This window comes from Grampus griseus (genome assembly GCF_964374135.1).
Source record: "Grampus griseus genome assembly, chromosome: 9".
NCBI lineage: Eukaryota > Metazoa > Chordata > Mammalia > Artiodactyla > Delphinidae > Grampus > Grampus griseus.
The window spans coordinates 5,497,103-6,066,082 of NC_139003.1; the positions used below are offsets into that span (position 1 = coordinate 5,497,103).

Here is a 568,980-nt window from a genome sequence, read left to right on the forward strand (position 1 = left end):
AGGCTGTCCCCACGGAGTGACAGAACATGTGGGGTTCTAGAGCTGCCCGTCCCTGCTGGTCAGTTTTCCTCTGACTGCTGACTTTTGCTTGGAGACTCCCCAACTGGTCTGGTCAGACTTTCTTAGAACCGTGTGGCCTGAGGCTTTTCCCACCCAAACCTGCCTTCCCACCCTCCGTCCACAGGTGTCAGACCTACACCTGGTCTGAGGCTCTCCCCGCCCACCCCTGCTCGTTGCCTTGTATCCTTCGCAGGCATTTCCCCCCTTACACCTCTTGCGTGTCTAATCCCGTCTTGGCATCTACCTCCCCAAGGATTCCAACAGAAACAGGAGCCTCTGAAGTGGTCCGTTTCTTTGTACGAAAGGGAGAGAGAGAGACGAACTGAGTAATCCCTGGGATGCTAGTAATGCCGCCTGAGACAGATCCCGTTTTTCATTAATAAGGGTCAGGGAGAGCAAAATTCACAGGCTACTGAGATGTGGACAGAGACTGTGATAAAGGAATTTCACTTTGACCTGCAGCAGAAATTCCCACTGGATTCTTTGTGCCTCTTCTATATACTAAGGATTTTGCTTGGTACTTTCACAAATATGCCATCATGTTTACTCACATTGAGACTTTTTGCTCTTTGCACCTCACAAACTGGCCCTAAATTAATTTTAAAAATAGTTCCCAAATATTTGAGCCATGGGAAAATCATTAGACTAAATATAGAGCTTCCCAATGGACTATTATAATACCATTATTTGTGTCTGTTACCTCGCTCTCAAGGAGAGTGGAAGAGTGATGGAATACAAGGCAGGGTATTTTGTGATCTCATGTAGCCCTAGGACCAGCCATTTTGTGAATCTGAATTTACAAACAGAAAGAGATATTAGGATTAAAAAAAAAATGAGGATGTGAGTAAACCAGAGGAAAGTAGGTTCTTTTGCATCAGATCTTAGAAATTCTCTGAACTAGCAATCTGACCGTTTCTATCAGCTCAACAACCTTGTTTTCTTCTCATTACTCGGTCCATCCCCTAGCCTGGAGGTATCTGGTTACAGTACCACGGAAGTTTAACCAAAAATAAAGAGAACTGAATTATGCCTGTCAAAGCAAATGACCAGCATACACTTGATGGTGCTGGGTCTTAGCTTCTGTAATCACTACTTTTTTCTTGCTCAGGTAACTTGAAAAATTACTAAGGGACATCAATAATCCCAGTCATCAGTATACTTTAATCAGGCTTTCTCCAATTACAAAGGGAAAACTTCTCCTCCTATAGAAGATTTACGCACTCCAATTCCATAAACACCCATCATAGATCCTCATCTGAACCCCCATAGTAACAAGAATACCCAATGCCTCTGCTTGAGTTGAGCCTCTGAAAATGGCCCTGGCAACCCACAAGCACTGTTTGGAGTGTTACAACTGCCGAGACTTGCCTTCCTGCAGATACTCAGAATGGGCTTGGGGATATATACCCTGGGGCTGCAGGCCCTCTGAGAGATCCCAGGTCATGAGGGCCAGGGCTACCTGACCACAACGAGGAACGTGTCAGGGGTGGCCGAGGGGCAGAGAGGTTGTGCTGTGACAGCTAAGTAACAGGTACTGGTATTAGTTACAAACGCTGCTTACACAGCCTTCCTTTGCTCCCCTCCTCCCTTCCTGCCTCTCTTTTCCTCTCCTCACCTTGTTCTACAAAGAATAACCTACAGGGGGACCAAAACAATACAACAAGATTAAGTTAATTAAAAGTGAGAAGTCTGTCAGTGAAGACTCTTGCCTCGCATGAGACAGAAATCCAGCTCTATCTTAAGAAAAGACACAGGGAGAGGGAGGAGGAACTGGTCTTAGGGACAATGGGGACCAAGGCTTCCATGTTCTCCCCATCCTACTTCTCTCTCAGTGCTGTGTTCAATCTCTCAGGCTACTGTCCTTCAATCGGGGTCAGCTCCAGTTAGAATCCCAGGGAAGGGCTCTGATTGGCTGCCCAGGACCACTCCCCCAAGAGGGTGCTTATGATTGGCTGAGCAGGTGGGCAGGGACCAGAACACTGAGTCAGAGGGGCTGCCTCTACCCCCTCAGCTGCCCCTGGACCTATGGCAACTTTGGAACAGTGCTTCTGGGAAATGAGCTCTCCTCTGGGGTGGACGTCACCTCTGAGGGCAGGCCAGATGGACTTGAGAAGGTTACAGGGCGTGTGCCCAGGAAATTATGGACTTTTTGCAATTTTCCAGAGGAATTCAGGAAAGCAAACAGCACTGACCGTGCCACTGCCATGTGCCTGCTTTGGGGACTGACATGGAGAAAAGAATGGAACTTTTTTTTTTTTTGAGGCTTTAACGTTTTTATTTAGGAAAAGACTGAATCTGAAACTATAATGGTTCAATCTAAAGCATCTCTTTTTCAAGTGGAGTCAATTTGTGTAAAATATTTTTTCTTGTCTATAAAAAACAAACTGAACAGTATTTTGATTATGAGGAAATACAGACATGTACTTCATAAAAGAAATAGGATGCTCTTTCCCTTCCCCTCTTGCATCTCCCATGCATGGGGCTTACACTCTCCCAGGCATTCTAATGCCTGCATTTCGAGGTGGTTACAAAGTTGCCTGCAGATACTCCACCAGGGAGTGGCAGAGGCAGGTCTGACTCCAGAGGCTGTGCTCCTCCCACCCCTCTTCCCTAAATATGACCGAAAACCCTAGTAGCCATAAAAAAACAAATCGATAGAACAAACTATACAAAAAGGAGCCAATCTTGCATGAAAAAAGGGCAAGATAAATGAAGCCAAAAGGTCAATAAATAGACTGGGAAGAAATGTTTGCAACCCACAGTACTGACAAGGGGCAAATTTTTGCAATATATATGAAGGGTTCCTACAGAAAGACAAGGCAGGAGAAAGGACAAAGAGCACAGACAATCACAGAAAGGGAACCCTGAAGGAAATACCAATGTACAAAGCCATGTTCATCCTCATTCATAACATGAAAAAGGCACAGTAAAACTCCAATGAGACACTATTTTCACATAACAGGTTGGAAAGTATCACAGAGTTAGAAAATATACTGTATTGGAGAGGGCCTGGGCAGACAGGCGTGGGCATACACTGGTGGTGGGAGCGAAGACCACTCAACCTCTGAGAAGGACCAATTTCCGGCCTATGGAAATGAACCAGATACACACGCTCTGCCCCAGCAGCTCCCATCACGTGCCCTCAGACCCCTGCCAAATGTGTGAAATGACGTACGTGCGAGCCAGCCCTGGAAGCGGCCTAAATTTCCATCAGGAGGGGACAGCTCAAATACACCTAATGTAATAATAATAAATCATAATCACGACAAATCGTGTAACGTTTATACAACGGGATAGTATGCGGCCGTTCCCAAGGACGACGCAGCTCCCTGTCAGCAGATACACACAATCCTCCAGACGCGTCCCCGAATTAGAAGCCACACACGGTGCTCTCCCACTTGTGGGGGGAAACGTCTGCACGAGCCACCCTCCCACTCTCCTGCAGGAGGCTGCACCCCTTTCCCCTCTCCTCAAACCTCCCACACCTCTCCCTCCATCCGCTGGTGGCATCGTTTCCTATCCCTGAGGAAACCTGAAGTGGTCAGGAAGACCCCACTCCCTGCCCGCAGGCCCGCGTCCTCCCTCTGCCCCTCCTGTCCCACGATGGGCTGTCCTCTACTGGCACGCCTCACCCCTCCGGCCTGCCCCAGGATTTCGCTACTGAAGTTTCTCCTTCTCTCTTCTGCATCCTCGATTCCTTCCCCTGACGGTGACAGGGTCATGACACTGGCAGATGAACATGCTGTAACATCCCCCTCCTTAAAAATGAGACAGCCCTCTCCCGACCCACATTCCTCTCTTGCACTGCCCCGTTTCTCCGCTCCCCTGTAAGCGAAGCTCCCGGGAACAGCCGTCCGCTTTGTGCCACGTCCACTGCCCTGTCCCTTGTGAACCCGCTCCACAGGGCTGCTGCCCCGGCCACTCCTCGCCCATGTCAAGGCTGCCGGGGGCTCCATGTCACCAAACCCCACGGTCATCTTTTTTTTTTTTTTTTTTTTAACTTTTTTAAAAAATTGAAGCGTAGTTGATTTACAATGTCATGTTAGTTTCCGGTGTACAGCAAAGTGATTCAGCTATACATATACACGTATCTATTCTTTTTCAAATTCTTCTCCCATTTAGGTTATTACAGAATATTGGGCAGGGTCCCCGGCGCTAGACAGTAGGTCCTTGTTGGTTATCCACTTTAAATATAGCCGTGTGCACCGCGGTCATCCTGAATACTCTTGTCACTCACAGAGCACCTACTACTCCTTCCCTCCCCAGACACTCGTCTGGTGGTCTCTGGATCCACCTCTCCTGGCTGTCTTCCTAATTCACGGCTGCTCCTTCGTGGACCCTTTGCTCACTCCTCCTTACCTCCCCAACCTCTACCCGGGGTGGGGGCACTGGTGCAGCCCTGACACCTTCTCTTTGCTGTCTACACTCGTACCTGGCTCTCTTCGCGTTTCATGGCTTGAAATGCCAGCCTTTGGTTGATGACTTCCAAATGCATATCTCCAGCCAGATGTCTCCCCTGTCGTTCTGGGATTTTCCCTCAGGTGTCTGGCATCTCAGATTCACTACAGCCAAAAGCAGACTCTCTACCTCCCAGCCCCTCCCGGGAGACGGGATCGTTCCACTTGCTCAGGCCCAAAACTTCAGAGCCACACAGGGCACTCTTTTCTCTCAGATCCCACATCCAATCTATCCGCAATTCTGGGGATTCCGTCTTCAAAATATATTTGGAAGCAACTACTCACCACCCTGCCGCTCCCCCCGTGGTCGGAGCCACAGTCATCTCTGGCTTGAATGGCAGCGATAGCTCCGCACTATGCTGCCCGGCTCCCTATTTTCACTCTACAACCTGTACACATGACGGCCGGGCTGACCCTTAAAAACTCAAACTCAATCTTGTCCTTCTTCTAGTTGACATTATCCCATCTCACTCCGATAAAAGTCCCCAAACACTAGTCCACCTGTCCTCTTGCCACCTCTGGCCACACTGCCCTCCAGACCCTTCCTAGCAGCCTCCTCCCCAGCTCTGCACCTCGTTCAGCCCCTCAGAGCCGCCAGATTTCTGCTCAAATGTTCAGGGTCAGAGCCCTAGTAGGGGCGGCCTGGCAGAAGCTGGGCCCGCGGAGGGAGGGTCTGTCTGGTGGAGTGGGAGCCACAGGGGAAAGAAACACTGCAAGATGCTGCCCCAGGAGAAACAAGGGAAGACGAAATCCCTGGGGTCCTTCCTCTTCCACTCCTCCAGACCCCAGTCTCCCCGACTGTCTCCCACTGGCCAAACCTGGCCAGACACCAGTTGGCCAAAGATCCTGGGACTGCAGTTCCTGGCAACACAGAGCAGGCAGGACAACAAACATCTGAGAGCAGAGGCAATGACCCCCCAAAGAGCACCCCCACTAGAAAGAGCAAGTCTCCAGACAGGCTGAAAAATCAGTCCCTGGTGAAGGAGTGATTAAACAACACAATGCTCTAGCTGTATCCCATCTTAGACTTGCAACGATAAACAAAAGATTTGGAACCAGCCATCCTGTCCTATGGAGATGTAGGGTCTCCTTGAAGCTCGGCTACAAAGAGCTGCTCTCCTGGCCTTCTAACCACGAGAGTCACAGACAATGCGTCGGCCTCAGCGTGTGTGCCCTGGAGTCTTGGCTGTGAGCCCGCACTGCCCCAAGCCTGCACTGCATGCCAGGGCTTTGGGAGAAGCTGGTGCACCCACCTCCACCAGATGCTGGGAAGTCCTGGACCATGGGTGAATACGCTACAATGGCAGGAAAATGTTCTCTCAGGCTGGTCAAAGAACAATGAACACTGTAATTACACCTTATTTTTTGACCTAGAGGGTAAAGAGCCACAATGAGCGGGGAGAGGAAAAACAAGCCAGGCCTCCGGCACTGTGATGCTCTTGGGAGCGTGTGTTGCAATGAACTAAAATGAGCTGACGCACAGCATTTTAGTCAGAAAATCTCTCTCTCCCCATCCTCTCCCAAGAGCTCATGCAATTCTTAGGAGTTATATTTAGGAACATTTTACAAAGTGCTGTTCTGACCCACATGGCACAGGGAGGGTTGTCAAAAACCACTATGTCCTTGAGAGCCTACTGCCTGTCCGTCCAGAGCCCTTGAACGGAGCCTCTTGTGGGCTCTGTCTGTGCACCAAATGGGCACTTATCAATTACAGTATAAAGTGCTAAGGTACAAGGACGGGAATAGAGGCTAGCAAGGTCGAGCATGGGTTTAACTCTGGGTGTGGCTGGGCCCTCGTGGGAGGGACACTCTGAGAGCCGGGATGACAACTGTGCATGTTCAATGGGGCTCAGAGGTCAGCAGATCCAAGTCTGTACACACCTACAAATCCAGGACATGACCTGGTGCTCTGCTCCCCAAACGTGGCCAATCCCTAGGAACTGTAAATATATTTTTTCTGGAATCTTGTTGAAAAGCTGTAACTGGCATTCTTTTTTTTTTCTTCTTTTTTTTCTTTTTTTTTAAAGTATACCTTTCAGCACTTTTTTTTCCCTTTGGCCACACCACACAGCATGCGGGATCTTAGTTCCCTGACCAGGGATCGAACCCATGCCCCCTGCAGTGGAAGCGTGGAGTCTTAATCACTGGACCGTCAGGGAAGTCTCTGTAACTGGTATTCTCAAGGCCAGGTCTGGACATCACACAGAGGGATGGTAACGACGGTGCTGGTAAGCGCCCTCCTGTACAAGTTCACGTTCAGTTTGAACGGCAATATATGAACTTTGGGCCCAGTCTAACAACCAAAGTAATTTTATTCGTTGGGAAATTACTACAATTAATGTGCAATATTTAATCACGTCTGAAATAGACGGGTGAGAGGTCAGGAAGTCAGTCATGAGCCATCGTCAGATAACAGTGGTACGTGTTCCAAATTTCCCAGAGTTCCTCTGTCTGCTTCTGGCACGTTCAAAGCTCAGAACTAAGTTGAGAACCAACAGACACAGACCTCTAGTCAAATCCTGCAGCCCAGGGAGCCCAAACCCATTACCCGGATGGGAGGTTATATAGAGCAGCCATTGGTGGAACCAAGGACTTTCCTCCCAACTAATGCTGTTTCTGTGTTGATTACCCTCAGTCAAGGAAGGGAGCATAATGGCTGGGATTACCTATCCTTTTATTTAGCAAACCGACCCCTCCCCCTGCCCAGTGCTGGGTGGCCACACAGACCCTGCTTGCTGAACCTGTCATTCTTTAGAACTGCCGGGTGTGTGTGCAGACACAGAGCTGATCAAGACAGCAGGCTACTCTCCAGAGAAAAGATGGGAATGACAAGTCTGCCCTTGGGAGAGTATTGCCACAAGAGTTTACCTTTACCTTAATCCAAAGTACTTCTTAGATTCCATGATCGGGACTGCCTCGTGGTCAACTGGTGTTATGGGTGAAGAGCAATCTGGAACACAGATAGAGAAGTGGCTTGTGTGGGTCCCCCCCCCACCCAGAAAATCAAAAGGGACCCAGGAAAGGGCTGTCAGGAGAGGTGCTGGTCCGGAGCACCTGCCTCCACTTCCCCCCATGGATGGGTATTCATGGTTCCATTTGCACCAGGGAGCACGAGCTGTCACAAGGTTACACAATCAGTGGCCAAGTTTAAAGGGAGATAAAAACCGGAATGTGACCCTCAGTCTGGTTTTCATGATTAGATAACACCCTCTTCGCTTGATAGCCCACGAGCTATCAGAGCGTTTACAGAGTCGAGTCCAAGCCTCATGGTTTCCTTGTCCCAAGAGTTGCTTTCTTGCACAGAATTGAGTCGCTGGTGTCCTGACTACATAGACCACTGTTTTCCCCTCAACTCTATGTCACAGGCACAGAGACCAAGGCAGCTAAGATGTTCAATCATTTGTCCAAGGTCACCCTGACAGAGGTTCCTCAATAATGCTGTCAGCCTTGTGCAAAGCTTTTCAAAAGGAGGGGCCACATTTTTTAAATGTCATTCCAGAGGACACAACAAATTAAGATCAATGGACAGAAGTTAAATGGATTACAAAGCACTCTGACAGCTAGTCTCAGTTTCCCTCATCTGTAAAATGCCTAGGAGAGTTTTCTTAGGGGATTTTAATAGAAATTAGGTAAGATAATTAATATGAACTACCTAATATAACGTCTGGTATGTAATAGGTAATCAAAAAGTTAATTCCTTTCTTCTTCCTGACAGTGGAACATATCACCACTGAATACAGGAATTCACCAGACACAGATGTCTCTCTACAGACCCTTGTTCGCCAAGATTCCTTCTAACTGTAACATTCCAAGTTTACAGGGCAGACTTTAAATCTATGAGTGCAGCACAAATTCTAAGACTTTCTAAGTTGTCAATGCTCTACTAAGATGACTCATGGTTTCCAGAGTCATTTTCATTTATATGGGATATTAATAGACAAAATGGGGAAAAAAAGGGGGGTGGGTGGGTAGGGACTAGTTAATCTAGAAAACTAGGCTAAGTGAAATTCATCCTGTAAATTCTTAATCCAGGGTTTCATTTATGTTGACTGTTGTACTCTGTGTATTTCACTTCTCTACCAGATTGTAGGTCCTCAGTGCAGCATTTTAAATGGTCTTCTCTGAATGAAGTGCTGCCCTGGCTGGGAAAGAGCTGGCACCATCACAGTGCACCAGTGTGATGACCAGGAGCCCTGGCGGGTACATCCAATGTCCAGGGGATGTTAGTCTGGGGTGTTAGTGGTGGTATAGCAATTACACCAACACATGCGTGGTATAAAACAGGGTTAATAACATCCTCTCCCACAGATGTATTGAAACACCCCAGCAATGGCACCTAGTAGGTGCCCTATATCGGTAACTCTATGAGGAGCCTAGACAAATGATGCCCCAAATGGACACATCTTCAAAACACCCCTTTCCCCTGAGAACCTCTGTCTTAAACCATCTGTGGGGAAGGACCAGGGGTCTTTTGTTTGCTTGTTTGTTTTAAATGCTCAGTTCATCGCGAAATGATACTTTTGAAAGGTTCAATTAAAAAAGGGATTCCTAGAGCAGTAAAATTACACAAAGAGGCACAAGATACAATCGGGACAAAACACACGTCCCCATTAAAGAGGCCTTAGAAATCTTCTAAATGCCATCCCACTCCTCTTACAGATGGCAAAATTGCTCACAGCCACACCGCAGATCAGCGGCAGTGCTGGGAGAGGACTGAACTCATTCTCTTGGAACGTGGAAGCTGGTTCCCTGACAGCCCACGGTCCTGGCTAAACCCTACTTCTCATCCTTCCATCAATCAGAAGGACAGGGCCACACTAGGGTGAGCCAAAATGAGGCCCTTGCCCTGGGTGTGAAAGTTAAGGAGTTGCCCCCAAATCAGTCATGAAGATAAATAATATTTCAATGCAATATTTTGTATAGGCAAGGCTATGCTGTGATAACAAGTAAATATCAAAATCTCAGTGGCTTTAACCCAATTCAATCAAGTCCAATTCAAGTTGAGTTGCCCTCCTCCATCTTACTGGGTGCCACCTGAAACACGTGACCTCCAAGATCATGTGGTCTCCAAGATCATGGTGGGAAGGGAAAAGGGAAATGGGGCAGACATACTAACTCTTCACTGCTTGACCCAGAAATACTACTACTAATGCTACTCGCATTTCATTGGCCAGAATTAATTACACATTCCTATCCTAACTGCCAGGGCACTGGAAAATGTAAACAATCATATAGATATTTGGTGACCACTAAGAGCCTCTGCTTGATTTGGGGGGAAAAAATTATATCTATAAACTTCATTTTATACCCCCCCAAAAATCATAATTTTACATGAAGACGGGATTGGTAACAGTGCTAAGCTGAGCAATATTGGAGCCTGAGGAAAAAGGCAAATTCAGTAACGCTGTCTTTATTCAAAATTTTTCTATTTTGTTCAGCATATATTTGATTGCATTAGTTTTGCAAAGGGAGTCATAGGTCAGGGCATTCAGAAACAGTAGACCTCAGGGGTCATTACAGAGATGCTGTGGCTTGGGCATGCCACATTTAGCTACTCGCTAACTGTGCAGGGACTTCCCTGGTGGTCCAGCGGTTAAGACTCCACGCTTCCAATGCAGGGGGCCTGGGTTCGATCCCAGGTCAGGGAACAAGATCCTGCAGGCCGCAACTAAGAGCTTGCATGCTGCAACTAAAAGATCCCGCGTGCTGCAACTAAGATCCAGCGCAGCCAAATAAATAGATAAGTAAATATTAAAAAAAAAAAATAACTCTGCAGCCAGGTGAAGGAGAGAAGGGGTTTCGGAGGGCATCCCAACGCAATGTGCCCCCTCCATTCTAAGACTTCACTGCTTGGAAGATGTATGATCAATGTATTAATATTTTTTCAGAAGGAAAAAAAATGGCTGGTAAACTTCTTCTGACCCCATCTATAAGAAACACACAAATTAAAAAAAAAAAAATTAACATGTGGAACCCCCAAAAAGGAGAGGGTTCTTGAAATGCAGGCAATATGGTAAAATGTTTTGATTTAAGATTCCCAGGCAGTAAAGTCTGCACTCCAACAAAACAAACTCAGAAAACAAATGAATCTTATTAATGAATGATCAGGCATATTTACTCAAATCAACTGACAAAAGTACGTATTCTAACAATCGCTAGACGAGGCCCTTCAACCATGACAGGCCTCAGGCAAAGCGTTCAGTGTGCGAAACAACAGCGGCTTCCTCATTCTGAATCCGTCCCAGGAGGGGCCTCCCAGTGGCTCCCGGACTTGCCCTCCTGGTTCTCCATCTCTCCTTTTCAAACCCGTTCTCAGGAAATGGAGTGATTTGGATGCCTTGGCAAGTAATCATTGCGATAGGGATTAAAACATCAAACTGAAGAGATGAAATTTAAATGACGGTTGGGGAGTCATTTTGAATGAGTAAGAGTGGGCTTTATACCACGTCACATAGGCTGAAGGTCCACCCTTTTCTCCTTCTAACCAGTGTTTCTAGCATTTAGTGAAATAATGCAGTCAGTCTCCCTGAGTCTCCTGAAATCCTCCTGCAGGCAGCCAGTTAGAAAAAGGTCAAAGCAAGAAATGCCACACCTGTGGGGCAGGGATGGCCACTGGGTTTTTGAAGCCAGGTGCGGTCCCCTCCAGAGCACTGCGACCTTCTGTCCAGAAAGCACTACTCCGGGACCAGGAGGGTCTTCAGTCTGGCTCCATTCTGGACTGGAGAGCCGGGAGGAGGAGGAAGGCAAACCCACCAGAAACCCACCCCTCTAAACCGCGGCACCACCCAGACCGCAGGAACTCGGACGGGAGAGGGAAACAGGGAAGATGGCTGAACCAGGGTTCCTCCTGGCTGGGTGGGGGGCACCGCCTAAGGGGCGGCCCTGAAAGCGGGCTCACCCTTCTCCCCAGGAGAGAACTGTGCATATCTCCGCACCTGGACAGGAGTGAAGGCCACCTCCTCACAGACCCCAGGGCGTTCCCAAAGCGACCTGTGTCCCGTTCTTTCTCGGGTGGCCTCCCCGCCCCACCGATTCCGGGGAGCAGCAGCGCTGACGTCAGCATTCAGGTTGTTCGAGTGACTTTGGGGGCCACTCTATCCTCAGAACCTAGAGCAGGAGCGGAGACGACTCCCGACCGAGCACTCACCTTACTCCCAGCCAGGCATGCAGGGGGCTGGCGGGTGAGGGTCGCGCCATCCTGGGGCCCACCTCGGCGGGTGGGGGGGCGCACCGCCACCCGGGAGAACGCCCCACCGGCCCTTGGCTACGGGCGGTGCCAGACGGGCAACGCGGTGGCTGAGACCGTGGCAGCACGTGGGGGACTCGCGCGGGGTTTACCGCCCTCTCCTCCACCTTTTCTTCCGCAGTCTTAGGAACCCCGCGTTCACGGCGGCGCCGGGTTGCTGACTCCGCGCCCGACACTTACCGCCGATCCCCTGGTGAACCTAAGCAAAGCCGGGTGGGGTGGGGTACGGCGGGGTGGGGGTGAAAACCCGCACTCCGCCCGCTCTCATTGCGCATTCAGGTCCGCACGCCGCGGGGGAGGGACCCGCGCCGCGGTTTTCCGAGAAGCACGTGCGGGTCAGCGCGCATCCCACAGAAACCCGCGCTTCCGCCGCGGCCGGGTCTGCGGGGCACAGGGCGCGTGTGCGTGTTTCAGGGGGTGAGGCATAAACAGACACTGGGGGACGGCATGAGTCAGGAATCATCTCGGAGCGAGTCCCGCGCCGCCGCGGCCGCAGGGGGCGGCGGGGGTCGGCGGGCGGAGCGGGAGGGCGCGCCGCACGCCGCGCACTTCCTGTTCGAGGCACGCCGCCGTCCACCGCCCCGCGAGCCTGCGTCGGTGCCAGGCCCGGCCCTTCGTTGACCCCTCGGGCCCCCGGGCCGCGGCGAGGCGGCGGCACGGAACGGGCGGCTGCCCTCCGCTCCCCGCGGGGCTCCCGCACGCCCTCCGGCCGGCAGGGCGGCCGCCAGAACTCGTGCTCGCAGTCGAGCTTCAGCCCAGTTGCGAAGAGTGTTAGCGCTTGCACCTCCTCTTCCCCTCCTCCCTCCCTCCCTCTCGCCCAGAAAGGAGGACGGACCTAGTTCCAGGCTGCGGGCTGGTTTATTCTCCGGTGGAGGGTCATATAAACATACAAACTGTCTGGCTCTCGCCAGATTTTCCACTTAGGCATAGGCATAGGAGGGCTGCTTCCCAAATTGCCGTGTTTAATTGCACCTGCCTTTCTGATTACCTCTGGGAATCTGTGGGAGGAGCCGAGAGGGTGGAAAATGTTGCTTCGCTTTGCAAAAGGAAGAAAACTTTGTCACCCAGCGGGAGACCTCTGCCACGCGTAGCCCGGCGAGAGACCAGAACCAGGACAGCCTTTGGCTTTGATTTCGCATCCGAAGAGCCCGTAGGAGGAAGAGGACACGTGAACTCGGCGCTCCCGCCGACCGCCACCCCAGCTCCACCTTCCCTCCCCGCGGAAGTCCCCACGCGGTGTCTTCAGGGTGCAAGGACAGTAAACAGCGCGTGCGGCTCGCGGCCGACGGCTGGGGCCGGACTGGGAAGGAGAGGACCGAATTCCAGGAACGAGTCACCCGGAATTAACTTCTGGTTAAAGTTATGGGAAGCGCGGCCATGGACACCAAGAAGAAGAAGGATGTTTCCAGCCCCGGCGGGAGCAGCGGCAAGAAGAACAGCAGCCAGAAGCGGCGTTCGCTGCGAGTGCACATTCCGGTGAGTCCCACCCCGCCGTCCCCGGCCCCCCACCCTCGCGTCGCTCCGACCCGGCGCGGAAGCGGTTAACGCAGGACGCCCCGCGCGCGCCGTGCGTGCCCCTCCTGTCACTTCGGGCGGCTTGGGGAAGGGTGGAGGCGCAGGGCCGAGCTGGGCCGCTGTGCCCGGGCTCCATCTCTCTTCCCACCCGCGTGCGAACGGGGCGCGGCGACCGTCTGCGACGGGGGCGGGAGCTGCGGGGCGGGCTGTGCGCAGCACGGGATCCCGCCGGGTGCGGGCGCTGGGGCGGGGGCGGAGGGGCGGTGCATAGCGTTGTTTTGTTGAAAAAGGACAGTGTGGACTGCGCTCCGGAGAGGTGGAGCCGCGCGCCGCAGCCCGAGACTGAGGGGAGGGGCAGTGGGTGGGGACAGCGGGGGAGGGGGGCGTTGGCTGTGTAGCTGCGCCCTCAAATGGACACTCCCTGCTCCCCAGTTTCCCTCGGGTGACTCTGGGCCGGGGGCTGGAGACTCCTCTGCAGCCGGCCCCTTTGCCTGACCGTGGGAGCACCTTTCAGGTCCTTGGGGGCTCGGGACTGCCTAAGGCGTGCAGGGCCCTCGCGAACTTCAGCCCTGGCCACGCCGGCAGCCGGCCCGGACTTTGGCGACATCGATCGGTCTGCTGCTTGACTTTGTCCAGCTGGAGGGAGCGGCGGGCGGGGTCGTGCGCCCACCCTGCGCTTTGCCTGCCCAGGTAGCCCGTGGCCCCCAAAGCCTTCCCTAGCCTCCCCGTGGGGGGACGTGCGGCGCAGCCCTTACCTGCACCGGAAGGAAACCCCCAACTGGGTCACACCCCCCAACCTTCACCAACCAAGTAAATGTACACACACACACACACACACACACACACACACACGAGGGCTCCATGGAAAATGCAATTTTGATCACGGATGAGGCTCTTGGGCACAGGTTGGGGGTGCGCGGTGAGTCCCACCCTCCAGGGCTGTCTCCGATGACACTTGTTAAAGATACCTCCTTAAAGCTAATCCTTCCTGACAGCAGCATGGGGCCTGGGGGAGGGCAGCTGGTCACGCACTTTCTGCTGCGAACCTCCTTAGGCACTTCACTCCTGTGTTCGTTGACCGCAGTTCCTCCTTCCCAGGCCTGTGTGCACACATTGGCCAGGAAGGGTAGGGAGCCCCGGGAGCCCCAGACACCTGATGGGTACTTTAGGGAGCAGCCCCAAGTGGCGAAGGGTGGCCAGCCCTCCCTGGCAGGGGAAAGCTCAGGGAGCAGGTGACTGGACCCCTGCCTGCTGTGTGACCACCAGGGGGATGACCCAAATATGCAGGAATAAGCATTCCTTTGAGTAAACATTCTATATGAAAATGAGATATTCCTGTTTACATTGCTAATGTGAGACATTTTAAGCCATGTTTGTAAATGAAAAGTTAGACACGGGCTTCCCTGGTGGCGCAGTGGTTGAGAGTCCGCCTGCCGATGCAGGGGACGCGGGTTTGTGCCCCGGTCCGGGAAGATCCCACGTGCCGCGGAGCGGCTGGGCCCGTGAGCCATGGCCGCTGAGCCTGCGCGTCCGGAGCCTGTGCTCCGCAACGGGAGAGGCCACAACAGTGAGAGGCCCGCGTACCGCAAAAAAAAAAAAAAAAAAGTTAGACACAGGTACACCTGACCTCCCTCGGCAGTCGTCGCTTGGCTGAGCCATTTAACCCCTCAGCTTCTCCCATTTGTCAAACAGATAATAATTCTGCTTTGCGTACCTTTCAGGGATGTTGAAATAAAATAACCCCTGAGAAAGCTCTTACTAATACTAAGTGTTATATGAATGCATGGCTATTACATCTACATCGGAGCACCTAATTTAAAAGAGAGAGAAAAGAAAATGACATTGCCCAGTGCCCAGGCCATATCGTATTTACGTTTGGTGAGGGTCTCAAAGAGGAGTATGTGTGGGGTGCTCTCCAGAGGTGGTGTAGGACAGAATCCAGAACCCGGAAAGGGAGCGCGCGGCCAGGCTGTGAAAGCGGAAAAGCCACGGTATAGTGAGAATACTCCGACCCGCCTTCCTGCTGCTGGTGATGTCTTTGGCTGATTTAGACAACGTTCTTGGCGTGATGCAGCCCTTACAGAAGGTTCTGTTCACTCAATTATTCCACGACACGTGTGCTGTGCTGCTTGATGGGGAGATCCAGGGGGGAATGAGACGGGCTCTGTCTCCACTCTCACAGGGCTTGCGTTTGCTGGGGGGGGGTGGGGACCGAGGGGGTCTCCTCACTAACCAACTAGTAATTACCTGTTGATCCTTGTGCTGGGCTGGGTGAGAGTTACACTCTAGCTGGGAAAATACAGCATTCAGACAGATGTTAGCAGATGACCCAAGGGCACAAGGTGACCAGTGCAGGCAGTACCTGCTTTCAGAGGGGAGAGAAGGGAGAGGCGGCAGTACATAGACATGTTCAGAGAGGCATTAGACCCGGAGGTGGTAGGCAGGACAGAGACATGGCAGGGGTTACCCCTGCCAGGGAACCAGCTTGAGCACCCCCATGGAGTCGGGGAGTTGGAGGACTGCTTCCAACTCCAGGGAAGAGCCCCTTTTCATGGAAGAAAGCGTTCGAGAATCAGAGTAATCAGAAATACATCAAGGTCAGATCAAGGAGAGCCTTGAGGTTGGATCGCATGATTTAGCAAATAAAAATACTAAATGCGGGCTTCGCTGGTGGCGCAGTGGTTGAGAGTCCGCCTGCCGATGCAGGGGACACGGGTTCGTGCCCCGGTCCGGGAAGATCCCACGTGCCGTGGAGCGGCTGGGCCCGTGAGCCACGGCCGCTAAGCCTGCGCGTCCGGAGCCTGTGCTCCGCAGCGGGAGAGGCCACAACAGTGAGAGGCCCACGAACCGGAAACAAAACAAAACTAAACTAAATGAGCAGTTAAATTAGAATTTTAAACAATGAACAACTTCTTAGTATATGAATGTGCCAGGCACCATTTGGGATAAACTTATGCTAAAAAATACCCATCGTTATGTGAAATCCCAGTTTACCTGGCGTCCTGTATCTTCTCTGGCTGCCCTCCCTGGAAGGTAGGCCCGGGGATGAGGATGTCCCCTGAAGCCACTGAGAAGCTGCCGTAGACGCTGTTGGTGCCCTGCCCCGTGTGCCCGTAGCCCACCCAGCGTTCTCCACAGCCTTGCTGGACAGCTCCGCTCCACACCACAGTTCCTCACTGTGTCTTTCTTGCTCCTGAAGGAACCCTCCTGAATAGGGGCAGTTTGTTCAGCCTGAGTACGGGCTGGGATGGAAATGCTGGGATTGGGATGATGCCCTAAGGGGCAACCCTCAGGCAGGGAGGGGTGCAGGTGGGACTGTTCCCCAGCCTCCCTGTCCCTGGGGTTGATGGTTCTGACATGGGCTCTGTAGGATGTCTCAGAGGGTCGCAGCAGGGCCCAGCCCCCGTTGCCCACAGTGGTGGTCCGATCGTCAATAATGCACCCTTTCTGGTTGTTCTGACTTCCCTGCCTCACTTGCCCTGCTCCCTGGGATAAATGACTGAATCTAAGTTGTTGTCTCACTGTTTTGGGCCGGGGGGGGGGGGTGATTTAAACTAAAAAGCAATTAAAGGTGACGAAAACAATGCTTTGTGAGAACTCGCTAGCCTGGTGGCAGCATGCGCCAGGACATTCGGGATTCTAGAGAGTGACTCCTGGAGGACACTGGCCTGGCGGTCCCGTGGGTGGGCTCATTCGGTGGCGTCCAGTGCCACTCACAGTGGTGAGGCCTCCTGGGACCTCCAATGTCCAAGCAGCTTGTCTTTTTACTGAATTGGATTGTGTCCTTTTTGGACACGATTGGACTCTGTCTCCACCCCCATATCTGGTACATGAACAGAACCATGACCAAGGATGTTGGGGGAAGTCGTTGCAAACCTTCATCCTAGGCTCTGATTATCTTTAACCATCTTCACTCTGCCTTCCTACCAATAGCGCCTGCTGTGCCATGAGACACCAGAAAAGAGGAATCAATTTTAGGGGATACACTAGGGACTTGGGTGACAGCGGGTAGTGGAGACCCAGAGTTACTAACTAAGGTAACTTATTCGTTGAATTCTGTCGTAGGGAGAATGGCCCTTGGGCCTAATGGAGGGTGTAACCTTGCTTGATTTTAATCTCAGCTTGGATCACCTTTATGGGAAACCATCTCGGATCTTGTCAGGGGAAAGAGAAGGAGAGGAGGGGAGGGGAGGGGAGGGGAGAGGAGGGAGGGGAGGGGAGAGGAGGGAGGGGAGGGGAGGGGAGGAAAAGGAAGAGGAAAGGCTGAGTGCAGGTTCCTTTGGGGTTGCACTGGGCCTTTAAAAGTAGTGAGATGGGCGTAGTGTTCAGAGTCCTGGTGAGTTGGCACCTCGCCTGGGTTCTCTTTCCTCAGCCTTCATCTGTACGGTAAAGTGGGAATAATAATCAAGGTGGTGGGAATGCTTTTAGAAAACACCTCATTAGAAGTCTAGCTGTGTGTGGCGATCTGCTAGCACTTTGCCAGAGAAGCCATTGCTGGGAGTAAGCATGTTCTTTCCTCCTTTTTGTCCGAGAAAACTTATTTTCGCTATTAATGCTGAAATTCATGTATCTTAGACATATTTTAGTTGATGACTGTTGGCTGGGTCGTTGACTGTATTGTTGGTCTCTTCACAAGCCAGTGACAGAGCAGGAGACCAAGGGGGCAGGGAGGGCTTTGGAGAGAAGGACCCGCACAGGAGCCCGTGGGGACAGAGGCAGCTGGAGGGGGTCAGACTCGATCCGAGGTCGTGGCCCGATATTTACTGCTGGCAGAACGCACAAGTCCCCAGGCCTCTTGGGAGAGGTGCTCCAGAAATCCTTCACCGTCCCTGGAGACAACCTAAAAATAGAGCTAGGGGCAGCTGGCCGGTCCCAGAAGGTTGTGGAGACACAGCTTGGCTTGGGCCTGCCACTAGGGATGCCTTTGCTTGTGGTGTCTCCGGAGGGAGGCCTCACGCTGCTGGAGGCCCAGCGCCCTTCACCTTGGCGATGGGCCGGTGACCAGTAGCCTCCATCCAATCAGATCTGCTCTGCTAGGGCAGTGCATGGCGGGAGGGGCCATCGCCCGGATGTGGGTGGGGATGAGAGCTGCCTTTCTGCCCCCAGGGACTGGAGGACCCAGTGACAGCAGTGCTCACTGCCCAATACACCATCGAAACACCCTGGAGTGAAGCCTCGGTGAAGAGAAAGGGGATGCCGGGCGGCACAGTGGGGGTGTCAGTTTTGACCTTGGCCTTGACCTTGGTCAGTTTGTACCCCTTGAGCAAGATTTGTTGGGTTAGGGTAGTGTTTTTTTTTTTTTTTCCTTTTGTGTATGGCTTTTTTTTTTTTTTTTACATCTTTATTGGAGTATAATTGCTTTACAATGGTGTGTTAGTTTCTGATTTATAACAGTGAATCAGTTGTACATATACATATGTTCCCATATCTCTTCCCTCTCGCGTCTCCCTCCCTCCCACCCTCCCTATCCCACCCCTCCAGGCGGTCACAGTACGGTAGATAGCTAGTGGGAAGCAGCCGCATGGCACAGGGCAGTGTTTTTTAAAGTGCAGTTCGTGGACCAGCTTAAGCAGAACCACCCGGTGTTTGTTTAAAATGTAAAATCCTAGGTCTCGGCCCAGAGCTGCTGAATCAGAGTCTCTGGGGAGTGGGATCTGTGGTTCTTTGTTTCTGGTAAGTTCTCCAGGTGACTCCTGTGCCTACAGGGGTTTAAAAAACAATTGATTTCCAACTGCCTCAGCGTAACACTGATCCGTTCTTCTGCCCCGGTGAGTTACTCCATCAATCTGTCCATCCACCCATCTAAGTATCCGTGTGTCTGTCCATCTATCCATCTGTCTCTCATCTGCACTTTTTCAGCTGTCATTGAGAAGAGAGATCCTTGGCTGCTGTTAAACAAAGGTGGAATATTTCTGGCTCCCAAATAAAGGTGAATGTCCAGATAGGCCCCCAGCCTGAGTAACCCAGTATGAAGCAGCCTGTGAGGCCTCACTGCAGTGTTTCTGGACTTAGCCCTTCCGTGGTTTGGTGCATCTTGGGTGCCCTGAGCACAGGTTCTTAGTTGCTGCGCAGCATATAGCATCTTCCCAGACCAGGGCTCGAACCCATCTCCCCTGCACTGGCAGGCGGATTCCCAACCACTGCGCCACCAGGAAAGCCCTCTTGTGCTAAATTCTTAAAAGAAGTGATTGTGTGAATCCTTCTACGAAAAAACAAAGATTTTATATATGTACGTATCTTCAAGAGTTTTGCGAAGGTGCGGAAGTGTTTTTCCTATAGCTCTTTCTAATGATATTGACCCTCGATAAATGTTAACTCGAAAATAGGAAGCTATAACTTAGTAAAAGGTGTCTAAGTTGATGTGGCATTTGAATATCTACAGGAGAAATCTGCAAAAGGGCCCAGAGTATGATACTGGGACCTTCAGGAGTCAAGGTACTCAGTGATAGAGCCCCTGGAACTCTCCTGTGGCTCCGGGGTTCATAAATGAGGCCTGGATGCCTCTCTGCAGCTCGCAGAGCATGGCTGACAGTGCGTGGGCTTCCTGCAGCGTGGGCATTGCACACTGGCTGAATGCCAGTTAAACACAGTCCAGTGCTGGGCAGGCAGAGAACAGATTTAGGGGTCCCCTTCCTTGAAGACTCTACCTGCAGACCATGCACAGACCAACGTGGACCAGCTCACGTAGTGATCTAAGCAGAGCACATTCAAAACACGTGGATTTGCAGAATCACGTCCAGTGACTTTGGGCGTACATGCAGGCTGGATTCCGTCTCATCCTCTTGTCCCCACTTTACAGATGGCCCAGCTGAGAACAAGTACGTTCCCCGTTTCATGGTTGGGTGACACTTTATTCAAGTCTAGCCTCTGCTGCCCTGTGCCCACTCTCCCCCAGGACCTGTCTGTGGAGGGTCCAAGATCCTTGTGTAAACCAGGCTCTGAACACTGCATAGTGGCCTAATGATAAATGCGACCATTTACATTCGGGATCATTATTGCACCAAAAGGACGTCGCTAGCTGAGGTTCCGGAAGCAGAAGCAGCAGCCCAGTACAGTGTGTGTTCAATGTTATATCTTTCCACACATCATAAACTCTGGTTCTCAGTGCTTCACAAGTATCTTTCCCTGCCTGTTTTCTTTGAACTGCCCTTCCGAAATAAAACCCAGCAAAACTATTCTGTTGCTGATCTGCACTCAGGGGTTTCCCTTTAGACCAAAGTATGACTCAGGAAAGGACTTGGAAGCACTTCTTACTTGCCAAGGGCTTTTCACCTGCTCACACTTCCTTCACTTAACTTCGACATCAGTTGTGTCCTCTGAAACCATCCAGACAAATAAATGTGCTCTTACATGATGCTGTTTCTTGTCTAATTTCTTCTACTTTTCCTGTCTTGGTATATTCAGCTCACTGCCAGCGCTGTCTATTTCTGGGCACTATTTCACTTTTATGGGGCTGCTCAGGTCACCGAACAGGCCACAGACCCTTGGAAGAGCTGGGTTAGAATCCAGCCCTCTTCTCCCCCAGTCTCCTCCACCCACCCCGCTCTGGCCCAGAACAGTGATTATGAGTACATGTGAATGCCTGTGACTCCCAGTTCTTTCCAGACAGTAACCAGCCTGTCTTGATATCCCAGGACAGCGAACCGAATGTCAGAATGTGGTCAGTGTCTTTAAAATTTGGGACAAAGGCCGGTGAAGTGCTGCGCAGCCGAGTTGAAACAGTCCTTAATTTGCTTGGTCAATTGACCGTGACCTTGCTGTCAGATGGGCAGAGCCACATGGGAGTGAAGCTATACCCCCAAGGGTTAACCACAGGGAATTCTTAGAGAGACCCCACTGCAGGGTGTGTGCAGCTGAACCAGAGGAAATGGTTGAGGGTTAATCAGCCGGGCTTCCCCTCCAGCGGAGGAAGGTTTCTCACGTGTGACTGGTTTAGCCCTGCATCGGAATGGTTAACCCAAATCTCATCTCTTTGTTCTTCTGCCTACGTTGAAAATAATTTGATCCCCATCCTTTCCTTCCTGTTGACAGGAAGCCCTTCTCTGCCAACTCATGGCTTGTCACAGACCAATCAGATATCATCCAGGCTCTGGGGCTCATGCCAGGGCCTCTGTGTTTTGATATACTCTGACCTGGCAGCAAAGTTGCTGATGAATGTACAACAAAGACCAATTTGCTCTTGGTCACCCCAGGAGTCCAGCCTTTTTTCCATGCGGCTGAGGCCGGGTCCTAGCTGTGGGAGCCGTGCAGCCCTGCCAGCCTCCTGCGGGGGCCCGGCGGGGACTCGGTGCAGAGCCAGGCGCAGGTGGCACTGGGGTGACCTCCGCTGGTGCTGGGGTTGCAGGAGTAAGGACACGACAGGGCCGGAATTTTAGGAAGTGGGGCCCCAACTATTCAGTTTGTAAAGAAGTGGAGAGCTAGGTTGCTGGGACCGTGTTTACAGTTGGCCACCTTTAGAGCTGGGACTGGGAAACCTGTCAGCTCATTTATGTCTGTTTCCCAGGTCCTGTGCTAGGTGTTGAGGATACAAAGGTGAATAGGGTCATGGGCTGAACTGTGTCCCCCAAAGCTATGGTGAAGTCCTAACCTTTGGTACCTGTGAACGTGACCTTATTTGGAAACAGGGTCTTTGCAGATGTCATCAGGTTACCATGAGGTTAGGCTGGGTCCCTAAACCAGTATGACTGACGTCCTTATAAAAAGTGGGAAATTTGGATACAGAGACACAGAAGGAAGATCACGTGAAGACAGAGGAGAGACTGGAGTGATGTTGTCGTAAGCCAGGGAACCCTGGGGCTACTAGAGACTGGAAGAAGCAAGGGAGGACCCTCCCCTGGAGGTTTCCAAGGGAGTGTGGCCCTGCCAGCACCTTGATTTCAGGCTCTGGCCTCCAGAACTGTGAGAGAATTTCTGCAGTTTTAAGTACACATGGCTTGTTTGTGGTACTGTGTTACAGGGGCCCCAGGGACCTCATACGACAGGCTCCCTGCCTGCACAGCACAGCTGCGGACTGTGATTATTCCGATGCGGTTCCCCGGCCGCATTCTTGTCCACAGGATATTGTGTAATGAGCACCCTAGCAGTTCAGACGCTGCTCGACGGGTAGTTTTGTTCATGGTGGCTATGACCGATCCGTACTACTGATGATCAGATACTCTCTGGGACGCCATGTTGTCATCAGATTTAGCTAATACTGATGGAGCACTTGCTCCAGGTGCCAGGCGTGTGCTTAGGTAAGCTGTCTCCGTTTATCTCCAAAACGACCCTGTGAGATACTATTATTGTCACTATCGGTGTTATTATCCTTATCACAGAGAAAGAACTTCAGGCCGTCCACAGCTCACAACTATTCTATTCCAACGTGCAAAGAAAGTTCTGGTGTTTAGTTGGGTTTTCGATGTCCCTGCTCTGCCCTGCCCCAGCCCCAGGGTTTGGATGCCCATGAATGGTCCAGGCAGCCTGGGGTGGGAGGCAAGACTGCTGGGCAGGACAGACACCACCCCGGTGATGGGCACACAGGAGAACGAAATACCTGGGCTGGCAAGTTGCCTTCCAGGGGTTTGCCCTTGGGCTTAACCAGGTCTTTATTTGCTTCCTTTTGCATGAAGGACATTGCAGGCTGTTATTTGCCCTCATCTCAAAGACAAATAATCTGCCTTTTATACTCATAGGTCTTATTCTCTAGCTCTTTCTCAGTTTTTGTTTTTTAAATAACTGAGCATTAGAGTGAACACCAAACCAGGAATCAAGAAATCTTGCGCTGAGTCCTCTGTCCCACGACTGCGGGGCTTCTTCTTACTGAGTTACCAGACATTCGCCAAAAGCCCTTTCTTTGTGTGCCAAGTGCCAGGCAAGGCTGAGAGTAAAACTGCCACCGGGAGGGGCACGGCCCCCACCTTCACAAGGCTCAGAGTCTCCAGGGGAGCCGTGGCACAAGTCACCACATCGGTTCATTTTTGCTACCAAACACCCCCAAAACAGTGACTTAAAACAGCAAACATTTGGGACTTCCCTGGCGGTCCAGTGGTTAAGACTTCGCCTTCCAATGCAGGGGGTGCAGGTTCGATCCGTGGTCAGGGTGCTAAGATCTCACATGCCTCGCGGCCAAAAAACCAAAGCATGAAACAGAAGCAATATTGTAACAAATTCAACAAAGACTCTAAAAATGGTCCACATCAAAAAAAAAATCTTAAAAAAAACCCATTTATCTTTCTCAAATACATATACTGTATAATAATTAATAATATTAATATAATAATCAGTGTATTAATCTTGTTACTATATAATTATATTATAATTATGTGATATTGTTATATATAATTATATATAACATAATACACACAGATATATTATATATAATTATATGTAATATATTACATGTTATATATTACATTATGTATTACAATTATAACATTAATTATAATCGTTAAATATTACTTTCTAGTAGATACTATATTAAGACCTTAAACAGGTTGACGTATAATTAATATTATGTTTAATAACATATTATCATTAATCACGTAGTTGCTAGATAGTAATTTTCTATGTCATATCTGTAAGCGAGAGGATTGCAGTCTAAGGTCTCCACCGGCTCAGGCACCATGATTGTACGGACACTGCTTCGTCCCAAGGTCGGGTGGGCGTCGAGGGGCTGTGAGCGAGGGGGGGAGCCCAGGTCCTCCCGAGGCTGGCATGTGGTAGGCCCCCCACCCTTTCATCACTGAGGGTGGATGCGCATCAGGGGAGCCGCTGTGCCCTTGGGGAGAGGCCAGTGCCAGGGGAACGGAGAGGTAACTTTTCACCACTCTTCTTTGCTCGTTAAGTGTATTCTGAGATTTCTGAAATGACCTGAGGACACAGGTAATAGAATATTCTCGGCTCCAAGACACAGGGAAATGCTGGGCCACAGTACCAAACTGGGTTTAGGGAGTCTTCCCGCCAGGTGCAGAAGTGGCCTGGAGCCTGCGTGGTAGCCTCCGGGAGCAGAGATGAGGCCGCCTCCAGAGTCACGTGACTGGCCAGTGGCAAAGCAGGCAGGAAAACTCGGGTTTTCTCCTCGGGGGAATGTTGGGAAGACAGGAGACCCTTTCTGGTAGGCGGGCATTCGTGGCGCAGGTGAGGAGGGCTTCTGGGGAGCCCAGTCTGCCTGGCCCGCGTGGTGCTCTGCAGAGCTCTGCACCTCGGCTTAGATCAGAAAATGATTTCAAAGCAGCTCCGTTTTGCACTGGCTCAAAATCAAAGCTGTGGGCAGCGGTGAGCCATCGTGGAGTCCTTTCAGCGCGGACCCAGACTCCAGGCTTGCACTGGCTTCCGCACTCCATCCACACCCGCCTTCTCTAGACGTGGTGACGACAGTTTTCAGGGAAGGTTCAGAGCACAGCTCCATAGGCTTGGCGTGCGGGCACTGCGTTTATGACCATAATAAAATATGACTTAAAGTCGAATGGACATATTTGGTTATATTCCTCATTTAATGATGATCTGCCTCTGAAACGATCTTTGTTACCTTCACCTAAAAATTATTCTTAGCCAATGATTCTGTGCCTCTAGCTTTGGTCCTTCAGTGGTGGGGGAAGGAAAGAAAGCCAGCGGGGCAGAAGGAGAAGCTGGATGGTGGAGGGGTCACAACTGGCCTCAGCTGACCCCCTGGAACTGGGGTGGCCCTTCAGAGTTGTGCCAGATGGGGTGAGTGGGGGCCGGACCCTTGTCTCCTTAGTTAGAACATGTGCTCCTTTGAGGATGGTGTGCCTCTATATCTTCCTGTCCCAACCCCAGGGAAACCATCTCCCATGTGAGCAGCCCTCACGTTGATGCCAATAATGATGGAGAGAAAGTGCAGAAGACAAACAACACCGCGGGGAAGGAAAACAATCTTTGAGAATCCAGGTGCTTAGTTAACTCTACGAACTAATTCCAAAAAAGCTGGGTGAATCAGCTGTTTACAAATCTTACAGGAGTCAAAGACGGAAAGAGAAAAGTTTCAGATAAACCATGTTTTGTTGGTTCGATGAAAGGGTCATTTTCAGGAACGCTACTGTGTTAGTTGTTTTTTCCCCTCCATCTCCTACCTGGGAAAGTTATTTGGGCTTTTTGCTCAGGCTAACTGACTAGTTAGAACATCATAAATCTGGCAGGAGGTATTCTAGATGACACAGGAATCCTTTGACTAGAAACGGGACTAGCGCCTGGACTGAAAGATGCCAAGCAGGCAGGGAGGGAGCGGGTGGCGGGTGGGTCCAAGGCCAGGCACCAGCCCCTCGGCCTCACGACCTTCGAACCATAGGAGGTGGGAGCATCCACCCACTGCGGCGACAGTCTGGACCTAGCTGTCATTTGTGCTAGGTTCTGGAGAACAGAATCGTTTGTGGGAGCAGGGAGAACATGAGGGTTTTCACCTGCTCTGTAAAAGGGGGTGGTGGTGGAGGGCGGTGAGTTTGGGTGTCAGACTTCAAGTTTGCAATTCTCATGCCGTCATTGCTTCTGTGTCCACTTGGGCAGTTTACTGGTGCTTCCCGAGCCTCAGTTTCCTCACCTGTAAGATGTGGACCAGAGTCCCCACTTTGCCCACTGGGCTTGGGGGAGAATGAGATGAGATCCCTGGGTGAAAGCAAGAGGGTGGTACCCTAGGAGTGCTGGTTTCCTCTCCACTACAAAGGGGCCCGTGGGGAAGCCCGTCCTGAGAATATAGCTGTGGCTCCCATACCACTCCAGGGTTTCTGGGATGGTCCCACAGTAGCAGAATTTCATTCCTTTCAGTGCAAGTGATTCTTTAATTGTAAATTCAGTGTAAATTCCTCTTTATCCCTTGTGGCGCTTTGGCTGAATACGTTTAGAGATTTGTTCCTCAGGTGTCCTTACTCACAGTGAAACAGTCCAGAGGGCTAAAGCCTTGACCCCAGAGTGAAAGCCAGTGTGAGCCCCAGGGCTTGAGAGGTAGAGCCTTTAACCGACTGTGGTTGGAAGTGGCCTTTGCCAGGAACTTGAAGGCCAAGTCTTGGGAGGGGGCGCTGCTGAGAGTTGAGTGGTGGGTGTGCACATGGAAACCGGCAAGCTCCACCTGGGAGCGGAACACCCCTGGGGACTCCCGCAATCTCTCCCACCTCCCCCGCCATGTGCCTCGGGCCTGCAGGGCCCCAGGGAAGTCGCTGGCTCTGGGGGGGTCGTGTGCTCCCCTGCGTTGGAATGTGACAGCGCAGGAGATGGTGCTGAGCAGGTAGCCTTCTGGGGTTAATGCGTGTCTGTCCTCACCCCCTTGGGCAGCTGCCACTTAGGCTCTCCTGGGGACTTTGCACCTCAACTCCAGAGAGTGAGTGTTGGGGCTTTTGTGGGGCTGGGGTCTGGTCTGGGCTCCCTTTGTGCCTCTGTGTCCTCAGCTCGTTCCAGTATGAGGTGGGACCTACGCCACCTTCCACAGTCAAGGCCTTGGGCGCCGTGGGCCACTCTTGGGTAGAGTCTGTGCTTCTGTTTCTCACCCCCTACAGCGCAGGGATGGACTGGAACGCTGCAGCTAGGGCGGAAGGGGGGAGAGCCAGCGACAGAGCCAGGGAAGGGGGATGGGACGGAGGAGGGTGCGCAGGCAGGGAGTGGAAGTGGAGGAATAAAGTGCGTTTCTGCAAGGGCCAGTGATCTCTGTCCCAAAGAACGAAGGGGAAACACTTTCCGGCCTGTGTTTTTGCCCTCCCAGCTCCGCAGGCACCACCCCCCCACCCGCCCAAAGCTGCTGACAGTGCTGGCTTGTACCCCCTGCCTGCCTCTCTGGCCTGGGGGCGCCTCTCAGGCTGCTAATTAATAGTTCTTATTTAGGGAGGGATGAGAGCCTTTGATGGGGGAGATGGAGCCTCATTAGGGGTTGGAAGGGCCCTCCCGGGTCTAGCATCCCATGATTTTGTGATGCCTGCTGACACTGCAGGTGCCCACCCACTGCCTGCCCCTCCCAGCCATCGGTCCCGGCAGGCAGGGCTGGGGGCCACCATAGAAAGAGTCTTGGACTGCATGGCAGAGGGACGTAATCCCAGTCCCACGTGCCCCAGCTTCATTGACTCGGGCAAAGCTCAGAGCCCCGTCTGCTACCACGAGATGACTGCTGTCTAAGTGGGCGCGTCGTTCAACACGCTGCGCCCTGGACTGGTGAGGGAGGGGGCCGCACCCCCTGGTGCACTACGTTAGGCCACCGCCCTTACCTGGAACAGAAGAGGGTCAGATGGCGTTGGTTTGAAAGGCCTAGAGGATTTCATACAGACCCCAAGGAAACAGGAGGATTCCTTCCCCAGATGGCATCTTTCTCCCACGACCCGGAGAAGGAATCTGCCTTCTGCAGGAGGCTGGCAGGTCTCACAGGCCCACGCAGCCAGCCTGCCCAGCGTGGTCGCCGAACAAGTGGGGACACAGGTTAGGGGAGGTGAGTCCACTCCGCGGGTTAGCAGCTGAGCAGGCGCAGGAGAGACGCACAGAGTGTCACAAGCCCTCAGCTTCTGACGGAGCCAGGACAGCCCTGGGCCGGCGGCCCTTCTGGACACGAAGCTTGGGTGCCCGGGGCAACCTGCTCCCCCGTCCCGCAGACCTCGCCCTGCCAGTGCTGCCAGCAGCTTCCCTTGGTGCGTGGGTGAAAATCCTGGAGAAGGGCCTGGCTCCGCCTTCAAGGTCAAGATCAAGATTGACTACTGCTGCCTTGTTTTCTTTTGTTTAGAGAACTATAGGTTTCCAAGGGGAGCGAGCAGGCTCACACCTCCTCCGCACACAGCTCTTCCCGCTGAGAGGCTGGGAGCCCGGGATGGTGTCCGTCTTGGTCTCGCTGGGGGCAGCGTCTTGCGTCCTCCATCCCCCCACCAGTGCAGCTCAGGACCAGCTTTGTTGCTGGATCCCAAGTGAGTGTTCACTGGTACCAGTGGGATCAACCTCCCCGGTGGTGCAGCAACACTGCCCCTCACCCGGTGTCCTCGCCCTGCTGGAAGCCTCAGGGGCCTGCTTCTCCTGAATCCTGTCCTGTGACCGACGTGAGAGACACTGGCCGGCGTCCAGCCCCTCCTCAGAGGATGCTGGTTCTCCGAGCTTTCTGTGGTCTGAGAGCAGCTGAAAACTCCCCTGGGCTGGCGGGGGCCGGGACGGGCTGGACCTGTCGTTTGTGCCCTGGTCTTGCATTAAGTGGGGCTCCTCTTCTACTCCCTGGACTCCTCAGGTGGAATTTCTGTTCCGTTACCTTTCCTTAAAGCAGCCAGCGTGTCCCACTCAGCAGGCACTCCCTAAACACTACCGAGGTGGCTTCTACTGAGGTGACTTCGGTTTTGCAGGTCAGACCAAAGCTTCTCATCTTTAGAAAACTCTCGAGTCACAGGAATGGCCAAAGTGAGTTACGACATCACCTTGTCTCGCAGCAGCAATGGCGTCGGGCGTTGTCATGGTCCAGGACCACCGAGGAGGCAGGACTTCTGTGCCCCTAAATCTCCCCTCCATTCCACACTCCCAGGGAAGGAGAGGGGAGAAGGGGAGGGGAAGGGGTTCTTTAGAATCTCCAAGTTGGGAGGGACGTGGGTATTTAAATGTCCACCAAGGACCACCTAGTCCAATCCCGAGAAGGTATCGTTAAAATACTTGGACTCTGAAACGGCCGGAGGCTCCCAGACACACATACACGCAAATGTCAGATAATCTCCTTACTTCCTGAAGCTACAAGAGGTGTCACCTTCAGCCGCCTTCTCACCAGGTGTCCTGTGCTGGGCTGCTGGAAGAGCAGACTTGGGTGGGGATGGTGACGTGTACTGGAGGTGGTGGTCACACGCAAGGGAGCTTTGGGGTTGACTCCTGGGAGGAGGGGAGGAAGCGGGGGGTGGGGAGGGGCTGAGTGGCGGTGCCCTCCCAGCCAGGGCCCCGGTCCACACTCCCAGGTTGTGCTGGGTTGGTCAGTCACGCATCTCACGAGTGCGGCCCGGCCTTGGGCGGGGTGGCAGCCTTTGGCCGAGGCAAACCTTGAAAGGGGGGCAGCGGGCGCCGTCTTTCTGTAGCACCGCCGGCAGCCGGGAGCAAGCGCTCATCCCTGAAGAGGACCCTCCATGGAACGGGGCCACCTGCTACCCTTTGTCTCCTCCATCCCTTCCTGCCCAGCGATGAGAAACATAGGTCCGAGTTGTGCTGGAAGAGGTAGTCGTGTCCACCTCCACTGCTCCACCGAGGTGGCACCTGGTCTTTGCGATTCTCAAGGTCAGCCTTGAAGGGGAAGAAAGAGGAACGGTGACTAATAAAAAGAGCTGATATTCACCGAGCCGGCACGCCCAAGCACGTGTGTGCGGTGGCTTACCTGAGCCCCACCTGTGAGGTGATGCCCATTCTCCAGGTGGGAAAACCTTTGCAGCAGAGGCCAGGCTCCCAAGCCCGAGCCACCTGGCACCTGAGTGCCTGTGCAGAACCACCGTGCCCCGCAGCCAGATGGTGCGGGCAGGCAAAGTGGCCCCTGAGGACACGCACGGAAGGCGCGGGATATTTCCCTCCAGCTGTTGTTCCAGGCTGATCGCAGACCATAAGTCTGCGGTCTTGCATCTGCAGCTCCACCTTGGGCACAGCGGCCCCATGACGGACGGACCCGCAGCTCTGTGAACCTCGCTGGTCTGCAGGGAGCCAGCAGCAAGCAAAGACGGGTCCTGAACGTCACCAGCCAAAGGAAGTGGCTTCTCCCTCCTCTGAGTCCTCACGTTGATTTGCATGTGACACCGTGCTTCCCTGGTCCTCCTGGCTCTGGCCAGGCCCCCACTTAGCCACCTGCACAGCCTCTGCTTTCAACCACCCTTCATCTGCAGCAGACGTTCTTTCACAGCAATGATCAGACCTTGGCTAATGGAAACTTGGTGGGTCTTAGGGTTTTTTCCTCATGTTGCTTTCCAAAAATTCTGCTGGTTAGTGTCTTTGGATCCCTAAGAGACCACCTTTCATGGAAAACTGAAGGAAGTAGACTGATGCCCAAGACGCTTGGCTGCAAACAAACAGCTTCTCGTCGTCCGTTTTCCTTTTTTTTGGTCTCCTCCTTTGCATCTCTTTTTTTGCTTCTTGTTTCCTCCTGTTTCCCTGCCCTCTATTTCTTCTCATCCTTTGTTTTGTTTCTTCAGAACTAGATTTCACCAGGCTTGAAAAACCTGCTCTCTGACCCAGTTCCCTTGCCTGTGGTCACTGCCCCGGCCAAGAGGCACCAGCCGAGTCCCTGTGGGGACACTGCCCCTGGTGCTTCGAGGTTCGTCTGCTTCTTCTCAGACTGTGAGGTCACCTTTGAGTGGAATCGTGACATGTACGCTCACCAGACAGTACGTTAGGTATGCCCAGCACCACAGCAGCCTCTGTCACGTGTTCTATCATTTAACTCTTCATCATCTCCGCCTGGCTCATGTTATTGCCCCCATTTTTACAGTTGGGGAACCTGAGGCTCAGATACACTGAGCAATTTGCCCAAAGGATGCAGTTGGTGAGAGCAAGGCCAGCGTTTGAAGCAAGCGTGGTTGTCTCCCAAATTTATGCTCTTTCCCCTGCAAGATTTCTTCTCACTCCCCCTCCGAGTCCTAATGGGGTCGGGGTCTGGAAGGCAGAAATGCCTAGTAAGCAGCTGGCGGCTCTAGGAGGCCCGCCGCTCGCTGGCAGACGGACGTTCCTGTGCCCCGTGTGTGCTCCGAGGACCCGGCCTTGTAAAGATTGTTCCGACGAGCTGGGCTTTGGGACCTGGGTTTCCCACCGTGTCCTTGGCATCCCCGAACCTAAGTTGCTTCATTTGTAGAATAGCAATGAGAATATCCACCTGAGGCTGGTGAGAGAATTAACTGACATCAGAGCACCTGGCATGTAGCAAACCTGAATGAATTATAAAATGTCTCCTCTTTACTTGTTGGCTGTAATGTTGGAGAAGCCCTGAGAGAGCAAACCGTGTAGCGGGGCCTGCAGGGTGGGAGGGCTGAGCTTTGGGTAGAGCTCACGCCAGGCCCACCCTGCTTGGGTTTTCTGTAGCTACTGGTTTTCCTTCTCATAATAATATCTTTCATCTTACTGCATTGCAGCATCCTTTGGGTAATGAAGACAGGTGTAAATAAGTATCACTGGGACCCGATAAATTCTATTTACGCAAACAAGCAAATCTCCTTGGTCCATATTTGGGGGGGGGGGCGTGGGAGCTGGGCCCGTTCACAGTCCTTTTTATTTCTTCCGCTTCTTCTTCCCCCCTTCTGCTCCCACCCCTCTTCCCTGATGGCACGTCCCACACGCACCTGATCCTCCGGCTGTTTCCTTGGCGAGTACGTCCCACCGCCCAAAGTGGGGTTTGTGGACCGTGGGTATGTGTGCGGTAGGGTGCGGACGGTGGGGTGTAGACAGTGGCGCTGTGTGTGGTGGGGTGTGGACAGTGGGGTCTGGACAGTGTGCGTGTGGACCGTAGGATGTGGATTGTGAGCGTAGAGCGTAGGGTGTGTGAGCAGTAGCGTGTGGACGGGGGGTGTCTGGAACCCCAGTGCACAGCCTCAGTCTGGGAGGAGCAGAGTCCCACGGCCATCACGAGCCGGGCGGAGAGACCGTGTCCTGCTGGGACCCTGTCCTTTCTTGCAGTGTGCCCTGCACGTCCCCTGGCTCCGTGGGATTCTGTGCTCTTGGCTCTCCCTCGAGGCAGTGGTTTGGCAATCACAGGAGGTGGGACAGGAGGACAGACGGTCCTTGTGCACCGAGGGCAGGAGAATGTGCTCTGGGCCCTGGGAGCCAAGAGAGGTGAGTCTAGTCCCAGCTCGAAGCTGAGATGGGTTCACCTAACCGCCGTGGATCTCATTCTAGAAGGTCTCTAAGGCCCCATGAAGCCCTGGGGCTCAGGCATTGGGTGGTTGTCCTTCCTCCCCTGACAGAGGCCGGATTCCCCTGGCCTGACCCTTGCAGGGAGGGGGCTGCAGGGTTGTCACATGGTTCTGCCTCCATAAGTCCGTGACGTGAGGGGTGGGACGCACACAGGCACTCACAGGGGCCTGTGTTTTGAGCAGGGGCTCTCCAGGCGCTGATGGAGGTCGAGGACCGTGTCCCCCTCAGCCACCTGGAGGGGGCTCCAGCCACCCAGGCACACATGCTTCTTGAGCACAGGAGGGTGTGTGTGCGTGTGTGTGTGTGTGTGTGTGTGTGCGCGTGTGCGCGCGTGTGCGCATGTGGAGAGAGAGACACGTAGACACAGACATGCAGGTACAGACTAGGACATGGAGAATGAACCGAGTTTAATTTTCTGGAATCTGCACCTTGAATCAAGCTCCTTGTTGGTTCATTTGTAATAGGATCTTTAGAGGAATAAGTGACAGTGACCCTGGGGACAGGACCCTCCTTTATGATCCAAGGTGGGCGTGGCATCGTAGGATGATACGTGAACTGGGGTAAAAATAAGTGGATTCGCCTTTGGGTTTGCGGCTAATCACCCAGGTGTCCTCAGGCAGGTCGCAGGGCCTGGGCCCAGATTCTGCTGTGGTTTGGGGGCCGGAAGTGTCGTGGTTTAGCAGAAGAGCCTGGATTTGGAGTGGGACTATCTTGGTTTGAGTCACATTCATCCCTTCTCATTTTTGTGTCCTGTTTCCTCTGTGGTAAAAGCAGTTGATAATATTAGGTTAAACCATAGGAAATAGCCAGTATTTCACCATTGTTTTCGAGCCCTGGTCCAGGAGGATCCCACATGCCACGGAGCAACTAAGCCTGTGAGCCACAACTACTGAGCCCGTGAGCCCGCGAGCCACAACTACTGAGCCCACACGCCTAGAGCCTGTGCTCCGCAACAAGAGGAGCCACCGCGGTGAGAAGCCCGGGCACTGCAATGAAGAGTAGCCCCTGCTCGCCGCAACTAGAGAAAGCCCGTGCACGGCAACGAAGACCCAACGCAGCCAAAAATAAATTTTAAAAAAATGTATATAAGGGGCTTCCCTGGTGGCGCTGTGGTTGAGAGTCTGCCTGCCAATGCAGGGGACACGGGTTCGTGCCCCGGTCCGGGAAGATCCCACATGCCGCGGAGCGGCTGGGCCCGTGAGCCATGGCCGCTGAGCCTGCGCATCCCGAGCCTGTGCTCCACAATGGGAGAGGCCACAACAGTGAGAGGCCCACGTACCGCAAAAAAAAAAAAAAAAAAAATGTATATAAGAACCATTTTTAAACAGTTAAGTTTCCAACCGAGAATTATTTTATTGGCAACCCTGTCATTTTGATTTTTCCCCCGTTGCTGAAGCAGAGCATTTCTCTTCCTTTTTCTGGACTCTTTCTGGAACCCGGCTGCAGCCCTCTGCGTCCCCTTCATCCAGACGTGGGGCCCGGGGCACAGGGCACGGCAGGCCGGAGCCCTCGTCAGCCTCATTGCAGTCATCACCTATTTTTTAAAAGTTGAAGAGAAAAAGTAGTCATGTCATCACCCCCCCGGTGCGAGCTCTGCGATGGAGACACGAAGGAGTGACCGAGGGCGATTCTGGAGATGCTCCGAGCTCGGGAAGCCCTTTGAGGCAGCCGCCCACCCTCTGAGGGTGAAATTAAATGTACTTCAGAGCTGGCACAAATGGTTCAGAGCCCCTGCCTTCCCGGGGCACCCGCTGAGCCATGGCCAGGCCTCCCTTCTCACGTCACATCTCACCTCCTGGTGGCCACTGATGCTGAGTTGGGGCCCCCTGGGGCCCTGAGATGGGACCGAGGGAGAGCCCGGGGCCCTGGCTTCCTGGGAAGGGGGGGTTGAGAGCTGAGCAACGCCTACCCTCCTGGTCCCATACTCCTTTGGGGGGGGGCAGCACTTCTAAGGCGATGGCCTGACGGCAGGAGCCTCAGATCTCCAGGGTCAGCATCTCCACTCCTAGGACAGAGTCTTTATCCCATGAGCTGGCTTCTGGGGACGCCAAGCCTCAGCGACCCTAGTGCATCCCGTAACCCATGATGCAGTGCGTCTCAAGTACCCTGGGACTGGGCTGGGCCCCGGGAGCCGCAGTGGAGGAGGGGGGCTCCAGCCACTCCCACCCCTGGGGCTGGGGCTCCAGTTCAGGAGCCTCAGTTCAGTCCGATCCGGCCCCCTTGCAGTCTGCAGGCTTCGTGTGGGTGCTCGGGGTCTGGGCCATCCGTCCACTCCCAACTGTGGACAGCCGCTTTGAGGGAGGCGTTCTTCGAGACACAGGGGAGGAGAGGTGCAGGAGACTGGCGAGGCCCGGCCTCCCTTTTCGGTCTTGCCCCACGGAGGGCCCAGTGCAAGGCTCCTCTGAGCTGCCTTGCGGCTGTGCCTGCTGCCCCTCCTCCAGCTGAGGAGAGGGGAGGCCAGCCCCTGACCTGGGCGGATGCGGAGGCAGGCATGGCCCCAGCTCCCCTCATACCCACGGCCCTGGGGTCAGAGGGGTCTGAGGAAGGAGTGCGTTAGAGGTGACCAGACTGAAGATGCCCTCAGTTCACAAAAGAGAACCGTGCAGAGTAAGACCTGTGGGTGTGAGGTGTGGAGGAGGACCAGTGGATAGGAGGGCTTCCCATCCCTTTTTCCAGAAGCATCCACGCCAGCTCCTTCTGGCACAGGAGACCTCCCAGCGTCGGCAGCCCCAGGAACGTGCTCCAGGCCTGTCTCCTTTAGGGCTCCACGGGGTGCCAAGGGTTAATGGTTAATGGTTTGACAGTGATGATGAAACCAAAAGCCTGTAATTTTTGCTGAACAGGGGAATACGGAAATTTCCATTTGCAGCGGACTCTGGAGAGAAACATAACATCAACATCAGAAAAAAACAACTCGCCCACGACTGAGCTGTGGTGGTGCACATCTCAGGGCCGGCCGGGCCGAGACAGAGGCAGAGGAGCAGCTGCCGTTGCAAAGGCAAAGACTGCAAGGGGGACGAGTGTTTTCCAGAAAAGGGGAAGCTCCTTGGCAAAAGCAGAAGCAACTCGTTTGCCAGAGGCCCCAACTCATTGGCCTCAAACGGGGAGAACTTGTTCTTAGCAAAATGCCCAAGTGCGTTATGACAGCAGGAAAACTCACTCTGGCTCCGGAAAGCTGTGGGTTGGCCTTTCACAGGAAGAGGCACCATTTATTGTCATAAACAGGCTGAACTCTGGCATTTGCTAAGTTTCTTTTTCTTTGCTTTGTGTGTGTTTGTTTTTCGATATTTCCCTACGAGGCCGTTAGAAACCTGTCGGATGACGGTTGTCTTGGGGGAAGGGTCTCAAATACAGACGTGAAAGCTCAGAGAAGATAAAGTATTTAACAAAATTCCTGGCTATCGTTCCTGGAGGGACTTGGAGTCGATCTGATCCCCCCTCACTTCTCGGGGTGGAAGCAGGTGGAAGTCATGCCCTTGGGAGGCTGAGAACCTGGCCTGAGGTTGAATGGTGACAGCTCCCCGAGGATTCTGTAAGGTTGTCAGCAGCTGCGAGGCGAGGGGTCAGACCTCACGCATCTTCCCTGTTCTTGGCACCAAAGGAGACACTGACTCAAATTGATCATCCCTCTGGCAGATAACCAGGCGAGGTGGATAGATGGGGTGTGTGTGAAAGGGGCTTTTGGGGGTGCACAGGATGGTGGGGGGGTGAAGGAGTGCAGGACATCTTAACGGTCTTGGAATCCGACCACCCGAGTTCAAGTCCAGGCTTAGGATGCCTTTACTGAGCGCGCACTTGGGCTGGTGCACCCGACCAGGCCGATCGCTTCCAAGCCTCAGCTTCTTGCCTCCAGGTGGAGGGAAACCCCACTTTAGGTGACTCTGAGCACAGGACAAGTGACCTTTGGCCTACTGTCCATTCTTCCCTTTCCAAGATGAAGTAATGTGTTCACTGATCATTTCTTCGCAAGTTAAATAAACAGGCGAATTTGGTCCCTTCCTCCAGGACAGACCTTCCGGTGGTGATGTGGGTTCTCAGCCTCACGGGCACAGCCCACCCAGGACCTGCCCACCGCCCTGCAGCCCAGCGGTGCCCCTCTCTACAACAGCTACACTATCCTGTGGGAAGCGGCAGGGTGCTGGGGGATGGGCCTGGAGTGGGTTCCCCGGACCAGAACACACTCAGCAATAGTAGGTGGGAGGGGCTGAATCCTGCCCGCTCCCAAAATATGTCCCCGTCCTTGCCCCTGTGAATGTGGCCTCATTTGGAAAGAGGGTTGTTGCAGATGGAATTAGTTAAGGTGAGGGAGCCCCTGATCCAGGGTGACTGTTGTCCTTATGAGAAGAGGAGAGAGACCCACACGGAGGGGAAGCCACGTGAGGATGAGGCAGAGATTGGGGTGATGTGGCCAGAAGCCAAGGATGGCCAGCAGTACTGGAAGCTGGAAGAGGAGAGGGAGGATTCTACCCCCAGGTTTGCGGGGAGCCCTGCCGACACCTTGATCGTGGACTCGCAGCCTCCAGAGCTGGGAGAGAACACATTTCTGTTGCTCGAGGCCACCCTGTTTGTGGCTTTGTTAGGGCAGCCCCGGACCATGAATACAACAAGGTTTCACGTCCGTTTTCACCTCCGTCTTTTGCTCTCTGGTCGTCTAGACCGAGACAGAGACCTGGAGAAACTGAGGCTTGGAACGCCTGGACCATGAGCTCCCCCCACCAGGCTTCTCAAGTCTTGAGATCACTTGGATTCTCGCGGACGGGAGGGCCCGAGTTGAAGGAAAACGGTACCTTGCCAGTTGCCAACACGGCGCCCAGTGTGGGAGAGCAGTCTGCGCAGTCAGAAACTTTCCCCGAAGACGCCTCGTCAGGAAACCCTGTCCCTAAGCAGCTTGTCTCCAGGCCTGAGAGCCAGCAAGTGGGGAGTGTGCCTCGCCCCCACCCAGCGCAGTATCAACACCCGTCTCCATCGCAGATCACAAAGAGCTTCCTACACAGTTCTTAATTTTTGTTCAGAACTCCCCGAAGAAGCCCCTGGGAAGAGGGCCTGCGGGGAGCAGGAAACCTGGGCCCTGGGCCTGCCCGGACCAGCTCTGCACAGCCGTGGCCCCCTCCCTCCCTCACCTGTGACAGGATGTGAAGATCAAACGGGACGAGGGGTGCAGGCTGAATTCGAACTGACTCTTTAAAGTTATTTATTTTCCTCTGTTTTGTTTTCTCATTTCTAGATCAAAGCATGTAAGGTGTTTGTCCAGGCTTTCTTCTGGGCGGTCGGCGCACACAGCTGCGTCCCTGGGCCTGGGCTCTGACAGCTGGGGCCCCGCAGAGGGCCGCGAGACTGCAGGCTACTGGCTGCAGGAGAGCAGCCCTGACCTGGGCTGTAGGTGCTCCCCCTGCAACCCATCTTGATCTCACCGCGATGCTGATCTGCACCTGCTTTTCTCTTGACCTGGAATCCATTGGAGGGAAGCATTGCGTGGCAGGGCAGGGGGGTGGGGGTGGGGGGGGTAGGGTGAAGAGGCATTTAAACAGCCTCCTGGTGCTGCGGGCGGGAGAGCACTCGGCACTTTGCCCCTTATATTTACCAGATCAGCTTCTCCTCACCTTGGGAGAAAAAAAGCCATCTGAGTCTTCAGAGGATGAGCCAGGCCGGGGACAGGGGATGGAGATGGGAAGGGTCCAGCGGAGGCAGAGCCTGAGCACAGCCCTCCACGGACAGAGCTGATAACGGGAGGGAAAGTCACCAAGGATGGACTCGCCTAGCTCATGTGTTCACCGGCAGGCCTCCTCGCCCCAGCCAGTTAGCCCTACCTCACCTCGGCCAGAGGGGACCCACCGGCGGCTCCGGGGCTCCCAGGGGTGCTTTGCCAAGGAGGAACATCCCTGCCAGCCCCAGCTCTGCCGCCCAGTGCATCTGGCGCGTGGCCTATACGATGCTGCTGTGTGCCCCGCGTGACACTAGACATCCAGGGGTGCCAGCTTAGGGCCACGGTCTTCCTGCAAGGTCCCAGGTGTTTCATTTTCCATAACGATTTCAACCCGCTTTCTTCCTTGCAGGCATCCTTGCTCTGCACACAGCAATCCCCTCCCCAACCTCTTACCCCCATGCCCACTTTTATTATTAGGCGCCCTGGTGATTTTGCTGAGAACAGTTTTTTTTTTTTAATTTTTATTGGAGTAGAGTTGATTTACAACGTCGTGTTAGTTTCAGGTGTACAGCAAAGTGAATCAGTTATACATATACAGGTACCTACTCTTTTTTAGATTCTTTTCCCACATAGGTCATTACAGAGTATTCAGTAGAGTTCCCTGTGCTATGCAGGAGGTCCTTGTTAGTTATTGATTTTATATATAGTAGTGTGTATATGTCAATCCCAGTCTTCCAATTTATCCACCCCCCTGCTCCCTCCCTGGTTACCGTAAGTTTGTTTTCTATATCTGTGACTCTGTTTCTGCTTTGCAAATGTCTAGGTCCATCCACGTTGCCGCAAATGGCATTATTTTGTTCCTTTTTATGGATGAGTGATATTCCACTGTATACATGTACCACATCTTCTTTATCCATTCCTCTGTCAATGGACATTTTGGTTGTTTCCATGTCCTGGCTATTGTAAATAGTGCTGCAGTGAACATTGGGGTGCATGTATCATTTCGAATTAGAATTTTCTCCAGATATATGCCCAGGAGTGGGATTGTTGGGTCATACTGAGTGAAGTAAGTCAGACAGAGAAAGACAAATACCATATGAGATCGCTTATATGTGGAATCTAAAAAAAAAGGTACAAAAAACCTAATTTACAAAACAGAAATAGAGTCACGTGCTGAGAACAATTAAATAAGCAGGTGGGGACTCACATTTGTGTCATTAAAACACGAAGCCCCTTGCAAAACAACTGACTCCTGTTCCCAACTGTGGGCTCCAGTGGGCCCTCCTCCTTCTATGACCACGGCTCATGGATGAGTCGTGGAAACACCCTAGGGAAAAGTCTAAATATGTAAAATGTATCAGAACATGCTGTTTATTGACACCTGTGGTGATTATAAGGGTAGGATTTATTTTACAAAGATAACCGGAAGAATGCTCAGTTACGCATACACGCGTATACACATACGTACATACACACGTACACACACGTACATACACACGTACATACACGTACATACACACATACACACACGTACATATACACACACGCGTGCATCCATACACGGGCTGAAATGCCGTCTCCCTCTAGTGTGCTGAGTCACTTGCCCTTCAGGGAAAGAGAGGCAGCATTGCAGGTTAGGCTCGTCCAAAACTGCAGCCGTTCACGCCTGTGCAATTTTCATCCCATCTTAGTACTATTTTTAAACCTAAATCTATATTATTTTTTTAAAAAATTTATTTATTTATTTGGTTGCGCTGGGTCTTAGTTGCGGCAGGCAGGCTCCTTAGTTGTGGCACGCGAACTCTTAGTTGCGGCATGCACAGGGGATCTAGTGCCCTGACCAGGGATCGAAACTGGGCCCCCTGCTTTGGGAATTCGGAGTGTTCACCACTGTGCCACCAGGGAAGTCCCTAAACCTATTCTCAAAAGAAAGACCCTAAGACTAGCGGAAATGGAAAACCACCATGGTAAAAACAAATATGTAAGCGCTGGGTAACTGGTATCCATCAGGGTGTCACCTGAAACCATCTCATGGGCTTCACTATTTTGTGCCTGAGCTGGGGGCCTCTCTCCAGAGACCCTGGTGTCCTCCGGCCGGAGGACAGCTCTCTTCTTTGCTCTGATGGCCACACATGTGGCTCTCGGGAGAATCCGCCCCCAGAGTGAAGGGACGGGGCCCTGAGCAGAGACTCCAGGGTGCTTGTGGTTCCAAGGAGCAGATGAACTTGGGCATCCTGAGGGCAGGATCCCTTGGGGTTTTGGAAGGAGCCTGACCCCTTAGGTGAGTCCTTTTTCCCACCACAGTGTTTTGGCAAATGCCTCCCCACTGCCTCTGCCCCCCCCTGCCTTGGTGATTGGTCACGGGCCCCCTCCTCCATCTGTGAGGAAGGCCAGGGAAGCAGGCAGAAGTCTGAAATGTCCCTCACCATCTTTCCTTTTTTATTTCCTTCTCACCTCTGCTAAACCCCAGTAACTGAATATTCCAGAGTCTCCCAAGCGTGAGTTGTCCCTGACTCTCTCTTCCAAGGTGCAGGTTTCCAGGTGGGCCCGTCGCACCTTTGTCCTTCCTCGGCAGGTGAGGGCAGTGCTTCCCAAACAGGAGCATCACCTGGAGGCTGGGGCTCACCCCCAAGTGCTGGTCCAGTAGGTCTGAGTGGGTCCGAGCATTTGCTCTCCCGGCAGGCTCCCAGGCTGCTGCCGTTACTGCTGGTCCAGGGACCACAGTTTGAGAACCACTGGGTTGGGGGTTGAAGAGGCGCCGGAGTTCTTTTGCAGCTCTTGGTTCTGGTCGGCTTATTCGTCCAGAACACATTGTCTCCATTAACGATTTAGTCATCTGAGAAGGAAATGATTTGAGGCCTGGCCAAGGCAGGCACAGATGAAGAGCAGACGCTCACAGAGGAGGAGAGGTCCATTTTCATCCCAGCAGGTGAGGGGTTAGGAGCAGTGATGCTGCCAGGAAGGAGACTTGTGGGGCAAGGACACGGTTACAGCCAGGGGACAGGAGGGAGGGCGCAAACGCCTCTTGCAGCCCCGCACGGAGAGACGTCAGCTTGCTGTCACCACACAGCAATTCCTGTGCCAGCCGCTGTCCTTCACCGCACCCTGGGGGACTGTGCCTGTCCCCGTGTTATGGGGGAGCTCAGATGACGCTTCAGGGTTCACCTGCCAGACCGCCAACTTAGGCCATATAACCCAAGAGGGAAGTACATATATTTGAAACAAAAGTTTCATGAAGCGAGACCGGTTTGTTTGTCCCACAGATATATTTTTTAATTAATTTATTTTTTTAAATTAATTAATTAATTAATTTTTGGCCACATTGCGCGTCTTGCGGGAATCTTAGTTCCCTGACCAGGGGTTGAGCCCGAGCGCTCCGCAGTGAAAGCACCGTAGTCCTAACCGCTGGACCGCCAGGGAGTTCCACAACAGGTACTTATTGAGCGTTTAGCTGGAGCCAGGCACTGTTTTAGACGCTCCGATCGTCAGTGAACAAAACTGTCAGAAATCCCTAACTCAGGAGCTCACATTCTAGTGCAGAAAAACAGTCGATAGCAAAGGTAAATGTATTTCAGACTTTAGACTGTGACCTACAATAGCCGTAACAACAATAATAACTTACACGTGTTTAGTGCTTGCTTTGTGCCAGGTGCTGGGGCATTTTCTCTTTTGTCCTATTTCATTTTTAAAAAACTGCAGGGGTGGTGGTGGCCCACTTGAAATAACTTTATGATCCGCTGATGGAGAGGGCTGGCGTCAGAAAGCCGCTGAGCCGTCGGGTGGCTTCACCTAGGTGGGGGGCCTTCTTAGTCTCATTCTCCTTGCCCCTCTGTCTGGCCGCATCCTGTCCCTCCTTCAGGTCCCAGGTCCTCTCTGACTTCCAGCCCACTGACTTCACAGAATGACAGGCGCTGAGAGCTGGAGAGGTGTTGGGGGGGGGGGTGACCTTGTGCAATCTCACCATTTTACAGAAAAGTAAACTGAGGCCCAGAGGTCACCGGGAGGCAAAGTAGCTGGTCTCTGAGGTGCTGCCTTAACTCCCAGACCTGCCCTTTTAGCAGGGCCCCACTCCACCCCTGGGCTTGTCCATCCTCCAGAGCGTAAGACCAGCACCCCCCCACATTCTTAGGAAAGACCTGGGGAAGTGGAAGGGTTGATTTCTGGGCTCCGTCTTCCCTGACCTCCCTCTGCCCGCACCCCCCAGCAAGAGTCAGGAGGTCCAGGACCAGACCTTGCGGTCTGAGTTGTTGAGAAGTTTCCCAATGATTGTGTCCATGGTGCCGGACGTGCGGCCAAGGCTGCAGGTTGGAGTGCCCGTGTGGGTGACGGCCGCCCCTCCACTGCCTCTCCATGGCCGCTGTGAGCCTCCCTGGGGCCGAGTCTCCTGTCCCCTCCTCAGGCTCCCCAGCCCGGCTCTGAGAGCACCCTCGCCTTTGATCATGACTCAACAGCAACAACAACAGATGGAGGTGTGAAGGGGTGAATTTCCATCTGCTCTTAACCCCGCAGGCTGCAGTCCAGGTGTTTGAACTGGGTCCAGATCCTCCTGACCTTCAGCCTGCTGACTCCTAGTGAATTTACTTTTTTAGTTTGTTTTGTTATAAGTGGTTTCAAGTTCAGTGTCAGCTTTCTCGGGAGGCCCCACCCCACTGTGGCTAGAGACAGGCTCTGTGATCCCAGATCTGGAAGAAGGAAAAATCTGTTCACCCTCTTTGGAAGCGCACCAGCCAGATATCACTTCAGCGCTGCTCCAGAAATGATTTTTTTCTTTTGATGACATAGTTTATTGAACTCTGGGGAACATGACAACAGGGCAACACAGTTGAAAAACATAGCAACAGCTCAGCCTCAGGATCGCTCAGCCTGACTTTGACACCCCTTCCACGGCACGGTCCTTAGGGTCGGCAGCCCCCCGCCGACACCCCCTGGGTTCCTTTCAGGAACCCCAGAACTAGAGTGAGGTGTCTGGTGTGTCTAAGTGTCAGAACTGACCAAATGAAATACGGCCCTGCTGCTGGGTTCCATTGGCTCTTCTGTGCCAACCTGATGGTTTGTCTTAGGTTCTGGACAGGTGGCCCATCGTGCTGTCTGTGGACTGTGTGTGTGTGTGTGTGTGTGTGTGTGCGCACGCGTGCGTGTGCGCACGCGTGCGCGTGTGCACGGGCTCCCATCACAACTGGTAAGTACCCAGGGTGTTGCACACTTACGTTCATGCAGGTATAGACACCTGTGTGCGTGCACGAACGTGAAATCCTTTGCACCCGTGTATGTCTGGGTTTTAAACGCCGGTGTATTGGCTCGTGAGCCTGCACGTATGTGGCCAGACTTGAATGAGACGTGAGAAGGAACAGGTTTGTGGACAAGCGTCGTTTTCTAGGTGGGGAGACTGAGGCCCAAAGAGCTGGGGCACGAGTTGTGCCCAGGGCTGCAGACAGCGCCTCCTTGGCTGCAGACTGAGAAGTCCCCGCCCATGGCGCTGCCACGCCTCCTGCCTTTACGAATATCCTTTGATTTCTTCTTTATATTTTCTTTCTTTTCTCTGGTCAGTGTCTGTAATTGGTGCATGACTGAAAAAAGTCCTTACATGTTTGATTCTTTAAAAAAAGGGTTTTTTTGGTAGAGTTTTAAGGTAGATTTTGGTCCAGACAGCACTGGGTGGGAGCTTGAGCACAACGTGTTCCCCTCCTAGAAGATTAGGAAATGACATGATTAATGTGTCTGGCAGCTGCACGTCTACAGACTTGGCACTGGGAGAACCCACGCTTTCTCTTGGTGACCTTGCCTCCAATGAAGTCCAGTGGGACATGCCCAGGGACTGTGCTTGCCCGGGACCAGGGGGACGGCTAAGGCTGCTCAGACCCAGGGCACTGTGGGGACAGGTGAGAGCCCACGGGGCTGGGCCTGGCAGAGCCGCCGGGGCCAAGTCCAGGGGACACCAGGCCCTCTGTGGCCCAGGAAGCCGTGCCCATGCAGATGGGAGGTGCCTCGGCGCCGCTGACCCCAGCCCGGGACACCATGCAGGTGGAGTTGGCCTCCAGCCTTCTCCTCTGGGTCTGCGTTCAGTGTGTCATGCCTGTCGCTTCTGGAAGTAGGGGAGCCACCTGGAGGGAGAGAGAACCGGCAGGTGAGGTTCAGCCCAAGCCTTCACAGGGCCCCTCTGTACTTCCCGTTCTAGCCCTGCCCTCATGGACATCTCTTCTCTGGTCTCCCTCTTCCCAGGAGACGTACCATTAGCGCCCCTTAAGCGCCGTTGCAGGAGCTGGAGGGCGGGGTGGGGGGAACCAAGGGCTCTGGTCCTGGGAAAGTCTCATGCGGGTCAGCTTTGCAGCTTTAGAACCCCCACCCCCACCCCGCGCCCGCTCTCGGCTAGCCCAGAGAAAACCACAGAGAAAGAAAGATTCCTCTCTGCTCAGGCCCGCTCAGTGGGGGCCTTCTGAAGGCGGGAGGATAAAGAGAAGTTAGCTAGAAATAGCGCTTAATAGGTCAGCAGCATCTTCAAGGGAAATGATAAAGGTGTCAGTGCTTAAAAGCTCACGGCGGACAGAGTGGGAGAAAGAGCCGCGTTTACTCTCTTCTTCTCTCTTCCCTCCTCCCATCCTTACAGTTGCTCCCCTTCTCCAAATGGCTCTCATCGTTAAAAAAAAATTTAATGCTTTCTGCATATGTTAATTCTACTGTTGAGAAGTCCACAGAAGTGGACTACTTCTGTATGATTCTTAACCATCTCTCTGCTTCAGTTGTGAAGCACTGTGGATGCCCTGAGAAGCTGGGGTGCAGATGCCAGACGCAGTCAGGAGCCTCGTCTGGGTACCATCCCGGGGACCGTCGGCCACGCACTCCCTGGGAGCTGCCTTGTTTTCCTCGCCTTCTTCTTCCATAATTATATCTTCCTGCCCACTTTGTTCCTTTCCCTCGCATCACCCCTGAATTGGCTCCATCAGGGAGCTGAAGGCCCCTTGAAAACATGTGTGATAGTATTTGAAAAAATACAACTTTCTCCTTAATTCAAAGACAGTTGGTATCTCAGCCCCAGTTCTAAGGGGTGTACGCTCTCCTGTAACTCGGCAGGGGTGGCGGGGGCTGACATGAAGTCCTCCCACGCGGCCCTGGCTGGGAGCCGTGGATGTCACCCTTAGGTCACACCGTCTGTCTGTCTAACCTGTGCTCCTGCGGGGAGATGAGAGCTGGCCCTGGAGGGGTGCCCAGGGCAGGGCTGGGCTCAAAGGAGGGACGTTTGAGTCTAATTCAAACAAGTAGCCGCCTCACATCTAAGTGCTGGCTGCTGGGTGGAGTGGCCCTTATTTCAAGGTGACCTTGCCTGGGGGCCTCTTAGCTGACGGACTGAGCTGGGCCCTTTCATATCAAAGAACCTGCTCCTCTCACTTCCTGCGGGGTTTCCACTGAGGGACGATCCAGCTTCCAGCACCTGAACGCATGAGTCTCCCCATAGTCCCAAGGGAACTTGACCCAGGCCCTGACAGCTGAAACCAGCCCAGCTGCCCAGAGATGTGTCCACCGCCAGGGCACAGCGCCCTCCCAGCTCGGAGCCCAAGGGGCTGGGCAGGGGCCTGGGAGATTCACACTCCCGCTGGGCCCCCCGCCGGGGCTGCAGGGACAGGCAAGCCAGCCATCCCAAGTGACAGGCCCTCCTTTTATTTCCATCCCTGTGGACCCCGCAGGCTTCCCACACTCTGTTCCGGTGACCTCAGCCCCAGGGGGGGAGAAGCATCTGTCTTCTCTGCTGACTCATTCAAACGCACTGCCTTTCTCTTTGGGTGTCTGCATAGAAATGTCCCTTATCTAGTGGGCAGTCGCGAAGCAGAAATACGCGTGGCTGTGAGGTGGGGGGCATCCCCTCACCCACCCCTCAGATGTGGGGTCTGAGGACATTTCATATTTATTTTTAAAAGGGCTCCAGCTCCTGGGCCGAAAGTACTACCTAATCAATCATCAGGTTTTGTGGCTGCTGCCACTGCCGACGGAAGGATCTGGAATTAAATCTATTTTAGCTTCTGCTGCTGTGGTCAGGGCAGCTCGATCTCAGGACGTGCGCGAAATGCCGTTTCTAACATCTTACAGACAAGATTTGGCACTCTTACTGGGCTTGCAGACTTAGACCTGAGTGTTATACTATGAAGTGCCTCTGAAGGGGACAGAGAAGGCAAAGTAAACAAACTTTCTGAGGGCTTCCTGTTAGGGGTTGAACTGAACAATCAGATGTGTTGAAGTGCTGACCCCGGTACCTCAGAATTTGGTCTTATTTGGAAATAGGGTCTTTGCAGATGGAATTAGTCAAGATGAGGACACAGTGGAGCAGGGTAGGCCCCTAACCCCATATGACTGTGTCCTTATAAAAAGAGGAAATTTGGAGACAGGGGGACGCCGTGTGTAGATGGGAGCAGAGATGGGGGGCGATGCATCCACAGGCCAACACCAGAGGCTAGGAAGCGGCCTGGACGAGATTCTCCCTCGGAGCCCCAGAAGGAGGCAACCCTGCCGACACCTTGATCCTGGATTTCTGGCCTTTAGAGCTGTGACTCACTGCGTTTCTGTTGCTTGAAGCCACCGGGTGCCGTGCTTTGCCACGGCAGCCCCAGGAGGCTAACACGGGGCCGTGGGGAAGGGGCTGCACTGGAATCCCAGGACTGCTGCGTTTGGTGCTGACCCTCAGTCGCCCCCTCCGCCGCCTCTGGGCCTCAGGAGAGCTTTCCAGGGTCCCTGCCGACCCTCATGTCTGAGTTCCCAGAAGCAGAGGTGATGCTTGTTCCACTGCTACTCCCCATTCATGCTGCTTAGGAAGCCCTGGCCCTTCCAGGTGCAGAAGAGTCCAGAGGAGTGAGGTTTCGCTACCTTTTCAACTCATCAACTACTTCAGCCACAAAGGTCCCTGAAGTCCTCCTGTCTGTGGACACCGCACGACGCAGACAAGCTCTCCAGGCTTCGTTGCATCCACTCCTAGGAAAGGGAAGGCGGAAGTTCAATCTGCTCCAGGTCCCGGACCGGAAGGAACGTGTGGGAGGCCTGACTGACGGCAGCCTCGTGGGGCTCTGACAGTGACCTAGCTGGGGGTACTGGCTGGTGGGATGGGCGGGGCGCCCCAGAAACCTGCACTCGCCCCCTGGAAGTTGTCCACCTGCTCTGCAAAGTATCCATGATGTCGGGATTAGGTAGAATCATGCTGGTAAAAGAGAGAGGTTTTCAGCTCACCAGAGTCCTTCAGACAAGAGTCCCCAAGGACTGTCCCACCATCATCAAGGAAGGTCCCCAGAAGGTCATGGGGGATCAAAACTTGTGTAGGGAACAGAGGGGGCAACAGAAAACTCCTGAGTTCCACACACAGGGTTTTGTGGTCGTTGAACCGGGAGGGAGCTGAGAACTGAGGTGGGCGCTGATGACACCAGCTGCGCCGAGCAAGGTCCTCACCCTCTCGTCTTGGGCTCCTGTCCTGAGGGGAAGGTACTGGACTGGAGCGGTGCAGACATGTCTTACCAGCTCCACTGCCTCGACCTGGCCCCAGCCGCCACCGTCTCTTGCTTGGACTGTAGCAGTAGCCTCCTTGCTGGTCTCCCAGCTTCCACCCTTTCACCCCAACAGTCTGCTCTCAACAGGGTGGCCAGAGTGATCGTGTTAAGATATATAGGATCCTGTCATCCCCTGCTAGAACCTTCCGGTGGCTCCCCGTCATTTTCAGGGTTGAAGTCCCAGCCCTTCCAGGTCCAGAGGAGTGGGGTTTCACTACCTTTTCAACTCATCAACTACTTCAGCCACAAAGGCCACTGTGCTCTGCCACGGCTGCTGCCTCAGGGCCTTTGCACCTGCAGTTCTCCCTGCTGGAAAACTCATTCCTGCAAGAATCCACGTGATGAAGTAAGGAAGAGATCGGCTCGCTGACCATAAGGGAAGGCAAACCCTCTCAGTGCCTCTCCCACAGTCCCAGCCCATCTCCCAACCCAGCCCCTTCGTCCTTAAGCATGTTTTGGTCTCCTGTTTTTCGTTTGCCCTCTGCCTGATGAGGGCTGTGGTTGGTGTGTTCATTCAGTGCCTCCCTGATTGGTTCCAAGGTCCTCAGCTGAGTTGGTGATATGCGGGCCGCCCTTTTCTCGGGCTTCACTGAACCAGCCGCTGGGGGTGGTTATCGGCTAGCACGAGCAGACAGCACGGTTTCCAGGGTGAGGAGGGTGCCTGAGCACGTAACACAGGCCCCGATGCAGACACGTGCGCCGTCTGCAGTGGATCTAGCGTGCTCAGGTGCACACAAATGTGCTTTTGTTAGGTGTCACCAAGTTTCCCTCCAAGAGGGTGGTACCGACTTCCACGGCCCGCAGCAGTGGGCGGGAGCGCCTGCTGACAGAGGTGCGGGCGTGCCTCTTCATTTCTGCCTCTCTGGTAGGTGAGAGATGGTCTCAGCATTGTTGCTGGTGGTGTCGTTTGGTTGCCGTTAGTACACCTTCTCTCTCTCTTTTTATTTTTATTGGAGTATAGTTACTTTACAATGTTGTGTTAGTTTTACTGTACAGCAAAGTGAATCAGCTAGATGTATACATATATCCCCTCTTTTTTGGGTTTCCTTCTCATTTAGGTCACCGCGGAGCATCGCGTTCCCTGTGCTACACAGTAGGTTCTCATTGGTTAGCTGTGTTATACAGAGTATCCGTCGCATATATATGTTAATCCCAATCTCCCAGTTCATCCCACTGCCCCCTTTCCGCCTTGGTATCCATACGTTTGTTCTTTACATCTGTCTCTATATCTCTTTCTTTTTAAAAATCTTTATTGACACGTAATTCACGTAACAATTTACCCATTTAAAGTGTACAGTTCCGTGGTTTTTAGTGTATTCACAGACTTGCGCCACCACCATCACAGTCAGTTCTAGAATATTTTCATCTCCCCCGAGAGAAACTCTTTACCCTTTAACTGTCTCCTCTCTGTTCCCCCCGTCCCCCTATCCCAGCCCTAAGGCTGTTAAGGAACCACAAAACAACTCTGTCTCTATAGATTTTCCTCTTCTGAACTTTCACATAAATGGAATCACATAACAACACATGGTCCTTATGACTGGCTTCTTTCACTTGTGATAATGTTTTCAAGGTTCACCCATGTTCTAGTACAGTCGTCCCTCAGTTTCCACAGGGGGACTGGTTCCAGGACCCCCTTCGGATACCAAAATCTTTGGATGTTCAAGTCCCTCATATAGAATGGTGTAGTATTTGCGTGTAACGTATGCATGTCCTCCCATATACCAGAGATGATCCTTATAATACCTGATACGACGTAAATGCTATGTAAATGAATGCGCAAATTCAAGTTTTGCTTTCTGGAACTTGAATTTTTTTTCCCGAATACTTTTAATCCGCCGCTGGTTGAATTTGTGAATGTGCAGCTGGGGAGATCGAGGGCCAACTGTATGTATCTATATTTCTTTCCTTTTATGGCTAAACACTATTACAGTGTATGAATGAATACACATCATTTTGTTTATCCATTCATCAGTTAAAGGACATTTGAGGGCTTCCCTGGTGGCCCAGTGGTTGAGAGTCCGCCTGCCGATGCAGGGGACGCGGGTTCGTGCCCCAGTCCGGGAAGATCCCACATGCCGCAGAGCGGCTGGGCCCGTGAGCCATGGCCGCTGAGCCTGCGCGTCCAGAGCCTGTGCTCCGCAACGGGAGAGGCCACAACAGTGAGAGGCCTGCGTACCGCAAAAAAAAAAAAAAAAAAAAAAAAGGACATTTGAGTTGTTTCTGCCTTTTGGCTATTAGGAGTAATGCTGCTATAAACATTCATGTATGAGTTTCTGTGTGGACGTATGTTTTCATTTCTTGGGTTTATACCCAGGAATGGAATTGGTGCTCATGTAGTAACTCTGGGCTATAACCATCTTACGTTCCCACCGTCAGTGTAAGAGAGTTCCAGCTTCTCCACATCCTCACCAACACTTATTACTGTCTGTCTGTTCATTCTAACCATCCTAGTGGGTGAGACGTGGCATCTCATTGTGGGATTTTTTTTTTTTTTTTTTTGGCTGCGTTGGGTCTTAGTTGCCATGCACAGGCTTTCTCTAGTTGCGGCAAGCGGGGGCTTCTCTTCATTGAGGTGTGCAGGCTTCTCATTGCGGTGGCTTCTCTTGTTGCAGAGCACGGGCTCTAGGCGCACGGGCTTCAGTAGTTGTGGCACGCATGCTTCCGTAGTTGTGGCCCACGGGCGCTAGAGCACAGGCTCAGTAGTTGTGGCACATGAGCTTAGTTGCTCTGCGGCATGTGGGATCTTCCCGGACCAGGGCTCAAACCTGTGTCCCCTGCATTGGCAGGCGGATTCTTAACCACTGGACCACCAGGGAAGCCCTCACTGTGGTTTTGATTTGCACTTCCCTAATGACTAATGTTGTCAAGTATCTTTTCATGTGCTTTTTAGACATTTGTAAATCTTCCTTGGAGAAATACCTATTCGTATCTTTGCCTGTTTTTAAGTCGGGTTGTCTTTTTATTATTAAGAGTTCTTTATATATTCTGGATACTAGTCCCTTATTAGATATTATATGATTTGCAGATATTTTTTTTCCATTCTGTAGGTTGTCTGTTCACTTTTTTGGTGGTGTCTTTTGAAACAGGCAAGTTTTTAATTTTGATGAAGTCCAGTTCTGTTGTTTTCCCTTGTTGCCTGTGCTTTTGGTGTCATATCTAAGAATCCTCAGAACACCCCAAGTGGACTCATATGTTGGTAGTTTCTTATTAATATTTTAATGAAGCCAAGGCCCTTAAAGGGGGGTATTTGCTTTCCCAGATTTTCTAGCATTGTCGTCTCAGTGAGATGGGCTTTGGGGCCATTTTCTTTTTTCATGCATTAGACTAGTCGTTCTGTCTTTCAGCAGGTCTTTTCTGAGCATCTACTCAGGGTCTGTACTAGATCAGATGAATCCAACGTCAGCCCCGCTTTCAAGGAGAGCCCCACCCCATTTGTTGGCTGGGATGGATGTCCATCCCAGTACCCTCTCAAGACCCCTACACTGCCACTCGGACCCTCGGGACCATCTCACGGCTCCATGGGAAGGAGATGCAGGTCTTCCTGACAAAAGCATGGAGGCCCGTGGACAGGAGTCGCAGTCATTCCGGGGCCGGGGCTCCTCCTGGGTAGGAGGTGCTCATGGCTACTTGCTGAAGGAATTGGCGGTGCCCAGAGCCCCGGAAGTCACTTGGGATTCCTCCTTTGTTCCAGGGTGAGCTCAAATCCCAGGCTCATGTTGAACCGGATCGTTACTCTGGCATTTTCTGGGCAGGATGCAAAGAGAGGGAAGTAGGGTGAGGCAGGTCCATCACATCTGCTGCACACCTGGAACCCAGCACAGCCCGAGGTGCGTCTGAGGAAACGTAGCACCGGCCGGGCTGCCTTGGGGTCCCCTGGGGCTGCCCACAGGGACGAGCAGGGGCTGGCGTTTGCAGCTGTGCCAGAAGAGGCTACAGCTGCCCAGGTTCTGCCTAAGGCCCTCGCAAGATATTTCTGTTGAAATTTGTGTTCGGAAAAGCTGTGCTTCTACCCAGGAACTGGTTTATTTTCTCTTTCTGTAAAACGAGCAGTCTGTAACCCATTGTGGTTTATTTTTCTTGGTCTACAGCAGTGGTTCTCAACTGCACCTTAGACTCACCTGAGGGTCATTTAAGACTCCCAGGACCCAGCTTCACCCTAAATCAATTACATGAGAAACTCTGAGACCAGGCATTGGGGCTTTTTTTCTTTTTTTGCGGTACGCGGGCCTCTCACTGTTGGGGCCTCTCCTGTTGCGGAGCACAGGCTCCGGACGCGCAGGCTCAGTGGCCATGGCTCACAGGCCCAGCCACTCCGAGGCATGGGGGATCCTCCCGGACCGGGGCACGAACCCGCGTCCCCTGCACTGGCAGGCGAACTCTCAACCACTGCGCCACCAGGGAAGCCTCTGTTGTTTTTTAATTCCCCAGGTGATGTGCATTTGAGGTTGAGAGCCAGTGGGCTACAGTAAGTTTGGAACCAAATGCCCAACTTGACTGTAGTTTTCTCCAACACACCTGCTTTCTCTGGTTTCAGTTTTCCATCTTCAGTTGTTTCTGATCCTGATTTCTGTTGGCTGATGGGCAGTGAAGGTAGCCTTTGGCCTAACCATAGCCTTGCCTGGCTACAGGCTCTGCCATGATGCACATTTGTGATGTTAGGAAAACGTTCTGCTGAATGAATGGATGAGTGAATACAGTAATGAAAAAGCAGGAGGCTAACTGGCGTTGCAGTGGGGTTTTGTTTATCTCCAAAGTGGTGTTTTATGAAAAGCAGGTTCGATTAGAGGAAGAAGAAGAGATACGTGGAGAATGTTATAGAAATTCTAAAGGGGCCTTGTTGACCTCCTCAATATGTTTGGGAAAGTGGTGACTCTGGTATTTAGGTTTAATTTCACTTTAAAAGTTTTGTTTTCACTTACAGTAATTACTTTTTCGTGATAAACACAAATCGTTGGCTTTCTTTGATTAGGGTAAATTTTTACCTTAGAAATGAAACAAAGAGAGAGGAAGGGAAAGTGGGGAGGGGATTTCCTTAGCTACCCAAGAGCTGGAAAATGGAAAGAGGAAATGGGTGAAATTAACAGAGCTGGAAGGAGGGGAGAGACAGAGAAAGAGGGCGTGGGAGGCTAAGCCCGGGGTGGTGGAGGCCCAGATGTGCACACGATCTCCCGGGGCAGGGGCAGCAGGAGAGGTCACTGACCTTTTAGGGTGACCGGCTGTCCCGGATCGCCTGGGACTGAGGGGTTTCTAGAGACATGGTACTTTCTGTTTTAAAACCAGGACAGTTCTGGGCAAACCAAGACTAGTTGGTCACCCTAACTATTGGCTGAGGACCTCCTAGTTGCTTCGTTATTCATTTTTGTTTGGAGGCAATTGGAGGCAGGAAAGCGCAGGGCAGGAGTCCCAGGTGGGACAGGAAGTGTGGCCTGGCTACCGGTGACAAGGATTTGAAGCTCCAGTGTCTGTAGTTCTGAGTATACCTTTACTTAACCCATCTGTTCTAAGGAAGGGATACACCACACAAATCCCCAGTGGCGAGGGTGGAAAGTGAAAGCACTGAGGTCCCGAGGAGGCCCACAGAGAGGGCAGGGCAGGAACGTCCTTCTCCGAGGCAGCAGGCTTGGGCCTTTCGGGCAAAAATCCCGTCTCGAACTTGTTCTTCCCCCTAGACTAGGACTGGCTTGGAGGGCGGACTTTGCCCTCCCTCTTCGTGTCCTTATTGCCTGTGTGCCTGGTACGTAAGTGTCCAGTACGTCTTTGTTAAGTCCAGCCAAGTGGAGGCCCACGTTGGGGTGTCTGGCATAGACATGAAGGGTTATGGGTATTTACAGAAAGATCGACATAACCTTACTTAAAAAATCGTTGAGGATGCAACACATACAAAGTATTAACACTTAGAGAATAATGTGGAATGAATTTGTTGAAGAAAACCAAAGCACCATGTTATGTTTGGGTTCAGGGCTTACTCTCAGAGGACGGGTCAACCCAAATCGATTCAGATAGCAGAGCAGGGCGAGGAAGCCAAGTAAACAACTTTTTAAATCACAGTAAGTTGGGGGCTTCCCTGGTGGCGCAGTGGTTGAGAATCCGCCTGCTAATGCAGGGGACACGGGTTCGAGCCCTGGTCTGGGAGGATCCCACATGCCACGGAGCAACTAGACCCGTGAGCCACAACTACTGAGCCTGCGCATCTGGAGCCTGTGCTCCGCGACAAGAGAGGCCGTGACAGTGAGAGGCCCGTGCACCGCGATGAAGAGTGGCCCCCGCTCGCCACAACTAGAGAAAGCCCTCGCACAGAAACGAAGACCCAACACAGCCAAAAATAATAAATAAATAAATAAATCACAGTAAGTTGTACTGAGATTTTATAGAGACAGAGAGTAGACGCCGAAAAAGTTGTTTGTTGGCCAGGTTACCCTGGGGTAAGAGATGACCCCAATCCCAGCCATGAGTAGTGGCAGAAGTGTGTTTCTCTCTCATCTCCCCTATCCCAGCCATGAGTAGTGGCAGAAGTGTGTTTCTCTCTCCTCTGTGTGTCCATCACGGGCAGCTGTGACGCCCTGTTTGTTCTGGAAACCCAGGCTGAAGGAGCAGGTCCTATCTGAGTCCTTGTCCCAGGGATAAGAGAGGGAATCAGAACTCAGGAGAGCTCAGCAGTTTGGGGAATTCAGTGGAAGGGCCCCCCAGGACCTGCCTGCCCTGCCTCGACACCACCTTTGTATTAAATGACAGCTTTAGTAAGTGGCAGCTCGTCTTCCAGGCATGAGGACAGGACTAACAGTAAAGCCAGCCATGCCGGGCCTGCGCATGAGTGGTCACTGAGTCATCGCAGGGCCCTGAGGCTGCAGTAGTCCTTTTACAGAGGGCGGGGCTCTGGGCCAGGTTAAGTAACTCACTTTAGGTCACAGAACCAGAGAGTGAGGGACAGATTCAAACTCTGATCCTAAAGCCAGTGGGTTCCCAGCCCTCCCCTCCATCCCCCTTCCTCCCTCCCCCTCCCCTTCCTCCCTCCCCCCTCCCCCCTTCCCCTCCATCCCCCCACCCCTTGCAGCTGCCTGGTACAGTGCTGACTCATGTTTAAATAACTAGGTTATATTCTGGTTGAGAAGATAAGAAAGCCAGTCACAAAATACCACATGGTGAATGATTCCGTTTATAAGAAGTGTTCAGAAGGGGTAAATCCACAGATATAGAAAGTCGATCAGTGGTTGCCAGGGGCTGGGGGAAGAGAGAGGCGTGGGAAGTGACCACTAGTAGACATGGGGTTTCTTTTGGGAGTGATGAAAACGCTCTAAAATTGTGTTGATGCTTACACGGTAGGTCTGTGAATTACTAAAACAGTTCATTAATGCACTTGAAATGGGTTAATTGTATGGTATGTGAATTCTGTCTTGATAGAGCTGTTAAAAAAAGAAAGAAAAAGCAAGTGGGTGCGTTTCCTGGGGCTACCATAACAAAGCACCACAAACTGGGGGCCTTGGAACAGAAGACATTTACTGTCCCCTGGATCTGGGGTCAAAGGTCTAAAACCAAGGTGTGGGCGGGGCCGTGCTGGGGAGGGTCTGTTCAGGCCTCGCTCCTTGGTTCATGCCTGGTCATCTTCTCTCTCTCTACGTGTCTGCATCTGTGTTCAAATTCCCCCTTTTTATAAGGACACCATCATATTAAACTAGGGCTCAGCCTAATGCCCTCACCTTAACTTGATTACTTCTGTAAAGGCCCTATTTCCAAATAGGGTCATGTTCAGCGGTCCTGGGGGTTAGGGCTCCCACACATTTTTGGGGTGTGGGGACACAATTCAACCCATAACAGCAAGGAGGAGTACTTATATAATACATACCTATAGAGTACCTATATATTACATTCTTTTTTCATTTTTATTTATTTTTTTGTTGGTGCCAATGATAAGTTTAATCTTTCAAGTGAAAATTAGAATTTTGGTAAACACATATCCACCACTGTGAATTTGACATTTTCCCAATCGTTAAAGATATTTCTAGGGCTTCCCTGGTGGTGCAGTGGTTAAGAGTCTGCCTGCCAATGCAGGGGACACGGGTTTGAGCCCTGGTCTGGGAAGATCCCACATGCTGTGGAGCAACTAAGCCCCTGTGCCACAACTACTGAACCTGAGCTCTAGAGCCCGTGAGGCACAACTACTGAGCCCGCGTGCCACAACTACTGAAGCCCACATGCCTAGAGCCTGTGTTCCGCAACAAGAGAAGCCACCGCAATTAGAAGCCTAGGCACCACAACTAGAGAAAGCCCGTGTGCAGCAACAAAGACCCAATGCAACCAAAAAAAATAAATAAATAAATTTATCTTTAAAAAAGGATATTTCTATTCAGTGATTAGATCAGTGATATTAATGATTTGTTTTAATTATTGTATAATAAAATGTATCAACATTTGAAAATTCTGCATAGCTCAGTGAAACAGTATTTTCCAAACAACCCATGCACTGCATCACAGCATCATACATGGAAAAAAGATGAATTCAAAATGCAAAGTAGACCAATGCAGTTCAATGCAAAACAGTACAAAAGGGTCACTGACATATTTTCAGACTCCACGTTGCAACTAACCTTTAAGAAACTACTACTGGTCGGAGGGCTTCCCTTCCCTGGTGGTGCAGTGGTTAAGAATCCACCTGCCAATGCAGGGGACACGGGTTCAAGCCCTGGTCCGGGAAGATCCCACATGCCGCAGAGCAACGAAGTCCGTGTGCCACAACTACTGAGCCTGCGCTCTAGAGCCCGGGAGCCACAACTACTGAAGCCCGTGCGCCTAGAGCCCGTGATCTGCAACAAAGAGAAGCCACCGCAATGAGAAGCTCATGCACCGCAATGAAGAGTAGCCCCCACTCGCCACAACTAGAGAAAAACCCATGTGCAGCAATGAAGACCCAACGCAGCCAAAAAAAAATAAATAAATTAATTATTTAAAAATAAAACTACTACTTGTCGAATTTTGATGCACTAGCAAAGAAGAATATACACAATTATCTGAAAGACTTCTTTTAAAGTTGTTAAACATTTTATAGGTTTCAGCTTAAGTTTTAGTGTTGATTCAATTTTCAGTAAAAGATTGACTGATAGGGAATCTGTGTAGCCAACAAATCTGGATACACAACCTGCCTGTTCTTGCATCTTTCACAGAGACGTCTGCAGGCAGGGGCCCGGGCGAGGGCAGGGGGGCCTGTAGGAAAGCAGCATCCAGTTTAAAAGGACGAGGGAAGGCATCCTTCTTAGAAGGCACCAGAAGACGAGTCCAGCTTGTCTAAGAGAGGACATGCTTGGGGACCGCTGTTATAGAGGGCAGCCTGGAGAAAAAAATTGTTTTGTGCCCCAGTGTGATTTGTGTTGGTTTCAGTTAAATCAGGAAGACTAGGGCTTGTTAAGCACCATCCTGGCCTTCCATCCACCACCTGGGCAGCCCAGAGCCTTCTGTTCCACGGTGCCTTTGAGGTGATTTTAGGTCACAGGCTTTCAGAACCGGAGCACCTGCCTGAGTCTAGCCAAGCAGCTCAGCCCATCAGCACTCGGCTGTCGTTGAACCAAGCCTGGCTTCCAGCTTCAATGGAAGATCTGGTTGCCAGGAACCTTCCAGAGCCTTCCAGAGCCTTGGCAGCATGTCCAGGGACCAAGAGGGGAGCCTTACCAAATGCAAGGACCCTCCAGTGCCTCTTTATTCACTTGTTCCTTCTTCTGTCTCAAACTCTCAGTCTCAACCTTAATCCTTTCACGAAGCTCTTTTTTTTTTTTTTACAACTTTCTTCCAAAGCAGCCACGTCCTTCCGACAACCGCTATGGTGGCTGCCGTCTACACTGCATGAGGTACTGCACTGACCCTCCGCCTGCTTGTTCCTTGTCTCCACAACCTTCCTCCCAGCCAGGACTGAAGTCCACGAGGTTGGGGGTCTTGTCTTCTACATCTCTTGGGTCCCAGGAATGCAGCATGAGGCTGGTACATGTTTGCAGGACCCCTGGATATTTGTTGTTACGAGAGGGACCTCCAAGAGATAGAGCAGGATCTGTGGTGGATGGTGGAGACCCTGCACAGACCGAGGGGGCCTTGTGAAGGGGCAAGGCCATCCTGTGTGTTTAACTGCAAAGTCAAAGAGGAAAACGGAGGCTTCCCAAATTCCTCCCTGCTCCCGTGAAGATGAGCGCCCTGACCTCCCGGATGACGGGGCCCCCGCGTCCCAGGTCTGAGGACCCTGCTCCTTGGTCGGCATTGACCCTGGATGAGACATTCAGGTAGAGACTTGCAGTGTTCAGAATTGCGGGGGTCCCCGGAGCCTCGGGCTGGGGCCTAAAAGTTAACGGGATGGAAGCCAGAGGAACGCATGCCGGTGGGGGAGGGAGGCTTTGTTGGTTTTTTTTTTTCTTTTTCTTTGTTTTTATTGAAGTATAGTTGATATGCAATATTATATTAGTTTGATAATTGTACCGCAGGTACATGGTACATAAGAGGAGGGAGTCTTTGTGCCGGCTGAGGCTGGGGTGGGTTCAGAGAAGACCCTATGAGGAGGAGAGACCCGTGTCGGCTTTGAGAAGCAAATACCTGAGCATGTGTAGCTTACTTACCCCCAATCCATCTGTGCTCCTCTGTGTGCCTCATCTTTTCGGCTGCCGGCAGGAATGGCAAATCCTTCCCCTTCTACCCAGTTCTCTGCACCTTCCACAGCTGGGCTTGTTTGGACTGAAGTTGGGGAAAGGCCACTGCAGGCCATGTGAACAAACCCAGCTTTCCAGCAGGCAGGGCTAGGTTCCTCCTTGTCAGGTGCGGGGTGGGGGGGGGGGTGTCAAAATCAAGATCACCTGGGTCCTGGTCCTCTCGGCACCCGGCCGGGTGGCCTCGGGCAAGTCACTGCCCAGTTGGTCGCCTGTGATTTAGAGCTCATATATGTGTCAGTTATTTGGCAGTGGTAATTCCGTAACTGGGCAGGTGACGTGCTCCAAACGCAAACGCTCTAACGCATGTGTGTATGGTCAGCGCGCTTCCTTGGAGGAGCTCAAGGACCCTGCTCGACATTCACGGCTCGGGGGCGCTTGTGGCCTGGGAACAGTCTCCACACGTGGGGCCCCAGGGAGTAAGTCTCTTAAGACCTTTGAGGGTCCGGGACGTGGCTAGGAAAGATGGTGAGACTGTTACCCTTTGGGGTGGGAGGTGGTTTGTTTCTGATTCCTCTCCATTGAAATCAGGGCATGAGGTCCCACTGATTCCAAAAGTCTTTGCGGTCCAGGAGTTCTAGAACCGCTAGTTCTGCCTGGATGGAGGTATCCAGTGAGTGGCCGGGTGGCAAAGGAATCTAAGCCCATTGGGCACGTTAGCAAACACCTGGGTGCTTTGGTAAATATCGGAGGCCTCCGGTACTGGAGGTGGGTGAGGCCGTGTATCCCCTCACCTCCCCTACCCTGACAACCGCAGTACCAGGTGATACGTTACACTGAAAGGAAATCTCAGACCAGAGTCGGCTAAGCCCCTATGGATGATTTTAGGCGGCAGGTGCAACCTGCTGTAGCTCAGAGGAAGGCTTGCTGCCCTTTGGCAGGTTCTCTCTGAGCAGAAGCCAGAGGTATCCTTGGGGCGGGACGGGCCGACCTAACAGCAGAGTTCAGCATCAGGTCCCCTGAGGTGGGGGGTGCAGGACAGAAGGCATCCCGGCCTTGAGGGCCGCAGGGGGTGCTGCCAGGCTGGCTGGATTCTCTAACCGCTTCTTTCCAGGCTGCTGCAGCCTGTGCCGTCCTCCTGAGCCAGCCCTTCCTCGACACAACTCATTTTGCCAATGAAAAGCTTTAACGTTTCTTGAGCTGATCAAGATGTTCTCTGCCACAGATTTCAATAAGGATGTTCCACGTGCCAAGTCGTCCTCTTCCGCATGTTGATTCCCAACTGGGATATTTTATTTTATTTTATTTATTTATTTTTCTGAAGTATAGTTGATTTATAATGTTTCAGGTATACAATAAAGTGATTCATTTTATATACGTACATTCTTCTTCAGGTTCTTTCCATTATAGACTTTTACAAGACACTGAATATCGTTTCCCTGTGCTATACAGTAGGTTATTGTTGTTTATCTATTTTATATATGAGTGTGTATCTGTTAATCCCAAATTCTCAATTTATTCCCTCCTCCACTTTCCCCTTTGGTAACCATAAGTTTGTTTTCTATGTCTGTGAGTCTGTCTCTGTTTTGTAAAAAAGTTCATTTGTATCATTTTTTAGATTCCACATATAAGTGATATCATATGGTATTTGTCTTACTTACTCCACTTAGTATGATAATCTCTAGGTCCATCCATGTAGCTGCAAATGGCATTATTTCATTCTTTTTTATGGCTGAGTAATATTCCGTTGTATATCTGTACCACATCTTTATCCATTCATTGGTTGATGGACATTTTGGTTGCTTCCATGTCTTGGCTATTGTAAATAGTGCTGCTATGAACATAAGGGGTGCATGTATCTTTTCGAATTAGAGTTTTCTCCAGATATATGCCCAGGAGTGCGATTGCTGGATCCTATGGTAACTCTATTTTTAGTTTTTTAAGGAACCTCCATACTGTTCTCCATAGTGGCTGTACCAATTTACATTCCCACCAACAGTGTAGGAGGGTTCCCTTTTCTCCACACCTTCTCCAGAACTTATTATTTGTAGACTTTTTGATGATGGCCATTCTGACCAGTGTGAGGTGGTACCTCATTGTAGTGCTGATTTGCATTTCTCTAATGATTTGCAATGTTGAGCATCTTTTCATGTGCCTGTTGGCCATCTCTGTGTCTTCTTTGGAGAAATGTCTGTTTAGGTCTTCTGCCCATTTTTGATTGGCCAACTGGGATACCATAGAGGCCACCAAACTGCTGCTGCCCTAACATATTGTGTAGTGAGTGGATACAGGCGCGCTGGCCTCAAGCTGTTTGTAGAAACGGGATTCCAAAGTCAAGTGCCACAGCCACCCACATCCCTGCTTGACCTGGAACATCTTAGATGCTGTTGCCAGTGGATGGTCAAGCCAACGCCAGGCCACGCCCCCTCTCCCGGACTGCCCAGCTACCGAGTGAAATACAAGTGCAGCTAGTGCAGCCGGAGCCAGACCCTGGGCCCAGGGGGAGCCTCTTGTTTGGTTTTCCCATGCACAGAACCAGTGGCCCCAGGATTGCTGACTGAGTACGTGGACAGGATCGACCGCCTCCAAAAGGAAGGAGGACGAAGGCTTTCCTTAGCAGCTGCTGTCAGTCTGCACGTGCCTTGCGGGTGTGACACGCAGGCCCGGTGGACGCTCCGTGAGGGGTGTGGTTACCCTCCTGCAGTGGCGCCTTGTCACAGGAATGAGCTTGGCACGCAGCGTTTGAGTTTGGGGCTCGCGGCTGAAGGTGGTGCGGGACTTGGCGAAGGGCTTGTGCTAGATTCCTGGACCGCTGAGACTCTCACCCTGGTCTGTCGCACAGGGGCCGGGTGGGGGCACCCTTACTCACGTGTGACCTGTGTTTCTAGTCTTCTGTGTCACTTACAGAGCGAGGTGATACTGTGCATGGTTTGCGATTTTCCTGCCACACCTCCCACGTCACTGGAATTCTTTGACGTCGCCGCTGTGATTTCTTGGCAGCACAGCGTGTGGCTCTGTCCGAGCATCCTCGACAAGACCTCCCCCCTCCTTGCGCCCTCGGGTGGCATCTGGGCCTCCTCATTGCTGCAGACTCTCTGTGCAGAAAGCTTTGTTTGCAGTTCGGATCTTCTTCAGGGCCAAGCCCCTAAAAGGGGAATTGCCACCTTTGAGAGTGCGAGCACATTCCTCTTATTTTTAATTACACAAGTAATAAGCCTGTGCCACAGAAAACCCAGGAGATACAAATAAGCAAAAGTAAATAGATAAAACGGGGTGGGGTGTGACCCTGTCAGAACTGGAGGGAAATGCACCTGTGATTGAGTCCCCGCGTTGCAACTGGTTTGTCTGTAACCCTGGTGACTTAGCCTCTCTGAACTACAATTTCCTTATTCATACAATAGATAGTAGCTTACCCAGTTACCTACTGTGCAGGTTGAGATGGCGTATGTAAACGCCAGCACGAAAAATACACTCAAGAAACCAATTCCACGAGAAAGGCCGGGTCGTAACCTACAGATGCCTGCGAAGCCTGTTGAGGGGAGGGGGACCCACGAGAACCCTGGGTGACAGTTTAGCACAAGCCCACGAGGTGGGAAGGTTGGACGGCTGTGGGCCTGGCTCTTGTGGGCCTGGTACAGCACCCTGAAGAATTGGGGCTTGTTCTGTAGGTGATATGGAAGTAGTGTTTTCGTTTCTGGTTTAGTTTGGTTTTGCTTTGTCATTTTGGATCTGGTGAAGGTGCTGAGAGTCATGTTTGGAAAGCAGTGTTTAGGAGGATCCATTGGGGGCGGGCGAATCGGGGGGATGGGCCACAGGCAGGAATGTCCCCGAGACCAGTGGTAGGGCCACTGGTCCTACCTCCAAGAGTGCTGACCCTCCACCCTCTCAGGAGAGCAGGTGAAAAAGCTCCGAGCCTGAAGAGGAGCTGTGAGCCTTCAAGGGTCAGTGGAGACTTTGGAAGCGAGAACACGTATGCAGGAGAACACGTATGGCCGTGTTCGTGGTGGTAGCTTGGTGGCCGGAGCACAGTGGTTTGTGCTTCTCCGTCTCTAATGAATAGTACCAGGTACCTGAGACCGGGGCTTGCTGGCGGTCAGAACCGCAGAAAGTCACTCCCGCCCCGTAAGTCATTCGCAGGCGCTTGTCTCTAAGGGTAGCAGACCTTTGACCACTTTGGACGGGGCAGCCCGTTTCCCTGGCACTGCCAGCCATTCCAGGCAAAACTAATTAGGCTTTTTGCCTCAAGCGTGTTTGTATTGCTTTGGAATAAAGCACTCAGAAAATAAAACAAGCCCCGCTAACCCAGCAAGGCGAGTTCCAGAACCAGCTGGAGAAACTATTGTGATTGGCTGGGTCCCCGGTGGACCCCTCGTTCCTGCGCCCAGGGGGTAGCTGCAGGGCTGACTCCAGAGCGCCAGAAGTGACGCCAGCTTTTTGCCAAACCGTGAGTTTACGCTAGCACTGCCCTCTGGTTCCAGAATAATCCCTCACATCCCAAGCCGATGCTTATTTTTGTCCAAATGCTTTGCTCACACGTTTTCTCAACAGCAGCCCCGGGAGATGTGCAGAGCAAGTGTGTCTCATTCCGGCTATTTCTTCAGAGGAAGGACTGAGGTTCAGGGAAATGGACCTGGGCTGCTGTCACAGAATATTCGTGTTTAGGTCTGAGAGGACCCAGAGGTCTTTCAGGTGACACCAGGGTGACTGCCACCAGGAAGAAGTTGATTATGAGGCTCCCACGCCACGCAGGGGAAGCACAGGGTGGGTGAGGAGGCATGAAGAGCGGGGGAAGATGTGGTTTCTGTGGGAAGGAGCAGGCGAGGCAGCTGAGCAGGCATAGGACTGGCGAGTTTGAATAACTTCAGCTCTGGGGGCTGTGGGCGCAGGGGCCACCCCTGGTTGTCTGGTCCATGGAGGGGTGAGAGCCGGATGGAAGAGGTGAGGGGGTGTGGGCTCTGCATCTGCTGGTTTTCATGAGAAAGGTGTGCTCCCAGGGGAGCAGTTTACTCTCTCTAGGGATTGGCGAACCCTGGGAGGGCCATCCCTCCAGGGTCAGTGAGGCCTCAGACGTCAGAGCATCAGAATTACAGGAAATAGGACAGGGACGATGTTGCCTTCTAGATGTTTGTTTGCAGGTAGTCTGGTCAGCGTTGAGGGTCTGGGGTTTCAGATGGGAGTTTGATTAGCAGAGCATTTGGGAAGGGCCTCAGCCATCCTTCTTGCCAGAGAGAAAGCGGCATTCTCTGTATTCCAAGAGCGGGGAACCCCAGGGAGTCCAGGTCTCTGAAGCCATCGTGCTGCTTCCCTCTGAAGGGAGACGGGGACCGTGCAGGGGGCTGCGCTGGCAGAGGACTCGGAGCTCAGATGCCATCGACTGTGGCATCATCAGCCTCCCCCGCCTGCATTTGTCCTGCTGCCTTTTTAAAAGACCTTGCTGGGCCCTCCCTCCTGCCCCCTTGCCTGTGTAGTAAGGAGTTGCCTCCGCGGCAGCCCCCGACACGGTGGTAATGACAGTTTGCTGCAGTCCCGTCAATGAGGGGATCTGCCCGTGCACTGCCTGCATCGTGAGCTCCGGCCAGCAAGGCTGCCGCCTGCGCCGTCTCGGGCCAGCCCATGCTGCTGCCATCGCTTGTTGCACTGCTTTGGGGACTGGAACACACCCAGCCGGGTCCCCATCTGTTGCAGACGTGCGGCGGCGGCGGCTCGGAGAGCAGCTGAACCCTAGAAATCGCCTGTGCTGAGGGGGCTGGGAAACCCTCCCTCTCTTGGGGACCTTTGGAGCGAGCGAGGCAGCAGGATTTTTCAGAGCCAGGGGCGCTGTGTCTCCCCCATCACTTGTGAGCCAGCGTTTCCCAGCCCTGCACTTCTGATGAGCACCCGGGAAGAGGAGACCTCCAGGACCACCTGGGGCTGAGTAAGCAGACCTCCCGGAGCTGGATTTCCGCATGCATGGTGATTGTACGTTCGGGGTGGGGGGCGGGGGGTGGAGGGGGGAGCTCTGTTCTCTCATGACGCTTTGTCTCCGCCGTATGCAAGACGGATGCTGAATCCTCGCTTTGTTCCTCGGGAGCTTGTTAAATTAAACACCTCCAGGCCGAACCAAATGTTCCTTCCCTACCTAGGTGCTGTGTGTTCTCTCCTTACGTAACTTTTTCTTGGTGGTTCGGAGAATCACTCGTGAAGGTGGCATGTACGTGCGTGGGCGCATTCATCTGTGTTCCCCGTACGAGTTCGGTCCCCCCTCCCCCTCCCACCCACCTGAGTGCGAGGTCTCCCCACACAGTCCCCCCACCTGCCTGAAAGTTCCCTAGCTGAAATCTTCAAGTCTGACGGTCCCTGCTTTTCCTCTCCCTTCCCTGAGTCATCACTGATTGAATCTGTCCCAAACGGAAAGGATCGGGATGCTGCAGGGACCCCTGGGCATGGCCCCGTGGTCCCTGGGAAGGCCCTGGACCACATATTCGCGTTGGCTGGTCTCCTGCCCTTGGAGGGTGAGCTGTCGAAAGCGTACTTGTTGCTTTTAACTTCTGGGAAATACATTGAAGAAACAGAAAACAGGAGGAGGGTGGGGAAAGACAGGAAGGGGAGGAAGAGAGGATGGGAGATGTCCTGACCCACGACTGAGCTAAGGCTGGTCTGTTGTCTGCGGGAAGGAGGAGGGTGGAGGCTGAGAACCGGAAGCCTGAACTGGTGCACGGGTCTGCAGAGCCACAAGTGGAGCTGCGGGCTGGACGGGTTGGACCCGGAGACGCGGCCCAGGCTCGACCTCCACCGGCACCGGTGCACGCTGCTTTGAGCAAGCCACATCGGTTTTCCTCTGGGGGTTTCTTCCCCCTACAGTCCCCTCCCATACGCCAGGGGCTGCACTAGTTATGAGTGGCGAGAACTTGAGCTTAGAGTCCCCGATTGCTGGTATTTGAGTCCTGGTGATTGGGAGAGATGGGTGGGGATGGAGTGGGGTTATAGTAGAATGAAGCTTGAGCCTTTGCTTCTGAATTTACAGTCCAGTGGGGAGAAAAGAGACTATGAGACGATTCAAGACTCGCGGGCTGTGGGGAATCAAGCCCTGGATCGTGGCAGACTCTAGGTGATGAAAGACAGGTCCTTGGGGTTGGTCGGGGGCAGGTGGGAGAGGGCTGCACAGAGGAGCTGGGACTCGGCAGGCGCCCCCTGGGCCTGGGGCACAATGGGGTGCAGCAGAGGGTTCTGCCGGAGGCTTACGTGCGAGAGCAGGGGAGATCCCAAAGCATAAACGGTGGGTGGACTCTCAGGTGTGACGAGGTAAGAGGCCTGCTGGAGCCGAGGGCAGGGGGTGGAGAGTCCGCACATGAAGCTTCCTGGGAGTGGGAGAGACACAGGCAGTGAGCTTGAGCCAGCCTCCGTGGGCTCCGCTGACCTATCAGCCAGGTGACCCCTCGCCCTGAAAACAGCCCAGGGAGGCCTCGTCACCCGGCCTCTCAGGACCGGGCTCCTTACCTCTCTAGCTGCTTCCCCAGTTTGCATGGAAACTTCCAAGGGCTCAATCAGTCTAAGGTGGGGTGTTCTGTTTTTGCTTTTGTTTTTACCCACTATTAAGCCTATGAGACAGGTGTAAGCTCCTTTTTACAGAAGAGGAAACGGAAGGTTAAAAGGTTAAATTCATTCAGGGAAAATAACTGAAAATCTAGGATATTTAAGGTTCTTAATCTTCTTGCCTCACCTAAAGTCGCAAGCGTTGAATTGGGAAGAGAAGCCAGGTATCCTGAGGCCTGACTCCCTCTTTATTGAGGAGTTGAGTGGGGGAAGGGGGCTGGGAGACTGAGGATGGGTGGAGGGAACCTCATCCCAGGCCGTGGGCTCCTCTTCAGGGCTGGTCCCCAGGTTGGTATTGAAATCAGATCTTCAGTGAAACAATCTCTTGAGTCCTACGTGCCAGGCGCTGGCCATTCCAGGATGAGAAAGACACGTGGTCTTGACGTCATCAATTAATGGTGCTGAACGGCCAGGGATCCCAGAAGTGTGAATTTTGGGTTCTCATTTCGGCTCAGCTGTTTCTGATTTTTGGTTTTTGGGAGCAGACACAGTTTTTATTTTATTTATTTATTTTTGGCTGCATTGGGTCTCCGTTGCTGCGCGTGGGCTTCCTCTAGTTGCGGCAAGCAGGGGCTGCTCTTCGCTGCGGTGTGTGGGCTTCTCATTGCGGTGGCTTCTCTTGTTGCGGAGCACGGGCTCTAGGCGCGCAGGCTTCAGTAGTTGCGGCGCGCGGGCTCAGTAGTTGTGGCGCAACGGGCTTAGTTGCTCCGCGGCATGTGGGATCTTCCCGGACCAGGGCTCGAACCTGCGTCCCCTGCATTGGCAGGCGGATTAACCACTGTGCCACCAGGGAAGTCCCAAACACAGTTTTTTAAAATTGAGATATAATTGACATACATTTTATTAGTTTTAGGTGTACAGCATAATGATTCAATATTTGTATATAATGTGAAATGATCATCACAATAGTTAACATCCATCACCATCATAGTTACAAAAAGATTTTTTTCTTGTGATGAGAACTTTTAAGGTCTCCTCTCTTAGCAGCTTTCAAATGTGCAGTACTGTGTTATTAACTATATCAACCCAGCTGTTGACTAATGGAATCCTTCTTGGATTTTTCCAGCCCCTCACTGCTCTCCTTCAAATGACAGAAACCTTATTCTTCCTTTAAAAGTATTCCAGGAACTTCCCTGGCAGTCCAATAGGTCCCAATGCAGAGGGCACGTGTTCGATCCCTGGTTGGGGAACTAAGATCCCACATGCCACGTGGCGGGGAAAAAAAAAAAAAATGTATTCCAGTCTCTCCTATCCCAAGACGCTCATCCCCTCCTACCAAACCCCTTTAGCACTTCCTCATATGCTGCCCGTGGGCTAATATAATTTAATGCCTATTCTTTTTGGGTTTTGCATTATTTTGTATTAAGTTGTGTTCATTTAGTTCTTGTAGATTGATTCAATTGATAACTCCCTGTGGTCCGTTGTCCCCCACCCCTGGCACTGTATGGACCCTGTGGCCCATGTCTGGTCATGAAAGCACGCATCTCAGCTCTCATCATGGGTGGTGACTTTAGGAAAGCAGGGCAGGACCCACAGGCAGGTGGCTTGCTGGAGGCTCTAGCTTCCCCCCCTCCTGCAGCCCTTGTGTCTGCCTGGACCAGACTCCTTTCCCAGAGCATGACTTAAGGTCCTAGAGCCCTAAAGCGGTTTAACGAGAGACTGCAGAGCTCTCGCCTCGATGACTAAAATTTCAGTTGAGAGGGGTGTGATCAATTTCCTCTTTAACCCCAGAGCCCTTGGGCCCTGGGCTTGGGAGTTGGACTTGAGTCTGAATCCATGTCCTGCTCTTTACCAGCTGGGGACCCAGGCAAATTATTTCATCTTTCTGCACCCGATTTTTCTTCTAAAAATGGAGATAACAATAACTCAGTAACCACTGGGTTGGATGAAACCAGCTGACCAAGGGCCAGTTCCGGGCACGTAATAGAGGCTCAATGAACAGCAGGCCCTCCCTTTAGGTGGTGGTCAGTTGTGGGGTTCCCCCGCTGAGCCCAGCAGAACCTCTCCAACCAGGACCTTGAAGTGACCTGCTTTTCTGAGTTCCCTGGGTCTGTTCACTTGGGTTATTCATCAGGAAATCGAGGCTGGAGGGCTCTGGGTTCTGTTGGGTTCATGTAGTTCCCCTGCGGCTCCAATCTGGCCACTTCTCCATCTGTCCTTGGTGATGGACACATCCGGTCCCTCCCCCCGGCCTGCCTGTCCTGTGTGGACAGGTTGTGCCCTCGGGTGGGTCATCTGCGTCTCCTGTTCATCCTAAGATACAGCGTGGTGGGAGGTGGGGAGAGAGTAGGAGAAAAGCAAACCTAGACCTGGGTTTCGTTTTGACTTTACTCTGCGGGCAACGTACGTGCTGACATTTTACTGTCTCATGTCTGCTTTTAAGGGTGGCTTCCACATGCCTGTGATCCTGGCCCAGCTCCTCAGTTAGAGCCTTGCTGTGCAGGTCGCAGTAAAGAAGAGAACAGAAGCCGGCGAGGTGGCCGGGACACAGCAGGCCCGCCAGCTACAGGCAGCACCGCATCTACCCCTGGAGGGTTGGGGGGTCCAGGCCACCCAGGGCTTGCAAGTCAGTGTTCAGCGTTGTCTCCCAGCCCACTCCTACTTCTCTTCTGGGTCCAGGGCTTCCAGGATCGGGTCTCACGGCTTCTTGGATTGAGAATCAGACATGGAATCGAGGGCAGAGGAGAGACAAGAGGAGGCACCTCAGCAGACTCATAATAACCCAAACAACAGACATTCTCCTTGACGGGGAGCTGCACTGACTAAGTCACGTGCAGAGTTTTCACGGCTGCAAGTAAAATTGGGGCCGACACTTGTGGGCATTTGGGGTGGTCTGAGACGTCCGTGGTGGAAGGGGGAACCGGGATGGCCTGTGTTCAGGGGAGGGGTCATAAGGAAACAGACAGAATGTTCTCCTCACCTAGGGTAGGGATGGTGCACGACCCTCCAAATAACCAGGACCAACAAGCAGACTCTTCCATGAACCATAGCGGGTGTGGGACTGTCTCGGGAAGGAAAAAAGATGACAAAACGTGAGGTATGATGCATCAGGGCAAAGAGGCTCCTCCCGCACGGGAGTGAATCTGGCCCTAGGACCTGGCGCTACCGTTCTGGCGCGGGTTGAGGTGGACGCTCCTTTGCTTTATGCAAACCGTGGACACCCGATGGCTAAATCCTGCTCGCCCCGTTCTTCTTCTCAAAGCTGGGAGATGTGGGAAGACATTTCTAGAAGTATTTTCACCTGTAAGGATCAGAAGGGTGATTTCTACTTACCCAAAAATCAGCTATAATTTTTTTAACTGCCATTACCGTTAGCCCTTCCCTACCCAGCTTTGGCAGGAAACAGGCAGTTCTTAAAGGCGAGTCTCTGGATGATGGAAACTCCTCCCCAGATAGAGCACTTGACTGGCCAGGTGAGCCTTCCTGTCTCAGAGTCAAGACCGAGCTGGTGGGGCGTCTGGACGTGCTCTCGGGGGAGTGTCTGCATTTCATCAGAGAGCAGGACTGATACGCTTTTAAGGCCAGGAAGGCAGAGGTGGAAGGGAAACTTCCGGTACCCAGGTGCCGGGGAGAGACCTCCAACAGAGGGGCAGGGCAGCAGCCACTCCTTCTGAGCGAGGCCAGGCTGACTCTGGCCCGGCGTGCCGGGGGCTTCCTGATACTGCACGGATCTGGGGGTGGGTGCGGGTAGGGAGGGGCTGGACAGGGCTGAGGGTTCATCCGTTTTGAACCTATTTTCTGCTCAGATTCCCGGAGCCCCCGGCCCCTGGTGGGATTTGCCCTTCGCGCTAAGCCAAGTCCCATGCCAGGCGTTTACCCAGAAGGGCCAGGCCTGGCTCTGAGCTCTGCTACAGGCATCTGTCACCACCCATTCACTCTGAGTCATCCCACACTCAATCTGCTCAAATCACAGAGCCTTGAAATGCGCTTTCCAGTTGGCCTTCCACCACAGAGCGGGGGTGGGGGGGCACTCGGGAAGAAGGAGGGTCCCGGGCGGGGGTGGGACACGCCCAAGTCTGGCCTGGGGTAGAGTCGGGGGGCTCGGAGTGCCTTGCCTGGGGCCGAGAACCCCTTGCTTCCATCCCCTGGGGTAGGGTCAGGATGCCCCTCCCAGCCTCGCCGGCCCCTCGAGGTCTCACTAGCAGCCACCTGGCAGCTCTCCCCGGAGGACTCACTCCTATTCCAGGCTGGCTGCCTGCACAGGGGGCGCTGGGCCTGGCTTGGGGGCTGGCCAGCTCCGCCCCCGGGAGAGGCTCGGAGAGGGGGCCTGGGAGAGGAGGGGGCCCCAGCTGCTGCCTTGGTCTCTTTCTCCTCCTCATTTCAGCCCCTATTCCCTTCCAAACCCCTGCTGGCTAGATGGGAACCATTCCCCCACTGTCTCCTAAGGGAGGAGAAAAGACTTCAGCCAGAGTCGCAAGTGTTTCTCTAAGCCTGGCCCCCAACCTGCACCAGGGTCTCCTGGGGGCCGCGGTCCCACCCCACCCACTGAATGGAGGTTCCCGGCAGCATCTTCTGTGCCCTGAAGACCAGCTTTGCAGGAGAGGAATCTCTGTGCGTGAGTTGGAATCAGCCTTTTCCCCTCCTGCTCATTTATCTAAAAAGAAGATTCTAGACCTTGCCCAAGGTCCAACCTGGCACCGAGTCTAGCAGTTTCTCCCCCCAAATCAGTTTTTTCTAATTTCACTCATGGAGAAATATAAGGAACTCATTGTGCAATTGCCCCCCAAAAATCCAAAGAATATTTTCAATAATCTCAAATGCCTAGGGACTCTGGTTAATCCAGGGTCCTGACTGAGAGATGCCAGCCATGCCTCATCTGGAATCCTAACTGTCAGAAAACTGGAGCCCAGTAACATGCACTTAACAGTGAAGCCAACGTGACGTCACCCGGGCTCTGACACTGGAGGTACTTCAGGACCTCAGCAACCGCCACTCTGACAAAATCTGGAATCCAGTAACTAAAGATGTCCGGTTGAGATAAGCTGGCTGTGGCCACTGTTCCTCATCACATTTCAATATCCACATGTTCTTGGCGCTCGGTGATCCCTACACCTCCTACTTGGCAGGAGGGAAAAGTGTAGTTTATAGAGAGGGGATGGGGAATCATGGCCTCAGCCCCGGAGTGTCCTTGGGCATCCCCTTCTCCACTCCTAGGGACCCCTGCAGGGCTCCCCAAGCTGGCTTCACCCAAGCACTTTTTCTGTCTGTCGCCACACCATCCAGTTTTCTCTCTTCTCTCTCAGGCCTTCAGAGTCCTCTTCTGAGATGAGCTCATCCAATAACCTGCCAACTCAGAGAAAGGGTTAGTTTAAGGAGTTATCTCTCCTGGTTATTTAAATTCTGCCTTGATCCGAATAAGGGGTCTTTGGATAGGAAATGTGAGCACCTTTGTAGCTTTGGGACATCTCATATTTGGGGATTTACCTTTGGGAGAAATTGGGCTCTTCGTGTCCAGCAGATCTTTCCTCCTGGATCTGTAGCTACTGTGCGTCTAAACTGGGCTCTGGAAAGTGAAACACTGGCCTTTCATATCCCTGGTAAGGGAAGACGGGACAGCTGCGCCCTATCTGATGTGTGTAACAAGGTGCTTTGGCACCAGGAGGGCAATTGAAACTGGAGGATTTTAGCTAGAAAATAAAGTATGTAACTGGTCTGTAACACACAGCACAGCTGCTTCCTGGAAATTCTACTCCCACTGCTTGAAAAAGCATATTCAGTATTCCAGAATTAGTAACATGGACATCTTCCCTGGATTCTGTGGATTGCTTGTTTTGTTTTTTTCTCCCCTATGGTATAGGGATGGGTGGTGGCTGACCAGTCACTTTTGGGTCAGCTTTACTGACCCGTAGTCTACATACAATGAAATCCGCCAGTTTTAAGTATACAGTTAGACGGGTTGCGATCAGTTTGCAGTCACGTGACCCCTAGCCCAATGGTGATAACGGAACGTTTCCATCACCCACAAAAGGCCCTTCTGGTCCCTCTGCAGCCTGTCCCCTACCCATCCCCCTCTTGAGACTGAGGGTGGCTCTGTGTCTTCCCTATGAATGTCTTCCGGCACCACCCCAGACACACAGGGGCTACTTAACAGATGTTTAAAAGGATAAATACGTCAGTGGTTCTAACATATTTTTGAAATCCCCATGAGACGTCTTCTGGTTCCTCCCATTCACGCTCGGTTCTGAAAGATTGTCTAACACGCATGCGTTAATAAATAATTTGTGCATTCAGTCATTCCTGATCTCAGCCTTCTGATCAGCCTTAGATAATCAGTGTCACCAGAGTTGATGAAGAGCCAGCTAAAAGCAGAGACTCACTGTCTTTGTTGCATGTGCTGTCCCGGGCAAGTGTGCAGTTCCCTTTCCATTTTTCAAAAGACTAGAAACGCTGCAGGAGCATCCGTTGCCATTTTTTGTTGTCTCCCATCCTAGACCAGAAATCACTGACCTACGTCGCCCTCACCTTCTTTGGTTTTGGATTTTTTTTTTTTTGGCAGTAAATGAAGTCAGCACTTGAGCAATTTAGGGGCACACCTGGAGAACACCCCCAAAGGCTTTCTCAGTTTACAGGGACTTTCTGTGTCCCTAATTCATCACCAAGGGCTCAGAGTCCCTTCACCTTGCCTGGCTGAACTGCCCTTTCTCCTGTAAGTTTGGGACCCATCTTGCAGCGATCTGGGTGCCGTTGAATCTGGCTCTTTCCCCTAATCACAGCTCTGAGAGACAAGATGCTATGGTCTACTCACTGGGCTCAATAATAATATTTTGCCCCTAAATAATGGCACCTTACCCATAAAAATCAGTCATTTCTTTTAAAGTAATAGCTAACATTTTCCAAGTAATTGGAAATTACTCATGCGTTATCATAATCTCTTTATATGTTAGTTCAGATGTATTCTGTGTTTACATATTTATATGTTAACTCATAATTTCGCAGGAACTGCTGTGACTCCCATTTTGTAGATTAGGAAACTGAGGCACAGAGAAATTAAATTTCACAAGATTACCTAGTTTTCTGATCATCTGTTGCTATATCACAAACCACCCCAAAGCTTAAGGATATGGCCTGGGATCATCACTGGTCTAGGGGCTGCCTGGCTCAGTCCAGCAGTTCTCCTTTGGAGTTCCTCATACATTTTCAATCCAGTGGCCCCTGGGGCTGGAGTTCTGAAGGTTTCTTCACGCTCCTGTCTGGCTCCTGAGTTGGTTTCACATCCCTTTCTCCATGCTGCTTCACCACGTGGCTAGCTTGAGCTTCCCCAGAGCATGGTGGTCTCAGGGCGGTGGAATTTTTAACACGGCAGCTTTTTTTTTTCCCCAGGGAAGAGTCCAGGAGAGCCAGGGATAAACTTCTTATCACCGAACTCAGAAGTCTCACTAACTCAAGTAGTTATTCTGTGCTTCCAGGTTACATCAAAAATTAAATAGAATAGACACAAACGTAGGTTACACGGGTGCCATTGCTCACCCATCCGGCCAATGTTCAGTGGTCTGACAGCATTGTCTGTTGGTGAGGCTGTGGTGTAAACAGATGCTGTCCTGCACCAGAGCAGAATGACCCAGACCTAAGGAGGGCAGGTGGCAACGTCTGTCAGAAACCGTGACCGCGTTGCCCTTTGAGCAGCGATCACACGGTCCTAGAAACATGAAGAACATGCAGAGTTTTCACCGCAGCAGCGTGTGACGTAGATGGGGGGTGGTGGAGCTATTGTGTTCCGTGCAGAACACACCGCAGATACCAGAAAAGCCTATGTGCCGACTTTGAAAGATCTCCTGGGCATACACAGTGATAAACAAGGAATGGAGCAGAATATATACCAGGGAGCCCTTTGTATTAGAAAGGGGGGAAATACTTGACGTCTGCGCTCACGTAAAGAAGCCCCAACTGGATGTGCAGCTAGAAGTGGTCCCTTTGGGGGGGGGCGTGGCACGGATGGGGACAAGGGTGGAAGGGCCCGGCTTTTCAATTGCGCATCCCTTTGTTTTGACTTTCAAATCCTATGAGTTTAGTTTTCCGTCCGCACACAAAAAGTTAGTCGGATGACATAGCTGTTGCTCGCAGAGCGCTCACAACCTCGACAGAAAGTTTGTGCATAAACGGCAAATGGACAGTGCTGGAGTGGGTTGATTTTAAATGTAGTGGGGTGAGACATCGTTTCCAGCGGACTTGACAGCAAAGGCGTCATGAATCCACGAGACCCGCATTAGTTCTGAAGGATGAGGAGGACATGAGTGGGTGAAGAGGACGGGTCAGTCCCAGCCGGACAGCGTGGCGCCGGCCGGCGCCTCTCAAACCCCAGGATGGAGGAGGCAAGCCGACCTGCTGGCCTTGACACTGGACGCTTGAAAGCTCCATTGTGAGAGCCACTGGCTTACGGTTACATTCTAGCGACGTATGTTATTTTTTTATAAATTTACTTATTTATTTAATTTATTTATTTGGCTGCGTTGGGTCTTTGTTGCTGCGCGCGGGCTCTCTCTAGTTGCGGCGAGCGGGGGCTACTCTTCGTTGAGGTGCACGGGCTTCTCTTGTTGCGGAGCACGGGCTCTAGGTGCGCGGGCTTCGGTAGTTGTGGCTCTTGGGCTCAGTAGTTGTGGCTCGCAGGCTCTAGAGCGCAGGCTCAGTAGTTGTGGCGCACGGGCTTCGTTGCTCCGTGGCATGTGGGATCTTCCTGGACCAGGGCTCGAACCCGTGTCTCCTGCATTGGCAGGCGGATTCTTAACTACTGCACCACCAGGGAAGTCCATCAGAGTATTTTAAATTGCAAATTGTTGCAATAAAGGAGGGCTGGCTTCCTGACTGCTACCTTTAAGATGGTTTGTGTATAATAACCTTGAACTTGTGGGGGGTCGTGAGCCCCGGTCTGGAGGTGGGGAGGGATACAGGTGTCCCAGGCCGCGTGCAGGCAGCAGAATAACCAGGAGGAAGCAGATGTTAGGCTAGGCTGTGGCCTGGGTGCCCTGGACACCAGGCGAGGAGAGCCGTACCTTCTCCCGCAGGCAGGAGGGACCACAGAAGGTTTCAGCTAACAGGGTCTCTGCTCAGTGCTGCCCTGTTCGCCGGGCTAGGCACACATGCAACAGAGGACCAGACCACATGATCTTCTAACTGTGTCCTTTGAACCATGAAAATGGGGCCATGTGCAAACTAGAGGGGACCACGCAGAGCCCCTGGAATCCCGCCTGGCACTCTGGTTTCCCTTCTGCCTGTGGGATTTCCCTTTCTTCTTCATGGACCTCCCTGGGGATGCGTTGGTCTCCTAGATCAGTTTAGAACAGATCTTTTGGAAATGTCGGCTCCCCACAGCGGTCCTGGAAGGTCAGAGTCCACTCGCTTTGGACACAGGACCTGGGACGTTGGAGCCCCGTGTTTTGCAAGTAAGAAGGGGTGTCCCCAAGACCTTGTAGGTGCCAACGTCAGAGATATGTGACCCAGAGGCTTCCAGAACCAAGTGACCAAGAGTGGAAACGAAAGGGCTGGTGATACCAGGGGACAGACAACCCCAAGGGGTCCTCTGGCTTAGGAATGTCCCCACAGGACCTGACCCAGAATCTTCTGTGCTTTTTTCAGTGAGAAATAAAGACCCCAAACCATCCAGCAGGGACTAGATGAAAAATGGTGGGAGTTACACAGGGAGGTGTTTCGAGCCCGGTCCCACCCTGAAGGGAGACCCAGGTGGCCTCGGGACACAAGGTACACATGAGGACACTCCAGGGACCAGGTCTTCCTGAGAGATGATGGCTTTTACCCTAGGATGTGAGAAGTAGGCTGTTTTTCCCCTTCCTCGAAAAAGCAAAGCTACAATCCCTGTGCTGTGTACCTGACTCCCTGCTGTGGTGGCAGCTGATCTAGAAGTTTCTGCGCTTATGGTGACTTTGGCCTCACACCCGGCATTTCTCTTCCCTCCCCTCCTTATATAACAAGCTGGCCTCTTGAATAGAATGTGTTTGTTGGCCGCAAAAACAAAAACAAAAACCCCAGCAAACTCCTTGTTTGGTTTCGTTAGCGCCGTGGTCTGTGGCCTTGAGTCCCCGACTGGGAGCCGCTAGTTACTCTGTGCCCATGGGGTCTCCAGTCGGGCCCTGGGATTTGTGTCCCCCGCCCTCCAGACATCCTGAGGCTGCCCGGTGACCCCGGCTGCCACCTGCTCCCATCTGGAGCGTGAAGGCCAGAGCCCTCGCCCCGGGGTCTACACTGGACGGCTCGGCCTGCGAGAGGGGACGTGGGTTTGCAGAACTTCCTCCCGGCCCTTGCTGCTGCCTGACCCCAGCTAGCTCTTCCAACTCCAGGTTTATCTTCTCTGTCCGAGATCCCCGCGGCCTCAGGGCCCTGAGTCTGGGCGTGTGCAATACACCTGCTCCCCTGCGTTCTGGAAGGACTCAGAGCCATGGATGCAGGACCAAGTGACCACTCCAGCTCCTGTCCCCACATGGACTGATGACTACAGGCCTCTTGGGGCAGCCCAGGGCAGCCCCTCAGCTAGACTGCAGGCTCCCTGCTGTCTCCTGTAGAAATGACAGGAGGTGGGTGGTCAAGGTCCAGAGTGGTGGGCGATCAGTTGACCGACAGAACTGAGGCCATCTCTGCCTATTTGCTGCTATTACTTTTTTTTTAATTAATAGACTTTTTTTTGAGAAGTTTTAGATTTACAGAACAATTGAGCAGAGAGTACAGAGCGCTCCCTTGTACCTCCTTCCCCTCCCTTCCAGCATCCCCTGTTATTAGCGGTACATTTGTTACAACTGATGAGCCTTTATTAATATACTATTATTAACTGAAAGTCAGAGTTTATATCGGGCTCATTCTTGGTTTTGTACATTTTATGGGTTTTGACAAATGTATAGTGACGTGTATGCACCATTACAGTATCAGAGTAGTTTCACTGCCCTAAACATTCCCAGTGCTTTGCCTGTTCGTCCCTCCCCCATCCCCTGGAAGCTACTTACAGGTGTTTGTCCTGCCACCTCTGGGCCTGACCCCAGGGTGCACCCACCAGGTGGGTGGGTCACAGGGGCAGTGTGACCCATCATGGCCTTGGGGCTCAACCCGGCATGTGGAAGGGAGTCTGCCATCTCGGTGCCAGGAGGAGGGATGGCCTAGAATAGAATTTGGGGGCTGGAAGGCCTTTGGAGGAGCTCCAGGATTCAGACCCAGATACCTCCTATCTCAGGTGAGAAAACCGAGGACCAGAGACGGGATGTGAGTTTCCAGTCAGCACAGCTGGTTGGAACAGAAATCTGTATCCAGGCCTCAGAGAGGGCATAGGTTCAATTCAGCTTCTTTTTTAACAATAGGAGCTAAGTTAGTAAAAAGGACCAAAAAATAAATTTTGCAAAGAGCTAGCCACTTGCCTGTTTTGAGTGTCATCATTAACCTGCCCTGTGGGGGACTCTGGCCCAAGGTGGGGTGCCTGGAACCCTCAGTGGCCACTGGGCTCTGAGGGAGGATGCCGTGTGCCCCCAGTGCCCCCTGTTCTACCCGAGAACTCTGAGTTCCCACGAGGAGCCCCCCGACATGTGCTCTGCGTGTGCCTGGTGTGTGCCCGAGGGGCTCCGGGCAGGCCCTGCCCTGGAAGGAAGGGGAAGTGGGCAGATAGCATCTCCTGGAGCCGCTGATCTCCACGTACCTGCTGCGTTAGGCTTTGACACGCAGCACCTGGAGCCCTTCTCTGCAGAGTGCCCTCCAGCCTTCCATCAGATGGAGGGCGCTGAGGCTTTTGTGGCTCCCTCCCGAAAGTTCCCGGAGCAGCTGCTCACCCTAATGGGCATGACCACAAGCGTGGTGCAATCCCAGGAAGTAACACATTCACGCAAAGCCAGTGGATGACAAAGGGCAACTTGGAACAAGAGCTCTGTCGCTGGACGCAAAGATACCAAGAGAACTGAAATTAGATGATGGCTGACCTTGTATAATAATTATACAATAACTGACACCTGGGTGCGCAGGGCAGCCAGGTCCGTGCTAGGGGCTCCGTCTGTACTATGACTCTGCAGGACAGCTGTTATCACCTTACGTAATGGAAACGTACGCTAGAAGGTCAGAGTCAACTAGAGAGAGCACAGTGTGATAGAGAACTTGGCTAGAAGTTGCAAGACCAGGAGTTGGTTCTGGCTCGGTCATGACTCTACCACGTGGCGTTGAGCACCTCACTCAAATCTCTCTGGAAACCTGTGAGCCCACCTGTAATGGAAGGAGATCAATTTGGAAGGTCTCTGACATTTTCCAACGGCGACACCCTGTGACTGCGTTATTTCCCTGGTTTAGGTGTCAGGAGACCAGGGAGTCTGCGGTAGGCCTGGACCAGAGGGGCACAGGTGCTGACAGATCCCACTCTGGAGGGGTCTCAGTAGGTGGTTGCCCCCAGGGCTGTAACTGCTGTTCTGGGTCTGGGGTCGCCTGAGACTGCTGGAGTTGGCAGGACCCACGGTGGGTCAGAGCAGCAGTGCCCACTGCTCAGAGGGCCAGGGGAGGGATGGATGTGGTTGGAGGAAAGGGGAGGTGGGAATTCCCTGACGGTCCATTGGTTAGGACTCTGCACTTTCACTGCCAAGGGCGTGGCCAAAAAAAAAAAATATTCCATCCCTGGTTGGGGAACTAGGATCCTGCAAGCCATGTAGCGCGGCCAAAAAAAAAAAAGGGTCGGGGGGAAGGTAAGGAGTTGCCTACCTCCCATCCATGACAGTGACGAGATGTGATTCTCTGTCTCCATCCTGTGTGCGTATTTCTGGGCACAAAGTACAAAGGGAGGTCAGAGGACTTCGGCCAGGACAGAGGACAAAAGATGGTGTTCGTCCCTGTTCACTGTCGTGACATCTGGAAGGACAGGGGGTGTCGGCTCCCCTCTGAAATCTACCCGCACTGCTTCAAAGCTCCTGTGGTGCACAGTGGTCCAGACTCCTTTGTCCACGACGCAGTAACATGTATATTTTATTCATGTCTATGTGTGAATAATTGAAACAATTTTAGGAAACAATGAGATGCATCCTCATTCTAATTTATATTTGGGTGGTTGTATCATCCACTGAATCGATTTCGTGATCCACTGATGGGTTGGCACTGTTAGTGAGAAAAGCTAAATGCTTCTGGAGCAGCCAGTTCAGCCTGGGATGAAAGTTAGAGCGAATAAAAGCGCCTTCTTCGTTATGCTTACTTAGTGCAGAAGCCCTTGCGTTCTATTCAGGTCCCTGGTGTTTGCTGCTTCCCCTGAACTCTTTGTACTTTTCAGCCTGTAACATGTGGTCACAGCAGGTGGTGACACACAGGTAGGAATGGAAGAAGCTTTGGGCACCTGCAGAAATGTTTAGGAAGAATCTTTTGATAAACGGTTTTATAAATATGGACACGGGGTATTCTCCAGATTCTGAGCTGAAAACTGTGTGGACTTTGGCTCCTGGGCCAAATCCCAGAGCCACATTGGGTAGGTGGTTGAGAGCAGAAAGTAGGTCTCTAAGCCCTGAGTCTTGCATAAGAGCCCCCTGCATGGGGGAGGGTGTGTCTCGGAGCTGCCAGCAGTGCTGTGACCTTATAAACACGTTCCCTGGGTGCTCGATTTAATTCTCATTTAAGTTTTCTGTCCTGCGGTTCGTCTTGAAGCCCAGACCCAAACCATGTGATTTTCCCCCTGTGCCCCCGCTGCCCGTGGGGCGCTGGCAGGCGGGTGGAGAGGCAGCTGTCGGGGGCCATTTGGGTCTGCGGGGCACACCCAGCAGCGTCTCCACTTTCCCTCGTGGTCACTTGTTTCCTTCATGGAGAGGACTTAGCATGCGGGAGGCCCGAGGACCAGCAGAGTCACCGGGCTGGCTGGGCAGTGGATGGTACCCACAGAGGGTTCAACACCAAGGCTACCACGGTCTCAGTTGGTGATTTGGCGTTTTACTTGCGGGTAAAGAACCCTCCCCAGAAACCCAGCGCTGGTCTTTGCAGACCCTCCCTTAAGGTTTGTCTTAGTAACATCGTGAAATGTCAGAGTTGAAAACAGCCCTAGGAATTAAGGGCCGGCTGTCCTCTGACAGACAGCCACTTCTGTTTGTCCTTGCTTTCAGATGGGCCAAGGGCCCCGAGAGATCCCATTAGAACGTCCTTCTCTGATCATGAGGTCTTAGTGTTTCCTGTACCCTAGGCTGTCATCAGTCATTTATGTCTCCGTGTGAATGAGCTTCTTGGCACCTTTTCCAGTGTCGGTTTTGTGTGGGGAAAGACTCCCGTTTGAGTCCTGCCCGTGCGTCCGGCAGTGTGGAGGAGCACGTCCCTGGGTGAATAAGCGTCTCCCTGCTGTCAGCTGACTGTGGTGGGTGGAGGGAGACGGCGGGTGGGTACCACACAGCATCATCACACGCCTGGCGGAAACTCACACCACTTACCCAGCAAGCGACGCGAGAACAATTCTCATCATTCCACAGATGACGCTAGAATGTGATTTCGGGACGTTTCCAACCTGCTGTTCTCCTTTACACATTGTAAATCTTCCGTGACAGTAAAAAATAGGACTGTTGGGGCTGTCTCCTGTTTTTTTACTGAACCTGCAGGAGCGAAGACCTTTCACACCTGTCTTTTCCTCTCATCCATCGATCTCTCTTGGGGGTTTACTTCGAGGTCCTTGACAAAGTCAGGGCTCTGTGTGTACAGAGACCCCCTGCTGACCGCGTGGGCCCCACTCCCCTCCCCAGGGGTAGCTGACTGTCTCCAAACTGCCACCTTCCTGCGGCCAGACTCGCTCAAGGTCAGCACCCACCAGCTCGAGGGTGGTAGGGGGAGGGGTCTAGGTTTCTGCATCAGTCAGGGTTCCGGAGACAGAATCAAGAGGAGTAAGAGGTACACATACCTGTATATGCATACACACATCCTACACGTATGTCGTTAATATATACACATGTATATATCCTTAATATATATTTATCACATATTAATATATTAAGTATATGCAATGTATACTTAATATAAATATTAACTAATAGTAACAGTTGTATATTTTACATATATTACACATATGGTAAGCTATATCATTATATATTATATATCACAATAGGCTATTAACTGATATATGTTATTTATATTATAAATATAATTATAGTATTAAGATAATAAATATTACATATCAAGGGATTTGTTTTAAGGAATTGGCTCGTGTTGGCGGGAACTGGCCAATCCTGAATCCACAGGGCGGGCCAGCAGGTGGAAACTCAGGCGGGAGTTGATGCTAAGACCTTGAGGCAGAATTTCTTCTTCTTTCAGAAACCTCAGTTTTTGCTCTAAGGCCCTCAGCTGACTGGATGAAGGCCAGCCACATCGTGGAGGGTGATCTCCTTTACTTAAACTCTGCTGATTATAGATGCTCACCTCGCCTACAGATACCTTCACAGCAGCATCTAGCTTAGTGCTAATTAACCCACTGGGCGCTGTGGTCTGGCCAAGTTGACACGTGAAATTAACCATCACAGGCTCTGTGATGGCGCCGGATCATCAGAGCCCAAAGCTCTCTCCTCTGTAACACGACTCTCCTCCCATCACCTGGCTTGGCCTAAAACACCACCCGTGGAGACTGGGATTGTTCTGGATTGAGGCAGCACCTGCAACCCCGGCCACATTTGGTGACAAGAGCGCGAAAGACGCCTGCGATGGGCTCTGGGGGGGCTGCAGCAGACCAGGCAGCTCAACTCCACACCTGTGTCTCCTGGGCCCCCCAGGGCACTTGCCTCCTTCCCTGCTGACCGTGAGCTGACCCAGACCCGCTGCGTCCTCCACCCAGCCTGCCCCTCCCACTGCCTCTATCCGGGAGGAGCTCGGGCTGGAAGAACACAAGAGGCTGGGGCCTAGTCTTTAGTGGTTAGCGGAGTCTGGACTCAACCTGGCCTGGGAACATTTGCCTTTAAGAGGTCACTTTGGGGGCCTGAGCTGGGAAGGTGTGGAGGGAGGGCCCTGGGAATGTGGATTGGGGTCCCCAGGCGTCCCACAGCCCAAGTCCCTGTTCCCTTCTGCACAGCATCCTTGGCTGTAGAGCCAGGAGGCCACAGGTCCTTCCAAGGTTCCATTTACCTCTGGTCAAGCAAAGGCTGCCCACAGGGCAGGGCCTGGCCCCACGGCCTTTCAGCAGGAAGAGAGCCTCTGGGAGGAGCCTGCACTGTGTAACCCCGCTTCAGGATTGCCGGGCTCTGGTTATTAACCAGCCTGCCTTCTGCTTGGGAAAGGGATAAAGACGGCTCTCTAATTATAGGAGGGGCAGCTAGCGTCTTTGCAGAAGCTCCTCACCTGATTTCAGACCCAAGTGGAGCGTGGGAGACTGCCCTGGCTTCCCAGGTCGGTGGTTGCCCCCGGTGACGCCCTTGGCCTCTCTGTGGCCTTGATTGGTGAGGCCGGAGTGCGTCTCGGCCAGTGGTCCTGATGCAACCCAGTTCCGTGTGAGAGCTCACACTATGGGAAGGACTGTCTTTTTTTTTAACCTTTTTTAAAAATTGAAGTATGGTTGATTTACAGTGTTTCAGGTGTGCAGCAAAGTGATTCAGATACATATATATATATATTCTTTTTCAGATTCTTTTCCATTATAGGTTATTACAAGACACTGAATATAGTTCCCTGTGCTATACAGTAGGTCCTTGTTGTTTATCTAGTTTACATATAGTAGTGTGTATCTATTAATTCTAAACTCCTAATTTATCCCTCCTCTGCTTCCCCCTTTTGTAACCATAAGTTTGTTTTCTATGTCTGTGAGTCTGTCTCTGTTTTGTAAATAAGTTCATTTGTATCATTTTTTAGATTCCACATATAAGTGATATCATATGATACTTGTCTTTGATTTACTCCACTTAGTATGATAATCTGTAGGTCCAACCATGTAGCTGCAAATGGCATTATTTCATTCTTTTTTATGGCTGAGTAATATTCCACTGCATATATGTACCACATCTTCTTTAGTTATTCCTCTGTTGATGGACGTTTAGGTTGCTTCCACGTCTTGGCTATTGTAAATAGTGCTGCTATGAACATAAGGGTGCACGTATCTTTTCAAATTAGAGTTTTCATCTTTTCTAGATATATATCCAGGAGTGGGATTGCTGGGTCATGCGGTAGTTCTATTTTTAGTTTTTTAAGGAATCTCCATACTGTTCTCCATAGTGGCTGCACCAACTTACGTTCCCACCAACAGTGCAGGAGGGTTCCCTTTTCTCCGCACCCTCTCCAGCATTTATAATTTTTAGCCATTTTGTTGATGGCCATTCTGACCGGAGTGAGGTGATACCTCATTGTAGTTTCGGGAAGGACCTTCTTTTGTATCATCCTATCTGGTCTTCACAACATTGCCCTGCGATACAGACGGCACTATAGCCTCATTTTACAGATTGAAAAACTGAGGCCCTTGGAGACTAAAATGCTTTGCTCCATGCCAGAGTTAGGGGAGAGCTGAGGGGAGAATGCAGTCTCTTGACCACTCTGGTCTAGGGCTTCTGAAGCTACTTGTTGTTGAGAAAAGAGTTTACTGTCTGGTGCTGCTGTGGAGCTGGAAAGGCCACTGGGTGAGGAATTGGGGACAGCGGTGGGGCAGGATACTCCCTTAACACCAAGGAAGGTCAGGCTGCCAGATTTCTGCCTTTTGCACGGCCCAGGGCTTCTTTCTTGGGGGAAAGTCCTGCCCACCACGGGGCCAAAGCACTTTCCCTCCCGCAGTTGGTCAGTAGGCATCACATGGGCACAAAGCCCCAGGGTCGTTGGCCAGGGCAGCGAGGGAGCCCCCAAACAGCTATGTGAATCAATCCTGGGACCACCAGGTGAGGGGAGGTGGGAGGGTGGCCGCAGGAGCGAAAAATAGTGGGGGGTTTTCTCTTTTATATCAGGAAGCCTCTCAGAGTGCAGTCAGAAACCATGATGTCTTCTGTGGAAAATAAATAATTCTGGAACTTCTCCAAGAGTTAAGTTTAGGCTTTTTCTCTAGTTTGTCCCCTGTCCCTCCCCTGTTGCCGAGTTCCAGTGATTCTGGGTTCGTTCCTTATTTTTCTGAGAGTCGTTATGTAACATGAATGTTCTCAAAGGCTCCAAGTGACCATGGCTCTGGTCACTATCCCCAACATTAGTACCAAGAATTGCCCGTTTGGTGGTTTTGAGGGATTGAGCAAAAGCCAGTCCATCTGGAGACGCCTCCCTTGAGTATCCCATGTGAGGGCCTCACCAAGGCCTTCGCCACAATTCCAACAGCTCGGGTGCAGAGGAGGTTAGATGGTGGGAGCAACCCCCCATGTTGGTGACAGGGAGTACGGGGGTCAGGGGGACAGGCAGGGCAGGGGGCCAGGTACCCTTAGTCTGAGGACACCGCTCACGGCTTTCCAGAATCATGCTGAGCTGGGATGCACCTGGCATTTGTACTAGCGATCCATGTGCTTAAAATTGAGGGACCTTAGAAATCACCTGAGAAACTAGAGGGTTAGTACTTAAGAAGCAGACTGAGACACACATTAAGATAGAAAGCCAGATGTGTGTCTGGGTCCCGACCCGCTCAGCTAAGAAGTATCGCCAGGGAAGCAAGGGGCACCCCCTCATCCCTCCGTGGTGGAGCCCACACCATGTCTGCAGACTCTGCCCTGAGCTGGGAGAACAGTGGAGAGTACTTGGTAGTTTGAGAGATGAAGAGAATTATTTTGATGACAAATCCTAGAAGATGAGAAGCATTTTATTCTCAGCCTAGCAGTGCTCCCTTAAACCGCTCCTGACCCCACCTGCTGTTTAGCCCAACAGATAAGAACAGAGAATGTCTGAGCTAACAGGCATCTTCTGAAATCATCTAGTTAAACCCTGTCATCTGACAGATGGAAAACTGGATTCAGACGTGCCCGAGATCTCCCAGATCCCCAGATAGGAAACCACAGAACTGGGCTGGAACCCGGCCTTCTGGCTCTATCTCTGTGAACAGGTCGTGTTCTTATGTGCCCGAGGGGTGCGGGCTCGTCGACGCCCTGACAGCGCCCTGGGTCAGCTGTCTGCACCCAGGTAGCCCCAGATGCCGCTGATGGACACTCTTTGGGCTCAGGTCTGCTCCGCAGGGGAGGAACATGAAACTGTCCTCAAAGTGTTCCCTCCTCGGTAGGAGTCTAACGGCTGGTAGTTGCACAGGAATGTTCTGTGGTCACCCTGACGTTTAAAACCCCTGGTTGGCCCTTAGGTGCAGGCCATGGCCCCTGACATTGGCAGCCTTTCTGTTTGTCCTGTGTGTGCACTTTCACCAGGGCTCTTCCTGGGGTAGCCCAGCTGCATCAACAAAGGAGTTTTGTAAGACAAAGCATCAGAAATGCTGAAAAGGCAGAACTATATCTGACCGATACACACCTACTGTCAAGGCTAAGACGGGAGTAAAAGAGCCCTCATTTCTCAAGAATTCACACATCAGTTGGTTGTAAACAGCATAGAGAAATGTTGGGGTAAGTGGCCGGGGAGTGGGTGAGCCGTCAGTAAGACCCCAAACTACACAAAATGCGGGTGATCGAATTTGGTGGTGGGATGATTGATACTTGTCTGTCCTTTGCAACATCAGCATGAAATACTTCTTAAAATTGTTCTATTGAAGTATAGCTGATTTACAATGTTGTATTAGGTGAATTACTTTTAATTAAGAAGTAGACCTTAAAGAGACAGTATCACAGGCTGCCTTGGGAGTGAATCACAGAACTGTACAGACCCTCCTCCATCTGTTCTCTTCCCCTGTGATCTCACTGTGCCACGGAGACTCACTTTGCATAGAAGAACCCTGTATCTTCACAGCCTCCAATACCAAGCTGCTTTTTTTAGTCTTTTTTTTTTTTCAGTTTTTTGGCTGCGTTGGGTCTTCGTTGCTGCACGTGGGCTTTCTCTAGTTGCTGCGAGCGGGGGCTACTCTTCATTGCAGTGCGCGGGCTTCTCATTGCGGTGGCTGCTCTGCGTGCGGGCTGTAGGCACGCGGGCTCAGTAGTTGTGGCTCGCAGGCTCTAGAGCACAGGCTCAGTAGTTGTGATGTACAGGCTTGGTTGCTCCGCGGCATGTGGGATCTTCCCAGACCAGGGCTCGGATCCGTGTCCCCTGCGTTGGCAGGCAGATTCTTAACCACTGTGCCACCAGGGAAGAGTCCCCCGGGTTGTTTTTTGTCACTGGAGCTGAGCCATCCCAAGGCGGTGGGAGGGTTCAATAGAAAGAGCTCTGAGCTGGGAGCGGGTGGACCTGGGTTATAGGACCTGCTTGCTACTGTCTGGTTGTCTGGCCTTGGGCAAGTGGCTTAACCTCTCTGACCCTCTGTATCTTCATCTATAGACTGGGGTGGTACCACTTGCCTTTCCTACTTGTATGGGCTCCTCTGAGGACCAAATGAGGCAACAAATGGAAGTTTTAAGGACATTCTAATGGCAAATTAATGACAGCTCTGCTTCTGAGACCTGACTTTTTTGAGTTAGACTTTTGGCTTTTGCCTGAAATTCTGAAGAGGGGCAGGGGTGGAGTATTAAGGTTGGCTCGCATCTTGGGAATTTTCTCAAACCTGGGGCTTTTCTCTTTTGTCTTGTTGCTTTCCTGACAGGCGACTTTATCAACCCAAATCCTGAAAATGCACTTTCCCCAGAGACCCTGCTATTTATCTCCGGAGCACGTGGTCAGGGTCTAAAATACAGTGTGTGCAGCTGAGGACCATCCCAGAGGACAGAGCGTCTCTAGGTGCCTCAGTGTGGCCCAGTGAACTGGCCACCCAGCACCAGGGAGGGTCTGAATGCCTGCCAGTGGGGAGGGAGAATTCAGGATGGCCAGATGTGGACAAAGCAGTGAGGGAGACACAAAGCTCTGGTGGGCGTTTAAACCCCGTGAGCAGGGTGAGCTCCCGGCGCCTGGCCTTCGGGAAGGTCAGCCGAGCTGAGAGGCCAGGTCCCCGTCACTCCACCTGCTAATAGTCTCGTGGTCACCGCTGCAGTCGGAGATTTTCCCACACCAGCCTCCACGGTGCGCACTGTTTCCCGGTGAGCTCGGGGAGGTGAGAGCTGAGATTAGAATCGTGGAATGTGGGATGGGGGAGCCTTCCAGCAAAGTCCACTACTGGTGCCAAGGGACTTCTCTGTGGGGATGCTTGACCGAGGACAACGCACCGCGTGCTGCCGTGGTCGCCTGTGTGGCGCCCTCCTTGTCTCGCTCTGGGCGAGACGAGCATCAGGGGACCAGCCGCAGGCCCGCCCAGGGCTCCAGGCAGCCTGGGATGGGAGCGAGACCCGCATCCTGGTCTCGGCTCTTTCAAGACCGCCTTGTCCTGAGTCACTTAACCGCCAGGGCCTCAGTCGCTAGAGCCTGATGGTTCCATGAGGAATAATCGAGTATGTGCAACAGGGCTTTGGTGTGTAGAAACTGCTCTGCTGAACAAAAGTGAGGGTAATGATTGTTTGAAACCGCAGAGGAACGTACTCATTAAAATAGGAGCTAAGCGTCCACACCTGTTTCCTCCTCTTCCTTAGTGACCTGCAGTCTCGCGGGGTCTGCCCGTTCGCGGCCCCTCCTGCCCATCAGCACAGGCGCGCACCCCCTACACGTGCTGCCGGGGGAGGGGCTGCTTTGTCCAGGAGTTGATTCAGTCACTTCTGTACACCTGCTGCCTGTGGCGCAGAATAGCGAGTTGAATGATTTCCCCTCACCCTTGACCGGTTCACAGTTCAGTTAGAGAAATAGCCTGATAAATGGTATTAAGATAGCACAATAAGTCCTGTAATAAAGGTAGTCTAAGGTACTGTGGTAGCACAGATAAGAGAAGAATGAATTCTGCCTGAGGGATCGTATCTGAATTGGGCTTTGCCTGACAGTAGGAGCCAGGATCTCCGGGCTGGGAGCTGGAGGCAAGTGGGCAGGAGGAAAGGGCTCCAAGCTTCAGAGAGATGGCCAGCTCCGTCCCACAGGGACCCAAGTGAAGTGAAGTCTGTTCTCCGAGGAAGGGGTTGTACGGTGGGCGAAGGGTGACCTTGAACTGAGGAGCTGAGACAGCATTCCAGGCAACGTGTCCACAGGCGCACAGCTGTGTTTGAAAAGCTATCAAGATCCTGCCTGGGCTCTTGCTGAAAGAAGGAGACGGGGTGCAGAGCACATCAGAAATAAGGCTGCAGAGGTCGGCACATCCACGGGGCCTGTATTGGAGCCTGCAGGGCCCGGCTGAGAGCTCCTGACTGTGAATCGCCCGTGGGAAGCTGGTGGCTCCCCGCCGGGGCTGCCGGCTGAATCACCGTGACGCCTGCACGGCACCGCAGACCAGTCGACTCTGTGGTGGGATCCAACTCCCAAGGTGCAACCAGCCTGGGATGCTGAAATAAACCGGCACCAGAGGGGCTGAGTCTGGAATCTGCCTACGTAAGAGATTGCCAGCAAGTCCCAGTGGACTAGGTGTGGGAGCCATTGCCTAGGCTATGGTGGAGGCCCTGGGGCTTTAGGGCAGAGGCCAGCATAATGGGGCCACAGTTTTAGGAATCACTGTTCTAGCAGAGGTTTGCAGATAGCTTGAAACAGGCTAAGCTGAAAGATTTGGAGAACCATTAGGAAACCCAAAAGAGAGCTGGGCAAAGGAGGGTGCAGACCTGGACCCCACAGCAAAGGGGTTGGGAGGGTGGAAGGGGTTAAAAGAAAGATTAGGTACACAGAAAACTACAAAACGTTGCTGAAAGAAATTAAAGAAGACACAAATAAATGGAGAGACCTCCCATGTGCATGGATTGGAGACTTAATATTGAGATGGTAATACTACCCAAAGTCATCTACAGATTCAATGCAATCCCTATCAAAATCCCAATGGCATTTTTTTTGCAGATATAGAAAAATCCATCCTAAAATTTGTATGATCTCTCAAGGGACCCCAAGTAACCAAAACAATCTTGAAAAAAAAAAAAAGTACAAAGTTAGAGGTCTCACACTCCCTGAGCTCAAAACTTATTACAGAGTTACAATCATCAAAACAGTGTGGTACTGGCATAAAGACAGACATATAGACCAATGAAATAGAACAAAGAGTCCAGAAAGAAACTCTTCCATACGTATATGGCCAAATGATTTTCAGCAAAAGTGCCAAGACCATTCACTGGGAAAAGATAGTCTTTGCAATACTTGGTGCTGGGAAAATTGGGTATCCACATGTGGAAGAATAAAGTTGGACCCTTACCTTATTATACAATATACAAAAATTACGGTAGTTCCCCTTAACCACAGGCGATTTGTTCCAAAACCCCCAGTGGATGCCTAAAACCATGGAACTGAACCGTGGATACTATGATTTTTCCTGTACGTACGTACCTAGGATAAAGTTTAATTTACGAAGTAGGCTCAGTAAGAGAATATCCAAATTGCCAGTGTCCCTCCTCTTGCACTTTGGGGCCATTATTAAGTAAAATAAGGCTCATGTGAGCATAAACACTGTGGTACCACACCAGTCAAACAGATAACCAAGACGGCTACTAAGTGACTGGCGAGGGGGTAGCACATGTACTGTGTGGATATACGCTGGACAAAGGGATGATGATTCACGTCCCAGGCAGGACAGGGTGGGACAGTGCAAGATTTCATCAAGTTACTCAGAATGGCACGAAATTCAAAAAACAAAATTGTGATGAATTGTTTATTTCTGGAATTTTGAATTGTTTACTTCTGGAATTTTTTTTAATTTTTATTTTATGTTATTATTATTATTTTGGCCACGCTGTGAGGCATGTGGGATCTTAGTTCCCCAACCGGGAAACGAACCCGTGCCCCCTGCAGTGGAAGCACGGAGTCTTAACCACTGGACTGCCAGGGAAGTCCCTGGAATTTTCTTTTTCTTTTTTTTCCCTTATTTATTTATTTATTTGGCTGCATCAGATCTTAGTTGCCGCATGCAGGATCTTCACTGCGGTACGCGGGGTCTTCTAGCTGTGGCATGTGGACTCTTAGTTGCGGCATGCATGTGGGATTTAATTCCCTGACCAGGGATCGAACCCGGGCCCCCTGCATTGGGAACATGGAGTCTTAACCACTGGACCACCAGGGAATTCCCTGGAATTTTCCATTAAATACTTTTGGACCCTGGTTGACCTCAAGTACCTGAAACGTTGGAAGGCAAAACTGCTGATGGGTGGGGGGGGAACTTCTGTAGCTCAAAATGGATCAAAGACTTAAATATAAGAGCTTAAACTGTAAAACTTAAAGAAAACAGGGGAAAACCTCCATGATGTTGGATTTGGCAGTGATTTCTTGGGTATGACACCAAAGCACAGGCAACAAAGTATTGATAAAAATATCAACAGATAAATTGGACCACATCAAAATTAAAAACTTCTGTGCACCACAGGACACAATCCACAGAGTGAAAAGGCGACCTACAGAATGGGAAAAAAATACTTGCAATTCATATATCTGATAAAAGGTTAATATCCAGATTATATAACGAACTCCTACCAACTCAGCAGCAAACAAGCTGGTTAAAAAATAGTCAAAGGGCTTCTTGAAGAGACATTTTTCTAGAAAGGATATACAGATGGCCAACAAGCACAAGAAAAGGTGCTCAACATAATTAATCATCGGGGAAATGCAAATCAAAACCACAGTGAGATACCGTCTCATACCTATTAGGATGGTCACCATAAAAAACAAAAACTAAAATGAAACAAAATAATAGCAAGTATTGGTGAGGATGAAATTGGCACCCTTGTGTACCACTGGTGGGAATGTAAAATGGTGCAGCTGCTACGGAAAAAGTATGAGGGTTCCTCAAAAGTATTAAAAATAAATTACTATATGATCCAGCAATTCCACATCTGGGTATATACCCAAAAGAAATGAAAGCAGGGTCGCAGAGAGGTTTGTACACCCACTGTATTAGTTTGCTAGGGCTGCCGTAACAAAGTATCACAGACTGGGTGGCTTAAACAACAGCAGTTTATTTTCTCACAATTGTAGAGGCTAGAAGTCCAAGGTCAGGGTGTCGGCAGGGTGAGTTTCTTCTGAGAAACTCCTTCTTTGGCTCATAGATGGCCATCTTCTCTCTGTGTCTTCATGTGTCTTCCTTCTGTGTCTGTTTCCTGATCTCCTCTTCTTATAAGGACACTAGTGCTGCTGGATTGAAGTCTTATTGGAGAGCCCATCCGTATGACCTCATTTTAACGTAATTACCTCTTCAAAGACCCCCTCTATCTGGGAACGCAGGGTTGGCATCGTTGTTGGTTTTTTCCGGCTGCGCTGCCTGGCTTGTGGGATCTTAGTTCCCCAACCAGGGATTGAACCCATGCCCTCAGCCGTGAAATACAGTCACATTCTGAGGTAATGGGGGTGGGAACTTCAAACCTATGAGTTTTGAGGGGTATGCGGTTCAATCCATAACACCTGTGTTCATAGCAGCATTATTCCCAGTAGCCAAAGGGTGTGGAAGCGCCCTGTGTCCCATGATGGAGGAACAGATAAACAAAATGTGGTCTATCCATACGATGGAACATTATTCAGCCTTTAAAAGGAAGGAAATCCTGTTACACGCTACAACACGGATGAACCTGAGGACATGCTAAGTGAAATAAGCCCGTCACAGAAAGACAAATACTGTACGATTCCACTTACATGAGGTCCCTAGAGTTGTCACATTCGTAGAGACAGAAAGTAGAATGGGGGCAGGGGGTGCCAGGGGCTGGGGCAGGGGGCTGGGGGGTGGTTGTCAAATGCATATGGAGTTTCAGTTTGCGAAGGGAAGGGCCCTGGAGGTTAGTTGCCCAACAGTGTGAACGTGCTTAACTGCACTGAACCGTACACTTAAAATGGTTAAGATGGTAAATCTTGTGTACATGTATTTTACCACAATAAAAAAGGAAAAAAGAAAAAAACCAAAAGGTTAGGGATGCAGGCAGCTTCTCCCGGTGGAGGACTGCCCAGGTGTGGTTCCTGCCCAGGCATGGAGGTGTCCACCGGGCAAGACACAGGAGGAAAGGGGAGCAGGGTGAGGGTGACGTGATGACTTCATTTTAGACACCACGAGTCTTTGGCGAGCTGCTCCCCCCAAGGCCACCTCTCTGGGCCACGATGTCATCAGGCCTTTCTGACCGCTTTGCCCCAGCGGCCAGCCCTCCCATGCGGCCCTGCCATCTTTCCAGGAGGACACACTTCCTTGGGCCACATTTGCGTCATGAAATGAAGTCCTGAGCGCTGCGGTGGGCTTTGCCCTCCCCCTTTTCTGCTTTTCCTCCCTTGCTCTCTTCCTTCTGCCCTGCGGTCCCAGCCTCTTCTTCCTGCTCCTTCCCCTGGGGGGACGGGAAGGGAAGCTGGAGGTGGGTCAGGATCTCCGAGGGGGGCCAGCACGTCTCCACCCCTCCTTTCACCTTGTTGGCCCTCCGCGTCCTCCCTGGGGCTTGACATTCGAGGAGGTCTCAGGGAGGGGGTGGTGATACACACGGAGAGCCAGGAGCAGCGCTGGACGAGGCCAGATGGGCACCTGAGGGTCCAGGTCACTGACCACGTGCTCTCTTTCCGTCCTAGGACCTGAGTTCCTTTGCCATGCCGCTCCTGGATGGAGACCTGGAGAGTTCAGAAAAGCATCCTTCTCGTAAGGTAAGCCACCTTCCTCACAGCTTCTCACGGCTCACCTGAGGTGCCACTGAGGCAGAACTCCCTCAGCGCGAGCCCAAGACACATCCACCCGTGCTCTCCCCTGTACATCCACCTGTGCTCCCACCTACATGTCCACCTGTGCTCCCACCTGTGCTCTGACCTGCACTCCCACCCGTGCACCTGGCTGCTGCCTCACACCTGCCTCACACCTGCCAGGCTTCACTCCTTTCTCTTCTCTCCTCTTCCCTCTGGGCTCGTCCGCGGCCACGGGACTCCCCAAAGAGGGCAGAGGTGATGCCGAGGATTGACAGTGAGCTTAGCACCCTGAGCGCCCGAGGAGCTGATTAGCGAAGAGAGGAGGTGGGAAGCGTTAGTGAAATCGGGATGTGGAGACCAACTGTCTCCCCGCAGATGGGAGCCCCTTCTCCCTGCCCGTTCCTCTCCCTTTCGTCCTCTTTCCCCCTTTCCCTTTCCTCTCTTTAACCCACATTCTCCCCTCCCCCGCTGGTCAGTTTTTCCTCCAGAGGAAGCTGGAGCCGTGGAGGGCAGGCAGCCGAGGAGTGCGCATCCCGGGGTGGGTGGGTTGGCCATGGCAAGCAAAGGGAGGTCCAGGTGGCCCGCGGTCAGGGTGAGTGTGCGGCAGACGGCTGGGGCGGCTGCTGGGCCGAGGCTTCGGGAGGGGCTGCCGTGGGCAGTGTCTGAGAGCAGAGACAAGAGCCAGGCTGAATTCTTTGGCCCTGGAGGCTCCACGTCCCTCATCCCACCGGGCTGATGGGAAATGGGAATCTCCATCGTTATTGGGACTTCCTTCCTAGATTGTGCAAAGGTCCTGGGGTCCCATGCAGCACCTACACTTGGGTTTTAAATGAAGGAACTGGACTTCAGGATGGTGGAAAGACTTTCCCACAGTCACAGGGCTGCTTAATAACTGAGCCGGCTTCAGTCTGGGTTTCTTGGCGCTCAGCCCAGTGTGCGTTGCGCTGCGTCTGGACACCCTGACCTGGGGCCAGTGGCGCAGGCCATGCAGGGACGTGTCCTCGGCTGGACAGGAGGCTTTCTGCCCTTTCTGGGTCATCTCTGCATCTTTGTACCCTGTGACTGAGACCCCCGTCTCCTAGGGGACTGAAAATCCTCAGGGACTGCCAAGCTGAATGTGGACTGGACACCTGGCGGCCTCCTCTCCCATCTAGGTACACTCAGAGTTCAGTGCAGGGGTCACAGCTGAGCTCCCCTTTATGGGTGTTCTGGACTCAAGGATGCCAACCCTGGGACTTCCCTGGCAGTCCAGTGGTTAGGACTCCGCGCTTTCACTGCTGAGGGCACGGATTCGATCCCTGGTCGGGGAACTAAGATCCCACAAGCCACGCAGCACAGCCGGAAAAAAACCAACAACGATGCCAACCTGCGTTCCCAAGCATCGGTTGATATGGGAGCTGCCTGGTCTTCCCACCTGTCCCCTCTCCTGGCTCCCCTGTTCCCAGAGGAGGCAGCTCTTCGTTACATAACACATCTCGGTACGAGAGCTTCATGGTCACCTTGACTCTGCACAGCTCTGTGTGCAGCTCCTGGGCCAGTTTTGGGAGGTAGGTCAGTGCCATCGACATCCCTGGGGTCATTCAACATCACTGTGGTCACTCTGGGTCAGCCAGCATGGCCTGGTCTGGGGCAGTCTGTGGAATGCCCAGATGCCCACAGGTTTTCCTGTCTGTGTCCCTTGATCCTGGGATGGGGAGCCCGGCTCCTTTGTTCATTTTTCCTGGCAGCTTCCCTTCTGTGTCACCCGGGACAAGATATTCTCTGTGAACCTGTCTCCCCATCGGCAAACCCGGGCTCGTGGCGGTGCTCCCCTTTCCTTATGAGGATTCAGTGAGCTTGTCGTTGGAGCAGACGTAGAGCAGTGACTGGCCCGGGACACGTGCTCAGGGACAGTCTGGGAACGCAGGCGTGGCCTCAGGACACCCCCCACTTCGGAGCACCGTGAAGGGGTGCACCCACGACCCGTTTACCTGAGCCGTCGGGAACGTGGCATCTGGCCAGGCCTTAGACGTGGCTCGGGGCCTCTTGTCCACTGCTGGCCGTGTGCACTGTTCCTCCATTCCCTCTGCCGAGAACGCCAGCCCCTTTCCGTCTGGAGCACGCAGGGACTCAGACCGGAGCCGCACACCATTAGCGCACTGGCCCCGAGGGCACTGGCCGCGTCCTGCATCCCAGGCACAGCCTCCACACCTCCCCAGCCTGAGTCGGGCTCCACAGACCGTCACCTCGAGGTTTTGTCCAACTCGGCCCCCCTTTCCTGGCGCCCTTCACCTTTAACCCCTTCGCCCACACCCATTTCCCTCAGGCTGCCAAGGGGTGCCCGGTGCCCAGCTGTCAGTCACCGTCGAGGCCAGCCCCGCGGACCCCTCGCTCACCTTCACACGTGCAACCCTCCTCTTCGCTTTCCTGCATCCTCGGGGCTGAGACCAAGCACCGGGTGGCCTGGCCCTAGCCCCCGCGGCCCTCCCTGCAGTGGCAGACAGAGGTGGGCCTGGAAGCTTTGCTCGCGGAGGCCTGAGAGCCCGCCGCGTAGCTCTGCAGAGCCGGCAGGCACTCGGGAGGCTCTGGGCCCTTCGTTCAAGCCTCGGGAGGCATGCCCTTATGTTTAGCAAGGTGTCAGTTTACTGCAGCGTGCTAAGAGGCACGGGCTCTGTCCCCAATGGCTGCGATCATGGCGATACCCACGCCACCCCTCCCAACCTACAGGAAGCAGACCCGGGGGCTCAGCGCCACCGCCCCCTCGCCAGGGTCAGGGCGGGAGACACGGGGGACAAGGCCGGGATGGGCCACAGCCACCACTGTCTGGCCGTGTGGGGAGAGGGCCTGCTTTCTGGAGCCCCCTCCTGAAGCCCGATGGCTGAGTGCCTGGCCCTTTTGGCCTGCAGTTCTGAGCCCGGAATTGGAATCAGTCCTAGTCGGAGAATCCTAGGGCTCCCCTTGCCCGCCAGGTAAGGTTCAAACCGGCACCCAGGCCCTTCGAGACTGCCATTTGGCTCAACCTGCCCCAGTGACCCGTCCGCGGTGGCCCAAGTGAGTGGCTGTCTGTCTGTCCTCCCGGCTCCAGCTCCTCTCTCCCCCCGACCCTGGGACACCTCTGCCCATCGGCCTGTCCACAGCCCGTCGGCTTTCAGCGCCTTCCCTGCTTCAGGGCCCCGTGATGGGCAGTGTCTCCCTCTAAAATTTCTCCCTGTCTGGGCCACTCTCAGGGCAGCCCTGTCTTGCCTGCTGTTCTCCAGGGTCTCGCGGGGACCCCATCCTTGCCCACATCTTGTTCCCTGCGTGCAGTGAGCGTCAGCTTTGCTCAGCAATCCCTCCTCCCTAGGCAGAGCTCACTGTGCAGTGTGGAGGGGATGGGGCAGTGGAGGGGATGGGGCAGCAGCGGGGCTGGCCTTCTACTGTGACTCCCTCCCTCTGCCTTCAAGCTTGACCTTGACTCCTCTTCCGTTTCACGTGACCGTTTCTGCTTTTCTCGGGAGGTGAATGGTGTGAGGGTCAAGGCCGTGGGCCTGAGGTCCCGCCCACCACTTACCAGCTTTGGGGCCTTCCCTCAGCCTCCAGCCAGCGCTCTCTCTGAGCTCCGGGCTCAGCGGCACCCAGAGGGTGATGGTGACAGGCCACTAGAACGTCTGCCCTAAATGACCATGTCCCCCCGGCCCCCGTGCTGAAGAGCTCTGTGGTTCCCCCTCAAAGGAGGGTCAGGTTCTCACCCCACGTGGAGTCTTTCCGTAAATCAGCCCAGCCTCCCCGACTCTCCACGTCTACCAAGGGTCTCTTTGTAGCGAATTCGTGACAGTGAGGGCTGACCTCCCAGACGTACCTGCCGTGTACCATCATGTACACGTACCTGCTGTGTACACGTGCTGTGTATCTGTGTGGCAGGTGCTTCCCTTGTGTATATCCTGTCATCTTGACGACCCTGCGAGTCGGCCTAGTGTCCCCATTGGATACATGAGAACACTGACACGTAGGTCACTTGTCACTGCTGGAAACTGAGCTGGGATTCAGACTCCTGTATCTTTGTCCCCAACCCTGACACGTACCACCCTGCCGTGGGGTCTTCCTCCACCCCTGGGCCTGCTGGCCCTACGCCCCACCCCCACGTCCACAGGCACACGCCTCCCACCGCTCCAAAAGCTCTGTGTTCATTACTCTTAGGATGCAGAAAAGCCCGAGGAAGCCTGAGTCCCATAGGCCGGTTGGTAGTGGCTGAACCCAGTACTCTAGAGGCAGAGGATCTCAATGCTATTCACACCAAATGGTTAGCAAAAGAAAACCCTGAACTTCTCCATAAGGAGGAGAGCCTGAGTTATATGGCTCTGGGGAAGCTCGGCCTCTGCCTCAGATTCCCACTCGGCGAGGGGACTGGCACGGGGCCAGCCTCTGCACCCCTCCCCGCCTTGGCCACACTGGTCCTTTAACGCAGGGTGGAGGGTCTCAGGGAGAAGGGGGCTTGCGGTTGAGGGTCCCCACAGGGCATCACTTCCTTTAAGGGACCTCAAGCCCAGCTCGGGGGCTCCCTCTAGTGGTGGATGAGCTCACAGGGGTCCCGGTTCCAGGCAGGCACCCCAGTGGATAGAGGCACGGAGACTGCCTCTGCCCTGTGCGCAGTGCACCGGTCGTCACCTGCCGTGCGGAGCCCAGGGTCTCAGTGTGCTGCACGACCCCTGCCAGGCCTCATGCTTGCCCCAGAGCCCAGGGGACACGTCGTTTTTTCCTTTTCTGCTGCAGAGCTGGGTGGGCCCCGAGGCCCTTCTGGCTCCTGTGTTGCAGGCTTACCCGCGGGACGGCAGCAGGTCATGTACAGAGTACAGTTCCTGTGCGTCAGGTCTGCCCGATGCCCCTTCAGACAGCCCTGAGGGGCAGGTACGGCCCCTCATTTCACGCAGGAGGAGACGGAGGCTTAGGGAGTCTACGTAACCTCCAGGGTGGCCCAGAGGCGAGCGGGTCAGGCCCAGGCACTCAGGTGGGAGCGCCAACTGCTACACCCGCCAGCAGGACACGTTCGAAATTCCCTGAGTCCAGTGAGTTTTGAAACCGTCACTACAATTTCAAGCCATCGCCGAAGTGAGCCTCAGAGCTTTGCAGCCTTGTTTGCTTTCTTCCCGGCCTCTGCCTGCAACCCCCATTACTCCAGCGCCGAAGCTGCTTGGAGGTGAAAACCTCATCACTTCCCACGCCAGGGTCCCCTCAGGATGGAGCCCTGGGCCCACTGTCTTTCGGATCAGAGAGATCAGATCTGTAGTCAGACTTCGAGCAGGACAGGCACGAGGTCTTAAGGAGTGAAGGCCAGGAGACGGGGCCGCAAATAGGACGCAGGGGGCAGGTGCCGTGTTTCGAGCCTTCTCGGCTGCATGGCTGTCCTCCCCCACCTCCAGAAGACCCTTCCAGAGAACCGGGTGGGGGCCAGTGGGCTCCTGGATGCTGCGGCCCGGCCTGTGGGTGGGTCGTCCCGGGGTCCGGTCCTTCCCCTGGGCCGCCTCTGTCTGTGGAAGAGCGTGGGGCTGTTTCTCGGGCCAGGTGTCGTGGCAGCAGCTGGGTGATGGGGGACAGTGGGAGGGCAGGCACAGGCTCTGAGTGACCTCACCCGTCCGTCTGTCTGTCTTGTCTGTCTGCAGGTGGACAGCCCCTTCGGCTCAGGCAGCCCCTCCAAAGGCTTCTTCTCCAGAGGCCCCCAGCACCGGCCCTCCAGCCCCGTGTCTGCTCCCGTGAGGCCCAAGACCAGCCCCGGCTCCCCCAAAACCGTGTTCCCGTTCTCCTACCAGGAGTCCCCGCCGCGCTCCCCCCGCCGCATGAGCTTCAGCGGAATCTTCCGTTCCTCGTCCAAAGAATCTTCCCCCAACTCCAACCCGTCTACCTCGCCCGGGGGCATCCGGTTCTTCTCCCGCTCCAGAAAAAGTAAGGCACTGATGACTGTTGTTCAGGTGGGTGCAGGGCTGCCAGGGGGCTGCTCACAGCCGCTTGGCCGCGGGGCCACCTGCAGGGACACCAGAGCTGGCCGGGTGGCTGCTACCGATGGTGCTGAGCGTGTGCGTCTGGTCTGTCCTCCAGGAACAGATTTATCTCCAGCGCAACGTGTCTCCACCTGTCGCTTTATCGCTGCACTAATCCACCCAGTATGGCGTGGCTTGTGGGGTTAATGTAAATACCCCGATACTCACAGTATGGCTGTGAGGACAGCCACGTGGAACGCTAGCCTCCAGCCTTCTCTGGGAATCAGCAGCAGCCCACGCCTGGGGCCAGACGGCCCAGCGCTTTCTCTGATCTGCCGTGTGCGGCGGCCCCCAGGGCTTACGGCGTTTGGGGGATTTGAGTGAACCTGTTTCTAGCACATGCTGACTTTTTCTGTCCCAGGCCCTGGGTAGGTGGGGTTGATTTGCTACAGAAACAGGGGAAGCAGATGTATGTTTCAGAGAGAGTTCTTTAGGCTCATGAGTGTTTGTGATCTAAGGATAAAACATTCTCCACTGAGCACCGTTGATCGTATCTAGAAATACGCCAGGGAAACCATAAAGTAGATGGAGTTTATTTTCACCTTTCCCGTGTCTTAGTGCATCTCCCCCTTTCTTGCGACTCTTTCTGATGATATAGGAAGTTCCTATCAAGAATACAATGATTTGGAAAACAAGCTTGCCCTTGGGCATCGCGCCTCCTTTCTCTCCGGGTTGTATTTGCAGGACCTGTAGGCTGGAGCTATTACTCTATCTGCAAGGCCAGCCCAAGCGCAGTTTCAGTCTCCGTGACTTGTAAGGAAAGTGTGGGGATCTTTCTTCTTTAATTTTTTTCGGTGGTTTGGGGTATCGTTCCTAGCACCCCTAAAGGCATCCCCATGATGACTGAACTCATGTGTAAGTGTACACATGTCACAGGACAAGGTGGTCCTCACGCAGACAGTACGGGTGACGTGCAGTTAGGAACTTAGATATGAAGCCAGATAGGGAGGTGTGTCCTAGCACTGACATCCCAACACCCTAGAGAGCATCCCCAGTTTCCTGGACAGGGACCCTGAAATTCTCAAATATGCCATCACACACCACCTCTCAGAGGGGAGGGGATGTCAGACCAGACCTTCACCAGGTGTCCTGTTTCCCCACAGGTGGCATTGTGCCTGGGTTGCTTACAACAGAACTAGGTTGTATGAATTTCCTGGGGCAGCCATTACAAAGTACCCCAAGCTGGGTGGCTTAAACAACAGAAATTTATTCTCTCAGTGCCAGAGGCCAGAAACCAAAATCAAGACGTCAGCAGGGCCATGGTCCCCCCGAAGAGTCTAGGGGAGAATCTGTTCCAAGCCTTTCTCTTAGCTCCTAGCGTTGCTGGCGGTCCTGGGTGCTCCTTGGCTTGTGGAAGCAGCACGCCAGTCTCTGCGTCACCGTCGCTGTCACATGGCCCTCTCCCGCCGTGTGTCTGTCTGTGTCTGTGTCTTTGTGCTTCTGCGTCTTCTCTTCTAAGGACAACGGTCATTTTGGATTGAGGGCCACGCTACTTCAGGATGACCTCCTCCTAACTAATTACATCTGCAATGACCCTATTTCCAAATAAGTTCGCTTTCTGTGGTTCCTGGAAGGACATGAATTTGGGGGGGGGGACCCAGGTTACATTGAAAGCCAAGATCTGCAATTCATGTCCCTGGCTGGGGAGGTGCAGGACTTGTGGGTGTAGGGTGGTCATTCTGTTAAGACCAGGGTCATCTCTTGGTGTTTTTTTGGCTGTGCTGCGTGGCATGCGGGATCTTAGTTCCCTGACCAGGGATGGAACCCATGCCCTCTGCAGTGGAAGCGCAGAGTCTTAACCACTGGACCAGCAGGGAAGTCCCAGGACCAGGATCATTCCTGAAGGCAGAAAGGGGCAGCCAAGATATGGGGTCTGGGAGGCCTGGGGGAGCCAGCAGGTGGGATGCTGGGTCCTGAAGATGGGCCAGATGTTCAGCTTCCCGGGAAGCAGGAGTCCGTGCTGCCCTTTTCCGGTCAGTGTTTTTAAAGGCCATTCAGTGTGCTAGAAAGCGCCCAGCTGCAGAGGTGTGTCTTGTTAGGTGCTGTGCAGCAAGTGTGGCTAGTTAAGGCTTCTCTGCTGTCTGGCTGGGTAGCCGTAGGCGGGGCTCAAGAAGACCAGCGGAGTGACTGGGCTTCTTGTAAAGACGCGTTGATTAGGTCAGGGCGGGGGCTCGGCTTCTTCAGAGAAGCTGTCTGGGAGCGGGTGTCCTGGACCCAGGACAGTAGCCCGTGCTGTTGCCCTTGAATCACCGAGCGCAGGTCCTTGACCTTCCCCGAGGACGTGGGAAACCAACCCTGCCCAGCCCGCTGATGAAGCAGGAAGGTCTGAGTCTGTGTCCAGGCGGCGTGTGTGCTCTACTCCACGGGGTTCTCCCCTCAGGTCCTAGCCGCCACCTGATTTTTTCACTGGGCTTGCTGTGAGGCTGGCGTGGAGGGCATACAATCTATCTGCTTTTCCTGCCTGAATCTACGCCCGGGTCAACGTGCCCAGACCACATATTGTTCCCACCCAGAACTGATTTCACAAGATCGAGCTTGAGAGTAACGTCAGTGGCCTGTATGGCGGGTCTGGGTAAGCAGCTGCCTGTGAAACCCGCTGTGTCCGTTGGAAAGATGTCGTGAAGACGCCATTTGTCACATGAGCCCCCTGGGAGAAATTTCCTGTCTCGGTACCAAGAATAGCTGTGCTTCTGAGCAACTCGATTGTTTCTGTCTATGATGGACACCGATCACGTAACGACCCAATTTTCCCTGTCTGCGTTGCCTGCTGGAAATCTTAGAACCAAATGTGTATGAGGGGCATTAAGGGATACGTTTCTAGCCTGGTTTCTGAATCCATCTTTGGTCCCCATCCTTTTACTTTCCCCACCCCCTCTTTTTTTTAAAACAAGGAAGACAATTTATTGGAAGGATCTGGGTGTATTTACAGAATTCAAAGAAGAGCTGAACGCTCAGGACTCAGAAAGGGAAGGAGCCAGGCTGGTTCTGGGGAGCTTGGCAGGAAGAATTCATGGACATCCAGAGAATTCCTAGTGTTCGTGTCTCTCCAGTTACCATTCCAGCCTCCTCATTATGGGATCTCTGATTAGCCCAGTTGGGATCTCTGAACCAGTCGGTTACTGGGGGGCTGGGAGGCAGGATCACGCGGCAAAAGCAAAGGAACCAAGAACCCACCCGGGAAGCGAGCAGAAGTTCCTGGAGAAGAGGCGCAGTTGGCAGCTCTGCAGGCGCCCGTAACACCCTCCTCGTCCACCACCCAGCGTGTGTGCACACACAGCCTCCCACTTTTACGAAGATTCCCTCGTTGAACTCGGTCCAGTCACCCTACACACAGGGGTTAGAGGCCTTGCTACTTCCCCAGCATCATGTCCAGGCGTCACCACTAAGGATGTCAGCGTGACGGACGGAGTCCTCCATCTTCAAGTAATGAAATTCCCATGTCTCCTCCAGTGCTGTCTGCACCGTGTCCTTCTATCCGGTGCCTTTCAGCCTACACGATGACATAGAATCTATGTCAGTTCTGTCATCAGTTCCGCCTGCAGCCAACCCCTCGGGTGACACTCAAGCTTGGTAAACACTGCCTTCTAGTATTAGGGGAAAGAAAGAGGGAAGACAGAAATTCTGAGCACAGTCATTTTCAAAGGGAAATAAAGGAAAGGGAGATGATTCATTCTTCAGACACTTCAAGGACAAGAGAGGTAATACGGATGGAGGCTACAGTTCCAGATGCTAGTCTGGTCCCAGGACCAGCGAGTACCCAGGCTGGCTGGGGCTCTGTGCCCGGGTAGGAAAACCAGCCCTCTGTTCTAGAAGGACCCTACCTCTTGGAGGGGCTGCTTGTATGGAGTGTCTGTAGCCTTCCTCTGGTCTCCGGGCCCAGTGGCGTGTTGATTCAAGACACGTCTTGGGGACTCTGGGGTGTTCGTCACACTCCTCCCAGGCCCGCTGTTAGTAGCAAACCTATTCCCTTAGGGGATCAGGGTCGGCCACCCCAATCAAAGCAATAACCTTCTATACAGCCTCCTCGTCTGATACAGTGGTCGGCATTCTCCAGCCTGGGACAAAATCCAGCCTGAATCCTTTATTAATTTGTGTCCCTGAATCACTGAGACACAGTCACGCCCTTGTTTCTTTCCCCTGCGGCTGTTTTCACACGTAGCAGCAGACTTGAGCTGTTGAGCTATCCGAGACCACGTGACCCACAGAGTAGAACATGTTTACGCCTTGTCTAGTTCCCAAGAAGTCTTACGTGACCATGTGGCAGTAGAAGCTTCCAGAAAACAGCAAATCTTATCTCCAAAAGATTTTTTACAACTTGATTGAGGACGACTTTGCCTTTGTAGATGAGGAAAGGGAAGTGCACGTCAGTATGTTCTTGAACTGCAAATAATAAGATGAAAGTCTTTTTAAAAGCAAAAACAATCTTGCGTAGTCAGCAAGGCAGGACCTCAAGAAGGACTGAAGTTCACGTTACTAAGCTTTGCTCCCTAATCATTGATAATAATCAGTGTCTGCTATGCACGTTCGAAGTGCATCGAACGCGAGCATTGTTTTTCTCTGCCGTATGCACGTTCCTTTATTTTACTTACGTGCTTGTAATACTCTACGAATACATTATGTACATCATAAAACACCCCAAAAAATTAATTTAAAGGAAGAGATCAAAATAAAGAGAAATTAAAGTTGCCACACTTCTCTTTCCACATCCAGTGGACCCTTTTGCACACACTCTGGGTTGCTAACTAACCTGTATCCCAGGTTACCCTGGAGACCAATCTCTAGGTGTCCGCACGCAGGGTCCACTTCCTGGGCGAGCGGACAGGAAAAGCAAGATTCTCAAAATTGAGAACTGTAGCAAATTTACTTTTTTTGCTTTCTCCATCTTCTGTTGGCCAATACCTAAAAGCATTTCCACGTCAGACAATTCCTTTTAACGCAACTTACAGCAAACACACAGAATCGAGGACAGGACCTGTCACGGCACAAAACTCATATACGCCCTCAGACTCTCATGGGACCAAACTGAAAAGGCTCCACGGGTGGAATTGGTCTTAAGCAGGGCGCAAAAGAAGGGAACGGCAAAGAACGGCAGAGAGAGGACAGAAGGAAGTTCCAGATGGGCCAAAAGACCACAGGCTGCAGGGAAGAGCATGCGGGGAGACAGAAAGAAGCTTTCCTGGGCTGAAGTAGAGAGACTGTGCTCTGAGAGCGCAGCAGGGACGAGGAGGCCCGTTGATGGTGGGGGGATGGTATGAGGACAACCTACGTCACCATTTAAAAAGAAACAAAACTTTAGGTTGACCACAGAGACGGCCAACAACCATTACAGGTCTCTGTAAAGGGAGAACGGACCAAAATGAAGCTGGGAGAATATTATTAGGGCTGCTTGTGTAGACAGTGAGAAAGGCCTGTGAGGAAATGCGGCCACCATCCTAGTCCAAGGTGGCTTGGGACGCAGACCAGAGACCAGGACCACTGGAACGGTTGGCAGAAACAGAGAGGGGTGGAAAAAGAATTGATGGGGGCGTACGAAGGGTGGGCAAAAAACCAGGAAATGAAGAGAGAGAAGGACAGAGCCCCAAACCTTGTGCATTCTTGCCACCCGTGGGCTTGTCCAGTGATAGAGGTCATTGATACCGGTAACTCAAGACAAACTGCTCCTTGCCCAGGGCTCGCCGAAGCCTCTTCCTCGGGGCCTTTCTCGGCTTGGGGCTGCTGTGCACCAAGATGCTGGCGTGCAGACAGATGCCGGCGTAGGTCACCGCTTCCCAGGCCCAGTGCCGGTGCTTCCGGAGGGTTGGGATGTTCACAAGGACAATTCTCAGGCATAGGAAATATGATGAAAAAGAAGGCAAGTGACTTCCGGGCCACGGTGTGAGCCCGGGTGCTGGGATCACTCGGGCCGGGTCTGTGGTCCCTCATCGGCCCCAAGTGCCGGTGCAGCGAGAACACGAGCGAGAGGGTGGACACCAGGAACAGGAGGAATGGAACTGACCGCATGATAATTGCGTGAGGTAGAAAAAAAGCGCAAAGAGACGGTCTGTGTTCTACCAGCCAGGGTGTCGTTGCCATGGGAACCCTGGGTGGCAACCATCTGCACAAGAATTGACTTCCCGGTTGCTGATGATGATGTCAGACCAGACAGGATCAGGGAGCCCAGCAGCAGCCCGGGCACTGACCGAGAAATCCTGCACTTCAGCCAGAAGAAGATGGGGTGAGAGAAGGATGCTATCTTCACACGGCAGAAGACAGCAGGCCAGCTGGTCGGCCAGAAAGTGAGAGTGTTGATGAAGCTCCAGGAGATTCTGAAATAAAATTTGGAACCAAAACCAAAGGAAGCCAGGAGGTTGCGCTGGAGGGCCGTCCCTTGCAGACAGAACCGGGAGACGGCCAGGCGGGCCACAATCACGTCGCCTGCGCACAGCGTCCGGCAGCGTCCAGCGTCCCACTCCGGCTCAGCACGATGACTGAGGCCGTTCTGCAGCCCGGCAGCCACCGACTCCAGGAGAAAGGTGACCATGCAGGTCCACGTGGGTGAGGGGGACACTTTCTCCAGGCAGACTTCTACTCCGGGTGCCGGGACGCACCCACGGGGAAGCACAGCCTCTCTGGATGAGCCGCTCTGTTGAGACTACAGGCCCAGAGGCTCTCCTTGGATTCATGCAAAAGCGTAGCTACCAGCAAACACCACCATCCCACCACCTCCCCACTCCCACCCCTGCCGGTCCTCCAGGATTTGAAAGGAGGATCCTTGTCAGTTCTCTGGGCGCGCAAATCCCTCCCAGCTCAGTGATACCCTGTCTCTGTTTGCATAACCTGTATTTGCCTGCTCTCTATCAGAGCCAGATGTAGGGAAATGGTAACAGAAGAGAGGCTCCAGGGGTGATTGAAAATACCTGTATTTTGCCCTTTATTTCTCACCATACTATTTCTTTCCTAACTTTTCCTTAAGAGATGTCCTTCACCTCGTTTCCCTCCTGTAACCACAAACCTTCCCTGGCCCCTCATGTCCCGGCTTAATAGTTTATTCCGTTTCCTGTGCGACCCACCTGCCGAGTGGGTGGAGTGGGAAGTCAGTTGTGTGCGTAAGTCTTGGAAGCACTAAGCAAAGGCCCCCTGTTACCTCCAGTGCCTGCTCCTGCTGCCTAAGCTGGCGAGCTCCGTACCGGAGTTCCAGGAGTCTGCACTTAAAACATGAGTTTCCCTGATGTGTTAACATCGATGGTTATTTTAATCTGCATAAAAACTCCATGACGTCAGATTTTGACCATTTTCATCAAAGCAGAAACTGAGGCCCAGAGGGGCTGAGTCACTGAGCAAAGGCCGCACTGCTAAGTGGCAGAACCAGGATTTGAACCCACGTGGTGTCCGCTTTTACCTACAGTGCCCTACTGTGCAAGGCTTCCTCCAGCTCCGAATACAAGGCATTGCCCATCCTTGCAGCCCGGATAAAAGCAGCAAAGCTCAGGAGAAAAACCAAAGGAATGAAAGCTCCTTCCCCAGCCCAAGTCGGGGGCTCCACCAGCAGAGGTTTCCCCCCGACCTTCACACGAGAGGGCGCCCGCACCTCACACCCGATTCCTGCTGCGTGCAGCCCTCCAGCTGCTACTAGTTTTCATGGACATCCGCCCACCACCAGGCCTCATCCTTTCCCCCCCGAGAAGGTTAGCATCAGACCCCATGTGGCTCCCGACAGGCCTGTCTGATTCCCCCTTCCATCTTCCCGCCCAGGCCCCTACAAGCCCTGTACCTGGACAGACAAGCACTTGTCCTGCTTCGTGCTTCCAGGGAGTCCGTGCTTTCCCAGTGCCTTCTAGCAGCCACGGACACAGGCGGGAGGGCCTCCCCTGAGCTCAGGGTCCCCGGGACCTTCCTCCTGGCCTCCGCTGGCGCAGGGCCTGCTGTCTCCTGGAATAAACTCAGCACAGGAATGCCTGGGAGCGCTCAGATCATCCTCCAGCCGCAGCCAGGGGAGCCACGGGGTGGCCACGGGTGTGGGCCCAGCCAGGTGGATGGTTTCAGGGGGTCCGTACACGTGAGACCCTCCTCCCCAGGTCACGTGCCCCATGGCGGAGGGGCGGCCTGTCAGGGTGTCAGTTCTGCCTGCTGTTACCCTAGAGCATCCGGGTGTGTCCTGTGTCTCCTTGTAAAGCACCTCACTTCCTCTGTGGAATGAGGCAGCCTGTGAATTTCAAGAACGTAACTTGGACTTCCCTGAATCTGCTTCTGGAACTGGGCAAGGTTCACAGGGTCTGTGTACAGCCTTGCTCGACAGGGAATTGAGAACACATCAGTTCTCTCACCCGACGAACCCTTCAAGGTTAGTCATTTTATCCCAGATTTCAGCTTCCCGGACATTTGTAGAATTTCCGTCTTCTTCCGGGGTGGGGGGTGGGGGGTCAAGGTTTTCTCTCCCAGGCTGCTGTTCAGACTCTCGGGAGGACAGAGAGGTACACATCTTGTTCAAAGGGAGATGTTTCTCTCGGGAGCGTTTACGTTACCCTGGGAAGCAAAGACCTGGTTTTGGCTTAGTCCCAAAGAGTGATTTTCTAGCTGCGCAGCGGAGTATCAGAGAGCCTGGTGACTCGGGCTCCGAGGACGCACGAGCCCGCAGGTGCACGGGGTGCGGCTTCCTTCTGGGAAGAGCGCTGGAAGCGTGACTGCAGGTGCATGGGGTGCGGCTTCCTTCCGGGAAGAGCGCTGGAAGCGTGACTGCAGGTGCATAGGGTGCGGCTTCCTTCCGGGAAGAGCGCTGAAAGCGTGACAAGGCGGTCAGGCGGTGATTCGTGCAGTGGGGCTGGGGTACGGCTGATGCGAAAGACGACCGGGCCCGACCCCCCTAATCTGGGCCCCTCGGGCATGGCAAGACGGGGAGGAAGCTCGTCTCTGTGCAAACTCTGGACCGTTTATTCTTCCTTCCGCGATGAGGAACACTAATGTCTCTTAGTTTTGAAAGTCTTCTTTGAGAACTGCCTTCACAGCCATATCTATTCTCTAATACTCTTGGTGACGGGCAGGTTTGGTCTTTGGAAGTCAGATTTTCTCTTTGTAAAGAGATCTCTTTGGGCCAGTCATGTTTGGGGTCAGAAGTCGAGGATGAAGCCGCGTTGGTAGAAATGCACAACCGTGAGTCTGGGCGGAGATGTGGCACAGACTTAACCACGGTGCCCAAGGCCGATCGGGGCTCCACCTTCAGCTCAGCTCACCGTTTGGGCCGCAGCAGCTAACTCACCTCCCTCTGCCCTCGGTGCGAAGCCGTGTCCTTCCAACGGGACCTCGCCAACCACACGGTGAGGTTTGGAGACAGTTAGTGGTTTTTCTGCTTCGACTCCTAGTGTAGTGTGGAGGGTGAAACACTTTAATAGAGAGTATGTTTTCAACTTAGATCCTCTTCCTCTTTTTCTCCCTCTGCGGCCCGGTGATTAGAGTCAGGCCACGGAGGACTGCAGGACACCCTGCCCATCCCAGTGTGGCTCCGTAGGGTTGACCCCTGACTTGCTGGACACACTGAGGCATCAGTGCCCACGCAGGTCTGTCCCTTCTCCTCCGTGGCTGTCTAACCTGATGATACTCAAAATAAGGCCCATCACCAGACCCCTGGGGACAGAGGGAGGTCCTGGCTTCAGCACTAGAGGCACCTTGTCCTGTGGGTTACCTTTCAGGGTAACCGTCTTGCTGGACGTCTCAGGAGGGGCAGGAGGTCTCTGGCCGTGGCTCTCACCCACCCAATGCAGGAGCTTTTCCATCTCTCTAACAGGCCTGGCCGCCCTGGGGCACCACTGGCCAAACGCTGGCTATTCTAAGCCAGTCCACCAGCTCTCTGGTCAGCCTGAGGTTCTCAGGGAAATCCTGGGCCCTTTCCTTCCCCTGTGACTGTTTCGTCTCAGAGTCTGTGTCCAGCAGAGGCTCGGCTGCGCTCCTGGTCCTGGGATGCTACAGGTGGGGGTTAGCGAGCATCTGGGCTGCAGCGGCTCCGACACTGCCCTCAGACAACCCGCAGAGACCTGGCTTAGAAGAGAATCAAATGCAAACCACCCAAAGGGTGAAAATTCCTGACACTGGGAGGAGGAGACGGTTTTCTGGAAAGTGTGTTACGTGTGGGCCTCACTTCCCCCCTCCCCCCTCCCCCCTCCCAGTGTCCCACCCACCATCACTTCCTCCAGAAGGTCTGCTGTTGACGAGAGCTTTCCTGCAGGCTCCTTCCCACCCCCAGAAAAAGGAGATGGATTTTGACACATGCTGTTGTTTGCATGAGTGATATTCGAGAACAAAGCCTTCCGGGGTTCAGCCCGCCGCTTCCCCACCCTCCGCTGAGCTTGTATGAGAGGTGATGACAGAATCTCTCTTCTTTCCAGAAGATGTTGGTGTAGGCTGGGTGCTCCGTTTGGGTTTGCCGTCGTACCGCTACTCACGTGGCGTCACAGAAGGAGATGAAGTTGAGTGTGAGATTGCCGTTCGGTACAGTTCCTGCAGGCGCATTGGCTGCCCGTAGGCTCTGCACGCGTCAGACACTCAGACCATTATGGAAAGAATCGTCCTCCAATGTTAGGAAGGCACCTGATCCCAGCCCACAAGGTCGTAGTCAGCTTCAAGTTAGCGGGTCAGGAATGCAGGGGTCATGTAGGAATTCAAGGCAAGTTATCAGGCCAGGGCTTGTTGGGGGAACTAAGCAAGACAAAGAACTGATTTCAGACAACGTTAGGTGGATTTTAAAGACACACAAGTTTCATTTAATCCTTCTAATAACTTATGGGTTTAATTGTGTCCCCTCAACAAAGATATGTTGAAGTCCTACCCCCCAGCATCTCTGATTGTGACCTTATCTGAAAATGAACTCATCGATGGTGTAATTAGTTAAGATAAAGTCACACTAGAGTAGGGTGGGCGCCTAACCCATTATGACTGGTGCTTTATGAGAAGATGGTTATGGGAACACAGAGACACACAGGGAGAGCATCACGTGACGACAGAGGTAGAGACCGGAGTGATGGGTCTGCGACCCAAGGGTTGCCAGCAACCACCAGAAGCAGGAAGAGGCAAGGAAGGGGCACGGCCCTGCTAACACCTCGATTTCAGACCGTGAGGGAACCCATTTCTGATGTACCTGGTTTGTGGTGCCCTGGTACAGGCAGCAGGAAACCGGTACAGGGACCTTCCATGGGAAAGTGATGCCGTTTAACAGATGGGAGGCTGAGATCCGTGGAGCAAGCTTGGCCTGTGATCTGTCCTCCATCGCAAGAGTACGGTCAGTGAGGGAGGGTGCCGTGTGGCTCAGATGCCCCCCACTCTTCCCAGATGGGGAGAGAAGGCCGGCTGTGAGGCCGTCCAGCTGCTGCCAGTTCCTCGACATCTGACCTCGAAATCATTGGTGATTTTCGAGAGAGCAGGTCGGGTAGCCGGGAAGGGAAAGAAGCCGTATTAGGGGCTGAGGCCTGAGTGGGAGGCCGGGCGGGAGTCAGAGAGACTGGCCTTCTTTCACAGCGTTTGGGCAGCAGGGAAGGAAGCAAGAAGCGTGTGGTGGGACCTCCGAGCTCGTCCACAGCCTGGGCTCCCTGCCTCTCCCAGCCCCTCCCTGAGGCTGCTCTGGGACCACGTGATGAGGTGTCCACCAAAGGCAGTGAGAGTTCAGGGCTCCTGCCTAAGACGGTTCCGGGCAGATCAGAGGTCTTTCATCTGCAGCTGGAGGCAAGAGGCAGAGAAAGCCGAGGTGGTGCAGGTGCAGGTGCAGATCCGGCCCAGCAGCCGGATCTGGGGCCTCGTAGGGAAGGCGGCCGGGCCTGCTGCCTTCCGCGTGGGGGCTGTGCCGCGAGCACTGTCCCTGTTGAGGTCACACTGCTGAGGACCCAAGGCTCATTCCTCACTGTGGCAGAAGTGGGCCCATCCCGGCAGAGGCGGGTGGACAGGACTAAATGGAAGCTAAGGCGTTGCCTTGTTTGCTTCACGGTAGGAGAGACCTGGGCGCATTTACAGGTGGAGCAGAGATGATGCAGGGGCAGGTGTGACGGGGCAGGGGCATGAGCTGGTGTCCACCTCTGTGATGGCTTCTGTTCTCCACGCTACTGCTGGGTTTTGCTCTGGGGGGACACGTCCCATCTGTCCTCATGGCCCCAACGAGGCCATCTGAACCCCCCAGAACAGCCATCCCCCGAGTCAGCCCTCCGGCCTCTCTGGAGGGCTCGGGGACCCGTATGCATCTCAGTCTCCTGTGTGCCGTAAAGCCCAGGTGTCGTGCCTTCCCTGCGGCTCCCACAAGTTCCCGGGGGCTCGGAGGTGGGGCTCAGGTCCGCTCTGCAAGCCCAGAGCCGGCGTTGGCCTCTGGCCTCCCCGCAAGGCAGCTGTTTGTCCCCGGGCAGGGAGGGACTTGCTCTACGTCCCAGAGCTCAGTAGCGAATGGACACGTGGGAGCTGCTCTGCCCCGAACGCACTGGGTGCTCAGCAAAGCTGGACTCACCCCTTTCCCGAGGACGCCCTGGAGTTTGCTCCTGAGAAGAGCTGACCTGCCCTCTGACCTCCCTGAGTTAGCTCTCAGTGGTGGCTCCTGTGCGGGGCCCTGGGGAGCCGCCAGCACCATCTTTCTGCGCCTGGCTGGTCCCTACGCATATGTGTGTGTTTTAGAGCGCGGTGCTCCGCTGTGTCAGTGCTGTCAGGTACCTGAGCCTGCATCCTCTGGGCCCATCCTTAGGAGTGTCTCCTGCCGGGTGCAAAGGTCGTCTTCAGCTCAGGAGAGGCAGGCGGGTGGCCGGGTGGCCGTGCGGCCCTCGGCTGCCGTGTGCAGCGACCTCCTTTTTCCTCTTCTGCCCCCAAACCCCGTCCCTTGGCTTTCCTTCCCCAAGTTCATTACACGGATCTGTGTGCACAGTCTGTCCCTCACCAGGAGGCTCTGACGGCTGCCCGGCAGCCACTCCCCCTCTTTCTTCATGACAGAACCTGGCTTCACCCAGGGCCCAGCCCCTGGGCACGAGTTACAGATGACCTAACGCCCCTTCCCCATTTGGGGACATGCCTGGCTTCCACTTCACGGGGCTCAGGGGGAGCCAGCAAAACACAAGAGGAGCTCTGCGAGGGATCAGAGAAAAGGTGCCTCCCCTTCAACAAAACGAGGTGCCGCCGGAGGACTGATCCCCTCCTTCCTCTGTCTGCGGTGTGAGGCCATGGTTTCCGGGCCACATTGTCCATCTTGTGACCGGGGCCAACACAGAGGACGGCGGGGCAGACAGGTAGGAAGGTAATCTTCATGGAACTGGCATCACGGAGCTCGTTATTTTAGGTAATAAACGTCCTGGTAGTTTAGTCTCTTTTAAGTTATATGTTTCTGTTTCTGTTATAATGCCGCTAAAACATCCTAACTAATTTACACGTCTCCTTGGTGACGGAGGTGAAGTTCCTTCGGATGGCGCGATTCAGGCAACACTGGAAGAACTAATCTGGAATATTCCAGACCCAGGGCTGGGTGGGGGGAGGACTGGAGCGCAGACAGACTTTAATCCCCTCACCCCCGTGCTATCAGGGGAAACAGCAGGTAAAGGGACAGATGGGGGCAGGGCGGTCTGGGGCGGGGCAGTGGCCAGGGAGCCTTCTCTGTTAAGTGACCACGACTGAGCCAGAGGAGGAGTGTCTGGGGAGGAAACGCAAAGTGCAGATGAAGCCGCATAAAAGCCGCATGATGTGTGCCAGTCCCGTTCTCCCTCGACCAAGTGAATAAGCAAGGTTATCAGGCCACCTTTGGGCGAGGTCTTAGGTCTGAGTCCTGCCTCCTGTAAATTCAATTTTTCTGTGTTTTCTCTGTACGGCTCCTTCCACTTGGTTTCTTTTTTGTTTGTTTGCTTACTTTCGAAAAGCTGCCACCTAGCCTTCGACGACTTGAGGCTCTGAAGGGGTGGCCGTCCCCACTCTGTGCAAAGTCCTGGGGCAGCTGGTCCACCGGGAACCACAGAGCAGAGGCAGGATGTCCGCGTTAAATCTCTCCCACATTCAAGACAAGATGAGGTGATATGTGTCCCCCTTTCACCCTTCTATTCTGAATGTTTCTTTGAATCTGATTTCCCACAGGAAGGTGTGCGGGTGAGCGCGCAGCTCTGCGTCCCCCGGGCCCTGGTAACAGGCCCCTCGAAACTCCGGGGGCTTCTCTGGCTTTGCTGCCGAGTGGCCGCTAGAGGGCGATATAGCCCCACGTGCTGAGCCTGCCCGGGGGCAAGGCAGGACCCGCTGTCCCTGCCTGGGTCTCCATGTTCACCTTCAGTGCCCTGGACTACGGAGCAGGGTCGGGCCTCACCCCTGACCAGCCTGACGCAGCCTTTTAAAGGGGGGAATATTCGTCTAGTGGGTGCTTAATGGGAGCCTGCTGTGATCCCGGGTACTGGGAACACAGCCTCGAACTGCTGAGTCCCTGCGCTTGTGGGACTGCATTCTGCTGGGGGGCAGGGGAGGCAATGAGAGACAGAACCGCTGTGCGGCTCCAAGAAAAACGAAGGCGAAGGGATGAGGGTTGGAGGGGTGCGCTTTCACGTAGGACCGTCAGGAAAGCTGCTTCGGAGGCATCTGAGCAGGCGCGGGATGGAGCCAGGTGTGGCCGGGCAGGGGTGTGGGGCAGGGCGTGCCCGGCAGAGGGGAGAGCAGTGCAGATGTCCTGAGGCAGGGGCAGCCTCCAGGCCTTCAGGGAGCAGCTAGCACGGCTAGAGCCAAGTGGGGAGGGAGAGGGAGGGAGGGGTGGTCGTACAGGATCCCAGGGTCTCACTGAGTGATCCGTCGGAAGGTGCTGGTGAGGGAATCACTTGCTCTTGGGAGCGATCAGTCTGGCGACTGTACAGAGAGAGATGCTGGACACAGAAGTAGGGGACCAGCCGGCGCCCCTGGAATAGACCTGGAGAGCAGTTACGACCGTCTCCCACCTCCTTTGAGACCTCCTCTCGCCCTGCGTTCTCCAGAAAGCCTTGCCTGATTGTTCCTGCCTCGAGCGACCTGCCGGAGCTCTCGGGTGTAACTTATTTTGTTTCTGCCCAGTAGGTGGCCCCTTGTGACGTGCTCCCGTCACCTTCTGTCTTTGAGAAAAGCGTGTGTCCGGCTCTTCACACGCTGACCTCCATGCTCTTCCTCCCCAGTGCCAGGCAGAACCTCAGCAGCGAGGCCCCTGGCTGGTCTCCCTGCCTGGGAAGAGCACCGGCTCTGGGCTGAGAACGAGTCTGGATGTGCCCGTGGGTCTGGATGAAGGATGGACGCCATCCTCACCTGCAAGACAAGGGCTGGCCCGCGTCACGTGGGAAAGGGGTGGGTTATTCCGAGGACCCTGGAGCTGCTTTTTCTGTCCTCTTCCTCCATGGGCTCCTGGTCCAAGAGCTGCAGTGCCCTTTTCCTGCCACCCTCAGACCCAAACCAGCTCTCAGGGAAGGTTCTGGCAAAGGTATTCCAACTAAGATGTACATTATAGAAGTTCAGGGCTACATCCTCTGGGGGTAGTTGACACATATAAGCATATAAATGAGAAGGGGCTTCTAGCATCAAAACCAGATGCAAGGGAATTCCTGGCGGTCCATTGGTTAGGACTCTGAGCTTCCACTGCAGGGGGCATGGGTTCGATCCCTGATCTGGGAGCTAAGATCCCGCATGCCTTGGTGCGGCCAACATAAAATAAAATAAAGTAAAAGTTAATAGCGATTCTTAAAAAAAAAAAAAAAGATGTGACAGATGCTTTCTTTTGGATCATGTGTTGTTGGCTCCTGGGGTAAGACGGTGGTATTTTGCTAGCTGACCCTCCTCTGAGCAAGAACTGGCATCTTGTCCTACTTGGACAGCTGTCCGCCCCGAGTGATCGCAGCTGCCAGAAGTCAGCCCCACTGGGCACTAGGACGTTATCTTTGTCCTACTGGAAAAAACAGTGTTGAAAATCGCTGACTTGGACAACAACCTACTATGATGACACCACGGGCTACTCTCAGTCACGACCGTGTGGTGTCTGTAGGACAGGCCAAGAGGAGAAGGTGCTGCACGTACCCTGGGATCTGGGGAGTGGCAGCAGCCCAGCGAGGGCAACGTACAGCACGGGGCGTTCACACGAGGCCACGAAGCGTCATTGCAGCGGTGACCCGAAACGTCTTTGACTGCAGCCCACGGTCAGAAATGCATTGTATGTCGTAATCCAGCCATTTCTCATGAAACAGTATTTACCCTGGCCTACGTGTGCTATTTTCAGTCCGACCCTCGTTGGTTGTAAGAGCACGCTTTATCTGACCCACACAGTTGGTTGCATGATGGGGCAGGCGTGGGGTGTGTGCGTGCTCTTTGGAAAATACCACCCTAGATGGTCATAAACAGCACGATGGGCCTGGGAACGCCTGCGGAGAGAGTCTGGCTGGGAACTTCAGAGCACGGAGAGTCAGTGGGGTGGTGCAAAGAGGCGTCAGGACTTTGCAAGGAATGAGGAATGGTAGACATTTGAACTGTTCCTAAGACCAACTCACAACCGTGACCGAGGTCGTATGTACTTTGAACACCCCAAGTATATTTAATTTTCCGTTCGTAGTTAAATTAAAATACTAACCTTCCATCGCGAATGACTACGATTCTGGGCTAGGTCATTTACATCTCGGTTCTTTAAACCCCCGCTCCGGAGCTGTGGGTCTGGAGCAGAGGATGTAATGAGAGCTGCTTGAAATGCGAATGAGTTTCCCAGCGAGGTTTACTGAACTTGTAAAACTTCTGTCCTTTCACACTATCTCTGTGTTAGATCGCAGACAGCTCTTCTTTTCTCTCCCAGCAACTGAAGTTTATTTTTCAAATAGAAGTCTGCTTTCCCATAAAATGCCAAGGGTTTTGTACTGTGTGTGGAGGAATGGACTTGGGCTTTTAAGATTTTAATTAGGAGCCTCCAAGTCTTCAATTCACATGCCAAGGGCACCCCGGGGCGAGAACCTCCTGCCTCTACTCACCCCGGAACCGGACCGGGGCCACAGCACAGCCTGTGAGCCTCGACAGGGCCCGTCCCCCGGAGTCTAGGGCAGGGTCAGACTCAGTGATTTAGTCCCCAGCACTTGGGTCTGGACCTCAAGGCTGGTAACCCTGCAGAACCTCCACGCTGACACCAGTCTTCTCGTGTAAGGAGGCCGTTTCTGTGACCAGCAGGATGGAGCCACTCTATTTAAAACAGATGGAACTGAGTGATGATACGGTTCTAAAGGCGAGGGAGGATCTGAAAAGCCAAGCAAGAGTGGGAAGCCAGCCGGGGATTGGTGCCGACCCCCCGTGTCCCTCGTGGGAAAGGAGGAGGAGGGCAGCGGGGGGGGAGAGGCGGTGGAGGGGGGCACGCAGGGATGTCCCGGTGGGAGCTGTCTGGCTGGCAATATTGGGGGCCAGAGATGCTGTGCGAGGCCTGGCCCTCCCCCCAGCCAGAGGCCAGCCGAGAGGGGAGCCCGGGCACCGCAGCTGCAGAGTCAGCCCCCTGCGCACCAAGCAGGGCAGGGGCAGGTGAGGCGTGGGAATGGGGGCCAACAGCAAGGTGCCAGCCCCCGTGAATGCCGCTGGGTGATGCATGTGCCCTGGTGCCTGGGATGCAAGAGCAGACTCGTCCAGCCACCCCTTCCCCTGCAGCACCACGGTGACAGGAAACCTTTCAGGGCACCAGAAGCAGAGGCTCTTAGGGCAGCTCCACTCACAGGAATCGTCTCTAGCAGGACGTCCTTGACGTCCGGCCCAGCCCACAGATTCTGTCACGTGCAGATCCCTGTGTTCGATGCTCACTGAGTGCCGTTTTCGTACCTGCACACGGCCCGTTCTGCTTGTGCTCTAGAGAAGGCCCCGGGGCTGGGGAGGTGGAGAGGCCCCTGGGAGGAGATGCATGGGGAGAAAAGGTGACCTGACCGCTTCCTAGAAGCTGCGCGTGGGTGGCCAGCAGGGAGTTTCACCCCACAACACGCGGGAACCCCCTAAATCTCTCCCCCCGCCCAGTCCCGCGCTAGGACAGGCAGCCTCCTGCTTCTCCCCGGCAGATGTCACTCACCTTTTTCACTCTCCACCTTTGCAGGTCCTCTGGCCTGGGCCTGACTTTCTTTCCTTCCGCACATTTTCTTCTATAAATCAGCGTGTCTTTGGGACTCTTGGTCTGTGTGGCTGTCCTCCCCTGATGAACACAGTGACGTGCAGAGACGGCGTGGCTCACACGGGACCCCAGTGCGAGGTTCGGGGGGGCAGTATGGGGGAGATGGGGATGCCAGTCCTGACACAGGCAGGATCCCGAGGCCTATGGCTCCTGCCTGGGGGGCCTGGAAGCCCCCTGGCCTAGCCTCTGGGCACATACAGGTGATGCACAGACATTTATCACTGATGCAAAAGATGCGTACCCAGCCAAGAAGCTGAGTGCTGTGAACGTGGAGGTGAGAGCTGCGGAAGGTCTCAGGGCTCTCGGGCCCCGTGGGAGCCACCTTGCTGCCTGGGAGGTGATGCAAGGAGAGGGGTCTTTTAAAGCAGGGTCGACAAACTCTTCCTATAGAAGGCCAGGTGGTAGATGTTTTTGGGTTTCTGGTCCACCTGGTCTCTGCTGCCACGACTCAGCCACAGACAAATGTAAACTGTGTTCCAATAAATCTTTATTTATAAAAGCAGGTGGCCGGGGCTTCCCTGGTGGCGCAGTGGTTAAGAATCCACCTGCCAGTGCAGGGGACACAGGTTCGAGCCCTGGTCTGGGAAGAGCCCACGTGCTGCGGAGCACCTAAGCCCGTGCACCACAACTACTGAGCCTGCGTGCCACAACTACTGAAGACCCCGCGCCTAGAGCCCGTGCTCCGCAACAACAGAAGCCACCTTAATGAGAGGCCTGTGCACCGCAACGAAAAGGAGCCTCCGCTCGCTGCGACTAAAAACAAGAAAGCCCACGTGCAGCAACGAAGACGCAACGCAGCCAAAAATAAATAAATATATATTTTTTAAAAAAAAACAAACAGGTGGCCCACAGGATTGGCCTCTGTTTGAACAAATCTGGCCATCTTGTCCCCTCTTCGACCTTTCAGTGCCTCCCCAACATGCTCAAGTTAAAATCTGAAGTCTCGCCACCCCTCCACGCTCTGGCCCTTGGCTGGCTCTGACCGCAGCCTCTCATGACCACCAGCCTCCTGCCCGCCTGGTCCTGGAAGACGCCAAACTCGCCCCACCTCCAGGCCCTCTGCTCCGAACACCTTAGTGACAGATGCCGTGCTGCCTGCAGAGCCCCCTCAGGAGTGAGGGGCTCGGTCCCCGAGCTGCTGACCGTGCCACTAACAGAGGCACCTGTCATAGTGCCATGGCCCTTCCTGAGCCGGCCTGCGCCCCGCAGCTTGTCAGTGAGCAGCTGTAAAGGACCGGCCCCTAACCCCACTCCCGACGGCTCCCAGGGCTGTCCCCGCTCCCGAGCTTTCTGTAGGGCGCTCGCCGGGTCTGTGTGGCCCCTCACCTTCGCCCCTGGCCGACTCCTTCCCCTTCCCTGGTTGTGGATGTTGGTCCCAAGAGCATCTCTGAATTGCATCCCACCAGTTTGCATCTCATGCGTGCCTCTGGGGAAGCTGTACCAACTCCTGTTGCAGGCGGCCGCGCAGGCGTTGCCCCTGCCCTCAGTTCCCGCCCCGACGTCCCGCGGTCAGTGGCCGTTTGAGGGAAGGCAGGACAGAGTGGTTGAACCGACGAACGGGTGCTCGGGGCTGGAGGGCGGGTTCTGGGCTCGGGGTGAGGCAGCCCGTGAGGTGGGAGAGGACGCGGGCCGCTGGGGCTGCTCGAGGCCACTTGTACCAGCGGCCCTGGGTCTGTCCCCAGATGTCATGCGATCCAGAGTCGTGTGCGTTCTGCCCTGTGCCTGGTTGAGGGAGGTGCTCCCTGCTTGCCCGTGCTCCGCCTCCTGGTCCTGAGGCTGAGGGCGCTGGGCCCTGCACTCCCCAGCCCAGGCCGGAGCCCTCTGCGTCCGGGCAGCTGGTCAGGTCTGAATCCTGGGGCTGCGCAGACTTCAGAAAAACGTGACTCATCTTGCCTGCCCGCAAAGAAAGGAAAAGTATGTGTGGCCTCCAAGTTTCCTGAAAAGTTCAGCCAGCACATTGCAGAGGTATGTGGCCTGGCACCCAGTGTGGTCACCGGGGAGAGTGCCCTCTGCTGGCCACCACGCAGACGCCCCCAAAGGAGCCGATGTGGGCCCCAGGCTGGGCCGGGCTGCAGGGGTCAGCAATTATTCTTATTATTTGGGAGGAGGCACAGAAAAACATCTCCTTTCCCTCAGCAAATTGTAGAGCTCTCTAGTCCTCTAAGGGCTGCTTGGGCGATGATTCTACCACAGGACTCAGTAAAAGGAGGTCCTAGCAAACGCTGCATTCTTGCTTGGATCACTTCTTAATTCCTCTTTAAAAATAAGATTTTATTTTGACAATTTCAAACTTACATAAAAGTTGCAAAGATAGTACAAAGAATTCTCACATACCTTTCATCCAGATGCCCCAGTGTTAACATTTTGTTACCACATTTGCTTATGTTCTCAGTACGCATACATTTGTGTGTGTTTATATGAAATCTGAACCATCGGGAAGAAGTTGCAGTCATAATGTCCCCTGACCCCTAAGTATTTCAGTGCACATTTCAGAAAAACAGGGACATTCTCCTCACTACGGTTTAATTATCAAAACCGGGAAATTAACATTAATACAACCATGTTCACTGAGCTGCAGACTTTATTCTCGGTTCACAGAGTGTCTCAGTGACATTTTTGGAACAGGAAGCCCCCATCACGTGCTGTGTTTGATGGTCCTTTCTCCTCGGTCCCTCTTGATCTGGAGCCGCCTTCAATCCTGTCTTTGTGACATTTTTCAAGACTGCACAGGCCAGTTACTGTGTAGACCGTCCTTCACTCTGGGCTCATCTGACGTTTCCTCGGGATTCGATTCAGGTCAGCTGGTTGGGCAGGAGGGCCGTGCGTCTGGCGTCCTGTCCTGGCATCACAGCGGGGAGCACTTGATGTCACGCTGACCCATTCTGGATGACACTAACTGATTGCTTGGTTAAGGGAGGTGTCTGTCCCAGTTAGGAAAGTTATTACTTTTCCCTTTATAAGCGATAAATATTTCATGGGGAGCTACATTTAGAATCATTTAAATACCTTCTTTCTCATCAAGCTTTCACTTGCTAGTTTTAGCATCAGTCATTTATTCTTCCTGAATTATTACAACGGTGGTTGCCAAGGTGATTTTCTGATATTATCACTAATTCTACGTTGATTGGTTGGAATTTCTACTAAGGAAGAAATTTTCCTTTTCTCCTTATGTATGTACGTAGGTACATACTCATGGGTTCATATTTTATTCAGCAGGTTTCAGTCTGTCATTTACATGTTTTGATGCTCCAATTGTCCTGTTGGCCAGCAGGAGCCCCTTCAGGCTGGCCCCTGTGTCCCATGTCTGCCCCCAGCATGCTGTAAGCACTTCTTATTTTCTGGTGCAACAAAACCGTCCCGCCTCATCTTGTGCTTTCCCTGCCACAGTCCCTGAATCAGCCATTTCTCCAAAGAGCCCTTGTTACTTTCAGTGGTGAAAAGTATTTAGAAATAAGATCCAAAGTGTGCTCATTGCAACGGAGATGTCATGGCTTCTAAGCCTTCTTGGCAGACGTACTAGAAATACGCTTACGTACAGGAGAGTAGTTGGATTAGATAAAGAAGGTGTATCCACACAGTGGAGTATTAGATAGCTGTAAAAAATGATATCTTTGAGGTGATATATGGCAAAAGACATGAACAGACAATTCTCAAGAGACATGGAGATGGTCCTTCAACAGTACAGTGAGCACTTAGGCATCAGTAGACAGCCTGTCCCTAAACCCAGATTGTAGGATTCACCTATATTTTCCTCTAGTATCTGTTATGGCTTAATTTAACTCTTGTGTTCCAGAACGTTTTCATCACCCCAAACAGAAACCTCATACCAGTAGCTGTCACTCTCCACCCAGCTCCTGGCTCATCTGCTTTCTGTCTCTGTAGATTTGCCTGTTCTGGACTTTTCATATAAATGGAATCATACAAAACGTGGCCTTCTGTGTCTTACTTCTCTCACCCAGCATATCATTTTGAAGATTTACCCACGTTGTAGCATGTGTCAGTACCTCGTTCCTTTTTGTGGCTGAATAATAGTCCATTGCATGGATAGACCAGGTTTTGTTGATCCGTTCATCTGTTGGTAGACATCTGGGTTGTTTCCACCTTTTGGCTACTGTAAGTAGTACTGCTGTGGACATTCACGTGTACACGTTTTTTGTTTGAACACCTGTCTTCAGTTCTTTTGGGTAGATACCTAGGAGTGGAATTGCTGGGTCATCTGGTAATCCTCTGTTTAACTTAATGAGGAACGGTGAAACTGGTTTCCACGGTGCTGCGCCATTTTACATTCCCACCAGCAATGTATGAGGGCTTTCATTTCTCCACCTCCCCTCCAGCACCTGTTACTTTCCGTTTGTTGTTGTTATTATTATTGCCATCCTAGTGTATGTGACGTGGCATCTCATTGTGGTTTTGATTTGTTGTTCCCTAATGACATTGAGCATCTTTTCATGTACATATCGGCCATTTGTATATATGTCTTCTCGGGAAAAATGTCTATTCGTTTTCTAAGTGCATTTTTTTTTTTAAAGAAGGTGTTGGGGGTAGGAGTTTATTAATTAATTTATTTATTATTTGGCTGTGTTGGGTCTTCGTTTCTGTGCGAGGGCTTTCTCCAGTTGCGGCGAGCGGGGGCCACTCTTCATCGCGGTGTGCGGGCCTCTCACTATCGTGGCCTCTGTTGTTGTGGAGCACAGGCTCCAGGTGCGTGGGCTCAGTAGTTGTGGCTCGCAGGCTCTAGAGCGCAGGCTCAGTAGTTGTGGTGCACGGACCTAGTTGCTCCGCGGCATGTGGGATCCTCCCAGACCAGGGCTCGAACCTGTGTCCCCTGCATTGGCAGGCGGACTCTCAACCACTGCGCCACCAGGGAAGACCCGGGTGCATTGTTTTTTTTGTTGTTGAGTTGTAGGAGTTCTTTATATATTCTGGACACTAGGCACTTATCAGATATATAATTTGCAGACATTTTCTCCCTTTCTGGGTGTTGTCTTTTCACTCCCTTAATAGTGTCCTTTGATGTACAAAAATGTCTAGTTTTGATGACAGCAAGGTTTTGATGACCAAAAATACTTAATGTTCTGCTCCTTAGTACCTGGCCCATGGAGACACTCAGACTTGTTGACATGAAGGATGGGGACAGGTCACTGGTTCCGAGGAATGAACCTCTCCTGGGAAGATGAGAGGCCAGGACAGGCCGATGGACAAGGGGACTGTCTCACTGCCACCACATCAGGAAAGGCTGGCTCAGGGTCTAACAGTTCCTTTAAAGCCCCTAGGGAGGGGAGAGCAAAGACAGCAAATTCTCTGGAACATCCTTTTTTTTTTTTTTTTTTTTAGGGAAAGAATGAGTTTTTAATATCTTTATTGGAGTATAATTGCTTTACAATGGTGTGTCAGTTTCTGCTTTATAACAAAGTGAATCAGTTATACATATACATATATCCCCATATCTCTTCCCTCTTGTGTCTCCCTCCCTCCCACCCTCCCTATCCCACCTCTCCAGGCGGTCACAAAGCACCGAGCTGATCTCCTCGTGCTATGCGGCTGCTTCCCACTAGCTAGCTATTTTACGTTTGGTAGTGTATATATGTCCATGCCTCTCTCTCGCCCTGTCACAGCTCACCCTTTCCCCTCCCTGTATCCTCAAGTCCATTCTCTAGTAGGTCTGTGTCTTTATTCCTGTCTTACCCCTAGGTTCTTCATGACATTTTTTTCCTTAAATTCCATATATATGTGTTAACATACGGTATTTGTCTTTATCTTTCTGACTTACTTCACTCTGTATGACAGTCTCTAGGTCCATCCACCTCACTACAAATAACTCAGTTTCGTTTCTTTTTATGGCTGAGTAATATTCCATTGTATATATGTGCCACATCTTCTTTATCCATTCATCCGATGATGGACACTATATCAGGGTATATGCCCAGTAGTGAGATTGCTGGGTCATATGGTAGTTCTATTTGTAGTTTTTTAAGGAACCTCCATACTGGAACATCCATTTCTGCGTTTCATCTTCTGACCCTCAGGAAGTCCTCCTGCTTGACTGCAGTGAGTCTAGTGTCTTCCCAGCATTTCTCTCCGGAGGAGACGGCTGAAAGACCTCCTTTTCTGGCTCACGGGCCTCTCTCCATGAGGAGAAACTTTCACCCTCTTCCTCACCCTCTGACCCTCCGAGGACCCTCGACCAGCCCCCAGTCACCTAAAGGCCGGGACGCTGGGTTCTAGAACATTGGTGAATCAGCCAATTCTCTTAGATCGTCCCTGAAGGAAGGTTGGGATAAAATGAGAGCCAATGGCGTGGGAGGGGCTGCTAGTTCCAACAGTGTTCCTCGACTTTTTTTTTTAAGCATTTGCTAAAGCAGTTTAGCAATTGAGAATGTGCTTTGCTGATTTTTTTCTACTGTAGACACTAATCACCATTTACTAGAGTTTTTGTTGTTTGTGTTTTGTTTTCTCCCTTTTACATTTTGGTTTTCAGTGAAGTAGTTCAATCACGTGGTTAAAAAAAAAAAATCAAGCAATACAAAATGATCCAGTACTGAAAGGTCCCTGCCCCACTCCTCCAAAACCCAAAAGGGACTTCTTTACATTATGTAGCTCTTCAACTATTGTACAACTTGTCAGGGATAAACCTTGCATGTGGTCTTATCACAGTACTCACTCCCCACATCTTCCTCAATTTCCCTCCGTTCTCCTTTTTTTTAAAAATCCATCAACCTTTTCTTTTGATCATCTCCTGCAGCGTCTTTTTAGGCATTCTTTAATCCCCCCCTTACAATTTTAATAAAACAGAAATACCACATACTATTTATGTGCCGTATGTATCTGTGCTTTATATATATAAAAAGAAGATGTTCCCTCCCGCCCCCAGGAACCCATTTTCACCCTCTTAGGGACAGTATCGCCCCCATGGCAAATGGTGCCTTACGCAGAATTTGAGGTGAGTGATGTCAGTGAGTATGGTAACAGCTGATTCCTTTGGGATAAAGCCAATCTGAATTAGCAAACGATCTGAATTATAGAATATCTTTATTATGTTTCGTCAGCCTCAGGAAATGAACCGGCTACAGAAGTTAACTTTCCAGATATCGGAAACGTAAGCTTTTAAGCACCCAAACATGCATCTTTTCAAGTGTTAGGTGAGTCAGGCATTTTGCAGTTTTCTTATTCAAGAGATACTAAGTATAATTTCACTCTTTATAGATGATCTAGGGTCCTTCCCAGATTGCCCTATGATGGGCATCCAGCCACCGCTGAGATGTGAAGATCGTTTGTAGACTCAGGGACGGAAGGACTTGGGAGTGGTCTCTTCTACTGCGAGCCTCCTTCCATGTACCGGCTGCGTGGTCTGCAGCAGTGTTTTGCCTTGAATAGCACCCAGGCTCTCCTCCCTCGAAGTTTGCTGCTAAGATGCTGGGGTTCTTTGTGTGTATGGTTGAAAAGAGTAAATGATTAGGAGGAAAGTCCCTGGGCTCTTCATTCGAGAAATGCAGTGCTTGGGCTTTGAGTGTTTGGGCTCAAGAGCAGGGTTCTGTCCCAGTACCTCCGACTCAGTCGAGACCTGGAAGAGGAGCTGCCAACACGTGGTTCTCCCAGTTCAAGTCCAAGTGCCCCGCCCTCTGCCCGATGCAGGGCCCAGGCAGAAAGCCCCGCCCCAGCCGCCGGGGGAGGGGAGGCAGCTTCAGAACCGGGCTCTCCAGGTGATGCCCTCTGAGGCACACGGGGCCCTCTCCGGGCTGCTTTAAGGTCCCGATGATGCCGTCTGTGTGTAAGATGCTCTGCAGCTGACGGGGTATTTTTCCTAATTTATCTTGTTTGATTCCCGAAAACCTCTGTAAAACGGGCTCAGGCTGTGTTATGATCTCTTCGATGGGAGAAATGGGGAAGAATAAACGACGTAGCTCAGAATCGCACGCCGATGACGGAACCTGTATCGCTTTGAGGTGCTGTGTCTGACTCAAGTCTTTTAAACCTTTCAGGGCGTCATCTTGTTGGAGAATATATTTCACCGTTCAAAAGGAACAGATCACAGGCACATTTCAACTCAGGCTGGTGGTTCTAAACTGGTGGTTTCCAAAGGATGAAACTGCCAAAGTAGTTGGGGTTCTCCTGGGAGCCCTGGATTCCAGAAAATGGAGACGGTGCTTGGTTGCCCGGGAGATGAGGGCCCAAGTGGACCACACTCGGGCTTCCCGCCAGGTCTGTGAGTTCACGGGTCTCCACCCTTGCCAAGGGTTTTGCACATTCCTCTGGCCCTCTGGCCTTTCTAAGACATAACTTAGAGGGAGAAGGAAACAGAAAAGCCAGACGCTCAGCCTCTAGACCCTTTGGATCTAGTGTTTGAAAGCCCTTGCTCTGTGGCCTTGAGTCTGGGGTTCCCCCTGGGGCCACCTGAAAGCTAGAGTCGGGAGCAGATCTCATCAGCTCTTGTCTTTGTCACCTTCAGAGCCCTTGGCCTGGCGAGAGACCCCAGGGACTGCAGGGCCCACGAGAAGAGATTAAATGAGGTTACCACTGGGTCCTTCCATGGGGCACATGATGCCCCTGAAGATTTCAGGGATAGCGGGGGATCCCATACTTTTGGGGTGCTGCACTTTGGCATGCTAGAAATAATTATTGCCATTGGTTTTCGCTTTTTCTGTACTTTCCTGTATTTTGAAAATTAAGATACCCCCATTGTCACTGGGTTTAGATGTCACTGGTATGAGTTGAACTCTTCAAGCCGAGGTGGTTCATCTTTGCCCAAAAAATCACCCTCTTGTCACTCAAAGCGCCTGTCACTGGCGTTCCCGAGGGAGCCAGGAGGCGTGCATGACCTGGAAGGGGGCCGCTGGTGTGGAGGAGGGGCGTGGGTGCCTGCGTCGGTTGGGGACTGTCACCCTCGGAGCCACGGCCTCATAAACAGCTCTGGGGTAGAGGAAAGGAAGCCCCAAGGAGGTGACACATGATCTCACTCAGAGTCAAGTGCCACGGTGACCTTTAGAACTTTCCATGAAACCCAACACGGTATTTTGCAACCGGCAGGAGAGCACCAGCAAATCTGCGCTGGCGGGCGCGCAGCCCCCCTCTGCTCCGAGCACCGCCCCCCAGGCCTCTTACATAATGGCGTTTTGTTTGGCTCGCGGCCTTTCAGGGGTCTGGTACTGTTCAGGTACCGTCACATGATCTGTAAAGGGGACTGAGTGCATTTGCAGTGGATGTGTCTTCATTTCCTTTTCCAACATCCCAACCCAGAAGAGGCAGCCTGGGGTCCTAAATGCCACTGGATGGGGGACCGGCCGACCCGGGCTGCCAGCGCAGCCCCGCCACTGGCTCCCGGGGGATCTTGGGCAAGTCGTTTTGCTTCTCTGAACCTCCGTTGCTTTTGCTTCTTAAACTGAACAGTGAGGGCTGGCCTCCCTACCTCACAGCCTGGTTGAGATGAACCAAGGAAAGTGCTTTGGGAAGAGCCTGGAAACTCAGTACACACGGAAGGCCCTGGTCTCCACCGGGACGCACCCTCCTGCCGCCAGCCCTGCTCTGCCGCCTGGTTCTGCCTCCTCAGGCCGGCAGCCCTGGACGCGGGGGCGCAGTTGAGGGGTGTGTCTGGAGCCAGGGGTGAGAAGTGGGGAAGGTCTGCACTGGGTCTCAGCCGCTTCTCTCTCATCCAGGCCTCTGGTCACCATCTTGGTGAGATTCTTTGCAGCAGCGCATAACCTAGCACTCAGAGAGGCTTCCGTGACAAGGGAGGTTTGGCCCTTTACATTTTTTCATTACTATTACTTTTATTATTATATGAAAACTGGAAATCCAGAGGCGGGGTGGACTTCAAGGAGGATTGCTCCTTGGGGTGTTTCGTGGGCCGCCCAGCCTGGGCTTCTGATGGGAGGACAGTGGGCCTATCTCCACGGCCACTGGGTCCTCGGCCATCAGGGCCTCCTGCTGCACATGCTGGGGACGGGGCGGGTGGAGGGACCAACAGATGCTGGGCATCAACTGTGGTGTCCGCACGGACAGATGACAAGTCCGGGGGTCTAGCAGGAAGCCAGCGATAGCCTCCTGGCTCAGTGCCTGTCCCCCACCCCGTGCTGTGAGAACAGGCCTCCGGATCACCACCCGACAGCTGCCAACGGTTGAACTGGTTTACCCGCATCTGGGGTCACCAGGGCCTCCGGGAGAAACGCAGCACGCCACGCAGAGGCAGTGGGCCGTTCCGTTCTTGCATCTGAAGCGGCGGTGAGCGGACACCTGTCTGCAGCCCCCTCAGCACCCCTGCTTCCCCCGCTTCGAGCACCCCCGGCAGGCCCATCTCATAGACAGTCACCTCCACACCTGGCTCTTGACCAGGATGTAGTATCCAGATGTGCAGAGGCCAACACACCTGGTAAAATCCGAAAGATCGGGTACCTGGACCCATTCCCCATCGTATGCTGTGGGCCTGAGCCCAGAAGATACCCCTTAGGGTCAGTGCAAAGCTTTGGCTGATGGAGGGCACGGGAGCCATTGGCACAGCCTCCCTGGGCTCCTGGACGGTCAGACACAGGATACGCTGCCCCCAAGGTAACCAGAGAGCGCAGAGCACGGCCCACGTCTGGCCTACCTGCCTGTTTGTGAGCCACCTCTAACGAGTCGTTCAGAAAGTACTGATTGTGTTTCTCCCATCAGGTCAGATCCCCGCTGTCAGGGAGCTTTCCGTCTGGCTGGGGAGAAAAGAAACACAAAATGAAACAAGCTCACAGCACACAGTGTCTCCAGGAAGTATTCTTCAATACCATTTCATTTCTCGAGTTCTCCAGGGTGGTCTTATAGTTGAAAACCCAGAAGAAGAACAAAAACGAAATGCAATTGGAGTTCCCTAAACTTCCGCCGCTCCCCAGATCCTGTAGACCTAGTGTCAAGGCAGTGATCTGGGAAGCCTTGTTCCCTCAGCCTGGGGAAAAGTGCTAAGACATAAAGGCTTCTGCTGCCCCCACTACCTATTCCAGGCTTCCGGGTGTAGCGGCCGCCAGGAGAGTGATCTGTAAAGTAGGCTCCAGAAATACATTTTGAAACACCGCTCCATCTTGGGAGCCACTAGTTCCTTCTTTTTCAGCTCTTCCCTTAAAAAAAAAAAAAAACCCCAAGTGTGGAAAGCATTCCATGAGGACGTATTCCTGCCAGCTGAATCATAGCTGCGTGAAGGAGTTTCACCTCTTGTTCATTTGGGACCATCAGCTGGTAGAAGCCGCGAAGAAGGGGTGGTTAGTCCTCCTGAGAGCAGCCACTGCCCCCAGCCCGTTGGTCAGACGCGCTGAAGGAAGTGTCCTCGGTCACTCAGCCTGCAACATGAGTGTCGCCTTGCCCCGTGCACCTGCACGCATCTCAGTGGTACAAAGGCATTGTCCCAAGTTACGGAATTTCAGGCATGTGTGAATTGAACAGAGAGACCCAGTGGTAAGAGGGCCGATTGTAAAATGCCTGGGAATTTGGCAAGCCCATCTGTGCCACGTTGGTGCCCTGAAATGGACCAAGGTTGGAGTGTTTGCACCACAGAAAGTGGCAGACCCTACGAATCAGTCCTACCTCTCCCTGCCCCACCCCCCAGCGGGGTACCTGTTCAGGATTTCCCACACGCAGCTGCGTCTCCACTCCTGAAGTCCACTGTCACCTATAGCCTTCTTCTCTGCTCTTGGGTGAAGCTGACCCCGGGAAGAACATTTTGAGTGAGGTCAAAAGCACACGTCGGTGTCTCTTTGGAGCCTTGTGTCCACCGTTAAGGTCATCATGTCGTCTCGTAGCTTGTCTTAGAGCTGCACTTAACCTCACCTCCTTCCATCCAAATCTTCCCAGGATCCACCCTGTGGGACAGAGAACTGCTCTGCGCCCAAAACGACGTTTTGCTCCATCAGGCCACCTCCACCGTGTCCTTTCAGAATATCCTGTTACCATCTCAGTAACAGAACAGTGACCCCAAATGACCTAGGTAGTTCTTTTCTTCACCCTGCCTGAGCTGCCACGTCCTTACTCCCCTCTACGAAGGCACTGAATGTTCCTGTTGAATGAATCCTTAGCGTGTGGAGCCCACAGCTGGGCAGCGGCAGTGAACTCCAGCCCCTCAGAGAGTTATTCAACTTCAAATAAAATGGTGTGAATAATACCTGCCCCCCAGGTTTGTGGGAAGGATGAAATAAAATCATAATTGTGAGGTGACCAGCACTTCACCTGGCATATGGTAGGCATGACACAAATGGGATCTCTTATTTTCCTAATTACAATATAGTTCTTAGAGGACAAGAATGTCTTTGAATTATTCATAGCACTAATCCCCTCCATCAACAACTCTCCTGCACATTTGGTAGAGGTTTAATAAGTACTTGATGAGTGAACAGCCGTAGAAACTGTGTACAGCACCGTCAGACATGCCCAGGTTGCTGTTTATTTCCCACACGAATTTAAACTCATTCTCTTTTAGTCGCTGGACTTTGAAATGTTATCCTTTCTTCCTACTTTATCATAAAGTCCAAGAATCTTGGGTCGGCTTAGACAAAGCCTTTCATTTTCCTTTTAATTGAACATGGTCCTTTCTTACTGGAATCCTTGTTTCGCGATTTTTCCTAAGGAAGTTCTGCTTTGTTTTACTTTATTTTTAAATCAGGAGAATATTTCCATTTCTGTTAAGAGCTGAACTGATTTTTTAAAAAGAGGAATTCTAAATATGAAAGTCCAACACCTACCTTCTTAGACTTTTTCAGAGCTTAATCACAGTAAATTTGGGCTCCCTTTTTTTTTTTTTTTTTTGGTTTCACCAGGCCTTAGTTGCGATACGCCGGCTCCTTAGTCGTGGCACGTGAACTCTTAGTTGCGGCGTGCATGTGGGATCTAGTTCCCCCGATCAGGGATCGAACCCGGGCCCCCTGCCTTGGGAGCGCGGAGTCTTATCCACTGCGCCACCAGGGAAGTTCCTGGCCTACCATTTGTCACACAGATATAATCCACTAGTATACTGGAGGACCCAAGTGGAGGTGGGTTTTGTGACTTGTTTTGGAAAACTGGGTTCATCCACAGGCTCAGTGGGTGGTGGCCTGGCCTCTCTCCTTTTCTCTGGACCTGCCAACACTCAAGGCCAACTCAAGCTCTCCTTTCCAAGCAGGACCATGCGATTGCCTCTCCGTCCACCTGTGCTGATGACACTTGTCCATGCTGGCCACTGGCCATTGATCACATACCGCTATTTTATGTAGTTAGTATTAGTAGAGCAGTTTATCTTTGTCTTTCCAAGTCGTTTTCAAATTCCTTGAGGGCATGACACATTTCCTTTGTTTGTTCATGCATCCTGCCTACAAAGATTTGATCACTGGATCTCCATCAGTCCCAGCAGAAAGAAAAGTCATGGCAAACGGCCATTAGGCGTTCAGACTTCTGGAAGGCAACGAAATCCTAACATGAGCAGGTCTCGTCTTGGTTTAGAGGGGAAACTGGGGCCGGAGACCAGGAGTAACTTTCTCAAGGTCACAAAGCCAATTAGTGGCGGATTTCCGTAACTTCCCTTTAGTCTAGTGAAGATATCAGCAAAAGAAATTGAAAATTTTCTCCCGTATCTTTTTTTTTTTTAATTTTGTTTTTAGTTGCAAAACACATACATACTAGAAGGTTTTTCTTTTATTAGATCAGGGGTTTGGCTTAGGATTCAAGGAGGTTAGAATTCCAGTCCTGGTTCGGCCACTAGTTACAAGACTTTGGGCAAGTCACACCCCCTTCCTGAGCCTCAGTTTCCCCATCTGTCACCGAAAGGGGGTTGGATTTGATCCCCTCTAAAATCTCTTTGGGTTCTGTCATTCTGCAATTCTTAGCAAGTCCAGGGCTCAAGAGCCTCCCGTTGAATTCCAGGGGACCCCATGTCCCCTCCTTAAAGGTGGTCTTGCGTCTTTCACCTCAAGGAGCGACGAGCTGAAGTCGATCCAGCGACTTCCAGCCCAGGGACCTGTGGCTTCTCCGGCAAGAAGCAGCCGGAGCCTGCTGACCCCGGGGAGCCCTGGAACACATGAATCAAAATAGTTGTGTGATGTCATGTCATGATGGGAATGTGCTCTGGCCAATTGGTGCCAAGAATTGTCTGGACGGGCTAGTTTCCTTTTACAGTCTTTTTAAAGAGACATCTGCAGACCTGCACATGACCGGCAGGCCTGCCCTCCTTTCGCCTATTTCGTCTTCCCCCCCTTTTTAATTTTAAGGAGGAAAAAGCCCTGAGCGTCTGAGTGCGTGGCAGACCTTAATGACATAAACAGACCCACGGCGAGGCCCTGCGTGTGCTTCCAGGAGCTTCTTGCCTACTTAAGGGCAGCAGCCGCTCTGGCTGCGGGGCTGGAGGTGCAGAGGTGAAGACAGCCGAGTGTCCCTCGGGGAGGAAGCCCTGCGGTGGGACCGCCTGGCCTGTCCCACGGCTGCTGGCCCCGAGGGTGGCCCCTCCTGCGTTTGCTGGAGACCCCGGCCAGGACACCTGGCCTCCCGGGCTGGGGCTTGAGCGCGCGCAGCATCTCTGAGCTCTCGGGGCCCACACCTGCCGGCTGATGCAGCGCCTCTCCTGGCCCCTGGCCACCTGAGGCTGACGCTGCTCCAGCGCGTCCTGGCATGCTCACCTGTCCCCGCTCCTGTGGCCACAGATCCTCATGAAGCGGTTCGGCAGCCTCAGGGGGAACAAGAAACACAAGGACCCAAACCGCAGCACCGCGCGGCGGCAGTCGGAGCCCCATGGCCTTTTTGGTAGGACACTGCCCTTTGCCCAGTTCTCTGCGGGTCCCCCGGGCGTGCGTGTGCGTGTGTGTGTGTGTGTGTGTGTGTGTGCGCGCGCGCGCGCGCGCACGCGTGCGCACAGCCTCCTAAGTGACAGCTGCGTGAGGATGTAATTGCTAGGCAGTAGCCAGAGAGACAGATTGATAAGTGTGTCCTTATGGACGGCCCTGCTGCTCATGAACTGCCCAACGGTGCTTTTCCTGAGGCTGTTTTCTCTAACTTGCCCTAATGAGGTTAGTGATCAATTGGACTGTCATTCATTTAGGCAAAACCAGAGGCCTGGGGAAAAGTAAGAATGGATTGGAACTGTTATTTGCAGCTGTTAAGAATGAAATGTGCGTGTATAGAGAAAACTAGTGCTGGGGGTCAGGGAGAAGGAGTTCCTCTGCCCCCCTTTGCCCCATAGGTGTGTAATCAGGCAGGTCAAGGGTTAACTGGGGGGGGGGAAGACCGCCTGCCTGATTTGCATCCCCTGGGAGAGAAGCCTGCTCTGTGGTCTCCCTGGCTTCTGGGACCTTCTACAGCTTCTCCCAGTACAGGGGGTTGGGACCTGTGTGGCTGGAATGTGGGATGAAGCGCCTGCAACTCAGTATTTCCAGCGACCTGTGGGTTTGCCGGGGGGGGGGGGGGGGGGGAGGTGCCTTTCCCTGGCTGGAGTCAGGCAGGGAGATTCCAAAGCATTCGGAGCTTCCCGGGGGCCTGGCTGGGGCCTGCGCACCCAGAGTGAGGTGGTAAGCCTTAAGAATCGGAGTTCACCTGCCCTGGACACTACTGCTTGTATGACATGGGATATTCCTAAACACTCAGTTGTAAGACGGAATAACAGGGCCCTGCTCACACAGCCCGGTGGGAGCAAAGATGGGGAAAGTTGTCGGGTGCAGTAGATTGTGTCCCTTGAGTAGAATGCGACATGGTACCTGGCAAAAAAATACTCGTTATGTGTAGTAGGGAAATGGCTTTGACAAAACATCTGGGCAGTATGTGAAAACTAGAATACAGGCATACCTCATTTCATTGCGTTTTTTTTTTACAAATTGAAGGTTTGTGGCAACCCTGTGTGGTCAGATGATGAGTAGCATTTTTTTAGCAATAAAGTATTTTTAATTAAGGGATGTACATTGTTTTTTAGACATAATGCTATTTTATTGCACACTTAATTGCTACATTATAGTGGAAACATTACTCGTCTATGCACTGGGAAACTGAAAAAATTCGCGTGGTTCCATTTTTTGCGATACTCGCTTGATTGCCGTGGGTTGGAAACCGAACGTGCACGATCTCCAAGGTAATGCCTGTAGTAAGAAAAGAAAAAGGTAAATATGAAACTTGCCGACTACTTCTGGAATTACTTCTGGAAGCCTCTAGTGGACCTAGTGTGATGGTGATGACCCCGGGGAAGACAAGCAAAGGAGACAGCAGCCCTGGAATTCAGGGAGTTTCCTTGTGAAGGAACTAGAGAGTAATATCTAATCGCATTGCGTGCAGAGGTGAATTTCTGGAGGAACACGATGCCTGGCCTGACTGGGTGGGGGATGACAGACTCCCTGGACTTAATTAGATGTGGTTTTTAAAGGAGACTCTTCTTTTAAATAATAAAGTAATAAACATTCATTTACTATAGAATTAAATCCAAACCTGTTATTTAACTGAAAGTCTGTTTTTGCTGATGGGCACAGGTGGGCCCATCGTTAAAAGCCTGTTCTTCGCCAGTGGTTTCTCCCCTTGTGTTTAAAATCTGACCGTCATCCTGTCTCCTCTGCTTCTGAAATCAAAAATAATATTTGCATGTCGACCAGGTTTCACAAGTGCTCACATGCAAATGCCCAGCTCTGACCGCAGGGTCAGAAAAATCAGAGCTGCTTCCAGAACCTTCCTCTGGGATTTAGGAAGCAGCCCAAGTATCCTGATTTTCCTTTTGTGGGGATCCCAGTGGGAGAGCAGTCCAGAGCCGGGGCAGATGGCAGGTGCCGGCTCCTCAGTCAGTGCTGGCCATGGATACGCCGAGTGAAGAAAGCCTGAGACTGTGGACCGAGCATCCTCCCGGTCCCAGCCTGCCACCTACACCTTCCCCACCGGCAAGACCCGTATAACCATCCCTCTCTAAAACCATCCCCATTGCCTATTCGGTGACCTCCGGGACCGGGACAGGGACCATGTCCCCAAAGCAGCGTTCCATCCGTCCTTCTGACCCCGACGCCTCCAAGCATCACAGGCTCTCACTACAGAATCGCTGGCTATGGAATGGATTGAAACGGGGTCACTCCAAGGTTATTCCTGGTTCTCCAGCAGCATTGTTTGAGTTTTTTGTTTTTTTTTTTTCTAATTCCCTTCCAGTATCTCTCTCTCCTTCCTGCAGTTATTCCTGTAGCCAGAAGTATTTCAGAGAAGGCCTCTTCTTCCCCCTAAGAAAGCTTCCATGAGGGTTGTAAGAATGTCTGTCTTTTACTCATTCTCCATCTTCCCCAAAACAAGCGAACGTAGGTCGTCGGCGTGATTCCACGTGCTCTTTGGCCTCTTCTGTGGCCCTGTCAGTTTTTTCCGGGAACCACTCCCTGTATCCTCTGCTCCAGTTCAAGGTGGAGCCATTCCTCACGCACGTGCACGCACACGCACACACACGCACACGCACGCACACACAGCTGTCCCTGTAGCCACTTGAGCAGCCAGAACTTCCACGAGAGGGAACCAAGGCCTGGCAGATCGGCAGTTACTGAGCCCACTTATGTTTGCTTGCGGCTGGCATTTTTGTTTGGAAGTCGTGGCTCTGGCTGGAACCTTGAACACTTCAAGCCTTGTGATAAAATGCCCTGGAAAGTTCTGATTCACGAAGAGCTTGTCCCTTTCAGCCCCAGAGCTTAGCGCCCGCCCAGCTCCCCCTCCAAAGCTAAGAAAAGCACGTCCCACCGCAGGTGAATGTGCGCCGTGGGGTAGACCAGTGACGATCTGAACTTACGCCTTTCCTTTCAGCCTCTTGGGTCAACAGAGATCCAGATTATGTGAACAGAGAGCACGTGGCAATAGTAATAAAAATGTAAAAGGAAGATTAGGAAAGGATTTTGCTAATCAGATAACAGAATTGACTGTAGCAGCTTTTCTGCCCTTTGCAGTTGGAGGCGAGTAATTAAACAAAAGCTACCTGGAGTCTTAAGAGATCCCTTCTGAGGGCCGGCGCTAGAGCCGGGAAGCCAGCGGGTGTGTCAGGACGGTGGCGCTCTCTCCCCAAGCTGCCGGGGTCCAGGTGACACTGGAGACCAGAGCCTGTGGTGAATCTTGTTTTGCGTGGAGCCTCATCCTGGGGATGAATGCACAACCACTTCTGGAGCAAAACCCCAGAGTTCCTCCCGCCCAGCGTCACCCGTCACCCCAGCACTGCCTGTCCCAGTCTGTTGTCCCCTGTTGATGCCAGCGGAGCCCTCGGTTGGCTGTGCCACTGGGGCAAGCGTGGCTCGTTCTTTGCCTTAAGCAGCGGACAAGGCTGTTGTCCGTCCTGCCTACCGCACTGTGTCCCCCACCCCGGGGTCCTCTGCTCCCTGCCCGGCCCCTCATGGTCTCCGTGCTGCTTCTAGATGCCCACCTGCCTGCCTGGCTCCTGGTGTCCAGATTGGGGTGGACTTGAGAGATCCCAGTATTCATTCAGTCACTCGTTTGAATATATGTATTTAGCTTTTTATGATGGAAAATTTCAAGCATACGGAGAAATAGGGAGAATGGAGTAATGGTACCCATCTTCAGACTCAGCAATGAGAAACACTCTGCCAGTCCCACCAGTGTCTGAGCTGCTCTGTGCCAGCACTGCGGGCACAGACACCAGTCTGCCCTCCCAGGGCAAACCACTGAGGTGGTTTTCTAAATTGTGGTGAAATAGACAGAACGTAAGATTTACCATCTTATTTTTAAGTGTACAGCTCACTGGCGTGCAGTACATTCACACTGCAGAGCAGCCGTCACCACCTGCATCTCCAGAATTGTCCAGCGTCCCCAGCCGAACCTCTGCACCCGTTGAACAACAACTGTCCGTTCTGTCTGCCCCCCAGCCCCGCCCCCCCCAACTTCCTGCCTCTGTGGACCAACTAACTGCTCCAGGTTCGTCGTACGCGTGGAATCACCCGGTATTCCTCCTCTGTGTCTGGCTTGTTCGACAGCCAAGCGGGTTTTCGTTTGCGACGCCGGGCGGTGGTGAGCCCAGTGAGGAAGAGGCGGGACGAGAAGTTGGCCGGCTGGGCGGAGGGCTTGAGTGACAGGAGGGGTGGGCCATGCAGACCTCTGTGGTAGGTCCTTCCAGACGGATGGGAGGCTCAGGCCCTGCGGAGGGAGACCCCTGGGGTGGTCCAGGAGCGCCAAGGGCCCAGTTTGTCTGGCCAGGAAGCAGAGCAAAACACTCAGCGGGAGGACAGGCACAGAGGCTGGTTTACTCACCGTCTCGTGGGCACAGGGCGTGAGATGAAGCCCGTGGGGGTCTCGAGAAGAGCACTGCTGGGCTCTGGGGGCTGGAGACTTGCCCAGGGCCACAGCATCGCGAGGGCAGCACTGGGACTGGAGCCCGTGCCCCACCCCCTCCGCAGGCCCCGTGCCTACCCAGAGCCGCCAACCCCGGCTCCCATTCTCTCTGTGCCCACGCAGAAAACTCTGGAGAGGCAGCACCTCGTTTGCAAGGAGTGGGGATTTCAGAGTCCATAGCGTCAGAGGCAGAAGCACTTGGGGTCAGAGCAGAGCGTTCACCGGTGCTCCTAGGAGGAGCGGTCATCCGGGCTAGAAATCGAATGAGGCCCGGCTCCCCACCCCGCGTCCATCCCGTCCTCAGCCGAGCTCGAGGAGCTCATCGTTCCTCTGCCCTGTTTTCCTCTGTGCGGCCGCCACCAAACGCTGCGCGGCGGGTCCTGGACCAGCCCCCGGTAGATGACAGGTGGAAGGAGGGGCCCAGGCAAGGGCTTCCCGGGAAAGTCTCAGTTAAGCACTTCCGGATTCATCCTCTCCCGGAGGACGCCCTGGATCACCGGCGAGTCAGCCGGTCACCACCTGGCAGGCAGGCAGCCGGGCTGTGGCTCTTGGGTCCCTTCTTCCTCGTCCTGCCCCCAGCAGGACAGACGAGGACCGTTCTCGCCACAAGGTGGCCCGATGGTGGTGGAAACGGTGAGTGAAGCGAGTGCTCGCGGGCTGCCAGCAGGAAGCGTGGTTTGGGGAGCTGCTTTCCCTGGGGGGATCCCGGTTCCGGACAGAGAGCCTTGACCCCGGACACGGTGTGTCTGTGATACCAGGACTGAGGATGTCTGAACGTGTCTGAAGACGGTAGGACACGATCGCAGAGCCTGGTGGAATGATAGAGAAATAAGGGAGAAAGAAGGTTGGTGAGAGGGGGTGGACCTCGCATAGTGACCCTGGAAAGTAATGGAGATGCCTCAGGGCCGGAAAGCCTGGCTGGGGTCGTCACTGCCGCTCGTCACCCAGACCCTCCCAGCGGGACCTGGACGAGGGTGGGCCTAAGGACCCAGGGACCTCGGCACCCAAGAAGGCATCGGCTGGGGCTTCCAGCGTCCAGACCAGATTGAGAACCTGGGGCATTTAAGGAGAAGGTGCATTCTGTCGTCAGGTCATAATTTGTCTCTAATGATTGAGAAGGAAAATGTGCACGGTCCAAATCCTCTGGAGAACCCGAGCGCCAGGATGCTTCGGGTACTGCTGCTGCCCGTGGCCCTGGCACTGCTGGCCTCTGCAGGTGACTCCTGATCGTGGCGGTGGTCCAGGGTGTAACCCCCAGGAGGGAGCGTGTCCCCTCCCAGGGAGGCCCCCAATCAGACCTGTGCACGGCCTGTGGAGTCCAGGGTGACTGGCACCCCGGAGCCACGTGCTGCAGTGTGGGTGGGCCTACAGTGAACCCAGGGTGGAGGCGCGGCGCACACCTGGGGCTCCAGGGCCAAGGGCGCTGCTGAGATGAAGAGGTGGACGTGGCTCAAGGCAGATTCAGGGAGAGTTTTGGTGACTCAGATATAACTAAAATGCTTTGCTGAGAGAGGGAACGAGAATCAGCTAATACTCGTGATTTCACAAATGCACAGCAAATGAGTGATCAAACCGCGGGCGCTCAGCCTAGCCTGCATTCAGCCTTCCTGTGGCTTTCACGTCTGTAATCCGAATACCAAAGCCAAGACCTTTCCTCCTAGAGACGTTCAGCTTTGCTGGGGACCCGAGGCCGAAAGAAGCAGAGGGCGAGACCCTGACTGCTGAATCCTCAGGCCTGGGGGCGCTTGTCTCCCTCTGTGCTCGGCACTCAGGAGAGGGGAGGCCTTGGGAGATCATTCAGATGTGTGTGCGCTTCTGCGAGGGTTTCTGAGAAATCCTCTGTTAGCGTCAAATGCGTGCTTTTCCTTGCAGCAATTCTGTTGACAAATGATCCACTGTGTATATATATTGGGAAGCCGTTTCATGTCTGCCAGTACAGAGCAAAGAAAGAAAAAGAAAAGGCCTGGTATAGATGTTGGGGAGGTGTATTTTTTTTTAATTTAATTTAATTTATTTTTTTATACAGCAGGTTCTTAGTAGTTATCCATTTTATACATATTAGTGGGAGGTGTATCTTTAAATGTAGGTTTTATTGTTATTCAGGCGCGGTGAGGCCGACAGATCAGGAGAGGACGCCACACAACAGGCAGCTGGTTACTCCCAGTTCCCAAGAGGACGCGGGCACGGCAGCCCCGCAGGGAAGCCCCAGGGTCCATCAGGGACAGAAGGAGCGAGGGGAGAGCAGGCAAGGGGCTTCCCGGGAAAGTCTCAGTGAAGCACTTCCGGATTCATCCTCTCCCAGGAACCTTTACTGTGGTCTCCATGGGAAAGGCAAGGTCAGTCAGAGTAAGCAGCTGTAGGATGGGCTAGTTTGGATTTCAGCAGGCGCTGGGGTCCCTAGTTGTCTAGTACCTGCCCCTGGGATGGTCAGGCAGGGGGATGGTACCTCCTGGACTCTGTAAGAACCAGCTGACAGGGTGCTCCCCAGTATGGGCTGTGGACCGGTTTGTTTGCAGATGAAAGGCCACTCCCTGTGAGCACCGGCTCACCCTGGCAGTGGCGGGCTCTCCCCAGTCAGCGAGGCCCCACGTGCCAGAGCGTCAAGACTACAGAAAATGAGAACGTGCAGTCGATACAAGATGCTACTCCCTTGGTTCTCACTTCTGTAACTTTTTTTTTTTTAATTGGAATAGAGTTGATTTACAGTGTGTGTTAGTTTCAGGTGTACAGCAAAGTGAATCAGTTATACATATACACGTATCCACTCTTTTTAGATTCTTTTCCCATATAGATCATTGCAGAGTATTGAGTAGAGTTCCCTGTGCTGTACAGTAAGTCCTTATTAGTTATCTGTTGTATATATAGTAGTGTGTGTGTCAGTCCCAATCTCCCAGTTTATCCCTCCCCCCCCACCCCCGTGTAACCGTGTTTTTCTACATCTGTGCCTCTATTTGTTTTATAGATAAATTCATTTGTACCCTTTTTTAGATTCCACATTAAGCGATATCATATGATATTGTCTTTCTTGCTCTGACTTACTTCACTCAGTTCGATCATCTCTGGGTCCACTCATGTTGATGCAAATGCATTATTTCATTCTTTTTAATGTCTGAGTAATATTCCAGTGTGTGTGTGTGTGTGTGTGTGTGTGTGTGTATGCCACGTCGTCTTTATCCAGTCCTCTGTTGATGGACATTTATGTTACTTCCGTGTCGTGGCAGTTGGCTTTAACTTCTAAGTGTTTGCAACTCCACTGGGTAGCGATCTGCCTGCCTTGAGAGTCCAGTCTCCAGCACAGAAGGGAGGAGGGGCTGGTGTCCCCAAATCCAGACGCCCTGGACTCCTGGGCCTGACGTGCCCAGCAGCTCAGGCATCTGAGGAGCAAGGTGAAGGGCTGTCTGTGCCCGACGGGTCTCCTTCAGGTCCTCCATCCCATCTCCAGGCCTCAGAAAATGCCTGTGAGTGACGGCACACCAGCCCGTGGGGGCCGCCTTCACCCCATTGGTCATCAGCCCTATTCCACGAACCAACCACGTGCCCGCTCTTAGTGTGGCCAGTGGACGTGTGAGGAGTGGGTTCTGAAAACACACGTGGCCGGGGATGCTTTAAGCCACTTTTACATGGAGTCTGGGAGTTGCCTAATTGTGGCTTAATTTCTGGATAAATAAGGTGATGGGAAGGTGTGGCCAGACCAACATAAGGGCCCGTTGGGGATACGGCATCACCTGTGGGCCCTCAGGAGGCGCACGGGTCGCTCCACGTCAGGGTTTCCTTGGAGCAGAGCTCCGCTCGCCGTCCTGACTTCCCCGGGTCTGGCCCCTCAGCCCTGTCCTGTCTGTCTTTTCTCCCTGGTTCTGCACCCGCCTCGGCATCAGACGTGAACATCACGATTCTCGTGGTTCCCACCTGCTGCTCCATCTCCGTGGCTCTCTCTGTTAACGTATTCACTGAACACATCTATTAAGCTCCTACCTTGGGGTGTGGGTCTAGCTGCAGGGGACAGTGGTGAGCTGTATAGATGCTGAGCAAATACGCATAAATAGTAATTAATGTATGATGAAATATTAAAGAGTAAGTCGAGATGCTGTCAGAAGGATGGATTTCGTTGTGCAGGAAGGCTGCTCCAGACGAGCAGGCTCTAGAAGGTGAGATCGGCACCCAGCGGGTAGGCGAGGGGAGGAGAGGGGAGCAGAAGGGGTCCAGACGGGAGAAGCAGTGTGCAAAGGTCCGGGGCAGGCCGGGCCTGGCACATGGAGGGACGTAAAGGGGTTCCCAGAGCCCGGGGGGATTCAAGGGTGTCTCTGGCACCTAGAAGGTCATCCTCAGTGGGTACCACGCAGCTCAGCATCCCTCACAGACATTCGGGGAAGGTGATGGCCATCACTCCCCAGCTGACCGCCCCTGCTGAGATCAGTGTGGCCGTCACCGGAGGCAGGTCCACGTTTGCAGGATCTGCCTGATGAGTGGCCGGTCTGTCGGCAGCACAGGGAAGGGAACGGTTCCACCCTAGAAAAGCAGATTTTCTCCCAAACAACGCACAGTGGATCTCTTCTGGAGCTTCTGCCGTGCAGCTCTGGCAGCCCCTAATCCACCTCTGCTTCCTGGGAGCGCCAAGCGCCCAGCTAACAGCGGCCCTTGAGGAGTTTGCCTTCATTCCAGGCTTCTCTGGGTCACGTGGCTGAGAAGGGCCCTTCTGGGTCCACGGTTGTCTTCAGAAGATAAAGCGAATCACACCAACTCTACTTTCCCTGCCACCCCCTCCTCTAGGTCCACTGCCCTGGAGATGTTCTCTAGAGAATCTTCCCTGGGCTCTCCAAGACCTGCCTCAGTCTCACTTATGTTTGAATAAAACAGTAACTCAACACAGCGCCTAATTAATCTGGCTGGGCTGTCTTATTAAACTCCTCAGGCATGGAGACTGTCTCATTCTCTCTGCTTGTGACAGATCTCTCTCTCTCTCTCTCTCTCTCTCTCTCTCTTTTTTAATTTATTTACTTATTTGGCTGGATCTTAGTTGCAGCACACAGGATCTTCGTTATGGCACGTGGGATCTTTAGTTGCGGCACGCGAACTCTTAGTTGCGGCACACGAGATCTACTTCCCTGACCAGGGATTGAATCCAGGCCCTCTGCATTGGGAGCCCGGAATCTTAGCCACTGGACCACCAGGGAAGTTCCGTGACAGATCTCTTGTTACTCTTATTCCTTTTTCCCATGTTCCTCAATAACAGGACCTCGGTTTCATTTTGTGGCAATGCACATGGCTTAATACGGCATGTGACAAAGTTCATCAGTGAGCTCTATGTGGGAATGTTGTTTACACTTATGGGAAAGACTCTTAAAAGGGGGAGAAGTGAATCCCCCTTCATTCCTTTTACCTTTCCCCTGCCTTGAACGTAGATGTGATGGTTGGAGCCCTAGCAGCCATCTTGGATCAGAAGGTGACCACTGAGGATGGAAGACACAGAATGAAGTTAGTGGAGAATAAAGACAGGAGCCTGGGTTAACATTGTGAAGCTGCCAGAGTAGCTCTGGACTGCCTGTCTTTCAGACATCCTTTGTGTGATAGAAGAATAAACCTCTTTCTTGCTTAAGCCACTGTTATTTTGGATTTTTCTGTTAAATAAGGACAAACTTAACCCCAACTGATATAGCCTAACATGCAGCTGGATCCGTACCAGGCACTCGGTAGTTACTTGAGGACTGAGCAGGTGATCTGTGAGCTTCTCCCGTGTGTAGGCGTGGCTCCTTCGGACCAAAGATACCGAGGCACAGGCGGGCGAGGGCTTCCCGGACCGAGATGAGGGCCCTGTTTCTGAGGTCATCCCACTGACCTTTGTCCAGCTCCATATTCCCTAGAGCTGTGTGCTCACTCTACTGCAAGCAGATGCTCTTTAAGGAAACTCTGATATTCTCAATTTAGACTAAAAAATATTAGGTCTGTGGATGCCTTATACAAACAGGTCATTTCTTCAGATTGCCCCGTCCTTGTCTGTGGATTTTAAAATATGACTTAGTTTGAGACGATCCCACTGCAGAGAGAGGTGGATGTGTTATTTCAGCTGAAGGTGCAAAGGAGAACTTCACACCCATCTTTTGGGGCCACTGTGGAGAGCTTGGGAGTAGACTGTGAAATCTGGACTCTGTACCCACAGGGCTTTTAAAAAAATATATTACAGTTAATCGTAGACGTTTTTTCTTCCAGTTTTATTGAGGTACAATTGACATACAGCACTTTATAAGTTCAAGGTGGACAGCATAATGATTTGACTCCTAGACGTCATGAAATTACCACAATAAGTTTAATGAACACCCATCATCTGGTATAGATACAAAATAAAAGAAAAAGGAAAAAAATTTTCCCTTGTGATTAAAAACTCTTAGGATCACTCACTTAACAACTTTCAAGTATAACATCCAGCAGTGGTAATTATACGTATCAGGGTGTACATCACATCCCTAGCACTTATTTATCTTATAACTGGAAGTGTGTACCTTTCGACCACCTTCATCCAATTCCCCCCTCTCACTCCCCAGCCCCACTTCTGGTAACCAAAACTCTGATCTCTTTTTCTGTGAGCGTGTTTGTTTGTTTGGTTTTGAAGTATCATTGCCTCCAATACTGTGTTAATTCCTGGTACACAGAATAGTGATTCGCTCTTTCTGTACATTTTTAAATGATCCCCCCGGGCCACCTGGGCCTTGACGTTCCTTTTTATGAAGTTGTCTCTGGTGCACATCTTTGGATAAGCCAGACTCCCGCAGTTAACCCGTCTGATACGTGTATTTATTTCACGTGCGCCAGGCTGGTGCCGAGAATGATGTGAAGACACAGGAGGTGCCTCAGTGCTTGCGTGTAGGCTGTGGTGAGGGACACCTACCTGGAGAGGGGCCCCCAGGACAGGCGCTGGGGCTGAATGCTCTGGGGCTCCCGTGCGAGTTGGGGTGGCGTCTGCTCTGGACCCAGGGGTGAGGCCGGATTGGTGGAGACGCGGGGGCGGGGCAGTCGAGGAAAAGTCTAGAAAGAGAAGATGGGACCAGATTTTAGAAGACCTAGAATGCCAGGCTGGAGGGTGAGCCAAGACCTGGGGCTCCTGGGGGTGTGAGCGGGGAGCATCCTGTTAGGAGGGGGTTCGGGGAGGGAACTGGTGAGCTGGAGGCTTCACAGAGGGGAGCTTGTCCTTCGAGAGCAGAGCCCTCCAGGGCCTCAGCTGCAGCCTCCCCCAGTCTCCCCAGGGCTGCAGGCGTGTCGAGACCCGAGGCAGCCCCCCACTCGCCTGTGGGCAGCCCTGTGGCTCTGAGCCTAATGTCTGGCGGGCAGGTGTCTCCCGGTGGCAGGCAGGTGTGGGCCCGGGTCGCTAGCCTGGAGAACCAGACCTGAGAGGCGTCTGGGGGGGAGAGCAGGGCCAAGCGGGGAGTGCCCGGGCCCTGGCCTGGGTGCTGGGGACATCACTGTGAGCTATCCGTGATGATGTCCCTTGAGTGGCTTCCTCACAGTTCATGTTCAATAATCCTATTAGGGCAGGTAGAGTAAAAGGTAATGGTGAGCATCTGAGACCCAGAGAGGCCAGGAGACGTGGTGGTTACCATGGCAACCTGCCCAAGAAGAGGTGGGCGTCTAGCATCTCAGCCACCTCCAAGCAGTGCGGGCCTCGTGTCACGGGCCCTCCTGCTGCTGAAGTTGCGTGGGGTGGACCGCTACGCACCCCTCCTCTCCTGCAGTGACATCAGAGTATCCCCTTCTCTGCCGTTCTTCTCTGTCCCCACCCGCTGCTGCCCCCGCTGGCCATGACTCGGGGAGGCTGAGTCAGAAGTCCCCTCTGTCCTCCCTGGTTCTCATTCCTGGGTGACACAGCTGGTCACAGAATAGTGAGAGCTGATCGAAAGGAACAATGGAAGTGGCCCAGCCTAGAGGCGGCCTCTGAGCAGCTCTGGCCATGACCCTGAGGAGGTGCCCAGACAGCGCCACAGAGAGAGAGAGCGCTGTGCCTTCCGGCCGGCACACGGGGATGAGTCACCCTGGGGTACGCTGAGCCTGGCGGGATTACCCTCCCCTCCGCAACCCTTCCAGGGTCTCCCTTCTCAGGGGTCTCCCGCTACAGCAGGGTTCAGCCTCCCTTCTCCAGGGTCACCCCCAGCAGGGCCCCGGTGGCAGGGGTAGAGCACTTGGAACCCACCCGTCCTGATGCCCCCATCCGGGCGCTTCTGCCTCTGGACTCACTGCAGCCACACGGGCGGGTCCACTCCTGCCAGAGGGTCACTGCTCACCACACACAGATCTACCTCGAATTCCTCCAGCACCAAGCACCTTTGACACCACCTTGTTGATTCTTGGCTAACAATGCAGTACTCACCTGTAAAACCTTGTTCCTGTAAATGTTGCTACAGCAGAAGCTTACAGAAACACGTACAAATCGTAGGAGGTAAATTTGCACGATTTGAACTTACTCGAGTAAAACGTGCAGATTAAGAGACAGAACATCACCAGCACCCCAGAAGCCTCTCCCAGGTCCCCTCAGTCACTCCCCCCGCAAGATGAGCGTTGTCTGGTTTTGACTTTGTATGACGGGTCCGTACAAAATGTGTCTCTGTCTGGCTTCTTTCCCTGAACGTTATGAGATGCAACCCAGCCCGTGCTGTGGCTGAAGTTCATTCACTTCACTGCTGGGTTGTTGCTCTGTCCTCTGCATAGACCACGCCTCCTCCATCGCCCACCTGCGGGCAGGCACTGGCGGGTCTCCAGTCTGGGGCTCTGACAGTTCCCGGTGCTGCTGTGAACGTTCTTGTAAATCCTCCTGCGTTTCTGTTAGACACGCACTAGGTCTACGGTAGAAGGGCAGGCATGCGCGCAGCCTTGGTGGATACGACAGCGTTAGCCAACGCGTGTGCCCCGCTTCCCGGGCTAGTCTGTAAGCAGGAGCCGTGGCTTCGTTTCCCTTCCCCGTGCTCCTAACCCAGTGCCTCGAGCTGCACAACCGGCCTTCTCTGCCCGTCATCCAGCTCTGCACAAATGCAGGTGTTTTTCTCACCTGGTAATTGAGACGTAGCCTCCCCAGGAGGCCCCCCAGGATCCTCTCTGAAGGGTAGTGCCCAGGGCCCCATGTCCTGCCCTGCTTCCCCACTAGCAAGGACTCAGGCTCAGCCTGTTAATTGCACACGGTGAAGACAGGGCAGGTGGGGACCCAGTGGACTGGGAGGAGTTGTGTTCTCTAAGGCTGCTTTCGTCCTGGGGCTCAGCGTTTGGGGTTTATTGATGACTGGGAACTGTGGCAGGACCTGGTTTGTAACCACCAGCTGTCGCTATAGCAACTCCTCACTTACACCACTAAAAATAGATCCTCTTCATCCCTGGGAAGAAAAATCAAAGAAAATCAAAGTTGGGGAGGGCCTGTCCGCTCAGCTGCGGGTCCCCAGACAGATTTCAAGGTGCAGCGATGTAGCTCTTGGGGCCTCTTTCACCACCCACCTAAGAGCAGAAAGGGCTGGGGTGGGTGTCAAGTCCATCCCACTGGCATCCTCCAGGCTCCTGGGACGCTGGCATCTCCCCTGCTCTCACCTCATCTGTCTTCTCCTTTATACGCTGAACTGCAGAATTTAATCTTTAATTATAAAGTCATTTCACTTAGGCTTTGTTCAGTTCCTTAATCTTAAATCTTAATTCTTCTCTGGGATTGTAAATATTTTTCAAGGTCAAGGACTTAATTAGTAGGGTGGTATGAGAACTCGAAATCCTGTCGTATGAGAAAGAGTTGAAAGAACTGGAAATGTTGGCGTGGGCAGGAGTGAACTTGGGACGGGTGGGAACAGTCTGCAGGTATTTGAAGGACTGTCCTAGTGAAGACGGACTTCCTTGTTCTCATCCCACAGGAACACGGGACTCAACTCCATGGGAAAAGCAATATTTCGCCCCAAGAAAATACGCGCATTTCTTTGTAAAGCATTTTCTTGCGTTTTTAAAATCATGAAAGTAGTAAAAGAACATTTCAAAATGTTTGAAAGCTGGGGAGAGCCCCCATGATGACGAGCGCGCACAGCACACGAATACCTTTGCATTAGTTAGTGTACCTGTACCAAGCACAGGCTTTGGGGGTGACTGCTCTGGGAGAGGTACCTGGTGTGGACAGGGCGGGGCCGAAGCCAGCTCCACTCTGTCACCTAGTGGGGCGGCCATCCTCATAGGCGGCTGTGAAGACTCAGGGTGACACCCAGAGCACCCTGCCCCCCACACAGCGCTCAGCAGTGTCGGTTGTTATCGCCAGGGGTGTTCCAGCTGAGGGTGAGTTTTTAAACACAGGATGGGAGATTTACTGAGACTCTCTCTGAGGTCCCGGCTGCGAAATTCTGGCTGGATTAGAACACAGATGTGGGTGAGAATGAGAAATGAGCTTGAAAGGTGGAGTGGTCGGGACCAATAGTGCAGGAAGCGGCCTCCTGTGCACCGGCCAAGGGCAGGCAGGGGCATTAGGGAGCCTTGGATGTGGCCGTTCCTAGGGAGACCTCCCCTCTGCTCCAGTGGAACTCTCGCTGCCCGGGAGCCACACACGATGGCAGTCAGTGATATTACCCACTCCTTTTTTTGTTTTTTTCATTTTTCTTATTGTCATAAAACATCCGTAACATAAAATGTGCCGTTTTAACCATCTTTAAGTGTCTGGTTCAGTGACATTAAGCACATTCACGTTGCTGTGCAGCCGTCGCCGCCATCCACCTCCAGAATTTTCTCGTCTTGTAAAGCTGAGACTCTGTCCCCAGTTAAACCACAGCTCCCCATTCCCCCTCTCCCAGCTCCCACCGTTCTACACGCTGTCTCTGTGCATTTGACTGTTCTATAAGCTCATATAAGCGGATCGTACCGTATTTGTACTCTCGTGACTGGTGTAGCACGTGTCAGAACGTCCCTCCTTTTTAAGACTGAATAATATTCCATTGTTACGTAGCTGCCACGTTCACTTACGCATCCATCTGTCATGGCCCTGGTCTCTGTCCGCCTAGATGGGCAGTGATGGGCCCCGTTCTTCTCATGCTGGACCAAACTCACGCGCTCGCTTCACGTGGGGTGAAATGAGCGGCCCCACTGCTGCCGGGCCCTCCCGGGGCTGTGTGTGCGCCCACAACAGAGAGGGCCTCATGCCTCCCCTGCTGTGTGATGAAGAGGTGCTGAGGGTCTAGGGGCCTCCTCTGAGGTGCTGCTGGGTGTCGGCCCCCCGAGGGGGTCTGTGGAGGAGGACACCTGCAGCGTGATTGAGGGACAGCAAGCACCCCCAAGGGCCCTCGTCTGATTTTCTCAAGGTGCAAGCTTTAGGTCCTGGCATCATCCTCTGTTACATCGTCCCTCCCAGAGGCCTCTGTGCCTCTTCAGCCTGCGCAAATCAGCACCAACACCTGAGCAGGAGTTAGCTTGTCACACAGAGCAGTGGTGATGAGTGAGGAGTAGTTACTTGGGGTTAGGAAATGTGTCTGGATACTGGGCCGGGGAGGTGGTCTGAGGGCACCAGGTTCTTAGAAGAGATGGTAGAGAAGCCGGGAGGGCTTCCAGGAGGAGGCAGCGGGCCTTGGAGACATGCCCGGCCTTCTTCACGAGTGAGTGAGGGCCAGCCCTGCCACCTGAGGGGTCTGGAGGGTTTTCCTGGGCCAGGGACTCTGAACAGCACAGCCCACGGGGGGGTCACCTCTTTCTCGGGTGCAGTGTCCGCAGGAGCAGGGCAGAGCTGACTCGCTGTGGAGACCCTCCTGGGCTTGCCAAGATGATTAAGAAGGGCTCTGGGGGCTTCCCTGGTGGCGCAGTGGTTGAGAGTCCACCTGCAGATGCAGGGGACACGGGTTCATGCCCCGGTCCGGGAAGATCCCACATGCCGCGGAGCGGCTGGGCCCGTGAGCCATGGCCGCTGAGCCTGCGCGTCCGGAGCCTGTGCTCCGCAACGGGAGAGGCCACAACAGTGAGAGGCCCGCGTACCGCAAAAACAAAACAAACAAACAAAAAAAAGGGCTTTGGGGCCAGAAAGGCCAACAGTTTTATTTGGTTGGGTTGGCTGAAACATGGACCCTATAGAGGAAGGTCTCCAAAGGCTTAGGGAGATTGGAAAGTTGGCCTAGATTCCCATAGAAGTCCTGCTCGCTCTTGCTCTCTCTCACACACACACACACCTGGGATGGTCCAGAGGACACACCCCTTTCACCAAGATGGTGACAAACAGTTTGTGAGGGAGGGTCCTTGATCAGCTCTGTGGTCGCTCCCATCCGAGGTCAGAGATGACAGTGGGAACCGCAGCCACTGCTCTGGGAATCCCAAACGCGGCGGATCCTGGGCGGCAGGGCCGTGTGGCAACACTTAATCCCCAGAGACGAGACGGGCGTGGTTACCGCGAAGGACAGCAGTGTCAAAGCAGCAGTAAACGGCCGACTCCGGCGGACCGATGGCTGGTTGATCACGGCGGTCCTGGAGGTGAGGTAGATGGAGGCCTCAATTCTTACTTGAAGATCAATGACGAGTTCCAGGTCAAGTGAACCAAAGCCTAACTCGAATCAGAGCATCATGGCCCCTCAGTTAATCCCGAGGTTTGAGCCAGTTTACAAACCCAGAGCCCCTTGAACGAAGGGGAGGGCGGGTCGCCTTGAGAAAGGACCCCAGGATACTGCCAAAACTGTCCACTACTAACCTTTCTCCCAGCCTTCCCTGAAGCTGCCTGTGGCCTTTACCAGGGTGAATGCATTGGCAAAAAGGTAATAATTAGACTCTTCAGAGATGAGTGTACACTGACTCTGAGCTGACACCAACCTCCGGAGACCCAGAGTGTTGCTGCGGTGCCCCCGCCCCGGCAGGAGCTTAGGGAAGGGGACGGGGCTGGTGACTCCAGCAGAGAATTTCTCCAGCTCCCTGGGTGGAGGGCGAAAGTCTCCCGTCTGCAGACCTCAGTTTCCCCATTTCTGGAGGCTGAGACCTGAGGGGGGGGAGGGGGGAGAAGGGAGGAGATGGGGCCAGGGCTGTTAGAGGCTGAGAAGTGGGAGCTGGTTAGAGGGTTCAAAGGCATTTGGGGAAGTGAGGAATGTCCTGTAATCAGAACCTGCAGCCCGTGTCTATCTAATCGGGTTGGGTGTGTGTTAGCAGCACGTCCAGAATAAGAAAGTGCTGGATGATATGACAGCCCATGAGCCGGGACTGGTGTTGAGCTGCTGGCTGACGGGGGACCCAAAGTGCCCGCTCTCCGTCCCCCACCCTCGCCAGCACAGAACCCCGAGAGCGTCTGTCCCTGCCCACCAGAACCTTGCTGGTTTCAGGAGAACGGACGAATTCTACCTCCCCCGGGCCGCCGGCAGGGAGAGGCTACAAGTGACTGGGAATAGATGCTTGTCCTAGGCAGGTGTGATGTCCAGGGCAGGAAAGGAGCCCCGGTGTCTGGGGAGGGAAAGACTGGTCAGGGTGGAGCAGAAGAAGGAGGAATTTTCAAACAGTCCTACCACCTTTGCAGCCCCACCCAGCGCAGGTCTTCCAGGCCCCGCAAGCCACATGTAGGGAGCAGCATTTAGCTTTGCTCCGAGAGGACTCATGCGAAGGACAGTCGCGGGGTGCCCCTGGCCAGGATACACAGTCTTTGTGCTACATCCACAGGGGATTATAGATGTCAGAGCAGAAGGAATCTGAAAGGCCCTCATCCCAGCCTCCTGCTCTCAAGTGGGTGCAGCATCGTTGCACCTGTTTTGCAAATGAGGCACCTGGGGCCCAGATTATTTGCACAACACCAAGTAGCTAAATATACTGGAGTTCCCAGATCAACTTCAATCCCTAGAATAATATTGTTTTGTTTAAATACATACGCAGTTGAATAGGTAATGCTCGTGCGTGCATGTGTAACATTCAAAAAGTATAAAAAAGGTAATGGTAAGAAGTAAGCATTCTTCCCCGCTGGACCACAGCCTCCCAGTTTCTCTGCGCAGAGCCAACAGTTCAGAGACAGTCTGTGCACTGACAAGCTTTTTATGTTTTTGTATCATACCGTCCTCCTCTTCTACAACTTGGTTTTGAACCCCTTGGCATGCTGGCAGTCACTTCCTGGTGGCACATCAGAGGTGCCCTGTTCCTTTCTGTGGCTGTACGTTGCTCCACTGTGTACCGAGCCAGTCCTCCATCAGTGGAGCTGCTCTCCATCCTTTGCTGTAAAAAAAAATGCTGCAACAGATACTGCTGTACATAGTTGTGTGTGCATGTGTGTAAATGTATATAAACTCCTAGGAGTAAAATCGTCAGGTCAAAGAGCACATGTATTCCTAGTGTGACGGCTTTTGCGGAATCGCCCTCCATGGAGGTTGTACAGTGTATACTCTCTAAAAGAGGATGTTCCCCGACATCTCACCACACACTGTGATCAAAGCCTTTTGATCTTTGTTGTGTGGTGGTTTCAGAACTGAGCTACGGGATAGATAACCTTGGTGCTAGAATAGGGGCAGACATGTGGGCGTGAGGACACCATGCATTGATTCGGAGCCCACCCCTCTCCTTGATCCATGAGTTTCCGGGTATCACAGCAGAGATGCCCCTCCCTGTCCCGTGATAGCTCCTTGGGCTACTAAAATATTTCCACATGTGTTGCCCCACAGATCTGCGCGGTGCCCCCCAACAAAGGAGGTAGGGGCAGGGATTCTGTCTCTTGATTTTTACTGGAAACACCACAGTCCCCAAAACACCATGAGCTGAAGCGCCCCCAGCAGTGCCGCCAATGTCAAGGGCAGGCGCAGGAGGCTGCCCACCTGTCCACCGCGCAAGCACACTGCAGCCTGATGGCATCCTCGCAACAGTAGCTGCTATCACGGCTCCCTGTGATTTTCCCGAAGGCGATGGAAGCCGAGGGCTGCTGGAAAACTCCACAACCCAGAGTCGGCTGGCTCAGCCCTCGCCCGCGTCGTCCACTGTACTTTAACCCATGCTGCTGGCCGCCCCCACTGCTCTGCCCCCGTCTGCATGCTCGGGGGTGTGGGCAGCACCCAGGTGATTCTGCCTGAGTCACTACACCCCCCTTGGGACGTCTCCTGCCCCCCTCCTCCACCCTTTTGCGTGCCTCCAGGCCACCTATGGTGTTCCTGTAAGAGGGTTTACTGTAAGGTGCCCTCCTCTGTGCCCCCCCCGCTCGCCTGCAAGGTCTCCACGTCTTCAGCCCTGAGACCCTCCCACAAACCGTTTGTGGAAGAGATAAATGAAGGGCTCTAGGAAATGCACCCTGCTCTGGATTCCACATCCTTTGTCCTCCAGCTCGGGTTCAAGGAACTTGAGGGACTCTGGAGGTTTCAGTATTTCTACTCTGTTCCATGGAATGTGACCGTACACCAACGAGATCCCATGTCCCCTCTGGTTACATCCTTCATCTCAGTGTCCCCCTGAGACCTCAGGCCACTCAGCCCCACCTGGCCTCCCCTTCATGTGTCCCACCGGGCCTGATGCCCAAAGTTTCTACTCTAAAAAAAATGAATATGTGTGTGTGTGTGTGTGTGTGTGTGTATATATATATATATATATATATATATATACACACACACACACACACACACATATATATAATTTGAGATATAATTCACGTACCACATAACTCATTCATTTAAAGTGTACGATTCAGTGGTTTTTAGTGTATGATTTTTCCATAAACACACCTTAAGTTGAAAATATCAAAAGTCGAAATGCATTTAATACCCCTAACTTACCGCACATCGCAGCTTAGCCCAGCCCACCTTAAATGCCCTCAGAGCGCTCACATGAGCCTACAGGTGGGCAAAGCCCTCTAACACAAAGCCTATCTTATGATAGAGTGTTGACTAGCTTGTGTAATTTACTGGACACTGTACTGAAGGTGAAAAGCAGCGTGGCCTTCTGGGTCCAGAGCGGCTGTCTGTCTGTCACGGTTTCCCCTGGTGATCCCGGGGCTGCCTGGGAGCTGCGGCTGCCGCCCTGCACCACCACAGAGGATCGGACCGCGTGTCACTGCCCAGGAAAAGAGCAAAATTCAAACTTTGAAGTACAGTTTCTGCTGAATTCGTATCGCTTTCACACCATCATAAAGTCAAAAAATCGTCAATCAAACCATCGTAAGGCAGGGGACCGTCTATATTCACAGTCATGCGTCTAGCACCGCAATCCATCTTAGAACATTTTCATCACCCCACGAGGAAACCCTGTACCCCTTAGCCATCACCCACTCCCGCAGCCCTGAGCGACCACAAATGTCTTTTCTGTCTCCATGGGTTTGCCTGTTCTTGTCATTTCTGGGAACCGTTCTCTATGTGGCCTCAGTGACTGCCTTCTTTCACTCAGCCTCATGGTTTTCAAACTTTTCACTCTTTCCCCAAGGCCAGCTGACAAGGTGGGACCGATCAAGGTTGGGGTATGACCAGCTAATGTCCCTGAACTTAACTCCACAGGAGGAAGGGCGCCAGGGAAACCAGAGTATTAAACGGCAGCGAAGTGAGGGGGAGACATCTTTGCTCTGCTGTCTTGGTCAGATCTGAGTCCACATTGGTTATATCAGAATCTGGGGGATACAAGAGGTAACCAACTAATAAAAATAGGTATTAAAAGCTTGCTGTGCTCCAGGCACTAGGCCTAACCGTAGGAGATGTGCCCCCAGGATTTTGCAACGTAGGTAATATTAACATGCAGGACACAGCAGCCAGCTCCCCACCAAGTGCTCCAGCCAGTGCTGGAGGAATTCTGTGAGGACAACAGCTGGGAAGGAGTAGTCAGGGGAGGCTGCAAGGGGGAGGTGGCCTGTGAGCTGGGCCCTGAAGGGCACAGGGCTGGTTGGCAGCCGAGGGGAAGAATTCAGAGCCGAGGTATGTGTGGTGTTTGTACAGGGTTGCCGTGGAGACCAGGGGGACAGGAGCCACAGGGGAAAGGTTGGGCCGGACAACATCTACGAGAGCAATTGAAAGGAAACACCATCGCTTATAGATGTGTGAGGGGGCACCGGCCCGTGGTGGTGAATGCTCCACGTCTGTCCACCCCACACAAACTCCACTTGTACTTGGAGCTTAGAGACGCCCACCCTGCTGTGCCCAGGCCTCCAGGGCAGAAGGTTCTGGATGCCCCCCTATGGTCACGGTGCCAGCAGCCGGCGGGACGTGGAGCGTGCAGCATGGTGGCAGCACCGCTCCTGCGGGAGCTGGCGGTCACCCTGGGTCCCCGGACGGAAGGGAGTGCTCTCGGGAAACAGGTCCAAGGTCACCCCCCGCCACATGGCCACACAGCGTCTCTCCGCTGGCCTCTGGTGCCGGCCCTTTCTTTCGGTCCTAAATGGAAGGCAGATCCTGAAAGAGATGAGAGGGCGGAGGGGGCAGGAAGGGGGCATTTCTGAGCCGTGGAGAGGGGAGTGGGCCAATGCGAGAGATGGCAGCTCTGCAGGAGGGGGTGCTGCTTGGGTGTGAGGTGGGACAGGGCAGCGTCTAGGGCTGCATACTGCTCCCAGCAGGGACGGGGTGAGGGGGCGCAGGAAGCCCAGGAAGGGGACTGGGAATGGGCGGACCCGGGGGTGGTGAGGGCCCCGTCCTGTGGGCACACAGGGACACATGCCCGCCTAGGCTGCCACCCCTGCCCGAACACTTTAACGACCTGGGCATCTTCCAGACGCTCTGTAGGCTGTTCGTTCTCCACCCAGTTCACGTGCCTGGTGTGGTATGTTTCCAGTTGTGTTCCTTTAATGATTGGATCCCATGCCCAGAACAATAAAAACCAGATACCACTTCTCTTACTCTGGAAAACAGGGACCGAGACTTGGAGGCAGGCTTTTAATTCGGAAGGTGACCCCAGCAAGCAGGGAGGGAGGAGGAAGAGGGAGGGGCCGCGTAAGTGCATTACCAAGGTTACCAGGTGGGTCCAGGCTGGCTGAAGATCACCCCTGGGGGTGTTAACACCTCTGTGCTTCAGGGCTGGGCTCAGCTGTGGACTGGATGGGCACTGGTGGCTTCAGGGGGGCCCTGTCCACACGGGGGACTGTCCGCTACAGGTGCCCTGGAATCACAGGTGGCTGGGGAGTGAGCCCTGGGTCCACAAGCCCTGCCTCACCAGGAGAGACAGTGCCGGGGCCCCCTCTATCTCCCTCTGCCCTTCTATGCCGGTCTCTGTCACCTTTGTCCCCCTCTGGACCGGGTTCCTGGACCTTTCTTACCAGTGCACATCTCCTAGAGCTTGACAGAACTTTGTTTTAAAAGCAGACGCTCTGAATGTGCGACTTCAGGGTGTCAAGGTCTGTTCTGAGTTATCTATTTTAAGAAAATTGTTTTCCACAAATAGCAGAAAGGACACACACACAAAGCTTTAGCTCCTGCAGACCAGACTCCTCAGCCAGCACCATCGCCTCACTCCGGAAGGCCCGTGGTGTCGGTCTATTAGAGAGAACCTCCTACTTAGGGCACGCGTGGGCTACAAGCGACAGAAAGCCTAACTCAGACAGGCTTGAACAATAACAGAACCCGGGTAGGAAGTGGAGCCTTGGTGTGCTGTGAGGGGCAGATGTCAGGGTGGAATTCAGCGTTGAGTGACCTCCCAGGAAGGATAAAGGGAGGAAGCAGGGGCGGACAGGGACAGCCCTGGGCTGGACGCAGCTCCGACACTGGGGACCGAGGGGACGGGAGGATGGGTAGTGAGAGCCCCAGACAGCTGCCCATTTCAGAGGAGGCTCCGGCCAGGTAGACGGGCATTGCTGCTTCAAGCGCCACGTCCCCTCCCGCAGGATCAGCCTGCCCTCGCTCCACACCAGTCGTGGCCGTGGCCGTGGCCGGGAGCACGGCCTCGGGGCGGAGGGGAGCGAGGGGTGTGCTCTCCAGCAGGAGGCCTGAGCGGTGCATCTTCCTGCCCAACGTGGCAGCTCGTGCAAGGCGCTGGGCCGGGCCGAGCCTGGGGACGGGCTGCAGGGTTCTCTCCGGCCTGGGGAGCTTTGCCGTCTGGCACTGACTCTGCTTGCATTGCTCAGCTCCTCAGAAGATACACGTGGTCTCTGGGCAACCGTGGGCAGGGGCGACATTTCAGGCACTTCCCTCCATCCCCTGCATTTCCCAAGTTTCAGGGCCTTATGCTTAACAGGGCCTCCGGGACTAGTTGTTGAGGGAGAGAGCAGGAATCTGCTGTGATTGAGAAACCCCTGGTCACCTGGCAGGCTCGGCGCTCTGAGCTGCGAAGGCAGAGGGCAACAGGCAGCCCTTTCAGACTCACGAGGCTGATGCGGAAAAGAGAGAGGACGCGAGTTCTTAAACAGAAAGGGGTGGGGGATCTGAGCCAGCCCGCGCTCAGATCTGGTGAACGAGAACTGGAAAATCCCACTGGGAAGTCAGCCTTGGACTCCACGGAAGGGGGTCCCATTGGGTCTGGTATCAGTTGGAGCTCCTAGCCACAGGCCTAGAAATGAGTTCTAGCTTGTTTAAGTGGACCCCCCCAAGGTGTATTAAAGGGTATTGAGGAGCTCACAGAGTCCCCAGGATGCACAGAACCGGGCTGGGTATTCCCAAGACGTGCCCAAAGTCCAGAGCAAGGACACTGGACTCCCACACAGCGCTGGACGTGGACACCACGACCCCGTGCCAGGCCCTGGACGTGCCAGCAGGACTTTTGCACTGCTATGGACTGAATTGTGCCCCCCACCCCGCTCCAACTTCATATGTTGAAGCTCTAACCTTTAATGTAACTGTATTTGAAGATAAGGCTTTTAGGAGATAATTAAAGTTAAATGAGGTCAGAGCAGGGAAACCTAATCCCATAGGATTGGTGGCCTTATAACAAGAGGAAGAGAGAGAGATTTCTCTCAGCAGAACTTGACCATGTTGGTACCTTGATCTTGGACTTCCCAGCCTCAGGGAAGTGGGAGAATAAATTTCTGTTGTTTACTCCACGCAGTCTATGGTGTTGTGTTGTGGCAGCCCGAGCAGACTAAGACAGCCGCCCATCTCTGGAAACCAGGGGACCCTGCTCTGCACCTACTTCTGTGCAGCAGGTGCTGAGTCTGGCCCAGGACGTCCACCCATCAGTCTAGGTCCCGTGGGGGCTTGCCGTCGCAGCCCCTGGGGGGCTGGGAAAGTGAGTCTTTGAGCCCCTCTCCCATTCTAGAGCCCAAGCATAGCGAAGATTTGACAGATGCTGGGTGGGCAGAAGAACTGACAAAGCCCTCACAACATCAGGACAGTGCACTTGAGGGAGGTCTCCAGAAAGGTTGGGACCAGCTGCCAGGAGACATCGCCCATGTGGTCATACTCCTTGGTAAGACACCAAGTCTCAGGATGGGTGATGAGCTTTGTAGGCTAAAAAAAACACCCCACTATTTTCAGCACACCAAGAACAGATCTATTTCTTGGTTCATAAAAACTACCCAGAGCTAAGGTTTTCTCACCTCCGTGGCACAGATAATGGGCACGTGTGTGGACCAGCATACGTACACCAGCGCTCTACCAGCTGGGCGACACAGGGAACCAGTCCAACAGCTGCAGGGGGATTGCGAGGACGATCTGGAGCGGGGCCGAAGCCCGGCCACCCTTCCCGTAGACCGTGTGTGGAACGGTGTTTGTAACTTCCTGCTCTGTGCCCTTGGATGACCGTTTTCCCACTATTCTCTTCTCTTGGAGTTTCTCCAAAAAAGTTCTTCTTATTAAATTAGAGTAAACTCTTATTTCTGTCTCCCTGCAGGTGACAACAGGGCAACCTCGTTCCTTCTTTTGTTTCCCCAGATTCTTACGGGGCAAGTCACTGCTGCTCTTGCTTACTGCCAACACCTATTTCTAGAAAAGGTTACAGAGGCTAAAGGTGTAACCACTGTCCCTCCCCACACCCCGAACCCCACCCGGCTCGGTATGTGCCCTCACCTGCCCCATAGAAGTGCACATCTTTGAGTCAGTTGCTTGCCTCAGGTCTACATGTGTTCTGAAGTGTTTAGAAACTGTTTTCCTTAGAGGAATTCATACCACTAGCTGATAAAATTTTATTAATCTCTGTGCCTTGCAAAATGGATTTCTGTGGCGCCACATTAGAATCTTGGTGATGCCTAAGCCTCAGTTTCCACATCAGCATAATGGGAAACACGCCCCCCCATCTGCCTTTGTTAAGTGATTATTATGCACCTGTTATGTGCAGGACGGGGCTGCATTCAGGTTGTGCTTGGTGGGCTCTGGTGGTGTGAGCCCTGAGCTGATGAGACCAGGGCTGGTGGGTTCAGTCCCCATCTGGACAAGGTGGGCTTGCTCTGCCCAGCCCCCTGCTTCTCTAATGAACGCCCCGGCACACAAAGGGGGCTGGAATGACATGGCATTCTTACCAGACGAAGGTCTCTATCCATTCCCTTGGCAAACGTACTCAACGTCTAACAGTAAACGCTTCCACACGTATCTTCCTGCGATCTCTGAGTTAAAGGACAAGGGAACTGTGGGTTTAGTGTCATGTCTGACCCCTGGGGGTTAATATCAACCTGGCTTGTGTGGTGTTTGTTTCTCTGTTGGTCAGTGGCCCTAAACAGACATGCATACGGCTCTACCTTGGCCCCAAGACATGGCTGGGCTCATGGATTTGGATGAAGCTCTCCCTTGGAAGCCCTTGCAAAATCTCCATCTTGGTGTCCATTTTCTTTGGCGCTTGGAAGCCAAACATAAGCGAAGAATGTTAATAACAGCATTGGGTGTTTAATGAGCATTTACTGTATGTCAGGCACTTTTCTTACGCTGTCTTCTTTACTCCGCACAACGCCACTCTAATATCTATATTCCGATGGAGACATGAACTGAGAAAAAAGAGACTTATTCAAGTTACTCGGCTAGTAAATGGCAGAGCAGGGACCCAAGGCCAGGATTTTCTACCCACACCGGTAAACCCTTCTCTGTCAATGAGAATCCTCTACGGGACAGATGGGGAAAAGTACAGATTCTTGAACTTGACCCCCTAAACTGTGATATACTTGGTCTGGGGTGGGGTCCAGGAGTTTGCATTTTTTTAAATAAATTTATTTATTTATTTTGGGCTGCATTGTGTCTTCGTTGCTGCGCTCAGGCTTTCTCTAGTTGCAGCGAGAGGGGGCTACTCGTCCTTGCAGTGCACGGGCTTCTCATTGTCGTGGCTTCTCTTGTGGAGCACGGGCTCTAGGCGCACGGGCTTCAGTAGTTGTGGCGTAGTTGTGGCACGCGGGCTCTAGAGTTCAGGCTCAGTAGTTGTGGCACACGGGCTTAGTTGCTCTGCAGCATGTGGGATCTTCCCGGACCAGAGCTCGAACCCGTGTCCCCTGCATTGCAGGCGGATTCTTAACCGTCACACCACCAGGGAAGTCCCAGGAGTTTGCATTTTTGACAAGACTTCTAAGTAATTCCAATGCAGGTGTTGGAGTGACGACACTTACGTACCGTCTTCATGAGTTGGTAGTTGTTGACAGTGGGTGATGGGAAAGTGGAATGTCATGATTCTGTTCTACTTGTCAATGGGTTTAAATTTTCATACCAAAAATTAAAAAAAAAAACTGAACTGCACACATGCAAGAGACCTGGCAACGCGTCCTTTAAAAAACTGCTAATTCACAGTCTGGCTTGCAAGCCAGAGATGTGTCCTGAGAGACCAGAATTAAAGGATCAAGGCTGCCTTGGTAAGGGAGGGATCTGAGCAAAAGGCAAGAAAGTCCGCGATTCTCTCCACTCTCAGAAGACGGTTTAAGGCATGTAGATTTGCAAACTAGCCTATCTGGTTTCTGAAATGTCAGATTCAGAACTCTTTCTTCACTGACACCCTACCCCCAATCCTTCTGGGATTTCTGCACTCGAGTCTTCCTTCTCCAGGTTCAACATATTTTGTTATCCTGCCTTGATTTAAATATCCGGCCACAGAAAGGAGAAATTGGAAACCTCTTCAGCGCCAGAGGAAGGTCTATCCAGCAGGGCGGAGAGTGTTTGTAGAGGGAACACCCAAAGCAGCTTGCTCTCCCTCCCCCATGGCCTGAACACAAGGGCAGCCCATAAATACAGTTTGCTTTTGGGAATCTGCTGAAAATACCCTGTACCCAGATGAGTGATGGAAAATGTAAACGCAAGTGGAACGGATTTGCAGGGTACAGCATTTTTCTTCTCTGAATCATCAAGCTGTGTGTAAACCTCCCCAAAAGATAAAGATTGAAGTAGGAGAACCTTGTCACACCTTCTGTCGGCAGTTGGACACCAGCTGAGCGGGTGGTTGACCCAAGTCCCATTTTCGGTGACAGGAGCCTGATTTCCCCCGGGCTCTCCTCCTGCAGCCGGCAGCCCTGGGAACCATCTCCTGAGTCAGGCCAGCGGGCGCTTCCCACCCTCCAGCCTCAGATTGTGGTAGGAAGACACAGAGGTAACGGAGCACCTCATGAACAGTTTTGCTGAGGGTAAGCCTAGAGGCCAGTAGTTACTAGAATTCTGAGCTCATTAATTAGGCCTGTCTTTAAAAAAAAAAAAAGAAGAAGAACATTCATCCTGCTTTCCCTTCACAATGTTGGACGGTAGTTGGCTACATGGAGAGCATGAGGAGAAAAGCAGTTTGAGCTCTGGAGCCAGGCAGTCCTGGGTTCAAGTCCAGCTCAGCCCAGTGACCTTGAGTGAATAACTCCATCTCTTCCTACTGTGGTATCCCAACTTTACAGTGGAGGCAGCTCCGTGCTCTGTGACAGGTGATGGCGGGAGTCATGTCCCAGGGTGTCTGTGGGGCCTTGCCAAGGTCACGCTCTGTACATTGTCCCTCCACGCCCTTTCCCCACCCTTTTAGGGTGTGGTGAGAGTTTTCTTGCTTAATATGACCCTGTCGGGGCCTCCTGTGCCCTTGGGCCACTGCTGCCCTGAGCCTGGGCTTTGCATTACCCCCTGGCCAGCCCGCCCGGAGCCCTGTGTTGCCCTGGGCCTGGGTCACTGGCTGGCCTTGTCTAACCTGGCTCCTGGTCAGGTGCTCGGTCCTCTGTGTGCTCTGCATTTCCCACCGCGGGGGCTCGGGGACCTCTTCCAGGGCCCGACCCAGCCCTCGGGCTCCCAGGGCACAGGCTGGCAGGGTTGGGTGGGGTGCTCCTGTGCTGTTCACCTCTCAGCATCCCCACCGAGAAGAGAGCATTTGGCCTTTGTGTTTCCGCTGCTCTCCCCCTGAGGCAACGGCCGCATCAGCCCTCCACCTCCTCCAGCCTTGGGGATCCTCGGGAGGCTGGCGCGCGAGCAGGGGAAGCACGAGTGAGTTTCTCAGAAGGTCACTCAATGGTCCCGCAGAGCAGCGGGGGCTTCTCCAGCCGCTGGTCAGGATGAGGGACCCTGGAAACGTGGCAGCGGCACTACCCCCGCTACGCTGCCCCGCGATGCCTACCGACGACCCCAAGGATGGCCCCATCAGGGTCGAGCAGACACTGCTGTTACTCCCCGGACAAAGCCCCCCCAGCCTGGGAAGAGTCTGAGAGAGGGGGACTGGGTTCCAGGGACATGACCCTGTTTTTACCCAGGTGCGTGAGCTTGTCCTCTGACCGACATTCGGCGTTCTGGGTGAGTGAACAACTCTTGGTCCCTCCCTGAGTTTCACCTGGTGAAACGGAGTGCTTGCAGGGCTGGAGCTCCCGGGGCGGCTGCAGGTGGCAGGGACCTTGTTCGCGCGTATCCTGAGGCAGAGGCAGGGCTGGGCCTGACAGCCGCATCCTCCCTGTAGGTAGACACCTCTGGAGTGTGTATTCAAGCGCCCTTCTCCTTACGGTCCTGGCCGAGAGGCCGGGGGAACCACAGTGGCCTCAGGGTCAGGTCTGAGCAGTATAAGCAAAGCCAGAGCATGTTCTGGAGGCAGCCTGCAGGGACATCGGCCTGAGCTGCTGTCGCTGCCACAGCTAACGCTCCCGCCAAGCAGGTTTGCATCTTTCTTGTGAATGCATATCTTGGAAGCAAGTGGGGAAGGCTTCCGCCAATGACATTATAAAACCAGTTTGCCTTCCAGGGTGCATCTGAGCGAAGCAGATTGCTGGTGGTTGCACACGCTCTGGCCCCCGTTTTCCCCTTGGTGTCCTCCTGGACTCACCTTTACAGTTTATCAGTGTCCCTCCTGGGACGATGCTCTGACCCTTTCAGGACCTGTTTCATGGCCTGGGGGTGCTAGTGAAGGAGATATTTGGAGGATCTCACTGGATAAAGGCAGTGCAAGGGGGGAGCCTGACTTCCAGGTCCAGGGCCGTGAACAGGTTTTCCGGCTCCCTCACCTCTAACTACTCATTCCCTCCCACAAGGAAGCCTTGGTTTCTCCTTTGGTGCCCCGGGGCCAAGAGGCAGAGAGGCCAGGGGCTCAGAGCCCGGACTCTGGGGCCAGACGGCATGAGTTCACCGCAGCTCTGACTCTCCCCAGCTTGGTGCCTCGGGAAAGTCATGTGATCTCCCGGTACTTCCTCATCTCTCAGGGGCCACAAAGCCTCCCTCAAGGGGTGTGGTGAGATTCAATCAGCTACTGTTTGTAGATCGCCCCAAACAATGCCTGATACAGAATAGCCACTTAACACAAGGGCTGGGGAACATGCGCTTCCTCATCCGTGAGTTCTCAAAAGAACTGATGCTTGCCCTTCCACTAAAGCATTCTAATCGCATCTTTCTAGGATACGCATCCCTGACGTCCAGGCAGCACCCCCACACACTCTCGTGAGCCTTCTTTGCATGCCTCATGCCTTGGCAACACCACTGTGGGTGGCCGAGGCTCAGCCTGCACTGGCCTGGGTCTCCCGCAGACAGCTTCCCTCCAGCGTCCCGGGGGGGCCCCTCTCATACACTGCAGCCAGGACACCGGCTAGGACAGGCCAGGTGGCAGCCTTGTGGCAAGAGCAAGTGCGCCACACAAGCCCAAGGACTCCGGCTGCACCAGGCACCCCGTGGCGTCACAACCCGCCGTCACAGCTGGGGCTGCAGGAAGGTAGGGGGCCCAGGGTGTGACTGCCGGGGAGATGGCTAAGTCACGCCCTGTCCCTGGTCCCCCACTGATGGCATAGGTCATTTTCAGTGCTTTGTAGTTTGCTCTGTCATTTGTGTCCCTGGGCGTCATTGGGAAGGCCTTAATTGGCTTGGAGAAATGGGGCCTTTGACACGGCTTGGTGGTTGAAGCTGCCTGTGAGCAGGGGCTCCCCTTGTCAGATCCAAACCCATTTGGGCTGGTTTTCCCTCTGATGGGGAGCTGCAGCCCCGGGTCACACTGACACTGGCTAAATAGTTTGGTATTGCACCTTCCACTCCAAGGCAAGATGCCGTCTGTTTCTGACCTGCCTGACAGGGCAGTTCCACAGACGTTGTTTCATCTTTACCCTGACCGGCAGGGCTCAGGAGACCCAGACTCCAAGCCTGAAGTCCTACCTCCAGTGGCCCTGATCCTGGCAGTCAGGGGGCACAGCCCTAAGCTGGTGTGTGCAGCTGTCCAGTAAAGAGGCAATAGGAGAGGTGGCGTTGGAGGCCAGCCCCGTCCCTGAGACCCTTGCGGGCCTGAAGCTGACTTAGAGCATGCCCCAGGAGAGCAGGCAGACCTGCGGCCCTTGCTTTAACCCGGGATGGGCCCCAGAGCCTGGGCACTCAGACAGAGGTGGACGTTCACCCAAAGTCTTAGAAGCCCCCGGAGGGCCTCAGGGAGCTGATCTTTTGGACCACAGGATTGGTTTCTCTCTGGGCCCTTGTAAACACTGACTGCACTGACTCTCACACCCGCTTCTCTCTGCAAAGTCCCGCTTTCCCTTCCTGGGCCTGCAGCTGCTCAGCTGCTGGGCACAGCCTTGTGCCACGTCCCCTTACGTAAGAAGGCACATCAAGAGCTGGCCTGACGGGGACACGTGCCTCCTAAGTCAGGCTCCCAGGTCGGCCGAGCTTAGGAGTCGGGGACAACGTCCCCCTCCATCCCTGCCGGACAGAGAGACACGGCCTCAGCCAGGGAGGTCACGGCGCAGCGCGATAAAGCCGCCAGACCACCTTTCGTGTATCCATAGCATCGTATTAGGTACCCGTGTGCACCGACCCAGCCCCCTCACCGCCCGTCTCCCTAAGGAGTGTCTGTCGGGCACAGCTCGGCTGCAGCGGGAACGCACCCGACGGTCCCCAGGGCCAGCGCTGCGTGATGGACGGTGTTGGCAGGGGATGTGCTCTGTGTTCAGTCTGCTGGACTAATCCTGTTTGGGGCTTAGTGCTCGACAACAACTTTACCAGCAGGATTAACTTCTGATTCTTGTACATCTGTGTGTGTGTGTGTGTGTGTGTGTGTTTTATGACCAGACTGAGAAAAGGGAACAAACGCAACCATTTGGGCCCTTCTCTTATCAGCAGGAATGAGAAGGAAACCTGACATCCTGCTTGGACTCTGATACCAGCAGCTTGATAAGAGAACATTTCATCATGTATTTCAGACGCCTGGGGCCTCTGCTCGGGGCAGCTGAAAGTACATCCCAGTTGCCTTTACGTTTTATCAGAACCTTGAGAAATTCTCATTAACCTGCTCATCATTAGAAATGAGTTTGGCATTTGGCTGGTCAATTCAGTGGTGTATCTTACAGTAGATAGTATCTGATACTCAAAAAAAAAAAAAAACCCTCGTTCAGCTCAGGGTTCTTTGTTTCCTGTTGCTGAGGCTGCCAGGGATAGGACTGTTGAGTACTAACTGGACGTGCTGTGTCCGCTGAGTCCTAGGTTCGGGGGTTGGTCAGACTTGGGTTCAAAACCTGGTCCCCACCACTCCGCAGCCTTACTCCTACATCCCTCCCTGCACCCCCAAGCCTTGGCATCCACAGAGGGATTAATACCTCCCTCACCATGGTGCTGGGCTCCCTTAGACGAGACGTGTAGCCCAGCACAATAATGCAGGGGTTCCACAAATGCTCCAGTGCTAGTCTCCTCCCCTCTTTTCCTCTCCTGTGAGATTTTTCTGCTGAATACAAGCCTCAGATAAAGGCAAGCAGCACCCTCCAGAGAAAGTGTGCCTGCCTTTTGTGAACACGTGCATGGACGTTCAGATGGCATCGTCTGTGTTAGTCCCAATGGAGAAACTCCCCAGATGCCCACAGCAGTCGAAATCATAAATACACTGCAGTGAGCTCACATGATGGAACGTTCTGTAGCAACGTGAAGAAACAGTCTACAGCCACGTGCGGCAAGTATGGTAAACCTCACAGATAATACGAGCAAGAGGAGCCTGACGTAAAAGAATATGAAACACGAAACAGGCAAGACTCGTATATCATGTTAGACTCATGATTATCTTCAGCGGTGGGTGGTGCCTCTGAGGGGCTTCTGGGACCTGGTGCCATTCTGTTCCTTAACTGAGAGCTGCTTCCACGGATGCACTCACTTTGTGCAAATTCTTCCAGTCGTAGTTAGTTAGTTAGTTAGTTAGTTAGTTTTGGCTGCGTTGGGTCTTCGTTGCTGCATGTGGGCTTTCTCTAGTTGTGGCGAGCGGGGGCCACTCTTCGCTGTGGTGCGTGGGCTTCTCATTGTGGTGGCTTCTCTTGTTCCAGAGCACAGCCTCTAGGTGCGCGGGCTTCAGTAGTTGTGGCACGCAGGCTCAGTAGTTGTGGCGCACGGGCTTAGTTGCTCCGCGGCATGTGGGATCTTCCCGGACCAGGGCTCGAACCCGTGTCCCCTGCATTGGCAGGCAGATTCTTAACCACTGTGCCACCAGGGAAGTCCCAAAAACGTTTTTTAAAACCACGAGTAGCAAGGTGATATGAGAGGAGGAATGCTATCGAGTTCATTTCATCAGTAATACAGATGGAGGAGAGTGGGGGAGCTGTCAACTCCTGGGGCTGGAGCTTGGGAGCAGAATTGCTGCTGTCCAGGCTGGTCCAGATGCTAGCGGGTTGAGAACACTGATTTATTTGCCCATTGGTAAAATAAGTTGGAAACACACCGGAGAAGCAGCGGGGGAGTTCTGCAAACAGATTTTCTTGCTTAGAGCAGCTGCAGAGGGTTATTCATCATGGCAGAGAAGAGCCACTTTTTCCCTTTCCCTTCTGTGCCTCTGGTACCCACTGATGAGTGAGTCAAAGAACTTGAAATGGCATTAAAGAAGGTTGAGCTGCTCTCAGCGATTGTGAGAGACTGGAAGGGAGGGCAGGGTGGGCGGGGGTCTTTCTGCCCAGGGTTCCCTTTCTCTTTGGGCAAACTGGTGCATGCTTCACTGGAGGGAGAAAACAGATCCAGGGAGAAATGAGCGGTGCCAAGGACGCGTAAGGATGCTTGGAGGCAAAACTGTGCCATTGGCAGCTGGACATCCGCTTTACTTTGTTCCAGTTCTCCGGCTGTAACCTCCAGCTTCTGGCCTTGGGGGCTCATCTGCAGTCCTGAACTTGAGGCCCTCCCAGGATACCTCTGGTCTCTGGTCTCCCCCGCTTACCATCATCCCACCCCCCCAATCACATCGCTCATCCTTCACACGATCACAATTAATTCATGCTACTGTCTTACAAATCATTTGGATATTTTAACTTGGGGTTCTTGGGACTGTGAATGCTCCATCCTGAGGACTAAGTTATTAGCAGGTGATTGTTAAAGTTCAGAGTTGCATTTGTCTGTGCACAGAATGGATATGCCGTGCCCTTGATGGGCTTACTAGCGGATGAGGAGAGAAATCAAACCTACATAAGAGATAAGTTAGACAAGCAGATGGGAACGCAACTGGCGAGCCTTCAGGAATGGGCTCGTTGTGTGGATCTGGTTCTCGGGTTCAGGGTGGACCTGCACCCCAGCCTGTCCCCTGTCAGCAGTGATGAAGACTCTGGCTGAAACGTCAAGGTCTACTTTCTCACATCAGGGAGGAGAGCCAATGAGTGCCTTTGGATTGCCCTTTGACAGTGCGGGAGGGGGAGTGGTCTCCCTCCCTTTTGAAGGACAGGGACCAGGGATATTGGGAATGTGGAAGACGAGATCGGGCTAACCCAACAAAAGTTGGCTTTTTCTGAAGATTGAACTGTTAATCATTGTGTCTTTCTTATGACAAAGGCATGTTGTAGAACAACACTGTCCAGTAGAACTTTGTGCAGAATGAAGTGTTCTGTGTCTGTGCTGTCCAGTATGGTAGCCACTGGCCGCCACAAGTATGGACAGTGCACCTGCTCCTGGGGTTGCCGTAACAAAGCACCACAAACCGGGTGGCTTAAAGCAACGGGAGTTTGTCTCTCATGGTTCTGGAGGCTGGAAGTCTAAAATCAAGGTGTCAGAAGGTCGGCTCCTCTTATGGGCTCTGAGGGAGAATCTTCCAGGCCTGTGTCCCAACGTCTGGCACTTGTTGGTGTTCCTTGGCTTGCACTGCCTCATTCCCATCTCCGCCTCCATCCTCACGTGGCATCCTCCCCTGCGTATCTGTATCCAGATTTCCCCCTTCCTATAAGGACACCAGTCATATTGGATTAGGGCCCAGCCTAATGACCTCATTTTAACTTGATTATCTCTATAAAGACCACAGGGTCCCCATAAGGTCACAGTCACAGGTTTTGGGGGCTTAGAACTTCAACGTATCCTTTTGGGGGACACAGTTCAACCCGTAGCAGCAATGAGGAACTGAACATTTGATTTTATTTAATTTTAAATGTAAACATCCACCCGTGGCTAGTGACCGGCTCCTGGGCAGCCCAGCTGCAGACTCTGGAGGGAGAATTTGAATAATTCTGCATTTCGGTTCAGAGCCACCCTTGGCCCGGCGACCGCTCCAGCGGGTGTCACCTGCTGGCTCCAGTGAGGCTTCTTCCCTGGGCAGCAGCCCCCGAGGAGAGAGGGGAAGGGGCCTGACTAATCCCTGACCGAGGAGGATGCCATGAGCCGGCGCTCTGAGGGGCGATGCCAGCTGCTGTCCTCAGACCCACATACCGAGCCAGGGTCTCAAAATCCAAGCTCCACGAGGACGGAGACACTCCTCTTGTGCCCATTGTCTCCAGCACCCAGAACTGAGCCTACCCTTGACGATGCTTAATTCACTCAGTTTAAAAGATTGGGGTGCCAGAGAGAGGGCTGCTAAAAGTCCCCTCCCATTCTCCTTTGGGGGAAAGAAAATATTTTGCAATGACTTATTCAGTGACCTCTTTCCTACTAAATATTAAGACAGAGGCCACGTCGCTCCGAACTGCATTGTAAGGTATCAGTGGGACTCTTTTGTGCATCTCGGATGCAGCAGACTATCGGCAGGCATGGCAATCTCCTTCTGGGGCTTCCTGTTTTTGCAGTTTGCGGGCAGTACTTTGTGACAGATGATGGCAGCCGACCACTATCCCCCTTCACCACCCTCTTGCTTCCCTCCCCCCACCTCCCCCAATTTATCTAATCGTCATCGTTGGCAAAGACCAGCCTCGTCTAAGAGCCTCGTCCAAGAGCCTCATCCAAGAGCCACGCCCTCACCGCGCCTACAGCACTGCTGCGTTTGCTCTGCTGTGTACCAGCCTCCTTATCTTATCTTACTTTCATTTATTTATGAATACCTTTTCTTTTTCCAAAAAGGATTTATGCATACTTAATCATATTCTTGCCCTGGGGCTTTAATGGGCTCGTACATTTCTTTCTGTCTCCGCAGCCCGACCCATTATCCCAAACACAGGCTCTCTGGCTCACACCTTTTTATCCCCGTCCAGACACTTCGCTGTGCAGTAGGTGCCCAGTGAGTACTTAACCATCTCATTGATGGATTATTTCAAAGCAGGAATACCCTGAAAGGCCCCTTTGCCGTGTCTTAACTGAAAAATAAACATCTGCAGCGGGAAGGGGGGAAGCTCTTCATACCGGCCTCCTTCATGCTAGAGGCTGCCGGGACAATGAAAGGGAAATGTTTCTCCCCCGCCTCAACCCCAGTGAATCTGAGGCACCCCCAGGTTCCTCATGGTAACCCTACCTCCTCTTTCTCAGCAGGGGGCTGAGGCCGTAGCCTTGACCGTCAGCACCCAGGCCAGTCTCCCTAAGATCTGCTGGGACTCCTCCAGCAGCAGCCTCGCCCAAGGGAGGAAAGCGAGCTTCGTGGGGGATTTTCTCTAGTCACCAGGCAGGACCTCTGCCCAGAGGTCTTCACTGCAGCTGTGCCCTCGTGATAACTGTTCATTTGGCTCCTCAGCCGCCTCCTCCTAAAACGAGGGTGAGCTTTTCACAGCTGACACCCCAGCTATCAAGGGGGGACAGTTCGGCCCGAGGGGGAGGAGGGGATCAGGGTCAGAGAAAGGGGTGGCCGCAAACATCATCAGCGTGTTTAGGGGTACTGCTCAGGGTTGCTGGGAAGGCTGCTGACTTGGAGGTTGTTTCCTTCTAACCGAAACTCTACCATTTAAGCTTGGTAGTCAGTGCACTAGAGTGTGACCGGCTACAGGACCTTCCATAGAAGTGGGTTTTCCCAGGGACACAGACTGCGTCTCTGGGTGCCCAGGGCAGGTAGGGGAGAGGCCAAGCTCCAGACATCAGAGGCCTTCTCCCTCAGAGACAGGAATTCGCTTGGGTTCGCCTCCCTTTGCACCCCGCCTTCTCTATCCTGGTGCCCCTGGGCCTTCGTGTCTTGGAGGTGGAAAGGCCAGGCAGAGAGGGCGTCCAGTTTGGTGCTACTTCAGTGGCTCTGAGGTTCTGATCCGTCAGGACCCGACACCTGCCTTGGCCCGCCTGTCCCCTGGGTCCGGTCCTTGTTTTGCTAATGTTGGGGGCGGGGGCAGTGCCTGGACTTGTTTGGGTCCCACTGACCCAGGTGTGATGGACCGCCTGCCCCACAGCCCCTCTTGCATCCGGCAGCTCCCCGAGGGCAGGTGCCTTTTTCTTCTCTCTCACCAAGAATCTGGAGCCCAGAGGGAGGGGCTGGGCTTGCAGGGGGCAGCCAGCCGGGGCTCCAGCAGGCCTAGAGAAGAAGGCTGCCCTGGATCGGCGCTCACCGCGCTCGCGGCCGGGCACCGAGCTGGGCGGCTCTCGGGCCCTCTGCGGCCGGAGGACTAGCGAGCTTGGCCCGGAGCGGCCTGCTCCTGCCTCTTCCCTTCCCCTTTGGCTGCCCCTTCGCCCAGTCCTTCCTCCCAGCCGTGTTCACTTCTCGCTGACTTGAAAGGAGAGGGAGGTTTGTTCCAGCCCTGCCCGCACCAGGATCTGCAGCCTGCTTTTCCGACTGGGGGTTTAAAACCTAAGACCCTGCATTTTTTTAAAGTTTGATGCTGATGGGTGGGCGGTCGAGGGGGAGCCTTTTGTAACCTTTCGTAACTGGGGGTGATGGTTTTCAGTACTTAGGCAGGAAAAAGACATGCTTGTTCCGAGTCAGAGGAGGAATGATGACATTCGGAGCTGTATGATGCCCGGCAGGAGGCCCGGCCTGCAGACCAGTGACCGCAGCAGTGAAGAAGGCCTCGCCTTGTCCCCGCAAAGCCCCCCGCGTCCCCACCTGCCCAGGTCACCAGAGCAGCCACTTGGCCACGTCCACATAAGGTCCCATGGCATCATGCTGTCCCAGAGCCCGGTGGGGGGACCCTGCTGCCTCTCCGACACTGCAGGTTACCACACGTGGCACTGAGGAGGCCCCAGGCAGGATGTAGTTTTCTCTGAAAGCACCATTAGCTGTGTCTGAGGCTTGTCAGAGCCACACTCTGAATGGTAAAGAGCAAGGGAAGAGGAGGAGGGGGGAGGGGAGGGGGGGGAGGTGGAATTTGGGGACTGAAAGAGAACAAAGGCCTGTAGAGCCCCTGGCAGCCCTGGCAGGGGCTGGGAGGAAACCCTGATATGAGGCCAGACTCCTGGGCTTTCAGGGGCGCGCTGGGGACTCTAGCAGGCCAGGCTGGGCCCTGGTGCCGACATCAAGCCCACGCCCTCCGGCCCCTGAAGGGCTGGCGTCGAGTGTGCACGGGGTGGGGTCCACCTCCTCCTCCAGATGAACCCCCGACTCTGTTGAGGCTGGCGGCTGCAATGCCTGTGGTTTCCATCTGTGTCCAGCGGACCAAAGCCTCCATGTGGGCCCGCTCTGAAGGTCTGCATGCTGGGCTGAGGGCTAGGCCAGAGCCCAGGCTTGCAGCTCCCGCTCCAGCCACCATGAAGAGAACAGCTTCCAGCACGCTTTGGGAGCTAAGCTAGTCTGTTCCCAGCGGAGGTATCCCATTCAAGAGTTCAAGTTTGGGGCTTCCCTGGTGGTGCAGTGGTTGGGGGTCCGTCTGCCGATGCGGGGGACGTGGGTTCGTGCCCCGGTCCGGGAAGATCCCACGTGCCGCGGAGCGGCTGGGCCCGTGAGCCATGGCCGCTGAGCCTGCGCGTCCGGAGCCTGTGCTCCGCGACGGGAGAGGCCACGGCGGTGGAAGGGCCGCGTACCGCAAAAAAAAAAAAAAAAAAAAAAAAGAGTTCAGGTTTGATCCGTCCATTCCACTGATGGCTAAACTGAGCCTCAGGTTACACAGCAGCAGCCTTATGGGCAACAGAGCTGGAGTTGGCGCTGAAGCTTTTGCGGAACGAGTTGAAAGAGGGCTGGGGCTGTGTTTCCCATCAGTGCAAAGCCCCCGGCACAGCGTCCAGCTCGATGCTGGCCCTCAGAGCCCTGCGTGAACACGTTCATGCGTGAACCCACAGAAGGGCCTGTACCCCACGCCTGCTGGGAAGGGCTTGTCCTCGCTGGGAGTCGCTCGACTAATTCACACTGGGGCATCTGCCTTATCCTCCCCAGGAAGCTGGCAGGTGTTTTCTCAGATGGCTTTCTCGGGGAAAGGAAGGCAGAAGAGCACCGAAGGGGACGGTCCTCATGACTCCGTGGTCACGTCAGAGGGCGCAGGTTAAGCCGTGACATGGAAGAACAGGTGACCAGCGCTTTAATTTACACAGCACGGAGCCATGGGACTGGGCGCAGCTGCAGGCTCCGTGCCCAGGGGACACACCCCCCACCCGCCCTCCCCCGGTTATGTCACCGCAGCAGCCTCGCCGGGTGTCATGTAAACGTCACATGACCTTGGCAGGGCTGCCCAGCCAGCACCTCGGAAGCTTGGCTGCAGGAGGCCAGGACCGTCTGGCGCCTCCCTGGCCTCCCCCGCACTGCCAGCCTGATGACCCATTCCTGGTCCTGTGACCATGGCAGGCCTCACATGCACCCAGGGCCTGGAAGAAGGGACAGCCCTCGCGTGGGCTAAGACAGGCAGATTCTGACAGCAGGGACAGTGGGGACGTCCCCACAGGGTCTTTAGGGATGGTGTGTGCATCACACACCCTGACCCCCTGTTCCGGGCCCTTCGCATCCTGCGTGAGGGGTGCGTGGAAGCCGGGCTATGGGGCTACAAGGAGGCTGCTGCCACCACAGGAAAGGGCCGTCGGAGACCTAGGAGGAGAAACAGAGCAATAACAAAGCAATAGCAAAGCTGGGAGGGACTTTGAAAAGAAAGCACTCTGGGTCTGGCCATGCACCAGAATCTTATTCAGCCTTAAAAAGGAATAAATTCTGACCGCTGCGATGACATGGAAGAACCCTGAGAGCATTACGCTCAGTGAAAGAAACCAGCAAGAAAGGACAAGCGCTAGGTGATCCCACTTGTACGAGGGACTAGAGGAATCACATTCACAGAAACGGAAAGTAGATTGTGGGTGTCAGGCCCGGGGAGTGGAGCAGGGAGACAGTGTTTCATGGGGACAGAGTTTCAGTTCTGGGAGATGAAAAAGTGGTTAAGAGTCCGCACTCCCACTGCAGGGGGCGCAGGTTCGATCTCTGGTCGGGGAACTAAGGTCCCGCATGCCTTTCGGTGCAGCCAATTAAAAAAAAAAAAAAAAAAAAAAAAAGTTATGAGCCTGGATGGTGGTGGTGATGGTTACACAACAATGTGAATGTATTTAATGCCACTGAATTGAACACTTTTAAAAAGGGTTCAGATGGTAGATTTTATGTCCTGTGTATTTTACCACAATTAAAAATAACTTTAAGAAAGGTTAGAGAGTTCTGATCAACAAATTATCTTTTTCAGAAAGTTCTACTAACGTATTTGTCAGCTGTTCATAAGTATTCACGTACTTGGCATACAGGTGTCTAAACCAAACCAAACCACAATTTTTAGAAGCAGAAAGAAATAATAAGGTAAGCCCTGAAGGTGTGCAGAGGCACGGGACCCTCTGCAGGCCTGGAGGGGCTGTGTGGACAGAGCAGGCAAAGGGGGGCTCGCGGGAGAGACGGGAGCCTGGGAGGAGAGGTGGGCGTTTTCAGTCCTGCAGAAGCTGCTCTGGGCCAGCAGCCACCTGGCGAGGGCCTCGCCCTTGCGTCTTTGCTCTGGAACCCCCGTGTGGCCCTAGGAGAAGAGCCCCGGGGCCTCCTGCACTGGCCCTGGGCTTTTCTGGGAGCTCAGTCCTACCAGGAGCCCCGGGGAAAAAGACGTCACTTGTTGGGGCCGCAGTGCTGCCCTGGGCGAGGCGTGGAATGTGACACCTGCCTCTCCTGCCGGCTCTGACCTTCCAGTTCTCTCCCACTGCCCTGCCTTCCCGGCAGCCTGGAGGGCACCAGAGCCAACACCTCACTCTTTCCCCTGCTCAGCAGGGGTGGCTCCAGCCTGTCTCCTGAGATGACCTTCAGGCCAGAGGGAAGGGTTTCCAGCTGCTCTTTTTAATCGAGCAGGTCTTGGGCCAAGGTGGTGCTTCTGTTGAAAACCTCAGGACTGTCCCTCAGAGCCCACCCTTCATCCTTCAAGGCCCACAGGAGTTGGTCCCAGGTGCCCCCCCGCCCCATTAGCCTGGACCACACAGACAGCCCGTCAAACTCATGTTAGAGAACTTTCATGAACGATCGGGTTTATGGATATAGAGTTTACACACAGTAAAATTCACCCTTTTTAGTGTACGGCTCTGTGAGTTTTGAGAAACATATATAATTATATAATCACAACCACCATCAAGACAGGGAACAATTCCATCACCCCCAAATGTTCCCTCAGGCCCCTTTACAGTCCACTTCTCCCCTCCTCCATTCTCAACCCCTGGCAGCCTATAATTTTTCCCTACCCTATAATTTTGCGTTTCCCAGAATGTCATATAAATGAAAAACTCCGGTATATAGGCTTTGGGGGCTGGCTTCTTTCAGTTAGCAAAGTGCGTCTGTGAATGACCCAGGTTGTTGCACGTATCAGTGGTTCTTTCCCTGTTATTACCGAGCAGTGTTCCATGGTACGGATGCACCAGTTTGTTTATTAATTCACCAGTTGAAGGACATTTGGGTGGTTTCCATTTTCAAACTATGAATAAAGCCACTATAAACGTTTGCATCAGGCTTTTGTGTGAATAAAAGTTTTCATTTCCCTTGTGAGCGGGATTGCCGGGTTCTACGGTAAACGTATGTTTAACTTCATAGGAAACTCAAACTATGTCCCAAACTGGCTGCACCGTTTTGCATTCCCACCAGCGACGTATGAGAGTTCCTGTTGTGCCACATCCTCCCTAGCGCTAAGTACGGTCAGTTTTTAAGAACATTTTCAGCTAGTCTAAGAGGTGTGTAGGGGTAGCTCATTGCAGTCTGAATGTGCATTGATTCTGATGATTAATGATGTTGAGTATCTTTTACTGTGCCTTTCATCTGTATATCCTCTTTGGTGAAGTATCTATTTAATCTTCTGTCCACTTTTCTTTTTAATTGAATTATTTGTTCTCTTATTATGGAGTTTTGAGAGTTGTTTATATATTCCGGATACAAGTCCTTTATCACATATGGGTTTTGCAAGTATTTTTCTCCCTGTCACTTGTCGTTTTTCCTTTCTTTAACGGTATCTTTTAAAGAGCTTAAGTTTTAAGTTTTGTTGAATCCGACGTATTCATTTGTTCTGTTATGGACTGTGCTTTTGTCGAGCAGTTTGTTGAACAAAGGAGGTGCCGCGTGAAGTCCCGCGAATATTTACTGAGGCGGGTCTGCGCGCCAGGCACCGTGCATGCGGGGGGCACGGTGATAGATAAGCTCACGGTCAGTGGAGGACATGAGGTCTGTAAAGATGGGACTACAGTGTACTGTAACTTTATAATGTCAGAAGGTGCACGGTACCCAAAAAGGAAGAATAAAAAACTCCGGAAACCAGTGAAGGCTTTACAAAAGAGGAACTTAGCCAGCAGGAGATGCTGCAGCTGTGGACTGAATCAGATGATCAGTGGGGGAAAACCCGCTTCCCCAAGCGTAGCATGGGGACCTCAGTTCTCACACACCGATTCTAGAAAGCCAGAGAGAAGATGACGTGGAGGCAGAGCGTGCTAACTGGGTACCACTGAGGCCGGGGACCCGGCCCTGCGCTTGCGTCTCTTCCCTGCACCCTCTGTGGCCCCCTTCTCGTGGCGTGTGTAGTAACTGCTCTCCCGCCAGCCTTGAGCTGGTTGGCCACGATTCACAGGGGTGGCGCCTTTCGGGTAAAAATGACCTGGAGAAAGGGGAGCCTGGGGCATCAAAGAGATGGATCGAGCAGGTGAGGTGCTTGGAAGGGGACCTGCGCATAGGGGCTGCCTTCTCCCCATCCGTGAAACAAGCTCTGATGGTGGTGGTTATCGTAGGTCGGCCTCGGGAAGGTGAGGAATTCTAGGCTCCCCGGAAAGACGGTCCCTTTTCCAGTTCCCTCTGGTGGAGTTGTTAGCAGGGAAAGTGCAGGAACGAGGCTGTGATCTTTTAGAAGGTCCTGAGCTCCCAGAGCTGTTCTCGTGTGGTTGTGGTTTGAGGTTCTGGGTTATCTTCAGAAGGACGCAGCCAGGACGTGTGTTTCCATCCTGAGATGCTTGGTTCCCTTCTGTCAGCAGCTTTCTTTCCTCCCCTTCTTCCTCCTCCGAGGAGAGTCTACCCATTCATCCCTGGGGGTTGCGGGGTGCGCTCAGCCCCTCTCTCCGTGAGGCAGATGGGAAGAGCTGGGAGCTCAGAGCAGCCCCATAGAAACAGCACCGGTGGCAGAGGCTCGGCCTGGATGCCAGCCCTGCTGGAGGCCACCCTGGTCTCACACATACCCGCCACCCATCTCACCGGCTTCTCACACCCAGAAGGCCTGGCGGGTGGTGTCAGGTGGTGTGTTGAGTCAACAGAGCCATAGGAGAGCCCTCGTTGGAGTCCCGTGGCAGCGGCCGCCGCCAGCACCCCGCGGAGGGGAGGGGAGGGGAGGGGAGGGATGCCTGCTCTGGCCGGCAGCCACCTGGCCTGCTGGGCGCCAAGCGGGAGGCCAGAGCGGGCATCACACTCACCCACAAGCCGGCTCCCCGGCTCCAGGCCTCAGCCTCCTCTGCCTGCTGGGCAGAACGAGGCTTTGCAAAGTGGTGGTTTGCAAACCGCTCCCGGGCCCACAGGCCGTCAGTCCTGGGAGAGAGGTGCGTTCCAGACGCCCTGGGGGCTGCACATCTGGAAATGACCGCGCACACCTCGGGGAGGGGACGGGGCTCGGAGCCCTTCCTAGGTCCCCATGGCCCATCCTCCCCCTTACTGAGTCCAGCATGGAGAAGTGGGGAGGCTAAACAGCCCAGAAGCCACCCAGAGGGGGGCCACCAAGCACGGCAGGAGGGACCGCGCTCCACGAGCCGGGGGCGCCCGCAGTCTGCGCCGGGGGAGCTAGCATCAAGGGTTCTGAGTGGTTCCAACATACAAATCGCAGAGAGTGTAGGAATAACTCAAGGTACAATTTCAGATTTTAAAAAGTCCACCCTGGGAGCTTCCGAGTGGCAGGTTTCCCCGTCAGCTGGAATAATAAACAGGTGATGGGCAGTGAACAACCAGGAATTCCAAGAGGGGCTGGAGACAGAGCAGGGACAGCCACGGAGGGTTGGTGTCCCAGGCACAGAGAAGGGAGGCCCGCCTCAGAGCCCCTGGTCAGCACGGGCACGTTTTCAGGCAGAGGCTCTGCTGACTCTTGGAGAGGCCCGGTCTTCCCCCTCCCTATACAGAACTGTAGTCCCGTCTCAGCAGGGCCAATTCCAAGTGTACCCTCAAACCAGATCCACCGATTCACATCACAACGAGCACCGGCAGGATGGCTTTGCCAGGACAGTTTGCCTGGACGATGCTGTATTATAAACAGGCATCTCAGAGAGATCAAGGTCAGAGAGACTTGTCTGAACTTGCACAGAAGCTAGTCCTGACTAAGGGCGCATCTGAGCAGCGCAGGGCACGAGGAAGGCTCCTGCCCAGAAATATTCGGGCCCCATCTGTGGCCAGTGTCAGAAAGCCTTTCCCCTGCCCCCGGGCACCTCGGCACCAGCCAGCGAGTATGAAACTCCATGGCCTCCTGCTGAGTTACTGTCCTTCCCTTATGTGCTGTCAGGAAATGACAGTCACCACACTGACTGAGGACACACTGCCCTCCCCCTCTCCCAAACCCAGCATGTCTGAGTCAGGGCTGGCCACTACCCCCTCCACCCTGTGCAGCCTGTGGGCATATTTGGGGTGGCTGGCGGGCACAGGGAGAGGAGCCTGCATGCAGTGGTGTGGGTACCCCGAGTGCCACCCTCCCAGCTCTGAGCCCATGCACCTGCCGTGCCCCCATGGGAACGTGCACTCTTTCCTCTCACCTACACAGACGGTCTCCTGCCCTGACACTCATGCTGGTGAATCGGAGTCTGAACCCTCTCAGAGCTCAGGGAAGGTGCCCGCCTGGATGTCTGAAGACCCGTGTCATTGCCGTGCATGGTCCAGCTTCTGTCCTAGCTGTCGCCTGCGGGCCTGACACATCATCTCCCAGGGCCTGCGTTTCATCATTGCCGTGCATGGTCTAGATTCCGTCCTAGCTGTCGCCCATGGGCCTGACACATCATCTCCTGGGGCCTGCGTTTCCTCCACTGTAAAATGAGGTCGTGAAACATTTGTCCACTAAGGTGACCCACCACCGTTTCCACCGCTCCGATTCACTTGGTGGGAGCCACCCTGACTCTGTCACATTTGGCTGAATTAACCTGTGTGGCACCAGAGGCTGCCTCTTACTTTTGTGATTCCACGGAGACCAGCATCAGAGGGCACTGGCGTAGCTATTTCCCTTACATTGTCAAATCCTTAGCAAATTGTTTTTTAGAAGCTGCTTTATATGGGAACCGATTGTTCTAGAATCTCTCCCTCTTACAAAGCCACTGAGGGTTGTTGTTGTTGTTTTTTTTCTCGTCCATTTGCCAAGGATTGCCTTTGAGGTTCCACATCAAAAGGCACATATGCTCTTATCTTTTGCTGTAGTGAAGTAGCTAGGGTTACATTTGGGGGCCACGAAGCAGAACTCGGGCCTCCAGAGGAGCATGAAAAGGGTACGGCTCTTCTAAAGGCCAGGCAGACACCAGAGGCTAGACCAGACTGCTGGAACTGATCCACAGTCACCCCTGTGAATGCCCACGACGTTTCCCCCACCACTGTTTCTGTTTCGTTTTCTTTTGCCGGTTTACCCATGCGAACATCGACACGCTGGGACCAGCTACTGAATAACTAGGTCCAGAATGCTGTTGGGTACACAAAGCCCTGTGAAACTGCAGCGTTTCCTGCGTTCCTTTGAGGAGAATAAGAACCTTAGAAAATGTCCTAAAAGAGTTTGTTTTCTTAGAAGAAAGAATTTTTCACCTACCACGTTGCCATCGTGCTTTGACGGACTCCAAAATGACTTCCGTCTCCAACAGATTTTGGATAGTTTCAATTATAGAAGATTGTAAAACAGACTCTTAGAGTCTATAAGCAAAACTTGCAGCCCCGAACCTTATTCCAAATTAATATATGAACTGAGAGTAAGCTCAGGTATGGCCAGAGTCAAAGCCATTGGATATAAAGTTATCCAGGCCCATTTCTGGAGAAGAGTCCAAAAACTCTACCCCTGAGAGAGGGGCCCTGGTGGAGTGGATGGGGTAGAGAGGACACCAGGAGAGCATCTTCTAGGAAATGGGTGATTCTGGAGCGTCTGGAGCAAGGTCTCAAAGCAGCCAGCTAGAAAGGAGCGGGGGCCCTTGGGATGAGACGTAATTCAAGGGAGTCTCTGCGTGAGACTGGCCTGGGCTGCAGGAAGAATAGTTTCCATCAGAGGCCAGGCAGGGGGCTTGGAACTCAGAAAGAAGAGAATTTGCTCGCAGAGAAGGGAGCTGTGAGAGAGAGAGGGCTGAGGCCTCATTCCACAGGCCACGAAGAATGGGAACTAGAGTTACTTCAGAAGTCTCTTATCTGTAAAATGAGGAGGTTGGATGGAATGAATGGTTCCAAACTTGTCTGGCCACCTGTATCACCTGGGGAACTTCAGAAATGCAGGTTCCCAGACCCACTCAACAGAATCCTTAGGACCTGAGACTGTGTATTCTCCGAGCTGCCCGGTGACCCTGCTCAGCCGGGTTTGAGAACCGTGGGCCGAGAGCCTCTCAGCTGACCGGGTGACTCAGACGTCCTGCCCAGCATGTTGGGTCAGACTCCGGGGATGGAGACGGGGGACTGCCCAGACCAAGGGTCTTGAGCCAAGCCTTCCCATGGGAAACGGAGGCAGAAAGTTATCCAAAGTTCAGTGGAAAAGTTATGGGGACTCCTCAGGGACACTCTGCTCAGAGCCTCAGAGCAGACCACCACCGGGCTGGGACAGACCCAGGCCACACGCGAGCCGTGCCCGGGGCGGGCAGTCCAACCGCCCTCCTGGGCAAAGGAGAGTGCCTGCTTCTGTTGGCACCCAGGGAGACCCCAGCCCACGGGGTCCGGAGAAGTCTGGTTTCCCCTCGAGTAGAGTTCAAGCCCCTGAAAGTCCAGCTGCCACCGGACATGGGTGGTTCCTTCAAATCAAGAAGGACCTAGAAACCTACCTGCGAGCCTCAGACCTCAGGTCAAGCCTGTGCCCAGGATTCGCCAGGGTCTCAGGTTTGGGCCCGAATTTCCTGATAATGCAGCTTCCTGTTTAGACACGGGACTCACACTGCCTTTGTAATTCCCAGGCTCCCGTAGGTTACTCTGAGAGACACCGCAGGGAGGAGCGAGGCGGAGATTTCCTTTCCTTCCAGAGTTCCCGCCTCGGGTTACTCCCCCCACCTCCTTGGCCGTCCTGCCCTGCTGAGTCAGTTGGCAGCTCCAGGCTAAATTTCATCCCTTCAGGCATCATGCGTCATTCGGCCTGCTTGGTGGACACAGTGGCGAGCCTGTGGTCTGGGAATTCACAAAGAGGCACAGGGGCCCATCCACGGGCGCCTCCACCTGTACCGCGATGGCGTGTCTGGAGTGTTGCAGACCTTCCTCCTGGACAGGGCCTGGCTCAGGCCAGCCTGTCCTCGCCCCGTCCTCTCCGGGCCTGAGTAACGGATGCTTGGGCCGAGGCTGGTGAGGCCTCAGGGTGCTTGTTGCGACCCTTGAATGTATCCGCTGACCAGCTCTGGGGGCTGCGTCTGCACCTTTGGTCCCATTGGCCTCAGCCCTGGGTGGGAACACACTGGTGTCTGACGGACGTCAGCGGTGCACCTGTACACGAGGACCGCTCTCCACAGGGCAGACCGGACCCCAGCATGTGCACACCCTGCTTGTCTTTCTTCTACTGCCCGGGGCCTTCCGTCCCTCCTAAGGTCCCTCTCTGTGGCATGGTCCCTTAGCAGCAGGGGTCCCTGCCTCTCCCTGGCCGGGGCATTTGGTTTGACACACGCTGTCTGTATCACCATCCTCCCATGACCCTCGTCACCATCCCTCCAAAGTTAGGAACGATACCCACCCCGCCCATCTCTGTGATGCGTAGTTCGTTGTTTTTAAGGCCTCACGTAAGCAAACCCGCATCCAGTGTAAATCGAAACTTTGTTCTTCTCACTCCGCGCTCTTGGCACGATGGTCAGCAAGGACGTCTAAGATCAGGAACAAAATGAATTTTTTCTTTTTCTTTTTCTTTTTTTTTTCTGAGCACCGGGTTTTCCCAGTGAGTTTTATTTGGGCAGATCTGGGGACGGGGCGGCCCTGCATCTAAAAGAAGGCGTTGGGCCTCTTGGTGGTGAAGCGTGGCTTGTGCCGGCGACGGAGGGCCCGGCGGGGCAGCGGGAATTGGACCTTGGAGTCGTGGGGCTGCTTGGCTTCTGGTCGGCAGCACTTGCTGGCTGCCGTCTCCTCCCCCTTCACGACCTGGATCGAGTGGGCCCGGGCACGGTGCCGGGAGCCCATGCCTCGGTCTGCAGGTATCAGGAGGGGGGCACTTGGGGGACGAGGGGCCACAGCATCTGGTCCCAGCAGGTACTGGCTACCAAGTGTGTAGAACCTCCAAATCCACTTTGAGGGGCACGGCTGCAGCCCCCCAAAGGCGACAAGATCCACTCGCTGTTAGCATCTCTGTTGAAACCGCTGTTACAAGAAACAGCAGTTCTTGGGTTTAGGTGCTTGGAAAATGAATTTTTTCATGTTGGTTTTTCTTCCTTGGTATTTCAAACCCAGCCTTGTTAGCCAAGTGCTCACATGCATGAAAAGGGCTGGTGCCTAAGGAAGGGGGGAGGGAGGGGGGAGCACATGCAGGTGCGCACCACACGGCCATCTTGTCTACCTGGTTTATTTTTACAAAACGGGGTTGGCTAGTTAGTGGTGAGACTAGGCCTGGATCTTCAGGCTCCTGAAATGCAGGCCTGTCCTCTGCATCGCTCTGCTGGCCCCTGTTCGCTTTCTTCCGGTGGCACCGCCGTTCTCCTTTCTCCCCTTCTCTCCAGACGTAGCTCACGCCAGCACAGCCTGGCCCTGTGAAGTCACCAGCTCGTGGCTCCCTGGTGTCTGGAGCCACTGGCCTGGTGTCTGGCGTGGCTGCCAGAGTCGCTTCTGTTCGCTCACTGAGCCTATTCACGGGCCCTGGCTGCAGCCTCGGGAGACTCGAAGGCATTGTTCACTCTCAGAGGCTGACAGAGGCGCTAACAAAGGCCTCAAGGAGCTGGGGAAGGAGGGAGAGCCTTCTCGGAAGAACAAGACAGGGGAACCTGTGTGTCCTTCTTGGTTTTGTTGCCACAGCTCCGTGCTGTCTGGGCCCATGGGAAAGTCATCTTAATCAGAGGTGGACCCTTTTCATTCTCCGGAGTTGAGGCCCGGCTCTTCCGGGTGTGTCCGTGGGACGTCCCCGCCCCTCCAGCCATTTCTCCGAGCGCCTCTGGTTTTGGCCTTACAGGCAGTTCACTCCTGGTGCTCATGGAGCGCTGCTGGTGGTGTTGGTGCTGGTTTTCCTTTTGTCCCGTTTCCTCCAGCCAGACTGAAAGGTGGGACTTGTCTGCTGCATCTTGACCTGGCCCATAGCAGCTGGCCAGTCGGACACATGGTTCTCCTGAGAGACTGAATTTGGCAGTTTATCCTACAATTAGGAAATAAATTGGGACTGGAGCCTTGACCGCGGCCTCACGGAAGACTCCAACCCCAAACCATCCAACCAAGCTGCTCCCAGATTCCTGACACACTGAAACTGTGCGAATTAATAAACATTTATTGTTGTTTTAAGTCAAAAAAAAAAAAGCAATAAAACAAAAACAAAAAGAAAGAAATTGGTCTCTGTAAAAGGAATGGGGGGACTTCCCTGGTGGCGCAGTGGTTAAGAATCCACCTGCCAATGCAGGGGACACGGGTTCAGGCCCTGGCCCAGGAAGATCCCACATGCCGCGGAGCAACTAAGCCTGTGCACCACAACTACTGAGCCTGCATGCCACAACTACTGAAGCCGGGGCACCTAGAGCCCGTGCTCCACAGCAAGAGAAACCACCGCAATGAGAAGCCCGCGCACCGCAACGAAGAGTAGCCCCCACTCGCGGCCAACTAGAGAAAGCCCGTGTGCAGCAACGAAGACCCAACACAGCCAAAAAAAAAAAAAAAAAAAAAAAAAAGTAGGTTAAAAGTGATGGAGGATTGTGTCAGCATTACCCCATTTTTCCCTTTATTGTGACACCAATATTCAAAAACAGAAAAAAGATTTAGGTATATCGTGCTTACCTGGCCCCCTTTCCTTTCATAAGACAGTTTTCCCCCCACTGGTAAAGTGGCATAAGTGTGAGCAGAAGTCCCCTCTCTGGTGAAAATGTCTCTACTCTTTCTGGCTGGCACGGAAGAGAAAACATCTTTGAAGGTACCCATCCTTGCCCCGCCAACGCTGCCCCGCCACCGCGGGGAGCCCCCCTGTCCCTCCAGCATCCCCTCCCGTCCTTCAGCAACACCAGCGTCCCTCCAGGCACCCATGCTTCCCTCCTCTTGGCCTGTGGAACCACGCTTTCTGGAAGGGTGAGTCGCGCACCCAAAGTGTGATTCTAAGTCTGTGTGTTCCTTCCCTGGACGATATTCCAGTTTAATCACGGCAAAAACAGTCTAGAATTTGGATCCGGCTGTGACCTCTGCCATTCACTCCCTAAAGTGAATGGATCCGTAATTTTTCTAAGCCCCAGTTTCTTCACCTGTGAAGTGGGGTCATAAACCTGCCCCCTTTCTCTCTCTCGGGGTGGGATGGGGGGTGGGAGCTGCTAGGAGTGTGTCCCAGCACTTTGTAACCAGTAAGACGGTATCGTAAGACTCCACCCTCTTAGAGATGTTTCAGGTTTCAGTGCAAAGAGGGGGCGAGTTTTTGGTTCTAGGAAAGTTCTTTCCCCGTACCCGAAGCTACACACATTCCGAATCCACACAGCATTTTACCTGTCCCCTCCTCCACCCCCACCCGCCCCCATAGTCCAGGGTATCGTCCTGTTTCCCAGCAGGAATCACCTGCTCTGGGAGGGGAGGAGAGAGGAAGCAGGAGGCCAGGTGGAAAGGTGGATGCATCTCTTGAACTTGGAAAGATTTCCATGAGAGGAGCTTCCCTGAGGGACGTGGAGTTCCATTTGGTTCTACCAGAAACAGACTGTTCCCATCACCGGCTGGAAAGCCCGGCATCTTCTCCTTATCCTGGGCAGCTCCCCGAGGCTGTGTGTGTCTAGGGCGCGTCCTCTGCATCCAGCCGTCCCTTTTGCCCTCTGTGGGGACCGGGTCAGGATCGCCCTGGTGCTCGTGTGGGATGAGTCCTGGGGGACACAGAAGCTGCCGTCGGGGCTTTAAGGAGCCGTCTTAGGTAGCAGGCTACTTCATCGCAGTCTCTTTAATTCTTCGCACTTGAGAAACGAACATTCTGTCCCAAGAACTAGCCAGGAGTTCCACCAGCTCTGAAAGTCCCCCCACAGTGGCCACTAGGCTTCATCCGGAAGACTGTCGTAAGGGGGACAGCATCCTACAGAGAGAAGGGGAAATGGGGAGAGTTGAGGGGGAGAGCGGGCCTGGGGGGCAGCAGGCCCTGTCCTCCGTCTGGTCGGAGCCGGCTGGGCGCCAGGATCAGGGCGCTTCCAGACAGTGTTAGCCGGCCTCTTGCCTCAACAGCAGAACAGTGGCTGAAAACAGCGATTTTCTGAATAACAAATACATCATTCATGTGGTATTATGCATCATATTGAAAAATAGCAAAGGGCCCACCGTGATCCTCTTCCCTGCCGGCCGTTCCCATCACCAGATGCAGCCCGTGTTTCCAGATCCTCCCAGGCACTCTGGGCGAGTGCAGACAGTGGGATGCAGGTGTACAGGTTCTTCCCCGTCTGTGAAACTCTAAATGGATCCTTCTATGCAGACGGCTCTGCAGTTTGCGTCCTTCACTTACCCCTCTGTCTGGGAGATGAGAAGGACGGTGGGGCTTGCCGTGTTCCGTAGGGAAGAAGGCTGTGGACGTGCAGTGCGTTATGTAGCCTCTTCCTGCTGATGAGCACCTGTGTCTCAAGCTCTGCTCTGGAGCACCAGGGAGGTGGATGACCGCAGACACTGGCTGGTTAGTGCTGACACGAATACGTCTGACACACGAATGCCCAGTAGCAGAATGGCTGGGGAAGAACTTGTGTTTGTAGTCGTGAGAGATGCTGCCGAAATGACCCCTCAGAGGCACTGATTTCCTCTGGCCTCGGAAAATTCCCCCGCGGGCCTGGAGCGGGGTCGCTGCCGGATGGGGACGGGTCTAGACTGAGCCCTGCGAGACCGAGTAGGGTCCACCCCACCCTGGTGCTTGTTGCTGCTGGCTGAGGGTGCAGAGGTCACTGGGGCCGCTTGTCCTTTATGTGAAGAACTCAGGCCCCCGAGGGGCTCCGCCTGAGGGGTCCCTGCGGGTGGTCAGGATGTGGTCAGTGGCACAGGCTTTTGAGCCTAAGAGCCGCCCCCCCCCAGTCCAGCTCTGTTTCCCCCTCTGTTCGGTCTGCAGCACAAACCCCGAATGCAGGGAACACCCCAAAGAAAGCACAGGAAGGGCCCCTGTGTCCAGTGGCCCAGGCGAGAGTTGGGAGCAGGGACCAGGACGTTTCCCGCTGGACCGTGGCGCCTACGTGGGCTGTCACAGGAGCCAGTGAAGGCCACGCCACCACCCCTGGGGCCTGAGGCCCGCGAGGTGTCTGTCCACAAACAAAGCAGCCCGAGGGCTTCCTTCTCCCATCCGGCACAACCCTCTGAGAGGCTCGGGCCCGCCCCAGCCTGGCCCGTGGCCTCACTCCTGCTCCGTGGGTATCACCCACAGCCTGGCCTGCCTGCCAGAGCGCCTGCATCTCCCCCTGCAGAGCTGCTGGACCATCAGATCTCCAGCTGCTCGGGGTCCCTAGTCTCCCTCCTCCCCTCCTCACTCCCCCAGCCCCATCTCCAAACGGGCCTTGCTTCTCAAGACCTTTGGGGTGGAAACTTAGGGGCCTTTGCTCTTAGGGGCCTTTCACGTCATAAGTCTGGAGACCTTCAAAACCGTGGTGACAGCATTCTACTTCCTGCTTTCACCTGGAGCTCCTCCCAGGTCAGCCTGGGGCCCGGGCGGCAGGGATCCCCACTTGGCGTGGTTCCGTGGGATAAGGGGTCCCTGGAAAATGACACTCCTCCTTTACCTGGTTGCTCTCCCAATGCGTCTGCCTGGGAAATATGGGAGGGAAGGTGCCAACTGAGCTTGAGCCCTGGCCCTGCCCCCTTCTCTTTCTCTGCCTGTTGGGGGCCGGCATTGACCAAGCACCTGCCCCTGGCCCAGGACAGCTCTGGGCCGATGATGCGTTTGGGGGCTGGGGGGAGGGGCGGGGAGCGGGGAGAGAATTCCATACTTTACATTTGGTTTGGTGTGAAGCAGCTCGTTGTTCACTCTGGTAGCGCTCGGTACAGACGAAGTGTGCTGAGTTCAGGGCTGGGAGGCTCCTAGGGCCGCAGAGTCAGCAGGAGGGAGATGGGATGAGTTAGGCGGCCGCTCTGGGGGGTGTGTGCACAGCGATGGCGTGAGAGGACGTGGCACAGAGCAGCACAGAGAAAGAGCCCCAGGCTGGTGGCTCGTAGGCTGACCAGTCTTTGTCAAGGTCAGAAAGAACGGGAGGATGGCCGTTGGACCATGTCTACTGATGTCTTTGCTTTGGCTTGCGTGATTAAGTATTTTTAAATAACCAATTTAAAATAAAAATTTTATTCAGTTACCTATAAATGTGAGAGATCAGACTCAAATCCGGAGTCTGATCTTAGAAAACAAATCAATATCAGGCAACATTATTGTATTCATTTCCTAGAGCTGCCATAACAGAGTACCACAAACTGGGTGGCATAAAACGACAGAAGTTTTTTTCTCTCACAGTTCCAGAGGCTGGAAGTCTGAAACCAAGGTGTCAGCAGGGCCACGCTCTCTCTGAGACTCTGGATCGAATCCCTCCCTGCCTCTTCTAGCTTCTTTGTGCCTTCTTCCAGTTTTGTTGAGAAATAATTGATATGCATCTCCGTATACGTTTAAGGCACACAGCACGATACTTTGATTTGCGTGTATTGTGAAATCATGATCACAGTGGGTCGGCTAACATCCCTCATCTCTATAGAAACAATAAAAAGAAAAGAAAAAGGAAAAGAACTTTTCTCCCTGTGACGAGCGCTCAGGATTTACTTTCTTAACAACTGTCCTGTATATCATACAGCAGTGTTGACTACAGTCGTCATTTTGTACACGACATCCCTGGTACTTATTTATCTTATAACTGGTCATTTGTACCCTTTGATCACCTTCCTCCACTCTTCTAGCTTCTGATGGTCGCCAGCAGCGCTTGGTGTTCCTTGACGCATAGAGGCGCCACTCTGATCTCTGCCTGTGTCATCACATGGCCTTCTCCTCTGTGTGTGTGTGTGTGTGTGTGTGTGTGTGTGTGTGTGTGTGTGTGTGTGTGTGTCAGTGTGTGTGTGTGTCTGTGTCTTCTCCTCTTATAAGGACACTACACATAGAGTTAAGAGCCCGAACTACTCCAGTATAATCTCAGCTTGATTCCATCTGCAAAGACCTTATTTCCAAATAAGGTCACATTCATAGGTACCGGAGGTTAAGACTTTAACATATCTCTCTGGGGGTGGGGGAACGCCATTCAGCTCATAACAATGATCTTATGGTGTAATCAGCTAGGTGTGAGTGAGAAAGGCCCCCAGGATTGTACCAGCCCTGTTGAAGTGGATGGCCTGTCACCCTGGCAGAGTCCTGTCCCCAGCCTCCTTGCAGTTCCTTGGTCACCGATCCCCACCCGCTTCCTCCTGGTTCCTGTCTATCTGAGTCTTCACTCTGCAAGGCTCCTTCCTTCCCCAAGCCGCCCCCGGCCTGCATCTTCATGGTGATTCTCACTGCTGCACACTCACGGTGACCATCTTCACGTGGCACATTTTGACAATAACAGCGTGTCTCGTCTGGTCCCCGGTGTACGTTGTCAGGTGACGTCTGCAACCCTGACCTTTGTCTCTGCTGAATACTTCGTGAACTTCCTTATGTCTCCTCCCGAGTAATATGGGTTCCCCTCCGCGTGCTCTTGGCACCATGCTCTGTAGGGGAGGAGGGGAGATCCAATGGTCTTGGACTCAGTGGCAGAAAATAGCCTCCGAAGTGTGTGTGTAAGAAGTCTTTCACCCCGACAGCTTCTGAACTGTCGGAGCGGTCCCTTCACAGCAAGGCGGCTCTGCCCGCGACTCAAGTCGGGTGACGAGGGGATTTCTGGGCACAGCTGATTCTAAGGGATTAGAAGTCATTGTCTACTAGCTTGTCCCCAGTATTCAGAATTTGATCTTTTATATTCCTGCCATTTGAGATTTTTGGCCCTTGTAGATGGAAGCCCCTTTCCCTGTGTCAGCCAGATTTCTAACGGCCCTGTGTGGTTTCCTCCTCAACTTCAGGCCTCTCTTCCTCTCCATCAACACCCACCCAAGTGGTCAAGCAGCACACGTTTCCTCTCGAATCCTATAAGCATGAGCCTGAGCGACTGGAAAATCGCATCTATGCCTCCTCTTCCCCTCCGGACACAGGCCAGAGGTTCTGCCCGTCCTCCTTCCAGAGTTCAGCCAGGCCTCCGTCAGCATCGCCAACACACCATTCTCCCTCCAAATCTGTAAGTCTGGGCCTTCTCCTGGGGGCCGGGCCGCCAGCTATGGGAGGGAGGGCAGAGTCTGTACACAGCTGAAACTAAAGCTGTGCACTCCTGTGACATTTTTGGTACATTTTATCATGAATCACAAACTGAGAAAAAAATGGCGAGGGCACAGTAGGCAAACGGAAACCAAATGAATGGTAACATCTGGAACATGATCAGAAAAAGCTTTTTGCTCTCTTAGCTTCTTCTTTTTTTTTTTTTGCGGTACGTGGGCCTCTCACTGCTGTGGTCTCTCCCGTTGTGGAGCACAGGCTCCCCACGCGCAGGCTCAGCAGCCATGGCTCACGGGCCCAGCCGCTCCGCGGCATGTGGGATCTTCCCGGACCGGGGCACGAACCCGCGTCCCCTGCGTCGGCAGGCTGACTCTCAACCACTGCGCCACCAGGGAAGCCCTCTTAGCTTCTTTTTAAAAATCAGTCATTAAAAGCTTTCTTTGAATTTATCTTGATTGGGTTACTAAAGTAAAAAGTCATAGGGAAAGCCAAAAAATGGTTTCTTGTAGAAATTTTATTCTAGATTTTAAAGATTTAAAGTCTGACATCATTTGACTTGGGAAGCATCCTGGGAAAGGTGAACCTTTCAAAGCAGAGTGGGATTTGCATCCTTCGGAGGATTGGGACTCGTGGGTGTGGATGGAAGAAGCTGGCTTAGCACCAGCGCTTAAACACTCTGCATTTCAACACCGTGGGCCCTACGTGTGGGGACCACCATCACCGCCCCCTAGTTCGTGTTGGCTACCACAGACCCTCAACATCATTCCTGTGCCCAGCAAGGACACGAGGACCGTATCGCTAGAGTCTATCCAGATGGATGTAACTATTTTATTCAGCTGTGGTGTTAGCTTCCTGCGGCTGCCGTAACAAAGGGGCACAAACTGGGGGGCTTAAAACAACAGGAGGCTATTCTCTCACGGTTCTGGGGGCTGGAAGGGGGCAATGAAGGTTTCGGCAGGACCACGTTCCCTCTGCAATCTCTGAGGGGGGGAGGATATTTCCTGGCCTCTCCCAGCTTCCTGTAGCCCCAGGATTTTCTTGGATTGGGGCAGCGTCACTCCACCTCCATCTTCACGTGGCTGTCTTCCCTCTGTCTCTGTTTGTGTCCAGTTTTAAACTCTTATGAGAACACCAGTTGTGTTGGATGAGGGCCCAACCTAACTCAGTACGACCGCTTCTTGATGACCTCTGCAAAGACCTGATGTCCAAATAAGGTCGCATTCACAGGTATCAGTGGTCAGGACCTCAGCGTAGCTTTTTGGGGGACACCATCCAACCATAACAGTTGCTACCTTTGGGGAGAAAGAAGATGTGTTTGTCATGCAGAGAACCTACTGTGACTCTTCTTGTTCGTCTGATGATTATTTTATTAGGTGTAAGCTTAGCAGAGTATTGTTTTAAGTGCTGAGGAATAAAATGCAAGGTGTTGTCTCTGCCCTCTAGGGCTTACAGTCTTACTGGGAACAGAATAGCACTCAGATAAAACAGTTAAATAAAAGCGGAAAGTAGGTTGGGTGGGCATCTGGAGTGAAACAAATAGTCCACACTGCAGGGGATGGGAAAGGGAAAAGACTGTGTGGTCTGATAAGGGCCAGGAAGCCTTGGGAGATTGTAGGGTCTAAATTCTAAATAAGGGGAGAGGGGAGGGGAGGGCCTCCTGGAAAAGAAAATTAGCCATGGCTTGGGGTGGGAAGGAGTGTGACGTGTAGCATAGGGTAGGAGCTGGGGTTGGGGGGCTGTCTCTGGGAGGTGGGCATCTGGCAGAGATTGGGGACAAGAGGACCGCTCACTAGAGACGTGGAGAGGTGCAGGCCTTGGCCGCTTACAGCTAAGGGTCCAGGAGGAAGGTCATCCGTGTTCTTGGGTATGAATGAGAAAAGATCTAGAGGTTTCTGTTCTCCCGGGCATTTAGCAAAGAGACTTGGTCATAGAGATAATAGAACAAATATACCCAAAAAAGGAATGATGCGGCAACCCAAAGATGATCACACGCAGGAAGCCACTACTCCCCTCGGGCTGGAGGGACGTGTTGGGAGCCCATCGGATGGGAGGTGGAACCAGTGTGTCTGCCTGGCAGGAGCTGGAACCGCAGAGGAGAAGCAGCCACTGGCCAGAGATGCCATGCGAGGCAGAGGGGTAGAAAGTCTGGCGTCTCCACTGCTTCCTGCCTTCCACCTTGTGCCAAACCTGCCGAGAGGCCAGTGGGCCAGGAGGTCTGGGACAGAAACCCTGGGGGAGGAGGGAGGAGACCGGAGGAGGGAGCGAAGAGGGAAGCGACTGGTCGAGAGGCATCAAGTCTCAAAATGTTGGCTTCTTCTCATGGACCAGGGATAACTGACAGGTTAGCCCCGTGTAAGAAGAGACACTGCATGGACGAGGAGACGGTCATTTCGACTTTAGATCATTTGAAGTGATGGTACGGACGCAGACACAGGGTTTTTCCGTGATTGCAGAAGTTCTGTGCTCGGGACAGCCTCTCCCAGTTTAAGTGAGAGAGAATCCAGAGGGCGTTCTGGGTCTGCCTGCTGTGCCCTGCCCCCACCCCGACTGTGACTAGAAAGTGATATTCTTAACTGTTCATACCGCACAACTACGAAGCTCTTGGTGAAAGCCAGCAAGCCTGGGCCCTTCCAGGCTTTCTGAGGCGGTTCTGGGGCCAGGGAGGAAGGGTTCTCGGCTGTATCCCGTACTCAGCGCTGGGCACGGACCCTGTGCCCTGGTCAGAGCCTGCGATTCCACAAACAGACTGGGGGAACTGATAGCACTGTGAAGTTTCAACAACGTGCAGATGTCATGGATGGATAAACATGATGGAAACATACAATGGAATATTATTGAGCCTTGAAAAGGAAAAGAAATCCTGACGGACAATACAACGTGGATGAACCTTGAGGACGTTATGCTAAGTGAAATACACCAGTCTTAAAAGGACAGATGTTGTATGATTCCACTTATAGGAGGTTCCTAGAGCCGTCAGATTCATAGAGACAGAAAGCAAAATGGTGGTCACCAGGGTCTGGATGGGGAGAAATGGGGAGTCAGTGTTTAATGGGGACAGAGTTTCAGTTTGGGAAGATGAAAAAAGTTCTGAAGATGATGGTGGCGATGGTCGCACAACCATATTAATGTACTTGATGCCACTGAATTGTACTCTTAAAAATGGTTAAAATGATGAATTTTATGTTAAGTATATTTTACCACAGTTTTTTTTCCTAATTTAGGAAGCCACAGTTATTTGGACTCCATATACCTTATTGTCCATGATCATTTTACAAAGTTCACCTTGTACAGTCTATTAAGAGGTGCTTCTAGGCAATTTGGTAAAATAAGTGACAAGGGGATGGTAGCTGTCTATTTTAGAAACTATATGCAAAATTTATTTTAAGACCCGTTTAGCAGCACATAGGTACAAAACAATTAATGCACTTAGCTTTACCTGTATATAGGTTATAAATACAATTTTAGAAAACCCTACACATCTGTATACAGCAGTTAATGATAGTAAATCTCTATAGTCTCAAAATATATCATTATGCCCATTTTACCTTCACCTAATACATATTTGATTATTCTAATATACTATTAATGCTGATTGAGCAATCCTTTAATTATTATGAATTAGAGACACTTTCGGTTGTATCCTTTCACCACATTTTTGTTAATGATCCAGTCAACACTGCAATGTTTATATAGTTTGAGCTTCAGAAAATCAAATTCAAATCAGAGGGCTTCCCTGGTGGCGCAGTGGTTGAGAGTCCGCCTGCCGATGCAGGGGACACGGGTTCGTGCCCCGGTCCAGGAAGATCCCACATGCCGCGGAGTGGCTGGGCCCGTGAGCCATGGCCGCTGAGCCTGCGCGTCCGGAGCCTGTGCTCGGCAACGGGAGAGGCCACAGCAGTGAGAGGCCTGCGTACCGCAAAAAAAAAAAAAAAAAAAAAAAATCAGAAAATCAAAACCAAAACACTTATGTTTTGAAATGATCTGTTTCAAAATTGGAAGACAGTGTTCCCACTGGCTACAGACATTAGACAGGGGCCTTCATCATGTGTAAGTTTTATCACACAAGGCCTCCAGGAGCTTCTTTGGCGTGTTGGTCACAGCCTCTGCAGCTGTAGTTTGGCCCAGGTCTCTGCTTTCGGCAGCCCTTGGCAGCAGGGCTGGTGATGGATTCAAGTTCATTTAAGTGTTTCTTTCTAATTGGATTATGTTGACTGTCCTTATGTGCTAAGTTCCTTAAGCGTTTAGCTGATTTCATGCATTCCGTTACTGGCATAATCTTTATAGAGGCATGTGAGCTGCTTAAAGACGTCTATCAGCCCGAAAATATTTAGATATAATTCATCTCTGCCTTTTGGAATAAAAAGATGCTCTCTGTAAACATTGACTTTTATAAAAGCGGATCACTTTTATAAAATCACTTTTATAATCACTTTTATAAACTTTGTTCCCATGAATTTTATTCTAAAATTGGAAAGGGGGTGAGGGTAATGAATTAGTCTTTAGTAGACAGCACTCATTTTATCATTTATTTACTCAGCAAATATTTATGAAGCAACCGCTGGGTGCCAGACACTGTGCTCGGAAAGGCTGATGGGATGACAAGTACGTAAGCGGCTCTTATGAGGCAGGGACAGTGTTCATTTTGTTCGCCATTTATGAACAGCACATTATGCAGGGGAGGGGTTCGATAAATAGCTGAGGACTCACTGAACAAAGGAAGGAGCTCCTGTCTATTGGGGGGCCACAAACAGGGAAATAGTCGTAATAGAATATTCGATAGAGCCTGTGTAGTTCTCATGGGAGAAAATCTCCAGTCCAGTGTGAGCACAAACGCCAGGCCCAGGGCTTCCCGGGTGGTGCAGAGGTTAGGGATCCGCCTGCCAACGCAGGGGCCGTGGGTTCGAGCCCCGATCCGGGAAGATCCCACACGCCGCGGAGCAACTAAGCCCGTGCGCCACAACTACTGAGCCTGCTCTCTAGAGCCTGCGAGCCACGACTACTGAGCCTGCATGCCACAGCTACTGAGCCCATGCGCCACAACTACTGAGCCTGCGCTCTAGGGCCCATGAGCCACAACTACTATGCCTGCGCTCTGGAGCCCACGAGCCACAACTACCGAGCCCGCGTGCCACGACTCTAACGCCCGCGCACCCAGAGCCTGTGCTCCACAACAGGAGAAGCCACTGCAATGAGAAGCCCACGCAGCGCAATGAAGAGCAGCCCCTCCTCACTGCATCTAGAGAAAACCCATGCGCAGCAACGAAGACCCAGCACAGCCAAAAATTAACTAATTAATTAATTAAAAAAAAAAAACAATCCCAGAGGAAGGAAGTGGACATTTTTTGCAGCAGCAGCAGAGAGCAATAATCAGCTCTGCATTTTAGGATGGTCCCTCTGGTGGGGTGTGGAAATTAGATTGGATTTGGGTACAGCAGGGGCTCAGATGAGATGCAGTGTGAAATGATCTGGGCCTGGTGGCAGCTGACAGTGGAAAGAAGGGGGCTGGTGTTAAAACGTAGAGAGCTGTTTAAGACGTCGGATTGAAAGGAGCTGGGGATGTAGTGATTGATTAGTTGAGGGCAGAAAAGAGAAGAATCAAGGACGATTCCGAAGGTTTTGCCTTGGGAAACTGGATGGGTGGTAGTTGCACTTGCTGGGATAGGGAACAGAGGAGGAGAAGCAGGCTGTGTGCGTGTGCTTGTGTGTATGTGAGCACATGGGGGTGTGTATAAGTGGACACATGTGTGTGTTGGCTGGTGCTGGTACAACAGGTGCCCGTGGGATAATTAAGTGGAGGTGTCCAAAGGGCAACTGGATTTGTGAGTCTGGAGCTAAAAATTAAGATTTTAATTAATTTGTTTGTTTGTTTATATTTATTTTTTTGACCGCACCACGCGGCTTGCAGCATCTCAGTTCCCCAACCAGGGATTGAACCCGGGCCACGGCAGTGAAAGCCTGGAATCCTAACCACTAGGCCACCAGGGAACTCCCCTGGAAATTAAGATTTTTAAATCATCAGAATGTAGAAGGTAATTTATGCCATGATAGTAGATGAAATAATCCGGAGAGATGTATGGTAGTTGAGAAGAAAGCCAGAAGAACGTGGGCATTTGAAGGACAAACAAAGGATGGGGATTCTGAACTGCCTGGAAAGTAGGCAGAAAACCAGGCAAACACGGTATCACAGAAGCACAAGAACTGTATTTCGTTGTGTTTCGTGCATTTGGAGGGCGTGATCAGTGACGTTCCTGGCCATGGACCGTAAGGACTGAGGTCATCGGTAGCCTCGGCAGGAATACTTTCAAGGGCACCGTCAAGAGCAGAAGCCGTGTGATGTGGGGTGAATGATTAAGAGGTGAAGATGTGGAGGTCTCTAGTGTAGATGACTTTCCAGAATCCTGACTTCGAGGGGGAAGAGATGGGGCTGTAGCTGGAAGAATGGAGGTGATGGTTTGTTCCCATAAGGATTTAAACACTGCCAGGGAACGAGTTAGTCGGAAGGGAGCAGTTAAAGATAGAAGGGGGAAAGCAAGCATTACATCTGGGCTTGTAAAGGAAATGGGTGAGTTTCCTTAGGAGGAGGGAGCACACGGTGAGCGTATTTGCCTGGAACCAATGGAAGAATCATCTTCCGTGGGGTTGAAAACTTGATGTGAAGGTGTTCAAATGATCGGTCCTGATCCCATTTCCTTTCTACAGCAGTCACGCCCGTCTCCCCCTCATTTTCTTCTAGTAATTTCACTCTTGACCTGTGTCCTCAATCAGAGTACCTAGAAGCAGAGGCTGAGACGGGGTTTCAGATGCAAGTTTATTTATTAGGAGTGCTCTCAGAAGAAAGCTCTCAGGACCAAGGGAAGGGAAGAAACAAAGCAAAGGTGTGGTTTCACATGAGGTTTAGCCTCAGCCTGTTAACAGGGCAGCTCTGGAGTGTAAACTGCACCAGAATTTGCTCTGCCTCAAGGCAAGGAAACTGGGCTTTTTTTTTTTTTTTTTTTAAATTTATTTTTGGCTGCATTGGGTCTTTGTTGCTGAGCCCGTACTTTCTCTAGTTGCGGTGAGCGGGGCTACTCTTCGTTGCGGTGCACGGACTTCTCATTGCGGTGGCTTCTCTTGCTGCAGAGCACGGGCTCTAGGCGCGTGGGCTTCAGTAGTTGTGGCTCGCGGGCTCTAGAGCGCAGGCTCAGTAGTTGTGGCATATAGGCTCAGTAGTTGTGGCACGTGGGCTCTAGAGCACAGGCTCAGTAGTTGTGGCACACGGGCTTAGTTGCTCCGCGGCATGTGGGATCTTCCCGGACCAGGGCTCGAACCCGTGTTCCCCGTATTAGCAGGCGGATTCTTAACCTCTGCGCCACCAGGGAAGCCCCCGAAACTGGGCTTTTGTGTCTTCATATGGCGGCGCCCTTAGCTATGGGATGCCCAGGATGAGGGAGATGTACCTGCAGCTGGGATGGGGCCTGTCACCCAAGGACTGTCCTATAAGGAGGTTGCATGTTTGGGCCATTAGCAGCAGCCCCTGTAGCAACTTGGTGTCCCCAAAACTAGTCACAGGGAACCTAAGACACCTGTTGCAGCCTGGAGTCTCCATTCTCCTCTTCTCTTGCCAGCTTGATTCCTATAACCAACAGGGGTAGGTACTGTATCAGTTTTTCTCTTGCTGAATAACAAACCTCCCCCCAGTTCAGGACAACAACCTTTTATTTAACTCTCCCTTCTGTGGGTCAGCAGTTTGGGTTGGGCATTCTTCTTGGCTCAGCTGTGCTAACGCACACATCTGTGGTCACTTAGCAGGTCACTTGGGGACTGGCTGGACCAGAGTGGCCTCAGCCAGAACAGCTTGTCTCTGTTCCATGTGGTCTCCTCCTGCAACCGGCTAGCCTGGATGTGTTCTCATGACCGTGACGGGGCTCCACGAGACAGGGTGCCCCATACCAGGCTTCTTGAGGCTGGGCTCAGAACCGCCCCTCTGTAGCGCCTCCATCCTGGATAGAATCTGTGTCCTCTCCCCTTGGATCTGGGTTGGGCTTATGACTTGCTTTGGCCCACAGAATGAAATGGAAGTGACAGTCACATTGCAGAGGGCATGGACGCAGGGAGATGGGGAGGATGCGGGCCAGTTTTGAAATCTACCTCCTGTCTTATCACTTGATTCCAGCAGCTGGGTCTGCAGTTGAACGCACAATGTGCTCGAGTCTAGAGGCTCATGTATCTATATTTAAGGAGTCTAATTTAGACGGCTAACCTCTCCGAGAGTAACTTCCTGTTAAGCAGACTGCTGCAGTTTGTGTTCCCCAATCAGTAGAGAATCTAAGGTAGATATTAGTGTGCAGGATGTTTATTAGGAAGTGCTCTTAGGATCAACACCTGTGGGAGGAGGGAAGGAGGGAAGAAGGACAGAGGGAGAAGTTGCGGTGTGGTGCAGTCTCCACGAAGTCCTCTGCAGCCCACAGGGAGCTCCTCAGAGCGGCCCCAGGTTGGGCCAAAGGAGCCAGACCTTTATACCGTCATCACCAGTCATTAGATGCCAGCTGTCCTAGAAGGGACTTGACCCTGGGCAGGGCAGCTCTCTTCAGCCAAGGGCCATCCTAGCTGATAGTTGAGGGTCACCAACTGGCAGATTCCCAACAGCTGGAGGAAAATCCTTCATTGTTGAAAGGGGATCAGAGTAATACAGGTGACCCTTGAACACCACAGGTTTGAACTGCATGGGTACACTTCTAGGCAGAGTTTTGTCAACAGTAAATACTGCAGTACTGCACAGTCTGAGGTCAGTTGAATCCTTGGATACATGACCACAGATATAGAGGAACCATGTATATGTAGAGCTGACTTAAGTTACACTGGGTTTTCCACTGTGTGAAAGGTCAGCACCCCTAACCCTCACATTGTTAAGGGTCAACTCTACATCACAGCCTCTGATACATGGACTTATTCTCTATTCTTCCAATTTATGATACCAAGATTCTGGTGGGTGAAAATAAGGGCTATCATATTTCTCCTTATGATATAGTTAATAGGTAATTGAACTGAAGAAAAAGGTTCAGGATGGTTGGTTGGGACTGAATGAAAAAGGTTTCATTAGGCCCAGGGGGAGAGGAACTAAAGCTCCAAGCCAACAACCAGCACCAGCATCCCAGCGGTAGGAGTGAGCCACCACGGAAGTGGATCATCCAGCCCCAGTCAAGCCTTCAGATGAGACCACAGCCCCAGCCCAAACCCGACTAGACACCTGGCAAGAGATCCTGCACCAGGACCACCCGCCAAGCTGCTCGTGAACCACTGATCCACAGAAACCATTAAGACAGAATGTATTAGTCCACTGGGGCTGCCATAACAAAATATCACAGACTGGGTGACTTAAACAACAGAAATTTATTTCTCACAGTTCTGGGGGCCAGAAGTCTGAGATCAAGGTGTTGACAGGTTTGGTTTCTCCTGAGGGCTCTCTCCTTGGGTGCAGGTGACCATCATCTCTCTGTGTCCTCACCTGGCCTTTCCTCCAAGCACACACATCCCTGGTGTCTCTTCCTCCTCTTACAAAGACACCAGTTCTATTGGATTAGGGCCCCACCCTTGTGACTTCATTTGACCTTAATTACTTCTTTCTTTTTTTTTTTTCATTTTTGGCCAGGTTGGGTCTTCGTTGCTGTGCAAGGGCTTTCTCTAGTTGTGGCAGATGGGGGCTACTCTTCGTTGTGGAGCACAGGCTCTAGGCATGTGGGCTCAGTAGTTGTGGTTCATGGGCTCAGTATTTGTGGTTCATGGGCTCTAGAGCGCAGGCTCAGTAGTTGTGGCACACAGGCTTAGTTGCTCCATGGCATGTGGGATCTTCCCAGACCAGGGCTCGAACCTGTGTCCCCTGCATTGGCAGGCAGATTCTTAACCACTGCACCACCAGGGAAGTCCCCTTAATTACTTCTTTAAAGGTCCTATCTCCAAATACAATCCCATTGAGGGTTAGGGCTTCAACATATGAATTTGGGGAGCTGGGGGGAAACAATTCAGTCCATAACAGATAATAAAGTATTAATTGTTGTCTTAAGCCCCTGAACTTTGGGGTGATCTGCTGTGTATCAAAAGATAACTGATACTTGTTTGATCCCGTATGTGGGGAAGCAACAATTCAGTGGAGTCAAGAATAGATAATAAACTCAGGAACTTTGGGTTCTTTTAAAAAACTGACCATCTTGTCCCTGAATCAATCTCTAAGATCCCTAGTTTTCCTAGTATGAAAATTTGGAAAGAAATCAGTAACCAATTTTCAAGATTGCTATTTGGAATAATTAGCCCCTTTTTTAAGATGGAAAAGCCCTTTTTAAAAATATTTATTTATTTATTTGGTAGCTCTAAGTCTTAGTTGCGGCTCGCGGGCTCCTTCATTGCGGCATGTGAGCTCCTTAGTTGTGGCTCCAGGGCTCCTTAGTTGCGGCACACAGCCTCCTTAGTTGTGGCATGCAAACTCTTAGTTACAGCATGCATGTGGGATCTAGTTCCCTGACCAGGGATCAAACCCAGGGCCCCTGCCTTGGGAGTGTGGAGTCTTATCCACTGCGCCACCAGGCAAATCCCAGAAAAGCCCTTTAAACATCTAAAAATATTTCAAATCACTTGACATTAAGAAGTAGTTAAAAATTTTCTGTGCACTACTTTGTTTTATATTTCTGTCTACCATTTAAAATATCAGGTTATATAACCTAATAAGGTCTTGACGTTAAGAGTATCTGCCCAGAAATGGCAGACTAGCAGTTTCATCATCTGTTACTCACAACAGATTAGATACTTTAAAAATAGTTTGAAAAAAAATTCACATTGTATCAAGGAGTAGGAGCTACAGAGAGAACTGATTCAAGATGGGACTGGTTATCATGAGAGCTGGAACTCAGACAAATGCTGCCTGTGTGTTGGAGTGGCTGGCAGAGAATGTATATTCTCCTAGCTGTCCAGAAGAGGTATTAGCACTAGCATCCCTCCCGTGTTCCTGCAGTGTTGGTGTCCTGACTTCATGAGCGGAAAGAAGGCAGAGCCCAAGTAAGAGAGTTGTACTTGGCTGGGAGCTTGGCCCGTTTTCTGGGTCTTTTTGTGGGATTTGTGGTCTGGGTCTGTGGGATTCTCCTTTACTCTGCTCCCCAGGGTAGCTGAGCTCCAAGGAGAGGATGTTGGGTCTTTTTACCTCAACATTTTTTTAACGCTTGATAAATGCCCTGCTTCTGTCACCTCCCCAAGGACCCAAGAAGGAACTCATTCCTTCAACAGTTATTTCCCAAGACCCTATCGTTTGCCTGGCACTGAGTACTCAAAGGTGGCTGAGATGATTCCTGCCCTCAAGAGTCTCCCAGCAAGAAGTAAGTCCCGCAGAATCAGGACCCTGAGCTAAAGCATTGGAGGAGCACCTCCCACCTCTTCCCTCATGGGTCACAACCTAACAGATGGGGGATCGCTTTCGAAAGACTCACAGGTCCCACGGCCGTGCCCTTGGCAGTGTTGTGATCACGGAGATACAAGTGTGGGGTAAAAAAATGTAAATCTCCAGCGGTGGATTATTTTGCTGTCTTGGATGGTGGCGTTAAATCTGCCATCACGACAGTGGCCACCTTAGGATTCATCTTGAAATTCCCCCCCCGGAGGAGCAACCCCGCCTTCACCTGGCAGAAGCAATGGTTAAAATGTTGGTGTCACGCAGAGTTGGGATGTACGCCGGAGCTAATAGCGAGGATATACGAATAGTATCTCTCCCAGGAGGCAGAATCCATCACGATCATCTGTTTCTCTCGCTTGGGCTGGTGTGAAGGACGTCACCTAAATAAGTAAAAGGCCAAACGTATCTCTGCTGAAAAAAGTGTCTCAGTCATCACCGAGTTCTCTAAGCTAGGGGCAGAAGCCACCTTGCAGAGGGTGGCTGAGTGGGTGTGAGATGACAGAGGATGGACGGAGAACGTGGACAACTTTATCAAGAAGTTTGGCCTGAAGACGAGCTGTGAGCAAGGGCTGTAGCTGGAGGGGGATCCAGAAGGGCATTTCTTTTGAAGACGTGTGTGTCTTACGCATGTGCATATGCTGGCGAAAGGAGTTACAAGTTCCTGAACCTTTGAGGCCTCTCTCCCGGTGCCTCTGTTTGAAAGGAAGATAGTGTTTACTACACAGGATAGTGATAAGGATCAAATGAAATAATCTGTGTAAAGTTACCCAAGGGCTCCTGAGCTAGGCTTGAATTGAATTGAATTGAATTGAATTGAATTGAACCAAGGCAATTGGGTTCCAAAACCCATGCTCTTGCTCTGGTTTTTCGCTACCTCTTGAGACGTCCCAGACTCTCAGCCTATCCATTGCACACTGACTCAGCATCTTAGCCCGTATCCCTAATTCAGGGCTTTGCACACTCTGGCCCGTGGGCCAAACCTGGCCCATTGTTTTTGTCATTAAAGTTTTATTAATATGTGGCCACAATTATTCATTTATACGTGTTCTTTAACTGCTTTCATGCTACAACAGCAGACGTGGGTAGTTGCAACAGAGACTGGGTGGCCTTCAAAGCCTAAAATATTTACTACCTGACCTTTTTTCAGAAAAAAAAAAAAATAATGCCAGCTTCTGACTAATCTGTCCCTTTACTACCTCCCAATTAGTTGCTAAGACATCCTGTGCAAAGTGGCAGAATGAGACTAGTCCTCAAAAGGCAAGAAACAGGCTGTAGAGCTTTGCCCCCACCAAGTGCATGGGGCACATCCCACTGGGGAGGGCAAGTGGGTTAGTCACTAGTCCCCCCCGCGAGAGGCCCAGGAATCAGAATGGCCGAAAAGATGGCACACTGGCCAATAGGCCTATAGAGCTAGGACCGAAGGATTTGCATTCTCCTCCCCCTCAGAGTGTTATAACAGGATGCAGTCTGCTTTTGGACTGGACTGGGGACATTTGGAATAATAGGAGTTTAGGTGGAAGGGCCCTTGTTCTTCCCCTTAATCTCCTTGAGTTAGGAAAGGATGCACATTTGAGGCAGGCAGCACAGAGGAGCATCGTAAACTTCCCTGGCTACCCTGGCAGTGGTTTTCAGAGGAGTGCGTTGGTCGACTTGCATTTTAATAGAAGGATGCCTCCAGCGATGAGCTGGAGGTTGAACTTCACGGAGGGAAGATAAGCAAGCCAACCAGAACGTCGTACAATAATCCAGTGAGAGATGACAAAGCACTGAATTATGGCCCCAGGAGTGGAGATTTGGAGGAAGGGATTAATTATAAAAGAATCTGAGGCAGAATAGGCTGGCCTCAGTGATGCCCGGATAAGTGGTATGTGGAAGGAGGGGTCTAGGGTGACTCTCCAGTTTCTGGCATGAAAGGATGGATGGGCTTGTCATCAAATTAGGAAGGGGAAGTAGATCTGGGGATGAAAGACAAGTTCTCTTTGGGGCACACTTTGATTCTTTTGGGACATCAAATAGAGGTATCAAGAGCCTGGACATATAGTCTGGAGTGGAGAAGCAGAGGTTAGAAAAATGATCTTCTTTGTGCATTTCATTTACCATTTATTAAATCAAAGACATCAAGACTAAACAGCTTTACCTGTATAACTGCTGGCGCCAGGAAGAAAACAGTTTCATCTTATAAGGGACACTTTACTAACAGGGTTGTCTGAAAATGCATTTTAGGGGCTGAACATTCAAGAGTGGAAAAATTACTGTACCTGATCATGCATTCAAGATGGGCTTGTCTTGATTTGCATTTAGATGGGAATTCCTTTAGCTCGGAACCAGGATTGTCCCCTAACTCGCAGCACTTAGAAAAGCATTAACTTTAGCTGGTGAAGTATCGTGGGTACAACAGTGACACAGCCATAACACCAGTACTAATAGTGTTCCCTTAATGACTCAGTAGAAATTAGCTGCTGGAGTGGTGGAAAAGTTTAGATGCTTTCCTTGGCATCTCTCTGAGAATGGAGTGCCTGCCCTGTTAATGAATGACGCCCCAATTCTGCAGCAGAGCTGGAGTAAACCTGTTTCAAGGGGGTGTGTGTTGTAACATTTTTTCCACTATGTTTCTTTTTTTTTTTTTTTTGGCCTCCCTGGGTGCACTGCATGTGGGATCTTAGTTCCCCGACCAGGGATGGAACCCGCGCCCCCTGCAGTGGAAGCGTGGAGTCTTAACCGCTGGATCACCAGGGAAGTCCCTCCACTAGTTTTGAGGCTTAGCGTGGAACCCTAAACCAAGGTTATTTTGAGTCCTGAGTAAGACTGACATCTGCTCATCTTGAGTGTGATTAAAGCAGATGTATATTTTATTCAGAAAAAGGGAAATTGAAGTAAGTAGTTCAGTAAAAAGCCCGCTAAGGCAGGGCTCCCCAGCCCCCGGTACTGCTCCGAGGCCTGTTAGGAACGGGGCGGCACAGCAGGAGGTGAGCAGCTGGCGACTGGGGGAAGCTCCATCTGCAGCTTCCCATCGCTAGCTCGCATCACCGCCTGAACCACCGCCCCTCCCCCACCCCATCCCTGGAAAAATTGTCTTCCATGAAACCGGTCCCTGGTACCAAAAAAGTTGGGGACCACTGCTCTAACTACAGGGAGGAGATTCTACTATGATTTCTACAGCTCTGCCAATGTTTCCCTCTCTACACACTGTCTCAAAAGCAAATTAAAAGTCCCTCGCTTATAATGTGTTCACTCACAACTTGGTGAGGCTATTCAGTGATCCTGGTTTAGCCTGATTAAGCCATTCCACTTACTTTCTTTGCCTTTAATTTTAAAAATTAGATGCATCTGGAGAAGTATTTCATGCTCTCTCAAAAATAGCATTCCTCTAAGATGAAAAGTTCTGGAGGTCGGTTGCACAACAATGTAAATGTACTTGACACTACGAACTGTGCGCTCAAAAATGGTTATGAAGGGAAATTTTATGTTAGGTGTCATTTGCTACAATTAGGATAATTTAAAAAAAATCCTCTAATGATATAAAGAGGAGAATAAAAACTTCCTGTAGTTCTACCACTTCGAGACGGTTAAATTGTGGGGTCGCGTTCTTTGCTTGGCCTTTGTTGTTCCTTTATACACAGATATAGAAATAGACATATCAGAAACGTAGACAATGGAATAAACTGTTTAGCAACTTAGGTTTTCACTTAATATTATAACCAGGCCCCTGTCTTCAATTTATATATTTTGGTTGTCAGGAGAATGTCATTTTTGAGTCTCCTGTTCATAAAACTTGGTGGTTACACAGCATTAACTTTATGCTATTCAAGCTATAAAGCACACTGCCAGGTCTAATACTGTAAACAGCAAATATCACATAGAGCCTGGAGCATGTGTATAACATACCAAAGCCGTTGGATAGACACCATGTTGATATGTGGATACGAAATAGTGCAATTTCGATAGATATACTCACTAACGATCAGATTCTTTTAAGACACTGAGTATACGCCGTACTTTGGTACCTGGAGGTCAGAAGGGTCTTGAGCTTTTGCCTGTCCACGACTCAGCTGCCAGTTTGAGGGGTCAGGTGAGCAGGGCAGTGAAAGGAACACGTTTTACCTTAAGGTCTGTCCTCATTCCTGGACTTGAATCTGACCTTCCACTTTCATTTTGTCTGGCAATTAAGACTGGTTTGGGGGGTCGCCAAATACCAATTCATGTGCACACCCATGCTTCATGACACTAGAACTGGGTCATAATATCAATACGGCTTATTCTTTTCCAGGATGTAAGAATGAATTGCAGAAATAGCTGTGTTTGATGTGTTGGAACATAGCGAGTGGAAAATATCTACTTAATTCATTCAGGATTTTTCCTAGGATGCCCCCCACGAGGCTGTATGCAGCACTTCATGCTGAAATAATCAAAGAAATGATCTTCAAAATAGAGGCCTGGTCTTAGTGGTTCAAGACCCCGTCTCCTTCCTGCTGTCAGGACACGGTTCCATAGATGGGGCTGTGTTTTCACTCCGCCTGTCCACTTGCTCAATCTTACAAACAGGCGATTAAAGAAAAAGTCTGTTTCCCGCTCGGCGTAAACTGTAGACCGCATTCACCGTGTTCATTCGGTTTGTAAACACCTAGTCAGTGTCCACGCAAGGACCCCTATGTTAAGGTATCTGTGTGATGTGAGAGGAAAGCCTTAAAATCAGCATAAATACTCAACCATTGCCTTTTTATAAGGTGGTAAAAGCAAATATAAAGGCTTTTAGAGCCAGCGGCTCCAGGCATGTAGCATGTCATCAGCATTTAGCTTGCTGGCCTGACTTAAATGGAAGGGCGTACACATCACGCCCTCTCCTGAACAAAGCAAAGCCATTTTTAATTTATTTTTCTGAGAATCAGAGAGAAGACAGAGACAGCACTAGAGCTGGGAGTATATTGCCTGGATAAAATAAACAGACAGTAAAAGAAGGTCTATTCAAAATAAAATTAGAGATAAAGAGACTGCTTTAAAAAAAAAACCCACCAAGACCAACGCGAGAAGATCAAGTTGTATTTACAAATATACTTGGTTGAGGGCTTCCCTGGTGGCGCAATGGTTGAGAGTCCGCCTGCAGATGCAGGGGACATGGGTTCGTGCCCCGGTCCGGGAAGATCCCACATGCCGCGGAGCGGCTGGGCCCGTGAGCCATGGCCGCTGAGCCTGCGCGTCCGGAGCCTGTGCTCCGCAACGGGAGAGGCCACAGCAGTGAGAGGCCTGCGTACCGCAAAACAAACAAACAAACAAATATACTTGGTTGAGCGCATAGAATAAGGTCAAATTTTATTCCCATTCAAACAGCGCTATAACAGGTTGGTTTGGACCCTGGGTGATTGCTGGGTCACCAAATCCCTTCACCACTTAAAGAGTCAAGCGGGGCCTTCATGCAGCTCATTATGGAACCAGAAACCCTATAACCGTTCATCCTATCGCACTCTCTTCCCCTCCAGTCTTATTGAATTAAATTCTGAATTGACTTAGAAGGTTAGCAGCAGTTATTAGGAGAGTCAGTGCCTTATTTCCAGCTTGGTCCTTTGATACAAAAGGGCAGCTGTTGAAATAATATAAACCAGCTCCTTATTCGCCTACACCAGAAAGGACTTATGGAATGACTATAACACACACTGTTTCAGATGCTTAGTGATGCCGGCTGTAGGTTAGTTAAAGAGCATCTTATCACGTGTTCCCCGTTGACTCTGTCCAAGATACTGGCATTCGTTCACTCAGATCCTTATAAGTGCATCTGATCCTTCAAAGATTTATGCTTAGCTGAATATATTGTTGGACTAAAGATACTTGCGTATGAAATGAGCTTTTTTTCTCATTGTCATGCAGCATATTCTGTAGTATCCTCTGTTTTAAACTTCTGGTTATTTCTAATTTTTCTTGGTTCCTCAGACAACATATTTATATTTTTCTGTGGTCATGATAAACAATGATGTACTTATAATTTTTTAAACTTAACCGCAAAAATGAAGCACAATATAGCACTACTAAGATTTTAAGTTTAGCCTGAGTTTTCAGTCATTATAGTTTATTCACTGAAAAAAATCCCAGGGCTTGAAAGGCGCATTATCCTTGGCATATTGCTGTTAACCAGATTTATAAAGTTCGGTTTACCTGTCAGACCGTTTTTATAAAGTTGGGTTTATGTGTCTGAGCGTATCACAGAGAACTGGCAGGCTGTATTTTCATCACATTTGGGTAGTGTGTTTGAGATGGTCTGACTTGAAGTACAGGCTGTACGGGGATGTGATAATTTTTTGAGCTCTTGCTAAATGCTGGTATAGGTGCTTTATGTGTAGTTAACGCACGTGTTCCTTACGACCCCATAAAGGCGGGTACAGTTGTGATCCCCATTTTACAGATGAGCACACTGAGGCATAGACAGATTCATGGTTGTGGGACCCATGCAGTCACACATTCTGGGTTTAATGCCCTGTTGTTGTCATAGTCTTGAAATTCTTAATTATTGAGCCAGGGGCCCCTTGCTTTTCTTTGGGGCCGGGCCTGGCAAACAGTGTAGCCAGTGCTGGAGTTTTTTTTTTAAGATTTTTTTTTCTGATGTGGACCTTTTTTAAAATTTTATTTATTTATTTATTTTTTTTGCGGTACGCGGGCCTCTCACCACTGTGGCCTCTCCTAACGCGGAGCACAGGCTCCGGACGCGCAGGCTCAGCGGCCATGGCTCACAGGCCCAGCCGCTCCGCGGCATGTGGGATCTTCCCAGACCGGGACACGAACCCGTGTCCCCTGCATAGGCAGGCGGACTCTCAACCACTGCGCCACCAGGGAAGCCCTGACGTGGACCATTTTTAAAGTCTTTATTGAATTTGTTACAATATTGCTTCTGCTTTATGTTTTGGTTTTTTGGCCTGGAAGCATGTAGGAAATTAGCTCCCTGACCAGGGAATGAACCTGCACCCCCTGCTTTGGAAGGCGAAGTGTTAACCACTGGATCGCCAGGGAAGTCCCAATGCTGGAGATTAAAACCATGTTCTAGTGCGAGAGCCAAGCTTAGGCCCTGGTGGCCTGCTCCAGGATGTACACTCCTGGCCCTTGCTAGCCCGCCTCTCAGAGTAGGTTCTGGTCCAGGAGATGTAGGTTTCTTCTCCTCCGAGCCAGTCTGCGCACACGCAGTTCGCTGTGGAGCATGAGGGCGCAGCCGTGGGGAGTGATGACTTACGGACGGCTGACGCCTCCCAGGAGGAATCAGCTGGTGTCTCATGGGTTATTTTAAAGAGGAAAATGGAAAGAACGGTGCCTGACAGCATCCTCGTGGGTCTGATTCCTCCCAGTGGCAGGGCAAGGCTGCCCAGAGACGGGGCCCTCTAACTCCTCGGATTTTGAGCCCTTTACGAGTATATAACTATGGCTGTTCTTTTCTGAAGAATGCAAAGGAAACAACACATAAGGAGAAAAATAAAATATAATTACCTGTTCACGTATTTCCTGAGTAATACCTATAATTTGGGCAACTCCCCTGAGGTTAAATGTGGGAAGAATTTCCTTTTCAAGAGTGAATTCAACAGCAGTGACACAGCCCGAGCTTCTCTGACACCCCACACCCCACCTTGTCTCAATTCTCTGTCTCTGCCACTGTCCCAGACATCAGACAGAGGACAGGAAAAGTTTGGGAAAAAGCCATAAGGCACAGCGAGCCGCCCTTCACAGTATAGATGCCGGGAGCAAATTTCTCTTTGTTCAGCTCTAGATCGTTGTTCTGTTTGTAAACCTAAGATCCTGCATGTGTCCTCATGTCCTCCGTGTCAGTCATGTTTGAGCCACCCTGTCCTCCTGGCTGCTCCCAAGCCTGTGTCACCTCGTCTGCAAAGAGCCTTCACCAGCAACCAGAAAGCAGACACCGTAATACTTTGACGAGTTGCTGATAAAGGTTAGGGAAGGAAGGAGGGGGAGAAAAGGTCTGAGCTGCTGGGGATAATGAAGCTTTAAAAAAAAAAAATCGTAAATCATCGTTTAAAAATATAAATAAAAATCTTTGAACACTATTTAGGACCACTGGAGGAGAGCAGTACTAAACAAAACTTAATTTTCAAGTTGTATTCTTTTGAGGAGAGTTATAAACAGAAGAGAATACTAAGACTAACCCCCTAAGCCACCCAGGCACTAAAAGGTGTTGGCAAAGGTCTTCGATAAGTTAAGCTCATAACTTCCGGAAGCGTCTGAATGCTATGTACAGCCACACCGTGTGGCTTTTGTGATCCTGTCCACTTCCCTTTATTGGCTTTCTTTTGCTTCCGTAAAGCCTTCACTGCTGTATTGAAAGGCTTCTTCTGATGAATCCTTCTAGTTTTAATGATTACTCTTCTTGAAAAACTCACCTTCAACTGAAACATGGGCTTGGGGACTCTGGCTTGAAGACACAGGGACCTCTGAAGGCAAGGGTGTGAGTTTGTTTGAGATTTACCATACAGACGCCCCAGATTCTCGCCCTCATGAGAAGATAAGTCTGCTTTCTGAATACCTGCACAGGGGGTACGGGTTCTGAAAACAGAGATTAAGTAAAGGCCTATATACAGACTGATGAGCACCCCACCCCAAGTTCCCATTGCCCTGCTTTGCTCCCAGAATGTTGGCGCCGGGCTGTCCCCATGACCACCCACCCAAGTAGGAAAATGGATTTGTCTTGAGAGGAAAGACCTGCAGAAATGGCAACTTTGGCTTGCCACTTGTATTTCGCTACAGTGAAGCCCATCGGCCAATGGTTCCCATCCACGCACACAGACCCCTCGACCTAGCTCTTGAGGGCATCCCAATTAAACATGCATCCAAGGAAAACCACGTATTTGAGGAAACCCTGTGTTGTGAAAGGCAGAGACAAAAGCAAACAGAAAAAAAGAAACTTGGAGGAAGCAATTCAAGGGAGTAAAAGAAACTACAGCCATGAAACAAGAGCAGGGTGCTATAAAAAAAAAAAAGGAGGGGGGGAGTATTCCATGACCAAGAATTCTAGGAAACTAAAAATATGCAAATAGATTTGCATAGATATTCATCCATACCTGCACTGGAAGGTAAAGTTGAGCACATCTTCCAGAAAGTTGACAAAAGACAAGCATTAAAATTTATTTTAAAAAGAAAGAAAGAAAATGAGAGCATCCGTTCAGGAGGTTCACCCTCTAAATGCTAGGAACCCAGAGGGGAAGAACCAGGGAGACAGGATGAGAATCAGAAGAGAAAAAGGTCCTTGCCCGTGAGCGAAGGGCCTGAGTTTCCAGACTAATGCCCAGTACAAAGTTCACCAAAACAAAAAGAAAGGAAAAAACAGGGAAAAGAAGACCTACACCAAGACACAACATCATGAAATTTCAAAAAACGACAAGGATAAAGACAGGATCTTAAAAGCTTCCAGAGAGGAGGTGCAAGCAAAGTTTACTTTAAAAACGAAGAATCGTGAGTCAGAACGGCTTCAGACTTCAGAGCAACAGAAGCTAGCAGGCAATGAGGTGCTGCTTTCAAAACGGAGGGGAAATGATTGCAAAATTAGTAATTTGGCAGGACATCAAATTGAAAGCCATTATCAGACATGCAAGTTCCCCCAAAATTACCTCCCCATGTACTTTTTCCTCAGAGAGATACTGGAGCATCTGGTCCTTCATGATATGGGTGTAAAGTAAGACCCAGGCATCAGGAAAGATGCCCAGGCTAATGGGGAAGGGAAGTAGCCATGGGACCACCGTGTGGAGGGTCCAGATTTTGACTGGAACCTGGAGAGCCTGGGAAGATGTCTCCAAGAAAAGAACAAAACCCACAGATCAGGTGATGTGTCTGATCATACTGGTAGCCCGAAGTCACGCAGCTTTGTCATATTGGTAGGTGGGAGTAATTAAATTATGCATGTTCCGCTAATTATGCATGTTCTGCTAATCATTTTATAAGGACCATTTTAATCCTGTTTTCAGACTGAACGTGATTCAAGCTATATTAGTCAACACTGAAATAGCTAAAAATGCCTTGCTCTTTAAACTATATATACATCGAAAAGCATTTAGGCAAAAACCTCTTTTTTTTTTTAACAAGCAAACTTCATGGCAGTTTTCTAACACTGAAACAATCGATGCATGAATGACATGACTGGGATAAATGGTACAGGACTTCTTGGTTTATAAAAGGTAATATAAATGTGTTGATTTACTATATTACGTTAGTTTCAGTTGCACAGCACAGCGATTCAGTATTTTTAGGGTTTGTACTCCATTAAAAGTTGTTACAAGATGACAGGTATAATTTCCTGTGCTGTACAATATATTCTTGTTGCTTATCCATTTTATACATAGTAGTTTGTATCTCTTAATCCCCTGCACCTAGCCTGCCCCTCTCCCCTCCCCTCTCCCCACCGGTAACCACTGGTTTGTTTGCCATATCTGTGAGTTTGTTTCTGTTTTGCTATATACATTCATTTGTATTATTTTTCGATTCCATAAAGATGTGATATCATACACTATTTGTCTTTCTCTGACTTATTTCACTAAGCATAATACTCTCCAGGTCCATCCATGTTGCTGTAAATAGCAGAATTTCACTATTTTTATGGCTGAGTAGTATTCCATTGCATATATGTGTGTGTGTGTGTGTGTGTGTGTGTGTGTGTGTGTGTGTGTGTGTATACACACATACATATATACGCACCACATCTTTATCCATTTGTCTGTTGATGGACGCTTAGGTTGCTTCCATATCTGGGCTATGGTAAATAGTGCTGCTATAAACATTGGGGTGCATGTATCTTTTCAAATTAGTGTTTTCATTTTTGGATTGTAGCTGTGGTGGGTTCTATTATGATAGTTAAGATTTTCTCTTGTAACAATTGAAGTGTGTTTCTCAGTAAAAATGGAAAGAAATGCCTACCCAAACGATTCAAGGTCATTAAAGCCAGAGGAGCGGGTGAAGGGGCTCCTTTAACTCGTACTAGACTGTGAGTTGTCTCTGAGCTTTGGGCTTTGCTCCCGTGCAGTTCAGCAGTTTTCAACCTTGTTGGTCTCAGGACCCTTTTATACTCATGACTCTTGAGGACCCCAAGGGCTTGTATTTTGTGGGTTTCATCTATGGCTATTTACCATATTAAAAATTAAGACTGAGCAAATTTTAGTTTTGAATTGATCTCAAAAGATCAATAGTAAACTCATTACATAGTATCATAAATATATTTTTAATCAAAAAATAGTGAGAAGAGTGTCATTGCTTTACATTATTGCAAATCTTTTTAATGTCTGGGTTAAAAGACAGTGGGATTCTCATATCTGCTTCTGCATTCGTTCTATTACCATATGTCGTTTTGGTTGAAGTACATGAAGAAAATCCAGCCTCTCGCAGATGCACAGTTGGAAAAGGGAGGAGAGTTTTAATAGCCCCTTCAGGAAATTGTGGGTAGTCTTCTTGACAAGCAGTATTTTCTTAAAGGTTAGTTGCAACGTGGAATCTGAAACCATATTAATGAATTTTCATAGTCTATTTAATAGAGTTTATTCTATTACATTAAAACCCACTGTTCTGTCTTGCACTTTAAGCGGGTCTTTAACCCATGCATGATTTTGTAACATCCTGCATTGGTCATCTGGAAAATGTCAGGTCAATGATTTATGCAGGTCGTCCAAATGTTGGCACACGTCATTCCACAATATCCAAAAAGCTAAATTGCATTTATTAATAACACTACCATCTCCCCTGGAGAAGTCTCTAAGTATTGAGAAGCTGTCACGCTCATTGTGGCAGATACAGCTTCTCCAAAATGCTAATTTTAACTCGAAAACTCAAATTTTATCATTGGCAACAAGTCCGGTCAGTTGTTTTCCTTGAAGTGACAGATCCACTTCGTTCAGTTTGGAAAAAACATCTGCCAGATACCCAAGTCTGAGCAACCACAGTTTTTTAGTTTTTCAACGTTTTATTTGAAAAGGCAGCTCAGTCCCACAAGTGCCTTTGCTCAAGAATACTGTCATAAGTTGGCATGCAAACAGAAGTATTTTATGTGTACTTCTTATTTCAATCACACAGGATATTAAAAAGACATGTACTCAAGGGTTGAGATTTAATAAAATGAATACATTTTGCTGCGCCATCAAAGACACTCTTAGGTGCAGCTGGCTTTTGCCCCAGGAGCAGAAGTTTGGTTGAGTCTGCCACTGCCTTGATGTGGGCTCAGATGTTGGGGTCTCCCCGTGTGCCGACAGTACGGGGCACAGGCAGCAGTGGCTGAAAATCAGACAATGCCCTAGTGTTACTATGAAATGGTTTGATCTTGTAGCCTCCCTGAAAAGGTGGCCAGGACCCTCGGGAGTCCTCTGACCACACTTTGAGACTGTTGTAAGGCTCTGCTATAATCCACAGATCCTTAGGAATGCTAAGGTTATGACCTAAGGTTATGAATCCTAAGGTTATGACCATAACCTCATCCCCTCTTCTGGTCCCAGTTTCAACACACAAACCATCCCCTAGAGGGAAAGTTTTCTTAACCACCCACTTCCCAGCAGGAAAATAATAAACCATTACCACTTTTCTTTTAAATTTTTGATATTTGGGAAAGAAAGTAGAAATACCAAGTCGTCATTATTTTTTTCCACTCCTGTGTGTGTGCGTGTGCGCGCACGTGTGCGTGTGCGTGTTTGTGATTTTCCTCCCAGATATGCAGATCTACATACCTCAGTATACCTTTAAAAATCACCACCAACGTGTCAAGGCAGTTTGGCATAGACTAATACCATTTTCACGGTATTACCTGAAACTTAAAAATAAATGAGCTGAAAGCATTCTTCCCTCAGGCCAAACTTAGTTCCGGACACTGCGTACTTTCTCTCGGGTGAAAGGAAATTTGAGCATGGTTAAATGAGAAACTTAACATTTCCTGTAACTAGTGTCCCATCCATATGACTAAATCTTTCAACCAAGAGGTGTCAGAAGGTATAGACATCTTTCTTTATTATCTAGTCTATGGCCATAAACTACAATAAAAAATCTTGGCCCCATACTCACATACACGTATATGTAATTAAGATGGATTTCTTGAAACAATAACTACCCTCAACAACCTGCAATGCAAAGTGATTTTTCTATGATATTTCATTTTCAACTAAGTTAGTCCTGACCCATTAAACTGCTTTCATGAGCCGTGAATGGGTCACAGTTTACCGTTTTAAAAATGCTGGTTTAGACTTGCATTCTTATCTCACATTCAGTAAAATTGAAAAAAAGAAAAAAGACTTGCATTCTTACTTTGTCCTGTTCCGGGTAGAGCAGATGTGCTTGTGGGGCTGTTACCAGGGGCTATGTCTCTCATCCTGCTGACTCCCCTTATGGCTTCGATAAGAGGACCCTGTCTTCCCACTGAGAGTCTCCCCCTTTTGCCCTGTGAACTCCAGCCCTGGGTCTCTGTCTCTTGGTGCTGACTCTTCTTGTTCTCCTGGACCTGTTTCCCCAAAGTGCAGGGTGAGCCACTGGGGCATGCCAGATGACTTCAGGGCGGTATGAGGAGGAACATTTTTACAGCGATATATTTGTGAATCAGGAAAAAAATATCAAGAATATCCAAACCTATGATTTCATGGAATTTTGGCTAAAGACTAGTTTTTGTTCTTTTTTTAAATTTATTTATTTATTTTTGGCTGTGTTAGGTCTTCGTTTCTGTGCGAGGACTTTCTCCAGTTGCAGCGAGCGGGGGCCACTCTCCATTGCGGTGCGCGGGCCTCTCACTGTCACGGCCTCTCCTGTTGCGGAGCACAGGCTCCAGACGCACAGGCTCAGTAGTTGTGGCGCACGGGCTTAGTTGCTCCGCGGCATGTGGGATCTTCCCGAACCAGGGCTCGAACCCGTGTCCCCTGCATTGGCAGGCAGATTCTTAACCACTGCGCCACCAGGGAAGCCCTCTTTTCTTTTTTTTCTTTTTTCCGGTACGCGGGCGTCTCACTGTTGTGGCCTCTCCCGTTGCGGAACACAGGCTCCGGACGCGCAGGCTCAGCGGCCATGGCTCACGGGCCCAGCCGCTCCGCGGCATGTGGGATCTTCCTGGACCGGGTCACGAACCCGTGTCCCCTGCATCGGCAGGCGGACTCTCAACCACTGCACCACCAGGGAAGCCCCTAGGTTTTTTTTTTTAAGTCAATTTCAATAATTGTAGAGTTTGTATGGGGACATGACAAAAATCATAAAAATGGCACCTGACTGAAGTTTGGGAAGCACAGCTGATGAATCAGAAAACCTCTGTCACCCCACCCACTCCTCCTTTCCTGCAGAGAGCCACAAACGCACAGCTACCCTGCTTACATCCTGAAAGGCGCTTCTTGGAGAGCCAGTCAGCATCTGAGGCCTAACAGCTTTATCACGGCATTTCTCCTTCTTACCTCAAACAGTCTCATCCTGCCAATTTCCCCTGATATTCCAGTCTCCTTTCTGTTTATTTCCTAATCCACTGAAATACCAAGTCCAAACTAGTCTTACCTCTGTGATACTTCTCAGACTTGCTTAATTTCTACATTTGTTGTAAAGATATCTGAAATAGTCTCGCTGCTTCCAGGCCCTCCCATATCCAACCCTTTCCACTCTACACAGATATTAAAATCTTTTCATATCGCCAGAAACGGTTTGAGGGAATTGACATTCACTCCTTATATCCTGTGTTTGAAATCTAATTCCATTCCATTAGCTTCCAGTGGTCTCTACCAATCTTTCTTTAACTTCTCTGCCAGGACTCTCCACTCTCTACAAGGACCTACTGTATAGCAGAAGGAACTATACTCCATGTCTTGTAATAATCTATAATGGAAAAGGATCCAGAAAGAATACATACACACACACACACACACACACACACACACACACACATAACTGAGTCACTTTGCTGTGCACCTGAAAGTAACACAACATTGTAAATCAACTATATATCAATAAAAATTAAAAAAAAAACAAAAAACCACTCCACTCTCAGCTAAATGCCATTTGCCTGCTGTGTCCTGCAAGCGTCTTTACCTTCAGGGCTTGTCCTCTGCCATAGCTATTCTCTGAGATGCTATATCCTTTCCTTGCTTCCTTCAAAATCTGCCTCAGTACTTCTCTGTAGGACCTCTCTCTCCGAGTACCTTAGCATTTGTGTCCACTATTCAGTTGCTATAGTTTTGTGGGTTTTTTTAAATTTAAAGTACTTTGTAATTTTTTACAGTTACATATGAAGAAATACAGTTTCCACAATTAGACTATAATCTTCACCGAATTAGAATATCATCTCCTGGCGGCAGGGCCTGTATCTAATATAATAACCAAATATCACTTAGAATGTTTTTGGCTGAGAAGTAACAGAAAACTCCCAACTCAAAACGAGTTGAAGGACAAAGACATCTGTTGTCTCATCTTACAGGTCCAGAGGTAGGACAGGCCCCAGGCAAGGTGAGATAGAGGCCTGCTCAGTGATATCACCAAGAACCCAAGCTCTTTCTCTCAGCACTGGCTTCCTCTGAGGGCTGGTCCTCAACAGCAGTCAGGGTTACATGCTGTCTGTGGCAAGAATAGGGGACGGGCGGGGACGTGAACATGTGCACGTGGGCGCTGGCCCTCTTCAACCGTAAGTCCTTCCCTTCAGTCCAAAGGGACTAGCTTGAGAAAGATTGTCACCATCGCGACTTGTGTAAGGAAACAGTATATATTGCAACAAAATTAGTGGGGTATTCTGGAAAGGAAGGTGGTGGGAGAGGAGTGGATGCCAGGCAGGCAATCAATCGTATCCACTACAGTTAAGTACAGCGTGCCACACACGGAGGGTTACACACTGCCGACAATTGAGTCTAAGGTGGGGAATATATACACATATGTATCCATATATATTCATACAGATCATTACGTATGTATTACATAATATTACACATACACGGGTATATATGGTACATACATAATATCACACAGAGCAACAGAAATATCATCTTCTCTGAATAAACAAATAAAATGATATATTTAGATAAGAATCAGAGTGTATGTATAATACACTAAACACGTAAATATGGGTAAGATTATACATTATCAGGGAACTGCAAAGTAAAGAACTAAAAGTGAGAGGCACTAGATCACATGATTACTTATGTAGAAAATCCTAACTCATCAGCAAAACATCCACTAGAACTTACAAGTACATTTATCAAGGTCACAGGATACAAGGTTAATATACAAAAATCAATTGTGTCTTTATGTTAACAGCAAACAATTGGGAAATGAAATTTTAAAAACAGTTTCATTTACAGGAGCGTCAAAAAGCATAACATACCTAGGAATAAATTTAACAAAAGACATGTAAGACCTCTACACTGAAAATTACAAATGATTGCTGAGAGAAATCAAAGACACAAATAAGCAGAAAGATATAACATGATCATGAACTAGAAGACTCAATATTGTTAAGATGTGACTTCTTCCCAAATTGACCTACAGATCAAATGCAATCCCAACCAAAATTCCAGTGGCCTTTTTTTTAAAAAAAATCCCAAACTGTAATAAAAGATTTAGAGGAGACAAAACAATTTTTTAAATGAACAACAAAGTTAGAGAATGTTCACTACCTGATTTTAGGACTTACTACAGAGCTATAAGAATCAAGCCAGGAGGGTTTCCCTGGTGGCACAGTGGTTGAGAGTCCGCCTGCCGATGCAGGGGACACGGGTTCGTGACCCGGTCTGGGAAGATCCCACATGCCGCGGAGCGACTAGGCCCGTGAGCCATGGCCGCTGAGCCTGCGCATCCAGAGCCTGTGCTCCGCAACGGGAGAGGCCACAACAGTGAGAGGCCCGCGTACCGCAAAAAAAAAAAAGCCAGGATGGCCATGATGAAAGTATAGAAATAGATCAATGACCAGAATAGAGAGTCTAGACCTAGACCCCACATATATGGTCAATTGATTTATTTTTTATTTATTTATTTATTTATTTATTTATTTTTTTTTTTTTTTTTTTTTTTTTTTGCGGTACGCGGGCCTCTCACTGTTGTGGCCTCTCCCCAGTTGCGGAGCACAGGCTCTGGACGCGCAGGCTCAGTGGCCATGGCTCACAGGCCCAGCCGCTCCGTGGCATGTGGAATCTTCCCAGACCGGGGCACGAACCCGTGTCCCCTGCATCGGCAGGTGGACTCTCAACCACTGCGCCACCAGGGAAGCCCTATTTTTTATTTATTTTATTGAACTATAGTTGATTTACAATGTTGTGTTAATTTCTGCTGTACAGCAAAGCAATTCAGTTTATACATATATATATTTATTTATTTATATTTATATATTCTTTTTCTTACTCTTTTCCATTATGGTTTGTCACAGGATATTGAATATATAGTTCCCTGTGCTATACAGTAGGACCTTGTTGTTTATCCATCCTATATGTAATAGTTTGCATCTTCTAATCCCAAACTCCCAATCCTTCCCTCCCTGCCCCCTTGGCAACCACAGGTCTGTTCTCTATGTCTGTGAGTCTGTTTCTGTTTCATAGATAAATTTATTTGTGTCATATTTTAGGCTCCACATATAAGTGATATCATATGATATTTGTCTTTCTCTGACTTCACTTAGTGTGATCATCTCTAGGTCCATCCATGTTACTGCAAATGACATTATTTCATTCTTTTTTATGGCTGAAAAGTATTCCATTTTATAATATATGTACCACATCTTCTTTATCCATTCATCTGCGGATGCACATGTAGGTTGTTTCCACGTCTTGGCTATGGTGATGTGGTCAGTCGACTTTAGATGAAGGTGCTAAGGTAGTTCAATGGGGAAAATAAAGTCTTTTTAACAAGCACTGTGGAACAACTGGATATCAGTATGGGAAAAAAGAACCTAAACCCTTACCACACATTATAAAAAATTAAACCAAAACAGATCATAGATCTAATGTCAAAGTCAAAATATAAAGTTTCTAGAAAGAAACACTGGAGAAAATCTTCACAGTCTTGGGGGAGGCAAGGGTTTCTTAGATAGAACACAAAAAGCATGAATCATAAAAGGATGGACTGGATCTCATTGAAATTTTTCAATTTTGCTCTTTGAAAAAGATGGTTAGGAATATGAAAACACAAGCCACAGAATGGGATAAAATGTTCACAATACATGTATCTGACAAAGAACTTGTATCCTAACTATATTTAAAAAAACTCATTGTATTATCTGTTGCTGTGTAACAAATTACCACAAACTTAGCAGCTTAAAGCATGTATCAAGAGCTCACACTTTCTGTGGGTCAGACGTCCAGGCACAGCTTAGTTGGGTCCCCTGCCTCAGGGTCTTTTATGAAACTGCAGTCAAGACATCAGCCAGGGCTGGGATGCATCTGAAGGCCTGACTGGGGAGGGATCCATTTCCAAGATCATGTGGTTGATGGCAGACTGTTGGACTGAGGGCCTCAGTTCCTTGCCAAATGGCCTCTCCAACATGGTAGCTCGCTTCATCAAAGCCAGCAAGGGGGAGAGTCTGCTAGTATGAGAGAAGCCGCAGTCTTACGTAGCCTAATCATGGAAGTGATGGCCCATCACCTTTGCTGTGTTTTGTCTATTAGAAACAAGTCACTAGGTCCAGCTCACGTTCAAGGGGAAGAAGTAGCAGGGTCTTTGCAACAGTTACAGAAACATTAAGCACTATGACACATGTTATCTTTTCAGCTATTTTTAATAGTCATCTATTTTCACTCTTAATAAGCGTGTAAAATCATGATTGAACCAGCTTTAAACTGTCATTATGAACTTAATTGAACTGGCTGAGCAATACTTATTTTTTTAATTTGCACAGTATTATGGGATAATAAGAGTTGTCAACATAATGAAATGTATTTAGCTCCCCAGTAAGTCGTGTTAAACACAAAGCTGATAATCAAAGATTTCAATTAGCAAAAAATAAAAACTAATTTGGATTTATTTGTGAAAGGCAAGAGACATACATATTCTAGACCCTGACTAATGAGCTCTACAGAACCAGGATTTGAAGAGTAACAAATAAATGCTATGTGTGTTTAGGGTTCCTACTTCGTATCTTTGATGTGAATTTCTAATCACACCAGATATTTAAATGACTCACCTTCTGTGGTTCCTGGCATATAGCAGATAGTAAATATTTGCTGAATGACTATCTTCAAAATCTTAACATTGTCTACTTTTTGGAACTTAGAAGACAATTTAACAGAAGCCAGACAAAAAGAATTTTGTTTTGGTTAAGTCCATTTTCTTCATCTCTTATTTAATGATACCTCCTTTGAAACAGGAGCTCCTCCTTTGAAACAGTTCAGCTGACTCACTGAACTGTAGAATTAGTTGCCATACTCTCTGAAAAGATCCTGTGGAATAAATGCTCTTTAAAGGAAATCATAAATAAATGTTAGGAAGGAACCAGCTTTATTTTATGCTATCTGAAATTGTTATTTAGAAAACTATCAAAATGAACAAAACCTTTCCCCCAAATATAATGATTAAAATCGATCAGAGGAATTAATAGTTGTGGTGTTAAATATCTTATATTTTTGAGTTTTTATCAAATTTCGACACCACTTTAAAAGATCCATTGTTCTCACTTAACAGAAAGTAAAATTGTAGGGTGACAGCAAGAGCTGGGAAAGCTCTCCGCCAATGTCCAAACCAGGATGCAAAGTGCGGTCCACAGCCTGCAGTCCTCAGAGAGAGTCTGAAAGAGCACAGTCACTTCCTTTTTTCTTCAAAATACCAGCTCCAACGCTCAAGGGAATGTGGGTATAATTATTTCTAAATAGAAACGAGGTCCAGGAAAAGCAGGAGTAAATGGAATGAAATCATCTCTGAACCCACTTATGCTGTTAAAATTATCTGCTTACCCACCATGTTTTTAACTGATTTCCTAATAACAAACGATGCATTTCACTCAACTATTTCTGCAATACCTACTATGTGTCAGATGATCAAACAGGGTCATTCTGCCGCTTCAAAGAGTTTATGGCATTTAGGGGAGACAGAAGAGTAAATCCCAATTCCATGTTAACTGCCTTAGAGAAGCATGTGGGTTCAGAGAAGCAATTAACCAGGTAAGTTGTGAGAAGAGGTCAAGAAGCAGAAGAGGCTGCCTGGTGAGCCTTCTTTTTAAGACTCATTCTTTTTTTTTTTTTAACAGGCAAACCTTGAATTTATTTTAGATCGCATCTTTTCAAATAAAAATTCTTAATGGAAATTTTCTTAAATTAAGATCCCAGGGAAAACCAGAACCAAATGATAAAACGTCTGATGAGTATGAGGGCTGATTTTTCTTTTTTTTTTTCTTTTTTTTTGGCCACGCTGCTTCTTCTCCTCTTAAAGACTCAATCTTAAAGGAGTGAGTAGGACCTAGCCAAGTGACAGAAGTAGGAAGGGAGGCCAGAATATTCAAACTCTTAGTGCCGTGAGCAGGGTATATTCCAGGAACAAAGCATCAGGGCTCCCGTGTAGAGGATGCAGCGGGGGTTAGCAAGCAAAGGTGAAGAAATAAAATGATCAGGTCCTGCTTGGGGCTGAAGAGTTTGCACGACATTCCTAAAGGTTCCTGAGAGTCACTGGATGGTTCTAAACCGAGTAACAAGAACAAGTCTGTGTTTAAAAGGAGCTCTGGCTCCAGGGTAGGGAACGGACTAGAAAAGGGCAAGACAGGAGAAACTGGAGCTGTTCCAACAGCAAGCCTAGCTGAGGAGTATGGTGGAGACAGAGACACCTTGGGCAGTGTCCAAGGACACTGAGATAAACCAAGAGGACCCAGGGACCATTTGCGATGGATGAGTTTGAATTGCCCATAGAAAATTCAAACGGAGATGAGCAGGAAGCAGTCTGGAGCGCAGGAGAGCTCTGAGCTTGGGGCTGAGGCTTCAAGGCCATCAGCACAGGCACGGGGGTGAAGGCTGGCTCGAGAGAGTAGAGCGAGAGGTAGGACGGGGTGCACGCACATCTCCTGCCCGCACGGGTGCAGTTTCCCGTCCCACTTTTGCTACCGCACAGAGGACGTCTTTGCATGGAACCAGAGCTCACAGAAGACAGCAGGGGGAAACATCGATGCTTCTAAATTATTCAGGAGCTCCTTATCCAGTATTTAAGGTTGACTGATTTCTTGCAGTAGCTATTTAAGATTGAAAAAAACAAACAAAAAAAAAGGTAAAGTGAACGCATATCCGACCTCATTGCATAAAGGAAAGCTTTTCTGGCAGTCATTTTATGATTAAGCTCGCAGCCTGATGTTTTCCCCTTCTGATAGTCATTCAAAACACTGGGCACAATTATGTAAGACAGTCCTTAATCATTTAGTATTTTTCACCAACCAAAAAGTCACACTTGTTATGGCTCCATGTATTGCAGGCATTCTTTCAGTAAAGTTCAACTCTGTTCCCTCCCATCACCCTGGAGTCCGGTCATCCCAGACTGGTTGCAGAAGCTGATGGGGTACAGGTAGAAATACCACGAATCTGCACAAGGTCCAGCAAGGACAACCTGGCAGCTCTCTACCATGATATTGCCAGTTTAGTTCTCGAGGGAGATGAGGTAGCATCGCAGTGCAAGCCCCTTCTTTTTGCATGCAGAACATGGCCTGAGCCCTTCCTCTCTGCTTTCCTCCTCTCCTGGCTTCCCTGCCTGCCTGGAATAGCTAAAATTAACTCTGGCATGTAAGTCTGTTGAGACTTGAAGAGAACATCACCGTGAAAAGGCAACCGATGGCCACCAGCTTCAAATTATTGGTACAAACCAATCCATCACTCATTTCAGCCTGTCGACATTTCTGTGCATGTCTGAAAAGCTTCGCAGGGCTTTAGGTCCCTGAAGTTGACTTCGCGTGTCATAGAACAGTGTCATCTGCCTCCTTCTGGTGTCCTGTGACTACGCTCCTTTCTAAGGAAGAAAGCATGAGATGTTTTACAAAGTGAAAACAACCCGTGGAAATAAATTCAGTCTCACTAGAGACGTTTTTATTTTAGTCTACTTCTGTACACCCATCATCAAGTGAGTAAAATTAAGAGAATCACGTTAATTTGTTTCCATTTCTATTCTCTACCAGCGTGGACAGTGATAGGTACAGGACATTTTGGTCTGAGGACCACTTTTGCAGAGTTCACAGCCTCCAGAAATACATACTCCCGCCGGCTGCCCATTTCTGCCTCCCAAGAAACAACTCATCAGCATTACAGTGAAATAGATGGTGCTCCTAATAAATATCAATGAGGGATTTCTTTTTAAAGCGTGCCAGATTTACTGCAGGAAATTCAAGTGTAGACTTTTCCAACATTAGGAGGATCGACACTTCCACTATGTACTACCAAACTTCTTTTTAATTAGACTTTGTGTTTCGAGATCATTGTGGGTTCACATGAAGTTTTTAGAGATAATACAGCAATCCTGCGTGCCCTTCACCTAGTTCCCTCCATGGTAACATCTTGCAAAACTACAGTACAGGAGAAATTGGAACCTTCGTACATCGCTGGTGAAAATGTAAAAAGGTGCAGTCACTGTGGAAAACAGTTTGACGGTTTCTCTAAATGTTTAAAATAGAGAGTTACCATATGACCCAGAAATTCCATTCCCGGATCTATACCTAACAGAAATGAAAACGTACTTCCACACAAACCCTTGTACATGAATGTTTATAGCAGCAATATTCATATTCACAATAGCCCAAAGTGAAAATTACCCAAGCAGCCGTCAGCTGATAAATGGATAAATAAAATGTGGTATATCCATACAATGGAATGTTTTTCAGCAAGAAAAAGAAATTAAGTGCGAATAAATGTTACAACATGGATGAACCTTGAATACATTATGCTGAGTGAAAGAAGCCAGAGATGAAAGACCACATACTGTATGATTCCATTTATATGAAATGTCCAGAAGAGGCAAATCTATAGAGACAGAAAATAGATTAGTGGTTGCCTACGAGTGAGCATGGGGGTTAAGGGAGTAATAGGCAGTGACTGGTAATGGGTATGGGGCTTGTCTTTGGGATAATGAAAATGCTGTAAACACAGATGGTTACACAACCCTGTGTGTATACTGAAAGTCATATTTTATGTTATGTGAATTGTATCTCAATAAAGATTTTTTTTCTAAATGAGCCCCAGTTGTCGTTTCCTCCACAGAATTAAATCAGCTTGGCTTGACTCATGGGGGAAAATATAGTATGATAACACAAACAGTATTGACTTTGAAACAGTCAAGATACAGAACAGATCCATCACCACAAGGGTCCCTCATGTTGCCCTTTTATAGCCACAGGTACTTCTGTTCCCCCACCCGCATCCCTGACCCCTAGCATCCACTAATCTGTTCTCCACTTCTATAATTTTTTTCATTTCAAGAATGTTCTCTAAAATGGAATCATACCATATATAACCGTCAGGGATTGGCTTTTTTCACTCAGCATACTTCCCCGGACATTCATGCACGTGGTTGTATGTATCAATAGCTTGTTGCTTTTTACTGCTGAGTAGTATTCCACAGTATAGATGTAACATTGTTTGTTGAATGACATCTGTTATTTCCAGTTTGGGCTGTTACAAATGAAGCTGATGTGAACATTCATACATAGGTTTTTGATTTTGTTTTTGTTTTTAACATCTTTATTGGAGTATAATTGCTTTACAATGGTGTGTTCGTTTCTGCTATAACAAAGTGAATCAGCTGTACGTGTACATATATCCCCATATCCCCTACCTCTTGCGTCTCCCTCCCACCCTCTCTATCCCACCCCTCTAGGTGGTCACAAGCACCGAGCTGATCTCCCTGTGCTATGCAGCTGCTTCCCACTAGCTATCTGTTTTACATTTGGTAGTGTATATACATCCATGCCACTCTCTCACTTCGTCCCAGCTTACCCTTTCTCCTCCCTGTGTCCTCAAGTCCATTCTCTACATCTGCGTCTCTATTCCTGTCCTGCCCCTAGGTTCTTCAGAACCATTTTTTTCTTCGTTAGATTCCATATATATGTGTTAGCATACGGTATTTGTTTTTCTCTTTCTGACTTACTTCACTCTGTATGACAGACTCTAGGTCCATCCACCTCACTACAAATAACTCAATTTCTTTTCTTTTTATGGCTGAGTAATATTCCATTGTATATATGTGCTACATCTTCTTTATCCATTCATCTGTCGATGGACACTTAGGTTGCTTCCATGTCCTAGCTATTGTAAATAGAGCCGCAATGAACATTGTGGGACATGACTCTTTTTGAATTATGGTTTTCTCAGGGTATATGCCCAGTAGTGGGATTGCTGGGTTGTATGGTAGTTCTATTTTTAGCTTTTTAAGGACCCTCCATACTGTTCTCCATAGTGGCTGTATCAATTTACATTCCCACCAACAGTGCAAGAGGGTTCCCTTTTCTCCACACCCTCTCCAGCATTTCTTGTTTGTAGATTTTCTGATGATGCCCATTCTAACTGGTGTGAGGTGATACCTCATTGTAGTTTTGATTTGCATTTCTCTTAATGATTAATGATGTTGAGCATCCTTTCATGTGTTTGTTGGCAATCTGTATATCTTCTTTGTAGAAATGTCTATTTAGGTCTTCTGCCCATTTTTGGATTGGGTTGTTTGTTTGTTTGTCTGTCTTAAATTCATTTATTTATCTTTGGCTGCATTGGGTCTTTGTTGCTGCACGTGGGCTTTCTCTAGTTGCGGCGAGCGGGAGCTTCTTTTCTTTATGGTGCGCCGGCTTCTCACTGCGGTGGCTTCTCTTGTTGCGGAGCACAGGCTCTAGGCGCACGGGCTTCAGTAGTTGTGGCATGTGGGCTCAGTCGTTGTGGCTAGCGGGCTCCAGAGCGCAGGCTCAGTAGTTGTGGCGCATGGGCCCAGCCGCCCCGCAGCATGTGGGATCTTCCCAGACCACAGCTTGAACCCGTGTCCCCCACACTGACAGGAGGATTCCCAACCACTGCTCCACCAGGGAAGTCCTCTTTGTTTTTTTGATATTGAGCTGCAATAGCTGCTTGTATATTTTGGAGATTAATCCTTTGTCAGTTGCTTCATTTGCAAATATCTTCCCCCATTCTGAGGGTTGTCTTTTTGTCTTCTTTATGGTTTCCTTTGCTGTGCAAAAGCTTTTAAGTTTCATTAGGGCCCATTTGTTTATTTTTGTTTTTATTTCCATTTCTCTAGGAGGTGGGTCAAAAAGGGTCATGCTGTGATTTATGCCATAGAGTGTTCTGCCTATGTTTTCCTCTAAGAGTTTTATAGTGTCTGGCCTTACATTTAGGTCTTTAATCCATTTTGAGTTTATTTTTGTGTATGGTGTTAGGAAGTGTTCTAATTTCATTCTTTTACATGTAGCTGTCCAGTTTTCCCAGCACCACTTACTGAAGAGGCTGTCTTTTCTCCACTGTATATTCTTGCCTCCTTTACCAAAGATAAGGTGACCATATCTGTGTGGGTTTATCTCTGGGCTTTCTATCCTGTTCCATTGATCTATATTTCTGTTTTGGTGCCAGTACCATACTGTCTTGATTACTGTAGCTTTGTAGTATAGTCTGAAGTCAGGGAGCCTGATTCCTCCAGCTCCATTTGTGTTTCTCAAGATTGCTTTGGCAATTCAGGGTCTTTTGTGTTTCCATACAAATTGTGAAATTTTTTGTTCAAGTTCTGTGAAAAATGCCATTGGTAGTTTGATAGGGATTGCATTGAATCTGTAGATTGCTTTCGGTAGTATAGTCATTTTCACAATATTGATTCTTCCAATCCAAGAACGTGGTATATCTCTCCATCTGTTGGTATCATCTTTAATTTCTTCCATCAATGTCTTATAGTTTTCTGCATACTGGTCTTCTGTCTCCTTAGGTAGTTTTATTCCTAGGTATTTTATTCTTTTTGTTGCAGTGGTAAATGGGAGTGTTTCCTTAATTTCTATTTCAGATTTTTCATCATTAGTGTATAGGAATGCAAGAGATTTCTGTGCATTAATTTTGTATCCTGATACTTCACCAAATTCATCGATTAGCTCTAGTAGTTTACAGTATCATGTCATCTGCAAACAGTGACAGCTTTACTTCTTCTTTTCTGATTTGGATTCCTTTTATTTCGTTTTCTTCTCTGATTGCTGTGGCTAAAACTTCCAAAACTATGTTGAATAATAGTGGTGAGAGTTGTCAACCTTGTCTTGTTCCTGATCTTAGTGGAAGTGGTTTCAGTTTTTCACCTTTGAGGACGATGTTGGCTTTGGGTTTGTCATATATGGCCTTTATTATGTTGAGGTAAGTTCCCTCTATGCCTACTTTCTGGAGGGTTTTTATCATAAATGGGTGTTGAACTATATCAAAAGCTTTCTCTGTATCTATTGAGATGATCATATGGTTTTTCTCCTTCAGTTTGTTAATATGGTGTATCACATTGATTGATTTGCGTATATTGAAGAATCCTTGCATTCCTGGGATAAGTCCCACTTGATCATGGTGTATGATCCTTTTAATGTGCTGTTGGATTCTGTTTGCTAGTATTTTGCTGAGGATTTTTGCATCTATGTTCATCAGTGATATTGGTCTGTAGTTTTCTTTTTTTGTGACATCTTTGTCTGGTTTTGGTATCAGGGTGATGGTGGCCTCATAGAATGATTTTGGGAGTGTTCCTCCCTCTGCTATATTTTGGAAGAGTTTGAGAAGCATAGGTGTTAGCCCTTCTCTAAATGTTTGATAGAATTCGCCTGTGAAGCCATCTGGTCCTGGGCTTTTGTTTGTTGGAAGATTTTTAATCAGAGTTTCAATTTCAGTGCTTGTGATTGGTCTGTTCATATTTTCTGTTTCTTCCTGGTTCTGTCTCGGAAGGTTGTGCATTTCTAAGAATTTGTCCATTTCTTCCAGGTTGTCCATTTTATTGGCATATAGTTGCTTGTAATAATCTCTCATGATCCTTTGTATTTCTGCAGTGACAGTTGTTACTTCCCCTTTTTCATTTCTAATTCTATTGATTTGAGTTTTCTCCCTTTTTTTCTTGATGAGTCTGGCTAATGGTTTATCAATTTTATCTTCTCAAAGAACCAGCTTTTAGTTTTATTGATCTTTGCTATCATTTCCTTCATTTATTTTTCATTTATTTCTGGTCTGATCTTTATGATTTCTTTCCTTCTGCTAACTTTGGGGGTTTTTTGTTCTTTTTTCTCTAATTGCTTTAGGTGTAAGGTTAGGTTGTTACTTTGAGATGTTTCTTGTTTCTTAAGGTAGGATTGTATTGCTATAAACTTCCCTCTTAGAACTGCTTTTGCTGCATCCCATAGGCTTTGGGTCGTCGTGTTTTCATTGTCATTTGTTTCTAGGTATTTTTTAATTTCCTCTTTGATTTCTTCAGTGATCTCTTGGTTATTAAGTAGTGTATTGTTTAGCCTCCATGTGTTTATATTTTTTACAGATTTTTTCCTGTAATTCATATCTAGTCTCATAGCGTTGTGGTCAGAAAAGATACTTGATACGATTTCAGTTTTCTTAAATTTACCAAGGCTTGACTCATGACCCAAGATATGATCTATCCTGGATAATGTTCTATGAGCACTTGGGAAGAAAGTGTATTCTGTTATTTTTGGATGGAATGTCCTATAAATATCAGTTAAGTCCAGCTTGTTTAGTGTATCATTTAAAGCTTGTGTTTCCTTATTTATTTCATTTTGGATGATCTGTCCATTGGTGAAAGTGGGGTGTTTAAGTCCCCTACTATTATTGTGTTATTGTCAATTTCCCCTTTTATGGCTGTTAGCATTTGCCTTATGTATTGAGGTGCTCCTATGTTGGGTGCATAAATATTTACAATTTTTATATCTTCTTCTTGGATTGATCCCTTGATCCTTCTGTAGTGTCTTTCTTTTCTCTTGTAATAGTCTTTATTTTAAAGTCTATTTTGTCTGATATGAGTATTGCTACTCCAGCTTTCTTTTGATTTCCATTTGCATGGAATATCTTTTTCCATCCCCTCACTTTCAGTCTGTATGTGTCCCCAGCTCTGAAGTGGGTCTCTTGTAGACGGCATATATACAGGTCTTGTTTTTGTATCCATTCATCCAGTCTGTGTCTTTTGGTTGGAGCATTTAATCCATTTATATTTAAGGTAATTATCAATATGTATGTTTCTATTACCATTTTCTTAATTGTTTGGGGTTTGTTATTGTAGGTCTTTTCCTTCTCTTGTGTTTCCTGCCTAGAGAAGTTCCTTTAGCATTTGTTGTAAAGCTGGTTTGGTGGTGCTGAATTCTCTTAGCTTTTGCTTGTCCGTGAAGGTTTTAATTTCTCTGTAGAATCTGAATGAGATCCTTGCTGGGTAGAGTAATCTTGGTTGTAGGTTTTTCCCTTTCATCACTTTAAATATGTACTGCCACGCCCTTCTGGCTTGCAGAGTTTCTGCTGAAAGATCAGCTATTAACCTTATGGGGATTCCCTTGTATGTTATTTGTTGTTTTTTCCTTGCTGCTTTTAATATTTTTTATTTGTATTTAATTTTTGATAGTTTGATTAATATGTGTCTTGGCATGTTTCTCCTTGGATTTATCCTGTATGGGACTCTCTGTGCTTCCTGGACTACTTGACTATTTCCTTTCCCATATTAGGGAATTTTTCAACTATAATCTCTTCAAATATTTTCTCAGTCCCTTTTTTTTTCTCTTCTTCTTCTGGGACCCCTATAATTCGAATGTTGGTGCATTTAATGTTGTCCCAGAGGTCTCTGAGGCTGTCCTCAATTCTTTTCATTCTTTTTTCTTTTTTCTGCTCTGCAGTAATTATTTCCACTATTTTATCTTCCAGGTCACTTATCCGTTCTTCTGCCTCAGTTATTCTGCTATTGATTCCTTTTAGAGAATTTTTAATTTCATTTATTGTGTTGTTCATCATTGTTAGTTTGCTCTTTAGTTCTTCTAGGTCCTTGTTAAATGTTTCTTGTATTTTCATCATTCTGTTTCCAAGATTTTGGATCATCTTTACTATCATTACTCTGAATTCCATTTCAGGTAGACTGCCTATTTCCTCTTCATTTGTTTCGTGTGGTGGGTTTTTACCTTGCTCCTTCACCTGCTGTGTATTTCTCTGTCTTCTCATTTTGCTTAACTTACTGTGTTTGGGGTCTCCTTTTCACAGGCTGCAGGTTCGTAGTTCCCATTGTTTTTGGTGTCTTCCCCCAGTGGGTAGGGTTGGTTCAGAGGGCTGTGTAGGCTTCCTGGTGGAGGGGTCTGGTGGATGAGGCTGGATCTTGTCTTTCTGATGGGCAGGACTGCGTCTGGTGGTGTGTTTTGGGGTGTCTGTGAACTTATTATGATTTTAGGCAGCCTCTCTCTGCTAATGGGTGGGGTTGTGTTCCTGTCTTGCTAGTTGCTTGGCATGGGGTGTCCAGCACTGGTGCTTGCTGGTCGTTGAGTGGACCTGGGTCTTAGCGTTGAGACAGAGATCTCTGGGAGAACTCTTCACCGATTGATATTACGTTGGGCCGGGAGTTCTCTGGTGTACCAGCGTCCTAAACTCGGCTCTCCCACGTCAGAGGCTCAGGCCTGACACCCAGCTGGAGCACCAAGACCATGTCAGCCACACGGCCAGGTACGTGGGGAGTTTCTTGCCTTTTGAGAAGTCTGAGGTATTCTGCCAGCATTCAGTGGGTGTTCTTTAGGAGTTGTTCCACATGTAGATGTATTTTTGATGTATTTGTGGTGAGGAAGGTGATCTCCATGTCTTATTCCTCCACCATGTTGAAGGTCTCCCCCCACCAGGCCCATACATAGGTTTTTGTGTGAACATGTTTCGTTTTCCCTGGGATAAGTGCCCAAGAGCGCCACTGATGTGTCATATGGCAGTTGGGAGCTTAGATTCATAAGAAACTGCAAAATTGGTTCCCAGAGCGGTGGTATGATTTTGCATCCCCACAGCAATGCACAAGTGATTCTGTTTCTCTGTATCCTCACTGGCATTTGGTGTGGTCACTGTTTTTATTTTGGCCATTCTAATAGGGGTGTAGTGATAGCTTATTGTGGTTTTGATTTGCGTTTCCCTAATGGCTAATGATGTTGGACATGTTTTCATGCGCTTATTTTGCCGTCTTTCTATCTGTTTCAGTGAAATGCCTCCATATCTTTTGCCCATGTTCTGATTGGGTTGTTTTCTTTTTCTCCTGTTGAGTTTTTATTTTATTTATTTATTTTTGGCTGCACTGGGTCTTTGTTGCTGCACGCAGGCTTTCTCTAGTTGCGGCGAGCAGGGGCTGCTCTTTGCTGCGGTGCCCGGGCTTCTCATTGCAGTGGCTTCTCCTGTTGCGGAGCACAGGCTCCAGCCCCACAGACCTCAGCAGTTGAGGTACGTGGGCTCAGTAGTTGTGGCTCATGGGCTCTAGAGCACAGGCTCAGTAGTTGTGGCACACGGGCTTAGTTGCTCCGCAGCATGTGGGATCTTCCCGGACCAGGGCTTGAACCCATGTCCCCTGCATTGGCAGGTGGATTCTTAACCACTGCGCCACCAGGGAAGCCCTGTACATGTTCTCTTAAGTGAATACCTAAGTATTTAATTTTCTTTGTGGTCATCATAAATAATATTGTTTTTAATATCAGTTTCCACGTGTTCCTTGTTAGCATGAACATTGTTAGCACAAATGTGATTGATTTTTGTGTGTTGAACGTGATTGATTTTTGTGTGTTGATCTTGTATCCTGTAACCTTGGCTGCACTAATTAGTCCTAGTTTTGGTGTTTTGGGATTTGTTTGTTTGTTTATCTAGTAGATTCCTTGGGACTTTCTATGAAGACAACCATGTCATCTGCAAATAGGGATGGTTTTATTTCTTCCTTTGCAATTTGTATGCCTTTAATTTTTTTTTCTTCCCTTGTTGCAGTGGCTAGAACTTCTAGTACTGTGTTGATTAAGAACAGTGTGAAAGCACAAATCCTTGCCTTGTTCCTGAACTTAAGAGAGAAAGCATTCAGTCTTTTGCTGTTAAGCATGACACAGCTGAGCATTTTTACCACCATGTCTTACAAAATTAGTTCTGTCTTCTTTTCCTCCCCCCACATTTTTTAAGGCAAAGATTAAGACTTAGGGATTGGCAGGACTTCCCTGGTGACCCATTGGTTAAGACTCCATGCTCCTAATGTAGGGGGCATGGGTTTGACCCCTGGTTGGGGAACTAAGATCCCTCATGCCACATGGCGTGACTAAAAAAAAAAGACTTGGGTATTGGCCCAACTGAGATGACAGAGCAGAAAGAAAGCATAAAGGAAATTTAAGTACTTCCTCCTCCAGGCTAGGCTTGCAAGAGTGACAGAACCAAGTTCCTTTGGTGGGGGCGGGACTTCACAGCCTTAATCAGCGCTGGGGAGCTAATCTCTTTATCAGGGCCCTTGCACTCTGCAGTGAGCTAAGGGCCCCCTGCACCTGGGGCAGTCATTGCCTGTAACACAGGAGAGCCTCACGGAATGGGGTGCCTGTCCCCTCTCTGGTTACCCTGCTCTTCCAGGAAGCTCTCGGCTGCCAGCCTCGCTGCCTGCCAACCTGAGTTGGCGATTGGAGAGTCTCAGATACCCAGATCCAGGGTGACAGGAGTGGCCAGGGCCAGATTTAGATTTGTATGTGCTTCTGGCAGTGGCTCCCCAAAGAAGAGAATGGGCTATGAAGAGAGGAAGCACGTTAAAGAGTTCCAGGGTGGGTAAAACTGATAGCGACACAGTGCATCTACAGTACGTATATTCCACAGAACAAAATTTTTATTAGGCGAAAGGGATGGGCAATTTAGTCTAAACTTTATAAAGAAAAGCAAGCAATCACTCCCTCACCCACTCCCCTCCACCCCGACCCCCGCCTTTGGGGTCATCTCCCCCTGGGGTCCTGCAGCCTCCATTCCCCTCTCCCTGGCACGTCGCTCCGCCCACCCCGCCCCCACCTGGCAGCGCTCCCCTCGTGCCCCACCCCCCGGGCTGGCCGAGACCACACCTGCGCAGGTTAAACCTGCAGGGACGCGCTGCCGTGGGTGGCGGGGGAAGGTGAGCGGATGTGAGCGGTGGGATGGGAGGACGAGGCAAGGATGAGAAAACGGGCCTCTGCTAATGGCCGGTCGGCGGCCCTGGCGGGAAGGAGGGATGCGGCCAGAAGGGCGCCCCGGCCGCCCTCGAGCGAGCCAGCCCCTGGCTCCTCGGGGTCCTAGTCCCACGGTTCCATCTCGCCGGTCCATACCAACGCGCGAGGCGCCAGGGGGAGGCCGGGAGCGGGCCGTTCCACTCGGGGAGGGCGGCAGGTTAGGCCGCGGCCCGCGCCACCTGCGGCTTGGGGCGGGGGTGGGCCGGAGGCTGGGCCGCACCGCCCGTTCTGTGCAGTGCGGGCGGGCCGGGCCGCGCCGCGCCGCCCCCCGCCCCGCCAGCCGCCCGGGAGGCCCCTCCTCCCAGCGACCCGGCGCGGAGCTAGGCCGGAGCGCTCCGCGGAGCCGCAGAGACCGCCTCCGTGCCCCCGCCCCCCCCACACGCTCCCCGCCCGCCTCCCTGCGCCTCCCCCCAGTCCCCCTCGTCCCGCCCCCGCGCCCCCAACCGCTCGCCGGCCTGCACCCGCCCCCTGGCCGCTCGCCCCTCGGCCCCGCCCCCCGCGTTCGCACCACCGCCGCCCCCCGGCCCTCCGGCCCCCCGCGGCCTGCGCCGCGCCCCTGTATCCCCGGCACCCCCGCCCTCCGCCCCCGCGCGCCACCCCCCCGCGTCCCCGCGCCCCCGCCCGCGCGGCCGGGGACGAGCGCGGCCGAGCGCATGCTGATCCCTGTCCTGCTCCTCCTCAGGCGGCGCTGGCGGCGGCCCCGGGACCCGCGGAAGCCGGCATGCTGGAGAAATTCGAGTTGGAAGAAGAAGGTGAGTGCCCCCCGCTGGAACGCGCTTCCGTGTCTACGCCGGGGGCCCGGAGGGGCCGGGGCGCGGGGACAGACGGGGTTCACGCCCCGGAGGCCGCGGGACCCAGCCGCCCACCGCCCGTCCGGCTTCGGGCGGCGCGCCCTGCAGGGGCTGGCGGTGGAGACGCGGAGCCGGCAGAGCGTGTCTGCAGTGGCCGCGGGTGCCTTTCGGTGGCGAAATCTTGCTGGGTTCTAAGGGGAGCCCGCAACCCGGCCATCCACACGGATGGTCGGTCCTTTTGTCCTTACAAGCCGAACTGGAATGAGAGCAAGGTGACGTGCAGTAGTAATTGTTTGTAATGCCACCATACATGTAGGGGTAACCCCCAGATTATGCCTATGGTCCGTACCTTTAAATAACACACAGTGGTTCCCTTATCTGTACTTGTGAAAATACCACCAGCAGGGTGTGTCTTCTTGTCTTGATAGGGAAAGTTCAATAGGAAAAGCGGTGGCGGCTTAGCGAATTGGTTTTGAGTTCAGGTGATCCTGTCATTCCATCGTTCCTGTCTTCTCTTCGCTCACTCGGTATTTTTCCTTTTCCTGCCCCGTTTTCTTCTTCTTACCTGGATCTTATTTTGAAGCTGTTGAAATGTGGGGAGATGAGTTTGTTCTTTGGCAAAATGAATATTTAACGTGGGACTGTGATGAGCTTTCACCTGGATCTTATGTTGAAACTGTTAAAATTTGAAGGGGATGAGCTTGTTCTTTGGCAGAATTAGTATTGAAAATGAGATATGATGAGTTCAAAGTCTAAAGAGAACTTTGTATAAGATGCTTGACAATGTGAGGAATTTAAAAGACCTCCACACTATCTTGTGTTTTTCCGTTATTCGTTTAGTGAGTTCTCTTTTTTCCAAGAGTATTGATGGAATAAAGCCCCTGGAACAAAGCATGTGCCATGTGGATGCTGTGCCCTCTGCCAACTTTACTTTAATGCTTCTGTTTAGTTACAGTCAGGCAGTTCCTTAAATAAGCGCAACCACTATGAGAACGTTAAGCCGACAGCATCAGGCCGGTGCCTACGTTTATTTTATGTTTTAGAGTTCCCGCATTTCACAGACATGTTAGCCAGAAGATAACGTGTTCATAGTAATGATCATTAAAAGTCTGCCGCCATATTTATTATTAACAAGCAGTTACATGGTACATTGCAGAATTTGACTAGGGCTTAATTTGCACTCTGTCCTACTGAAAAATAATCCAGCGTGTTCAATCGAATCCACCTCATTATTCCGTGATTTTATTATATTGCAGGTCAAACTTGGGGCACTGTCCACGGGGCAGTATGGTGTGCCCCCCCTTTCGTTAAGACTCTGAATATCTAAATCATAGAGTTTTCTTTGTCCCTGATTTCAGTAACAATGAGACTCCATCGCATTTAATCATTTTGCAGATTCACATGGGGGCAAAGGAAAGTAGAGAGCAGATGCTATTGGAGAGGTGCCATAGTTATGGTTTAGAGCATAGGCCCAGCTTCAGACCGTATCTTACCTTCTTATTAAGCTGTGTGACCTTGGACAAGTTACTTAACCTCCCTGTGCCTTAGTTTTCCCATTCATAAGGTGGAGCTAATATCGGGGGTGTTTTGAGGATTAAATGAGATAATCCATGTAATGGTATTTAGTACAATGTAAATCTACAGTAAGCACTTAGTACATGTTAGTTACTGTTACTGTTTAAGTGCCATCTACCATTGTACTGAACTCATGGACTTTTTAAGCTTTTTATTAATGCATCGTCCATAGAGATTTTTCTCAGTACAGGTTTGATGGAGTTTTTTTCCTTACTTGAGATTTATTAATTCAATTATATTGCATTTCTCAAAGTAGATATTTGAGAAATATCTCTATGCCTTATTTCTTTTGCATTGTTTCTGCCAAGGGAATGAGTATAAAATACTAAACCTAAGCGTCTAAGACAAGGAATTTCCCGTTTTCACCCATCTGTTTTTATCGACGTTGCTGTCATTACTCTGAAGCGTACTGAATCCCACAAATGACCCTGTCAGATTTTTCCAGATTCTTAAGGAGGCACAGTGTTAAAAAGCAGTTGTTTGGAAGCCGTTAGCCAAGCCTGAAGGGGTAGTGTTGGCGTGGTTGTCTTATTCATCCAAACTATGGAAAAACTGACTATCAAGCAGAATCTTACATTTATTCGGGGGAACAATGCGTCCTAACAGTAGGACGTTACACCTTTACATAGCATCCTGTGAGCTGATGTGTTAGCAGCCTACATAATATTGATACCTAGCTGTTGAATAGGTCCTCATTTAATCTTCCAGCTTCCTTCTTATTCACTCGGTGTCATCATTCGTGCATTGCGATCTGGACGCTTTCCTTAGATGGGGATGTAGCTGGTATACATGGAAACACGTGATCGCTAATACTTTTGTTACCAAGTCTTTGCCTATTTCCTAATAAATTCTAACAGATACTCTGTTCGTTAGAAAGGCATTAGTGAAGTTGGCGTAATCTCTTAAAACGTTAATTTGCTTCTGGGAAGAAAGGAGAAATGGTGCCTCTGTCTCCCATGTGTTGTCCAGGTCCTCTTTTGCCTGGGTTCTGACACCAAGTGCCCACCCACTTCTTCCTACCATCGCACCCTGACAGAGGGACCTTTCCAGAGCGTGAATTGACAGCACCACTCCTTTACGGGAAAATCTTTACCACTTTCCTGGGTCTGTGTATAGAATACATGCAGACTTCTCTTCATCTGCAGCCTCACCGCCTCATCCCGGCCGTACACACCAATGATCAGAGAGCTTTCTGTGCATAAGCCCTGCCAGAGAGCTTTTTAAAAGGCAGAGTCTAGTTCTGTGGGTCTGGGGTGGAACCTGGGAGTCTGCATTTCTGCTCAGCCCCCAAGTGCTGCTGCTGCTGCTGCTTCACAGACCCTGCGCTGAATATGGAGGCTCTAGAACAGGCACGGGCAAACTTTTTCTGTAGAGGGCCGGATGGTCTCGGTCTCCGTCCCTGTCAAGACTGCTCAGCCTGCCCGTGCAGCAGCAAAGCAGCAACGCGGTCCAAGTGGCAGGGCTGCGTTCCAGTCAAACTTTATTTACAGAAAGAGGCCAGGTTTGGCCCACAGGCAGAGTTAGCCAGACCCCTGTTCTGTGACCCTTCATGGTCTCGGTGCCTGAGGGTTTACAGCCCTTGGAGGGTAAGACCTTCTCTTGCTCCCTTTTTCCACCTGCCAACCTTCCTACATCACAGCTCAGCCCAAGTCCCACCCTCTCCGAGGCCGCTCCCTAAAGCCCTTCTGTGCTTCTCCATAATCCATCTTTCTCTTCCCAGCAGGCGATATGGCGGCACTTCGTCGGTGCTCAGCGGTGTTTTGGTATCTCAGTGACTACATTCAGTGTTTATGTTTCCTTTGTGGGAACGACGGGAGGATGAAATGATTCGGTATCTGCAAAGTGATGCGAGCAGTGCCAGCCCATAGCAGTCACTTTATGTGTTTGCGTTTCGAGTGTTTAATTATATCAGCCACACCTGTTTGTTTTTATCAAGATTAACCGTCTTGAACTTATTTAACCACAGGGCCCAGCACCTTCGTAAGCACCTAAACGCAGCCCGTGAGTGCCTTCTCAAGTCGATGAGTATTCAGAAACTTATTCATGATTAATAACTCTGTAATTCTGGCACTACCTCAAGAACTTTACGGCCCCTGGGAACCACCTGCGTTATCGCCGCCTTCTTGTCATTCCAGCTGTCGCAGACTCTCCGGTTTCTTCGGGCTTCCAGCAAGTCGCTTCTTCCCAGTCACCTGTCCCCTCTCCCCTCACCACCTGCCCGCTTCCTTCAGTCCAGGCGGTCCTTTCTGTCCGAGCTGTTCCTTCCTCACCTGCAAGGCATTTCCCAAAGGATAAGCTTTTCAGAACTTGCCTCCAAACTTATTTTCCTAGCAAGATTGGTCAAGCTAGTCTGCATGATCAAAAATAGGGAAGAAGTGGGGGCAGAAGTACAAGCGAGGGGAAAGCATTATTTTTCAGTCAAGGATCTTGGAATCGTAGGCCCAGTTCTGAAATGAAGTAGCTGTATTCTTGAATAATCCTTCTCTCTTGGGGCGTTGCTTGCTTGTTCTGTTGTCATTGTGGGTTTTCTCGGTAGACCAAAGCCCAGCATTGGTGAACTTGTACTTTTCCTTCCAGCTTGAAAATATGACCTAAAGCGACCAGCAACCGCTCTACAATAAACCAAAAACGTGTATTCACTGTAACTTGTTCATTCTCAACTGGGGGACATTGCCCTGAAGTGAGCAAAGATTGGTTCTTGTTGGGGGACAAAAAATCTTAGCTATTACAGTGGTTTCTGGCTCTCCAAAGGGCCCCCGAATGGATATACAATGTATCTGTGGTATTAAAGTTTCATGGGGGTAGGACAGTTGAGGGGGCAATGTATAGAAAGGCTGGGGGCGGTGGATAATGAAAACAAGTTTGAGAAACACTGCCCTAACTTACTTAAGGGGGAATGTCTTCCTGTGAATTTGTGGAACCTTTTAAAGTGTCCCCTTATCACTTAGCTTTGATAAGTGAGGCTCAGCTGGGTCCACTTGGCTGATTGACTGTCCTGTGAGGGGTGCTGACCTCTGGTGGTGACAAGGTTTGTGATGGCAGCTTGGTTGCTGGCCGATCGTCTCGTCGTATTAGAGGCTCTGATAATCTATCTTCCAGACTCTTTCCTTCCCTGCTGAGCCTGCATACTTACCTTAGAGAAGAGGTTTATTGTTTCTTGTTTATAAACATAGTTACAGCTTTATGAAATGTTTACAATTAAACGTTTTCTGCTCCGGCTGACCCCTTGTTTGAAAGCTTGCCATTTTCACAGACTTTAGGTTCACATTTTAAAGTCAGGCTTCCCATTTGATGGTATCTTAGATTTGATAAGATAGAGTAGTTGTTTTATAGGCTGCGGGAGGTTTTGTTATCTGAAACGTTAAGACCCCTGACTGTTTTAACCAAGAGAGGAGTGCGCGGCAGGGTTTGAGGATCCGTAAGTGGGACCTGCCACCGGGCTTCTCAAGTCATCAGGAAGCAGGGCCGCGCTGAGTCATGTCCACGATGATGAAGGGACCTCCACGACCTTCCCGCTCATGACTGGTTCTGCCTGCTCATTGGTGAGCCCTCAGCAGCCCCAGCAGGCGGCTGGCAGGAGTCCAGGCCAGCGAGTCAGACTGTCTGCTCCATGGCCGGGGTGTTCCCACCCTACGGCTCTGCGTGGGGTGGGCAGAGCCCTTGCAAAGTTGTTATGCCAGGACCCCTGTGACTTTACATTTTACCTGTAAATTTTAAAGTGGGAAAATTGTGCCACCGCAAAGCATTTGGAATTTATTTGAATAAACTGGAAGGATTTTTGTCCTTTTTCTATGATTATAGTAACCGGCGTATGTTACGTATATTGAGGCACTGTTATAAATCCTTTACATTTATCCCATCTAATCCTCAAAACAACTCTTAAGGGGTAAATATTTTTATCTTCTCTGTTTATAGAGTAGGAGATTAAGAGGGGTTAAATAAGTGACCGTGGGGCGGGGGGAGGACATATCTGGGAAGGTGGGGTCGCCAGGTTTCAAACACAGGCTTTAGACTTGCAGCCCAGGCTCTGAGCCGGTCTTCGTAACCGTAACCGACATGAAATAATCCCTTATCTGGAAACCCTCTTTGCATTTCCTTGCTTCCCATTCCTTCTTCAGCGCGTATCCACCACTCCACCCAAATTCCCTGAGTTGGTCACTCGCGGCTCCATTTTGCAAACTCCAGTGGACACTTAATCGTCTTCCCGTTTTGCACTCTTCGTAGGCGTCACCAGGGGTGACCTCTGCTCCCTCCTCCCGCGGAGCACTCCTGGCGCGCTCCTCAAACCTGCCCGCTCGTTGTTTCCTTGAAGGCTCTTACCCTTCTTCCTTTCCGTTTTGTTTTGTTTTGTAGTAGCAGGTGGAGTGAGGGCTGATTCACAAGCCATGCGTTTGAACGTTAGCTATGGGGCTCGCTCCTGGCTCTTCCCCAAGCCACTTGTCTTCTCCTCCTGGGCCCTCCCCCAGGCAATCTCCCTCACTTCCATGGCTTCAGTTACCACCTGCCTGTTGCCCAGTGTTTAATTACCACGATGCTTTAATAACTGATGATGCCCAAAGAGATATCTGCAGCCAGATCTCCCTTCTGAGTATTTGGTTGCCTATTGGATGTCTCTGCCTGAGTCATCGCACCGTCTCTCTGGTCTGTCCCCCTGCTTCTCCCTCGCGCCTCTTTTCTTCCCCCCAACCTAATTCAGTAAGTGCTACCACGTTCACCTGTTTTTTTGTTTTGTTTTTTTAAGAAGAATTGACGTTGAGCTATGGCTCTCTCACTCTCCCACACCCAAGCGGTCGGTCCTCTCGCTTTCACCTCCTGAATACCTACCTGTCTCCGCCGTCGTCACCTTTCTATTGACTATTAAACAGCCTAGTCTCTCCAGCATCTACTCTCGCCCCCTCCAATCAACTTTACATGCTGCAATTAGAGATATTTTTAAAAACATGTATCTGATCGTGTCACTTCCGGGCTTAAAAGCCTGCTCTGACTTTCCTTTGCCTTTAGGCTGGAGCCCAGACTTACCTCCTTCTTCCATCTGCCCACCTCACCGCGCACCTCCCTCCTCCTGGCCTCGTTCCTCCGTGCCTGCTGGACTTTGCACAGGCTGTTCCCTCTCCCTGGATTGTTCTTCCCTGTCCTCTTGGCCACCTGCTAGTTTTCTTCAGGTCTCAGCCTACGTGTCACTTCCTCGGGAAAATTGCCTTTCTGGAAGCCCCAGACAGGCCTTCACATATTATCTCATGATCCCTCATGGTTGATGGGGCTGTTAAGGTGAAAGGCATTTATTCATGTTTCTCTGCCATTGTGGAAGCTCTTGTGAGCATGGGGACTGAAAACTTAACTATTGCCAGGTCTCAAAGATATGATGATGACCGAGACCTCGTTTCAGTAAGTGTTTGTCGCATACGTGAACACGTGTAGTTTTTGGAGCTTTACGTTTCACTCTGGCACGTGGGCTCAGTGTACTTCAGTGGTTAATGTTGTTTCTTATAAAGAAATAAGGCAACGAGAGGAAATCCACTTGCCAAGTTTATGCGTGCTAATCAAAGAGCAGTGACAAGGTAGCTGTAAGATGACCCACATATACCTCCCAGATGCACTGAGGCTTCTCCTCCTAAGCGTGAGGTCAAAATAGACTGTGTCCCGCGGCCGAACAACTCAGAGGCAGTAACGGCGGATAGAGACGTGATGACTTGCTTGCGTAACCTGGTGCCTGAGGAGAAAGTCTTTTAGATCTTTCTTTTGAGGCTGTGATCGCACTTGCACTGATATTAGGGGGAATGAAGTCCGGCTTAACTCGGATACTAAAAGGAGAGTCATTTTGGGGAGGAAACTAATTTGGGAACCTTTCGGTCAAATTTTAGTCACTTTTAAATCTTTTACTTTGTCGCTTCTGTCCCACTTTGAGCTATTTCCTATGTATCTGAGTTTATGTCACATCACTGAGGTTTCTGAACTTTGTTAATAACCTGATTTATTTTATCTTAGGTCGTACTTCGATCATTTGTTTCTAACAGTAAGTTGCTACCAATAAATCGTTATTTTAGACCACATACTATGGAACGCGTAGTTGTTTCATGAAGACCTCCTCGGGGATGTCCGCGTCCACGTTCTCACGTGTGTATTTTTACCTTTGTTGGGCTCTTTTCACAGTGACTCCCGTAGCTTTGAGGCTTACACGTGTGGCATGCCCCCCCCTTAAGCTGCATATATAATTAGTGTCGTGTAATTAAGAGCATGAGTCAGACCCAGATTGGAGTCCCATTTCTTCTACTTAATAGCTGTGAGACCTTAGGCAAGTTATTTCAAGCTTCAGTTTCTTCAAGTGTGAGTAGGAAACAATAATAGCTCCTAGCTAATAGGATTATACGTGCATTAAGTAACCTGAATGTAACAGTCACTTGAGTACCTGCTGTGTAGTGCAGTCTCTACAGGTATAACTATGATGATGACCCTAGAAAGGACCAAAAAGGCAACTGAGCGTAAATTTCAAAATCAAGCCACCGTTAGTGCATCATCCGGCGACAGCCATCTGGCTGGTGATGGCTTCGGTGTCTGCACCGTCGGACTCTTCCCCGTGTGGATGTCGTCCCTACCACCCAGTGGACAGCATTTGTGATTGAATGTTTGAGTTTATTTATCCCCATTCCTCAGAATCACTCTGCAAGAAAGATGGTGTTATCCCCATCTTACGAACGAAGAGATTCAGGCCCAGGGGATGCAGGAATTTGCTCAGCGTCACACAGAAGGTGATGACAGTTCTCGTACAGGTTTGGTCTAGATCTGCCCTGTTCTGTCTCCTGCACTCGCTCCCCCTGGAGCCTCAAAGTCCCAGAGTCCCCGTTGGAGAAGACTGGCCTGCTCCCTGATGTACCCGAGGAAAGGACCCAGGCCTGTGAGCTTCTCAGGGAATCGTATATTGTTAGTGCCTTACTCTGCAGATCATCTTTCATATTCTGATTTGAACAGCACTTACCCATGTTGTAAGAACGATAGTGTGCTGTACTAGAGGCAGCCAGGGCCCCACCGCAGAAAGATCCGTTGTATTGCTAAACCCCAAAGATGTGCGTGCATTTACGGACATCTGTTTAAGCGCTGGTAACTGCAGTGAGTCAGGATGCGTCCGAACTGCATGGTGTCCAGATGTCAAAACTGCAGCACGCTGGTGGGGACACGGTGACAAGCCAGCCTTCAGTGCACCTGCCTGGTGCACCGAGCTGGGCTGCCACGTTGTGAGTCAACACGGTTTGCTGAATGCGTTCATCTCTCTCTCATCCCCCGAAAATGCTACTGAAATGACAGCAAATCAGAGAGTAGCCTTGCTCCACAAGAGCACAAGCTTAATTCTTGGAAAAGACCAGTTCAGTGGATAAACCTGTGTCAACTCTGTTCAAGGAAAAAAATGAGTGAAAACGCAAAGTATTAGAAATAAGAGGGGCTTCTTAATTATAAATGCAGAGATTTAGAAAATAACTTGAAAAGAAATCTGAATATGTCAAACTATATCAATATGTTTAAAAATCTTTTCAATCACTTTTGAGTAAATTTTACAAGTTCGTATTTTCTTGGTTAACTATCCCTTTCATCAGTCACCGTAGAAGAAATTAAAAAGTAATTAATTGAATTGTACACTTTAAATGGGTGAACTGGGTGGATGTGAATTATCTCAGTAAAGGCTTTGGGGGTTTTTTAAGTAATGAAAGGTCCTCGCCCTTCCTCTGCCCCTGCATTAGAGGCCTGGTATTCAGCCTGTTGATGGGTAGCTTCTGTAAAACCTTCAAGAAACAGTTAAGGCCTAGGTTATCTGAATTAACTTCAGGGCTTAGGGAAAGATGGCGGCTTCCCAGCTCCTTCTGTGAAGCTCGCTCGATCCTGACGTCAGAACCAGAGGACAGCGCGCAAAGAAGAAAACAAATGATTAACCTGGCATTTAGCATACGGGCAGGACTCCTGCCAAAACATCAGCAGGATGAGCCGTGCAGTCTCATGTGACCAAACAAGGTTTTGTCCCAGAAACGCAGGGCTGCAGTTTGTTAAGAAATCCACCGAGGAGTTAATGTCAGCAGATTAAAGGAGAGAAGCCTCGGGTCATCTAAGTAGATACTGAAATAGCAACTGATACAGTTCAACATATGTTGCTTTTACAAAATCCTTATTAAGCTAGAGGGAGAAGGAGACTCCTTTCAGTTGCTGAAAGCGTGTTTGGCAGAAGTGGGGACTGACATCTGTACACTGCAGTGTATGAAGTAGATGGCTGGTGAGGGCCTGCTGTATAGCACGGGGGGAGAAAAGAAGGTACAGCCTGTTCACAGGACGTGTACTAAGTTAACCTTAGAAATGCATTCCAATGAGCATTAGGCGCAGACACGTACCGTTTGATTCCACTTACACGAGGTACCTAGAATAGTCAAATCGTAGAGTCAGCAAGTGCACTGGTAGATGCCAGGGGCCGGGGAGGTGGGCAGGTGGCGGGGGAATGGGGAGTTACTGTTTCACGGGGACAGAGTTTCCGTTTAGGAAGGTGAAAAATCCGGGAGGTGGATGATGATGCGAGTTGCACGACAATGTGACTGTACTTAGTGCCGCTGAACTGTGCTGTTAAATATGGTCACAATGGTAACCATAGATACGGTAGTTGGTTTAACTCCGTTTTACATTATGTGACTTTTACCACAGGAAAAAAAGAAAACATTTTACAAAAAGCAGTGGGCTGGGGTGGCCGCGTGTTGTCCCTGGCATCCCTGTCGTCAAGGTGTTCCTCACCTCGCTGGCCTGCTGGCGCTGGGGGCTGGATCCCTGTGCGTTAACCTTGGTCCTCTCTGTTGCTCCGGCTTGGTACAGTAATTGGGTTCTGTTTCCTGAAAAAGAGGCAACACTGGCTGTGGTTCACAGAACTAAACCCAACGCCATTGTAAAATGGATGGGGCTCACTGTCATTTCAAGGTCACAGCCTTGTCGGGTCTGTGACATTCCTTAGACATTTATTGCAGCTAACTTTGAGCTATTATCTAATCGGGGAAGCTTTGTGCCTTTACTTACCTACGCTTTTCCTTCTTTCTTAGTAACTCTTTGCCCCCTTACCTAGCAGAGCATGTGCATGTCCCTCTTCAGTGGACACTTTTGCCCCCAGCACACACAGAACCGAATGCACAAAGCATGGAAAGGGAAAAAAATCTAATGCACTTCATTTATTCTGCTACTTTGTAAGTCCTGTACAATTATATTTAAGCTTTGACTTTGTTAATATTCATGTTTCTAAGCACTTTAAGAAAACGGATGTATATGAGAGTTTCATCTTTTCCATATGCTTTTAACTTCCATATTCCCCTTTTCGCTTATTTCTTGCTTAACTATTTTAAATGGTTTTCTAAATAGAAAAGATTCTATATGAATATAGTAAACTTATGTTTCTAAGTATAGAATAAAGCATAAAAGACAAATTTTAAAATAACTAACCTATTGATAACCTTTTTCTTGGTGGAATTACAATGAAGTGTCTTACGTTAAGTTAAAATTACAGGATTGGAAATAAGGAGTTAGTGTTTTTTGGTTGGGGTGTTTTTAGTGACATTTGGGCAATGTGTAAATTTTGCTTTAGAACGCCTCTCGTCCTTGCACGCTCAGCTCTCTAAGATGGGGATCGAATCGTTACCATGGCCCCTGCCTTTCATGGCTGTGTCTTTCAGTGACATACAATGTAGCAGGCATGAGCTTGTCCTGACACCCGTGAGGAGCTTGCTGGAGACCGTCTGCTGCCTCAGAAGCCGCCGCCTAAAGCAGGTCTATAGCTTTGGCACAGGCACATCAGGGCTCCGAAAGGGCGTCGCTCGCAGAGCACTCGCGGGGGTGTTCACAGTGGAGGGGTGCGGGTGCCTTGAGGGCCTTTAGGGAAGGTGCAGGGGGCCCGTGAACTGAACTTGGAAGGTGGAGGAGGCTCCTGAGGCCGCCATGACAAAGTGCCACAAACCCCGTGGCTCGGAACAGCGGAACTTTATTCTCCCACACTCGGGAGGCCAGACATCCGAGCTCAGGGGCTCCGCAGGGTGGGTCCCGTCTGGAGGCTCCAGGGAGAATCTGTCCCAGGCCTCTGTCCCGGCTTCCGGTGGTTGCTCGTGCTCCCAGGCGTCCCGTGGCTCGTGGCCGCATCACTCCGATCTCTGCCTCCATCGACTTCTCCTGTGTCTGCGTCCGCTCTCATCGGTAAGGACACTGGTAATCGGATTTAGGGCCCAACCTGATAATCCAGGGTGATCTCGTCTCCAAAGACCCTTGTTCCAAATAAGGCCGCGTTCTGACGTTCCAGGTGGACGTATCTTGTGGGGGCCACCATTCAGCCCATACAGAAAGGCAGGTAGGAGTCCAGTGGCCACCTGGGCCGTGCGCCCAGTAGAGGCAGGCACGAGGACACGGGCCCAGAGTTCGGAAGCTGCCTTTGAAAAGGAAGTGTCCACGGGATCCCAGGGTGTGAAACTCCTTGGGGCCGCGGCGTGTGAGGTGCTGTGCTGCGGTGAGGACTTGTCAAGGGTGGTGTGTGAGCAGATCTGCTTGCAGGGAGAGAAACACTCGGCCATGCCTTCCCGGTTAGAGCGCACAGCTGTTTGCACGTAAACTGAGATGTTGCATTTCCCAGGTTGTTCTGTTGACCTTCACAGAGTAAACACTTTAACGTATACTTTCTCCTTCCCAGTAGCACTCTTCAGTAGCTCCCTGGGCTGATGCTGGGTTAGCGTGTGACTGGACGGCGTAACGTCATTCCACGGCGGGTGGCTTTCATAGACCAGTGGCTCAGGTGCCAGCGTGACACTCTGCAGTTACACTTCTCCCCGGGGACGGATAAAATAACCCAACAGTGGGACGCGGCGATACTTTCTGAGCCCCAGTTACCTTTTGAATAACGAGAGCTTGAACTTGCCTTCTCAGGAATTTTAATAACTTATTCCAAACAACCTGTTATTGTTGAATGGTTTTGGTTTTTTGGGGGTGTTTTTCCTTTTTGGTTTAAACTCCAGATACTCTTATTTTCTGTTTCAATGCGTTTCTTCCTTCAGGTACAGTTTGGACTTCATCATAGTTAAATAATACAAATGGTGCTCTCATCAACAAGCTTTACCAAATGTAGAGAAGCAATGACTTTTTTTTTTTTTTTTTTTTTTTTTTGCGGTACACGGGCCTCTCACTGTTGTGGCCTCTCCCGTTGCGGAGCACAGGCTCCGGACGCGCAGGCCCAGTGGCCACGGCTCACGGGCCCAGCCGCTCCGCGGCATGTGGGATCTTCCCGGACCGGGGCACGAACCCACGTCCCCTGCATCAGCAGGCGGACTCTCAACCACTGCGCCACCAGGGAAGCCCAGCAATGACATTTTTATGGTATTTTACTTTATTCTCCTGACTTTAAATGCTGACACTTTTGTTGTTGATGTTATTGCATCAGTAATAATCTAGCCTTATCATGAACCAAAATACATTTTAGTGTCATTTTGCTTTGCTTGGTCAAGCTTTTTACATTAAAAAAAGATAGTGTTACAGATCCACCTCAAAACTGAGAACCCCAGGCTAATCATGAGAAAAAAACATCAAATTCCAGTCGAAGGGCATCCTCCAGAGTATCTGCCCAGTGCTTCTCAAAACTACCGAGACCATCAAACCAAGGTGTGAAGAGCTGTCACTGCCAAGAGGAGCCCAAGGAGACAGGGCTACATGTGAGGTGCTGTCCTGGAGGGAGAGAAACTAAGGCAATTGAGTAATTGTAACAGACGTACCACACGGATGTAAGCCGCTAGTGGTGAGGGCACACATGTCACCACCTGGGGGCTGGTGATGCTGCAGAGGGAACAGAGGGCCCAGCTCTCCACGCCCTGCTGGCCTGGGGGCTGCAGGTGTGAGCAGGGAAGTCCTGGGGGGCCTGGCGGGGAGTCACAGCCCCAGCGGACTCAGGAGAACGTGGGCCGTGCCCCACACAGCCCCGTCATCAGGGTGGACGCTGCCGGCTGCAGCACTGATCCTGACATGGTTGTCGGATTGTGACTCAGAGTATGGGATGGATACCGTGAGTCTATACTGAGACAGACAGACCGACAGACACCTCTCCTCTACAGAAATGTTCCAAGTACAGTAAGTTCCCTACATACAAACGAGTTCCGTTCCAAGAGTGCATTCGTAAGTCTAAATTTGTTGTTAAGTCCAACAAAGTTAGCCTAGATGCCCAACTAACACAATCGGCTATATAGTACTGTACTGTAATAGGTTTAGAATACTTTTCACACTACTAATACATTAAAAACAAACACAAAAAAATAAAGAACATCTTTAATCTTACAGTACAGTACCGTGAAAAGTACAGTAGTGCAGTACAACAGCTGGCATCCAGGGGCTGGCATCGAGTGACAGGCAAGAAGAGTTACTGACTGGAGGAGGGGGAGGAGGTGGGAGACGGTAGAGCTGAAGGGTCGTCAGCAACAGGAGGCGGAGGGCCAGCTGCCATGTCACTCACGCCCGACGCTGACGGCACAGGGTCCGGTTCCTTGCTGGACTCAGTTCTATCTACCCGGCTGAAAACACGATCCAGCTGTGTCTGGGTAGCAGCTCTTTTTTTCTTATCATAGATGACACGGTGGCACTGGATTGCTGAACGGCTGCTGCAGCCTTCGTGTAGCGTTCGTTGTACGTTAAGGTCCCGTGCCTCCAGCACTAGCAGCGCCTCCTCAAATGCAGAGAACCCCCTTGCCGTTGCCTGCGCCGTGAATCTCTTTGGTTCTTCAGTTACTTCTTCCTCTTGTCTCTCTTCGTCCTTTCTCTGGGCCTGCAGTTCCATCAGGTCTTCATTCGTAGGCTCCTCACGTTGCACAGCAAGGAGTTCAGTGATGTCGTCCTCTTGCAGATCTAGCTCCAGCCTCTCACTGAGGGTCTCTAAGTTGCTGAAGTCCTCTTTGGACTCTTCATCCACCTTCTCAAATCCACGAAAATCATGAACAAACCGTGGGGAAAGGTTCTTCCAAACCCCATTCATGGTGACGGCCGTAACCTCATGCCAGGCAAAGTCAATTTTTTTTTATGGCTTGTAGATGTTATAGTCCTTCAGAGATTGTCGCAGGGCTGTTCCTGATTCGTCAGTCGCCTTTACTGCCTGACGCAAAGTGTGACATAAATAATATTTCTTGAAAGTCGCTATAACTCCCTGGTCCATAGGTTGGATGAGCGACGTAGTATTCGGTGGCAGGTGCACTACTTTGACGTTGGGACGCAAGTCATCCATGAATGGGGGGTCGCCCGGAGCATTGTAGAGCGACAGAAGAATGTGGAATGGGACGTTCTTCTCCAAGCAGTATTTCTCTACCTCCAGGATAAAGTGGTGGAAAAACCAGTCCTGGAAAACGGCCTGTGTAACCCAGGCCCTGGGGTTATTCTTCCACACAATAGGAAGAGAGCCCTTGGCTCTGTTTCTGAGGGCCCTTGGGTTCTCTGAATGATAAGCTAAGAGAGGCTTCGCTTCATATCACCGGAAACACTGCCACCAAACAACAGAGTTAGCCTGTCCTTTGCTGCGCTATAGCCTGGCATCAACTTTCCCTCCTTCCTGAGGTAACTTTGGTCTGGCATCCTTTTCCAGCACAGTCCTGTCTCGTCCACATTAAACACCTGCTCAGGTAAATACGCGCCTTCATCAATAATTTCTAGAAGCGTTTCAGGAAATTCCTGGGCAGCTACCGTATCTGCACTCGCTGTCTCGCCGCTTACTTTTACGTTGTGAAGGTTGGCTCCAGTCTTGAACCGATGAAGCCAGCCGTGGCGGGCATTAGAAGATGCGCCCTCTGATTCTTCGCCGTGTTTCTTCTTCAAGCCTTCATAAAGGCTCTTAGCTTTCTCTTGAATCTGCATTAAGCTGAGCGGGACTCAACACTAATGCTGGTCCTGCATCCACACACTGAGACGTTTCTCCATCTCCTCCACCAATTTTCCACGCTTCTTCGATATTACTGTCTGCACAGCAGACTTTACATGTTCCATGATCTTGCCCTTGTTCTTTAGAATCGTGCCGATGGTTGAACGACTCATCTTACAAGAATGAGCGGCATCTACCATCTTTTCACCTCGCTCCACTCTCTCAATTATTTTCACATTTGTTTCCGTCGTTATCGCTTGGCCCTTCTTAGCGGCACCGGCTACATCACCCCTGTTTTTACGCTTGCTTCCGGACACCCTGGGCTTGAAATAAAGATGCTGTACTCCTGTACTCTATACAGTCCTGCACAGTAAAGTGCGCAAGAGCACAACCACTTGTCGAAGATGCGCGCTCATGACAGTGTACGCCAGACACGTGAACTGACTTTTGTGATTGGACATGTGAAGGTACATTCACCTCTTTGAAAGTTCACAACTTGAAGGTTCACGCGTAGAGGATTTACTGTAATTCATGCAGATGCTTCGCCCTCAGGGAGGTGGGCCGTGACTTCCCTGCCAAGACTGCAGTGTGGGAAGAGGGGGAAGAGTCCCTGTAGGGGAAAGACCCGACAGATCCTGCCTGGGCCAGGTGACCCAGGTGATGAGGTGTGTTGACAGCAGGTGCCCTAGGTACAGTGGGATGCGAAGGCACCTCGCCTTCTGGTCTTCCTGCTAAAACACACAAACCCCAAAACTGAGACCATGAGAAAAACATCATACAAATCCGGAATGAGGGCCGTTCTACAGAATGCCTGACCAGTACTCCTGGTCAAGGTCTCAAGGTCAAGTACTCAAGGTCATCAAACACAAAGAATGTCTGAGAAGCCATCACTGCCTAGGGCAGGCTACGGAGCATGATGACTAAATGTGCTGTCCTGGATGGGGTCCTGGGACAGAAGAAGGATGTTAGGGGAAAACTAAGGCAACCCTATTAAAGAGTGAACTTTTTAGTAATGTGTCAGTGATGGTTCGTTGGTTGTGACAGATGTGCCGGAGGAGCGTCAGATGTTATCTTTAGGGGAAATCCGGTATGGGGTGTCTAAGGAACTGCTGTGTCTTCACAGCTTCTCTATATAAATCTAAAGCTATTCAAAATAAAATGTTTATTTAGGTATTTTTAAAAATTAACAGACAAATTAAGATGTTACCCCAAAATATGTTTAACACAAAGCTTACAGTGTTTTAAAAATTCTAAAAGTTCGAATATTTCTTTCCATAGTATTTTAAGATTTTATTTCAGATACTTGTATTGTGATGTTAACATCTATAAAATGTGCACTCCTTTTATGAAAATTCTTGATTTAATTAACAGACAAACTGTCTTGTAAGGGTTCCGTTCTGGGAGATGGAGTGTTACATTTTATTATAGTTTCCCCCTTGATGTCCTTCATTTGCATTTTAGGAGAATGGATTTGACCAGCACTTTGTAAACTTTGTAAGTTAAATGTTAGTGACGCGTGGGCTTGCCTGCACTGGTCCTTTGAGCCTTGTGTCTGCACAGATCCCCTCTGAATAGGCTTCGAGGAAACGACTCATTGAGCAGCCTGGTAGTCGTCCTCCTTGGCCGTGCGGGAGCAGTGATGGCAGAGAAGGACCGGGACTTTGCGTGTGGCTGTCGTGTGAACGTCCCGCATTCCAGTTCTTTCCTGTGCAAGACTCCTGTTTTCTGGGAGATAAACGTTTTGAGAGAAACGGAAGCACGCTGACTCAGATTCCATCCGTCCATCCGTCCACTCACCGACGGCCGCTTACCTGGTTCATCAGCCCGGCCTTGTCCTGTGGTAGCACTCATGACAGTGTAGTGACAGTTAATGCCTCTCCCGCACTGGTCTGTAGTACCTGCAAGGCAGCGGCATGTGTGTTGGGTCCCCAGGGACCCCCAGCCTCCAGCTCCGTGGAAGCTGTTGGGAGCAGATGGCCGTGGGCGCCTCGCCTGCCTCCAGGTTCTCCTGTTTGAACAGCTCCGACCGAGGGTGTTCTCTGGCAGCTGGGCTTGTGGGCGCGGGGCAGGAATGTCAGAGGTCATGCCCCAGGGTAACCCCTCACCAAAGAGGGCGGGGTGCTCCTGACTAGGAGGCAGTTCTGAGGTCCGTGCGCGGCCTCTCCGGGGTCCCCAGCAGCTGCCAGTCTGCACAGAGCTGTGACCTGCTTCCCGGAGCTCCCTTTTTTGACTCTTTCCTTCCGTCTCACTTCCCCTGGTCTCGGGGTCAGCTTTGGGAGAACCCACACTGAGACCGTATGCAGTAAGTCGGTATCTATCGACGAAATTAATAAGCATAGTAAATGAGTAAGATCCTGACCATTCAAAGAAATTATCATCCAGGAGAAAAAGGTTATCAGAGCTGTGCAGATCCCATGAATGAGACATAAAGCGACGACTGATGAGAAGTACAGATAGAACATGCGTATTCAGGGGAAGAAGTCGCTGCAGACTTCCCTCCTTACCCTCCTGACTCAGGGTCAGCTCCTGCCTGGTGACCTTGAGCCATCCAGCACCTCACCTGTCGCGTGGCTCACATCCCGGTGCCCTCGTTCTGCCATCCGGTGAGCTGGGAGGACAGAGGTGTGTCTGCTGTGTCCCCTCATGTCTCGACACTGGGACAGTGCCCCGCAGACAGTAGCTTCACAGGTGTCTGTTGGGCCCGTGCGTTCATGGGGAGACTAAGCGGCAGAGTTTCCATGAGGAGAGGGTTGGAGTCGTGGGCACGGATTCAAATCCCACTCCAGTCACTGCCTAACTTGCTGATTGCAGGCCGGTTGCTCAGTCAGCTCATATGTAAAGAAATGGAGGCACACCCTTCAAGGTCGTGACATCAATTAAATGAGGTCATTTCCTGTAGTACCTGGAGTTACAGCACAGAAATGAGCGCTCAGATGTTCACTGCTTTTATGGAGAAGATGGCATTTGAGGTTGGGTTGAAATTGGACGAGAAAAAAGTGGAGAAGGGAGTTTGAATTACAGCAGAAGGAACAAATGCCAGAAAGTGAGATTAAGGACGGTAGGGAGCTTATTAGCAGGGAGCTGTGTGCCTGGACCCGAGAACAGGAAGTAGGGAAATGCGGCCACGGAGAAGCCAGACCACGGAGGTTCGTGAATGCCAGCCTGAGTTGTCTGACTTTATTCCACAAGCAGAAGGGGAGATATCTGAGAAGGGAACTGCCCATGAAGTGATGGGATTATGAACTATGAGTTACAGTACCCTGAAGAGAGGTCAGAAATGAAAATAGAGGTTTGGGAGCGGTTCACATAGTTTATCATGAAATTGGCAAACCAGTCAGCATATACCGCCTGTTTACCACAGTAGGAAATAGAATAACAGGGGTCCTTTCCACAGTCAAGGAACTTGGTTAGCGTCACACCGTTTAACACTTATCTTGCTAATTAGTATGTACAATATAGTAATTTTTTTCTTCTGGGATATTTCCCAGGTAATCTGAATCTTCCCCAAATGAACAGATGGGTATGGGCTTAGCGGCATTGTCAAAGAGGTCTCTTGGAGGTGTATTCCTTGAGTGAACCAGGAGATAGGAGTGAGGTCCTCCTGGGCAGTGGGCAGTGGGCCATTGTCCGGCTACGGGCACAGCTTTGGAGTCACAGTACCTTGTCATTCGTTTTGCCAACTGTCAGTTAACTTCTACAGAAATTTAAATAATAAAGGCTACTTTATGTGCATTTGTTCACATCGTGGCTGTTTTCAGGGCTCCTTGTGTAGATCCTTATTTCCATTTCATGTTTATATAAATGATGCCTTCAGGTTTTTTAAATTTCCAGTTATTCCTTGCTAGTATATAGAAATACAGTGGCATGTTTTTTTGTTGTTGTTTTTTACTAACTGCATTCTCTGACCTTGCTAAACTCTTTTTTTAGATCTGGGAACTTTTTTGTAGATTCTTTGGTGTTTTCTGTGTAGAAAATCACAGAGTCTGCCAATAAAGACAGTTTTGCTTTTTCCTTTTATATCCGTAGCCTTCATTTTTTTTTCTTGCCTTCTTGTACTCGTGAGGACAGCAGTGTTGATCATCATGAGCGTCTCGCTCTTACAGGGAAAACACTTCTTATTTTCCATTGTCTGTTAGCAGTAGATTTTTCATGCAGACTCTTTTTTTGTAATTTTTTTATGCGGTACGCGGGCCTCTCACTGTTGTGGCCCCTCCTGCCGCGGAGCACAGGCTCCGGACGCGCAGGCTCAGCGGCCTCCGCGGCATGTGGGATCCTTCCGGACCGGGGCACGAACCCACGTCCCCTGCATCGGCAGGCGGACTCCCAACCACTGCGCCACCAGGGAAGCCCTGCATACTCTTAATCTGATAGAGGAAGTTCTTTACTGTTACTGATGTTTGCCTTTTGTTTCTTTCCTTTTCAGCAGAAGACTCAGAAAGTGGTGTTTACATGCGATTCATGAGGTCACACAAGTGTTACGACATCGTTCCAACCAGCTCCAAGCTTGTGGTCTTTGATACCACGTTACAAGTGAGTGTGCCCAGTTTCCCTGAATCTGGGGTATATTATTTGGTGCCTGCTTTGTCAGGTAAGTTAAATCCAGCAGGACCCGCAGACAGTATCCAGTCCTTTCTGCACGTCAGGTCCTGTGCTGAGGTTTTGTCTGAGTTGTCAGTCGTCATGGCAGCCTTCTGGGGAATGTGCTGTTTTACGGATAAGGAAGCTCATTATCTAGAGTTTGCTCACATTCTAGCATTTAAGAACTCAGCCCACAGAGCTGGTGAGTGACGGGGCCTGGAATTGGCACTCGGGTCTGTGTGATGCGTGCCGGCCCCAAGCCCTTAACCGCTAGCTGCACCTCCTCCCTCGGCTCGTCCTGAAGGCCTGAGCTATTTAGTAGAACAGTGAAGTTGAAATAATACTGGTTCAAAAGAAAGCATCGCTCAGGTGGGTAATCTCCTAAGAGAAAACTCTGCTGATCTCTTTCAGCAGAAAATTTGAACCTGATTATTTTGGTGTGAAAATTATGCTTGTTGTAACTCGTTTTATACCAATATGACTTACAGTCAGACGTGAAAAGTCCCAAATACTACATTCAATGCGACGACCAGAGTACATCCGGTGTAATAAAATACGTGTGCATACACAGGTATACGTGTGTGCATTTGGTGTATAGATTTACACATCAATCTTTACCAAGCAGGATTGTGTTCACCTGGGCTCCCCAAAAGTAGAGGCTGAGCCAGGAATTCATGGGCAGTGGGCGCTTTAACTGGGCGTCCTGCCAGGGGAGCCCCTGGGGGACTGGGGGAGAAGGGGAAGGGGCAAAGGCCAGGGAAGGCAGCCTCCGCTGATCCCTCAGGGGGACCCCAGCGGGTAAGGTGCCTGTGCGAGTTCACCCTGGCCTCTTTCAGCCTCGTCCAGGGCTGCCCTGGGAGATGTGTGCCCTGGCCCTGCCAGCTCGTCCCAGCGCTCGGGGCCCTCTCCCCAGGCCTCCCCCGCCTGCTCTGCTGGCGCCCCCAGCGGCCCGCCCTGTGGCTCTTCCTTGAGGACGCCTGGGCTCTAGGAGCTCCTTTGCCTGCATTCGGTCTCAGCTGCACAGGATTCTCAAGAATGTAGACATGGCTTAGTTCTTAATTTTATTTTCCAATTTTTTTTTTTTTTATAAATTGGCCTAAAATCCTATGACTTTGCTAAATTCACTTCGGACCAGGTAACCTTCAAGGTCCCTTCTACAACTCTGATTCTTTGACACAAAGAGGACAGAGAGGCATCCAGGTGCAGTGTTACAGGAAATACTCTCTACCACGGTAACTACAGACTTCAATAGTAAAGTAACGAGAAATTCTGAATTCCCCAAATAAAGAAGTAGACCAGCCCGTCTCACCTTCGCTCCACCCTCCAAAGTCCTGACCGTCACTTTCCACCAACAGAAAAGCACATGACAGTGCATACGCCCTGCACCTGCTTTCACTCCTGTTCAGCTTTTCCCGTGTTGTAAAATTAACTCTTTTCTGAATTTAGAATTTAGCCAGAGTGAGTAAGACATGAAAAATGTGATGCTTTATGGATCATCGGAGGTCACTAATCCAGTGACTCTCACTTCCCTAATTAGTAGAAGCTGCATGTGCCTGTCTCCTGGAAGTCACGAATCCTTGAGGCTCTAAGCTTTAAAGGAGCTAAAATTGGTTACCATGGAAATGGGGGGGTTGGCACTGGTTACAGCAAAGTTAAAGATGTGTTTGAAAGGGCTGACTCGACTGTTGTCTAGACACAGACAGCAGTGGTGGTCGTGGACGTGTCTCGAGAACGAGGGAAGCGAGCAGGGGAGACACAGCCCGTCCTCGAGACCAGGTGACCGTCCTCTGGGTGGGGTCGTGGCCTAGACGGCTCCCTGTGTGCGCGTGTGATGGGACAGCATGGAGCCACCGAGGAGGGCGGAAAAGACGTTTGTGGAGAATGTGTTTGTTTTTTTTTTAAGATTTAATTTTTTATTTATTTTTGGCTGTGTTGGGTCTTCGTTGCTGTGTGCAGGCTTTCTCTAGTTGCAGCGAGTGGGGGCTACTCTTCGTTGTGGTGCGCGGGCTTCTCATTGCGGTGGCTTCTCTTGCTGCAGAGCACGGGCTCTAGGCGCGTGGACTTCAGTAGTTGCGACACGTGGGCTCAGTAGTTGTGGCTCGCGGGCTCTAGAGCGTGGGCTCAGTAGTTGTGGCGCACAGGCTTAGTTGCTCTGCGGCATGTGAGGTCTTCCTGGACCAGGGCTCGAACCCATGTCCCCTGCATTGGCAGGTGGATTCTTATCCACTGCGCCACCGGGGACATCCCCTAATGTATTTATTTTTAAGTTAAAAAAAAGCAGGTTGCAGAGCAACACTTACATTCTGACCAAGTTACCCTGAGGGCCCAGAGTATCAGAGACACAGCTGGTCTGGGAACCAGAGTCAGCTGTTCACAGGTGGACTGAAAACGGGGTCGCAGACAGTGGAGAAGAGAGGGAGAGAAGGGCCGCTCGCCCCAGGCGGCCGCGCCCTCAGCCTCTAGCTCAGCCTCTGTGAGGCCCGTGGGCCTCCCGCAGGCGGGGCTGTGACGCGCCCCAGGGTCCTGTCGCTCAGTCTCGCGTCAGTGTGAGAGACGGCGCCTTGGTCCTGGTGCCCCGGAGCCCAGTGCACGTCCTAGAGTCGCGTCCCTCCCCCTTGGCCCGCCTGGTTCTCCCTCGGCGTCGGCGGTCGTCCGGAGCCCCGACTGCGGTGTGACTGAGGGAGGGGGTGATGCCCGACTCCCACCGGCTCCCCCACCCAGTGTCGCGGGGTGCTCGGTGCTCAGGCTGGACGGGGCGGACGCCGCCCGCTCGGCTTGCACGGTCACTCGGCATCTCAGCCGAGTTGTTCCTTCCCGACCAGGGCCCCGTAGTAAGCCAGGAACTGTTTCTCAAGAGGAAAAGAATTACCTGCAGACGAAGGCATGGCTTTTTGCTCTTTGTTTGTTCCAAAAACCCAGTGAATCTCCTGCTGGTGCCTGATGGGGGCCTCATTCGGCGTCCCCAGCTCGGCCTTGTGGGGGGCCCCAGGCCCGGGTGGACGAGGGGCCTGCCCTGCCGCAGAGCTGTGTCTTGCTCTGGGCCCCTGTGAAGACTCACTCTGACCGTGTCAGAGCAGCGCTCAGACACAGTGTGTGCCGCTTGCGGAGACCTGCCAAGGGTGGCAGGGGTGCGGGCAGCAGCCTGAGTGGCATGGGGGTCTCTCCGACGCTCCAGGCCGTGGCCTCCCTCACTGGCTGGCTGGCCGATGTCACACCGAGGCGTCTGAAGCATTGCCACTTCCTGCCCATCAGACCCGTCAGCACTGTGTCATCGATGTCACGGGACCGTGTGATGTGAGGCCTGTGGGGTGGTCAGCATCTCTGCAGACTGCGTGCAGTCACAGAGCCAGAGGTGAGGGTGTGCGAGCGTGCCATGCAATGTCAAGGCAGACTGCTTCTCGGGGTCCTTGTACGTTGGTAGAGGGAAAAAGCGTGCGCGGCTGACGGCTGCAGGGCCCTGCGATGCTGCGTCTGGAGTTACAGGAATCCAGTCACTCTGGGAGATGCGGTCCCAGCCAGACGGGCAGCTTCCCTGGGGTGTGACGGCCAGCCTCTCCATCTGCGCACTTCCCCAGGGATGCTCTGCTGTGCTTGGCTTGCCAATCTGGTAGCTTCAGGGGCGTCCTCCCTGGGCCTCCTCGGCACGATATCCCTCGCCGCGTGGGTCCGAGAGCCAGTGTAGGGATCCCAGTGACATGCTCAGGACTGAGCGGGTAACCACGGTGTGGCCTGCAGCCCCGTGAGCTCCTTGTGCTTGACCTTGGCTGCGACTCCGTCTGTCACCTGACTGACCGTAAACCCCGCCTTTGACCAGTGACCATGGTGGCATTTGGGGTTCTAGGAATCAGCGTCCACTCAGAGCCAGCATCCGGTCACCCTGGAAAGTCTGCGTCTCCTTTTCCCCAGTGCTCAGTCATCCTAGGAAGTGGGACAGGAGGAACGGCACGTCCTGGGCGGGGCACTGTCCTCGGGGGACCCCACGCCCCTCAGAACGGGGCTCTGGGTCTGAGAGCGGCTCAGGTCTGGAAACGGTGAGAGGACAAGACTCCGTGTTGGTGACTCAGGTTGGGGTTTTGGCCCCTGGACTGAGAATTTCTCTTGTTACGTAGATCAGGCAACACTTTAGAGGACCATGCATCTGTCTCACTTCTAGGGATGCTGTAACTGGGTAGCCACGACCAAACCGTCTGCGAATCAGAACATTCTCACCCCTGGCCACGAGCCTGCCCTGCTCCCTCAGGACCTGCCACCACACTGGCATCAGTGAGGCCGTCATGGTGCTGCCCCCTGCAGAGCGCAGCCAGCACGCAGCTTCTCGGGGTAGGGGTCCCCGCACGCAGACATTTCTCAGAAACCTGGGGAGGCTGTGACCTCGGGGCCCTTTGGGGGAAGGTAGCTGAGGGCTGGCTGTGCAGGCTGCATGTGCTGAAATCTCCCTGAGCCTGTGGGTTCACTCTTCCTCGTTAGGCCTCCGAAGTTCTGGCATCTCGGCCTTCTCAAACATGCACTCAGCAATGCCCTGCATTTCAAGGCAGTCAACTCAGAAAGCTTCAGAGCCGTTCCCAGTGGCATGCACTAAACATTAAATCCACATTTCTGGTAAATCCACCTGTGTCAATAAACCCTACCATATCCAGTGTTCAGTTCCCTCTCCTTGGTCTAATATTATTAGAAGCTATTCCCACACTTACTTCCCAGGTTTCTGCAGATATGAAATAGCGGAGCTTTATCGTTGTTTCCATGTGTGAGGCCCCGTCTCGGGGTCAGGCTGGAGTCTGTCCCCAGTCACAGGTCTCGGGGCCGCAGAGGCAGCTGTGGTTGTCTGGGGAATGGAGAACGAGCGACCCCGTGCAAGGCGTCTGCCCAGGAACACTTGCTGCTGGGCTTCCAGGCAAAGAAAGGCCATTCTGACACCACGCAGCCGGCCGTTTCCACTGCCAAGGGAGGCTCGGAGTCGCTCTGGCATTCAGGAATCTCTGCTTCGTCCGAGTCCAGCCCTGTGGCTGTGCTGGGTTCCAGGGCTCCTCCTGCACTCCTTCCAAACCAGTGCCCCGGCTTTCACGTCAGAGACCAGGGAGACTGAGTTCGGGGTGGTGACTCTCCGAGTCCCGCAGAATTACATTTTGTGTTGGATTTGGGAAAGGTCAGCCTGGTAGCTACAAGACAAGGGCTTTTTAGGGCTGCCATAGAGGCTGCCAGGTTCTCGGTGACCGAGAGTCCCCAGTCGGAGCTTGTCCTTTCCCCGGTGTGTGAGCCCCATCCTCTGGCAGGACTCTGCCCACACCAGATCCCATGTTCCTTTCGCTGCAGTGATAGCTAGTGCAGCAGCCCCTGGCCCCTGCTCTCCTCTGGCGGCTGCAGAGTTGGGCAGGGACACCACGGTCACAGGTGATGCTTGTTCCCTCTCAATGCCGCTGCCTGCCCGGGGTCGCTGGGGATCTGAGTCCCCGCTGACCCAGAGCTCAGCACTGTGTTCAGGCCCAAAGACATGCGCCCGGTCCCAAACCCTCTGTCCCCAGAACCCTGCCTGGTGCGTGCGCTTCTGTATCAGTCAGGGTCCAGTCAGGACGCAGAAGCCATAGCAGCCGTTGAACAGAAAACTAACATAAACCAGTGGTAATTGGACGTAAGTCAACTGGGTCACTGACAGGGTAAGTACTGACCTCTGAGGCAGCGTTCTCAGACCTGCAGCTGTAGCATCACTAGGAAATTCCGGGACACACAGACAGACCATCAGGCCACCTCAGACCCACTAAACCGAAAGTCATGGTGAGGCCCAGTGGTCGTGTCTTACCGAGTCCTTCCAGCAGTTCTGGTTCTAGCGCTCTGCGGCTCGAAAACCGCTGCTCTGGGGCATCGTGGAGGTAAGGAAGAGCCTGTGGCGCCTTCCGAGGGGCCGCCTCTGGCTGGGGCTGTGCCTTGGCGGCAGGCGGTGGGGGGAGAGCGTGGGGAGGCCGCTCAGGCGGGACTCAGCCGCTGCTGCTGCAGGAGGGAAGCAGGTGGAGCGGCCGGCAGGCGGGAAGCCCCCAGGTAGGGACGTGCGCCGGGCCGGGCCCTCTCCCCACACTCCTGTGTCCTAACCTCCAGGCGCTGTGGAACATGACCTTACCTGGACGTAGGGCCACTAAGAGGTAATTAGTCACGAAGGCGTCGGTCCCATAGTCCACTGTGATTGGCGTCATTATACAAAGGGGAGATATGGACACAGAATCCTGCATACGGGGAGAGTACCGGTGACAATGAAGGCAGAAATCAGTGTGACGCGTGTGCAAGCCCAGGGGTGTCAGGGCGTGCCTGCACACCACCAGCGGCCAGGTGAGAAGCCTAGAACAGATCTTTCTGCACAGAAAAGGAACCAAGCCTGCTGACACCCTGATCTCAGACTTCCAGCCTCCAGGACTGTGAGACGATCAGTCTCTGTCGTTTGTGCCCCTAGTTCATGGTGCTCTGTTGTGTCCGCCCTCGCGCACCGATACAGGTGGTCATTGGGTGAAGCAGCCCGTCTTCAGCCCAGCCCTCCAGTCCTCGCTGGCCTCCCTCCTGTCAGGCTGCAGTAGAGCCCATGGCAGACTTGAGATGTGGTCCACAGGGCCCCAGTGTCACGAAGCAGAGTCAGAAGGGAGGGTTTGGGGCTGAGAGACAGTAATTTAGTAAATGACGGAGTAGAGAACACATACCATCCCTTCCGAAGAAGTCTGGCAGCGCAGATAGTACTGATAGGTATGGTTTAGTGCCTTCAGGTTCTAAATGGTAACTTCTCAGGAGGTATGGAAGGCTCCAGAGTAAATAGAATTGCACAGTGGAATCATCACTTCCAGGACTGGGCGGCGACGGGAGCACTGGGAATCATGGGTCTTCCCTCACGATGGCAGTGTGAGGGAATGTGCGTTTCTAGCAACATTCTACTAACAGCGTTTTTAGTAAACTTTTTTAGATTGATAGAAGAGTTGTGAGGATAGTACAGATCGTTCCCATATACCCCACACCCAGTTCGCTCCATTCTTGCCATCTTACGTTAGCATGGTCACATTTGTCACAGTTAACGAACCAGTATTGATACGTAGTTATTGCCTGAAGTTCATAGTTTGTTTAGATTTCCCTGTGTCTTTCCTGATGTCATTTTTCTGCTCGAGGATCCCATCCAGGTTACTGTTAACATTTAGTCGTCACGTCCCCTTAGGCTCCCCTTTGCTGTGACAGTTTCTGAGACTTCCTGGCTTTTGGGAACCTTGACAGTTTTGAGGAGCTGGCCAGGTGTGCTGTAGGCTGCCCCCAAATGGAATTTGTTGGCTGTTTTTTCCTCATGACCAGACTTGGATTATGGGCTTTGGAAGGAAGACCACAGAGGTAAAGTGCTCCTCACGTCATATCAGACCTGCTTACTGCTTACCGCTGTCGATCTTAACCGCAGTCACCTGGCTGCGGTATGTCTATCAGGCTTCTTTACTGTAAAGTTTCTCTTTTCCATACTGTCCTCTTTAGGAGAAGGTCACTCTGCACCGCCCACACGTAAGGAGTGGGGAGTTGAGGGCTACGCAAGATAGTTGGAATTCTTCTGCAAAGGACATGTGTTCCTTCCTTTAACTTATTTATTCAGTCATTTGTGTCGGCATACGTTTATGGAGATATACATATATATATATATATATTCCATTAGGTTATAATCCACTATTACTTTGTTTTATTGTTCAAATCATTCCAATTGATACGATTTTAATAGTGCCAATGAAAGAGAATACAGGCAAGTGTCCAAATAAGTGGCTGTTTGCCAAACACGGGTGTTTAGAAGAACATGTAGAAAATATAGAAAGACGAGCATATAAGTAAGTTGAAGAAGGGCATGACTAGGAGGGGGCTGCCCAGGGTCCTCTTAATTGGGGTTAGACTCGAGATCCACAAGCGGGAAGCAGGTGCTCACCTGCTTTAGAAGCAAGAAAGATAAGGGTTCGCTCTGTTGCTCAAGATTCATGCTGCAGGTGCTGATAAAGAGGAAGGGAAACTCTTCAGCCCGTTTTGTGCTTTTTCATTATCAAGGAAAATGATCTTCAAAACGGAAAAAGTACAGTGAATGGTGATTAGAAGATCTTACAGCCCAGGATAGGTGTGGACGGTAGGAGGTGCCTGTTTGCTTTCTGATCCCTAGTTTAGTCAGGATGCAGACTGCCAGGATGCAGGCTCTCAGTGGGAGTGGAAGAATGGTGGAGAACAGGTCTGAGGCCTGACGCCTGAGGTTCCAGGTGAGAGGAAAAAGAGTCCTCAGAAAACGGTGGGAAATGTGGTGTCATTCCCAGGTAAGGGGTTTGAATGAATTATTCATAAAGTAATAAAAGTAGTAATCTCTGGAAACCTATCACGAACCGACCCCAGAAAGTCGGGGAGATGAACCCGATTTCCTTTTGGGACTGTTCGTAGATGTGGTAATACCGTGAAAGGCGAATCTGGGTTTCATCTTGACGGTTGACAGAGCCTCGTGCCCTGTCCTGATGGAGAAGATGCAGAAGTGTATCTTGGCAGCTCAGTGAACTGCTGGCTTACGGACCTTAGGGGAACGTCAGTGAAATCGCAGTCTGCCTGGAGCGAGGTTTCTAGCTGTACTGGATGCCTCTCGCGGGCCGGGCCACCTGCTACTGCAGCCAGCCCTGCAGGCGTGGTGGGCGGCACCCCCGCTTCCGTAACCAGCGGGGATGAGCAGGTGGGGAAACGCCCCTGCCTCGCACGCTCGGGGAGGACGATCCCAGTGCCGTGGAGCCCCTGCCAGGCCCCTGTCCTGCGGCCAGCTCCACCACCCTTCACACACTGACACTGGCTCCCCTGCTAGCCTGTGTCACTCCTGCCCCCGGGACCACGTTCTCAAATAAACCACGTGCGAGCCAGGCTCTGCTTTCTGGGTGAGACACTGCTGGGGCGCCTTGAGATTCTTTCACTCTAAGCTCGGCAGCCTCTGGAACAATGACTTGAATACCGACTTTGTTGACCGCATCCTCTGATCGACAGATGACTTGAAACCAGGAGAGAGAGCGAATAATAACCCATATCCAGAAAGAGTCCTCCGTAAGCTGAATTATTCCTAGGCCTAATGAAAGTACCTGCCACCCAGAGCAGTGGGAATTAGAGCGCGTCGCAGAAGAGCAGAAGGCTGGGGGTTCAGAACTGTGGCGGCGTGAGGGCGACCTGACGCGGCCCCGCCCCCATCAGGCTCACGCGGGGCGGGACCTGCTGATGCCGACAGCCAGCAGACTGCTAACCCAGAAGCACGGGCCGTGGTTTTAAGCGTCACGCAGTTTAAAAGTGGTACGAGAAGAGCTTACCTGAAAACAGCAGTCCCTGTTCCTTACGCCCTTGTCGTCATACTCCCCAGAACCGACAGTTCAGCTGTTAAATCTGGCGTTCACTGCCACATTACCTTGATTCATCAGTTTTAGACACGTTTTCCTCCCTAATTCGGTAGCTGGGTTCTTTGTTCCTTGTGTGGCTTCCTTCCTCCCCTCACACCCGGTGTCACCATCTCAGTACCGGGGTGCTTTCATTCATTTGACTGTGTCACTGGGCCCAGTGGTTTACGTGGTTACATTTCCTATTTGTACAGTTCAGTGTTGTTCCTGGAGCTTAGAATTCTTCCGTTTTTTATTTTCTTTGAACACCTAAGGCTTTTCCCACCGGCTGACTTCTCAGTAGGATTTCCTGTGCAGCCGGACTTGGCCCACATTTCCAGCCCTACTTGGAGCCACGCCTGCGGCTCTGCGTCTTCTTGCCCGTCACCGTCACCTGAGACTTTCACGGGTTCATGGTGGGAATTGCCTCCACCCTCTCCTGATTTTTGAACACATGCTTTTCTGCTTTCCTGCTTTATTCTCTCTGTTTTGGCAGAGCACTTTCTCCAGGAGCTTCCGGCCCTAGTGCACTCGGGCTGCATAACAAAACCCCGCAGGCTGGCAGGCTTCACAGGAATTTCTCCCCCAGCCCTGGAGGCTGAGAGTCCAAGACCAAGTGCCGGTGGCGTCAGTTCCTGGCGAGGCCTCTCTTCCTGGCTTGCAGACAGCTGCCTGGAGCGCACGAGAGCTCTGGTCTTTCTCATACGGACACTAATCCCAACCCTGTGGCCTCATCGAACGCTCTCCAGCTCCATCAGGGGGTGCAAACGTCAGGGGGGTCAGGGGGTGCAAACGCTGTCCGTACACGTCCCAGGAAAAGATGCATGAGAGTTAGCTACTGAGGTCGGTTGAGAATTTCGAAGGCGTCCCATTGCTTTTAGCTGCCAGTGTCGCTGAAGAGACAGCTGTCGTGGTTTTTCTCTTCTTTAATCTCCATCTTTTTATGTGCGGTTTTCCCCCTCGGAAGCTTTTGGGGTTTTCTCTCTATCTCTGGTGCTTCCACGCCGGGCGCCTGGTTGTGGTCTTTTCCACTGTGAGCCAGGCACCCGATGGGCCTTTGGACCTGACACACGTGTCACTCGGTCCATGTTCACTGTGCTGTTCGTTCCGAGATTCTCTATCTGCTGTTTCCTTTCTTCTGGAACTTCAGTCGGGAGATCTTGGGCCCCCTGAATTGATCCTTTAATATTCTTATCCTGTCTCCTTCTCTCATTACTTTTCTGTTCTACTTCTTAGAAGCTTCTTTGTTCTTAACCCATCCAGTGAGACGTATTCAAAACTAGAAGTTGTGCAGCTGCAACGTTCAAGGTTGTGTCGAGTGGCTCGTAATTAAGAGTGAGCACCGACAGCTGGGGAGTGATCACAGGGGAGCTTCTGCCTCGGGGGGTCTCACTGAAGAGTGTTGGGCCACCGTCTTTTTCATTGGAAGCCCCCAAATGTTCATCTCTGTGTAGTTCATTTCTGAAGCGGTTTCTCCAGGAAAATAATCCTTTGATGGTGATGGCGGGTGGCTTTGGTCATGACCTGATTTGAAACAATCTTCCTGTTTGTTTTCAGCCCTGCCCCTGCCCAAGCATCGGAGCCTCCAGTCGTGGGTCCTCCAGGTCAGGGGTATCAGTGGGCTCCTCTCCCCGCCCCTCCCCACGAGGTTCCTCCTCTTGGTCAGCGTGAACCGTGCTCCACCCGCTTCTCGTCCTGGCATCTCCTCGCTCATTTTCCTTCTAGTTTATACTCCCTGTAGTTTGAGAATAACTTTTCAAGAGGAAGAGATGTCAGAGATGTTTCTCTGCCACTTTTAAACCTAAGGAGCCATGAGGGAAACTCCAGGAAGGAGATACATGAGGTCCTGCAGGAGTAGAGGAGGGATTCGCCTCGGCCGGGCATGACGTGGGTAGGTTATGTTGAGGACTTAGAAGTTACAGGCAAACTGGGCTTTAACAGGTGGAGCAGAAGGTAAGTCCATTTGAAGTAGAAGGAACATTGTGACACAGCCAAAACAACGGAAGATAAGTTCACGGACTGAGGAGTCGGCTGGACCGTAGGGGTCAGGCTGGGGCTGCATCGCAGAGGGTCTTGGAGACCAAACCTGAGAAGCTGGGCCCATCCTTGCTCAGGGGAGACGCCGTCAGGTGTTGTGAAATCCATTTGACGAGCTCTGATGTAAAAACTTAGTAAACTGTAGTGAACAGTTTTAAAGAGCTTTAGCTATGCATCAGCATTAATTTTAAAAGCCCCACAATTAATTTAATTATTGAGAATCAGGGTAGAACTGTGTATGGAAAGCAGGGAAGCATTAGAGGAATCAGATTCCCATTTGGGACACAGATGTGCTACTTGGCATTTAGATTGCCAGAATCTCTTAGCGCGACTCAGGCCGGCTTACCCTTTGTAAAAATCATTTTTATAGGGCTTCCCTGGTGGCGCAGTGCTTGAGAGTCCGCCTGCCGATGCAGGGGACGCGGGTTCGTGCCCCCGTCCGGGAGGATCCCACATGCCGCGGAGCGGCTGGGCCCGTGAGCCATGGCCGCTGAGCCTGCGCGTCCGGAGCCTGTGCTCCGCAACGGGAGAGGCCACGGCAGTGAGAGGCCCGTGTACCGCAAAAAAAAAAAAAAATCATTTTTATATTAGACTTTTATTTTCCTCTTTACTTAGCTGATTATCACATTTGGTTGTTTGAAAATCCTATTAAGGGCTTCCCTGGTGGTGCAGTGGTTAGGAATCTGCCTGCCAATGCAGGGGACATGGGTTCGAGCCCTGGTCTGGGAAGGTCCCACATGCCGTGGAGCAACTAAGCCCGTGCGCCACAACTACTGAGCCTGCTCTCTAGAGCCCATGAGCCACAACTACTGAAGCCTGTGCACCTAGAGCCCATGCTCCGCAACAAGAGAAGCCACCGCAGTGAAAAGCCCACGCACCGCAACAAAGAGTAGCCCCCACTCGCCGCAACTAGAGAAAGCCCGTGCTCAGCAACAAAGACCCAGTGCAGCCAAAAGTAAATAAATAAATTTATAAAAAAGAAAAAAGAAAATCCTATTAAAATATAAAATTTTTAATTGGTAACAGTTTGAGCAAATTGCATTATCAGTTGAAAGAAATTTTCAGAGGCACTCAAGGCCCCTAGAGTTTTTCCCTTAGAAGTAGACTGCGCCAGTCCTCTTTCCGCCTGTTGATGGTTCGCTGGTGACACACTGTGCCTTCTGTAATTGAGGAGTTTCCTGAGCGGAGTCTTAAATTGCCCCTCAAACACTCCGTGCACGTGGTGCTGAGAAAGCCAAGCTTAGAAGGTTTCGTCCCTGCAGAGGCTGCACTCAAACCACAGCAGCAGGCAGGGCTGCTGGTCTGGGGACACTGAGACGTCCCCCGCTAAGATGCTGTGAGCACGTCTTGTCCACTTTAGGGAGTTCTGTCGGGTCTCTGGAGGGTGGAATTGTGACTCCCTCCATGACGTGTGGACCTGTCAGCAGTTTGTGTGGCTGAAATTAAAACTAACTCATTCTCTGCTTCTGGTCTGTCAGTAGAGAGTGGAAAATTAAAGCTTTTATTCTTTTTAGCTCTTCATAGCAAGTCTGGTTAGTCCACGCACTTGCGGGAGTTCCCTGGTGGCCTAGTGGTTAGGATTCAGCACTTCCACTGCCGAGCGCCCAGGTTCAGCCCCTGGTCAGGGAACTGAGATCCTGCGAGCCGTGCGGCGTGGCCAAAAAATGAAAAGAACAAAAACAAAAAAAACATGCCCTTGTGAGGAAAGCGCTATCTGTTAGCCCCATCTTGTAGCTAAGAATGTTGAGGCTCAGAGAGGGTTAAGGACCTGAGCTGACGAAAAGTCAGTCTGTCCAGTTGGTCCTGCAGCTTCGCCCACTGAAGCCACTAGGAGGCTTTTTTGCTTCACGCCAAGTATTTTCCTTAGCATCTGGTTGTTTTATTAATACCTTCTTGTGCAGAAGTGAAGGCACTTTTCACCTTGAACTCTTCATGTCCCCTTTGCCGCTGGACGGCTGCTTCCCTGGGTTTTTCCCTCACGTGACATCAGCAGTGTATCCTCAGGATGACCTGAGGTCAGCACACATCACCACCCCACCCTCTGCGTCCCTGGCCTGTCCGTCTTCGGTGCCTGAGAGAGTCAGTGCTGTGCGGGCATTTCCTTGTGTTTTGTGTGCAGAGGCCTTGAAGCCCCTTTCGTAACTAACTTGGAGCATTTAGGGGCTGTTTAAGAGCTTGTAGGCAGCAGGTTAGAGAAGTTATTGTGGGGAAGCAGGATTTTCTCTGTTCCTGAAAGAACAGTCATTACATTGAGTGTTAAAGTTAGGCCCTGCTTCTGTTGGTGTTGCCATCAGTCTGATTGCTGCTCCTTTGGAAGTTAATGTCTCTTCTTCCCTCTGGCTGGTTTTCTCTTTGCTTTTGATTTTTAGCATCTTACCTATGATGTGCTGGGTGTGGTTTTCTTTGTATTTTTCCTGCCTGGGTTCTATCTGATGCTTTTGATAGATTCAGATTTTCTATTGAAAGTCGCCTATTTGAACATGATTTGGAAAATGCCTTTGGAAAAATTCCAGAATTTTGTAGCTCAGTTCATATCTTTCTTTTCTCTCAAGAATTGTAGTTCCCTGAATCCTGCCTGCGTGCTGCCCGCCAGTGCTTTCTAACAGGGATTTGTATGTTTTGTCCAACTCGTGCGGTTGTTTTCAGCTACTTCATCATGGCCAAACCAGAACTTTCCGGAGTGGCTTTTCAACAGCTGTGGTCACTTAGGGTTACGGGAATGATCCTGATGAATGATTTTAATACTGGTTTTCTCTGCTAAATCTGTTATTTTGGAGGAAACAGTAAGCAGTTTGTGGTTTTAAAAGTGCCCCCACTCCCTGCCTACTCCAGCCAGTTAGAAAAACAAGCTAAGCAGATATTTAATGTGTTTCAGAATCCGTTCATCCATGACTTTCCCCCATATTCTTTTATAATATTTTCTAGGCCCACAGTCAAGGATTCCCAGAGCATCATCAAGGTAGAAATAGACCATTCACACCGGCACACCGTCCCTGAATGCCATTTAGTTACACAAACAGTGTGAATATTTTTGTGATTCTTGATACAAGCTGTGGTTCAGAAACCATTTTACCTGAATGCCATTTAGTTACTGTCTGGCTCTCGTGCCCTTGGGTTGGCTCTGCTCACCTCCTCTTCCTAGTTTCCTGCCAGTTTGTTCAACAGATTGATGGAGTCCCTGCCGTACTCAGGACAGTGCTGGACTCGGCTAAGACAAGTGTGGAAAATGACTAATGAGACTCCCCCTCACCCACCAGCCGTCCCTCTGCCCTTGTGCAGGTGAACCAGGCACCTGCATAAGTCATTCTAAATAGAGGCAAAATGAGTCACAGTAAAGGCAGAAACAGGTGCCGAGTTATTACTTCTACTCTGACTTGAAGCTCTAGTTTCCTAAAATCCTCTCTTTTGACTATTAAGTTAACAAGGGGTTTCGGAGTATAGTGGGTGAGAAAATAACCTTTTTCTTTCTTAGTAAAAAAGATAAACTGTACCCCAGAATAAAAAAAATTTTTAAGAGATACACTTCCACTGCCTCAGCTCCATAATACAGAAGTTTAATTTTTTTGCTTGTTTCTCTTTGATCTTTTCTGTGTAAATACATGTTTTATATAATTATAATGCATAATTTTATAGTCTGCATTTTCACTGCCGTAAACCTTTTTTTTTTTACTTCAACATAATCTTCACAGTTATACTATTTGATGCTTTTTTCTCACTGGTATACCAACATTTAACAAGTTTTGCTGGAGGCAGATCTTTCTCCAGTTTTCAGTGTTAGAAATAATGCCACATAATTGAACATCTCTGATTCAGGAATCCTACTCCTAAAATTTCTGTATGAGTAAGTAATTCAACAGAGGAAAGCTAGTACACAAACTATGAATATTCTTGTGATTCTTGATACGAGCTGTGGCTCAAAAACTATTCTAACAATTCATGGAGCCACCAGTGGTTTTACAACTGCACTTGTGTCGGGCGCTATAACGAAAACATACTGGCTTATTTAGCAGCTGTAAATGGTACTTTAAATTTGCTTTAATTTTCATTTCTTTGAGTATCAGTAAAATTGAACCATCTTCCATATGATATTTGCTGTCTGTATTTAGAGGTCACTTTCAGCATTGAGCTTTTGGCTTTTAATAAATCATCACCTCTGCTGCCTGTCACGGTGTCCCGGAGGGTGTTTGTCCCGAGGGCTCAGGGAGACACTGTATGTGAACTACTCTGAACAGGGCCCAGCCCATAATAGGCACACAGGGAATGTCTGTCTCGAGAAGATATAAAAGTAGGAATATATGACATCTTTCATTCCTTCTCTTTCTCAACCTCAGGGAAATGAAGGGGGAATGCTTGTTGTTTTGTTATTGAACATATGAAAAACAAATTTTCATTTCAAGTACTTTGATAGAACTTCAGTATTTCTGAATGAACTAATAACCACATATAGGAAAGAGCAAACTCGGAAGTTTGGGGAATTCCCTGCAGGTCCAGTGGTTAGGAGTCGGCGCTTTCACTACCGAGGGCCCGGGTTCAGTCCCCGGTTGGGGAAGTAAGAGCCCGCAAGCTGTGTGGCATGGCCCGAAAAAAACAGACCTTTGAAGTTTAATTCTTCTGTGTGGTTTTAATTACATAAAGTCTCTGATTGCATTGTTTCAGTTTGAAAAAATAATCTCCAATCCCTATATACCTTTCAATATAATACAGAAGCATATTGCTAATGTTAATAAATTCAGTTATTTTTAACTGGTAAGATTTGGTTGAGTGTTTCAGTGGAAGGTATTTTTCTCCCTGCATATATATAGACTAAAAGTGCATGTTGTCTCTCTCATTGGTCTTAGGTTAAAAAGGCCTTCTTTGCCCTAGTAGCCAACGGTGTCCGAGCAGCGCCTCTGTGGGAGAGTAAAAGACAAAGTTTTGTAGGTAAGCGGCAGGGGCCGGGGATCTGAAAGCCTGAGTTAGCTCAAGAAGTGCTGGTTTGGAGTGCAGCCTAGTAGACATGTTACCAATCGAAGGACAGCCTTGCTTTTACATCCTGTGTGGTGGGACTGCGAGTGAATTCAAAACATTTATGTACCTGTGTGGAGTTTCTTTGGATTCAGCGCCGTTTTGGCTCTGAAGCCTCCTCGGTGCCCTTGCTGGTCCCCTGGTCCCAAGGCTGAGGCCCGACCCCTCCCTGTCGGTCCCTCCGCTTGCGGTCCTGCCGCGGGCCATCCCCGCTCCCTCCCCGGTGAGCACTTTTCTGACACAGCAGATGAAACGATGGAAACGTGATTGGTAAAAAGCGTTGTTACGCTATTAAAGCGTTGTTACGCTATTAAAAATACCACGTAACTCACAGTACCTAAGCTCCATAATTTTCTCATCTTATGAATCACAGTGGACAATGGGTGTCGTCCCTCTTAGGAGGCATCGCATCATTCTGAAATGGCACTCGGTGTCCGCCGCCCCTCGGGCTGCAGCTGCCTCAGGGGAGAGGTTCACGCCTCTGTATTCCTGATGTCCGGCACACAGTGGGCCCTTCGTAAATTGTGCCTGTGAAAGGCGCTGTTTTTAGGAGGATTCTCAGAAAACAATCCAAGTGCTACCAAAAGTGTCATGTTTCTAGAGCTTATGGGATACTTTATCTTATTTTAAAGTATCCTAAATTATTTACATGTAGCCACAAGTCTTTTGTGATGTTTAATAACATTCAGAAAGTTTTCTCTTGGTGAATTGCCAACTACTGTGATTAATTCCATTAATTACTATCAGGTTTAATTTCAGCTAAATTTGTATATCTTAGTGTGGTGTAGATAATTAACAGATTAACAGTTTTAAATAGTATATGAAGCTGTGCTGGTAGTCTTTAAGGCTGTCTAGTAAATAAATACTCCAGCTTTGCTTATCAGCTGAAATTTTCCTTTAATGTTTTCGTAGTTTTACATTTAATATATAATTCTTTCTTCCAGGAATGCTAACAATTACAGATTTCATTAATATACTTCATAGATACTATAAGTCACCCATGGTAAGTGCCAGAAATCCTTATGTCAAGTAAGTGGAGCTATATATTTCTCTGTACGTATTTAAAGCTCTGTGTGTGTGTGTGTTTTAAGATTTTGTGTTTTTCTTTTTTGGTACCGGCTTGGTGGTGCCGGTGGTTGATTTTTCCAGATATATATAATGTGCAGGAAACCTCAGTGTAAATCAGTCTGATATTTGAAGCTTAAGAAGGTAGTCGCAGGAAGTATGAAAGGCAATAGCCTCTTTCTTCAGCTTTCAGGAGTCCTCAGGTTAGTGGGATTCTGTGTGCTTATTTATTGCCTGGATAGTCTATACGTTCCATTATATTTCTGCTCCTTAACGGCATTATGGGCATGCCGTAGTGTTGAGATCTGCCTGGACCCATGAATGAAGGAGGCCCCTCGCACCCTTCCAGACCAGGGGTGGCTGTGCCCAGTGAAGCCCACAGTGGAGATGAGAACAACACAGGCCTGACTCCCGGGCCTTATGCAGTTACCCCTGAAATTTTACAAAAGAAATACACGGACTCTGTGCTTCTAAAGAAGTAAAAATTAAAATTGGAGAAATTCAGTTTTGACATTTTTCTGCCACTTAAGAAAAGACTGCTACTGGCTAATTTTAGTGGCAGATCCCTGGTTCCTGGTCCAACTGTTTTACAAGAGCATAGTTTGAAAACTACATATGGCCTTTATCTAACACTGTGATTTTTGTGATTCTACCAGCTTGTTTGGTGTTTGGTTTTTGTTGGTTTTTTTGAGTTGGTGTTTTTTTTGTTTGTTTTTTTTTTTGGCAAGGTTGGAGAAGGACAGAATTGTATACTTTCTTTATCTGGTACTGTTTTGGGTATCTAATAGGTAAAAGGCAATCCAGTTAATACTGTTTTTACATGTAATGGTCAGTATTGCCCAATAATTAAATTCCTACACAAAATGGAAAAATAAGCTTCTGCTTAAGACATACTCTTAGAAGGAAGTTTTACCAAAGACTTCATAAGTATTCCATATTTATTTCACATGACATACCTGATTTCTTTCTTTTTTTTTTTCTGCGGTACGCGGGCCTCTCACTACTGTGGCCTCTCCCGTTGCGGAGCACAGGCTCCGGACGCGCAGGCTCAGCGGCCATGGCTCACGGGCCCAGCCGCTCCGTGGCATGTGGGATCTTCCCGGACCGGGGCACGAACCCGCGTCAACTGCTTCGGCAGGCAGACTCTCAACCACTGCGCCACCAGGGAAGCCCTACCTTTTTTTTAACTATTAAATTCTGTGCTTGAGCGGTGGTTGCTTCTTCCTGCCACCTACAGAGCCTGCCGTGGTGGCACGTCTTGTTTCTCCTCTCCTGCCCACTCAGTTCTCTCTTTTCTCCCTCCTGACCCCTCTGCTCGTCTCCCTGCGGCTTCTCTTCTTTGGAAATCTGAGCCCACTTCCTCCACGTGCACGTTCTCCTTCAGGTCCTTGGTCCTTGCAGTTGAAATTCAGGTCTTTCAGAATCCTCCTGGAGAACTGCCTCAGTGATGGAGAGCCCTGTGCCGTCTCCCTGGAGCAGAATTAGTCACTATTTCAGCGCCCCCATTAACTACCCACACAGCACTTTTCATACTGTATTCTGATTAGTTGCAGGGCAGTGTTTCTCAGCTGGGAGTGACGTTGCCTCCCAGGGGACATTTGACAACATCTAGAGACATTTTTTATCATAGCTGGCGGAAGGGTGGGGCAGTTCTACTGGCGTCTAGCGGGCAGAGGCCAGGGATGCTGCTAAATGTCCTACAGTGCCCAGGACGGCCCTACAACAGAAGCAGCCAGCCTAAAGTGTCAGTAGCGCCAAGGTCGAGAAAGGCTGTCATGGGGTATCTGAGGTTCCTTCTTGTTAGGTAGTTCTTTGAGGTGGAGACTGTATCTTACTCACGTTTGTACCTTACACACACACCCCCCTTCCCATCTTGCCAGCGCCGAACACCCCCAGTACCTAAGGGACCCCCGTGTTAGCTGAGTCATGGCCATGCTGGTGACCGTAGCTAAAGCTCCGAGGCGGGTGTGCAGGCAGAGCACGGGCATCACCTCAGAACCGCCTAAGTGAGACGTAGACCAGGATTGTTCTACTTCCAGCTGTGAAAACCAGAGCCTCATCTTCCTCAGTTAGGCTTTTTCTCTGTCGTGGATGTTGTTCAGTCACCTGGCACCAAAATGGGGGGGGGGCGGGGCGCGGGTTCTCACTTAGTCATTCGTCTCTAGTTCCCCTGTTTTATTATTCTCTAAACCTTTTGGTTCTTCCTTTCAGTTGCCCCTACACTCCCACAGTCACCATTCGAGACCTAACTGTCCTGACACTCGGTTTTGCATCTGGCTCTGGTGCTGTCACGTCGTCCCACTGCTTAAACCCATCAGTGCTGGCCTGGCTTTCTCTCCCAGACACAGAGCCCACCTCGGGTCATCAGTCCCCAGACTCCTCGCTCCTGTCCCCCAGCACCGTCTCCTTTCTGTGTTTCGGGAACGTGAGGAAGTCCTTTTCCTCTCCAGGCCCTTACGAGTTTATCTTCTTTTATGTAAAGTCCATTCATCATGCAGAGCCTGGCTGAAATCTACCTCCTGAAGTTTTCCTTGCCTGACCTCTGACCTCTGCTCATCCCTACTCTCCCTGCATCCCTGCACTAAATAAGCCTTTTAGAGTATGCTCTGATATGTACGCCTTCTTGTTGGTGGTTTCTTGCCAGTTGTTGGTAGCATTTCAGTATCGGACTGTCTTAATGTTGCCAAGTGGATTTTAAGCTTCAAGAAGCTTCAGGAAGAGGCCAGGTTTTCCTACTGCAGGGCCCCCAGGAGTCCCAGTGCAACACTGCAGGAGGCAGAGTGACTTTCTTAAGCTGAGCCGCAGTGGAGGCTGCAGCAGGTGGGGAGGCCCTCCGCCTCAGGCTCACAAACACATGGTCCTCACAGAAGCTGAATGTGGAGGGCCTTCTCTCCAGCTGTTTAGGAAGGGAAACAGATTCAGAGACCTTAAGTACTTTGACCAAAAGCGGCAGCCAAGATGCAGTGATGTGAGTGCTTGACGACTCCAGGTGACTAAGTGCTGTACCCACTGCCCAGCCTCCAGGCTCTCCAGACTCAACGCCCTCTCTACCTTTGTGAAGACACCCATGTGGTCCAGGCATAACCTGATCCAGCAACTTAATTAGCACATGATTTAACCAACTGCCCTTTTAAAATTAGAGATGCTAAAAATCTTATGTATCCTCAGAAAGAAGGAATGTGTGTATATGTGTATATGTGCGTGTGTGTGTGGGGGGGGTGTTCTAAAATTTAAGTGTATCCGAAATTTTCAAATTAAATTAATGAAAATATTGTTGGTTTATGTTTTAAATTTATAAAGCATTTGTCTTCAATGAAAGGTAGAGCACTTTTTGTCTCTCATTTATATTCTAATATTTCTGAATTATCTTGATTGTTTCCATCTGCTGAATTATGGGACTCAGCAGTAGTTATGAAATAGTAATTTCTTTTTTTTCCCTTATGTTGTGTGTGTTAACATTTGTAAATAAGAGTTTTTCTTATTTCTAGGTACAGATTTATGAATTAGAGGAACATAAGATTGAAACATGGAGGGGTAAGCACTGTTGAGTGTTAAAAACCTTTTAATATGAGGAAAAACATGTTCTACATATGTATAAAATGTTTTAATTTCACAGGTCCTCTTCTCTCTGCTTAATAACTGACTACATTAAGACATTTCTTTCTATATTAATTTTGATAGTATGCCATACTACTATAAATATTACCCACTCTGTTTAGTACACATGTATAGAGAACCTATAACAAGTCTTTAGACTAAGGCTGGGATATAGATGGGATATAGTAACTAGTGCCCGAGTCTCTGGCCCCCAGTCGAGCCACCATTCACCTCTAAGTATTACCTTCCAAATCTTCGCCTTTGTATAGAAAATGCACCAAAGGAATGCCTGAAATTAACAAAAGCAAGGATCTGTTCCTATTTAAATTCAATCATTATTTCTTTACATTATTATTATTTCTTTACAAATTATGGAGACAAGTAGAACAAGTGAAACTTAAACTAGATGATTTGGATAAAATCACACGAAAATAACTTCAAGATTGCTTGCTTTCGTTTGCAGTATTGAAATTCACCCTTTATAATCACAATACCCTTTTCTGAAATGGAGCCACTTTTTAAATTGTAATTTCATGATTGTGAAATTGTTCAGTCTTAATGAGACCCAGCCTGCTGGGTTGGTACAGAGGGGGCAAAGGACCAACCAGTAAGAATATCCTCGATGGGAGCCTGTGATGGGGATCCCTGAGGAAGAAGCCTCTGTAGGGTGTTCGGGGAGAAGCCTGCATTAGACACTGAGGGGCCAACTCAACTCAAGGAAACTTTTTCATTTAAACCTGAGGTTTAGCTTTGTGTTCCCGTTATCTGCTTGGTGTGACAAGCACCCCTGTGACTGGCTGCAAGATCTGAACATCCGTTAGGATGCTCTAAAGAGAGCTGGGCCTCCTTTAATCCCATATGATTTAGAGGTTTCATTGAACGATGTATTTGATTGATGATAGCTTTATCAAGTCAGACCAAACAAAGTAAGTCAACATGGGATCCACATTTTAGCACTGCCTATCATGCAGTGAATATATATATTTTAACACCAAGACAGATACTTTGTAATAAATTCTATTGTATAAGTAATGTCAGACCAAGGTTTAAGTGTATTTACATTTTGATACATGGTATTTGGTAGTAGTAATAATAATAATAATAATAATAATGTTGAGATTTTCTTGAATGCCTTCTGTGTAGAAACCTCAGTAAAGCAAATTACAGTTTATCTTTACAAAGATAATGTCTGCATACTAGAAAGATCCCCAGATACAGTAGATCAAGCTTTGGTGTCGAAAATAAAACTTAATAACATTAAAGAACAAAGTTTGTTATAACTTTTACCTTTTAACTTGTGAAAATTAGTTTTAAAGGATTTCATAGTCTTCCTTTGTTGAGGGTGATAGTGACTTGGTAACATTCTAGTGACCTCTGCTGGTATTGCTCTTTTATCAGATTTCTTGACTTTTCTTCTGATTTTTACAACATCTATTATAATACTGTTTTTAAATACTTAACTTTTCCACAAAGGCAACATCCTGAAACAGTTTGGAAGTTGTTTAATAACAGCCATGACTATAAGTAACACAATAGTGTTCAGTAAATTAATTCGATTTGGGTTTTTAATCCTTCTAATTATTACCTGTAAATTGAAGGGTATTTTAATTTATGTAATAATTACAAACAGCAAATACGTTACTAATTACATATTTTCTTTCTATAAATACAGAGCTTTATTTACAAGAAACGTTTAAGCCTTTAGTGAATATATCTCCAGATGCAAGGTAAACTTGTCAAGTTTTTCTCCTTTGAAAACATTCCATTCATTCAGATTCATCTGTTTTGTTACCATGGGTGATAGATTTTTTTTGTTTTAATCTAGATAGGGGCCAGCCTCCTTAATATTAAATTCAGTAAACTCAGAGACAGTAGAAATCACAGCCATTGTTGGTCCATAGGACTGAGAATGAACTAGGAAGATGGTCATACTGAGCAGTTTGAAAGTCCAGATCACCTGCAGCAGAAACCCACTAGGGAGCTCATTAAAGCTGCAGATTTCTGGGCTCTTCTCCCAGTCAGTCTTTGGACGGTTTTAGTGCCCTGGAATGTGCATTAAAACAACTCCCCCAGGGGTCCCAACGTGCACTGAAGTTGAAAAATCAGTCTCCTTAGGCACTGGTCCAGAGGTGGTCAGAGGATGGGGCTGCCCACAAGTGTTGACCCAAGCCTTCTGGGACAGCTCGGATACATTTTCAGAAATAAAAGCATTCTTAAAACTAGTGCACTAGTGAGCAAAAGTGGAATATTGATTTTTATTATTTTATTTCCAAGTCCTAAAAAACAGCTCCACCCAGCACACCTCCTCGTCGGCAGTCACAGGAGAGGCTGGAGCAGCCAGCAGTGAGCAGGCTGAGCACAGAAGTGGCCAGTGCAGGGGGCCCCCGGCCACAGTGCCCTCTGTTGCCAGGGTCGTCCATTAGCTTCCCGAGGGGTTAGCTTCTGTCATTTCTCAAATAAAAGCATCAAACCTGCTACTAAAAAACTGCTCTCCTAGAGATTTTTGTAGTCCACACTTGGATTTGAGGCTTATTAACAGATTACGGAAAACCGAAAATTTTGCTGAGATCTCCAGTTTAAAACTTTTCTAGAACACTGTTTTAGGTCAGTCAACCTTTTAATATTGTAATTTAAAGACACAAAGTACGTTTAAAGCAGGGGTGGTCCAAAGTTTTCTAATTCTTCTTTAAAGCCTCCTAACAACTGTAATGGCTTTTCCCGCAGCCTCTTCGATGCTGTACACTCGTTGATCAAAAATAAAATCCACAGATTGCCAGTTATTGACCCTATCAGTGGGAATGCACTTTATATACTTACCCACAAAAGAATCCTCAAGTTCCTCCAGCTTTTTGTAAGTAGTTTTTAGTGTTTCTAAAGACATAGCTGCATATACTTTAATTTACCTCAAGTAAATTGGCTCCTGTTACCCTCATAGAAGAAATCGTTAGTTTTGAGGTCTCCATTTCTAAACTTCAGTTTCTTAACTCACTACTATTTGAACTGTACATTCTCGAAGTTGATTCCAGTTAAAAAGTAATCACCTTTCAGTGCAAGTAAAAACACTTGGAATTCTCTATTTAAGTGAGAATATTTTATCACCTAAAATGAGGAGAAGCAAAGCAGTTCGCGAGTCAGTCTGATTAAGGAAGTACTTACCCAAGATAGCTTGAGCCAGACTGCCTTATGATGCTTTACTGGTGTCATGGTTGGGGACATGCTCAGAAGTCCTGGCCCCAGGATGGTCTTATTATTTACTGCAGCAGTGATAGAAAAGCCCAAAGCAAATAAAATTTTGACAACAGAATACCATGTTGGTCCAAATCAGGGCTATATTGTCTGTAGGTTTTCTCAACTGCATCGGAAATGAGATGGCTTCATAATCATCCAAAACTCAGAACCTCTTTGGTCGGCAGTATTAAAAAGAGGCTCAGAAGGGCCAGAGTGTTCACAGGAGGGCTTCAATTTTTTCCTTTTAATTACATGCACTGAAGTTGAGGTTATAAGTAATTGGTCAGCTAGAACCAGTAAGGGGCCTCATTCATAGTTCAGAAGAGATCATATTAAGAATCATTTTTTTAAAAGAATTTAGTAGACATTAAAAATCTACGTCAAGTTAGCTTTCCTGTCTTCTCCACAGCTTCAAATTAGGAAATAAAGCAGCATTCCAGTGTGGCGTGAAGGAGCCCAGGCTGCTCCGACAGCAGCCCAGAGGGTTTAAGTGATGGGGAGAAATGCCTTGTCCATCAAACCAGCCCTATATTTTAATAGTCTGTGTAAATGTAGCAGTCATCATGTTTAAATAAACACTAAGAAAGAATGTAGGAAGGAGAAGAGTGATTTACAAAAAAAGCATGAAGTTTGGTAAAGAGGCAGTCTAGGGAAGAAGAATTAAGGAGGCGGGGACATTGTTGGTCAGACTTCCTGTCTGCCATGGGCTGAACGCATGCAGTCGCCTTGGCACTGAGCTTTAACAGGACCCAGGGCCCAGGACCCAGGGCGGGGCTGTACCAGGCTCTTAGCCCACGTACCCCGTAGAGTCGCCATTTTAAAACAGTACTAATCATGGGAGGAGCTAAACAGTGTTAAGCATTACGCTGTGTCAGGCACTTCACATGATAAAGCTAATCCTAGCCACCACCCTCTCAGGTAGGTATTTTTATTCATCTGATTTGGAAGCGACAACATTCAGCAAGGTTGCGTAGCTTTGCCACGGTTGCCGGTGGTGGTGGTGGAGCAGCCCTCCCTCTAACAGCTCCGTCTGTCCGTGTCCAGAGGCGGCTTAGATCCTCGGGCTCAGGGCGCCTGGCTCACAGGGCCGACGGCGCCCGGAGGCCCTTAGCGTTTCCGTGGCCGCGCTGCCGACGGGGAGGCACAGCCTGAGACAGGCCTTTGGCATCTTCTCCTCTACAACAAGTAGAGGAGGTGGCCTCTGCCAGTACTGCCTTATATTTGGGCCAATATGGTAATTAGAATCATGCTGTTAGAATATTCAGCTAGGGATTTTCAGATAAAAATGAAGAATTTTAAATAAACTCCAGAACCTGATTTTTACTGCCTTGAGATCATGTTCCGAGAAAAAGTAGCGTTGCCCTTAGAGACGTCTGACAGTCAGCCTAAGTGTGCAGATGAACAGGGGTTTATCCTGCATCGAGATGGGCTAGATGACCTAATAGGTCTTTCTTTTTTTCTCTCTAAATTTCTAGGATTCTCATGATTTGAATATTGATGAACTCTTTGACTTGAACATTTTGTTTCTTCTAATTGTTCATCTTTTCCTGATAATTATAAGGTACACCAGGAGGATGGAATCAACTGTACCCTTTATAAAAGGTGGATTTTTGAAACCATAGACCTTATTTTGTTTTAGTCAAACATGATCCTAGACTTCTCTCTTCTGACTTCTCCCTCCTCCTTTAAAACAGCCCGTGAAAAGAAAAGTTAACTTTTAAATGTTCTTTTAATTCTGTTCAGTTGGCTTGTTCTTGTTCCTAGTAGACAAAAATTGGAGTCCTCCAATGGAGAATTCAGGGTGTAGAGGTGGGATGGTGTGGGAACTAGCTTAGCAGCTCAGACAGCCACCATCAGACGCTCTGGGTTTGGAAATGTGTGGGTTCTTAATAAACATTACCTAATGATGACAGCAGGACAGTGAATTTAACATGAATAATTTAAGAAGATTCTCGGTGGCTGATGGGTCTTAATTTCCAAATAGACCTGTCGTTCCCTCCTGTCCGGTTTTCCAGTGGGTGAAGAGAAGGAGAAAATGTTACAGTGTTAGTGCTTTGCAGTATTTTTACTAAGTAGTTAAATAAGCATAAACATATAAGCTGGTTTGAACAAAAGACACAGTTCTTGTATGTAACATTTTCATGTTAATTCAGATATCCGGGTGGATTGTTAGAAAAGACTAATTTGTTGCACATAGTTTTTCATCGAATGTGGACATGTGAACACTGAAAAGGTCTGCTCTGGCTCTAGAGCATCTGTGCCCGTCTTCCTGTCTAGATGTCTGATATGCCAAAGCCTGCTTTCATGAAGCAGAACCTGGGTGCACTCGGAATCGGGACCTACCACAACATCGCCTTCATACACCCAGACACTCCCATCATTAAAGCCTTGAACGTCTTCGTGGAAAGACGAGTGTCAGCCTTGCCTGTTGTGGACGAGTCAGGTCTGTGTGCTAGCCATACCAGTTGAACAGAAACAACGGTTTATCTCCTTAGGGTAAAACTATTGTTAAATGACCTGGCATATCAGATAAGTGGGGAAATGAAAACTTAGACCAAGGAGTACTCAGGAGAATAAGAATTTTATACTGGCTTATTTTCACATTTTCCATTAAGATATGATTTCATGTCCCTTTTAAAATAGTCAGGTTTATTTTGTTTAGCAATATTTAATTCTTAGTGAATATCTAGTTAAGATTGATATTAAATGCTGTTTTTTGTTTCTAAGATATTATTCTAACATACATTTTTATTTTTAGGAAAAGTTGTAGATATTTATTCCAAATTTGATGTAATTGTAAGTATTTTTAATTTTGTTAAACCTGTCATCTAGAATGCATTTAAAGCATATTCATTAGTCTGTTTTTTGTGACTTTTCCTATTTTAACAATTCCTAGCTTCTTTGAGGATGAGGACCTTATCAGAGAATTCCATAGACTCCCCAACAGTAATTGTACTTTTAATATTCATTGGTTTAGCAGTGAATAACATATTAGTAGCATTTTATTTTTTTAACTTTTTATTTTATATTGGAATATAGCCGATTAACAATGTTGTGACAGCTTCAGATGCACAGCAAAGTGACTTGGCCATACATATACATGTATCCATTCTCCCCCAGACTCTCCTCCCATCCAGGCTGCCACATAACATTGAGCAGAGTTCCCTCTGCTATACAGTAGGTCCTTGTTGGTTATCCTTTTCAAATATAACAGTGTGTACTTGTCAATCCCCAAATCCCTAACTATCCCTTTCCTCCACCTTGCCCCTGCCCCGTAACCATAAGTTCATTCTCTAAGTCTGTGAGTCCGTTTCTGTTTTGAAAATACATTCATTTGTATCATTTCTTTTTAGATTCCCCATATAAGCGGTATCATCCGATATTTCTCTTTCTCTGACTTACTTCACTCAGCATGACAATCTCTAGGTCCATCCATGTTGCTGCAACGGCATTATTTCATTCTTTTTTATGGCTGAGAAATATTCCATTGTATGTATGTACCACGTCTTCTTTATCCATTCCTCTGTCGATGGACATTTAGGTTGCTTCCATGTCTTGGCTATTGTAAACAGTGCTTCAATGAACACTGGGGTGCATGTATCCTTTTGGACCATGTTTTTCTCCGGATATATGCCCAGGAGTGGGATTGCAGGGTTGTATGGTAGCTCTACTTTTAGTTTTTTAAGGACCCTCCATACTGTTCTCCATAGTGGCTGCACCAATTTACATTCCCACCAACAGTGTAGGAGGGTTCCCTTCTCTCCACACCCTCTCCAGCATTTACTGTTTGTGGATTTTTTGATGATGGCCATTCTGACTGGTGTGAGGTAATACCTCATTTTAGTTTTGATTTGTATTTCTCTAATCATTAGCGATGGTGACCATCTTTTCCATGTGCCTCTTTGCCCATCTGTATGTCTTCCTTGGAAAAATGTCTATTTGGGTCTTACGCTTTTTTTTTTTTTGCTGTACGCGGGCCTCTCACTGTTGTGGCCTCTCCGGTTGCGGAGCACAGGCTCCGGACGTGCAGGCTCAGCAGCCATGGCTCATGGGCCCAGCCACTCCGTGGCATGTGGGGTCTTCCCGGACCGGGGCACGAACCCGTGTCCCCTGCATCGGCAGGTGGACTCTCAACCACTGCGTCACCAGGGAAGCCCCTTATGCCCATTTTTTGATTGGGTTGTTTGTTTTGATATTAAGCCACATGAGCTGTTTGTAAATTTTGGAGACTAAATCCCTTGTCGGTCTCATCATTTGAAAACATTTTCTTCCAATCTGTGGGTTGTCTTTTCGTTTTATGGTTTCCTTTGCTGTGCAAAAGCTTTTGACTTTAATTAGGTCCCATTTGTTTATTTTTGTTTTTATTTCCATTATTCTGGGAGACGGATGGGAAAACATATTGCTGCAATTTATGTCAGAGAGTGTTCTGCCTATGTTTTCCTCTAAGAGTTTTATAGTGTCTGGTCTCACATTTAGGTTTTTAATCCATTTTGAGCTTATTTTTGTGTATGGTGTTAAAGAATCATCTAATTTCATTTTTTTACATGTAGCTATCCAGTTTTCCCAGTACCATTTGTTGAAGAGACTGCCTTTCCACCACTGTATAGTCTTGCCTCCTTTGTCTTAGGTTAATTAACCATAGGTGCGTGGGTTCATTTCTGGGCTTTCTATCCTGTTCCATTGATCTACAGTTCTGTTTTTGTGCCACTACCATACTGTTTTGATGACTACAGCTTTGTAGTATAGTCTGAAGTCAGGCAGCCTGATTTCTCCAGCTCCATTTTTCTTTCTCAAGATTGCTTTGGCTATTTGGGGTCTTTTGTATCTCCATACAAATTTTAAGATTTTTTTTGTTCCAGTTCTGTGAAAAATTCCATTGGTAATATGATAGGGATTGCACTGAATCTGTAGACTGCCTTGGGTAGTATAGTCATTTTGACAATATTTATTCCATTCCAAGAACATGGTATATCTTTCCATCTGTTTGTGTCTTCTCCAGCTTCTTTCATCGGCATCTTATAGTTTTTGGAGTACAGGTCTTTTGTCTCCTTAGGTAGGTTTATTCCTAGGTATTTTATTCTTTTTGATGCAGTGGTAAATGGGATTGTTTCTTGAATTTCTCTTTCTGATCTTTCATTGTTAGTGTGTAGAAATGCAGCAGGTGTCTGTGTATTAATTTTGTAGCCTGCAACTTTACCAAATTCATTGATGAGCTCTATAGTTTTCTGGTAGCGTCTTTAGAATTTTCTGTGTATACTATCATGTCATCTGCAAACAGTGATTTGGATTCCTTTTATTTCTTCTTCTTCTCTGCCGTAGCCAGGACTTCCAAAACTGTGTTGAATAAAAGTGGTGAGAGTGGGCATCCTTGTCTTGTTCCTGATCTTAGAAGAAATGCTTTCAGCTTTTCACCCTTGAGTATGATGCTAGCTGTAGGTTTGTCATATATGGCCTTTACTATGTTGAGGTAGGTTCCCTCTATGCCCACTTTCTGGAGAGTTTTTATCATAAATCGGTGTTAAATTTTGTCAAAAGCTTTTTCTGCATCTATTGAGATGATCATACGTTTTTATTCTTCAATCTGTTGATATGGTGTATCACACTGATTGATTTGTGGATTCTGAGAAATCCTTGATCATGGTGTGTGATCCTTTTAATGTATTGTTGGATTCAAATTGCTAGTATTTTGTTGAGGATTTTGCTTCTATGTTCATCAGTGATATTGGCCGGTAATTTTCTTTTTTAGTGGTATCTTTGTCTGGTTTTGGTATTAGGGTGATGGTGGCCTCATAGAATGAGTTTGGGAGTTTTCCTTCCTCTGCAATTTTCTGGAACAGTTTCTAAAGGATAGGTGTTAGCTGTTTTCTAAATGTCTGATAGAATTCACCTGTGAAGCCATCAGGTCCTGGCCTTTTGTTTGTGGGTTTTTAATTACAGTTTCAATTTCAATGCTTGTGATTGGTCTGTTCATATTTTCTGACTCTTCCTGGTTCAGTCCTGGGAGACTGTACCTTTCCATATTAGTAGCATTTTATAATTCTTTGTCTTTTCAGTACATGAGTCACTTATCTGTTACTACAGCATGTGTATGTGTTAAATAGTCATGTTTCTATACCAGAGACATTGATTCATTCTGCCAACAGGCATGTGCTTAGTGCGCAGGTGGATTCCTGGTCACCCACATCCCACTACTTGCTAATTGGGAACAACTGTTCTGAAGAGGACAGCAAATGGCATTATGTAAAGTTCTGTTTTTTATTCCCTGGTTTAAATTTACTAGATTGATTTTGGTACTACATCCTTCCACTGGATACTTTTCCCCCATTCATTTAAATTCATTTCCTTAAGAGTTTTACATGATTTCTAAGAAAGGGAACTGAAACTTTGATAGCCCCAAACCTGCATACCGTTTTTTTGCCTTAATATTGACCATAGCATTAAGTATTCTTTTGTAGCTGTCTCAGACCCTTTTGTTTCATCTTATTCTGTTTAATATAACAGACACCAAAAAAATAGGCTTATTGGAATTTGGTTGGGTGGGACCCTGTAAGATTAATCAGAACCTTGAGCAGCCATTCCGATCTACAGGGCTTCCTCCGTGATCACCCCTGCAAAGGCTTTCTAGCAAAAGCCTTGTTCCCTAACCCTGGGGACTTCTCACCCTTTGCAGGTGTTACTCCACCTCTCAAAACACTGTTCATTCAGGGAACATAGGGTAAAAGTGGGGGGATAAATTAGGAGTTTAGGACTAACAGATACAAACTACTGTATATAAAATAAACAACAAGGCCCTACTGTATAGCACAGGGAACTATATTCAATATCTTATAGTAACCTATAATAAAAATATATATATATAAATAAGTCACTTTGCTGTACACCAGCAACTAACACTACATTGTAAATCAACTATACTTCAATTTAAAAAAAAAAAAGAACCTATAGGGTAAGGCTAGGGGAATCTTCTGTAGGACATACAGTCAGAATTTAACCGTTTTAAATGGTTGCTTCATAATAAAGGTACACCTTATAAGCTTTAAATGATTATTGATAAGATGAAATAACAGTACTGATGGCATGTCATAAGCTGGTACAGTGGTACTAAGTTATGATAAACATTAATGTTTTTAAGGAACAGGCTGCTTTGAACTAACTTTGGTCATTAAATGTGAATTGAAATGAAGGATATAACTCACTGTTACTTTATTATAGAACCTTGCTGCTGAAAAAACATACAACAACCTAGACATCACAGTGACCCAGGCCCTGCAGCACCGGTCACAGTATTTCGAAGGCGTAGTGAAGTGCAGTAAGCTGGAAGTACTGGAGACCATCGTGGACAGAATAGTGAGAGCCGAGGTAAAGTGGCTGCATCCAGGTCCCTCCCCACCTCCCCGTCTGCCATGAGCACCTAACTAGGAAACAGTGCCCCAGGAATTCTGAGTCACAGGACCAGCCCGTGAGGCAGCCTTCCAGTCCAGTCCCGTGACACAGTCTCCCTGCTCCAGAACCTAGCACATGTCTTGGCACATAGTAGGTCATCTGTGAATGTTCACTGAATTGAATTTCATTTATAAGTCCTGACATCATAGCTGAATCAAATAAAGATACTTTCATGGTTTTAAAACATACTTGAGAAAACAGAAGTCCCAAGAGCTTTAAGTTTCATTAGAGTATTGATGAATTTAAAGCTAAAAATGTGTAATTATGTGGTCTTAACAAGTAAGTCAATAAAATGTATTCTGATCTTTTTTTTTTAAGTTAAGACACCCTGCTCCGTCCTTAGCAGAGCTGACTCCCCAAGCTTCAGCTGCCATGGCTTTTACCCTGTTTCACTAGTCTCAACACGAAGTTTTTTCTACTTGAATTTAACATCCATTACTAGTTTTCCAGAGGGTTCTAATTGACTTAGGAATACATCTAAGGTTTTTATTGTTCTTTTGTATATGCCTTTTGAAGATCATAAGCAGAAATAGGTAAGACATTCCTGCCTAATTTTAAGGACAATGGACCACATCCATCTGATGGAATCCTTTATAACAATTAAAAATCATGTTTAAGGAGAATACTGTTGATATGGAAAAATAATATATTGCTAAGAGAAAGGCCAGTTACTATATATAGTGTGATGCTTCGTGTTAACATAAGTGCACGTGCATAGAAAAGAGACTAGAAAGACTCGCACCTCAGTATTAACACGGCTGTTTCTGTGGAGAACGCCAGCACGCCTTCGTGTTCCCAAGACCTCTGTTTGAGCGCGTGCTACTGTCAGGTAGGAGAAGAAAGTGATTGGCTTGTCCTGGAAGTCCATCTGGTGAGCCGCACAAACTTTAATATGAAAATAGGTTATTGAGGGAAATACAGGTGTAATTAAAGTTTTCTCAAGTTACCCACCTTGACTTTTTTCGTCATTAATTTTTTTCACCATATGACTCCTTGTTGGGGGACAAACCAGTTTTTAGCTTCAACATGTGTGTGTGTATGTGTGTGTGTGTGTGTGTGTGTATACACACACACACACATATACACATACACATATATACGCACACACATACACATATATACGCATACACATATACACACATACATATATGCGCACACATATACGCGCACACATATATACACACATACACATATATGCACACATATACGCATATATACACATACATACACACATGCATATATACACATATATATACATACACATATATATACACACGTATTTTATATATATATATATAGTATATTTGTGGCTGCACTGAGCAGCTTGTGGGATCTTAGTTCCCCAACCAAGGACTGAACCCAGGCCCTCGGCAGTTTAAGCACAGAATCCTAACCAGTGGACCGCCAGGGAATTCCCAGCTTCAACATACTTTGTTAGGAGAAGGGTATACAGTATCAGCGATGATTTGGTTTATTTATATGACAAATATCACACTAGCTTTTAGAAAAGAAACATTCATAAGTTTAGACTCAGCAACAGATGATAATATTTTTGGTGGTCATTTCTGTCTGACAGAACTAATTCTAAGTGAAATGGTTTCCCCTTGACCTTTAGTAGTTCAAAAGATAGTTATTTATCATTATTAAATGTTAACAACAAAATGTGTCTAGTATAGAATATATAGCATTCTCTGGCCCTAGATGTAAATCAACTTATGATTAAATAGATAACTGTGTTATATCACAGGGTTATTGAAGAACATAACTTTTTCTAGAGAAGCTTTTGAAAGAAATTTATGTTGATTAGCATGAGAAAGATGACAAAGTGATTTCTCTTTTAACCTAAAAGCAAGCTATGATGTCAAAAGCATCACCGGCACAGTATCATTAGAGACGAACTATAAAAATGATATCCCCGCTCCTCCCATCTCCCTCCTGTGCCACCCATTCTGTACCAGCAGGTTTTAACTGTTCAGTGTGGAGAAGAGGATCTCCAGGGTAACCGACTGGCATGTGGTTGCCTCAAGCCTAAATTCTAAAGCTTTTAAATCAGAGAAGCATGATGCTCTCTCCCTCCTTTCCTGTTTTAAGGACACTTTGCTATAGTAATACCTCAGAACATTGTCCACTCACTTATAAAAGACTTTCAAGTAGAAAACAAGATGTGAATGTAATTTATTTCACTTGATCATAGTTGATCATCCTCTGTTATTCTTAATATATGAACTTCATAGAGAAAAGGGAAAATATAATCTAAGAGCAGTGACCTTTTATTTAGTTTCACTGCTTATTTGGACTTCTCTCCCAGGTAAAAACAGTTATCTGATAGTTAATAGAAACCGAGATACAACTTTTAAAAATTAAAAACCGTTTTAGAGATTAGAGCCACATGAAGCAGCTACTGTGATACTTAATGTTTTGAATTTATCTTTCATATATTAATATTTTGAAAATAGAAAACTCAGCAGGACATATCTGGCTAATTTTTCTTAAAAGTAGTCAAGCAAATCAGCATTGCATTTTAACAGAGCCAAGACCATTGCATGGCTCTGTGCACTGTTACTTTCTCTCATTTGTGGGATCTGTTCATTGTATAGCACATGAAAGACTTTTTTTCTAACGTCCATTTTAAACCTTTACTTATTTCAACTTTCACACGTGGCCTCCTTTCCTCTTGTCTGCAGGTCCATCGGCTGGTGGTAGTAAACGAAACAGACAGCATCGTGGGTATTATTTCCCTGTCGGATATTCTGCAAGCCCTGATACTCACCCCTGCAGGTATAAATGCCAGTGTCTGACCTTTACTGTAAGTGCGCAGGGAGCCGGGGCAGGGGCGGGGATGCGGGGCAGCAAGCCCTCCCTCGCCCACCTGCCAGCCTCACCTTTCTATGCAGTACTTTGTAAACCATTTTCATTTTCTTTGTGGTTTTGAAAAGCTTATAGAAAGTATTCTGACTTAAGAGCATCCTGTCGACACCCAGAAGTGCTTAAGTAATCGAGGATTCATTGCCATGATCGTCATAACCTTGCCCATTAAAAAGTGAAGATCTCCTCAGTTTTGCTTTATGTTTAGGACTACTAACTGGAAATCAGGAGGGAAATTCTTTGGGACCTAAGTATTGAAACCATCTACCCTTCAAAAAGAAAAAAAAAGCTTACTAGTAGTGAGTATATAAAAGTTTGACCTACGCAAACGTTTTTCCATTAATAGTGTATGGAAATTACGTTAACTGCCAAACATTGGTGACTAAACTCATTTTCTGCCAGATTAACTCTAAGCAAACCCTCAGGTCACAGTCAGGGAGCCCGTGAGGCAGGGGGAGGGAGGGGCCTTTGGTGTTTCTCCTGTGTCACACAGTTTAATCGTTTAATGGCTGAAGGGGTCCTAAAACCACCAGCCCTCCACTTCCCCTCCCCACCCACATGAAGTACAGACAACCCAGCCTCAGGCCTCACAGATCAAGGCCAAGACAGGAGACTAAACCATGTGCCCTTTGAACTCTCAGAAGTTAAACATTAAAATGTGCCTTTACTAGGGTATTGATTTTTCTTTAGTTCAGAAATCAATCACACTGGCTAAGACTAGTTTTTACAGTTGGCCTATAGCCTGGAGATACCCACCTGAAAAGGAATCCCCATCACCAGCGAGAAACAGATCGCACTGATTAAGTGAGAAGGACAGGGGCGTGATTCCGGCCGGGGGGGGGGGGGGGGGGGGGGCGGGGCGGTGACTCCCAGCAGGCTGTAGAGGAGCAGCAGCTGGACATTGTTAGAAACGCACAGGTGGGGCCCAGCCCATGTCTGCTGAGTCAGAAACTCTAGACACGGGGCTTGTTGCAGTCATTTTCAAATGTCAGATACGTGAGAACCTGAAATTCATGGTAACCTCTTTTTAATCATTACATAAGTTTTAGTACAGCATTCGAGTTCAACATGTGTGCACACTACAGAGTGATCACCCCCCCAAGACCAGCTATCATCCACCACCATACAGCTGAGCCTCTCACCCACTGCAGCCACCCCCACCCCCTTCCCTTCTGGTAACCACTGCTGTGTTCTCCACGTTCTTCTGTTGTCTTTGTTCATCAGTTTTGGCTTGCGTCTTTTTAGATTCCACATATGAATGAAACCATATGGTATTTATCTTTCTCTGTCTTGATTTATTTCACTTAGAAATAAGTGAGAGATCTATCCATGTTGTCAAAAATGGCAGGATTTCATTTTTGTTTTTTTTATGGCTCATGATAATCTCTGTAGTCATGAGAAAAGGACTAAAAAATGTGAGACTGTTCACAGCATTACTTGTAATAACCTCAAACTGGAAATAACCCAAATATCTTTGAGCAGAAGAACGGACAGACTGCATTCTGTCCATTAGTGGAATGCATTGATGGTGAACACACATAGCTGTATCGGACAGTGGATGAACCCCACAGACGAAACAGAGCAAGGAAGCAGGACCAATGCAAAGAGTGGGATTGCATTTATATACAGTTGACCCTTGAACAACATGGGTCCACTTATACGTGAATTTTTTTCAATAGTAGATACTGCAGTGCTACACAGTCCACGGTTGGTTGAATCCACAGACACCGAACTGCGGATATGGAGGGGAATCGTGGATACAAAGGATAAGTTGTGGGTAGCGCCCCAGTGTTGTTCAAGGGTCAGCTGTGCAGCTCCTCTGTGCATGTTAGGAAAAGGACTCATCTCCAGGCAGGCTCATCCCCACAGGCACGTAACTTGGCACCTTCAGAAAAAGATGCCCCTTTTCTAGTCAGCTGGCCCTGGGCCAAGGCACACAGCTTGCCGGGCTGAGTCAGGCCAAATGTCAACTCGCTTCTGTCCCCGTGGCCAAGATTCTTTGTGCATTACCAATTCAGAGTAAGCAATTCTTTATCCTCTCTATGTCTTGGTGTCACAAACCGTAAGAATGAGAATGTTCGCCTGGATGAGTTTAAATTTCCATCCAAATTTGATATTTCAAAAATTCTAAATTATTAATGCAAGTCAGCATGAATGAAAATGCAAAGAGGAAACCTGTTCCACGGCTGGATTTGGAATGTTTGTTACCACAGAAATAAATATTGTAAAGACAGGGATAGTCGAATTAGAATTCTTTGTAGCACGGTGTGTATAACGCTGTTCATTTAGGAAAATCCCCTGTATTCCTAATAACTGGATTACCGGTGAACACCGGGAGCAGCGCTGTCTTGGAAGAGAGGGAGCGCCTCCATCAGATCAGACGCTAGCATACTCGGGTGACCGTGTGGTGCGAGCATCAGACTAGAGGTCCAGCCTGGGCAGTCCAACCCCGCTGTCCCCTCGGAGCTGTGTGAGTGTGGGCCAGCTTGCTGCTCACCTGTGCAGCCTCCGTCCCTCCCTTCAGCTACAGGATGAGCAGCCTGACACAGGCCTAGTGGCCCTCCAGAGATACTCTGATTGAAACCACAGCCATGTGTGAACGCTGTGCGCCGTCAGACCCCATACCCAGGACAAGCCCCATACCTGGACAAGCCCTGCTGAGTGGATGTTTATGGAATAATCAGTAAGAGATGCTTTTTAAAAGAATCCACTATTATGTGAATAAAAGGTACCGGTGGTTATTCTTTTCACCAGATAATGGACACAATTCCCCATTAAGGATACTGATTTGATATAATAACATCTTCTCTTTTTTAAAAAGTTTTTAGCAGTAGTTCACTGTCCAACTTAATTCAGACTCTCCAAACAAACCTAAGTATCCACACGTGCAGCTAGTGAGTAAGCAGCCTGATGGCAGTAGCTACAATTTTAGCCCCTTATTTTTATAGAGTGTTGATCTCTTTCAAAGTTGAGTGTCTTCTAGTGTCTGATGAGAAAATACAGAATCTGTTGTAATGAAAAAAATGGCAGCTCCCCCTCCCAACCCATTTCAAAATATCCTGGCAAGCTGAGAATAGGTTTTATGTGCAGTTACTGTAAGCATGTTTAATGCTTTTACATTTTTATAAGTATGTACAACAGAAATACTTTGCACCTTCGCTAAAACTTAAATACATATTTCTTTTAAAAACTTTTAGCAGCAGAACCCTCTTCTTTTCCAAATTAAACCTTGCATATTTAGAATTATGATATGCAGGGAATTCCCTGATGGTCCAGTGGTTAGGACTTCGTGCTTTCACTGCCGTGGCCCAAGTTCAATCTCTGGTCCGGGAACCAAGATCCCTCAAGCCTTGTGGCATGGCCAGAAGGAAAAAAAAAAAAAGAGTGCTAGAATTACGATATGCAAAATGGATTAAAAGCGTGCTGCAGTGATGGCAGGTGGGGATGGGGAGCCTGGAGCTCACCTGCTCATTCCCCACGTCTCCTAAGGCTCTGCAGGTGCGGGTAGGTGTCACCAGGCAGAGAACCACCACTGCGCTCATGTAGGACATGCACAGCTGCAACGTATTTTTATATGGCTTTGAAACTTTCCTTTCCCATCTCCTAATAGGTGCCAAGCAGAAGGAGACAGAAACCGAATGACAACCGTGAGTGGAGGAGCCCTTGCAGGAGAACTTGAACAAAGATGCTGGGTCACGCTTTGCCTCATGAACACTGACTGCGATAGAACAGAGTCCAATGGCTGAGAATGTGTATCAGGGTTTAGTGATGGGTGTTTTTTCCAGTGATGTTGAAACTAAGCATAAAAAAGAAAGATTTTGTGTTTGAAGATGCGAGCTTGCATTAAAAGACTCTTTTCAAACCGTTGTCTGAAAGATTTCAGATGCTGTATGTCATTAAAGTGCACTGTGTCCTGAATTTCTATTATTTTTCATTTTAAAGAATTCACTGGTATCTAACAGGTAATATGACATAAGGCGAGTGTGTGGCATATTGAGATCTAGTGCCTTATGTCAGAACAGCGATATGTCATCACTACTGCCCATCGCAGCTGGAGAGTCCTTGTGAACTGACACTGCTGGAGTGTGAACGTCTGAACCTTTACCAAATCAGTTTGTTTTCATTAGATTTGTTGAATAGCTGTAATTTGAATATAAATAATTACTTTATAAAACTTTAATGATGGTTTTATGTGTTAGTGTTCTGTTCTGAACTATAGTGTAAACAAGGCTGATTTACAACAGCTTTATTTATTTTTACTTTCATGCAATTTTTTACACATCCTTTGGTGGGTAAACTTCACCGTACCCATTAATAAACCATTGGTTGCTATTTTAAAAGGGCGAAATTCTCATTAAGTTTGATCTGGAAAGGATATGACTTCTCTAATAGCCGCTGTTAGGTTTTAAAAGCTGAAGTTTCTAACAGCATTTGTGGGAACCTCTCTGTGGGGCTGCAAACAAAGTGCCGGGAAGATGTCTATTTTTTCTTGTGTTTTGACATGAAAATCATGACGTTTGTGTGATTGTTGATGCGATTGTTTTGTAAATTTTACTGTGGCATATACAGTATTGTCATATGGTGAGGAGAAACACAATGTTTCCTAATGTAAGTGCTCTGAAAATGTTGACACTATATATATATACATATATCTGTGTGTGTGTGTGTGTGTGTGTGTGAGTATAGTTTGGTTTTTTGTTTTGGGGGGTTTTTTTGCAGATTGAAAAATTAAAATAAATCTTACTATCTGCCATCTTGTTACAGAAGTTCTTTAAAATACTTTGTATTTCAGCACATTTCTTTTTTTAACATCTTTGAGTATAACTGCTTTACAATGGTGTGTTAGTTTCTGCTTTATAACGAAGTGAATCAGCTATACGTAAAAATATATCCCCATTTCTCCTCCCTCTTGCGTCTCCCTCCCACCCTCCCTATCCCACCCCTCTAGGTGGTCTCAAAGCACTGAGCTGATCTCCCTGTCAGCACATATTAATTAAAATTCTACATGCAGTTTCCCACTTAGATATTTCTCCCCAAATAAAGGAGAACATGAATTCTCATATTCTTTTTTACATCAACAGAAAAAAACCTTAATGATTTGATTCATAAACTTTCTCCATTATTAAATAGAACATATTTAATTAAAAATGGCCATGCAGATTTTCTTGTGCTAGGTGTCAATTTTTTCATCTCCTAGTAGGCCAAATATGAGAGGAGATTTTTGTCTATGTTTTCCCCATAGAAATAGTAGTGGTTGTGACTTAGGCTAATGGTAATACTTGGAGAACAATGAAATATCAGAAAGAGAAAGTTTTTAAAAACCCCTTTTAAAACTCTTTCCAAAAAAACCCCCACAAATACCTAGGAATGAACCTGACCAAGGAGGTGAAAGACATATGCTGAGAACTATAAAACACTGATAAAGGAAACTGAAGATTATTCAAAGAAATGGAAATACATCCCATGCTCTTAGACTGGAAGAATATTATTAAAATGGCCTTACTACCCAAAGCAATCTACAGATTTAATGCAATCTCTATCAAATTACCATGACATTGTTTTACAGAACTAGAATAATCCTAAAATTTATATGGAACCACAAAAGACCCAGAATTGCCAAAGCAATACTAAGGAAAAAGAACAAAGCTGGAGGCATAACCCTCCCAGACTCCAGACAATACTACAAAGCTACAGTAATCAAAAGAGCATCGTATTGGCACAAAAACAGACATATGGATCAATGGAACAGAATAGAGAGCCCAGAATTAAACCCACACACCTACGGCCAATTAATCTTCAACAAAGGAGGCAAAAACACATAACGTAGAAAAGAAAGACTCTTCAGCAAGTAGTGTTGGGAAAGCTGGACAGCTGCATGTAAATCAATGAAGTTAGAACACTCCCTCACACCATACTCAAAAATAAACTCAAAAATGGCTTAAAGACTTAAATATAAGACATGACACCATAAAATTCCTAGAAGAGAACATAGGCAAAACATTCTCTGACATTAATTGTAACGATGTTTTCTTAGGTCAGTCTTCCAAGGCAAAAGAAATAAAAGCAAAAATAAATGGGACCTAATCAAACTTACAAGCTTTTGCACAGCAAAGGAAACCACAAACAAAAATGAAAACCTATGAAATGGGAGAAAATATTTACAAACAATGTGATCAACAAAAGCTTAATTTCCAAAATATACAAACAGCTCATACAGCTCAATATCAAAAAAACAACCCAATCAAAAAATGGGCAGAAGACCTAAATAGACATTTCTCCAAAGAAGATATACAGATGGCCAACAGATGCATGAAAAGATGCTCAACATCGCTAATGATTAGAGAAATGCAAATCAAAACTACAATGAGGTATCACCTCACACCAGTCAGAATGGCCATCATCAAAAAATCTACAAACAACAAATGCTGGAGAGGGTGTGGAGAAAAGGGAACCCTCCTACACCGTTGGTGGGAATGCAAATCAGTGCAGCCACTATGGAGAACAGTATGGAGGGTCCTTAAATAAAAACAGGGTTGCCATATAATCGTGCAATCCCACTCCTGGTCATATATCCAAAAAGACAAAAACTAATCCGAAAAGATACATGCACCCCAATGTTCATAGCAGCACTATTTATAATAGCCAAGATATGGAAGTAAGTGTCCATCAACAGATGAATATACAAAGAAGATGTGGTACATATATACAATGGAATATTACTCAGCAATAAGAAAGAATGAAATAATGCCGTTTGCAGCAACATGGATGGACCTAGAGATTATCATACTAAGTGAAGTCAGAGACAAATTATATGATATCACATATGTGGAATCTAAAAAAGTGATACAAATGAACTTATTTACAAAACAAATAGATTCACATAGAAAACAAACTTATGGTTAACAAAGGGTAAAGTGGGGGGCGGGGTAAGTTAGGAGTTTGGGGTTAACAGATACACACTACTATATATAAAACAGGGCATCCCTGGTGGCGCAGTGGTTAAGAATCCGCCTGCCAACGCAGGCGACACAGATTCAAGCCCTGGTCCGGCAAGAGCAACTAAGCCCGTGCGCCACAACTACTGAGCCTGCGCTTTAGAGCCCGCGAGCCACAACTACTGAAGCCCGCACGCCTAGAGCCCGTGCTCTGCAACAAAAGAGCCCACGGCAATGAGAAGCCTGCGCACCACAACGAAGAGTAGCCCCCGCTCGCCGCAACTAGAGAAAGCCCGCGTGCAGCAACGAAGACCCAACACAGCGAAAAATAATAATAAAATAGATAAAACAAGGACTTACTGTATAGCACAGAGAACTATATTCAATATCTTGTAATAATCTATAGTGGAAAATAAACAGAAAAAGAATATATGTATATACACATATGAATCACTTTGCTGCACACCTGAAACTAACACAACATTGTAAATCAACTATACCTCAATTTAAAAAAGAAAAAAATACTTGGGAAAAGTAAAAAATCTCAAAGCTGCTAAAATAACAGTTTTTAAACTCAAAGTATCTATTGTCACTCCGCCCCTTGCTTGTGTAGCATACGGGAGCGTGCACAGACTATGCACGGTGTGAAGGAGGCATGCTGTGTGTCTTCTGCTTCAGAAGATAGCTGGGAGCCACTTAACGAAGAACCATGTCAGCACTGTCTCCTCCCACGACGCACACACATGTCCTGCAAGCCTCTGACCATCCCCCAAGCGTACCTTTTTGTTTGTTTGTTTAAGGGTTTTGAGTTGTGTGGGCAGGTCAAGCACATCAGGGTGTGGAGCAGATGTGTTACACACAGTGGCCTAAGTGAAGCAACCAAGTCTAGTGGTCAGGCTACAACTAACAAAGATCCATCATCCTTCTGTTTCCACCTAAGAGTTATTTGTTCCCAGCAAATGATCAAGACTGGGTTACAGAAAACGTGCTTCTCCGTGCCCCTCTAGGAATAAGGAAAAGTGGCACTTGAAGGCCAAGTGAAGGAAGGATTCTAAGGGGAAACGTCTAAACAATTTGAGAGAGAGAACTCACTTTGGAAACCCTTGCAGGACAAGCCTCAAGTGTTTGTAGCGCCCTCATCACCCTGAGGCTCGCTAAGACCCAGCGGGCCATGGGTTCACTTAAGCGCCCACTGTGACTCTGGCCCTCACACTGACAGCACCTCCAAAGACTGTGAACAAAAGTGACGAATCTGAAAGGAAGAGCGTATCAGAAACACCACGTCTGTTCCAGAAATGGAGGGAATCTGTTCTGTATTCTAATCTCTGAGAAAAACTTATAGACGTATTGAGCCGATAACATTTCTCATAACATTTTTTTAGAGAAATATCTTTGCATGAAGAGACAGTCCTCTTAAACCACTGGTTCTCAATCTGGGGAGGTTCTGACCCTAGAGGACATTTGGCAAAGTGGAGACATTTTTGGTTGTCACCACTGGGGGTGGAGAGAGGGGCTGTGTGCTACTGACATGTGGTGGGTAGAGACCACAGGTGCCACAAAACTCACTACACTGCACAGGACGGCCCCCATGACAAAGAGTATCCAGCGCAAGATGTCTGTAGTGGTGAAGTTAGAAACTCTGCCCTAAACGATTAGAATCTTCTTGGTATTGTGATTGTATTTGTTACTTCCTAACTGAATCCACCTGTCTTTGGAAGAAAAACTCAGTGGGCAGCCTTTCTGGGAAAGGAGACAATTCAAATAATCCACAGGCCAATTCCATGGGTCCATATGACCCTCATCATAATCTCCTTCCAAAGCATTTTCACCAAAAAAGGGGCTTTTGCTTTGCTTAATAGCACTCTAAGGAGAAAACTGCTACCCACAGGGAAATACGTGGAAAGTCAATTTCACTCCGTTATTTTATTTTCATAAAGAAATCGAGAACAAACTCTAAATTCTCACGTAAAATCACCTACAACGCTGGCATAATTGTAAGTCCGTGTATGAAGCACACTTAAAACACCTTCACGAGAAACCACTGAAATTCCACCTCATTGTGGATCACCCCATCTTACTTGTTCCAAACACACTGCATTAACACTTACCTTTAGATGTCGACCTCAGCAAGGGCAGAGTACAAGTATTCAGCTCTCAAAGCAAACTGAGGTTCCTTCCTGCGGGGAAGCTGGAAGAAATTCAGGTGCCCAGTTCTCTCCAGACATCTCTGCGCCCGAAGCACTGCCGAGCTCCGCACCTCACAGATCAGAAGCTGAAAACTCGCTGAAACACCGGTCCTGACTTCAACCCTGTGTCTCCCTCCCTGGAAAACCTGCACCCCAGGCACGGGATTTCGTCGGCGACCAGAGCAAACGCCTGGTTCTGGCGCACTGAAGACAGAGGCTTGGTGCCACGGCCGTTCCTGCTCGCCACGGTCAGGACTCTAGCATCTCGGACCCCCGCCCTCCCAGCCACAGGACAGCAGAGAAGGCTGGCCAGCGCTCCCGGTGTCACCGGTGCTCGTTCGCCACAGGCCGGGGCCACCTCGCTCATTCCAGTGACCCACTGGTCCCAGGGCGCCTTTGAGGAAGAAACGCTTCCCACTCCCCAGGGGCAGAGCCGCGCCCCTCCAGCTGAGGCCTGTTCCCTCCCGCCGCCTCCTGCGCCTCAGCTCCGGGGCCCGAGGGCCTAGCACCCGAGGCCCGCCTCCCGGCCGTGCACACCTGAGACCTCGGGCTCCGCCGCCCTTTCAACAAGCTCCCCGGCGTCCCGGCCGCCCCAGCGCGAGGCTCGGCTGCCTCGGGGCGGCAGGGCCTCCCTGCGCGGGGCGCCCCCCGCCCCGTCACCGCCCGGTCCCCGCGCCCCCCGCCCCACGCGGGACTCTCCGTCCCCGCACGCGGCGCACACTGGAAACCTCCCTCGAAAAGACATCACAAAACGACAGCGTTTCGGACAGAGCTTTCGAAGGCGTTCAGATCGGTAAGCCCGAAAAGGGGCCCCTTACAACTAACATTCGTCACAGTCGTCGCACTGCAATTTTAAACCAGAACTCTAGTCACCTCACCTCACCGCTCAGAAACCACCAACGGCCCGCATCCCGACCTCCTCCGCGGGGACGAAGCCCCTCCCACCCCGCCCGCCCGCTCTCCAGGCTCCAATCCAAACCCCGCTTCCCTCTGAAGGCGCCCGTGACGCTCCCCGCCCGCGAACAGACGCCTCCCACCTCCGAGCCTCTCGTGAAGTAGGACTCCCGGAGCCCTACGAACCACGAGTCCTTGCTCCGTCCTGCCTTCTTGCCTGCGCGCCCAGAGCAGGCTTGAAACCACCTGGCATCCACAAGCAGCGGAAGGGCGCTGCCAGGAAGCCGCTGTAAAATCCCTCACCTCTCCTAGCCTGCGGTCCCCTCTGCAGAGCCACTGAGCGGGATACATACATCGCCACACACACTTCCGTGGAAGGGCGCGCCGGGAATGCGCAAGGACTGTGTACGTGTGAGGAGCAGATGCTGCCATCGTTGACATGGTGGTCACCTGAGTCCCTAGGAAGGTGACAAGATCCTATTCGTCTCCGTTCACTTGCCCTGGCACCTGGGAGGTGCTTCCTGAATGTTCGTTCACCCAATGTTTGATGAGCGGTCGGTAAGGGCCAGTACTGATACATCTACTAGGATCGTGGATCTGGTGACGTGCTCCGGTCACGAGAGCTCTTCTCTCGAACTTGCTGGCTTACTTGATAAAGTTAGAAAGATGCCACTAGAAGACGGAGCGTCATCGACAAGCTCAGAGGCGGCCCTCTTCTCTGCCTTAAGCTTCTACGTTCGAGGACTGACACAGGGATCCCGGAAGGAGATGCTGAACGAAGTTTCCTGAGGATAAGGGGGTTCCGCCTTTTCTAACACAAAGGGCACTCCCTTACTGGAGGCCCCCCAGACAGGTGGCCTCATGGGAGGGGATGCCGGAGGGCACAGAGGTCAAGAGCAGGGAACACAGTGGACCCCAAGTGAAGGGCGCTCCCTCCCCCTGTGAGGAGAACAGAGAAAAGGACACCAGCGCCTGCGCAGAGACGAAAATGAGCCTGGCTTCAGGAGCTGGGAGTGGAACAGACCAGAAGGACATGAGTGTAAGGCCAGCCCCTCACGCGCTCACAGAAAGAGCAGAGGATCCAAGGAGCTCGCTCCTGACCCTCTGAAAATCCAGGAAGAGCCACTCCAGGATGTTTCGAGAACTCCGTGCACCATCTTTCTTTGCCCCTTGTCTTTTTTGCCAGCTGAAACAATTTCCAGAAACCGAAGTAACGCTGAGGAAAAACCCCAGGATGAGTCCTCATCAGAAGTGTTGCGTGGAAGCAGGGGCAGAGCTGGGCGGTCCCTGGTTTGCAGGTTTCCAGTAAGCCCGTCTGGAATGAGGGGAATTGGGTGGCTCGTGGCCCACATCATCCCTGCTACTTTTCAGAAACATGTCAAAGAGGAGAGTTGTTTAGTCCTGATCAACGGGGCTTCAATATTAACTTACTGTGCACAGAGCACCTGCCTGGGCCATACCTGTGAACACAACAAATCCCTGTCCTCGTGGGGGGTCAGGGGCGGATTAAGGAAGGAGAGCAACACTGGGCGTCTCATGGGTTTTGCTCCAGCTGCTTCCTCTCCCTGGAATCCCCACCCCAGATTTCAGCTAATTCCCTCACTGCCTTAGAGTCTTGCTGAAATCTCACCCTCTTGATGAGGCCTGTTCTGACCACATGGTATTAATAATAACAATCAACACAAATAACAATGCAAAGAACAGAAGGGGGAGGAGCTGCTGCAAGGCGCTAAGTGCTTTCCCCTGGAGCCACTCTGCATGTGTCATCTTCTCAATCCTCACACGCCATCGCAAGGCGGTCTTCATCAGCACAGAAATGTTCACTGGGCCAAGTTCATACCGCTTCAAATTTGAGGACATTGGGACTTGTTAACAGTCCCAACTCCAAAGCCCATGCTCTTAACCCCAGATCTAAACGGCTGCTGTGGGTTGAACTGTGCCCCCAAAAGAATTTGCTGAAGTCCTCACCCCCAGGACCTGTGAATGTGACTTTATTTGGGTCTTTACAGATGTCAAGTTAGATGAGGTCGTAGTGGAATATGGCAGGCCCTAATCCTATAATATAACTGGTGACCTTATGAGAAGAGAGAGACACACAGACACCGAGAGGACAAGCCATGTAACGGCAGACTGATGCGCGTGACACAGCTAGGTGCTGAGTATGTGTCTGAAATGTTCCATACTAAAAATTTGTTTTTAAGACTTTACAGGTACTTCCCTGGTGGCACAGTGGCTGAGAATCTGCCTGCCAATGCAGGGGACATGGGTTCAAGCCCTGGTCTGGGAAGATCCCACATGCCGTGGAGCAACTATGCTCATGCGCCACAACTGCTGAGCCCGCATGCCACAACTACTGAAGCCCGCACACTTAGAGCCTGTGCTCCGCAACAAGAGAAGCCACCACAATGAGAAGCCTGCGCGCTGCAACGAAGAGTAGCCCCCACTCACAACTAGAGAAAGCCCATGTGCAGCAATGAAGACCCAACACAGCCAAAAGTAAATAAATAAATTTTAAAGAAAAACTTTGCAAAAACTTTTTACAGAAGTAAAAAGTTTGCTTTCCTTTTAAAGTAATTTTATCTTAACCTAGACATATTAACATTACATAAGTGATAGGACATAGCCAAGAATTAAAAAGCAGACACTTGAGATTTTTCAAGTGGTAACAGAGATTCACTCAGCAATCACTTGAAATGCGTTCACTAGAAACTGGCCACGATTACTAGCATTTCAAAGCTGGCACTCAAAAGTTGCCATATTATAGATTTCAGACAACTTAACACTTAGTGATGAATAATTTAGATTTGTTCATAATACTTGTGCACCTGAAAGTTCTATTTATTATGCTATAGTTGATCCAAATGCTCTTTTTTGGAATAGGCGTTTCTAAGGAATGTGAACAGTTATTGAAGAACAGTGGGTGCTTTCCTCTGTCATCTGCAAATTGTCTTGAATGAAGAATGCTCCCCACCTCTGCTGTGAAACAGAAATGATGGTGTAAGCAAGTGGGGAGCACACCTTGCAGGGAAGTGAAACGATGGGAAATGGCCTCCCCCACAGCAGCTCACCGGCAGCCTCGGACCCTTCTGCTGGTCCACGATCATTTTCAGGTGGGGGTCACTGACTTGGGGAGCAGCCCTCCTCCTCCCCCAGCCCCGTGCTTGGGGCCCTGTGAGTCCACAGCCCCCACTGTCTGCCCCTCCTGCCTCCCTGCCCTCCCAGCCTAGATTCCAGTCCAGACAGCACCAGCCCCCTGCCCCTCTCCTCCTGAAAAGTCGCAGCCCTGGATGGCCTCATGCTCTGCCTTGGCTGACCGCAGCTGTCACTTCTTCATTTGCTTAGTTTTTCATCACCTATCATTAATTCAGCTCCAAACACTCAGCAAGAAATGCTAGTCCCCTCACACTGAGTTCAAAAACATGAGCTAACCCACCTGTGCCCTTGTTCTTAGACGTGTCCCTCCTGGGCCTTGCCATCCTCCTGCCCAGCCTGGACCAGTGACTTTTCTAGACCTGCTGCCTAGCCAGATGCTTGTCGATTTTATTAGTTCTTCCCGAAACCAACATTTTCCTTTGTTGGTAATATTTAATTTTTGTTTTGTATGTTTTTAATTTCAGCTCATTAATTTTCCCTCCTTCTGCTTTCCTTGAGTTTATTGTGTTCTTACCGCAAGTTCTTAAATAGATCACTAAAATCATTAATATTCAGCCTTTTCCGTTGTTCTAATGTAAGCATATAAGATTAAAATTTCCCTTTTATGGCATCCCATAAGCCTTGACTTGTGGTGTTTATTTGTAGCATTTTTCTTATCATTCAGTTTAAATACTTTCTAATTTCCCTTATGGTTTTTTTTTGACCCATGAATTATATAGAAGTATATTTCCTATTTCCCAAACGTATGGGGTTCTCTTTCTATGTTTTTTGTTATTGATTTCCGACTTAACTGCATTGTGGTCAGAGAATGTGGCCGATGTGAGAAATTCTTGGAAATTTGTTGAGACTTGCTTCATGACCCCAGCACATGGCCAGTTTCATAAATGGCCTGAATATATTTCTTTTCGTTTGTTGAGAGCAATGTCTGATAGCTGGTTATTACACAAGTTTGTTAATTCTGCTCCTCAAATCTTTCCTCTCCTCACTGATTTTTTTTTTAAATATAATAGTGTTTATTTTTACTTGTTGACAGTTTGCTTTATTTATTTATTTTATTTATGGCTGTGTTGGGTCTTCGTTTCTGTGCGAGGGCTTTCTCTAGTTGTGGCAAGCGGGGGCCACTCTTCATCGCGGTGCGCGGGCCTCTCACTATCGCAGCCTCTCTTGTTGCGGAGCACAGGCTCCAGACGCGCAGGCTCAGTAATTGTGGCTCACGGGCCCAGTTGCTCCGCGGCACGTGGGATCTACCCAGACCAGGGCTCGAACCCGTGTCCCCTGCATTGGCAGGCAGACTCTCAACCACTGCGCCACCAGGGAAGCCCTCCTCACTGAATTTTAAAAACTATTTCACCTATCAATTACTGAAAGGTATTAAAATATCCTATATGATTTCTTTTTCTCCTTGTAGTTTTGTCAAGTTTTGCTTAATTTACCTGAATAGAATGTTATTGCTTATATAAGTTTAGCATTGTAACATGTTCCTAGTGATTTAAACCTTTTATAATTATTTAGAGACTCTCTATCCATAATAATGGTTTTGCTTTAAAACCTGTTTTAGTTTTGTTTTTTTTTTTAATCAATGTAGCTTCACAAGCTTTCTTTTGGTTAGTATTTGGTATATCCTTTTCCAACATTTACTTTCAATTTTTTGTATATTTTAGATGTTTCTCTTATAATCGTCATATGGATTTTTTTTTTTTTTTTTTTTTTGCGGTACGCGGGCCTCTCACTATTGTGGCCTCTCCCATTGCGGAGCACAGGCTCCGGATGCGCAGGCTCAGCGGCCATGGCTCACGGGCCCAGCCGCTCCACGGCATGTGGGATCTTCCTGGACCGGGGCACGAACCCGTGTCCCCTGCATCAGCCGGTGGACCCTCAATCACTGCGCCACCAGGGAAGCCCTGGATAGATTTTTTTTAAAATACATTCTGTCAATTTTTGTCTTTAGAACATTTTAGGTCCATTTGTTATAATTACTGATATATTTGTATTTGGGTTTACTTTTTGTTTTCTATTTTCATGCCCTCATTTTATGTTTCTTTTTCCCTCCTATTCTTTTGATTATTTTTTTCTCATTCCACTCCATTTCTTATTCCATTTTTTCCTTCTGTTTGGAATTTGTTCATATTTCAACACTGTCTCAAATAGATAGGAACTTTTTAAGACATTTAACTATCATGCAGTTACCCCAACTGAACATAATTAACAAAATCCCTTAATATCATGTAATACTCTTCAGTTTCAAACACCCCCAATGCCACACACATTTGGTGTGTTCATATCAGGATCTAAACAAGAGCCACACGTTGGAGTTGGCTGATTTCTCTCTCAGCTCTTTTAAGCTGTAAGAATTCTCTACCCACCTTCCTTTTTCCAGGTCATTTAGTTGTTGAAGAAATCGAGAGGCTTATCCGATAGATCTCTGCACATTCTGGATTGCTGATGTTTCACTGGGTGTCCTTTAGCATGTTCCTCTATCCCAGTAGTTAGACCTGGGGCTTCTTCAGACGCAGGTTTCATTTTTTGGCAAAAACATTTCATAGACGGAACTTGTACTTCCTATTACAAGACACTCAGGCATTGTGTGTTTCCTGACATGCAATTCAGCAAAAAAACCAGAAAGCAAACACTCAAAAACAAGAAATGGAGTGTCAAAAAGCCTCAGAAGGGCTTCCCTGGTGGCGCAGTGGTTAAGAATCTGCCTGCCAATGCAGGGGACACGGGTTTGAGCCCTGGTCCAGGAAGATCCCACATGCCGCGGAGCAACTAAGCCCAGGCGCCACAACTACTGAGCCTGCGCTCTAGAGCCCATGCACCACAACTACTGAAGCCCACGCACCTACAGCCCATGCTCCGCAACAAGAGAAGCCACTGCGATGAGAGGCCCACGCACCGCAACAAAGAGTAGCCCCCGCTCGCCACAACTAGAGAAAGCCCACGTGCAGCAACGAAGACCCAACACAGCCAAAAAAAAAAAAAAAAGCCTCAGATATTCCACTGCTGCTCCAGTCTGGCATAAACAAAAAAACTTAACATTCCAGAATCTTTAGTCTTATTTTAGACCATCCATTTTCATCTTTCATTTATTTGAAAATAATTAAATAAGCATATTTTAAAAGAAATGTTTATTTTGTGATATATCATGAAAACAATTTTCCTATGTATTCAGTGAAAGAGAAAAATATGACCACATAATACTAACACTAGTCAGTCCAGCAGCTAGCATAAACTTCTATTTTTGGCTCTCTGGAGGTAAGAAAATTTAAACATTTAAAAGATGAAATAAAAATGATTAAAATACACATAAATATTTCATGATGATTTGGTAAAATGGGTTTTAAGTACCATTTCTGAACAATGCACTCCAACTAAAGAAATATCAAAGCTTTATCCTTGGATTTTATCCAATATATGTTGAAAATTTTGGTGGCTCAAGAAATTTTTTCAGCTGTAATTAACAGAATCAGCTTAACTATCATACTGCTTTGGCTATTTAAAGTTCTTTTCTTTCTAGTTAATGATACAGCCAAGAGATGAGTATCGAGAGCAGGTGAAAAGAATTACATTCTGGGGCTTCCCTCATGGGGCAGTGGTTAAGAATCTGCCTGCCAGTGCAGGGGAAACGGGTTCGAGCCCTGGGCCAGGAAGATCCCACCTGCCGCGGAACAACTAAGCCCGTGCACCACAACTACTGAGCCTGTGCTCTATCACCCACGAGCCACAGCTACTGAGCCCTCGTGCCACAACTACTGAAGACCTCGCCCCTAGAGCCCATGCTCCACAACAAGAGAAGCCACTGCAATGAGAAGCCCATGCATCACAACGAACAGTAGCCCCTGCTCGCCACAACTAGAGAAAGCCCGTGAGCAGCAACGAAGACCCAATGCAGCCAAATAAATAAATTTATTAAAAAAAAAACTTATGTCCTGATAAGTTTTTTTCAAAGCTGGTTTTTACACATATTGTTTCTTATCTATGCTCTCTTTGCTTTGCTCTCATGAAACTCTCCCCCAAGATGGATATATATTGACAACAGCCCAGGGATGGAAGAGGGAAATAAAGGAAAGTTGTCATTCTCTCCATCCCTTTTTGAATATCTCAACTCAGGTCAAAACACCTCAGTTCTGGGCTTCCCTGGTGGTGCAGTGGTTGAGAGTCCGCCTGCCAATGCAGGGGACGCGGGTTCGTGCCCCGGTCCGGGAAGATCCCACATGCCACGGAGCGGCTGGGCCCGTGAGCCATGGCCGCTGAGCCTGCGCGTCCAGAGCCTGTGCTCCGCAACGGGAGAGGCCACAACAGTGAGAGGCCCACGTACGGCAAAAAAAAAAACAAAACCGTCAGTTCTAACACCAGGCTTCAACCTTAACATAAATGTGCATAAGGAGGAAGAATACAGGAAACACTAGGGGTTTGCCATGTTTCCATTAATCACTCAAGGAGTTTTTCCCTTTACTTGGCACCCCAGTGTTTTGTACACCTGAAATAATGCAACCTGGTAAGATTTAGGGCTGGTGAAGGGGCTAGCTTCTTTTGTAAAGTGAGGAAAAAGCTACGATGAACTCAGGTATAGTCCCAGACAGCTCCATCTAGGAAATAGTATACATTTAAGTTGAAAATCCAGAAGTTGATTCTCTTTAAATTATCTGTTCTTGTGCGTCTCTTGGAAAGCTTCTGCATCCTCCTCGGGTTACCCATGCTCTTATTTGAAGACCTCCAATTTTTAAGTGTATACTGATACCACAGGAGACTAGAATCAATTTCACCCCCTTTTAAGTACATTCCCTAGGTTTCTACCAGCTGACAGAACACATTCAGAAACCTAAATGAGCGCCATCAGAGCATCATCCTAGGAAATCTGGATTAAATTGACCATTTCTCAGAGATAATCTGAATCAAATTGGAAAGTATATGCCAACCTCATTTAGCATCACAATTTAACAGTACTGGAAGTCAGCCCTTTACCAGCTTATGAAACTCACTCTGTACAAGTATTGCGTTGGGTTCAAGTTACACTCAGATGGCAGTTGCTGTAAATAACCTTTGCGTGGAAAGGTACTATGCTCTTCTGCAAGTGGGAAATGACTGCTTTCCTACTGGGGAAAGGGGGGGACAGAGTGGGTCTTGCGCAGTGTATGTAGGGATGGTCTTTAATCTCTGACTTTTTGGCATGGGGGGAAGATGCAGGGGGTGGGGTGGGGCAGAGGTCCTAGAACAGGGCCCCGGAGAGGAGCAGCCCATGTCCTTCTCGTCTTCTAGGCAGCGCTTCCCCTCTCAGCTATGCCTGGGGAGGAGGAGACACTGCCAGCAGGGAGGAACTCCACAAGGGCCCTCAGTGAAGTAGAGCTGCCTCAGGACCACGTGGTGCCCTGAATCTGGGAAGGTCTGCGAACAGGAGCTGTGTGGAGGGAGTTAACACAGCAAGTTCATCAACAATAGAATTAGTTGGGCTTCCGTGGTGGCGCAGTGGTTAAGAATCCACCTGCCAATGCAGGGGACACGGGTTCAAGCCCTGGTCTGGGAAGATCCCACATGCTGCAAAGCAACTAAGCCCGTGCGTCACAACTACTGAGCCTGCGCTCTAGAGCCCGCGAGCCACAACTACTGAGCCCACGTGCCACAACTACTGAAGCCTGCGCGCCTAGAGCCCGTGCTCCGCCACCAGAGAAGCCACTGCAATGAGAAGCCCACGCACCACAAGGAAGAGTAGCCCCCGCTCACTGCAACTAGAGAAAACCCGCGCGTAGCAACGAAGACCCGATGCAGCCATAAATAAATTAATTAAAATCTTAAAAATTAAAAGAGAATTAGCATAAATTGTAATTTGAGTTTATTAAATATCAGTGGGAAAGGTATAAAATCTTATTGCTTTCACTTTAAAAACTTGTTCTATGAAATTTAAATGTTCATTCAGCTTAATAAAAAATTATATTTTTACCAAAATAATGATTGGCATGTGGCTTTCTGGAAGCCACCAAAATGCACAATAGGAAGCACAAAAGCACAGCTGTTAGAAGCGTAGGTGCTGAAATAAAAATACGTGTGGGTGCTGGCATTCTAGGCTCCGCTTGACGGATGTGCCATCTGGAGCAGGTCGGCAGCCCTAAAGCTCAGTTTTCTGCGTTTTAAGTGGAGATACTGCATCAAACCCATCCTCATAAAGTTGGTGTGAGAATTAACCAAGATAATGCATACAAAGCAGCTGGAACCAAGTAAAAGCTCCATAAACTGCTATTGTCATAGATCATGATAGAGTCATACAGTGGAATACGACATAGACGGTCAGAATTACGCTGTAGATGGATGCGTATTTGCCAAAGAAAAATGGTGTAAAATGGCATGGACAGCATTTCATTTTTGTAGGTTACAAATGTATAGATATGTGATTAGAAAAAAAGTCTAGAAATACGTTATACCAAAGTACCAACAGCAGTTACCTCTGGATAATGGAATTTCAAGAGAATTTTTTTTAATTATTATTTCTTCCACCATGTGAGTATACAATAGGAAATCTGCTACCCAGAAGAGGGCCCTCACCCAACCCTGCTGGCACCCTGATCTCAGACTTCCAGCCTCCAGGAGAAATAAATCTCTGTCGTTTATAAGCCACCCGGCCTGTGACACTTTGTTACAGCAGCCCAAATGGGCTAAGACAGGGTTACTTAAGAAAAAGCCTGACTCTGAGCTAATAAGCCTTTGGTTGTATGGATCTATCCAGTGATGGTGAGTAATCCTGGCTGCCTCCGCGTTTACCCAATTTGCAGCAATTACTTCAATGGGGAAGGGGGGCCATGAGTGGAATAAAAACTGCAAAACTAAAGTTACAAAATGTTGACAACTGTCATAATCAATAATTCTTGTTTAACAGAAATCTACTTACACAATCTGAAATTTGAAAAGCACCAAATTACCGTCATTCCTAAGATACGCCCCCTCCAATTGTATAGAATTTAAGTGCTCTACCCCCTGATACTTTTCTTGACTGCATCACTGGCCGGCCCATCCACCTCTCCCTCTGTAAGTATTCTGACTAAATACTGACAATGGCCAACTCTGTACCAAGTTCACGCAATGACACAAGAGCTGCTCCTGAGAACCAGCCAGTTAACAAGGAAAGGCCTTGCCTTGCGTCCTGGCTCCTGAGAAAAGCTATAGGTTGACTGCCTTAGTGACAGGTTACACGTAAAGGTGAGGCACCGTGGGCTCTGGAGGGCAGTACTGCTCTCCCACTTGGGTTCCGCTGCCCCCAAGAGCAGCAGTTGTCCCCTGTTTCTACTTGTTGCACCCCTCTCTGCCGTGTGTCTTCGGCGGCTTATAGCTCCTGTTTCCCTGTGTGTCTTTCAGCTTCTACCCTGCTTCTGACTTGACGCACCTTACACTCAAGCTCCGAGGGGCTGGGAAAGCTGAGCCAATCGCACAGATGAGATCACCCTTCCAAGCCAGGCTTTGAGCAGGCCACCCCTGGGTCAGGTGCCCATCCTGATGCAGCCAGCGCTGGGCCAGAACTGCAGAGTCACGTCACACAGACCACGCCCACCTGTGCAGGAAGAAACCCCCCCGTAGCACCCTATGGGCATGAAAAGCCTTCCAAGATCTCCCCAGAAAGCAGCTGTATAATTAACCAGCGAGCACCCTGCCTGTTCTGCTCACTAGAGTTGAAAATAAAACTATCCATACAGACTCAATGTACTAACGTAATGACTTTGATCTAATATTAGCTCAAGTTACTAATGAGTTTCTACATTTCAGCAAACACAGAGATAAAGCTATACTCCAAATCAGGATGGGATATTTCAGTTCAGAATTTATGTACTGTTAAGTGAGGTTTTATAAGGTATCTACTGTTCAACCAGGCCACAATGCTTATTCCCAAAATTCTCCTGTTTGAATATTTTTACTGTTTAGTGTACGGCACACACTAAATGACAAATTTTCTTGAACTCTTGACGGCTGGCTAATTTTATGCTTGCGTTAATCTTAAAAATTATAATTCTTATGGAAAATTCACAGCCAAATTTTCTTACACACAATAAATTCAAGCTGGCTTCTTTCTTATAGTTTATCTGGGTACATCACCTGTTTTGTTGTTTTTTTGCTTTTTAACATCCAACCCATTTTGTAAGTTTCCTCTTCGACCTTGACCTTGGTCATGCTGACATCCGACTAACAAAGGAGACTTCTGAACCAAGCCTGGCACTGCCCAGTTCAGGGAAGACCTCTGTATAGCACACTGAGGTCAGATCTCTTTCTTCCTTCAAGCCAAGCTGCCTCTAAGGCTTTTCATTGGTTTGTCTCCAGCTGGCTGTTCCTCTCTCCTCTTAACTACTGTAGCTGGTTTTCTTTTCTTGGGCTACCTCCTTAAAGATCGAGCAAAAGAGCCCTCCCAACTTTAGAAGCTCTGGGATGGGAACCTTTTTAGTTCAGGGAAGCATTTGATACTCCTTGCATGTTTGTGTTTTGGTTGACTCGCTTTAATTTCAAAAGACTTATGTAGCTAATCTTTCTTCTATCAAAATCAAAGGAAAGTTGGCCTTTCCTTGGAAATGAAATCTTTAACAAAAACCACATTAAAGACTAAGTAACAAGAAATGAACTGATATTATGAAAGAATTCAGAGAAAAGTAGGTATCATAGAATAATTTGAAAACAAGGCTAAGAAGAAACTTTATATTCAGTGCCATATCACATACTGTATGTCACACTGAGGACAGAATCAAGCATTTAATCTGATCTCAAAAGAGAAAAGAAGGAACGCAAAGTAAAGGGACAAGATGACAGGCTAAGCCTTCCTGAGTGTCGGCTCACCCAGCCCCGTCACTGGGGCCAGGAGGCACGTGGAGGTCACGTGGCTTGCCCAGGGCTGTGCAGATTTTAGGAGACAGAGCAGGAGTTCAAACCTAGGGGTACTCGAAACTGAAGTCCTTGCCTTGCTGATGGGCCATTTCTGGAATAAAACTGGCATACCAGTCAATGCTTCTTTTTTCATAATGATTTAAGATATAAACATCTCTTGCTAAGGTAGGGGAGTCTGAACCAATTGTAACTTGTCCTCAAGCAACACCACACTTAATGATGAAATTTATACTGCTTACTTCCTAAGATCAAGGAGAGGACAAGACAAGGGTATCTGCTCTCACCACTTCTATTCAGAATCATAGTGCAGTAAGACAGAAAATTATATAAAGCATCCAAAATGAGAAGCAACAAAAACTATATGATTATCTACGTAGAGACGCGAATGGACTTCTACAAAAAATCTACGAAAACTAGTGAGTTTAGCAATGTTTTAGAATAAGAAATCAATAGTCAAAAATCAATTGTATTTCTATATACAAGAAACAAGCAATCAAAAGATCAAAAAATTTAAATCCCATTTATAACAGCATCAAAATATGAAATACTTAGAGTAAATCTGATAAAAGATATATACAGCCTATACACTGAAAAGTACTAAATACTGCTGAGAAATTAATGAAGACCTAAATAAAAGGAGTGATATACCTTGTTCATGGGTCAGAAGACTCAGTATCATTAAAATGTAAGTCCTCCCAAAATTGATTATAGATTCAAAACAATGCCAATCAAAATTCCAGCAGGCTTTTTTGTAGAAACTGACAAACTGATTGTAAAATGCATATGAAAATGTAAAGGTCTTAGATTAGTCACAACTCTGAAAAAGAACAAGATTAGAGGAATAAAACTACCTTATGTCAAGATTTATTATAAAGCTATGATAATCAAAACAATATAATGTTGATGTAATGACAGACAAATATATCAACAGAACAGAAGAGCGTCCAGAAATAGACCCACACATATATGGACAACTGAATTTTGACAAAGATGCAAAAGCAATTCAGTGGAGAAAGAAGAGTCTTTTCAATGAACGATGCTGGAACAACTGGATATTCATGTGCAAAAAATAAAAGAAACTTTGAGCCATACTTTTCACCACATACAAATATTAACTCAAAACTCAACAGGTTTCAAAAGAAGATACACAATCCAGAATTTTTATAACATTTCATCTAAAATGGCCACCATAAAATATAAATTACTAGATGTGAAAAGAAACAAATAATGACCTATAATCAAGAGAAAAGTCATTCAATAAAAGTAGACCTATGAATGATCCAGACATTACAATTAGCAGACAAAGATTTTAAAATAACTATGATAAGCATGTTAAAGAACTTACAGGGCTTCCCTGGTGGCGCAGTGGTTGAGAGTCTGCCTGCTGATGCAGCGGACACGGGTTTGTGCCCTGGTCCGGGAAGATCCCACATGCCGTGGAGCAGCTAGGCCCATGAGCCATGGCTGCTGAGCCTGCGCGTCCGGAGCCTGTGCTCTGCAACGGAACTTACAGAAAACAGAGGTATGCTGGGGAGAGATGGGAGAACTTCAGGAGAGAGGTGGAAACTATAAAAGGGAACCAAATGGAAATCCTAGAACTGAAGAATATGTTGCCCCAAATTTTTTAAATTATTAAACTAGAAATCAGAAAAACAGAGGCTTAGTGACTGGTAGAAAGCTATCAAACTGTCTAATATGTGTGAAATTGGAGTCCCAGAATAAGAGAGGAGAGAGTATGAGGGCAGGAAAAAAACACCTGAAGAAATGTTGGCAGGGAAGTTTTCCAAATTGGATCAAAAACAGTAACTCACAAATCTAAGAAGCTCAGTAAACCTCAAACAGCATTAAAGCAAAGAAAACTACACACAGACACATCACAGTCAAACTCTAAACACCAAAAATAAAGACAAAATCTGAAAAGCAGAAGGGTAGTGGGGAACATATTACATAAAGGAATTAACAAGATGATAGCTGACTTCTCAACAGAAAAAAAATGGAGGCCAGAAGAAAAGGGAACATCTTTAATACTAAACACACACACACACACACACACACGCACGCTGTCTACTTAAAATTCTATATCCGGCAAAATAAAAAGTCTTTCAAAAATGTCGAGGAATAAAATAACATGAGGGAGATATTTGTGGTGATAGGACAGCTCTGTATTATGATTGTGGTTTGGGTTACACAAATCCACACATGTAATAAAACTGACGAGAACACACACACACACGAGTGCATGCAAAACTGGTGAATTCTGAATGAGTTCTGTGGATTGTACCAATTTCCTGGTTTTGAGATTGTGCCCCATTTATGTAAGATGTTACCATCAGGAGAATGGTACACAGGACCTCTCTGTACTATTTTTAAACTATCTGTTAATAGTTATCTCAAAATAAAAAGTTAAAGAAATGAAATAAAGACAATTTTCAGATAAATAAATGTTGAATTTGTTGCCAGAGACTATACGAGATGCTAAAGGAAATTCTTCAGGCAGGAGGAAACCAGGGTAAGCATAAAGCCCCGTCTGTGAGGGCTGCACACAGTGACCTCCTTCCAAAGAGGACAGCATGGAAAGGGAGAAAGAAGAGTAACTTACCTGTGGGGAAGCTGACAGTCACCACCTCAGACAGGTGATCAAGGACAACAACCACAGTGGTCGGTCACAGGGATACGATGCACCTTTGATGTGATGAAAATGGCACTTTACCTCTGTGGTCTTCCTCCCAAAACCTGAGAAAAACATCAGACAAATCCCAATTGAGGAACAACCTACAAAACACCTGGTCAGCATTCCTCAAACTTTCAAGGTCATCAAAAACAAGAAGAGTCTGAGAAATGGTCACATCCAAGGGGAGCCTAGGGAGCCATGACAACTAAATGTAACAGGGTGTCCTGGATGGGACCCTGGACCCGAAAAAGGTGTTAGGGGAAAACTGAGGAAATCTGAATACTGTATGAGCTTTAGCTAATAATAATGAATCAATATTGGTTAATTAATTCTAACAGTACCACACTAGTGTGAGATGTTAATAACGGGGGAACTGGGTGCAAGGCATGTGGGAATTCTCTACACTATCTTCCCAATTTTTCTGTACATCTAAAACTGTTCTAAAAAATAAAAGTTTGTTTTTAAAAAAAGACTTGAGAGATATAGCAACCAATTGCACCATATGGACTTTAATTAGATTCTGATTTGAACACACTGCAAAGAAAATTATGACACATTAAGAGACATTTGAATAGTCTGGCTATTTGATGGTATTAACGATTCCTTAATTGGCTTTCTTTGTTTTCAGAGTAAAAATGTCATGTTACATTTTTTTTTTAAAGAGTCATCTTTCAGAGAAAATACTTATACACTTATGAATGAAATGGTATGACGTCTAGGATTTACTTCAAAACAATCCATGTGTGGGTAGGTAATGGGTAGCATGAAACAGGATGGTCCATGACTCGGTAAATATTGAATGAAGCAAGTGATGGGTCTGGGGTTCACTGTACTAATCTACTTTCATATATGCTTGAAATTTTCCAAAGAAAAAAGCCGCAGAAAAATTTGTAAAATCTGCCTTAGTGTTTTGGATGCTTAGTTTTTAAACGTCTCATTATTTGTTAAGGGATATTCACTACATTATCAGCTAATATCAAGGTGTAATTACACTTAGTCATCATTAATGATAGTGGATGTGAATCCATATTTTTAATGCTCTTAATTTTTACCTTTTTGTAAAACTTTTTGGTCATCTTCTTGTAAGATATGATTAGATTATCATGTTTACCTTTAATGTAGCTGGCAAAAAGCTCATACAAGGAAGAGGTGGCAGCCCTGCTATATTTCTTAGTGTGTGCTTATATTGCATTTTTATTCTCATCATTAATTCATGGTTTCTTTTTTTTTTTTTTTTTAGGTACGCGGGCCTCTCACTGTTGTGGCCTCTCCCACTGCGGAGCACAGGCTCTGGACGCACAGGCTCAGCGGCCGTGGCTCACGGGCCCAGCCGCTCCGCGGCATGTGGGATCTTCCCGGACCGGGGCACGAACCCGCGTCCCCTGCATCGGCAGGCGGACTCTCAACCACTGCACCACCAGGTAAGCCCCATGGTTTCTTTGAAGGAAATCTTTTAAGACCCATGACCGTTTTGTGAGATTCAGTTTAGCAGAACTTATATAATACATTCTGAAATTCCTCAGAACCAGACATGTGAAAAGCAATACATTATAATATTCTGAACACTAAACAGTGAGGACAACACTGCCGGCCCCTCCCTGCTGTGGAAGCCCCAACAGGACACCTCTCATCCCAGGCACCACATGCCACCGTCTGCCATGACGGTGCCATGTCAATCCATACACAGTATTACATATAAGCAAAGCTCAATTATTTTATTCTTAAAATAAAAATGTTAAAAAAAACACAAGAAGTTCTTTTTTTTTTCCCCTGCACACCAATGGTAGACACCCTGGATCCCAACACGCTGGATAAAACCCAACACTGAGAACTCTTCACATAGAAGGAGGAACCAATGGTGAATATGTCTCTCAGACGGTAATTATAACTTTCGGTGGCTTATGAGCACTGTGACTAAATTCCACATCTAAGGCACATTTGAAGAGCATGTGTAATCGAAGCCTCGGTGGCCAAGCCATCGCCTGGTTTTATTGCAAGGACCTGGCCCCCCCGCTTCTCCCGAGCATCCCCAGATGCTGCTGCTGCTGCACGGGCTCTTAGGAGCAGCTGCTCCCCTCCAGCCATCATGCCTGATGGCCACACAGGGACCCTCAGGACCTGCTCTGCCGGGCAGCTAGCACTCTGCTAGTGAACGCTCCCCCTAGGCACAAGCTGGCTTGGGATGCTGGGAAGAAGGCCAATTTCACCCACCGCCCAGCAGAAACTAGATTCAAACTTTAAATGAAACTTTACTGATAATTTGAGGACAGTTGACGGGTTCGTTTTCTAGAGCTGCTGCTAACAAAATACTACAAACTGAGGCTTAAAAAAACATAAAGGGAATTCCGTGGCGGTCCAGTGGCTGGGACTCTGTGCTCTCACTGCCAAGGGCCTGGGTTCAATCCCTCGTTGGGGAACTACGATCCCACAACCCATGGGGAAAAAAAAAAGTAAATTTATTTTCTCATAGTTCTGGTAGCCGGAAGTCTAAAACCCTCCCTTCAGAGGGAAGCAGGGCCATGCTCCCTCTGAAGTCTCTGGGGGAGGGCGCTTCCTTGCCTTTTCTGGCTCCTGGGAGCGCCAGGTGCTCCTCGGCTTGTGGTAGCATCACTCCAGTCTCTACCTCCCTCTGTGTGTGTGTCTGCATCTCCTCTTCTCTTATGAGGAAACCAGTCATATTGGACTAGGGGCCACCCTACCCTAGTATGACCTCACCTTAACTAATTATATCATCAACAGCTCTATTTCCAAATAGGATTACATTCTGAGAGCGTTAGGACTTCAACATATCTTTGTGGGGGACACATTCTGACATAGGCTGGGACCTGGGACCTTTCACTGCAGTGCTTGCACCTGGACAAACATCTCCTCTCCCCAGTCCTGGAGCAACAGAATACAAAGAAACTAAAAGGGACTAAAAATAGCTGCATGCATGTATTGTTGGGGCCAATTATGAACAATAAGATACAAAAAAGCCAAAACCCAACTGCCACATCTGAGGTACCAGGAGCAAAAGCATGATCCCTGCACACAGCATCCCCAAGGGGGAGGGCAGACTACCTAAGCCACCTCCAGCCGGACCTACCAATCGGCTCCCATCCTCTCCCCATTTAAGGGACCAACTCACCCGCCCTCAGGGAGCGAGCAAAGGCACCTGTTACTTGTTCTAGCTCCCTCGTGCTACAGCACAAGTCCCAGTAAAGCCTTGTCTGAATTTCTCATCTGACCTCCTATCAATTTCTACTCATTAAAGAGTCCAAGAACCCTGGTCGGTAACAATTCATCCCCTCACATGGCGAATAATCTACAGCTACTGCAGAGGCCTGACCTGTCCTCAGCGCTCCTGCTGAGCTGACTTCCTTTCTCACACTCAGCCCACGCCATGGACTGAGGGCCACCCCGGCTCACTCCACTTCCCGCTTCTGGGAGCACCTCATGAAACCCCACACCTCAGGGTTTGGGCCAGGCTGATCCCCTGGCTTTGAAAAAAAAGAGGATCTTCTTTCAGCCCCGGGTAAGTCGGGGGCATGGCTTCTGCATGATGGCCTCATGCTAGGACACTGAGGCCAGGCCTACCAAGGCCCTGCCGAGGAAACCGCTCTCTCATTCACAAGACCACACAATGAAATGACCTTGGCATGCTGCTCAAATCTGGACTGTTTGATTTTTAACAATACCCTATGTGAGGCATAACAGACCACTCTGATTTGGCTTGTACCAAGGTTAAGGTGAGCCTAGTTCTTTTTCTAGTCTTCCTTCATCAAATACTCAAAACGCAAGACAACAGCAAAACGCCTTCATGCCTACTTTCATTTAGGGTCACCCTTTCACGTGCAAAAAGGTAAAATAATTTCACAGATGTCTTTCTAGGAAAAATAAGCATAGTAGTGATTTTCACTCCTCTCTTTCTTAGTCTAACCCAATGTAGAAAAAAAGACGTTTTGTACATTACCTCCGGGAATTAGTTCTGACTACAAGTCAGATGTCACTGGCCTTAGAAATGACATCCCACAATATAATCCCAAATAACGAACAGCTGAAGCTTCAAGTAACTGCCATGAACTGCCACAACCAGCTACACAGGAGGTTTGGGCCAAGGGAGCCTAACCTGGCCAACCTATAGGTTTAGCATGAGCTCCTCACTCAAGAGATAATGTTAATTAGCTGACCTCACCATGTCTTCTCTCTGGAATTTAAATGGAAGAGACCAGATTCTTGGTTCCCAAGGCAACAGAAGGACACACAGAGAGAAGGCAGTATGCAGAGCCGATAAGACAGAGCAGAACCTGCACAGGAGAAATTGATTGGTGGCAGAACTCCCTGCTGCTCAAAAGGTTAACAAGTGTTCTCAATCAGAAGAACTACAATTGATCCTTAAACATCACAGTGGTTAGGGGCACGGATCCTCTGCTGAGTGGAAAATCCGAGAATGGCCCTCCGGATCTGTGGTTCCTCTGTATCTGCCACCCGGCATCCACAGATCCAATCAACCTTGGACTGTGTTGTACTATAGTATTTGCTATTGAAAACATCCGGGTGTAAGTGGATCCTGCAGTTCAAACCGGTGTTGTTCAAGGTCAACTGTACTTTGAATTCAGAAGCAAGTCCATTTTCTATATGGTCTGGCTGCAGTCAGTTATTTCTATGTGAATTCATACATCAATCCCAAATATTTTAGGTAATCTGAGTCATTTCTTAAACCAAAGAAATTCTCCCCATTCTGGAATAAAGGAATTTTCAGAACTCCTGGGTCTGGCCTTAAAGGGCTTTAACACAACTGAAACATTTCTTGAATGAATTTGTCCTTTACAAGTGCATTTCCCAGTCTGGACTCCTACAACTCCCAGGCTAGGACAGTGCTTTCAAACTTTTTGATGCAAAATGCACAGTAAGAAATACATTTTACAATGGAACTCAGTATACGATACACATATATAGCATAACTATAAATATACATACACATACAACAGAAGTGTCATGAAACAATACTCACCCTTACTATGCAAGCTACTTTTTTATTCTGTTCTTCTATTTAAAAAAAACAAAAAAAATCCACTAAGCTGATTTCACAACACACTAGAGAGTCTAGTACCATCAGTTCAAAATACTGCAGTAGGTGCATCCAAATTCACAGGATAAAAATTCCACATTTGACCAGAATTTTAAAAAATATTTCAACTAATTACAGAGTAGAAATGCAAAACTCCATTTAGATAAAATACAACTTTAAAGGCATTTCTCACTTCCAGCTGGTGGCCTGGTGCTTCAATCTGTAGACGCCCCAGGACATGAATATGTGCACACCCCCTCTCCTGTTGAGTACTTCAGCGGGATGGTGTAAGGATTCTGCCGTAACGCCAGTGTTCTAACTCAACAAGGCGTCTGTATGAGGCTGTCACCTCTAAATCTTCATACCAGGAATCCTACCCTGCCGCTCAGCTTCCTGGGGGCTCCTCCTCTGTGCTCACTGGGAGAGGCCATGACCAGAGAGTGGTGGTCCCACTCAGCCACGCTGGTCAACGCTGCCACTCAGCCCGAGCACAACAGGGGACATCGGTAGGATTAGTGGGTATCTGCTTCTTTGGCAACCGCCATGGAAAAGAATACCTACCATGACGGAAAGCTCTGATCGCATCCTCATTTCTTGGGCCCGGCTTTCACCTTCTTTTTGCAGGAACCAGGCCTCCCGGGCTGGCGTCCCTTCTTGTACCCCAAAATTGGTGCCACACCCAGGGCCCTTCATCAGCACCACTGGAAAAAGGGGTTGTTAGTGCGCCTTTTGTGGTAAATACAACAGCGTCCCTTTACCGAAGAGGTCAACCCACACCAGAGCGCAGGCGCATGGGTCTTAAATCCCCTCCCCCCTCCCGCGCCCCACCTCGGAAGGACGGTTCTGGAGAGTTCTCAACAAACAACGGCTGGTGTTACGTTTGCCTACTTAATTAGCCACGCAGGTGTTGACAGTTAAAGATGTGTCAACTTGCACTATTTATTTCCCGTGAGGTGTGCGGGATCCGCAAATCCCAGGGTTGAGACCAGAACTGGGGGGTGCGCACTTTTTCAATGAAATGCATAACATTTTGAATTAACGCATATTCCATTCTTCCCACGGTCCTTCACCCATGGATGATACTCAGTCATCACCTGCATCATCAAACCCAGACTTACTAACGCTAATATAGCAAAGAGTTTATAAAAAAAAAAAACACGAGTAAAGTACTAACCAACCAACAGCCCAGCGAGCAACCGCCACGCGCCTCGCGCCTTTTAAGTGCTCAGAGGGCGGGAGTCCACGAACCTCTCAGCGTTCCACCAATCACCGCATCTCTCACACCTTGACCCGCCTCCTCACCCCGACCTAACCAATCACTGGGGAGCTAGCTTCTCTCCGCCCCTCCCGTCCGCCACCGACCCTTACGAAGTTCGAAGCCTTCAAACCTCACTGGTGCCCAACCGCGCGGTCCCAGTCCGAATTTATTTTTAGCTCCCGGGCAAGCAGCCCCGCCTCTGGCTCCTCCTCTCCACCGCCCCCAATGGGAGAAGGAGTTTCCGTCGCGTCATCGTGCGGGCGGGTTAGAACTGCCCAATCAGCGCTCGGAGAGAACTGGTGTAATTAAAAAGCGGCGGAAGCCGGTGGGAGGGTCATGACGCAGCGAGTTTCAGTCGTGATTTTTCCAGGGGCATCTCGGCGTCCTCTCTTTTTCCGTTTAAAGTAAAACACCGCCCGACGCAACCTCGTGCGTTTCGGGGGCGAGGGCGGCCGCCGCAGCGGGAGTGCGGCGCTGACGTGAGCCTCTGTCTGGGGGCCCTGCGGCGGCGCGCGGTCACGTGGGCGTGTTTGGGGGCGGGGCCGCGCGGCGGTTCCGGGCGGTTGGGCGCGCGAGCGAGGAGCCGAGGCAGCCGCGCCCGCCTGCCCCGCCCCTGGATGCCGCTGTGCCCCGGCGCGGCCGCCACCGATCGCAGCACAGGAGCCACCGCCGCCACGGTTGATGTGGTTGGCCCGGGGCTGAGGAGGCCGCTAAGATGCCGCAGTCCAAGTCCCGGAAGATCGCGATCCTGGGCTACCGGTCTGTGGGTGAGTGGCGGGCGCCGTGCGGCCTCTTCGCGCCCGAGCCCGGCCTCGCCTGGGCGCTGGGGCGCGGCGGGCCCGGCCAAGTTTGGGGCCGGCGCGGCCATGTGGCGGCCGCGCGTTTCGTAACCAGCCGCCCGCCGCCACTGCCGCCGCCGCCGCCGCCACCTCCATCTTGAGCGGAGGCGGCGGCGCGGCCGGGCCCGCGGGGCGGCGGCGGCGGGCGGCCCGGGCGCGGCGGGAAGTGTCTGGGAGGCCGCGGGCGGACGGGGAGCTCAGGTTGGTCCGGGGCCGGGGAGGCGGTGCGGGGTCTGCCGCTCGGCCGACTGCCGCGGGGCCCGCAAAGGCAGGAGCCGCACCTGTCCCTTTGCACCTCCCCGCGGCGAGCTGTCGTGATCGTTGCTAGCCTTTCCACCCCCAATTAAAGTCCGTGGGATTTTAACAAAGGAAATAGCACCTTGCGGTTTTTCTGTCTGTGAAGTTCAGCATTTTAAAGAAAACCAGGGACCTAAAGGACGTTTGGCTAGTAAGGGCAAGTTTCCTACGGAAGAAACTCGGAAGTCCTCTTCGGAAGCCCCTTAGATGCTGCCAGTGGCCGAAGTAGGAGGGCACAGAAAGGAATTTTTGATCTCTCGGTGTCCTATTTTTCTTTGGGAAAAAAATAAGGTCAGGTACTTGTAACCAGGCTGTTGAAGTAATTCAAAAGTTTCCCCCCCACCCCCGAAAAAGGTTGACATATATTTGCAACTGTTGGTGGCAGTCGCTTTTTTGCCGAACGGAGGTGGTCTGGGGTGGAGTGGAGATGGAATGGGTGCTAGAAGACGAGTGAGAAAAGAGAACCGTTGGACTTAGCCATGCTTCAGGGTGAGGCTTTATGGTCTTTGACAACGGGCAGCCTGGAGAAATTACCTTTATCTTTTCGTGTTGTTTTTAAGAAGTAAATGAGCCTCAGGAGAATGTGCGCTTGACCACAGTGAGGCGGGGGCGTGAAAGCAGGTTTGGAGTCTCTGGTGATTGCAGAAGGAGGAAGGCTTGTAACTGCCGGCTGCTCATTGGACGGACTCCCCGAGCTCGCTCGCTTTCTGTTCTGCTTCTTCACCCCCATTTTCCACGGCCAGTGCCAAGGTCTGTGCTCTTTGCCCAAGACTAGCTACAGCGTGCTTACTCATCCTTTTATCATCTCTCTCCGTCAAAGGGCTGGGGGGTGCAGGGGGGAGTCAAGATCAGAGGCTGAGAGACGCTTGTGTAGAGATAGGGGTGACTCCTGTAGGGTGCAATGCCAAATCGTGTGGGGGAAGAACAGGTGACAGCGTTAACAGCTGCAGCCATGAAGGAACCGTGCCTCAGCTGGAGGCTTTTGAAGTCCCTGACCGTCCCGAATGCCTGTATGGAACCCGGCATCCCACCTTTATTGGCAGTCTGAACCACGGAGCCCTTTGCTTCTCTGCATTTTGAAGTGTGGGACTATAACATATCTAGGCTCTTGAGTGAGTTCTGTCTAATCAGATAGAGTGCCCACTAATTAAACGTAGCAGTCTCTGAATAATCAAGTTACAGGTGACCTGTACCTGGGCTACCTGATCTAAACTGGGAGAATGCCCCCAAAGATCCCGACTTATTGACCCCTTGAAATTCTGGAGCTGGTGATTCCAGTCTTCAGTAAGCAAGTCTAGCATTTTATCACTGTTTTGCTAAAGAAGTTCCTTATTTCCAGTCGAAACCCATTCTGTCTTATCTGCCTTCTAGTCATCATGCTCCTAAAGACCCAGATGTGACACATCACCCCTTTGCCTTCACTTGACATTTATTTTAAACTGCTGTTAATAAAATACTGTGCTAAATTAGCCTCCAGTGGCACACAGAGTAAGTTCAGTCCCTGTTTTCTGTGCCTTCAGTATGTCATATTGCTATATCCTACGTCATTTTCTCCGTATTTATTTTCATATGTGGTGATTAAAGTGAAATGTATTTTGCAGAGGTTAAATTATTCCCAGTCTTTGCATTTGATTTTACAATTGTTTACCTTTGTTATGAACCAGGACATTTTGTAGTTGTGGGCGCTTTTGTTTTGCCAGCATCAAAAAAGGAGATAATTCCCTGATTCCATGTAGTAGCTACTCTTCAGAGAATTATTCACTATTCAGACTTGAGTTTACTGACACGCTTGCTTGCGAATGGCGCTATGCTAGAGAAATTTGAGTATCTGTGTTTCTTTTCTAGGTTGTGTTACTTTGTGATACTAAGCTGTTGTGTCATATTTACTGGGGGTGGGAAAAGGCTAAGCTAGAAACCACACCTTTCCTAGAATGTTCTTTCGGTTAAATATCTTATGCCAGTTTGACTAGTAAAATACTTGTAAGTTTATTTTAAAAGTTTGCCTTCAGATAAAACTAGCAAGTGCAATGATTGTTTTACTACTTGGCGTTCAAATTTTGTATTTTCTAAAAACATTGATAAACCTACCAGTGAGGAAAATATAATTAATTCTCAGGTAATTTATACAACTCTTTTTTTCCCCCCTGAAGTACTTTTCCTGTTATTTACAATGTTAAGCTTTTTAGGACACGTCACCTGTAACGCAGGCTGGCTTTCAGGGAGTGCTTTGTAGTAATTGTTTTAGTGGTGGCCAAATGTACCAGCTCCCTTACATCTATTGTTTCTAACACAAACGAGTAGTCCCGTGATAGGAGGTAACTAAACTTAATCGAATTAAAGTTATAGTGTCATTTAATTATCTTCAAATAAAATCTGGCACCTTTTTCACTGGAATGTTCTACAGAGAGCTTTGATAATGGAGTTTACCATTAGACCATCATCAAAAGACTGTCATACGTAAGCCATAGGGGTTAACAAGCAGGAGGGAATCACAGGAATGTGAAAGATCTTAAGAGAGAAAATGAAACAATTCTGTGGTTTGGTAAAAGGCAATTCAGTAAAAGTAACTCAAATTATTACCTACCTTGTCAAAATCTTTTAGGTAGTAAAGAACATGCATCCTTTGATTTGGATACTTCAGAGGGAAAGATGTCATTAAATTTGTTTCCGGTAGAATATAGTCCAATTGTATTCTGATTTACTGTATATTTTTTAATTATCCTATCCTTTTCTAACACATTGCATTGAATTTTTTTTTTTTTTTTTTGCGGTACGCGGGCCTCTCACTGCCGTGGCCTCTCCCGCTGCGGAGCACAGGCTCCGGACGCGCAGGCTCAGCGGCCATGGCTCACGGGCCCAGCCGCTCCGCGGCATGTGGGATCTTCCCGGACAGGGGCACGAACCCGCGTCCCCTGCATCAGCAGGCGGACTCCCAACCACTGCGCCACCAGGGAAGCCCCTGAAAATTTTTAAGGTAAAAAGTTGTGTACCTGTGGGAGGGGATAGTCCTATAGTGACCACCTTGTGTTGAAGCTTGAAATTAACTTTTTTTCCAATGTCATACATTGTTTTGTACAAGAGAATAATCAGAGCTTGAATTTGCGGTTATGACTTCCCGTGCTTAATGTAATTTTTTAGACTTTTTTTTAAGTATAGTTGACGTACAATGTTTATATAAGTTACAGGTATACAACAAAGTAATTCACAATTTTTAAAGGTTATACTCCATTTATAGTTACTATAAAACACTGGCTGTATTGCCCGTGTTGTACAATATATCCTTGTAGCTTATTTTGTACATAAAAGTTTGTACGTCTTAATCCCCCACCCCTGTATTGCCTCTCCCCACTGCTAACCGTTAGTTTTGTATATCTGTGAGTTTGCTTCTTCTTTGTTATATCAGATGTTACTTTGATGTCCATGTGGGTTATATCGATCCCTACTTACCTTCATCTCCCCGAAAAGAAACTCTACTCATTAGCAGTCAGTCACTTCCCATCCTCTCCTCACCTCAGCCCCTATCATCCACTGATCTACTTTCTGTTTCTATGAATTTACTTATTCTGGACATTTCATATAAATAGAATCACGTATACGTGGTCTTTTGTGCCTGGCATTTGTCGTTTAACATAAGTATTTTCAAGGTTCATCCATGTTGTAGCATGTATCAGTAATTCATTCCTTTTGGTTGCCAAATAATATTGCATTATTTGAATATACCATATTCTGTTCACACATTTGTCAATTGATGGACATGCAGGCTGTTTCTACACTTGAGCTATTAGAAGTACTGCTGTTCTGAGCATTCGTATTTCACATTTTGTGTGTGTGATTTTTGTGTAGACATGTTTCGCTTCTTTTAGGTATACTCCTAGGAGTGTAATTGCTGGGTTGTATGGTAATTTTATGTTTAATATTTTGAAGAACTGTCAAACTGTTTTCCAACCATTTTACATTCCAGCCAACCGTTGAAATTGGTTTCAATTTCTCCACATCCTCGCCAACACTTGTTATCTGTCTTTTTGTTGAATTTTTATTATTTTTTATTTATTTATTTTTTTATTGACATGTAATACAGTTGACTTACAGCGTTGTGTTAGTTTCTGGTGTACGGGAAAGTGATTCTGTAATATATATATTCATATTCTTTTCAATTATGGTTTATTATAGTGTATTGAATATAGTTCCCTGTGCTATGCAGTGGGACCTTGTTGTTTATTTTATGTATAATAGTTTGTATCTGCTAATCCCAAACTCCTAATTTATCCCTCCCCCTACCTCCTTTCCCCTTTGGTGACCATAAGTTTGTTTTGTATGTCCGTGAGTCTGTTTCTGCTTTGTAAATAAGTTCATTTGTGTCATATTTTAGATTCCACATTTAAGTGATATAGAGTATTTGTCTTTCTGTCTGGCTTAAATTCACTTAGTTTGATAATCTCTAGGTCCATCCATGTTGCTGCAAATGACATTATTTCATTCTTTTTTATGGCTGAGTAATATTCCATTGTATATATGTATCACATCTTCTTTATCCATTCATCTGTCGATGGACGTTTAGGTTGTTTCCATGTCTCAGCTATTGTAAATAGTGCTGCTGTGAACATACTGCATTCAGGGTCATGCAGTAGTTCTATTTTTAGTTTTTTAAGGAATCTCCATACTGTTCTCAATAGTGGCTGCACCAACTTACATTCCCACCAACAGTGTAGGAAGGTTCCCTTTTCTCCACTCTCTCCAACATTTGTTATTTGTTGACTTTTTAATAATGGCCATTCTGACCTGTGTGAAGTGGTACCTCATTGTAGTTTTGATTTGCATTTCTCTAATAATTAATTAGCTCATCTGTCTTTCTTGTACCAGCCATCCTTATGGGTATGAAGTATCATATACTATTTGCAAATAATTTCTTCCATTCTTTGGGTTGTCTTTTCACTTCCTTGATGGTGGCCTTTGAAGCAAAAATTTTAAATTTTGACAAAGTCCAATTTATTTTTTTTCTTTTGTCACTTGTACTTTTGGTGTCATATTTAAGAAACCATTGCCCAATCCAAGGCTATGTAGATTTACCACTATGTTTTCTTCTAAATGTTTTATATTTTTATTTCTTATATTTGGGTCTATGATCTATTCAGAGTTAAATTTTGTATGTGTTGGGAGATAGGAGTACAACTTAATTCTTTTGTATGTAGATATCAAGTTGTCCCAGCACCTTCTGTTAAAAGACTATTCTTTCCTCACTGAATTGTCTTGACATCCTTGTTAAAAACCACGTGACCATAAATGTACGGGTTTATTCCTGGACTCTGTTCCTTTGAACAGAGAAGGACGAAACACGGAAGCGTGAGCCCTCTAACTTAATTCTTTTTTAAGATTGTTTGACTATTCTGAGTCCCTTGTATTTTCATACGAATTTTAGGACTGGCTTATAAATTTCTGCCAAAAAAAAAAAAAAAAAAGCAACTGGGATTTTGGTGGTGGTCTACAGTTTTGCAAGTATCTTCAATACCTGTTTTAAAAAACAGCTGAATTCTCATATGTGCTTCCGAATTCATTCTATTGCAATATGTTACTTTAATAATTAAAGTATATGTGCCTGCACAGATACATACCTGGGAAAGGAAGGAGCATTTTAATACTACTTTTTCAGGTAATTGTGGGTATTCTTTGACACCATCGAACCAAGACTCCATAAGTGGTAGTTTGTTAGAAGTTAGTTGTAGCATCTAAACTCACGTGGATGAAGTTTGTTTTACTCTGTTACACTGAACTCTGTTGGTTTGTTTGCACTTTGAATGGGTCTGCTACCCATACCTGATTTGGGAACATCGTACGTTGGTAATTCGGAAAATACTGGTTCACTGTTAATGCAGATCCTTCCACATTTTGACGCATTTCAATATACCGGTATTTCTTTAAATGACATTTTTAATATCACCATCAATCTCAGAAAAATCTAAATATTGGGAAGCTGTTAAGTTCACTCTGAGTGATGCAGAATTCTAATTCCTCTTGAGAGTTCAAATTTGATTGTTGGCAAAATGCTACCAGTTTTACTTAAAATGACAGTCTCATTTCTTTCATTTCCAAGAAAATGTCTGCCAGATACCCACATCTGAAACAATGATAGTTTGTTGGTCATTCTTGCAAGTAAAAATGGTGTTCCATGATAAAAGTGTCTGTTTCAGACCACTTCCCAAACCGTTGCACAAGTGCTTTTCTCCCAGACAGCGTCACACTTCAGTGTGTAGCAGCCATGCTTTATGCATACATCCCATTTTGTCTGCAGAACATTAAAAAGACATGTATTTAAAGGTCAAGATTTAATAAAATAAATAATTTTTACCACTTCCTCAAGGACTTTGTTAAGTAAAAATGGCGTGGCTTTTTTTTTCCTTTTTTGCTGTGGGTGCACGATGGTGAAGAATACAATGACTGTCCGCTACAGTTTGTGACCACTGTCTGATTTGTGCTAAGGGGCACCAGTCTAGCAGTTTTACCCACCACTGGTTTAGCACCATTTGTGCATATATGAACATAGTGGAAAAGGCAAATAATATATGGTATTATGGAAATAGTTTTGACTTGTGAGCCCCCTGAAAAAGTCTCAAGGGACCCCCAGAGTTGTGCAGACTGTACTTGGAGAGCCATCGAAGCATGGTGTGCGGGATCTTGCTGGACTGCTGCTCACTCCTTTTCAAGGGGGTGCGGTGACCGCGGTCTTAGAGGAGACTCCAGGAGAGGCCCTGCAGCACTGGACGAGGCCAGGGTGGTGAGGCGGGAAAGAACTTGACATGTTGACAGCGGAAGGGATTGGGGCAGCCAAGCGTTGCCAGGTGGGAAGAAGAAGTGGGGTTGGAAAAGGTGGTCAGGAGCTGGCTGTACAGGGACTGTAGGGAAACTTTCCTCCTGTATAATAAGCGGTGAATCACTGAAGCCTGGGGAGTGTTAGAATGTCTAAATGCCGGTTGACTTGGCCTCTCATTGTTGTGTAGTTTGGGGTGAGGTCTTGGTTTTTGACCTGGTACTAGTGAAGCTCCCAAAGAGTAACAAAAATTTCAAGGTGGCAGCACAGCAGGATCTGTATGCTAATTAACATGGTTTTCAAGTACAATTATCAGCAACTTTATCACAAAATGAGAAATAGCCACCCTACCTGTGATTATGGAGTCAAAAACGTACAACAGTTTCCTTAGCTTAGGGTCTGGAAGAGAGACTTAATAACTTTAATACTGTCCATGAGTGGATTGTACTTGTTTATTTGAATAAATCATAACTGAACATGGACTTGATTGTGCAAGTTAAAAGCATTATGAAATCTCTAGTGCTCACACTTGAGAGAACCTTTATTCTCATTTATTTTGAAGGACCAAATTAAGTCTTAACAGTAGAGTACTCACAGTCTGTCTTAAACTGATAACCGTGAGAATGTAAACTCTTGGGTACCTTTGACATGAATGGTTGATTGATTTAGAAATTTAATTTAATATCTCAAACACAAAGGTCCGGGGATACTATTTTAGTGTTTTAATAATCTTAAATATATATTGGGCATCTGATAAAAGAGAGCGCCACATGAGGCATTGGAATTTGAAGTCTAAATTGGTATTAATTTAGAACAGAAGTGCCGGAAACCTTGTATTGCACTCTGTGGGCAAGTGAAAGCAGGGTGATTTAAGGATCCTAATAAAACTAACTCGTACAGGTCCTTGGTTGGTTGGCGTCCTAACCGTGGTATAATTGAGTTCCCTCTTACCCCCCTGCTCCCCCTCCCCCATTTCTCTTTTTGTTGCGCTTTCTTACTTGCAGAAAGACGCCTCAGGGACTTTTGAAACAGAAATAGGCACTTTAACGTGCTATGTTATGGTCCTGCTTTTTGCAGGACTCAAAGTTGAATGTTAGCTACATGAAGGCACGGTAAATAATTTGTGGACATGGAGAGAAATTAACTGTGACTTTTACAGTTAATATAGTTTTAAGACATGAAAATGCTTTTCTTAGACTTGTATGTCTTGGATATAAATGCATCTGGCCAGTATTTTGCTGGTTTTCAAATCTAAAGCACTTTCGGAATTTATTTTAAAGAGAGTATTTAAAAATATAGTTTCTCTTCAGTCTTGTTCATGATTTATATGAGTGACTGAATGAAAAACCTAGTTGGCAGAATTCAGCCATGGTGGCTGACATCAAGATGGAGGAGGGTTCCAAATGACCTTGGCGGACTGGACACACCACACTAAAATATGGTGCTCCGTGGTGGGGGTAGAAGTGGGATTTCCAACCCACCTTCTGGGAAGAAACTAGATGTGAGTATGGTCTTGAGTACACCAGGGGGCAGGAGTGCCTGACCACAGAGGAGAGCCATGCAAAAGTTCAGAACAGAACATCACTGAGGCGGCTGCTGGAGGAAAGGAGGGCCACAGATGTGAAGTCTTACATTTACATTTCAGAAGAATCTCCTGTATGCAGGAGATGCAGGTGGAGAGACCTGGATTAATTTTCTGAGCAGTTCAGTTGACAGGTTCTCATCGTAAACTAGCTCGGCCGAACTCTGAACCCCAGGCAGAGCGCTGTCTTCAGTTCTGGTGCCCACTTCGAGTAGTGGTTCTTAACTTGGACTTCATGAGCTTTGCCTGAGACTGGGTGCATATTTTCTAGGGAAAGAGTCCAGGACTTTTATCAGCTATCCAGAGGATTTCAGACCCTCAAAGGACTGAATTGCTGAAATGACTGATTGAAGAGGGCAGTGTGTGAGTTAAGTGTATCCCATGTTATTCAAATAGGTGTTCATTACATGTTTGAGTAACCTAAGTCCCTACTATGTGTCAGGCACTGTGTACTTAACCACCAAGGACAGGGCAGTCCTGATCTGTGCCCCAGGGAGCTTCAGTCTAGTGAGGTAGCCACAGTATACAGTTACTACTATTAATAATGATTGGCTGGTGTTTTTAAAGCATTTACTGGTGTGGGATATCTTTAAACTCCATGAGGTAGCACAGGTATGGTGAGGGATGGATTGGTGTTAGTATGTGGGGTCAGTGCAGTTTTAAAGAGCTTTTGAAGAAATAATCTTTATTAATAACCATTCATGCTGATTGATAAATATGCTTTATGTCTCAATTCATTTTCCTAACTTTTTTTTATTACTAGTTTTGGTCAGTCTTAAACTCCATGTTCTCATTAAAGATTGTTTTATAATTTAGGAATTTATCTCTTGTTTGCTTTTCTCTAGCTCTTACCCACCCGACCCCCAGCCTTCTCCCCAATTTCGGCCACAAATCTAGCAAAATTCACTCTTCATTGTTGCCAAACATATAATTGACTGCAGTTTATCAGTTCTATTCCCTTACCTTCCAACTTGGCTTTACCTATAAATCATCCCAGAGAGATGAATATCCTGTTTTTTAAAATCTTTAGGGAAGCAGGTCCATGGCCTTTCTTGTCAGCACTTTCATTTTTTCCTTTTAGCTTAATAACCCAAACAGTTAACAAACTTCTTCATTTATGTAACTCAGATCTTCGTGTTATGGTACAAACTTATTTCTCTTATTTTCCTCAGTGGAATGTATCTGGCAGCCTAGTGCTTGGCAATAGTAAGCGCCTAATAAGTATTTGAGGGCTTCCCTGGTGGCGTAGTGGTTAAGAATCCGCCTGCCAATGCAGGGGACACGGGTTCGATCCCTGGTCCGGGAAGATCCCACATGCCGCGGAGCAGCTAAGCCCGTGTGCCACAACTACTTAGGCCCATGCGCCTGGAGCCTGTGCTCCACAACAAGAGAAGCCACCACAATGAGAAGCCCGCACACCGCAGTGAAGAGTAGCCCCGGTCACTGCAACTAGAGAAAGCCTGCATGCAGCAACGAAGACCCAACGCAGCCAAAAATAAATAAATTTATATATTAAAAATATTTCAATGAGTAGTAATTCTATGAACCAGTTTTATGTGGTTATTCTCTTTGTCAAAATAATACTTGCACCTTAACTTTTTCTCTCCTAGCATCTGTTTTTTGAAAATTGGTAAGGGAGTGTGAGAGAAAATAAGATGATGTCAACCGTGCTTAATTCATAGGAACAAGCGAGATAATTCATGTGAAAATGTTTTGTAAACTTTTTTAAGTGAAAGAAGGTTTACTTAGGGAGATACACACTCCATAGACAGAGTGTGGGCCGTCTTAGAAGTTGAGAGGCCCCGAAATATGGGGTGGTTAGTTTTTATAGGTTGGGTAATTTCATAGGCTAATCAGTGGGAGAATTATTCCAACTATTTTGGGGAAGAGGTGGAGATTTCCAGGAATTGGGTTGTAAACTCTTAAAACAGTGTCTCACTTGTAGGTTCTGGTGAACAATTAAAATTTGGATTATCTGTATCACATGCCCTCATCCGACTCTGTATGTGGTGGAGATGTGGGGATGGGGATGCACATTAGAATCAGGGAGCATTTCTGCAGAGCACACAGGAACTCCTTAGGCACCCTTTTTAAAATTAGAATGGTGAGGTGTTTTGTGTTTTTTTCCCAAAAGATTCCTTGGTGACCCTGATATATATACATCTCACCCTGCCCCCTCAAAAAAGCAACAACAAAAAAAAGCTGCTATTGACAGAGCTACACTTTTTTTTTTTTGGCTGCATTGGGTCTTCGTTGCTGCACACGGGCTTTCTCTAGTTGCGGCGAGCGGGGGCTACTCTTCGTTGCGGTGCGCGGACTTCTCGTGGTGGTGGCTTCTCATTGCGGGGCACGGGCTCTAGGCGTGCGGGCTCAGTAGTTGTGGCGCACGGGCTTAGTTGCTCCGTGGCATGTGGGATCTTCCCGGGCCAGGGCTCAGACCCATGTGCCCTGCATTGGTAGGCAGATTCTTAACCACTGCGCCACCGGGGACAGGACTACACATTTTTTTAGTCAGCATGTAATTGGTATCGTGTATTGTGTAAGGAACACATTGTTAAAGAAACCTTCATATGGTTCGTTGTTATTCTCGGCCTTTTAATGATGATATTCAGGTTGCCATCCGTTTACGACCCCAGGTGATTCTGTAGTCTTTCTCTGCTGTTTGCAAACCTGGTACTTTTTTTTTTTTTTTTTTGCGTTATGCGGGCCTCTCACTGCTGTGGCTCTCACAGGCTCTCACAGGCTCCGGACGCACAGGCTCAGCGGCCATGGCTCACGGGCTCAGCCGCTCCGCGGCACGTGGGATCTTCCCAGACCGGGGCACGAACCCGTGTCCCCTGCATCGGCAGGCGGACTCTCAACCACTGCGCCACCAGGGAAGCCCACCTGGTCCCTTTTATTGATGTCCTTCCATCAGTGGCTCCCAGAGAAGCACCTTCCTGGTACTTATTCATGTCCTGGCCCTATGGCACTCCTGACCAGCAAGACACTGCAGAGATGATGGGCCAGTGCCAGGCTCAAGCCTTAAGAAGTCGGCAGCTTCTGTGTTCTCTGGAGCTTCAAGGAACATGGGGGAGAGACCTTAGAAGACATGTGGGAAGGGAGAAGGTCCAGCCGTCCCAGCTGAGTCTGGCCCCCAGCCTCCCACCAGCGGAGGCAGCCAAGGGGTGACTTTAAGACCAGCACAAACAACCCAATCTAAAAATGGGCAGAAGACCTAAATAGACATTTCTCCAAAGAAGATATACGGACTGCCAACAAACATGAAAGAATGCTCAACATCATTAATCATTAAAGAAATGCAAATCAAAACTACAATGAGATATCATCTCACACCAGTCAGAATGGCCATCATCAAAAAATCTAGAAACAATAAATGCTAGAGAGGGTGTGGAGAAAAGGGAACACTCTTGCACTGCTGGTGGGAATGTGAATTGGTACAGCCACTATAGAGAACAGTATGGAGGTTCCTTAAAAAACTACAAATAGAACTACCATATGACCCAGCAATCCCACTACTGGGCATATACCCTGAGAAAACCATAATTCAAAAAGAGTCATGTGGGGCTTCCCTGGTGGCGCAGTGGTTGAGAGTCCGCCTGCCGATGCAGGGGACACGAGTTCATGCCCCGGTCTGGGAAGATCCCACATGCCACGGAGCGGCTGGGCCCATGAGCCATAGCCGCTGGGCCTGCGCGTCCGGAGCCTGTGCTCTGCAACGGGGGAGGCCACGACAGTGAGAGGCCCGCATACCACAAAAAAAAAAAAAAAAAAAAAAGAGTCATGTACCAAAATGTTCATTGCAGCTCTATTTACAATAGCCCAGAGATGGAAACAACCTAAGTGTCCATCATCGGATGAATGGGTAAAGAAGATGTGGCACATATATACAATGGAATATTACTCAGCCATAAAAGGAAACGAAATTGAGCTATTTGTAATGAGGTGGATGGACCTAGAGTCTGTCATACAGAGTGAAGTAAGTCAGAAAGAGAAAGACGAATATCATATGCTAACACATATATATGGAATTTAAGAAAAAAATGTCATGAAGAACCTAGGGGTAAGACAGGAATAAAGACACAGACCTACTAGAGAATGGACTTGAGGATATGGGGAAGGGGAAAGGTAAGCTGTGACAAAGCGAGAGAGTGGCATGGACATATATACACTACCAAACATAAAATAGATAGCTAGTGGGAAGCAGCCGCATAGCACAGCAAGATCACCTTGGTGCTTTGTGACCACCTAGAGGGGTGGGATAGGGAGGGTGGGAGGGAGGGAGACGTAAGAGGGAAGAGGTATGGGAACATATGTATGTATATAACTGATTCACTTTGTTATAAAGCAGAAACTAACACACCATTGTAAGGCAATTATATTCCAATAAAGATGTTAAAAAAAAAAAAAGACCAGCAGAGGAGCCAGCCGAGCCCAGCCTTGATTGTAGTATCAGGAAGAAATGAAATAGTTGTTGGTTTCAGCCACTAAGTTTTGAGGTGTTTGTTACGCAGTGATTACTGAAACAGTAATTTTCTGCATTAGGGGTATGTGTGTGTATTCTTATATTTCTTGATATTTTTTCACGTGAGTTTGAGGATTTAGCTTCAGTAGTTGTTACTGTATATCATTTTCTTAGATTTCAAGTTAATATATTAGATATGATTATTAGAATGTGAGACTAGGATTAAATGAAAGTGTCTAGAATGTGGTTATGTAATAAGTCCTCAATAAATGTCATTATTATTACATAGCAGATATTCTGCATGTATCGATATTTTCATTTAATCTTCACAACTACCTATAAAGTATGTGCTGTTATTATATCTATTCTACAAATGAGGAAACAGACCAGGAAAACTGCCTACTGTCACATAGCTAGCTAATCACTATCCTATTATGCTTCGTAAAAAAATATATATATGTCTTCCCTTTTTAATACTTGTTTTAAAATCAAGTTTTGTTTTTCTCTGTCTGACTTATTTCACTTAGCATAATACCCTCCAAGACAAATACTGTATGCTATCACTTACATGTGGAAAATAAAAAATGCAACAGGGACTTCCGGGGTGGTCCAGTGGTAAAAAATCAGCCCTCCAATGTAGGGGACACGGTTCGATCCCTGGTTGGGGAACTAAGATCCCACATGTTGTGGGCAACTACGCCCGTGCTCCTCAACTAGAGAGCCCATGTGCCACAAACTACAGAGCCCACGCCCCCTGGAGCCTGTGCACCACAGCTGGAGAGAAGCCCACGTGCCTCAGCGAAAAGATCCCGGCTGTCGCATCAAAGGTCCCGCGTGCTGCAATGAAAATCTGACGCAGCCAAAATTTAAAAATGATAAAAATTTTAAAAATTAAAAAATACAACAAAGTAGTGAATATAACAAAAAAGAAGCAGATTCACAGTTACAGAGAACAAACTAGTGGTTACCAGTGGGGAGACAGGAGGGCGGAGGGGCAACCTAGAGGTAGGGGATTAAGATGTACAAACTATTATGTATAAAATAAGCTACAAGGATATATTGTACAACACAGGGAATATAGCCAATATTTTATAGTAACTATAAATGGAGTATAACTTTTAAAAATTGTGAATCACTATATTATACATCTATAACTTAGGTAATATTGTACATCAACTATACTTCAATAAAACAAAGAAAAATCAAGTTTTATTGAGGTATAATTTATGTCTAATGAAGTTCCCATTTTAAGTGTAAAGTTAGATGGGTTTTGACAGATTTATTCACCTATGTAAAACCATTACTCCAATCAAAATAAAAAACATTTTCATCATCCCCAGAAGTTCCCTCATGCCCCACCCCACTCCCCAGCAAACACTGACCTGCTTTCCATTACTATCGATTAGTTTTTCTTGTTATAAAATTTCGCATAAATAGAATCACACAATAAATTCTCTTATTGTGTGACTTCTTTCATTTAGTATAATGTTTTGAGATCCATCCATGTTGTCACATATATAAGCAGTTTCTTTTTATTGCTGAGTAGTATTCTGTTGTATGCTTATACCATAATTTGTTTCTCCAGTCACTTGTTTCCAGTGCTTCATGCTAAGAATAAAGCTTTGATGAGCATCTGTTGTATGTTTGTTGACACTGTCATTTCTCTTTGGTAAGCACCTTGGAATGGAGTTGCTGGGTCACATGTATTAAGTTTTTAGTTTTCTGAGCAACTACCAGTTTGCCAAAGCATTTGTACCGTTTTACACTCTCGCCAGCAACAAATGAGGCCCATCCTCACTGACATCTGATATTGTCAGTTTTCTAACTCTTTAGCAGTACTGATGTGGTGGGCCATGGAAATTTGACTTTTCCCGATGACTAATGACACTGAGCGTCTTTTCGTATACCTCTTGACCATTCGTATATCTTCTTCTGTGAAGTGTCCAAGTGTTTTGCCTTTGTTATTGGGTTCTTTTTATTGAGTTATGTATTCTGAATAATAGTTCTTTTTCATATATATATAATATTTTCTCCTAGTTCATGGCTTCCTTTTCATTTTCTTATGTTTCAAAGAACAGAAATTTGTAATTTTGTTAGAGCCCAGTTTATCAGTTCTTTTGATTATGGTTTACTCATTTTTTATCATGTAAGGAATCTTGGCCTATCTGAAGATCATAAAAATGTTCTCATGTTTACTTCTAGAAGTATAATTGTTTTAGCTCTGAAGTTTCGGTCTGTGATCCATTTCCAGGTAATTTTTGTGTCTGAGGTAAAGGTTAAGATTCTTTTTTAAACTTGAAGTACAATTTACATACAGTAAAATTTATCCCTTTTTGTGTATGGCCCGGTTTTAGCAAGCACTCTATAGTTATGTAACCACAACCACAAGACACAGAACAGTTCCATCAACCCCCCACAATGCCCTTGTGCCCCTGTAGTCAGCCCTTACCCCCTTCTGTTTTCTGTCCCTATAGTTTTGTCTTTTCCAGAATGTAATATAAATGGAATCACATTTGAGATTTATCCGTGTTGTTGTGTCTATCAGTAGTTCATTCCTTTTTATTGCTGAGTAGTGTTCCTTTGTATGGATTTAATATAATTTGTTTATCCAGTAACAGGTTGAAGGACATTTGGTTTGTTTCCACTTTGGGACAATTATGAATAAAGCTGTTACAGATATATGCATACAAGTTTTTGTGTGACCATAGTTTTCATTTCTATTGGAAAAATACCTAAGAATGGGACTACTGGGTCATCTGATAAATGTGTGTTTTATTTTTAAAAAACTTTTTCCAAAGTGACTGTACCATTTTGCATCCCCACCAAAGAGAACAGTTGCTCTACATCCTCTCCAGTACTGGTATTGTCAGTGTTTTTTTATTGTAGACATTATTAATTAGATGTGTTATATCTCACTGTAATTATATTTGCATTTTCCTAATGAATAATGATAAGCATCATTTCACGGGCTTACTTGCCTTTTTTATATATAATTTGATTAGCAGCAGTTTTATTTTTTTAATAAATTTATTTTTGGCTGCGTTGGGTCTTTGTTGCTGCACACAGACTTTCTCTAGTTGCAGCGGAGCTGGGGCTACTCTTTGTTGCGGTGCGCGGGCTTCTCGTGATGGCTTCTCTTGTTGCAGAGCTCTGGCTCTAGGTGGACAGGCCTCAGTAGTTGTGGTGCACGGGCTCAGTAGTTGTGGCACAGGGGCTTAGTTGCTCCGCGGCATGTGGGATCTTCCTGGACCAGGGCTCGAACCCGTGTCACCTGCATTGGCAGGCGGATTCTTAACCAGTGCACCACCAGGGAAGTCCTTACTTGCCGTTTGAATATTTTCTTTGTTAAAGTGTTCACATCTATTGCTCGTATGCTTAATTGGATGGTTTTCTTATTGTTAAAGTTTGAGAGTTTGTTATATATCCTGATTCATGCCCTTTGTCGGATAACGTGCTTTGCACGTTTTCTCCAGGTCTGTGGTTTGTCTTTTCATCCCCTTAACAAGAATCTTTTACTGACCAGTTATAATTTCAATGAAGTCCAGTATATCCTTTTTTTTCTTTATGGATTGTGCTTTTGAAATCTTTCTTAACTCAAGGTCACAGAGATTTTCTCCTGTGTTTTCTTCCAGAAGTTTCATAGTTTAGGTTTTGCAGTTGGTCTGTGATCCATTTTTTTATCCTATACTTGTATATGGGATATGGTCAGGTTCTTTCTCTTTAATATTGATATCCAGTTGTGTCAGCACCACTTGTTGAAAAAGACTGTTTCTTCTCCCTTGAATTGCCTTTGCACCTTTATCCACAATCAGCTGATTATTTATATGTGTGGATTTATTTCTGGAACCTGTATTTTGTTCCGTTAATCTATATGTCTGTTTTTATGCCAATACCACACGTCTTGATAACTGTAGTCTCCTAGTAAGTCTTGAAATCAAGTACATACTTGTTTCTTTTTAAAATTTTCTGAGGTTCTTGTTTCCCTTACAGATCAATTTTTCCATTTTTTTCCTTTTCTGGTTTGTATTAAATACCTATTTTGAAGCAGGTTAAAATGCCCATTTTTCATTTCTAGTCCATTTTTCAGAATTTCATCCTGATCTCCCTAGTGTTTCATCCTCTCATGTCCCTCGCCTCAGTAGAAATTCTCCAGTGGTGGTTCTTCCTTTTTTGTGTGTGTGTTTCTGGCCGCACCGCGTGGTATGCAGGATCTTAGTTCCCCAGCCAGGGGTCAAACCCATGCCCCCTGCAGTGGAATCATGGAGTCTTAACCACTGGACCGCTGGGAAACTCCCTGGCTGTTCTTTTTTAAAAAACATCACCACCACTTTCTAATCCTGTTGGGGGGAGGGGTGTACTTGACTTTTCACATAGGTGCCTTCCTTTCTGTTGAGATTACAGGATCCTTGTAGGTGGCAGTCAGGTGTATCATACTGACATCTTTTTCAGAATTCAGGTGCTCATAGAATCCTATTATGGAATAGGATCAGTCGATGTGTGTGGACTTAAGGTGTAGTGTGTTTGGTCATCACATGCATGAGGGCTCCAAGGCACAAAGGCATTAACTTCCCCAGAGACACAGCTGGGGTTCACACCGTAACCTGAATTCAAATGCTGAACCTTAACCCACAGTCCTGTTTCTATTAATTATATTTCCTCAATGCCAGGGTGTATTGTGGTTTTAATTTACTAGTGTGCTCTCATCAACCCCTGCCCCGCAAAGCTGCCGTTAACAGATGATGTTTCTTAGAATAGATGGAATCCTGGAAATGGGAAAAGTTGATTATTACGTGGTGAATACTTTTTGCCCTGTGGCGATAACCACAGTTATTCCATTATTTACTTGAAATGTATTTTATGTGAAATAGTAGGAACTTATTTCAAAAGGTGTTACCTAGATTTTTTTTAAACAGAGTATTTGTGAAAAAAAAGTTTTTTCATATTCACTTGATCATGTTTAATCTGTTTTTTAAAGTAGAAGCAATTCCTTGGATAATCTCTGGAAACTCTGGGCATGTTCAGTTACAGTCTTCACAGACCTTTATAAGATTAATTTCGCCTATTCCAGTTATTCTGATGGCTGCTTTTTCTTAGTAATAGAGTTTTTGTGTGGCTGGGAATTTGGGATTACAGATTGGTGTTTGAGTTGTTTTCCTCTTACTTCCTCTGCCCTCTTCCCATCTTTACTCACTCTTTTCTATTGGGTTTTTTCATTGGCCATCATCTGGCCCCAGTCCACAGTCCTCTTGTGGGGAGCTTGCTTGGTTCCTGGTAGGACTGCGTCCTGTCCCATTTGCCACCCCCATCCCAGACACATAAAAAAATATGACCTCAGTGCTTGGTCAGCAGCTTTCTTTCAGTTTCTGGCTCTGACCTCTTCCAAGGATCATTCAAGTCAATTATTAGAAGGCATCACTGATGTTTGTTCCTTGAGAAATTTTTTTTATATATATAATTGTTTAATATATTTTTATTTATTTATTTATGGCTGTGTTGGGTCTTCGTTGCTGCGCGCGGGCTTTCTCTAGTTGCAGCTGGCGGGGTCTACTCTTCATTGTGGTGCGCGGGCTTCTCATTGCAGTGGCATCTCTTGTTGCAGAGCACGGGCTCTAGGTGAGCAGGCTTCAGTAGTTGTGGCATGTGGGCTCAGTAGTTGTGGCTCGCAGCCTCTAGAGCGCAGTCTCAGTAGTTGTGGCGCATGGGCTTAGTTGCTCCGCAGCATGTGGGATCTTCCCGGACCAGGGCTCAAACCCGTGTCCCCGGCATTGGCAGGGGGACTCTTAACCACTGCACCACCAGGGAAGTCCCCCTTGAGAAATTTTACTTCCAGATTGTGTCAGTTAAGAGTGGGTGTAGAGTCAAGTGATAAGTAATGTTTCTTAAAGCAGAGAAGACTCCTATCACTCTAAAATACAAATTTATCAAATAGAAGAGGAGTGATTTGAGTGATATTTATAAGATGCTAAAATTTTCAGTTCTGTTGCAATAATATTGCAATCAATTAGTATGCTCTTGACTGCGAAATAATTTGTCTCGTGCTGGCTTCAAGAAGTAAGGTTTATTCATTCACATAAATGGAAGACTAGTGGTTGACTAGTCAGTTAACTCAAGAACAGTTTCTTCCATCTCGTTTTTCCTGGCACCCTTGATCTTGGTCCAGGGGTTCTCAAACTTGTGGCACATTGGAATCACTCAGGGATCTTTTTAACAATCCCCGTGCCCTGGCTGCCCCTTGTAGTAATTAAATCAGAATTACTTGAGGGTGAGGTCCAGCCAGTAGTTTTTGGAATTCCCTCTGTGTTTCTGGAGTGCAGGTAAGTTTGCGAACCAGCGTTCTAAACTTTAGAACTTGGTCTGGAGATCAGTATTACCAGGGAGCTTGGTAGAAATGGAAAATCCCACACCCCACCCCAGATCAAATAGATCAGCAAACTACACTTTAACGTAGTCCCTAGGAGAACTGCTTATTCTTTAACATTAGGGAAGCCCTGCTTTAGAACACTGGTTTTCAAACTTCCAGACACGCTGGAATCACTGGAGGAGTTTGAAAAATACTGAGTGAAGCATGGGCCCCACCCTAGAAATTCTGATATATAGGGGTTACCTGAAGTGTTACCTAGAATCTGGGTTTTGCTATTGCATCCTATAGTATTCAAGACGTTCATTTGTCCCCCGTTATTTCCTGTAAATTGGTAGTTAAATCTAGCAGTTTGGTCAGATTTAGGTGGTTTCTTTCTCTTTTTCCTTCCCCAGCCTCCTTAAAATTGCTTCCAGGGTAGTGGTCTGTGTTTGTCTCAGGAGACCCATGATATCTGGTTATTTCTCCTTTCGCGGCATTAACAGCTGCTCCTCACCATTGCTTACATTCACTAGTTTAAAAAACCATGGTAATTATTTGTTATATTCTTTTGTTTACAAGGAATAGATACATATTTTCTCCAATTTATTGCATTTCTTGTGCTTTTTTACTTTACTGTACTTCTCACTATTAGAATTTATGTACCAAGCAATTTCTGTCTGTTTGTTCGCTGATATATCCCGACGCCTAGAACCGTGCCTGGAACATAATAGCTGCTTAATAGCTATTTGAGAAATTAATGAATTAAGCCATACTCAGGGACTTGAAAACTCGGGATTCAGAATGGAATGAAATGTTACCAAGCTTGACACTATTAAAAATACAGGGCTTCCCTGGTGGCGCAGTGGTTGGGAGTCCGCCTGCCGATGCAGGGGACACGGGTTCGTGCCCCGGTCCGGGATGATCCCACGTGCCGTGGAGCGGCTGGGACCGTGAGCCATGGCCGCTGAGCCTGCGCGTCTGGAGCCTGTGCTCCGCAACGGGAGAGGCCATGGCAGTGAGAGGCCCGCATACTGAAAAAAAAAAAAAAAAAAAAAAAACCGCCGTTGTGAGGCAGAACCGGGAGGAAAAAAGGTGTTTGGACAGCTTGGGGAGTGCACCTCCTTATTTTACAGAGTGAATAGTGCAGCTCTTCTGTCTGTAACTGATGAAGCTACAAGTCCAGGTTTCAGTGCTAGTAGTGTAACCATTTAGCTCTGGGGAGCTGGAGGGGAGAATAGACCACCTGCAGCTTGGTGGCTGTGTCAGCATCTGGTCCTTATGGAGGCAGACATCCCAAAGTCACATCGTGCCTCTGGCCAATAGTTTCTTGGAATTGTTGTTATACGTTGCATGCTTCACTGTTCTTTGATTTCTTTTGTTAAGTGAAAGAGCTGCTGCTCTTGCTTAATTGCCTCCGTAGCTTTAGCCTCTGTTTTCCTGACTTTTTACTTCAAGGCTCCTCAAACCAGAGGCTACACACTTTTTGTCAGGTACTGTAGTCAGATTACTACAGGACACACAGGTCACGTGCATCCCCATGGCTGCGTTTGATCTGGGTTAGTGGGGTGGAGCTTTAAGTGACTGAGATCATTTTCTGGAGGATGCGCTTAGCTCTGTGGTCAGGGATATAGCACCCAACGGCTGCAGCACCCAGCCAAGTCTTTCTATAGCACTGAGAGCAGAAGGGGAACGTAAGTCAGGGTGTGCTCCCCTGGATTTTTAAACATATTTAATAAGTATGTCAGAGGCATGTGAACAAACCATATGGATTGGAGTTAAACCAGTAGAGAAACGAAGAATGTGTTTAGAACTGTTTCAGGAGGAAGGTTTGGAGGAGACCAGGAGCTGGGATGGGTTGTAGAGCCCAGGTCCGGGAATCGCTTCTGTGGAAAGAAGGGTGTGCTGCCCGCTTCCTCTGCGCCGTGGTAATAATTTGAAGAGGGCCAGGCAGGCGGGCTGCGTTGCACAGCCCAGGGGCTCCCTTCACGCTGTCTGACATGCACAGAGCCAAGGCAAAGGTGAGTGGAAGACAGCGGTGTCACAGCAGTTACCTCTAAGGTTCAGCCCCAGCTTGTAGTCATGGCTGTGTCCCAGTTCCTGGCCCATGTTGTGTGTTCTTTAAATGCTTATGATCTGAGCTGCTGGGAGGAACTGGAAGATTTGGGAACACCCTGCATACAGGAGGAGGTAGGTGATTTAGAATGGTCACATTTGAACTTGGCACCTGAGGGGGGAGTGGTAATTAAACTTTCGGGTGCAGCACATGAGTGGGGGTTTGTTAATACTCCTGCCTGGGAGGTTTGGGTGGGGCTTAGGAATTTGCAGTTGCAGTAAGTTGCCCTGGGATGCTGCTGGAACCACACTTGGCTGCTTTGTTGGGAAAGGGACACTCAGAAAGGATTCCTAAAGACAGAGGACAGAGCGAGGCGGGGGGCACAGCTTGAGAATGGTTGCCAAGCCACAGGGTTGGGAGCTTTTCTGCAGCTAAGCTCAACAGGCTCACAAAAGGCCAAAGATTAGATTAAGATCATAGAATTATCAGCCCAGAGAAAGGAAATTGACAGGTTCTGATAAAAGAGTAGTGCATGGTGCACAGTGATTTATCTTGGGACTTAAACTGATAGGGAAGGAAGTGAACTGTGGTAGAGATTGGAGATTCAGGAGACTCGTAGAGCAGGGTATATCTAACTTTTTGGGCTTCGGTCTGTAGTAAGAAATACATTGTACGTTGTGACCCAGTCATAAATGTTTATACAGCTGAAAGCTCCAGAACGACTTTATTATTTGCAGTCCACTCGGGTGTTCCTATTTCTTTAAAAACGTGCTGGTCCTAGCTCAGTATGTTGATTTCATGATCTGGTGGGTTTACAACCCCTGGTTTGAAAACATTGCTTCCGGAGATGGTCTGGATTAGGTGATGGGACTCAGAAGGTGAGGGCACTGGGAAGACACACCACCTGCTTATTGATTGGTTCGTGGGAGGTGCAGGCTTGGAGGTGGAGTCGTCTGGGTGTTTCATGTCGTGCTCAGGAGGTGGTTGCTGAAGTGTGTGGAGGTGGTTATTATTGGTGGCAAGACCCCATAAGCTTGGAAGCTGAACTGTTAGTCAGTTCGTCTGCATGGACATCGAAGTCCCGTAAGGCAAGCTTAAGGACTCAAGGTAAAAATGAAAGCAGTTCTTGGGATGGGTTGTATGCTAGGTGCATGACGTTGGTCCTGATGGACCCTTCTGCCCAACGATTTGATAGCCTAGCAGATTGAAACCTACTCCTCCCCATTTTATCCCCGTAAACAAGTGACTGTCTGCTGTTCCAGAGGATGGTGGTTTAGGGGTGGGGAGTGATATATAAGTAATTTTTTTTCTTTATGGAGAATAAACATGAAAAGTTGTTCAAAATTAATCTGAAAAGTATTAGAACGTTTATATAAATAGTGCCTATTTTATAACAATTGTGAAGTGTGAGAGATTCAGTTAACGACCTTGAAGGTATATCTTCTGTTGTGGAAATACTGGGTGAAAAAACTTACTGTGCTAAATTACCATTGCAAAAAATATATATATGGTAATGCTGTTTTCAGCTGGTAAAAGTTCAGAAGAAACTTTTTAAAAATAATTTTTATGACTTTTAAAACTAAGGCAGTTCTTAGTTTGGAGGGAAAATACTTGGAAGTTAATTGTGGGATACTGAGATATATTTTCCAACCTCTTATAGTACTGTTATATCATAAAACGAGTGATTTATGTCTGTGTTGATAAACACACATCTGGGCACGTGCTGCTTTTCCACTTATTTCAGATCACTCCTATATTGCTTTCGTATAACATTTCTCCAGAGTAGATCTGGAGTTGGGATTCTCTTCAGACTGTACAAATTAATGCACCTTTCGAGAGCATGATCATTGTTGAAGCATCTTCAGGAAATAACTAGTGTTTCAGAATCTGAATTTGATAAGGACAAAAGCCAAATAAATGTATGAACTTATTATGAGGGGAAAATTTTAAAGGTGCTCAAGTAAAGAACATAATTTGCTGTAGATCAACAAAGTCTTTTGTAGCTGCTGCAAGCAAACTGCTTGCGAAACTTGATCAAGGAGCCGAATTGCTGCTTTGGAGGATGAGGATGGTAAGGACGTCTCTGAAAGCCAGAAATTACTAGAACCAGGACTGAGAACATTATGAGCAGTGGGCTTTATTTACTAAGAATAATTATCATTTAGTGCTGACTTGTAAAGATTTCAGCACTAGTTGTCTTCTATATAATTCTACTTTTTAATGGAAACCGTAGAGAACCACTGTGTCAAGTCTGCAAATGTAGCCTCCCTGTCCCTTCTTAATTTAAGTAATTAATGATCTCCCTTAGGGGGGAGTCCAAGGATGGGAGACCCAAGGGAGACCTAGCTCTTCTTCAGTCCTGCTTCTGCTGATGAATAATCCCTTTTTCCGAGGACCAATCTGATTGGGAAGTCCAGCTTGCCCCCTGAGGACCTGCAGTTTTAAATCTTGTGTCCCAGTTACTTGTGAAGGTGATAGTTTGCTGTCAACCTGCATTGTGATTTGGGTTGAACTACATTGTCTGCTTTTGCCAGAATAATTACTTGTGTTTTCAAGTTAAATGTCCATTTAGCCTGTCAAATAATTTATGCCCTTTATAAAGGTACAAATGAGGAGCTCTTCTTGGGATATGTGCCAATAATTGTATTTTTAAGTGTGGTCCAGTCGTTATCTATAACTCCATCTTTGCACTTTATCTCATGCTGTCGTTTACTGTGTGTAACTTGCTTTTGGTTGTGGCTTCTGAAATTTCACCTGATCAGTCCTGAGGCTATTCTCCCCCTCCCCTCACCCCTGCAAGTAAGGCTGTTGAGACTTAGCTGGTGCCAGTACATAATGGTTTGTTACCGTCTAATCCAGTGTTTCCTACTGGTTTCCCTCCTCTTTGGGGGAACTTAGTATGTATATCACACCCTCTTTCTTTTCACTATTTTTAATCCAGTTCTGCTTTTTAAAAGTTTTAAAAATCATTTTAAATTCCTTTTGTTTTTAATTCTTCAAAGGCTCTAAAGAAGTTTATTTTCTTTCTAAAATTTTTCAGTTTTGCTAACTTACAAAAGAGGGTTTTTTCCCTTGCTGCTTTCATTACATAAAATAGCTTTGCTGTATTTTGAGCTAAATGCTCCTTTATGGGCTAGCTTATATAACGTGGTTCCTTTTGAGCACAATCCGTTTGAAGTGTGTGGCGTTCCTGGACTACCACTGTATCCCTATGTCACAGGCAGGCCCGTGCTTGGACACCAGCACAGACTAGAACTGTGTTTCCTAGTCATGTGTATAAATTGACACCTTCTGTAGTATCTGAGTGTGCCCTCCGGAGGTCTGAGCCCACATGTCTACAGTGTGTTGGGCGCTGCGCTGGTCTTGGTAGACTAATTAGTGAAAGAGAATTTCAGATAACTTTAAGCACTAAAAAGAAATAAAACAAGGCGGCTGTGAGAGAGTGACTGTGAGGGAACTGGCGCCACCTTCGGTTGGGCGGTCTCGGAGAAGGGACGTTTGAGCGGAGGCCAGAATAACGATAAAAGGGAGCCTGTACATTCAGAGATGGGGGGTGGCCGGGACAAAGGCACAAAGGCGGGCAGGAACTTGGCAGGGATAGAAGGATGTGACTGGAGCCTGGGAGGGCCCGGGAGGAGGAGGGAGGGCAGCAGATGAGGTAGGGAAGGGGGCAGAGCAGGGCACCCGCGGGGAGAGCCCGGGATTGTGGGCAGGGTTAGGAGCTGGGGGTTATTCTGATGGCGGTGAGGATTTTAAGCAGGGAAGTAACATTTAATTTTCAAAAGCTCTTGTAGGCTGCTTTGTAGAGAAGGATTTCAGTTGTTCGTCATTCTGGAGACGCTCTGAACGGTGCTTAGCTGCTCACGAGGAGCGGGCAGTCCTGCCAACTTGGGGCTTTTCTCGTTGTCTCCCCGCAGCCCCTACTTATAAGCTCGCGTATTAGTTAATTTGAGTGTATGGGGACTGCCCTTGGTGTGAAAACACTGTGCGCCCTGTGGACGGCACCTCTCCGTGGTCTGGAGGAGGACAGGCCCAACCCAAACCCCAGGAGCGTAAAACTGGTTTTACCAAACCTCTCTCCTTGGTTCTCCCTGCGCCTCCTTTGAGATGGAAGTTCCGTGAGATATGGCGAGCATGTAGAGTGTGTGCTTAATAATGATCTGAGGACGCGTGAGAGAAGGAAGGGTTTGGGGTGAAATTAGGGAGGGACCACTTCCTATTTCCTGCTGGTAAAATCAGTCTGCCCTTCGTATTCGCCCCACAAACGGGGGTCAACCAACCTCGGATGGAAAATATGGTGGGCGGGGGGCAGAAAGCTCCAAAATGCAGAACTTGAATTTATTGCACGCGGGCAGCTGTTTACATGGCATTTACATTGTACTATTGGGTATTATAAGTGATCTAGAGATTCAGGAGTATGTGGGAAAATGTGCTCGGTTGTATGCAAATACTACGCCTTTTTTTTTTTTGTGGTATAGTTGATTTACAACCTTGTGTTAGTTTCAAGTGTACAGCAAAGTGATTCAGTTATGCATATATATTATTTTTCATATTCTTTCCCATTATGGTTTATTACAGGATATTGATTGTAGTTCTCTGTGCTATACAGTGGGACCTTGTTGTTTATCTGTTTAGCAGTATATATCTGCTGATCCCAAGCTCCTAATTTATCCCTCCCCCCACCTTCCCCCTTTGGTAACCATAAATTTGTTTTCTGTGTCTGTGAGTCTGTTTCTGTTTTGTAAATAAGTTCATTAATACTACACCGTTTTATGTAAGGGACTTGAGTATCCTCGGATTTTGGTGTCTGAGGGGCGGGATGGCCGTAATGTGGGCTGTGTTCTTGCAGTGTTTCTTCACAGGGTATCCTCTTCTAAAGTCCTCCCCTAGAAATTTACTGACAACAGGAGGGTGAGAACTTGGGGCTCTGATTCTTGATTTGTTAACATACAGGCTCAGCTATTACTGGTGATTTTGTGAAGTCAGAGCATTTCTTTATTGTCTTCTGTGTGCCAGACGTTGTGAGGCCTTCAATACTGAATGATTGAGAGAGAATTTCTACCTTGAAGAAGTTTTAAAAACCGACCTTTATCACATACTTCCAGCTTATCCTCTTTAAAAACTACTTGGTAACACTTATAACAGCCATACGTGAAGAGCCGAAAGAAACTGATCATGCTTTATTAATTTTGAATTCAAAATTAATAGCCATATTTCAGGGACACCAGAGGAAATTAGCTTAAACCTTATTTAAGAGTTTGTTTACTTTTGACAGACTATGATATGCGTACTGGTCAGTACTGTTTGTTAATGTCACAGACATGTGTAATTCATAATAGTGTAATTGCTTAAATTCCTGTAGTATATATGGAATTTATTTCCATTTAGAGTATTTCTTGGTAAAATAGTAGAATTAAAGTTTTTTTACCTTAATATGCCAGTGCGTACTCAGCTATTGCTCTCTTTTATAGGGAAATCCTCATTGACGATTCAGTTTGTTGAAGGCCAATTTGTTGATTCCTACGATCCAACCATAGAAAACAGTAAGTATTGTTTTCAAGGATTTATAAACTGAGACGCCTGCTTTTTGCCTACAAACAGCCACTGTGTATTCCTGGAGGCTTTGATTGCAGGGGGTATTCAGTTAAACCTATAGATCTCCAACTGGGGGCCCAAAAAAGCTTCCAAAAGCTTTACCCACTTTACACTGAATGAATTTTATTCAGTGTCTGGGTCCCACCATCTAGAAATTGTTATTCATCTCCATAGGAATCCATTTTTACATTGGAACCTCATATTAGAGATGCTGCTTTAAGAAAACAAGTAGAGAGCAGAATTTTTTTTTTTTTTTCCTTCTCAACAGTAGCCCTTCTTAGGGATTCCAAGCTTAAAAAGAAAGGATGAACACACTCCAGATCCTCTGTACCTTACTCTTGTAGAAGTGCTAGTCCCCCAACCCCTTCTAGTTCTAAAGACTTGAGAGGAGGCTGTGGAGAAAAGAGCTGTCGGGGATTGGAGAGAGCCCTCGCAGCATTTTCTGAGAAGTTGGCTCCAAAGCCTACTGGCATTTCAGGCCATGTGCAGAAGAAAGCACCCAAGACCAGAACCAGTCACAGCCTTTACCCTGTCTAGTTTCAGCCCATGGTTTCAGAATCTTCCTGAAGGATTCTAGGACTATGACACAAGTCTTGATTCTAGGGATCATGGAAGAGAACCTGAAACACTTCCATCCAGGGAAGCTGGTCTTGTTTTGTGCTATCTTAGAACCCTAGGTAGGCCCTGGAACCAGTCTTCTTAGTTTCTGGGCACCAGGACTTACCTAGGATTTATCACCAGGAGCACATAGATTTAAACGTGGGATTCATCAAACCCTGATTGGCATGTTAGACATGAAGCCGACTTAACAGCCAGGTTCATGGACTTTAACAGCTAGATTCACAGACTTCACCTGCCCAAAGCTTGCAAGAGAGAGACTTAAGAAGAAGCTTACAACAGGGGGGTGGACAAACTATGGCCTGCAGGTCACAAAGACCCCACTGCCTTTTTGTACAGCCCATGAGCAAAGAATGGTTTTTACATTTTTAATATTTGAAAAGGAATAATGTTTGTGACATGTGAGTGTTCTGTGAATTTTAGATTTCGGCACCCTAGAGTTTTATCAGAACACGGCCCTGCTTGTTCCCTTACACTATACTGTCTATGGCTGTCTTTGCTCTACCGTAGCAGAGCTGTTGAGTAGTTGCCGCAGAGACCATATGGCCCACAAAGCCTTAAAATAGTTACTGTCTGGCCCTTTTCTGGAAGAGTTTGCCAGCTTCTGGCTTAAAATATTCAGCTGTCCTTCGTGTCCTGGTGTGCTGGTGGCAGGGGAGGAAAGCTGTTGGTTGCTAAGCTAACTCTGGGAAGAGAGTTTGAAGTAAGCCCTGCCGCTCTCGGCGGGAGGAGTCCTGCCCTCATGCGGTGTTGATTCGTTAGCTGGCACGTGGTGGTCTGCCGGTGTGCGGGGCAGACTCATTTGAATGCTACCTGAACAGGTTCGGTTGTCCGCCACTGCGATAAGAACAGAAGAAAGCCGTGATCTTGCCCTTAATATTTGCTGTATGTAGCAATTTTTAATTTTGTGTCCTTAAAGAGATAAGGTTCATTTGGGAATTCTAGTCATAGAACAGTAGAAGATAGTTTTCGTGGTAAGCTCTGCCCATAAAAGTGGTTCTTACAATTGTATCTTTGTGCTATTTAAAATTGAGTTGGAAGGAGAGTCATGGTGTTGAATATAAATGCATTTTCTTTATATGTAAGGAATTGGCCCAGTGAAAGTACAACTTTCTTACCTTGATAGTATCTCAAAAACATAATGATATGACCCTACTTTGAAGGCTGTGAGCATCAACTTGAATCATGATTTTAATGTTTACCTGTCTAACACTTACTGTTAAATAGTAAAGAATGAATTAACAGTATTTATTAAATCTTTAGGCAAGAGCAGAAATGACTGTCAAGGGTATGTGAATCCCTTAAAAGTTCATGAGACATATACAGACATCACATTCCATTTACCAGGCTTCTGACCGTCTAACACAGGGCAGAAATCCTTCCTCCACCCTTTCCCCCATGATTTAGTAGAAAAACATTGTTCAGAGATAACAAGGAATGAGAAAGGGAATAGTTATCATAAACTCATTGCTAGCAACATAAATGAATGGGTAGTTTTATGGTTTTAAAAAACACAGTACTCTGTAAATCTGGGGATTCTTTTTACACTTAACTTTATAATATAGAACAGGTGGTTTCTATCAAACGTTCAATAGTAACACGTCTCTGTGGACTATCACTGCAAAAGCAAAAATGCTGCGACTATGTCATCTTCTTTTAACATAGCGGTATAGGAGAATAATATCAATGAAACCATAATAATATTTTCTAGTTTGGGGAAATTTCTAGACCAAATACTGCTATGCAGATGTAGCTTTTTTATGTACTGTAGTAATAATCTCAACTCATGCAAACTAAATTGATATGATGAAATTTAACTAATGATGGTTTATAATTTAAAGGAAAAAATAGTAGGTCACAGTTTCTGCCATCTCAAGGTAGCCCTGTTGATGAATTAATAGAGCTGCTCTCAGAAAGTTGGGGAATTCTCATTAGGAGTTTTGCAGCATTATCAAGCATTGCGTGGTGGGTAGACTTCTCAGTAGGATATGAATTAGGAGTTCTCAATACACTTTAGTAATACAAATCTTACTTTGTGAATATCCAGTTTTAGAAATCTCTTATTACCTTGCTTATTAGTAGGTTTAACTAGTAAGTGGCTATTAGTCTGCTTAGGGCAGTCTCAGGGTTTTAGGTTGGAAATTGGATTAATTTCTCCAGTGATTGAAAAAGGGAGGGAGAGAGGAAAGTGATACCAGGAGAGAGCCAGCTTTGCCTTTCTACACAAGGAGGGCGTAGGAGAATCTGTTCCTGGTTTATGGAACTGACAGACGTACCTCTCATTACACTTCGCTTTTTTCTATAGTAACAAGAAGAGGCAGTTTTCCTGTGGCAGATGGAAGGTCTTCAATTTCATTTCACTGCCGTGTGTAGGAGGATTTACATCCTTTTTAAAGGCAACGAAATACTAAAACGTTTATTAATATCTTATTTCTTGTATGTCTCTTCCCTCACTAGCCAGTACTCCCCCAGCCTCCTTGGCTGAATTTTCGTTGTTTTTCTGACCCGGCATCACAGGTGCCCCTCTGGCTCTCTCTGAACTAGCTTTCTTGTGATCCTCGCTCTCCAAGAACTTGCTGGGCTCACCACGGCCCCCAGCCTCTCCTCTCCCCTGAACTGGTATTTCGTGGGCTTTCCAACTGAACCTACCTAAACCCAGGCCCTGCTCCCTCCCTCTCCCCTCCCCCTGTGCTGCACCTCCAGGCTTTCCCTCTGTTGATAGATGGTAAATCGTGCGTTTGCTCAGGCCAAAAACTTTGGAGTCATCCTGATCTCCGTTCTCTCACACCTACTTCCAGTCAATCAAAATCCTTTTGGTTCTACCTGTGCAGTACATCCAGAATCCACCGTTTCTCACACCTCCGTCTCCGTCCCTCTAGTCCAGGCCACCGTCGTCCTTTGTTCACGATAGTCTATGTATCCACTGTACTGTGGGCTCCTGCTGATGTTCCGTATCCATTTTTGTCCGTTTCATTTATTCACAGCATAGCCAGAGTGATCTTACTAAAATATAAATCAGACCAGGTTACTCCCTGCTCAAAACCCTTGGTTTTCCCGTCACATTCTGAATAAAAACCTGCGGTCCTCACCGTGTCCTAATAACGTCTCCTGCCTCGTCTCCAGCCGTTCTCTCACAGGCTCAGCTGCTTTGCCTTCTCACTTTTTCCTGCCTTTCTTACTTCTTCACTTGCAGTTTAGACTCTGCCTGGATGCTTCTCACAGAGAAGACACCTGACTGTGTGTGTGTCTCGTTTGCCTCTCTGTCTGCTTCCTCCTCCTTTTACTGGGATGTGAGCTCACCGAGGCCAGAGACTCTGCAGTGTCTCAAGCACCTGGAACGATGCTGGTGGTGATCATGGGCACTCAAAAAATAGTTCTTGAATGAATGAATGTTTTGTTTCAATAATGCTTTCACAATAATTCCATTATCCTTCACAACCACAACTACTTAGTGCTAATTGAAGGTTACAGGTTTGTTGCTCACCAGCGTTCCTTACAGAATTTTCATCGAGTCTAAGACGCACCTCTGATCTTACCTGACTGAGGTGTCGTTGGGCATCCCAAGTTCAGAGAGGTTACAACGTGGGGGAAAAAAATTCCAATAGAATTTTTTTCTTAGAAATGATGAAAACAGTTTATATTGGGTACTCCCTATCTTGTTATATTCTGATTCAGTTTTCATCTAGTTTGACTATTTCATTAAAGTGATAATTTTCAGAAAGGGTACAAGAATGATATAAAGTGTGGCAATTGGCTTGAGTAGTCTGGTCTGTAATTTTCACTCCCCTGATTCTAGCAGCCCTGCCCACATCAGAAAAGTATGGTGCTACTATGAGTATCTTTGATTATTGCTTCTCTTTCAGCCATCCTTTCTCTCCCAGTGGAATTCATCATTCAGATAAGATTGCTCTCTCCTCCTTGTTAACGGTTTTCTCTCCTGATTTTCATCTGTCTCTTTTTGCTTTCTCTTTTGTCTGTGGGACAAAGTGGGCAAAAGTGGGTCCTCTCTCAGCTGTTCAAGGGATAGATTCTGTTGCCCGGCTCCAGTCAGGAGATTTGAAGACTCATTGTGAGTCAAGATGGCTGGGACGGGGTGTACGGAAGAAATCTGTTCCATTTCGTTAACAGGGTTCCAGATGGTTACTTTTTAATATCCTGTTACTATTAATAGTTCTTTCCTCTCCATTTGTTTGAAGTCTGTCTCCTTAGAATTGCGAATTTTCCCCAAGTTATTTGAGTCTGATTTCCCCCCAGATAGGGAAAGGTTGTTGTGACAAATTGCTTGCATCTTTCAGCTAAGTGGAGATGATGGCTTCACACAGAACATGTTCTGTTGCTGTCCTCTCTCAATAAAATTGCTAATTTTCTAGGTACTGAAAGTTCTTAGCACTTCAGTTAGTATCAGCTCTTCGTACTCTGGCACCAGACTTGCTATAAATTAATGACAAGTTGTGTGCTCTTGGTTCATTCTAGAACTCAGACTTTATGTAATGTATTTCACTTTTTCACAAGAGGAAAAGACTGTCCACAGCTAGAGCATTCAGATCACTTTTACAAGATTCGAAGCGTTGCCTACTTTGTTTCTTTGGAAAAGGTTCAAGGTTTACCCAACATTGGTTTTAGGCAGTCAGCGTTGCTTAGTAAAATAATGGAAGTAGGGAACAGTCTATAAACTCAGATATTCTTTTTTGTTTTGTGGGATCTTTTTATGAGATTACTAAGGACTCTGCTTAATTGGTTGTCATTGTTTGAGCTTTCAGTGATCCCAAGTTCATGTTTTTCTAGCTAATATTTAATTCCTTTTTCACTGTAGCTTTCACAAAATTGATCACAGTAAATGGACAAGAATATCATCTTCAACTTGTAGATACAGCTGGGCAGGTAAGTGTGCCAGAATCCCATATAGTGCACCCGACAGTCCTAGCCCTGCCACTGATGCTTAAACACAACGACACTGCCAAGAAAACCCCTCGTGATTTATGTGTGTTTGGATATTAACAGGCTGTCTACTTTGTCTTTTCTAAGATACTTACAGAAGTTTTTCAAATAATTAACTTGTTTTTCTACTGTAGAATTGTTTTAAATATATTCATCATAACATTCTGAAGGTTTATTTTTATTAAAGGTTAGTAGTTCTCTATTTTCTAAAGGTTGATTCTGTATCAGAGAATCACATTAGCCCTTTTCCTCCCTTTGTAGTATGTATCTTCCTACGTTAAGAAGAGAAGTTGATCTTTTCTAGGGAAAGGGCCTGGGAAAGGCATAGGGCAGAAATGAGCTGGTTGTATTGGATCTATTATATGATTACAAGATTAAAGAATGTCGGTCTGATTTGCTAGACAGTAACTAGCAAAGGTGAGTAACCCCCAAAAGAGGTATGCACAGGTTAATGTGGCAGTGATGTGGCGACTGGATCGCCAGAGGAATCGACTGGAAGCAAAGGGTGAAAGAAATTAAGAGAACTTGAAGGGAGCCAAGAGAACCCTTGTGACAGTGCACCTTCCCCTTCCATGTCACCCAGTCCTGCTTTTCCTGGAAACCATTTTGTTCGGCTGAATTTCTTACTGTTGACTGGAGGGTGGGGCATGTAAAGAAGCTGGGATGTCCCCTTGCATCTTATAACCGACAAAGGATCAGACTAGCAGGAGGGTGAGTGTAGGGTAGACTGGTCTGCCGTGTTAAATGGAGGCTTTTTTCTGGAACCTGGGGAAACTGGTATAGACCTAGAAAGATGTGGCCTGTCTTGCAGGTTTGGAGTGAACTCCCTCTGCTTTATATTTTGAAGTGAACATAGAAGGAAAGTGTAAGCCCCCCTAGCGAAGCAAGAAAATAGCTGTATTGGGTCGTTTTAGCACTGGAGGAACCCTGGAGTTTCCATTCTGGAAGCTTCAAATAAAATAAGTCAGAAATGTGTATGTCAGAGAGCTATAACATAAGTCATTCACTCAACATCCGCGGTGGATGTGCTGGGCTTTCGTCTTCAGACCTCATGGTGGTTTTCTTGGAGCAGAGCCATCCTAGGCTTTTACTCTACGGGATACCTGCCTATTGATAGAATGGGAGCCTCTTGGAACAAGGGAAATAACAGAAGTCTCCATTAGCGACTGACGACATAGAGGACGCAGCTTATCTTAGAAGTTAGTGTACGAAGAGTGTCTGGGGTAGGACCTTGTTCTGGATTCTTAGTGTTGGTATTTTTTATAATAGTTGAGGCAATTGTGTGATTTATTACCTAAAACAAAACACTTCTAAGAGTGAAGGGGGGACACTGGTAACAGGCTGGGACAACAGGTATAAGCTGAGAGTGTCCTGGGTGAAGAAATATGGGAGTCTGACACTATCAAGATTTCGGTTTGGGACTTCCCTGGTGGCGCAGCAGTTAGGAATCCTCCTGCCAGTGCAGGGGACACGGGTTCGAGCCCTGTTCTGGGAAGATCCTACACACCGCAGAGCAACTAAGCCCGTGCGCCACAACTACTGAGCCTGTGCGCCACAACTACTGAGCCTGCGTGCCGCAACTACTGAAACCCACACGCCTAGAGCCCGTGCTCCTCAACAAAGAGAAGCCACCGCAATGAGAAGCCTGCGCACCGCAATGAAGAGTAGCCCTGCTTGCCGCAACTAGAGAAAGCCCACGCGCAGTAACGAAGACCCAACACAGCCATAAATGTATGTATGTATGTATGTAACAATTTTTAAAAATCCATTAAAAGAAAAGAATCCTCCTGCCAATGCAGGGGACACGGGTTCGATCCCTGGTCCAGGAAGATTCCACATGTCGCAGAGCAGCTAAGCCCGTGTGCCACAACTACTGAGCCCGCGCGCCTAGAGCCCATGCACTGCGATGAAGAATAGCCCCCACTCGCCGCAACTAGAGAAAACCCGCATGCAGCAATGAAGACCCAACACAGCCAAAAAAAAAAGATTTCGGTTTGCTTTTATATCTTAGTTTTGAATTTTCATTAAGCTCGTGGAAAGTAAGGGTAAGGATGCAGATTGATAAATCACTTTCATGTGACGTAACTATAGCAATTCATTTTATAATAGGCCAGGAGAATCAGTATTTCGTAGTTGTTCGGAGCATGGGCTCTGCAGTCACACTGCCTGGATTTGAATCCTAGGTTTTCTTACTAACTCATTGACCTTGAGGAAAGTAACAAACTTTTCTGTGCCTCATACGTTTCATCTGTATAATGGTGATAACTGTGGTGCCTGCCCTCACAGGATTGTTATGTTTTAGAGGTGATTTATGAGCTTTAAGAGAACGTGATCCTTACTTGTAGTTCTTTGATGCCACTGAGGCTAGAGCGGGGGCCTAGCCTGGAAACTCAGTTGAGGTTCACAGTGTGAGTGGGAGTCGTGCAGGAATCTCTTATACTTGGAGGAGAGCTGTGTCCTCGAAAACATTTCTCTGGAGAGAAAATTCTTTATATTGACTCTCCTTATGAAAATAGAATGTGTGTTCCTCAGAAATTCTGTTTTGCTCTAAAGCATAAATGTACATACACTTGGACATCACATGCCTTTAACTGTTTTAATGATAGAGTAATATAAAGAATGACCCCAAAAGGATCAGAGGTGTCAGGGAATGAGTGTACAGTGTGAGTATGTGAAGAGCATAGGTTAATTCCTGGCTCTGCTGTCTTGCTCTTTTGGGCTTTGTTACCGCTGGCTAAGAATATTTAGAGAATTTCTGCACAAAATATGTTCAGATTTAGCTACTTTGAATAGTTTGTTCTCATTGCAGCTAATAGTTCCAAAAGGCTATATTCACAGTTGGGAGACCGTAAAAGGTTATGCTGGTATTTACAGTTCACGATGGTGCAACAGGGGTGGTATTTCCTTATGCCACAGTCCTGCCCTCGTTCTGTAGAAATTGAATGAGATAACACTTATATTTACTGCTCTAAGAACTGTTTTTAAATCGGATTCATATCATGGGGTTGAGACTGCTGGTAGCAAGGAAAAATGATTATGATAGCAAGTACTGTTCATTTAGTAGTTTATTTTATACAGCTGATTTAATTGCCCAGCTAGGGATGATAATGAACAGAGTGAGTGGATTATTTTTAGTTTGCTTGAAATATTTTGTTTTGACCTAATTTAAGTAAACTCAGTGACAAGTGGCTCAGAGACAGTCAATTTTAATGTCAGATTCCCTTTTAAAAAAAGTTTTAAATTCATTTAAAAAATAATAATAATACATGTACATGTTATAGAAATAAAATAACACAAAAAGGTAAATAGTCAAAATTAAATCTTTCCACCGTAGCTATCTTAGCTTCACTCCGCCAACAGTAACCCATTATCAGTTTCTAGTAAATGCTTCCAAGCTGTTTTATACGTGAACATGCAAATATAGTTTTAAACTATTTTTTTCTTTTCTACACAAAAAGTAGCATGTCTCTATATCTCCATCTTGGAAATTATTCCGTATCAGTGTATACGGGCTCTTTTCTTCCCCCCATGGCTGCATAATGTCCCATTGTTTGGATACATCGTAATTTAACTATTGATCAGCAGTTAGGTTGTTTCCAGTCATGCCACCACCAGCAGTACCACAGCCAGTATCTTGTGTTACTTTAGAAGGATGGTATGTATGTAAGAAAATGTCCTGGGTGTGGGATTGCTGGACCATAGGGTCACATTCTTGGCAGCAGTGAATAGGCGTGCCTGTTTCCCTACACCCTCGCCAACACGACGGGTTACCACATTTTTTGATATTTGCCAATCTGCTGGGTGAAAAAATAGTATCTCAGTGTCGTGTTTTTCTTCTTATGAAGGAATTTGATCATATTTTCCTGTGTTTGAGGGCATTTGTATTGTATTTCCTTTCTTCACATTATCCTGTCTATTCATGTACTTCGCCCTTGTCTATTGGGAGGATGGTCTTTGCTTGTTGAGTTGAAAGATCACTTAATGTGTGAAGAAAATTAGCACTAGAAAATTAGCTACGGAACTTCCCTGACGTTCCAGTGGTAAAGAATCCACCTTCCAATGCAGGGGACGTGGGTTCAATCCCTGGTCGGGGAACTAAGATCCCACATCTGCGAGGCAGCTAAGCCTGCACGCCGCAACTACTGAGCCCACGTGCCTCAACTAGAGAGCCCGCATGCTGCAAACTACAGAGCCCACGCACCACAACTAGAGAGAGAAAACCCACACGCCACAACTAGAGAGAAGCCTGCGCACCACGACGAAAGATCCCATGTGCCGCAACTAAGACCCGACACAGCTAAAAAAATAAATAGATATACCTTAAAAAAAGAAAATTAGCTGCAGGGTTCTGTTTTATTTTCAGTCCGTCTTTTGTTTATGTTTTTTGTTTGGGAGGTTTTCAGCCATGAAGAACGTCTTCATTTTCATGTGGTTGAATTTATTAATCTCTTTTTAACCAATACTGGTTTTTTAAAATTCTCCCATCCACTATGTACCTAGTTTCAGTTTTCATCTTCAGATCTTTTATTCCTCTGGAATACATTTTTGCTAAGGTTTGAGGTAGAGATCCAACTTAGCCATTTCCCCCCAGATGGCTCTGCATTTGTTCCCGGTACATTTTGTTGAGGGTTACTTTTTATCCTTACTGGTTTGAAATGCCAGTATTATCATATACCTACTTCCCATGACTGTTTGGGTCTTTGTAGATTTCCCTGTCTGCTCCATTCATGAGCTAGTATTGCACTATTTTAATTACCGTAGCTTTATGGTTTCCACCCACCTGCCTCTGCAGTTGCTCTTCTTTCTCTGGAAGTATACTTTTTATCAGGATTATGTTACATTTGTGTATTAATTGAGGATTAATTAGTGGATACCCTTCTGATTCTACATATTCTTGCTGAAGACCATGGCACACTCTTCCGCTGATTTAACTCTTATCTCTTGGGCGTATTTTAAGATTTTCTTCAGATGGATCGTATACTTTTATTTTCTTAGGCTTATTACTAGGAATTTTGTCCTTTTTGGTTGCTTTAAAGCTGAGGGTCTTTTTCCTCTGTTATACTTTATATTTTTTACACTGTACTTCTTGAATATGATTATCCTTTTCTTTTTTCCCACATCTTCACTTCAGGAAAAAGGTAATTTGTACTTTGGGTCTGCTGTACCTGAGCTGGTGACTAAAATCATTTGAAATTTTGTTTTTAATCTGGGTCAAAAGATCTCTCATTCCATTAACAACTTGTTTTTCAACATCAACACTAAAGTGAATTCAACTTAATGAAAGTTGTACTATTAATGAAATCAAAGAAGGTTTTATTTTGCATATGTAGTAAGCTCTGTGATGTTGAAATGCTATTGTGATTAATGACTATAATATCAGAGTTGATAGTAAAACTTTTCTTTATTTTTTTTTAAGACACTTTAACATAGGGCAGTGACTCAGGGTCATCATCATAATCACGCTATGGAATTGCAGAGTTAACAGAGACAGTTACTTGATATAAGGGTGGCTTGCGTGATTTTTCTATAATAGTGCCTGGGATGTGTGGTATATTAACAATTACATTTCAACTGAGAAGGAAATGTTTGTACCATACAGTGGCACTCTTGAGTGCTGCATTGACATTAAACACTCTTGTAGTCTTTGATAATTCTGTGTCTAAAGCAGCAGGGTTTTTCTTAAAGCATTGTAAAGCTGGTAGTAACAGGCTGTTTCATAACGTGTACCTTTCTTTCTGATTCCTGAAGTTGCTCAGTATGCAGCTCATCTGATCCTAACAAGTCTGAATATACTGCCTGAGTCTAGTGTTTTGTTTCTCTTCTCTCTTCCTCTTTTTCAAGTGCTGGTAGCAACCCACTAATGACTGGCACATTGGGCTCAGGCCACTGTGACTCACGTGCAGAAAATAGGTGAAAATACACATTTATGGAATAAACTAGTAGCACTTGTGAATTTACTGAGAGGCCTAAGAGACTCTGGACTTTGAGGCCCATAAAGGAGAGGTGGTGGTGCTTTTCCCTTGATACAAGGTCACGGAACCAGTCTTTTCATTCCTTCCATCTTCTTCTCCCAGGAACTGCAGCAGACATTAGCTGTCCCTCAGAAGTCTTAGAGTAGGGGCTTCCCTGGTGGTCCAGTGGTTAGGACTCTGCGCTCCCAATGCAGGGGACATGGGTTCGATCCCTGGTTGGGGAATTAGGATCCTGCATTCTGCATGGCAAAAAGAAAGAGAGAAAGGGAGGGAGGGAGAAGAAAAGGTCTTAGAATAGCCTGGGTCATTTTTCAATATTGGCTTAAAGCATATTATTGCCCCCAAACCAGTCCTAAGTAAATCTTGAGTGTGTAGGCTATGTCTCTAGAATAACGGATTAATCCATTTTTTGTTCACTTTGATTTCTTTGACCATGTATGTGATATGTGAGATTGCTTGTTACGCTACTCCAATGTAATTATTTTTTCTTTCACAGGATGAATATTCCATCTTTCCTCAGACATACTCCATAGATATTAATGGTTATATTCTTGTGTATTCTGTTACATCAATCAAAAGGTAAGGCCCACTTCTGCTTGCTTGAGTTTATTTGCTGTGCTTAGATGGCATTAATCCTTCTAAGAGATTATGCTGGAATTGGCAGTAGTAACAACTAGACTTTAATGGTTTTTAGTGGTTGTCTTGTGGAGCAAACAGGTTGTTAAGGGCAAAAAAATTATCCCATTAGGTGTTCTCTTACACTGATGGAGTAAAAAAACTCTTATTTCTTACCTCAGGCTGCCTAGCTAGATAGTGACTGAACATGATCTGAGCTTTTCTGCTGATTGCAATGGGAAATGCATTAATTGATTTACTTTTTGTGTGTTTTCAGCGTATTAGTGTGGAGCATGGGCTGATTGCTAGGGCCCTCTCGCTAAGCAACATTCCGCAAATGTTTATTCAGAGATTAAATCAGCCCAGTTGTAGACTTTCCCATTTAAATATCTCACCTATTCCACTTTGAATATTCTCAGTAAGGGCTGCTGAGTGTTGAGTACACGCACATGTGAAAAAGTGGTAGGAAAAAATAAAGGAATTCCTTGTGTTCGGTTTACTTTATATTAAAATGGTGAGTCTATGACATTTTCCATTTTTCCCACTATAAATATTACATAACAAACGTTTTAAAACATCACCACTAAAATGGATGTCTGATTTTATGCTTTTTGTTTTATAGCTTTGAAGTGATCAAAGTTATCCACGGCAAACTGTTGGATATGGTGGGGAAAGTACAGTAAGTAGTAATAGTTTATCTCTTTTGTTAGATACTCATAATAGTATCTTCTGAACAATCAAATCGGGCACTGACTAGGGTACTTTGGCTTTTTTCCCTTGTATTAACAGGATACCTATTATGTTGGTTGGGAATAAGAAAGACCTACATATGGAAAGGTATGTAGCTTCTAAATACTGATTTATAAAGTCAAGTCTAAGACGACTTAGTCACTGAAGTTTCATTTTTAATTATTCTTATAGCAAGAATATTTTTAGCCGTAGCATATCTGTGTTTCTGTGTTCAGAAATGTGGTAGTGACTGTGCATCACAGAAGCAAAACTGCAGTAAAAATCTCAACCTGTCTTGGAAAATGTTTCCTCTTAAAAAGCGCAAACACTGTAGAAAATTATCTTTAGATTCTTTTACGATTTTGCATAAAGCAGACTCTAAAAAGACAATGGTAGCAGTCATTTATTCAACAAATAGTTTTTTGAGTACCGGGCTTAGGATTAGAGCAGTGAACAGGGGAGGAGCCTGACGCCTAGAGGAAGAGGCTCACTGGCTGAATTAACGCCTGCAGGACTGCACGGAGGGCCCTTTCAGGATTGCACCATCTTTGGGTGCTTATAGCCGAGCTCGCTTCAAAATAATCAATTGTTGCAGATGCTGGAGTGTTGGCGTCCTGTTCTCCGAACTGTAAGAACTTGCTGGAGCAGGGGTAGCCACCCCATAAGGCAATGTCTGCTCTGTTCCCCAGCTCAGGGGTAACAGAAATGCTTCTCTGCATTACGTACTGGATGAGAATGTTGAGCTGAGCATGCTTCTGCTTCATAAGGAAAAAAACTGATTAAAGTAGAGCCTGTCTCATAAATCAATTATAGATGTTTTGTATAATAAAGAGCAAAGTACTTTAATTAGAATTTTCTTTTTCCATTAGGGTGATCAGTTATGAAGAAGGGAAAGCGTTAGCAGAATCTTGGAACGCAGCTTTTTTGGAATCTTCTGCTAAAGAAAATCAGGTACGTGTTTTTTAAACTTCATTTTGCCCTGCATCCCATCATTCATGGGCGTATGTTCCTCTCAGTCAGCATCTCACCACCATCTTCATCACTCCTGTTCAGTCTTCATCCTTCCACCATTTCTAATACCCATCTTTGGGTTGCTTTAGGACGATACTATTGATGTTTTAATTCAGTCAGTATTCTACTTAAAATGGGACCTAGAATATTTGTAGGATAAATAGAAATTAATAGTAAAGGCAATACTTCCTTTGAGAACATATAGTCTTATTTTTGTTTCATACTAAAGACTGGTACAGAAATAAATCCAGGCATAGAAAAGAAACAAGAATGATCTCACATCACTTTGGCAATAATTTTGTACCCTTACCTCCCCCCTTTTTCTGTTGGGTGGAACTGAGTTAAATGCATGTGTTGTTTTAACACAGAAACTGTTAAGAACCATTTTACAAACATTTTTCCCAATTTCAGCCCTGCAGATGTTCCTTTAAAAGGCATATCCGAGGAAGGATGTCACTTCTATTTCAGAAGGCTTCCCGTATCTCCTTTTCCCTTTTCCTCCGTGGCATTAATTTAGACCAAGAACGTCCAAGCTTGTCTCCTGCTTCCATGAGTTCTCACCAGTGTATTTCTGTTTGCTGCCATTCACCTTCTGAAGCTACAAATCAGATGATGTCACCCTCAACTAAAACTGCCAATGGGTTGCCCATCGTCTGTAGAGCAAACCCCAAGGCCCTAAGCATGATGTTGAGTGCAGTGTGTGATTCGAACTTTTCCGGTTCCTTCTTTCACTGTATCCCTGTACTTTTCAGTCGCACCAAATTCTTCCCACTTAATTAAATACAAGGGGTACTTCCAGATGCCTCCCCTTTACTCTCATTCTTCTCTGACTTGAAATATCCTTTCTCTAATTAACTACATACTTAAAGTATTTTCAACATGTGCTCTTGTTTGATCTTCCAATAAGATTAATTGGCTTTCATTTCTGTGAGGAAACTATAGTTCAGCGAGGGTGGGTGGCTTGATGTGGTTGAGGACAGTCAGCTGTTCTTCCCCAGCTCCGCCACCTTTCACCACTAAGACTCCAGTCCTCAGGGCTCTACTTAAATTCCACTTTCTCCTGGACCCCTGCATGATACGTCCAGCTAAAATTAATAGTAGCTTCTTCTGTCTTATCCCCTTTAATTCATTCTGAGATTCAAGGCCGTATCACTGGCCTTCATTTTCTCCATAATGTCCGGCACAGTGGTTTTATATCTACTAGGTGCTCAGTCAACCCAGGTATCCCTTGATAGGCAAATCTGTTTGTCGCTGTGTCCGCAGGTGAGGGAAGTTAAATCTGTACAATTGATTCCCGAGTTCCAGAGAGCAAGAGATTTATCTGCATCCATTTAGTGCAGAGAGTGAGAATTCAGATAAGAAGAGCTGAGATAGTAAGAGATACCTGTACTGCTTAATTGAATTAAATCAGACATTTATTGGGTGTCTGATCTGTCCTTAAGATCATCCAGTTGAACTGTCTCATTTTAGAAGTGAGGCGTTTTAAGATCCAGAGAGGTAAATAACTTTTCTAAGGTCTATATTTCATATGGTATAAGAACTTGGACTAAATTTTAAATTTAACCCAAATTTAGTCCTCTCTCCTCTCCACCATGCTTTTCTGATGGATGGGAAGAGAGGGCATAACCAAAGTGTAACAGAGATTAGAGTGTTCCTGAGGGAGAGAGAGAGACCGTTCTGTATTAAAAAGTCTGTATGTGAACCTTAAATGGAATCTGGTTCTAAATCCCTCGTGTAAAAGACATTTTGGGTCAATTGGGGAGATTTGATTACGTTTTAGATATATTAGGGAAATGGTGTTAATTGTCTTAGGTGTAATGATGGTGTTGGGATTATGAAGAGAATATCCTTATTCTTGGAAAATGCAAACCATAGTATGTAGGGGCCAAGTTTCATAATGTCTGCAGCTTAGTTTCAGATGGGATAGATGCGGGGGATGGACAGAAGGAGAGCAAGCAGATATAGCAAAGATGTTAGCATTTGTTGAACTCAGATAGCAGGGCTCAGTGCTTATTATACAATTGTCCCCATTTTTCTGTATGCTTAAAAATTTGCATAATAAAAATTGGAAGGTGGTCAGAAGGTACAAACTTCCAGTTACATAATAAAGAAGTCCTGAGGATGTGATGTATAGCATGGCGACTATGGTTAACAATATTGTATACTTGAAAACCGCTAAGGGTAGATCTTAAAAGTTCTCATCATAAGAAAGAAAAGTTTGTAACTATGTGTGACCAGCCTTATCGTGGTGATCATTTCACAGTATATACATACATCGTCATTATGTTGTACACCTAGAACTAATACATGCTATGTGACAACTATCTCAATTTAAAATTTTTTTTGACGTGGAGGAGTGACGTTGAATGGCCCTAAGCTATCTTTGGTTCTGCTTTTGCTAACTTCGCTCCGTTGTGTTTCTCTTCGGTGAAAATCTGAGGATCCTAAAACAATTATTCTGTTTGACTTTATAATTATGTAGGCATCATCACCAGTCTCACTATTCATGTAGGTTCACGTAGCCCCTGTGCATTGTGTTACTGTTCTGTGCGTTTCTGGCCGTTGCTTTGTTATTCCTTCCAGCATCCTCAAAGGTGTAGACACCTTATGGACCCTACCTCGAATGTAATTAAGAGGGATTGCTTAGTAAGGCGTGTTGCCTCAGGTTAATTTATCTTTTGAGAGTGACCTATAATGGTATGCTTAGGGTATGTTATTAAACTACTTTTTGGTCAGAGGATGCAGGCCTTTTCTCTGTCTAGTTCATGTTATACTTTACCGTAGCTTAAGATTTTTAATATGGTTCTGGATAGATTTACTTTTTAACCTTTTAGTTTCCTTTAGAAGGTAGGATACTGCCTTTTCAGTACCCATATAAAAGATGAAATTGTTCTCAAGGCTTAAAGTTAAAATGAAAAAATTCCAACTGCTGTACTTCTTTTAAAGTTTTGATAAATTTAGTCGATTTATCTGATATTAACCAAAACTCTAAAAGAAGGCGAGGGTGCAGTACAGTGACCTCAAACATCCCAGACAAGCTAGAAGATCAGATGACCCAACTCACTGTTGTCTCAGTTACTTTAGCACCTCCATCAGATCAACAAATACCTTACTCGACGTGAAATAATCCTTAAAGGCAGAAAGATTCTTGTACCCAAGTTAGGTAAATACAGTGATGATATGCATATCCTTGGAAAGCAGCAGTCCTGACCCGTTGTCTAGACACTTCTCAGCCCTCGGTTGTGGCTCTTGTGACACTGCTCGCCTTGTTGTTGAGCGTGCTGAAGACAGTTGGACCCTAAGCCTAGGGAGTTTCTCCCCATCGGGTGGGGAGAAACCAAGTCATTCTAATCCCTTATGTTAAGAGGTGTGACTGATTCTAATCCACATACATACTAGAGTGCTTACTACTCTTGGTCTATGTAGTAGGAAGAGAGAGAATTTGTGTAGTAAAGAGACATCCACGTCAATAGTCACGTGATCAGAGACCAGTCTTTGTGAACCGCTCAAATTTTTTATTGATAAATTTTCAAATGTAGCTTTGTATTACTTAGCAAAAATCCAGTATTTTAAAATAAACTGTCCTCAGTGGAGTTCAGTCAGATTTGTTGATTACAAAGTGCACAGTGGTAAAAATTATCAAGTCAGTGAGAATACTGCACTTTGACTATTACTGAACTATGGGATGTGTTTGCAGTTCTGGCTTATTTTCTGTGGAGGCCTTCACAAATTGTATTTCAGCAATTTGATGGAAGAGAATGCATTTTGTCAGTCAGATCACACAGGTAATCAAGGAGAATGCTAAGATTTATCTAGAAAGCCAGATTCCAGGCACGCTCTATTTTTTTTGTAAGAGCTTGGCATGCATCTTTCCACACATTTTTCTGTGCTTTTTTTTTTTGGCTGCGTTGGGTCTTCGTTGCTGTGCACGGGCTTTCTCTAGTTGTGATGAGCGGGGACTACTCTTGGTTGCAGTGCGCGGGCTTCTCATTGCGGTGGCTTCTCTTGTTGCAGAGCACAGGCTCTAGGCATGCGGGCTTCAGTAGTTGCAGCATGCATGCTCAGTAGTTGTGGCTCGCGTGCTCTAGAGCGCAGGCTCAGTAGTTGTGGCACGTGGGCTTAGTTGCTCCGTGGCATGTGGGATCTCCCTGACCAGGGCTCAAACCCGTGTCCCCTGCATTGGCAGGTGGATTCTAAACCACTGCGCCACAAGGGAAGCCCTGTGCGCTTTTTTTAGGATGAAATAAATAACAACTTGCCTGCATAGTCGTGGGAAAGGAGGGGAATTGGTAATGCAGAAAGGAGGGTGCTTGCTGAAGTCAGTGGCCTTGATTAGACAGGAGAGGTGGGCCTGGGGCTGGCTTGGGCTCACTTAGGGGTGCCTCCTTTGTGCCAGCAGGAAAGAGGGAACCAGAGTAGATGAGCCCAGATTCAAGGGCATGGTCATTGGTGGATGGAGTATGGAGAGTTCGCTTATGAATGCTGCTTCTGTTTTCCCAGTGAAACGTAGAACCCAGTCATCAGCCAAGGGTGAGAGCAGGGAAGAGGTTTAGCGATCCCAGTGGAAGGAAGAGGCATGACCCCTTCATCCTGGGGGCTGGCTGGACCAGAGAAATGTGGTTGGGCTGCTGGGGCAGCAGGGGTCCCCTTTGGGTTCAGGGTCCTGGAGGTGTGTCCATGGGCTGTGTCCGCTGTGTGGCGCAGGCAGCGAGCAGGCAGACAGGTGGCAGGGAAGGGAGTAGGAGGCCGGTGACTGCCCTGGGGACGTATGCGCTGGCCCGGGAGGCGAGAGAAGGAAGATGGGGGCTGGAGGGGGGGCGGCTGCTTGGTGATGACAAGATCTGGGTGCTGCCCTGCGAGGTTTTTGAAAACAGGAGCATTTTTGGATGATCACAATGACCGCATTTAAAGGACAGGGACTGACGTTCGGCCTAAGTGAGGATTTCCTGCCCTAAATGATAGTGGCTCCTCCTTGTGAAGGGCTGGTCCCTGGGGCTGAGAGGTGCAGTCGGGAGGGAGAGGAGGTCCCCGGGGGGTGTGCAAGGCCAGTGTGGCGCGAGTGGTGGCGGAGGTGGAGCCGCTGCCCCGAGGGGGGTGAGGCCGGGGGTGACTCGGGGCTCTAGGTGGCCTAGAGGAAGCAGGCTCGGAGGGCACAGGTGTCATCTCACGGCCTATGAGCCACAGCTGAGAGTTTTTAGGAAGTGGGAGGGGAAAGGGTGTGACAGGCAGGGGGTGGGGTGCCAGGCCAGGCGAAAGAGCCCCTGCCCTGCTGTAGTCCCAGAGCGCCGGCGGGGCGGGCGAGGCGGGTGAGCCAGCAGGGGATACTCCATCCTGGAGCTCCACAGGCGCCACAGGAAGCGGAGCAGGCGGGGCTTCCTGTGACTGATGAAAGCAGGGCTCAGAAGTGTGATTTGAGGTTAGTTCTGGTGGTCCGCAGTCACCACGTGGGGGGAGGGGAGGGAGGAATCCCAGGCTCCTGCGGCCCGGGGCCGCCTCGTTGGCCTCCACACCTGGACCTCCACGTGCAGGGCAGGCCGTGGGCCTTTTCCAGTCCCGCCAGCAGCATCAGTGTTCCTCTTGGCTCCGCTGTTAACGCTAACATTGTCATCGGTTTTCTCTCTGGTTTCAGACTGCTGTTGATGTTTTTAGAAGGATAATTTTGGAGGCAGAGAAAATTGACGGGGCCGCCTCACAAGGAAAGTCCTCCTGCTTGGTGATGTGATTCTACTGCAGAACCTGAGGGCACTGGGAACCTGGCCTGCCTGAGGAGGCAACCTGCCCATTTTCCTTTAAGATAAACTCTGCTTCATTTCTCTTCTGTTAACCTGAAAGATTTCATTTGGGTCAGAGCTTCTCTCCCAACCCTTCCTTTCAGATTATGTTAAACTCTGACTCGGTCCAAATGAGTTCACTTCCATTTTCAAATTTTGAGCAATCATATTTTCAATTTATATATTGTATTTCTTAATAATATTATGACCAAGAATTTTATTGCATTAATTTTTCAGTGTAGTTTGTTGTTTAAAATAATGTAATCATCCAAATGATACATATTGTTACACTACTATTAACTAGGCTTCAATATGTCAGTGTTTATTTCGTTGTGTTAAGTGTATACTTGTAAATAAAATAGCTGCAAAGCCTAATCGTTGTGCTCCTCAGTGTGGCTTCTAAAGAAGGAAACCTGTCCTCCTGAGGGCTTCCTTCCCTGCCTCCGAGGAGGCGCCAGCTTGGATTCCAGGAGCCAGTGGAGCATGTGGCCCACCAGGCGGCTGTGGGCACTTGGGGTAGAGTGCCCGAACTGGGGGGGGGGGGGGGGGCATTCCTGTTGACTAAAGCCGAGTGACCTTGGGGGGCTCTGTGAGGGGAGTTGTTCCCCAATAATAACTGTTCTCCCCACCTTGGTTGGAATGTTTCATGCAGGTAGGGCTGCAGGCTTACTTAGAGCCTTCCGGCCACCCTCTTGCTTGTTTCTTAGGTACTTGAAGAAAAGGGGACCTAAAGATACACTTACTGTCTCTCCTTTTACTTAGCTTGGTGTCCACGGCAGACAGGATCTGACTTAGAAAATAGATTGGCCTGTCACTATCCCAAAACCTCCAGGAGTTTAAAGGATGGGGAAGATTGCCTGGTAAGTGTTCTGTGTCAGGGCTTCATGAACCTCCCTCAGACCCAGACTGCCTACCTCCCGTTCTGCCAAGAGCAGCTTTGAGGGAGAGTCGAGGATTTCAATTGCCTGGTGGCCATCACCTCGACTCTGAGAGTCCAAGTTGAGTGAAACTTTTTAAATGATGTTCCTTCCCAGTTAGAATTTCACAGCCATTTCTAATCTTTAGGGAAATGTTACTGAGTCTATGGATAAAATAGAATATTGCTTTGTAACTGATCTTTTTTTTTTTTTTTTTTTTTTTTTGCCGTACGCGGGCCTCTCACTGTTGTGGCCTCTCCCGTTGCGGAGCACAGGTTCCGGACGCACAGGCTCAGCGGCCATGGCTCACAGGGCCCAGCCGCTCCGCGGCATGTGGGATCTTCCCGGACCGGGACACGAACCCACATCCCCTGCATCGGCAGGCAGATTCTCAACCACTGCGCCACCAGGGAAGCCCTGTAACTGATTTTTTAATGAAAAATTATGTTTTTAGAATATGCCATTATGGACTTCCCTGGTGGCACGGTGGTTTGAGAATCCACCTGCCAATGCAGGGGACACCGGTTCGAGCTCTGGTCCAGGAAGATCCCACACGCCGCGGAGCACCTAAGCCCGCGCACCACAGTACTGAGCCTGCGCTCTAGAGTCCGCAAGCCACAACTGCTGAGCCTGCGTGCCCACGACTACTGAAGTCCGTGCGCCTAGAGCCCGTGCTCCGCAACAAGAGAAGCCACCGCAATGAGAAGCCAGCACACTGCAACCAAGAGTAGCCCCTGTTTGCCGCAACTAGAGAAAGCCTGTGTGCAGCAACGAAGGCCCAACATGACCAACAATTAATTAATTTTTTAAAAAAGAATGCACCATTATTTTGAATCTTTATAGTTTGTGTCTTATCATTCAAGGATGCAATTTGAGCCAGGATGAAAAAGACCTCCACCAAATACTTTTTAAATATAAATAAGTTTTAGCAATGTAGTATCATTACTTACTAACAGGGTTTATTCTTAGGCCTAATATGTGTCAGTACTCACTGGATGGAACCACATTAAATCTGGATTCAGTTCATCCAGGCAACATTTTACATCCGATAAGTTATTTCTGTGTAAATGGAATCTTGGGGCAGCCTGTTCTTGCAACTACAGTTTGACTCTCACGAAATGTCCTCTAGGCCTAGCTGCCCTGTTTGGAGGTGACGTGGATCTCTTTACATGGTGTGGCTCAGCTGTTCGTTCAGATGTTTTCTGAGCACCTGCTGTGTGCTACACACCGTTCTAAGTGCCGTGAACACAACAGAACTCTGCACCCTGTAGAACTTACGTCTGACCTTGCCCCTTGAATAGCACAGGGCAGGCAGTCCTGCTTCCCAGTGCGGTGACCCATCCACAAGATGGTTGATTGGATTATCTGATGGGCTGAGCTTGTGATGTGTTCCGAGAGTGATGTTGCTGAGGGGTGCTCTCCAGTGGTGGGGAGCACGTGACCTGGAGGTGGTGGTGGAAGGCGGTCAGCAGTACCTCTTCTGGTTTGCTTCACGTCCACCCTGTGAAGCAGGTGCTGCCCTGTTTACAGTGAGGAAACTGCCTTAGAGGTGTCAGCGACAGTCATTAGCCACGTTCACTGTGTCAGCGAATCTAATGATGTGTTATCTGAGCCTTCTGGAGAAATTCTTAGAACTGCCAGGTTTGACTTAAATGTCGTTATTTAATAGTGTATTTCATCACTCCTAAGACCTTTCCTTACATTTTAGCATTTTCTTTTTTTTCTTTTTTTTCTGATTTGAATTTTTCTTTTAAGTTCGGATGGAAAATTAAGAACACTTCCGGAACTTCCCTGGCGGCACAGTGGTTAAGAATCCGCCAGCCAATGCAGGGCAGACGTGTTCAATCCCTGGTCCGGGAAGATCCCACATGCTGCGGAGCAGCTAAGCCCGTGCGCCACAACTACTGAGTACACGTGCCACAGCTACTGAAGGCCGCGGGCCTAGAGCCCATGCTCCACAACAAGAGAAGCCACCACGATGAGAAGCCCGTGCGCAGCAACGAAGACCCAACGCAGCCAAAAATAAATAAATAAATAAATATCCTTCTTAAAAAAAAACTATGAAAAAGAACAATTCAAAGTTCTAAGCACAAAATTCAGGTATGTCATGTGGTGGACTTGCTTCTTCAGCTGGAGGTGAACCTGGCAGCCGACGGAAAGAATCCGCACTAACAAATAGCAAACTGCACAAGGATTGTCCCCGTGAAGAAGCCGGTGACGTGGCATTTGATTTTCCCAGCTTGGCTCCTTCCCCAAAGTTGAGGCTCTGGAGTCCTGAGTCTTCAGCATTTAACTAGTTCTTCGTTGGGGGAAGGGGCTGGGACTGTCCCGTCACATGTAAACCGATCTTTGTCATAGATCGCTTTTATAATGAGAGAGCAGCTGGGGCGCGTTGCCACATCTTCCCCATTCTCCGTATGTTCCTTGGTGACGCAGAAGTTATCCCCACACGGGCAGGGGTAGAAGTACATCTCCGAGACCTCGTCATATTGGAAGTCCTTGATCTCCACCTCATGAAACGCTGCCATCGTCACTGGGGCCAAGAGAGGTCTTGTCGCCTCCGCCATTTTAGCATTTTTCTTAGTGGGACATACAATGCAGCCTTGGATTCACTGAAGCACAGTAGGTGCGAATACAAAACTCGGCGCATATCCAAGGCTGTCTTGCAGCTCATAATACAAAGTGTAAAATCACAGGACAAATTCAGATTAATGTGATGGAATTTTGCTAAAACTAAATTGTTCACTCCCTGCCCTCTAGAGCGCCGTGTCTCCCCGCCGTGTCACTGACGGTGCTCTCGCCTGAATTGCTCATCACCTCCTTGTCACCACGTCCAGTAGGTATTTCCTGGCCTCTGTCCTGACCCTCCAGCATTGCACGCAGTTGGTGACTTCTCTCTGAAGGTCTCTTTCCGCCTTCTGGTCTTCCTCCCAGCTCACTGTTGCTGCCTTGGCCTCCTTGGCTGTTGCCTCCTCCATTAACCTCTCGATGGGCCATTTTTCCTTCTCCCCTTCCTTGATTTCATCCTGTCACATAGCTCTCACTGCCGTGTTTCCTGAAGACCAAAATTCCTTTCTCGCACCCTGACCTCTGGGCTCCAGGCTTGTCTTCTCTTAGATGTCTCATAGGCATCTGAAGTTTATCATGCCCAAATTCTTGATTTTCCCTAAAAACGTGGTCTGCCCTGGACCCTGCTTCGGGAAATGGCACCATCATCCACTAGATACTAAAGCTAGGAGTTGGGGAGCCATCCTCTACCTCTTCCCTTGTGTCCCCTCCCAGCCAGTTCATCAACAAATCCTAAGGGCCCTGCCTTCAAAAATCTTATATTTTGCCCACTTTTCTCCATCTTCACTGCATACTAGTCTCTAACACCACACCCTCCAAATCATTTACTGCAGCCCAAGTCAACTTTTTTTTTTTTTTTTTTTTTGCCACACCGCATCACTTGTGGGATCTTAGTTCCCCGACCAGGGGTCAAACCTGGGTCCACGGCAGTGAAAGCCCAAGTCTTAACCCCTGGACCACCAGGGAATTCCCCAAGTCAACTTGTTTAAAACATAAATTGTTCTGTGTTACCCCTTTGCTTAAAATCCTTTAGTAATAATTGTGCCTGCTCAGGGTCTCCAGGGCATCTCATTCTCCAGCCTTTCTTGTTAAAAAAAAAAGAAGAGGTTTTTTGTTAGTTTGTCCTTGCCTCAGTGTCAAATAAACTGCCACTGATTGTTTTTGACGAACACCCCCAGGGAAAAGACAGTCAGTCAAAGACAAGCCTTGCAGATGGGGTTTTCCAGGGAACTACCAGACACTGCAGATGATGACAGTTTTCTGATCAGGGGGCTGAGAAAGCACCAGCCCATCTTGACCCTGCGTGCAGCTGCTAAGGAGGGGTCTGGCAACAGGGCAAGTGACAGTGCCACAAATCTCGCTGTGCTGAGAATCAGCCAGTTTCCTTAAACACCCTTGGACTGGTGCAAGCCTTTAATCTCCAGACCTATGAAAAAGTGATATATTTGGACAGTTTTTTTGACAGTGTTCTCACCGCGTTCTTGAAGGGTCTTCCTGCGCTCTCCCCAATGGCAACCCTCCAGGGTCTCCGCAGTAGATGTTTGTCTGTTGAACAGATGAGTAGCTGAGCCCTCCCATGGGCTGCTTCCTAGACGGCTTCCGTGGAACTTGGCCTGTGTCTGCTGCAGGGAAGGGGAAATCCTCACCATTCACACAGTGCACCGGGATGACCTTTAATCTTGGGTCCACCCCTTATCGGCTCCTAACAAGGAAGGAGCGCACCTACCGGGCGCCCTTACCATTGTTGGTGCAGCCAGCCTCGGACGCCTCGGACTCAGATGGTAGCAGTCTTCGTTAACAGTAAGTCAGAGGACGCAGAATACGCCGCTGCCTTTTATTTTTTGATTGATTTATTTATTTTTGGCTGCGTTGGGTCTCCGTTGCTGCGCGTGGGCTTTCTCTAGTTGTGGCGAGCGGGGACTGCTCTTCGTCACGGTGCGCGGGCTTCTCATCGCTGTGGCTTCTCGTTGTGGAGCACGGGCTCTAGGCTTGTGGACTTAAGTAGTTGTGGCACGTGTACTCAGTGGTTGTGGCTCGCGGGCTCTAGAGCGCAGGCTCAGTGGTTGTGGCTCGCGGGCTTAGCTGCTCCGCGGCATGTGGGATCTTCCTGGGCCAGGGCTTGAACCCGTGTCCCCTTCATTGGCAGGCTGATTATTAACCACTGTGCCACCAGGGAAGCCCCATGCCCGCTGCCTTTTAGATGATCGGCTAAATGGAAACAAGGTTTAACAATTCTTGGAGAAGTCTAGACTCCAGGGAAAACATCTCCAGCTCCTGCGGGCTGCAGCCACATGTGAGAGGCTTGCTTGCAGAAGGCTTCTGGCTGCCCTGGTGACTCAAGTTGACCGAGACTGTTGTGCAGGTGAACAGAGGCTGCCATGAAGGCTGTGCCAGCAGGAAACCAGGGCGCCTTCAGAAGCGTTCTCAGAAAATTCCAGAATCACCCCACTCCTTCACCTCCCCAAGAGCGGACAGTTTTACATTAAGCCAAAAAGCTTGACATTGAGTAACATTTTTGTGTTACCCATTCTTCTTACCTTTCCGTACCTTTGATAGCTTCCTAGAATGACCTGGGGAAGTCAGCTCTGGAGTTAGGACTGCGAAGATGCTGAGAGCTAACTTAGCATCTGTTTTCAGAGGAGGGGCCTGATCCCAGAGAGACCCCCCAACTCTTAGTTCATTGTTCGCACTACTGCATGTGTGAACACAACCCCAATACCCACAGGGAACCCCAAATAAATGCAGCCTCGGACTAAGACTCAGAACGTAGCCGTTGTGGTCCCATCTCTGCAGCTAGTGCGTATCTTTGGGTAACTTCTTTATAGTCTCTGGCCTTGATTCCTGCACCTAGGAAACCTCCCTTTGTCAGGGATTGTTGTAACGGACCCGAGTATGAAAACCTTCACTGTTCCCAAAGCCCAAATACAAGTGCAGACCATTGCCCTGCGGATGACGAGCTGACCCAGACCCCCGGCCTGAGTTTTCCACCTGACGGCAGGGCCTCCACTGCTTTCTGAAGCTCCCGAGGTTCCCACCTGTGCGTCCCCCGCCATAGTCGGTGACTCCGAATTCCGGCAGTGCTGCCGTATCATCACGGGGCTGCACATCCAAGAAGGCAAGATGGAGAATCACAGATTACTTCCACAAGCAAGTTTACCACACCAAAAAAAAAAGTTTCCTTCCAGTCTGGCCCGATAATAAAAGACGTGCGGCTCTGCCACAGTTCATGGTCACATGCACTGAAGGTCCCTCTGGACCCGCAGGGCTCAGTCGCGCACACGCCCCGTCGAACCCTGTGGCCGTGCAGTGGATGAGCCCTGGTCGGGGGACAGACAGCTTGTTCCTTCAGATTCCGAGTGGGGACCTCGGTCCTTCCTCTGAGGACGTCGTCACGCTCAAAGGCCCCTCCAGCTCCCACGTTCTGTTACAACCTGGGAAATGGGCTTGGCTCATTTTTTTTTTCTTTTTTTTTTTTTTTTTTGGCCGCGCCATGCAGCTTGCAGGATCTTAGCTCACCAAACAAGGATCGAACCCACGCCCTCGGCAGCGAAAGCACGGAGTCCTAACCACTGGACCGCCAGGGAATTCCCAGCTCATCTTTTTAAGTTATGAATTTTCTCAAGAAATAGCATAGGATTCTGGAAATATTATGGCCTCAGCAGTCAAGACCTTTCACCCAGTTCTTACTGCTGCCCAAGAAAGGCCCGGGCAGAGCTGTGATTTATTTCTTCCAAAAACAAAGCAGCCCCTTTCCGGCTGCCGCTCCCACAGGGAGAGCCGCCCTCTGCAAGAGTCGCTGGCTTCCTAGTGTTTTATCATTTTAGTCCCTCCTCCTTCTCCCATCATTACCAGATCAACGAAGAATCCAAGTAAAACCATACGGTAATCTCTGGCTTTTCTATGGGCATCGCTGTGAGGTTGACATGTCCTGAACTTTACCCTAAAAGGCTGAAGCAGAGTGCCAGCCTGGTGTTGACAGCTGGTGCAGCTGGAAAGGTTACATTCCTCGGCCCTGACGTGTGGATTTGTATTATCCCAGAGCAGAAATCATTCAGAGGCACCACCTTTTCTGTGCCTGTAACCGGAGCGTTGCGTGACGTTGTAAAATGATGGAAACAGCTCCAAGTCGGCCACCGACTCCCCTGTGATGCCTGCGGGGGGCGGCTCATCTGCTGGCCACTGGTTCTCAAACTCTGACACGTTCCAGAGCCACCTGGAAGGCTCGGGAAGGCACAAGGGGTGGGGTGGGGGGGCTCATGATTCCGCGAAGACATCTGGATTTCTGGCAAGTTCCAGGGCTATTTACTAGTGGTTCAGGGACCACATTTTGAGAACCGCTTAGGCAATGATACCTAAGAATGAGGGGGGACCACAGGTAGCAGTTCTATGACTGCAGGAAGTCAGAGCATATGCTGAGTGACCAACCGGTTTGCCTGGGACTTGAGGGGCATTGAATTCTGTCCTCTCAAAATCTTTGTTGTAGCTGATCCCCAGCACCTGTGAACGTGACCTCATCTGGAAATAGGGTCTTTGCAGACGCAGTTAGTTAGGATGAGGTCATACTAGAGTAGCGTGGGTCCTGAGCCAATGACTAGTGTCCTTATAAAAAGCGGAAATCTGGACTCAGACAGATACACAGAAGGAAGAACGCCATATGAGGACAGAGGCAGACAGGAGTGATGCAGCTACGTGCCAAGGGATGCCAGAGATTGCCAGCCACCACCAGAAGCCGGGGGAACGTGGAACTGATTCCCCTCGGAGCCTCCAGACATCTGGATTTCAGACTTCTGGCCTCGTATCTGGGAGAGAATACATTTCTGTTGTTCTAAGCCACCCCATTTGTGGTACTTGTTGTGGCCGCCCTCGGGGGTCCCACAAGGTCAGACTTTCACTTTGAAAACCAGGACAGTCCCTGGCAAACCAGAACGAGCTGGTCACCGTAAGCGTGATCAAGCGAAGTTCACACGGCCGGAACTCTCAGGTTTACAGAGGAGGAAGCTGATGCTCTGAGAAGTTGTGACCTGCTGTCCTTGGTCCACTCGGGCCATGCTCACTGGACACCACAGACTGGGGTGGCCCATGACAATGGAGGTTTTTCTCTCATCGTTGGAGGCTGGGAAGTCCAAGATCAAGGCGCCGGCAGACTGGGTCTCGGAGAGGCCTGCCCCCTGGCTTACAGGCATGGTCCTCATGTGGTGGGAGGGATGAGGGAGCTCTCGGGGTCTTCATTAGGCACGGGCCCATTCGTGAGGCTCCACCCTTATGACTGCGCACCTCCCGAAGACCCCAGCGCCTCACACCACCACACTGGGGCTTAGGATTTCAACCTATGAATTCGGGGGACGCAAACATTCAGTCTGTGACGCCTGCCAAGGGTCACCTCGCATTCGTGTGAGAACCTAGAACACGAGCCTTCTAAGAGTGGACCACGGCCCCCAGATGCTTCACGTACACGTGAGTGCGGACACACGTGTGCACTGTTGGGCCGCACCCCGCAGGCCTACAAGACTGCAGAAAGAGCCCAGAGTCAGCAGCACAGACATCAGTGGTCTGATGGATGTGGGAGCTTACACGTCTGAAGCAAGGTCCCGGAGCGACACCCCACCATGTGAGGCTGACAGTGGGCAGGACGTGGAGGCAGCCTTCGCTTCCGGTGGGGAAGGGGAGATGACCAGTTATGGGGGGAATTGACGTCAGGTTGGCTCATTAGTTACCAGGGAAACCAGCAGAAGGGCACAGCCCTCACCGCCCCTTTGATAAGAACAGTCACCAGCTGGGGCCTGGGGCACGTAGGTAGGAAGCTCAGTCTGTGCATAGGGTGTAGTCCGGAAGGGGATGTACAGAGAGCAAGAGAGCTGCCATCACGAGAGGCCTGACCGTACAGCACATACGTGAGCGTGTGAGCTGCACTGCAGCCTCAGGTGGGGGTGGGGGGCTTCGTGCAGAGTCACACTGAGTGGGTTCCGGGGCGAGACCTAGATTTTGCATTTCTGACGAGTGCAACGTGATCCCGATGCTGCTGGAAGCTGCCTGGGTTATATAACCCCCTCGGGAAGATGCAGCCCCTGGAATAAAGAAGTGACCTTGGGCTGACTGCTGGGGAGGGTGGAGGACCCAGGTTCTTGCCCTTGCTTTGCCACCTGGGGGGACAGTCCACATTTCTGGATTCACCTTTTTCCATCTGCAAAATGAAGAAGCAGTTGAACCCAATCGGTTTCCACTTACGCCTGTTTCTCGAGCTGGATTCTGGCGTTCCACTACAAAATGAAAATTGTTTTAGACAAAAATTTTATTTCAATCTCGAGGTTGTTTTTCCCAACGATTTTTCTTAAATAGGTGACACCTGCAGCCAGTTGTCCAAGTGACTTAACCCCAAATAACATCTATTTTAAGGGCTGCCGGTGCGTCCGGGGGTGAGGGTGAGGGTGAGGGTGGGGTGAGGGTGAGGGTGAGGGTGGGGCGAGGTGGGTCTCTCTAAGTTGAGAGCAACTGGGGCGGAGCCTGAGCCCCCGCCCCGCCCCCGGCCGCGTTTGCTCTGTCGCCTCCTGGAGTCCGAGGAAGGCACGGACTCTGCGCCCTTTTTCTCCGCATTCCTGACCCGCTGCAGCCCGTACTGGGGTGTAGGTTCCCGAGGCCCTGCCCTAGTGACCTGCAAGCTTGTCCATGGTTTCTTCTCTCACTTTCCGAGATTCCTTTTCGGGTTTTCGGGGTGAAGGGCTATCGGAAAGCGGGGGACTCCGCAGGAGAGGGAGGGGAGCCCGACGCCGGGGTAGGGGCGGGGAGGGGGGGCGGTCGGCGGGGGGAGGGGGAGGCGGAGGCCCGGTGCTCCGCGTGTTAACATCTTAGAGCTCCGCAAGGAAGGGGGTGTGAGAGATGCCACGCGGTTGTCCGCGGCCCCCAAGTCCACGCGCACGCGCCACGGCCTCCCGCGAGGAGGTCGGCCCTTCCTCTCTCCCCCAGATCCCGGCGCCGAGGGCGCGGCGGGCTGCATCTTCCTCGCAGGCTCCCTGCCCGTCCTGCCACCCGCCCCTGATGGGTGACTGGCCACCAACAGCTCCTGTGTTACCTTTCCGGAGGCGCCAATGCTTCCTGGCCGGTGGGCTCCCCACCCCCTCCGGGTGCTAAGAGTCACCAGGCGCCCGGAGCCGGTTCTGGCCTCTCAGGGAAGATGCAATTCCATCCCTCTGTCTACTGGCGGCTCTGTGATGAGTTTCCTCAGCGGGGAGAAGCCGGGTGAAAACTCTGTTTGGGGAAGACTGATCTGCTGATGGGCGCCCCGGCTTCCTTTTCTGGGATGAGGTGAGGGAGGCCAAGGAAACACAAGGAACCACGGAGGAGAGCATCTGCTGCTTAAACTTCTCGACTCCCACCTCACCCCCAGCCCCACCTGGGCGATGCTGTCTATTGAGGGAAAGTGGACAGCACCAACTCTTCCCACAATGGGAACACACTCCAGTCTTGGGAAGCCGGGAAAGGGGGCCCGGAGGCTGGCCTCCTCTTAGCGTTTCCCCCTCTCAGATGAGAGCACCCCTGGGAGGGCGGGGGCGCAGGACGGGAAGCAGGTTAGGGGCGGGGAACTCAGATTCAAAACATAGGGAAGGGACCGAGGGCCACATGCAAATGTTCCGTAAACTCGGATTCGAATATTAGCAGTGGAAAAAGGGTACCACAGCAGATAAAAACATTTAAAATTTTTAAATGGACACTATGAACATCTATATGCCAGTAAATCTGAAAACTTAGATGGATGGTCAATGGAATGGAAGACTATAAATGACCAATAATGACTCGAGAAAAAATACAACGCCCAAACAGAACTGTAAGTGTTAAAGGAATTGAATCCGTAGTCAAAATATCTAACCATATATAAAGCACTAACGGGGCTTCCCTGGTCGCGCAGTGGTTAAGAATCCACCTGCCAATGCAGGGGACACGTGTTCGCGCCCTGGTCCAGGAAGATCCCACATGCCGCGGAGCACCTAAGCCCGTGCACCACAGCTACTGAGCCTGCACTCTAGAGCCTACGAGCCACAACTACTGAGCCCGCGAGCCACAACTACTGGAGACCGCGCACCTAGAGCCCGTGCTGCACAAGAGAAGCCACGGCAATGAGAGGCCTGCGCACCGCAACGAAAAGTAGCCCCCACTCGCCGCAACTAGAGAAAGCCCGCAGGCAGCAATGAAGACCCAACGCAGCCAAAAAATAAGTTAATTACTTTTCAAAAAAATGTTCTCATTGCTCGTGGGTAAACACCAGGTCGCACGGTAGGTGTATCTTAACTTTATAAAAATATGTTTCTGCAAGTGGCCGCAGGGTTTTACATCCCTTCCAGCAGCTCAGGAGTGTCCACCTGCCCTGCATCCTCACCAAGACTTATAATTGGTTGTCTCTTTAAATTTCTGCCATTCTAACGAGATATAGTGATGTCTCGTTGTGCTTTGAATTTGCATTTGAGGGGGAGTTTTTAAAGGATGGGCATATTCTTGGCCTTTGAGGCATTAGATCAGGAAATGTTGAAGACTTAGGTGAAGGAGGAAGAACTGGTGGAGCAAAGTCCAAAACAAGAACAGGAATAGACAAGCTGGGCATCCTTGGAAAACTGCCAAACGCTGAAGGAATGTTGGAATTGTGCATCTGTAGGGGTTGAGGGCATGGATTCTGGATTCAAATCCCAACTCCACTGCTTACTTGTTGTGTGACCTTGGGCAAGTTGCTTATTCACTCTGCCTCACTTTCCACATCTATGAAATGGGGGTAATAATACCTACCTCTTAAGATAGTTGAGAAAATTAAATGATATAATAAGTCTTCGTTGGTGCCTTACTGTGTAAACACTATGAGAGTCATTATTATTGTCCCCATTTTTGAATTTATTATAATTCTATGTCTTCCCACTACCTGGCCCCTAACAATTTCCCTGAGAGGGGGGGGAGTGTAGTTACTGTAACCACCTCTAGGGGTCAGGCTTCAGCGCCTTTCACTTACCTAAGCGGCGCAGTATTTGAGGATAGGATATGGGGGACAAGGGGATTCTTTCCAGGACCCACGCGTCCAGCCTTTGCACTACCAGCCGTTTCTTCTCTACCCCAATCCAATGTTCCCCCTTGGAGACCTCTGGCCCCTCTTTTGGGAGGGAGATGTCTTATCATCATCTCCTAGAAGTGGATTTGAACTCGGGCAGAGCAGGGAACCCCTGGTCCGTGGGACCTCACACTGAGCAAGCCAGAGGATGTTTTCACCCCTCAACCCAGAAGGCTGAGGTCCCGGCTAGTCCACAGACAGGGCACAGATTCTGGCTAAAGGTGTTCCCTCCCTCCCTGTCCAATAAAAATGGGTCCCAGTCCAGTGGTTCAAGCCACAAACTGGGAAAGGTCTTCAGATAATAGGTTAGATTACAGGTTAAAACACACACGGACACAACAAAGGAACAGATGACAGGTTAACAGACACAAAAGCAAAGGAACAGATAACAGACTAATAGACATACCACAAAGGAATAGATAACAGGTTAACACACACACATCAGTCAGGAAGGACTCGGGAAAAATGAGCAAAGGATATGAGTAAGCAGTAAACAGCAGAGCAAACATGATGTACGTATGGACGATGTTGAGAAGCTGAACACAAATGCACGGGTCTGGGGGGCCTTTGCTTCATCCTGTGGAGTTGAAGGTGTGCTCATGCTTCCCCTGACAATTTTACTAAAGGTGTGGACCCCAAAGGGGGCGAGATTGGCCCCGGGGTTCTTTTGGGAATGTGAAGGTGTTTCCATTTGTCAGAATGACAGAGGAAGGGTAGCCTTCAGTAGGCAGGACCCGAGGATACTTGATACCCTGCAACATGCAATGAGCAATTGTCCCACAGTTTCACCCATAAACGCAGAATTCCCTGGTGGTCCAGTGGTTAGGACTCCGTGCTTCCACTGCAGGGGTTCGATCCCTGGTTGGAGAAGTAAGATCTGACCAGCCTTGTGGCGCAGCCAAAAGAAAAGAAAAAAAAAAGACAGTATTCTTTGCCTGATTTTAATATACACTGAATTTTCCCAGCATGCAATTTACTAACTAGATGGGAGATTTTACTTAGTTTTCTGAGGGACTTTTCCAAGAGTTATTCATTCACCGTTTCAGAAACTGGGGTCACTAACAACAAAATAACAAATTGCAGAAGGGTGCATATACAATATTGCCACATTGTAAAAATGTGTATTATTTCCCTGTATACAAATAGAGAGTAAAGATGTGAAAACGTGCAGAGAAATAATAAACACAAACATCACGGTAGTGGGTATATGTGGGGAGGAAAAGCTTCTGATGACTTCTTTCTTTAAAGAAAATAAATCAACCTGACATAAACATGGCAACACATTAATATTTGACAAACCTGGGTAGTGAGTGTGTCATTGTTCCTTATTCTCTAGAGCTCTCTATGCTCTAAATTGCCCAAAAGGGAGAGAGACTTGACAAAAACAAGAGGCAGGAGGATGGAGGCAGGCAGGTGGGCACTGAATCAGCACACATTTTGCAACTTTCTGACACTGAGCAGCTACTGACAGCTTTTAAGTTTGCATGTTATTGAGATTTTCTAAAAATCAAGGTAGCACCCTCAGCCTGCTCCTTCCACTGTCACCACACTTACGCTGAGCCCATTCCCCCAGTATTTTGTCCCCAACTAGCTGTCATATGTGGCTTAAGATCTCACCTATTTCAAAGTACATGTTAACAATGCTTTGAAGATGATCCACTCAAAGAAATGAGTCTCTACTGGTGAGGTTTTGCCAGTCTTGTATTTGTATATGTATGTATTGATAGCTATTTAGGGGAGGAGCTCTTCTCAGGCACACATAGATCATGTGAGTCTTGGCAGACCTGACCTCCTTATAATGAAAATCCTGAGTGAGAATTGAGATGTTGCATTGGGAATGGGGAATAGAGGTTAAAATTGCAGACATCTTATCGACAGGTTCATTTTTTACCAATTCTCTGAGGCCTGTGACTGGTCATTTTTCAGTATGCTTTGCAGAAAATACCCCAACTCACTGCTCTGTTTTGAATTCTGCCCACATCCCCTGTGTGCATTGTCTGTGGGCCCTGGCATAGTAACGGCAAACACAAATTAAAGATAAGACACTCTGAAAATAATGAGATCCCGCTACACACCTAGCAGAATGGCTAAAATCCAAAACACTGACACCACCAAGTGCTGGCAAGATTGCGGAGTAGCAGGAGCTCGCATTCATCGCTGGCAGGAATGCAAGCGGTGCAGCCGCTCTAGAAGACCGTTTGGCAGTCTCTTCAAAATTCAACATACTCTTAACCATATGATCCAGACTCGCTGGATACATACTGCTGATATTTACCCAAAGGAGCTGAAAACTGATCTCCATGCAAAAACCTGCCCATGAATGTTTATAGCAGCTTTATTCGTAATTGCCTTAACTTGGAAGCAATCAAGATGTATCTTGTTCAGTAGGTCAGTGGATAAACTGTGACGCAGCCAGACAATGAAATATTATTCAGCGCTAAAAGGAAGTGAGCTATCAGGCCACGAAAAGACGTAGAGGAAATGCAAAGGCATATTACTCATTAAAAGAAGCCAATCTGAAAAGACGACATACTGTATGATTCCAACTAGAGGACATTCTGGACAAGGCAAAACTGTGGAGACGGTGAAAGGATCAGTGGTTGCCAGGGGTTGGGGCGGGGGGAGAGGGATGAATAGGCAGAGCACAGAGGATTTTTAGGGCAATGAAAATACTCTGTATGTATATGTATGATGCTATAATGATGGATACATGTCATTATACGGTTGTCAAAACTCGACACCAAGAGTGAACTGTAATGTAAACTGTGGACTTCGGGTGATAGCGATGTGTCAATATAGGCTCATCAGCTACAAGAAACGTACCGTCTGGGTGTGGTGCTGATGGTGGGGGAGACGGTATACGTGGAGGTGGGGAGGGTATGGGAACCTTCTATACTTTTGTTCAATTTTGCTATGAACCTAAAACTGCTCTGAAAAATAAAGCCTATATTTAAAAAAATAATAAGGGGCTTAATTTTCCCAGGTGAATACAAGGGAAGAGACCCCCCTTCCCCTTTTTCTTCCAGAATTTCTTTGTCTTTTTCACATGTATGGGCGCCATTTTTTTTTTAACATCTTTATTGGAGTGTAATTGCTTTACAGTGGTGTGTTACGTGCACCTTTTTAATGGCTAAAGAAACCTCTTGCCAATCTAATACTCTGAAGGTTTCCTGTAGCAGCTGGGAGCTATCTGTTTGAAACATAATGTCCCACCTCCCAGTTTCCGGGGAGGAGAGGGGCTTAACTTCAGCTGCCACCTTACTCTGAACTGCAAAGCCTATTAATTTTCTCGTATCTGGGCATAAAGATACGAGAAAATTATATCTTGAGAACATGTACATAATGAGTATGTCTGCCTGACTCTGAAAGGCTGAGCCTTCTCTGTCTCTGCAGTCACTGTACAGATTGCCTGGGACGCATCATCTCTTGGGTTAATGCTTAGTCAGTAATACGACTGTTCTCTCTCTTCAACCTATATGGACAGGCTCTCTGGGTTGGGAGATTTTGTTTTGAATTCCATTTCCCCAGCAGGGCCCATGTCCGGAAGCAAACGTTAGAATGTGTGGTTTGGCCAGTGTGGATGCCCGTGGGGATGGCAGTCAGGCCAGGCCCCCTGGCAGGCCTGTCCTTGGATGCAAGGGTGACATGCAGGTGGTAGTGTCTGCACTACATGTGCCAGCCTCCCAGAGCAGGGACAAGGTCACCCCTGTGCCTCCATTGTCCATGACCTCCTTTTCCTGGACCTGAAGTGTCTCATCCGTGAAACGGTGATAAAAATCTTCTTTCCTAAGAACAGCTCAGACTGCTCCCCGCACCCGCGTCCTCTCTGCCCTGTCCTCTGTGAAGCCCCCTGGGGTCGCCATGGCTTGGATGAGCTCTCTCTCCTTCGAGCTCAGGGTTGGCCCCTTGCCCCAGCTAACCGCCCTGCTTTGTTCTCCGCGTGCACGTCTCATCCCCCCGGCAATTTGGGGGTGCGCATCTTGTGGCCTCAGTGTTGACTCTGTTCATTCCACAAACAATCTTTGAGCCTCTGTTATGTGCCAAGAACGTCTGTGCCCTGAGAAAGTCCCACGCTGGGGTGAGGCTGCGTGTTTCTGTAAACCCGTCCTTGCCGTCCAGGGTGGTCTGGGTGCAGAGCACTGTGGCCCACCGGCGAGTGGGGTTTGAGTCGGGGCGGGTGACACCTCAACGGATCAAGGGTGAGCACGGACTGGGCGGAGAGGGGCAGAGGTAGAGGGACAGCATTCTGGGGGGCAAAACAGCAGAAGTGGAGTCTGCAGGACCACAGCCTGGCATAGAGATGTAGGGGCAGCCCAGGGTGCTGCTGGAGCAGAAAATTTAAGGTGGGGCTGGGAGCTAAGACCGAAGTGTAACAGAGCAGGACCCTATTGGACCTTCCCGACAGACCCCTCCCCCGCATGTCTCTGCCTGACTCTTGTCTGTAGAAAAGCTGTAAGTCTCCCAGGCCTCCCCTGAGTCACAAAAGCCTGGCTCAAGGATTAATGAGTGGAAGGATGTGAACATGTAGTGATAGAGAGAGCAGTGGGGCCAGGAGAACTGGTAAGAATTTGAACGGTAAATCAGCCATGTGGCTCACAGAATCCTTAGTTCCTCCCTGAAGTACCTAGATAACAGCATCTGAAGCACACTTCCTGAGTTGTTTTACAGATGCTAAAATCCCCCCCAAATGGAAGAAGTTAACTACTTGATGACCATGAGCACGTAGCCCCCAGGCCTACTGGAGCCTGACGATTGATTGATCACGTTAACCCCTGTGACACCACCGCACTCTACCGCACCTGACACCGCCCCACTACCTCACCGTCAGCCAAGCAGAGACACCCTGCAACTCCCCTCCCTCACCCTGCCTATAAAAAAACCTTCCCTGAAACCCAGCAGGGAGTTGCAGCCTTTTGAGCGTGAGCCAGCCGGTTCTCCTTTCATGCCCCTTGCAAGAAACCCTCCTCTGTGCCGAGCTCCAACATTTCGGTTTGTCTGGCCTCCCTGTGGGTAGGGTACACAAACTTGGGATGGACAAGAGCAGCGGGCGGGGGGGCGGGCAGGGGCTGTCTTCTTTGCCCTCTGGAGCAGGGGTCCATCCTTCTTCACTCGAAGAGAAAGCGAACTCAGTAGCAACGTGAGCCTGGGTCCCCGGGTAGGAGAGCGCGCGGCGGGAGGTCTGGTAAGGCTCTGTGCGGAGGAGGGAGGGCGAGGGGAGCCTGAGGAACCCCACCCCAGGGCAGAGGGGTCGGGGGGCGGGGCGGGGCCCACCAGTCCTGACTCAGCAGGGCCGGCGAGAGAGGTGGCCTTGGGGGCTGGCTGGGCTGGCGGGCGCGATAGCACCAGGGAGACCCCCGGGAGGGGGCGGGGAACGGGTTGGGTCCCACGGGCCGGGCGGCCCCTCGCGGGCTTAGCACGCCCGACAGCACTAACGCGCCGGCCCAGCAAATCTTTTGTCGGGGCGGCGCTGAGCCAGCAGGGCGCCGCCCGCTATATCTGGGGCCCCCGCGGGCCGGTGGGACCGCGCACGAGGCGCACCATGGCGCAGCGCTCGGGGAAGGTGAGTGCCCACTCTAACCTCTGGCGTCCGTCCGCCGCCGCCCAGGGTGACCGCAGGGGCCCAGACACCCGCCCTCATTGCTCTTTGTGCTGAGGATGGGGGCCGGGGACAGGTGCGGCCAACCCGCTTGATGCCCTTTGCCTCTGACAACCCCGAGCAGAGTGCGCTAAATTTCTGAACAAAACGGGGTGCCTGGCCCCGGCTGAGGGCCTCTGTGATGTGGATGGGGAGTTCTTCCACCCAGTGTCTCCAGCACTGGCTCTGCGGCGCCAAGCCCCTGCCCCAGAGCCCAGCGCAGGGACGGGGCTCAGACCTAAGGGGTGCCGGGGTTGGAGTGGGGATCCTCGACTTGCCCTGCAGCCCTTGGGCCCCGCTTCTTTGCCTGAGGCTGTTCGAACGTGGCTGCTCCTTCCTCAGGATCTGCTCACGGGCACTTGGGGCAGGTTCTCTGCAAAATGTTGAAATTTGAGGGACCTTCGAATCCTGTGGGTGACCAGTTGTCCTTGAATATCTGGGGGCGGGGGGAGCCCTCCATCAGGCCTGCCTTGCGCGGGAAGAGTGGCAAGTTTGGATCTCTACCCCCTTCCCTGGCTCCCTATTCTAGCTAAGCTGAGACTGCCTTTGGTTTCCAGGGGCTACATTCAAGGTTAGTGGGTGAGAGCATTACTGTATCTGTCTGCGGGGGCTGGGTTATGCCTCAGCGACAACGCCGAGAGCTCACCTCCACTGTGGTCTGCACACCCTCCTCTGTGCTGCAGAGGGACACCTTGATATCAGCAGAGGGAAAGGGAGAGGCGAGAAGTGGTGCGTGGTGTTCAAACTTCCACGTCCACACACATCCCTTTGGCCAAAGCGTCTGGCCTCGCCTAACTCCGAGGGGCCCAGAGGAGCAGTTCCACCATCAGTGACAGTACACATACATCATGACCACAGTTACTGGGCCCCAGGCAACATTACTTTGCCAGGGCCCTTCTAGGAGCACAATTCTTGAAACCCAAAGAGTTATTGAGAGTTGGAATTTTCGGTTCCTCTGCAGAAAGTGAGTGAGTTTTGGGGTTGGTATGGTTCTTCTGTTTGTTTTTGTTTTGTTTTGTTTTTATTGAAGTACAATTGACTAACAAGACTTTATTAGTTTCAGGTGTATAACATTGTATATTTTTTTATACATTATCAAATGATCACCACAGCAAGTCCAGTGACCATCTGGTTCATGTTTAGTTTGGGAACAGGGACTACCCATCAGTGCAACACCACCATAGGACACAGTGTCTGAACTGAGCGCCGGGTTAGAAAGCTCCAGGTCTGACACATGCATGTCACCCAGAGGAGGGGCCTAGGACACAAAGGGACGGGGTTACATTGAAAAAGCCCTCTTTTGAGCCTTTAATCCCGTGCCAGGCCCTGACTTGGCTCGTTGGATTCAATATCTCCTGTTAAGGGGCCCAGTCTCGGAAACCTGACTTTCTGGAAAGTGAATATTAGGTTATAGGGTTGTAGGTGAAGTGTTTTCTTTTGAAACATTTCGTTGGATGTTATGTTTTAACAATAGACAAAAATTGAGTTTAAAAAATGCAGTGGGAGTTTGAAAAGACCCTGTTTTCAAACGGGCCCCTGGACAAAGGGGAAATCCCTGTCCCCTCATATCTTCTGAGATCCGTCTGCTCAACCATGGCCTCCTGGGGTGGGGCGAGCCGGGTGCTGGGTCTGACCTCAACCCGCCATCCAGGCGTTCCCTCACCCAGGCAACAGCGCCTACTGCATGCCACAGGTCGGGGCTCCAGGGCCTGGGAATTGGGGTTCAGTGGTGGATGCTGGGGCACAGGAGAGAAGCCCCTGACTCCTGGGTCCTCTAACCTGGCCTTTCTAGATTACTCTCTACGAGGGCAAGCACTTCACGGGGCGGAAGCTGGAGGTCTTCGGGGACTGTGACAACTTCCAAGACCGAGGCTTTATGAACCGGGTGAACTCTGTCCGTGTGGAGAGTGGGGCCTGGGTCTGCTTCGATCACCCCGACTTCCGGGGCCAGCAGTTCGTCCTGGAGCACGGCGACTACCCCGACTTCTACCTCTGGAACAGACACAACGACCACATGGGCTCCTGTCGGCCTGTTGGAATGGTGAGTGGGCCTGGGCCACTCCACTTGGCCGGGGTGGGGGCGGTTCCTGCTGGAGTGACCCAGGGCCCAGTTAGGCCTGGTTAGACGTGGGATGAGTAATCGGGGGGTGGGGGTGGGGGGAGCAGGGCCCTCCCAGCTTTAGGAACGGATGAGACTGTGAGATCTTTAAGCCCGAGAGATGTCCCCACACAGACCCAGCCACTCCCATGCGTGGGGACCCAATAGGAAAGCCCCTGGGAGTTTTCATTCCTGCATTTTCAGCCATGTATCAGGAAACCACTTTCAATTTCTGATGCCAAAATCTTGCTGAGTTTTCCACTTAAAATGCTATTGAAAACATGAGAGGTTTGGCTCTGCAACCAGATAGGGGAGCATTCAGCTAAAGTAAGGCTGATGTGGTCCTGGTGCGTCCACCCAAGCAGGTCATCTTCTAGTGCTTTTCAGGAGCCTTCAATGGAGTGGCCGACGGAGGAAGCTTAGGTATCACTGGCCAGGCAGCGGGAATTGGGGGGCAGGAGCCAGCAGGTGGCTGCCTTTTCACAGGGCCACCCAGTACGTGCGGGAGAGCCAATGAGAGGTGTCACTCCCCCATGGCGATGTTGCCCTCAGGGTATAGGGTTTGAGACTGGGCATTCCCATTCCTTAGAATTTTTCCATCTTAAAGTCCTAACTGACCTTCTGTGAGCTCCAGAAGCTAGGGTGGGAAATGGCTGGTTCCCGAGACCAGGGGTGTACAACTTATCAGAGAGTCTCGGCCCTGTGTCTGCGGGAGGACCCTCTCCTGGACGGACATCTGAGGACCCCCAGGGGAGGGGCCTCCTGTGTGGAAACCCCTCTCTTTTCTACATGGGTTGCAAAACCAGCTGGGCGTTGGCCTCTCAAATTCTAAGAATGCTTTCTTAAGATTTCCACCAGGTCATGGACATTTGGAAAAAAGAATTAACATGGCTGGCCCTGGATCTTGCATAATGCTATTTACATGAAAACTACCCTGGGTATCTTTCGAATGCTGTTCTCGGAAGAGCTGTCCTTGGGGCCAGCTGTGGCGCAGACCCAGCCCCCGCCGGCGCCAGAGCCCGCGGGGAGCTGGCCCACCTCGGTCTTTGGAAATACGGGGAATCTTATGGGGAGATGTATGTCCTCGTCCCAGGGAGCCAGCAGGGATTTCAGCAAATGAGATCCCTGTTATTTGTTTTAGATTTTTGGCTTCGTGTTTTAATAAACGTTATATTACAGTTTGTAAAATATTATCATTTAAAGGCTGCCAGTGGCCTGTGGCCCAGGAGGGGGTGAAGGGCAGAGGAATGCGGTGGTATGTCTGGGGCAGGAGGAAGCCCAGTGGCCCGGGCCGGTCCGAGGGCGGCCGCTGTCCCAGGAGATCTGGCCCTCTCTGGACCTTGGGTTCTGCAGTTGAAGAACGAAGTGACTGGACTGGTTCAGGGGCTCTGAATCTTTTTAAACTAATAGACCCCTTTCATCCAACCAAATCTCATACGCAAGAATGAGCGGCAGTGCTGGTCTGAGGGGCGTGCATTGAGGTCGGGGTACTAACCGGCCCCCCAGCCCAGGAACTCACGGGTGCCCTGGGTGCTGGATGGGTCCAAGCTCCTGCCCACATGGGCTCCTGTTTATGACAGGAAACGTCACCACTGTTCACCCTCTTTCCTTCCTCCACTTGTGGGGGGCCCACAGCATGGGGAGCATTTCCGCCTAGAAATCTTCGAGGGCTGCAACTTCACGGGCCAGTGCCTGGAGTTCAAGGACGACTGTCCCTTCCTTCAGAGTAAGGGCTGGACCAAGAACTGGGTCAACGCCATCAAGGTGTACGGGGACGGCGCGTGAGTAGAACCCGCGTGGCCGCTGACCACAGTTCCCCGCCTGCCGGGCTGGATCAGACCCCAGCAGGGGGGCCGCCTGTCCCCTGCCCAGAGACCTTTTCCCTCCCCCATCTGTCCCCCTGGCCCAGGAAGGCCATGGTGAGGGGACGCAGGGCCCCAAAGGCCCCCCTCGATGGCAGGAGGGCACTTTGCAGCCCTAGCCGTTTTCTATGACTGGGCTGAGCTCATGGACTGCGCTTTGGTTTTCTCGAGCTGGGAGAGGTCTGCTCTGGCAAGGGTGGGCCTGCCCACGTGCTCACCCGTTACTTACTCCGAACTGGACCTCTCCCACCACACGCCCAGCCCTGCCGCGGTGGCCTCCGGGGAGATGATGTCACAGTGGCTCACTTCTGGGGGATGGAGAGCGGCTGGGAGGCTTTTCCCCAGGCCCGGGGGGCTCGCCCGCCCTAGCCCAAGAGAGCCGTCAGAGCCCTGTGCTTCCGTCGACTTCCGCACAGCGGCTTCCTTCCACCAGCCAAGGGCGTCTGAACGCCCACTGTGCACACCCTTTGTGCCAGTTTCACAGCCCCTGCTCACACCCCATCTGCCCAGCTGAGTGGAGAGCGTTGCCCCATTTTACAGAGGAGCAAGCTGAGACCCAGAAAGTTACCCCACCCCGCTGGGAGTGGCCCCACTGGGATTGCAGCCAGGCCTTTGGCTTCAAGTCAGACTGTCCCTGATCTAGAGCTGGGTGTCTCCCCAGATCTCAGCCCCATGTCCCAGGAGAAGAGCCCCGAAACGTGCGTCCCAGGAGCCTGGCTCTTCTCCCAGCAGCTACGGGAGCCCTGTGCCGTCTGTGTTTCTGAGGCACGGGATCAGGGTGCAAGCGAATGGTCATGGGAGGGACTGAAGGAGGACGTGGCCGAGCTGGAGGAAGAACTCCCCACCTTCCCCTGCGAGGTCAGATGTTGGCTGCTGGGCCCTGGGCCCCTGACCCAAAGGCCTTTCAGAAATTCCAGGTTTGCCCTCAGTCAATGGCACCTGGCAATCCGGGGGTAGAATTCCAAAACGACCATTTGCTGGCTAAGTTGTGTCTTGTGAGGCCAGAGTCATACCTTTGTGTAGAAGGTGTCCTGAGCCCCGAGGCCCAGTCCCCCTCCAGCCACCCCCGGGACTCCAGGGGCTTGTTAAGAGAAAAAGGCAGGAAGGTAGGAGCTAAGATTTGACTGTAGGGACTTCACCTCCCACTTCACCTAAGCGGAGATGGTGCTCAGAGGGGCGAGGACTCCATGGGGCACTGCCTGCAGTGGGTCCCACGTCTGGACCCAGGCTCTGCTCCGCTCCCCATGGAGCCCTCGTCCTTGGCCTCCTGTGACTTTAACTTGTAAAAAAAAAATGTAAGCCCTTGGCAAGGAAAAGCTGCCCAGTGGTGCCCCCCAGGGTCCCCTAGTGTGGGCGTGACCTCCTTCGAGGGCTTTCCGGGCATCTGAGGTTGGGGGTGCAAGGTGGGTCTCCCCACACCTCCTACCTGCCAGGAGCTATTTTCTTTGGGTCCCAAGTCGCTCAGGAATGGCCTGTCCCCACAGACCCGTGTCCTGAAGGGCACCTGGAAGAGATATGCCAGCACCTCGAGGCCCACTTCCCAAGGGTGCAGTCCTGGTGCCGACGGCAGACAGCGCGCCCCTCCCTCCCGCGGCAGGAAGCAGGGGAGGGTGAGGGGTTCCCGTGGAGGCCTAGCCGGTCCCTTCCTCTTCTTCCTTTTGGGGACGCCCATATGCTCCAGGGCAGCCCAGGACACTGCTGAGGGTCCTTCCCAGCTCCTCCAGGGAGGGAGGGAGGGGCTGACTCCCTTGGAGGTGCCTCAGGCCACGGCCTCAGCATGTGCGTGGAGTGTGGGGAGGTCATGGGCAGGGTGGGGGATGCGGTGGGCACGGGGAGGCCGGCGGGGCAAGGGGTGGGGAGAGGCCAGACTGGACCCGGCCTGCCCAGTGCTCGCCACTCACTCCCACTCTCCACCTCTCTCTCACGCCCGACCCCTGACCCTCAGCGGACTGTGCCAGGCTCCGGATGTGGGGTTGGGACGGGGGAGGAGAGGGACGGTGGTGGCAGGTGAGTGGCAGCTGGCCTTGTGCTGGATGGGCTCACAGATTCTGAGGATGTGTCTCCTGGGGAGAAACCTTCAGCACCAGAGTGCTTTGGGGTCCATGGACAAGAACCCTTAGGTCAGAGCACCCCATGGCCTGGGCCAGAAGGGACCCCAGCAGCCAGACCTGGGTGTGTAGCCCCTTTGTCGGGGGCCTGGAGACTGAGGCCTGCTTTGCTTCCCAAGGCCCCCAGCCCCTCCGTGACTGACAGAGAAAAACGCTGTGTTCTATCAGTGGTCAAAGAGAAAGAGGCCAGAGTGAGGTGGAGAGGGCCGCCCTGGACAGAGTGGGTGTGGACCAAGTTGGCTTTGAGGCCTGCCGTGCTCCCCGCCGCTGCCCCCTCGCCCCTCAGCACAGGCTCCAGAGCCCAGCTCAGTGGGGGGGGGGTCCCCCTGGCCCTCCCAGCTGCCTGCTTGTCTCAGGGACAGTGGAGGGACGGGGCTGCGACAGCCACGCTCCCCACGTGTCCGGAGGCCTCTCCTCAGATCACACCTCCTGCCCTCCGGTCCGCAGGCAGAGACGACTTTCGGGGGGCCCCATCCCCCCACCGCCCCTTCCAAGAGAGAAACCTTCCCAATTACCTGCAGCCCCATAGCCTCTGGTGATGAGCGGCCCTGTTCTCTCCTGCCCTTGCCCAGAGCCCAGCCATAGGTGCTCCTAAACCAGTCCGTGTCCTTGTCGCCAGTCTCTGCTCCCCGGCCTGTTAGCAGCTGCCCTGGAGCTGGGAGCTGCGATGGGGAGGGAAAGGCTCCCTCATCCGTGCAGCTGCCTCCCTCACCCCTCACCCCACCGCAGGAACCTGTGGTCTGACTGATGTGAGACTCGCCAGGGCCTGAAGCAGGGCTGGGCGCACACGTGGACCCAGGAACACATTTGCTGAACGATGGAACGAATGAATAATAATCAGTTCCCATTCTGTGCCAGGCCCCCTGCCACGTGCTGAGTGCTGTCTGTGCAAACAGCCCTTTTCAGGAGCAGGAAGGAGTGGGGTGTGTGGGCGGGGGAGTGGGAGGATGAGAGTGGACGTGCGTCCTGGAACCACTCCTGGCCCTTGTGATGAACATTCTGGACTGGTCAGTTTCAAATGTCAACTGAGCACCCCTGGGTGCAAAGTGTCTCACCGAGCACTGGCCCGGACACACGGGGCAGTGAAAGGACGGGCGGGAGGTGGGCGGAGAAATAAGCCAAGAACGGGGATGGGGTCACGGGCGGGAAGGGCTGGTCCGGGGCGGAGGGGCGCGGGGCGGCGGCTGCGGGGAAGGAGGGCACGCGCGGCTGTGGTGCCAGGACAGGAGCGGCCGGGCCCTGCGCTGCTCAGCACCGGGCCCTGACCTCCGCCGCCCTCTGGCCTAGGTGGGTCCTGTACGAGGAGCCGAACTACCGCGGCCGCATGTACCTGGTGGAGCGGGGCGACTTCCGCAGCTTCTCCGACTGGGAGGCCCAGAGCGCGCGCGTCCAGTCCCTCCGCCGGGTGGCCAACTTCTTCTAACCGCCCGCCCGCCGGTGTCTGGCTGCGACCAGGAGCGGCCCGGAGAGAGGGACAGTCCCCCCAGCCCGCCCGGGACTCGGACCGTGGGAAATAAACGTCATAAAAGCCAAGCGCTGAGTGACTCCTCTGCCCTTCGTGACCAAGGGACAGCCGGGCGGGGGGCCCCCAGGCCCTGGGCAAGGGGCTGGCAGGACCCCCCGGCGTGGGAGGGATCGACCAGGAAGGGTGGAGGGGGACGTTGCGAGGCACCCGCTGGGGGAGCATTAGGGCTGGAAGGGACCTATAGGTCATGGAGTTCAATCCTGTCACTTCACACGTGAAAAGCCAGCGTCCTACATGGGGAGTCACCACCTCGGGTCCCAGAGCAGCTCCCAGTGGAACCAGGATGGGGCCAGGGCGCTTCCCCTTCCAGGAACCCCACCCACAGGCCAGTTAGGGGAGAAAGGGGCAGCGGGAGGCGTGATGGGGGCGGGGCAAGGATGTGATGGGGATGGAGCGGGGCAGGGGACCGAGGGGGTCTGCTGCGAGGTGGGGGCTCCCTCTGGGCTCTAGTCTCCCTGATCAGGGACAGGGGCTGCCAGGCCGTGTGGTCTGGTCCACTCCACAGCCAGGCCTGACCCAGGGGTCCTGAGTCTGCATCTCTGGGGGATCTTGTAGTTTATAGGGGAGGATCTTCTGAAAGGAGTGGCTGGATCCCAGGGACACATCACTCCTTGTATCCTGTAAGGAGAGAGAAACTGGGGGAAGACGAGGGGGAGTTGCTTCCTGGACAGGTGGGCTCTGGGGGGATGGAGGGGTAGGAGGAAGCTGAAGGGGTGAAGCTTTCAGGGCTGAAGGGAGCAGAGAGCATCTGCTCACCCGCAGCTCGCAGGGCTGCACCACCCAGGGCCCAGGCTCTCTCCATCCCGAGGGTGAATCCACGGCGCTTCTTTGTGGCCCGGGCCCTCTGCAGGACACTGGGCCCACCTTGCTGGGGTGGGTTTGATGGGGTCACAGCCCCAGGAGAGAGGGAGGAAGGAGCCTGGCCTGGGAGGTAGTGGGATTTCCGGGAATAAGAGGCCCCCGATGCGTCCCCACCCATACTTCAGTGTCCAGCCTCCTGTCCCCAGTGAGAGAGGGCCTGCTGGATCCTGGGAGTGGCCCAGGTAACTCCGCGCTCCCCGCCTACGGCTGCCCGCCAGAATCCTGAGCAGCGGCGCTCACCGTCCCAGCCGACAACTGAAAACCACCACAGAGCTGATGGAAAGCCGTAGTTTGGAGTAAAAATAGGCCTTTATCTGTCATATATTGCAATACTTATCCCAATTTATCTTTATCTGTTATTGTATGCTTTACACATACACATTTTCAGTGCTAAGGAAAATGATTTATTGATTTTTCTTGACTTTTCTTTCTTTTTATTATTAGGAACCCTTTCCAATTGTATTCAAGTTATTACATGCTTTCCTTTTCTCCACATTTATCACTTGAATCCTTCTGAAACTTGCATCTAACTTGGACTGGCTTATCGTGTAAATGATAGAAGCATAACCACCACCACGCACCAAGCAGAAAAAAAAAGAAAGAAACCACCACAAAACTAACGGCAAACCAGTCAGATCTCTGAGCCCGGAGTACCTCGCCTCGTGTGAGTCAAGAAGAGGGTTTGTTGAAAACCATGCTCCTGTTTTCCCTTTCTCTGCCCGTTCATTCGGGGATGTGGCGCTTTCCGTGTGACCTCAGCTACACTCGTCCCCACGTGTGGGAGGCCCTGCCCACAGCCATGCCCTTGTCCCTGCTCAGCTGCTCTTCCCTGCAACTGTCTGACCCTCAGAGCTCCACATCAGGCCTGGGAGGGGAGGGGTTAGTGGGGAGGGGAGGGGCCAGCGGGTCTGGCTGGCCCCAGGCTTCCAGAATCTCACACCCCTTTCCCCCTTGTTGATGTTGATGATGGAGCTTTTCCTTTATGTTCTGACTTGATGCCAGGCTCTGCACTAGGGGAACCTGTGTAATTTTACTTACTGTGCAATAGCACCAAGATGGTGATATGCTTGTTATCACCACTATGAAGGACAGCTAGACGCAGACAGGTTAAGCAACTTGCCCAAGGTCACACAACAGTCAGGATTCAAACCAGGTCTCGCTGATACCTTTGCTCCCAGCCACTCTGCTGCACACACATTTGCATATACAGGTGTATTTTATCGATACAGTAGTTAAAATAACAGTAGTCCACCCAGTAGCAATCACATACTCAAAAGCATAGTCCCCTGCATCACCTCATTCAAACTCCCCATGGCCCATGAGGAAGGGAACCCAGACGTCCTTACCCTGGTCAGCAGGCATCACGGGGAGAAGCGGGGCCTGGTGTGAACTGGGTGCAAAGTGTATCAGTCAGCACGGGGCTTAGATGATGGAAATGTTTTCTCTCACGGTTCTGGAGGCCAGAAGTCCAAGATGAAGGTGCTGGCAAGTGTGGTTTCTCCTGAGGCCTCTCTCCCTGGCTTGCAGGGGGCCGTCTTCTCCCTGTGTCCTCACACGGCCTTTCCCCTGTGCGTGTCTGTGTCCTAATCTCTTCTTGTAAGGATACCAGTCATATTGGATTAGAGTCCAACCTAACGACCTCATTTTAACTTAATCACCTCTTGAAAGACCCTGTATCTCCTAATACAGTCACATTCTGAGGTTCTGAGGGTTAGGACTTCAACATACGAATTTGGGAGGGACACGTTTCAGCCTATAACATGAACCAAATGGTCTCTCCAGGCCTCAGTCTCCTGCTCTGTGAAATGAGTGTGATCACGTCTGTTGTTCCAACTGTATACAGCTGTAAAGGCCAAACAAGTAACCCTGAGAAGGTGCCGTATGAATACTGGCTCTCAGTAGTAAGTGATGCACTGGACGTCACCCAGAACGTGGGGGGAGCAGCGTTAAGGGCCAGCTCTGGGTCTCCGCCCTGATCCTCTCTCTGTTACTCACTAGGATGTGTCCTTGGACAAGTCACTGCCCCGTGCCTCAGTTTCCCAAGCTGTACAGTGAAGATAAGCCCCTCCTAGGGAATTAAGGAAGAATCCCCCTGGCTGAGGAGCTTGGTCCAGTCCCCGGTAGCCAGGGGAGGAGCCAGCCTCGCACGCAGCCCTTCCCTCGTTCCAGAGGTTTCTCTAAACTCAGTTCCCCAGCACCTCATTAACTGGTGATTTAGTGCTTCACCAATAGGCTTGTGCTCCCAGGTGACCTCCCCCTCACCCCAGCCCTCTGCTCCGTAATCTGTCAGCAAATCTGCGTTTTGTCTCAAGAAGAAAAACAAGATTCCCAGCAAAGTGCTTGTGGGCAGACTTGTAATTTGTCTGATGTCTGTCCAGGGGGTCGGTGGACCGAGGGCCAGCGCCTTCGAAAGAGACTCACACATGCTTCACATACTTCTGTCTCAACTCTGCGGTTTGGAGAGCCGGGGCGCTCCCAGAGCCATCCTCGTGTCCTCAGCCATCAGTCCTCCCACCCACCGACCGCTCCACGCCCCCTCCACCCGGCCCGCGCCCCCTGCCGACCAGGAACGCGCATGCGCTGTTTATCAGGCCCGTCCAATCACAGGAAAAACATTTCCTTTGAAAACCCCACAGATGTTCCCACAACCTCGCTGCCGCTGCCCCACCCCCACCCCCGTGAGCCCGGGGTCCCCTGCGCCCCTGAGGACCCCCTATGTTTCCTGACACGGCCTCCTGTCTCCACCTCCAGAGCCCTACAGATCTGTGTTCCCTCAAGAAACCACAGGGATGGCCTTCGCTGGTGGTGCAGTGGTTGAGAGTCCGCCTGGCAATGCAGGGGACACGGGTTCGAGCCCTGGTCCGGGAAGATCCCACATGCCGCAGAGCAACTAAGCCTGTGTGCCGCAACTACTGAGCCTGTGCTCTAGAGCCTGCGAGCCACAACTACTGAGCCCGCACGCCTAGAGCCCGTGCTCTGCAACAAGAGAAGCCACCACAATGAGAACACAATGTGAAGCCCGCACGCCTCAATGAAGAGTAGCCCCCGCTCGCCGCAACTAGAGAAAGCCTGCGTGCAGCAACGAAGACCCGATGCAGCCAAAATTAAATAAATAAATATATTTATTTATTTTAAGGAAAAGAAAGAAACCACAGGGATTTTCAATAAAAACCTGTTGAATGAGAGACCTTAAAAATGTAGCTCCAGGGCTTCCCTGGTGGCGCAGTGGTTGAGAGTCCGCCTGCCGATGCAGGGGACACGGGTTCGTGCCCCGGTCCGGGAGGATCCCACATGCCGCGGAGCAGCTGGGCACGTGAGCCATGGCCGCTGAGCCTGCGCGTCCGGAGCCTGTGCTCCGCAACGGGAGAGGCCACAACAGTGAGAGGCCCAAGTAACGCAAAAAAAAAAAAGAAAAAGAAAAAGAAAGAAAGAAAAATGTAGCTCCAGAGTTTCCGTTTGGGAAGATGAGAAAGTTCTGGAGATGATGGTGGTGATGGTTGCCCAACGACGGAAGGTGGTTAATGAACTGTGCGCCGGAAAATGGTTCGGATGGTAAATCGTCTGTCCTGTATATGTCACCACAATAAAGACAAAGTCTGGCTTCTCGTTGCTGGGGGGCTGAGGGCTGTCGAAGAGCCTCCCCAGATTCTGGAGGACAGCGTGGGTTCCACCTGCCCACAACTGCCCGTACCTGGGGAATCTCTCACTCGCACCCCTTACCCCCCATCCAGTGCTGTGCGATGGCTGCCGAGGGAATGGAAAGTGCACAAGGGGTCGTTCCTCCCACAGGGTGGCTCAGAGAGCCGGGATGAGGACCTGGGCTGAGCCCTGACCTCCTGACCCCCAGTCCCTGCCCAGCCACACGAATGTCGGGGCGAGCCCGATGACACCGAGGGAGTGCCTTGCACTGGGGCCTGTGAGGCCTGGGCCTGTAAAATGAGCTCTTTTGTAAATAGGCCCTTGGCTTCCCTGCTGCCGGAGGCTAAGCCCCTCTTTGGAATCAGTGATTGAAAACATCCCTAAGAGTCCAGCGGACACTGTGCCCTGGCATGGCTCTGCCGGGAGGGGGCTGGGCGGCGGCTGCCCTGGACGGGCCTGGGGGTTTGGAGCCAGCCTCGCTGGACGCTGAGACCAGCCCCTCGGTCAGGGTATGTGGTGGGGGCAGGTTGGGCGGTCAGAGGTGAGAACCCCGCTCCTGGCCATGCAGCCCCCAGGACTATGCACCCTGGCTGGGGGGCGGGGGCCAGGTGAGCTATCAGTCGTGTGGCAGGGTCCCACTTCAGCAGGAGGGGGGGGCACTTGTGATGCTGCAGGCTGCCTGACTTGGGGACCAAAGTCTGGGGAGTGGACAGGAAGACAAAGCCACCCCATCTCTCCACTGACCCCAGAGTCTACAACAAACAGGGCAGAGACCCCAGCACTGGGACTGAAAAGGTTGTCTCCTGGGTCCCTTTCCCATCGAGGACTGGGGAGGCTGCCCCTGAGTGCCTGGCCTGGGGAGCAGGGCAGCATGTCCACTTCACAGCTGGGCCCAGGCCACCCTGGGCCCCGGGGCTCCTGGATCACGTGGACAGAGAAGCCAGCAGGAATGGGGTGCCCCCAAACAGGGCGGCTGGTGGAAATCCTTTCCTGGGGCCTGCCAGAGAGGAGCCTCTGAGACGGCAGGGCCCTTCACACAGAGAGGCGTGGGGCTCAAGCGCCACGACACCACGTGGGGGCTGGCTGCCGGGGCCAGGAGAGTGTCCACCTTCCTCAACAAATCAGATGGAAAAGGTATATGACGGAATCATTGGACTTTTGAAAAAGAAGAAAAAAGGTGAGGCCATGGTAAGGTTAGCTTCCACAATGCTCTATGTAGCAAGCAAACTCCAGATTCTTTGCTGGAGAGGGACCCCGGACTGGGCCAAAGCAAGCAGGGAAACAAGATCGATTCCATGAGGCCGAGTCCAAGAGATAAACCCATTTCCCCAGAGAAGCACAGAGATTCCTGGGACTCCGGCCAGAAATGAATTTCTTCCCTGGGTCCTCAGGACCCATGCTGATCATCACAAGCTGCGTCCTCAGCAGATCCCTCCCGCAAAGAAAAGAACAAGTTTCTTAGGATTTTTTTGCTAATCACATCCCATAGGGGTAGGCCAGTGGCATCATGCCAAAGTAAACTTTCTGTGGGGGAGAAGATTTTAACATCACTTGTTTACATAGGAACATTCAGCAAATTCTAAGCGAATCTAATCGGGCTGTTGAAGCAGGGCCTGGCCATACTTGGTTATCAGTAAATACTAGTAACGACAACACAGCGAACATTTATTGAGCAACTACTATGCCCAAAACACTGTGCTAAACTATTTTTTACTTATAACGAGGTGGGTGTGTGGCTCTTGTCTCTTTTACAACTAAAGAAGTAGACTTAACAGGGTAGCAGTAACTTGTCCAGAGCTGCACCAGAAGTGGCAAAAGCAGCAAAGAGCTCCAGCCGGCTGACTCCAGAGCCCGTACCTAACTCCTGCCATCAACCACAGCAGAGGTTTTCCTAGATTTCAGACCCAGACACGCACATCTTAAAAATATTCTTCTCTTTGTTAAGTAGTGTAGGGTTTTGGTATCTGATTTATCATTTAGTCCATAGGTTATAGAAGATAAGACAGTATCTCAAAACAGAGTGACAGACTGAGAGAACGACCTTATGGTTTCCGGGGGGAAAGGTGGAGGGAAGGGATAGTTAGGGAGTTTGGGATTGACACGTACACACGGCTATATTTAAAATGGATAACCAACAAGGACCTACTGTGTAGCATAGGGAACTCTGCTCAATGTTATGTGGCAGCCTGGATGGGAGGGGAGAATGGATACATGTGTATGGATGGCCGAGTCCCTTTGCTGTGCACCTGAAACTATCACAACATTGGTAATCGGCTCTACTCCAATATAAAATAAAAAGTTAAAAAAATAAAAAAAGACTATCTCGATGCGAGTGAACATGCCTCATGCTCTTGGACTCAGAGACCAGCCACCCTATCACAGCACTTAGGGGCATGGGAAGCCGGGTGGGCGGGGGCTCTTTGGACTGTCATCCGTTGGGAGTGGGGCGATGCATTGAGGTTCCCACAGGGCGGTCCCTGGGAGGCAGGGGCCTTTTTCATCAGCGACCATGGAGAGAAGGGTGTTTGTGTATGAGCAGTGGGCAGCAGTCACAGGGTCCTGCCAGAGGGTCGCCGGCAGGGAGCAACTTGGACCTACTACAGCTGCCGTGATTCTGCTGAGGCAGCAGTCACAGGGTCCTGCCCCCAAACAGATGAAACTCGAGGTAGGGCAATTAATTCTCTCTCCTTGGAAATGAAATCTGGTACCAAATCACCCCAGGAGAGAGGAGGGCTGGGGCCAAGTAAACTCACAGCCACATCCCAGAGATGCATTCCTCAAGTTCTGGCTGCCGAGACGTTGGCTTTTCCCGAGTTCTTGACCTTCTTTAATCTGGGTGTTCATCTCTCCTTCACTCACTATCCTTCCAACAAATCCCCCTTTCTTGCTTAAACTCCCCAAACCCAGTTTCTTTCGTTTCAGCCAAAGAATGCTGACTGACACCCCTGGTCGACCACCCTTTCTGCTCCCAGCAAAATACAGGCAGGTGTGGAGTTAGGGGTGAGCTGGCCCTGGTCTCCACTCGAAAGAACCCGAAACTCATGTAAATACCCTTTGTAGGATTAGCAACCCCGGTACGAATTACACTTGGCTTCAGAATCCACACAGAGAGCAAGCAAATGCATGGTTTTGAGGGAAGCTAGAAATCTTCCGGAATGAGTGAAAACAGATGTTGCTACAGCAAGCTCCCTGACGTTCCCTCCGAGCCACACACAAACACACATGCAGACACACACACACGCACACACAAACACACATGCAGACATGCAGACACACACACGCACACACAAACGCACATGCAGACACACACACACACTCTGACCAGGCTGCCACAGTGTGTCAGATGCAGAGCACGGGGGCCCACATGCAGAAGCTCTGAGGTCTCTGACGGCAAGTGTGTCCGCCCGGAAACTGACTGTCGCCTTGCTCATCTCATCCTCAGAGAAATGCTCTTAGGATATCACCCACATCTGAATATTCAGGGAAAGGCACTCTTGCCAGATCTGTGCCCAAGATCTCTCTAGGAAAATTCAGCGGGACTGGAGCGAAAGGCAGGACCACCAGCCTTCTATGTGTTAGCACAGAGGGTGGGCCTGCTCCTTCCGAGCCACTGACTCTGTCATTTGGTGGACACGCCCTTAGACTTGGCGATAACAGATATGCAATCTCCACTCACCAGCTGAGCGACTTTGCTTAACCTCTCGAGGCTTCAGTTTCCTCATCAGTAAAATCAGGAAGATGATAATTATCCTGAGAAGTCGTTAGGGAAGCCAAAAGTTATTACCCAACGTGTAATTGTGCCTGCCTTAGGACTGTCACTCAATTATAGTGGAATAAAATAAAGATTACAAAAGCACAGAATTTTTGTTTGTTTAGTGCTGTTTGGGGGTGGGGTGGGGAATATGTCAGAAAGTTTCTACCACCCTTGTAAATCGTCACTTTCCCATTGGCCGGCGAATACAGAGACCTGGTTTTACCTCTTCGTAAGCTGGTGCAAGCAAGACGCTGGTGAAGGGTATGAATGATGGGTTAGTTTCAGGTAATTACTTGCAAGGAGTTGGCAAAGTCGGTCTGAAACCATAAACCAAAGATGGCTGCCACCTGCGCAGGGAAAAATCAGGATGCTTGGGAAAGTCTCTCTGTCTCAAATCTCTCTCCTTCTGAGGCTGAAATCTGGAATGTAGGGGGAAGAGCTCCTTTGGCCCCCTTAACAGCAAATGGAAGCCTAGTAATTCCACTTCAAGAATAATTGTGCTATATTTAATTGTTGAGTAATGGGAGGGACCGTGGGCTGGGGCCGGAAAGGGTAGAAGGGATCAGACCAGGACCCTGAGGGAAGGAGAGACGGGCCCCCTGGAACAGCAGGAAGGTCCCTGGAGGCCCCCCGGCCAAAAAAATGGAGGCTGAGGCAGCATTAGCTCAGCTAAACTCTTGCCTTGACATCTGGGGGTGTTTCCAGTTTTGACTATTGGAAATAAAGCTGCTATGAAAATTCAAGTGCAAGTCTTCACATGGACAGATGCTTTCGCGCTCTTGGCTAAAGAGGAATGGATGAGTCATATGGTAGGTGTATGTTTAACTCTCTAGGAAATTGCCCAACTGTTTTCCGAAGTGGTTGTACTGTTTTATATTCTCATCAGATGTGCAGGCACGCCTCGGAGATGTGGGCTCTGAACCAGATCACTGCAATAAAGTAAATCTAACAATAAAGTGAGTCACACAAATTCTGGGGTTTGCTGGTGCATATAAAAGTTATGTTCACACTATATTGTCGTGTACTGTGTGCGATAGCATTATGTCTAAAAAAAGTACATACCTTAATTTTAAAATATTTTGTTGCTAAAAAATGCTAACCATCATCTGAGCCTTCAGCAAGTCATAGTAACATCAAAGGTCACTGATCACAGATCAGTGTAATAAATATAATAACAATGAAAAAGTTTGAAATATTTCAAGAATTACCAAAATGTGACACAGAGGCACAAAGTGAACAGATGCTGTTGGAAAAATGGTGCCGACAGACTTGCTTGACACAGGGTTGCCACAGACCTTCAGTTTGTAAAAGGCAATATCTGGGAAGTGCAATAGAACGAGGTGAGCCTGTATATGAAAGTTCCAGTCGTTTCGTACTCTTGCCAACAAGAATTCTTGAAATGATCAGACTTGTTCATTTTAATCATTCTAATAGGTGCAGTGGTATCTCATTGTGGTTTTAATTTGAATTTCTCTAATGACTAGTTTATGTTGAGCATCTTTTCATGCGTTCATTGGTTATTTTGTATTCTTCTTTGGAGAAATGTTATTCAAATCCTCTCCTCATTTTTAAATTGGGTTATTTGTGTTTTTATTGTTGAGTTGTAAGATTTTTACAAAATACATTCTGAATACCAAAGCCTTGTCAGAGATATGATTTGCAAATATTTTCTCCCATTCTGTAGACTGATTTTTCACTTTCTTGATAGCGTACTTTGAAGCACAATCGTGTTTTTTTTTGGCTGCGTTTGGTTTTCCTTGCTGCATGCGGGCTTTCTCTAGTTGCGGCAAGCGGGGGCTACTCTTCGTTGAGGTGCGCAGGCTTCTCATTGCGGTGACTTCTCTTGCTGCAGAGCACGGGCTCTAGGCGTGCAGGATTCAGTAGTTATGGCATGCAGGCTCCGTAGTTGTGGCTCGTGGGCTCTAAAGCGCAGGCTCAGTAGTTGTGGCGCACGGGCTTAGTTGCTCTGCGGTGTGTGGGATCTTCCCGGACCAGGGCTCGAACCCATGTCCCCTGCATTGGCAGGCAGATTCTTTTTTTTTTTTTTTTTTTTTTTTTGCAGTACGTGGGCCTCTCACTGTTGTGGCCTCTCCCGTCTCAGAGCACAGGCTCCAGACACACAGGCTCAGCAGCCATGGCTCACAGGCCCAGCCACTCCACGCCATGTGGGATCTTCCCGGACCGGGGCACAAACCTGTGTCCCCTGCATCGGCAGGCAGACTCTCAACCACTGTGCCACCAGGGAAGCCCTGAAGCACAAAAGTTTTAAATTTTGATCCAATTAAAAAAATTGTTTGCTTTATGCATCATATCTAAGAAATTATTCCCTAATCTAAGGTATGAAAATTTACACTAATGTTTTCTTCTAAGAGTGTTATAATTTTAGCTCTTACATTTTAGGTCTTTGGCCCATTTTGAGTTAATTTTTGTATATGGTGTGAGGTAGGGGGTCCAAATTCATTCTTTTGCATGTGGCTATCCAGTTGTCCTAGCACCATTTTTAAAAAAGATTGCTTTCTCTCATTGAATTGCCTTGGCACCCTGTTGAAAATGAACTGACCATACTTGTGTAAATTTATTTCTGGTCTCTCAATTCTATTCCACTGATCTATATGTCTATCCTTATGCCATACATTGACTGATTTTTTTAACTAAATTTATTTATTTTATTTATTTATTTTTGGCCACATTGGGTCTTTGTTGCTGTGCACAGGCTTTCTCTAGTTTCGGCAAGCAGGGGCTACTCTTCGTTGCAGCATGCAGGCTTCTCATTGCAGTGGCTTCTCTTGCTGTGGAGCATGGGGTCTAGGTTCATGGGCTTCAGTAGTTGTGGCATGCGGGCTCAGTAGCTGTGGCTTGCAGGCTCTAGAGCACAGGGTCAGTAGTTGTGGCACATGGGCTTAGTTGCTCCGTGGCATGTGGGATCTTCCCAGGCCAGGGATTGAACCTGTGTCCCCTGCATTGGCAGGTGGATTCTTAACCACTGAGCCACCAGGGAAGCCCACATTGATTGATTTTTTAATGTTAAACCAACTTTGAATTCCTCGGGTAAATCTCACTTGGTCTTGATGTTTTATGTTTTTTATATAATTGTTGAATTTGATTGCTAAATTTTTGTTTAGAACTTTTGCATCTATGCTCATGATGGATAGTGGCATATAATTTTATTTCTTATAATGTCTTTGATTTTGATATCGGAGTAATACTTGCCTCACAGAATGAACTGAGAAGCATTCCCTTCTCTTCAATTTTCTAGAAGCATTTGTAGAGAATTGGTCTTATTTCTTCCTTAAATATTTGGTACAATTCCCCAGTGAAGCCATCTGGGTCTTAAGTTTTGTTTGTGGAAAGGTTTTAACCACAAATTCAGTTTTAAAAATAGATACAGGGCTATCAGATTATATATTCTTCTTGATGAAGCTGTGTCTTTTGTGTTTCTTATGTTTGGGGTTTGGTGAGTTCCTTGGATCTGTGAATTTATAACTTTCATCAAATTTGGAAACTTTCAGCCCTTATTTCTTCAAATATTTTTTTCTGTTCCCTCCTTTCTCCCCACTTCTTCAAGGACTCCAATTACTCACATATTAGGCTGCGTGAAGTTGTCCCACAGCTTACTGATACTTTTTCCGTTTTTAAAATTCTTTTTTTCTCTGCTTTTCGTTTTGGATAGTTTCTACTGCTATGTCTTCAAGTTTACTAATATTTTATTCTGAAATGTCTCATCTGCTGTTAATTCCATCCAGTGTTGCTGTTGTTTAATATCAGACATTGCTTTCATCTCTAGAAGTTCTGTTGGGACTCCCTGATTCTACATCACCTTTTGAACACATGGAATACAGTTACAATAACTGTTTTCATGTCCTTGGTGCACTACTCTCGACCCTGTGTGGGGTTGGGCAGTAATCCTTTTCCCACCTTGGGTAGTTTCCTCCTGTGCACGGGTTAATCTGTCTCCAGCTGCATACTGGAGAGGGACCTTCCATAGGTCTCCAGGGGTCTCCGCTCTCTGGTACTTTATCCAACCAACTCTAGGCACTTTGTTTGTCCTGGTTGTTCAGCTGTTTCTGAAACTCAGGGAGTCCACTGGGCTCCATCCAGTCTCCCCCTTCCTGCTCTGAGGTCTGGAAATTTTCTCAGGGCAGTAAGTTGGCCTCTCATAGGACTCACCTCATTTGTCCCTGTCTCTCAGGAACTGCTGTCCTTTGTTGCCAGATGCCCAGTGTCTTAAAAACCATTTCACATATTTTATGTGTCTGGTTTTTGGTTGTTTCAGGTAGGAAGCAGGAGAGTAAATCCAATCCCTATTACTTCACATTAGCCAGACTTGAAGTCAAAGCTGGTGAATTCTGAAAGCTGTTGAAAAACTGCCTTTCTTTGTCTAGTTAGCCTCTGATATTTCTCCAAAGCTGCCAGGAAGAGTCTGTGGGGGAGATAAAATGAAATTTGGAGGGATGGGATGTTTACCAGCTGGCTTTAATACTACAGAATAGCCATGTCTTTACTAACACTGCCCTGGTCAGACACCCAGGAAAGGCCCAGACATTCCAGTGCCGGATGTGGGGTGAGCTTGGAGAGCCATGTGCGTGTTGAGTCTGTGAACCTTCCTCTGGGCCAGTCCCTGAGTGGCAACTCTCTTGTCCAGACAGCCTGACTCCTGACTTTGGGGGCCAGCAGTGAAACAGTGGCCAGTAAAAGAGATTTTCTTGTCATGAGAGGGAGATTTGGTTTTTGAAGCCTTCTTGTTTTTAAAACTTGACTCTTTTTAGAATGGACAGTGACTCCTTGGACCAGATTGAGAGCATGTCATCCTGGGAATGAGGGGGGTGGGGAGTGGGGAGACCTGAGCCCAGCGGTCCAGCACATTCTGGTTCAGGACCCTTGCTCAGAGACTAGGGGACTCTCTAATATCTAATGCTGGTCCCATCCTTCTCTGGACCCTGGCAACACTCATAGTGTGGGACGTGTATATACAGGGTGCTAAGGGTATATGGCCATGTATTATTCCCCAAATAATTTTAATTCTCTGATAATCGTCTTCCAAGCATTAATTATAATAGTAATAATACTGAGGTTTCACAAAGCCCTCTTTTTTCTTCCAATAATACAATATGTTTTGTGTTTGTGTGTGGTAAAATACACATAACAAAATTTATCATTGTAACCACTTTAAATTGTACACTTCAGTGACATTATGTACATTCACAGTGTTGTGCAACTATCACCACTATCTAGTCATACTTTTTTCATCACCCCAAATCAAAACCCAGTACCTGGGACTTCCCTGGTGGCCCAGTGGTTAAGACTCTGCGCTCCCAACGCGGGGCCCAGGTTCGATCCCTGGTCAGGGAACTGGATCCCACATGCAGGCCGCAACTACGAGTTTGCATGCCACAACTAAGGAGCACGCTTGCCGCAACTAAGACCCAGCGAGGGCTTCCCTGGTGGCGCAGTGGTTGAGAGTCCGCCTGCCGATGCAGGGGACACGGGTTTGTGCCCCGGTCCGGGAAGATCCCACATGCCGCAGAGCAGCTGGGCCCGTGAGCCATGGTCGCTGAGCCTGTGCGCCCGGAGCCAGTGCTCCGCAACGGGAGAGGCCACAACAGTGAGAGGCCCGCGTACTGCAAAAAAACAAAAAAAGCAAAAAAAACTGCATGCATGAGCAGTTGGGGCAAACAGCTAGAAAAGACCAAAAAACCCCCCAGACTGCCACTTTTGAAGAGCCCGGAGCAGAAGATGGGAGTCAGGAGCAAAAGCAGGGTACTCTGCATGCCCCCTGCACACAACGCCACCAGAAGGGTGGGTAAAACACCTATGCCACCCCTCCAGCCTGACCCCCAGACCCCTACCCTCACCCCATATAAGGAACAAGCTCACCCCCACACACAGGGAGCCAGAGAGCAAGGGACCCTGTTGTGTGTTCTCCCTCCCCCCTGCTGCAGCAGGGGCCCCAATAAAGCCTTGCCTGAATTTCTTGTCTGGCCTCTAGTCAATTTCTATTGCCTGGGGAAGGCCAAGAACCCTGGTCTGGGTATCAGCTCCTCTCTGTGTAAACTCTTCCTATGTCTTCTCACTCTTCACTTCACCTTCACCAAGGGCTGCAGCTCCCAGGCATGTTCATGACTCCCACCCTCTCTGCCTGGCCTCAGCTGTAAGCCACACCTGTACGGCCAGATGCCCATCAGTCTTCACATCTGGACGTTGCAATGGCCCCTTTAAGTACACAGGTCCTGAAATGAACTCATGATCAGCCTGGAGAAGCATCCTCTGAACGGGTGTCATCAGCCACCATCTACCCAGTCTCTCGGCACAGTGGGGACTCCCAGAGTCCCTCCCTCCTCCCAGCAGGCATCTAGCTTCTGAAGAGTCCACCTCTGGAATATCCCTGCCCTTTCTGCCTTCCTCTCTCCTGCTGGATCCCAGCAGCCCCCTCCTGCCTCCTTTCAACCCACCTCCACCAGTCTTTTTCCAAACGTCTCCAAACGTCTAACCCCCCCCGCCCCCCCAAACCCTTCAGTGGCCCCCATCGCCTACGAAGTTAAGTTCCCACTCCTTAAGCAGAGCTGCAAGGTGATTCACAAATTTGGGGAAACAAAGAATGTGTTTCTTTAGTTTTGACCACTTGGAGAATAAATGGCCCAATGCCCCATGGGACCCCATTATGGGCTTTTCTTTCGGAGTCTGGACATGGTCAACCATTAGAAGGTCCGGTCGTCGTGATGAGGGCTAGCTTTCCAAAGCCACCCTGCTCCCCGCCCCCCAAAACACACAGATACAAATCCGATCTGAGATCGCCTGGCTAGCTTCTCTAAAGAGCCCTGGAGGGTTCGGGGAAATCCTGCTACCTTTAGGACCTGGAGGAGCCGAGTAGGGGGGTCACCCCGCTCCCCCCGCCCCCGCCCCCACCCCCACCCCCACCCCTGGCCGCCGAGCCGGCACCGGAACTGCCTGATGGGAACACGCAGACCCGCGCTCCAGGAGGTCTCGCTGCCCGGGGCGTCGGATTCCTGCAGAGATCTCGGTGGACAGTCAGAGATGCGCGCCGAGCCTGGGAGCGCGGGGGGGTGGGGAGGGGGAGCTCCCCCTCCTCTTGCGGGATTTATTTAGGATTCGGGGTGTGCACGTGATTCCCCAGCGAGGGCGGACTAAGGGCGCTCTCCAACAAGCAGGGCCGACCCCAAGTCCCCCGAGAGCCCCTCTGGCAAGGGTCCTTAGGACTGGGAGCCTGGAAGGAGCTGACTTGCCTGGTGGTGGCGCGCAGCCGCGGGCCCGGGTGAGTTCCCGGCGTGAGCGTCTCCCCAACCCAGACCCTGCAGTCCACCTCCTTCTCCTCCTCCTCGTCCGGCCTTTGGTCCTGGCGGGGGTGGCAGGGGGCGGGAGCCCAGAGGCGCAGGCCGGGCAGCCGGAACCGTCGCACGCCGAGCGGTCCGCAGCGTCCCAGGGGCGGGCGCGGGGACCGCGGGCTGAGGTCTGTCCCGAGAGGGCGAGGGCGGGGGCGGGGGCGAGGGCGGGGGCGGGGGCGCAGGCCAGGAAAGTGGGAGGGACAGGTTGAGGGGTGGTCTCTGAGGAGGAGCCAGGCTGAACTGTATTGTTCGCCTCGGCCGCCCGGAGCGCGCGGAGCGGGCGGGGGAGCGTACGCGGGGCGCTCCGCTTCCCGTGTTCTCCCCGTCCCCGGCGCCCCGAGAAGAGGTCCGGGCTTTCCCGCGCGCCCCGGGACGCCTCTGCTCAGGTGGGGTGCGGGTCTTCCCTGGGGGCGCGGGCAAGGGAGGCGTTCCGCGCCGGTGGGGCTGCGACTGCTGCACCCGGGGACCGGGAGTCCCGAGTGGGCCGCCCAGCGCAGCGCAGCCCCCGCCGCCTCCGCGGGCCGGGAGGCCGGGTGGGCGGTCGGGAGCGAGCGTCCGGCGCTTCACCCGCGCCGCGTGCTTCCGCAGGAGCCGGGGGCCGGGGGTCCCGCGATGGCCGCGGGACGCAGCCACAGGGAGCCGCGGCGAGGATACCCGGGCGCCCCTCCCTAGCGGGGCGCAGCCTCCTCCTAAGTCCGCCGCCCGACCGGCGGGATGGGGGGCGGAGGGTCTGCCCTGAGGGTCTGCGCGGACCACCGCGGGGGCATCAACTGGCTCAGCCTGAGCCCCGACGGGCAGCGCCTGCTGACGGGCAGCGAGGACGGCACGGCCCGACTCTGGAGCACCGCGGACGGCCAGTGCTGCGCCCTCCTGCAAGGTAGACCCGCTTGGCCGCGTCCTGCGACCTCTCTCTCTGTCCTCCTCTCTGCCGCTCGCCTGCCTCAGACCTGGGCGCTTTTGTCCGCAGACCCCTTCCCCCAAGTCCAGCCCGCGCCCATCGCGCTGGGTGGGGTGGGAGTGCAGAGGGGGCTGCGATACGGGCCAGTGAGCCGAGGGGCGAGGCTGCGAGGGCGCAGATCACCTGTCAACCGCTGGGTGAAATCCCTTCCATCACGGCAGTTTTAACAAAAAGAAATCGCAGCTCTGCCCCTTTCAGCTTCCCTCGTCTCTCACTGGCCTTGTGATCTCTGGCTGAACATTTCCTCTCTCGGGGCCTTTGTAGTCACAACGGGGGCTTGTTAATCGGCCTGGGCACTGCGGAGTGCACTCCGCATGGTGTGGTACTGTTTTCCCACCACTCGTGCAGGCAGGGAAACTGAGGCACGGAGTTAGGTAGTTCGCCAGCGGTTTACACAGCCCATGGTGGGGCAGAGTCGAAAACCCCCTCCCTCAATCGACCTCCCTGCCCTGCTCTCTCACTGCCTCATTTCACCTGCAATTTGGCATGTTTGGAAAAGTCCATGAAATAGCAGGAGGTACACATAGGCGTAAATATTGTTTTACGAAAGAGCCCTACCAGTCTACCCACACCGATTTATATTTGTGGCTTACTCAAGGGGAGGTGGACGTTTTTCTTACCTCGGGTCCCTGTCACATGCCTGCAGCACAGGAGTGTGAGGTCCCTCTGTTGTCTGAGTGGCTCCTACAGCCCCTTGTGGAAGCACCAGGCTGCCTGCACTGTGTGCACAGTTATTTTTCACTGTTGGTTTTTCCACCATAATCAGCAAATCCTGGGTGGCCTGCCCCAGGCCTCCTGGCTCATCTAGGCACAGGGAGTAAATTAGCTTCCGTATTGGCGGATCCTGACCCTGCTGGGTTTCTTTTTTTCATTTCATTTCATTTATTTATTTATTTATCTTTGGCTGGGCCATGAGGCTCGTGGGATCTTAGTTCCCCCCGACCGAGGAGCAAACCTGTGACCCCTGCAGTGGAAGCGCAGAGTCTTAACCACTGGACTGCTAGGGAAGTCCCACCCTGTTGGTTTTATTTTTTATTTATTTATTTTTTGGCTGCGTTGGGTCTTCACTGCTGTGCGCGGGCTTTCTCTAGTTGCGGCGAGCGGGCACTACTCTTCGTTGCGGTGCACGGGCTTCTCATGGCGATGGCTTCTCTTGTTGCGGAGCACGGGTGTGCAGGCTTCAGTAGTTGTGGCGCGCGGGCTTAGTTGCTCCCCGTCATGTGGGATCTTCCCAGACCAGGGCTCGACCCGTGTCCCCTACTTTGTCAGGCAGATCTTAACCACCGAACCGCTAGAGAAGTCGCACCCTGTTGGCTTTACATCAAAACTCAGTAGGGATGCATCTTGGACTGCCTGCTGTTTGGGAGCTGGTGTAGGTAATGGGGAGTTGGCCACCATGCACAGATAGTCACACACACTGCCAAGGCACAGATCTGTTAGAAAATTTAAATCCAGTGTGTATTGCTTTCCAAACATGAGAAGAGTGTCTGGAGGGCTTTCAGACATGCAGGTTCCTGGGTCTGGGTTTCACTGAGCCTTTGGGGGTAGGACTCCAGAATTGGCATTTCTAACAAGCTGTGAGGTGACTCTGCTGATCGGCTGGCCCGGGGAGCCCTGGGCCTGGGACCCCTCGTGGGAGCCCCGTTTGTAGGCCAGTTTCTGCCTCAGGAAGCTCCAGTCCTTTCCAGGGTGGTTCTGGCCTCGTGGGCACCCAGCTCCGCCCCCAGGGCCCACAGTCCTGCCCAGCCCTGCCCTGCCATCCTCACCCGGCTCTGTGCCTGGCAAGTCCCCTTCACACCCACTTTAGTGACCCTCACAGCGGCTCGTCCCCGCAGGACACCAGAACCTGCTTCCTAGCAAGGCCACGCTGGACCCTCTGTTGCCCTAGTTGGAGGCCTTCCCACTCCATGGGAAAACGCTATCAAACGGAAAAACTGCTGACAGGGTTGTTTCTTTTATAAGGGTTTGCACTTTAAGAATTGTCAAGGACAGAGGGGACAAAAGTAACCTTTGCTTATCCTGAAATTGCACTAATAGACTTGTGAGAGAGTCATTTTGGGTGTGTGATAATCCTTGTGTGGCCCCCATGGTAAGCAAGGATCTGCCAACTGCTCCTCTGTGGGATTTTTTTTTTTTGGCTGCATTGGGCCTTTGTTGCTGCACGCGGGATTTCTCTAGTTGCGGCGAGCAGGGGCTACTCTTCATTGCGGTGCGCGGGCTTCTCATTGCAGTGGCTTCTCTTGTTGCAGAGCTCAGGCTCTAGGCGCGCAGGCTTCAGTAGCTGTGGCGCATGGGTTGAGTAGTTGTGGCACACGGGCTTAGTTGCTCTGTGGCGTGTGGGATCTTCCCGGACCGGGGATCAAACTCGTGTCCCCTGCATTGGCAGGTGGATTCTTAACCACTGCGCCACCAGGGAAGTCCATAGGATTTTTTTTGTATGAGTGAAATATTAATAAAAATGTCTTGACATTTTAGTGCCCTGTATTTTATAAATACCCTTCTAAGTACATATTTCTTATGTTATTAACCCTTGCAACTGTGAGGTGGATAGAATTGACAGCAGTTTAGGAACTTCCCTGGCAGTCCAGTGGTTAGGACTCTGCGCTTTCACTGCTGAGGGTCTGGGTTCAGTCCCCGGTTGGGGAACTAAGACAAGCTGCGTGGCACGGCCAAAAAAAAAATAAAATAAAATAACAATTGACAGCAGTTTATTTATTTATTTTTAAAATTTTATTGAAGTATAGTTGACTTACAATGTTGTGTTAATTTCTTCTGTACGGCAAAGTGGCTCAGTTATACATATATATTTATATATATTCTTTTCCATTAGGGTTTGTCACAGAATATTGAGTATAGTTCCCTGTGCTATACAGTAGGACCTTGTTGTTTATCCATTCTATATATAATAGTTTGCCTCTGCGAATCCCAAGCTCCCATTCCTTCCCTCCCCACCCCTGGCAACCACAAGTCTGTTCTCTATGTCTGTGAGTCTGTTTTTGTTTTGTAGATATGTTGATTTGCATTGTATTTGAGATTCCACCTATAAGTGATATCATATGGTATTTGTCTTTCTCTTTCTGACTTACTTCGCTTAGTATGATAATCTCTAGGTCCATCCATGTTGCTGCAAATGGCATTATTTCATTCTTTTTGATGGCTGAGTAGTATTCCATTGTGTGTGTGTGTGTGTGTGTGTGTCTGTGTATACACACCACATCTCCTTTATCCATTTATCTGTCGGTGGACATTCAGGTAGCTTCCATGTCTTGGCTATTGTGAATAGTGCTGATGATAACACCAGTTTATAGATGAGAACAGGAGATGCAGATGTTTACCAACACGCAGCATATTCTAAGTGTCTCCTAGACACTCACATCGTGAGGCAGGTGCTGTTGTCAGCACGCCCCAGGCATAGTGTGGTTGCAGGACTTGTCCAGGGTCTTGCGCTGGTCGGCGGCAGAGAGGCTTCTCGCCCACCGTGTGGCCCCTGCTCTGGGCAGGACAGAGTTGCAGGGAAGCTGTGCTCCCCCGGGGCCATACGGCTGATCAGCGGCAGACCCTGCAGGTCTCCTGACTCCAAATCCAGGCTCTTTCCACTGCCATTGTAGACACTGCCACCTCGGGGTGAGTGTCAGCTCCTTGCATAGCTTGGGGCCCACAGAAGGCTTCAAAGGAGAGCCTGTTGGTGGGTCAGGCCTGGATTTCTCGGGCAGAGCGGCCTGGGTTGGCAGCTCCTGCCATGCGTTTTCCTTCTGCAGACGAGCTCACGGTGCAGAAGCAGTTGGGGGCCAGAGGATCTTCCCAGATCTTCCCGGACCAGGGCTCGAACCCATGTTCCCTGCATTGGCAGGTGGATTCTTGAACACTGCGCAACCAGGGAAGCCCTATTTATTTATTTATTTTGGCTGCGCCAAGTCTTAGTTGCGGCACACGGACTCTTCATTGCGGCACACGGGATCCTCAGTTGCAGCATGAGGGCTTCTTAGTTGTGGCATGCATGTGGGATCTAGTTCCCCGAGCAGGGATCGAACCCGGGTCCCCCACACTGGGAGCGTGGAGTCTTACCCACTGGACCACCAGAGAAGTCCCGTGCCTCAGCTTCTTTATCTGTGAATTGGGGGTGATGACAAGAGGAACCTAATCTCACAAGGTCATGGTGGGCATCCAGCCAGTTAATGAAGAGTTCCTAGCTCATTGTATTTGCTGTCTTATCCTTCATGCCCGAAGCGAGTCACAGCACCCCTTGGCACTGTGCCATGCCAGCTCCAAAGCTCTTCCTCATTTGCCTCCCACAACTCTTCATCATCCCGTTTTGTAGATGAGGAAACTGAGGCTTGCCAGCCCTCTGCGCTCCTCCCTCTGGGTCCAGAGCCCTTTCCCCCTCACCTGCCTGTTGGCCTGACTGCGCTGGGTGCCTGTGTCGGATTCAAAGCTGCAAGAGTCTCGGATCCCGCCCCAGGGAATTTGCAGATTGGATTGAGAGAACGACTGCTTAACTAAGGGGCTGTGTGCACTTCAGAAGAGCAGGAACTTGGTGGGCTGGGGTAGTCAGGGTTCACCTCTTGGCCCAGGAGGACCTGGAACTGAGACAATTTTTAATTGTTATAAAAAACACACAGCATAATATTCACCATCTTAGCCATTTTTAATATACAGTTCAGAGACATTAAACGCTCACAATGTTGTGCAGCCATTCCCACCATCACCTCCGGGGTTTTCTCCTCTTGTAAAACTGAAACCGTCCCCTCTGAACAATAACCTAGTTCCTCCCTCCCCCAGCCCCTGGCACCCACTGTTCTACTTTCTGCCTCTAGGGACCTGACTCCTCTGGGTGCCTTGTATAAGTGCAATCACATATTAGTTGTCTTTTGGGGACTGGCTCATTTCACTCAGCACAATGTCCCCAGGGTTGTAGCACGGGCCACAATGTCCTTCCTTTTGAAAGCCGAAGGCTGTTCTGCCGTGTGGATCTCATCTCTCTTCTTTATCCACCATCCGTCGGTGGACATGGGCTGCTTCCACTTCCTGACCATTGTGAGTGATGCTGCTGTGAACATGGGTGTGCAAATATCTCTTCCAGGCCCTGCTTTCCCCTCTTTTGGGTATATACCCAGAAGTGGGATTGCTGAATCATCTCATACGTATTTTTAAACGGGCACGTGGGAGCACAGGGAAGGCTTTCAGACACAAACAAATCGTTATTAACTTTGTCCTGGTCAAGGAAAAATTCCATCAAAAAACAGTTTGTTTTGGGCTTCCCTGGTGGCGCAGTGGTTGGGAGTCCGCCTGCCGATGCAGGGGACACGGGTTCGTGCCCCGGTCTGGGAAGATCCCACATGCCGCGGAGCGGCTGGGCCCGTGAGCCATGGCCGCTGAGCCTGTGCGTCCGGAGCCTGTGCTCCGCAACGGGAGAGGCCACAGCAGTGAGAGGCCTGTGTACCGCAAAAAAAAAAAAAAAAAAGTTTGTTTTAAGTACGGATGTGAAGGAGGCCCATACTGGCAATTCACTCTGAAGCTCTGCGGAGACCACGGTCTGGGGCAGGTGAGCTCCCCTGTGGGTGCGGATTTAGGAGAATGGGGATGGAGGCCGGAGAGAGTTTGGTCAAGGTTGTGGAGCGGGTGAAGCTGGGCTGAGGACAGGCCCTGCGGCGGCAGCAGTGAGCAGAGCATCAGCCCGGGCTGGGAGCTCGGGGGCGGGTGGCCCAAGCCTGCGTCCTCAGTGGCTTTGTCAGACCCCGTCCATTCCAGCCAGGGCTCCCGTGCTCAGACAACGGCAGGAAACAACTGGCACCTCAGAATGGTAACTCGAGGAGAGTCTAATAAAGGGACGCTTGTAGAATGTGGGCAGAGTGTGGGGAACCACTGTACTTACGGCGAGTACCAGAGGAGCTGTCATCATCCCCAGGCCTGAAGGAGGGAGGATGGGAGCGGTCACTGCCGCCTGGAAACGGCTGGGGAGGGGGCTCCCTCCGGGGAGGCGTGACCGTGGTTTGAGGGCCTCGGCCAGCGCATCCCGAACTAGAGACCCCTCCTGGGGCTCCCGACCGTCTGAACCCTGCGGGCAGCGGAGGAGACCGGGAGCCCACAGCGGGTGGGGGGCGCTGCAGGGCGCAGGCTGGAGAAGACGAGGACCCACGGGGGCAGACGAAAGACTCCAGGGGCAGCAGGGCGAGAGGAGGCCCCGCTTTTCATGCTGAGTTGAAGGCGTGTTCAGCTGGGCCGTGCCCACTCCAGGCCCCTCTGCCCCTGCAGACCCTGGTCTCCAGCGCGGCGAGCTGCTGCTGCATGGGGAGGGGGCACTTGGACTCTAAACCTCCGGCGAGTCCAGGGGCGTGCAAGCGGGGAGACGGGGCCGGCTACCTTGGCAGGAAACCCTGAGCCTCAGTGTATTCTGTTGAACAGAATAACCGCATTTTATCTGCGTTCTATATCCCTTCAAAAATATTTATTTTTAGTTTGGCTTTCTTGCTTACTCTGCACAATTCCAACAGCTTGTGGCCGAGGCGCTGTGGTCCCTGGAGACATGATGGGCCCTCCCTTCTCCGAGCCCTCACTCCTCCACCCCTGGTGATCCTGCCGGGGCGGTGGAGCCCTGTCGTTGGTCTCTGGATTATAGCCTGTGGATTATAGTCAGGGGCGCGCTCCGCAGCCCCCAGGGCCCCTGTGCTGCAAGGGCTCTGAGCCCGGATCGCTTCCTTGAGTTGTCAGATGTGAGATGGGCGTCTTGTGCTGGAGAAGGGGCTTGTGCGGGGGAGAGCCTAGATCGATGCAGGGACCCCCGCCAGCTTGGCCAGTCCCCTGAGGGGGCAGAGGATCAGCCAGGCCCAGCTTCGGGGATGAGTTTTTTTTACATTGAAAAACTTCTTTTTATTATCACCTCTTTTCTTCAAGTCTGTTTATATTTCTGTTGATTTGCAATCAGTGTATACATCCGTTCTTTCACTTCTACGTATCAGAAAAGCTGTCCCACTCCCGCCGTCTTGGTTAATGGCTGCAGTGTCACCGAGTCTAGGTGCCACGCTTGGATTTTCAGTGTTTTTCTTGGCCTGGTTGACGGGTTCACATGACGCTCTGCCTTCCTGCTGTCAGATGCTGCTGAGATGGGACGGAAGGAGCTGGCATGGGAGTGACACCCCGAGGGAGCCTCTCCTGGCCTTGGTTAGCACTGGGCACTCTTCATGGTGCTGCGTCCTCCCGACCCCTCCTGATGGCTGATCCGGTCTCGGGGGAAGCTCGTTGAGAATCCTCAGATATTTTATAAACATTTTGGGATTGGCAAAAAGCTGGGCTGTGTTTTGCCAAACACATTTGCCCTCGACTTTTTGTTTGTTTGTTTGTTTGCGGTACGTGGCCTCTCACTGTTGTGGCCTCTCCCGTTGCGGAGCACAGGCTCCGGACGCGCAGGCTCAGTGGCCATGGCTCACGGGCCCAGCCGCTCTGTGGCATGTGGGATCTTCCCGGACCGGGGCACGAACCCGTGTCCCCTGCATCGGCAGGCAGACTCTCAACCACTGCGCCACCAGGGAAGCCCTGCCCTCGACTTTTAAACTGATGCGCACTTTGAGGGAAACAGTCTGCAACCTCTTCCCGTGTTTACTTAATTTACGCAAATGTTGTTTTCCTAGAGGCCTGGTATGTGCTATCCAAGAAGACGGGAAAACGTTTCTTTCTTACTTTAAAAAAAAATTGTTTCTTAGAACTCAGGAAGTTGGGTTCTTCCAAGAGAAACTAAGCTTGACCCCAGGGCCAAAAAAAAAAAAAAGTAAGTGTGAATCAGCTTGAAACTACCCAGGAGATTCTAAATCCCCGTCTACAAGATAGCAGACATCTAGATGAAATTTTAAAATCTGATCGAAATCCTTAAAGTAATAAATATGACGCTCCCATGTGTTATTATTTGAATTCTTCAGTCTCCTCGTCTGTGAAGTGGCTCTTAGGTCTAACATTCCTCTGCTTCCGTTGATTTTCTGGTCCCTGAATTCTTCTCCAGTAGAGTCAGCTTCAGTTTGCTGTTGGAAGTGCTTATATCCGAGATGGAAACACTTTTACCTGAAAAACAGGCCCTACTGTGTCCAAGGATGGAGGATTCCTGGGCTGCTTAATAATGGTCGAGTGGTAAACATCGACCCCACAGCCAGGGTGAGAGTCAAAAGATCTGACAACTGCCCCGTAAGAGGATGACCAGGTGCACTTGGCCGAGACCCCAGACTGCGGGGCCCTCCCTCCGTCCCAGACCTCCACCCTCACTGTGTCTACTTAATCCATCGTTTCTGCCAAATGCCTGAATTCTGGCCCCAGGGGCCCCTCCTGCTTTGGTGTGTGCTAGCTTCTCTCCCAGATGCTCTTCCTCTTCTCCCGACAGACACGGGTACTGCGTAGACCCTTCCTTGCCTGCCACACCCAGGCTTCTGCTCTGTCGACCCTCGTCACGCTCTGTCCCAGCACGTATCAAGCTCGACTGACTGTCCCTCCTTCTGGGCTGGCTGCTCTGTTTGAAGGCAGGGAATGTGTTTTAATTATGTCTGTTTCTGTATTTGTGTCCTGCAGCTGCTGTGACCGGTGATCACACTGGGTTTCCTTAAAACAAGTTTATTCCGGCACAAGTCTGGAGGCCAGAAGTCCAAAATCAGTGTCACTGGGATGAAATCAAGGGGTTGGCAGGGCTGGGTTCCTTCTGCAACCTGTAGGGGAGAATGCCGTTGCCTTTCCAGCTTCTGATGGCTGCTGCACCCCTTGGCTTGTGGCCGCATCACTTCCATCTTCAGGGCCAGCACCTGCAAATCTCTGCTCTCTCTTCACGGTGCCTTCTCTGTGTCCTCAGATCTCCCTCTGCCTCCTCTATGTGTGTATTTATTTATTTATTTGGCTGTGCCGAGTCTTAGGTGTGGCATGAGGGATCTTTAGTTGCAGCATGTGGGCTCTTAGTTGCGACATGCAGGATCCAGTTCCCTGACCAGGGGTCGAACCTGGGCCCCCTGCATTGGGAACATGGAGTCTTAACCACTGGGCCACGAGGGAAGTCCCTCTGCCTCCTTCTTACAAGGATGCTTGTGATGGCGTGTAGGGCCCACCCTGATATCCAGGACAATCTCCCCGTCTCAAGATCCTTAATTAATGGCATCTATAAATGTGTCTTCTTCCAAGAAAGGTAACATTTCTAGGTTCCAGCAATTAGGACCTGCTCTCTTCGGGGCCAGAATTCTGCCTACCACAGTGTCTGTCCCCAAATGTAAGAACAGCTCACGCCTAGCGTTTACACAGCCGGCACAGGAACACCGTGAGATAGGCATTGTCACTCTCCCCATTTCAGGTGAGGAAATCGAGGCACAGAGAGGTGAAATAAGTTGCCCATGGGCAGCCAGTAGCAGCACCAGGCTTCTAGCCCAGGCATTCTGGTTCCGAAGACCATGCCCTTGGCCTCTGTACTTCCTGCGTCTGTAACATGGGGTTTGTTGAATGACGGAGTGAATACAAGTAGCTGAAAAGTTTGAAGAAGCCTAAAAGGAGACGACTAAGAAGGGGGAGGGAAGGAGAGGAGGGAGGAAGGATTCCAGGGCAGGCTAAGTGCCCCCTGAATTGCTCCTGGCCCCCACGATTCCTGAGATTCTCCCAGACTTAAAGCATCATTTCAACACGCTAGTCGCTACTGGACTTGCTGCAAACACTCGCCGCCCCCTGCTTTCTTCCCTTCCTCCCCATCTCAAACATTCTCAGAGAAAAACGGGAGCTGGCATGCCCTGCTGTGCTCACATCTCCCCCGCTCATCTGCAGGGCACGAAAGCTATGTGACCTTCTGCCAGCTGGAGGACGAAGCCGCCTTCACGTGCAGTGCTGACTGCACCATCAGGAAGTGGGACGTGCTGACCGGGCAGTGTCTGCAGGTGTTCCGGGGACACACGTCCATTGTGAACAGGTCGGTGTGCCTGCCAGGCGGGGAGGACTCGGCCTCTCCTCATGGTACCCGGCCGAGTCCCAGGGGACAGAGATGTAGGCTGTGGGGCCTCTGCCCTGGAGGAACTTAGCTTCCCTGGGGAACACGTGTGGACATGCGGGGAGGTGGTCCAGAGCAACAGCAGTGGAAGGACAGCAGTGTCCCCAGCGCAGCAAGCGCTAACTGCCCAGGGCTGCAGGTTGGGGGGCTGGGAGGCGGAGGTGGGGCAGGGAGGCACTACCAACACTTAGACCAGAGCCTGAAAGCCCTCCCATGGCCCTGGCAGCAGAGCTGCCCCCAGCTGGGTGCAGGGAAAGGGATTGCAGGCTACAGCTCCCACCGAGGGAACAAATTCCACAGGAAATGGCTTAATTGGTACCTGATGGTGGACTGGGGGCTCGGAGGAGGGGCAGAATGGGGATTGTTCTGAAGAGGGAGTCGAGGGTGTTTTTAAACCTCTCCTTTCCATGTTGCTGTTGAAGATATCCCAGACCTTCCTTCTCATGGAGGTTTGAATTTTTGCAAAAATGTATTGAGTTTGGGTCTGAGCTGAGCCATGGAAATTCCTTGGTGATCAGATCAATTGGACACTATCTCTGCAACTTGGGGCCCGTCGCAAACTCCCGAGGGAGTGCCCGGTATGAGCAGGAGTCTGGGCACCGGGGCCCTCGTGACCTCACTGACCAGGAAGGGCAGCTGCCTGGGCAGCGAACTAAGCAGGGAAAGGGCCCAGTGCAGGCGGGCATTTGGGGGGGTGGGGGGCAGGGACGGAAGGATGTTCTCAGCCAGAGGGGATGCTGGCAGCGTGAGCTTTGTGGAGCCTGGGTCCAGGTGGGACCCGTCCGGCCTAATGTTCCAGCGCACGGTGGGTGGAAGCGGTGGGTCAGCCCAACCATTAACTGCCCGGAGTACCAGCTGCCTGTAGACGGAACGGTGCTCCCACAGGGCGGGAACAGGGGAGCATCGCTGAGCAGAGAGGCACAAGGCTCGTGTTGGCTCGATGGTTCTGAGTGGGGAAGGACCCCAGTGGGGACCCCATAGAGCTCTGCCCCAGCCCCCGCCTCCTGCAGCTGAGCTTTTATCCCACCTACACCCCTTAGATAGAGCAGGCGAGGCCCGGGGTCCTGGGAGACCAGCCAGCACCACGCAGGCCGGGGCGGAGGAGGGCTGGAACTGGGACCCGTATTTCAGCTCTTGCTGGCCTCTTCCACACTCTTTCTTGAGAAAGAAGTTTGTGACTGAGGAGAAGTGTGGGCCTGGGGCGCCTCCTCTAGTGAGGCTGTGAGTGGCTGGAAGGGCTGACAGAGGATGGGGTGGGTGGGAGAAAGCCACATCTCAGGTGACCAGCCGGCCCTCCGGTTGTACCTGGAAACGAATCAGTGGCTCCTCAAAAGGAAATCTGGACAATTAAGGCCGGAAATGATGCTCTGCCGGGTGTAGACGCTCCCAAGTGCACACATGTTCACGCACATGTACACATATGCACACACACACACGCACACACACACTCTTTTGAGCAGTTGGCTGTTCTAAACATCTCTGGGTGCATATCTGCATTATTAAGTAACTGCTCACAAATGCGTGATGGCCCTGAGGTGAGAACAGGGCTACAGTTCTCGTGTTTTCAGAGCCGGGCCAGGTGTGTGAGCTTCTGGGGGCACCGGCCCGGCCCGGCGTCCCTGCCGTCACAGGCCACACCCGGCAGGACTCGGGCCACCAGAACATCACCCGAGGCACCACGTCGTCACTTTCCTTTAGAAACACACATGTGGTGAAGACCGTACCTCCTGGCATTAGGGAAGAAGCCATCAGTAGAAAGTGTGCTTTTCTTGTGCTGCATCCTTAATGACTTGTGGGAAGTGAGAACCGCCCAGAGGTGAGAGGCCGCGGAAGGAAGGTCTGCTCTGTTCCGTGTCCATCTTTCCTCCTGCCCGTGCTAGGCTCCCAGGCAAGACCTTTTAAAAGAGGGGTGCCTCTGAGACTGAGATGGGGGTCCTGACCCCTCTGTGGCCACACAGAGGACACGCCCCATTCCAGGTTCAGGCCGCAGCCCTTTGGGGGTGGTGTGTAAATTCGGGTCCACCCTCATGCCCTTTGAAGTTATACACAGAGTTCTATGCTAGAGACAGATGTGTATTTTCTGCAGAGAAAGTCTTAGCATACATCAAATGAATAGTTACTGTTTGGCAGGCTCTGCTCCCCCCCCCCCGCCCCCCCGTGGGCTCTCCTGGCTCCCTCACTGTTCCCCTGCTGCAGGGGGCCTCAGATTCCTCAGCCTTGAGATTTTCTCAGACTCTGGGCTCCCAGTCACTGGGGACCATTCATTCTTCTCACCCATCACCTGGGCTCATTGAACACGTAAGACGCCAGCCTGCCGGGCAGCCCTGTGCGCTCTGAGCCCTGACCCTTCCCCTCTTGCCACCAGGATCCTGGTCGCCAACAACCAGCTCTTCAGCAGCTCCTACGACCGGACAGCTCGAGCCTGGAGTGTGGACAAGGGGCAGGTGGCCCGGGAGTTCCGGGGCCACCGCAACTGTGTGCTGACTCTAGCCTACTCTGCCCCCCAGGACCTCCCTGGGGCTCCGTGCACGGAGGAGGCCGTGGCCAGGGGGCTCCTGGTGACGGGCAGCACGGATGGCACGGCTAAGGTCTGGCAGGTGGCCAGCGGCTGCTGCCACCAGACACTGCGGGGCCACACAGGTGCCGTGCTCTGCCTGGTGCTGGCCACGCCTGGCCACACGGCCTTCACTGGAAGCACAGATGCCACCGTCCGAGCCTGGGACATCCTGAGTGGGCAGCAGCTGCGTGTGTTCCAGGAGCACCAGGGCTCCGTCATCTGTCTGGAGGTGAGGCCGGCCTGGCTGCCAGGGAGGCCCCTGGCTCCTCCTCTGAGCTGCCGCCCCACCCAGGGTACCAGTCAGCTCAGGCTGTGGAACAAAGTACCACTGACTGGGCAGCTTAAACAGCAGAGATTGATTGGCTCACAGCTCTGGAGGCCGGAAGTCCGAGATCAAGGTGTCAGCAGGGTTGGTTTCCTCTGAGGCCTCTCCCCTCGGCTGGTAGACGGCCATTCCCCTGGTGTCCTCACACCGTCTTCCCTCTGCTTCCAGATTCCCTCTTCTCGTAAGGACACCAGTCATACTGGATGAGGTTCCACTCTAATGCCCTCATTTTAACTGAATTACGTCCTTAAAGGCCCTATTTCCAAATACAGTCACATTCACAGATACCAGGGGTAGGGCTGTTGCTAACACATGAATTTTGGTTTCCGTCCATGTGAAGTGAGGATTACGTCTACGCACAAACCGTGGTCCATAATTCCTAAATCCAAAAGTTGAAAAAAAAGGAAGGTTTTTTCTTAGGCTTGGCATCAAAACTCATTTTGATATGAGGCTGGTTGTAGTTAAGTTTAATCTCACTTCCTGGGACTACGTGTACCTTTGCTGTGGAAACACGAGTGTGTTCCTCAAATCCAAAAACTCCCGAAACACATTGGCCGAGGTTTGGATTAGGGATTACGGGCATGGAGCTGTGCCCGCCCCGGGTTGTCGTGAGGATTTAGTGAGTTGACAGCGGACGCAGCGCCTGCCGCAGAGCCTGTTCTTGACGCCCGTCAGCCTGTGATACTGTTGCTATGAAGCCTGTGTTGCTATGAGGATGTGTGGCCTGCACTTGGCGGGCATGTCTGCAGCATACGGTCCCTCCCTCTATCTAGATATTAGGGTCTGGATGTTCCTGGCCCGGGTCGTGGCCACAGCCCTTTCCCTTCTCCAGGCCAGTTCCCACACCCGAGGTGAGCAGGTTGGGGTGCAGTGCTCAGAGGCACCAAGCCTCTGGGGAGCCACCGATGAAGCGATGGGGGTGGCCTCAAGGTGACAGGAAGCAGTGTGTGGCAGTCCCCTGGAGAGCCAGGCCAGGAGGCCCGTTTTGGGTTCTCGAGGTGAAGGGCAGCCCTAGGGCCCCAGGACCAGTGGAGTAGAGAAGGGCTCCACTTTGCTTAGACAGAATCATCTCTGGCCCCTGGTGAACAGCAGAGGGCCCATGTTTGGTTGGATAAATTGCCTTTTTCTAGTGATGGGGGCAGGGCGGGGGACTGGTTGTTACTGAGCTAAGAGTTGGCCACCTGTTTCCTTTTTCTTTTTTTTTTTTAACTTTGATTTTTTAATTTTTATTGGAGTAGAGTTTACAATATTGTGTTAGTTTCAGGTGTGCAGCAAAGTGAATCAGTTATGCATACACATATATCCACTCTCTTTTAGGTTCTTTTCCCATCTAGGCCGTTATAGAGTACTGAGTAGAGTTCCCTGTGCTCTCCAGCGGTCCCTAAGCCACCCGGTGTCTGATCCCGGGATTTGGGGAGGCGAAGGGAGGACCGGCAGGCACCTGGGAGGCAGCACCGTGTGTGATGGGGAGAGGTGTGCAGGGGGCAGTGGGGATGCGTCCTGGGCGGGGCATGGAGGGACGGGCTCTGGGTTCTTGAGGGCGCGTGGGGTCTCTGGGCTCAGTCTCCCGGTACCGCCCAGGGGCAAGTCCGTCTCCCATGTTGGAGTCAGCCTGCAGGTCGTGGAGCCCGGCGTCGCGCACAGCAGTGGAAGTGAATGTGCCCGGGAGCAGAGCTGGTGGGAGCCCTGCAGGCTCTGCAGGAGGGTACTCAGGAGACCGTGAGCAGCTCGAAGGCCAGGCCAGCTCGTAGTGTGGGGTGCCGCTGGGGTGGGGTGGGGAGGGGAGCTCCCAGAGTGAAGTCAGTGTTGTTCCCATGAGCACACACCGGGGTCTGTCCCGGATGGGTCCCAGGCGGGGGTGGGGGGTGGGCGTGGGGGGAGGGCCCTGCTGGGTGGTGGGATGGGGTCGGGGCAGGGTGAGGGTGGGCACAGTGCAGTGTGTGGAGGCCCCTGGGGTCAGAGTTGGAAGGAGGCAGGGCCCGCGCTGTTGGCTTGGGCGGGGAGGGTCACCCCCAGCATCAGGAGCAGCGGGCCCCCTGTAGAGGCCGGTCCTAGCGCAGAGCCTGAAGGGACAGGCACAAAGGCAGCACACGCGCTGACGCCACGGCAGCAGTGGCACTTGCCTCAGGAAACACGCGGTTATTTGGTTTGTTGGTTAGTTACTTCATTAGCTGTTAAGTCACAGCCTGCTTCGCCCCACGGCGGGACTGAGGCAGAAAAGCCCCCGTTTTTCAGAGTAGTTGGGGGATAAGATTCTGCTCGATGAGGTCCAGGGCCACCATCTCCACAGTAGATGGCCTGGCGCCTTCCCGAGAAACGGAGGACCTGCTGACTCCCGGCCGTCCAGGCTTCCTTTGCTTTAATATGACGTCCCCTCAGACGTCCCCTGTAGCTTGGATGCTGTATCGTCGCGTCTCCCTGCTGTGTTTCCCCGGTACAAACTCAGATCTAGGTTACCGCGACTTGGGAGACGCATATGCGGGTGACCTTTGGGTGTGCTGGCCTTGCCTGCTTTCCAGGGTCCCTCCCTCTCCCCACCGTGGGGTCGGGGAAGACCCTTCCCCCCTCCATCTGCCTCTTTAATAGGAGGACTTCCCCACGTCCCCGCTGCCATCAGAAACTTGCAGGGCCACCTGCCAGTCTCGGCCCCAGCCCGTGAGACCCTGGCCACGTAGGGCCGTCCCTGGGACCCTGCTGTCACCGCTGGGCGCCACCCCCCGCCCCTGCTCGCCTTACCTTCTCCAAATAGGTGACCCTCGGTTCACGTCTGCACGTCTGTTTCCTTCCTCTGTCCTTTTCCTGCACGTCCACGTGCAGGTTGAGCCACCTAAGCCAGGGAAGGATCTCTCCTTGGGGACCTCCCAGAATTCCGACCCCCCCCCCCAGCTGGGCGAGCGGTGGGCTGCCTTCCCAGACGCCCTGCAGAGGCAGGCAGGGTTCCCGGGGGTCTGGAGACCCGGGATGGTTCTGTGAGCCCTGCGGCCTGGCCTCTGGCATTGTTTAGGGAGGAAGTGCTCGTGCCGACAGGTGGAGAGCGAGGGAGTTGTCATCCGTGGTTTCCCGTTAGGCTGAGTGTGAGGTGTCCGCTGGGATCCCGGGGGCCTGTTGCATGGAGCTGTGGTGTTTAAACCGTCCCTGGGAGACAGGTCAGGCCCTTTTGTGTGTTGAGATAAACTTGGGGGCCACCTTTTCAGAGGCTGGGGAGAAGAGAGGAAGCTCACAGAGCTATGCAGCCTCCTATGCCCGTCTCTGAACCATCGGCCCACTGCAGCATCCTACCTCCTCCTTGCAGGCCTGCGGCCCACTCTGAACTTTCCGGGAGCTGAGGCGAGGCCCAAGAAATCGGCCAAGCCCTGGGGGGCCTCTGCCTTTCCTCTTCACTGTGGGATGTATATCCAGGGTCAAGCACGTGAACCCCAGAGGGTTCCAGAAGCCAGGTGGGGGCAGAGCAGGAGTGCACAGGCCTCCTACGGAGAAGGTAGGCCAGAGCAGAGGTGAGGGCTCACTTCCAAGTAACAAACTCAAGGTCAAGCACGCTGACCGCCGAGGGGGACCGCTCCTTTACCCCTGCTCTTTGGAGGGGCTCCAGGGTCTAGGCTCAACCGGGGGGTCCTTGTGAAGAAGGAGAAAGTGGAGCCTCTTTCCTGTCCCTTCATATTTTTTAATTTTTAGTTATGAAACATTTCAAACAAAGTATAGCAAACAGGAAAAGGGACACCTATGTATCCACCTTTGAAATGAGATATTGAAATAAACATTTCCAGTACAGCCAGAGAGGAACAGGAAAGGCTCTGCCAGGTGTGGGGCAGCCCAAGGGCTCGGGGCACGCACCTGCCCATCTGCAGTGTCGTCAGGCCCTCCGTTCTTTTCCTACAAAACACTGTCCTGCCAAAGCCTGAGGGGCTGGAGCAGGGGTCGCTGTTGCCTTTTAGGGATGCGTACCGGCTCCCGGGTTAGATCAGGCTGTGTGTATTATTGAACTTATCCTCACGGCCACCTGTAAGGGTGATTATTTTTTCTCATTTTGTACATGAGAAGACAGAGGCTCAGAGTGGGCAAGCAATTTGCCCAGGGTCTCACAGCTGGTAAAGGGCAGAGACAGGATTTGAACCCAGGACTGAGCATGCAACCTGTGCTTTTAACAAGCAGCTTTCATAAGGTGTGTCTGGGCCCATACCGTGCTGGAGTCGGGGAGCCTCTTCCGACAGGAGGCTGAGTGCCCGGAGCCTGGCTGTGCTCTGCACCCGGCCCTCTGCTCACCACGTGGCCCAGCTGCTTCTTTCCCGGTGCCCTGTGCGTGGCCTGTCGTGAGCGGAGGGGAGGGCGAGGCCGCGCCCCTGGGGCCACAGCAGCAGAGCCCCAGGCCTGCCCTCTGCTTGGGTGGGTCACACGCAGGGAGATGGCCCATAAGCCCCGTCCCGTCCTCTCGGAGCTGCCTTGGCTGCTGGGAGGGAGTTCCGCTGGACCGGCCTTTGTGACTCGCCCTGTCAGGGTCTGTCCTGCTTTCCCCATCTGCCTTGAGCCTCTCTGGTCTCCGCGGGCTGCCCTGCTGCTCCCCGCGGGTGTCCTTTCAGGAAACCAGCCAAAGCACGCAGTGAGGCGTCCGCCCGCTTATCAGCCTCGGGGCTCAGGATCTGTGCTTTGAAAGTGTGCTGCTTTTTAAGCACGTGCGCCAGGCCCTGCGTCGTCGGGACACCCGCTATGCACAGGAGGCGTCTTCTCTTTGTCTCGGCCACTGTGGACGCTCAGTGCCTCCTTCACGGGGCGGGGCAGACAGAGCTGCAGAGGCCGAGTGGCCTAGATGTGCCACTGGGTCTCCATCTCACAGGCTGCCCGTACCCACTCCCCTTATTATAGGTCTGGGAGCCTCAGTGGGTCGTTTGGAGAGTGTGGTCCCTGGAGGTCTGGGGCTGCCTCTGGGAGTGACACTTGGTGGGGGGACAGTCGAAACACTGGGGGCCAGTGGCAGTCGGCCTCGGGGGCAGGATGCAGACAGTGCTGGGCAGCATGAGGAGGGGTCCTGGAGGGTGGCTTTCCCGCAGAAGATGAGGGGGGATCAGCACAGAGAGGATTTGTAAAGGGGAGCACAGTATGTGTGCAGGGATCTCAGGGCACAGCAAGGACACGTGTGTACCTGGGGAAGCCGGGCCACATTCAGGCTCCAGGCACAGGGCTGACGGGGGCGCCCCAAAGGCCGAGAGCAGGTGGGGTTGCCAGGCAGGTCCCCCTGCCCTTCTCGACGGTGGTGCAGACGGAGGGAGGACTGGGCGATGTTATGCAGGAGCCCTCGGGTGTGCAGACATCGCACGCGGCCCTGTCCTCGGGGAGTGGACCGCCAGCGGGAGAGGCCAGAAGCCAGGCTCCATTGGCTGGGCCAGTCGTAACCCCAGTAGGACCGGAGGGCGGGGCCTGAGAGACGCAGGCCAGGCCTGTCGCCCACTTGGTCCGCCCTCAGCCTCTGCCTCCAAGAGGTATACGTGTCCCTCGAGATTCCACCCCCTCTGCCATAGCGATTGGCCCAAGGCCAAGTTTGACCTGTGCTGTGGCTGTGGGGTGGAAAGATGCACTGGGCCAGAGGCCTGTTCTCCGGGATTTAAACTGGGAAGTAATATGGGGAAACTGAGTCAGCTGTGGGAATTGGAGTGGAAAGTGGCCAAGATGGGTAGGTAGTGTGTGCTCGAGCTAGGAGGACTCGGGATGAGTTAAGGATGCCCATTCCAGGGGCTTCCCTGGCGGTCCAGGGGTTAGGACTCTGCACTTCCACTGCAGGGGGCACGGGTTCGATCCCTGGTCGGGGAACTAAGATCCCGCAAAACAAACTAGGCCTGCCGCCTGCTGCCCCTGGGAGAAGGACCTCATCTTTCCTAAGCCTCCAGCGGCCCCTGGGCCCCAGCGGCGTCCTGGATGGCTGTCTCGGGGGCTTGTAGCCTGCCCTCCTCTTCCTGGGCCCTGCAAAGTGGGAGAAGGCCTGGTGCCGTCAGCCAGCTAATGGCAGCTGAGTACCCCACTCCGCCAGCCTTCGGTTCTCGTCCGTGTCTCCGATAACCAGAGGTGCTGTGCTGGTCGGGAGCTCTCTGGGCTGCGTGCTGTTTGCTGTAGGGAAATTTGCAGTATTATTTCAATTGTCTTTGGGCCTCCCTCACGCTAGTACCCTGTCCCTCTTGGCAGGGGTGCTCCTGGGAGGGGGACTTCCTCATGCCCTTCCTTTGTCTCCCAGCCCCTTTCCTAACCTCCTGCAACGCCAAGAAGGGGTGTGAATGCCACTCCAGCTGGCAGCGGCGAGCGGGAAGTGGGGGAACCTGTGTCCAGGGGCAGGGGGCAGGACCCCATGATGGCCCCTGGGTGTCCAGCTCCGGTCCCAGCAGAGGGCCACCCTACACACACCACGGTCAGTCAGGTTACGTCTAGAGCTTTCTCCTATCTCCCTTCCCCAAGCAGAAGTCCAGTGTGAAAGCCCTGCCCTGGGTGCCCTTTTCTCAGCTGGAACAGTACCAGGGAACCGAAGTAGCTACAGGTGGAGTCACATTGACCTTCCCGGGGCCAAGCTGTAGGAAACTGCTGAAGAGAGACCCCTGGCAGTAGCAGCAGCAGTGCTGGCCGACACTTTCCGGTCCTTGCTCTTAGGGTGCTGAGCGCTGTACGGTCGTGTCTGAGCAGCACGGAAGGGTCTGGCGTGATCCTTGTCTGCGGGTGAAGCCGCTGAGAGCGAGTCACTGACTTGGCCAAGGGCCAGTCAGGATCTGAAGCCGGGTCTGCCTGAGCTACACGGCCCTGAGGGGAAGAGAGGAGCATCGTGACCTTGGGTGCTGGAGTGGGTAGTGGTGGGGGGCGACCCAGGGGCAGGGGCATTTCTGGCTTGTCCACAGTGTCTCCACTGAGACCTGCACGTGCCCCTCGCCACGTTCCACAGAGAGAGGTTTGGAGGGGCTTCCGGGGTGCCCCCTACGGTCAGCGGTACCCGTGTCCGGTGCCGACCCTCCCTTCCGCCCCCCCCCCCCCCCCAGCTGGTGAACCGGCACGTGTACTCGGGCAGCGCCGACAGGACGGTCAAGTGCTGGCTGGCAGACACGGGCGAGCGTGTGCGCACGTTCGCGGCCCACAGACACAGCGTGAGCGCCCTCAAGTACCACGCGGGCACCTGTAAGTGACCCCGCCCTCCCCGTAGCCCCAGCCTGCCTGTCCCCTTCACGCCCCGCCCCGCCGCACATCCGCTCTCGCCCAGACCTCTCTGCACTCTTCCCTCTTTGAGCCTCAGCTGCCACTCAGTTTGGTCAGCGGCCAAGGGCGGCGGCTGTGGCCCCTCAGTGCACGTGTTTGTTCCTCCAGCAAAAGAAGTTCCAAATAAGGGTGTAGGGGCTCCTTCCCACCTTCACCCCGCTAGGACGTGCAGCGACCTGCTTGTTCAGAGGACCTCAGGTCAAGAGCAGGTCTCAAGGACACATTCTAATTCTCGAGACAGTGACACCACTTAACTCCAGTCAGACTTGAGGGCCGCATGGGTTTGGCTTCACTCGGCATTAGGTTTGACTACAGATAAGAGAAAGTCCAGATGACGGATTTATATGAGATAGTGGTTTATTTTTCTCTGAGGTATTAGAATTTCAGAGGCTGGAGGTCTGGGCTGGAACGGATGGCTCCACAAAGTTGTTAGACACCCAGGTTCCTTTTTTCACTTCACTTCATCATCCTTAGCATGTATCGGCCATCTTTAAGGGGGGGCCTCATGGTTCAAGATAGCTGCTGGAGCTCCAGCCATCATACGTTTTAGGCAGGAAGAAGAGGAGGGAAGGGCAAAAGGTTGTGTCTCCTAGATGAGTAGGCCCCTTTAAAGATCCTTCCTGGAGACTCCACCCAAAGACTTTTGCATACATTTCTCTGACCACTGCCTGCAAAAGAGAATAATAAAAACCCTTATCTGGGGATACTGCCACCAGGATTAATCAGGGTTATTTTGGAAAGAAAGAAGGGCAGTGTGGCTTACTGGGTAGTCAGCAAGCTCTCTGTCCCACAGGTCTCAAACTGTCACACATCTGGGCTTTCCTGGCTCTGTCCAACTAGCCAGTTGTTTACACCCCAGACACATGCAGAAGACAGGCACTGTTCTGGGGAAGCAAAACCCACAACCTCACCACACCTACATGGGAGTGGGGCTCCCAGGTTCCTGGACATCTCTTTCCTAAAACGATCCCCAATGTTATATTTTGCCATCAGCGTCCTCTCTCTCTCTCTCTCTCTCTCTCTCTCTCTCTCTCTCTCTCTCTCTCTCTCTCTCACACACACACACACACACACACACAGACACACACACCTGCAGCAGGAAGCCAGCCCCCCTAGGCGAAGCTGAGCCTGAGAACCATCTTCCTAGCACTGCAGTGAGGGAGCAGACTGGGGTGGGGGAGGAGCCACAGTGGAAAATTCAAGTTGACTTCACAGCACAGGTGTTAGATGAAGATAGAATGGATTTCCGAAAATAGAGCATGAGATGCCCTCAGGATTTAGGTGTCTGACGCAGAAAAATGATTTTTTTCCTGTTCCTGTGTCCAAGCCTGTAAGAGTGATTATGGCTCTGCTCCTGTCGGGGACCTCTAATTTAAAGAGAAGAACGTTGCCCAGAGCGCCTCCCCGTGGCAGAGGCTGGGATGAAACCTGCCGCTGCGGCAAATCCCACAGACCCTACCTGCTGCCCGCTGTTAAGGAACTTGGTCCTTGGTCTTTGTCAACAGGCTACAGGATGATCAGACCTAATTCTGGACCCTCTTCCCACCCTCAGGATGCCCAGTAGCTACAGTGCGTTGGTGGAGGGGAAGGCAGGAAAGGAGCTGAAGGGAACGAGAAATGAAACTTTCCCTCCAAGTCCACGTTCACTAGTAGCTTCAGCAGCAAACCTGGGACTAGGCAGGTGACACAGGAAACGGGATAAGGAATAGACACCCCAAGGACAGGGAGCCCCCAGGGGGTGCTTACTGTGGCTCGCTCAGAATGCTGGGTGGCTGTAGCAGATGCTATGGGTACCACGCTCAGGGGCACTTCCTGCTGCAGCACCTGAGGTCCTCTGCCCGAGGGTGTTTTCCTGTGAGGCAGGTCATGGGAGGGCTGGGAGCTGACGGATAAGTAGCCCAGTGTCCTTGTCCCTGTGTGGAACAACTCTGAGACCCGGTCTGCCCTTTCTCCCAAGGGCCCCCAGCGGTCACCTGCTCCCTTAAACACCTGCATGGGAGTCCTTCCTTCCTGTTTCTCTCCCCACTTCCTGCAATGCCCTGCCAGATGAACTGTTTGCACTCGAAACCTAGTGTCAGGGTCAGCTTCTGGGAGAACCCGGGCTAAGATGATAAGTGGACCAGGGAGTTTCTCTGGCCAGTGCCATCAGTGTGGTCCCTGACCAGCAGTATCAGCATTACTTGGAATTGGCTAGACATGCAGGTTCTCAGGCCCCACCCCAGACCTCCTTAAATCAGAAACTCAGGTGGGCCCAGCCTGCCTTCGGGAGTTTGAGAACTCTTGGACTAAGTTATAATGTAGGAAAAAGCCCAAGGGAGGCAGAATCGGGAGGTTCCCCCTGCGAGAAGTTGGGCAGGGGCCCTCTAGTGAACCCCGGAGGCGCTGGGTTGTGTTTGGAGGGCCAAGTTCATTACTGAGGAGGGGGAGGAATAGTTTCTGGTTGGTCCTTGCCCCAAGAGGCTGCTCAGACGGTGGGGGGAGGGAGGGATGACCCCCCGAGGCAGGGGCTTCAGAGCTGCTAGAAACACCCGGCAGGGAAGCTAAGCTTCACCAAAGGTTTCCACCAGATGGCCTGAGAGTAGGAAGCTGGGCCCAGGTGGTACTCGGGAGGGGTGGAAGCACCTGGAAGAACTTGGCAGGCTGACCTGACCCAAGGGCGGTGGGGCAGCCGAAGTCCTGCAGAGCCGGCTGCAGCCCACAGAGGGCGCCTCCGGGACCCTGGGCGTCACCCTGAACTCACAGGAAAGTACTGAGCTAGGGAAGGTGCCGCCTCCTTCCTTTCAAGGGGCTTCTGCTGTTTCCCATTTGCAATTATGACATCCCTGGGAGGCGAGCGGATGGGTCGCGGAGAGGGTTCCCGGCACTCTCCGCGCGCTGTCCATCCACGCCCCCCGCCCTGCGGAGTCCCGAGGGGACGAGGGCTCTCGGGCGGGAGGCAAGTGCAGCCGTGTGTTCACAGTGTTCACGGGGAGCGGGGACGCCCGCGCGCGCGCCTTCGACGCCCAGTCTGGAGCGCTGCGGAGGGTGTTCCGCGGCCACGCCTTCATCATCAACTGCATCCAGGTAGGCGCTCCAGCTCTCTCCGGGGGCCCGTGGCTGGTTGAGCGAGGGCGAGCCCGCCTGCACCTCTGCCTCGGAGGGGAAGTGGGGAGGGGGGGGCCAGGCAGCAGCGCTCCCCCGCGGGCAGCGCCTCCCCGGGGCCGAGGCCCCCTGGGCTGAGCCTTTCCCATCAGGCGGCCTGGGCGTTCGCGGCTCACGCCGAGGCCCGGGCCGCCGCTGGCCCGAGGAAGGGCGGGGCCTGCACCTACGTGACCCCGTAGCTGCGGGGAGGCGCGGGGTTGGGGGCCGGTGGCGCACCCCCTCCAGCGCCGCCCACGCCCCGCGCCCGCAGGTGCACGGCCAGGTGCTCTACACGGCCTCGCACGACGGCGCGCTGCGCCTCTGGGACGTGCGCGGCCTCCCGCGCGCCCCGCCGCCGCGTCCCGCCGCTCCCAAGCGCAGCCTCTCGCGCCTCTTCAGCAACAAAGTGGGCTGCGCCGCCGCCGCTCCCCTGCAGCCGGCCTGAGACGCCCCGACCGGCCGCCCACGGACCCGCGGAGGGAACGCGGCTGTCGGCCTCGGGGGCTCCGAGGTCAAGGACCGGGGCGGCGGTGGTGCCTGTCCTCCGCGTCCGCTGACTTCCGAAGCCCTCGCCAGGCCGCCCGTGGGAAGGCCATGCGTGCCCGCCACCGCGTCCCCAGCCCGCCTCTCGGTCCCACCCCCTTCGGCCAGAGCCCCTGCGGAGCTCAGCCCTCAGCCTGCTCTCCGGTTCTCCCGGGACCCTCGCGACTCTCAGGGTGTCCAGCCCCGCGGTCCCGGCGCCCGAGGTCCTCCGAGGCCAAGCCTTTCCTGCGGAGCGAAGCGGACGCTTCAGAAAGCCACAGACCGGGCCTTCCTGGCGGTCCAGTGGTTAGGGCTCCGCGCTGTCACTGTCGAGGGCCCGGGTTCGATCCCTGGTCGGGGAACTAAGATCCCACAAGCCGCGCGGCGCGGCCAAAGAAAAAAGCTGCAGGCTGTCGTTATTTTGGCAAATTGTCCATTTGTGAAGAACCAAAATACAGGTCCTTAACAGTGCTCTGCAACACGTCGTCTTTTGTTTTGCCCACGGTGTCCCAGCCCCATCTCAGAGGGAGAAGGGGTGCCGGGAAGCAGGGGCCTCACACTCGCCTGGGCCTGGCCCCCTGGGGTGAAATGAGGGGCTGTGGCCTCACAGCCCCTCCAGTGTCACAGCAGCGCCACTCGAGTGGGGAGTGGCATGGGAGAGGCCAGGAAGCAAGGAACCGGTTCCTCAGCTGTCTGGGTGACAGCGGGGACCCAGTGCTGCTCCCGCCGGAATCGAGGCGGCTCTTTCTCTCAGGTGTGGAGCAGAAGGGCACCCGCACAGGAGCCAGCTTCGCGCCCCGCGTGGTGAAGGCCCTGGAGGTGTACACAGGAGGCAGCTGGAGTACCTGCCCAGAGAAGATGAAAGGGGAAGTGGGGCTCAGACCCTAAGAGGCCCTGAGGGGAGCCGCCCCCAGCAGCCCCTCTTACACCGGGAGGGGCCCATGTTCCGCACCCACAGGGCACTCCATGCCAGGCCCTGGCTGGCTCCCCGCCCCGTGCAGGAAGAGGAAACGCTGCAGAGGACAGTGTCTGCCCTTGAGAGCTCAGCGTCTAGCCAAGGACAAGCCTCCCCGGGCAGAGGCAGCCCTTGATGCAGAGGTGGGTGCGCCAGTGTCCATGCAAGATGCGCGGCAGGACGGGCTTCACCTGCTCGCTGGGGTGCCCAGGTCCATGCCTGATGGGTGGATCCCACCCCCTTGGGAACAGGTACGGGGTATTGCCACCAGGGGCGGTAGAAAGGGTCGCATACCTCTGTGATGGGCTGTAGGCCCGACCCCCAAACCCTGGGAACCCAGGGGCCTCGCCAGGAAAACAGGCTGGCCTGTGAGAAGAACCTGCAGAAGCGGCATCACCCAGCCTTCTTTGGGTGGGGCTCAGCACAGAGTACAGGTGAGGGGTTCCACGTGCGCGGCCTGTGTCTGGGAGCGCTCACTTCCTAGCGGTTCTTCTTCTCCAGGGCCCGAGGCTGCGGTTACAACGGCAGGCCCACCCCGAGGGGCTTTCGGGGGAACTGAAGCGCACTTCAGGGAGGGCAGGCAGAGAGAACCACCTTGAGTACCTGCGCCGATTTCGTCACCTTCTCAGTCGGCTGTGCTGACAGAGGCAGTCCGAGTAACCAGACTCTCTCGCTCCTTGGGGCCACAGCTCTCGCTAGCAGGGCAGGCAGCTTATCCAGCCACTGGGGGCAGATCCTAAAACGGCTGCTGCATTCGTTTTCTCCAGCCTGCCTCTCCCAGAGAAAGAGTAAGAAGTGAAAAACCGCTAATTTGCATTTATATAGCATGACATATTTGGGTAAATTTTATTTCAGTAATTTTCTTGTGTGCTATCTTTGGTTTTGGCATCAGGGTGATGGTGGCCTCATAGGATGAGTTTGGAAGTGTTCGTTTCTCTGCAATGTTTTGGAAGGGTTCCAGAAGGCTAGGTGTTAGCTCTGCTCTAAATGTTTGGTAGAATTCGCCTGTGAAGCCGTCTGGTCCTGGGCTTTGGTTTGTTGGAAGATTTTAAAATCACAGATTCAATTTCAGTGCTCGTAATTGCTCTGTTCATATTTTCCATCTCTTCCTGGTTCAGTCTTGGGAGATTGTACCTTTCTAAGAATTTGTCCATTTCTTCTAGGTTGTCCATTTTATGGCTGTGTAGTTGCTTGTGGCAGTCTCTTATGGTTCTTTGTATTTCTGCAGCTTTTCCTTTTTCATTTCTAATTTTACTGATTTGGGCCCTCGCCCTTTTTTTCTTGATGAATCTGGCTAAAGTTGTATCAATTTTGTTGGGTAATTTTTATTCCAGTAACACAGAGGGCTTTGCTAGATGTTGAGAATATAAAGACCAGATAACCACAAGATGTTTCTTTGCCTTTGATGATACAGTCTTGCCTCTGATAAATACCTTCAGTTGGGTAGGGGAAGGACAGGAAGTACTTATAGGACATATGGGCAGGAAGACAAGGACAGGACATGGCAGTGTCACCAGAGTCAAGAGCAGACAGAAATTCATAAAAGTGATGGGCATCAGATCTGACCGAGTGCAGCGCGTTCTCGCCGCAGCCTCCCGTCGTTGACCCCCTCGGCCTCACAGGCCTGTGCGTGCCATCCTGCTCGGAGCCCTCTCACGGCCCTGGTATTCACCACTCAAGTCTAGACCCCCGCCTGCCTTTCAGGGCGCTTTGTAGTTGGACTCGGCAATCCTTCCAGCCTCAATCTCTTCCCCCAGCACACCCTCTCTGGGTCTAGAACAGCCCCTGCGACCCCATGAATGTGGCACACTCAGCTCCTATCTCATTTGTCCCAGGTCTGGAATGTCCTTTCCCTCTGACTCTCCAAGGAGAACCCCCCCAAACCCATCTCCCCTGTGACTTCAGGCTGAGCACACTCCCTCCTGTGTAACAGCATTTTCATCACAAATGTCCTTTGCTCCTTCTCTTGCATTCCAGAGCAGGGAGTGATTCCGGAGCAGGGAGTGACACTCAGTCGCCACCTGTCAAGTTTCATACGACCAGCTAGAGGCAGAGCCAGGACGGAAGCCCGTCTCCCAGTGCGTGGGGAGGGTATAGTCTGCACTGTCCCAAGCTCAAGAACTGGCTTCTCTGTGTCTCTTCATAGGAAAATGGAGCACTAGACCTGCTAGTGTGGCTTGAATTCCCTAGCCTTTTCCAAGATCATTAGGAAGCACTTTGGGAAGCTAGAAGCCACACCTGGCCCAAGCCCAGGGCAGTAACTTGTTAGCCAGAAGCTGCAACCTAGGCCCCCAATCCAAGTCTGACATGGTCTCAAATGAGGCTAGAAACCCCTCATCGCCTCGGCCCTCGGCCGCTTCCAACGCTGAGGAAGCAAACCCCGCCTCCCCGCCTCAGTCTCCCCTCCCCCACAGGCCCAGCGCCTTTGTACACTTCATCTTTTAACAACAGACATCGATGGTGCTTTTGAGGGCATACATTTGACTTCCTCACAGAAGTCAACGGAAGCAAACGTCTCGAACTAAATGAAGCTCTAGACCACCCAGACATTTTCAACACTCACAACAGTTTAGGAGTTTGAGTCACTCATTGCAAAGTTAGGCTGACAATTTTTGAATATATTTTCCACCTTTTATTTCCATCTGTATCATCCATTTTAAAAGAATGACAAGAAAAGATTTCCACCCATTCAAACTGGACTGCTCTCCAGCTTTGTTGAAAATGATTCCTGAAAAAGCTGGAGCATTTCGGCCAGCCCCCTGACGGCAACCACGTGGCCCACCTGCCCTGTCACAGGGGCTTCCGGTGACTCCCGGAGGCAGGGAGAGCCTTGGGAACACACCTGACACTTGATTCATCCAGCACCCGGCTGCTGCCGGCTGCGTCCTGGTGCTGGACAGGCTTTTCATGTAATACACGTTTACGGAGGGATGCAGGGTGCAATGAGAACGGTTATTTGAGCTGTTAAGAGGCTAACAACATACCTTTACAAACAGTCTTCCGTAATATACCCAAGAAACCCTACAAAGACTTGGAGAAAATATACCTTAATTTCTGACAGGTATCTTACCTTAGCCAGCAGTGAATTTAATAGGACAGAAATGCATCTAAAAATGCTAATTAAAAATAAGTTGCTTTGGTTAGCATTTAAGACTTTACCATTTAATAAAAGATTTTATTTTTGTAAAGAAGAGCTTTGAATACATATATCTTCTGAATTTCAGCCTGGAATCTCAAGTGCCTACTTTACTAAGCTAAGCACAAAACACAGACGTTTCAGGCTGAGGGCGTCTGCCACCGTTTGGTGTGGCTGTGGGAGCCGATGCCTCATCATCAGGCCCCCCAGAGCACCTGCAGTGGTTGAGGATCTAAAGGACATTTTCGGGACGGGGCAGAGAGGCTGAAGCAGGAAGGCAGAGCTGCATCACGGGAAGGAGGAGACGATCGAGCAGTGGGCTCAGGAGGGCAGGAGAGCAGGGCAGGATGAAGAGGAGACAGGGCCCGCTTTCGCTCCCATGAGCTCCTCCTGGATCCCTTCCCTAGCAGCCACCCTATCCCAGTCCTTCCCATTTCTGGGTGGGGAAAAAACAGAGCAGGGAGGCTGGCATTAGGGTTGCAGAACCTGAAGGCAGCTGGGAACTGCAAGATCTGGCCAGAGGCAGCTCAGTTCCCAAGATGGACCCTGGGGACCGGCACCTGCCCCCCCCCCCCGCCGGACCCCACCAAGTCTCTTACTCTTTACATCCCTGTTCCCCGCCTACCCCTCCCGCCCCCAGGTAGGAAGCACTCTGGAGCAAAATCAGATAAAGCGTAAGAAAAAAAAAAAGACCTGCATTACACTCTTCATAATGATAGAATTTATGAGCAGAAACTTAGTGCTCACTTCTGTTCATCACTTAGTTTCTCTTTGTTGCTGTCTTTATACTTTCTACATAGGATAAGTACTCTGCAATAATAATTTCTTCGTCTTCCAGAGTTGAGTCAAGGTAATCTTCTTCATGTTCTGGAATATCTTCCAGGATTTCATTCACAGCCTCTGTCTCCATATCTTCATCTGTTGAGGCGCTAGAGGTCCCTGCAGTAAAGAAGTGCAGCAACAGGGGAGCTGAGGGAGGAGGACAGAAAGAGAAACCTCCACGGGGACCAAAGGGACCCACGTCAGCTCCAGCTCGGCCCTCCCGCGCCACAGCGCCCGAGCAGCCCGAAGCGTGCACGTCTGCGAACGCCCCTCGCCGCCCCCGCGAGCCCTTGCCGCCCCGAGCCCCGCCTGCCGGCTTCCGCTCGAGCAGACAGTCCCTCCCGTCGGTCTTCAGAGATCGCAGACCCACCTGCAGAATCGGACGGGGATGTGGGTGGCGTTGCTGAATAATCTTCCGCCGAGAGCCGCAGGTCAGAAGGAAGACTTCCACCGTTGTGAGCGAGGGTCTGAGCCGCCAGCTGGACGTTTCCCCGGAACACCCTCAGGGCAGCCTCAGCCGCTGCCGCGTCGAAGCCCATGTACACCAGCTGGGAGAAGGCAGGACGGCGCTGGCGAGGGCCCAGGCCACACGGCACAGCGCGCACCCGGCACTCCTGCCCCCACGCAGAGCCGGGAGAGCCAGGTCTCGGGGGCACACGTTCCCAAAACCCACCGTACGCATGTACCACCGGCCTTCCCGCGCTAACGTGCGCGTGAGGCAGCTTGGAAAGGAAGGAGGAAGACCTGAGGCGGCCACGTTGGTGCCCAGTCGCCTCAGAAAGGCAGCCGGCTCGCAAGCCAGAGGCAGCGCTGCGTGCACAGAGCTCGTTGTCGCCGGGACCCTTAGCTAGGTCTCTGCAGCACACTAGGCAGGCTAACGTGACGGGGGGCACACGTGGACATCCCTGCAGGTCACAGGCAGGGGAACGGGAGGTGATGCACCAAGAGGCGTGTGTAGGAAAGAGGAGAAAAGCCCGAAGAAAACCTTCCCACAGCTTCCCTGTTTCCTACTCTGAAGGAAATGCCTGTGCCCCGCGTCCACCCGCTGCAACTGCTGCACGGAGGCTGCACCCTCGGGCAGGCTGGTCACACCTGGAGCCCCGGGAGCCAAGGGCTCGGCCCTGCCTGGCCGCCAGCCTTGTCCCGCCAGCCAGTCCCACACAAGGCTGTGCGGGCGGAGAGGGGCACAAGGCGCTTGCACTCACTTGGTCAATGGTTTCCCGAGAAGGACTCTCCTGATGGCTGTTGGTTTCCGGACCAGAATCATTTAACCACCACATCTGAGGCTGACTGAGCAGAATCTAAAAACGTACAGGGACACCCGTTACTCATCACTAACATCCGCTCGGTCACTCAGGCAGAGACTGAGCACCTGTCACGCGCTAGGCAGGCACAGCCGTGGGACACACGAACAGGTGTAGAAACTGTGGTGGACGAGGCTCAGGGTGCTGTGGAAGCAGAGAACGGGGACCCCTGAACAGGCTGCGGCTGGAGAGGCGGCTGTTCAAAGGCGGCTCCCGCCAAAGGTCGTGTCTGAGTTGAGGTCTGGAGGATGAACAAGATTATTCAGGCAAAAAGATCGCATCTGAGGAAGCAGGAAAGGATTTGAGAGAGCAGGCGGAAGGATTCCAAGAAAACACAAGCTTGTTGCAGCTCAGCCTTAGGGGTGACAAGGTCATAAAGAGCTATAAACGGAAAGCTATAAGCAGTCCAGGGCTGCCCAATGTGACTTCTCTTTGGAAGGTGACATGCTCTAGGTTTACAATGTCAAGGAGAAGAGCATTGGACCCTTGATTTCTCTGTCACATGATACTTACTCTTAACCTTATAAAGCCCTTTTGGGGAACTTCCCTTTTAACACTGAATACTTCTATATCGATCAAATGCATTTATGTACTATTTGTATAATTAAAAATAAGTTTTGAGCCCCATCAGTCCCTTCACATATTCAGAATTTTTAAATTTCTCTAAGAAATCAAATTAGATATTCAAATAACATTTTGAATTTAAAAAATATATTAATACATATATTTGAAAATTCAGTCGACCCTTGCACAACGCAGGATTTAGGGGCGCTGACCCTCATCGCAGTGGAAAACCCAAGTGTAACTTACTGTGGACCCTCGGTATCCACAGTTGCTCCGCATCTGCAGATCGTGAAGTACTATACATAGTATTTACTATTGAAAAAGGTCCACGCGTAAGTGGACCCACGCATTTCAGACCCATGCTGTCCAAGGGTTAACAGACCGACTAATGGGGACCACTGAAGAACAGGACGGGAGGTCTTGAGAATAAGAGGCGAAGGCAGGGCAGGCTCCCCACTGCCTGCAGGATTCAGTGTGAACTCCTCAGCAGAGCAAACAAGGTGACGCGGCCCACCTAGCCCCTGCCTACCTGTCCAGCCCCATCTCTGGCCATTCCCCACCCCGCCCCACCTCCAGCAGGTGTAACCCAGGCCTTGGCAACCCCGGGGCTCAACTCCCCCGGCCTCATGCTTCAGCCCTTAGCGCTGCCCCCGCTTCTCCTCCGTCTGCCGGGCCCCCTCCCGTGACCCGCCCCCCAGCTCAGCTTGCAGCTCCTGCCTCCCCACCCAGTGCTGCGCTCCCACATGGTAGCCCTTACGCCACTGTGCTCTCTGCGTCTGTCTCCCCACTAGCCTGTGGGCTCCCCCAGGGCAGGCGGCATCTCCGCTGAGACTCAGCACAGCGCCTGCCTCATTAAGTATCCTGTCTGCTCCTTGAACAAAAATTGGAAGGATGTGGACCCGGGCAGAGTTACCACTAATTTGGATCCCAACCTGTTTAGTCACTTCTGAGGACTTCTTTAAAAAGCCCCTTTGCCAACATGTACTACTGACTAAATAATAAAACTAAATATTCAAAGAAAACATTTGAATTCAAAAAAATTACATTAAAACTTCCATCACCTTTCTTCCACCTTACTGTTAAACTCCCGCTGCAAACAGAAACCTCATCAAAGTTCCTGCCCTGCGAGCCCTGCGGAATCGTGGACAGGCACTGAGGTGGGTGCGGCTCGTCACGCTGGCTCTGCCACTGGGTTTGAGAACAAGAGAGTTCCGACCCTTAGATCCAAACCAGGAATGAAGAGGAAGGCCTGCAGCCGTGGGGCTCCTGGCGTCAGGAAGGACAAAAGAGCAGCTTCAATGAAGAAGTGGAGGGGTGGTGCCTGGGCCGGGAACAGGGCTGCTCAGGGAGGCCAGAGGCTGGGGAGGGGTTACCTGCAGGGACTCCTCCAGGTTCCCGCTGGCCTGGTGGAGCGCCTGCTTGGCTGCACGAGCGGAGTAGCCCATTCCTTTCAAATAGTTTATGTTCTCCAGGCGGCGTCTTTTCTTCTCTTTTTCCTCCTTCCTTATTTGGTCCAATTTCTTTAGGAAAACAGCAGAGTTACCAAGTTAGGGATTGCGGTTTTGTAGAAAGCCTTCTCAATCCATGCTCTATAGGAGTCTCAGGGTCACCAGGCAAAGTGAAAACCACAAGGTGAGGTGACCTTCTCTCTCCCCGTCCCACCCAGCATGAGGGCCACTAGGGCAGAGACCAGGGGTGTGCTGCTCGCGGGGAAGCCCAGCGGGAGCCAGAGACGTCAGGCCAGGGAGGGAAGAGAGCACCTCGGGGACCACCACCTGGCACCAGAACAGGCCCCTGGGAACCAGCAGGCACATCCTGAGGACCCCCGGAGAGGTGGACGTGCCTTCTTCTAGGAAGCAGGGGGAGGAGCTTCCTGCATGGGTGGGAGGGCTTCTCAGCCTCTGCTGAGTCACCTGGGATCTTACCGAAATGTGACTCTGAACGTGGGGGCCGTGGAGGGGGTGGGTGGGTCCTAGATGGCGCCCAAGCTACCGATCCACCCACCACTCCCTGGGTAGTAAGAACTTAGTCCACTTAAAACCCCAAGAATGCTCAATGCCAGGTGACAAAGGTCACCTACCCCCGTGGTTCTCAACCCCGAGGCTCAGGTGCCTGGCGTTGCTCCAAGAGCCTGAGGAAGGCCACAGGTTCAGTCTCTTCTCCTCCTCCCACCCCAGCCCTCATCAGGAGAGTTCTGAGTTTGTTTTGAAAGCAAGTATCACTTTATTTTATTTCTATTTATCTATTTATTTTCTGGCTGAGCCGTGCAGCTTGTGGGATCTCAGTTCCCCGACCAGGGATCTCCCCGGCAGTGAAAGCGCCCAGACCTAACCACTGGACCGCCAGGGAATTCCCACAAGTATCATTTTAAAAGGATTTCTGCTGATTAAAACAATAAAACTAAAACAGGTTTGACAACCACTAACTGAATCCAACCTCATTATTTTGCCAATGAGAAGACAGAAATCTCTCAAGACAGTTAGGTGCCCCAGTCAAGGTCATCACCGACAGCAGAGCAGAGAGACAGCTTCTGCACATTCTAGAAACGGTCCGCCCTCGGCCCAACACAGGGAGAACAGCAGAGAAAACAGCTTTTTCCTTTGATGTATCTCCTCCTACCTCCATGGTTCAGTCCAAGCAACAAGGGTCCCCTCTACATTCTTACAGCAAGAACACGGCCTCACCTCTTAGGAGAAGAAAGGAATCCTCACCACGGAACCAAATACTCCAAGCTGGTAGTAGGACTAGGCAGAAGGGGTGACTGCCCACAACATTTCCTGGGATGAAGACAACCTCAGCCTATAATTTCCTGTTTACAACAGTGGAGAACCTACCTGAGCAAGCGGGGCTGACGACGGCTGGGCAGCTCTGCCATCCCGCTGCCCACCCCCTTCCCCGGGGCTGTGGTCCGCACCCCCACCGCGCCCTCTAACTGCCTCCTCTGGGCCAGTCTCCGAGACTCCGAACCCTTCTGCACAGGCCCGGCAGCTCACGCACCTGCTCCAGTCCCGCAGCGGCCCCTCCCCACACCCAGTCAGGCGCCAGCGCTCCTGAGCTCCAGCTCCCAGGCCCCGGCTCCGCCTCCCAGCTGACCCTTCCCGCTTCACCACAAGACCCACGCAGGCCGGCGGAAGTAGTCCGTATCACTCACATTTCCACTTTGATTCACACGTACACACCATGTAAGATGCCTCTACCCCGTCCCATCCTCTGCTTGCCATTCCAGCCTCTTCCACTTATATTTCAAAAGGCTAATAAGAAGGACAACTAACATTGAAGCAGAGAAAGACCCTCCCAGCCAGCCAGCCAGCAGACGCGGGCCTCAGAGCTGACACAAAGTTGGGGCCTCAAAGAACACTTTTTTCTTATTACAAATGCCTAAGTCAGTTTTCTCTTAACCATGTAGATACACATGATATTTCTCTTTATACTAGAATTAGGAAAATAAAATAAACCAAGGAAATGACAATAAGCATTGCACTGCGAAGTCTTATCGACACAGTAGGGTCAAATGTTGTGAGAGAACTGGGTTCTAAAGTCACGGCTGTGTACAGGCAAAAAGACTGAACATCCCTTAGGAAGGCCACCACGCTGCCTCTCACGGCCTCGGAACACTTCAGCACTGTCAAGTGACCTCAGTTTCATTAGTCTGTTTCTTTTGCCAGATGAGAAACTGGCCCGTACTCAGGGCCACGAGGTACAAAAAAGCAAACTTTGAGGAATCACCTATTACCCTCTACTCAGTGAGACGTTCAAACCCGGAGCTTCAGAAACTGAGAGGACAGCAGATTCACGGGAGCTCACACGCGATGGGACTCGGAGCTGGTCTTCCCATCAGCCACCCCAGCTGTCCCTAGGGTGTGGGAAGCTGACTAGTTCCCCAAGTAGGCCCTGACCAGCCTAAGCTAAGCAGACAGGCTCAAGCCAGTCAGATCTTGACATTCCCCTGGCCACGGCGACTGGCTCAAAGGTGGCCAATCAGTGAGCAGCTCAGAACGTCTCTGAGGATTCTGGGACCCGGACCATGCTCTTGGTGTGATGGGATGACCCCGGTAACACGGAGGAGGCAGAGAGACAGAAACTAGAACTCAGCGACAGGGCGAAGCCACTGAATCAACTAACCTGAGACCCAGCCCTCCTCTGGGCTCTTTACAATTAAGTAGGCCAGTGAATCCCTCCCTTACCCTCTGTATTGGGCGTTTAAGCCAATCTGAATTTGTTGCCTTCAACCAAAAGCATCCCAACTACACATCCACTGAGTGGAAGAGTGAGCAGGGTCAATTGCCCTATATACTCTGTTGTTTTTTTATTTTCTCCAAGGGCTTATAGTTTAATTCATTAAATGCACATCTGATAGGACACTACTATTTTTTAAAAAAAACTTATTTTTGCTACTTATAAAAAGTTAGGAAGTGAAGTGGTAACGTTTACCATTTTATAGTATCTTTTGGCTTTTCAGAACCTTCTGTAAAAACTCAGAATGCTATTCTCAGATGGGAATTAGAAAGTTCAGGAGAAAACCAGAGCCTTAGTTCAGGTTTTGCCACCAATTTGACCCATGACCCCAGAAAAGACAACCTCTGAGCCTGTTTTCCTCATTTGTAAAACTACCATGTTCGATATGGTAACATTCCTTCCAACTCTGAAATTCTAAAGTTTTTTTTTTTAACTGTACTTATCTCTAATTGTTTTAAATGATTATAGTTTTGAATCTTTGCTTTTATAACATAATGTTAGTTGTTCATATGATTTGACTCATGTTTCCAGGCAAGGATGACATCCTGAACTGTAACAATGGCTCCCTGGAAAACACAGACCCCTTTAAAATGGTTTCCAGAAATATACTGTGATTAAAAAAGAGAGAGAGAGAGAGAAGACTGCTTGGATAACTGTACTTATGAGCTACCTGCCACCATAGCAAGAATAAAATGAAGGAAACTGCACTGTCTGAAAACTGATGCAATTAAAAAAGACAAGTTTTTCTCCTGACTTCCGAGTCTGAAGCAATAAAGAGTTCCTTGTTAATAATACCTAGTACGGAATTTTCTTTTTCTGTTCTTTCATATCTGAGAGCTAAGGCACTTTGGAAATAATTTTGCTATTGCCTCAAGTTTCACACCTACTCAAAGGCAAAGGCCTCAACCAAGCGTTGCCAAGACCACATTAAGGTACCTCTCTGCGGTTGGTGATGTGGGCAGCTGCGTGGTCCACGTTCCCGTCACATGCCCTTAGGCCAAGCCGAGCTTCCTGGGCACTAAATCCCAGCTGCATCAAACTGTGAACTTTTGATGGATCAATATATAGCTCTTTAAAGAGCTGACATGCCTACAGACAAAGAAAAATATAAGAATCATGTAACCATAGTAACATTAAAGCTTAACACAAAGCTAAAACCTAAAGGAAATTGGATTGTACCCAGTGTGAATTAGGGTGTGTCAGATTTTAGATAAAACCTCTAAATGTGACCTATTATCAACCAGTGCAAATGCAAACAGACAACACCCTCTCTGCTCACGTGACTTATATGCAGGATAACATGAGAAAACAGGCTGAGGATTGTGGGAGGGGCTGGTATCCATTATCTCCTCCTTTTTGGTAATAAAGTCCCCTGAATTTGAGCTGAGTGTAGCCAGATGGTCTAGGCCAATGGCATGTAGCAGAAATGACAGGAGCACCTCCTGAGTCACCCCTCTAAAGAGGCTTGCCCCGGACTCTCTCCCTCCCTCTGCTGGCTGGAAGAGGCGCTGACAGGACACCAGCTGCCCCACCGCCCTGGCTGCTCACCTCTACAGCCAGATGAGAGAAACGGAAACTTCTAGCCAATTAAAGCCACTGACTTTCTGAGGTTTCCTTATTACAGCACCTTGCCTGTACTCTCGCAAATACAGACGTGTTTACGGTATATGTGAAGGAGGGACTGGGAGGGAGGTGCACTTTCCTCACCAGTCACACACCACTGAGTTCATGAAATACTTAACTTCTGGGGATTAAAAAACTAAGTAGGTGAAAATGGTCACAACTTTGGAGCATCCATTGTCTTACCTTGTTGAGATAGTCATAAGCCTCTTCACCATTTCCACTGTGATAATTTCGGATACCTTGAAGCAAGTAAAGTCTTAAAAACAAGACTTTCTCTTTTCCACAATTTCCCTAGAATTATTGGGGGGAAAAAAGATAAAACTGTCTTATTTCTCATTACAGGTCTGTAATACTGACATTTATAATTCCCTTCATCTCCACAGGGGCAAAATGGCATTACTAAAATGTTTCTATCTTCACCATTGCTGATGGCAAAAGTAAGGATCCCAGGGTACAACGGCATCGCCTGTCCCAAACAGAACACCTACCTCCAGGTGCCCAGGACAGGGGCCCCCCTCTGGTCAGGAGGAAAGTATGCAGAAGCCCAAACCAGGAATATCTCTTATGTTGCCCTGCAATTCCCAAGCAGAATTCTGATGACCTGTGGAAACTGCCTGAGAAAAATCCTTATTCAAAGCCCAGCTCTGGAGCTGTGACTCACTCGTGTGAACTGTCACTGTTGAAAATGTCTATTTTCTGCATTTAAACCTTTCATTAGACTCTAATGAATACAGTCACCAGCTCTCTCGGTCACAGTGATCAATGGGTTTCTGTGACTAGAAAACTGTTTTCCTCTGGTCACAGGCTAACTTATAAGATGTTTAACAATCCCCTTAAAATATAGCTTAAAAAGAACACATTGCATACTACGATCAAATAAATCACCTTCAGCAGCAGTCTAAACACTTTAACAGGAATAAACTCAAATTCTACAAATGGGCTCACTAATACCTAAAACTAATTACAGCAACGTACTTTTATGTGGACCAGTCTCTGATGATTTTCTCCATAACAATTTTTAAAGCATCTCTGGGCCATGTTTAATTTCTTCTCTGCGTCGTCCAGGCATTCCAGCTGTCCCAAGCGGAAGTAGCACCATGCTATGTCCAGCTGGAGTACTGCATAGTTGTCCACAGTGTCCAGCAGTTCTCTGCAGCACTCGCTACCAAAGACAGGAAATGACATCACTGACAAGCAGCAGTAAAAACCTTTTTGTGAATTATTGGAATTTTTTTTTTCCAGTTTTTGGTGTATTTCCAAAGACTAAGACAGAGATCGCAATGTTTATGAAGGGAACTATATTTATAATCTGAGTCCTTCCAAGGGGAAAAAAAAAAGGAGTTAGGGCTCAAGAAAAGAAGCTCAACACCACCTTCCCTGGTAGGGGGGGGAGACAGACAGACAGACGTACACACACACCCTTGCCATGTTGGGAAAGAGGCTTGGCAGGAAGCGGAAATCGGGGCCACTGTGTCAGAACCCTTCAGCAAACGTGGGGAGACCATGCTTTAAAGCAGTGGTTTCCAACCCTGACTGCAAATTAGAATCACCAGGATGTGAGGAATTTTTCTTTCCTTTTCTATTTTTTTTTGTTTGTTTTTAAGAAATACTGATGCTGGGACCCCACTATATCAATTATAGCAGAAACCTCTGGAGGTGGGGCCTGGATGTTGTATTTCTAAAATCCCCCTAGGTAAGTCTAATATATAGCCGAAGTTAGAACCCCAAAGCTTTAAAAGCACACTAAAAAAAAATAAATCCTTCCTTACTATGAACGCCTCAGTTGATGAAGACTCTGATGAGGCATTCACGTCCAATCACATTAAAGGAGGGGAAAAACCATCCAGACAAATGCCAGGCTCTGAATGCCTAGCTGACCTTGGGGCCCAGGTGCAGGTTAAATGCTACTCGGCAGCTGTCGCAGCAGGCTGAACCCAGATACAGAGGAAGGGAGAAGACAGCAAGGCAATGGAAGGTTGACAAAGATGGACATCGAGATAATTTATTTTGATTTTAAATTGTGATTATGTTAGAAATTCATAATGCAAATCTAGATCTCAAGTTTGAACTCTCTTCAATAGGAAAGTAAAATTTGGAACATTCACAAACTTTAAAGATCTCATCTGTTTTTGTTTGTATTCTACTAAAAGTAAGACTGCTCTGGTATAAAACTACAAAACCTGCATGCCCTCAAGCTTCCCATCCTGCCCATCAAAATCTGCTTGGGGTGGGGGGCGGGGAAGAGCTCTGATTCTGTCATTTATGTTTGGTTTTTTTTAATACATTTTAGTTAATTTATTTTGGCTGCGTTGGCTCTTTGTTGCCGTGCGCCAGCTTTCTCTAGTTGCAGCGAGTGGGGGCTACTCTTCGTTGCGGTGCGCGGGCTTCTCATTGCAGTGGCTTCTCTTGTTGCGGAGCACGGGCTCTAGGCGCATGGGCTTCAGTAGTTGTGGCACGCAGGCTCAGTGGTTGTGGCTCGTGGGCTCTAGAGCGCAGGCTCAGTAGTTGTGGCGCATGGGCTTAGTTGCTCCGCAGTATGTGGGATCTTCCCAGACCAGGGATTGAACCCGTGTCCCCTGCACTGGCAGGTGGATTCTTAACCACTGCGCCATCAATGACAGGGAAGTCTCTGTCATTTATGCTTTAAAGCAGAAGTCTCCTAAGTGGAGTGCCTGCACTCCAGGGTACGTACAAGACAACCCACTGGGGCATAAGAATAATCTCTCAGAGCAGGATTTTCCTATTTATTTGTGGTTTCTTTCTTTGAACATTTCTATTCCTTGTGAACGTTTTGTAACATACACACCATATTTTACACACATGCACACATATCCAGATGTATGACCAGGTGAGGGGCACCTTCTCTGAATCTTCTGCTTGGCCTGAGAACTTGACACTGAGAGGAGAGGAAGAAGTTCATGGACCATGGTCTGATCTTACACTCCAGGTGAGATTTACTGATCTACCTGTAGGCACCTTCGGTTTCTGGGAGAGAAGCCTACGCCACCATTCTCACGAAAGCAGCGGACATTTAGCCAGTTTTCAAAGTCTCACACATGTGAACAGGCTTGTTTGTGTCTAAAGCATCAAGAGTGAGGACAGAAACTGCCTCCTTTCAGTTAAAAATAAAATCATGCGTATAAGTTTGACCCAGAATTGAGTATTTGTGCAGCCAAAACCAAACCCAAAACCAAAACGCAGCACAGGTCTCACATTAAAGACGTTCGTTTCATTCTTTTAGTTTAAACACATAACACTTTTTATTCATATATAGGCTATAAAAGAGATCATGACATCACCTGTATATAATAATTTTGAAACTGTTAGGACTATATTTGAACCTGATCACGTCACTCAGAAAAAAATTTAAAGACTTGTATAAAATTGTCTTAGAGTATATTTTTATTGATTTTGCTTTAGTAGCCTGAATAGTCAATAGCCAATAAATTTTCATGTTAAAAACATTAATTAAAATCAATGTATAACGTTGATTTAAACAAAATATACTGAGCCTAGCTTTAGAAAAATTAAATCCCATTTGGGCTCAAGTCAGTTATTTAACAGAAACTTATTACACTTGCCTCAAGAGTTTTACATTTTTTATATAAAATAAAGATATTAATTTCAAGAAAGGTAAGCTAAGCTTAGGTATCTGCTTTTTTTAAAAGGAAGGTTGGCTAAAAAGTCATTTTTAGTTTTATTACTGGCTGTAAGGAACTGGATTGTGTAGTTTTTTTGTGTGTTTCTCGATACATGGGTTCAATAAATACCATTAAGCGATGCTTGGGATGCAGTTAAAAACATGTTACTTGAAAAGAGTGGTGTGACCTTTTCAGGGCTTAGTTTTAAGCTTTGTTAGGTGGGACCAGAACAGCCTGTAGGGCAGAATTAGCCCTTCTTCCCACACCCTACTGAATTCTCTAGCCAATGCCCCGTTTCCCACAGGTTATTATCCGCCCTCTGTGATCTCTCTGCTTCTCTGAGGTGGTGCTTTCCCAGCCTGGGGCAGGGCGGGCGTGACCTCACAGGCCTGTGCTGACCATCACTCAACAGAAGACTCCAGGGGCGCCCTGTGCACTCTTCCGCAGGCAGCTCTCTCCTCCCACCACTGTGGCCTCCCTGGATTCCGAGCTCCATCTCTTCCACTCAAGGGAGACCAGGAGGCTCTGCCTGGGTTTCTCCTCCGCACACTGAGGCCTGGGAACTCCAGGCAGTGAGCTGAAACAATTCACAGGGTTCCACTCGTTTGTTTCCCCGCCTCAGGGACCACTGTCCTGCATTGCCAGAAAACCACTGTTTTTACACATTTTGCCCAGTTTTTCAGTTGTTGCAGGCGAGAGGGTAAATCCGGTCCCTGTTACTCCATCTTGGCCAAAAGTATAACTTACATTTTTAGCTTTAAATAGGGGAAAGAAATTACTCTCAGTCGTACTACATACCATACCACAAGATGTACAAAAGAAAGCTGTGATAGAACTTTGAGCCTACTTGGAGCAGGCAGGAAAAACATCAAGGGGCAAAGGAAGAACAACTTAAGTTGCTTCCACCTCCACCGCTGACTTGCATTAGAGTTGATCTCTTTTACCAAGAGAGGGAAGGCGCACAAAAATTACGCTAATAAGTTGACCTGCATGAACGAATCCCCAGTAGAAAAAACCAGTATCTTCTACTTAAAAAGGCACTGACAATTATTATTGGATTATTATGTCTACTACTCACTGAACATGTTAACGTACCATGAACTGAAGAGGCAGTTATTTTTTACTCAGGGTCTCCCTGAGACCTGATAATGATTTCAAGGAGGTGTCCAAGGTGAAAAGACTGAGAAAGGCTCATACAGACAGATCAAGGTCAACCATGCCTCAATAACCGCTGAAGCTGGATTACAAGTGTATGGGAACTCAGTATATTAGCTGCTATTTTTATATGTTTGAAATTTTCCATAATAAAAAGTTAGAAACAATTATGGAAGCGAATAAAAAATTTACCTGAATTTAAGGACCTAACTTACAGCCTGCACTGCTACCTGTAGCAGAAGAAAATAAAACTGACACTCAGAAAAAAGCAAAGACAAAGAGGCAGAGGAGGAAAACCAGAGAGGCACCAAGCCCTTGTTCTGGTTACTTTCAGCTTTGCCCCCTCCTCCCAAATATTTTAGACAATAAATCCCCCTTTTTGCTTAAATTTAAGTTTGTTCACTTAAGACACAAGGGTGCTGCCAGTACAGCTGGCAAACTATATATACTTACATTTATCTTCTTGAATGTATATATTGGGAGTTCCTCAAAACGGAAAAGAAAATAACACTGACGTTGTTACCTTTTGAATATTTCAAACATCAAGTCTATTTTTCAAATATTTCATCTGCCTGGATTATAGCTTCTCAGTACCGTTTCCCATTAAGAGGAACCAGGAGCCCTCGAGAAAGTGTTGGCTGTTGCTCTGGGGCAGGAAATATTCAGGATGAGTCTGGACCAGCTCTGGCCACGAGAGAGCAGAGACTACAAAGATTACCCCAGGATCGGGTCGAAGGGATGCAGGACCACCTGCCAGCTGAAGACAGCCAATTTAAGCTCTGAGGTGTGAAGTGTATCAAATGTGTTAAAATCCATGAGCTCATACTGATACTTAAAAGAAAAAGAAAAAAAGCAGGGAAACCTCACCGGTGATGTCATCTTTGGAAGATGCTAGGGAAGCAACTCATTTATTCTGAAAAGAAGAAAATAAAGAGAAAGAACCCAGCATTTTATTCTGTCTTTCTGTACAAATTGTACCTTAGGAGGACCAAGCAGCGATGAGGAAAAATATTTTTCAAAAGAATTCCAGCAATAAATGCAGAAGGAATAATACGTTATCACCATCTTGGAGCGCCTGATGAAACAGTGGATTTGGGGAACGCTCATCAACATCTACACCAAAACCACTAAGTGAAAAGCTGACAGGGACCTTATAACGGACAGTGCAGGCTGACAACATGTCATAAGAAACAGACATGATACCCTACATGCTTGTTGTAAAAAAATAGTGCCTATGTTTATAAAATGCTTTACAGGGAAGAGAGATCAATTAGAAATGCGACGGGGAGAAACAGTTCACAAATCAGTCTACACCATAACTACTCTTTTATGTTAACCATCTTGGGTGAAAATCGGAAGTGTGGAGTGCACGGGGTGGGGGAAGGGTGCTGTGTGTAACTGTCATCCTCCTTCAAACTTGCTTTCACCAGGTACAAAAGCACCTACCAGAAATATCTGTCAGCGTCCAACAGACACGGCAAGGCTATTCCATATTCTTTTCTTTTCAGGAAAGCTCTGCCTTTCTCATGATATCCCATAGCTAACATAAGGGCCTAGGAAAAAATAAGGATTTAAAACAACATCACTTTAAACTATAATAAAACGAATTATATTAAAAGCATATTAAGCCTAAAGAAATCAAATATTGTGAAAACAAACAAACAGACAAAAAACTCAAGATCGCAACTAAATCTAAAAGCCAAAATTAAGGAAAACAGCATTAAACCTTCATTTCATTTAAACACTGAAACCAAGAACTCAATTTAACATGGCTGAAATGGTCAGAACCGGCACCTGTCCCTTCGTTTTCATCACTTTATTTTAGTATCGGCTGATCTAGATCTATTTCTAGTATCCCTAAGACTAAACATATAAAAAACCAGCCAGTAATGACTGTATCTTTTCTAAAAAGAGCATTCATTTCACTCTCTATTCTTAATCAGGTTTTTTTCTGAAGTATTTGTCAACTGTACCATTTCTAAAACAATTTTTGCAAGGTGATCCAAATTTCTTTAAAGTTCATTAATATTTTTAGATTTGAATTTGTATATAATTCCATTTTGTAAAGGTTTCCCCTAAAGATCTAAATATCATCATTTAATATACGAACGCAGTATCTGCAGTGGGCAAACAGTTGCCAAAAAAAATAAATTCAGTGAGATTACAAAGCTCTTATTAAAACGTAACTTTAATCCTTAATTTTAAATCCATAATTCATATAGTGAAACCGACTCAAAAGTGTCCTTTAAAGACCAAAAAATTAAAATTAACTTGACCCACAGTCACTAAAGCTTTTCATATAAGAAGCTACTGGACTCCAGCTCAGAGACTGATCTCATGGGCCAAGTTGTAGATGCTGCTAGAAAGACCCCCTTGGATATGTTCAAAGGTAAAACCACTTCACCCTTACTCCAAATTAGAGAACGGGGCTGTGGAGAGACAGGGGAAGAGGTGGCAGAATCATCTGTCACACTTTTCCCAAACTACCTAGCACCCCAGCCTCCCCTTCTGATCCGTCCCTTAGGGAATGAGGCCCCCAAGTAAAATAAACTACAGCAAAACAAACACTGCCACAGGAAGCCACTGCTCCAGGACAGTGAGGTCCTGCCGTTCTGTACTCAGGCACTGAAACTCACAGGGTGAGCCGGCCAGATGCAGTGCTCATCATATGGTCATGTTCTCTGTTTATGAGCTGGAGACTGAAAGCTGTTTCTAATCCTTTATAATAACATTCCAAGATAAAACAAATAGAAAACCACTTCTGCTCTGACAGCAGATCAAAGAACAAGCCATACATTTCTTACAGTACTTACTTTTCTTTCTGATGGAGGGATTCTGATTGATCTGCCCGTCTGGTTAGCTATGTCTAAGTATGGTGTGGTTTCTGGATCCACCACCATCTCAGCTGCAACAAAACCAAAAGGAACTCCATTAGTTCAATGTTAAAAAGCAATGATGGTGACATTAAAAATGTTAGACTGTAGGGGAAGAAAGGCCAACAAGAAATGTGATACTCCCCTCCCACGCACGCTCCCGCCCATTTGCTGCGTGATTTGCTGCCACCTTTGAGGACTTGAGCGAAAGTCTGAAGCTCTGTGTACCTCTCTCTGCCAGTATCTCCAGGCCTCTCTTAGTCCTCTGAATTCTTTTTTCTTTTAGTCTGGCTTCATTCTGCTCTTCTTCTTCCACCTGGGAGTTTTTCCTCACATCCTCTTCAGACTGTTTTAGTTCGAGCACCATAGCTTTTACATTGTGGGTCACTCCCTGTTCCTCAAGTGTTTTCCCTGTCAAAATCAGAAATGCATGTTATAAAAAGAGTCATTAAATTTACTGGGTAATAGGCCATCTTCTATGTTAAATGGAATCCTTAAGCCTGCGTCAGCACTTGCAAACCACCATGCCACATGATTGGTAAGAAGATGTTTAAATTTGGCTGTTTACCTATGTTATTGTTAAGCACTGGTTAAAATCAGCCAGGGAAAATGAGATGACTAAATTAATCCTTTGTAATTTTCTTTATTCTCATCATAAGATCAAACTAAAGCAATCACCTGTTTGAGAATCTACTACAGAGAGAGACGTGATATCTCCCACCCTCTAACTGGAGATATAATCCAGTTCTCAGCAATGGACTGGAGGCCAGAGTGCAGCGGCACACTGTGAGAGGTAATTTACTGAAGTGGGTAAAAACAAACACCTTGGGTTCCATCCCTTCTTAACTCTATAGCCCTGAGTGAACCACTTACTGTCCACGTCCTCATATAAAAAATGGGAATAAAGACAGAGGTAGAAGTCAATGGAACAGAATGAAAGAGAATATGAACAAAATCAAAAGCTGGCTCTATGAAAAAAATTAATCAAATATACAAACCTAACAAAAATTAAGTCAAAGATGCAAAAAAACAACAAACAAAACGAAAAAGGGTAAATATAGATAGCAAACATTACAAAATACCAAAATAATATTATGAACTATAAGCATATAAATTTGAACACATTTCTGAAAACTCTAGTTGGACACACATTCATATGCATACGTACATATACATACACATATACATATTTAGGAACTCGACAACCATTCTAACATTTATATTGAAAAATAGAGGACTTCCTTGGTGGCACAGTGGTTTAAGAGTCCGCCTGCCAACGCAGGGGACATGGGTTCGAGCCCTGGTCCGCGAAGATCCCACATGCCGCAGAGCAACTAAGCCCGTGTGCCACAACTACTGAGCCTGCGCTCTAGAGCCCGCGAGCCACAACTACGGAAGCCTGCATGCCTAGAGCCCATGCTCCGCGACGAGAAGCCACCGCAATGAGAAGCCTGCGCACCTCAACGAAGAGTAGCCCCCGCTCGCCGCAACTAGAGAAAGCCCATGCACAGCAACAAAGACCAATGCAGCCAAAAATAAATAATGAAAAAAAAAAAAAGAAAAAGAAAGATCCATCAATGGCCAATTTACCATGATAAAGAAGAGCCAAGAGGGAGACTCATCTTACTAGATTTTTTTTTTTTTTTTTTTTTTGCGGTACGCAGGCCTCTCACTGTTGTGGCCTCTCCTGTTGCAGAGCACAGGCTCCGGACACGCAGGCTCAGCGGCCATGGCTCACGGGCCCAGCCACTCTGCGGCATATGGGATCTTCCCGGACTGGGGCACGAACCCGTGTCCCCTGCATCGGCAGGCGGACTCTCAACCACTGCGCCAAAAGGGAAGCCCATCTTACTAGATTTTAAAGCCACAACAACAAACAAACAAAAACCTCTGGTGAGACTATCCATGCAGCCCTGGGCTTGAGGAAAGAACTTCTTAAAACACAAACAATAAGGTGAAAAACTGATGGATGTGATAACATCAAAATCAAGGATTTCTGCCCAATGAAGGATACCACAAACTAATTAACATAGAGATGCGATGACAAACAGTGCAAAGATATCTAAAACAGGTAACAGGAAATGGCTAGAGGTGATGCTGGAAAGGACGACTAGGGCTAGGCTGTGAAGGCTGCATTAGATCAGGCTGGGATGTGAACCTGACTCTCCGCAGGCCATAGGAACCTAATGGAAACCAAACAGACTACAGTGCTTGCCCGAACTGCTGCAATAGCTAACTGGTCTCCCAAGGCCATTCGTGTCTCCTTCGCATCCATTCCCCTACTGCAGCCAAAGTGATCTTTGAAACACAAATATAATTGTGTCTGCTCCCCAGCATCAATGGCTTCCCACCTCTCTAGAGAGAAGCCCTCTAATACTGAGTAAGGCTCAAGTCCAGGGTTCCTCAGCAGCACTACTGGCATCGTGAGCTGCATTAAGTCTCTGTTGTGGGGACCGTTCAGTGCCTTGATGTTCAGCACCATTGCTGGTCTCTTCCCATTAACTGTTATGAGCACAACCTCCCCTGGCCCCCTGCTACCAAGTCATGACAACCCAAAATGTCTCCGGACATCGCCAAATGTCCCCTGGGTGGCAAAATCACCCTTGGTTAAGAAGCACCACTATAATCTTTACAATGTGGCCTCACTGCCTGGCCCTCCATCCTTAAGAAGCACTACCCTCCGCTCACCTACTACACTTGGCCACATTAGACCTTTTCAATCCCTCGAATTCACACGATGGAGCTGTAACACGAGGCTCTCTGTCTGGAGCGCTCCCCACCGCAGCCTCCTCCCCGTCTTCACTCAGCTTTAGCTCTTCTCCCTCAGGGAGAATTTACTAGAAACTCTATTTTACTTTGAGCACGCCTAGACTTCCATTCTGTAACATTTCACCAGACCTGTACTGAGTATCTTTGGAAAAGTTGCTTCCTGCTTTACATTTTTATTTTAGTAAACTCTAAAATAATTGGTTTTGCATTATATACATGATAAAGCCACCAAAATTTTTGAACAGAGGAAGAGTGAGAAAAAAAGATACAAAGTCATTATTTCTCTATTGACTTGATTTAAAAATTCTGCATACTTTGCCATAACATACCTAGTTGAAGTTGTTTCTTATTTATGACAATTTTGATATAATTTTCTTGAAATCCAAAGGTTTCAGCTATCCTGTAAAATAAACCCGAAAACTATAGGTAACCAAATTTGTTATTTATTATCCATTAAATAGATTTTAATCATGATAGCTATTTTATACATTCTTCTCAGAAACACCGAGTATTCCAATTTACTGACTCACAACATTACTTCAGATAAAGTCAGCTTACTAGATGGTTATTTGAAACTGTGTCAGAGACAGTGTCCTTTTGTAAACTATCTGTTTTACTATTTGGTTCCTTGTGAAGTAGAGACCACTGGTGCTGTGTATCTGTTTGAACAGGAGGGCCCTAGCTGCATGTCAGGAGAAAAGCCATCCTCTATACCTTCTGCGGTCTCCTAGGAGGAGCCCATAATAGGGGGAGTTGTTCCATACAATCTTCTGCTCATTGTGTGTTGAATGAATGATGCTTCCTGAATCCATCCCTAACAGCCCTCATGTAGACCAAAGAAGAAAATGAGAAAAATCACTTTAAGAAACACTGACTGGCTATCCCTGGAGGTATTCAAAATACTTACCAGTTAAAAATACACAAGTAGATGAAGTAATTGACCAGGTCTCAAAAGTTAGGTTTTCACTGGTATGTGACAGGCAGGTATTTTTTTTCTTTTTACAAATGGGCAAACAGCCTGAAACTGGCTGAAATACTTCACTGAACACCACAGCAAGCTATTATTGCACTAAGGAATAAAATTCAAAACTAATGATCTGGCCAATATCAGGCTGTCTCCTATTTCTATCACTCATTCATTGATTCAAACACGTATCAAGTACATGCATCCAGAGTTCCCACCTGATCTCAAGTTACACCAGGAAGTGAAGAGATTGCTGCAAGTCCTGAGTTCTCACTTTGCCCTTAAATGCCAGTGTGAGCCTGAATAAGTCCTTCAGCCTCAAAGCCTCAATTTTCCCTTCCATTCAGTGACGATAATCAAACCTGCCCCATCTCTCTTACAGGATGGCCAGGGAGGATCAAATGAGCGGGTGTAAAAGAGCCGAGAGCACCTGGGGCACAGGGCACACAGATACTTACTTAGACCTCAGTTCTCTGCCAGTGACATGCAGTCGGGTCTCCAACAAGTTTTTCCTATCCTATTTAAAAATAAGACAAATAGAATGCACTTGAATTTGACATTTTTGGAGCTGTTATTCTGCCTATAAAACCAGACAGGTTGATATCAGATGATGTAAATACTCGCATGCCTAGCATGAAGCTATTGAACAAAACCTGACGTGTGCTGACCCTGTGACCCGTAAGTCCTCAAGGGGGCAGCAGTGTGGCACCACAGGCAGGGCTTCAGTCTCTGGGGGAAGGTCAGCTGCTCACTGGGGTTTGTCCCCTGTCTACTCAAGGGAGCTGGCCTCTGCTCCACAAGGACCCATCCCACAACCTCTGGCACTAGGGCCACCTCAGTGAGCAAAAGAGATAGTCCCTTCGGCGCTCCCAGTGAGGAGGGAGCAGCAAGACATGTTCCTGGAACCTTTCCTTCTCGGATGGCTGGGCTTCAGAGGAAAATACGGGACCACCAGCGACACCTATGAGACCATGCAAATCATCTGCTCTGATTCCATACTCACCAATCAGCTTTCTGACTGGTGGTCTGGTTTCCCAGGTACTTGATACTAGCAATGAAGAGTCCTGTATATACATACTGCCCTTTAAATTCCCAAACTGGCATTCTGAGATAGATACATATATAATTTCCTTCTTCTAATAAAGCTCTTTGTTTTTCCTAGAAATTTTTAACAGCTTTATAGAGAGGTAACTTACATACCTTAAAGTTCCCTGTCTAAAGTATAAGAGTGAATGGTTTCTAGTATATTTACAGAGTTAGACAACCGTTATCATAATCAAATTTCAGAACATTTTCACCATCTCCCCAACCAAACATGTGCCATACCTCCTATTCCCTCCCCTGCCCCCACCACAGACAACCATGAATATATTTTCTGTCTCTACGGATTCACCTACTCCAGATATTTCCTATCAATGGAACAACACAATATGTGGCTTTTTGTGTCTGGCTTCTTTCATAATGTTTTTAAGGTTCATTCATGTTGTAGAGTATCGGTACTTCGTTCCTTTTTATGGCTGAATAATATTCATTGTATGCGTGCACTCCATTTATCCACCGATAGACATCTGGGTTGTTTCCACCTTTTGGCTATTGTGAATTGAGCTGCTACAAACGTTCATGTACAAGTTTTTGTGTAGACATAGTTTTCATTCCTCTTGGAGTAAAATAGCTGGGTCATATGGTAACTCTTATACACACTTATTCTCATTTCTTCTGAGAATAATTAACATTGATCAGTCTGAAGAGGCACCCTTGGGTGCCCTGCCTCAGTAGCATTTCTGGACTTCAACTACTGAGGACGCGGCCCTGACACAGGTGGCCCAGGTTACGGTGGCCCTGCTTGGGCACTCAGCTCTGCCTCTGGCTTCCACTGGCATAGAAAAAAAAGACGAATTCCTTTGTGATGTGTCCTACACAGTTTTAGAAAATCTGAAGTAATCTTGTATTCCCCATTTTTGCTAAATGTTCTTTCAAACTCTAGAAAATGTAAGAATGTTGAAGCACAGCTCTGTGAAGCCTGCAGGCCAGACGACTTTGTAAACGTTCCAGCTTAAGAATCCATAAAATTGACTTTTAAGTTTGTAAATGTTCAACATGTAAAGTAACTGAAAAGAATTTTATCTTTGGATTGTATCTTCAAAAAGAACCCATCATTTATTTAATCACATCATTAAGTTAACTAAGTATTAGTAACTATGTAAATTTGGGGAAACTACTCACTTTTTTTACCCGTGGAGGTAAGAAGACTTCGATTGTAGCAATTCCTGTTGCTTTATAGTGCTCATTGCCTGTGCCACGCTCCACTGCTTTGCAACGTATTTCTTCTATTATCTTTTCTACTTCATTTTCACAACATTCTAGCTTGTCAGAGTACTTCTTAGCAAGGTCCTATAAAGAAAAATTTAAAAACACAGATCAATACAGTACCAACTCAAAAAAAAAAAGTATAATACAGAACAGTGCACGTGGGACTCTAAGGCAAAATAACTAATGAGTGGTGGTCACCCCTGTTATAGTGAAATCCAGACTGTGGCTTGACATCTTGAGAGGTGTAGAGTTTAGAGAGGACCCAGGGAAACATCAAAACCAGGAAAGGACAGGAAAATAGGCCCAAGAGAGAAAGTAAGACCAGTTGGGATTACCAGAGGCGAAAAGCAAGGTGGGCTGTGACTTATGTAACTGCAGTATATACACAATTATTTTAAGGAATAATGAACTGTTCAATACCACTAAAGGGTGGGGACAAAAAAACCAAAAACACAAACAGAGAACATTCTAATTTTCCTAACTTGTGAGAACAAGTCAGGTTATACGACGGTGTAAGTATATGTTTATAATAGGGGAGATGTTCATGATACACATAAGTTACAAAACAGATCAGAGGACTTCCCTGGTGGCGCAGTGGTTAAGAATCTGCCTGCCAATGCAGGGGACACGGGTTTGAGCCCTGGTCCGGGAAGATCCCACATGCCATTGAGCAACTAAGCCTGTGCATCACAACTACTGAGCCTGCGCTCTAGAGCCCGTGGGCCACAACTACTGAGGCCCGTGCACCTAGAGCCCATGCTCTGCAACAAGAGAAGCCACCACAGTGAGAAGCCGGTGCACCACAAAGAAGAGTGGCCCCCGCTCACTGCAATTAGAGAAAGCCCGTGCGTAGCAACTAAGACCCAACACAGCCAACAATAAATAAATAAAATAAATTTTTAAAAACCCGAAATTTTCTGTAATTCTCTAGAAAAGATAATTACTCAGTGAGGGTTTTTTTCCCCCTCCTGACACCAACTGGATGTCCTACAATTCAATTCAATTCTGTCATTAACGATCTGGAGTTAGAGGCAGACTCCACAGGCTAAGGGCTCAATCCCACAAGTCTGCCTTCATTTCACGCACCAGGTTACCCACACTTCTGTCTGACTTGGCTACAAAGTCAAGGGTCCCTACAACCCCTACCCCTTCAGGCTTGGTAATTTGCTAGAACAACTCCACAGAACTCAGGAAAATGCTCTACTTATTATTACAGTTTATTATAAAGAGTACAAATGAACATCTAGATGGAGATGTACATGTGGCAAAGTCTGGAAGGGTTCAGAGAGCAGGAGCTTCTGTTCCTGTGGAGCTGGAGTGTGCTACTCTCTGGCGCAGGGACGTGTCTGCCAATCTGGAAGCTCCCCAAATCCATCATTTAAGGGTTTTTATGAAGGCTCCATTATGTAGGCACGATTGATAAAATCACTGGCCGCTGGTGAGTAGCTTGATCTCCAGCCCTTTGCCCTCACCAGAGGCTGGAGGGTAGGGCTGCAAGTTCCAAGCTTCTAATCAAAGTCTGGTCTTTTAGGCGAGCAGCCCCACCCTGAAGCTCTCTCCAAAGAGCTGCCTCTTAGAACAAAAGATGCCCCTGTCACCCTTACCACTCGGGAATTTCCAAGGGTTTTAGGAGCTCCGTGCCAGGAACTGGGGACAGAAAGCAGCTTTCTTATTATGCCACACCTAGTTTCTAAGCCAAGAAATTATAACAAGCAAATTCAGAAGAAAGATCAGAAGGTTTGCAAAAACTAAAAAGTGAGTCCTGTCAGGAACAAGAGAGACAGGAAAACCCTAAGACCCTGACACAGCTATCACTATCACCTCCCAAGCACGTCATTGTGTCACAACACAGGACAATTTGATGCCCTCCTGACAATCCTTAGTCCTTGATAAATGTTACACTGTTTATCTCAATATACTCAGACTGAGAAAACAGAGAAGTACATTCTAGGATATTCCAATATAATAGATTTCTATCAAAAATGATTAATGTTCCTCAGCTTCGAAAGGCAGGCAAACTTCAATTTCTAGAAGTTTCACTTATGTAAAATGATGCCATTTCTGATGATACCATAAAAAACCAAGGCATAATTATCAGGAAAATATATTTTGGAAAAATGAACAGATAGCCATAGTGTAAACAAAGCTGGGGGAGGGAAGCATTGTTTTACAGCAGACCACAGTAGCAAGGAGGGCTGAGAACCCACCAGGACACTAACCCTGAACAGGTCACACACTAAGCTTCTGGCACTGGAACTGCTCTGCTAGCAGGAACATCCAGATTAATAAACTTAGGTAACATCATGAAGGTATTAGAAATGATATATGCCAAAATAATTAGATACCATTCTCATATAAATAAAATCTTTTTAAATAAAAATAAGCTTGCCAACTGCTAATAAAATGTGGGACCTGCTTTTCACTCATGTTTTTGGTTATGCCAAAGGTTTACCTGGTTGTGCCTGGCAATTTCTGGTGACTTCAGAATCTTTCTTACCAAGGAGACTTACAACACTACTAATTATTAATGTCTTAAAAGGAAAATACCTTCAATGCCAAACCAACTTTTTTATTTTCATCTGTATATGGAGGTTTCCAGAGTTGAATTCTGTCTTCCCTTAAAAACTGGGTCAATTTTGCTTGGAGATATTTCTTTTGCGCCATCCTTGAAAGCAAAACAGTACATCACTGATACCCCATGCCACATTTCAAAGTGTTTTATAACTTAACTAATACACTGACGGGTTTTCTAGAGTAAGCAGAGGTCTCCTCCACTCCTCCTCCAGTTTAGTCTAACTTACTTTTAGACTAGGTTTTAACTAGCTCCAGGCTTCTCTAAAAGATATATATATTATATACAGACTAAAATATGTATTACATATGCAATTATATATATTACATAAAAATACATATTTCAAAGTTGCTAATATGTAGCAAGGTTTATTACACTTTTCTATTTCTTAACCTGCTATTATTCTCTAAGAGAAAAGATAAGATAAATCCCTAAAGTAGTGAACTTAAACAATTCGATGCAGAGCTTATCAATTCTCCTGTATATTGGCTATTTCAACACAAAAGACCAATCACCTTGGCAGGTAAACATGAAGAAAAGCTAGCTTGAACCATGAACTATCCATAACAAATATTTTCTATATCTGAATTTTTTAAATTAAAAATTTAGTGTTTACAATACTAGAAAGTTATGCATGCTATTTTGTGATAAAGCATAAAAGCAAATCTACATATACTATTCAAATCAATACTGGCTGGGTCATCATTTTACAGATGAGAAAACCAAGGCCCAAGTTTGTAAAATGACTCAATCAAGGATGCAAAATTAGGCAGCAGCATAACTAGCACTGGGACTTCTACCTACAACACTGGACCACTGGATTCTGCCTTCTATCGCGAAATCCCTTGCTGCTTCTCCTGTGCATGTAACTACTCTCTCCCAAAGAATCACACACAGCAATGGAGCTGTCTACTCCACCTTCACTAGCACACCAATTCAAAGGGGTGAGTGAGGCGGCTAGAGAGTCAAACAGCTGACAGGGGCAGTACAGCCAAAACAGACAAGCAGTAAGAAAAGTCAAAAGCTATTACTCTTGAAGGATGAAGACACATTCTAGAGAGTGAAAAAATATGTAAGAGTTAATGTAACCTAGATAAGTAACTTTCGTTTTTTTATTCTGGGCCTGTATTCCACACTCCCCAAAACTCAATTCACCTGATTTTTAAATCAAGTTTGAGAACTTAAGTGTATTCCATAAACAAGTGTTTTAAAAGAAAGTTCAAATCTTTTTTATATCAATTTGGAGGCAAGAAAGAGGGTAATCAGGATAGCGGGGAGAAAAGGGATAAAGAAAAAAATACATCAAAGAGGGGGCTGTGTGCATCCAGGTAACCTACAAAAGAACCCCAGATTTTCAAGCACTAATAAACTGCTTCTCACACAGAAAAGCATATTAGCACTTACGAGCATTAGCTTTCCAAACACAACTTACAGGACCACTACACAAAGTTAGTTCTCTACTGATAAATGTTCAGAAATTCCCACGAAAGTATCACTTGTGGGGAGAGGGCCATTTACTGGAGCCAAGCTATCTGTAAGGCTGAATGCACAGCCCTCTGCCATCCAAGTAGCTACCTGACCAAAGTCTCAAGGGACTTCCTAAACCTAGTGTGCGGCCCACACTCCACCCAACCAGCAAATAAACAGCAAGGAGGATCTATGAACCACCACTTATGTTTGAGAAAAGATTACACCACTGTCTTGAAACTTACAAAACTTCACTTCCAGACAGCCGAATAAACGAGGATACATATTTTAAATCAAAAGGGAAAAAGGTTTAATAAATCAGTTTCCGATTTTAACTGGAGAACTGAACGTTTCATGGATGCCATAGAATGTTCGGCAACACAGTCCCCACCAAAAGCAGAAATTCATTAGCACTACTGCTCTAAACTGAAAGCGAAAAGATATAAAACGTTCCTTTAAAATTTCACTTTCACTTTTGTAATAAATCGATCAACGCTACCTTTCCCCAGAGCTTTTCAAATATATATCTATATATATATTCATTCAAAATACATTAATTTTTCTCTTAGGCAGACTATTACAAGAATCTTGTATTAAAAAATAAGAGTATAGGAAAGAGTTGAGAAATACAGAATCAGATCGTCAAGGCTGGAGAAAATAAAGTGTTTTCTCATTAAACAGCAAAGAAAATCTGTCTTTGCAAATAAATCCCAAATGGCATATCTGGAATTACAGTGTTATGACTCAAGCTTTTTGTATGGCTAATTAATTTTAATATATACATATATTTCTCTTTCTCCCTCCAAAGACACTATTCAATCTTCTTTTTAAGTACCCAGCACCTCAGCCCAGCCCAGAGCAAACCTAGGGCGCGGCGAAATGCCGGCGCAACCTGAAACCCCAGCCCGCCGACCCCAGTCCCGGCCGAGCCTCCGCGCAGGGCGCCCACCTCCCGCCGCTGCGGTCGCGCCCGACCCACACGGGGTTGGCGTCGGGGTCGCGCCGGGGGAGCGGGGGCGCCAGGCGGCGCGGCTGAGACCCGGGTCTGGGACTCGACGCTCGGCCGCCGTCTCCTCACCTGCGCCACCGCCGCGCCAACCGTAACCCGCCGAATGCCCGGATGCGCCGGCGGCCGCAGTTTGTTTTCATTCCGGGTGAGGCCGGCCCCGCCCCCGCAGCCTCTGTCGCCGGGCCGCCCCGCCCCCACGCGGCGGAGAAGCAGGGTTGTGGGCGGGGCTAATGTGGGGGCGGGGTTGTGGGTAGGCTGTGGGCGGGGATAAGACGGACCGGGGGGTGGCGGGAGTGCGGGACAAGGGTGGGGCGGGGTTGGGGCGGGGACGCTGGCTGGAGGCTGGGGGAAGATGTGGGCGGGCAGAGGGAAGAGCGAGAAGGAGCTGAGGCGAAGACCCCACCCCGGACTTCCTGGGGGGCGGGGGCGGGGCTGGCGGGAAGACTCGGACGGCTGGCTGCTGCGGGCCTCAGCCGGGAGCTGGGGAAACCGCCGGCCTAGCCTCTGAGGGTTGAGGAACTGTCAGGGCGGGACTGCTGGCCCGGCCCGGTTTGCCTGACTTCAGAGGAAATGGAGCCTGGCTTCGTTTCTCCAGAAACCTCGAAAGAGGCCAGAGTACCTGGCAGGAAGTCCCTTCTTCCCCCCCGAGGGAGAGTCTGGACCTTCTGCAGCCGGGTCCGCCCCCCCCCCCCCGCCAGGCTGGGCCAGATGTGATGTTCCCCCTAAAGTCTGGCTTTTCATCCCGCCGTCCATCACCCCGCCGGGGCCTCCCCTCGGTGAACTTCCCAGTCCCTTGCCCTCGCGCCTCTCCGCTCATTGCTGGCCCTCCTGACCCGGTCCCCACACGCTGTCGGCGACGAGATCTGTGGAGATCCGCCTGCTGCCGAAGTGCTCTGCCGTCGGATGTGGTCAATACACGTAAACCTCTGCGCGGCCGATGTCGGATGTCTAGGTGAGGAAATAAGACCAGGGTGCACAGGGGCTTCCCTGGCGGTCCAGGGGTTAGGACTCTGCGCTTCCAGTGCAGGGGGTGCGGGTTCCATCCCTGGTCGGGGAACTAAGATCCCACGTGGCGCGGCCAAAAAACAAAAATACAAGGGTGCATAAAATCTTGAGGGCATTGTGTGAAATGCTCAGAGGTCGAGAGCAGAGCCTGGGTGGTTGAGCACAGGTCCTGGCCGAGCTTTGAGAGATGGTTACACCCGCCCTTGGCAGGACCCGGGAATGGAAGCTAGAATCCGCCTCAGACCCCAGAAAGTTTACTCCGGTGAGGCTGTTGGCCCTTCCATTGCGAATCCCAAGGCCCTTCCTTGGACCCGCTCTAGCACTGCCGAGGGCTGGGGCTTGAGAGCTTGGGCCCGACACCCGGCAGCCGGTTCCAGCCCTGGGTACCTGGGCAAGCTACCTGGCCCCCACCTCACCCGGGACGACAGTACCGCTGCCCGCTGGGGCACCGTGGAGAAACTGTGCGCTAGGATCTGGTCCTCTCACTACACCGGGACAATCCCCAGGACACGAGTAGCCCCTGCATCACCTTTCCCAAAATGGATGTGTTGGGTCTAGAATCACACCAGGAACCGCGGATGGTCTGAAAGAGGCTTTGCACACGCTCTGACACCCTCCACCAGGAGAGGGAAACACGACCCCCCCCTCCTGGTGCCCTCCCACTCTCTGGGGGAAGCCTCGGGTGGGATGTGCGCCTAAATCCATCTTCGGGCAGAGAAACGTGTTCCCAAAGGTGCCCTGTGTGCCAGTGTTCCTGGCCCCACCGGGAGGACTCTGCACACACCATGCGAGCAACATCCGTTCCCTTTTTTCCTCCGCTGACCTGCAGGCGTTGCCCACGGGCCTGACAGGGCATAGGAAGCAGGCAGGTGGCTGTGTCTTTCCAAACAAGAGTCTCCTACCTCCGTAGCCTCCTTTGAGTACACAAACACTTAGGAAAGCTTTGAAATTAAAGTTCTTTACCTTGGGCCAAATCAACTTCTTAGTCAAGGCGAAAGACAAATGGCAAAACGGGGGAAAATATTGCCAGTTCACATCAGAGACAAATCTCTTTAGTACATAAAGAACTCTCACAATTTGATAAGAAAAAGACCAAAGTAGAAAACTGGGCAAAAGCTACTAAAATATGATTCACTGAAAAGGAAATACAAATGGTTTGTAAGCATACAAAAAATTACTCATCTCATTCATGATGAGATACTAAATATAAAACTACACCAAAATACCACTTTTTACCTCTCAGACTGAAAAAAAATTGGATACCATGCTATGATAACAAGGCTATGTGGAAATAGGCACCCTTATACCTTACGTGTGGAAGGTTAAATTGGTCCAACTCTTAAGAGGGCGATATAGCAGTATCTATCAAGATGAAAGTGCATAATTCAACTTTTATGGTTCTTACTGTATTTTATTAATCTGCCTCTTTTCTGTTGTTCTTACATGTAGTGGCTTCAACTGCAATTTCTTGAGATGAAGAATTCTTCTTAATTTGTGTATGTGTTTTGGTTGCTGTGGGTTTTGTGGTGATAGAGAATCAGGGGACTTCTGCATAATTGATCCTACTTCCGGTGGAGTAAAACCAGAAAATCCTTAAACATCCTTTGCATGACAGTGAAATTTAATGCTAAATGTTACCAATTCTTGCTAGAAAAGATGAAAAGAAATAGGAAATTTTGGCAGTTCAGCTTTATTTATAGTTGCTTGGATCAGAACAATATATATGCAGTGGGTTAAGTTGTGTGGTAAACTAATGTTTTTATAGATGGAGAAATGGATTTAAAAAGAAAATAACTTCATTCTTGATTTTTCTATTTATAAATGGGAATTTCCGAGGAGTGGTTATAAACTAGAATTTCGGGGGGAATTTGAATGATGATTCATACTTGCAGTCTGATAAGTTTTCAGTCTCACTGATATTAGGAGATATGGTCATTTTATTCAGCATCTTGGCTGGATGAGAGGAATGTAGAAGGAACAGAGAAAACAAGCAGGTGGAGAGGGAGGTTTGTTCCCATCTGATTGGGAATGCATAATTTCATTCACCCTTGAAAATGATAGAAGCTGAAAGAAGTTATGAAAATATCAGATGAGAGTTACTCCGAGGCTCAGGAAACACGGGCTGGGAGGATAGATCTCAGGTACTATCAGAAAGGACCTGACCTGCTCACCTGTGACTCGGGTAGAATCATTCTAGAAGCATTTAGCCCTCATGTTCTGTGTCCTGGTTTTGAATCTCTGACATATCCTGGCCCCAGATGTTTAACACAAGTACTCCATTCATCTGTCTCCCAAAAGATGAGTACGTAGGCAATGTACTAACTTTGAAAAATAAAATAAAATAAGGGCAGAGATGATGAAGTAAATTAAACCATGGTATCAATACTATTGAATTAAGTTCTGGGTAATCTATCTGTGTTCTACTGTTTAATCCATTTTTAAAGTTAAAAAGAATTCTATATACAACATTTGTTTTGTGATTTGAATTTAGGGATGAATTAAAACTAAGGTGACTATGGAGGCAAGAAAGTAGCTAGTCATTGCTGTAGGCTTACAGTTTGAGAAACTTCTGTGGAATGCTAGAATACTTTTTTTTTAAATTTAACTCCTTATAAATCACATATTATGCAAGAAAATTAAAAATAAAGTCAGAGGGGGACTTCCCTGGCGGTCCAGTGGTTAAAACCCTGTCTTCTGTTGTGTCTAATATACTGAATTCATAATTTTATTTAATGTACTTTTTAGCTCTAGGGCTTCCATTTGATTTATTTTTCCAGATTTCAATACTCAAGTAAAATTCTCCATCTTTTACTCTATTTTCTTGAACATGTTAACCGTAGTAATTTTAGTCAGGTAACTTCAGTATCTGGATTAACTGTGGATCTGTTTCTATTGTCTGTTCTCTCTGGTTTTTCATATATCCAGTAATTTTTTATTAGATGCCAAATTTTTTTTTTATAAATTTATTTTATTTATTTTTGGCTGTGTTGGGTCTTCGTTCCTCTGTGTGGGCTTTCTCTAGTTGCAGCGAGCAGGGGCTACTCTTCGTTGCGGTGCGCGGGCTTCTCATTGCGGTGGCTTCTCTTGTTGCAGAGCACGGGCTCTAGGCACGCGGGCTTCCGTGGCTGTGGCCTGCGGGCTCAGTAGCTGTGGCTTGCAGGCTCTACAGCGCAGGCTCAGTAGCTGTGGCGCACGGGCTTAGTTGCTCCGCGGCATGTGGGATCTTCCTGGACCAGGGCTCAAACCCGTGTCCCCTGCATTGGCAGGCAGATTCTTAACCACTGCGCCACCAGGGAAGTCCCTAGATGGCAAATTTTGCTTGTAAAAAGTTGTAGAGGCTTCAAATGTTATTATCCTCCAGGGAGGGTTTACCCCTTCCTCCACGAGACCAATGAGAAGAGTAGCCAATCTGGTACTGAGTCACAGCTGCATTGAGATCCTGGTAGGGCTCAGTCTACCTCTGTGTCTCCAACTTCCACCTGGGAGCCTGGAGCTTGCTCTGCAGTGACCCACCCCATCAGCACCCCAGCAGGTCTCAAATGCAAATCTTCACCTTGCAAGTCTATCAAAAGCTTCCTCTGCTTTTCAGAGGCTTTCCACTTAAATTTCAGTTTCTTGAAATACAGAGTTGCCCAGAATCTGGCACATGTCCTTGGAATTCCCCACTCGGTCTCTGCCAAAATCTCTGCTGCTTGCCTGTCCCCAGCAGTGGCCCTCTGCGGATTCAAAGTGTGGATCCTCAGCCTCATGCCTGTGTCCAGAATTGGCAGATGCCCTCAGGGCAAATAAAAGTGGCTACAGACATTTGCTCACCCTCTGGGTTTCTCTGCTCCCTGGAGTCTTTTTGTTTTGTTTTGTTTTTATTTTTGGCTGCGTTGGGTCTTTGTTGCTGCACGTGGGCTTTCTCTAGTTGTGGCGAGCGGGGGCTACTCTTTGTTGAGGTGCGCAGGCTTCTCATTGCGGTGGCTTCTCTTGTTGAGGAGCATGGGCTCTAGGTGCGTGGGCTTCAGTAGTTGTGGCACGCATGTTCAGTAGTTGTGGCTCATCGGCTCTAGAGCGCAGGCTCAGTAGTTATGGCGCATGGGCTTTGTTGCTCCGCAGCATGTGAGATCTTCCCAGAGCAGGGATCGAACCCGTGTCCCCTGCATTGGCAGGCGGATTCTTAACCACTGCGCCACCAGGGAAGCCCCTGCTTTCTGGAGTCTTAACTCCTCCAGTTCTTGTCTCTTCAGCAGCTCTTCACTGCCTTCAAAGAGATGGATTCTGACATTTCTTTCTGGCTTTTCTAGTTGTTGTTAGTGGGAACGTTGGTCTGCTGCAAGCTGCTTTATAACCCCTGAGAGTGGACATTCAATTTATTGATGGACCACTGTGTAAATTAAAAAGTAAAAGTGATGGGACTTCCCTGGCGCGTTTAGCAGAAACCAACAATTATTACTTAAGAAAATAGGGGTTTATTTTTCTCCCTTCAAAGGAGTCCAGAGGTCTGTAGTCCAGAGCTGATACCATCACTGAAGGTTCTTTTAACCTTCCTTTTGGCGAAAAACATTTGTACTTTGATGGAAAAGTACCCATTATCTGTTAACACACCCTTCCACCTGATCAGACCCAGGAAGCTATTTCACAACTCTAACTAACTGTAGGTAACTAATAGCAATGCAGAATTCCTGTCTGTAACTAAGCAGATTCTGTTCTTTCAGGTAAAGTTTCAAGTGTCTTCCCTCCTACCCTGTGGAAAGCCAGTTTTACCTCCATTTTCCATTCATTTCAACATTCCTTTACTCCATATGAATTTGTGCTTCTTGGCACCTTATAACATCTGCCTAATTTCCCTCATAAGTTCAATAAAATCTGTAACATACGTTCTTTTTTTTTTTTTTTTGCGTTACGCGGGCCTCTCACCGCTGTGGCCTCTCCCGTTGCGGAGCACAGGCTCCGGACGCGCAGGCTCAGCGGCCATGGCTCACGCGCCAGTGCCCAGGTTCGATCCCTGGTCAGAGATCCTGCAAGCCATGTGGCGTGGCCAACAAACAAACAAAGGGAAATTTGAATTTACAGTTTTCTTATCCGAACAGACCAGCTCTAGTATGGTGGCTCCACAGTGCAGACAAAGGGGCTTTTTCCATCTCCTTGCTCTGCCATCCCCAGGGTGCTGCCCACATCAGCACAGTCCCAGGTGGCTCACGACTACATCCACATTCTAGGCAGAGAGTAGGGGAGCCTCAGTCAGAAGCCACATCCTCACTTTTGCTTGTATCTCCATTGGCCAGCACTTAGTCACATGGTCACCTGGGCGCAAGGGAGGCTGGGAAATGTAGTCATAAATTTTGACAGCCATGTGCTGACCTAGGTCAGGGATTCCATCATAATTACGGAGCAAGGGAACTGGATATTGATTGCAGACAACTAGTTGCAAGGTTGTTTCTAATGATTCACTATTTACAGTGGTGAAGGTCATCTTTGATGTAAAGCTTTTTCTATACTTAGGGTTTTTGTTGTGGTTGTTGGTTGCTCTATTTTGTTTTGTTTTGTTCGGTGACATTCCCAGAAGTAGAATGAGCAGATAAAAGGGTACAGATCTTAGACTCTCCATACTTACTGATACATTCTCTTTACTCCCTCACCAGAATTGGATACTATAATTTTTTGTTGAATAAATTTGACATATAACATTGTGTACAGGATGTTACATTGACATTTATATATTGTAATATGATTGCCATTGTCACAATATTCATCACATTACATAATTATCGTACAACACTCTTGTCTGTATTCACTATACTGTGCGTTAGATCCCTGTGACTTATTTACTACTCGTTGAAAGTTTATAAGATACTATAATATTTTTTTAATCTGCCTTTTTCAAGGGAAAAAGAAGGAGCAGGAAGAGGAGGAGAGCTGAAGAAGAGGAAGGAGATATTTTGGGGCTCTTGTGATGTTAGTATGTGTTTCATACTAGCACGGCCAACACCTTCTGGTGTTTGCTTACTGGCTGTATTTTCTTTATTTTTTTTTTTTCTCGGGCCTCTCACTGTCGTGGCCTCTCCCGTTGCAGAGCACAGGCTCCGGACGCGCAGGCCCAGCGGCCATGACTCACGGGCCCAGCCGCTCCGCGGCATGTAGGATCTTCGCGGACCGGGGCACGAACCCGTGTCGCCTGCATCGGCAGGCGGACTCTCAACCACTGCGCCACCAGGGAAGCCCTATATTTTCTTTTTTATGAAACCATTTGCTAGTGTCTGAGTTAGACCCTGTGAGGTCAAAGATCAGACTCACTCAGGAGCCTCAGATAACGGAGGATTTACTATAATGGTTCACGTGGGAGCGTAGGAAGAGCCGAAGCTTCAGCCTCGTTGGGCCTCGTGGTAACACAGTTGGACTCCGTGGAAACTAGATTGTAATTCTTGACTCGAAGGATCTGGGGCAGCCCCAAGATTTACAGGATTGATTGATTTACTGCCTTCTTAGCAACAGGAGTTTGTTTACCTGTTCAGGTGTGTCTCTGCTTCTCCTGGTTGTGCCATCCACCGGCTTCCTCACCCTTGCTGGAAAGCCCCCCCCCCCCCCCGCTGCATTAGCAGGTGCAAGTCTGGTATAATCAGCACTGTTACTGGGGAGACCCAAAGCACAAGGCAGGCTCAGCCCAGTGTCTCTGGGTTTATTAAAACACATCCATAAAGGTATCTTTAAGTTTTGTTATATCACAAGTCACACTACAGAGACTATTCAGATTATTTATAATTGTACCATTGCCTGGTTCAAAAGCTAAGTGAAAAAGAAAAGGGAACAAGACCTTACTTGGACTTATTCTACCAAACTTTGCAGTGTCCCTCGAGCTGCAGACCAGGGAAGGTAGGTACACCCCACCACTTTCTTTTAGCCAAAATAATTTTGAAGTAATGTTAACCAATTCATAAATGTTAGCCATATTTAATAAAACTTCCTCTATACCTTCTACTCTGTAAATAATTAATAATAATAATAATAATAGAATAATAGTTAACATTTATTTAGTACTCCCTATGCACCAGGAACTATTCTAAACACATTGCATGTGTTAATCATTTAATCCTCGTAAGAACTCGATGAGATAAGCACCATTATTACCTCCGTTTTCCAGATGAGGAAGTGAGGCACAGAGATCTTAGGTAACTTGGCCAAGATCACCCAGCTACTAAGAGGCAGAGAAGGATTTGAATCAGTAGTCTGGCTCCAGACCCCGTGTTCTTCACCATGCATGCTTACTCATTGTTTTTACTGCTTCCTTGTTCCTCTGTTTGTTTTTACTGTTTGCTGAACACATATGGTTGAATTTATACAAGTTAATTTCTTATGCATGTGACTCTGATAAGGAAAAACTGGAACTAAACTAAATGTCCATCAATACACAACGTTAAATGAATGACAGTATGTCCTTATTATAAACACGATGCAGCCACTAAGAAGAATGAGGTAGATCTATATGCACATAGAACATGGGAAGGTGTAAAACTGTAAGAAGCAAGTTACAGAACAATGTGTCTAGCATAGTCCCATTAAAAACCCGGTGTATGTGTGTATGTGCATTTACAGATGCAGGTATATTTACCTCTAAGAACATTGAAAACAGCTTGGAAAGATCTCACCAAGAGGGATTGAGAAGGGAGTGAATAGGGCCTTTCACTTTTACTCTTTATACCTCAGAACTGTTTTAATTTTGACAACAAGCACGTATTACTTCTTTGAGGGAAGAGAGACTTGATCTTAAATTTCTATTTCTCCCATCGGTGCCTAGCACAGCAGATGCCTAGTAAATATATACTAATTTATAATAATTCCCTAGGAACACTTATTAGAAGTTTCTGTTCTCTGATTACTCCATAAATTTCAAGACGAATCTATTTTGGACACATTACACGACCATAGACATACCCATTGTCTTTGCTAGGAACCATACATGCCCTTCCCATAATATGAAGAGAGTGTCAGACCAGAAGGGACCGCCTCTCCTGGAGCGGATCTGACCAAGAGGGACACCCCCTTAGTCCAAAGAGGCTGCAGTGTGGGAGGTGAGCCAGGCAGGAGAGGCAACCAGACTGGAGAGGCTGCTGGAAGAAGGCAGACTGGAAGAGGCTGCTGGAAGAAAAGCAGAGGGGCTTTTGTACTAGGGAAGGTCCTGCAGGGTCCTGCTTGGCTTCAGTCACCCCTTTTCTTTGATACTCCTCAGTCCTGAAAGGGAAGAAGGGTGGGACAACAAAGGGAATAAAGTTTCGGATAGAGATTAGTCATAAACTTAGTAAGGGAACTCGGTTTTAGGGGGACTCAGTTTCAACAAGGGGATTAGCCTGTGGCAGGAGGAAGCCCCCCAAGTAAGACAGTGCGGTTAGAGGAGAGAGAGAACAAAGGAAACATGATGTCAGACAAGGTTGGAGGGATGAGCCAGCCTCGTGGGGCCCAGCATGACTGCCCCTTGGAAGCAAGAATCCACTGAAATGGTGAGAACCAGTGTGCATGGTAGGACTGCAGAAGAGCGGCCCAAACCAAGACATAGCTAGAGATTGGACCTTCCAGGGGTTGTAAGGGACGGGCTGCAGGAAGTGGGCAGGACAGAGGGGTCAAGGTCACTCCCACGTTTCTGGCTGGGTGGACAGCAGTACCAGTCACTGAATGGGAATGGGAGGCCCTGGAAGAGAACTGGCCTGTTTCATTTCTGTTTTTTGTTTTTATGAGGGAGAGGTTTGGAAGGACTCAAAAGTTCAGTTTTGGAGATATTAAATTTAAGTTTGGAAACGTCTTTGAGATGGGCAAGAGGGATGTCTGGGAAGAATATGACTAAAAGAGGAGAGATCTTGGCTAGAGATATAACTATGAGACATCTGTGCTCATGCACAGAAATCGAAGGCATAGGCGTGGATGCGTAAGAAAGCACAAGGCTCAGAGCACAGAGATGAAACGTGGTGCAGGGGACTTGTCAGAGGCTCAGAGCTCTGACAACGATGGGTCCACCTTCTGCAGATATAAGGAGAATGAGTTTTGAGAAACTGCTCCAGCAAATGTGCCAGCCTGAGTGGTCACCAAGAAGAAAACTCCGGTGAGTGCGGAGCAGGAACTAATTTATGCAGTGAGGATGTGTAGAGGAAGCACAGGTGTCAAAACAGAAATGAGATTCGGGCAAAAGCTAGATACCTGCACAGACATCCCCAGGAACAAACAGGCAGAAGGTGTTTTGGTGGCCGCTGAGCTAAACCTTACCCAGAAAGGTGGGTTTGAGCATTTTGTCAGTTTTTTTCTTTGCACACCGTGAAATTACTGAGTGCAGCACGCACTGACTGTATGGTGGGAAGTATCAATATCTCCTCTTCACGTCGGAGGAGTGCCACAGGCTGACAGCATAAGTGCCCAGGGAAGATGATGCTGACACCACAGGAGCACGCAGAACCAAGGAAGGACGTAAGAACTGATTGTATCATCAGCTGATAGACCATTAAAAAGAATTGCTAATGATGGATCATGGCATGATTTCTTTCTTTTTAAATTAATTTTTATTGGAGTATAGTTGCTTTACAATGTCATGTTAGTTTCTTGCTGATCACTGCATGATTTCTGGCTTATAACTCGAGTCCAAAAACTTTTGTGGCATTGCTGTAAAAAAAACCCTTCCTTTCTCTTGTACTTATCTATGTGGAAGTTTCTCAGCACCAGCACCTATAACAATAAAAAAAGGAACTGATCTGATGTTAATGTATCTTATTCTAGTAGAGAGATAAATAAACTGGGAGAGAAAAACAACCTCATTCACCTCATTAAGAGATGCATTTCCAATAAAAATTTACTTTTTTATGTTTAACAATTATTTACCAAAATTAGCAACCCATATATATTGCTTTAATCAAATACATGTTACTAATAATGGCAATGATAACCCTAACCAGAAGAAACTTTTCAGTACTTAAAGACTTCTGATCATAGGATATAAACTTTCCTTAAATTTTAATTTATATTTATGTTGCTGAGAAACCTGATAGGAATAATTCATAAAAGACTTCCAAACATAGCATGTATTATACTAGGATAAAGTTAGATGTGGGAAGTGGTTGGAAAGACAAGTTTAGGAAGAAAAAGGAACAGTTAAAGAAGAACTTATATATTTTTATTTTATTTATTTATTTACTTTTCTTTTTCTAAATCCCAAGCTCCTAATTTATCCCTCACCCTTTTCCCCTCTGATAACCGTAAGTTTCTTGTCTACGTCTATGAGTCTGTTTCTTCTGTTTTGTAAATAAGTTCATTTGTATCATTTTTTTACATTCCACATTTAAGTGATATCATGTGATATTTGTCTTTCTCTGACTTCATTTAGTATGATAATATCAAGATCCATCCATGTTGCTGCAAACGGCATCATTTCATTCTTTTTAATGGCTGAGTAATATTCCATTGTGTATATATACCACATCTTCTTTATCCATTCATCTGTTGGTGGACATTTAGGTTGCTTCCATGTCTTGGCTATTGTAAATAGTCCTGCTATGAACATTGGGGTGCATGTATCTTTTCAAATTAGAGTTTTCATCTTTTCTAGATATTTGCCCAGGAGTGGGATTGCTGGATTATATGGTAAGCCTATTTTTAGTTTTTTAAGGAACCCCTATAATGTTCCCCACAGTGGCTGCACCAATTTACATTCCCACCAACAGTGTAGGAAGGTTCCCTTTTCTCCACACCCTCTCCAGCATTTATTATTTGTAGACTTTTTGGTGATGGTCATTCTGACTGGTGTGAGGTGATACTTCAAAGTAGTTTTGATTTGCATTTCTCTAATAATTAGCAATGTTGAGCATATTTTCATGTGCCTGTTGGCCATCTGGAGGTCTTCTTTAGAGAAAAGTCTATTTAGGTCTTATGTCCATTGGGTAGTTTGCATTTCTTGATGTTGAGCTGTATGAGCTGTTTGTATATTTTGAAAATTAAGCCCTTGTCTGTCGCATCATTTGTAAGTATTTTCTCCCATTCCATTGGTTGTCTTTTTGTTTTGTTGATGGTTTCCTTTGCTGTGCAAAAGCTTGTAAGTTTGATTAGGTCCCATTTACTTATTTTTGCTTTTATTTCTTTTGTCCTGGGAAACTGATGATTTATGTCAGAGAATGTTTTGTCTATGCTCTCTTCTGTGAGTTTTATGGTGTCATGTCTTATATTTAAGTCTTTAAGCTATTTTGGTTTTATTTTTGAGTGTGATGTGAGGGAGTGTTCTAACTTCATTGATTTACATGCAGCTGTCCAGCTTTCCCACTGCCACTTACTGAAGACACTGTCTTTTCTCCATTGTATATTCTTGCCTCCTTTGTCAAAGATGAATTGACCAAAGATGTGTGTTTATGTATTTTTAAGTGGTGGTATCAAATTGCTATGGTATTTAGATATCACTGCATGTATAGCCAAGAGTCCCATAAGTCTTATTTTAAAATATGTTAATAGCTGCACTAAATTTGGAGTTGCATCCTTTTAAGCTTGTGATGGAAAATTTTAGGTGGAAGATTGAAAATTGTGAGGGGTAACTTTGAAGACAGCACCTTGCCACATTTTGGAATCATCCCGAGTTTAGGGCTCTCTCTGTGGCGAGATTCAGAACTTGAGTCTGTCATCAAGCAAGAACTAAAAGTGCCATGTTCTGAAAGCCACACCCTCCCTGGGATCATCTCTATAAATCATGAGCCAAGTAGGATTCAGTCCACCTGTTCGTACTGGACCATCACATCCTATCTCCACCTTGGTTCCCCTCCCCTCAAAAGCAGGAAAAGATTTCACTCCTCTACCCAAGCTCGGAATCAATCAGGAGGGCAAAAAAGAAGGACAGAATAGTACCCTACACACCTCACCAAGCGGGTTGCTTGATGATCTTTCATTAATTTACCACAGGTTTATTGAGTACCTACTATGTGCAGGCGTGATACTCAGTAATTTACTGTTAGGCTGCCGTCCACTGGTAGAATCTGCCCTCTACTTCTCTTTTAAATAGCTTAAAGAAGCACTCAAATAAAAGAGGAACCCAGCAATAACTAACAACCATAGGTTTTCACCAAAAAAAAAAAAACAATTAAAATGATCCACAAACATTTAAAAAGATGTTCAATTAATTAAACACAAATTAACCACAATGAGAAATCACTTGCCTGCTATTAGACTGACATAGGTTGATAATATCCAAGGTTGACGAGGGTGAGGGGACTGGGAAATACACTTCTACATAATTTGTTGGTGAAGACATAAATTGGTACAAAAATTTGAGCGAAAGTGAAGAATATTAAGCTTTTTTAAAGTTCATACCTTTTGATTTGTTGATTTCCCATTTAAGACGACTGTCATGACCCTGGCCCAGCCTGCTGCTGGGATTGTCAGGACCTTTGTAAGACTTTGATTACATGTCCCCAACCACTCCCATTTTTGAAGAACAGCCTCTTGGGGCTCTGCTCCCAACACACTTTTCAGTGCCGAGAATGGGGAGGGGATTGGACGGGTGCCCGACTCAGCCACCCGGGGATGCAGGGGCTCAGGCGGCACTTCTCTCTCTATCCCTGCCCTCTTTCCCCACCACACACACACACACACACACACACACACACACACAGGGAAGGATAGTAAGAGCACTGGGCTCGTTTTCCTTCCTGTGCATAGGAGATTAGATTGGATGACCTCTCTGAGTTCCCCATCCAATTAGATCGGATGTTCCTCTCTGAGTTTAACCCTACTTCTTCCCTCAAGGAAACTATAATGTAGTAAAAGGAGCAGGAGATATATCTTAATTCATGCAAACATTTATTGAATGCTGCTAGGCAATAAAGTTTAAAGTATATATAATTTTTAATTTTATTTTTTTGGCCACGCTGTGTGGCTTGCATGATCTCAGTTCCTCGACCAGGAATTGAACCGGGGCCCCGGCAGTGAAAGCCTGGAATCCTAACCACTAGGCCACCAGGGAACTCTAAAATATATAATTTTAAAACATCATTTTTTCATAGAGAAAAATGACTCAATAACTAAATACAATATTAGGAATGGAAGTAAATATTTAGAATGAGAAAAATATGTTACAAATTTTTTTAAGTTGAAAAATACCACAAACGTTATAAAATCCAGAAAAATAAAATAGAATTATTAATTATCTGCTACACCTTTATAACATTTTTTCCTTATAGTTTCTGGCTACAAGTTCTTTGGCGAACTCTTTAAGGGACAATAATCTTGTCAGAGAAATTAAAAAGATGGTCTTCCCTAAAAAAAAAAAAAAAAGATGGTCTTCCCTCCACCATGGTGGATAAAAAGTTAGTGATTTAGTAATTTAGAAAAGTTTCCTTCACCTTCTGTGCCAGTTGTCAATTTATTGCTTCTTAGCTCCCAATATTTCTTCGTTGTTCTATAATTAATTAATTAAGCTGGACCCTGGAAATATTTGTTTGCCAGCTGCTATGTGTTAAGTTTCGCCAGCAGAGGGCGCTGTAGGGACACTGGAGGAGAAAGGGGTTTCTCTTCCTGGTTCAGGTGCGTTCCTGGTGGCCATCTCCTGTAGCACAGGGGGATCCGCCAGCATCTGGTTCCTGCAAGACACAGGGTTTCCAGCAGCACGTGCGGCTTCCGCAGCACTTAGCTCCAATGATTCCCAGCAGTCAGTAGCTCCCTTGGCACCCCCGGGGCAGCTTCACGGGGGGTTGTGGCCCGTAAGGCACTGTCCTGTGAACAGATTCCCCTGGCATTTTCTCCCATGGCTTTGGGGCAGGTTCTAAAGCATGACACCTCCCCGTGGATGGTCCCTCTGGCACCACAGGGGCAGATTTCCAGCAAGTTCTGTCAACCTGGCACCTCACTGACTTCTCTGCCTTGCAGCGAACCAAGACCTCTCCAAGAAGTTCTGGATCTCAGCCCTGCAGAGGGACCGCTTCCGTGGGAGCTCTGTCTCACCCGGGGTGATGGCCACTCCCTGCATCTGCTGTGCCTGCGTTCTTTAAGTAAGCATCTTTACTTCTTTCTAGCCAAACCTTTATTACTCTGATCCCATGTTAATGTTAATTCTTTAAAAAAAATTTTTTTTCAATTGAAGTAAGTTGGTGTACAGTATAGTGAGTCACAGGTTTTAAAGATTATGCTCCATTTATAGTTATTATAAAATATTGGCTATACTCCCTGTGTTCTACAATATATCCTTACAGCTTATTTTATACCTAACAGTTTGTACCTCTTAATTCCCTACCCCTGCGTTGCCCCTCCCCCTTCCCTCTCCCCACTGGTAACCGATAGTTTGTTCTCTATATCTGTGAGCCTGTTTCTTTTTTGTTATATTCACTAGTGTGTTGTATTTTTTAGGTTCCACATATAAGTGATATACAGTATTTGTCTTTCTCTGTCTGACTTATTTCACTTAGCATAATACCCTCCAAGTCCACCCATGTTGCTGCAAACGGCATTATTTCATTCTTTCTTATTGCTGAGTAGTATTCCCTTGTATATATGTACCACATCTTCTTAATCCATTCATCTGTTGATGGACACTTAGGTTGCTTCCATATCTTGGCAACCGTAAAAATGCTGCTATGAACATTGGGGTGCATGTATCTTTTCGAATTCGTTTTTTGTTTTTTTGGATATATACCCAGGAGTGGAATTTGGGGGTCATATGGTAGTTCTATTTTTAGTGTTTTGAGAAACCGCCACACTGTTTTCCACAGCGCCTGCACCAATGTACATTCTGCCAATAGTGTATGTGGGTTCCCTTTTCTCCACACCCTCGCCAACATTTGTTATTTGTGTTGTTTTTGATGACAGCCATTCTGACAGGTGTGAGGTGATATCTCATTGTGGTTTGCATTTCCCTGATAATTAGCGATGTTGAGCATCTTTTCATGTGACTGTTGGCCATCGGCACGTCCTCTTTGGAGAAACGTCTAAAGTCTTCTGCCCATTTTTTTAATCAGGTTGTTTGTTTTTTTCATGTTGAGTTGTATGAGCTGTGTTTATATCTTGGATATTGACTCCTTATCCATCACATCATTTGCAAATATTTTCTCCCATTCAGTAGGTTGTCTTTTTTTTAATAGTTATCAGTGTTTTTTTTTTAAGGTTAACAAAGCCTTTTTATTTATTTTTAGTATTTCTTTATATTCTTTATTTTTTTGCTGCGTCAGGTCTTAGTTGTGGCACGTGGGGTCTTCATTGAGGCACGCGGGATCTTTCGCTGCAGTGCGTGCTCTTCGTTGTGACGCGTGGGCTTCTCTCTGGTTGTGGTGTGTGGCTCCAGGGCGCGTGGTCTCTGTAGGTTTGCGGCATGCAGGCTTAGTTGCCCCACGGCATGTAGGATCTTGGTTCCCCAACCAGGGATCAAACCCGCGTCCCCTGCATTAGAAGGCGGATTCTTTACCACTGGACAACCAGGGAAGTTCCCCAATAGGTTGTCTTTCCATTTTGTTGACGGTTTCGTTTGCTTTTGCTATGCAAGAGCTTTTTAGTTTAATTAAGTCCCATTTGTTTATTTTTGCTTTTATTTCCTTTGCTTTAGTAGACGGATCCAAAAAAATATTGATTATGTCAAAGAATGTTCTGCCTGTGTTTTCTTCTAGGAGTTTTATGGTTTCTGGTCTTACATTTAGGTCTTTAATCCATTTTGAGATTATTTTTGTATACAGTGTTAAAGTTAATTCTTTATCTTAAACTTTCTTGTTCAAGTTGCTGTGAGGTTTCTATCTCCTGACTGGACCCTGACTAATAACATCTTTACAACCCATTGTTGGTAAATTTTAAGGATTACTTTTGCATTTAAGGAAATCTCTATCAAATTTCACATATGAGTTGTAAGGTTTCAGGGCATTTTGAGTTATTTTGCTCAGTGACTAATCTTAAAAACCCTTTGAATTAATGACGTTTATTAACGTCATGGGAGTGTCATGGATGACCTCCCTGAAGTGGCAGTCTGTGAGTTTTATTTTGTCGTTGTCAATGTCAGCATTTCATATCAAATTAGCAAAGAAGTTACATTCTTTTCCAATGTGTTCATGCGATTCATTAACTGGGTCATCAAACAATCCCAAAATCTATTCATTTCTTCTATTGAAAATTTACATTTTCCCCTGAATCAATTACTGCTTTTTATGTGATCTGAAAGTTGTTATAATTTGCTTCTCAATGTCAGAATAATTTATATTGAATTTCTTTTTCATCTTCACTGCTTTTGTAGAACCTACTGATTTTAAGTTGAATTTAAAGATGCCAAAAGAAGATATCCTATAACCGCAATCTAGAGTCTATAATTTCTCACTCATTTTATTAAAATGTTCCGAAACAGTTTTTGAAATTGCAGTTAAAAGACGGTATCCCAGTTTTTCTCAGACATACCATTCCCATCGATAAAAGGGGGGAAATGTACACGGTACTTAATTTATACTCTGCCCAAGGGGCGAGCAGAGGGCACATCCCAACAACACCTGTTACAGACAAGTCAGAACTTACAGTCTTCTCTGGCCTGCAGAGCTGAACCTCCCTTCTTTGGACTCAGTACTCCCTCCCCGACCCCAGCATCTGAAGTTCTTCACCTCTTTTAATATATTTGTATTCATGTGTCTACAGAGACCCTTTTATCAGACAAAAATCACCTCCCCCACCCCAAGCAGAAAATGCCAGGCACCTCACCCTTTCAGCCTCCCTGGCAACTACAGGGCAAGCACATATAAAAGCTTCCACCAATCAGCCACATCCCTCCCAGACCTCAGATGGGAAGCTAGTGACTAAACGAGGTCGGTCTATGCAGACTCATTTAGCCCTGGTACAGCTACATCCGGTGTCCAGAGGCAGCGGCGGTAGCAGCTCTAGCTGCCTGGAGCAGTAGAGTATGGGGGAGGTAACACTGGGGGACTCGTGAGGTGAGATCATAAGACGCCATGGACCTCACTGTGCTCCCCGGGACGCTCCTTCCCGGGACCCAGCCGCCATGCCGTGAGGAAGCCCAAGCCAGCTCGTGTAGAGCGACCACACCAAGAGGCTTGTGTAGGAGCTCTAGCTGACAGCCGGTCTCAACTGTCAGACCTGCAGTGAGCGAGGAAGCCTCCGCAGGATTCCAGCCCCAGCTGTCGCGTTGCCCTAGCCTTCCGGTCTTCCCAGCTGAGGTCTTGGACACCGTGGAGCAGAGACTACTTTCCTGTCTTTGCCTCTTCTGGGTTCCCAACCCACAGAACCCAGGTGCATAAAAAAAAACCCAGTCATTTATGACACTCAGTTTTGGGGAGGTTGGTTCTGCAAAAAGCAGACAGAAGTGGACAGCAGACCTATGGGCAGGGTTAAGGCAACAAGCTGCCCCAAGAAGGGCCCTACCTGGACAGCAACCACGCCCAGGCCTGACCTAGACAGTCGTGTTAGCAGAGCCCATGAAGGCTGGAGGTGGGCGAGAGGCCGCCCGAAGGGGCAGTCGTCCTGAGGCACCAGAAGGCCCGGCCTCCTCGGTCCACCCCTGAGCACCTGGGGGCACAGCCCCCAGACCCAGCCAGACAGGAAGGGTGGAGAATGAGCCTGGGGGCGCAGTGGTGGTACAAGGGGGACACCCTGCGGTGCTGGAAGTTGAGAAGTGTGAACATGGGATTTCCCTGGTGGCACAGTGGTTCAGAATCTGCCTGCCAGTGCAGGGGACATGGGTTCGAGCCCTGGTCTGGGAAGATCCCACATGCCGCGGAGCAACTAAGCCCGTGCGCCACGACTACTGAGCCCGTGTGCTGCAACTACTGAGCCCGCGAGCCACAACTACTGAAGCCCACATGCCTAGAGCCCGTGCTCTGCAACAAGAGAAGCCACTGCAGTGAGAAGCCCGTGCACCACAACAAAGAGTAGCCCCCGCTCGCCACAACTAGAGAAAGCCCGTGCGCAACAACAAAGACCCAATGCAGCCAAAATAAATATATAAATAAATTTATTAAAAAACAAAGAAGTGTGGACATGTATAATCTCCCATGAGTGACCAAGATGTGGGGTGGTAAGTGCTTCCATGAGGTGGGGTTTCACCAGCCGGTGAGGAGCTGCACGTTACAGACACTCCTTGGGTGCGGCCGAGCGCAGTGACAACCACTTCCTGCAGCTCATTTGTCTCAGAGCCCCTGTACAAGCAACGCTGGTAGATCCCGCTGCCCTGAGGCCTTCCTGGCTGCCCTGATGACAGCGCCCATATATCTCGGAGGGAGGTGCACAGAATACTAAAAAATTTAAATGCTGCAATCAGGACTCTGAAAGTAATGTTGCTGGAATTATTGAGGGAAATCTACAAGTGAAATAACCTAAAAGGCTGCAAACACAAATGACATTAAATTAGCAGGGACTCAGGGAGCACAAGAATGACTCGTCCTTCCTGGAAAAAGAAAGTGGTCAGAGATCAAATCACAAGCCAGGAAGGACAGGGGACACCACCCCCAAACCCCATATTCCCGACACGGTGTCCTTGGACCCCAGCCTTTAAGGAGTTGACCCCAACCTCAGAGGATAAGTACCGCCAGACCTTGCTTACCAGCAACCTGGACGCCAACCTGAGCACCTGGGTCATTTCTGAACGGAACCCGTGTTTCATCTGGCTCTGGTTCCCTGTGAGGGCTGGCTGCTCAGGACCCTCTGACAGGGGCCATCCTGAGGACCCTGACCTGGGGAATATGGCGGTGACACGCAGAGCAGTGGGATGTTATGTTGGGACACGTGCAGAGTGGACGTAACTGCCCTTAGCACTTACATCCTCAACATGAGCTTAAAATGCAGATCCTCACGTCAAATTTTGCCAACAGCACCCCCTCTGCTCTGGCCCACTGTCCCCTCCTTCCCCAGCGGGACACCCCATGATGCCCCCAGGGCTGAGCAGCTGAGTGCAGGTGACCTTCAGATGAAAGGCTGCCTCTCCCGATGTGAGCACCTGAGCACAGGCAGGGAGGAGAAAGCCCAGGGTGGGGGGCTCCAGAGATGGGGTTCTAAACTCAGCTCTGTGTCTAATGAACAGTGTGACCTCGGGCAAATCCTGTGCCCTGTCTGGCCTCTGCTCAGTGTCTGGGTGGCTCTAAGATCCCTCCAGGTGCCGAGACTCTGACTCGGTGGGGAGAGAAGGGAGAGTCGTGGAGAGTCCTCCCAGGGTGACTTACATGAGCAGAACCCACTGCCCTTCCGTTCCAAGAGGAACCTCTACCTGCTTGTCGGCCTCAGCTGCCCGGGTCCTCTCTGGTGTGACTGGGCTTGGGTTGAACGCAGCAAGGCCATTGTTTTCTCCATGGAAAATAAGGAGCAGGGCTCCGCTACTGCCAGATCAGACTAGCCTCCATGATAGGGTCCCACCTCCCCTTCCCTTGATATCCCAGCCAGCCTGGCCTCCTGACCCCAGCACACAGTCACCTGTGCACGCACACACGCACACCCTGCCGGTTCAGTACAAGCTCAGTGTTTCCCTGATGTGGAACATCTAGCTTTCCTCTCTGTCCACCCATCCGGTATAATCTAGCTCAAGTTTCACCTCCTCTGCGAAGCCTTCCTGGATACATCTTCATGCAGCCAAACAGCATCAATTCTCCCCCATTTCAGCCGTAGCACTTAGTGCCCAAACTGTAGACTAAGGTCTAAATAATTTCTATGCAATATTTAAATGCAGCTTCAAACATGCAAGCCAAGAAATGTCACCAGCACATGCCTTGCGTGGTCTTTTTTCATTCATCACATTGAATACTTCCAAGGACTTTTCTTTTTTTTTTTTTTTTGGCTGCGTTGGGTCTTCGTTGCTGCACGCAGGCTTTTTCTAGTTGTGGTGAGCGTAGTTGCTCCGCGGCATGTGGGATCTTCCCGGACCAGGGCTCGAACCCGTGTTCCCTGCATTGGCAGGCAGATTCTTAACCACTGCACCACCAGGGAAGCCCCTTCCAAGGACTTTTCATCTGCAGACTTAACGATACTCAGTTCGGGGAAATGTTCATGTATTTTTACAAATTAATTTCTTTCCTATATTTTTTGTTCCCTGTTTCCAAAACTGCAATTTGGATATTCTGGATTTATCTTCTAATTTTATTTTCTCTCCTAAATTCCCAGAAGCGAAGGTCATGAAATACATATTGAAAGAGTACCCTAAATGCCCCATACAATGTAAAGTTAGACCCCCCCTCAAAAGCACATCATCATGAATTTTCAGGATACTAAGGATAAAGAGAAAACTCTAAAAGTTTCCAAAAAGAAAAAGAATAGATTTGATAGGAAAGATCATGGATCAGAATGGCCTCAGACTTTTTTTTTTTTTTATGTATTTATTTATTTATTTTGGGCTGCTTTGGGTCTTTGTTGAGGTGCGCGGGCTTCTCATCGTGGTGGCTTCTCGTGTTGCTGAGCACGGGCTCTAGGGGCGTGGGTTTCAGTAGTTGTGGCACGTGGGCTCAGTAGTTGTGGCTCAACGGCTTAGTTGCTCCATGACACGTGGGATCTTCCTGGGCCAGGGATCGAACCCATATCCCCTGCATTGGCAGGTGGATTCTTAGCCACTGCACCAACAGGAAAGCCCGGCCTCAGACTTCTTATCAACACTAGGCAGTAGCAGTGCCCTCAAAACTCTGAGGGAAGGTCATTTCCAAGCAACATTTATAAACCCAGCTCAGCTGCAGAGGGTTAGGATGAAATAGACACGTTCACAGGTGTGTGGTCTCAAGACTTTATCTCTCACACACCCTTTCTCAGAAAGCTACTGAAGGATGTGCTCAGTCAAAATGGGAGGATAAAGCAAGAAATTAGAAGAAAGAGGATCCAGGAAATGGGCTGCCACCCAAGTGAGAGGAGGGTAAGTCCAGGATACCGGCTGGGCCCCAGATGAAAATACCAGCCCATTTACATCAGAGCAGGGCAGACGGCCCCAGGAAAGAGCTCTTCAACACACTGAAGTTAACAGAATATCTAATATAGCTGAGTTTATACAACTTGTAAATTGGTTAGAATTTGGTGATAAAATAGTGATAAACCTACAGAGCATGAAGCAAAAGCCCACGCAAGACAATTAATAAAATCCACAGCAAATGAAACATGGCAGAGAGGAAAGAATAACCATGGCTCATCCGTGAGTAGCAGTTACCTAACCTGTTAAAGGGGAAATGGATCTAACCCCAAATAAGATGTAACTGGGAGGTGAGGAGACAGGAAGTGTAAGGGGGTGAAGAAGAGCTAAATCTTCATCCTCCATCCTTAGCAGAAAACACCTCAAATGAAAAGCGGAGATTATAAAACTGTTGTTTTGTGACGTGGAGGTAAAGCATAAAAGAATCAGCTAAAAGCACAGAGAGCTGCCCCCGCGAATAGGAAGTGGAGAGGAGGGAACTGCTGCTTTTCTTACCAGCCTCCTGTAACTATTTGACTTTAGTCTGTGTAATTTTGGTAAAATTACAAAAAGCGAGACCCTAAGGAGTTGAGTGGATGTGCCGCGTGCGTGGGCCGGGCCTACTGGCCACCCTCGGGAGGTCCCCCGGTGTGTCGCGTCACTCACACCCCAGAACTGCCCCTCCAGGGGACTCGACGGGGAGTGGGGAGTGAGGGTCAGAGGGGGGACTGGGAGGGCGCGGCTGGGTGGGGTGCTGAGAGGGCTTCCGGAGGTCAGGGCAGCACCGGGTGGGCCCGAGCCTGGCGTGGCGTGGGCGGCCGGCTCCGGTTTGGAGCGCTCCATTTGCCCGCGCCCAGGAAGCAAGGCAGGGTGTCGGTCCCGCGAGGGCCGCCAGGTGGCGCCAGAGCCCGAGCGTCCCCGCCGCGCCCTCCCTGGGCGCCGAGGTCAAACCCAGCGCGGGGGAGGCAGCCGGGTCTCAAGGGTGCATCTTAGGATCCCGCCTCGGCAGCCTCAGGGGAAAATTGTTTTCAGTGGAAATTTTAAAATTTTCAAATATATACCAAAGCAGAGCGAAGGCTAATCCAGTTTCTCCTATCCGTCCACCCATGCCTCCCCACCCATTTTATTTTTAAAGGCAACTCCCAGACATCCAATCATTTCATGTAAATTTCTCTGTTGGTAACTCTATAAAATAAGCACACTTTAAAAAATCGTAGTCACAATGTCATTACCATAAACGTTGAACAACTGCAGGTCCTGGATCAGGAATCTGAGGCACGGAGGGTTGGAACCTCCAGGATCTGGTAGAGAGCCGGCCCTCCACACAGGGCGTGGGGTGGTGGGCATATTGGGGGAGAGGGAACCCCCCCAGTTCCTCGTGTGGACTCCTGCAGAGCTGGGTCACGTGGATAGTGAGGGGCAGGCTGGGGAGCCCTGGTCCTGCCCACACCCTCCCCACCCTGGACCACTCTGTCCCGCCCCAAAACAGATCCAGGTCAGCTGGACGGTGAAGGAGCAGAATGGACGACTAGTGCCTTCTGGGGCTGTCCTGTCTGGTCCCATGAATTCAGTGCAGCTTGTAAGGCTTAAATCTTGGGCCCCTTTCTCTGCCCAGCTGGTCCCATGTGTACAAGGAACTGAGCAACGCATCTCTCCTCCGAGCTGCCCTTCTGCCTCCGTCCCGGGGCTGCTCTTCTCCTGCGCTGACTGCAGTGGAGGACAGGCCTGCTCTGCTCCTTCCTTGTGTCCCGCCCTCTCACATGTCCCCCATTTCAGGGCCAGTCCCTCCAAGGAAACGGGGGGGGGTGACAGTAAGCACGTGCAGGCGGGTGTCAAGGGTGGTATTTGTCCCTGATCTCCACTGGCAGGCTGCTCCAGGCTCCAAAGCCGGGCTGGGGGGTCAAGGCCCGGCTCTGCCTGGCAAGCCGGCTGGCCTTGGGCAGGCTACCTCACCTTTCCTGGGCACAAATCCTCATCGATGCGGTGGGAACGATGGCAAGAATAGCTCTGAAGCTTCGAGGGGACTATCCTGAATGCTGAACTCAATGTGTCCCTTGGTGATGTTCTTGTTAAATTGGCCTCTTCCAGACCCCATCTTAGGCCGGCCCCTTTCATTCGTCCTCTCGACAAGTGCCTGCTGTGTGCTGGGTGCCAGGGAGCTGCAGCGAGGAAGGCAGAGCCCACCTCTGCTCTGGCCGAGCTGGGGTTCTTGAGAGGACACAGTCCAACAAGGGCCGGGCAGGTTGTGGGCCGGCAGAGCAGGGAGTTCTGGGTACCAGGGTGCCGGCTTCAGGATGAGCAGGGCTTTCCCAGGTGAGATGAGCTGGCAGGTGGCCCCAAGGTGGGCTCACTTGATCTGCTCAGTGCTGTTCATCCCGACAGGACACCCTGCCCAGTACCCCTTCCTCTGCTCTCAGCTCCTCTCTCCCCTTGGCTTTAGCTACTCTCTCCTTCCAGGCTTCCTCCCAGCCTCTGGCCCACGTGGCGGGAAACGGAGGCCCTGGGAGCTGGAGGAGGCTTGTTGCAGCCCAGCCAGAGGGGGAGACACCAAGTAGATCAGAAGGACCCGGGTCTGCTGACCTGGATCATCTCTGGCCAGTTGGGTCACATAGTACTGGGGCCCACGGGGCCGACCTGCACCTGTGCGGTGCAGGGGAGAGGAGGGGGGCCGAGTGGGGTGGGCGGGGCCCTGGGGAGTGAGTCCCCGCTGCAGCCTCCTGGGAGTGTCTCTTCTCCCACCCAAAGGGGCCCCCTACGTGTTTTGTAGATGAGGAAACCGAGGCTTAGGAAGGTAGTTTTGTTTCTTGTGGCTTCTGTGACGCATCACCACAAACTTGGTGGCATACGCAACAGAAACGTATTCTCTCTACAGTTTCATGAGGAGCTCCCTACGCCTACGCAACAGAGGAGGGAGAATCAGTCTGTTGTTCACAGGGGGCTTTGTGCGATAGCTGCCGTCAAATGGAGGTGCGACCACTGCCTCAAGTCCCACTCAAGGATGGTCCTGAAAGACAGTAGTGAAGGGAGAGCCTCCCAGTGGTCCCCTTTCGGCCAGTCTGATCGTCTGCTTTGCTTTGGAAGAGAGGTGGCCGGGGCTCTGGATCTACACCGACTAATGAGCGACGGGCAACAGACTGGCTGGCTGGTCAGGCACCTCTAATGGTCAAGACTAGGAAGTCTGGGAAAGAGGCCCATGGACGGAAGTCCCAGAAGGAGCACCAGGTGAAGACACAGAGATGTCGTGTAAGTTCCCATCAGGGGCAGAAGAGGATCTGGGTCATCAGGCTGATGAAATGAGCAGTCTGTCCTGTGAATGTCTGCCAGCCTCTCTGCCCCTCTCGCCACTGCTTTTTCAGTAGGTACTCCTCACCAGGGCCAGTATGCATATCATCTCCACTCAGGTCCCGAACTGATAAATACTAACAAAGAGCAATGCTGGATCCCCGACATGGCGGACCAGCCTAATAATCTGTATTTTTCCTTCATGGAGGGAGCTAGTCATTTGTTCCCTTAGGAATGGAGTCCTGTTCCAGATACAGACTTTCTATCCCTACTTGCAGAGCTTCTGCCGGCACCAGATTTTCAGAATGCCCTATTCGTTGTCATGGTAACCCACACAACATCCTCTCCAACCAAGGAACTCATTATAGAGCAAAAGATGTGTGGCACTGAGTTCATGCCCAAGGAATTCACTGGTCTGTGCACAGTTACCGAAATACTCAGTTGCAGCTGTTTAGATGAACTGGGGAATGGACTCCTGAAGGCTCAGCTTTGGCACCCACTGCAGGCCAGCACCCTGCAAGGCTAGGTGCCCTCCTCGAGGGTGTGGTGTCTCCTCTGGGAGAAACCACCTATATAGGGTGCTATTTCCCCCATAGCCAAAATACACAGGGCCTCTTCTTTTTTTTTTTTTTTTTTGCGGTACGCGGGCCTCTCACTGTTGTGGACTCTCCCGTTGCGTAGCACAGGCTCTGGACACGCAGGCTCAGCGGCCATGGCTCACGGGCCCAGCCACTCCGCAGCATGTGGGATCTTCCCGAACCGGGGCGTGAACCCGTGTCCCCTGCATCGGCAGGCGGACTCTCAACCACTGCACCACCAGGGAAGCCCAGGGCCTGTTCTTTGACAGGTACCCCCAGAGATGCGAGTTGGTCTCCAGTGTAACCTGGAGAGATTCAAGAAGAGAGGAGAGGCATGAAGTAATCATTAGGTGTGTGGATCTGCAGAAGGACTAGGGTGGACGAAGAAATGCCTCTCTCGCTATTGCATCATACAGCCCTCTTACAGAACGTTTGCTTCTCCCCCATAACCTTGGGCTCAGTAGGTTTGGAGGTCCTAGTGCACAAGAAGGAACACTCTCCCCAGAGAACACAATCTTGATCCCATTAAATTGGAAGCCCATTAAATTGGCCACTTCGGGGCTTCTCGCACTGCTGAACCAACTGTACTGGTCGGGTTGACTTGTCGCAGTTACCAGGGGAAATTGGATTGCGGGGACAGAATAGGCCACGGAGAACAGTATCTGAACCAGAGGGTTTGCTGGAGTGCCTCACAAGTCTCCTCAGTCCAAAAATAATGGCCCGTGGGAAACTGGTGACTCAAGAAAGATAAGACAACTAAGAAGTTGAATCTTATGGGAATGAAGACGGGGGCCACCCCTGTCAAAAGGCAAGGGAAATACAGACGGGGCAGTGGAAGAAGGAAGCTAAGAGCAGCTGCTTAGGTCTTGTGACCAGCAACAAGTGGACTTTCTCTTTCTTCCTTTCTTCCTGTTACCTGCTGTGCAGAGCAGTGTCGGTCACTAACGCTATTCCTATTGGAATGATGACTGACTGACAGCACCTCACTGTGATCAGTGGCTGTTGGGACCTGGTGTTTCCCCTGGGTGGGACCACAAGATTTATTTCTCTAAGCGAAGGACAAAAAGTCTCTCCTGATCCGTTCTCTGTCCTTCTCCTGGCTGCTGTGAGTCCCAGGAGGCTGACCTTGACAGACTGCATCATCCGGACTCCCTCACCTTCCGGCTTCTAGTTGGATGTGGCCAGTGGAAGCACTGCAGGACATCAAAGGTAGGTCAGGGGATTTATCATGGTTTCGACAGTGGCTGCGTGTCCCTACAGTCCCTGCTGCGCAGACCCTCTTCCACAGCCTTGACCCCGTGTGGTCCTGAGAGCGCCATCCCCTCTCCTTGCCCCCTTGGTCTCCGTCTAATGCTAGTGTCTGGACGCTGCATCGTCATTATTGGTTCCTTTGGCCCTGCCCACATTGCGCAAAGAGGCCCTTCATTAACTTTCTTCAATTAAACCTTCTTTCTGTGCTATAGACTTCCTGCTGGGAGCCTGACTGATCTTCGGACCTTTAAGTAATTCAGCTTTACTGAAGCATAAAGTTTAAGGTGGGAGGAAATGGTAAGAAAGGAAGCTGTACAGAGAGGGTGACCAGTTATGAGAGGCGTTGTGTACTGTGATAATGTCAGTTCTACACGCACGGGACAAGCTCCCTAACCTCTCTGTGCCTTAGTTCCGTCCCCTATAAAATAAGGATAGTGATAGCACACACCTTTGCAGTGACTGTGAGGATTAGATTAAAGAGCAGTGCCTGGCACAGCAAGTGATAGCATTGTTAGGAGCAGTGAGTGGTTGCAGGGTTTTAAACAAGGAAGTGACCAGGTCAGATTGGTGGTTCAGAAAGTTACTCTGGAGGAAATGTGGAGAAGGCATGGGGTTTGTCAGTGGGCAAGTGGAATGAAATAAGACTAGAGGCAGGAGCACCAGGAAGGGGACTACTGCAATAGTCTTAGCAATAATAGTAATAATAACTTATAAAGAACTACCATCCAAACAAGGAATTAAAGAAAGAGGATGATACGGGTTACAAGAAACAGGAATTGCAACACAATATCTGGGATCTTTAGGAATTTCAATTTTGCTGAAGCCTAAATAGCAAGGCGGGGGTGAAGGAAGAGCTGCCCCTCCCCCAGCCCCACACCTACACTGTCTGGGGTCCAGAGAGAATCCTTCTAGCTCGCTGTCACTCTCTCCACCATTGCTTCCATCTTAATTCCTGATAAGCGGACCATCCACATAGAGGATCCTTCCAGAATCTTGGCCTCTCAGTTTCTTAAACTCCTCTCCCGCTCTGATCCTGATTCTCCGCCCTCCCTCAGCCACTCGCTTCCACAGTCTCACCCTAGACCTTGTCATTAACATGACTGCAATCTTCCCACGCCCAGGTCATCACCCCAAGCTTCCAAAATCTCCTCCGGCCTCACACTCAGTAGTGAGTTTTCTCCCATTTTACCAAGGAAGCAGCAGTAGTCGGAAGAGAGCTTCTTCCACAATCACTCTGCCCGCCCACCAGCCTCTGTGCCCCCAAACTCTCCCCTCCTGCCTGTTCTCTGCTAAGTCATCCCAGAGACGCTGAGTTAATGGGTTAGGGATGTGGCCTGGGCTGGAGATCTTTAAGTGCTCCCAGATGGCTTTAACGTCCACCCAAGGTTGAAAACTGCTGTCGTAGGTGAATGACCCGTGCTCTCCCCTCTTACCTACACAAGGACGTTGTTCCAGAAATCGTTCCCTCCCTCCCAGCATCATTGATCTGTCCCTCCACTGGCTCTTTCTTATCAGCTACGAACATGCTCTTAATTCTCCCAATTTAAAGAAAGCTTTTCCACCCCATTTCTCCCTCCAGCTACTGCTTCACTGCAAAACCTCTCTGAAGGGTACTTGTGTCTGTAATTCCTCTTCTTCCCTTTGCCCCATGGACCCACCAAGGCTGTTGCTATCACGTTCACCAACGGTCTCCTCAGGGCTATAGCCTGTGGCCGCTGCTCGGTCTTCGACTTCAGTGACAATCGGCAAAATTTGTCACAGTGACCACTGCCTTCTCCCTAGAATGCGTCCTCAAACTGCCTTCCAGGATGCTACATTCTTCTGGTTTTCCTCCTAATTTGTGACGGACCCTTCTCATCCTTTCTTGGTTTCTCCTGTTATCTGACCCCTTAACACTGGACTGCCCCAAGGCTCAGGCTTTGGACCTCTTCCCTAACCATGTTCATTCTCTTGGGACCCTCATCCAGTCTTGTGGCATTAATACTTCCTAACCATTGACTGCTATATGTGCATTTCCAGCCTAAACGCCCAATGCCTACATCCAAGTGCCAACTGGACATCTCTTCTTGAATGTCTAGCAAGCATCTCACATGCATCACGTGCAGAATGGAGCCCTGACCTCTTCTCAAACACGCTCCTCCCGGCATTTGCTCCATGCCGTGAGTGCGCGGCAGCTCCGTCCTCTTGGGGGGCGGGGGGGCTCGGGCTCAGTCCTTGTAACCTGCAGGACTGCCACACCCAGGGTCAACCTGAGAGCAAATCCCAGTGGCTCTGCTTTCCAAATATACTCAGAATGCAACTATTTCTCACCATCTCTATTACTACCTTTTATTCAAATCCGGTCTCTGTATCACCTGAGTGATTGGACAGCCTCCCGTCTGGCGTCCTCGCTCTTGCCTTGCCCCCTACCGTCACGGCTCAGCATGGCAGCCGTATTGGTCCAGTTCCACATAAGTCAGATCATGTCTGTCCTGCTCAAACCTCCAACATTTTCCCATCTCATTCACAGTAAAAGGCAAGCCTCTCAAAATAGCCTACAGAGCCCTGCGTGGTCCCTTCTCCCCGCCCCCCATCCACACACAGGCTATTATCTCTCTGACCTCAGAGCTTCCAGCTATACATAGGCCCGTAAACCCGGGGCCTTTGCACTGGGTGTTCCCTCCTGACCCCACTCCCATAGCGAACTTTTCATCTCCCTTCCCTAGTTTTTATAAATTGAACTTTTTATTTGGGGATAGTTGTCAATTCACATACAGCTGTAAGAAATAATACAGAGAGGCCCTGTTTATCCTTCAGTTTCTCCCAGTGGTGACCTCTTGCAAAACTATTGTATAATACACAGTGAATATGTTGGTCATCTGTGGCTACTGTAAAAATTACCACCAACTAGGTGACTTAAAGCAAAAGAAATTTATTCTCTCACAATTCTGCAGGCGAGAAGTCCCAAACCAAGGTGTAGGCAGCGCTGTCTCCCCTTCCGGGGGCTCTAGGAGAGAACCTGCTCCTTGCTTTTTCCAGCTTCAGGTGGCTGGTCCGCTGCACCTTCCTCTCCTCTGTCTTCACATCACCTTCTCCTGTGCGTGCGTGCCCACGCATGTGTAATCTCCTTCTGCCTCTCTCTTATAAGGACACTTGTAATGACATTTGAAGCCCACACGGATAATCCAGGATAATCTCCTGATCTCAAGATCCTTGATTTAATTACATCTGCAAAGACCTTTTCTCCAAAGAAGGCAGCATTTTTTTACAGGTTCTGGGCACTAGGTTTGGACCCACCTCTGGGAGCCATTACCAACTTCGCATAGCAGTGAAGACAGGACCATTCCCATCACCACAGAATTCCTCAAGTTGCCCTTTATAGCCACACCCACTTCCCTCCCATCCCCACTCCCTCCTTAACACCTGGCAACCACTAATCTGTTCTCCATCGCTATAATTTTGTCATTTCAAGAATGTTATATAAATGGAATCACACTGTATGTAACATTCTGAAACTAGCTTTTTTCACTCAGCGTACTTATTTTGAGTGTCACCTGTGTAGTTGTATGCATCAATAGCTTATTCCTTTTCATTGCTTAGTGGGAGCCCATGGTATGGATATGCAAGTTTGTTTAACCCACCATTCACCCACCAAAGGACACTTGGGTGGCTTCCAGGCTGGGGCTGTTATGAATAAAGCTGCTATGAACATTCACAGGCAGATTTTGGGGTGAACATAAGTTTTCATTTCTCTGGGACAAATGCCCAAGAGTGCAGTTACTGTGTTAAGTGAGTGTTTAGTTTTATAAGAAAATGCCAAACTGTGTTCCGGAGGACCAGTTTGCATTCCCACCAGTAATGTATGGGTGAGTTGTTCAGATTCTCTACATCTTCACTAGCATTAGGTATTGTCACTAGTTTTTATTTTAGCCATTCTGATAGTTTCTAGTCTAATGGTTAGAGGTAGTGAACAGCCTTCTATGGGCTTATTTACCACCCTTATGTCCTCTTTGGTGAAGTGTCTGTTCATGTCTTTTGCTCATTTTCTGATTGGATTGTATGGAGTTTTAAGCATTCTTTGTATAGTGTAAATACTAGTCATTTGTCTGATATGTGTTTTATACATATTTTCTCCTACCCTTTAGCTTTTATTGTCATCTTCTTAGCAGAGTCATTCAAGAGCAATTTTAAAAAATATTTATCCGTTTTTCCTTTTATGGATGGTGCATTTGGTGTCAAGTCAAAGAACTGTTCACCTTGCCCTAGATCTCAAAGATTTTCTCTGATATTTTTTCTAAGGGTTTTATAGTTTTATCTTTTACATTTAAATCTGTGATCCATTTTGAGTTAATGCTGTATAAGGTGTGAGAGTTAAGTGGAGTTCATTGTTGTATCTTTGGAGGTCCAGTTGTTCCCACACCATTTGGTGAAAGGTTACCTTTTCTCCACTGAATTGCTTTTGCACTTCTGTCAAAAATCTGTTGAGCATATTTGTGTGAGTTTATTTCTGGGTTCTCTGTTCTGTTCTATTGATCTACGTATCTGTCCCTCTGCCAATATCCCATTGTTTTGCTTACTGTAGCTATAGAATAAGCCTCAACATGGGGGAGAGTGATTCTTCCACTTCATTCTTCTTCTTCAAAAATGTGTTAGGTACTCTAGTTCCTTTGCCTTTTTATATAAATTTTAAAATAATCTTCTCTTTATCTACAAAAACTCTTGCTGGGATTTTGATAGGAATTGAGTTAACCTGAATATCAATTTTGAAAGAACTGACGTCTTTACTAGGTCAAATCTTCCAAACCATCTACATGCTATGTCTCTCCATTTATTTCGGTTTTCTTTGATTTCTTTCATCATCATTGGGTAGTTTCAGCATATAAATCCTGCACATGTTATATTTACACTAAATAGTTCCATCTTTTGAGTAATTGTAAATGGTATTTTTTTTTTAATTTCAGTGTCCACATGGTCATTGCTAGTACATAGAATGCTATTGATTTTTGTGTCCTTTTATAATCTGTGGCCTTGCAGAACTCACTTATTAGTTCTAGGAGGTTTGTTTGTTTGTGGGCTCTTTTTTTTAAAGATTTATTGGGATTCTCTGTGTAGACAGTCACGTCATCTTCAAATAGGGATACTTTTATTTCTTCTTTAGGATTTCGATGTCTTTTCTTTCCTTTTTTTGCCTTGTTACTCTGGCTAGAACTTCCAGCAATGTGTTGAATAAGAGTAACGAGAGTGGACATTTTTGCCTTTTTCTGAATCTTAGGGGAAAAGCATTCAGTTTTTCACAGTTCAGTGTAGGGTTAGCTCAAGGTGTTCTGTAGTTGCCCTTTATCAAGTTGAGGAAGTTCCCTCTATTCCAATTTTTCTGAGAGTTCTCATCATGAATGGGTGTTGAATTTTGTCAAATGCTTTCTCTGCATTGATTGATGTGATCATTTGATTTTACTTCTTTAGCTTGTTAATATGGTAGGTTACATTGATAGATTTTTTAAAAAATATTTATTTAGTTATTTATTTTGGCTGCTCCGGGTCTTAGTTGAGACACGCGGGATCTTTGTTGCAGCATGTGGACTTCTTAGTTGCGGCATGCAAACTCTTAAGTTGCAGCATGCATGTGGGACCTAGTTCCCCGACCAGGGATCGAACCCGGGCCCCCTGCATTGGGAGGGCAGAGTCTTACCCACTGGACCACCAGGGAAGTCCCAACATTCATAGATTTTTTTTCTTTTTTTTTTTTTTTTGCGGTACGTGGGCCTCTCACCGCTGTGGCCTCTCCCGTTGCGGAGCACAGGCTCCGGACGCACAGGCTCAGCGGCCATGGCTCACGGGCCCAGCCACTCCACGGCATGTGGGATATTCCTGGACCAGGGCACGAACCCGCGTCCCCTGCAACGGCAGGCGGATTCTCAACCCCCGCGCCACCAGGGAAGCCAGATAGATTTTTTAACATTGAAGCAGCCTTGCATGCCTGGAATGAACATCTCACATATTTTTCTTACCTAGTGTCTATCTTTCCCATTTGAAGTCAAGTTCTGAGCAGGAAGAAACTTTTTGGTTCATTTTATTCATTGCTGTATCCTAGTCCCCAGAACACCACCAGGCATACAGTAAGCTCTCAACACCGACCGACTCGTCGAATGAATGAAAGAACAGTAGAGCTGTGAAGAGAATTCCCCAGATTAACGTGAAGGGGGATTCCAGGATGACAGCTGTGGGCAGCCAGTCCAGGTGGAACAGGTCAGAAGGCCCCAGAAGAGCCTATGGAGCCTGAATGCCCTGAGAAGAGGTCTGGTTAGTCTGCAGAGCTTTGGGGTTGATTTGATAAGTACACAGAAAACTAAGCAAACAAACAAACAAGCATTTTTTTAAAAAAGGTAGTTATTATTGTGGTGCATGCACACAATGGAATATTATTCTAAAAAGAAATGAGCCCTCAAGCCACAAGGAGACATGGAAGGAGGAGCCTTAAGTGCACATTTCGAAGTGAAAGAAGCCAATCTGAAAAAGCTACATCCTGTATGATTCTAACTATATGACATTCTGAAAAAGGCAAAGCTATAGAAACAGTTAAAGATCAGTGGTGGCCAGGGCTTAGGAGAGGGAAAGATGAACAGACAGCACGGAGGATTTCAGGCAGTGAAACTACTCTGGATGGCACTATAATGCTGGATACGTGTCCTTATACGTTTATCCAAATCCAGAGAATGTACACCACCAAGAGCGAACCCTCACGTAAACTATGGACTTTGGGTGATTGTGATGTGTCAGTGTATGTTCATCAGTAGTTACAAGTGTACCCTTCTGCTGGGGGATGTTGATGATGGGGGAGGCCGTGTGTTGGGGTGGGGGGGCTCGGGGGTATATGGGAACCTTTCTACTCCATTTTGCTGTGAATCTAAAATTGCTCTAAAAAATAAAGTATTTTTTAAGCTAATTATGAACTCCAGAGAAAACAAAAGTTGCCCAGGAGAAGAAGAGAACTCACAGTTCGCTCTATGGGTTCAGTCAGGACCATGTCCAGGTATTTGTGGCGCCTGAAGTTTATACAATTGAGGGAGGACTCTTTAAGAAAAGAAAAGCACTGGGCTTCCCTGGTGGTGCAGTGGTTGCGAGCCCGCCTGCCGATGCAGGGGACGCGGGTTCGTGCCCCGGTCCGGGATGATCCCACATGCTGCGGAGCGGCTGGGCCCATGAGCCATGGCCGCTGAGCCTGTGCTCCGCAACAGGAGAGGCCGCAACAGTGAGAGGCCCGCGTACCGAAAAAAAAAGAAAAGAAAAGAAAAGCACTAAATCAGAAAAAATCTGATTACCTCTTAGAGCATTTTCTGGAATCTTTGTACCTTCCCTGTCCTGGTCTGTGGGTATGTTTGGGGTACAATGAAGCAGGGAGGGGGCTGACGAGTCCTGAAAACCCAAGGAAAGCCCAGAACTCCAGAAGGTACAGCAGCCCCTTGCTGGTGCCCACCAGCCCGGGACAAAGCACAGACTCCTGGGCGAGCACCCTGGACCCCCGCACCAGGCAGGCTCCTTCGCCTGCCCCTTCAGTTCACCAGGCCGGTGCCCGGCTCCTCAAGACTCCGCTCCATCAGAACCATTTTTCTTAGATTCCATATATATGTGTTAGCATACGGTATCTGTTTTTCTCTTTCTGACTTACTTCACTCTGTATGACAGACTCTAGGTCCATCCACCTCACTACAAATAACTCAATTTCGTGTCTTTTTAGGGCTGAGAATAAAGATGCAGATGTAGAGAATGGACTTGAGGACCCGGCAGGGTGGGGAGGGTAAGCTGGGACGAGGTGAGAGGGCAGCATGGACATATATACACTACCAAACGTAAAATAGATAGCTAGTGGGAAGAAGCCGCATAGCACAGGGAGATCAGCTCTGTGCTTTGTGACCACCTAGAGGGGTGGGATAGGGAGGGTGGGAGGGAGACGCAAGAGGGAGGGGATATGGGGATATATGTATACTATACGTATAGCTGATTCACTTTGTTATACAGCAGAAACTAACACACCATTGTAAAGCAATTATACTCCAATAAAGATGTTAAAAAAAAAAAAAAGATTCAGCACCAAGGCTGCCTCTTCCATGAACGAACTCCCCACCCTCTTCCCCAGAGTTGCCTGCAGGGGGCACGGGAAGAAGCCCAACGGACATGGATTTGAACCCCAGCTCTGCCACGTGTGAGTTACATGGCCTCGGACGTGTCACTTGACCTCCCAGAACTTGTGTTTTATCTTCTGTAAATGCAAATAATAATGTCCGTCCTGCAGGGCTGTTGTCAAGAACAAACACCTGATATAATGCTGGACACGTGGTGAGGGTGAGGAAACACGTCTTTCTTACATTTTTTTGGCGGGGGGTGGGGCACGCGGCGTGTGGGATCTTAGTTCCCTGACCAGGGCTTGAACCCGTGCCCCTCTGCAATGGAAGCGTGGAGTCTTAACCACTGGACCACCAGGGAAATCTCACATCTTTCTTCCTTTCTAGTAGCATTAAAAAAATTTTTTTAATTGTGGTAAAATAAAAGAAAATTTACCATCTTAACCAGGTTTTAAGTGTACAGTTCTGTGGCATTAACTACGTTCACACTGTTAATCACCACCGTCCATCCACAGAACTGTTTTCATCTAGCAACACAAATTCTGTCCCCATTAACACTAACTCCCCATTCCTGCTTCCCCACAGTCCCTGGCACCCTCCGTTCTACTTGCCGTACCCCCCCCCAGCATTGGGGCTGGCCTCTGTGACTGGACTCCTTCCTTCTACCTGGTGTAGTGAGCTATTTACCTATATTAATCCCCCACCTGGTCCAGCGGCGTCTCATATCCCTGCCCCACAGAGCCTAGTACAGGGCCAGGCCCACAGTAATACCAGCTCCAGGAAGAAGTGCAGAATGCCTGAGGGAGATGAACAGACAAAGGGGCCCGTGTGGGTTCATGGGTTTGGGGTCTGATTTTACATAGCGGGTGCTCAGAAAATATTGAAAGTCTAAAAGATGATATAAACGATTTTTGTAAACTACATATTTTTTGAACGGGTAAAGTATTCTAAATTCAAAAGCTACAAAAGAAAACACAGTGGAAAGTAAAGGTCCCTCCACCTCTGTCCTCCAGCCCCTCACCAGAGGCAGCTGCTGTGACCAGTTTCTCCTGTATCCGTCCAGAGGCCTGTGTGTGTGTGTGTGTTCGTGCACTTACACACACACACACACCAGCACGCTTTACACACTGTTCTGCACATTTTCCTTTTATTCTCTTGTCTCATCTTTGAGATTCGTCTCTATCCTTCTCTATCAGTACATAGAGGGTTTCCCTACTGGTCTTTTTGCCTTGTTTTGTTTTGTCTTTTGTTTTTGTCCACACTGCACAGCCTGTAGGATCTTAGTTCCCCCACCAGAGATCGAACCCGGGCCCTTCAGCAATGAAAGCACAGAATCCTAACCACTGGGCCGCCAGGGGATTCCCTCCCTACTCTTTGATAGATTCATTGAGTGGTGTATTTGTCTTGTCACCTGTTTACACTGGTCACATGATTAGTTTGCTATGTCACCTGTTGATGAACCTTCAGACGTTTCCAAGTTCTTGCTGTTCAAGCAGTGAACAACCCCAGGTCTCACTCACGAATGATTGAATTTTGTATATAGTTGTGTGTATGTGTTAATCCCAAACTCCTAATTTATCCCTCCCCCCTCCCGTTTGGTAACCATGTTTGTTCTCTGTGTCTGTGAGTCTGTTTCTGTTTTGTAAATCAGTTCATTTGTACCATTTTTTTAGATTCCACATCGAAGTGATTTTCATACGATGTTTGTCTTTCTCTGTTGCAGGCAACAGAATCGTATTCAGCCTTAGAAGGAAAGAAATTCTGACCCATGCTACAGCATGGATAAACCTTGAGGACTTTACACTAAGTGAAATCAGCCAGTAACATAAGGGCAAATACTGTATGATATCATTCATATGAGGTATTCAGAGTACTCAGATTCACAGAGACAGAGAGCCCGTGGGGCGACCAGAGCGGCCTATCTAGCTGGACGTCCAGAAAGGGCTTCTCTTGGCCGCCAGAGTCCCTGCAGAGACAGGAGTAAAGCTGGGAGGAACCCAGATTAGACCATGGGTGTCAAGTGCATAATGGGGTGGGGGGCATGGGTCAGAGCCTGTCCCTGAACCTGGAGTGGAACCGAAGCCCCCTCCCCACCCCACAGGGTGTGTGTGTGTGTGTGTGTGTGTGTGTGTGTGTGTGTGTGTGCGCGCGCGCGCGCGTGTGTATGGTCCTAGAGTAGGTAACGCCTGCGGTCACATCAGACCCTCTGACGGTCTATGTGAATCCACGGGCGCGTAGGTGCATCCACAGACCCGAAGTCACATCTGTGCACAGACTGCAGATCACAATGGGCCCGGCAAGGGCGCGCCGCGGTGCTCCTAGCCTGGCGATCACATATTCGGATGGATGGGGCGACGCTGCCTGCTCTGATCCCTAACTCATTATTAAGCTCCTCGCTCTTTGCAGACGCTCCCTGCGCCTCCCCCGCTCAGGGCTGCAGCGGCGCAGGCGCCGGGGCCGAGCCGAGCGCCGAGCTGGGAGCGAGCAGCCGCGCTCCGGGCCAGGGTCCCGGGGGAGCAGGTGAGCGCCCCGCGCCCCGCGGTCCCCAGGCCGTTGGAGGAGACGCCGCGCCGCCGCGCCGCGCCGGCAGCCCGGCCTTCCCTGCTTGGCAGTACCCGTCTTGCTTCTGTTGGCATCACCCCTCCTTCCCTTGCCTGGCATCCCTCCGCCCCCCTGCCTGGTATCTCCTCTCCTCCCGTCTGCCTGGCGTCCCTCCCCCCACCCCGTCTGGCATCTACCCCCTCCTCCCCTTCCTGGCACCTTCCCCTTACCTGGCACCCCTTTCGCCCTGCCTGGCTTCCTCCTCCCCTTCTCCTTTCCTGATCCCTCCCCCACTACTGACTCTCACCTCCCCCCACTCCCTTTCTTGCCCCTCTTCCCTGACTGGCGAACTCCCATCCCGCCTCCTCTCTGGTTCTCCCCTTCCTCCCCCCTGCCTGGCATCTCTGCCTCCTCCCCCTACCTGGTACCTTCCCCTCCTCCCTTCCCTGCATTTGCCCTCCTCCCCACGCCTGTCACCTCCTCACTGCCTAGCACTTTCCCATCCCTCTGACTGGCATCCTCTCCTTCCCCTCCTCCCCCGCTGCCTGGTATCTGCCCTCCTCCCCTCTGCCTCGCACCTCCCTTCCTCCCTTGTGTCTGGCACCTCCCCTCCTTCCCCTCCCCTCCTCCCCACCGCCTGGCACCTGCCCTGTCTCCACTTGGCATCCTCTTGCCTGGACACCTCGCTCCCTTCAAATTGTCCCTCTGTCTCCCACCTTCCTGCAGGGCACGTCCTCCCAGCCCTGGGCTGCTAACATCTCCACTGCTGGCATCTTCCTCCTCTCCTTGCCTCCCCTTCCTCCTCACCTTCTCAGAGTGGCCCTCTGGCCAACACCAACTACACGTGACCCTGAACTGCTCTCAAGCCCCGCCCCCGTAGGTACCTGTCCCCCCATCCCCCACTCCCCACCATCTGCCCAGGGGCTCCAGCTCACAAGTTGGGCTCTGACCCCAGCCCACAGTCGTCCTGCTCTTGCATGGGGGTGAAACCAGGCTGTGCACACAGGGAGGGTTCCACGTGAGCTGAGCAGAGTACAGAGCAGGTCGGCTCTACCTGCCGGCCACCCCTAGACTCCCTTGGGATGTCCCTGAGCTCCAGAAGGCGTCCAGGTCCCAAGCTGGCTGGTGGTCCTCCTCCAGCTATTGCCAAGGCCCCCAGGTTTGCCTGCTCCGCCAGGGCCTGGGCTCTGCCTGGATCCTCTGCTCTCGTCCATCTGACTCTGTCCTGCAGGACCCGCCTCTGACGGCTTCCTGCGCTGACACTGCTCCCACCCCACACTCCTCCTCGTGCCACCCAGCCGGGCTGGCCCTCCCTGCCCCCGCGTCCCTTCCTGCACACCTCCTGCCTTCCTCAGACCGTGCCAGGGAGTGGGTCCACGCAGCAGGCCCCTCAGCGTCCTCAGGCCCATTGTGAGTCTGCCTCTGGGGCTTGGGGTCTGGCCCGCCCCTCTCACTGCCCTCTCCTTTCAGATCCTCCTCAGAATGGCCCTTGGTGCTGCAGGCACGGTAGGCTCTGGGCCCGGGCACCGAGGGGGCACTGGATGACTCCCCCACTGCAGGACGCAGCCACCTATGACTCCAGGCCTTCAGCACCCACCCGCCGTGGCACAGGTAGGCGCTGTTTCCCCCACCAGCCCAGCAGCAGGAGCCCTGGGGCTCCACTGAGAGCTGGTGGCTCTCAGCCTCTGGTCACGCTCCATGGCCCCCTCGTGGCGCTTCTGCCCCCATCTGGACCCGTGGCGGTACCTCTTCTCATCCCCTGTGACAGCTGGAGCCTCTGCCCAGACCCTGCTGCCGGCTGCCGCCACCGTCGCCCTCCCTCTTGCTTAGCGCGCCCTTACCTCCCGCCGTCCCTGGGCCCTGCCTCTCAAGCCATTGCAGACAGGGGCGAGCCTGGAGCCAAGGTTTGGGTTCATGTGAAAATGGTCTAGCGCTCTGGCTTGTTCCACTTCCTCCCCAACCCCAGACCCCCAGACACACCTTGCCCTCATGTGTGAGTGAGTGCACCCATGTGCCCAACACCTCCCACACACGTGTGCACACATGCTTCCTGCCAGTCGGGAGGAACAGGAACCTGCTGAGCCCTGGCACAACTTGGGCTCCAGAAACCTACCCCCAAGCATGTATGGCGAACACCTGAAAGCCTTCCAGGCTGCAGGCAGGGCTTTGTTCGGGTCAGGAGGGGTGCTGGTGGCATCCCGATTCAGGGCCTCCGGGGCAGCCAGCCCTGCACTGGCTCAGAGGCACTCTCAGGCCCATTGCACGTCAGCTGGACCCTCCGGCGCCTCCTCCGGGCAGCGTGAGAGGAGGACAGCCTAGCTAGTCCCACGTTGGGTGCCCCTGGTCCAGGAGGAAGTGCTGAGTCCCCACGTGAAAGACCACCTGCCCCAGAGCCCCATCCATCTGTGGGGAGGGAGGGGTTGGAGCTGGGTCTGAAGCCTGCAGTCTGGTCTGAGCTCTGCCTGTCCAGCCCCACCCGTCACTTTGGCCACCTCACCGGTGGGAGTCACCTGGCAACATATGGGATGCTCTCAGGGCCCTGGAGGTGTGAGGGACCCAGTCCCCGCCCTCAGGCCGGCAGTCCAGGATGGGGAGCAGACTTGGCCACCCCACAGGAGGTGCCGGAGTGGATGACTCAGGCCTCCGGGCCCTGACAAGGGAGACGTCAGGAAAGCCCTTCGTAGGGGCAATTTGAAGTTGGCTTTCAGAGAACAGGAAGGTGGGGTAGGCTGGTGACTCGGGGGCAGGGGGTGGGCTGAATGAGAGTGCTTCTCTCAGCTTCTCCTCCCTGAGAAGGGGCAGAGGAACTTGCTTTCCTGTCTGGGCCGCTCTGAAGGCCAGGGCAGCCCTGCCGCCTCTCTACCCCACACCCCTCTGGCTGGTTGACCCAGGGCGGAATGCTGCAGGGCACTGGCTGCAGGGGGAGCCTGGCTGGCCCAGAGCTGGAAAAGCACTGGATGGCAGAGAGACCATAACCGGGTGCTGGGCCCCACGGACACACGTGCAGTTCATCAGGGCCCCCAGACGAAGGTCCGACCCACTGGCCCACAACCTAACCACTGCCCTAGGTTAAGTGCAAAAGTGTTCCTTAGCTCGTGGGGTTGGTTTTTAAATGCAGACTCCTAGAGAAAAGGTGTGAGCTAGTATACTAAATACATTCTTCCCGGGCAGCTCTAAAGTTCTGGGGTGTCTGAAAGTGGAGGCCAGGTCGAATGGGGGGGCTGGCTGATGGGGAGGCGGCTCGGGTCCCTGGGAGGTGCAGCAGAGCCAGGCCCTCACGTAGTGAATCCTTGTAAATTGCAGGTGATTTGGGGTGCACTGAGATAAGCCCTCAGGGGCTCCCCAGCAGCAGTAGGTGGGTGCCCTGGGCTGTTTCTGTCCTTGCCCAAGGAGGATGATCTACCTGAAGGGATGGGTGGTGGGGGAGGGGAGGCTCTGGGAGCAGTGAGTACATCGTAGTGACACCTGGTCCCCGAGTGGCCCCAATCACGAGGTTCAGTCTAGGATTCCTGGGGAGTCAAGGAGCCCCGACCTACCCATGTGATGAAGGTGGTGAGGGGTGAGGTGCTGGGGGAAGTTTCTGGCATTTTCTTTTGGAGTCACGTTGACGTAAACTTGGCCTTCATTCCGCGCACGGGTCGCAGGCGGGGAGCCGACTTTGACGCCCGGTGGCTTGGGCACGCGCTGTCATTTGGATGCTCACAGGCCCCATGCTAGCGTCTAGACAGCACGGGCGGGCGGCATGGGCCAGGCATGCAGCAGCTGGAGGCTGTCTTCGCCCCGAGTGCCTGCGGTGTGATTGCAAGTGAGAGCTCGTTGTTAGTGAGCGTTAAGTGGCAGAGGTAATGAGCTGGGGTGGCACCAGGGGGAGGTGTCACCGGAGGACACAGAGCCGCAGACACGCAGGATGAGCAAATGGCTCTCCTCTTTGGTTGGACTCTGAGCCCTCTTGAATCGCTGCTCCAGAGGGTCCATGGGGGGCATTCGGCTGAGGGAGACTTTGGGGGCAGGGCTGAGGCTCTTTGGGATGTGCAGACCCTCGGTAACTCGTAGGGACCCTACGGGGGAGTATTTGGGCCCCTGTAGCACACCTCAGCCTGGCCCACCTCTCGATTTGCTTCCTAAGCTGTGAAACCCATTCCTCTGTGCCCCAAACTCACTTCCAGGAAATTTGAGAAACTGTCTCATGAGCATGCGGCCACTCATGCCTTTACTGGAATTTACAAACTTGGATCATCTCCCATGTCAACCTTCCTTCCAGACTGAAGAACGTTCTGGGGCTTGGAGTGAGGAACAGTATGCTGTGAGGGGGGCGGGGGAGAAAAGATGCAGGAAGATGTACTCGCCTCATTCCAAAAGAGCTTGAGGTAGTTTGCAAAGACACACATAGTGAGGAAATCAGGACAGAGGAGCGCAGGGTAGGGAAAGGATGTTGTAGCCAAGGATGAGGTGAGCAGACAACACGCAAACCAAGAGGCCCAGAGCCCCCTCCCACAGCGGGGACACATGAGGGGTTACACTGCCTGTGGGACAAAAGTCAAACCATTTGCCCCAAACGACTGTGATTTCTGGCCATGAGACCCCGAGAAGTGTCTCCTGTGTGATGACATGCAGGGGATTCTGTGTGACAAGTTAAGCGATATCCTCAACAATTCCACAGCAGTTTCCTCGGGCTAAGCCCAGGGCTGACAGAACATCACACGGCTGTGCAAATACTGCTGACCGTGCTGGATCCAAAGATAAAATGTAGAACAGCTAGAAGAATGCACTGCCTGTTAACATTTACAACAAAGTTTCCAGTGAATATCAGGCAGCAGGCAAGTTTTTTTAAAATTGGGAATCAAGTACGGAGTTATCAATACATTCTTGGGGTAAGGGGACTCTCCTCATAGGAAAATAAAGACCTTGATCAGCACGTGTGCCCAACAGGTGAGCTTGGGTACAGGGAGGGACCAGTCACACACCTTACCCCCAGGTCCTGAACCCACTGAGAACTAGACACAGATGGCAGGCACTTATCAACTTTATGGCAGGGAAAGCTGGACTGAAGAAAGAAGCCTGAACCTGAAGCCCAGATGTAGAAGGTGGACCTGACACCCTGACCTTGCGTTTGCTTACCTGGCGCAGGTTAACAGGAGGAGATGGGCAGCCTCCTGTCAGCAGACCCCCCTAAAGGGGAAGGCAGGCCACGGGGGACAGCCGTGACTTCTCCTCCCCCCTGACGCAGGAGAGGAACTTGTCCAGAAGGTGTCAGACCCTCACCACCTCATTAGACAGCTCCTCCCAAAGGGAAGAGAGGTGGGGCGAGGTGGCAGAGGATTATTCCAGAGTCTTGACTCCTGAAGAATAGATTAGAAGCCTCCTCGTGAACACATGATGACAAGAGAGCAGGGTCCCCTTTGCAAGGTAGGGGGGGGCATCCACGTTGCTGGACAGTGACATCAAAGCTCAAGTTCAGACTTGGGAGTGACCTTTGACCCTACCCCTTCCTTCTCTCTCCATTGGGACAATCGTTTTATTTGAGTTTATTTCCTAGACACATCTCACTTCCATCCACTTCTTATTCCCCACGTCACCATGCTGTCCATGCTGCTGTTGTCTTCTGCCTGGATGACAACTGGTGCCCCGCACAGGGTCTGGCCCCCTCCCCCCAGCCCCAACCCATCAGAGTAGCCAAATGGGCTTCTTGTAACACAGGCCTGATCCATCGCGTCTTCCGTCTCCTTGCGGGCTTCACATATTGCTGTTCCCAACACCCTTCCAGCTCCCTTCACCTGCCTAAGTACGTGCATCATTCCAAGTCTTGACTTAAATACCACTTCTTCCAGGGACACTTTCTCCCACTCCAGGCTGTAAAGTTCCACCTTCTTTTGTCTTGTAGCATGTACCAAAAATTTCAATATTTCATGGATGTGCTCCTTAAAGGCACAGACTGCATTTGTCTTGTTCAACACAGTGCTGAAAAAAATATATATGTACTTTTTTGGCCGTGCGGCTTGGGGAACCTTGGTTCAACCAGGGGTTGAACCCAGGCCATGGCAGTGAAAGCGCGGAGTCCTCACCACTGGACCGGCAGGGAACTCCCTGTTTCTTGAATGAATGAGCGGATGAATGAGGCAGTGGGGGGAGAGGAGGTGGCCCTGACAGCTGATGCTAAAAGGAGCCTGAGATCCCTCTGTACCGTTGGCCCCGCCCTCTCTACACCCTGACGACCCAAGGGTGGGCCCTTCTTGCGTGCCCACCTTGGCCTGCTGACACCTGAGCTGCTCTGTGCAGGTGCTCTTGGCCCACGCCCCGGCAGTCCCTCTCCGATAGGACCTGTTCACCATGATCAGGGAAGCCCATCCCCTCTTCAGTTGTTCTTGTGGTGAGGGAGGTTCTTCCTTCCTGTGACCTCGGTCTTGGCCCTTGGAGTTACAGAGAATGAACCCCTTTCTGCTTCCGCGACATTTGCCCGCCTCCGGACATCCTTGGAGTTACAGAGAATGAACCCCTTTCTGCTTCCGTGACATTTGCCCGCCTCCCGACTCCCACACGCCCTGCGTCTGCTCTCGGGAACATCCAGCTCTGGCGTCTTCAGATGTGCCTTACCTGGGGGCCTGTGCCGGCTGCTCAGACCTTGGCACCCACTGGGAGAGCTGGACGGTGGCGGGGCTGTCTAGATAGGCTTCAGAGCCCCCAGGCCTCCTTAGAGGCTGAGCTGTGCCCTTTACCTGCTAGGCAGACTTGGGCAGAGACACTTAGCTCCCTGGGTCTCAGTGTCTCCTTGTAGGACAGGACTTAATCCCCTGCCTATAAAGGCTCCGGGAGAAGCTGAGTACCAAGCACTCTGCCCAAGGCCCGCACGCCATGGATGCGGGGGCCGCCCCTCATCGCCGCTGGGGTAAAATGTGGTGCTGGGCGCTGTCCTGGCTCCAGGTGTCAGCTGTAGACCCCAGAGCACTGGCTCTGGTGACCGACCGGTGTCTCCCTGGTTTCCAGCCCAGCCCGCTGTCCTCACTGACACCGTTGCCTCCTAAAGGCTAGAGTCAGCGAGAAGCCCGGGCTTTCCGCCCACCAGTGGGAAGGTTGTCTCTGATCCTGGCTCTGAGAGCTCAGATGCAGAGTTACCCTGAGAGCGTTCGCCATCTTTCCAGACAGCAACTCGCTGTCCAGCCTGATGCAATCGGTGTGTTTGCGAGGCCTGCCTTCTCGGCCTTTAATGACGTTTTTAGCTGGAGGAAAAAAAAAAAAAAGTGAGCCAGAGAGAGCCCTGTGGTCCTCGGTCTCTCCTGGGCTGTGAACAGACTCCTTCTGGTCCCAGCAGCTGAATCAACAGCAGGGGCCCAGGTGGGTGGGCTTGGGGGAGGTGCTGCAGGAGTGGGGGAGGGTCCTGCTGGTGTGGGCAGGGCCTGAGTAGAGGGAGGGGAAGCTGAGCTCCAGCTCTGTCCATAAATCCCACTCCACCCCTCCCCCACCAGCGGGAAGCATCATCGTGCTTTTGCTTTTTCTTGCCTCAGTTTCCGCTCTGAGCCCCGACTTTACCACCCCTTGCCCCATTTACCCAGGCCTCTTCCTTCAGGAGAAAATCCAGTCTTAGAAACCCTGTCGAAAATATGCCCGCTGGGTGGTCGACACCCCATCTGTCAGGACTGCCCCCCAGCAGCCCTCACTTTCTCCGCAGCACCCAAGACTCCACCGCAGCGACTTCAGGAAGGGGAAGGGAAGGGAAGCAGGCCGGGGTCAGTATACTCGCAGCCGGTGTTGACCGAGGGCTTCCTGCGGTTTTAAGACTTTTACACGGTTTAACTGATTTGTCCTCACCACAACACTGTGAGGTAAATGTTATTATTGTCACCACTTTTAAGATGAGAAACTGAGGTGCAGAGAGGTTAAGCAGCTTCCCAGTGGTTGGAGAAGAGTCCCAGCTGGGGTCTGTCCACCGCATCTTCTGAGATGCCATGACCCAAACCTTGGCCCTCAAAGGGCGAAGCAGCCAGGCCTCTATACGGACCAGCACCCCCTGTTCACCCCAGCTCTGAGGCCCAGGTCAAAGGCTAGTTGTCATTGTGCACGAGGCCCACACCATTTCCTCCCATTAATTGCTGGGTCCCTAGGGGCGTGAGAGATTCAACCCCTAAATAGGGAATGGGGGCGTGGTGGATTGCAGAGCTCGCACCCCTTCAGAAACAGACAGCCCCTCAACTCCATCTGTGTTGCCAGATTTCCAGCGTTTTAAGAGATTCTGGGAATCTGGCTTTTTATATGAAATCTTTCCATTTTTAAGATTTTTTAAAGTGTTTAAGACGCACTGTGGGCTAAGCGAAACCTGTCTGGCTTTCCCAGTTTGCAGCATCCACCGTGAGCTTTCCTTACCCCATGACCTGTCACCTGTCATCTCCTCTAGCCTTCAGGCCCTGAACCCCGAATCAGTGTTTCTCAGTGGGCCCCAGTTGAGACACACTGTGTGAAGAGTTGCTGTCACTTTGGGTGGCCTCCTGCCGTCAATGAATTATAAACGAAATGCAGAGTCTTGTCAAACACTTGAGGACCCTCTGCGAAGTAGAGAAGCGTCACTCGTCAGTCCTCAGGGATGTGCTGCTAATGACAAGGGCCAAGGCTTTTGGAGAGTCTCCCTCTCAACTTGTCCATGTTGTGAACCCAGAGCAGTGGCTGCTGAGGGAATTCAGGGTACTTTTGACAGCCAGCGTGAGAGCAGGCAGAGGGTGAGCGGAGAAGAACGCTGGCCTTGAGATCAGAACATGGGAGTTTGAGCCCCTTTGACACTAGTTGGGGGTCTGGCCCTGAGTCCGTCATTAACCTCGTGTTCCTCATCTTTAAAATGGGTATACTAATAATCTCCAGCCCTTTCACTTCCTGGGATGTTGAAAGAACCAAATTAAATCATGAATATTGAACTGTTTTGTAGGCTATTAAGCTCCGTAAAGATATATGTGTTAATTTGGAGGCGTTTGACAAAGTCTCTCCCAGTGTCTTGAGTATGACACATACAACCGGCCTCAATGCAGTGGTGTGCTGCTAAATACTTCACAACTGGCTCTTGACAGGGTGGGAAGGAGGAGATGAACCATGATTCGTATCATTTGCTAATGTCTGTGGTATAAATACTCCTACCGTAGCTGATTTTAAATTACCACCATGACACTGCAGCACATCACTGGGTATTACTGTGACTGAGTAAAATTGCTACCAATTGAAGACTAATTCCGAAGGGTGCAGATCATTTGGAGAGAGGGCTCTGTCCTGGTGCCTTTTTCAATATGTTCAGTAAAGACCTGGACGAAGAGAGAAGGTCACGCTCACTGGATTTATGAACGATGCACAGCTGGAAAGGCGGGTAAATATATTGGATAAGGGAATTGAGATCCAGAAGCTCTCAAGCTGGAATAACGGGTTAATTCTTACAAGAGGAATATTCTTGAGTCCAAAAAAAGGCAACTTTACAAGTATGGGATGGAGAGACATGTTTTGGCACAAAGTAGAAAGAGAATCACGTTTTTAATTGACAGGAAGTTCAGTACAAGTCCAAAGTGGGATGGATGCTTACCAAAGAGTAATACATTAGTAACAGTGAGGACTTCATTCAGTCCTCTATGACTTAAAGACAATTTTCACATATGCCCTCTCGTTTCTATTCTGCTACTCACAATAACGCAGTGAGAGAGGTGCGATGATGCTATACCCATTTTAGAGATGAAGAGACTGGGGCTCAGAGAGGTTGGCACTGTTGTCCTCCTGTCAGTAGGTGGTGGAATAAAGACTCAAACTCAGGTCTTCTGGCCCCAGATTCTGCCCTGTGTTGTGCTCATGAGCACATCGTTGTTTTGTTTGTTTTATTGGCATATAGTTGATTTACAATGTTGTGTTAATTTCTGTTATACATATATACACATTCTTTTTCATATATATATATATATATATATTTTTTTTTTTTTTGCCACACCACACAGCTTGTGGGATCTTAATTCTCCGACCAGGGATTGAACCCGGGCCCTCAGCGGTGAAAGTGCGGCGTCCTAACCACTGGACCACCAGGGAATTCCCATCTTTTTCATATTCTTTTCCATTGTGACTTATCACAGGATATTGAATATAGTTCCCTGACTCTCCAGTAGGACCTTGTTTATTTAAGTCCATTGTTCTGAGTGCCCTGTGCTCTGTGGCTTCAGGCAAACCAGAGGATGTGAGGGGAGGGACCGGGTGGGGTATGGACCAGCAAGGAATAGTGAGGAGCAGTGCTGGGGGAGGATTAGTTCTCTAGACCTGCTGTAACCAAGTGCCAGGCTGGGCGGCTTTAACAGTGGAAATGTATTTTCTCACAATTCCAGAGGCTGAAGCCGGAGATCAAGGTGTGGGCAGGGTTGGCTCCCTCTGAGGGCTGTGCAGGAAGGCTGTGCTCCAGGCCTCCCTCTGTGGCTTATAGACGGCTGTCTTCTGCCTGTGTCTCCTCACATTGTCTTCCCTTCGGGTGTGTCTGTCTCTGTCCTAACTTGCCCAGTTTTATGACACCAGTCATATTGGATTGGGGTCACCCTAGGGACCCACCTCATTTTAACTTGATTACCTCCTTAAAGACCCGCCGAATAAGATCGCATTCTGAGGTACTGGGGGTTAGGACTCCAACAAATGAATTGGGGATGATGGGGGTGGAGGGGACACACCATTCTCCCATGACAGAGGGACTTTGAGAGCTGCCTTCAGAATTTGGAGTCACGTCTTATGAGGAGGGAGAAGACTGCACTCTAGGTGGCCGGAACCTCCAGGAGGTGGTTCCCACTAGCTTCCCACCCACCACAGGAAGAGCCAAGGCCCCGAGGGACAATTTGACTTACTGCCACCGCGGACTCCCTTGGGCCCCTTGGCTGCCGGGACACCAGCTCCACACCTGGCTGTAGTTTTCTGCACGTGGGAACGCGTGGAGCCGGAGGGAGGCCTCCAGCACCTCTGTTCCCACAGATACGCAGGCAGGCAGTGCGCCCTGGTGCGGCGGCCGGCACACAGCCGACCAGGGGCAGCTCTGCGGCTGTGCTCAGCCCTGGCGCCCCGCCGCCTCCGCCACGGTTTGGGCGCAGATCCCGGAAACTCACCGATCCCACCGTCACCCTGGGGCGTGGCTGCAGCTGCTGGTCCCGCCACCGACCCACAGCCCCTCGGAGGAGGTAGCCGTCAGGGGTGTTGGCCTCGCTTTCCCACAAGGAAGCCCGGAGCTCTGGCGGGGGGCACGCTCGTCCTCTACTCTTCCACCTCGGGCCGCGGCTGTGGCCATCCCGGGGCAGGAGCTGACGTGAGCTGCTCAGCCTCCCACCCCGTCCAGGCCCTGAGCCCCGTCAGTCCCCATTCGGTCCTCAGACTCAGAGTCCCAAGGGCTGTGACTGTGTCCGCTGTGTGAACCAGCGGCACTTCGTACAAGACGGCCGCGCAGGAGGGGACGGGCGTGGGGAGGAGTCCCTGCTTTTCTTTCAGGCGCCTCGATCGGCAGCTCCCAAACCTCGGCTTCCCTGGGCCCAGCGAGCGGCCTTATGAAGTCTTCCTGGATTTCCCTCCAGTTGACTCACTACTCGTGGTGGCTTCTCGATGTCGCCCCTCCCCTCCTTTCCTGCAGCCCCTCCCCTCGCCTAGTTTCTACAGGGGTTTCTCATGTTAAGACCCACGCTAGGTACTAATGGCCGTTCTCTGCTCAAGGAAGCTTCCAGTGATTTGGGTAGAACCCAGGCTCCCCTTTGGCTCCCTGAGCGTTCATGATTGGCCACTATGAACAACCACCTGGCCAACCCCTCACGGGTACCCTCCATGGCATTTGGGACAGCCCGCAGGTGAAGGGCTCTGAGGGCTCCCGTATTCACTAGGCCCCTAGCTGGGGGTTGGTGGGCGGCGGGACCCAGAGGTAAGGCAGAGCAGCGGCGGCCGAGGCCCCCGGGTCTGGCAGGCTTAGCAGCGGAAGCTAGTAATAGCAGACGATTCATTAAGTGTTTACTCTGCGCCCGACGCTGTGCTGAAGTCTGCACATACACGACTGCTTTTTCTTTTAATTTTTTGGCCGCGCCTTGTGGCATGCAGGATCTCAGTTCCCCCACCAGGGATCGAACCCGTGCCCTCTGCAGTGGAAGCGTGGAGTCTTAACCACTGGACCGCCAGGGAAGTCCTTATACGACCTCACTTGAATCCTCACATCCACCTGTGAGTCAGGTGAAGGACTCTGTGTCTTGCAGACACGGAAAATGAGGCTGACGGTGACTTGTGCAAGGTTATGATCACTCAGAGGCTGCACCAGGCATGACTGGTGACATCCCAAGACTGTCTGACTCTAGAGCAGTGGTTCTCAACCCTGGGCAATTTCACCCTCCAGGGACAAAGGACAATGCCAGGAGATGGGGAGAGGAACGTGCTGGTAGAATTTACTGGATAGAGGCTAGAGGTATTCCTAGCATCATTCGATACTCGAGACGGCTCCCACAATAAAGAATTATCCACGGAACTTCCCTGGTGGTCCAGTGGCTAAGGCTCTGTGCTTCCAATGCAGGGGACTTGGGGTCGATCCCTGGTCGGGGAACTAAGATCCCATGTGCCGCGCGGCACAGCCAAAAAAAAAAAAAGAATTATCCAGCCCCAAAATGTCAACAGTGCCGGGGGTGAGAAGCCCTGTTCTTTTTTTTTTTTTTTTTTTTGCGGTACGCGGGCCTCTCACTGTTGTGGCCTCTTCCGTTGCGGAGCACAGGCTCCGGACGCGCAGGCTCAGCGGCCATGGCTCACGGGCCCAGCTGCTCCGCGGCATGTGGGATCTTCCCGGACCGGGGCACGAACCCGTGTCCCCTGCATCGGCAGGCGGACTCTCAACCACTGCGCCACCAGGGAAGCCCGAGAAGCCCTGTTCTTGAGTCCAAGCTCAGAGCCGTCACACCATGGAGCCTACAGAGACCCCACCCAGGGAGGGCAGTGGGTGCAGGGCCTGGGGGAGGACAGGACCCCAGAAGAACCGGAGCAACGGGCAGGGCAGTAAGGCCCCGTTGTCACAGCCCTGGCCCAGGACAGACTGGCTTGCAGTGGCCAAGGCAAGTGCCCAGATCTGGGAGCAAGAGGCACGGGGTCAGGGCAGGCGGACGGGCTACCTGGAGGGGTTCATTATACAGGTCGGGGTGAGGGACACCAGCTGGCCTGTTACTAAGGCTTGCAGAAACCAGGAGTGGTGCACCAAGCAGGTCCAGGCCCTGCGACCACCCCACTCCGTCTCCTTCCCCCTCCCGCTCCGTGGTGAGTCTTCACGAGGCCTCCTGTTGTCACCACAGCTGTTTGAGCCCCAGAGACTTCCAGGGTGTGCTGTGTGGGGACATGGCGGGGGCTGAGCCGGGCTTTGACCATGAAATGCTTGATCACAGGCAGCCCTCACAGACCTCTCCTCTCAACAAGAAGCCTGGGGCCCACTTTTGCCTTTTGCTTGGATCATTTCTCCTACCCTTCTTAGGCCAGGGCGGGCCCTCTGAGTTCTCCAGACCTATGGCCATCGCATGGTGCCAGGAAGGCAGGACGAGGTGGCACTGGGGCTGCCCGTGGCCTGTGGGCAGGTGACCACGTGTTCCCAAAGGAAGTACCTGCGGTGGCTCCTGGAGGACAGGGCGGCGTGCCAACGTGGCAATCCGTGTGAGTGGATCCTGCCCAGGAGTTCCACGGACACACACGTGTGTGTCCATCTGTCCAGCCAGGAGAAGCCCACGAACGGCCCGCTGATCCGCCCATAGGAGCGAGGAGCCAGGGGCTTGTTCAGAGTTTAACTGGGTTTCATTTGTTTGGCTAAAAGGTAACTCTTACATAGGAAATGATGCAACTTCCTCCAACGCGTTGACATTTATTTTAGACACCTCGATGGCAAATTTTCTAGAATTTATATTCCCATGTTTGAAACAATCTGAGAATTTTGGGGAGTGTATTTTAAAAGATAATTGAGGGTAATTCAGCTTAAATGCACAGGCCTCTGGGGATATTGATTTCCTTCTTTAAAAAGCAGGTGTTTGGGGAAGGTGGCGGGGCACACGTGCGTGTGTGTGTGTGTGTGTGTGTGTGTGTGTGTGTGTGTGTGTGTCTATCCCCAGCAGGCAGGCACTCCGTGAGGGGCTATCAGAGAGGCAGACTGAGATGAAGGAGAGAAGGCAGGGACCTTGAGGTTGGGAGACCCGTTCTGCAGCCCCAGCCCCAGCCTGTAACAGCACAGTGACTTCTGGCAGGTCCCACGGGTCCTTAGAGCCTCCTCTTCCTAATCTTTAGAAGGGGGATCCCAGCCCCCACCCGGCAGGGTCTCTGTCAGTTGGACAGGTTGATGTGTGCGAAAGTGCTTGTTCAACAGCAGACTCCCACATCTGAGATGATGTTGTTATTAATCCTATGAAACACGAGCCCGGGTTGTAACATCACCCAGCGTTTGGAAGCACGCTGGCAATCCTGAGTAGACTGGGAGTGGGTTCTCTTTACCCACACCTTTGAGATGTTGGGGTCTCTCCTTGGGATTTATCCATGAACAAGGCATAAAGATCCCTGCCTTTGGGGCGCTTACATTCTAACGGAGGAGAGAGAAGTGAACGCTAAACATCATAAGTAAGTAGGTTATAAAGGATGGAGGAAGGTGTGCAGGACGGGAAGGAAACCCAGCAGAATGAAAGAGACAAAGAGCTGGCAGGGGAGGGGCAGGTGGTGACTTCTAATAGGGTGGACGGAGAGTGCCCCGCTGAGAAGGGGACATGGGAACAAAGACTTCAGGGAGGCGACAGTTAGCTGGAGGAAGAGCATTCCTGGCAGAGGGAACAGCAGGCTCCAAGCCCGAAAGGCTGGAGCAGAGAGAAGAGTGACGGAGATGCAGCAGGTGAGGACACAGAGGGAGCAGAGAGTGGCATGGGGCTGGGTCTGGGGACCTGCACGACCTGACCCTCACTGGCAATGAGATGGGGGGGGGGGCTTGGGAAGGTTTCGAGCAGAAGTGATGCCATCTAACTCCCCTTCCTAAAAGGGGACCGTTCTGGTTGCATGTTGAGAAGAGAGGGTCGGGGGCCAGGTTGGAAGCAAAGCTGTTCATTATTGATGGATTGGACCAGGGTGGTAGCAGTGGAGAAGTGAGAAGGGGTTGGATGCTGGATCCAGAGCCAACAGGACTTGCTTTCTGATTGGATGTGGGATGTGAGAAAAAGACAGGATTGCAGGATGGTGCCAAGGTCACAGGCCTGAGCGGTTGGAAGGAGAGTGGGTAGTGAGCCAGGTTTGAGGTGGGAGAGCAGGAGTTTCATTGTGGGCATATCTATTCAGGGTCCAGGTGGCATCGACAGTATGTGAGCAGACCACTGGGTACATGAGTCCAAGGATTGGAGAGAAAATGGGCTGGAGGAAAATGGGAGTTGTCAACATACAGAAGGCATTTAAAACTCTGAGATTGGGGGATGGATGAAATCTCCAAAGAATGATTGTAGAGCAGTGAAGAGGACCAAGGACTGGCCCTGGGGCACCCCACCCTGAGAGGGAAAGAGGTCCAGACAGCCAAGGAGACTGAGGAGGAACAGCCAGGGAGGCAGGAGGAAAACCAGGAGAGGGCAGTGTCTTACGAGTGAAGGGAAGAGTATTTAAAAGAGGAGAGAGTGATCAACTGTGTGGGATGCTGAGGCTGGAGAAGCAAGGTGATGCCCGAGGACTGACGGCTGCACTTGGCGATGTGGGATCATTGGCGGTGGCCAGACGGCAGCGTTTTCAGTGGGGCCGTGAGATGTGCGCCTGGAGGGACTGGAATTCGAGGAGAACCGAGGCAGCAAACGTAGACAACACTTTTGAGAAATTTTATTGCAACTGGGCAGTAACCAATGGGATAAGCAGGTTATGTGAGCGTTTCTCAGACAGGGAAGGTGACAGTGCTTTAGCATGCTGATGGGAGCAATGTAATAGAGAGAGCTAAGCTGTTGATGTGATGGTGTGGGGGAGGTTTGCTGGAGTAACGCCCTCAAGTGTGCTGGGGGGGACAGGAGCTCACATGCACGGGGATGGCCGGCTTTCGATCGGAGCACGGATAACTCAGCTGTAGGAACCAGGCGAGAGAGTTGCCAGGAGGTGGAGAACTCTGGAAGTTCTTCAGAAGCTTCTGTTTTCTCAGGGAAGTGGGAAGCAAGGGCATCAGCTGGGAGTGAGGCGGGGGAGGAGTTGGAGGTTGGAGGAGGGAGAAGATGTGGAAAACTCACATAGGGGAGTGGGAGCGGGAAAGGACCTGAATGGTCTAGGGAAAGAGGGGGACGGCAGGGCAGGATGAGGCCAGTTGAAGTCCAAGCTCTGGAAATGACAGTGAGACCAGGTTAGGGCAGTGGTGCGTCTCTCCAGCCACGTTTAGGTCCTGGGGTGCAGGGGAGGAGTTGGTGAAGCCGAGTTTAACTCTTAAGTAAGAGAGTCAAGAGTATATGCAAAGGAGGTTAAAATGGTAAATTTTACGTTATGTATGTTTTACCATAACTAAAAATGAAAAAGAGTATATGTCAGGGCGGTGTGGTTGTGATGAGGGGTGCAGGTCAAAGAGACAGACCAGGGCTTCCCTGGTGGCACAGTGGTTGAGAGTCCACTGCCGATGCAGGGGACGCGGGTTCGTGCCCCGGTCCGGGAAGATCCCACATGCCGCGGAGCGGCTGGGCCCGTGAGCCGTGGCCGCTGAGCCTGCGCGTCCGGAGCCTGTGCTCCGCAACGGGAGAGGCCACAGCAGTGAGAGGCCCGCGTACCGCAAAAAAAAAAAGACAGACCAGCGGTTCCAGTGGCGTCACAGGCTTTGGGGGTCAGGGGGCTAGACAAAAAGGAGATGGTGGTCTGAGAGTGGGGAGCTTAGGACTGAGATTGGGGGGGCGCAGGTCCTGGAATGACAGGGTCCAAGAGGTGACGCTGGCGTGAGTGACTGAGGGAGGGTAGAGGGTCGCTGGAGGAGAGACAGCCAAGGAACCCAGAGCCCTGGGGTATGGGAAGGGCTGCCCGTGAGGATCCAGGAGAGCAGCGGGAAGAGGTCAGGGGTGACAGAGGAGTGACTGTGAGCCAGGAGCTAGAAGCCTCCGGAAAAGAAGGCGCCGTACGTACATGGGGGTAAGATGCAAAGCCAGGGGTCTGGAAGCAGCAGTGAGGGGCAAGGAGGGTCCCTACCCCGCCTCGAGGCCAGTGGCAGTGGGGACTCTGGGAAGACCACTGCCCCCCACATGGAGGGTTTGGGGGGGTTACTCAGCGGGGAGCCCAGCTACATCACAAGAAGGCAAAAGGGATGTGCACAGAAGTAGCCGAGTGTATTGGAGATTCTCCTTCTGACAGACCACACAGGGAAGGGCTCGGTGGGAGATGGCAGCGGAAGAGGGGCGCCCAGAGCCCTGTGGGGCCGGGGGTGCAGGAGTTGAGGGGAGTCTGGGGCTTTCCATGGCTCCTGATGCAGTGGGAACAAGGGCATGGGGACAGGAAGGCGGGCGCCCCCAGGGGCTGCCAGGGCAGAGAGGCAGCGTTGCGTCAGGAGGGGAGGGGACAGAGTAGAAAGTGCCCTTTCAGACCCTGTGAGCAGGGCTCGCCCTTGCCTCCTAATGAAGTTTAAGACATGGGGAGACCAGGCCCGCGTGTGGCTTCCATGAATGTTTCATCTGTACATTCTGCTTCCCACTTCCACTTGGCTTAATTCCCCCCAGAAAATCTTTAAGGCAATGCGGATGAATCTTTTTTTTTAACATCGTTATTGGAGAATAATTGCTGTACATTGTTGTGTTAGTTTCTGCTGTGTAACAAAGTGAATCAGCTATACATATACATATGTCCCCATATCCCCTCCCTCTTGCGTCTCCCTCCCTCCCACACTCCCTATCCCACCCCTCTAGGTGGTCCCAAAGCACCGAGCTGATCTCCCTGTGCTATGCGGCTGCTTCCCACTAGCTATCTGTTTTACATTTGGTAGTGTGTATATGAATCTTTTTTGCGTATTCAGTTTTCTTCACTCAGGTGACATCCCAGACCTCAGAATGCAGTGGTTCCCAGAAATCCCTCTGGCCACCTGGTCAGAGCAGTAGCGGAGGCCTCAGAAGCTTCCTGGCGGGAGGACAGGGGCGCTGACCACCAGGAGGTTATCCTGGCACTGGTCAGGAGGGAGCACTGAGCTGCGGGAGAAAGAGGAGAGGAATCGCAGGCACTGGGATGGGGCTCCTGTCTGCCAGGAAAGAGGATGGCTGGGGTCTGGGAGCCCCGGGGCACAAGCAGGGCAGGAGGGATGGCTGCAGCCCCACAGGGGGCGTATGGGGATGGGTGGGTCTCCCCAGGCCGGTGGAGCGAGGTAGGCACCTACGCTGCCAGAAGAGAGGAAGAGGCTCGCCTCTGCTTGGAGTCCTGAGGATTCTGAGGCCTCGGATCCCTCTTGCTTTTGCCCCGAATCTAGCCAGACAGGCCGGTGTTGGTCCAGAGGAAGATGGGTGGGGAGCAAGGATAGTTCTGTGGGACACCTACCTGCCGTCCCCCTCCAGGTGGAGCCCCACCCTATGTTCCAGCCCCTAGGCTGTGGCAGCCAGCTGGGGCGTTATAGCACCCATCAGTATTCCATATACACACCTCCCCTCAGACCGACCCCCTCCTCACCAGAAGGGGGTCCAAGCTAGTGTGGCTCGTTTTTTGCTACATGGGACCACCTGATTAATGGTGGCCCTGAGGGGAGTGAGAGAAAACTGGCTGAGAATGCAAAATGGGCCTTCGCTCTGGGCCCCAGAGGCCCAGCGCTTCACTCCCTGAGGGACACGGAGGTACAGTGACTTGCCCAAGGTCACACGATGGTTTTGGCATCCTACTTTTTCTTTTTTTTTTTTTGCTTCTTTCTAGCATATTTGTCTCTCTTGTTTGTGTTTGCAAAACTGACACAGAAAGATGAAGTGACACAGAGACAGACAAACCCCTTGATAGTAGCAGAGGATGTCCTGGGCACAGAAACATTCTCACACAAGGAGGGAGGTGACCAGCGCTGCTCTGGCCTGAGAAGAGCAGTGGGGGCAGCCAGGAGGAGGCGAGGACTGTGCCACAACGCCGCGGTCCTGTCTGCGGATGTCCTGTCTGCTGGCTGGAGGAAGCCCCTCGCTGGAGGTGGGCCTGAGGTGCAGACTCCCCTTCACCCAGCCCTGAGGTCTAGCCAGGGCTCTCTGGGGGCCTGGGACTTGGACCAGGCAGGTAGGCTGGATCAGAGCTGCCTCTGGGCCTCCTGGCATGCCCTGGGGTTTAGTGACCAGAGAAGAAAGTGGGGGCTGGCTGGGTTTAGGGATGGACCAGACACAGAAATCAGGGGTCCTCAGCCTGAAAGCTCCAGGTGGTCTCACTTCATTCTCTCTCTCTCTCTCTCTCTCTCTCTCTCTCACACACACACACACACACACACACACACACACGCCCCAGTGTATGACGGTAATTTCATGTCACTAAGGAAAGCTTCATTGCTGGGGATATAGGCGGCGGAAAGAGGTCTCTCCCTTCAGTCTGGTTTCCTTTGTTCCTCCCTCGCCTTCCTCCCTCTCCCCTTCCCGGCTTCCCTCCTCTTCTAGCCTCCTTCTTTCCATTCTCCCGCCCCCCCGCCCCCCCCCCGCGCTTCCCCCTCCTTCCCTCCTCCCCCCTCCCCCTGAGCTGTGTGCCCGCCGCGGGACCTCCGCAGAAGGCGGGAGGGTGGGACTCCAGGCTCCGGCCCCAGCCTTGGTGGCCATCCTCCTGCGGGGAAGGAGTTAAGTCTCTCCGCTGCATCCCTCCTCCCGCCTCCGCCTCACGCCCACCCCCCCCCCCCGCCCCGCCCCGCCCCGCCGCCTTTGAGTCCTGCAGCTAGGCCCTGGGCTGACCTTCACCGGGAGGGAGGCCGCAGTGCGCATGCCCAGGCCCGGCTCCCGCCGCTGCCCGGTTACCGGGCGGGTGAGGGCGAGGGAGGGCGGCCGCGGTCCCGGACGAGCCCCCCAGCGCCTGGCCGCCGCCCGCTCGGGCGTCGTGGGGGGGCCGCCGAGCCCGTCCCGCCGGCCGCGGCGCATCTCTCCCTGCGCGGGGAGCGGCGCTTTGCCATTTGGTGCTGGTGGTGCTTCGGCGAGGGAAGGAGAGATGGGGGGACGGCAGGGGGGACTCCGGCTCCGGGCGGCCGCCCTCTGCCCGGACACGCGCACGGCCTGCCCGGAGCGCGGCCTGGGCCGGTCGGCCGAGCCTAAGGGCCGGGTTGAGCCGGGAGGAAGGGCCCCTGCCCGTTGGAATCGGGGCTTGCCCCGGGCCTCCTTCCCACCCGGCAGGACGCAGGAGCCGGCGGGCGGCGTGGCACTGCTGAGCGCCCTTCTGGGGCTGAGCCGTTGGGGAGCCTGGCCTTTGTGAGGTGGGAGTCCTGGCCCGGGACACCCTCACTGGCGCCTCTGCTTTCTGGTCTTAAGGCTCCCCGGTGTCCGCACACCTAGGGTCGCCCCTGCAAAAGCAGCATGCACACGTGTCTGCCGGCTGAGGTCTTGCGAGTGGGCTGCATTGGTGATCACGTTGTGCCTGTGTGTGCAAATCCATGTGTCTCCTTGTTCCTCTGGTGTTTGCATTGGTGTGTGTGCCTGGGGGCAGGTATGCCCTATATATCTGTTGCCTGTATATGCGTAAGGATGTCTCCCAGAGAGGGGGCTGCAGGGCGAGGCGCTCATCCTGGGGTGGCCCAGGAGGCTGTTATCTATGGACCCGAGCGATACTCACCTCCGTTGGCCTAACCACCTCCTGCAAACTCCTCCACCACCAAGACCAGCCCCCTCACAGATGCTTGGTGTTCCCACTGTGCTGATGCACCTCCTCTGCTGTCTTCTTTTCCCAAAAGGCCTCTCCAAGAGTTGAGACCTCGGAGCTTTACAGAAAGCCTAGAGGTGTCTGCCCCTGCCCCTGTCCGCCAGAACCTCCAAGGTGTCACATGTCCATGCTAGAAGCACCCACAGGGGGGCGGGGTGCTTCAGGTAAGCGGCAGAGTATGAGCTCTGTCCACTGGGCCACTGAGCTTTGGGTGGTTGCAAGTGTTAGCAGGCATTGGTCACGTCCAGTCCCTGTGTGCAGGCACGGAGGGAGAGTGGCACTTAAGACCAGCCTCAGACTTCAGGGGGCGGCAGCCTATTTGGAAAGCCAAACATAACACACACGAAACGCAGGGAGCGTGAGACATTAGTCAGTAGAGTGCCAGTTCATGGCCATGGTAGATGGCAGTGGGCATTCAGAGAACAGAAAGATCTGTGCACAGGAGTGGGACCAGGGAAGGCTTCCTGGAGGAGGTGGGGCCCAAGCCGGGCTTTAAAGAATGAATGTGATTAGGACAGGCGGAGGAGCAGCATGGGGATTCCAGGCAAAAGAACAGGAGCAGAGGCTTGGAAACGGGAATGAGCAAGAGGTTTTGGAAGTTAGCGGAGAGACTGGAGAGGTTAGCTCCCCAGGTTACCAGCAGCCACCTTCATGGCCTATGGCAAACACCCACCCCTTCCCACCCCAGCAGGGCCCAGTCTCTGAGAGTGTGGGTCTGGCGGGGGGGGGGGTGGGTAAGCCTGGGTAAAGATGTAGTAGGAAGGGGATCTCTAGGTCCCCTGCTAAGCTGGTGGTAGAGGAGGGGCATCGTGGACCACAGGCCCTCTCTAGCCTTTCAGGGGATTGACAGTGGGCACCTAAATGGACGGTGACAAACAGAAGCACAAGGGGGCCCAAGGAAATCAGGCTGCAGGCAAAAAAGCCTCCGTAGCCAGAACACTCCCTCGGTTCTTTGTCCTGACCTCTGAAGGCGTTCTGAAGGTTTGAGGGTCAGGACCACCCCACTGCACCCCGCCCCAGGGTAATGCTGGGTCTTCAGTATCTAACTTCAGATAAATTTCCCAACAAAGTCCCCCAGGCACTGCCCCATCCTCACCTGGATACTGACAGTACAACCCCAGGAGGCCCATAAACTTGACCCACTCTGTCCCAAAGCCCTGGGGCTCTTCCTCCAGAAGGAGGAGAGAGGGGTGTGGCTTGGGGGCATGGGCGGGGCCAGGGCTCCTGGCCTGGGGAAGCTCAGGATTTGCCCCTCCTGTATCCTGTCCCTCCTTCGTCCCAGCGACTGCCAGCTCCCTCCACGCCACCCCTTCTGGGGCTCCCTTGTAGCCCCACCGCTACCCCTGCTTTCTCTGGGGTCTTGAGGCTGGCCCTCCCACACCCAGCGCCCCAGCTCCTCAAGGTCCCCTACCCCACCCCCGACTCCAGAGCCGTCGGGTCCTGCTCACCTCCCTCTGCCCCCGCCCCCCCGCCGTCCACGCCGGCTCCTGGCCTGCCCCCACAGCTTCTCTTCCTGTTCTCACGAGCCTGATCCACCTCCCTGTTTCCGAAATACCTCCCCTACTGCCCTCACTCTCTCACATAAAGACAAAGACTCACATGCCCCGAAATAGACTCACACAGGGCTGGGAGGCACAGACCGTGTCCCGCCACACACGCACACGCACGCACGCGCGCGCACCGGAGGCTCTTGTGGAGAGAGGCACACAGAGGAGGCATTTGTGTGTGCACGCACATAAACACCCACACCCACAGCCCCGAGCCGTGCCCACACGAGGGTGCAGACACACACGGCGGGTGAGACAAGGGCGCACACATCTGTGGACGCAGGGGCACCCCGCCTCCCGGGGCACACCCACGCCTGCCGCCCCGGTGCAGGAGAAAGTCCTCCTCCGGGCTCCGGCTCCCCCCGGATTCCTTCCAGCGAATGTTTCCCTACTTGGCCTGCCAGGTCTCTGGGGAAAGGGCCTCAGAAATGCAGCAGGAGCCACTTGGGGGCAAAGTTGGAACTGACTGTTCCCTGCCTGGCCCTGCCGGCGAATTCCCTAACCGAGAAACTATTTGCGGCGAGAGGCCGGGGGCCGGCGAGCCCCCCGCCACCTCCCCTCGCGTCCCCTCCCCGCGCCGCCTCCCCGCGGCCCTCGGGCGGCCTCGGGCTGCAGTGCCGCTGCCCAGCGCCCGGGAGCCGGGCTGGCCGGCGTGCCTCGCCGCTTATCTGCGCTGTTTGGCCAGCGAGGGTTGGAAAGGCAGGCTTTTCTGTCCCCGCCGAGTCAACAGGCAGACCCCGGGCCGCCGGACTATTTCTGTCTTATCAGTGCAGGAATGCTGCAGCCGCGGCGGCGGCGGCGGCGGCGGCGGCGGCGGCGGCGGGCGGGCGGCGGCGGCGTGGGCCGTGGGCCGTCAGGGCAGCCCTGAAGGGGCCCCCTCCCCACTCCGCTCGAGTAGAAGTGTGAGAGAGCCCAGCAGGACTCAGAGGGGAGAGTTGGAGGAAAAAAAAAAAAGGCAGAAAAGGGAAAGAAAGAGGAAGAGAGAGAGAGAGAGTGAGAGGAGCCGCTGAGCCCACCCCGATGGCCGCGGACGAAGTTGCCGGAGGGGCGCGCAAAGCCACGAAAAGCAAACTTTTTGAGTTTCTGGTCCATGGGGTGGTGAGTGGGGGAAAGTTAGCGGGGGAGGGAGAGCGAGCTGGCTCGGGCTGAATGGAGGGATGGTCGGGAGGGGCCGGGAGGGGGGCTCCCGCTCTCCCACCCCTCTAGCGGGAGCGCCACGGCCCGCGGCCCAGCCCCAGGACTGTGCCGGCGCCCTGGCACCCGAACACGTCGTCAGGCGGTTGGCCGGGGATGGGTGCCCGGGCGGGGAAGGGAGGCGTTTGCAGGGGTTCCTGTCAGGGGCTGGGGGTGGGACTTGGGGACTGTACCCCCCAAGTGGGGGCTCCCCTAGGTACCCGACGTGTTGTCTTCTGTTCTTTTCCTTGTGGGCCCAGGTGTTACCCCTGCCCTGGGGGTGGGGGTGGGGGACATGGCATCGCTGGGCTGGGCTGTCTGTTAATCCGTTGGGACAGTGTTTCTCTGTGTCTCAGGAGCAAGGAGCAGGTGACCCTGTAGGCACTGTGAGCCGGAAGCCCTAGGGCTGAACAACCTCTGCATCCCGGCAGGAAGACTCTGGGGCTTTGCTGACGGCCTCTGCCATGAAGGCCAGAGAGAGGCCCTCTCTAGGGACAGACCCCAAGTTAAGGGGTCTGAGGATCCCTCGGCAGACTCAGCCACCAGAAGCTGATGTCCCTAATGCCTCAAAGGTGTGAAGGAAGGGCTGGAGTCAGGGACGCGAGGCCTAGAGACCAAAGGGGCCAGGCAGCACCGTCCTGCCACAAGCAAGCTTGGAAGGTCCACCGGGAGCCTGAGGGAGCCCAGGGGACCTGAGAGGATGGGAATAGGTTGGAAGGGCTGTGGAATAGGAGAGGCAGGGGCTCCAGGACTTGGGATGGGTGCTGGTGCTGGAGCCCGATATAGAGGAGGCAGTCAGGTTTACAGTGGCCACATTTGGTTGTGACCCCAAGGAAGGCATGTTCTCAGCAAAAGAGGCCAGAGTCCTTAGAATTTTGGCCCTTCGTGTGGGTCGCCGATCCCTGGTGGCTGGCTAGCCCTCTGGGGGCTCTGGAAGTCTCCCTCTCAGGGCCTCTTCAGCAGATCAGTGAGTACCACTGGCCTTATTAAGTGGGAGAGCATCTGATGGGGAAAGGGGCTTCCCCGGGGCAGCTGTCCTCTCTGGGCTAACTTCCATGTCAGTCAGCCTAGTGACCAGTCCTAATGTTGCTGCCTGGGGAGTCCCTTTTAAAAGGCCCATCTAGGAGGGAGAGGGACTATACACGTGGATTTTTTATTTGGCCAACTTAGAGCTTCAGTTCTTGGGTGGCTGGGGGCCCCACTCCCAGTGGCCCATCTGTGCTGGTGGGGAATGGCCGGCGTGGGCTCCATTCTGGGCTGCCACCCTGGAGGTGTGAGTGACAGGGTCAGGTGGGGCAGGGGGGGCAGACACATGGACAGGCAGGTTTCACCGCAGAGGCGATGGGCAGAGACAGCTGGCTGGCTGGGGGTTAGGGTTAGACATAGCGCAGGCAGGAGGGACCGGAGGGAGAGTCGGCAGTTAGAAGGGCTTCACCAAGCTCAGGATTAGGGCTCTGCTCCCTGTTCCTGGGAGCAGCTGCACTCCTGGGGGTGAAGTGGGTGGTGCTCGAATGGTATCAGGGGCACAGGGTCTGCAACCATCACTCGCTAAATCTCCTTCCTGCTCTCCAGCCCCCATCCCACCCAGCCTCCACTTGACAGCCCCTCAGACCCTCCCCAACCCCTCTTCTGAAATCTGGACAAGTGAGGTTTTAAAAGTCTGTGGGCCACTTCACTCAATACATTTGATGTCATCTACATCCCAGCTGAGCACCGGGGTAGCGGCAAAGGAATACACCTGCCTCATCTCCCTCTCCGTGGCCCCCTGCGAACCCAGACTTCTGACCTCACTGGGGCAGGGTGGGGAGTAGAGGCGGTCTGGAGGATGGGACCATCTCTGGTGATTTGGGTGGACGGGCAGGGAGAGATGGATATAAGAGGAAATGCTGCTACTTTTGACCTACCCAAGCCCTCTGGACCTCCCATCTCCAGTTAAGCCTCCCCCCACCCCCCATCGGAGAATCCTGGTGAGGTCTGACCTCAGTCCCTCAGGTTGCCTCCAGCCTTCACCTTGAGAGCAAATTATGGGGATGGGCTACGTCAGCAAAGCCCCTGCCTGGGGAGGCTTGGAATCAGAGGAAGGGGGTGGGGATCAGGGCTGAGGCGTCAAAGGCAGGGGCCCAGAGAGAAGAGTGGGTTGAAATGGGAAGGGTGAGTTCAAGGCAGGACAGCCCAGGAAATGGACTGGGAAGCAGGGAATGGGAAGAGGGGCAGCAGAAGTCCGAGCAGGGAGCCCAGCCCCTAAACTAAACGAAGCAGCAGAGAGCAAAAAGCCCATCAGGAAACGGCCGCTCAGCGCTGCCTTCGCCGGGAGGAGCTGCATGACCTTGGCTAGGTTGCTTTTCTCCTTGAGCCGCGGTTGCCTCATCTGTCAAGTGGGGAGAGAAGGACCCGCTCCGACTGTCTTGCAGAGGAGCATGTGGATGTGAACATCCTTTAAAAAGGTTGAAAGGCGCCATTAATATTCATTTTCGCGGCACCTTCCGCAAATCCGAGGCTGGCAGTGCCCTGTGCAGTTGCCTGGCTTCAGTTAGCTTCCTGCAGCGAGACGCAAAGCCCCCCTCCGCCAAAGCTGCGCGGTTCCGGCGCCCCCGCCCACCCCTCGCTCGAGCCGTCGGCAGCAGGGTCACGGGCCGGGGGCTCGGGGTGGGAGAGACGCAGCTCACCGCGCCTGGAACAGGGGCCCTGGTCTGACCGGCGGACGCCTGTGTCTGCTTCACCCCCGCCTCCCCAGCGCCCCGGGATGCCGTCTGGAGCCCGGATGCCCCACCAGGGGGCGCCCATGGGCCCCCCGGGCTCCCCGTACATGGGCAGCCCCGCCGTGCGACCCGGCCTGGCCCCCGCGGGCATGGAGCCCGCCCGCAAGCGAGCAGCGCCCCCGCCCGGCCAGAGCCAGGCCCAGAGCCAGGGCCAGCCGGTGCCCACCGCCCCCGCGCGGAGCCGCAGGTAAGAGGGGCCCAGAGCAGAGGGGGCGGACGCAGGACCCGCAGGGACGGGGTGGGCGAGGACCGGGATTGGAAGCGGGAGGAGAGCGATCGGCAGGGAACAGGAGTCCTGGGTGGGATGCCCTCCCGGGAGGCGGGCTGAGGGGGCACTGGTCTGGTTCCTTTGTGTGCCCACCGTAGAGACAGGCTGCGGCCGTCGCGCCCTTCTCCTTGTCACCTGCTCTGTCCCTCTCTCCACCCCAGTCCCCAGGTTCTGGCTGACGCTTCAGTCTTTGGGGTGCGGGCGGGCTGGCACTGGGACTGAGGGCAGAGCTTTAGACTGTGTTTCTTAGTGTGGTTGTCCAGGGCGCCTTCCTTAGAACCCGCGGGCTTGCCTGTTCAAAAGCCCCACTCCAGATCTTCTTCATCTGAATCTCTGGCCAGGGGGGTGGAGCCTGGGGGTGTGCCCCGCGGGTGGCCAGTCGCTGCCCCATTGTGCTCTCAGGTGATTCTTTATCAATCAAATGTTGAAGAGTTGCCACGATCTGTCCTCTGGATCAGGTCTGCCCCCAAACCATCAAGGGCCAGCCTATTTACTTGTCTGAGCCAGCTGGTGGCACCCCAAAAGCCCCTGCGCGTGCCTGGCAAGAGAGATACCCCTCTGGGTTTCACTATTTAGCCAAACACACATGCTTCCCTTTGCACACCAGATGGAGTCTTATAAAAGGTGCAATATGGATTTTACCGCATTATTAAATATTTTTTACATAGCAAGGAAAATTCACCGTTTATAGGAATCCCATGATGAATTCTTTTGCAAAGTGAGTCATTCTTTTATACAGTAAAGAGTCCCTGATTTAGCTTGTATAAATGGAGAGTTTCACGTAGATAATTTCTTCAAAACAAATCAGACCTTTAATGAAAACTGCTTGCCTAGCCTTAGAACAGATTTTTGGACAGAGAGGGGGCAGTGGTTGAGAACACCACAAGGGGGCAGTATGCAGCCATCCTCTAGACTGGGTTCTAATTTCTACTTGCCAAGGATTTTCTGGGGTGCTTTTGGGAGTCAGAAGCAGCTAGTGGATCGAGTCCAAGTCCCAGCTGCTACCCCAGGTCCAGCCACAGCCACACCCCTCAGGAGAACGTCCTATCCACTCTCTCTGGATACCTATGGGTGTGTCCCTGGACCCTGCTGGCAGGTGGCCCAAGGGCATGAGCACCCCCTGCCCATCAGTGTCCCCTTCCAAGCCCAGGGTGGCAGGGGTGCAAGTCCTCACCAGCTTCACACCATCATTTCCTGCTCCAGGGATGGGCCAGGGGTGTCAGCTCCCCTCCCTTTGAGCTCAGGCCACCTTGGACCGTGCACCCCTGCTTAGCAGAGAAAGCGAGTCCTCAGAATCCATCCTCCCTCTCCTCTGTCCTCCCCTCTTCCCAGCTTTCCTCAAAGGCTTCTGCAGCTCCCCTACCCCCAGCCCCTTCTAAGTCTCATTTCGATGGCCCTGAGGATGTGGTGGAGCAGAAGGGGGCTCCCAGGCTGGAGAAAGCACGGGGTCACCTCTGCTCCCCCCTGAGAGGACAGAGCACCAGTGCCACACACCAGCATCATAGCCCCTTGGGCAGGCAGACAAGCGGGCTGTGGGAACCCCAGCCAGGCGAGCTGAGATGTCGGGATAATTTAGCAGGTGGCCTCGTTACTCCCAGATCTGTCGCCATGGTAACCTGGTTTTTTCTTTAAAAAATGTACAGTGCCAAGAGGAGGAAGATGGCTGACAAAATCCTCCCTCAAAGGGTGAGTGCCTTTCACAGCAGCCCCCAGCCCACCCCCCACCCTTTGCTGCTCCGCCCTCCTTCCCCCCTCCCCGCCACCCCGTGCCTCTCCCCCTCCCCCCTCAGGAGCTGCGCTTCAGCATCACAGTCACTTTCACTTTTTGTTCAAAAAGCTAATTAAGAAGTGAGGCTCCCCAGGCCAGAGGGAGGGGGTGGGGCGGAGGGAACAGGCGGAGCCATAGGGTTAGGATACTGGGTCTGGGGTGCAGTAGGTTGAATTCCAGCGGTATGAAGACATAAAGGCGTGGGACAAAGAGGAGAGGAGAGCTCGGGGATCACAGGCTGGCAGGGGGAGTGAAGGGCGCAGGCATCGTAAGAGGACCCAGGCCGAGCTAGCTAAGGAGTAGCATGGTTGAGCAGCCATGAGCCAGGGTAGAGGCAGGCAGCGACATCACCTGTCCCGGGGACGCCAGGGTCCGTCCTCTCCACTTTGCAGACACCCAAGGGAAACCCAGAGGCCGTGTGACAGGGGAGAGGACAAGACAAGGAGGTGAAGCCCTCGCGCTTGCTGGGCTCCCTGGGTGCTCTGGCCGCCCCTAGTGATGAGATGCACTGTGGGAGAAGCAGTTTTTATCCCCACACGTCAAGGCCCTTATTGCTGGATTCGGAGTCCTGGGGAGAGCTCTCGCTCCTGCTCTCAAAGTTCCACGCCCTGAACCTCCTGGCCAGCTCCCCGCCACGCCCTTTGTGTCCTGGGACCACATGACGCACACACATTCCACCTGCAAGGCTGGCTGAGCCCCTGGTTCCCGGCCTTGTTCCTCCTCTTCCAGATCCGGGAGCTGGTCCCAGAGTCCCAGGCTTACATGGACCTCCTGGCCTTTGAGAGGAAACTGGATCAAACCATCATGCGGAAGCGGGTGGACATCCAGGAGGCTCTGAAGAGGCCAATGAAGGTGCCTTGGCTTGGGGGCAGGAAGAGGGGGCTAAGTCCTATTCCCAGAATGGAGAAGCGGGCTCGCGCTGGGGCCTGGCTCTGTGCTACACTCTTTATTTCTACAGCAAAAGCGGAAGCTGCGTCTTTATATCTCCAACACTTTTAACCCTGCGAAGCCCGATGCTGAGGATTCTGATGGCAGCATTGCCTCCTGGGAGCTGCGGGTGGAGGGGAAGCTCCTGGATGACGTACGTCCTGGCCCAGGTCTCTCCAGGTGTCCTGGGGTGGGTATGGGGCTGAGCCCAGGACAGTACCAGAGTGCCAGCACTCAGGGCTAGGAAGTCGGTCCTGGCCGGGGTGGGGGGGGCGGGGGGGTCTAGAGAGACGTCTGGCTGGAGGCCTGCTTCTGACTGTGCCGCCCTGCCCAACCAGCCCACCCCCCACACCCCGCTCCCAACTCATTCTGCCCCGACGGTCCCTGTTCCGCCCCCACGGTCCGCTCCTCTCCCACAGCCCAGCAAGCAGAAGCGGAAGTTTTCTTCCTTCTTCAAGAGTTTGGTCATTGAGCTGGACAAAGACCTTTACGGCCCTGACAACCACCTAGTGGAGGTAAGACCCAGACCTCCTCTGCCCTTGAACCTGCCCCCCTTCCACACACCACAGTCCCGTCAGCTGCACAGGTTTGGATGAGGGAGCCCCCGCCACCAGGGCTCTAGCCCCACCAGCTCGGTTGGGCCTGTGAGGTGAGCCGGCTCTTATCCCCTGGACAGTGGCACCGGACGCCCACCACGCAGGAGACGGATGGGTTCCAGGTGAAGAGGCCGGGGGACCTGAGCGTGCGCTGCACGCTGCTCCTCATGCTGGACTACCAGGTGTGTGCCCCACCCCCCAGACACCACATGAGGCCCTCAGCCCCCCACGCCCTTTCTCCTAGATGGGGCGGGCCTCGGCCTCAAAGGTGCACATCCTGAGAGATCGCGTTCTCCTCCCTACCCCGCCCTCTCCAGAGCACGTTTCTGAGAAGCCCAGGCACCGCATCCGCGCTGAGTCCCAAGCCGCCTGGCCCTGAGCGCTTTCCACTCTCTCTCTTTTACCTCATTTTCATGGTCACCTTTTCCCAGCCTCCCCAGTTCAAACTGGATCCCCGCCTGGCCCGCCTGCTGGGGTTGCACACACAGAGCCGCTCAGCCATCGTCCAGGCCCTGTGGCAGTACGTGAAGACCAACAGGCTGCAGGACTCGCACGACAAGGAATACATCAACGGGGACAAGTATTTCCAGCAGGTACCCTCTCCCCTGAGCCCGGGGTCCCGGGGAGCAGGCAGAGTTACCGGTAGGGGAAGTGCCCCTACTAAGGTGACACCCCTGACTCCCTTCTCGACTCCGTCGGAAACGGTCTCGGAGCCAGAGACCAGGGTTCTAGTCCAGGTTCTGCCGTGGCACAGCTCTGTGCGGTGGCCCACCCATCGTAGCCACCCCAGGTGAGGAAGACCTGGAACCCCAGGAGGCCAACAGCTTTGGGGAACACATTCTTGTCACTTGGAATTAGGATCCCCGAGTTCTAGTCCTGGGTCTAGACTCTGGGTAGATTACTTAAGCTATTTTGAGCCTTGTTCCTTATCTTTACAACAGGGTGATAACGATACCTGTCCCATCTAGCCCACCGGGCAGTTAGGAGAATCAAATTGCTGTGGAAGTGATTTGACAAGAGTTCTACCAAACTAGACATTATTAATAATATTTTTAATAATAATTTTTAAATAAATACAACAGATAGACTTTAGTAAAAATAACAGTTGATATTTATTGAGTACTGAACCACGTGCCGAGCACTGTTCCAAGCACTTTATGTGTAACGGACTCATTTAATTCTAACAACCCCTTGAGATAGATACCATTGCCATCCCCTTTCCAGAGATGAAGAAACTGAGGAGGAGATGTTAAGTAAGTTGCTCAGGGTTGCACAGTGAGCGGTGGAAGCAGGACTTACACCCGGGCCGGCCGACCCAAGGCCTGTGCTCTCACCCACGCGCTGCACACCCCTCCCGGTCAGCGCTCCTCTGGTCGCAGCCCACCTGGCCCCAGCCCCGTGAGCACTGGCTTCTCGTGGCCTTTTCAGAATGGAAACTATGCTCTTTCAAGCACAGAAAAGCGATCTCTCTCTCCCACTTCAGATTTTTGATTGTCCCCGGCTGAAGTTTTCTGAGATTCCCCAGCGCCTCACAGCTCTGCTATTGCCCCCTGACCCAATTGTCATCAACCACGTCATCAGGTGAGGCCCCCCGGCTGCTCCTCAGAACAGGGAATCTCTGTGGTGGTCCTGCCCTCCCTGCCCCTCCTTCTGCCTCCCCACCCCCCACACCGCCCCTCCCCTCTGCTTCGGGCCCCAGCGCCCTTGGCCTCTGGGGGGGCGGCATGGACGCCAAGGGTTGGACTCCCCTGGCAGCGTGGACCCATCAGACCAGAAGAAGACGGCGTGCTATGACATTGATGTGGAGGTAGAGGAGCCACTGAAGGGACAGATGAGCAGCTTCCTCCTGTCCACGGCCAACCAGCAGGAGATCAGCGCCCTGGACAGTAAGGTGGGGCCAGAGCCCAGAGCTGGAGTGGGACGTTAACCCAAAAGTGACAGAAGTACAGACAAAACAGACAAGAACGTGGGCCTATGGAGAGAGGAAGGGGAGGTGGCCCTTCCCTCGCTACTTGGAGCTCCGCCCATCCCCCTTTCCCTGGGACTGCCTGGGCATCAGGGACCTGAGGGATTGCCCTTCCAAGGCACAACAGCAAACCCCTTCCCCACCCCCGTACCGCCCCCCCCCCCGCCCGTTTCCCTTCCTCTCACATCAGCACGGCCAGGTGAAAGCCTCTGTCTTTCTACCTGTAGATCCATGAGACGATTGAGTCCATAAACCAGCTCAAGATCCAGAGGGACTTCATGCTAAGCTTCTCCAGAGACCCCAAAGGCTACATCCAAGACCTCCTCCGCTCCCAGAGCCGGGACCTCAAGGTGAAGGGGACTCAGGGAGCACTGGATGGAAGACAAGCACATCGGGAAGACAGTAAACATTGTTCACAGGGGCTGGAGGGGGTCCGGGCTCGGGGCTGACCCCACTGCTCCCTCCCAGGTGATGACAGATGTGGCAGGCAACCCTGAGGAGGAGCGCCGGGCTGAGTTCTACCACCAGCCCTGGTCCCAGGAAGCCGTCAGCCGCTACTTCTACTGCAAGGTGTGAAGGGCCCCCGCAGGCCTCCGCCACCGCTTCCGGATGCTCCTCCAGGGCAGGTGGGGTCCTGTCACTCACCAGCAGCAGGTAACCTGCCCCTGCTCTCACTCCGCTACAGATCCAGCAGCGCAGGCAGGAGCTGGAGCAGTCCCTGGTTGTGCGCAACACCTAGGAGCCCTGTGCGAGCACCAAACACCGCTGGGGGCCTCAGGCCCTGCCCTGTGCCCTAGGGCTCTGCCATCACTCGACAGACGCCTCGCCTCACCTCTCTCCGCCTCTCGGGTGAGGCAGGGACTGGATTAAAGGTGTTCACCTGATAACAGCCGTGTGGTCATTGGTAGCTGGGGAGGGAGGAGGCAGGGGAGGGCAGTGGGTCCCTCTGGGAAACTCCCCACCCCCTCCCTCAGAGTCTTCTTACTCCATTTTCCCTAGACCTAAAAACAGTTCGGCAGAAGACACTTTTAATGACATTTTCTTATTCGGAAATACAGCAACAAGCCCTCCATCTGTCCATCCGTGTTGCCCCGCCTTGCCGGGGCCAAGACCGAAGGGCCCTAAGTGGGGGCGCGGGGCCCCGGGCCGCGCTACGTGCTATTGGCCTGCTCCTGTTCGAACAGAGCCACGGCGAGCTGCGCGCGGGCCCCCAGCCCCTCCAGGGTACTCAGGCGGCAGCGGTGGTAGAGCTCCTCGCTGAGCCGAGGGCTGCAGTCACGCACGGAGAACTTCTGCACCAGCCCTGGCTCCACGGCCCGGAAAAGGTGGAGCCCTGAGAACCGGAGGAAAACATCCATCACCTCCAGCCCCTCCAGGGCTTCCTCCTCTTCCTGGCCCGCCAGCTCACCAGCCAGCCGGGCTCGGGCCGCCAGGTAGTCAGCGTTGTAGAAGCAGCCCTCTGCAGAAGCCTGTCGGTCAAACCTGCCCCCAACGGGAGCCCCCCGGGCAGGCTCAGCACCAGGAGGGGACGGGGGGTCGGGGCCGGCCCCCGGGGGCCCTTGGGGAGATCTCTGTGGTGCCAGGGCGGGGCTGAACTCCTGGAAGTGGACCGGGAAGAAGGCCTGCCAGCCGGAGATGGCGTTCATGCGGCAGCGGTTGAGGACCTCGGGCCCGGGCCTGGTCCACACGGTGGCGAGGAAGAAGAGCGTGTCCACGGGGTGCTTCTTAGAGACCACGTCCAGGAGCCGCACCTGGGAAGGGGCCTCCGCGCGCACAGCGAGCCAGGCCAGCCTCGTCCCAGGGTACCGTCGTTCCAACTCAGCCGCCGCAGCCTTCACCCCAAGAAACGGGTCCGGGGCCCCTCGGCCCCCTTCCCGCGGCCCATAGACCAGCAACAGGGTGAGTAGGGCATGCTCTCGCGGCTCCAGGACACCGGCTGCAAAGGCCTCCAGGAACGCAGGGGCCGCGGCGGCTTCGGCCACCAGCAGCGGCAGCACCAGCTGCACGCGGGTGGCCTCGGTGACGTAGGGCATGGGGAGGATCTCCACCCGGCTCAGGGGCCGCAGCAGGCTGACCCTGCGGGCCAGGGCCCGCCGGTGCCCGCGCTGCGTCACGGCTTCCAGCAGCAGGTCCAGGGTGTACTCCATGCCCCGCGCTGGGTCAAAGCGCCGGTAGCCGTTGAGAAGCCGCTGCTTCTGGAAGCGCAGGCGGGGCTGATAGCGCCGATTCAGCTGCTCCAAAGCAGTCTCCACGGCGTCCCCCACATCTGCCCTGCTAGCCCCTTGCAGTGGGCACTTGGGGGCCCCGTCTGCACAGGAGAAGGTGTGCTGCTCTGTGAAGTAGTCCCAGCCCAGCACCTCAAAACGCGAGTGCGGTGTAAAAGGGGCCGGGAGCCCAATGGGCCAGCTCAGGCCTGCCTCCCCCTCAGGGGTCAGCACGGTCAGGTTCCGGATCTGAGCCTGGGTGGGAGGGACGCCCGGTTAGTGCCCCGCTAGGCAGTCAGGACCCTACCCCGCTCCGGCGTCCCGGGGCCTGAGGTCTGCCCTGGCCCCGGTAGCACTCAGTGAGGCTCATCGCTTAATTCCCTGTCCTCTACATTCTTTAATCGGGAAGGTGCAGAAGGCATTCGAGTCACAGCCGCCTTTCACGACTGCTGTGAGGAGGCGGCGGTGGGAAACGTGCTTTCCTGGAGGTTAAAGCTCCCTGAAATCTAAAGCCGGGCATCTTCCTCTTCCATACTCAACGCACTCGCGCTCTCTTCACCAAGAGCCCTTAGTTTTCCCCTGTACCCCACCTCAGACAACCCCCGCGGTCGAGCAGAGAGTTTCTCTACCTTCGGCCCTTGGACCGTCTAGGGGCGGTGCTGGAGGTTCAGGGACTTCTAGGTTTTTGCCTCCTTGCTGGAGAGGAATTAAAACTATTCTGTCAGGACTTCCCTGGTGGTTAAGACTCCGAGCTTCCACTGCAGGGGGCACGGGTTTGGTCCCTGCTCGGGGAACTAGGATCCTGCGAGCTGCGCAGGGGGGCCAAAAAATTCAAAAATTAAAAAAACACTATTCTTAGACTCCAATAAAGATGTTAAAAACAAACATTAATTCACTTAACTTATATAAAACTCAAAAAACAAAAACCCCAAACCACCCCCCGCTAAAAAAAAAAACACAAACCACTCTTCTATCTAAGCACTCTACCAAGCCCGATCCTCAGAGCTCACCTGCAAACCCTTTTAAGTGCATCCAGGTCATGCCAGGAGCTTTGATTATATGACTGACCTGGACCGCCCAGGGCCCCTTCTCCCTGAGTTGTTTTAAATCGGGGTATGGTCGGCCTCCTTCTACCTCGCCCAGCCTCCCCTCCCACGCATCATGAGCCTGGACGCCTGAAGCTCCCTGTGACCTCCAACCCTGGTCCCAGGCTCACCTGCAGCTGTTCTATTTCACTGTACGCTCGTTCCAGCTCCAGAGCACTGAAGCGCTTGTGGAGCCGGTACATGAGGGTTCCCTCGGAGACAGGGTGCACCGCAAAAGCACTCAGGAAAGCCGAGCTCCCCTCCTTCTCCGGGTCCCTATTTTTGGCCAGTTCAAATGAGCGATACTGCTGCCCCTAGAGGACCAATGAGACCAATCAGTGGCACACAGGGAGGGCTGCCCGGCCTGACCACCCTCGACCACGCTCAGCATTCACACCTATTACCGCCACTGCCGCAGAAGCGCAGAAGGCACAGCTCATTCTGGTGTCCCCTCAACCTCAGCCTTACTCTCACCAACGGATTTTGGAAAAGAGAGTGCTAGCTAGGCAACTAAGGATGCCCTAGCCCCCGCCCCGCCCCAGCAAAGAACCCCACTGTTCCTCAGAAGAATGGAAGCCGAAAGCCAGCAAATACTCCCAATACTCTGGTCTGGGAGGAGGGGCCCCTCTGGCATTGTCCCCTCTTCACCAACCAAAAGGGAGGTTCCCGGGCTACCTTACCCCTCCAGGAGAGTGGCCATCTCTAGGACACTCCCAGATCATTGGTGACTGTGCAAGTGTCGGGGAAGGGGCGGAAGGCAAGGGGCCAGGTGGGAGGAATGGTAAGGGGCACCTTTCTGGCTTGCTCGGAGGGTCCCTGACAAGATGCCACTTTTGACGGCCCTAGGGATCTAAGACTGTCAGAGGTGAGCAAGGGAGAGCTAGAGGGGTGATCGGGGTTGGAAAAGGCACAACGACAGCCCCGAGGTGCCGCTGGGAAAGCGCCAGCGGCACCCAGCCTCGAGGCCAATCGCTCGGTCGCTACTAACTTGTCGGGGGCCGGGATTAACTCGAAAGGGCTGTCACCTGGTGCTGTGAGACACAGCCGATGCCCAGAGAGTCAATGAGGCAGCGGCCAAGCCACTCATCAGGACGGGCACTGAGGATGTCTCCTCGGCAGCCATCCAGATGTGGCCACAATCGAAGCAGGAGGCTCCGTGACAACAGGTAGCCGAAGCCCCCGTGGCAGTATCGGGCCTGCTCGCCTGCGCCAATGAACTCCTCCGTCCGGCCCAGGTACAGGTCTTGGTTGATACTGAGGTGGCCAGCCAGGGCTGCCAGGCGGGGGGCCTGCACATACGTGTCATCCTGCATGACGAAGAACCAGTCGTAGTCGGCCCCAAAGTGTGTGTGAAGATGGCGCAGGGTCTCGGACATGAGCCAGGCTGGCCGTTCGTCCCCGTGAGATACCACCTGCATCCCTGCCGGAGTCCGGGCCCCTCGCTGCCCAGTGAAGTAGAGTAACCGAGGGAAGTGGTGAGCCACCGTGCGGTTCACAGCCACAGCCAGAGTGGACAGTGTGGCCCGGGAGGTCAGGACAGCCACCAGCAACCGCTCGCGAGAGCCCAGCTCTGTCTGGATGTACCGAGTCCTGTAGGGAGACCAGCATGCCAAGGGTCAACTCCCTAGTCTTTAGGAACACTCAGTGTGTCCAGCATATACATCCCCCTAGGAATTAGTGAGTTGGAGTTGAGAAAAGAGGAGGGACAGACCTCCTCATCCATATTAATGAGCTACTGGAGTGAGCACCCACTGAGTAGCCGACACTGGGACTGATCTGGGGAGAGGTCAACCAAGGCTGGATGGGATGGGCTAGATGCAATTCCTGCCCTGTTGAAGAACATCAACCACTAATTTAACACCAGGGGGTGAGGCTTTCTCAGACCTGAGAAGGAGGGAGAAACTGGACCAAACCCTGATGGATAACAAGGCAAAGAATTGCTTCAAGGAGCCTACAACGATTACCAGTGAAGGCAGAGGCAAGGGCTTGGAGCAGCCCTAAACCGGGGTCTGGGAACTACGCAAACACGTAACTCTCACCTGAGCACCTTCTTGTAGGGCTTGTTGGGATCCCTGTAGTAGGGGACAATCCGGGGTTTGAAGTCTTCATCACTTTGGTCAAGCTGAGCTCCTGAGTCTAGATTCTGTGGCCCTCCTGGTTCCCCCACAGCCACTACACAGGGATCTTCTCCCTCACCCTGGATCCAGGAAACCCGCAAGAGGCTCAGGCTGCACCCCAGAGACAGCCCTAGGATGAGGGGCAGTGCTGGTTGCAGCAGAGCCAACACTGAGCTCAGTCGCATGGCGGTGGGCCCTGCCATGTGCGTGCCCCAGAGGGCACGGCCTCAAGGATCGATCAGTGGGTAAATGGGCACCTGGCCGGGAGCAGGTCTGCCGTTTTAACAAGGGAACCTGGGGTCAATGAGGTCAACAAGAGAACAAGGCGTGTTTGCTTCCAGGCCCAGTATCCCCGGGAAATGTCTGCCTGGCCTTCCGTTGTCAAGGTGCTGGATCTAACCCTCAATCCAAATAGTAAACATTCGAATCAATTTCACCCACTAATGGTGAGGCTTCCAGTAAAAGCGAGAGGAAATAAAACTCAATCCTGTCAAACCTAACCCCAAAAGGACTACATACATCTGAAGACTGGATCTAAGCCAAGAGATGGCAGCAACCGATAAAGATGGGCTTGGGGAAACGCACATGCTCCATCAACACAACAGCCCCGGGCTGGAGGAACCTAACTCCGCAGGCCTTTCCCAAGAAGCGCCCGGCGGGGGCACGTCTCACTCAGTTTACTGCAGGGGCTGCCGACTGGCTGCTGAAGGCCAGCGCCGGGATGGGGTCGGGGCCTTTCCACTCTATTCCCGAGTGTTAAGCAGACATCCGGCTAGGGTACCCACCCCTCCCGGCGGTCAGGAGCGGTCAGGAGCCACTGGCACCGCGCACAGAAGTTCTGCCCACCTAATGAGGTGGACGGAGGATATGGTGACTCAGCACGAAGAGCCTCTCAGAGGAGCACGATGGCTGATGGAGCCACCGTGCAGCGCGTCCTTCTCTGAATCCCCGCTGCTGAGAGGCTGATGCTGCCTGACAGTAACCCCGGCCGCGTAAGAGCGATTCGGTGTTTGGTTTTCCCAGAGCCCCGGGTACCCAAACCGAACCAAACCAAACCGAGAAGAGAAGCCGCTAGCGACAACGCAGGGATCCTGAGAAGGCACACGGAGGCTCGGCTGGCTTCCGGTGCGCCCGTTGTCAGGCCCGGCGCCCCTGTCTACCTCTCAGCAATCTCTAGTCCTAGAAAGAAGGCCCAAAGCGAGCGTTAGCCGCTAGTCTCACAACAGAAATACAACCGGCTGCGTCACGGGGCTGCAGAGGAGGGGCAGGGAGACTCGGTTCGTTCTGGCGACGGGAATGGAGATCGCGGCGGGGAGAGGAGGGCAAAGACTCCGTTCTCAGGCCCGTCAGCGGGGGCAAAAGCCCTGCCTGCGCCACTGGGCGAAGGACAACGAGGGACACCGCGAGGCCCACAGGGGGAGTCCCCTGCAGCCGGGCCAGGGGCGGCGGCGTGCTGATAACGAGCGGCCGGGGTATGGCGGCCGCGGCCAGCCGGGTCCCGGGGAGTCGGGGTGGGGGCGTGGGGCTGGGACGTGCTCCTGTCCTCCGGAGCGGTGCCCCCGACGCCCCTTGCAGGGGTAGGGCGGGGAAGGGGGAACAGACCCCAGGGCCCGAGGCGCCGGCTCCACCGCTGCAGCCGCTGCCACCTCACAGCCTGGCCCGTTCCTTCCTCTTCCGCTCGCTGTCAGTGCCCGTCTCTATGGTGACCGCATCCGGCCGCTCGCTCCGCCGCCGCCCTCTCTGTGGTCGTCCCGCCCCCTCTCTGCGCCGCGTACCCGCTGTGGGGTGACGTGGTCGTTCCGCCAGCCCCCCGCCCCCCAGCAACAGGCGTGCGCTCCGCAGACGCTAATGCGAGTGAACCCAGCACGGACCCAAAGGTGACGCAAGCTTCAACCTCAACTCCCTTCTGCCCTAGAAAAAATGACTCTCCCTCAGTGAGCGCGCTTCTGCCTCCTTGGACGACTGTTCCCAATGGGCTTCCCGAACCCCATCACCCACTCAGTTATTTCAGAAATGTTAGTTTGCCTACTAAGTTCCAGATCATCGTAAAGGAGTGGTAGACGAGGTGGGCATGGTCCCTGCCCTCAGGTAGCTGAGAGTTGCGGGAGACAGGCATTAAAGACACATTGACAAAAAAAAGTATAAATTTAGGTGGAAGTCACAAACTGTCATAAGAACCATTGCAGAAAAGTAGACTCCAGTGGAGAAACAGGACAGGAAGAATTAGACTGAGAATTTGGGAATCCTGAGATCCAAAGGTTCAGTAAATTACCCAGACAAAAAGTGAAGAGGAGTTTTCCAGGCAAAGAGAACACAGAAGGCCCTGAACAAGGAAGAGATTGGCCCAGAGAACTGGGAAGGCCAAAGCGCTAAAGCCTGGTGAGTGAGGGGAAAACAGGTCAAGGGAGGCTGGAAGGCAGGCGGGGCCTTCAAACAAGTATGGTGCGTTCCCACCCAGGACGGCACATCCCTAGGGAGCAATCTGGAAGTGCAATTTTGTTGTCAGATGGTTGAGGGGGAGGAGCAAGCATGCTAGATGTCTTATACATTGCAAGGTCGTATCACACTAGAAAGAATTATCTGTCCTACATAGCTTTCTTTGTTTTTTGTTTTTGTTTTTTTTTCCAGCCGCGCCGTGGGGCATGCAGGGTCTTAGTTCCCCAACCAGGGATTCAACCTGCGCCCCCTGCAGTGGAAGCCCAGAGTCTCAACCTCTGGACCCTCCAGGGAAGTCCCTGTCCTACGTAGCTTTCAAATATGTCCTACTGAACAATCCTGTTAGTGAAAGAAAAAAAAAAAAGCTTCCAATCATCTAATCCTTGAGCCTGTGTTTTATATATAAAAATTAAGTAATTTTGCAGGGTTGTAATATGTGCTGAATTTTCAAGGAATGGAACTGTCATGAAAATGGAAGGAACATTGTACTTTCATTTTGTCCAGGAATGTACTTGTTAACATTTTGGAGAACTGTAGCATGCACAGCAATGTCATTCATAGTGTTGTGTCTGCATTTGTACTGTCACATTCAAGCTGGTACTACATTAGGTACAAGCATCCGGCTTGTACCTAGCATACTGAAATAACATAGCATACTGAAATAACATTATTCTTTTATTATAAAGGATTTCCTTTTCTTCTTGCTGTTGTCATTGCACTGTAATTTTTTGAAATTTATGTGTGTAGTTATGTGACATACGAGCTTTATTTCAAAACAGGAAGGGGGGTGTTCCTTGAAAAGTTTGTTATTAAAAGGGAACATTGGGGTTGGTAGAGTCAAGAACCCATATAGGAGGCACATGAGATGGAATGCACCAGCCCCTTTACCCTTTACTGTGTTTTGGTCTTATCCTCAGATAGACAGCAATTTGATCTCCCCTCAGCAACTGGCACATAATAGGTGGTATATGAATGGCTTGTTAGAAGACTCTGGGAAGCATAGTAGAAACACTCGTCTAGAGGTTGAAAGATACAGGTTCCAGACCAGCATTGTCCAATGGAAATACAATGTGAGGGACTTCCCTGGTGGTCCAGTGGCTAAGACTCCAAGCTCCCAATGCAGGGGGCCCGGGTTTGATCCCCGATTAGGGAACTAGATCCCGCGTGCCACAGCTAAGACCTGATGCAGCCAAATAAATAAATAAAAATATTAAAAAAAGAAAGAAATATAACATGGGCCGCATATGTAAATTTTAAATATTCTGGTGGCCACAATTTAAAGTATTTATTTAATTGAAGTATATGAAGTTGATTTACAATGTTGTGTTAGTTTCAGGCGTACAGCAAAGTGATTCATTTAGATATAGATATATTCTTTTTCAGATTCTTTCCCATTATAGGTCATTACAAGATAATGAATATAGTTCCCTGTGCTCTACAGTAGGTCCTTGTTGTTTATCTATTTTACATACAGTGGTGTGTATCCCAAATTCCTAATTTATCCCTCCCACCCTTTTCCCCTTTGGTAACCATAAATTTGTTTTCTATGTTTGTGAGCCTGTTTCTGTTTTGTAAATAAATTCATTTGTATCATTTTGTTATTCCACATATAATTGATATCATATGATATTTGTCTTTCTCTGTTTGACTTCATTTAGTATAATAATCTCTAGGTGTATCCATGTTGCTGCAAATGGCAATATTTTTTTAAAATTTATTTTATTGAAGTATAGTTGATTTACAGTGTTGTGTTAATTTCTGCTGTACAGAAAAGTGATTCAGTTTTATATATATATATATATGTGTATATACATTCTTTTCATAGTCCTTTTCATTAGGGTTTATCACAGGAGATTGAATATAGTTCCCTGTGCTATACAGTAGGACCTTGTTGTTTTTTCAGTCTATATATATGGGTTTGCATCTGCTAATCCTAAACTCCCAAACCATGCCTCCTCCACCCACCCTCCCCCTTGGCAACCACAAGTCTGTTTTCTATGTCTGTGAATCTGTTTCTGTTTTATAGCTAAGTTCATTTGTGTCATATTTTAGGTTCCACATATAAGTGATATCATATGGTATTTGTCTTTCTGACTTACTTCTCTTAGTGTGATAATCTCTAGGTCCATCCATGTTGCTACAAATGGCATTATTTCATTCTTTTTTATGGCTGAGTAGTATTCCATTGTATATATGTACCCCATTTTTTTATCCTGCAAATGGCAATATTTCATTTTTTATGGCTGAGTAATATTCATATATATATATATGTGTATATATATATATATATATATATATATATATATATATACCCCACATCTTTTTTATCCATTCATCTGTTGATGGACACTTAGGTTGCTTCCATGTCTTGGCTATTGTAAATAGTGCTGCTATGAACATTGGGGTGCATGTATCTTTTCAAATTAGAGTTGTCATCTTTTCTGGATATGTACCCAGGATTGGGATTGCTGGATCATATGGTAGTTCTATTTTTAGTTTTTTAAGGAACCTCCATACTGTTTTCCATAGTGGCTGCACCAATTTACATTCCTACCAGCATGTAGGAGGGTTCCCTTTTCTCCACACCTCTCCAGCATTTCTTATTTGTGGATTTTTTGATGGTGGCCATTCTGACCGGTGTGAAGTGATACCTCATCGTAGTTTTGACTTGCATTTCTCTAATAATTAGCGATGTTGAGCATCTTTTCATGTGGCCACACTTTTTTAAAAAGCAAAATGAAACAGGCGAAATTAATTTTAATAATATATTTTATAGGATTAAATATATCCCAAATGTTAACACTTCAACGTGTAATCAATATAAAAAATTGAGATATTTCTCATTCTTTTTCTTTTCCACGTGCGATCTTTGAAATCCAATGCCTATTTCACACAGCGCATCTCAGTTCAGACTAGCCACATTTCAAGTGTTCTGTAGCCGCATCTAGCTAGAGGCTACCACACTGAACAGCAAAGTTCTAGACCTTTCTCAGTTACTAAGTTTCTAGGTAATTCTGGATGAGACATTTCCTCCCTTGGGTCTCAGTTTCTTCATATTTTAAATGAAGAGTCTGGACTCTTCATTTCCTGCTTCCAGCACTGATCTTCTGTAATTGTTCATATTTAGCCAGTCCTTTTCTCCTCCCTCTCTCCCTCTTATTTCCCCGTTTCTTCTCCCTTCATGCCCAGGTCTGTTCCCTGCAAAAGAACTAAACCCTGGATGAGAATGGCAGAACTTCTTACTTTTCTAGGCCACTCTTGATGTGCTGAAGGAGACTTTGCCCAGCAACAGTCAATTCATGGGAAATCATGGATGTGATAGGTGGAGTCAGAGAAGGAACTGGTTAGCCCTTGCCATCCCAAGTCACTTTACAGAGCTGGAGTCCCAGAATTGGAAGATTTGAGCTTCAAGCCTGGCCATGTTTCCTCTCAGCAGTGCTGTTTTATTAACAGCGCCGTGCCTGTATTTCCAATCTGTAAAATGCTATTAATACCCACCTTAGCGTCTGTTGGGGGGATTAAATGTGATGGCATAAATGAAAGAGTATAATTAATTTTAGGTCTCTGTAACCTGAAACCTGCCTGTGACCACGCATTTTAACGAGGCTGGAAGAGGCAGGCATGTTGTAGACCTCCCAGGAGGCTAGATGCTTGGATAAGCAATTTTATGTGATCCACAATCATATATAACTTCCTTGTTTCGAAGGGCTTTGCAGGCAGTTGACTATTGTCTGTATATCTCTTTACCTAAAACAATGCTTTTGCCCCTATGGCACTTATCACCTGAATGTCATGATCTGTGTCCTTTTAAAATTTTCCATCTCGTCGGCTGAAAAAAAATGCACAACATGAGAGTTGTGAGTTAAGTTTTATTTGCGGCCTAATGAGGACTATAGCCTAGGAGCCTCTCAGATAGCTCTGAGAAAATGCTCTGAAGAGGTGGAGGACGTCAGTATATATATGATTTTACTGAAGGGGGGCTATTTGTAATCAAGCACACATTTTGGCAGGTTACTGCTAGTCACAAGGAGCAAATGCCTCCGTTAATGATTTTAGTGTTTTTCTAGATATGAGGAGTTGCAAGAAATTGGGCTCATAAAATCTTCTCCAGAAAATATCTGAAGGCCTGTTCTGCCAGTTTTTCCCAGAGCACAGAGTGCCTCATTCCTGATCTCGGCCCTGAACTCCTTTCAGGGTGTGTGGAAGGTCAGTGACTGCAGTGGCTAGTGACTTCATTATTCTAGAACCAGATGGTGAGCGACAATTTTTTGGCATTCTTAATTGTAAGCTCCGTGAGGGCCGGGAATGACTTACCACCACTGAAACTCTAGCATCTAGCTCTGAGTCGGACAGAGTAGGCACTTAATTCATGGAGGGTATTCTAGGAAAAGGCGTGCTCAAAGGCGTGTGGTGTAAAATGGCATGGCTTATTTCTGAAATGCAAGTAAGTAGAGCCTACTGGAGCATCAACTTTGAGGAGGAAAACTAGGTCTATGTGGGGGGGGGCATGGAGCGAGCTCACTTTAAAAAAAAATTTTTTTTAATTTATTTATTTAGGGTGCGCAGGGTCTTAGTTGCGCATGCGTATGGGATCTAGTTCCCCGACCAGAAGGCGAACCTGGGCCCCCTGCATTTGGAGAGCAGAGTCTTACCCACTGGACCACCAGGGAAGTCCCTGGGCTCACTTTTGTAAAGGGTCAGGGGGGGCTACTTTTGGAGGATGTGCTCAGAGGGAGTAACAGCTTCCTTTGCTTCCCTCCAGCCGTGTCACTGCCGGAGGCACTGCTGGTCAGAAGCCTGGTCAGAAGCCTGGAGAGGTATTTGAGACTCCACATTTGGTTTTTGCACTGTAGGCTATGAGAAGTCTGTGATGGATTTTAAACAGTGAAAAGTTAACGGGCAAGGAAAAGTAACGGGCAAGATCGCGTTGGTAAATGACGATAAAGCTAAATTCAGAAAAGAGGTCTTGTTTTTTACTTCAGGGCTCTTCCCATCAAACTTACATGGCTTGGATGGAAACCTAACAATTCTGGAGTGGGTTGGCTGAGCAGCCACGGTTCAGGAACAACGTTCCGCACCTTCTAAAGTTTGGTTAACACTGGACCAGCCTCTAAAACCTCAGTTTCATGGAACGAGGACACCTTTCTTTCATGAAGGAATTCTGTTCTTCGCATCATCTTCGTAGTCTTCCCGTCTTCCCGTGAGCGTCTTCCCGTCCCTCTCACCAGCCGGCTCACGCTTCCTCCTCCTCCCTCCTCTTCGTTCCCCCATTGTTTCGACCCATTCCTGCCTGATGCCTGCCGGGAAGTGTAGTCGCTCGCCCTGCTGTCTGAGCTGGTTGGGCGGCCCTATAAACCCCGTATCTCCGCATAATTCCTCAGCTATTCCCGGGGTAGGGTAGCCTGGGAGGTCCAGCCGCTTATCCGAGGAGCCAGCTGGGATTTGCAGTTTCCAGTTCCCGCAGCAAGCCGCTGGCAGAAGGCTCTTGGACTCCAATCTCCCCAGCCTCGCGCATCCTGATGACGTCGCGCCGGCCCGCGAGGCCCCTGGAATCCGCGGTAGTTCTCGAGGAGGGTCTCAGGCTCGGCAGCCACGGCTGGAGGACGACACTTCCCAGGAGTCTACGCGGCGGCGCGACGAGAGCCGCGCGAGGCCGTGATTGGGTAGTGAGCCGGCCGCACGCGGAGGAGCTCAAGGAGCTGCTCTGTTGCGACAGAGGCCGAGCGGCGAGGCCCAGTGAGTTGGGGGAAGGGGCGCTGGGGGGGAGGGTGTTGGCCGGTGAGGGGGAGGGGGGACGAGAAGAGGGAGGAAGGACCGGGCTGGGATGGAGGCGGCTGCGCGGGAGAAGAAGGGGCCAAGGGAGAGACGGTGACGGGCGGGGGCTGGGGAGGTTCGCGGGTTGGCGAGTGAGGAGACCCCGAGGGGACTCACGGGGCGGGGGGGCACGAGGGCTCCCCGGGAAGAAGCTGGACCCGGCGGCCAGCTGGTGTGGAGGGGGACGACGGGGAGGAGGCCGGAGGCAAACAGGAGGAGGAAGCCCGGGAAAGTGAGGCGGCCGGCTGGAGCGTGGAGCGCCAAGTTGTGGGGAAACTGGAGACCGGGACCTGTGCCGAGGGGCCGAACCCGGGCCCTAACTGGAGGCCCCGAAAGGAGGAGCATTTCCAGAGTGAGGCAGTCCGTGGGGATTGGTGGACAAAGCCCGAGGGAAGAGCTGTTGAGATTAGAAGAGCGGCCGAGGATCAGAATTGGCTTGAGAGATCCTGACAGAGTTGGGAGCGACTAGTCTGGGACGGAGCTGGGATCACAGGCTCGCTAGGCAGTTCCTGAGAGGGATGGAGCCAGGCCCAGGCATTCTGCGGAAGTTTAGAACCTGGGGGTGTTTGCCTTCCTTCAGGCTTCCTGAAAGAACAGTAACGTGCCCTTGTGGTTCATCACCATGCCTTCCGACCTGGCCAAGAAGAAGGCGGCCAAAAAGAAGGAAGCTGCCAAAGCACGACAGCGGCCCAGAAAAGGCCATGAAGAAAACGGAGATGCTGTCACAGAGCCACAGGTGGCAGAGGAGAAAAATGAGGAGGCCAATGGCCAAGACACCACAGGTGAATTGAGGGAGAGGTGGGTCCCTGGGATGGTTGCTCGGACGTAAAGGACGCCCCGGCTGGAGTCACAGTCCGGATGCTGGGGGCGCTGGAGAGTATATCTGGGGCCATGAAACTTTTCATGATGAACCAAACCAGTAGAGTTGGCGCTTGATCAAGGAAACTGAACACAGAGTTCTCACATACTCAGTGGCAAGCAAATATGGGAGTGGTTGTGCTGCCTTGCTGCTCTGTCTTCTAGACTTGGAGAAGAAGGTCAGTTCCCTGCCCCTTTCTTAATTTCCATTTCTACACATGAAGGTCAGTGTGCCAGGCTCCTCACCACATAATACCCTTGTCCTCCCAGCGGTAGTGGCTGTACCGACAAGACGGAAACACATGAGTTGTTTTATGGGTTTTTTCTGGGAGAGAGATGCCTTTCTGTTACGAGCACTTCTCAAGTGTTAGACACTGTGCTGGAAACTCAGGCACTATAAGAGCGCCTTGCTGTCTGATATCTTGCAGTCTAGATGGGGAAACAGGGCAGTGTGTGATAAAGAATATCCCAGGCCCTTGGCAGTCTATCCCAGCCTTCCTCCTTGCACCCCTGAAGACACTCTAAACAGGTCGTCTCCATCGACTATTGTTGTCCCTTGAATAGTCACCACATTTGTCCATTTACACACTGAGGTTCTAATACCACAATTTTTGTACTAGCTACATTTGACATTTCTCTCAGGGCCCAGCTCAGGATGGTAACATCTTTCCCAATCAAACCTGACCTCAATAATATTGCCATTCACTATATCCCTGTACTATCTATAGTGTTCCTTTTTTTTTTTTCGGCCGAGCTGCACGGTATGTAGGATCCTAGTTCCCCAACCAGGGGATGGAACCCACACCCCCTGCGGTGGAAGCGTGGAGTCCCAACCACTGCACCGCCAGGGAAGTCCCAGTGTTACCTTTTTATGTTGTGCCTTCTGTTTCTTCGTCTAAATTGCTTGATCTTTGAGTGCAGAGACCATGTCTTGTGTAATATATCTTTTTTGCCTGATCAGCCTTGCAGATAGAGATACTAGGTAAATGTTTGAAGAGGAGAGGAGAATTACTAATGCAAGTTACAACAGACAGATAGGAATTCAGAAAAGGGAGAGTTAAAAATGATTGAGAGCAGAGAGTTGAATGGTAGGAATTGTCTCCAAAATAAGAATTATGAGAGAAAGCTAGTGCAGTAAAGTCAGGCCATGGGGAAGTTTTCTTCCTGGCCAGAGTGGTGGAGGAATGGGAAGTGAAGAATGATAGGAGTGAACGAGCAGGCTGAATTGTGATCTGTAAAGTAGACAGGGTTCCCCCTAGGTCCTCAGGAACAATGGTCAAGAAGTATCTATCATCAGCTCTGTAGGTACTTTCTGGATGGATTGGAAAAATAGAAAACTGAATCCCACTCTGAGACTATTGTCCACTGTTCCCATTACAAATTTCTTCTTCACCTTTCTCCTTAGGAAACCAGAATTTCTCAGGGGGAACCCAGCTATAGTAATAAGGGAGCTTTGGTTTTCACCCTGCTTCCTCAGGGAGCTACTCTTCTGAAATATGAAATCTGGTTTTCTTTCCAGCTCTCTCAAAACTTTTCTTATTACCAGGGACCCAGGGTCATTTCTGCTTTCATAATTAATGGGTCATCTGTTCCTTCTCCCAAGACTGGGTCCTCTCTCTTCTCTGAGTTTGGAATTACTTAATGCTGCAGGTCACTGTTCTCCAGCCTTTACCTGTTACCATTGCCACATGGCCTTCTTTAGGTAGTGAGGTACGGAAAGATTAAGATAAATATCAAAGAAAGCGACTTCTGGCAGACAGTTCAACCTTCTTTAGAAAGTGAGACTCTTCAAGACAGGAACTAGAGTTCAGCTGGTCCCCTTGTTTGGGGAATGAAAGAAAGGGGCTGCTTGTGAAATCTGCAGTATTCTCTCTGATGAAGTTTATTCCAGAATCCCTTCTGCATTTATTCAGTGCCATTCACTTACTTTTTGAGTCTGTTTTGTGGGATGCTGTAGGCTAGGACAGTGAGGTCTAAGTCTTACTTTTTTTTTTCTGCAGTACGTGGGCCTCTCACCGCTGTGGCCTCTCCCGTTGCGGAGCACAGGCTCCGGACGCGCAGGCCCAGCGGCCATGGCTCACGGGCCCAGCCGCTCCGCGGCATGTGGGATCTTCCCGGACCGGGGCACAAACCCGCGTCCCCTGCATCGGCAGGCGGACTCTCAACCACTGCGCCACCAGGGAAGCCCCATCTAAGTCTTACTTTTAAAGCTCAGGAGATGACTTAGGTCATAGATGCTGTAAAATGGAAGAGATCGAGAGAAAATGGTATACAGTAGAGCCTTGGTATCTGCTGGTGATTGGTCCCAGGACCCCTGTGAATACCAAAATCCACAGAAACTCAGGTCCCTTACAGAGAATGGTGTATGTAGTATCTGCATATAACCTAGCACATCTCTAGATTACTTGTAATACCTAATACATTGTAAATGCTATGAAATAATGGCCAGTGTGTGGCAAATTTTGGAACTTTCTGGAACTCTTTTTTTTAATCCTCAGTTGGTTGAATTTGTGGACGCAGAACTGTGGATGTAGAGGGTTGGCTGTATAGCTTTCCCTTAATTTTGATCTTCTTGTCCGAGCAGAGATATAGACCAAGGACTGGCAAACTGTTTCTGTAAAGATCCAGATAGTAAATATTTATAGCTTTGTGGTCCATATGGTCTCTGATACAGCTGTTCAACTTCGCCATTGTAGTGGAAAGCAGCTAGTAGACAATATGTAAATGATGTGTGTAGCTATGTCCCAATAAAACTTTATTTACAGAAACAGGCAGTTTGCCAAATCTGGCCAGCCTCTTTTTAAGCCACCCCCCCCCAGGCTAAGAATGGTTTACATTTTTTAAGTGGTTACGTTTCAAATGGTAATGTGTATACCTACATAATAGTTTTGATTTTTGCCACTTGGGCTGTAAACCCTAAAATATTTACCATCTGGCCCTTTAAGAAAAAGTTTATGAACTCCTGATCTAGAGCATCAACTTCTCCCTGTACATCTTCTCAACATCTAGAACAGGGATTGGCACAAAGCAGGGCTGTGGGAAGCCTGGTAACTCAACTGTGTAGAAAAGAGACTTTTTAAATTCCTCTTATCAGTCAAAACAAAAAATTTGTCCTCCATTTGAAAGTACAGGCATACCTTGGAGATATTGTGGGTTCAGTTCCAGACCACCATAATAAAGTAAATATCAATATTGTGGTATCAGTAAAGTGAGTCACATGAATTTGGGGGTTTTCCAGTGCATATAAAAGTTATATTTACGCTATACTGTAGTTTAGTAAGTATGCAATAGCATTATGTCTAAAAAAAACAATGTATGGGGACTTCCCTGACGGTCCAGAGGTTAGGACTCTGCGCGTTCACTGCTGAGAGCCCAGGTTCAGTCTCTGGTTGGGGAACTAAGATCCTGCAAGCCATGTGGTGCGGCCAAATAAATAAAACAAAACAATGTACGTACCTTAATTTAAAAATACCTTATTGCTAAAAAAATGTTGGCCATCATCTAAGCCTTCAGTGAGTCGTAGTAGTAATATCAAAGATCACAGATCACTGTAACAAATGTAATAATAATGAAAAAGTTTGAAATCGTGACACAGAGACAGGATGTGAGCAGATGCTGTTGGAAAAATGGTGCTGATAGACTTGCTTGACGTAGGGTTTCCACACACCTTCAGTTTGTAAAAATTGCAATATCTGTGAAGCACAATAAAGCAAAGTGCAATAAAATGAGGTAGGCCCGCATTCATCAAGCAGTTACGTATAACACACTGTACTGGAAGCTGAGGTAGACATAGAATGACTGCCAGCTGTCTGGCAGGACAGTCCCTGCCCTTGGTTCTGACTTCTTGCAGGCAGAGCAGGTTCAGCAGCAGGGTGGGTATAGCACCAGCAGTGGTAATCTCCCGACAGGATGGGGTATTCGGAGAGTGACCTAAGACTAACCATTACCCTCTTGAAGTTGCTTTCCCCACGCCTGCCTGTCTGAGGACGGCACCGAGCTCTCTTCCCCCTTCTACTCCATCTTTACTCTTGCTAAGGACAAGCACATGGGCTTTCTTATTTCAGGTGTTCTACTGTAAGGTTACCATGGGAAAACGGGTAAGGGTAACAAAGACTATAAAATTAGAAGATTGTCACGGTAGCGGATCCTCGTGTAGTTTTTGACTCCTTCCTGAAAAGGTTAATAGATCACCTTACTCTCTTTTGGAAGAAGCTTACCAAGACTCCCTCTACCCCCATTTCTGTCCCACTTGCAATAATACTTTGTGGGAGCTTGTCCTTTACGGAGAGGTAGTATAGTGAGATAGTTAAGGTCATGGCTTTGGGGTCAGACAAAGCCTGGTTCAAACTCTGGGTCACTAGCCTTTTTGACCTTGGCTATATTATTTAACCTCTTCATCTATAAAAGGAGGGTCCTAAGTGTTATCCTATAAGGGTTATGGGGATTAAATTAGATGGGGAATGATAATGTAGTACAGTCCCAGGCACAGAGTAAACTCAACAGCTATTAGCCAGTTAACGTTAGCCATATATTAATAGTTCTTCCCAGCCTGAAAATGTAGTCATGCCTGCAAAGCTACAAAGGCAGAACAGCTAGTCTCTTGTCTCATGGTCAGTTTGCGTCTCTGAAACCCTCCAGACTTGGAACTTCTGGTTTTCCCAGCCTTGGCTCTGCCTGCCATTGATCCCTCTGTGCATTTTCTCATACTGGTCCCTTTTGGGCAGCATAGCGTCTTGGAAGCGCCATCTGGAAGCTCTAGGTCGTGGAGTAGGAGCATTGCACCTCTATAGCATCTGCTTTATTTTGGGCATTGGGACTAATTCTTTAACACATACTCATGGAGGACAGTTTGGAGTTCTAGCCATTCCTACCATGCATTATATCATCTTAGAACAAGGAAAGTTAGAATTAAAAGGACAAGTTACAAAGTAAAAAATGTCCATGGAAGCAGGATACCAGGGCAGATCTGTATGCAGTGTACACCCTGTTTAAAGCTTGTGAAACATCTGAGTCATCTCAACCTGATCTTGAGCCCAGGTCCTTCAGGGCATGCCTTTTTCAGCCTTTGGATCTTTGTATGGTAATATTTGGTAACTTAAGGAAGGGCAAAAGCCACAAATGGCCAGACAGTGGCCTGAACCCTGGACCCTCAGATTAAAAGTCTGATGCTCTACTGACTGAGCCATCCAGATGCCCTAAGACATGCCTTTTTGTATAAGAGCCAGTCTGTCTTACAGCCCTCTTCCCAAACTGCTTTGTTTCTGTCCCCAGAAGTGGACTTGCTGACCAAGGAGCTGGAGGACTTTGAGATGAGGAAAGCTGCTGCTCGAGCTGTCACGGGCGTGCTCGCCTCCCACCCCAACAGCACCGATGCCCACGTCATCAACCTCTCCCTCACCTTCCATGGCCAAGAGCTGCTCAGTGACACCAAACTGGAGTTAAACTCAGGCCGTCGTTACGGCCTCATTGGCTTAAATGGAATTGGTGAGGCCCTTGGAAAGTGAGGCGGGAGGTATCTCTCCTTGGCTCATATGTCACTCAGCAAGTATTTACTTAGCACAGCTATTACAAAGCAAGGAGTTTATAGTATGGGTGGGAGACCAGGTATGCCCAGGGAAGAGGAACTAGCAATACAGAGCAGTCGTGTGATAAGCACCACGTGAGTAGTTGTAGACAGTAGGTGCCGGAGAAGAGGATGGGAGGGGCGGGAGTAGCGGTGCGTGAGGCGGCTGTAGATGAACAGACCTCACAGAGGAGGGCTGGGACAAGGACTGGAGGGAAGGTGTCCCGAGGATGCGGGCAGGGATGGGGGAGTCATAGGATTTGAATGAATGAAAGGAAGGCAAGTACGCAAACGATGATGAGGTCGTGGTTTGGCTGGAGTGGAGGGGCTGATGTAGGAGAACGACAGGCAGAACTGTGCTGAGCGTCCCCTTCTCTTCCTGTGCTTTGCCTGCCCCTCCCAGGGAAGTCCATGCTGCTGTCTGCTATTGGGAAACGCGAAGTGCCCATCCCTGAGCACATTGACATCTACCATCTGACTCGGGAGATGCCCCCTAGTGACAAGACGCCCCTGCAGTGCGTGATGGAGGTCGACACAGAGCGGGCCATGCTGGAGAGGGAGGCTGAACGGCTGGCTCACGAGGATGGTAGGGCTCCAGACCCAGGGCCCTGGGGGTGGGCTTCCTCCCGGGCAAGGCCCAGGAGCCTCACGGGCCTTGCACTGTCCGCAGCGGAGTGTGAGAAGCTCTTAGAGCTCTATGAGCGACTGGAGGAGCTGGACGCTGACAAGGCGGAGATGAGAGCCTCACGGATCTTGCACGGACTGGGTTTCACACCTGCCATGCAACGCAAGAAGCTAAAAGACTTCAGTGGGGGCTGGAGGATGAGGGTTGCCCTCGCCAGGTGAGTCTCTCCCTCCTCGACCCTTTGTAGCACCCCATCTCTCTCAGCGTTTAGAACAGGGTTCTAAACCAGTGGAACCGTTTAGAACAGGGTTGATGGTCAGTAAGTGCCAAATATTGACAGTGTGGAGGGGCGGGGGTGCTATACCTGAGCTAAGGAGTGCGCTTCCTGACTGAAATGGTCATTGCTGGACTTCCTGCACAGGGTTTAGGAATCTGGGACCAGCCCTAGGTGAATGGTAGAATAGGTCTGTTTCTTTCTTTCCTCTTGACTCCTCTACCACCGTTGTTTGTGCTTCAGTCCTTCTAATTCTTGCTGTTTAAAGATAAAATGTTAGACAGCTGTTAGGATATCTGTCCTTCTTACCCTCTTGTGACCTGGACCCAAAATGAGTATCTGTAGATCATCATTCCCCCACCAAGCCCCCAGAAAGTCCCCAGTTAAAGAGGTGGTTGCTTACCCAACCAGTGTCTGCCAAGGGCATTGGTGAGGCTTGATAACTGCTTTAGCAAAGCTGCTTTGTGCCTTAGCACGTGAGAGCCGTGGTTTCACGTGCCAGCAAGGATTAGCTGCCTCACATTCACCTGGGGAGCTTTTAAAACTACAGATTTCCTAGCCTTTTCTGTCTGTGCTGGAGTCAGAATGCTGGAGGTGGATGTCCAGAAATCTTTCTAACAAGCGCTGCAGAGGTGGTGACCGCGTGCGGACCCAGCGCTCTCCCCTTGTTTCTCCTGTCTTGAGATGCCACCTCAGAAAAGAACATTCTTTGGCCTCCTTGCTGGAGTCTGGCAACCCCACCAGTTCGGTTTAACCTGAATACTTTGTAGTTCAGCATCTTCCCTCTGCTTTTCAGCTGTTTCCTGCCCTTTAACCCCCACTCTTCGTCTCTGGTTTCTCCTAGTTCTCACCTTTCCCCTGAGGTCTAGAGCCTAGGTCTAGAGCCTAGAGTTGATTTCAGGACTCCGTGCAGGCCTGACCAGAACTGCAGGTAGCAGGCAGGCTGTCCCTTCCTGCGTAGCACCCATCACACTGAAGTGGCTCTGTCTCCTTCCTGTTCTTCAGAGCCCTCTTCATCCGGCCCTTCATGCTACTCCTGGACGAGCCCACCAACCACCTGGACCTCGACGCTTGTGTGTGGTTGGAAGAAGAGCTAAAGACGTAAGGGGGCGGGGCTGGGGTGGAAGTGGGCGGGTCCTGGAGGGGGAGTTGAGCAGAGTCCCAGGGAGATGGATGCCCAGGACCCACAGTGATATTAGAGCAGTGAGAAGTGGACTGAAGTGGGGCCAGAGTGAAGGCCGGATTGAGAAGGTGGTAAGCATCTTTAGGGCAGGCCTTTTTGTTTTTGTTTAGTCTGAAATATGTGGATTGGTTTGTTTGTTTTACTTTTTTTGGTTTTTCCCATTATTTAAAATACAATGTCTTTATTAAAGACAATATTTTTTCTTAACTGTATTTATATATATATATCATATAAACGGGGATTCCCATCTAAGATCATGATGCAGTGACAAAGAGAAAAATAGCACATATAGCAGTGGTCCTATGGCTGGAGAGCCAGATAACCTGGCATACTGCCCCAGTTCTGGAATAAGGCTTTCCATGGTCTCTGCAATGACTTGGCACCTTCTTTAAAAAGCCGAGCTGGTGATTTTTACTGTGCCTATTCCAGTTCTTCCCACCCGTGATTTTAGATGCGTTTATGGGTGCCTGTGTGCATACACTTTTGATTTTACCATCACTGTTACTGCCATTCTTTTGAAAATTAGAACAGGCTGCTCTCGCCTTCTGAGATGGCCCACACTCTTGTCTGTGGAGTGTGTTTCTCTCTAAATAAATCCACTTCTTACCTATCAAGAAAAAAGAAAAGGAAAATTAGAACAAAAGTCTGAGGAAACTCAGACTGTCTCACCATACTTTGAAAGGCATCAAAGTGTTCTTACGGGTCGATTGTGCACTGGTGGCTTAGGTGCTAAGAACTGGGAATTGGAGAATAAATCTAAAGGATGCCTAGGCGTAAGGATGGGAGAGGATGAAGGTTTTCTGGGCCTGACATTCAGCCCACCTGTTGTGAACCATCTACCGTTCTGAGCGCCCCCCTGACTGGTTCTCTGGCTTTGCAGTTTTAAGCGCATCTTGGTCCTCGTCTCCCATTCCCAGGACTTTCTGAATGGTGTCTGTACCAACATCATTCACATGCACAACAAGAAACTGAAGTATTATACGGTGAGTGGGCCCCAGCTTCTCCACAGTAACCTCTGTGCTTACCAATTCCCTGAAGTTCTCCTTTAAAACAAAATAGACTTAGCAGTCCTTTTCTACCTGTTGCTATAAAAAGACGTGGACAGGGAGTTCTGCACCCTGTTTATTTTGGTCCCAAAGTAATTGCTTTCAGGCCATAGGCCACGGATTGGCAGCGTGTGCATATGGTGTATGTTTGCCTTATGCAAAGAGGTTGACTTTCGTGGTGCCCAGGCAGGCCTTGCTGCTCTCTGCCTTCTGCAGTGGCAGCCAGCACAGTACCCCTCCTTCTCTCCTTCCATGAAGAAGGGGAGCCAGGATCTCAACAGCCCACTTTTCTGCCTTGCCTTTACACTTTTTCTGTTTCAGAAAACATATCAAAAAATGAAAACCAGAAGTTCTCTTTATTCATGGTTGTACTCACCATGGGAGTATTAATAGGTTTCTTACATAGTCTTTCAGAAATTTCACATGTACTTGCAAGTAGCATTTGTAGAAAATTTCACGTATACTTATCACAGTTGTAATCTTAATCATTCTCTTCTGTAGGTTGCGTTTAAATTTTAATTTGTCTTGGACTGCTTTCCGTATGAGTATATATAAATCATGCTCATTTTTTCCAGTGACTGCATAGTATTTCATTGTGTGGCTATTGTGTAAGTCATTTGTCAGACCCTTTTCGATGTATGTTTAGGTTGAGTCTAGTTTTTTGCAGATAGAAACCATGGCAGCCCATAGTGCAGGGTTTGCCAGGTCCTAAATCTGATGGGTCTGATGTCTTCCCACCTGGAGGAAGTTCTTGTAGTCTGCATGGGGGCTTCAGTCTCTAGGGATGGGGAGTAGAAAGAGGTGCTCTTGGAAGGCTGTGAGCCTCTAGATATCTGTTTGACAGTGGTTTTCAGGGCTATTGCCAACGCTGTGGGTGTCTTTATGGCCAACCTGAGGATTTGATCCGGAGCCCTGCTGTGGCTAAGCTAAGAATGAGAGGCACACAATTTAGAAGACCTCAGGTTCTAGATTAGGATATGCTTCTTTAATGCACTTCCTCTTTCCCTACTGCACAATCCTTTTTTTTTTTTTTTTAAAGTTATTTATTTATTTTTGGCTGCATTGGGTCTTCGTTGCTACGCGCGGGCTTTCTCTGGTTGGAGTGAGCAGGGGCCGCTCTTCGTTGCGGTGCACGGACTTCTTATTGCGGAGGCTTCTTTTGTTGCAGAGCACGGGCTCTAGACGCGTGAGCTTCAGTAGTTGTGGCTCATGGGCTCTAGAGCGCAGGCTCAGTAGTTGTGGCGCACAGGCTTAGTTGCTCCGCGACATGTGGGATCTTCCCGGAACAGGGCTCTAACCCGTGTTCCCTGCATTAGCAGGCAGATTCTTAACCACTGCGCCAGCAGGGAAGTCCCCTTACTGCACAGTCTTACAACCAGGGCCAAATGAGATGCCATGTCACATCCCCCTGAACCCTGAGTGAGAACCCAGGACCGAGGCTAAAGCTGCCCGTCTCGCCTGGTGCACTTTCCTGCAGGGTAATTATGATCAGTATGTGAAGACACGGCTGGAGCTGGAAGAGAACCAGATGAAGAGGTTTCACTGGGAACAGGATCAGATTGCACACATGAAGGTAGGGCGATCGTAGAGCCGAGTTCGCATTCTCCGGGCCAGTTGGGTGAGGGTGTGTGGGGATTGGGGGCTGCTAGAGAAGACGTTGTCAGCAGTTTTTACCGTGCAGTTAAGATGAGTTGTTTGGTGCCTGCCCGTACTCCTGGCCCGCTCTCTGGTCTCTTTCAGAACTACATCGCTAGGTTTGGTCATGGCAGTGCCAAGCTGGCCCGGCAGGCCCAGAGCAAGGAGAAGACGCTACAGAAAATGATGGCATCAGGACTGACAGAGAGGGTCGTGAGTGACAAGGTAGGTTGTGACTGGGTGGAATTAGGCGGCCTAAGGTGAGGTGGATGAGAAAGGACCTGACTTGATAAATGCCCTCTCTTTTTCTAGACACTGTCATTTTATTTCCCACCATGTGGCAAGATCCCTCCCCCCGTTATTATGGTGCAAAATGTCAGCTTCAAGTATACAAAAGATGGGGTGAGTACTTGGGTGTAGTTGGGAAGCTGGGGTGCATTTTCCAAGGTAAGTGTCAGCTGCTGAGAAGAGTCTCCTGTTCTTTGCTGAGCACGCCTGCTAACCCATGCGGTGCTGGGGAATTTTCAGGTGTGGCAGCCTGGGGCGCCTAATTGAGGGACTTAGAGTAGAAGCCCCCCCGCAAGTACTTGGAGGGAATACTGCTCAGCTGGGTTGGTGGGTGGAGGCAGTGGGTTGGGGTCTGCCGTGAGAGCTGCCGCCCTCCTCACTCCCACCTCCTCCAGCGGTGACTGGGGACTCAGCGGGGTGAGTCTGCCAGTCAGACTGATCAGCACCCTAGCCCCGTATCCCTTTCTCTCTCACACCCACCTCAGCCTTGCATCTACAACAATCTAGAATTTGGTATCGATCTCGACACACGAGTGGCTCTGGTGGGGCCCAATGGAGCAGGGAAGTCAACTCTTCTGAAGCTGCTAACTGGAGAGGTATGGTGCCACGCTGGGGCGTGGGACTTCCAGGATTGGATGCTGGTGCGTCTGCGGGAGAGGGAGGGGAGGCAGGGGCCACTGCTCTTAGAGGGCCTGAGCGAGCCGTCCTCTGGGGCGTGTGGTCTCACTGGGTAGTGCTGAAGTTTGGGGCAGTTTTCTCAGAGAAACCTGACGGGGGGAGTCTGTGTGTGTGAGAGCGTGGATGAGAGGGAGAACACATGCATGCTCTCGGCATCTTTCCGTGGTTTCATTCAGAGCAGTTAGAACACAGAAACGCCTGTGCGTTGAGAAGTATGCTCTTGCTGTATGTAGAAAACGTATGTCGGACCTGTACCCGAGCCCCTTGTTACACAGTCGGTGCGCCGTACAGTAATCCAGCGGCTACTCAGTAGATGGTGTGGCGTGTGTCTGTGCCTCCCTTGAAAGCACCTGTTTCAGTACCTTCCTAGGTATTTTTGGAGTGGCCAGAATAGCAGTTCGTGAGGTGGTGGCGTAGATTCAGTTCAGGAAGTTGTATGAGTCTCGTTCAGTGCGAACATGTGTTTGTTCCCCTCTCTGCCTATGTCTGCTTCTGACCGGGGTTCCTTTTCTGTGTGCTTATCTTTCCACTTTCTACTCTGTGTTGTTTTTTTTTTTTTTTTTTTTTTTTAGCTACTTCCCACAGACGGAATGATCCGAAAACACTCTCATGTCAAGATAGGGCGTTACCATCAGGTATAGTCCTGGCGGGGAGTGGGGAGCGGGGAGTTACCCAGGGTGTGGGAATGGGGCTGCATGTGACCAAGTCAGCTCCTAGTAGCCTCTGGAGTCTTGAACAGGTCCCTAGGTAGAGGTAGAGAGGTACTCGGCAGGAAACCCAGCAGGCTTCCTTTGGAAGTGGGACACCAGCCACATCTGGGTGGGTCCCTTTTTTCCTGTAGCATTTACAAGAGCAGCTGGACTTAGACCTCTCGCCTTTGGAGTACATGATGAAATGCTACCCAGAGATCAAGGAGAAGGAAGAAATGAGGAAGATCATTGGGCGATATGGTCTCACCGGGAAACAGCAGGTCAGTGGAGGGGGTGTGGGACGAACCCCAGGTAACTGGGAGGCTATGGCCGGATGGTCCGCCTTTCCTCTGCTCTGGGTTATTATGCATTGGAGCACTTAGGTCTCGGGGGAGGGGCGAGGATAGCGTGCCAGTCTTTGACGTGCCCTTGCCCCCCTGACTAGCAGGTTGAGCCATAGTGCTTAAAGGCAAGGGAAACTGAAACCTAGCACACAGGTTCCTGGATTCAGATCCCAACTGTGGGTCCCCTGGATTGCTCCATTTTATTAAGATTCTGTGTCAAGACAGGGCTTCAGGCTTCCAGATGTATCCCTTTTGGGTCTTGAGAGACAGGCAGCTATGCCACCGTCTTGCTGTGTGACCTTGGGTCTTCCTGAGCCCTGCTTTCCGTGAAACGGTGACGACAGAGGAGCCACGGGGAGAGGTGAGTTGCGATGTGTGGTGAGGGTGACACCAGCTTTTATAACTGGCCGGTTGCACGCAGGTGAGCCCGATCCGGAACCTGTCTGATGGGCAGAAGTGCCGAGTGTGTCTGGCCTGGCTGGCGTGGCAGAACCCTCACATGCTCTTCTTGGACGAGCCCACCAACCACCTGGATATCGAGACCATCGACGCCCTGGCAGACGCCATCAATGACTTTGAGGGTGGTATGATGCTGGTCAGCCATGATTTCAGACTCATTCAGCAGGTGAGGCTCCTGGCTGGGTGGGAGGCAGAGCAGAGGGCATCTCAGAGGCAGTTGGGTAGAGCACCGTCATAGCACGCGGAGGGCACATAATTCACGTTGACTGTATTTGGAAAGTGGGCTCAGGACATAGGGTGGACAGGGCCAGATCTTACGGTTCTTTGGGAAACTTAGAAAGCGTTAGTGGAAATACTTGAATTCTTCAGTAGCTATTTGGGGCTGTTAGCCTACTTGGCATTGTTGGCCAAAATGGGCAAGGGAGTTGGGTAGAGAACAGGGTGCTGCTTCTGTGGTTCCAAGATTCTTCAGCCTAGAAGTAGTATCATACTAGGGAGACTCTGGGTTAGACAGAGGGTTACTGCTAGTCATCAGTGACAAAGCTGCTGGTCGTTTCGCTGAAGCTTTCAGGAAGATGGGGTGGAGAAAAGGAAGCTGAGAGTGAAGCGTTCCTGCTAGGGAACTGGAAATAGGGGTGACACGGCAGGTCCTGGCTTGGAAGGCTCCAAAACCTGCTGGTTACGGTGCCCTTGGGTTAGGCCAGACCTAAGTAGCGAAACTGAGCTGGCTGTGGGCCTGCGCGGGGGGTTATGGGGTTTTCTTCCCAGAATCCCCTGGGGACAGTCTCCTGGGCAGGGATGGGAAGGATACTGGTCAGGATTATTAAGTCTAGGATTTGCTTTCTAGGTTGCACAAGAAATCTGGGTCTGTGAGAAGCAGACAATCACCAAGTGGCCTGGAGACATCCTGGCCTACAAGGAGCACCTCAAGTCCAAGCTAGTGGGCGAGGAGCCCCAGCTCACCAGGAGGACCCACAACGTGTGAGCCCTTGCCGGCCGGCCGGCTGGGCCAAGCCCCTGGGGCCACACTCCTGCATTGCTGCAATACTGCTCCCCAGCCCCTCCCCCACCTGCCTTAGCTGCACTCTGTGATCTTATCTACAGCTGGACAGTACCTGTCCGTCTTCTGTCCTTCCAGTTACTTTTGTCCATGTCTGGACTCGGCTGGCTGTTCCTGCCAGCTCCTTGCTGGTTCTGACCCTGATAGTGATGCAGCCAGAGGCATCTGAGTGTTAACCCAAGGGCCTGTGCCCTGGGTTGGCCTGTGAAAGAGCTTAGGATCCTCGTTTGCTGGGTTTGGGGATGTTGGAGGAATACCTCCCAGCCCACCACCCCCGTTCCTTTCTGCTTCTGGTTTGGAGCTCTGGACCAGGGCCTTAATCCTGGTCGGTTTTTAAATAATTATTTAATGGTGTAACTTTTAGACCTGTGTGACATCTACAAAGCGTCCAATAAAGAGAGAAGCAGCCATGGTCCCTGTCTTCCTTCATGGGTCTCTAGGCCCTTCTCCCACTCCTTGCTGCAGTGCCAACATTCACTTTCCCTCAGCACGAGCTAGGGCAGGAGTCGGTGGGCTGGATGCAGCCTGAGGACTAGCCCATAGGCACTGGAAGAACTCTCTTCCCTTCTGATCTGAAATTGTGCCTTTTCAGGGACTTCCCTGGTGGTCCAGTGGTTAGGACTCTGCACTTCCACTGCAGGGGGCACAGGTTCGATCCTAGGTTGGGGAACTAAGATCCTGCATGCCGTGTGGTGCGGCCAAAAGAAAAAGAAAGGTGAAATTGTGCCTTTTCTTAGGCCAATGGTTCACAAACATTAACATGCATCAGAATCACCTGTAAGTCTCGTTCAATCACAGATTGCTGGGCCTTGCCTCAGAGTTTCTGGTTCAGTAGGTCTGGGGTGAGACCAAGAATTAACAGTGCTAAGAAGTTCCCAAGTGATGCTGCTGCTGCTGGTCTGGGGGCCACACTTGGAGAACTGCTCTCCCGGAGCATGTTTTTCAGAGTGGTCTGAGGCTTTGCTGCTGCTGCCTGTACAACACTTGGGACATTGGTTAAAAACGCAGATTCCTGGGCTTCAGGCCTATTGATTTCGGTTGGTGGGATGGGAGAGATGCAGAAATGGTCAGGAGTCTGCATTTTCACACTGATGTTTGTGAACTACCGTTCCTGGTGGGATATAGGAAGTTTTATCGTTTTATCTGTCCACAACCTTAATTTTCATTAGCGCTATATCTGTTTTATTTCCAAGCCAGGACTTTGCATAGCCCGTCTGAGTTTTAATAGCACTTCCAGCCTCTGTGCCACCCGGCTTCTAGCCTTACCGATGTGGATTCATCACACCATCTCTGAAACCTCAGCAGCCATCCCTGTGGGGAAACATACGCAGCCATGATTTTTCAGTGCCCATCACGGAACATCTAAGACTATGTGAAACAGAACAAAAAAAGTCCCAGGTGGTGTCTAAATCCCCAAGGAGCTCTCGATCTAATGGGAAAGCCAGTAAGACAGAAAGGGCGTAAAGCAGATGTTAAATTGTGACTGAGTGGGATACACCGAAGGCTGTAAAAGGGAGGGAAGTTTCTCGTGAGTAGATGCCCAGAAAGGTGGGATTGGTGCTCTAACTTGGAAGGTGAGTAGGATCTCAGATGGCCGTGGAGTCCAAGAGCTGCCCTGGGCAGAGGGAACAGAGTAGCAGGTGAGGAGTTGCAGCTGAGTCTGAGATTTGCGAGGCTGGAGGAAGAGACTAGGACTCCCACTCCGCCCTCTGACCCCAAGGGGCCTGGCTTGGCTGCTTTGTGCCTCAGGTGGGGCCCAGAGAAAAATGGCTTGTCAGTCTGTCCTGAGTATCCAGAGACTTGGTTAGGAGGATAATGTGAACAGATGAGAGCTGCTACTTTGGCCAAGGGAGGGTCTGGGTATGTTAAGAAACCCCGTTGAAGTCTGTTGGGGTCTCCAGGGATGGGAGGGCTTCAGAACCAGAGGAACAGACATAATAGGCTATCAGCTTGTCCAGAAAAAAAGGCAGTCTCAAGATTTTTTAAGAATGCTTAAGGGCTTACCTGGCGGCGCAGTGGTTCAGAATCCGCCTGCCAATGTAGGGGACACGGGTTCGATCCCTGGTCCTGGGAGATCCCACATGCTGCAGAGCAACTAAGCCCGTGCGCCACAACTACTGAGCCTGTGCTCTAGAGCCTGCGAGCCACAACTACTGAAGCCCGCGTGCCTAGAGCCCGTGCTCTGCGACAAGAGAAGCCACCGCAATGAGAAGCCCGCGCACCACAACGAAGAGTAGCTCCCGCTCGCCGCAACTAGAGGAAGCCTGCATGCAGCAACGAAGACCCAACGCAGCCAAAATAAATAAACTAATTAATTATATAAAAATTTATACTTTTAGGGGCTTCCCTGGTGGCGCAGTCGTTGAGAGTCCGCCTGCCGATGTGGGGGACGCGGGTGCGTGCCCCGGTCCAGGAAGATCCCACATGCTACGGAGCGGCTGGGCCCATGAGCCATGGCCACTGAGGCTGCGCATCCGGAGCCTGTGCTCCGCAACTGGAGAGGCCACATCGGTGAGAGGCCCGCGTACCGCAAAAAAAAAAAAAAAAAAAAAAATCATATATTTAAAAAAAGAATGCTTAAAAATCCCACAAAATACATATTTCTATGAACACGTAAAATTAGGGCCTTATTTTGGATTTAAAACTGCCCTCCTGGTCCTCCAAACCCTGGGCTGTAGCTGGGCGTTGGAACTGGGAAAAGGGGGGCTTGGTGAGCCGGCGGCTGCTCAGGCCCACCTTCCCCCAGACAGGTGATGCTCGTCTTCACTCCCTCCCCACCTCTTGATTGGGAAAACCCTCTTCCCCACAGCCCGGACTTGTCACCTTGCTCCTGGTTTCTTTAATCACAGCGTTCAAGAACCTGAAATACTCGCCCACGCATAGGTGCCAAGTGAGACAACTTTCTCCATGCAACAGCGCCTTTTTCTTCCCTTCCCTTCGCGGCTGACTTCCACAGGGACCCCATGACACCTGCTCCCACGGGGAGCGCCCCGCTTCCTCCAGTCCTCCCGCCCGGACGCCCTCTCTGTCAGGCCCTCCCAGCTGTGCTTCCTGCCGCCTCCACCTAGCCTGGGCTCCATCTTCTGCCTTCAGTCCAAGCCTCCCTGTAACCACACGCATTGATTTCTTTCTTCCGTTCCTCCCAACTAAAATCTCCGTTCTCCCCAGTTAAATGGTACCCATTCTACCAGACCAGCTTCACATCCTCATTTATTCCCTGAAGGCTTCTCTGGCCGCTGTAGCCCTAAGTTTTCTCTGAGCTCTCTGTTCCACACACTTTTGCCCTTTCACTCTTCCCTGATTGTTGCGTGTGAACCAGTCTTGTCTCTCCAGCTGTGTTGTAGGGCCCTCGCGGCGGGTGGAGGGGGGGCGCAGTGCATTGTGCCCCTCCTGACCCCAGCGCTCAGCTACGAGAGTGAGCTCATGGGTGCTGCCGTCAGTGCAGGGCGTGAACTCTGACGGTGAGTAATACAATGGGAGATGATAGTGTGGGGAAGGGGGCTGGTGGGGGGCTTCTTACTCAGAGACAGGAAATCCCTGGGGGGAGAGGAGGGAGCAATTAGGCTCTTTGTGGATTAACCCAGAGCGCCTTCAGGGTAGGGTTGGGCCAGGCCCCTCCCCCGCTCCCAGGTGCTGGCCCCCAGCCCCACCTGGCGGGCAGCTGACTTCTTAAAAGTTCACCCAAGGAGCGGAGGAGGAGGCCACCAGGAGGACCGGGACGATGAGCGCTGAGCATGGACAGCCACAGCAGTCCGGGGGCCGGAGGGGCCGGAGCTCTGGAGACAAGAAGTCCAAAAAGCGCAGCCGGCGCAAAGAAACCTACTCAATGTATATCTACAAGGTGCTGAAGCAGGTGAGAGCGGGAGCTAGGGGCGTGTGAGGAGCGCTGGCAAAAAAGCCTGGAAAGGGCACTGCACGGAGAGCACGGGGCGCAGTTTACTTGCGGCACTGAGGCCCCTGAGCCCCTCTGGAGGGGGTGGCACTTAATCTCGGAGGTCCCCGCAACCGCTCAGTGTCTGTCCTGACCTGTGATGTGCAGGAGACCCTTCAAACATGCTTCCACCACAGTCCAGAGGCTTACAAGGCTTCTGGACAGACCAGATTATTAAGCGGAACATTAGGTGGGACATAGTTAAAGGAAGACCACAAAAAAGTGCCGGGCTGAAGGTGACCAGGTGCCAAACATACGCTGGCACAATGAGAAGTACTAGTTAGTGGTGGCTAGAGTGAGGATACTAGTTACTGGTGGCTAGAGCGCGGAGACGGTGCGTGTGAACTACAGCCTTGGGGAAGCCTTCCAGACGGGCAGCACTCAGTCTTTGGGGGGCTAAGGGGTTGGTCTACCTTATAGATAAGGAACCCCAGGTGCATAAAGGCTCATTGGGGTGACTGAGTTCCATGACCTGACAGCAGCGGACGTCTGGTCCCCCTGGCTCTGGGGGGTTAGTCCCACCCTAACCCACACGTGTGCTCTGCTTCTCCCAGTGCACCTGTGAGAGGCACCTACTCCTGGGACTCTCGCCCTGGCAGGCATTTGGGGGCACTCATGTACCCAAGCAGTGTGTCTAGAGGATCCCGGGCAACCTGGCCTCAAACACTGCCCTGCTCAGCAGAGCCAGGGCCGGGAGGAGGGAGGGGTGTCTGGGCTGCCTGCCCTCAGCCTCCCCAACCTCCCTGAGCCTCACCCCTTGTTAGGTGAGACCGCAGACTGGAGCCTGTCTCCGGTCTGAATCCCCGGGTCTCTGGAATGCTCTCCTGGGGTGGGCCCGGCACCCATGTGGACCAGCCAAAGGGCAGCAGCAGAGAAGACGCCCGTGTCCTGAAGAAAGCAGGGGTGGGAGCGGTTATCAGTGAGCCCAGCAGCTTAGCCTAACTCTTCGGCTCAGAGCTCGTGCCGGGAGGGTTGGAGCGGGGCTGGGCTGCCGCGCGTGTCCCCCGTGCGGTGGGGTGAGCCACTGTCCCTCCTCTGCGACCCTGAGGGGGACAGGATGTGAAGACAGCACGCAGGGGTCAGGCTGAACCCACGTGGTACAGGCCCAGGTTTCTGACTGTCACGTCCGGGGCACCAGAGGCGGTGGGCAGAGCGGGGGCCCGGGCTTAGTTCTGTGGCCACCACCGGCTTGACCTGCCTCATCAGGCAGTCACCTACCTCTCATTTACAGAGAAGCAAAAATCCGCCTACTCACGTTTTAGGACTGTTACGAGATCCCTACCATTTGTTTTACTGGAGGTCACCTAGTTCAAAAACTTCTGTGACAGAAGAGGAAACAGGCCCGGAGGAAAGTGCTGTATTTAAGGTCGTACGGTGACTCATGGGACAGCCACAGAAGCCAGGTCTCCTCACCCCTAGTCTGGTGCTGAGATTGTGTCCTATGAGTGTCCTCTCTGGAAAATAATTTGGTCACGATTTACCAAGTTACGTGCACGAGCCCTCTAGGAACTTCTAGGAATAACCTTCATTGTGCTCACACAACTGTTCAAAGACATATTTATTATAATACAATGTAATAGCAAAACAAAACCCCTAAATGTCCATTAAGAGAGGAATGTATAATATAAACTATGATTCGTCCATACTATGGAACACTCTGCAAATGCATTAAATGAAAAAAGAGACGTAGCATTGCTTATCTCTTGCAGTTGGGAGAAATTTTTTTTTTTAGCTTGAATATAGTAGTAAAAAAATAAATCCCTATTTCCATGTCTCTCGGCCTCTGGAAAGAGGCTGGTAAAGGGGCCTTGCAGTCCCCAGCTTGGGGCTGGGGCTTGGGGCAGAGCCCCTGTGTTAATCGACTGGTCCTGCCGCTTCTCCAGGTGCACCCCGACATCGGCATTTCCTCCAAGGCCATGAGCATCATGAATTCGTTCGTGAACGACGTGTTTGAGCGGCTGGCCGGCGAGGCCGCCCGGCTGGCCCAGTACTCGGGCCGAACCACACTGACGTCCCGGGAAATCCAGACAGCCGTGCGCCTGCTGCTTCCAGGGGAGCTGGCCAAGCACGCTGTGTCTGAGGGCACCAAGGCCGTCACCAAGTACACCAGCTCCAAGTGACCTGGGGCCCAACCTTAATAAAGGGTGAACTGCTCCCTCGTGCTGTGGTGATTTGAAAAAGGGATAGGTGAAGGCAAGGTGTGCTGGGGGGCAAGGGTGTCATCACTTTTTTGGCTCCCAAGGTGGAAGAACACTTATTCAGACCTTTAAAAACTTCTTTCTGGGGGCTTCCCTGGTGGCGCAGTGGTTGAGAGTCCGCCTGCCGATGCAGGGGACGCAGGTTCGTGCCCCGGTCCGGGAAGATCCCACATGCCGCAAAGCAGCTGGACCCGTGAGCCATGGCCGCTGAGCCTGCGCGTCCGGAGCCTGTGCTCCGCAACGGGAGAGGCCACAACAGTGAGAGGCCCGCGTACCGCAAAAAAAAAACAACAAAAAACTGCTTTCTGGGTGGGCGCCGTGAGGGACATGTGAGTGTACATGTAAATGTACAACGTTCTCATTCTTAGTGAGATGAAGTACGACTTGGTCTGGATTAGAATCCTGGGTCTACTGCTAGCTGTTTCCATCATGCCCTCTCTGGGCCTGAAATTCCATGCGTGTTACTCTTGCAGGCCGTGGTTTTGTGATGCCGTTTCCAGCACACCATAATTTTTGTCCTGTGCCGGGCACAGGGGCTACACAGGTCTATTCTTCAAGACACAGAAATGAAAGGCCCAAACCAGCTTCTAAATAGCCGATTGGGATCTCTAAGATGTTTTTATTCCCGCTAATGCTTTCTTCCCCTTAACTTCAGAACAAATCGGTGAGAATGTTTTTGAGACTCCTAACTTTTCTTTCCCACTTTTATTTTGAAAAATCTAAAATCCGTAGAAAAAAATTGCAAAAATGTACAATGACCACATGTATGACCTGCACCTGGATTCACCACTTAACACGTGGCCACATTTGCCTTTTCCTTCTCATTCAGCCTCTGAGGCACTGGGGTGAAGGGGTGGGGTTTAGTGAACAGTCCAAAATCCCTGACGTTCCCTTTGTAATTTCAGCTTCTTGTACTGAAAAGGCTCACTGTAATGATGGCTGAAGTGTGGCCCTACATACTTCACACGTGTTTCTTCCTATGTCAAGCCTACCGTGGAGATGCTGAGAGATGAGAACAAATCATCCACACTTTGGTCCCACGGCCAGAAAGGGGCAGGCTCGGGGGACGTGGCCCAGGAACCTCGGCTCTTCCCCACTCCCGCTGTGTTTCACACCTTGCCACTCAAGGTGTGATTCAGAGGCCAGCGGCATCTGTGACGCCGGGGACCTTGTTAGAAATGCAGGATCTTGGCCCCAGCTCGGAGTGCAGAATCGGACCCTGCATTTCGACAACATCCTCGGGTAATTAATTTGCAGGTGCATTATGCCTGAGAATTCCTCTCGGGCTGCTCTTTGCTGCTGCCTCTCTCCTCCCACTGTCCTTTGCCCCATGCCTTATATATAAGTGACATATGACTTATGACTTATTCATAAGTCCCTACTGGACACTGAGCTAAAAGATCACCCCCGCTGACCAGGGCCAGGCTGCTGCTGTGTTTCGTGTTTTCCAAAGAGCCTTCTCATGAGCCTGGAGCAGTGATGGGGAAACCCACAGAGGGCTCAAAATGAGCCCCAAACACCACTGAGTCCCACCCACTACTCCCAATGTCATTCTTTACGAGGGTATAGCTTACTCGAACCAAGTGAACTACCGTCAGAGCCCAGGGAAACAAGCGTGCTTGTGCTCTCACTTTAAGGGGGAAGAGTGGGGAATTCCCTGGCGGTCCAGTGGTTAGGACTCAGCACTTTCACGGCGGCCGTGTGCCTGGTACAGTAACATACGAGAGAGAGTAAGGAATACAGGGTCTCCAGCTGAGAGGTACAGCTGGAGTAACGCCTTTAGGACTGCTATCCACCTAGAGCCTCCCAGTTTACAGGGTGACCTCAAATGAAGCCCATTCTTTCATTTGATGCTCACGAGGGAGGTAGCCACAGCTGACCCACACTCTGCCCTGGTCAAGGCTTGCTAACAGGGAGCCGGTGTCCCCAAGCATGCTGCCTCCATGACATCCTCTAAGTGTCCCCTGGTCTTGTACCTGCAGCCCCCTCTCCTCGCAACCTTAGAACTTTGGGACAATGGGACAGAACTCTTAAAACTGGGCTATTCTGGCTTTGCAGGGTAGAGTCCGGGTGGAGCCACAGTTCTTTGGATTCCAGGACCAGCTCACAAAGGGCAGTGTGAAGAGTGAGCACCACAACTGAAGGGTGAGTGAAGTGATGGGAGAACAAAGAGCAAGGTGCGTCCCTGGCTCTCAGGCTGGGGTTACTGGGTGGGGAGAAGGCCTGGTGGGGAGAGGGACCCCTGTGTGGGCCAGTCCTGGCTGGGCCCCAGACGTTCACACAGCGACCCTGCCCTCCCCTGCCTGTGGTCAGGCTTCCCTTGGACTATTTTTTTTTTTTTTTTTTTTTGCGGTACGCGGGCCTCTCACCGCTGTGGCCTCTCCTGTCGCGGAGCACAGGCTCCGGACGCGCAGGCTCAGCGGCCATGGCTCACAGGCGCAGCCGCTCCGCGGCATGTGGGATCTTCCCGGACCGGGGCACGAACCCGCGTCCCCTGCATTGGCAGGCGGACTCTCAACCACTGCGCCACCAGGGAAGCCCCCTTGGACTATTAATTCCAGAACCAGGGCTCTGCTCTGGGGAAGGGACCCTGCTCTACACTCATCCCTCACCCCCCCTTCCCGCCCACCACCCTAGACCGTTGCAGCATCCCTGGGCTGCACCTTCACCTGGAGGGCACCAGCTGCAGACTCCGACGGGCCACTTCCTTAGCAGGAGCCCTAAGGGCCGTGCCCATTCTCCATCCTCCTGGCTTATCCCCAGGGACCCCAGTCCCTCACTTTCTCTAAGCCTCAGGGGGTGCTCACTGTAACTACCCTCTCACTCCCCCTGAGGGCCCCTCACTTCACTGAACTCCACCTCGGGACTGTGAGTAACCTTAACGTCACACCTTCTGGAACCTCGACTTCACAGTCCTCAAAAGCCTCTGTGGAGCCCACCTCCCCTACCAGCCGGCCCCCCTCCTCTGGGGCTCAGAGCATCCCTTGCTGGCTACCTCCTCTCCAGAGCTTACCAGCGCCTCTGGGACTCCTCCCACCTCATCTTGCAAGAGCTGTTGGGCCAAAAGCAGCCCCTGCTGGAACCCATGCCCCACCGGGAGCGGCAGTCCTTCCAGTACAGGCTCTCCTCGCTCTACCTGTACTACCTGGGGCTGCTGCGCTGGTTCGACACCCTCTGTGACCAGATGGTGCAGCGACGGCTGCTGGACGGCATGCGGGCCGCGTGCTGGAGCTCAAAGACCATCTGGTTCGCGTGGACGTGTGCGAGACCCACTGCCTGGACCAAGCGCTGCAGGACTTAAAGCTCACCCAGGTGGGCCGGCTGCGGCGAGAACCATGCCCGCGCCAGCTGGGGGCGGGGACATGGGGGGAGGGCTAGCCTGGACCTCCCACTCCTTGTGGAAGCGAGCCACACCCCAGCCAGCTGGGGGTGGGGGTGACCTGGACCTCCTGCAGATACCCCTGGCATTGGGACATCTGCAAGGGAAGGAGGGCAGGGCAGATCAGAGGATGGGGTTTGGGAAGTGCATGTAGGTAGTTGGGGGGTAGCCGGAGGGTCAGGCTGGAGGCTCTGCCTGGCTGGGAGGACCCATGAACTCAACTGCAGGGGATTGGTGAAGAGAGTCCCCCAGAGGCT

At 50.1% G+C, this 568,980-nt stretch overlaps 11 protein-coding genes and 1 pseudogene across 15 annotated transcripts in view; 8 read left to right on the forward strand and 4 right to left on the reverse strand.

Annotated features, from left to right (window-relative positions):
• The first annotated feature begins 12,779 nt into the window (after positions 1-12,779).
• Positions 12,780-290,144, forward strand: PRKAG2 (protein kinase AMP-activated non-catalytic subunit gamma 2). 2 transcript variants are annotated; one of them, XM_082661762.1, is made up of 16 exons: positions 12,780-13,239; positions 91,887-91,958; positions 97,610-97,889; positions 186,261-186,472; positions 230,644-230,713; positions 250,627-250,733; positions 267,028-267,109; positions 268,138-268,196; positions 271,747-271,792; positions 273,528-273,582; positions 274,580-274,706; positions 277,361-277,526; positions 277,842-277,879; positions 282,296-282,442; positions 285,211-285,304; positions 289,002-290,144. In XM_082661762.1, exons 1-16 carry the CDS (start codon positions 13,126-13,128, stop codon positions 289,031-289,033), a joined length of 1,701 nt encoding a protein of 566 aa, XP_082517888.1. In that variant the 5' UTR covers positions 12,780-13,125; the 3' UTR covers positions 289,034-290,144. The 2 variants fall into 2 exon arrangements, with proteins under 2 accessions (XP_082517888.1, XP_082517889.1); XM_082661763.1 differs by having other exon boundaries at positions 250,630-250,733.
• LOC309827664 (taste receptor type 2 member 134-like) lies at positions 103,612-104,504 on the reverse strand (annotated as a pseudogene). Its single transcript has one exon. The product of its transcript is annotated as a taste receptor type 2 member 134-like (transcript).
• A 26,624-nt stretch (positions 290,145-316,768) lies between the features above and the next one.
• Positions 316,769-364,390, forward strand: RHEB (Ras homolog, mTORC1 binding). The gene is made up of 8 exons (XM_082661884.1): positions 316,769-317,155; positions 344,238-344,309; positions 349,793-349,860; positions 356,386-356,468; positions 357,127-357,183; positions 357,294-357,341; positions 358,103-358,184; positions 363,874-364,390. The coding sequence occupies exons 1-8, from the start codon at positions 317,104-317,106 to the stop codon at positions 363,964-363,966; spliced, it is 555 nt and encodes a 184-aa protein (XP_082518010.1). The 5' UTR covers positions 316,769-317,103; the 3' UTR covers positions 363,967-364,390.
• A 2,629-nt stretch (positions 364,391-367,019) lies between these two features.
• On the reverse strand, positions 367,020-367,622 carry LOC309827400 (diphthamide biosynthesis protein 3-like). The gene has a single exon (XM_082662018.1). It carries the CDS (start codon positions 367,497-367,499, stop codon positions 367,215-367,217), a length of 285 nt encoding a protein of 94 aa, XP_082518144.1. The 5' UTR covers positions 367,500-367,622; the 3' UTR covers positions 367,020-367,214.
• Positions 367,623-382,121: 14,499 nt separating this feature from the next.
• Positions 382,122-389,799, forward strand: CRYGN (crystallin gamma N; the record flags this gene model as incomplete). Its single annotated transcript, XM_082661834.1, has 4 exons — positions 382,122-382,142; positions 384,010-384,258; positions 385,951-386,096; positions 389,573-389,799. The coding sequence occupies 4 exons, from the start codon at positions 382,122-382,124 to the stop codon at positions 389,706-389,708; spliced, it is 552 nt and encodes a 183-aa protein (XP_082517960.1). The 3' UTR covers positions 389,709-389,799.
• A 16,319-nt stretch (positions 389,800-406,118) lies between these two features.
• WDR86 (WD repeat domain 86) lies at positions 406,119-430,018 on the forward strand (the record flags this gene model as incomplete). Its single annotated transcript, XM_082662015.1, has 6 exons — positions 406,119-406,281; positions 416,134-416,275; positions 418,719-419,139; positions 426,240-426,375; positions 429,413-429,516; positions 429,845-430,018. The coding sequence occupies 6 exons, from the start codon at positions 406,119-406,121 to the stop codon at positions 430,016-430,018; spliced, it is 1,140 nt and encodes a 379-aa protein (XP_082518141.1).
• Positions 430,019-433,681: 3,663 nt separating this feature from the next.
• Positions 433,682-461,635, reverse strand: NUB1 (negative regulator of ubiquitin like proteins 1; the record flags this gene model as incomplete). Of its 2 annotated transcripts, none has more annotated exons than XM_082661971.1 (15): positions 433,682-435,125; positions 435,379-435,556; positions 436,214-436,309; positions 438,250-438,396; positions 442,049-442,201; positions 442,919-443,026; positions 443,711-443,897; positions 448,978-449,084; positions 450,345-450,436; positions 450,633-450,815; positions 453,503-453,573; positions 454,596-454,654; positions 456,361-456,528; positions 458,995-459,112; positions 461,565-461,635. In XM_082661971.1, the coding sequence occupies 15 exons, from the start codon at positions 461,633-461,635 to the stop codon at positions 434,947-434,949; spliced, it is 1,917 nt and encodes a 638-aa protein (XP_082518097.1). In that variant the 3' UTR covers positions 433,682-434,946. The 2 variants fall into 2 exon arrangements, with proteins under 2 accessions (XP_082518097.1, XP_082518098.1); XM_082661972.1 differs by having other exon boundaries at positions 461,436-461,569.
• Positions 461,636-522,275: 60,640 nt separating this feature from the next.
• On the forward strand, positions 522,276-531,680 carry SMARCD3 (SWI/SNF related BAF chromatin remodeling complex subunit D3). Of its 2 annotated transcripts, none has more exons than XM_082661943.1 (13): positions 522,276-522,498; positions 525,308-525,519; positions 527,244-527,286; positions 528,098-528,220; positions 528,327-528,449; positions 528,715-528,810; positions 528,972-529,073; positions 529,323-529,484; positions 530,375-530,472; positions 530,647-530,782; positions 531,085-531,207; positions 531,326-531,427; positions 531,543-531,680. In XM_082661943.1, exons 1-13 carry the CDS (start codon positions 522,421-522,423, stop codon positions 531,594-531,596), a joined length of 1,452 nt encoding a protein of 483 aa, XP_082518069.1. In that variant the 5' UTR covers positions 522,276-522,420; the 3' UTR covers positions 531,597-531,680. The 2 variants fall into 2 exon arrangements, with proteins under 2 accessions (XP_082518069.1, XP_082518068.1); XM_082661942.1 differs by lacking the exon at positions 522,276-522,498 and adding an exon at positions 523,023-523,145.
• A 306-nt stretch (positions 531,681-531,986) lies between these two features.
• On the reverse strand, positions 531,987-537,734 carry CHPF2 (chondroitin polymerizing factor 2). Its single transcript, XM_082661941.1, has 4 exons — positions 536,186-537,734; positions 535,172-535,736; positions 534,278-534,460; positions 531,987-533,316 (listed from the first exon to the last, which is right to left on the reverse strand). The coding sequence occupies exons 1-4, from the start codon at positions 536,464-536,466 to the stop codon at positions 532,009-532,011; spliced, it is 2,337 nt and encodes a 778-aa protein (XP_082518067.1). The 5' UTR covers positions 536,467-537,734; the 3' UTR covers positions 531,987-532,008.
• A 6,623-nt stretch (positions 537,735-544,357) lies between these two features.
• On the forward strand, positions 544,358-559,618 carry LOC309827304 (ATP-binding cassette sub-family F member 2). Its single transcript, XM_082661885.1, has 15 exons — positions 544,358-544,435; positions 545,094-545,295; positions 550,643-550,855; positions 551,338-551,520; positions 551,605-551,776; positions 552,839-552,934; positions 553,897-553,999; positions 555,540-555,635; positions 555,803-555,922; positions 556,010-556,099; positions 556,471-556,581; positions 557,236-557,298; positions 557,505-557,633; positions 558,118-558,321; positions 559,003-559,618. Exons 2-15 carry the CDS (start codon positions 545,136-545,138, stop codon positions 559,138-559,140), a joined length of 1,878 nt encoding a protein of 625 aa, XP_082518011.1. The 5' UTR covers positions 544,358-544,435; positions 545,094-545,135; the 3' UTR covers positions 559,141-559,618.
• Positions 559,619-561,570: 1,952 nt separating this feature from the next.
• H2BK1 (H2B.K variant histone 1) lies at positions 561,571-565,266 on the forward strand (the record flags this gene model as incomplete). The annotated part of the gene is made up of 3 exons (XM_082662019.1): positions 561,571-562,676; positions 562,902-563,068; positions 565,030-565,266. Exons 2-3 carry the CDS (start codon positions 562,937-562,939, stop codon positions 565,264-565,266), a joined length of 369 nt encoding a protein of 122 aa, XP_082518145.1. The 5' UTR covers positions 561,571-562,676; positions 562,902-562,936.
• A 450-nt stretch (positions 565,267-565,716) lies between these two features.
• The window catches only part of DRC11L (dynein regulatory complex subunit 11 like), a gene marked incomplete at its 5' end in the record, with an annotated part of 15,939 nt that continues 12,675 nt past the window's right edge, over positions 565,717-568,980 (forward strand). Inside the window, 4 exon segments of the mRNA XM_082662569.1 lie at positions 565,717-565,721; positions 566,473-566,586; positions 568,351-568,553; positions 568,556-568,656. Of these exon segments, the coding sequence (XP_082518695.1) occupies positions 565,717-565,721; positions 566,473-566,586; positions 568,351-568,553; positions 568,556-568,656 (423 nt within the window).

What these genes read in the sequence shown, in the direction of transcription:
- PRKAG2 (XM_082661762.1), top strand. Translation starts at nt 13,126, where the DNA reads ATGGGAAGCGCGGCCATGGACACCAAGAAGAAGAAGGATGTTTCCAGC. An exon ending in TCTTTGATACCACGTTACAA is followed by an intron (nt 250,734 to 267,027) that starts GTGAGTGTGCCC and finishes CATTGGTCTTAG; the next exon opens with GTTAAAAAGGCCTTCTTTGC. An exon ending in CCTGATACTCACCCCTGCAG is followed by an intron (nt 285,305 to 289,001) that starts GTATAAATGCCA and finishes ATCTCCTAATAG; the next exon opens with GTGCCAAGCAGAAGGAGACA.
- CHPF2 (XM_082661941.1), bottom strand. Translation starts at nt 536,466, where the DNA reads ATGGCAGGGCCCACCGCCATGCGACTGAGCTCAGTGTTGGCTCTGCTG. An exon ending in CCCTACAAGAAGGTGCTCAG is followed by an intron (nt 535,737 to 536,185) that starts GTGAGAGTTACG and finishes GTCTCCCTACAG; the next exon opens with GACTCGGTACATCCAGACAG. An exon ending in GCTGTGTCTCACAGCACCAG is followed by an intron (nt 534,461 to 535,171) that starts GTGACAGCCCTT and finishes TTGGTCCTCTAG; the next exon opens with GGGCAGCAGTATCGCTCATT.
- RHEB (XM_082661884.1), top strand. Translation starts at nt 317,104, where the DNA reads ATGCCGCAGTCCAAGTCCCGGAAGATCGCGATCCTGGGCTACCGGTCT. An exon ending in CGATCCAACCATAGAAAACA is followed by an intron (nt 344,310 to 349,792) that starts GTAAGTATTGTT and finishes TTTTCACTGTAG; the next exon opens with CTTTCACAAAATTGATCACA. An exon ending in AAAGACCTACATATGGAAAG is followed by an intron (nt 357,342 to 358,102) that starts GTATGTAGCTTC and finishes TTTTTCCATTAG; the next exon opens with GGTGATCAGTTATGAAGAAG.
- LOC309827304 (XM_082661885.1), top strand. Translation starts at nt 545,136, where the DNA reads ATGCCTTCCGACCTGGCCAAGAAGAAGGCGGCCAAAAAGAAGGAAGCT. An exon ending in CAATGGCCAAGACACCACAG is followed by an intron (nt 545,296 to 550,642) that starts GTGAATTGAGGG and finishes TTCTGTCCCCAG; the next exon opens with AAGTGGACTTGCTGACCAAG. An exon ending in GTCTCACCGGGAAACAGCAG is followed by an intron (nt 557,634 to 558,117) that starts GTCAGTGGAGGG and finishes GGTTGCACGCAG; the next exon opens with GTGAGCCCGATCCGGAACCT.
- SMARCD3 (XM_082661942.1), top strand. Translation starts at nt 523,038, where the DNA reads ATGAAGGCCAGAGAGAGGCCCTCTCTAGGGACAGACCCCAAGTTAAGG. An exon ending in GCCCCCGCGCGGAGCCGCAG is followed by an intron (nt 525,520 to 527,243) that starts GTAAGAGGGGCC and finishes AAAAATGTACAG; the next exon opens with TGCCAAGAGGAGGAAGATGG. An exon ending in TCCTCATGCTGGACTACCAG is followed by an intron (nt 529,074 to 529,322) that starts GTGTGTGCCCCA and finishes ACCTTTTCCCAG; the next exon opens with CCTCCCCAGTTCAAACTGGA.
- LOC309827400 (XM_082662018.1), bottom strand. Translation starts at nt 367,499, where the DNA reads ATGGCGGAGGCGACAAGACCTCTCTTGGCCCCAGTGACGATGGCAGCG.